The following is a 537,037-nucleotide window of genomic DNA, read 5'->3' as shown; positions in this document are numbered from 1 at the left end:
CATGCCTCGGGACATCCTTTCCTGCAGCATATCAGGTAGACAACGTTGGCCAAGTTGCAAGAGTATGTGCCGTGTACATAGTGGGTGGTGTTCTCACGTGAAATGATGGCATCCGTGTCGATGATCCAGCACGTCTTGCAGAAGTTGCTGTGGCAGGGGTGTGTGGTGTTGTGGTCACTGTTCTCCTGAAGGCTGGGTAATTTGCTGAGGACAATGGCCTGTTTGAGGTTGTGCAGTTGTTTGAAGGCAAGAAGTGGGAATGGCCTTGGTGAGATGTTTGTCTTCATCAATGACATGTTGAAGACTCTGGAGAAGACATTGTAGCTTCTCTGCTCCAGGAAAATACTGGACGATGAAGGGTATTCTGTTCACCGTGTCCCGTGTTTGTCTTCTGAGGAGGTCAGTGCAGTTTTTCGCTGTGGCGCATCGGAACTGTCCATCGATGAGTCGAGCGCCATATCCTGTTCTTATGAGGGCATCTTTCAGCGTCTGGAGGTGTCTGTTGTGATCCTCCTCATCTGAGCAGATCCTGTGTATACGGAAGGCTTGTCTATTGGGGATGACTTCTTTAACGTGTTTAGGGTGAAAGCTGGAGAAGTGGAGCATTGTAAGGTTATCTGTGGGCTTGTGGTACAGTGAGGTGCTGAGGTGACCATCCTTAATGGAGATGCATGTGTCCAAGAATGCAACTGATTCCGGAGAATAGTCCATAGTGAGTCTGATGGTGGGGTGGAACATGTTAATGTCATCATATAGTTGTTTTGGTGATTGTTCACCATGAGTCCAAAGGAAGAAAATGTCATCAATGTATCTAGTATATAGCATTGGTTGAAGGTCCTATGCAGTGAAGAAGTGTTGTTTGACCCTGTGCATGAAGATGTTGGCATATTGAGGTGCAAATTTGGTCCCCATGGCTGTTCCGTGTGTCTGAATGAGGAACTGGTTGTTGAAGATGAAGACATTGTGGTCCAGGATGAAGCAGATGAGTTGTAAAATTGCATCTGGAAATAAGCAGTTGTCAGCATTGAATACTGAGGCAGTTGCAGCAATGCCATCATTGTGGGGGATGCTGGTGTAGCGTGCCGAGACATCTATTGTGACAAGGAGTGCTCCTGGTTCAACTGCTCCATGTGTGCTGAGTTTCTGTAGGAAGTCGTAGTATCGCGACAAAAGCTGGGGGTTCTTTGTACAATGGGTTTCAGGATGCCCTCAACGCAGCCGGAGAGGTTCTCGCACAGGGCCCCATTGCCTGATATGATGGGACAACCAGGTGTGTTTGCGTTGTGTACCTTTGGGAGGCAATAGAGGTCTCCAATGTGGAGAATACGTGGGATGAGAGTACGGAGGGCGCTCTGAAGGTCCGGATCAAAGCTCTTGATCAGAGTGTTGAGTTGATGGGTGTGTTCTTTGGTTGGATCAGCGGGTAACTATCTGTAGTGTTCCTCATTGTTCAGTTGTCGGTACACTTCTTTGCAGTAATCCGTTCTGTTCAGTATGACGATGGCCCCTCCTTTGTCTGCTGATTCGATGACTTGAGAGTGTGGATGGCGTTGAGTTGTGCTTGGGTGATATTCGGGGCTGTCTTGTGAATGCGGTTGATGAATCTGGTGTTGACGCACCTCGAGGTGGCTTGGGCATACATGTCAAGTCGAGGGCAGCAGCCTTCCAGAGAAGTCCAATTGGACTCTTTCCTCTTTGGTTGCTGCACTGCGGATCTCTCTGTCGGCTGTTCCGGTTCATTGGCTGTCTCATTGTGTTCGCTGTTAGCCTCTTGGGGTTTGTGGAAGAACTCCTGCAGCCTCATTCACCTGATGAATTCCTCTGTGTCCGCTGCGAGACTGATCGGATCCATTTTGGTGGTGGGGCAGAAATTGAGCCCTCAACTTAATTATCTACCAGGGATGCTCAATCATTTGGAGTTGGATGCATGTGCCAAAATCAATGACTGCGTGTGACTGCAGCAGGTATATGAATCACATAAACAAGGTTTCCCCAAAAAACAAAATATTAGCAAAAATGGATCTTGGCTGAGTCAAGTCCTTAACCACACCCACCTAAATTAGCCTGAATGGACTCACGATTTACCGCAGCATGGTTTGATTGTTGGTTATGTGAAAGATGTGAAAATAGAAAATTGAGAGTGTGGGGAAGTTTCAGCTTCAAAGAGCATGTGGATTTTCGAGTGAATGGACTGCTAAATTGACAGCACAGGAACCCAGCAAAGGTCAGCTGCCAGTTAAAACATGTTCATACCTCATTCAACATCTAATATTATGGGTTTTCAACTTTAACTGTTGTTTACCTAAGGACTAGGAGCAGGGTAGGCCATCTGGCCCCTCAAGGTTGCACCGCCATTCAACAAAATCATAGCTGATCTTTTCATGGCCTTAGTTCCATTTACCTGCCCATTCACCATAGTCCTTAATTCCTTTACTGTTCGAAATTATATCTATCCTTGCCTTAAAAACGTTCAATGAGATAGTCTCAACTGCTTCACGGGGCAGGGAATTGCAGATTCACAACCCTGTGGGTGAAGAAGTTCCTCCTCAACCCAGTCCTAAATCTGCTCCCCAGTTCCAGTGGTAAGATCCTTCCTGCTTCTATCTTTTATTTTATCCCATGCTTCCTGGAACTCACTAGTGGAAGCAAGGATGTCACAACTTAGGAACTGTATTCCACAGGGGATTGGCCAGGGGCTAGGAAAATTAGCAGCACCCTCACTGAAGACTGGCCGTCACTGCATATAAATGAAATAGCACAGACAAAGGGGATGTTTCATTATATTTATCAACAATACACAGCTGAATGTCTTTGCTAACAGCAGCAAAACTAAGAAAAGACACAATTAAGTGACCATTGTCTGAACAAACATTCCATCCATCTACCACTAAAGATTATGGCATTACTGATGGGCTACGATTAAACAGCTATTGTCACAGCCTACTTTTTCGTATCGTATGTAAATAATTTACCGGTTTGTGCCTCTTTTAGGCCTCTTTTATGGCAAACCAAATAAACTAACTCAAATTAACTCAGGGATAAAGTAAAAGGGGCAGCTCTCCAAAAGGAGGGGGAACAGTCCGAACAGAAGTGCAAAGGAAACTTAAACATCAAATCACAATGTGATTACAGAGGTCAATAATGCATCCCAGCCCCTGCAGTGCCCAACGGGCGCAGAAGTCATTTACCGGTGTGTGTGATTGGAAACAATTATCTTTACTAGAAGTTGCGCCCTATAAAAAAAGCTGACTGTACACAATTGAGCAGGGCCTTTGGAACTGAAGAAGCCTCAGGAATTCTTCAGTTCTCTCATTGATAAGAAGGCAATAACAGATCCATCACTCGCGAATGCTGTGTCCAAATATCTTTTAACTCTGATACAGCAACAATTGAAGAAGCTAAAGAGATGAAAAGCAGAAGTCCCTCAAAGAATTGAGGCCTCACAACTACTTCCTTTATTGAAAGAAAGGCTGTTTGAGTGTGTTGTGCTGAGCAGATACTTTCACTACTTTGGAGATGATTCCCACTACTACAGCGATCATACCTAACTACTTGAGAGTAATTTTCAGCACCATGGAGTTTATATTCACTATTTTGGAGGTTGGTATGTCTGATCCCCACTCTCCCTCTGTAAGATAACAGATCGGTATGGATGCCATTTATTTTGTTTTACCTTGAGGAGGGTGAGGAGTGCATTGACTATCCACTTAGGAGGAGAAATGTGAAGTGAAAGAAGTGGAACTCAATTTGACCATGGCTCGAGCAATGGTGTATCTTGTGGCCTGGGATGTCCAAGCTATCCTTGTAAGAGGCTGCAAAAGTGCACCTAAATGGCAGCCACAACTTGAACCCACTTGGCTTCACTTCTTATAACACAACAGTCCTGCAATCAACAAATCATCATGTAGGAGAGTACAGTTCCTCACAGACTGATGGGTTAATACCAAAGTTTGAAGAAAGTTAACGTACCAAAATGTTTTGAGAAGTTGAGAACAGTGTTAATACATAAACTTTTCTTTAACATTTGCAAATCTAACATATTTATGGGGTAACCCTTTTTGAAACAATGACAAAAACCAAGCACTGATATCAAAATGAAAGGGACCACTGTTATGATTGAGCTGGTAAAGAGTCTCACAACACTAGGTTAAAGTCCAACAGGTTTATTTGGTTGCACAAGTCACAAGATAATGGTTGGAATGCGAGTCTTCCAACCCTTATCTCACATTCCAACCATTATCTTGTAAATTAAGCTTGTGTCTACATATGCCCTGTTTATGAACACAACTCCCAGTCACCTGATGAAGGGACGGTGCTCCAAAAGCTTGTGGCTTGTGCTACCACATAAACCTGTTGGACTTTAACCTGGTGTTGTGAGACTTCTTACTGTGCTTACCCCAATCCAACGCCAGCATCTCCACATCATGACCGAGATGAGCATAAAGACTTCTGGAGAAAAAAAATCTCCCACCTTCACAAATGAACAAGCTTCTGCAAATTCCACAAACTTCTCGGACATCATGGAAGTAACCTCAGAGTCCACTGACCATTTAGAGCGAGAGCTCCTAACTGGGGACAAAGGCTAGCCTGCCTTAGAATCACTACAGTGCAGAAGGAGGCTATTTGGTCCATCGAGTCTGCAACGACTACAATCCCACCCAGGCCCTATTCCCGTAATCCTACATATTTACTCTGCTAATCACCCTGACACTAGGGTCAATTTAGCATAGCCAATCAACCTAACCCACACCTCTTTGGACTTGGGGAGCATACACATTTGAAAGGATGCTAGAAAACTGATTTTTCAAGAAGTCTGGCACTCTTCTGCTGTAGTGAGCTAGGCAACTTGAGCAGTCTCAAATAAAGTGGAACTGATCACTCTGCGATTACATTTGTACATAAACCCAAAATGGCTATGCTGGGTCAGCCTTTATCATCGGATGTATGATGGCCATATATCCAAAGACCATATATACAGTGAATTGACCACTGGGTCACAATCTCAGGATTTCCATACCTCTGCTACAATATTACATGCAAACAAGTTACAAGGTGGTGACATTGATGCTGACAAATAGGAGATAATCACTGATGACCATGACTTCTGAATGCTAATTGATTGGAAGAGCATTGGAAGAAGTGAGCAGAATCCAAAAGCTCAGCTGGCCAAGGGGAAGGCTCAACAAACACGGACAATAGCTTCTCAGTCCACTGTCTTCCTCTGCAATAAATGTGGCAGTGCCATGCTAAAGTAAGACTCCTGAGCCACAGCAGGCAATGTTTAACACAATGTTGACCACCATGGCATCAACCATTATCTTACAAGACAGAAGAAGGCTGGAATCAATATATGTAGGATTGTTAACCCTGCTGGATTAGCTGAGTCTTCGGGAATTGAAAATCAATCTCCAAGACACTATTGTGGGCAACCCTGGATCAAAATCTCAGGGACATTAAAAATAATTTTCTTTGAGCATTACTCTTTACCAGATATAGAAATATTGAAAATTAGAGGTGGGGGAAGGGGGAAGTTATTTGACTGACAAGCAAGTATCATCCAATTGGGCAATTAGTGATTTCTAAGTGGTGTAGGAAGGCAGTACATCACAAGAATGAATGCGTTGGCTGACTAATGGCTGGGGCAAGTCATGTGATGAAACCTCCAGGAATACATTTCACTTACTCATAGTTGGCAACTCTAAAAGTATGCTTATGTTTGCTTCTAACAATTTTTGATGTTGGAGAAAATGTTACCCTGAAATCTTCATCCCAAGATGTTTCTTCCAGTAAGAAGTTTGAAGTCTGAGTACTGGTAGCTTGAAGTAAAAGTAATTATAAACCTTACAATCCCTATCACACAAACATTACTCAATCTTTAAGCTTTGTCTTGTCATTTATTGCAAGAAAGACACTTGTCAAATAACAGGCAAATTAGCTCAGGTGTGAAATAGTTTTTAAGTGATTCAAAATACAAACAGAAACCTAACAATCTAGCATTATTTTACACATCCATGTGAATACCTTTATGCAACTATATATCTTTACATTTTCTTTACCAACTGATCTTTGTGATGCAACTCTTGTGGCTTCGGTAGAGGGAGAGCTGCATGCTGTACAGATCTGTGCTGTGACTGCTCAGATGTTCTTGGCACTGTGATTAGCACTGCTGCCACACCAATGCCAGGGACGCGCATTCAGTTCCTGGCTTGTGGCGCTGGATTATGGCGACTAGGGGATTTTCACAATAACTTCATTGTGGTGCTAATGTAAGCCTACTTGTGACACTAACAAATAAAGTTCATCAACGCCCTCTGCATTTTGGAGAGAATGAGGACCCCACTAAAGGCTGCTCCATTTCTACTTGTGCAGTGGCAGAATCATCCACTTGGACACAAGGCAGTGTATGGAACACTGCGAGGGATTGTTGGTAGGGGTAAGGGTGGGAAACAGGTGAGATGTGATAATGTTTTGAGTAGAGTCCCCATTTCATTGTCTATCTCTTTTCTCCATCTTCCCTCTCATGGCGCAAGCACTTTTCTTTACCAGCAATAAGCTTGAAGGGCACTTAGTTGCTCATCAATAGCATAATGAAGAGCCAAGACAAGGAGTCAATCAATCCTCTTTAAAACAAGATTCAGAACGTGTAAGCCATTGATGAAGACCTGCATGTATTCATAAGACTGTTGAATTTGAAGCTCCATGCAGGTGGCCATTTTTTCATTGGATAAATACATCATCACAAGGGCCTGTGGCATGATGGAAATTTATGCTCTAATATAACTCCTCATGCACAATGTTGCTGGAAAGCCAGCCAGCCAATAGCTCCCATTTTTTGCTACTGTTCCAGAATTATCCTACTTATCAACAGCCCAATGGTCCACCACCTCCATCCTGTAGTTGAGCAGTGCTTCAACCTTCCAATGGAGCTCTCCACTGTTGACATCCTATCTCTGGTGAGTGAGCACCACTGAAGAGATTTTGTCCTCCTGCACCACTACCTGTGGGAGATAAAGACCTAAATAAGAACTTTCAAGGTTAAAAGATGTGAGCATTTTGTGTGAGTTAATTTTTCACTGGTTAAAGTCATCAGATCAAAATGAATGAGCATTGAGTGTCGTTAACATCTTTGAGTCACAAATGTGTGGGTTTAAGTCCCACGACTTGAGCTCAAAAATCAAGGCTGAAGTTCCAGTGCAGTATTGTGAATGCTGCACTGTTGTAGGTACCATCTTTCAGATGAGACATTAAAGTGAGGACTTGTCCGCCACGTGAAGTAAAATATTCCATGGCACTCTTTTTGAGAAGAGCAGTGGCATTATCCAGTGTCCTAAGTAATACCCTGCAATCAATAACACAAAAACAGATTATCTGGCCATTGTGACATCACTGTTAGTGGGAGTTTGCTGTGTTCACCTTGGCTGCTGCATTTCCTATAATAGTGACTCAATTTCAAAAGTGTTTCATTGGCTCTAAGGTGCTTTGGGACATTTGGCAGCTGTAAAAGGCACTATATAAATCCATATCTTCTTTATGTAGCTGTATAATGTAATCCTGGACAAGGTATTTGGAAGAATTCTTCTCTTCATCTCTGATGGACTGACATGCTAAGACTCAGCTTGTCTCTAACCTCTCCTGTTCTGCAGTTGTCAGCACTGACATGGTTGGAGAGCCCCCTCCACTTCTCTGCCTTTCCCTGATGTTCTGTGGTTTCTTGTCTTGGAGGGAGGGAAAGAGACCCATGGATGCGAGAATGGAATGTTCTGAACAGAGGACTGATATTTGCTGAGGAAAACAGGAGGGATAAGTATGACATTGGATATTGGTCATGCACTTGAGTTGTTCTTTGGGTTGCATTAGAGTGCCTACAATGGTGTTTAGTGGCTGAGGTAGTTTTAAGATTTTAATTTAAGAGTGCATTTCTATTTTAAAACCAGTATTTTTCTTAATTTTGCAATTAACTAAAAGCTGCAGATGAGATTTAGTCTAGCTTTAACTCAGGAGTTTACGGGCTCTGCTTGGCACTGCAGCCAGTTAATTCGATAACTGACAAAAACTTATTTTCAGAAGCTTGAAGCAGACAACATAAAAACAGGCCTTCTTTGGTGCTACCTTGTCTGCAGTAGAGTGCTGCTTTTGACTGCATTAAAGTTTTAGTTGGAGTTTGTGAATAAGGGAGTTCAGAGAAGAAGGAAAGGAACAATCCTTTCTTTATTTACCTTACTTCAGAATTTTCTGGCTGTTAGTTTGCTATATGGGAAGAGGTGAACTGGAGACCAGGAGTTAAAATGCTGCATGAGAGAGCTGATTTTTGAAAACATCCAAGAGTGACATCACAGGGAAAACACAAGTTCATCAAGTGGGACTGGGAGTCAGCGTGAAAGGAGCAGTGGCCTTGGTAAGTAGGAGCTGGCGCATATTTCTACTGTCTAGTCTTAAAATATAAGAAGCGAACCATGACCCCAAATGATTTATTTTAAACCAGAGAAAGAAAAGGGAGTAATCCAAAGCGGAGACATTTTCGGAAAGCTTGACCGCATGAAATATTCCTTTGTGTGATGTGGGAAGTCAGAGAAACTTCTAATGTCCAGGGCAACCATGTGTGCAGAAAGTGTTTCCAACTGAAAAGACTTGAAATCCCAGGTTTGGTTCTGGAGCAGTGGTTGGAGTCACTGTTGACCATTGACAAGGCTGAGATCTTTGTGACTATTGTACACAGTGAGGTGATTACACAGCAGGTAAAGTCTGCATAGCATAGGCAGCAAGGGAATGGGACACCACCAGACAGAGCACACATGTGGAAGACAGTGGGAAATCACCTGGTACTGTTTACCTGTTAGGTTATTCTCATTGAAGTTGAAAACAGGAGGCTCCTAAGAGCAGCAGAAGGAAACATGCAGGACCATGAGGTGTGAAGAAATGAGCAGGGAATCTGCCCTTATTTGGTCATTGTATCAAGGAGGGTGATTCCACACTCCGTTGCTAACCTTCACAGCATCTCCATATATTGATGTTCTCTGGTGCAGGCTTTTTTTCTATGGCAGAGAAGAGTATCTCCATACTGGCTCCTATAGCTCATAGCATCAGATTTAGGGAGGCATTTGTGAATTGAGGGAAAGCTTTGTCATGACTTGGATTCCATTATTGCAATTTCCTCCTCTATTTACCCATCTGCATAATTCTTCAAATATCAGATTTGAACTTCCCTTTAAATAGTCCAGCTCAAAGTGACTCACGTGGGTCACCATCGCAAACACTTGTGCTAATTCATTGGGAAATCCAGAAGTCAGATACTGGCTGAGTGAAAATGCTTCTTGTGAACTTGAAGAAAGTTCAAGTTGCATATGTAGCAGGAGGTTGAAAGTTTCATCCCATGTTTTGGACAGCAGCAGTACAATTGTTACAGTTTACATTTATATTAATTTGCAAGAGTGTTGTATGGATGTTGCACTGGGTAGAAGTTAAATGAAAAGATAAATTGCCTACGATATCCTCAGAAGAACTATGTGAAATGGCCTGTGATCTGCATTCATTTTGGGTGGTTGAAAAGGCAGCAAAATACAGCACAGTGCAAATTCTTGTCATTAAGTCAGAGACAAGATGGGAAATGTAGAAATGCAAGAATTGTAATTTGTAAATTCTCGCAGCAATTGAGTGGCAAGCTTTATAAGAAATATATTTCATAAATAGGAATTTGGAAGGCCGTTTGTCCCATTGATTCTGTTCTGCCATTCAACCAGATCCTGACTGATCTTGATTTTTACTACATCCATTCATCTTGGTTCCCTATTCCTTTAAGATCCTTGCGTAACAAAAGTTATAAGCCTCAGGTTTTAACTAAGCTGGCATCTACACTTTTTATGGAAGAGTTTCACACACTACTGTTCTTTGCACTGTTTCCTAACATCTTGACTAAATGGCCCGCCTCTGATTTTAACGTTATGTCACCTTGCTTAAGATTCCATTAACACTGGACACCGATTCAATCTATTCTATCAATTCCTTTTGAACCCCTGAAAATAAGTCTTTATTCTAAGGAATACAGTCCTGTTTATGTAATCTTAAATCAGCACAGAAATAGGCCATTCAGCCCATCAAGTCTGCACCAACTACAATCCCACACAGGCCCTACCCTGATATGCCAACATATTTATCCACTGATCCCTCTAACCTACGCATCTCCAGACACAAAGGGCAATTTTTTTTAACATGGCCAGTCAACCTAACATGCATTTGGTTGGGCTTTGGACTGTGGGAGGAAACTCACGCAGACAGACACGAGGAGAATGTGCAAACTCCACACAGACAGTGACCCAAGCTGGGAATCGAACCCAGGTCCCTGGAGCTGTGAAGCAGTAGTGCTAACCACTGTACTCATAATCTAAGATTTGGAGCCCTGGAAACATTTTGGTGAATCTGAGTTGCATTCTTTTTAAGGTCAATGCATCCTTTCTAAGGTGCAGTGCCTAGAATTGTCAACATTAGCCACCATTTCCTCTCCTGCCATGATTTAACCAAAGGTTTGTATTTGCTGTAGCAAAATTTCCCCATTACATTCTGGCCTTCCAATTATAATGGCTAACACTCCATTGACCTGTTTGACTATATTTTGTGTTTCACTTCACTTTAGGAATCTACGTACACAGACACTTGGGCCAAAATTTTCTGGCCATTTCTGACTGCACTTCTGCCAAGCCCCCTTGGCACATTCGACAGTGATGGAAGGGGCAAGTCATGGAAAAAGCCGTTCACATCAGTTGGATCTTCTGATCCCGCCACCAGCCAATGACCTTTGCAAAACACCCCGCCAGGCCAGGGACAGAAAATCCAGTCCGAGACCTCTGTGGACACCTATTGTTCTTAGGTTATTATCATTTGTAAAATATTCAGATTAACCACGCCTCATCCAAAATAGATGACCTCACACGACTGAGTCAATGCTCTATGAAAGCAAAACAAGTTACAGATAGCCCTGTGGGAGAGGACTTCGGGAAAAAAACAAAATGGAGAGTCATGGTCTGAAACTGTTAAACCCTACTGATAAACCAGGGTGATTTTATCAAAACCAACTTTATTTAACACAGTTAACTGTAACAAATAAATTGGCTTAACCTTTAACAATTGAATAGTTAAATATTACAAGATACAAGCCTTAACTGCTAATCTATAAGTTCCAATTCAAGCAATATCCCTCTTAAAGACTTAACCCATCTTTAAAATTAGTTAACAAAACACAGGCATTCTTGTTGTGACTCAGGTTATTAGACTTTGGTACTTTCAGAAAGCCTTTGGAGAGAGAGACAGAGAGACACTGTTTTCTTCAGGCAACCCAGGCAACAACTGCTTGTATTTTAAAATGGAATTGAAAACTACTTTTCTTCAAGCTTAGCATCTCCCATTAACCACATGACTCTGTACACTTAGTCTGAAATTCCAAGAGAACCTAAATAAACAAAAGATCCATTAACTCTTCTCCACTACTGGCACACCCCACTTTAATGTTTTGGACAATAGCCTTAAATTAATGTGAGACGAGAATCCACAGGTTTAATGGCCAATTGAAGTCCAGCAATTTATGCCATTCTAAGATAGGTGGCCATTGCCAGTTTTTCAAGCATTCCAAGAAGAATCATCATGGATGACCCCAAACCCAGGGAAGTTTGAGATCTCAGAGGCAGAATGGGGGTTGTTGGACATGGCAGGAGGCAGCATAGATCCAAAAAGTCAAAACGATAGAATGACATCTTTGATTGGCACAGGAGGCCTGGGAAGGAGCTCCCGCCTTCTAAACCTTTCTCTGACCAGCAATCCACAGGGTTTAATCTGCTGGGCTTGATACCAGGTGATATACTGGGTGCAGGCCTCTCCTGAGATCTGTTAACTGAAAATAATGGAGTGGTTACTTGACTCTTTTGGGCCATGAGTGAGTGGCCTACCTGGTTTCTCCCCCACCACTCATAAAATCATGATGGGGGTAGGATCAGGAAATCCAGTGATGGAATGGTCCCCTAGTTTATGGTTCCACTCATCTATTGCAGGTGGCCAAGACATTTTAGCCCAATGTTTCTGTGCTCCATCCTTGTATTCAAGCTGCGATGTTTTCAATTTATGATATTGATAGCAATAAGTTGGACTTTTTGAGGTGAACCAATCTCATCAATTGCAAAAGTTGGACTTTTGTTATGGCCATGGTGGAACTCTGTGTTTTGCAAATTGCGTGAAAGTCTCCATTTTTAGATATTGAGCCGAATCTTAACTCTGCAAGTGGGTGGTTTTGATTCAACTCAGACGATCACATAAAAAAAATTGGCATTTTTGAATTTCATATCCATGTTATGGCCTCAGTGGTCTGAGGTAATTTTGATTCTTTTATCATTTTGACGATACTGAAATCTGATAGCTGTTAGCAAACTGGTAGCACACTTTGATCTTGTGTGTGCGGTCAAACCAAAGTGGTGACTGAGATTGAAAAAAATGATTTTAAAAAAGGTGCTGTATCTGTAACAATCTAGAGACATCTTATAATTAACTGGATTGTACTACAGAATTATTTCATAGGGTGTTCAGAATCAGTATTTAGAACATAATGAAAATTGGGGACCTCCGCCTCCCTTTTCTGTGAAGCGAGACCCTTCAGCACCTTGAGAGCCACTTCCTGTTTCAATGCACCCAGTAATGACTCAACAAAGTGGGATCAATGAGTCAGACAATTACATATTCAACTCTGTTCATGGTAGCACAATTAGCTGAGATAATTAAGTTACTGTTTTTGAGTCAACAACAGACCCATTTGCTTTCCTTGAAAGTGTTAGATACAGGCTGTGCTTCATGGGTTGGATGAGGCAGAACAAGTAAAATTGTGTATAATGTGTCTGAGTCCGGCAATGCAAATGGCATGCTTGCCTTCATTGGCCAAGGTATTGAGTATAAAAGTTGGCAAAAAATGTTACAGTTATATAAAATGTTGGTTAGGCCACATTTGGAATACTGTGTTCAATTCTGGTCACCATACTGCCAGGACGTGGAGGCTTTGGAGTGAGTACAGAAAAGGGTTACCAGAATGTTGCCTGGTATGGAATGTATTGGCTATGAGGAGAGATTGAAGCAACTGGGATTGTTCCCCCTGGAAAAATGGAGGCTAAGGAGTTTGTAAAATTATGAGGGGCATAGATAAGGTGAACAGTTGGAAGCTTTTTCCCAGGGCAGAAATGACGATGACAAAAGGGCACAAATTCAAGGTACAGGTGGGGTGGGGGCTTGGAATATACTGCCAAGTGAGGTGGTTGAGGCAGCGACATTTAAAACTTATCTGGATAGACGCATGAATAGGCGGGGAATAGAGGGATACAGGTCTAGATAGGACAACGTGATCAGCACAGGCTTGGCAGGCCGAAGGGTCTGTTCCTGTGCTTTTATGTTCTTTATTCTTCGCAATCTGCATTGTCTGATCCTCAAAATGTTAGGGAAGAAACTTTAGAGGAGATGAAGGAAGCAATTGTAACTGCAATTGGATACAAAATATTGTGATCCAGTTGAAGGACTGATAAGGTGTAGACATCATAAAAGGGAACATCCAACAGCCTTTGCCAGTCGCTTATGGATCCATTTTCAGAATGTTTTCGGGAAATTACAGAAACTGCATTTAGATAAGAGAATACTGTAAAATGGGTGCTGACTTTGTTACTACATGCTACTGAGGGGAGTCAGAAAACTTGCGTGTTTTTTGAACCAACTGATGTAAAACATAATGAGGCATGGGCTATAAGGTGTATGACCTTAGCTTGGGAGCAGGAAATACGGGATTTGGAGGAGGAGAAAAATAAAGCAGCAAAAGGAAAAATGTTGCCAGTGAAACTGTCCTTGTCTGTAATTCTGTCTTTGGATGAGAAATTAAGGTAAAGGGTGAGGTAATGGTGTTTACTCACAGGGAGCTCCACCATATGAGTTCAATGGTAAAGGTCCGTTCTGTGGGTGATACTAGTCAGATATGCTGTTTTGATCGTGGGCGATTAGGACATTTTGCCTGTTACAATGAAACAAGACAATGATGGGAGTCTGGCCTCTCTAACTTAGATGCGTAATACAAAATGGGTTGGTGTAGGACAACCCTTAGTGGATGGTGAGACATGAGACTGCCCCGTTGAGTTCCTATGGGACACACCTTAACACATCCAAAATTATTGAACTGTTCTGGCATACTAAAGGTACGATTTTATAAGAGGGACTATTACAGAGCTGTTAGAATTTCAACTGGGACTCATGTTATTTGATACTACCCTGCAATTTTAGTATTGCAATTTCAAGGGTGGCACGATAACACAGGGGTTAGCACTGCTGTCTCACAGCACCAGAAACCCAAGTTCAATTCTTGGCTTGGGTCACTGTCTGTCTGAAGTTTGCACATTCTCCTCGTGTCTCTCAGTGTCCATGGGTTTCCTTGGGGTGCTCCAGTTTCCTCACACATTCTGAAAAGTGTGCTGGGTAGGTGCATTGACCCGGACAGGCATCAGTGTGTGAAGTTACTTCACAGTAACTTCCTTGCAGTGTTAATGTAAGCCTTACTTGTGGCTAATAAATACTTTAGTAGCTCTTTCCTCGACAACGGAGCACATTTTGGGCTCTGATTTAATGACAAAGTCAACCTTTTTTTGATCCAGGTGGCTGCTGTATTTGACAAATGGCTGATATAAAGCTTCAGCAGAAGGAGCTGTAGGGTCTTACACAGGTAGAATTTGAACTGTGGGTGAAATTTGGTTTAATCCCGAGACTATGTTTAATGATCCTGAAAAACAAAGTATTATGGTCAAACACAAGATTTGATTTGCGCAACACAAACATGATTATGGAAGGATAGATGGTGAAACCGTGGTTGAAGTCCTGATCCGAAACCACAGAAACAATATACTTTCCCTAAACAGGCTGAGGGTAAGGCTGCCAAGATGGTTGATAGTCTGCTACAGCAGAGAGTGCTGCACCCAGTGGCTTCTAGTAACAATCCTCCAATTTGGCCAGTACGAAAGCCTGATGTTTCTTGGCGATTAACAATCGATTATAGAATGTTGAACAAGATGACTCTGTTAACAGCACCAACTATAGCCAGTAGTCGTTACACTCTTAAAACAAATTCGTGGGCCAAGTATTTTACTATGCTGGATATAAATAATTGGTTTTGGTCTATTCCAATAAATCAGCACTGTCAGTTTAAGTTTGCTTTTACGTTTCCTGGCCAACAATATTCTTGGACTTGCTTACCTCAGGGGTTTCATAATTCTCCATCTATATTTCATCGTCAGTTGGCTCCAGGATTAGAGGAGTTTTCACGACCTGAATGTTTACTTCAGCATCTTGATGATCTTTGTTACAAACTGAAACTAAATCAGAGCACCTCCAGTTGTCTAGATGAACTGTTGACTCTCCTCACTAATTTAAGCTGAAAAGAAAGCTCAAATCATGCGATCTTGGGTGGATATTTGCGTACCATTGTTACTTTCAAGGTAAATGGGAAATTGAAAAAACATGAATTGACTCTATCTTACAGTTGCCTCCTTAGAGGGATGTTGGTGCACTTTGATCTTTCCTTGGTTTAGTGGGATACTGCAGAAATCACGTTGATAGGTTTGCAGCTTAAGCTGCTCCACTGTCAGAGCTACTATGCAAAAATGTTCCTTGACTGTGGACTGAGCAGCACACAAAAGTATCTGATTTAAAATGTGCTTTGGTTTCAGCACCAACATTATTGTACCTGATCCTAATCTATTGTTTCACTGTAAATGGCTGCAACCTATTTAACACTCAGTTGTTCTTTTACAAGACACAACAGACTGGGACCTGTGGCTAATGCCTCTTGATTCCTTATTCCAATGGAACAAGACACTCATTGTGTGTGATAGCATCTTTTAGCAGTGTTTTGGGTAGTACAATTCTTTGCATATATAATTAGCTTTAACCTCTTAACAATTTTAACAGAACACACAGCTCTACAGCTTTTGTTAGATGGTCTAGTCTTTCGCTCCAAGGCAGGGATATCAAGGTCAAACGTACCAAAACACCCACTTTTCTAAGTAATAATCTTCATTGTGGAGTGATCCTCATGAATGCCAGAGTGATAGCTAATGATCCCAAGGGACCATTTGTGCCAAAACAACAGTGGGGGGGGGGGGGGTGGCTTTCAGGAAGACCTTTAGTTCTGCAGGATGAGAACGTACAGCAATTACGACATGTTTGTATTGATGGATCTTTAAGAGTGGTGGATGGTGTCTGACTGGCTGTGGAATATATGTAGAGGATCAGCAGGGAAATATACTCCTGCAATTGACTTTAAAATTACCCAGTAACATGAGTGCCCAGATGGCGGAATTAGCAGCTATAGCCTATAGTAAGCCATCCTGATATATTCCCATCTCTAGTTGACATTTACTTTTATAACATGTATAACTAATAATTTAACAGATTTTCTGCCACTATGGGAGAATCATGGTTTTGTGTCTGCAGATGGAAAACCATTACCACCTTCAGCCTTGTTAAAATTTATTTTCTGGAAGGTGAATGATAGGAATTTTGGCAAAATTAACGTTAAGGGCTACCATAAAACCTCATCAAGAGGTAATGTTAGAGTTGGTGAGTTATCGAAACAAGGGGTTTATTCAGGAGATTTTTGGCAGCCTCCAGTTGTGGATCAGATTGATCAGTCAGACTAATATCGAAGATTTAAAATTGGCTCAGAGTGGGGATGCTGATTTAAAATAAATACAGCAAGGGACGTATCCAGCTCTTTATGACAGATGGAAAGATAAATTACAACTGAAAAGGGTAATTCTTAAAGAGGGGCAGTATGTAGTACCAAGGCAGCATAGGAATCAAATTATTTATCAATGTCATGATGGACATGGTCATCAAGGCATTGATACCAAGTAGAACGGATTAAGAGATTGCGTTGGTGGCCTAATCTCAGTGATGATGTGAGGCATTATGTTGAAAACGGTTTGATTTGTGCACAAACAATCCTGCTAGGTATGAACAAAGGGGGATTATGACATACTCAGCCTATAGAGGGACCTTGGATTAATCTTCATATTGATTACATTCGTCCACTACCACCATGCAAGGGGCCTGGGATGAAGGGGACGGGGGTGGTTTACACGTATGGCCTGGTTATCACTGACGCCAAACCAGATTGAATCATTTCCTGTGTGATCTAATACTGCTAAAGCCAAAGCTTCTACTATTTTGGTGCAACAGGTTTTTACAAGATGCGGGTTACCGGAGAGCATAGAATCAGATCAGGGCACACATTTTATTGGGAGGGTAATGCAAATGGTTATGAAAATGTTTGGAATTACTCAGAAATTCCACATGGCATATCATCCTCAGTCTAATGGGATAGTGGAACAAATGAACTGTACTTTAAAGAGCATGATTAAGAAGATGGTACATCAAAACAATTCTACCTGGGACAACGTTGCCTATTGTTCTAATGATAATATGAAAACTGTTTCTAGTTCCACTGGGTACACACCCAGTATACTAATGACTGGCTGTCCTATGAAAGGCATTGATCATCTGTTGGTGTTAAGTGTTTTAGAACCAGTACTCACGGCTCTTAATCATTAAGAGGTAGTGCAGCAATTGTTTAAGACTGTAGAGACTGCACATATGGCAGCAGCTGTCAAGATGAGACAAAAGAAACAACAGAGCAAGGCCTATTTTGATAGTAAGATCAAGCCAGTTGAGTATGCTGTAGGGCAGAGTGATGCTTCATCTTTACAATCTTGGTGTATTTTTATCTCCTAGATTTTGAGGTCCTCCTGTCGTAGTTGAGAAAGCTAGGCTGTGCTATGAGGAGAGGCTGAATAAACTAGGCTTGTACTCGTTAGAGTTTAGAAGAATGAGGGGAGATCTCATTGAGACGTATAAGATGATGAATGGGATGGATAGGATAGAGGTGGAGAGACTCTTCCCGCTCAAAAAAGACAGTAGGACTAGGGGGCACAGCCTCAAGATAAAGGGGAGGCGGTTTAGAACGGAGTTGAGGAGGAACTTCTTCACTCAAAGGGTGGTGAATCTCTGGAATTCTCTGCCCGTTGAAGTGGTGGAGGCTGCCTCGCTAAATATTTTTAAGAAGCGGGTTGATGGGTTTTTGATAAGAGAAGGGATTAAGGGTTATGGGGAGAGGGCGGGAAAGTGGAACTGAGCCACGACAGATCAGCCATGATCTTATTGAATGGCGGGGCAGGCTCGAGGGGCTAGATGGCCTACTCCTGCTCCTATTTCTTATGTTCTTATGTGTACAAAGTGTTATTAGACACCGGAAAAACTGGTTGGTACCATGTTAACCAATGGAAAATACATAGGGCACAAAATAATCATCAGTATCAAATGACATTGATTTTTTTTCCTTAAGTGATCTAGACTCGAAAAGAAATGGACTCAGAATGTCTTCAATCTCATTCAGAGGAACCTCCTTTAGATACTTCTGTAATAAATAAGGCTAGACTAAAATTATCTGTAGATACTTTGGAGGAATTATGAGCATTGGATACATTGGGGCGGACAGAATTAATAAACACTTTTGATCATGAGGAGATAGAATTTTTTTGGCAAAGGGAAGTCTTGTATCACAAAGTTAGAAGATCTTGAATCAGATGTGGCAGCTACCAATGCTAATGATCAGGAGTCAGTGGTGAGTCAGTGTAAGGGATGACACAGGAATGAACAGCAGTGATTAGTTGGACAGAATGCTTCTGATCAAAATGTTGTTCGAACTAGTGATAGGTATAAAGTGAGCTTCTAGGTAGACAGGTTAAGTTCAAATTAAAAAATGTGTCTCCAGACAAACCTAGCAAGCTTCCTGGCCTTAATAAGTTCCCAAATGATGAAATGAATCTTGATTGCCATGGCCAACATTTCTGAGAGGCCTTGTTACATTTTAACTATTTTGTAGTTTATCTTGACACTCTGCTTCTTATATCATCCAGATTTTCTCTAACTCTTCTTGCATGTGTCTTCTCCAGCTTTGTCTTGTCAATAATTTCCTATTGCTTCTTCTCACCAGAATTGGTCCGACCTTTTCATTATGGACAATTTTGTTATCATCCGATAGAGATCACTCTTTGTAAATGCTCCAAGTGGTAAAACACATCATCTGAAGTAGTTATCAATTTTTCAAATATAAAGGGTAAGGTTCTTCTCTATTTAAAGCAAATTTGTTCCAACAGGGAGATGAATGCATAACTATTTATATTTTAGTTTCTAAATAAGAACAGGAGCTAATATAAACTGTGCATAACAGCAGGTACTACCTCGATCTGTTGCAGGGGAAATAGCTTTTTCCATGGGAATTGTTCTTCTGATTTTGCTGAATGATGTGGAGTTGTCACAATCAGTATCTCACCACACTTCACTAATGAAGGACAACTGGAAGATTTATGGTTTACTCCTCGGAATGCAGCAGTGTGAAGATGAATATTTATGGGTGAATCCAGATGCAATGATTATGTTTGGATGTTAATACATGTTTAAATATGAGTTTGCTATACAGTGATATAATCAAACCCATTGTGCCATGTTTCAGTTTAAAAGAGGTTTAATTATGTTACACACTAACATCTTTTGGTGATAACGGTGTACAATTTACAATGTTATGTAGAACCTATATACTGAGATGGAGATTGGTAGAATTCAAATTCCAATACAAATTCCTGATAAGTATAAACAGGGTGTTTGCAAAGGGGTTCATTATGCAGATAGGGATCATTTTAAGCGTCAAGTACGTTGGCGAGTTAAACCTACCTCTTCAGTACCTTCTTTGGTACATAGTGTACCTGAATTTGAATCTGAATTTTACTTGGCTATCTCATTTCCACCAATGATATATTCTCGTTCTGTGTGTACTCTTGGACCTCAAAATGGTTTAGTAATAATAGATGGACCATAAGACACTAAGTGAATACTTTCAGCAATATATTACTATCAACCTATTACCTGAACATTTGGAGTATGTTAGAACATGTTTAGCTACTGCTTATCAAATTTTCATTCAACTGAAACAAACTGCTAAAACTATTGATCAGGATATCAAGAATATAAAAGGAAATGAGTTGGTGGGATGATTTCTGGAACTAGGATTTCAACATACAAATTCATCCTTCGGTCCAATTAATATCTTATGCTGCAGCATTATTAATCTTGTGTACTTGTTGTATTTAATTGTGCTAACAATAAGGTTTATCAAGTTGGAAGAAAGAGATAATCAAATGATTGAATGAGGAAATATGGTGACATAAGAAAGAATGTCATGTGTGATATCTTAAGTGATGTTTGTAATATAACATCAATAGCGTAACTTGAATTAATTTAGTTGATTGGCTTGAGATTTGAGTTCCACTTGCATACGGACTTGGTCATAATCACATCCCGGACTGAACCATGTTTATTCTGACACTTGGTGAAGTGGGAGGGTCAGAGGGTTTCTTTCTGCTGGACTGGCTGGTCTCACGACTTTGCTTCCAGTCGGCTGATGCTCTTTTGAGCCTGGTGATGCACATTTCCACTGAAATGATCCACAGAGGCTGACGGAAGACATTTATGTTAGCCTAGGTAGTAAATAGTGTTTTTCCTACCACTACAGGCAGATCTGAAATAAATACAGACTTGGTCATGGGTAAGTGATCCATTTTGCCTGTGGCTTCAAAGATCAAGAGAAGGGACTGTGGCTGAATGGTCTGCAGAGAATAAACTTTTAATATGCTGAAAGATCTTCAATCAAGCAGATCATTTTTTTTGGTTAAAGTTGTTTTTTTCACTGTGCTGGGATTTCTTGTGGCCACATGGGCCTGTAACTTACCTTGTGTCCTTTGATATCAGATATAACAGTTTGGCCTTGGCAGCAAGGAATTCTTTACAGTCTTTGAGCCAGTATTCCTTATCTGGACTTTGGAATGTAAACAATATGCACTTAAGGGAGCTGGAGTGACCAATACTACTATTCTGGCTCTATTTGATTGGCCTAATTGAACAATGTAATTGGGGTTTCTGATCAATTTTTTGGCTGGTTACCAAGGAACTTTTGGAGTTTAACACAAAGAGCATGTTTAAAAGGCAGTGTGAAGAACTCGGGGACCAAGCTCACAAGGAGAGACAACACCTGGAAGAGGAGAACAAAGGACTGATTCCATGTGACAAAACACTAGCCAGATTTTAACTCCAAATGGAATCAACCTTAAGCTAAGTAACAGATAGACAGCACTTGGTTTACGCATTGCGAGTATTTAATGGTGCTTACGTAGCTATAAAGAAAATTGTACTTGAAGTCAATTTTGTGCCTTTAATCCTGAGAGGTTAAAACACACAAGTTTGTGCAACAAGTCCCATGAGGAGTGGCACCTTCATCATCATCTGTGACTACCTCAGCTCTTTCATGGATCATTAAGGGATCCAAATCCATGATTCATCCTTGCACCATTTGTGCCATCGACCAATGTTACAGAATGTGTCATACTTTCTGCATGTCAAGTACTGTTCCTGCATCCACTCAGTGATACCAAATATGACTCTCCACAAGGTTGGTCATTCTCCCATGGAGGAGCTTGTGCACTTAAAACCCCAAGACATAGCAGACCATGAGAGAGTGGAGTCCTCCAATCCTATGTTCATGATTCTGCATCGTCTCATTGTAACTCACGTGGATTCCTGAGACTGTGCACTTCCACACAGCTTACCATGCTTATGCCTGCTCTTCAGCTGTCTCTACCTCCAGCACCTCCTCCTGCTCTCTTGTGCAGTGCGATTCATGCTGTTCAATACACCCTGAACTGGACTGAATACTCAGCAAGGTGATTCTATTTCTACTAGTGAGGGATGCACTTGAAAGATGTGATGGTATGGGCTCTGATGCTTCATCTTCTACAGATGTTGCCAATGATATCTCTCTTGCACAATCTCCCCCTCCACAATTGGCCCCGAAGGAGACATAAGAGGGTACATAAGAACTTGTCTCTGTCAGCATATGCTTCCACTGAGTTGAATCATTGTATTGCATTTAATAAATTGGCATGGTGTCTTGGGAGCAGGGATACACTCCACTTCAGCTGGCTATTTGAGATTATTTCACTCTGTTTTTGAAGGATTCCCATTTCTCCTTCAGCAGTTCTTGATGTGTTGCTAACCTTGCTAAATGAAGGGCCATCTCCTCCATGGATATTAACCTTGAAAGCAGGGACACTTCACCATGAAGCAAGTCTGCTCTCGTGTGCTTCTTTCTGCTATAGGTCATGAAAAAGACAGAATGCTAAGACAAAGTTGTCCACCACTACCACTTCCAGTGGAACAATCACACAAGATTTGACAGTTTTAGTGTTGATTTCTTCACAATAGTGCTGGGTTTCTAAGATTTTCTCAGGACTCAGTAATGTACACATTTCTCCTATGTTCAGGAGAATGTGCCCTTATGTCACTCATTTTGAGTTTAAAGTTTATTTATTATGTCACAAGTAGACTTACATTAACAGTGCAATGAAATTGCTGTAAAATTTCCCTAGTCGCCATGCTCTGGGGCCTGCTCGGGTACACTGAGTGAGAATTTAGCAAGGCCAATGCACCTAACCAGCTTATCTTTCAGGCTGTGGGAGAAAGCTGGAGTACCTGGGGAAAATTCATGTAGACATGGGGAGAACATACAAACTCCAGACAGATAGTGACCCGAGCCGGGAATCGCACTTGGGTCTCTGGCACTGTGAGGTAACAGTGCTAACAATTGCACCACCATGCCACCTGATGCTGGGACTACAGACATGGAGGCATCTCATGCGAATGTCACATATGATTCGACAAATTTATCACATTCAAAGTGCTAGAAGTGCTTGTGGCACTAGATTCATATCCTCATCTTAAGACTTTGGCTTGGCTATTCACAATTTGGCCTCACCTCCTTCATTTGGCTGCATGTCTTGCTCCAGCTAATCCAAGAATGTTTCTTCCAGTTGCTATCATTTCCAAAAACACCTGTAGAGGCATTACATAAATCTGGGGCTGCCTCTGGCCAAATGCCAAGAAGAGATACTGTTGTGCTAAGCGAAGTAACATCCTGACCTGGTGCTGGCACGCTGTTTTGCTCTCTTTTCCAGCTCTGGATGAAATAGCTAGCACCATATTGGCATCCAGGTACCCTTTAAATTCAGTCTGCTTTGGTCTAACTGTTACCTACTCCCTACATACACTGCCAATAATTGGGCAACAATCTCAATTTCAGCCCATTGACTGGTCTATTCCTTTAAAATCGTATTGTGCATCTATTACTGACGCAATGCAGGGTTGGGACCTGAAAGATCTTTTTTACCCCCAACCCTGAATTAAAATTCAGCCTTATGTATGTGATGTCGAAGGATGACCAAGAATAGTTCTTGGAAATAAAAGTAGCTTCACCAGAGTAATACAGCAACTTATGCTGATTAATTGTTGATGCAATTGGAGTATTGTTCAAAGTTTAAATGCTTACTTGCAAACACTGATGAATTTCAAGTGTCATAACGTGGTGAAAATTTTTAAAAAGATTTTGTCTCCCATCTGCTTGAATTTAACCTATTCAGAGCTGTTTGTTTTCTTTTGAAATGGGTTCATGAGGGTGAGAAGGTGGACATCTAAAAGTTACAAACACAAGTATTTGCAAACATTTCTGTCTCCTCCATAAAACTATCAAGGCTGAGTATAATTTGTTTGTAACAGTAAATTTGTTTAGGTAAACCGGTAAGTTGCTGTTGAAGCATTTGAGAAGGAAAAGCATCGAAGATTCAAGGTGTTTCATATTTTTGAAAATTGATTCCAGTTTAAATGGTTCCTATAGAAAGTTTTCTGGAGGACAGGAGATGAAATTGAAAATTGGTAAGTCCTATTATGGTGTCAAGAAAAGATACTGTTGTGCTAAGCGAAGTAACATCCCTCATCTTGTAAACCAGATTGCTTTCTGGAATTAGAATAATTTCAGAATGATAGAATTGGTTCAGGGACAATATAGTGGGAGATTTTAAGAGAAGCCCACGAAGCATTTAAGCAGAATTAACAAATGTGTGTTGACTAGGTTACATAAGGGGAAAGAAGAGTAACAGAAACATTTTAGGAATATCATCAAAACATCACTGAAGAGATCAAATATCCTTGCAAAATAATCCTGGCTTATGACTAATCAAAAAGGTTTATTTGGATTGACAGCAAAAACAGACTTAAATTGGGAACATGCTGAGAGAAAACAGAAGCATTGCAGTGAACACACAAAGATCCAAACAACACAGCTTCCTGACCCTTCAAGCTCCACTTACTCTGCATGTGGCATGGTCTCCATATTGCACTGTCATCTCAGAACCTACCAAAACTGAGTGGAAGTGAGTCATCCTCAATCCCAAAGGACACATCATGATTCTACGAATAATCTATCAATATTCAATGGTTAAGTTACCCTTACACTAGGAAAGATTTGCAGGGAAAGCAACAGTTCTTGTATGAGTCACTGTTTGAGAATAAAATTGATGGTCTATTATTTGTACAAATTTGCATAATTCTGTAGCAGATTTATATATAAATGTTTCTACGGACATAATTTTTTGTTCATGGTTATCACGGGTTGGATTACTATTTGAAAAGGAAGATTGTACAGAGGTACAGGGAGAAAGTGGAAGTGCGAAACGAGGTAAAATACTCCTTTGGAGAGTCAGCAGAGATATGATGGCCTGAATGGCTGCCTTCTGTGCTGTCACCCCCTGCAATCCTATGATAACTTGGATTAATTTGATAAATTTATTTACTGGCAATGATCATATTATTGGACAGTATAGCTTCTCCATTTTCAGGCATGAAATGGAACAGTAATACAATTGTGTAAAACATGATTGGAGAAAATGATTGAGGTTTTAAGACAGAAACCAGGGAATTACACTAAAAGGGAATTTTTCCCAAGGTCATTACTGTTGGTGATGACAGGCGAAGTCACTAATGCAGTATGAAGGTTAGGAAAAAATGAGCATAAAATAATCATCAAAAGATATTCATTTGGTAACAATGTATATTCTAATTAAAGTCTGGAAAGTGCTGAGAACAATTAATTGATAGTTTTGTGTCTTTTTCAATGTTGAACAATGAAAAGAAAATGCATTTGATAACTTGCCCACTGTCTGATAGAGACTATGCAGAGGGAGGTGAGCAAAGTTTTCAAGACCCTCTCATCTTTCGAGCCCAGAAATGGCTTGTAACTTATGACAAATATAGTATTGATTCTAGTGTGTGTATATAAATGTGATATGTTGCATGCAAAGCAACTAGCATGAGAAAATTCCTGGCAAAGATGCATTGACAAGCTCAGTTACTTGACAGCAGTGCAACATGAAATGGTTAATGTGACTCAGTGAGGATGTGTTAAAGGATCATCTGTGATTATGGGCAACTTTAATTTGCATATAAATTTGGAGAATCAAATTAGTCAGTACAATAGAGGAATTTCTGGAGTGCGTACAGGATGGTTTTCTGGAGCAACACACTGAGGAACCAACAAGGCAGCAGGCCATATTGGACTGGGTGTTATTCAATGAGAAACGATTAGTTAGCAGTCTAGTTGTGAGAGAATCCTTGGGGATGAATGACCATAATATGGTAGAATTTCTTGTCAAGGTGGATAATGATGCTAGTTGATTCCAAGACCAGGGTCCTGAATCTCAATAAAGGGTAATTATGATAGTATGAGGCATTAATTAAACATGCCTGGGAAACATTACTGAAAAGGAAGGCAGTGGACAAGCAATAGCAAACATTTAAACAATGAATAGGTGAACTCCTAAAGTTGTTTATTCCTGTTTGGCGCAAGGGTGGTAAAGGATTTGTGGCCAAACCATGGCTTACAAGGCAAATTAGAGATAATATCAAATTCAAGGATGAAGCACATAAATTGGTAAGAGAAAGCAATCAGCCTGAGGATTGGGAGCAGTTTAAAATTTAGCAAAGGAGGACCAAGGGATTGATTAAGAAGGGAAAAATACAGTATGAAAGTAAACTTACAAGGAACATAAAAACTTGTTGCAAAAGTTTCTATAGATATGTAAAGAGAAAACGAGTGACAAAAACAAATGAAGGCCCCTCACAGTCAGAAATGGGAGAATTTATAACAGGGAATAAAGAAATGGCTGAGGAATTAAATTTGTACTTTGTTTCAGTCTTCACAAAGGAAGACATTAAGAATGTGCCAGAAAATGCTAAGAGAAACATGCTTCAGTGAGGAGCTGAAGGAAGTCAGCATTAGTGGAGAAATAGCTTGGGGGAAATTGATGGGATTAAAGGTAGATAAATCTCCAGGTCCAGACAGATGATACAAAGATATGTAGAGGGACAAGTAGTACTGAGGAAGTGGGGTAGGGGGATGCAGAAGGACTTGGACAGGTTAGGAGAGTGGGCAAAGAAATGACAGATGGAATACAATATGGAAAAGTTTGAAGTTATATACTTTGGAAAAAGGAATGGTGCCATAGCCCATTTTCTAAATGTGAAAATGCTTAGGAAAGCAGAAACACAAAGGGACTTGGGGTCATCGTTCAAGATTCACTTAAGGTTAAATGCAGGTTCAGTCAGCAGTTAGGAAGGCAAATGCAATGTTAGAGGGCTAGAATACAAGAGCAGGGATGTTCTTCTGGGGCTGTATAAGACTCTGGTCAGACCCCATTTGGAGGATTGTGAGCAGTTCTGGGCTCCAAGGAAAAATGTGCTAGCCTTGGAAGGGGCCCAGGAGGTACACAAGAATGATCCCTGGAATGAAAAACTTGTCATGAGGAATGGTTCAGAACGCTGGGTCTGTACTCGTTGGAATTTAGGAGGAGGAGGGGGGAATCTTATGGAAACTTATAAATACTGTGAGACATGGATAGAGTGGACGCGGGGAGGATGTTTCCACTAATAGGAAAAACTAGAACCAGAGGGCCCAAGCTCAGGCTAAAGGGATGGTCTTTAAAACAGAGATGAGGAGGAACTTATTCAGCCAGAGAATGGTAAATCTGTGGAACTCTTTGCCACAGAAGGCTGTGGAGGCCAGGTCATTGAGTATCTTTAAGACAGAGATAATTAGATTCTTGATTAATAAGGGGATCAGGGGTTATTGGGAAAAGGCAGGAGAATGGGGATGAGAAAAATATCAGCCATAATTGAATGGCAGAGCAGACTTGATGGGCTGAATAGCCTAATTCCGCTCCTACGTCTTATGGTCTTGATAATCCTCACCCCAGAATACTTAAGGAAGTAGCCCTGGAAATAGCAGACCCATTGGTGGTTATTTTCCAAAATTCTCTGGACTCTGGAATAATTCCTACAGATTGGGTGGTAGCTAATGTAAGCCCACTATTCAAAAGGGAGGAAGAGAGAAAACAGGGAACTATATACCAGTGAGCCTAACATTGTTACAGAGAAGTTGCTAGAATATATTATCAAGGATTTCATAACTCAGCATTTGGAGGACAGTGGTATAATCAAGTCAAATTCCACTCCAACTCTTATTTTCAAGTTTGTGGATGAAACCACCGTAGTGGGTCAGATCTTAAACAGTGAGATGGAGTACAGAGAAGAGATGGAGACTATGATAAAATGGTGTGAAGACAATAATCTCTCCCTCAATGTCAGTCAAATAAAGGATAGTCATCAACTTGAGGAAGCACAGTATCTATATCAATTGGGATGAAGTGGAAATGGTTAAGAGCTTCAAGTTTCTAGGTGTCTAAATCACCAAACTGTCCTAGTCCCTCCACACTGACACTATAGTTAAAAAAGCCCACCAAAGCCTCTACTTTCTCAGGAGACAAAGGATATTCAACATGTCTGCTACAACTCTCACCAATTTTTACAGATGCACCATAGAAAGCATGTTTTTCAGGATGTATCACAGCTTCGTATGGCTCCTGCTCCAATCAAGACCGCAAGAAACTACGAAGGGTTGTGAACGTAGCCCAGTCCATCATGCAAACCAGCCTCCCATCCACTGACTCGTCTAGATCTCCCACTGCCTCAGAAAAACAGCCAGCATAATCATGGACCCCATGCATCCTGACATTCTCTCTTCCACCTTCTTCCGTCATGAGAAAGATACAAAAGTCTAAGGTCACGTACCCACCAACTGAAGAACAGCTTCTTCCCTGCTGCCATCAGACTTTTGAACGGACCTACCTTGCATTAAGTTGATCTTTCTCTACAGCCTAGCTATGATTGTATCACTACATTATGCACCCTCTCCCTTCCTCCTCTCCTACGTACTCCATGAATGACCTGCTTTGTTTGTGTACCGTGCAAGAAACAATACTTTTCACTGTATACCAATACATGACAATAATAAATCAAATCAAAAAAAATGCCCACTATTCAGGGATCATCCTTTTTTGCCTACAAGTAATCTTAAGCCTCTGCCTCCTCTACCCTTACCTTCAATGTGTGGTTGGGAATTATCGACGTCTTTGTCTCTAATTTTGAGACCAATCAGCTTCCTCTGCCACTTCCCTCCTTTCCACATGTCCAATGAATGAGTCAATTTTCCTCTTATATTCTCCCCTGCCCTGGTCCCAAACTCACATTTTTCTGTAGTGTCCCCCCTTTCTCCCACTAAGCTCAGCTTATCCTTTGTACACAATAAACTAACTTTCCCCCCAAGCTCGGCTGACTGCCTGAAAAACACGTTACCCACTCCGGTGAACTTGATTGGACTGTTGCATTCAGTTCACTGAGCTTTCATCAGCATATAAACTCTGGATTTTAATAGTGCAAAGGTAGATCTCACCTATCCTCTTCCATCATCATAGGTCACAGCAGGCTGGTTACAGTCTCCGCTGTGTTTGTACCCCTTCTCTGAGTCCTTCTGGAATGTTCTCTGGCATTCAGCCAATGGGGTCGCAGCACACAATGAAGTTAAGACAAGGTCATCCTGGGTTTCCACTTGTTTAGGTGTAATCGAGGTGAACATATCACTTTTCAAGATATAGATCCAGGGAATCTAGTTGAAACTGGGGAATATACAAGCACTGGTCTTTTTCTATTGTTCTGGCTGAGTACTTCTTAATGGTTTTGGGTCATAATATTGTTAAGATCAAACACCTTTGTTCAATATGTAATACAGGTCTGGGCTCCTATTGACTTTTGACCTGTGATAACCTTCTCCACATTCCACCAGAACTTGCTTATGGAAGCTGCATAACTGTGTATTAATTTGCAGTGTCCAATTTTATGTTCAGCCTAGTTGCTTAGGCTGTTAGTCACAATTCTATATAGATACATACTGCACTTAGATGGCGAAAGGAGAGAATGTTTAAAATGCTGATCAAGCAGTTTGCCTTGTCTTCATTGTTATCAAGCTTTGTGAGCACTGTCAGAGCAACACTCATCCAGGTAACTGGAGAGCATTCTATCACAGTTCTGATCTATGCTTTTTCAATGGTAAACAGGCTCTGGGGAGTCAGGAGTATGTTACTCAGCGCGGAATACTCAAGTCTCTGGCCTTCTCTTGTCGTGAAAAGTCCAGTTAGATTTCTGGTCAGTGCTAATCTCCAGGATGCTGCTAGCGGGGGATTCAGCACAGGTAATAGCGTTGATTGTAAAGGGGAGATGCTACAACACGTATCACCTGCAAAAACTCACTAAGCCTCCTCCAGTTTCCACCATAGACTCCCAACAAGGACAGCAGTTATATATGGAAAACATCATCACTTGTGTGGTTCCCTCAAAATCACATACCATTGTGACTTGGAAGAATACTGTTGTTTCTTCATTATCATTGGATAATATCCAAAAACCCCTCTAATAGTCTAATAAGTGTACTTACAACAAAATGCAGCAAGTCAAGATGGCAGTTCTTCATCATCATCATTAGAGGAGTAATTAAGGGTGGGTAATAAATGCTTGCCTTGTAAGTGATGCCGACACCCTGTGAAGGAATCTGGTTGTGGGACTGATTGCCACACCACTTATATGGGCTTCCTTGTTAAATAATAAATTACAACAAACTTCTAACCTTTTCCCAGTTTCTTAAAGATATGTCACAGAATTGGTGCGAGAAAATCATATTTTAGAATCATACTTTATAAAGAAATAAAACCATGGATTCAAAATTTCAGCTTTAACCTCAAATGCAATACTGTAGATTCTAGAGTGAACTTTTGTTAGGCTTGCATGTGCGCTTGTAATTGCGCAAAACTGTACTGAATTAGTCAAAATCAGTGCAAAAGGGTTGATAACTACACAAATTTAAAAAACACAAGCTGCTAAACTCAGTCACAAAGGAAAACCTATGAGAAAACACCACAGATTTTGATTAAAGCAACCCAGATAAGAGTCATTCCTTGTTACAAGAAAGGCCTCAGTCGCACGGCATACATACAAGGTTCCCATTGAATTATGCACAGCTGCAGCTTGTAAATATGTTCTAACAAGCAACAATGGACATAGGAGGACAAGGGGCTGATAAGCTACTGGTTAGAAATATTGCCATCATAATAGCGTCTGGAAGGTATTAAATAGAAAGACATGCTGGATAATATTATAATTAGATGTGCATAAGTTGTAATTGAACAACTTTACCTTCATGTTATACATTCTGTAATCCCAATTGTTAGTAAAGTTTATTGATAACATCTGTGTGTGTACAATTTTGATTGGTAGACGTTAACTGCTTACAGCTGAACCACATGGTATAATTGCCACTGTGCCCTCTTGCTTGCGGAGTCTATGAGCCCTCAATGGCTTGCAGACTTCCTTGCTAAAGATAAAGATCTCAAAATTTAATGTTGTCTGGTCAGTTATATGTGAGGTACACAATAGTTGAATAGCTGTGAAACTCACAAGTGCATAACTGATAATATGTTAAGTGTGTGTGAATTTTTTTCAGAATGTTGTAGAAACAAAGTTGACACCAGATGTTAGGGACTAATTACATGTTCTGATAATTGGTCAATGGGGAGGCATTAACATAATGGTACTGTTGCTGGACTTGTCATTTAGATACTTGGTAATATTCTGGGGACCCAGATTTGAATCCCACCCTGGCAGATGGTGCAATTTGAATTAAATAAAAATCAGAAATTAAAAGTCCAGTGATTGTTGTATAAACACATTTGCTTTACTAACATTCTTCAGGGAAGGAAATCTGATGTTATTAGCTGGTGTGGCACACATATGACTTCATGGTTGTTTCTAATTGCCTTCAGGAAAAATAGCTGGCCCGACCAGTGATGCCCACACCACATGAAGCAACAAAATTGGCTCAAATGGTTTGCACTGCTTGTACAGGAGGGAACAAGCTAACTTGTTTTTGCAGAGTAGGGTCCAATGGAAAGAGTCAGCGCTTCACCAAGATCTGAGAACTAGAGATCTTGACACCATGATAGAATTTTCTTTGGTGCAGACTAAGGACAAGAAAGAGAAGTCAACAAAGATGACTCCGCTCCAGGTTTTCACATGCTCTGTTATCCATAGCTGAAATGGGAAATATAACCTGTTAAGTAATGTTAAATTACTGCCTAAATTTTCTAGGTCATATATTGTGCTTTAACACTTCACTGTGATGCGATTGTCTTGTTGATCTATTTATCTCAAGTTAATTACATTCCAGTTACTGGCTGCCCACATTACCTTGCTATCATATTTACTTTTTTTTTTGTCTGGAAGCCAACATGATTTCAGTGGGCCATTCAGGCCTAGTATGATATTTCCAACAAATACACCAGCTTTGTCGTAGTGGTGGGTTGTTAATCAATGATTTGTATTTATGCATCACTTGTAACTTATAAAAGCATTCCAGGGCGTTTGAAAGGTTCAGCCAGAAACACAAACATGGAAATAAAGTTAAATAAGGTATTAGGAGAGAGAACTAAACCTTTATCAAATAAGTAACTTTTAGGAAAGTGAATTTTAGGGACAGAAGTTGTCTGCAATCCCTACCTGGCTGAGGATACTAGAACCTGGTAGGCTGAAGTATGGGCAGAGGCACATACTAAATAGGTCCAGATAGATTCAATTGAGAGAAAATGCATTTGAATGCTCAATTCGAGGTTGAGATTGCAAGTGGTTTGATTCAGCCACAGATAAGTCAAGGAGGTGGGTGGAACTGGTGACGAGCATGGAAACTGTGTCTGCAAATGGAAGACAATGTTGTCTGTCTTCCACCTATTTAACGCCACGCAGCTCATCGAAGACTGGTGAACAGGTAGTCCGACAAGACAGTGGGCAGCTTGAGTGGAGGTATACTGTAAACTTGTCATTTGCATATATGCATATCCTAGCACCATGCCAGTGGATTTCACCAAAAGGCAACACGTAGCAGTGATTGGGCATTAAGGAGACAATTGACAACATAATTTATCTTTATTCTCAAGGATAATCCTAGGAACTAGGGAGTTTCAGCAAAGATCACAGACCTGCCATGTGAAATAGCAGGGTAGCAAATGAATAAAGGTATTGACTAGGGACCAAACACATCAAAAGTGGAGGTGAGTGAGCAATTCATCAGTGCAGAATCATTGAAGCAAGTAGCAGCAGTGAGCAAAATGAGGAGGTTTCTTCCAGGATAAATATGAAAGTCATATTTTCATGTGGGTTATTAGAAATACGAAAACTGTTCAGACGTCTTGAGAGATTATGGAAGTAGACAGTTGTCAAAAGTAAGCACTCTTGGCTATTAATTCTTGATACCGCTTCAGCAAAATCTGTCTTCCTGCTCTGGCTAAATCAGTATTCTGACATTTTGTAAAATTTTATTGAATAATTGTTACTTGTCCACTTTAAGCAGCACAGCACGACACTGCTTATTGTTTCAGTTCATTTGAGTATGTCAGCGTGTAACCTGGAAAGCACCGACATTTTGTTTTCAAAGAACATTTTCTTAAAAGGTATAAACAAAAGGAATGTTTACAATGGCAAGAAACACCTTTGATTGGGATCAACATTAACAGAAATTTAAATACCTATATTTTCTATAACAGTTTACAGATTAAAACCTTTGGTTAAATTTGTGATCTGGAAAGTGCAAACATTTTGTTTTCAATCGAGGAAATGAAGTTGAGAAAACAAAAGGGTATAAACATAAGAACTGATCGTAAGGTACTCTGATTGGAACAAACATTAGTAGAAATTGAAATATTAATTTTCTATAATTTAGTTATTCGCTTTAAGGTTAATCTATTACATTACAATCACATTTTGAGTAATAGCCTCTTTGCTTGCATGATATTTTTGGAGTCTAACTGACATAAGCCAATACGTTGAAAGATTACGGATACCTAACAGTACTGCTATGTCTGAAATCACAAGATTCAGAATGAAGCTGAGCAACCAGTTTGTAAAAGAAAATCTTGCAAGTGATAACCCTTTGGAATGTTGTTTAATAGCCCTTACTTTTTTTAATTGTCACATTTGTCATTTAACAGAATTACCAGACAATAGTCAATTTTTTTTGTATCACTTGGCATTACAATTGGACTACTCTGCTTCAAATTATTTGTGTTGAGCTATTGAGAACACCTGGGAAGAAGGAATATTCTGTTTTCAAGCCTGAGGCACTGGGTGTAAAAGGTCATTCATAATCAAAAGAATGTTCGCAATAAAAACATAAGATAGGAGCAGGAGACCATTTGGCACTTCAAGCCTGCTCCGCCATTCATCGTGATCATAGCTGATCATCAACTCAATGGCCTAACTGTGCTTTCTCCCAATAAACTTTGATCCCATTCGCCCCAAGTGTTATATCTAGCCACCTCTTGAATACATTCAATGTTTTGGCATCAACTACTTCCTGTGGTAATGAATTCCACAGGTCACCACCCTTGGGGTGAAGAAATGTCTCATCTCCGTCTTAAATGTCCATCCCTAATCCTCAGACTGAGCCTTGGTTCTGGACTCCCCCACCACTGGAACACTCTTCCTGCATCTACCCTGTCTTAGCTGTTAGAATTTTATAAATCTCGGATTCCCCCCCTCATTCATCTGAACTCCACCGAAAACAGTTCTAAGCTAGTCAATCCCTCATACATCAGTCTTGCCATTCCAGGAATCGTGCTGGTAAACCTTTGCTGTGCTCCCCTAAGCAAAAACACCCTTCCTCAGAAAAGGAGACCAAAACTGCACACAATACTCTAGGTGTGGCCTCATTAAGGCCCTGTATAATTGCAACAACTCATCCCTGCTCCTGTATTCAAAACCATTCACAAGGAAGGCCAACATATTGTTTGCCCTCTTCACCACCTGCTGCACCTGCATGCTTACCTTCAGCAACTGGAGCCCAAGGACACCCAGGACCTGCTGCACACTTCCCGCTCCCAATTTACAGCCATTCAGGTAGGAATCTGCCTTCTGGTTTTTGTTTCCAAAGTGAATAACCTCACATTTATCCAAATGATACTGCATCTGCCATTGATTTGCCACTTACCCAACCTATCCAGATCATTCTGAAGGATCTCTGCATCCTCGTCACAGTTCACCCTCCCACCCAACTTGGTATCATCTGCAAACATGAGATGTTACATTTTGTTCCCTTATCCAAATCATTAATATATATTGTGAATAGCTGGGATCCCCAGCACCGATTCCCTGTGGCACCCATTAGTTACCCATTAGCCTGCCAATTTGAAAAGCACCCATTAATTCCTACTCTTTGTTTCCTCTCTGCCATCCAGTTTTCTATCCATCTCAACACACTTTCCCCATCCCATATGCTTTAATGTTGCACGATAATCTTGAGTGGGACTTTGCCAAGCACTTTCTGAAAGTCCAAATATACCACGTCAACTGCCCCCCACCCCCTCGTTAACTTTATTAGTTACATCTTCAAAGAATTCCAATGGATTTTTCGAGTATGATTTTCCCTTCATAAATTCATGCTGTCTCTGTCTGATCCTGCCACTGTTTTCTAAATGCTCGGTTGTTGGTAGATGCACCTGCAGGTGGAGCTATATGTTCAAGTAATTCTTCCAATGCCTGTTTTCTTAATAGCTTATGGATAAATATTTTTTCTGGTGTAAACAATTGATGTCACATGTCCATCACACCATGTAGCTATATTTTTGATTAAGGACCTTTTTCACCTGTTGCATAACATTTGAAATATAATTGATGTAAACCAATAAAGAACGGTTCACATAATAAAATATATTTTAAATATGAATCATTAATGCAGAAACTGGGGTATTAAATTCTCCATAAGGTAATGACTGACTGGATAGACAAATTACGTATTTTCCATTCAGCCAACAAAAACGACTGATTTCCCAGTGTTTTCTTCCTTCAATGCAACAGTAAATAAAAGCCTTCTCCAGTGGTTTTCCACTTGACATGTAGCAGTCAGTGACTAAGGGACAATGTTGCTGATGCTGAAGAAAGCTGTCCACAAAGATTTATTGGGCTTTGTGGCATCAACTTCCCCATTCCGTGACTTTGCATTTAGCACCACTTTTTAGGGATACGTGACAGTCAGCAATAAGCAGCTGGGAAAGCAGATTGAGAAATCCGAACAAGCAGAACAGCAGGGATTAGGTAGTACACACCATAGTTCACTTCTAAATTATTTAGAGAGCAAAAATACATGCATGAGATGGACATTGAAACTAAAATAAATAAACTTTAAAAACGTGAAAGAAAGCTACCTTGTGTTTCAAATCACAAAGGATGAAATGAAACACTGAACATTATTTTTCCTCACACAGTGATACATTCTGGAAACTGAATTTTTGGGTAGTACAGTGGTTAACACATTCCCTGTGTCTGTGTGAAGTGCTATAGTTTCCTCCCACAATCCAAAGATGTGCAGGGCAAAAAGTCCAAAGGGTCGGGCAAGGTGCTCTGGACAGCCAGTACAGACTCAACGGCTCAACAAGCTGCTGGGAAGGGTCAGGATCACCCAGGCCAGCATCCTGCCCAATGTCTAGACTGTGCTGTTGCCCAAGAAAACCAGCCACACCAGCAAGGTGGCACAGCACTGCTGCCTCAGTGCTAGAGACCTGAATTTAATCAGTCTTGGTCATTGTCTCTGCAGAGTGTCCTTGTGTCGGTTTGGGTTTCCTCCCACGTGTGCAGGTTAGTTACTGTGGTCATGCTAAATTCTCCCTTTGTGCACCCAAAGACGCATCAGAGTATGGAATCATAGGATCCCTATAGTGCAGGAGGAGGATATTTGGCCCATCAATTCTACACTGACCACAATCCCATCCAGGCCTTATTCCTGTAATCCCATATAGTTACCTTGCTAATCCCCTGACATTAGGGTCCATTTAGCATGGCCAATCAACCTAACCCATACATCTTTGGACTGTGGTGGGAAACCAGAGCGCATAAACATGGGGAGAATGTGCAAACTCCACACAGACAGTGACTCAAGGCTGGAATCCCCAGCGCTGTGAGGTAGCAGTGCTAGCCAGCCGTGCTGCCCGCAGTAACTTCAGTGCAGTGTTAATGCAAGCCTGCTTGCGACGATAATTAATAAATTTAGTGGTTTACGCCTTAAAGAGGGTGGAAGAACAAGATGAGAGAAAAATAAATTCTGCACCGTGAGATTATTTAGCAGCAACGGCGTGCCGTTTAAAGCAAGGATGGGTCACACATTACCCAGCATATGTTTTTAGCATTTCCAGCTGTCTTTGAGACGAGAGAGAACCAGTGTGTAAAAGGGAGGTCCGATATTCAGGTGCGTCGACTGCATTCGCTGGGGGGAGGGCAGGTCCCCTGGCAGCAAGGTCCGGGTGTTGCCCCGCGCATGTGCGGATGCAACAAGTTGCCGCCGACCGAGGAGACGGTGAACGCCGGCCGTTGTCGCAAATTCGGGGCCACTTTGAAGAAGCTCCAATTTGCACCGCCATCCCCTCCAGGCTTGCACGTGATGGGAGGCGCCTATAGTTCACTGCCTGTGTGTTTCTTTTTTCCATTCCTCCGCCCCAAAATCAGCAGCCCAGCCCGTTGAAGGAGTTTAGCAGTTAAGAGAGAGGAGTAGCAGCTGCTGCAGCAGCGCGCGCTCCTGTGCTGGACAATCCCAGTGAAAGGGGGAGACCGCGAGCGTCTTCAGCCCCAGGGCGATCCAGAACCTTCCAACCGCCACCCTTCCCGGGCTCGGACTCAACTGGCGATCTAGAACCTTCCAACCGCCACCCTCCCCGGACTCGGAGCCAACTCCTCCAGGCTCCTTATGTCCCGCAAAGATAGCGACGCTGAGTACATACTCAGGGACCTGAGCGGAGAGCGGTGGAGCCGACCAGAGGGGCAGCGGGAGGCGTCGGACAAGCTGAGGCGGAACAGAGTGGTCGGTAGTAGTGGCAACGACAACCATCGGCTCTCAGCGGCCATGGCAACAGGCGCTGGTGGCGAGCTGGAGCGGGCCGCCCGGCGACAGTTCCAAGGCGACGACAACCCCCACTTCGTTTATGTCCTGGCCACGTTCGCGGCTCTGGGCGGCTTCCTGTTCGGATACGACACCGGCGTGGTGTCGGGCGCCCTGCTGCTGCTCAAGAAGGAGTTCGCCCTCGACCAGCTGTGGCAGGAGCTGGTGGTGTCCGCCACGGTGGGGGCGGCCGCCCTCTCGGCGCTGGCCGGGGGATTCCTCAACGACTGGTGCGGCCGGAGACCCTGCACCCTGCTGGCTAGCTTCCTCTTCACGGCTGGGGCGGTGGTTATGACGGCGAGCGGCGACCGTTATGGCTTGCTGTCCGGGCGCATCGTAGTGGGATTAGGCATCGGTAAGTGCCGGAATGGGGGGAGGGGGGTGGAAGATCACTTACCGGTGAGGGGGCCGCACAGATGGCGCGCTCTCTTCTCATCCCGATCCGGTAATGAAGTCTCCGGACTGGGGTTTCAGGATGGCGAGGTCCCCGGTTCGCACTCGTTGCCCCCACTGAGCTGCTGGGCGGGGCCTCTGGCCGTTCCGCGGGGAGGGGGGTATCCTAGCGACCCCGCGTGGCGAAGGGGGAGGGGGTGGAGTCACCGCGTTCCTACCCTCCTTCCTTTAAATCAAAACCACCCTCATTGACCAGGGCACTGATGGGCAACTTCAGTCGACATTTTTCTTCAGCGGGCTGCCTCTTTTAGAGCAAAACAAATAAATTGTCCCTGAGTTGAGTTAATTTGACTTGTAAAGTAAAAGGGGCAGCTCCCCAAAAGGAGGGGGAACAACCCAAACAGAACCAAAGTACAAAGGAAACTTAAAACATTAAATCATAATGTGATTATCGGGGTCTATAATGCACCCCTGCAGTGCCCAACTGGCGCGGAAGGTTCAGTGGGCCGCAAGACTGACAGCGGGCAGGCTCACGAACTGTAATCCTTGAATAGGGTTGAACATGTTTCATTAGTGTTTCTTAACTCCTCAAACATTCCTTAATTATCCGTATTATAGCACTATCAATTACAAGTGGTAAAAACAAAATAAACATTTTAGCTCTGATCAGATGTAGATGGCTGGCATGGCTCACTCAGTCACTTAATGCTCGCCAAGTGTTTCTTAACACAAAGAAAATGCCAAGTTACCCATGCTAGTGGAACCACCAACTTCAAGTCGTACAAACAAAATGAACATTTTGGGCTTGGTTGGATGCAGATTGAGTGCACACTCAATGTTGGGTGCGATCAGTATGCTTCTCACTTCACGGTGGGCTTGTTTTACATCCGTGTCACTTCAGTTGTATCGGGGGGAAAAAAAACTATGCAGGTGGAAACCACTGGAATGTCTTAACACCAATGAACATTCGCTTCTCTTCAATGATAGCTCTCAGCATCATATTAATAATATTTAGCTACATGATCTGTAAACATTAAGACAGCCGACAAACTATCTTGTGAACTACGCTCAGAACCCTGATTGCCTGCCTGTAGCGTCCAGAGTAGGTTACCCATCACTGGCCTGGGGGTATCCTCAACCCACATGAATGCTGGCACTCTCAACATTGCCTTTATCTCTAGATTTAACTATTTTAATGCATATGCCAGGCTTTTAGTTTTCTAGCGTCCCTACAGTTGTGATCATTGACATCTATGCCAGTACTTAACTTGCACTACATCCTGTTATTTGTGATTTCATCCTAGTTTTCAAAGTCCCCCAAGGCCTCTCCCCTCCCTAGCTTTGTAATTTCCAGCCCTATACAATCCTCTGCAACATGTCTAATTCTGGTCTCTAACAAATTTTGCCAAACTCATCAAAATCTCTTCCATAGTAACCCCCAAGTCTGCAACCTTCGTAATCAGGACAATGGCAACTTGTGTACAAGAATGCATTCTTTTCCAATTCACTCATCATCCTATCTGAGAAGGATGTCACTGTTCCTTCATAGCTGTTTAGTTAAATCTTGATACTGCTTTGCAAAACAACATTGGGGGTGCACCTTCACTTGGAATGCAATAGCTTTAAGAAGGTAGATCATAATACCAATCTTGAGCCAATCTTGCCAGTGATACCCAACCACATCCTGAGAATCAATCCAAATAATAATTGTCAATTGATATTTACCCAAATAGTCCAATTCGTAGAATTGGCTGCAGAGGCTTTTACCAGATGTTTTAAAGCTACTATCATGACCATATCACTAGGCCAAACTGGTTAGCTGAGACACCAAGTTGGCAACCTGTCTCTGAAATGTAATTAATTTCTGAAATCATGATTGTGAAATAGCATTTTGGTGATAACGCCTGATCTAACTTTCCTTCCTGTGTGGAGATGTTTTATCCACGCTCATAACCTTGCAGCTGAAATCAGGAACTTGGCACATTGATTTTTTTTTAATTAAATGTTCCTATTGTGAATAACAGGATTTTTATTTCCAATATAATTTGATCTTCTATGTCTGTTAGTAAGGAGTGACTGTATACGTTTGCTTACTGCAACATTATTAATGTTATGTTGGTTTATAAATTTGACAATGCTGATTCATGTTTCCCTGTTGTTTTAAGTTTACGCTACTGAAAGTGATGGCAATTATAATGCTATTTGTAAAGCGCTGCCAGCTTGCCTCAGCTGGTAGAATTCTCACATCTGAATACATAAAAAGGTTTAAAGCGAGTGCAGATTACCTGGACAATGGTATGTTGGCCTTCATTGCAAGAGGATTTGAGTATTGGAGCAAGGATGTATTGCAGCTTTACCGGGCTTTGGTGAGACCATACCTGGAGTATTGTGTGCAGTATTGGTCTCCTTCCCTAAGGAAGGATACACTTCCTATAGAGGGAGTGCAGCAAAGCTTCATCAGACTGATTCCTGGGATGGAAGGATGCATTTTGATAGGTGCAGTCCCAGAGGGGGCTATTAAATAAATGGCAGAACCATCAGGAACGTAGAAACAGATCTGGACATGCAGGTCCATAGATTGTTAAAAGTGACAGCACAGGTGGAAAAGGTGGTTAGGAAAGCATATGGCATGTTTGCTTTTGTCGGACGGGGCATCCGAATATAAAAGTTGGCAAATTATGTTACAGTTATATAAAATGTTGGTTAGGCCATATTTGGAATACTGTGCCAAATTCTGGTCACCACACTACCAGAAAGAGTTGGAGGTTTTGGAGACAGTTAATATCCTCCATGTCAGGCAACATCCTGGTAAACCTTTTTTGTACTATGAGAAGAGATTGAATAAACTGGAATTGTTCTCCCTGGAAAGATGGAGGCTGAGGGGCGACTTGCTAGTTTATAAAATTGAGGGGTACAAATAGGACTGTAGGAGAAGGGATAACCAGCCATGGTTATCGAAGGAAATGAAGGAGAGTATTAAATTAAAAGCTGATGCATTCAGAGTGGCTAAAAATAGCGGGCGATTAGAAGATTGGGAAAGATTTAAAAATCAACTAAGAAGGTGATAAAGAAAGGAAAGATAGACTATGAAGCTAAACTAGCACTAAATATAAAAAAGGACAGTAAAAGTTTTTACAAATATATAAAGAGGAGGAGGAGGCTGGCTAGAGTGAATGTTGGACCCTTGGAGGATGAGAGGGGGGATTTAGCAGTGGGTGATGAGAAAATGGCTGAGGCTTTAAATTTTTTTTGCCTCGGTTTTCACAGAGGAGGACACGAATAGTTTGCCGGATATTAAAGAAGGATGGTAGGAGTTGAGGGCCTGAATGCGATTAGTGTCACTAGAGAGGTAGTGCTTGATAGACTAACGGGACTGAAGGTGGCCAAGTCCCCAGGACCGGATGGAATGCATCCCAGGGTTCTGAAAGAAATGGCAGAGGTGATAGCGGGTGCCTTAGTAATTATTTATCAAAATTTGCTGGACTCTGGGGAAGTGCCAAAAGATTGGAAAACGGCTAATGTCACGCTGCTGTTTAAAAAAGGTAGCAGACAGAAGGCTGAGAATGATGGGCCGGTTAGTTTAACGTCTGTAGTTGGTAAAGTGCTAGAATCAGTCATCAAAGAAGAAATGGCGAGGCACCTAGAAAAGAATGGTTTGATCGAGCAGATGCAGCATGGATTCGTGAAGGGGAAGTCGTGTTTGACGAATTTATTGGATTTTTGTGAGGATGTGACTAGTGTGGTAGACAGAGGGGAACTGGTGGATGTGGTGTTTTTAGATTTCCAAAGGGCATTTGATAAGGTGCCTCACAAAAGGTTGCTACAGAAGGTTAGGGTGCATGGAGTTAGGGGTAAGGTGTTAACGTGGATAGAGGATTGGCTGTCTAATAGGAAGCAGAGAGTTGGTATCAATGGATGCTATTCTGGTTGGCAGTTGGTGACTAGTGGAGTGCTGCAGGGATTGGTGCTGGGGCCTCAACTATTTACCATTGGTATAGATGATCTGGAGGAGGGGGCTGAGTGTAGGGTGATGATTTGCTGATGACACGAAGATGAGTGGAAAAGCAAATTGCGTAGAGGGTGTGGAAAGTCTGCAGAGAGATCTGGATAGGCTGAGTGAGGGACCTGGCAGATGGAGTATAATGTTAGTGTGAGGTTATCCACTTTGGTAGAAATAATAGTAGGAGGGATTATTATTTAAAAGGTGAAAAGCTGCAGCATGCTATGGTGCAGAGGGACCTGGGGGGTCCTTGTGCATGAGTCGCAAAAACCCAGTCTGCAGGTGCAGCAGGTGATCAAGAAGGCGAATGGAATGTTGACGTTTATAGCGAGGGGGATAGAATATAAAAGTAGAGAGGTTTTGCTGCAACTGTACAGGGCACTGGTGAGGCCGCAGCTGGAGTACTATGTGCAGTTTTGGTTGCCATACTTGCGCAAGGATATATTGGCCTTGGAGGGAGTGCAGAGGAGGTTCACTAGGCTGATACCGGAGATGAGGGGGTTGGCCTATGAAGAGAGACTAAATAGACTGGGTCTCTACTTGTTGGAGTTTAGAAGGATTCGGGGGGACCTTATAGAGATGTATAAGATAATGAAAGGGATGGCTAGGATAGGAGGAGAGAGATTCTCCCCACTCAAAGGATAGCAGGTCTCGAGGACACAGCCTCAAGATAAGGGGTAGGGGGGGGCAGCTTAGATCAGATTTGAGGAGGAACTTCTTCACTCAAAGGGTGGTGAATCTCTGGAATTCTCTGCCTGTTGAAGTGGTGGAGGCTACCTCGCTAAATATATTTAAGTCACGGGTAGATAGGTTTCTGATGGACAGGGGAATTAAGGGTTATGGGGAGAGAACGGGAAAGTGGAACTGATCCACTTCAGATCAGCCATGATCTTATTGAATGGCGGGGCAGGCTCGAAGGGCTAGATGGCCTACTCCTGCTCCCATTTCTTAAGTCCTTATGTTCTTAAATAGGGTGAACAGTTGGTGGCTTTTCCCCAGGGTAGAAATAATTACAAGGGGTCACAAGTTCAAGATAAGGGGGGACAAGTTCAGGAGTTGTGCGAGGGAAATCTTTTTACACAAAGGGTGGTGGTGGCCTGGAATGCACGGCCAAATGAGGTGGTTGAAGCAGATACGTTAATGACATTTTAAATTTTGAATTGAATTTAGTGAGAGGGAAGAACTGAGGGAGATCAGTAGTCGAGAAATGATGGTGGGAAAATTGATGGAATTGAAGGCAGGTAAATCCCCAGAGCCTGATAATCAACATCTGAGTACTTAAGGAAGTGGCTCTAGAAATAGTGAATGCATTGGTGGTCATCTTCCAGAATTCAATAGACTTGAACAATTGTGCAGATTGGAAGGTAGCTAATGTCACTTCAGTATTCAAAAAGGGAGGTAGTGAGAAAGCGGCATTATAGACCAGTTTGCTTGACATCGGTAGTAGGGAAATTTCTTGAATTCGTTATCAAGCACATTTAGCAGAGCATTTAAAAAGCAGGGGCAGATCAAACTAAAGTCAGCACGGATTTATGCAGGGGAAATCATGCTCAACAAATCTGTTGGAATTCTTTGAAGACGTAACTAGTAGAGTTGACAAGGGGGGACTTTCAGAAAGCATTTGAAATAATACTGCATAGGAGATTATTATGCAAAGTTAGGGCACATGGGATTGGGTGAAGTGTATTGCGATGGATAGAAAACTGGCTGGTGGAGAGAAAAAGAATTGAAATTAATGGTGCTTTTCAAATAGGCAGGCAGTAACTAGTGGAGTTCCACAGGACCCCAGCTTTACACAGTGTATATTAATGATTTGGATGAGGTAACAAAATGTAACCTCTCAAGTTTGCAGATGATACCAAGTTGGGAGGAAGGGTGAACTGTGACAAGGATGCAAAGATCCTTCAATGATCTGGACAGGTTGGGTGAGTAGGCAAATCAATGGCAGATGCAGTATAATTTAGATAAATGTGAGGTTATTCACTTTGGAAGCAAAAACAAGAAGGCAGATTACTACCTGGATGGCTGTAAATTGGGAGAGGGAAGTGTGCAGCAGGACCTGGGTGCCCTGGTGCACCAGTCACTGAAAGTAAGCATGCAAGTGCAGCAGGTGGGAAAGAAGGCAGATGGTTTGTTAGCATTCATAGCGAAAGGTTTGATATACAGGAGTAGAGATGTGTTGTTGCACTTATACAGGGCCTTGGTGAGGCCACACCTAGAGTATTGTGTGCAGTTTTGGTCTCCTCTTCTGAGGAAGGATGTTTTGCTGTACTCTGTCAAGAGTACAGCTGAGGTTTACCAGGCTGAATCCTGGGGACGGCAGGACTGATGATTGAGGAGAGACTGACTAAGTTAGGATTATTTTTGCTGGAATTCAGACGAATGAGGAGGCTCTCATTGAGACACAAATTCTATCAGGACCGGATAGGGTAGATGCAAGGAGGTTGTTCCCAATGGTGGGGGAGTCCAGAACCAGGGGTCATGGTTTTTAGATTCAGGATAGACCATTTAAGACAGATGAGACATTTCTTCACCCAAAGAGTGGTGAGTCTGTAGAATTCATTACTAAAGGAAGTAGTGTTGATGCCAAAACATTGAATGCATTCAAGATATAGCACTTGGGGTGAATGGGATCAAAGGTTATGGGGGAAAAAGCAGGATTCAGCTGTTGAGTTGGACAGCCAACCATGATCATAATGAATGAAGGAACTGGCTTGAAGGGCCACGTGGCCTCTTGCTATCTTTTATGTTTCTATACAAGGGTATGGTGTGATTTTTGTGCGTACACGTGTATTTTGCAAATGTATATTCTCTCCAGTGGCAATCAAGTTTGTCCCTTTGTATACAGTAAGGTTTCAAGACCAGTTAAACTGTATTTTTGGAGAAATCTATTGCAAGCATTAAATGTTAGGCAGAACGCTGAGAGAAGCTCATGACCCTTTTAAATAGTGCTCATACTACGGGAACGTTGATATCCAATTAAACCAGCAGACGGGGCCATGGTTAATGTTTCATCGGATGATTGCCAGCTCCAATAAACCACTCCCTTAGCTCTGCTAAATTGGCAGTCTGAATTATCAGTTCAAGTTCTTGGTGGGACCTGAACCCCAAACCTTTCAACTACAGCTTAAAATTAAATTTTCTGTGCATCATCCTGTGGTATCTTCACTATCAAAGCACACTGTTGCAGCACAGATGCAACAGTGTGCCCTTGGGAATAGTGAAGATGATTGATTTATTGTTGCTTGGCAACATCTGCACCTGTTTTGAAAAATGTATTGCTTAGCTGTTATCAGTTATCCTGTTAGTATTGCAATCCTCCACATCCCCTGTTCAGGCATTACACTTTAAGTTGTAGCTTTTGTTTTAATAGTGTTAGTGATCTTCTGAGGAAATATCAGTGCATTTTGAGACTGTTATAAAATCAACAATCTTTACTAAAATTGAGTTGTCTATTTTCTGTGCAACAGCTCTCGTGATTGCAGTGTGTGCGCGTGATGGAGCTGTACTTGTGTTTGTTATGGCAATTTCTGCTAGCCAACATGGATACAACTAGCACATTTTGCTTAATAAACATTAGCAGATGTTTCATTAATAGGGGGTGAAGAAAACTAACCCCAAACTAGGAAGATGGAAATCAGGCAGATTGACCATTAGCTAGGGCAAAATTTAGATACAAGGAGAGAGTGAATGAGACAGGTTTGAGGAACGAATTGAGCCGAATGAATTAACTAATGAGGTAAATGAAAAGGCAGAATCAAAAAGATAATATGTAGCTGATGGGATGGGGCAAAGCCCTCGAGTTATACAGATAAAAACAAAGGTTCTGAATTTAATGTGCCAACTGAGGTAATGTGGTTTATGGGCATTGACTGAGCTTTCTACTAGTTAACTTTATGATGGATGCAGTTGGCTGCTAGAAGTCATAGAATCAGATTGCTAAAGCATGATATGGTGTTACATGAGGAATAAGGTGAAAAAAAAATCAAGTTGTTATTTTTGATGAATGAATCCTTGAGAATTGCCTTCCAAGAATGATTAGTAAATAGTGGATCGTGAATTGTCTTTAAATGTTAAATGCATTTTGTTCTAAAGATGGGTTTTAAAATTTACACATCAGTTAAATGTTTTACTTCTATCCTTATTCAGATGGATTATTATTTAAATAATAATCCAAGGCTTTTCTCTCCTTTGATGTAGCCAGACCTGCTGAGATTTTCCAGCATTTCCTCAAATATATAGATAATTTACCTTTGAGGGGTTTCCTTTAGATACTGTCAATTATTAAAGGGAATATTCCTTACTTTAGGTTCAACTTTTAAATTTCAGGAGTACATAAGGTCAAGTTTGCACTATTGCTGGGCATACAGTAATATCAATTGATTCATTGATCAATCGCAATCCAAAGCATAGTGCTTGTGAAGCTAAAGTTAAATCAAGTTCTGAAGTGTTGTCCAAGGGTGCCAGTGAAGTTGGTGGGAAAGAATCCCTCAGATCTTTCGAAGCTCGTTGGAATTCAGCAACATATGAATAGAACGGAAAGGATCAAGCGTGACTCCATAAAATGGTCTCGGATTGTATAATTTTATTTTCTTAAAAGGGCTGAGGTATGAGCTGACGTTGCTCTTGGGACTTTATCATGTAAATCTTACTCCCTCAGGACTGAAGTAGTTGAGCTCTTGACGATCAGATTTGAAGGCTGGAAACAGGAGCTCACAGTTGAAGATGTCATTAAAAAATAGAAAATATTGGAGACAACATTTTTTAGTAAGACTGTTTTCATTTTGGTATAATTAGTCATGATACATCAGTAAAAAGGACTGAATGAATTTCCATATGGACAGACATAAGGTGCTTTTTCCATATTACACTCTGTCTGATGTGTTCTTCCCTATTCAAGTCTCTCAATTCTTTTGAAGCCATTTTGCTTTAAAGCCCACATGCTTTAATTTTTCTAATCACTTCTTGTGGGGGACATCAAAAACTTCTGAAAATTCAAGTCTACTTTATCCACTGACTCTGCTTCATCAATTCTGTTTGTGACATTGTAAAATAACCTCCAACAGATTTTCTGAACATGATTTTCTAGTCATAAATTTATATTGACCACACAAAATCAAATAATTATCCAAGTGTCCATCTGTCACATCCTTTTTCATACTCTCTAGTGTTTTCCGTTCTTCTGATGTAGGGCTAACAGTTCTCAAGGCCCCTGTTTTCTCTCTCCTTCCTTTCTGAAATGGTGGAGTGATACTTGCCATCTTCCAACCTGCAGAACCATTCCAGGATCTATAGAATTTCAGGTGATGATCACCAAAATACCATTACCTCCATAGCTATTGCTTTCAACACTAGGTTATCATGTTCCAAGAATTAATCAACTTTTATTAATTTCTTCAACATAACCTTCTTACTAATAGAAATTTCCTTCAATTTCTCATTCTCCTAGTTCCTTGTATCTCTAATTCTGGGAGATTTCATTAAGTAATTGGCTTCTCTGCCATTTAGAGCTTAGAACGATACAGAAGTGTCAGGCCCTTTGGCCCACGATGTGCTGAACATGATGCTAAATTAAACTAATCCCTTCTGCCTGCTCTTGGTCCATGTCCTTCTATTCCTTGTGTATTCATGTGTTTATCAAGAGCCTCTTAAATGCCCCTATCGTATCTGCCTGCACCATCAGCATGTGGTTAAAAAGAAACTTGCACCTTTGAACTTTTCCCCACCTCACCTTTAAGTGTATGGGCCTAGTATTAGACATTTCAACTCTGGTGAAAAGATTCTGACTGTCAACCTAATGTAGGCCTCTCATAATTCTACAGACTTGTATTAAGTCTCCCCTCAGACTCTGCCATTCCAGAGTAAACAACTGTAGTTTGTCCAGCCTCTCCTTTATAGCTCATATCCTGTAATCCAGGCAGCATCCTGGTAAATCTCTTTGCACCTTCTCCAAAGCCTCCACATCCTTCCTGTATTGTGGTGACCAGAATTGAATGTAATACTCTGTGTGACCTAACCAAAGGTTTTATGAAGCTGCGGCATGACATCCTGACTCTTGTACTCAATGCCCTAACAATAAAGACAGGCATGCCATATGCCTTCTATACCACCCTAGCTATTTGTGTGACTTCTTTCAAGAAGCTGTGGACTTGAACCCCGAGATCCCTCTGTTTTCAGTGCTATTCAAGATCCTGCCATTAACTATAGTTATGCCATTAACATTTGGTCTCGCAAATTGCAGCACCTCACACTTGTCCTGATTCAACTCCATTTACCATTTGTGTCCAGATCTGCAGCTGGGCTATTTCCCACTGTATCGTTTAATAACCTTGTATTCTATCCACAATTCCACCTATCTTTGTGTCATCAGCAAACTTACTAACCCACCCATCTACATTTTCATCCCAGTCACTTATGTCACAAACAGCAGAGGTCCCAGAACAGATCCCTGTGGAACACCACAAGTCATGAACTTCCAGCCAGAAAAATACCCTTCCACCACTACTCTGACTTTGAGTAAGACAATTCTGAATCCAAGGTTTGATAAGGTTCACCATGGTAGGCTTCTGCAGAAAATGCAGATGTATGGGATTGAGGGTAATCTAGGAAATTGGATCAGGAATTGGCTGGCAGATAGGAGACAGAGGGTGGTGGTTGATGGTAAATATTCGTCATGGAGTTCAGTTACAAGTGGTGTGCCTCAGGGATCTGTTTTGGGGCCACTGCTGTTTGTAATTTTTATTAATGATCTGGATGAGGGTATAGTTGGGTGGATTAGTAAATTTGCTGATGACACCAAAGTCGGAGGTGTGGTAGATTGTGAGGAAGGGTGTCATAGTTTGCAGGAAGACTTGGACAGGTTGCAGAGCTGGGCTGAGAGGTGGCGGATGGAGTTTAATGCGGAGAAGTGTGAGGTAATTCATTTTGGTAGGAATAACAGATGTGTTGAGTATAGGGCTAACGGGAGGACTTTGAATAGTGTGGATGAACAGAGGGATCTAGGTGTATGTGTACATAGATCTCTGAAAGTTGGGAATCAAGTAGATAGGGTTGTTAAGAAGGCATACGGTGTCTTGGCGTTTATTGGTAGGGGGATTGAATTTAGGAGTCGCAGCGTCATGTTGCAACTGTACACAACTCTGGTGCGGCCGCACTTGGAGTACTGTGTGCAGTTCTGGTCCCCACGTTACAGGAAGGATGTGGAGGCTTTGGAGAGGGTGCAGAGGAGGTTTACCAGGATGTTGCCTGGTATGGAGGGGAGGTCCTATGAGGAGAGACTGAGGGATTTGGGGTTGTTTTCGCTGGAGAGAAGGCGGCTAAGAGGGGATCTTATTGAAACATATAAGATGATTAGAGGTTTAGATAGGGTGGACAGTGATAGCCTTTTTCCTCGGATGGAGAAAGCTAGCATGAGGGGGCATGGCTTTAAATTAAGGGGGGGTAGTTATAGGACGGATGTCAGGGGTAGGTTCTTTACCCAGAGGGTGGTGAGGGATTGGAATGCCCTGCCTGCTGCGGTTGTAAATGCGCCTAGTTTGGGGGTGTTTAAGAGATCCATGGATAGGTTTATGGACGAAAAGGGATTGGTTTAGGTTAGAGGGTCATTGTTTTTTTTAACTGGTCGGCGCAACATCGTGGGCCGAAGGGCCTGTTCTGCGCTGTAATGTTCTATGTTCTGTGTTCTAAGCAGCCAAGTCATTGTAGATCCCATGCACCTGATTCTTCTATATGACGGCATGTGGGACCTTGTCAAAAGCTTTACTAATATCCACGTAGACAACATCCACTGCTCTACCCTCATCGATCACTTTTGTCACCACCTCAAAAGTCAGTGAGTAAGACATGACCTGCCCTGCACAAATCTATGCTGACTTTTCCTCATCAGGCCATGCTTTTCCAAATGTGCATGAATCCTCTCCAATAGCTTCCTGACCATCAATGTGAGACTCACCAGTCTGTGATTTCCTGGATTGTCTCTTTTTTACTTTTCTTGAACAGAGGAGCAACGTGAGCTACTTGCCAGTCCTCCGGGACTTCTGCAGCTAACGAGGATACAAAAATCTTTGTCAGGCTCCCAACAATCTCCTCTTTTGCCTCTCTCAACAATCTGGGGAAGATCTCATTGGGCCTTGGAGACTTACCTGCCTTTAATGCTCTTCAAGAGACCCAACACCACTTCTTTCTTGATCTCAGAATGCCCTAGTACATTAGCATGCTCCACACTAATCTCACTATCCTCCATATTCTTCTTCTTGATGAACATTGAACATTGTACTCATTTAGGATATCCCCCACATCCCCTGCTCCAAGCACAAATTCATTCCTTTGTCCTTAAGTGGTCATACCCTCTCCCTAGTGATCCTCTTGTTTTTAATGTATGTGTAGAATGTCTTGGAATTCTCTTTAACCCAATTTGCCTAGGTCATTTCATAGTGCCTCCTTGATCTTTTAATTCCCTGCTTGAGTTCTTTTCCTGCTTTCTTTATATTCCACATGGGCGCTGTCCAATTTTAGCTTCCAAGCCTTGCATTTACTTTTTCCTTTTAACTAAGTTCACAACGTCCCTGGTAATCCAAGGGTTCCTTACCTTTTTACTCTTATTCTTCCTCCTTACTTGAATATGCTGGTCTTGATCTCTGATCAATCGGTCTTTAAACAACTCCCATATGTCAAATGTGGACTTGCCAGCTGTCAGCTGCTCCCTATTAACTCTTGACCTCCTGCCTAATTATGTTGTACTCTGCCCTCCCTCGATTTAGTACCTTCCTGCAATGTCCTGTTTTTATGCATTTATTGAAATGTCTCTATCTAAGAAAGTAACCAATATTGCATATAGGCCTGATATCATTGTGGTAGAATCAGAGTTATGAATTTATCTTGATGCTTGTAAATACAATCCACTACATCTATAGAAGGTTGTTTACAACAGAATAGTTCAGTTCAACCCATTATATTTCAAAATGCACTCATTGATACTCATTCCCGCAGTACAATTTAATCTCATTAAGTTACAGATGAATGTTCGGTTTATTGGTTCACATTGTTGGTGGTTACTGCAAGCAATTACTTTAGTTTGTGTCTAGTGACAAGATTTTGTTTGTGCTCACTAAACAGTTAAATAATTTGGAGGTAAGATTTATAGATTATTCTTATCTCTAAGTAAATATTGATCTATGATATGACAGAGCACATTGTGTTCGGACTGCGATATATAGAAGTTTATCAATGGTGAGATTAACTTCTGTAAACATGTCTGCAGTGGACAGCTCTGTCTCGAATTTCACTCCAGCTCAGTGTTATTGAGCTGGAGTGAGAGTTAGAGACACTATGACACAAAAGGGGAGGGGTAGCAATATCTGGATTTTTTTTTAAGATCTTATCAGGCATATCGTGACCAATAGTTTTCTGAATGAGGAGAAGCCAGGCTAGTGAGAGAATGAAAATCTACAGAAATTGATCTAGTGATATAAAAACAGTCCCTACCAAAGCATGCCAGAGTCTGGGAACTCTCTGAAACTTACCTCACTTCCTAGCTCTACTAAGCCGGTCCACCATCGATAAGGCGTAAGGCAGGAGTGTAACAAAATATTGTACGCATCTTGATGAGTACATCATTGCCTCTCCTTTAACTCAAACCATCAAGTCCCAGTAGCATCCTAGTAAATCTTTTCTGCACTCTTTCTAGTTTAATAATATCCTTTCTATAATAGGGTGACCAGAATTGTACACAGTATTCCAAGTGTGGCATTCCTAATGTCTTGTACAACTTCAAGATGTCCCAACTCCTGTATTCAATGTTCTGACAATGAAACCAAGCATGCCAAATGCCTTCTTCACCACTCTGCCCCTATGACCCCATTTTCAAGGAGCTATGAATCTGTACCCCTAGGTCTCTTTGTTATAACTTTCCCCAACACTCTGCCATTAACTGACTAGGCCCTGCTTTGATTCAGTCTACCAAAATGCATCACCACATGTTTATCTGGGTTACTGGGTGGCATGGTGGCACAGTGATTAGCATTGCTGCCTCATAGCATCAAGGGCCCAGGTTCAATTTCTGGCTTGGGTCATTGTCTGTGTGAGTTTGCACCTTCTCCCTGTGTCTGTGTGGGTTTCCTCCAGATGCTCGGGTTTCCTCCCACGTCCCAATGATGTGCAGTTCAGGTGGATTGACCATTCTAAATTGCCCCTTATTACCAGGGGGACTAGCTAGGGTAAATGTTGTGGGGATAGGGCTTGGGTGGAATTGGGGTCAGTGCAGAATCAATCAGCCAAATGGCGGCCTCCTGCACTGTAGGATTCTATAATTTTTAACTCCATCTGCCATTCATCAGCCCTTTTGGTCCAGTTGATCAAGATCCAGTTGCAATCCTAGATGACCTTATTTACTGTCCACCATGCCCCCTAAATTCTCATCCAAGTCATTGATATAAATATAACAGTGGACTCAATACCGATCCCTGAGGCACACCACTGGTTTCAGGCCTCCAGTTTGAAAAACTACCCTCTCTTGTGTCAAAGAATAAAGACATAAAGAACAAAAAAATGTACAGCATAGGAATAGGCCCTTCGATCCTCTGTGCCTGCACCGATCATGTTGACTGCCTAAACTAAACTGGTATGCACTTAGTCTGTACCCTTCCATTCCCTTCCTATTCATGTGTTAGTCTAGTTGCCCCTTAAATGCCGCTATCATACTTGCTCCCACCATTCCTCCCCCCAAGCAGCATGTGTGAGGGGGAAAAAAAAATCTTGTATCGCACATCTCTAAACTTCTCCCCACGCACTTTAATTAAACCTATGTCCCCTAGTTCTTGACTTTTCTATCATAAGAAAGCACATCTGACGATCCACACTGTCCATGCCACTCATAATCTCGTAGGCCTCTGTTAGGTCACCCCTCCTCAACCTCCATTGTTCCATTGACAACAAACCGAGTTTATCCAACCTCTCCTCATAGCTAATACTCTCCAGACCTGGCAACATCCTGGTTAACCTTTTCTGTACCTTCTCCAAAGCATCCACATTCTTCTGGTAGTATAGTGACCAGAATTGTACACAGTATTCTAAATGAGACCTAATTAAGGTTCTGTACAGTTGCAGCATGACCTGCCAGTTTTTATACTTCATGTCCTGACCGATGAAGGTAAACATGGTGTTTGCTTTCTTGACTGCCTTATCCCCCTGCATTGCTACTTTCAGTGATCAGTGGACCTGTATGCCCAGATCTCTCTGCCTGTCAATACTCTTAAGGGTTCTACCATTTACTGTATCGTTCCTATATGCATTGGATCTTCCAAAATGCATTATCTCAAGCTAGTCATCGAGCAAATTTTGTATCCAATTGGCTACCTCACCCTGAGATTTAACCTTTTGCAATAACCTACCATGTGATACCTTATCAAAGGCCTTGCTAAAGTCCATGTAGATGGACAATGTTGATTGCACTGCCATCATCTACCTTCTTGGTTACCCCTTCAAAAAAACTCAATCAAATGTATGAAACATAATTTTCACTCACAAAGCCATGCTGACTGCCCCTAATCAGTCCTTGCCCCTCTAAGTGTCTGTAGATCCTGTTTCTCGGAATACCTTCTAACAACTTATCTACTACAGATGTTAGGTTCACTGGACTTCAGTTCCCAGGCTTTTCCCTGCAGCCCCCCTCAAACAATGGCACGATATTTGCTACCTCCAGTCACCTGTGGCTGTCGATGATTCAAATCTCTCTGCTGGGGACCTGCAATTTCCTCCCCTGCCTCTCTCAATATGCCAGGATATATTTTATCAGGTCCCAAGGATTCAAGGTTTATTAGTCACAAGTAAGGCTTACAGTAACACTGCAATGAAGCTACTGTGGAACTCCCTAGTCAACACACTTCAGCGCCTGTTTCGGTTAGTGCACCTAACCAGTGCACCTTTCAGACGGGGACAAAACCAGAACATCCGGAGGAAACCCTGGCAGACAAGGGGAACATGCACACTACCTTTCTTGATGTGCTTTAAGACTTCCAGCACCACCACCTCTGTAATGTGTATTTCTCAAGACATCACTATTTATTTCCCCAAGTTTCTTAACATTTCTCAACAGTAATTACCGAAGAGATATTTATTTAGGATCTCACTCATCTCTTGTGGATCTGCACATAATGACCTTGTTGATCTTTAGGAGGACCTACTCTCTCCCTAGTTACTCTTTTGCCCTTTATGAATTCGTAGAATCTCTTTGGATTCTCCTTTGCCTCATCTGCCAAAGCAATCTTGTCTCCATTTTTTTTTTGCCCTCCTGATTTCTCGTAACTCTGCTCTAACCTTTATACTCTTCAAGGGATCTACATGACCCCAGCTGCCTATGCGTATCATATGTCTCCTTTTTTTGACCAGAGCCTCAATATTCCAAGTCAGCCAGGGTTTCCTACTTCATCAGCCTTGCCTTCACTCAAGAGAGCGTGCTTACCCTGAGCCCTAATTAACACATTTTTAAAAGCCTCTCACTTTCCAGGTGTCCCTTTGCCTGCTGACAGACTCCCCCAATCAACTTTTGAAAGCTCCCGTCTAATACCACCAAAATTGGCCTTGCCCTAATTTAGAATTTTAACTTTTGGGCCAGATCTACCATTCTCCATTGCCATCTTAAGATTTATGGCATTATGTTCACTGGTCCCAAAGTAATCCCTCACTAACACTTCTGGCACCTGCCTTCCTTATTTCCCAGGAGGAGGTCAAGTTTTGCCCCCTATGTAGTCAGGCCATCCACATTAAGAATAAGAAATTCCTCCTGAATAAGCTTAACACATTTCTCTCCATCCAATCCCCAATGCTATGGCTGTCCCAATCAATGTTGGGAAAGTTAAAATCCCCTACTATTACTACCTAGTCTGTATTCTCTTTGCATGTTTGCTTTGCAATTTCCCGCTAACTATTTGGAGGTTTGTAGTATAATCCTATCAGTGATCTCTCCCTTCTTATTTTTCAGTTCTACCCATATAGACTCAGTAGCAATTGAAATGCTTTGACTAGAGGACTAGAATTTAAATGGTTAAAAGCCAGGCTGTGGCTGTACAAAGCCTCGGTTAGCCCACACCTGGATCGTGTTTGGTCAAGGCAGTACACCTTTGGAAGAATATTGACCCTGAAGAAAGAGCAGCACAAATTGACGACATCATAGCTGAGATCAAAGGGTTAAATTTCACAGATGTGGATTTTTCTAAGGAATTAAGGTTGGGGGATGATTTGATGAAAGATTTCAAGACATAGAGAACTATTTCAGGTCTTTGGAGAATCTAATGAAGTAACCTAAAAACAAGTGCCAAATCTTTCGGAAGTAAGTTAGGAAACACTCCCATAAACACAATTATGACAGAAGTTTGGAAATCTCTTTTACAAACTAGAATTGCTATTTACAAAAAGTATTTGGGAATGGTTTATGATGTAACCTCACATAAAATCACTAAATAGTCGAACATGCTTGTGTGGCTGAAAGATCTTTCCCTGCTGCTGCTGTATGATGATTGTTATTGCTCAATTGGTGCTTTTCATATGTTATGTAGCCAAATCAGATTTTTAAGAGTCCTTTTTGATTCAAAAGATTTTGTATTTTAAAAATAAATCTGCAAGCTGGTTAGTGATTTATCCAGCCCACAAAAGATGAGAACTGTAGTTACAAACAATTGTAACATGCAAATTGTGGGAGATTTCCCTATAGTTTGACTATGTTTCAATTCTTGGAGGCTAGAATAAAATTAAAGCAAATGTTCTGCCAACTGTAGTAACTAAATTCACTGGAAGATCACGTATTTAATTCTGAAGGCCAGGAAGATCTACCCTTGCTTTTAGTTCCTTTTGAGGATATCCTAAAACATAGGATTCTATAGTACAGAAGGAGGTAATTTGGTTCATCAAGCCACAATTCCACCCAGGCCCTTTCCCCATAACCCCATGCACTTGCCCTAGCTAGTTCCCCTGACACTAAGGGTTAATTTAACATGGCCGATCCACGTAACCTGCGCATCTTTGGATTGAGAGGGGAAACCGGAGCACCCAGGGGAAACCCATGCGAACACAGGGAAAATGTGCAAACTCCACACAGACAATGACCCAAGCTGGGAATCAAACGCAGGTCCCTGGCATTGAGGCAGCAGTGCTAACCACTTCGTGATCTCTGTGTACCCACTTCCATTTTTCAAAATCAGCACCACCTGAAAAGCAAGTCTTGCAACACTGTTCTCCAGCTGGCCAAACTCTAAAGTGCCTATGGCAGCAGAGCGCTGAGCAGGCCACTGCATATGCGCCAATCTGTCAACACGGGGATCGGCACATGTGCAGTGGCATGGTCCTGCACTGCCTGTCTCCCAGTCGCTGGCCAGCCCTACAACCTTATATCACTGGCCCTCCCCAAGCATTGGCCTCCTGGACATCTCTGGGCCAACACTGATTTTTTTTTGGACTTTGGGACTCTGGAACTTGTGTGAACCAGTATTTAATTTTCCTTTTACTGTAAATCTCTTTTCCTCTATTCTTCCCTTTACTATGTGAATGTAGAGCTGGAAATTGTTGGCCACTTCTTGTGTGTTTTGCATGTGTAACCAAACAAAATAACCTGAGTGTGCTGGGGGGTTGAGTAAAAATTTGATGCAAAACAATCTGTTTACTGACTCTGCTATTTGAACTGATCCACTGCCGTCCATAATAGGAGCCAGAAATAGCTTTGTATAAGCAAGAGTGAATCCAGGCATTTTAAGTCAAAATGAAAAATGGAAATCGTGCACAAATAAAAAGATATGGATGAATCTCTGATATCTACAGGACATAAATATATTCTTGAAATTAAACAGAAATTTAGTGGCCCGAGTGTTTTGGGTTTCATAAGAGCATAGCTGTAATGTTTTAACTATGTTAGGGTTTGTTTTTTTAACAGGAAAAAAAGCCTGGTTTGTACACCATTGATTCAAACTAACTTATAAATAGGTTTTAATGAAAGATGTTCTCTGCTTTGCACAGAATACAAAACTGAAAGTCAAAGATTATTACAGGCAGTGTCTGCAAATACCTAATGTCATCATCAATTTATGTAATTAGCTATTAAAGCCACCTGCAACCCTTTTAAATACATAACATGAGCATGCAACAATAAACTGAAAATAAGTTGTGCATAAAACATCACGAGTTTAACGTGCAGTTTTAGTGTCCCCATTACAGAAAGAAGATGGAAGCCACAGAACATTGTATAAATCATGCTGAAGGATTAGAATACTTGAGCATATTTGCATGATACATTACAGCTATCAACCAAGAATTATTGGCAGCAGCTCCCAAACCTGGAGCCGCCTCCTTTGTTAAGGGCAGCAAGTGTGTGAGCGCATCATTGCATCTATTTTTCTTCTCTAAATCATGCAATATTTTAACTTGAACCCGCATTGCTGTTCCTTCATGGTTACTGCGTCAATCCTACAACTCACTTCCAAGCAACTTTGTGGAAGCACCTTCTCCAGAGTTCAAGCAAATTTTCATCACCACCACCTCTTTTGGTGAGGAAACTCCAATTTACCTGATGAGTGAAAAGAGGGTTTGAGATGCTTTATCTTCCTGAGTTTGGTGCTTTGTGCCAAAAACTTCTTTTGGCCAGCTATCTAAAAAGTGCCTCAACAATGCTCTTGGGCCAGGTGTGAACAAAGCATGGAACTGCCAATCTCTTCAATCAGTCAGGTTGAGGAATTGTTGATTTCCAGTGTAAAAGTTTAATAGTGAAGTGTCAGTTTGACAGTAATTAAGACTGATCCAACCAGTAAAAGCTTGTACCTAAAAGGAAAAGACCTAACCTTTTCTGGCATGTAGTCCATGTTGAGGCGTAAGTTCAGCAACTTCATCATTCAATATGTTTTAATGACGAGTCTAATAATACAATACTGCTTTTGCACAGCTTTTGATGGAGCAGGCCATCTCCACCAGTTTCCTGATTTTCACTTTTAATCAAACATGTATATTCACAGAAGTTGCTGCTGTGTTTGCATTAAGAACAGTGCCCTTTATCCTCATTGGGTCCTAAATTACAAGCTCTAGGTAATGTACTTGGTGGGGGGGGGTGGGGTTTACTCCAAATGGCCACCGAGCCCAAAGTTCCCAAGTATGGATTGTATGACAATTCTAGGATATTCAAATTTCTTTTGAAGAAATTACCTTGCACTGGGAACCATCCAAAAATGTGATTTTATGCTTCAAAAGTTTCCAACTGTTATATTAATGATTACCCAGGAAAAAGTTGGAATTAAGACCGCTTCTAACTTTTGTACTAAACCACCCCCAAATTCCCCCTCAATTTAGGCCCCAGGAGTGAGCTACAATGTAAAGATTAGGCCCGGTCCGAGTTGGAAGGTCAAGTGAGATGGAATCACCTGGATTTCCAGATATTTAATTTCAAATGGAGAGGCCACTCCGTTGGAAGTTACAGTCCAGTATTATTTCTTTGAAATGACTGTGGCTTAACCCTTGTATGTAAAAGATTTATTCTTTGCATGTAATGTCTTCAGTTCTGCATGTTCTTTTTCCCTAGGACTGGCTTCCATGACCGTGACAGTATACATCGCAGAGGCTGCACCTTCCCACCTCCGAGGACGATTAGTTACCATTAACACCCTTTTCATTACTGGAGGACAATTTTTTGCAAGCGTCATTGATGGAGCATTTAGCTACCTTGAAAGAAATGGTTGGAGGTATGTAATGCCAAATCAATTAATGTTATTTATTTTAGGGAGTATTTAAAGGCTTATAATTGAGTGACGTGTACCAGAAAAATCCAATGTGTTTTAATAGTTAAGGTGTTTCAGAAGATGAGTTTTCTTTCTTTCCTAACAGTTAAATACATGTTAATTGGTATACCTGGAATCCAGTATAAAATGAAAGCCATTTAAAATGCATCTTAATAGGACAAATAACCTGTTTTGTTCTCCAGTTTTCCAGTTGAAACATTGGCCTGAATTTTCAGGATAGTGCCTGCCTCCTTGACAGTATATAATCCATCTCAAGTTGAGGATCTAGATGTGTTGTGATGGTGTAGGACTAGTTAGTAGTTGTGGATTAAAGAAAGTAACCAAGTGCTAAACATTTAATTTGCTTTATAGACCTAATTTCTTGCGACAAGTGTGTTAATTAGCTTTTGGGTGTTCTTGGACAAAAGAACAATTGCAAATGGGAATTGATAGGAAAACGTGAACATAGAATATGATGGCGTTTTATTTTTCATTTAAATTTAAAAATGTAATTGTCTACTCGAGGGTCACTGAGTTTTGTTACTAAGATTAATGTGCTTTATTCCCTGCTGGTCAATCTGTTTTGTCTGTCTGTTCTCAGGAGTTGCTTCCACCTTAAATGTCAGGATTTATAATTCTTTCGATCTGAGCCTTTATATCAAATTGATTTTAGGTGCTAGCTTTGGATCAGTGGTAATGTTCTTGCCTCTGAGTCATAACATCATTTATTCAAGCCTCAGTCCAGAAGCATGAGTCCATAATCCAGGCTGGCACTTCAATATAGTGTTGAGAGAATGTTGAAGGCTCTCTTTTGGATGAAACTTTAAACTGAAGATCTGTCTGTCCTTGTGGGTGGATGTAAAAGACCTCAATACTATTCAAAGAGGAGCAGGTGTGTTCTCAATCTGATTTATTATTGTCATGTGTATTAGTATACAGTGAATAATTTCTTGTGCATTATACAGACAAAGCACAATGTATATAGAGAAGGAAAGGAGAGGGTGCAGAATGTAGTGTTACAGTCATAGCTAGGGTGTGGAGAAGATCAACTTAATGAGGTAGGTTCATTCAAGAGTCTGATGGCAGCAGGGAAGAAGCTGTTCATGAGTCAGGTGGTACGTAACCTCAGACTTTTGTGATTTTTTTTTTCCTGATGGAAGAAGGTGGAAGAGAATATATCCAAGTTGCATGGAGTCATTGATTATGCTGGCTATTTTTCTGAAGCAGTGGGAAGTGTAGACAGAATCAGTGGATAGGAGGCTGACTTGCATGATGGACTAGGCTTCAGCTCTTGCCACCCCCACCCCCCAAAAGCACTTTCCATGCCAATCTATGCCAACTTATGCCTGTTATAGCCCCATGCAAACTTAATGTCAACTGATGCTGACTTATGACCCAGGAAGATTTAAAGTGGCTACAAGAGGATTTGTGCAGACAGGGTGGGCAAGAATGTGGCAGATGGAGTGTAGTGTGAAGAAATCTGAGGTAATCCACATTGATGGAAGCAACAGATGTGCAGAATATGTTCTAAATTGTAAGAAATTAGGCTTTATAGATGCACAAAGAAACGTGGGAATCCTTGTCCTCGAGTCACTTAAGACTGGCATGCAGGTGCAGCAAGCCATTAGAAGGGCTAATGGAATGTTGGCCTTTATTACAAATAGATTTGAGCACAGGAGTAGTGTGGTCTTGATTCAATTGTATAGAGCTTTTTTTAATGCCACTGGAGTACTATGTAGTTTCGGTTTATTTGCCACAAAGGAAATGCAATGAAAGTTCACCAGGCTTGTTCCAGGAATGGTGGGACTGTCTTACAAAAAGATTGGGAATTTAGGCCTGTATTCTGTAAAGTTTTGAATAATGATAAGTGATCTCATTAAACCCTCAAAATATTTAAAAGAATAAACAGGGTGGAGTTTGGGGGGAAAAAAGTACTATTCAGCTATTCCAGTGTTTGCTCCCCTTGAGGGACCAGATTATGTTTTTTGCAGTTTGAAACCAGCTTTTATTCAAGCGGACCAGCTTTGCACCATGTGATCTGCCAATTTCCAGAACTAAAGAATATACTGGCAATTATACCTTTAGGCTCTTCTACAAGTAATTAACGTACAACAATCAAAATTGTACACTCATTCAAAAGTAATCCATATCCAATCCCAATTTATAATTCTGATTACTTCATTTGTTTCCCACAGTAGTGTTTAACCAATTACAATTTGCCTGATTAGAATATCCAATCATTAGCATGGGACGTACACGTAGCTACATTATCAATAAATATGTCTATAGACCTTGACTGTCTACCAACCTGGCAGTGAATTATGACTTCTATCAAACCACACTGCTGTTCTGGACTGTTGTACGAAAGCAGTGATGTATATTGTTACAGCTGCCTTGAGGTCAATCAGAGCTCTTTGTTTATTGGTTTTGCAGCTGTAACTTGCAGTACTAAAAGCTTCCCAGGAACTTTGCTGCTCAGTGATTTTTAACCCTTTGAGTAGATGCAGTTAAGATGTTTCTCTTGGTTGAGGAGGCTAGATCAAGGGGGTACAATTTCAAAATAAGGAGGATGCACTGAGATGAGGAGAAATCTTTGTGCATGGAGAATTGTGAATCTTTGAATTCTCTTTCCAGAGAGCTATGGAAGCTGACTTTATGGCATATGTTTAAAGTAGATATTGATTTCTGATTAACAAGAACATAAAAGATAATGTTTGTGTCAAAGGCACTGAGTCTGATCAGCCATGATTGTATTTAATGACATAGCAGGTTTGATGGGCTGACTGGCCAATTCCTGTTTCTACGTTCCACTCGTCATCCCTTTATAAATCTAACCCTAATGCCAACTAGTATTTGCCATAGGTAAATCCCAGCAGCTATGCTGGCATAAAATAAAGTTGTCTTGATGGGATCATTGGTATTAAGATAGCTATGGAAAATGGTAGGTCTAGCCCAAAAGTTAAAATTCTAAATTGGGGCAAGGACGATTTTGATGGTATCAGGCGGAACTTTCAAAAGTTAATTGGGGGAGTCTGGAAGGCAAAAGGATGTCTGATAAGTGGCATGCTTTCAAAAGGGTGTTAAATAGGGTTCAAGGTTAACACGTTCCTCTTGGCGAAGGGCAAGGCCAGCAGAAGTAGGGAACATAAGAACATAAGAAATAGGAGCAGGAGTAGGCCATCTGGCCCTTCGAGCCTGCCCCGCCATTCAATAAGATCATGGCTGATCTGTCGTGGCTCAGTTGCACTTTCCCGCCCTCTCCCCATAACCCTTAATCCCCTCTCTTATCAAAAACCCATCAACCCGCTTCTTAAAAATATTTAGCGAGGCAGCCTCCACCACTTCAACGGGCAGAGAATTCCAGATATTCACCACCCATTGAGTGAAGAAGTTCCTCCTCAACTCCGTTCTAAACCGCCTCCCCTTTATCTTGAGGCTGTGCCCCCTAGTCCTACTGTCTTTTTTGAGCGGGAAGAGTCTCTCCACCTCTACCCTATCCATCCCATTCATCATCTTATACGTCTCAATGAGATCTCCCCTCATTCTTCTAAACTCTAACGAGTACAAGCCTAGTTTATTCAGCCTCTCCTCATAGCTCAATCCCCTCAACTCTGGTATCAGCCTAGTAAACCTCCTCTGCACTCCCTCCAAGGCCAAAATATCCTTGCGCAGGTGCGGTGCCCAAAACTGCACACAGTACTCCAGATGACTAAGATAACACCGGATGACTAAGGATATTGAGGCCTTGGTCAAGAAGATGAAAGAAGCAAGTGACATACATAGGCAGCTGGGATCAAGTGAATCCCTTGAAGAGTATAGGGGGTGTAAGAGTAGCTAAGAGAGAAATCAGGAGGGCAAAAAGGGGATACGAGATTGCCTTAGCTGCCAAAACAAAGGAGAATCCAAAGAGTTTCTACAAATACATAAAGGGCAAAAGAGTAACAAGAGAGAGTAGGGCCTCTTAAGGATCAACAAGGTCATCTATGTGCGTGCGGATCCACAAGAGATGGGTGAGATCCTAAATGAATATTTCTCATCAGTATTTACTGTTGAGAAAAACATGGATGTTAGGGAACTTGGGGAAATAAATCGTGATGTCTTGAGGAGTGTACAAATTACAGAGAAGAAAGTGCTGGAAGTCTTAAAATGCGTCAAGGTTGATAAATTCCCAGGACCTGATGAAGTGTATCCAGGACATTGCGGGAGGCTAGGGAGGAAATTGCAGGTCCCCTAGCCGAGATGTTTGAATCATCAATAGTCAACGGATAAAGTGCCTGAAGATTGGAGAGTGGCAAATGTGCCTTTTGTTTAAAAAGGGCTGCAGGGTAAAGCCTGGGAACTGCAGGCCAATAAGCTGCCTCTGTGGTGGTTAAATTGTTGGAAGATATTTTGAGAGACAGGATCTACAGGCACTTAAAGATTCAAGTACTGATTATGGAGAATCAGCATGGGCTTTGAGAATGAAAAATAATGTCTCAAATTTGATTGAGTTCTTTGAAGGGGTAACCAAGAGGGTAGATGAGGGCAATACAGTTGATGTTGTCTACGTGGACTTTAGCAAGGCCTATAAGAACATAAGAAATAGGAGCAGGAGTAGGCCATCTAGTCCTTCGAGCCTGCCCCGCCATTCAATAAGATCATGGCTGATCTGTCGTGGCTCAGTTCCACATTCCTGCCCTCTCCCCATAACCCTTAATCCCCTCGCTTATCAAAAACCCATCAACCCGCGTCTTAAAAATATTTAGCGAGGTAGCCTCCACCACTTCAACGGGCAGAGAATTCCAGAGATTCACCGCCCTTTGAGTGAAGAAGTTCCTCCTCAACTCCGTTCTAAACCGCCACCCCCCCCCCCCCCCCCCCCCCTTGAGGCTGTACCCCCTAGTCCTACTATCCTTTCTGAGCGGGAAGAGTCTCTCCACCTCTATCCTATCCATCCCATTCATCATCTTATACGTCTCAATGAGATCACCCCTCATTCTTCTCAACTCTAACGAGTACAAGCCTAGTTTATTCAGCCTCTCCTCATAGCTCAACCCCCTCAACTCTGGCATCAGCCTAGTAAACCTCCTCTGCACTCCCTCCAAGGCCAAAATATCCTTGCGTAAGTGCAGCGCCCAAAACTGCACACAGTACTCCAGCTGTGGCCTCACCAATGCCCTATACAGCTACAGCAAGACCTCCCTACTTTTATATTCAATCCCCCTCGCGATGAAGGCCAGCATCCCATTTGCCTTCCTGACCACTTGCTGCACCTGTAGGCTGGGTTTTTGCAACTCATGCACAAGGACCCCGAGGTCCCTCTGCACTGTCGCCTGCTGCAGTTTTTCGCCACGTAAGTAATAATCCTTCCTACCATATTCCTACCAAAGTGGACCACCTCGCACTTGCCAACATTAAATGCCATTTGCCATTTCCTGGCCCATTCGCCCAGCCTATCTAGATCCTTCTGCAGACTCTCCCCACCCTCCGCACAATTTGCCATTCCACCAATCTTGGTGTCATCAGCAAATTTCGACACCCTACACTCGGTTCCCTCCTCCAGATCATCTATATAAATGGTTTGACAAGGTACTGCATGGTAGGTTGTTGCATAAGGTTAAATCTCAGGGCGCAGGGTGAGGTATCTAAATGGATACAAAATTGACAGAAGCCAGAGGTGGTTGTAGAGAGTTGTTTTTCAAACTGGAGGCCTATGACCAGTGGTGTGCCTCGGGCCAGTGCTGGATCCACTTATTTGTCATTTATATTAATGATTTGGATGAGAATATAGGAGGCATGGTTCGTAAGTTTGCACACAACACTAAGATTGGTGGCATAGTAGACAGTGAAGGAAGTTTGAGGCTATTAGGAGAGAATTAGGAAGCATAGGTTGGACTAGGAGACTACAGGGACTGGGAACGTCCGAAATGTGGAGTTTTTTCAAGGAGCAGCTACTGCGAGTCCTTGATATGTATGTCCCTGTCAGGCAAGGAGGAATTGGTAGAGCTAGGGAACCGTGGTGCACTAAAAAAGTTGATTCGTTGGTTAAAAAGAAAAAGGAGGCTTATGTCCGGATGAGACTTGAGGGCTCAGGTAGTGCACTAGAAAGCTTTAGATTGGCTAGGAGGGAGTTGAAGAGTGAATTAAGAAGGGCTAAAAGAGGACATGAGAAGACTTTGGCTGATAGGATTAAGGAGAATCCTAAGGCGTTCTATAGGTATGTTAAGAACAGAAGGTTGGTTAGGGCAAGATTAGGGCCAGTTACAGACGACAGAGGGAAGTTGTGTGTGGAACCGGAAGAGATTGGAGAGGCATTGAACCAATATTTCTCTTCGGTGTTCACGCAGGGGGACATGAATGTAGCTGAGGAGAACACTGGGTTGCAGGGGTGTAAACTAGACAGGATTGCAGTTGATAAGGGGGATGTGCTGGATATTCTTGAGGGTTTGAAAATAGACAAGTCCCCGGTCCGGACGGGATTTACCCTAGGATTCTCTGGGAGGCAAGAGAGGCGATTGCAGAGCCTCTGGCTCTGATCTTCAGGTCGTCGTTGGTCTCGGGTATAGTACCGGAAGATTGGAGGATAGCGAATGTTGTCCCATTGTTTAAGAAGGGGAACAGAGACTTCCCCGGGAATTATAGACCGGTGAGTCTTACTTCTGTTGTGGGCAAGGTTTTAGAAAAAATCATTAGGGATAGGATTTATAGTTATTTAGAGTAATGAATTGATTGGAGACAGTCAGCATGGTTTTGTAGCGGGTAGGTCGTGCCTTACTAACCTTATTGAGTTTTTTGAGAAAGTGACCAAAGAGGTGGATGAGGGAAAGGCAGTTGACGTGGTATATATGGATTTTAGTAAGACGTTTGATAACGTTCACCATGGTAGGCTTCTGCAGAAAATGCAGATGTATGGGATTGAGGGTAATCTAGGAAATTGGATCAGGAATTGGCGAGCAGATAGGAGACAGAGGGTGGTGGTTGATGGTAAATATTCGTCATGGAGTTCAGTTACAAGTGGTGTGCCTCAGGGATCTGTTTTGGGGCCACTGCTGTTTGTAATTTTTATTAATGATCTGGATGAGGGTATAGTTGGGTGGATCAGTAAATTTGCTGATGACACCAAAGTCGGAGGTGTGGTAGATTGTGAGGAAGGGTGTCGTAGTTTGCAAGGTGACTTAGGTTGCAGAGCTGGGCTGAGAGGTGGCGGATGGAGTTTAATGCGGAGAAGTGTGAGGTAATTCATTTTGGTAGGAATAACAGATGTGTCGAGTATAGGGCTAACGGGAGGACTCTGAATAGTGTGGATGAACAGAGGGATCTAGGTGTATGTGTACATAGATCCCTGAAAGTAGGGAATCAAGTAGATAGGGTTGTTAAGAAGGCATACGGTGTCTTGGCGTTTATTGGTAGGGGGATTGAATTTAGGAGTCGCAGCGTCATGTTGCAACTGTACACAACTCTGGTGCGGCCGCACTTGGAGTACTGTGTGCAGTTCTGGTCCCCACGTTACAGGAAGGATGTGGAGGCTTTGGAGAGGGTGCAGAGGAGGTTTACTAGGATGTTGCCTGGTATGGAGGGGAGGTCCTATGAGGAGAGACTGAGGGATTTGGGGTTGTTTTCGCTAGAAAGAAGGCGGCTAAGAGGGGATCTTATTGAAACATATAAGATGTTTAGAGGTTTAGATAGGGTGGACAGTGATAGCCTTTTTCCTCGGATGGAGAAAGCTAGCACGAGGGGGCATGGCTTTAAATTAAGGGGGGGTAGTTATAGGACGGATGTCAGGGGTAAGTTCTTTACCCAGAGGGTGGTGAGGGATTGGAATACCCTGCCTGCTGCAGTTGTAAATGCGCCTAGTTTGGGAGTGTTTAAGAGATCCGTGGATAGGTTTATGGATGAAAAGGGATTGGTTTAGTTTAGAGGGTCATTGTTTTTTAACTGGTCGGCGCAACATTGTGGGCCAAAGGGCCTGTTCTGCGCTGTAATGTTCTATGTTATCTCCAATTGCAATAGGATCTTGATCAATTGGGCCAATGGGCTAATGAATGGCATGTGGTGCTTAATTTAGACAAACATGAGGTGATGCATTTCGGTAGATTGAACCAGTGCAGGACTTACTCAATTAATGGTAAGGTGTTAGGGAGAGTTACAGAACAGAGATTTAGGGGTACAAGTTGATAGTTCCTTGAACGTGGAGGGACAGGTGGACAGAGTGGCGAAGAAGGCATTCAGCATGTTTTGTTTCATCAGTCCAAACATTGAATACAGGAGTTGGAATGTCTTGTTGAAGTTTTGAGACATTGGTAAAGCCACACTTCGAATACTGTGTGCAATTCTGGTCACCCTGTTATAGAAAGGATATTATTAAGCGAGAAAAGACTTACTGGGATGCTACCGGGGCTTGATGAATTCAGTTATAAGGAGAGGCTGGATAGACAGGGACTTTTTTCTCTGGAGCGTAGGCAGTTGACGCATGATCTTCTTGAGCTCTATAAAATAATGAGGGGCACAGATCAGTTAGATAGTCATCTTTTCCCAAAGATAGGAGAGCCTAAAACTAGGGGCCATAGGTTTCAGGTGAGAGGGGGAGAGATAGAAAAGTGTCCAGAGGGGCAATTTTTTCACACACAGGGTGGTGAATGTCTGGAACAAGCTGTCAGAAGTGGTGGTAGAGGCAGGTACAATTTTATCTTTTAAAAAGCATTTAGATAGTTACGTGGGTATGATAGATGTCGAGGGATATGAGCCGAATGCAAGCAATTGGGTTTTTTAAAACAAAGGGAAGCATGGACAAGTTGGGCCGAAGGGCCTGTTTTCATGCTGTAAACCTCTGACTATGTCACTAGTTAAAAAAATTAATTGATTTAAAAAAAAATGCTTTGAAATTGCTTCAACCAACTTGCGAAAACAAACTTCTATAACCACTTGGAGTTGCCTGTCAAACTGCTTACAGTACAGTACTGCTGGTACCCTACTGTGATGATGTAAAGTCAATCATGCAACAAAGTCAATCTTTTTAAAACAGTATGCAAATAAGGTTTGAAGGAAGCTAGAGAGAAAGCAGCCTCAAGGAATGCTATTCCTGTTTTAAGATTGGGGAAGAACCAAGGGTACATAGCTATTTCCAAACCTGCAACCTTTACCATCTAAAACAGTGGTGGGCAACCTGTGGCCTGGGGTCCACATGCAGCCCATTTTGATTGCGGCCCATGAGACATGTTTTTGTTGGCCTTGCCCATGTGCAGGTTGCCGCATTCCATTGAAATGTCTGTGTTTTTTGTCCCTCCTGGTATGACTGAAGTGATGTGCGTATAAAGCAAAGCAAGTGAAGTGAGGTTTGTGCTGATTATACACGACATTGAGAGCAATGCTTTCCCTTTATGTCCAGTGTATAAATTTTTTTAACCATTTGAAGCTAATGACAATTCTATTAATATTTAAAACTTGTGGGATTCTCTGGAGACTAGGTATCACCAAAACTTCAGCTAATACAAAGACTCTCAAAAGCCAGTGTCCCAGTTTAAAGATGTATCTTTAGCCAAAGATCAAAGGGAGTGATAACATTGGTGCGTCCAATGACCCTCTGCAGAGAAGGCTCTAAGCTTTCCAATATAACTAGGGTTATAATGCACGCATTGATCAACTATAAATTTTTCATATGAAATTCTCCGGCCTTTCCTTAGAGATGATTTGATCATAACCAATGTAAATCAATCATTAATAACGCTTGTCACATACTTTAGCAATTGCTAAATTTAGCTATTCTTTGACATCATGGGATTTCATTGGTTTACAGAATCCAGATGCTTGCTAATGCTATTTCCTCTGTTGCCTAGTTATCCCTGATGCTTAGCTACCAAGGTCAAAGTTAAGGTTCCCACCAATTCTTACTAGGTCACTGGCCAAACCAGACAGATATATGTTCTCATCTGAAAAGGGACCTGTCTTATCTAGATAGTATGAACATCTCTATTCATAAGTAACTCTGAGAACCTTACTGCTTGCAACTTTGCTGATAAGAACTTGCACATTCTGAGGTTTCATTGTTCCCAAAGTATGTGGTTCTGTCTGTTCAGGCTTCATCCCATCATCCCTCGCAGCAGCCTGTTCTTGGCAAACATGCACATTACTTTTAAAAAAAATATAGTCAATACATTTAAAATATCAAAATACATGTTTAAATCAGAAATGCTTATCTCATTCTTATGTGCCTTTATGCAGACAGTTTCCCTGTTAAACTGTTAGTCTGATCTGAGGTCTTTTTACTTATTGCTAGTATTTTATTAGTGACTTAAATCCCTGACTATTTGAAATTTCTCTAACCTGCTAGGATTTTCTCCCCCAACACCCTGTATTTATTCTTACTCATGTGGTTATGGTTTGTGAATATACCTGATTTCAATCTTGCAGCCCACTGTGATGATGGAGGGCAACCTGAGCTTCATAACATTACACTTGCTTGGTTCTGCTGCTATCAGTCTGATATATTCATCACTTATGTCTCCTTTGCCTTATCACATTCCTTGTTTATATACTCCAACTTGGTGAAATTATTTGCATACATGGCTGACTATCTTCCACAGATAGCAACTGTACTCAGCTGTTTATGATGGCTTATCTGACACGTTGTGGCTGAACTTGAACTTTCTTTCAAATGAACATTGACAATGCTGAAGAAATTATGCCAAACTCTACCTGCATTCAGTTCTAGCTGAAACAATGTTGCAGAACTGTAACATACTGACTCTTGGTTTTAAATCTCATCCTGACAACATTGACTATCTACACCACAGATGGCAGCAGTTTAAGACGTGTTTTGAAGAAACTTTTGTAATTGAGAGCAGCGAAGTATTGGAACTTATGGATACCATTCTAAATGCAGGACCAAAGTAGCTGATAGCATTAATGATGTCTCAAGGGCAATTATGATTTGTAATAAAATACTGGCATTGCCAGTGATGCTCATATCCCATGAACGAATAAGAAAAATCCATCATTAAGACACTTTGCACTGCCTCCCTTATCACAATTAATATGGGCTGATTGGAATTTTCAGAAACTTGTCTATATTTTGCTTTAAAATTAAATACTTAAGAGTACAACATTGGGATTAAAGTATTAAAATACATCACTAGTGTGATAACAGCTGTTTGGAGAGTTTCTGATTGGATTTTCTAAAATCATAAACTATAAATGCATAAGTAGGAACACTAAAGATGAAAATTCTGCTTGTACTGTTGTATTGTTTGCAAAAACAGTTCTTTATGACTCTGCTGGATCATTAAGCTTTACATACATATGACCTTGTTGAAGATTCATTTACTTCCATTTGTCTTATTTGTTCAATATAAAAGTGACAACCTGGGCATAGTAAAAGTCTGTCAAAATGCCATCGTAACTTGTTCAGTTCTTTCACTTCCTTTTGGTTTATGAGTCCGTAGCTACTATTTTGTTCACTTCCATTGACTCCTTGGATATGATTTTGAGGTTGACATAGGTACAAGAACAGAGACAGACAGGCATAAAATTTCTTGACCCTGAAGCTTAAACCTAAAGGGAAGAGCCTCCTTAGTAATTCCAATAGCATTGTAAGTAATGCTTGCAACTTTCTTTGACTGGTACCTTCTGCTGCGTCAGCTGTTTCAGTTCTGCATTTAAAACTGTCTCCGAACCTTGCTTCTTGCCCGATTTTTTTTTTTAAAACGTTCCTTTACAACCATCAGTTCAACCATCTCCGTGGTTACCCTTTCTAATTTCTCCACAGTATCCATTTTTTTCTATGTGGAAAATTAAATTGCTTAGTATGCATGTTATCAGTGTGACTGTATACCAGAGTGGTTGATGTGGAGAGTTCACCAAAATAGAAATGAAACTGTTCTCACAATTCTAATTCCCAGTCGTGATGGTGTGTTTCATGGCTTTGAGTAGACCAGATAAAGACAAGATTCCAAGCAGTGATTATTATGCCTTCACTTGCCCTCGATTAATTCCTGTCCCCATTGGGAGATATCCCAGCCAGTCCTCTTCCTAATAGGAGGAAAATCATGATAACACACAAAGGTGACAATCATGTATAACTATCATGTGATTCTCTCTCATCTTGATTGCTCTCCTCATGACATCTAGTAGTAACTATCTGTCAAGATTCCAAAAGATTACGATTAACCCTGCTGGCATAGTGCTCATCACAAAATTTTCACTAATCTGGAAATAAAAAGTAATGCATTACAATATAGAAGGAAAAGTTTTCACTTGTTTTAACAGTTGCTGCATCTATATATAACTACCTGAATACATTTAATTGTCACATGTATTGCTTTTGTGGATGAGAATTTTTCATTATCTGGTGAGTGCAGATTCATGATTTGGGAGGGCAGGGTGGCAGTGTTTTGCACTGCTGCCTTAGCACACTATCTGTTAACCCCCACGACTTGCCTGAACTTGCAACGTCTCACTCACTTGCCTGCCTGGAGACAATACACATCACTTTAACCTATGCTTATTGCTATCTCCACTCGCATTGTTTGTACCTTTAAGATTTGAATAGCAGATCAGCTGTGTAAAGACTCGTGTTCTCATCAGTATTCTGTAAACTGTATGTGCCTTTATATGCCATGTTTCTGATCAGAACTCTGCACTCACCTGACGAAGAACAGTGTTCCGAAAGCTTGTGGCGTTCGCTATCAAACTTGTTAAACTTTAACCTGGTGTTGTGAGACTTCTTACTGTGTTTAGCAACAGGGACCAGGGTTTAATACTGGCCTTGAGTGACTGTCTGTGTGGAGTTTGCAAATTCTCCCCATGTCTGTGTGGGTTTCCTCCAGGAGCTCCAGTTTCCTTCCCCTGTCCAATGAAGTGCAGATTGTGTGGATTGGCCAAGCTGAATTGTCCTTCAGTGTCCCAAGATGTGTAGGTTGGGTGGATTAGCCATGGTAAAATGTGCAGGGTAATGGGTATAGGGTGAAGGGAAGGGCTTGGATGGGATGTTCTTTCAGATAGTTGGTGCAGACTTGATGGACTGAATGGTCACTTTCTTCATTCCAAAAATTCCATGGTTCTATTAGTATACTGAAACAAATTTGCTATATGGTGTGTAATGAGTAGTGCACGAGTCTTCAACATTAGAATAGTTTTTTTTCATGATCTTAAAAGTAGTTGGCCACGACTCCTCTTAGCTGCACCTTAGTGACATGAAGTGAACCCACTTGCCTTGGCATTGACATCCTTATCGGTGGAGTTCTCAAGTTTAATGACTTTCGGAAATATTTTTGCGAATATTACTACGGCACACAGCAGAATTTTCAACTTCAGTCGTGTTCCTGCTTATGCATTTATTGTTTGTGATCTGATTCTCTAAAATCATAAATTCTTCAAAGAGCTGTTATCACAGTAGTGATGTATTTAATACTGAATCCCAATATTGTATTCTTAAATATTTAATTTTAAAGCCAAATATAGACCAGTTACTGAAAATTTCAGTCAGCCCATATTAATGGCTTCCCACTGAAAGTTGTTATTAGGGGCAAATCCTAGATGTAAGAAATGGTCATTTTTATCTTTGCTTCAACTGTGAACTATATAAAAATATTGATGTGAAAGGCAGTATACACCGAGTATCATGAAATCATAATGCATAATGGCTCCAGAAATATAGACCTAGGATATGTGATATTTGAAAAGGTTTTGTCACATGCATCTGACCTTTTCAGAATAATTCCTGCCCTTTAATAAGTGTATAGGGATTTGAAATGCTGCTGTGATTGACATGACATTTATGCAGCTTTTTCAAATAAATACAGCATGCTCTAATTTACGATCCAGAAGTTTCTATCTGGTAAATATGCTGTTAGCATTAATAATTAGTTCATTTTTTAAATTAATATCTCAAATTATGCACTGGCCTGATATGGTCTGGTGGGAATCAACCTGGAAATACAGGAAAAGTGGGGATTCAGCTGAATTTAATGGAGGAATTAATTTAAATTGACTAAGTTCAATTGCTGCCAACTGAGAGCCTGTTGGTTCAGACTGATTATGTGGAGAGTTCCTGGAGAGCACGAGGATGGAGTCTGCTTGGGAAAAGGATTTCTGCTTCTCTTGGCCCACAAGCAGTGCCGTAAAAGCATTGATCTGGTGGACCTGCAGAGATACAATAATGGTGGAGTATAATCATTTTGATTTGAAATTCATGCATTGACTTTTGTCATTATGTACAAAATTTGAAGTTTGAAATAGTAGTGAATTTTGAAATTACCAGTGGGAGACTTGAATGCTGAGGGCATGAGATTTATTCCAAGAGAATGTCAGAATTCTTCCACCCCAATCTTCCATGACTTTCAAACTTGCTGAAATTGAATGTCAATCTAATAACATTTCAATTTAACTAAAACTCATGATTGTTCTGAACCTGTTACCCAAACAAATTTCAATCCCTTTCAACTTTACAAATATTGAAACAGTAAAACAACTGTCTTCATTTCTGGTATCTTTCTTCTCGTCTTAAAAGGTGCGTCCAGCTTTTGGCAAAAAACCTTCATACAAATCAAGGCAGTATAGACTGCGTTTCGTGAAATTATGATGCATAATGGCTCCAGAAACATAGACCTAGGATGTGTGATATTTGAAAAGGTTTTGTCACGTGCATCTGACCTTCTGAGCAATATTGTTCCTTTTAAAAGTTTGTTTGGAATTTGACAAGTCTCTTGATTTCAATGCGAGTCAAATTTTGGAGTAAAAAGTGTTGTATTATTTGGTACTTTGAATCGAACCATGTAAATAATCTTGGAAATTAAGAATTTAGTGCTCTAAATTCATCTGGAATAAGATGATAACTTGAGTTAGAAACTAAATAAATAAACCTATTGTCAAGGACTTGTCTGTCTTTTGTTAGCTTCAATGTGTCACACTCAACCTGCTTTCTTCCTGCTCACTCAAAGCGGTGGTCTAAAGAGTATTCAACTTCCACAATGATAAATAGAAACTTGAATTTTTTTTAAGAAAATAGCCACTCTGGAAGTTTGGAGTCACTGAGTAAAACTGCATGGAAAGAGTTTGTTTTCAGAGATACAAAAGTCTTTTTTATGTCGAGCCTTTATCTATAATAGAAAATGCTGGAAATACTCTAAATTGGTCAGAAGGGTCATTTGATCTGAAATATTTTATTTCTGTCTGTTCAAAAATGTTAACTGTTAAAGTAGAACATTTTAGCCAGCATCAACTTGCCTGAAGAGAAAAATAAATTTAGGCTTTAAACTAATTGGGTGGGGGAAATTACAAAATCTAAAGTAAAGGAGAGGATACGTGTGCAGTTAAATGTTAAGGATGTTCCACTAATGAGTAGGGGGCATGAGAGAGGTTATAGCATTTCTACAAATAAGGTCCAGATAAAGGCAAGTATAAAGACACTTTACCTGAATGTTCCGAATGCTTCGTGCAAAGTGAATGAGCTGATGGCGCATATCAGCAGAAATGGGTATGATCTCGTGGCCATTACAGAAACGTGGTTGCAGGGTGTCAGGGACTGGGAGCTGAATGTCCAGGGGTATCAGGTGTTTAGGAAGGATAGACAGGAGGAAAAAGGGGGTGGGGTAGCTCTGTTAATTAAGGATAATATCAGGGCGGTAGTAAGGGAAGGTATAGGCTCCAAAGAGCAAAGCGTGGAATCATTGTGGGTGGAGATAAGGAATAGTAAGGGGAGGAAGATGATGGTGGATGTGGTCTGTAGGTCCCCAAATAATAACTTAGCCCGCCCCACCTCTATAAACAAGCAAATAATTGATGCGTGCAGAAATGGAACGGTGATAATTATGGGGGATTTTAATCTGCATATTGATTGGATGACCCAAGTCGGACGCAGTGGGCTTGAGGAAGAGTTCTTGGAATACTGTCGGGATAGTTTCCTTGAACAGTATGTAACGGAACCTACGAGGGAGAGAGCTATCTTAAATCTGGTGCTGTGTAACGAGGCAGGTAGAATTAGAGATCTTCTTGAGGGATCTTCTTGGGACGAGTGATTATAGTATGATTTGAATTTCTGATGCAGATGGAGGATGAGAAAGTAGGGTCCCGAACATGTGTCCTCTGAACAGAGGGGAGTACGATAGGATGAGAACAGAATTGGCGAATGTAGATTGGGTGGTAGGACGGCTGAGGAACAGAGGAGGATTTTTAAGGAGATATTTTGGCTGAGTACCAGAAAGATGGTAAGGAAGGACTGTAGGAGAAGGGATACCAGCCGTGATTATCGATGGAAATGAAGGAGAGTATTAAATTAAAAACTAATGCATTCAGAGTGACTAAAAATAGTGGGCGATTAGAAGATTGGGAAAGATTTAAAAATCAACAAAGAACGACTAAGAAGGTGATAATGAAAGGAAAGATAGACTATGAAGCTAAACTGGCTCTAAATATAAAAAATGACAGTAAAAGCTTTTACAAATATATAAAGAGGAGGAGACTGGCTGGAGTGAATGTTGGAGCCTTAAAGGATGAGAGGGGGGATTTAGCGGTGGGTGATGAGGAAATGGCTGAGGCTTTAAATAAGTTTTTTTGCCTCGGTTTTCACAGAGGAGGACACGAATAGTTTGCCGGATATTAAAGATAGAAGGATGGTAGGAGTTGAGGGTATGAATGCGATTACTGTCACTAGAGAGGTAGTGCTTGATAGACTAACGGGACTGAAGGTGGATAAGTCCCCAGGATGGAATACGTCCCAGGGTTCTGAAAGAAATGGCAGAGGTGATAGTGGATGCCTTAGTAATTATTTATCAAAATTCGCTGGACTCCAGGGAAGTGCCAAAAGATTGGAAAACAGCTAATGTTACGCCGCTGTTTAAAAAAGGTAGCAGACAAAAGGCAGGGAATGATAGGCTGGTTAGTTTAATGTCTGTAGTTGGAAAAATGCTTGAATCAGTCATCAAAGAAAAAAATAGCGAGGTACCTGTGGATGTGGTGTTTTTAGATTTCCAAAAGGCATTTGATAAGGTGCCTCACAAAAGGTTGCTACAGAAGGTTAGGGTGCATGGAGTTGGGGGTAAGGTGTTAACGTGGATAGAGGATTGGCTGCCTAATAGGAAGCAGAGAGTTGGTATCAATGGGTGCTATTCTGGTTGGCAGTTGGTGACTAGTGGAGTGCTGCAGGGATTGGTGCTGGGGCCTCAACGTTTTACCATTTATATAGATGGTCTGGAGGAGGGGGCTGAGTGTAGGGTGACGAAATTTGCTGATGACACAAATGAGTGGAAAAGCAAATTGCATAGAGGGTGTGGAAAGTCTGCAGAGAGATCTGGATAGGCTGAGCGAGGGACCTGGCAGATGGAGTATAATGTTAGTAAGTGTGAGGTTATCCACTTTGGTAGAAATAATAGGAGGGATTATTATTTAAAAGGCGAAAAGCTGCAGCATGCTACAGTGCGGAGGGACCTGGGGGTCCTTGTGTACGTCTAGCAAAAATCCAGTCTGCAGGTGATCAAGAAGGCAAATGGAATGCTGGCCTTTATAGCAAGGGGGATAAAATACAAAAGTAGGGAGATCTTGCTGCAACTGTAGAGGACACTGGTGAGGCCGCAGCTGGAGTACTGTGTGCTGTTTTGGTCGCCGCACTTGCAGAAGGATATATTGGCCTTGGAGGGAGTACAGAGAAGGTTCACTAGGCTGATACCAGAGATGAGGGGGTTAGCCTGTGAAGAGAGACTAAATGGACTGGGTCTGTACTCGTTGGAGTTTAGAAGGCTGAGGGGGGATCTTATAGAGACGTATAAGATAATGAAGCAGATAGAGTAGAGGTAGAGAGATTCTTCCTGCTTAAAAAGGATAGCAGGACTAGGGGGCACAGCCTCAAGATAAGGGTGGGGGGGATGCAGTTTAGATCGGAGTTGAGGAGGAACTTCTTCTTTTAAAGGCTGGTGAATCTCTGGAATTCTCTGCACGTTGAAGTGGTGGAGGCTGAATATATTTAAGTCACGGGTAGATAGGTTTCTGATAGACAGGGGAATTAAGGGTTATGGGGAGAAAGCGGGAAAGTGGAACTTATCCACTTCAGATCAGCCATGATGTTATTGAATGGCAGGGCAGGCTCGAAGGGCTAGGTGGCCTACTCCTCCTATCTCTTATGTTCACTGTGTTAGAGTAAAATCCCACATTGAAGTGGAAACCATAATTCTGTTACATTGTGTTGTCCAATGACCCTAGCCTACAAATGCACACCATCTCGAACAATTGAGTATTGTAACCTTACAGACTCATTTTAGCAAGTATGTCAAAGCTTTTGAAAAGGTGCTTCGCTGTTTAGATCACACCCAATCGTTGAGATTTTTTTCATAAAGCTTGCATAGAGACCAAATGTAGTGAGGCTGGGGTGAGAATGAGATGGAGTTGTTGCAGCAAGCGATGTATATCAGGCGCTTGCAAACAAGAGATTTGGCAAAATGGTCACCTGATCTTTGACTTCATTCTGCACACTCTCGCTTCCTCCTTTATGAACAGTATGTTTTGTCTTATAGCGCGCAAGAAACAATAGTTTTCACTTTGTTAATACATGTGACAATAATAAATCAAATCAAATTCTAAATAAGAAGACAACCTCATCGTGTAGCAAATGCAAAGCATTAAATTGGAGATAGAACATACAAACTGTTTGAGAACTTAACTTATTCTAAAATGATAGGGTCTGTTGGTTGATGTCAAGATGGGGTTTAGCTGTATTGTACAACTTGCTATTGCTCATTTAGCAACATCTGCAAAAACTTTATGCTTGGATGAAGTATTGAGGATATTGAATTCTACAATACCACTACTTCTTTTTGCCTTAAAGAAGTGGGAGAAAATTGTCCATTGAAGATGAATTTGGGAATAGAACGATCGTGCTTTTTCAGCAGCGCCATTGATATGGCTTTTGCTTTTCTTTCCTCCTTTGCCCCATGTCCTTGTATACCATAGCTGTACTTAATTAGATTCTCCGTTTTCTTTCCTCAGCACATTAAACCTGATCTCTCTAGAAGTGAGGAAAAATATTCTTGCTATTTCCTCCTTTTAATTCATTGAGCTGTCCTTTAGTAATTAAGTCACTTTTGTACATTAAATGCTCCCCACTCAAGTGAGGAGATGATGGATTTTTATTCTATCCTGAAGATCTTAACCCTCCCTAATGCTTTCTTCCTGTCCTTCAAAATTGCACTCATCACTTGTCCACCTACATAACTGTCTTTCACTAAACTCCCATTGCACTTGCTTGAAACCTAATATATCTTTTATTTTTCGCAGTTCTGATCAGCCATTAACTGTTTCTCTCTTCACACATGCTGCCAGATCTGTTGAGTAGTTCCACCATTTTCTGTTTATATTTTCCTTATTGCATAAAACACAAATCGGAGCAGGTAAAAGTCATATGGCCTGTTGATCCTGCTGTACCATTTGATATGATCTTGACTTTTGATTTCAATTTTACTTTCTTACACCCTTCCTATATCTTTTGATTTCCTGATACCAAAAAAATTCTGTCTCTCTCAACCTTAAAGTTGGTTTATGATGGAGCTACCATACCCCACTGGGATAGAAAATTTCAGAGACTCTCATTACTTTGAGTCAAGAAATACATACTCATTGCACTCCTATATAATCAATTTTTTAACCTAAGAATGTGCCTCCTTTCTCTAGATTCCCCAGCTAGGAAAATAACATCTTAATGTCTACCTTATAAAGCCCCTTCACCTTGAATATTTTAACTCGATCACCTCATTCTTTTAAAATCCAGAGAATATGTAGACCCAATTTAAGTCACTCAGAGCATAACCCTCATTCAGGGGACCATTTTGGTGAATTAGTACTGTCTCTAATGCAAGTATACCCTTTCTTAAATATGGAGACTGAAACTGTGCCGTTTTCCACGTGTAGTCTCATCAAAGTCCTATGCAATTGCAGCAAAACTTCTTTATTCTTGTACTTCAATGCCCTTGCAATAATGACTAACATTCCATTTGCTTTCTTAATTGCATGCGGCATTTGCATTCTATCTTTGTGGTCCTTCTCTATATTTCAAGATTAATGGTTTTTAAAACTGTTCTGCTTTTTCAGTCTTGTGACCAAAATAAGTGACTTCGCACTTTCCCATATTATGCTTCATCTACCTTGTTGCTCACTGACTTAGCTTATATATACAAATATATCTATTTTTCTTTGAAGCATCTTTGTGTCAGCCACGCTGCTTAGTTTTCCACATAACTTTGTATCGTCTACAAATTTAGATACGTTATTCTCTATCACTTCATCTAAGTCATAAATATAGAGTGGAACTTTTTTGCCAGCATGCTTTTCTGCTCCCACGAAAGTCAATGAACTTTTGAATGATGCTGCATTTTCCAGCCTCACCCTGTCCATGAAGGGTCAGAAAATCAGCCCGTGGATTGTAAAAGCTGAGGCCCTAGCATTGAGCCTTGCAGCACTCCTTTGGGCACAGCATGGCAATTTGAAAATGATCCATTTATCCATATTCTTCGCTTTCTGTCCATTAACCATCCTCTATCCATGCTAATATATTAATACCTTCCCCCATTCCATTTTTACATCCTTTCAATCTATTACTGGCCTGCTTGTAGTGCTGTCAGTGTAGCAACATCCCCAACCTTCCGGGGGACCTCAATGACCTCTGCCCCAACCAGTGGAGTGATCACACCTGGTCCCTGTTGATGGGGACCAGCTTTAATATCCACTGGTGGGAACCTCCCCTGGTGACAGAAGTTAGTGATCCCCAAGTTTACCATCCTGGATTTGCTAATAATATGGAAATTGATATTTCCATATAGTAATCAGCCTCACACTGATTTCTAGTGCGAGGTTGTTTGTGACTCTCTCAGGCCACTTTGTTTAAAAAAAAATCAGCTGGATGCCAGTCGCAAATCTTGCTCCTGGCCCCCTGTTGATATCTTCTGCACCGTTGTGCTGCTTGAGTAGTGCAGCAGGCCAGGATATTTGTAATTGTGGCATCTTTGCATCAATTTCCACAATCAAGTTCACTGCCTTCATTTATGTCAAATATTAATACTTCCAGTACAGAACCAGGATCGTTTTCAATGGCATCCTATTCTCCATCGGCAAAGTAATCATTTCCCCAATGCTTTCTCCTTGATCCCACGTGAATCTTTGATATGTTGCATTTTAGTGCTTTTAGCCTTGGGCATTGAGGAAGCTTCCAGGGTGTGATAAGTAGTCACAATTTAACTATGACTAGATAACACCAGTGGTACTGTCCAATCAAATCAATGATGAGCCAAAAATTGCCCCAACGTAACTTTGCAAAACCAAAGTCATTTATTCTGACTCCTGTCAAAATAACATGCTTAAGTCAGTTTAATTTATTTCCTTGCCATCTTGCCCATCATAGAATCCCTACAATGCAGGAGGAGGCCATTCAGCCCATTGAGTCTGCACCGACCACAATCCCACCCAGGCCCTATTCCTGTAACCCCACATATTTCCCCTGTTAATTCCCTGATACTCGGGTCAATTTAGCATGTCCAATCAATCTAACCTGCACATCTTTAGAGCGTGGAAGAAACCAGAGTACCTGGAGGGAAACCCATGCAGACACAGGAAGAACGTGCAAGCTCCATGCAGACAGTGACCTGAGGCTGGAATTGAATCCGGGCCCTAGTGCTGTAATGCAGCAGTGCTAACCACTGTGCTACCATGCTGCCCCTAAATAGAATACAAAGTTGGTGTTATGTTTTTGACTGAGTTGAGCTGTATTCAAACACCAGACTACTACTCCTGCCTGGCTTTGCTATATCTTTATTAAAAGGTTTCTTACTATCTTTTAAACTGGAAAAAAAATGGAGCAGGCTCGAAGGACTGAACAGTCTACTCCTATTTCTTGTGTTCAAATGTTCTTAAAGGTGTTATGTCGTTGTCCTTGTTCTGCACAACCACTCAATCTAATCGTGTAGTTGCTGTCCTTGCCTCTCCCTGTTCGTTAATATAATTATGATCCTTAGCCTGCTGACTCATTCTGTAAAAAAAAAAGTTGACCTCCTGCATCAAAAGACCCTGAGCTAATCTACAAGCAATTTCCTTTTGTTCAATTTTCCCATCTTCAGACTTCACCCATTCCTTCTCTGCCTTCCTCCCCACTCTCCACTGTACTACTTTTTCCTTTCCTGCTTACCTTCTCACTCTGCTCTATCTTCAGTGAGAGTTTTTCCTCTTGTTGCTATGTTAAATGTTTAGTTAAACCCATCAAATGTTAGTTCATGATCAGTTCAAACCTCTGAATTGTCATGTTCACTGTGTTGAAGATATTACCTTAATGTTTTGCTACAAAGGTAGCATAAAAGCTGCAGGATCAATGTTTTGTATGGTCTGCTTGATTTAAATTTTTGACTTTGTGCAAATGTTATAGCTTAATAACAATCTTTTTGGATCTGTAATAACTTCTAAAACACAAATATGTTAGCAAATTCGTTTACCCTTAATATTGTAATTGCTGTTCCAGATACATGCTTGGTCTTTCAGCTGTTCCAGCCGTTATCCAGTTCGTGGGATTCCTTTTCCTTCCAGAGAGTCCACGATGGTTAATGCAGAAAGGCAAGACTCAGAAAGCACGCAGAGTCCTGAGTCAGATTCGTGGAACGCAAAATATTGATGATGAGTATGAGTGCATCAAAAATAATATTGAGGAAGAAGAGAGAGAAGCAGGAGGCGGTAAGCTTGTGAATGTCCTGTAATAAATATTTGGTTGCTTAATTATTTCCTGTTTGGCTTTTGGAGGGACCCTAACATTTGTTTTGGTTTAGTCTCAGCCTACTTTAGTACTGTGAGTCATCCTGCATCGTTCTTTGGAGTAAGAAAATGGATATCTGGGCTTTCTTCAGATGTATTTGAAAAGTAGCAGATCTTTTGAAGAAATGGAAATAATTGCAGGATGTATTTGTGGCAAAATCTTTTGGTTTTAGCTTCTTAAAAAAAAACTTCACATTCTATTTACAAGAAATTTTGCTCTATACATTTTGTCAGCGGTCATAATGGACCTGCATTTTCTGCAAATGCCATTTCAATAATTAACTGCACCAGTACTTATTTGAGTTGGTAACATTATGGCTATATTCATTTTCATTTCATTAATGTAAAACATAGCTGTACAGAATTCTCGAAAGACTGAGATTCATGACCGATGTCAAATCAAGGCGTGTTTACTATAAATAAAATGGCCTGTGGTAAGTGATGTACATTTGTGGAATATTTCCTTACAAAAAATATTGAAATATGGCATAGGCAAAATTTATTTTTTCATAAAATATAAAACAAAATATTGCTGATACAATATTCATGTGCCATTTCTGTCATGGTATACAGCTTTAATTTAAACACCTTCCAAGCATTCCAGTTTAATCAGGCAAAAAAGGACAGTAATTCAATTATTTCTTCAAACAATTACAAGCCACTAACCATTTACCGAGCATCAGTCTTTACCAAGTATCCTTCAGGGCACAGGTCTGATGATGGTTGGTCTCTTCGAATTATCGCTGGCAAACAAAGGCCCACATTATGTCTTTATCCACAATTTTCCACTCGCTTCCTGAAGTTTCTGTGTTGTCCAGCCAATTATGCAACTAGAAACCCATCACAAGGCTCAAACATCCAATGAAATTACTTTTTGAACAATGCCATTGTGATTAGTTAATTTGACATGTCCAATATATAGCAGCCATATAAATCAAAACCGTGCTGTCTTGGTTAATGTAAACAACTTCCTTTATCTGGGAAGCTTTAGTTCCCTGCTTCCAGACCAGGACCTCTTTATGACCTGCATCGTGTTTGAATCTACAAGTTGACCAAAATTTCCAGCATGCGTAACTATCAGCAATGCTGTTTTAAAGGCACTATTGTCATTATTGTTGTTAGATCATTACTGAAAGTTTTAAAGTTTATTTATTAGTCACAAGTAGGTTTACATTAATACTGCCATTAGATTACTGTGAAAATCTCCCAGTTGCCACGTTCTAGTGCCTGTTCGGGTACACTGGCCATGCTGAATTCTCCCTCAGTGTACCAAACTAGCACACCTTTCAGACAGCAGGAGGAAACAGGAGCACCCGGAGAAAACCCAAACAGACGTGGGAGAACATGCAAACTCCACACCAACAGTGACCCAAGCCGGGAACCAAACCCAGTCTCTGGCACTGAGACAGCAGTGCTAACCACTGTGCCATTCTTTCTCCATTTGCAGTCACTTCCAGCAAGCTGCCACCCCAAACACCTTTTTTTTTTTACCTTCCCCTTTCAGAAATACTCTGTCACACCCTCATCCATACACAGTCTGTTTCATGCATCACCTTTCCAATAAAGCACAGGAGATGTAACACATGGTCTTTTACCTCCTCACTTGTGACTAAAGGCCTTTTTAAATGACATAATGATTTGCATAGCCTTTCAATTTAATATACTGTATTTGTTGCTTGCAATGTTGCCATTGTTAAACTGGGGAGTTAGGTTGATTAGCAATTCAAAATTGCCTCTTAGTGTTAGAAGGATTTGCAAGGTAATGATGGGGTCATGGGGATAGGGCCTGGGTGGGATTGTTGTTAGTGCAGGCTCAAAGGGCTGAATGGCCTCTTTCTGCACAGTAGGAATTCTATGAAATGAAGATGCACGTCTATTATAGACATCTCCCGTCGGCAAACGTGATTAATCTGGTTGTGACTTGTCATTTTAGTTCTCCACCTTGCTTACACTGACCTTTGGCCCCTGATAACATTCTGGCAGTAGTACTGAAGACTTGTGCTCCAGAACTTGCCACTCCCAAGCTCTTCCAGTACAGTTACAACACTGGCAACTTCCTGACTGTGGAAAGCTGCTCAGGCATGTCCTCTACACAAAAAGCAGGACAAGCCCAACGTGGCCAATTAGACTCCAATCAGTCTACCCTTGATCACTAGTAAAATGATGGAAGGGATTATCATCAGTGCTATCAAGCAGCACTTGCTCAGTGACACCCAGTTTGGGTTTCACCAAGGTCAGTCAGCTCCTGACCTCATTATAGCCTTGGTTCAAACATGGACAACAGAGCTGAATTCTGGAGATGAGGTGAGAGTAACAATCCTTTACATCAAGGCTGCATTTGACCTGAGTGGAGAGTAATGTCCTACACCCAACCATCTTTAGCTACTTCATCAATGACCTTCTGTCATATGATCAAAAGTGGAGATATTGTTCAGCACCATTCACGAGTGGCCCTGAGCGAAAGCTAAACAGGGCATCACTGAGCAAAATGAAGTAGATAAACAGACACTGGAGGTCAATTAATGGCTAAAAACGTAATGTTAGAAATGTCCAAAAAGGCCAAAGGTTTGGGTCATGTGACATGTCACACTAATAGTTAATTGCAGCTTGGTTGGTTTCGGTGTTCTGCTTTTGGAGCAAGATCAGGTGAAAATAAGTATCACTTCCTAGTATAATGCATTTTGCTCTTTTTTGATAGTTCAAGTTGGGGAGCCAATTGTTTGCACATCCTTTGCTTTCGTTGATTGCAAGTAGTCTGTACAATAAGGCATGAGGCTTAACAAACTATGTGAGGAATTATTTTGTTGTTTTAGCTCCTGATGGTAGCTCTTAGAACAAAAGGGCTAAATCTGTGGTCATGTAACAGCTATCCTTTTCAGCAAAAATCTTTGTTTTAAAAGGAATAAAGTTCTGGATTTCTTTTCATGTCCTATGGAACACAACAGTGACCAATTTATCCTCAGCTCTTTCCTTTTGCAGTGGTGGTAATGTCAACAACTGATCACTCTGTAGCATTTTATCAGTTGTTCTAATTAAATAGTACTAGCTATTGATATCAGAAGAGAGTCCCCTTAACAGTTAAACATTGAACTTCTGTTTCCAGATAAATGCATTTAATTCTGCTGTTGCCGTTGTCATGGTGATAAACCAAGAAGATTTCCCAGGAGTCCATGACTTTTCGCATTTCAAATTGTATAGTTGGAGGCTGTCAGCTCAAATCAATGTCTTAGCACAAGATGGGGTGAGATAACAAATACTCTTAGATTTTCAGGGCTTGACAAAATATTTATTGTGCATCAAAGACCAACCCAGTAAATTAGTCTATTAACTATTCACATTATTTTTAATGTAGCTGTCTGGTTTTGGGGTTTTTATGCTAGATATTTTCTGAGGTTCATTGTCACCTTAGCATTGCTCTGTAGACTTTATTCTCTTCAATTTCACATTTTAGGATGATAACACCTTGCAATTGTAAGTTTCTCCAGATGATGATCCTGGAATGTATGGTGCCACAATGGCCAGGATCAGGTTCATGATGCACACTGACAATGAAAGAGAATATGCTGTGTTGTTGGCCCATCTTTCAAGTCCTCATGAGCACCTGTGTAACCTTGAAGCAAAATTGGACAGCGTCTATCAGCCTTCAAGAACCTATCAACTAGCAGATAATACTGGGGGCATCACGTTTCATTTGCATTACAAAGTTATTCTGCTTATTATTCTACATGCATAGTTTAGTTTGTTTGGATTTATGGTGCCCCCTTTGTGGAAGAGATTGATTGTTAGAAATTGGTCAGCTGTTCAGCCCCAAGGTGGGGATAGGGAGCCTGGTTGCATCTGGCAAGAGTGGGGAGAGCTGGGGACTGTCAAATGCAGGGCTTAGCCTGGATCTTTTGAGGTATTATTCTGAAGTTAGGAGTGTTTTTTTTTCTTCTGACTCTTAGAGTAATTATGAATGTAAAATTGGCTGAACCACACAAGGTTAGTGACATAAATCACTTAACTGGATGGTTCCCAGTGCAATGTAATTATGCAGGGAAAATGAGCCCTTCTGATCAATTACAAAGTAAACCCTTGTCTGGGGACTTCCATGAGGGATTCCCAATCCATGTTTGGGATATTCCCTCAAATCATACGCTGGGGAGCCAGACATTTTGGCCCATATCTTTTTACAATTAGCTTTTGAGGAGCTGTTAAGTCTGAGACTACTGTGGGGGGGGGTAGCTCCAAAGAAGTTACACTGAAAGGCCAGAGTTACACTGAAAAGCAAGCCACGGGAACATTAGGATTTATTAAAGAATTGTACTCCTCGCACTCTACCCCTCGAGGGCTGATGGGGTGATTTCCCAAGTGGGTCACCTGACCCATTCTCTTATGCATACATAATACAAGCAGATCATTTTTTTGTGACATATGGATATGCATTGTACAGTCAGGAATATAAATGTACATGATATTGAAGTGGAAGGATGAAGTCTTGATTGAAATCCCAAACTTCCTTCCACCCCAACCTCCATTCCCAAGGGGAAATTAGGACAATTTAAAACCACCCATTTCCAATAACAATTTTCACAGATACTTGGGGAAACAGAACCAGTTGAAACCATATTTCTTTTGATAGCTACTGAGTCTGACTCACAAAGAAAAGTTTTTAGCACAGGAACAGGTCCTTTGGCCCTCTGAGTATTTTCTCGTATTCATGTATCCAGCTAGATGCCTATTAAAAGTTGCTAATATGCCTGCTTCCATCATCACCTCTGGCAGCATGTTCCAGGCACCCACCACACTCTGGATGAAAAACTTCCCCCGCACACGTCCCTTAAACTTTTCCCCCCTCTCCTTGAATCTGTGGCCCCTTGAATTGACCCTTCTACCCTAGAGAAAATGCCTCTGACTATCCACTCTATCTTTGCCTCTCAGAATTTTGTAGATGTCTATCAGGTCTCCCTTCAGCTTCTGTCTTTTCAATTAAAACAATCTTAATTTATTCAGCCTCTCCTCCTATTCAACGTCCTCGAGACCAGGCAACATCCTGGTGAGCCTTCTTTGCACTCTCCCCAAAGCTCCCACATCTTTCTGCTAGTGTGGTGACCAGAACAGCACGCAATACTCTAAATGCAGCCTAATCAAATGGTGTTTCATGATAGAGCAGGTTGTTGAGGGGTTTCGCATTTTTAATTTTTTTATTGTGATGAAACAGGTACTTGAAGCACACCTGCCGTTGTGCCAAACATTATATTTAAATCCTTTGGTTTTCTTATCACACAGTAGCTGACAACACAAAATACTGCAGATGCTGGAAATCTGAAATAAAAAATACTGAAAAAACTCTGCAGACCAGACAGCATCTTTCAAAGGAAACGGTTATTGTACCTCGATGACCTTTCCTCACAACCATTCTGTTATGATCAAATGTCATCAACCTGAAACATTCTGTTTCTCTTCATAGGTGCTACGTGATCTGCTGCATTTTTCCAGTTTTTTAAATAACTGAATACGATTTCTGTTTTTGAGACAGCAGGCGTAACAATTTGGTATATAATTCCCCACAGCTGGGCCCTCCTGCAGCTGGCTAGCTGCTTGCGCAGAGAACTTCTGCTAATTATGTAAATAAGCCAAAATCAGAGAATTCCAGATCAATTCATTTATTTATCAAGGTAAAAGCAAATTTCTGCAGATGCTGGAATTTGCAAAATAGAAAATACTGCAATAGCTCGGCAAGGCTAACAGCAGCTGTGGAGAGAGAACAGAGTTTATGGCCAGGATTTTACAACCTCACTTGGGTGAAGCTCGTAAAATCCCGCCCAAGGCCAATGGAGATTTCCATTCTGTGAGCCTCGCATGAGTCAAGGACACAGGCGAGGTTCTTCATCCAAACTTGAAATGTCGCTCTGTTCTCTCTTGATCAGACCTGCAAAGGTTTTCCATCATTTTCTGTTTGGCATTGATTTTTACCAGTTTTAAAGAAAACCATTTATTTTGAGTTGCATTTCATGGGTGATGAAATACTCTCAGCTCCAAGGACTGGAGTTCAGCTCTGGCCTTGGGTGACTCTGAAGTTTGCACATTCTCCTTATGTGTGTGTGTGTGTGTATTTCCTCCCAGGTGCTCCAGTTCCACCCCCGATGCAAAGATGTGCAGGTTAGGTGGATTACCATGCTATATTGTCCCCTTCTGTCCCAAGACATGCAAGTTAGATGGATTACATATAGTAAATATGTAGGGTTACAGCGATAGGGTAAGGGAGAGGGCCTGGGTAAGATGCTCAGAGTTGGTGCAGACCAATGGGCTGAATGGGTTCTTCTGCACCATAGAGATTCTATTCTATTCTCTTTTTTGTTCAGTAAGGGAATGTTTCAAAGCAAAAGAATATCTGGGAAGTGTACTTTTGTACCATTGTTTACTGACTATAGATGAAGAAAGTCAGAGGACTGGGACAGAAGTCTGTCCTGAAAGTCAAATAAGCTGGTGGGTATATTGGATTGGAAAGAAATTTCAAGCACAATGAGCAGGGCTGAGGAACAAGGCCGCAGTAGATTTCTTTTCCTCTTCTGTGAGAGGATAGTTAAACCCCAAACACTACTTCAGTGTTTCCCTCCCTACCTTGTCCTCTAACGTTTGCAGGAAGCCCACAAGCAAAGGATGGGTGAGTTGAGATTCTTTTGTCCTTGTATGAGGGCAATATGCCAGCTTGAGCAGTGACATGCTGCTCCTGTCAAATCTGGGCAATTAGAGTGCAATCTAGTCTCCCTGATAACTTTGTCTGCAGGAAGTGTGTCCAGTTGCAGTTCCTCACAGACTGCATTATTCAGTTGGAGCAGCAGATGGATGCACTGTGGAGCATACAGGAGGCAGAAAGTGTGATAGACACTAGTTTCAGGGAGGTTGTCGCACTACAGGTTTAGACAGGTAGATGGGTGACTGCCAGGAGAGGCAGGCAGGTAGTGCAGGAGTCTCCTGTACCTATTCCCCTTTCAAACAGGTATATTGTTTTGGATACTGTTGAGGGCGATAGCCTGTCAGTGGGAGATACCAGCAGTAGCCAGGCCTGTGACAGCACAGCTGGCTTTTTTGCGGGACAAGGTCGGGCAAAGACCAAGCAAGTAGTAGTAATAGGGGATTTGCTAGTTAGAGGCACAAACAGGCGTTTCTGTGGCCGCGTTCGAGACTCCAGAATGGTGTGTTGCCTCTCTGGTGCCAGAGTCAAGGACGTCTGAGCGATTGTAGGACATTCTCAAGGAGGAGGGTGAGCAGCCAGAGGTCGTTGTACCAATGACATAAGTAGGAAAAGGGATAAGGTCCTGAAATATGAATATAGAGAGTTAGGCAGAAGGCTAAAATGCAGAACCTCAAAGGTTACAGGACCACTACCGTTGCCACATGCTAGTGAGAATATGAATAGGAGGATTAGGCAGATGAATGCATGGCTTGAGAGCTGGTGCAGGAAACATGGATTTAGATTTTTGTATTGTTGGGATCTTTTCTGGGGAAGGGCTTGCCTATTCGAGAAGGACGGGTTACACCTGAACTGAAGGGGAACTAACATCCTGGCGGGGAGACTGGCTAGAACTTCTCAGGAGGGCTTAAACTAGTTTGGGGGGTGGGATCCAAAGCAGTAGGGAATAAAAGAAGAGACGTTTAAGGACAACACAGAAGTTAAAGCGGGCACATTAAGTAGTAACGGCAGTGTCAGTAATCTTAGTATGAGATGGATCAGGCAAAAGCAGGACAGAGAGCCAGGGAAGTCTGGATTAAACTGCATTTATTTCAGTGCAAGAGGCCTGACGGGCAAAGCAGATGAACTCAGGGCATGGTTGGGTATATGGGACTAGGATATTGTAGCAATTACTGAAACATGGCTAGGGGAGGAACAGGGCTGGCATCTCAATGTTCCAGGATACCGAGGCTATAAGGAAAGATAGAACAGGAGGTAAGAGAGGAGGGGGCATTGCACTTTTGATTAGGGAAAACATTATGGCCATGTTGAGGGGATATATCCGAGGGTTCGGCCACTGAGTCTATATGGGTAGAACTGATAAAAAGGGGGAAATCAGTTTGATAGGGTTGTACTAATAGGCCCCGAAATAGTTTGTGGGAAATTGAGGAGCAAATGAGTAAGGAGATAGCTCAAAGAAAAATAGGATGGTAATAGTTGGAGATTTTAACTTCCCAACGTTGACTGAAACAGTCATGGTATTAGAGGGTTGGATAGAGAGAAATTTGTTGAATGTATTCAGGAGGAATTTCTCATTCATTCGGTGATCCAACTAGAGAGAGGGCAAAACTTGACCTTCTCTTGGGAAATAAGGAAGGGCAGTTGACAGAGGGATAACTTTGGGACCAGTGACCATAATTCTATTGGTTTTAAGATAGCAATGGAGAATGATAGGTCTGGCCCAAAAGTTAAAATTCTAAATTGGGGCAAGGCTAACTTTGGTATCAGACAGGAACTTTCTAAAGTTAATTGGGGGAGTCTGTGGGAAGGCAAAGGGATTTCTGATAAGTGGCATGTTTTCAAAAGTATGTTAACCAGGATTCAGGGTAAACGCATTCCTCTTAGTGAAGGGCAAGGCTGGCAGAAGTAGGGGACCCTGGATGACTCGGGATATTGAGGCCTTCATCAAGAAGATGAAAGTGGCACATGATGTATATGGGCAGCTGGGATCAAGTGGATCCCTTGAGAATAGAGGGTGTAGGAGTAGTTAAGAGAGAAATCAGGAGGGCAAGAAGGGGATACGAGATTGTTTTGGCAGCTAAGGCAAAGGAGAATCCAAAGAGCTTCCACAGATACATAAAGGGCAAAAGAGTAACAAGAGAGAGAGTAGGGCCTCTTAAGGATCAACAAGGCCTTCTATGTGTAGATCCACAAGAGATGGATGGGATCCTAAATGAATATTTCTCACCAGTATTTACTGTTGAGAAAAACGTGGATGTTAAGCAAATCAGGGAAATAAATAGTGATGTTTTGAGTAGTGTATACATTAGAGAAGGAGGTGCTGGAAGTCTTAAAATGCATCAAGGTTGATAAATCCGCAGGACCTGATGAAGTGTATCCAGGACATTGCAGGAGGCTAGGGAGGAAATTGCGGGTCCCCTAGCTGAGATATTTGAATCATCGATAGTCAACGGCTGAGGTGCCTGAAGATTGGAGAGTGGCAAATGTTGTGCCTTTGTTTAAAAAGAGCTGCAGGGAAAAGCCTGGGAACTATAGGCCAGTGAGCCTCACATTTGTGATGGGTAGATTGTTAGAAGGTATTTTGAGAGACAGGATCTGCAGGCATTTAGAGACGCAAGTATTGATTAGGGAAAGTCAGCATGGGTTTGCAAGTGGAAAATCATGTCTCTCAAATTTAATTGAGTTTTTTGAAGGAGTAACCAAGAGGGTAGATGAGGTCAGTGCAGTTGATGTTATCTACATGGACTTTAGCAAGGCCTTTGACAAGGTACCGTGTGGTACGTTGTTGCATAAGGTTGAATCTCTGAGGGTCCATGGTGAAGCATCTAAATGGATACAAAATTGGCTTCTTGAAGAAGCCAGAGGTGGTTGTAGAGTTGTTTTTCAAACTGGAGGCCTGTAACCAGTGGTGTGTTTCAGGGATCAGTGCTGGGTCTACTGTTATTTGTCATTGATATTAATGATTTGGATGAGAACATAGGAGGCATGGTTAGTAAGTTTGCAGATGACACTAAGATTGGTGGCATAGGAGACAGTGAAGGAAGTTATCTCCAATTGCTAGGGGATCTTGATCAATTGAGTCAGTGGGCTGATGAATGCCAGATGGAGTTTAATTTAGACAAATGAGAGAGGATGCATTTTGGTAGATTGAACCAGGGCAGGACTTATTCAGTTAATGGTAGGGCATTGGGGAAAGTTACAGAACAAAGAGATCTAGGGGTATACATTCATAGTTCCTTGAAAGTGGAATCACAGATGGACAGAGTGGTGAAGGTGGCATTTGGCATGCTTGGTTTCATCAGTCAGAACATTGAATACAGGAGTTGGAATGTCTTGAAGTTGTACAAGACATTGGTAAGGTCATACTTGGAATACTGTGTGCAATTCTGGTCACATTATAGAAAGGATATTATTAAACTAGAAAGAGTGCAGAAAAGATTTACTAGGATGCTACCGGGTCTTGATGGATTGAGTTAAACAGAGAGGCTGGATAGACTGGGACTTTTTCTCTGGAGCATAGGAGGCCGAGGGTTGAACTTAGTGTTCTATAAAATAACAAGGGGCACAGATCAGCTAGATAGTCAATACCTTTTCCTAAAACTAGAGGCCGTAGATTCAAGATGAGAGGGGAGAGGTACAAAAGTGTCCGGAAGGGCAATTTTTTTCAGAGGGTGGTGACTGTTGGGAACAAGCTGCCAGAGGTGGTAGTAGAGGCGGGCACAATTTTGTCTTTTTAAAAAGCATTTAGATAGATACATGGGTACGATGGGTTTAGAGGGATATGGGTCAAATGTGGGCAATTGGGATTCGCTTAGGGGTTAGGATGGCAAGGACAAGTTGGGCCAAAGGGCCTGTTTCCATGCTGTAAATCTCTATGACCCCTATGACTCTCTCCCCCTCATTCTCTGCATGAGCTGAAAATGCAGGAATCCATTTCTCATTGGAGCAAATATTCTCTCAATTTTCTGTGTACTGTGTAGTCTGCAGACTCTTGGGAGCACTATTTTTATTTTGCCCATCAGTAGCTTAAAATTTAAACTTGACCAGTCTTCCACAAAATTGTGAGCCTTTTTGTTTCAATGTGCAATATATTCTCGGGTGCTACATTGCTGTGTATTGGATGAAACATTGCTGCTGTCCTAGTGATCCCATTAAAGAGAATCTCTGCTCAAGCCCTGGATACCTGGTAAGCAGTCTTATAATTCAGCAGCAGTGGAGCACTGTACACGTGAGAAATAATACTGAGTTTTTGGATGACATTGCCAAAAGGCAGCATATAGATGAGATACAGGCGAGGCTCAAGCATACATACTTAGTAAACACCAGAGGTGACGCTGTAGGAATGGGAAGAGAAGCAATTGTGAACAATACTATGATGATTAGATCGATTAAAAATGGAACCAGGTGAATGCAGTCCCATTCAGCCAGGCGAAGAGGAGATCAGGACAAAGATGTTGTGACCAACAATGTCAAAGACTGCAGACAGGTCAAGAAGGATGAGGAGGGATAGTTTACCTATAAGCACAATCACAGGATGTCATTTGCTCTTTGTAAGAGCCACTTTGATACTGTGCTGCAGTGAAAACCTAATGATTTGAGGTCATGGATTAAAATTCTACCACAGTGCTGGTAGATTCAATCGATTAAATTTATAATTGAAAGTTAGTCAATAATAATGGAAACCATGAAACTGTAATATTTTGTTGTAAGATCTCATTGAGTTCATTAATATCCTTTAGAGAAGGAAATCTGCCATCCTTAGTCTGGGCTACATGACTCCAGACTTTTAACAATGTGATTGACTCCAATTGCCCTTTAAGATGGTAATGGCAAGCCACTCAGTTCAAGGTGAATTAGGGATGAGCAATAAATGTTGGCCTTGTCATAATGTTCACATCTCATGATAGAATTTTAAAAATAAATGGGGCACTAGTTTGCAAGGATGCTGGGGACCAGGGATTGCTTTTGAGGAAAGGTGATGATAGCAGATCTAAAGATCAGGATGATAGCACTTGAGGAGGGCAAACCATTAACACTACCAGTTAACATGAAGACCAAGAAGGGAAGTTTTTTTTACTGAGGTGAGTTTAGAGAATGCATGGAGGGGAGAGAGAGAGAAATAAGGACAAGACCAGAGAGAAATGCACATTCAAGGCTTCAGAGTAAGTTTGTGATAAAACAACAGAAACAGAAAACTGATCCATTTTATCAAATACAGAATAATAATATACTTTAATCCCTGGAATTTGATGTCTTTCATGAACTCAAAGCAAAAACAAAACGAAGTTTAACAGCCACTGAAGCCCTGAATTAAATGAAAAATCCTCTGTGAATCAATTTTATTGTACAATGTCAACAGCTGTAATTCCTTACAAATTGAACATTTTTGTATTCAATACATTACTAAAAGTGACAAATATTGCCTAAAAGTGCTTCAAAACATTGTCACATTTTTGACTAACGTAGTGAATTTGAACATTTGGATTTGTCGATTTTAATAAATCTGCCACGAGAAAAGGCTGACTATAACTTATGCAATAAAATAATCTTAACAATTTGTGTGCCAGATCAAAATGGACTGATTGGGTCTATAAATTCAGCACTCAGAATAAAATATAATTTCATAGCTGTTTTTAAGATGGTCTTGTCACATTACAGACTGAAATTCTAACCCTCCACCACCACCTCTTTCAAATTTAAGTGCAGCTTATCTAATCAACCTCTTGGCTTTATTTAATGTTGAATTGATCCAGGTCTCTTTTCTTCCCCGTGAAAATTCTAAAGAGATAAAACAGATTGATTAGATTTAGACTGAGAAATTAAATTTGCATCGTAAACCCTTAAATATGATGCATGCAGAGTTTAAAATAAAACTCAAACCTACAGATTTGTAGACACCTTTGTTTAAAATGAAGCTCGCAGAAGTTTCAACTCCTGGCACACACAAGTGCAAATTAACCTTAAACTCGTACCTTGTTTCTAATACCCACAATACAAGTGTAAATTAATCTGAATTTCCTAACCAATAGTATTTTCATTGCTGAATTGTATACCTTGTATGCATAATTTAATTTCAATAAACTACAGCATGATGTTTCTTAGTCTATTCAACATGTTGTAGGAATTGTCTGTCTTAGTTTCTGAGAGATTTTTTTGGAGACTGTAGAATCATAGGATGTAAACATAGAATCACAACTGTGCCAAAGGAGACCATCAGCCCACGGAGCCTATGCTGGCAACAATCCAACCCAACCCCACACATCCCTGTAACTCCACATATTTATCCAGCTAATCCCCCTGACACTAAAGGACACTTAACCATGGATCAACCTAATCCATACATCTTTGGCATCTGGGAGGAAACCAGACCACCAAAAGGAAACCCACACAGACACGGGGAGAATGTGCAAACTCCACACAATCACTGGCGGTTGAAATTGTACCCGTGCCCCTGGTGCTGTGAGGCAGCAGTGCTAGCCATTGTGCCACTGCCAGTTGCTACTTTTAATTAGTTTTTCCTTATTTCAGAGGCCTTTCTAAAGAATACAAATGCATAGCTAATAGGTGCTTTGCATACCTTGCTTGCATACATTGGTCTGATTGAGGTTTTTTACTGTAAAGGCAAATTACATTTCTCGCCATCTGCTTCTTGAAATCAAAATGCTTGTTGCATAAATTATAATTTGAGGTAAGTGTTTGCTGTACTGAAGTCGTAGTGGGGACAATAATGAGACACTTCTGCGATGGAATATGATTTTCTGGTCAGTGGGGACTGGGCAGTAATGCCAGCAGTCTACATGGAGTTTGCTGTAAATTATATCTTCCAAGAAATACTTTTGTTTGGGAACAACAAATTGCACTGTGATTATTACAATTCCTGAACTGGAAATGTGGTGGAAACCCTGTTGATTCTGTTCTGTATGTTTACATCAGTAATGTGAATTCTCTTTGTAATAGGTGATTCTGTGTTATGGAAGATGATAACCTACCCTCCAACTCGGAGAGCGCTGATAGTTGGATGTGGATTGCAGCTCATCCAACAACTTTCTGGTATCAACACAGTCATGTATGTATCCAGTTTCTTCTTGAAATTATGCTATCAGGATTCTTTAAGCATTGATTTGATTTTTAGATGTTTTTCCTCTCTAATATTTCAAATAATACTTTAAATTTGGAGTGAAGTTTTCTGTGCCTTGTAAATAACCAATTAGTGTGCTATGGGCAGCCAGAATAGACTCTAAAATAGTGGACAAAAAATTGAGGGCTACATTCAACACCATTTTAAATTGGACATCAGGATTGCAATATGCAATGAATCCATACCCATGACTCATAATGTAGGCAGCAGGCCAACTTTTGCTGCTTACTTGTTTCAAAGATTTTAGCATCCAGCAGCAGCAGCAACTGTGTTGTTGATTTGGCTGAGCAGATCAGTCAGGGACTAATGTCATAAATGGTTATACCGCTTGTAGTTAACCTGCACTTCTTGAAGGGGAAAGTGAATTGTGGAATGGGGCACATACGAAAAACATCGAAGAGGGTTACAGCATGGGAGAAAGTGGGCTCTCAGATTTTTGGATGCTGCACTGGAAACCTTGGTGCAGGAAGTGGAAGGTAGGTGAGGTGTCCTGTATTTACAGTAGATTAGCAGACCCTCCTGACACATGCACTGGAAGAAATGGGAAAAGATTATTGGAAGTCAATGCCAGAAGTCAAGTCCAAAGGACCTGGACGTAATGAGTTCCATAACCTCATGACTGATCATAGTCAGTGACTTCATTTTTAAATGCACTACTAAGCCTCAAACACAATTCAATTCAGCAAACCTCCCATTCACTCATCCCACCCCCATCTCCCGAATCACTCATCTACCAATCAAGTCCATTCTGCCTTCACACATTTAGCATGGCCGCAAGCCTCTCACCTACATCTTGCTGCTTGCACACGCTGTCAGCTAATTAACTACAATAGTCACATCACTTAAGTTCCTCACACAGCACAATTCCATATGCTTTCATTTGTGGGACAAGATGACACAAAGTCTGGTATAGCAGGAAATAAGCAGAGGTGAGGCAGATGCAGCTGCATCTCATAACCTCTATGGAAAAGACAGTACTTGCCATTACTAAAATGATCGTTCCCAAGTTGTGGCTACTAGTGGGACTGAAACCAATCTTTTGTACTATTCCTCTTCGCATCCCATCCTCTTATGATTTATGAATTGTCACTTCCAACCACTGTTCCATCTACCTCCTTCCTTATATTCAAGATCTGTAATATAAGGCATTGGAGAAGCTACAAGAAAACATTGAAAACAAATTGCAACTCTATTTCTCACCCAAGCCACCAGCTCAGATGCACATACTATGCAGTTTAGAGGGTAGCATAGTGGTGGATTCAGCATATGGTGAGAATGCAGCACAGTGGGCTGCAGGCAGGGCAGGGAGCAAGATCATGTAGACTTGTCCTGCTGCTGAACATGTGTTCAGTGTGTGAAGTTAAGAGAAGGCATTGAGCTTCAAAGTTGCACTGTTCATGCCTACTGTTAATACCATGATCTCCCTGTTCAGGATAACAGAAAATAGGAGCAGGGTTGACCCCATAGCGAAAAACCGTCAAGGTGAATTTGGATTCATGTACGGAAGAAATATCTCCAATGCAATTTTTGTTTTGAGACAAGTAATGGAGAAATATCAGGCAGTCCAATGTAACATGAGAGTATCCAGCGATCTAGGGAAGGCTGATCAGTGCCTAATGAAGTTGGCTGGAGATGTACTAGAATTCATGGAGTCCCTGAGAAGAATGTAATATTATTCCAGGATATGTGCAAAAAGTAATAAACTGTGCAGTAAGAATTTTAAAATCGAAAGGATGAGCATTGTGCCTAATCCTGTTACTGATTGCCATGGATGTTCAAATTAAGCAAGCGAGACAGTATGTTGTTCGCCCATCGTTGTCGATGTGGACCTCAACACCATTAGTCATTTTGAGGTTGGTTGCAGTGTGTCCACAGGTGACTGATCAGGCCAGTTCGGGCATGGAATGTCCTCGCCTATATTGGACAGACTTGTGTAGGCACTAGTTGTTGCGTTGGTGGCTCTGAACTTGCGCAGCTCACGCTTAACTTGTGCTTCAGCAATACACCTTGCTTCGTAAGCTTGACAACCTTTGTGGATGAGGCAGCGCCAGCTAGGGCGGTTTTGTGCCAGCATTTTCCAAGTGGTCGTGTCTATGTCAAGTGACTTCAGGGAGGCCTTAAGTGTGTCTTTGAAACGTTTCTTCTACATTCCATACGCGTGTCTTCCAGCTGAGATTTCCCCAAAAAGGAGCTGCTTGGATATGCGCTCGTCTGACATACGGATGACATGACATGCCCCGCTGGATCTGTGCTCTCATCAGCAGTGTGTGGACTGATGATAGACTTGCTCTAGAGAGAACTTCAGTGTCTGGTACTTTGTCTCGCCATCTGATGCGTAATATTCTGCAAAGACAAGTCATGTGGAAATGATTTGAGCTGTCTTGCATGCCTTCGATACACAGTCCACGTTTCACTGGCGTACAGGAAGGTAGTGAGTACCGTGGTGCTGTAGACCTTCAGTTTAGTTGCTGGGCTGAGTCCTCGATGCTCCCGTACAGTGGAGCACAGTCTACCGAAAGCAGAACTTGCCTTTGCTATTCTGAAGTTAACTTGTGTATCAATAGTCACTGCTTGGGAGAGGGTGCTGCCAAGGCATGTGAATTGGTCCACTGCCTGTAGTTTCTGCCCTTTGTGATTATAGGTTCTGCGTACGGTACATGAGGAGCAGGCTGGTGCGTGACTTCAGTCTTTTTAATGTTGATGGTCAGTCCAAAGTTGTCACAAGCCGTGGAAAAGTTGTCCGTGCTGACTTGCATCCCTGGCCAGTATACAGGGCGCAGTCATCGGCAAAGAGGAAGTCTCAGAACAGTCTCCTTCACTTCGGTGATAGCTTGAAATCTCGTCAGGTTGAGGAGCTTCCCATCCACTCTGTACTTGAAGCTGATTCAGCAACACTGTCCTGGAAGGCATCATGCATCATTCAGCATGGCAGTAAACATCACGCTGAACAGTGTGGGTGTGAGCACACAGCTCTGTTTGATGCCATTGGTGACTGGGAATGCCTCAGAGGATTCTCCACCATCCAGTACTCTGGCCATCATGGAACTGGCGTACCATCTGTATGAATTTGGGGAGGCAGCTGAACTTAGAAATGATCATCCACAGGCCTTGTCATCTTAGTGTCGAAGGCTTTTGTGAGGTCATCAGAGGTTGTGTGGAGCTCGCAATTCTGCTCCTGACAATTCTGAAGATGGCACACAGCAAAAATCATGTCAATAGTCCCGCGACCTTTGCAGAAGCCACACTGACTCTGGAAGCAGGCCTAGCTTCAGATGAGTGACCAGACGGTTTAGCAGGACTGTTGAGGGTTTTTCCTGTGATGGAGAGCAGTGAGATTCTTCAGTTGTTGTCGCATACATGCCGATTGCCCTTCCTCTTTTAAAAGACTTCTGGATGAGTATATGGGGTTTAATGGGATTGGGGGTTATAGATAGGTCTATAGATTGGTGGGGTTGATGTGATCGGCGCAACTCGTGGGCCTGTTTGCGCTGTAGTGTTCTATGTTCTATGTTCTTGTAGAGGTGTACGATGGAAGCATCTTTAAGTTCCTGAGGAATGGATTCTTGCTTCCAAAAGGACTGGAACAACTCGGTGAGCTTCTCAATAAGTACGGGACCAGCAGCTTTGTAGATCTCTGCGGGTATGGCATCTGCCCCTGGGGCTTTGCCACTGGATAGCTGGCTGACAGCTTTTGTGACTTCGGCCACTACCAATGCGTCATCCATGGTGCTGTTGATATCAACCTGGGGAATCCTGCCAATTGCTCATCGTTAGTAGATGACTGTTGGTTGAGAAGGCTTCAAAGTATTCAGCCCATCTCTGCGGGATCTGAGCTCTCTCGATAATGAGTTGTACCATCTGTACTCGAGGGGGGAACTCCCAAGAGATTGAGGTCCGTAGAGAGTGTTGAGGGCTTCATAGAACTGTTTCAAGTTGTTTCTGTCAGTGTATCCCTGTATTTCATCTGCCTTGGTGCTCAGCCAGGCATCCTGCATTTTACGCAGTTTATTCTGGACTGTCCTGCAAGGACTGGTAAAAGCATTTTTCCTGGCAGCTGATGATGGGTCGTTCTGACAGGTCCGATGAAGACGGTGCTTTTCAACAAGTAGAGCCTATATCTCCTCCTCATTCTCATCGAAGCAGTCATGCTGCCTGCAGGTAGAGGGCCTGAGCATCTTCAGTGCAGATGTATGGACGTGAAGAAATGAAGTGTTTCCAGTCGTCCTCAGCGCTGCCTGCATGGTGTAGGTCAGCAAGCTTGATTTCTAAGCCTTCAGCCAGTGCTGAAGCTATGCTGAGGTTCTTTAGCTTGGCCGCATTGATTCTTTTCATAACCTTGCTTCCTTGTGACCGCCTCATGGGTCTGATGCGGAGCCTCATTTTGGAGACAGTGAGCTTGTGATCTGTCCAGCAGTCAGCTGGAGACAGTAAGTGCTATGGTCAATGATGACCTGTAGCTGATATTGAGCTATATGATAATGATGAGATCTGGAGAAGTGGAGAAAAGCAGTGGAAAATGAGTAGGGAATGTGAGTAGACCAAAAACGCAGTATATTAACTGTCAGCCTAGGGAAGGGAATCTATATGAAGGTGTAAAGATTATGGATGGGGACATTGAGGAGGTGAGTAGTTTCAAGTCCCTAGCATCAGGTGGCATAAGGTGGAAGTATGGAAATGGGAATTCAACCATGGCTTTTTGGTTGGAAAAAGTGCAGTGGAGCGCTATGTGAAGGAAAGCATTGATGAAAATGAAAGGAAAAATCTACAAGACAGTTGAGTTCGGCCTTGTTATTTGGTGCAGAAATTTGGGCAATATCAAGAAGAGAAACAATGATTGGATACTAATGAAATGATGCTGAGATGGAGGTGTAGAGTGACAGTAAAGGACAAGATAAGGAACAAATGCACTGAGGGCTGGGGTCAGTGAAGATTATAGAAAATCAACAAATAGAGGTTGAAATGGTATGATCTTTTGCGGAGAGATCAAGGAAATTTGGTGATGGAACTGTCGGGAAGAAAAAGAGGAAGAACGGTGGCAAACAGTGCCATTTTCTCCCTCTTTAATTGTGTTTTGTATGGTAGTGTTGACAAGTTACTTGTGTCTGTGCTTCAATGATTCAATTCCATAGCAGTAAAATGTCAAATTGAGGAATAATTAAACATTATGACAAATTTCAAAATATTACAATCCTAAATGTCATAGCACAAACATGCTATTTGGTTCATCATACTTGCATCATTTTTACCCACAGTAACTAGTTAATCTAATCCAATTCCACTGCTTCCTCGCCATATCATCTGGTATTTATTTTACAGTAAATAATTCACTACTAAAGTAAGTTGTGAAATTTGCTTCAATGATTCATGACCAAGTTTCAAATTATAATTAAGATTTGTGAAATTGTTTCAAAATTGTAAAATTAAAACTAGGGCCAAGTAGTATATAACTTGAGGAAGCAGCGTCTTAAAAAGTAGGAATGGACAAAGTTACTTTCCCTCACTGCAGTGAAGGAGATTACCCTTGTCCTCATTGGAGCAGCCATTGCCAGTGGCAGGGCTGAAACCATGTCATCGTTTTCGTGCCTCAACTTCCTCCCAACTCTCAATTTTTTTTCTGTTTTACCAGCTGCAGATGGTGCCAGTCTGCACCTCTTGTTTTAACTTCCCTTTCCACAACCCTGCCTTTGTGCCCTTTTTTCCAATATCCAAGAATGACAACCTTGCCAGGCAGTTGTGGAATAGCAGGAGGAAGTGATGAAGAAGAAGCGACATTAACACTGATAGCCACCAGCTCAGATAATGACATTCAACATATTTTAGCTGGATAACTTAGAATGGAAACATCCGGCTTGAGTGACTTGCAGCTGAGGCAAGGGACAAGCTTAGTCCTGTTGATTAAGCACACAAATGAATTCACAAAAAAGGAGTCAGGTGAGAACTTATACGTATTTAGAGAAGACAGCTAATAGAAGCACACTCTAAAATGTTTGGTTCATTCAGACAGAACAGAAGGCTTGGGGAAAATGTGAAGGAGCAGGAAAGAGCTGGATATCGATTTGGTACAGGGCTTTCTGCGGAGTATGGAATCCTTTCTCTTAAGCATGAAAATGATAGTCAATACATAACACACTTACGGATACCATGATGCAGCATCTTCAGTTTAATTTGATTTTATTATTGTCACATGTATTAACATATAGTGAAAAGCATTGTTGCTTGTGCACTGTACAGACAACATACTGTTCATAGAGAAGGAAACGAGAGAGTGCAGAATGTAGTGTTACAGTCATTGTCAGGGTAATAGAGAAAGATTAACTTAATGCAAGGTAGGTCCATTCAAAAGTCTGACGGCAACTGGGAAGAAGCTGTTCTTGAATTGGTTGGTATGTGACCTCAGACAAAATCTAATATCACCTAATCAACTGTAGCTACCTGAGCTTCTGCTGCAAAAACGAAAAATTAGCTACCTCATGACTAGATGCTGGAGTGGAACCTCAAATATTTTTCGTGCAAACTGAGATTACTGCCAACAGAGCTATGGATCCTAGTGTTCAGAGAGGCTTGCAGAATGTCAGCAGTTGAGTAACATGTTTTTCAACAGATAGCACTTTAGCAATTGTAGCAGCTTTGTGGGGTGATGTTTGTACAGTGAGGTATCAACTGCCTGTTGCTCTCTGCATTGTTCACACCCACCCACCACTGCCACTCCATTAGTACCCATGTGGCTGGCCATTAATCAACCAGACTCGATTTCTGCTAGTGCCAAATAGCACAGTCCGAGGTCTGGAGCAGTTTGAGGTCATCCTACACAGCAAGCTGCATCCTTCCTCCAGTGAAAATTTGATGCCTTCCTTCAATCATGCTACGACCACTAGGGTAGCATTGCATCGGGGTAATGTATCAAACAAAATCCACGGAAGACAAGAGCAGGAATTATTTGTAGCCAGCTGCATGCAAAATGGCATGACTTATTGTATAAATTTTGTTTGGAATGTTTATTTTATCACTATGGCCAAGTGAGAATGCTCTAATAGTCAGTCAGTGACACGAGGGAAAACAAACAATGGGATTATTCGGCTTCTATTCATTGGTTTGTTGTTCAATAAATTGACTGTGGCCACCGTAGCAAGAATGGATCAGTGTTGAATGCCTTCTCTCTCATTCTTCATGCTCTTCTTTTTATTTATCTATTCATGGAATGTGGGCACCATTGGCAAGCCCAGTATTTATCGTTAAAAGTGCAATATAGATGGTTTCTCTAAGTATATTCCAGTTTGCTTCTGCACTTTCTGAGAGAATGCCGGGGAACAAAACTGTTAGTTTTAATCTAGGGAGGCAGTACCCAGTTAACATTAATACATGGACAACATTTCAGTTTTGAATGAAAATAAATCAAGGGTTGCGTCTGCGTAATGTGTCTAATCTATCATGATCAGCACTGTAATAGTTGTATTTTTTTTGAGGATTCAATTCAGAAGGTTATGTTTCATAATCATCAGATCCAGTGGTGCTAACTTCTGGTGGCCATTACAGAGACGTGGCTGCAAGGTGACAGGGACTGGGAGCTGAATGTCCAGGGGTATCAAGTGTTTAGGAAGGATAGGCGAGAGGAAGAAAGGCGGGGGGTGGTGGCGTAGCTCTGCTGATTAAGGATAGCATCAGGGTGGTAGCAAGGGATGATATGGGAACCAAAGAGCAGAACGTGGAATCGTTGTGGGTGGAGATTAGGAACAGCAAAGGAAGGAAGACGCTGGTGGGTGTCATTTATAGGCCCCTGAATAATGATCTGGAGGTGGGGCGGGCTGTTAACGCGCAAATAAGTGCGGCGTGCAGGAATGGAACGACCATAATTATGGGAGATTTCAATCTGCATATTGATTGGTCGACCCATGTTGGACGCGGTGATCTCGAGGAGGAGTTCTTGGAATGCTGCCGGGATAGTTTCCTTGAACAGTGTGTGTTGGAGCCGACGAGGGAGCGAGCTATCTTGGATCTGGTGTTATGTAATGAGGCGGGTAGAATTAGGGACCTTGTGGTGAAGGATCCTCTTGGGGAGAGTGACCATTGTATGGTGGAGTTTCTGGTGCAGACGGAGGAGGGGAAAGTGGGTTCCTGGACACGCGTCCTTTGTTTGAACAGAGGGGAGTACGGTAGGATGAGAGAAGAATTGGCGAATGTTGACTGGGGGAGCGCGTTGGAAGGTAGGTCTGCAGACGAGCAGTGGAGGATCTTGAAGGAGATCTTTCTTGGTGCTCAGCAGAAATTTATTCCGATGGTTAAAAAGGACCGTAGGAGAAGAGGTGATAAGCCGTGGATAACGAAGGAGGTGAAGGAAAGTGTTAAATTAAAAGTGTTAAATTAACTTGAGGGGAATTGCTTGATAGAGCAGACGCGGCACGGTTTCGTTAAGGGGAAGTCGTGTCAGACAAATTTACTGGAGTTCTGAGGATGTGTCTAGGGCGATGGATAGAGGATTTAGAGTAGCTAAGGGTAGTGGGCGAGAAGAGGATTGGGAGAGGTTTAAATGTCAACAAAGATTGACAAAGAAGTTGATAAAGAAGGGTAGGAGAAACTATGAAGCTGGGCTAGTGCTTAATATAAAAAAGGATAGCAAGAGTTTTTATAAATATATAAAAAGGAAGAGGCTGGCTAGGGTGAACGTTGGTCCCTTAGAGGATGAGAAGGGGGACTTAGTGGTAGGGGATGGGGATACGGCTGAGGTCTTGAATAACTTTTTTGTTTCAGTCTTCACGGAGGAGGACATGAATAATTTGCCGGATGTTAGAGATGGAAAGGTGGTAGGACTGGAGGGTCTCGATGACATTACTGTTACTAGAGAGGCGGTGCTCGACAGACTGGAGGGGGCTGATTGTGGACAAGTCCCCAGGACCGGATGGAATGCATCCGAGGGTCCTGAAAGAAATGGCGGAGGTGATAGTGGATGCCTTGGTGGTTATTTTCCAGACGTCGCTGGATTCCGGGGAAGTGCCGGAAGATTGGAAAACGGCTAATGTTACGCCGTTGTTTAAGAAGGGTGCCAGGCAAAAGGCGGGGAATTATAGGCCTGTTAGTTTAACGTCTGTTGTAGGTAAAATGTTAGAATCCGTCATCTAGGAGGAAATAGCGAGGCATCTTGAGGGGAATTGCTTGATAGAGCAGACGCGGCACGGTTTCGTTAAGGGGAAGTCGTGTCTGACAAATTTACTGGAGTTCTATGAGGATGTGTCTAGGGCGATGGATAGAGGAGAGCCAGTGGATGTGGTCTGTCTTGATTTTCAGAAGGCGTTTGACAAGGTACCTCACAAGAGGTCCTTGCAGAAGGTAAGGGGGCATGGAGTTGGGGGTAGGGTGTTAGTGTGGATAGAGGATTAGCTGTCAAATAGGAGGCAGAGAGTTGGGGTTAATGGGTGCTATTCGGATTGGCGGTTGGTGACTAGTGGAGTGCTCCAGGGGTCGGTGCTGGGGCCTCAGCTATTTACCATTTATATAGATGATCTGGAGGAGGGAACCGAGTGTATGGTGTCGAAATTTGCTGATGGTACCAAGATTGGTGGAACGGCAAATTGTGCGGAGGGTGTGGAGAGTCTGCAGAAGGATCTAGATAGGCTGGGCGAATGGGCCAGGAAATGGCAAATGGCATTTAATGTTGGCAAGTGCGAGGTGGTCCACTTTGGTAGGAATAATGGTAGGAAGGACTATTACTTATGGGGCGAAAAACTGCAGCAGGCAACGGTGCAGAGGGACCTCGGGGTCCTTGTGCATGAGTTGCAAAAACCCAGCCTGCAGGTGGTCAGGAAGGCTAATGGGATGCTGGCCTTCATAGCGAGGGGGATTGAATATAAAAGTAGGGAGGTCTTGCTGCAGCTGTGTAGGGCATTGGTGAGGCCGCAGCTGGAGTACTGTGCAGTTTTGGGCGCCGCACTTACGCAAGGATATTTTGGCCTTGGAGGGAGTGCAGAGGAGGTTTACTAGGCTGATACCGGAGTTGAGGGGGTTGAGCTATGAGGAGAGGCTGAATAAACTAGGCTTGTACTCGTTAGAGTTTAGAAGAATGAGGGGAGATCTCATTGAGACGTATAAGATGATGAATGGGATGGATAGGATAGAGGTGGAGAGACTCTTCCCGCTCAAAGGACAGTAGGACTAGGGGGGCACAGCCTCAAGATAAAGGGGGGGCGGTTTAGAACGGAGTTGAGGAGGAACTTCTTCACTCAAAGGGCGGTGAATCTCTGGAATTCTCTGCCCGTTGAAGTGGTGGAGGCTGCCTCGCTAAATATTTTTAAGACGCGGGTTGATGGGTTTTTGATAAGCGAGGGGATTAAGGGTTATGGGGAGAGGGCGGGAATGTGGAACTGAGCCACGACAGATCAGCCATGATCTTATTGAATGGCGGGGCAGGCTCGAAGGGCTGGATGGCCTACTCCTGCTCCTATTTCTTATGTTCTATGTAATGCCTCGATCTTGGATGTCTCCAGAACACTTTTTGTGACATGGGTTGTTACAAAAGAAAGTGTCAGTTACACAAAACTTGTGGAAGCAGTAAAGCTTATGTAGTTTCTCTGCTTTGTCATTCATGTTTCCAATGCCATGATGCCTGAGGCAGGAGAATCACGCCTCAGTCAGCCCCACTATTGCATTGAAATCCCTAGTAAGTAAATTCTGCTGATCATTGTCTGACCCCTCAGAGCCGATCTGTCGCATCTGGTGGACAACAGTGTTGCAGCATAAACACTCGAGTTTAACTGCTTTACATCCTGGAAAGGACATCATGAGCCTGAAATCTGTCATCTGCACAAATCTCCTATTTCATCATACTCTTTCTCTTTTGTCATCCAGAGATTCTTGATTTTTTTTTTTGTCCTGCCTTCCCCAATTGTGCCCAAACTTCTCTTCAAAGTTTTTTCCTGCCAATATTTGCTTTCAACATACCAGATCCATTCTTGCCCAATTAGAATTACTTTGCCCCAGTTATTTTTTTTAACTCCTTGTTTTTTTTCCATCTAACTGACCTAAACATTGTGAAATTAAGGAAGTAAGTGCTGGAAAACTCAGCAGGTCTGGCAGCATATGTAGAGAGAGAAACAGGTTAACTTTTCGAGTTCATATGACTCTTTGGCGACCTCTTCACAGTATAAACATTGTGATACCCAGAACAATGTTCCATTTTCTGTGAAGAGAAAAGAAAAAGCAATGTTTCAGATGTGGCCCATTTACTGGAACTAGATGTTAACCAAATTAAAAATGGAATCTATTCATGTATTTAAATGAAACTGAGGAGCTGGCTAAATCACTTGTTGCTGTTTCCATTTCCACATGCCTTACCTCTGCTATTTACATGTTCTCTGTCTCATAAACAAATTACTTTTTTGCCATTATTGGCTATTGTCCCTGCTATTAATACTTAAATCATTTCTTATTTTTTGTTCTATCTCTCTTGTATGTGCAGTATTTCCACCCTCTATTCCTTTGTTCTGTTTATTCCTCAATGCTCTTCATTTTCTAATTCTAACAGAAGGCCTGTGTCTGAAATATTAGCTTATTTGTTCTTTCCTGCCCAACCTGTTGACGGGAGCATTTTCTGGTTTTATATTTGCAAGAAAAACTTTATTGTTTAAAGCAAACTGTTCCTACAATTAAATAGGTTAAGATGATACAGCTTTGATTATTGTCTTAGACTGCTAATATTCAATTTGTTAGCTTGTTTCTGTACTTGATGATTGACTTCCGTCCATTGCATTTGTAGGTCTTTGAACTATTTCTGCCTATGAACGTCGAGGTATAGAGGAAAATCAAAGATGCTGGTAGGCAGTCGAGCTTTTAAAACCAAGAAATTGAGGCAGTGATCTTGGCAAAATCATGTGAAGGTCAGGAAACAGGAGAGTTGCTGGTGATACACACAAGAAGCACAGAGTGCTGATTGATTCTGTTTTTTAAATTACATGAAATTTTGGGCAGGATTTTATGGCCTCACTCAACCTGAAACCATAAAATCCTGCCCGAGGCCAATAGATATTTCCATTGTCCATCCCTTGTCTGCTCTGATTCCATGGCGGGCAAGGTAGTAAAATTCTGGCCATTAAACTGATTTGAAATAAGTGAATGATAGTGTTTAAATGAAATACCTCATGTTTTGTATGAAGTACTATCTCCTTAGTATTAGCTTGATCCACAAAGCATTCTTCATGTAAAAGATGCAGATTATCCAAGAATTTTATTGTATCTTGATATTCGAAGTTCCTTTCTTTGCCATGGATTTATGCAATTGGTTACTGAATTTGAATGTCCTTTTTTTCCAAATACTTTCACAGGGTTAGTGAAGGATTGTCATCAACCAGTAAGTTTGTGAAACTGTAATCGTTTAGGAAAATTAGGTTTGTTAAGGATTTACACTACCCAAAGGGAAGCAATGAAGTCTGCAAGAGAAATGGATGCAGCAAAAAATTGGAGAGTATAACTTTGTATGATATAGAATTTGTGATCTTGGGTAAACAAAAAACATCTAAGTTCACAAAAATATAGTTTACATGCTTGTTTTTTTTTGCTTGATGCCTATGTGTCTTAATATAGATTGGTAGTGCAGCCTTTTACACCAACTGAATTGCACCTTTATGTTGACAAGATTAAACTTATCTACTATTAGTTCGAAAACTGTTGGAAACTTCAGTTTGAAGTGTCTTTATCTTCTGTGTGTACCAGTCAGAATGAAAAATGGTGAAAACAGGCAATATTCCTTGTTACTTGTTCTTGGAATGTGAACATCAGTGGCAAGGCAAATATTTGTTGACCATCCCTAATTGCCCTTCAAAAGGCTGCGCTGAGCCACCTTTTTGGGCAGTTGTAATCCATCTGATTTAGGCATACCCATAATACTGTTGGAGAGGGAGGATTTTGACCCAAGTCAGGAAAGAAATAGCAATGTGATTCTCGATCAATATAGGGGAACTTGAAGGCAATGGTGTTTTCATGTATTTGCTGCTGTTGCTTGCTTACATGGTAGAGCACACAGATTTGGAAGGTGCTATTTTTAAGAGATTTGGTGAGTTTCTGCAGTACTTGTAAATTGTACACATTGAAACTATGTGCATTGGTAGTCATGATGTGGAGATGTCAGCATTGGACTGGGATAGGCACAATAAGAAGTTTCACAACACCAAGTTAAAGTCCAACAGGTTTATTTGGTGGCACAAGCTTTTGGAGTGCTGCCCCTTCATCAGGTGAGGGGCAGTCACCACTCACCTGATGAAGGGGCAGTTCTCCAAAAGCTCGTGTCGCCAGATAAACCTGTTGGGCTTTAACCTGATGCTGAGAGACTTACTGTGCGTTGGTAGTGTTTTGGTAGTACCTTCAATGCTGCTTCAAAGTGTTACCAAGTGAGATGGTGAGGATCTGCGGTAGTGGTAATCAGTTGGAAGTTTCCTTGCTTTGATGCCATAAGAACTCTCAAACTTGGTGATAAAGTTCCACACTTGCATGACATGAGTGGAAGACCTGACAAGATGCCAGTGGGCATTTTTTAAAATGAGTATTCATGAAATGCAAGTGAATGCAAATGGCGCTTACACCACCTGCCACTGGGAGAACTGCAATGTAATTTTATGCCGGCAGGTTTTGGACTTTCACGCGCCAGCTAGATTCTCTATTCCCACCACCAAACATGTCGCAGGAGAATTCTCCCCAGGGTACTGTCTTGCCAAAGGCTGTGATGGAGGAATGTGGAGAATTGGCTGTAGAAACTATAGACAACATCACAAAGTTCAGTGATCTTGCATGACTGGTCAAAGGTAGTGAATGTGTTATCTAATGGCACATCTCACAAATTATACCACTATCTTCACACACTGCTCAATGCACTACATCCCCATCAGCAATGCCCTCTATCAATCACATCTCATACCGAACATTACTAGCTTTGTCCTGCTCTTTCTCACTTAGCACGGCTGTGATCCTCACACCCATATCTCTCAACTTGTGCACATTGGCAAATGTTCAGCCATAATCTCACGATCATTCAGATGTCACCGCACTCTGTGACACACTTCTCTCACCAAGGACGGCAGGGACTAACCAGCCGTGGACAGATGATGCAATAATAGAATCCCTACAGCGCAGAAAGGCCAGGCCCTATCCCCATGACCCCACGTATTTACTCTGCCGACACTTCCTGACACTTTAAGGGACAATTTAACGTGGTCAATTCACCTAAGCCACACACACTTGGAATGTGGGAGGAAATCTGAGCACCTGGAGGAAACCCACGTAGGTGCTGGGAAAATGTGCGAACTCTACATAGCCAGTGACCAAGGCCAGAATTGAACCTATATCCCTGGTGCTGTAAGGCAGCAGTGCTATCCACTGTGCCACCGTGCTGCCCTTCACTCGATGGAACAAATCATGACTGCCATCATTGGAGCAGCTATTAATGAGATCTGAGAAGCGGCCAGGCTGAGACATGGAAGATGATCTACATACCCAATGTTTCACCTCCCATTCCACTTCATAATCATCCATGGTCTCTGCTGATAACAACATGTAAATGGAATAGGCATGCAATTCTTACTTTTTCCCCCACTTCCCTGACCATGGTTCTTCCATCTTTACATTTTTCCTTTTCAGATGGCTAAGAATTTCAACTCAGCTAGGCAGTAGTGAAAGACCTAAATATGATTTAAAGAAAACACCACATTCACTCGCTTTTACAGCAACCAACTCAAGTACTGACAGTGAGGACAGAATTCTCCTGTGACATGTTTGACCGCGGGAATAGAGAATCTTGCTGGTGTGTAAAAAATCCAAAACCTGTCAGCGTAATATTACGTCACAGTTCTCCCAGCGGCAGGTCTTCCTGTTGACTGGTGGTGTAAGCGCCGTTTGCATTAACTTGCATTTCATGAATACTCATTTTAAAAAAAAAAATGCCCGCTGGCATCTTGTCAGGTCTTCAACTCATGCAAGTATGGAACTATATTGGTCTAAGTGGATTGATAGAGTGGCGTGAACAAAGCAGTCCTCGGTTAGCAGGAGTCTGCGAGGTGAGGGCAACAAAACCTACTTCAAGGTGTTGTGTGAAGCTCCCCTTGTGACGTTTTATGTTGAATTTGGTTTGGATGAGCATGAGCGGTTTCATTTCGGGTTGTTTCAACTGATCCATGAGGAGCTTTTATCAAAGACAAAGTTTAATGAAAAATATTATTAACATGTATAATAAGACAATTAGCAAGAACTTTTTAATAGTCACAAACAAGAAATATAACAACCATGATAATGTATAATTCTTAAGGAAATATCTCTAATGTGTTCCAACCAAAGCCAACATCCATTACACAAAACCCTCTGAACAAAAACAGTTCAGCATAGGTTAATGCCTGCTTGTTACAGGAATCCCACCTCCTGAGTTGAATGCTGAAAATCCCTTGTGAAGAAACTGAGGAGTGGGGGAGTGTGAGTAGCATGCTACAAAAGGAATCTGATCAGTCTATCCTATTAAACATTTTGTGCATTGGCAGGCTTGCCAGGAATCCTGTAACCACGTGTGGAGTCTTGTCAACTTGACACAGGCTTTTGTACAAAATTTGAAGCTGTCTTTTCTAACATGGGATAGTGGCCAACTTTATTAACATGCTTCCAGGTCCAATCAAGATGCATTGTCTGATGGCTGATGTCTCAGCTTCCATTATAATACAAACAGAAGGCACTAACATCTGGGTGCTGCAGTGGTGATTCAAACTTTTATGTAACGCAGTACGAGTTTGCTGTCATGGAAGCACAGGTTGTTCTCGCGTGAACTGAAAAGAAACCAAAAACTGCTGATGCTGGAAATCTGAAATAAAAATGTCAGCATCTTTGATTTAATTTGATGTATTATTGTCATTAGTATACTGTGAAAAGTATTGTTTCTTGTGCGTACCATACATAGAGAAGAAAAGGAGAGTGTGCTGAATGCAGTGTTACAATCACAGCTACAGTGTAGAGAAAGATCAACTTAATACAAAGAAGGTCTGATGACAGCAGGGAAGAAGGGACTGAATTAATTCATTGATAGAGAGTTTAAGAGTTAAAATAGAATTTTAGAAGCACAGAATGAGAGTAAAAGATAGAATTAGAAGGCTTGCTGGGCACAGCTTGCAAGATGTCACCATGCTCTGGCACCATCTATAGAGAGAAATGACAGTTACTGTTTCATAGAACACTACAGCACAAACAGGCCCTTCAGCCCACAAGTTGCGCCGATCACATCTATACCTACTAAACCATAGACCTATCTATAACCCCCGATCCCATATACTCATCCAGAAGTCTTTTAAAAGACCCCAGCGAGTTTGCCTCTACCACCACCGATGGCAGCCGATTCCATTCACTCACCACCCTCCGAGTGAAAACTTACCCCTAACATCTCCTCTGTACTTGCTTCCCTGCACCTTTTAAATCTGTGTCCTCTCGTAGCGACCATTTCAGCCCGGGGAAATAGCCTCTGAGAAGCCACGCTATCTATTCCTCTCAACATCTTATATTCCTTTATCAGGTCGCCTCTCAACTTTCGTCTCTCCAGGGAGAAGAGTCCCAGCTCCCTCAACCTATCTTCATAAGGCATGCTTCCCAATCCAGGCAACATCCTTGTAAATCTCCTCTGCACCCTTTCAATAGCTTCCACGTCCTTCCTATAGTGAGGCGACCAGAACTGCGCACAGTACTCCAAGTACTTTCAAGTTTGCCTGATTCTTCAGAAGGGAAGCCACCTTTCTCTCCCTCCTCCTCCTCTTTTTCAGCTGGTTGTCATATTATTGGTCATCAGGACAATGATTTAGTGATGACAAGGCTTGAAACCTGCTGTGGAGATTCCTCCAGTGTTGTAGGCAGTAGAAATGTTTCAGCACTCCAGTGGTGACTCGATCACATTTTGTATGGTAGCATGGCTATTGTCGTATGCATGCTGCTAATATGGGTTCCAAATCAGAATCATGAACAGTGTAGTTAATGGATAAGTCTCGTCACCCAATAGCCCAGCAACTAACCTGAAAGTAGTGTAGGTGTTAAATTGTACAAAGATTGGAGCTGCTGTCTCCTTACGCTACATGCTTCTGGTGGATGCATCTTCTCCGAAGCCTTCAACATGTCATCGGTGAAGACAAACATCATGCCAAGGCCATTCCCACATTCCCACTTCTTGCTTTCACACAACTGTACAACCTCAAACAGACTACTGTCCGCAGCAAACTACACAGCCTTCAGGAGAACAGTGACCATAACACCATAACACCGCACCACCCTGCCACAGCAACCTCTACAAGATGTGCCAGATCATTGACATGAATGCCGTCATCTCATGTGAGAACACCATTCATCAGGTACGTAGTACATACTCTTGCAACTCGGCCAATGTTGTCTACCTGATACACTGCAAGAAAGGATGCCCTGACGCATGGTATAGGGCATTGGTGAGGCCGCAGCTGGAGTACTGTGTGCAGTTTTGGGCGCCGCACCTGCGCAAGGATATTTTGGCCCTGGAGGGAGTGCAGAGGAGGTTTACTAGGCTGATACCGGAGTTGAGGGGATTGAGCTATGAGGAGAGGCTGAATAAACTAGGCTTGTACTCGTTAGAGTTTAGAAGAATGAGGGGAGATCTCATTGAGACGTATAAGATGATGAATGGGATGGATAGGATAGAGGTGGAGAGACTCTTCCCGCTCAAAAAAGACAGTAGGACTAGGGGGCACAGCCTCAAGATAAAGGGGAGGCAGTTTAGAACGGAGTTGAGGAGGAACTTCTTCACTCAAAGGGTGGTGAATCTCTGGAATTCTCTGCCCGTTGAAGTGGTGGAGACTGCCTCGCTAGATATTTTTAAGAAGCGGGTTGATGGGTTCTTGATAAGAGAGGGGATTAAGGGTTATGGGGAGAGGGCGGGAAAGTGGAACTGAGCCACGACAGATCAGCCATGATCTTATTGAATGGCGGGGCAGGCTCGAAGGGCTGGATGGCCTACTCCTGCTCCTATTTCTTATGTTCTTATGGTATGTTGGGGAGACCATGCGGACACTATGACAAAGGAGGAATGAACACCGCTTGACAATTACCAGACAAGAGTGTTCTCTTCCTGTTGGGAAACACTTGAGCACTCAGCCTCTGATCTTTGGTAAGCATTCTCCAAGGTAGCCTTCATGACATACAACAGCACAGAATCGCTGAGCAAAAACTGATAACCAAACTCTGCACACATGAGAACAATTGGGATCTTGGGTTCATGTCACACTATCTGTAACCCCTGTGACTTGCCTGGGCTTGTAAAATCTCACTAACTGTCCTGCCTGGAGACAATACACATTTCTTTAACCTGTGTGTAACCCCCTCTCCACTCATGTTGTCTGTACCTTTAAGACTTTACCTATAAAGACTTGGATTCCAACTGTTATTTTGTAAATTGAATTTGTGCCTTTTATATGCCCTGTTTGTGAGCAGAACTCCAACTCACCTGACAATGGAGCAGCACTTTGAAAGCTTGTGGCTTGTGCTACCAAATAAGCCTGTTGGACTTTAACCTGGTGTTGTGAGATTTCTTATGAATGCATTCTTCCATACAAGTGCACTAACCAAAATGATTTTTGTGACTCAACAGCACTGTACATGCATACCACAGTTGCTTTTTTTTTGGAACAAAAATGGCATGGCACTGAGCACCAAAAACATGCAGAAGAAAGAGCGGTATTTTGAGTCTAGAAAATTACTGCCAAAAAACAGAATTTTCAGATAATGATAGGACTTCCTTGTGTTGTCTTTTTTGTCTGTATTGAGTAATTTTATGTTGAGGATTGGTCTCAGAAATTCATAGATAAACCCTTTTGTTCTGGATGTCTTCCTTTTGTTCATGCCATAACCATGGTTACTGGACTTAAAGATATTGATTTGAGTCAAACGCAGGTTTGCTTCATTAATTCCAATAACAAGGGTATCAAGTAAGTATTCTCTTGGCAAAGCCTACTGTATTTTTATTTAAGTATTGTTGATTTAAATATTTGATGTGAATGTGATCTCAACATAATAGCGAAAAGGAAATGTGCTTTTTGTATTTTAGTCATGGGGATCAGGTGCTTAGGAGCAAAATTGTGAGAGTGTTTTTTCTAAGTCACAATATATTTGTTGAGCGGCATGCAAATCTTTTCTCGCACTGAAGTAATGAACAAATGAAGAAAAGTTTTCCTGATTTTATTTTTAACTAGAATTGGTACATTGATTATTAATGGTCTCCTTAAGAATGTAAATTAAGATTTTAAATGGATTGTTCGGACCCTTTTTATATCATTTTTGTGAATTTATTTTAATATTTTAAGTGCTGGCATTGAAATGTAATTTTTTTGTGAAAATACAGATGTTGGGGTAGTTAATTTTAAAGATTTGTCGTTGCTTGCCCACAGCATTCCTGAATCCCCGCTAATTTGGAGTTCTTTATTTCACCTTTATTTCTTGGGAAGAGTATTTACATTGTAGTTTTGGTATTTCTTGTGGTGATTATTCTCAATGTATAGCTGTTCCCCTATTGAAACCAAAAATTCAAAAGAAATACTTTCTTTCTAGAGTTAAATATTTACTGTGCAGTAATTGCAGAGACCCACATCCTTTCACTTTTAGTATGAAATTAAAGTTGATGCTTTGAAATGTGGTTTGAGCTAAATACCTAAATGTTCTGGAAACTTTTTTTGTTCTGGTGAGATGTTTCACTTTAAGGTCAGACCTCAAGTATTGATAAATTGACAATTGCTAGCATGTTGTAGTCAGTTTGATTGGAGACCTGCTACTTTGTCGAAATATGGAACTAACATCGAATCATATCATATAATAAGAACATAAGAACATAAGAAGTAGGAGCAGGAGTAGGCCACCTGGCCCTTCGAGCCTGCCCCGCCATTCAATAAGATCATGGCTGATCTGTTGTGGCTCAGTTCCACATTCCCGCCCTCTCCCCATAACCCTTAATCCCCTCTCTTATCAAAAACCCATCAACCCGCGTCTTAAAAATATTTAGCGAGGCAGCCTCCACCACCTCAACGGGCAGAGAATTCCAGAGATTCACCACCCTTTGAGTGAAGAAGTTCCTCCTCAACTCCGTTCTAAACCACCCCCCCTTTATCTTGAGGCTGTGGTTGCCGCACAGAAGAACGCTGTTTAGCACTCGGACACATTTTTGCAAGAACAATTTGGCCAGTCCTTCTCCATGTAGCTCTGCAATTTTTTCTCTCCAGAAAATTGTCCAGTGCTTTTTTTTGAGAAAACCATGGTGGGATTTACTTCCACGATGTTTTGAGGCAGTGTTGTCCAGATCTGAACTACTTGCTGCTGAAAGGTTTTTCCTCATGTTGCGTTTTGTTTCTTTTGCCGTCCATCTTAAATAGATGCCCTCTGATTATCAACCCTTTCTGCCACTGGGTGTTGTATGTCTCTATATCAGTTCACGAGAGACTCCATGATTTTCAGCAATATTTTCAGACTTATTCCTGTTGCCCTCAGACCAAATATAAAATGCAATCATGTTTTGGTCACTGCTACCTTGGAACACCTTCATTATGAGACCATTAATTACTCCCATCTTGTTGCTTCCAGATATGCTGTTCTAAGAAACTATCCTGAAAACATTAACTGAACTCCCCATTTAGGTTTACCTATGCCCATCTTCCCAAATTTGATCCCCCGCACCATACTGTTTATACTACCACTACATTCCTATTTGCTACCCCACTTGAATGGTATCTGGTACCACAATGCCCAGGTCAGTTAGCTCATCCATCCTGCAATCCTCCTGTCATCCAGATGAGGTGAAAAAACGTCAAACCTGTTGGACACTTGTAAAAGCTAAGGCTCCTGTGCTCCTGCCCTCGATGTCCTTGCCTGCTTCCCATGTCATGCTCTCTGATCCCTGAGCACTGGGCAAATCAGAAGACCTCTCAAGAGGTGTGACTATCTCCTGCTACAAACAATCCAAAAAGAATTCCCCACTCCCTGATGCATCGCAGTATCTGTAGTTCAGCCTCTTAACTCCTAGGGTGCGATCTTACTCGCCATTCACATCATACTCCTGCTGAGCAAGGTTGGAGAATTTGGCATCCAGCCAAATCTCCATTTACTGTAGCAGGATGGGAAAATACCACCAGTTGAATGGCTGTGAAGTTCTGGCCATAAACTCTGAGCTGAAGCTGCTTGAACTTCAAACACTTAGTGCAAATGCATTTGCCCTGGATCGGACTGACACCCAGGTACTTCCACATGTGGCAGCTCTGACACACCAACAGTCCTACTATCCTTTAATATGTTGTAATAAACAAATTAATTATTCAGTTATATAATGTTATACTACATTGAACTTTAGGAATAGAATTTACCTTAGTCACTTACCACATACTTGCCAAGTAAGGAGCTGCTTCTCCTGTAGCAGTGTGAGACTATTTTCTGAAGGCTGGGAAAGTTTTATAGAGCGAAAGAGTACCTCTTTCCTTAACTGCATAATTATCCAACTCCCTACACTATTATAAATCACACACAAATGCTGAACTGCACTAAGTTGGTTTTATATATATATTACTAAGATAAAGGTTAGCTGAGTCAGGAACTGGTTTGAGCTGCTCTTAATTAGTTAAATCCAACTGCTCTTCCAGCCTTGTTAAAATCCTGGTTAAGGCTGTAAACTTTAGAATTTAAACTCTAAATTTCAGTTAAAAGCTAATACAAACAACTTTTTTACGGAAGATTTAAGAAATACTCAACATCCACCAGCATCCCTTCTTGGTATTAGACCGAGGTGTCTGATACAGGGTTGGAATACCTTCACCATTCTTTTGTATTCCCTAGGTCAGAATCAGTTGTAGACTGACTTCCAATACTTAGTCCAGCCGCAATGCCCTTTTAGCAGTGCATCTGGTTTCAAGTTATGTAGTGGTTTAGTACATTAACCCATGCAAGTCTCTCATTGCTTTTGAGCTCCTTTAGTAAGACATGTAGCCACTCAGTAATGCAGTTTGTGTTGTCTTCTGTAATCATGTTAACTGGCAGGCAGCCCAAAGTTGCCTTGCTGGCTGCACTGTATGAGGTGGGCACAGATTAATCCCACGTTGTTCATGGCCCGAGGAAGGGATGTGCTTGTCTTGCTTCTTCAAATTTTCGTGATTTTTTTTTTCAGCACTTGCTTAAACTGAGGAACCGAAACTATGTAATAAGCAAAATAGAACATTCTAGAGCTGTCAACATTTGAAAGGTTAAATGTGGACAAGGCAGTTCAGATTGCGTATTCTGAAGACACTGTCATGTAACTTTGTTAGCCCAACAAACCTAATAAGAACATAAGAACGTAAGAAATAGGAGCAGGAGTAGGCCATCTAGCCCTCTGAGCCTGCCCTGCCATTCAATAAGATCATGGCTGATCTGAAGTGGTTCAGTTCCACTTTCCCGCTTTCTCCCCATAACCCTTAATCCCCTTGCCTACCAAAAACCTATCTACCTGCGTATTAAATATATTTAGTGAGGTAGCCTCCACCACTTCAACGGGCAGAGAATTCCAGAGATTCACCACCCTTTGAGTGAAGAAGTTCCTCCTCAACTCTGTTCTAAACTGCACCCCCCCCCCCCGCCACTCCAATCTTGAGGCTGTGCCCTCTAGTCCTACTGCCCTTTCTGAGCAGGAAGAACCTCTCCACCTCTACCCTATCCATCCCTTTCATCATCTTATACGTCTCAATGAGATCCCCCCTCATCCTTCTAAACTCTACCAAGTACAAGCCCAGTCTATTCAGCCTGTCCTCATAGCTCAACCCCCTCAACTCTGGTATCAGACTAGTGAACCACCTCTGCACTCCCTCCAAGGCCAAAATATCCTTGCGCAACTGCGGCGACCAAAACTGCACACAGTACTCCAGCTGCGGCCTCACCAGTGCCCTGTACAGTTGCAGCAAGACCTCCTACTTTTTATATTCAATCCCCCTCGCTATGAAGGCCGGCATCCCATTAGCCTTCCTGACCGCCTGCTGCACCTGTAGGCTGGGTTTTTGCGACTCATGCACAAGGACCCCAGGTCCCACTGCACCGTAGCATGCTGCAGCTTTTCACCCTGTAAGTAGTAGTCCTTCCTACTATTATTCCTACCTAAGTGGATAACCTCTCACTTGCCAACATTGTATTCCATCTGCCAGGTCCTCGCCCACTCGCTCAGCCTATCTAGATCCCTCTGCAGACTTTCCACACCCTCCGCACAATTTGCTGTTCCACTTATCTTTGTGTCATCGGCAAATTTTGACACCTTACACTCGGCTCCCTCCTCCAGATCATCTATATAAATGGTAAATAGCTGAGGCCCCAGCACCGATCCCTGGGGCACTCCACTAGTCACTAACCGCCAATCCGAATAGCACCCATTGACACCCACTCTCTGCCTCCTATTTGACAGCCAATCCCCTATCATGCTAACACCCTACCCCCAACTCCAGGCCCCCTAACCTTCTGTAACAACCTTTTGTGCGGCACCTTATCAAACGCCTTCTGAAAATCGAGAAACACCACATCCACCGGTTTCCCTCTATCCACCGCACTAGACACATCCTCATAGAATTCCAATAAATTCGTCAGACACAACTTCCCCTTAACGAATCCGTGCTGCGTCTGATCTATTAAACAATTCTTCTCAAGATGCCCTGCTATTTCCTCTTTGACGGATTCAAGCATTTTTCCTACAACAGACGTTAAACTTATCAGCCTATAATTCCCTGCCTTTTGCCTGCTACCCTTTTTAAACAGCAGCGTAACATTAGCCGTTTTCCAATCTTCTGGCGCTTCCCCAGAATCCAGCGAGGTTTGGAAAATAATCACCAAGGCATCCACTATCACCTGTGCCATTTCCTTCAGAACCCTTGGATGCATTCCATCCGGTCCTGGGGACTTGTCCACCATCAGTCCCTCTAGTCTGTCGAGCACTGCCTCTCTAGTAACAATGATCTCATTCAGGCCCTCCACTCCTACCATCTTTCCATCGTTAACACCTGGCAAACTATTTGCGTCCTCCTCTGAAGACCGAAGCAAAAAATGTTATTCAAGGCCTCAGCCATTTCCTCATCCCCCACCACTAAATCCCCCCTCTCATCCTCTGAGGGTCCAACATTCACCCTAGCCAGCCGCCTCCTTATATATTTATAAAAATTCTTACTATCCTTTTTTTATATTTAGCGCTAGCCTGGATTCATAGTCTAATAGAAGAATCTTTTAGTTTGATGGAATGATCTGTACAATCAGTTGTCCAAAATGGTTCCTATCACTAGTAACATTATGCAATACATTAGATTAAATGCTGTCTGGCAAGACAAACTCAATAAACCTGTTCTCAGTGAACACTGAGAAAATATATGTCATGGTATAAGCTGGTGATTTTGGAATTTCAAAATGAACAAATTAATGTGGATTATAAGGTAATGTTGCATACCTTGTATCCACACAACCTAATAATTTGTACAGATAAACAAATCCATTATTCTATTATAATAAATATTAAAGGTGAGAAGTTGGGCTCTGTCATGCTGATTCTTAAGCTTAATGCTTGAAAATGGGGTTTAAGATGTGCCCATGTATTTGAGAGGCTGTGGGATTTGCACACTCATTACCACCTTCTTGGATGATTAGGGATACACAACAAATGCTGACCTAGCCAGTGACTCCTGCATCCCGTGAATTAATGAAAAACATTCATGAGTGCTGTCAACATGACAAGCAGGTAGTTTATGATATCGATCAGCAGTTTGACACAGCACTACCAATTTCAAAAAGGGAGGCCACTAGATCAAGGTCAATTGTTGGAAGAGGAAGAAGGAAAATCGTAGAAGGGCTAAAGGGCCCTTAATTAAAGGAAGCTTTAATTATGGAGAGCCTTTAAGGGAAATTCTCTTGCTCAACTTCAGTGAGGTTCCATGTTTGAGACATATTTGCTTCACTAAAGAATTCGTGACAGAAATCTACTAATTGCTGCAGTTGTAACTTTGAGCCAAAAGCAAGATAAGTACCACTTTGCTGATAGCAGTCAAGGTTCCTTTGTCTCTTAACCTTTACTATTGGTGTAGTAATCTACATGTCTGAATTATGCTCTGAAAACGTATTTAATTCCATCCATGGCAACTAGAACAAGTTAAATACAATTAACTAATAAGTAGGTAATGATCATGAAATTCTGGATTGCTGTTTTAAAAAAAAATCATCTAGTTCACTGCTGTCCTTGCCCAATTTGGCCTGGAGATGACTCTGAACCCACAGCAATGTGGTTGAAACCATAGAATCCCCATAGTGTGTAAGGAGGTCATTCGGCTCATCAAGTCTGCACTCCCTCTTAGAGAGCATCTTATCCAGGTCCTGGTTCTGCCCTATCCCCTTAAGCTTGTACTATCCCCATAACCTCACACCAGTACCATGGCTAATCCACCTAACTTGCACATAGACTGTGGGAGGAAATCAAACCATCCTGAGGAAACCTATGCAGACACAGAGAACACGCAAACTCCATATAACCAGTCAAAGCTGGAATCGCATCTGGATCCCTGGCACTGTGAAGCAACAGTACTATCTATTCTTTACGCTACCCATGACTCTTTCTTGCCCTCAATGTCCTATAAAGTCATTCAGTTATTTTAAACAAAGTGGATTACCAAACTGTTCAATTAAGGACAGGCAATAGATGATGGCCTTGCTAGCGACGCTCATTCCATGAGCAAATATTTTTAAAAGCACCCTTTACAAACATGCGTGCTCTCTTTTAAGTAGCACTGGCCACTTAAAATACTGAATTCCTTGCTGATGTATGCAGCGGTTCACCCGAACTCCTCAAGTGCAACCGATAAACAATGTTCAGTTATCTTGCTACCTGCAGTGCATTAAATGGGCATGCAACAATTGTTTTGCCGTTCTATTTCTCCCCTCAGTGTTTTATTCTGTTTGTATTATACAGTCAACATTAATGCTTTATTAATTTCTTGAAAGTTCATCAACTGATTCCTGTTCAGTTACCATCCTCCAAGTTTCTGAACAAGAAACAAAATTTAGGATTGATCAAAGCCAGTTCCATCCTAGGATTTGATTTGCCTAATTGTAACATAACTTCCTTGTGTTACAATCGCCAGTTGTATTTGTGTAACACCTTTCACATCTGCAGATATTCCAAAACACTTTCCAGCCAATTAACTAAACTTATTTCAAAGTGTAGTAACTGAAAATCTCTTAGCCGCCACACTTCACTGTCTGTTTGGGTACACTGAGGGAGAATTTAGCATGGCCAGTGCACCTAACCAGCACATCTTTCAGCCCATGGGAGGAAACTGGAGCACCTGGAAGAAAGCCATGCAGAAACAAACTCCACCCAGAGACAATGACCCAAGCCGCGAATTGAACCCAGGTCCTTAGCACAGGGAGATGGCAGTGCTAACCATGCTCTCGTTCTTGACTTGTCCCTTGTAGACAGTGAATTGATTTTGGGGATTAAGGAGGTGCATTATTCACCACACACTGACTCTTAGAGCCACAGTATTAAATTGTTAAAACTAAACTAGGCCAGCCATGTCAATTTGAAGGATAAATATTACCCTGAAACTGGATAGCCCTTTGTTTTTCTTCAAAAAGTACCTTGGGGATCTTTTACAGATGGCAGACAAGATCTCAATTTAACATATTCAAAATCTGGCACCGCTAACAATGCAGTGTCCTCCTTCAGTACTGCACTGAAGTGGCCTAGATTATGTGCTTAAGTTTCTGGAGTTGATTTGAACTAACTTGCAGCTTGTTTCAAGGGTTATGTGGGATCAGATGCCAATATTTGATTTCATATTTCCTAAAATGTGACCAGCGCTGTACCTCAGGGATCAGTGCTGGGTCCACTGTTATTTGTCATTTATATTAATGATTTGGATGAGAATTTAGGTGGTATTGTTAGTAAATTTGCAGATGACACCAAGATTGGTGGCATAATGGACTGAAGAAGGTTATCTTGAATTGCGATGGGATCTTGATAAATCAGTGGACTGACGAATGGCAGATGGACTTTAATTGAGATAAATGCGAGATGATACATTTTGGTCGATTGAACCAAGGCAGGACTTACTCAGTTAATGGTAGGGGATAAGGGAGAGTTGCAGAACAGAGATCTAGGGATACAGGTTCATAGCTCTTTAAAAGTGGAGGCACAGGTGGACAGTGATGAAGGCGGCATTCGGCATGCTTGGTTTCATTGGTCAAAACATTGAATACAGGAGTTGGGATGTCTTGAAGTTGTACAAGATATTGGTATGGCCACACATGGAATACTTTGTGCAATTCTGGTCACCCTATTATAGAAAGGATATTATTAAACTAGAAAGTGTGCAGAAACATTTACTAGGCTGCTACCAGAACTTGATGGTTTGAGTTATGAGGAGAAGCTGGATAGACCAGGACGTTTTTCTCTGGAGTGTCGGAGGCTTAGTGGTGATCTCAGAGGTTTATAAAATAATGAGGGACATAAATCAGCTAGATAGTCAATATCTTTTCACAAAAGTAGGGGAGCCTAAAACTAGAGGGCATAGGTTGAAGGTGAGAAGGGCGAGATACAACAAGTGTCTAGAGGGGCAATTTTTTCACAGGGTGTGGGGCCTGGAACAAGCTGCCAGAGGTGGTAGTAGAAGGGGGTGCAATTTTGTTTTCTAAAAAACATTTGGACAGCTATATGGGTGAGATGGGTATAGAGGGATATGGGCCAAATGTGGGCAATTGGGATTAGTTTGTGTTAAAAAAGGGGGTGACATGAACAAGTTGGGCAAAGGGCTTATTTCCATGCTGCAAACTGCTATGATTCTATGACTCTAAAGTGAGAAGTCATGGTCACCTTTATTACTTGGTAATACATATATCATCTTAGTGTTTCAAATACTATAAGTTCCTTCAGCATTGCAATTAATGGAGAAAAGGTTTTCCTGGGTGGCTTTGAACTTTTTAACTGGGAGAATTTAGGTATTGTTGACAAGATTAACATTTATTGGCAATCCGTCATTGCTCTCGAAGCTGATTGTAAGCACTTTCTTGAAAGCAAACAATACTTAACAGAATAATTGAGAGCCAAGCAGATTGCTAGAGTCACATATAAGCCATACCAAGTAAGAAGAGATTAATTTCCTTTCCTAATGGATATTAGTAAGTCAGATGGGTTTTTGCAACAATCTAACTATTTCATGGTTACCATTACGGATACTAGCTTTTTGTTTCATATTTATTCAATTAACTGAATTTAAATTCTCCAGCTGCTATGGGTGGGACTTGAATGAAAGCCTCTGAATCATTTGGCAATGACCATGATTCTCCCATCCTGACCCGCTAATTTTTTTTGGTGGTCGGGCTTGGAGAGTTGTACATGCGTTAATTCGTAAATGCATTCCCAACCAGGATATCCAGCATGGTCGGAACCACACAGGGAATCCCATGCTGGCCAGCGATTAAGCTGGTCACCAAATTGCAGGCTGACAATTGTGGGCCGCTGTGCAAGAACGGTCAGCCTCCGACGTGAACAGGCCCCCCCCCCCCCCCCCCCCCCCCCCAAGCTTTTAATAATATTCACGATTGTGACCTCTGTATTGCAGAGCATGTGGGAGATTAGAGTCTGAACTCCCACTGAAAAAATAATGATGATTTACACCAGTTTTCCCACAAATTCAGCACTTACAACTTTTGGGAGAATCTCCCCATGGTAGCACAGTGGTTAGTACTGCTGCTTTCCAGCTCCAGGGACCTGGGTTTGATTCCCAGCTTGGGCCACTGGAGTGTGCACATTCCCCTTGTGCCTGCGTGGGTTTCCTCCCATAGTCCAAAAATGTGTGGGTTAGGTTGATTGGCCATGCTAAAAAAAAAAAAATTGCCCCTCAGCATCCTGAGATGCGTAGATTAGAGGGATATGGGGGTGGGGCCTGGGTGGGATTGTGATAGGTGCAGACTCGATGGGGCAAATGGCCTCTTCACTGTAGGTTTTCTATGATTTTTTGATGTCTGGGGATTTCTAGTCCAGAGAAATAACCACAATGCTACTGGACTCACTAAACATAAATCAAACAAAGATGCGATAAAATAAAAGATCTTAGGCATAAGGCCCGATTTTTATCATCAAGTTGTGCCCATTTTTGGGTGCGAAACTTGGTAAAGTTGCACATGAGGCAAGTAGTGTGATCCGCACCGGCTTCCCTTTTTACCAAAGCCCAAAAATGGCCATTGATTGGGACCGAGCCTGAAATGGTCACGACAGCCATTTAAATGCATTTGCATGTGTTTCAATAGACTTCACCAGCATTTCCCTCTTTACCACCTGTTCGCCAATCCAGAATCAGTGCAAAACAGACAAGCTCCATAAAAGTCCATTTGAGCAGCTGATCAGTTAGGCACTTACCTCCTCACTAACCCTAGCATCAATGGTTCTGCTGCTTAGGGGGTCCTTTTCGTTGTGGTCATCTTGTTTCCAGGCACCCACCACCCTCCCTGTGCAAATAAACATTCCTTGTACATCTCCTTTAAACCTTGCCCTCACACCAAAACCCCATGCCCCTCAAATTAAGTGGAGGATTGATAGGTGCTCACTTTTTGACTTCAGCCCAACCATGCTGTCACTGACAGCCTGCATCTCCCCTTCCCTGGATAGCTTCAGCACCCACTCTTCAAAGGGGGTGAGGACCAGGAGGTCTGGCTCACCACCCCGTCTTCGCCCTCTCTCCAGTGTTGTGGTCAATCTTCTGCTGTGGAGACAGGATCCATGAAAGAGTTGATGGCGTGACTCTTGCAGAATATCAGGTGGTTGTCGTTAGAGGGCAAGCGCAGTGCTACTCTTGGAGGGAGAGCTGGCAGGAAACAGATGCTTGGGGTTGAGGAAGCATGCAGGGTGCTGGGGATTGGAGGAACTGGGAACAATTTGGGGGAAATGCTAGATGGGGTTAAGCACTCACCTTTGCTGAACAGATGAGGTAATTGACCTTCTTGCAGCACTGCTTCCTGTTCTGGGGCCAGTGCCATGGCACTAACTGAGGTGGCAACTACCTTCCAAGTTACTTTGCCATCAGCCCCCTGGATCTGCTGCGTCCTGGCAGTGGGGGGTTGTCCCTCCTTGCTTCTGCCGCTCCAGCAGCTTTTTGAGGTTACCTTCAGTAAATTGGGGGGGATGGTCATGTGTTCATTTTTCATGGAACTGTGTGGAGATGTGTATTTGGGTGGCTGATCCTCATCACCCTCAGAGGTGTAAGAATGTGTTTACTACTGCCTGCCTTTCAATGGGGTTTTTATGGAGGTGCTCCTTGAGGCAGATCAGCTGCAGGCAGTTTGGTGGAGCATTCCAGCAAATTGCGTGCTATTTCCTTGTTAGCATTGAAGGGAAGGTAAATGGGCATTTGCGGGTGCCGGTGACGAGGTGAGGGGGATGCAGGGGTGGATCCGTTCCCACATGACAGAGTGGGAGGGAGGCAGGGATCAATTCCTACATGACTGGGACAGGGGAAACAGAGGGAGAGGTCATGTAGCCATCTGTCAGGAGAAGATTGGGCCTTGAGCAGGAGGCTGGGGTGGGCGTGAGTGTGGGGATCACTCTGAGATAGGTGGGGGAGATCCCTGGCGGGGGGGGTGGGGGGAAGGAGGGTAGGGAGGATCACTGTCTGAGATGAGTGAGGGGGGAGGGAAGCGGGTTTTGCTGCACTCTGCCTGAGATTGGTCGTGCTGAGGGGTTTGCTGCCACTGTGCCTGAGATTGGTGGGAGGGGGAAGCGGGTTCACTCTGCTGGAGATTGGGGGGTGGGCACCTTCTTGCAGCACTGCTGGGTGGTTGGAGGGTGGGGGGATAAGGAGGTCAGTCCTGTGGGGGTGGAGCAATGTCTGTGGGGGCCAGGGGGAGGCATTATCTGGCCCAGGAGGGATGTGACGAAGGAGTAGTGTTCTCTGTTGTTTTGGGCACGCACAGTTGGTGGCTCTGATCGGAGCTGCAGGGTTTCAGGCCCATTACATGCTGTCCACAGGCTTCTGCAGCTCAAAACAGAATTGCTGATACTTTTGCAGGTATATATGAGTGGGCATCTCAGAACGGGCCTGAAAGTCAGACCTGAACACTCCTGTTTCAAGTCCATCCAGCACTTAAAATCAAAATGGTAAAATAGGGCCCATAGTGTTTATTTGTTTAAAATTGCACAGCATAGCCATTTGGAAAAAATGGAAATATGTTTCAGAAATAGGAAGAGAGGCCATTAGAGAGAGTGAGAGGGGCCAGGTTGAGTGTGGCAATGATTTTGCCTTATTTATTTGAAACATAGAAACTAGGAGCCTGCTCTGCCATTCATTATGATCATGGCTGATCATATAGAATACCCTGATTGTTCTGCAGTGTGGAAGGAGGCCATTTGGCCCATTGTGCACTGATTCTCCATAAGAACATTTGACGTGAAACATGGCTTGGAAATTCTGTTCTCAGTGGAGATGGCACTGTGATCCACATACTGAAGTTCCGTGCATAACGTCAGTGTCATTTCCTTGAATTTCAACCAACTGATGTTAAAAACTTTTCCGTCCGTCCATCCTGTAGAAGATGTCCACTCCACTAGGAAGCTTTTTCTTGACAAGGTGAAGGATGATGCCAATGGAGAAAGGGATGGGGATAATGCTTACTTGCTGACAACAGAGAAGACCTTGAAGGTTTATGTTTTATTTCTATTGATGAGTACTGTTGCTGACGTCTTATCATGGAGGAGTCAGAGGATGTTGGTGAAGTTCACTGGACAGTTAAACTTTGAAGCATTTTCCGATCGACTGACTTTGTCGAAATCCTTGGTCAGATTGATGAAGGCCATGTAGAGTGGTTGATGCTCCTGACGTTTCTGTTGAAGTTGTCAAGCAGTGGAATCTGGTCAATTCTTCCACAGTTTGGTTGGAAGCCACACTGGCTTTCCAGAAGAAATTTTTCAAAGACTGGGAAAAGGCAGCTAATGAGGATTCAGGCAATGAGGTTCCCAGTGATGGAGAGTCGAGAGTAGATCCCATTTCCCTGCTTTATCCCCTTTCTTGAAGATAGTAATTATGGCATACCTAAAGGCAGTAAGAAGTCTGACAACACCAGGTTTAAGTCCAACCAATTTATTTGATAGTAAACACACAAGCTTTTGGGCTTTGCCCCTTTGTCAGGTGAATGGAGAGTTCTGGCCTCAGACAAAGCATGTAACAGCACACACGGTTTACAGATTACTGATTAGAAAGTGAGTCTTTACAACTAACCTATTCAAGTCTTAAAGAAGCAGACAATGAGTGGAAAGAGCATTAGGCACTCGCATTCTAATCAGTAATCTGTAAACTGTGTGCTGTTATATGCTCTGTCTGAGGCCAGAACACTCCATTCACCTGATGAAGGGGCAAACCCCGAAAGCTTGTGAGTTTACTATCAAATAAATTGGTTGGATTGAACCTCGTGTTGTCAGACTTCTTGCTGTGTTTACTCCAGTCCAACACCAACATCTCCACATCATACCTAAAGGCAACAGGGATTTCTTCTCTATCCCAGTTTTTTAGGAACAGCTGATTGAAAATGATAGGTGAACTCATTTCCTCGAGTTTGAAAATCTCTGCATGGAATCCCATCCACTCCTATGGCTTTTTCATTCTTGTGTTTAATAGCGACTTCTACTGTGTTCTTAGCCCCCCTCTACAGTACCCTTTTTATGCATTCATATGACTGTGGCCAACTTTTCATCCAACTTGATTTTCAAGTTTGCTGATGACACCACCGTAGTGGGTTGGATCTCAAACAATGACAGGACAGAGTATAGGAATGAGAGAGTCTGGTGTACTGGTGCAACAACAATAATATCTCAATGATAACAAAATGAAAAAGATTGTCACCGACTTCAGGAAGTGTAGTGGAGAACATGCCCCAGTCTACATCAATGGGGATGAAGTAGAAATGGTTAAAGCTTCAATTTTTTGTGTCCAGATCGCCAACAACCTGTCCTGGTTCCCCACGCTAACACTATAGTAAAGAAAGCCCACCAATTCCTCTACTTTCTCAGAAGACCAAGGAAATTTGGCATGTCAGCTATGATTCTATCCAACTTTTACAGATGCACCATAGAAAACATTCTTTCTGGTTGTATCACAGCTTGGTGTGACTCCTGTTCAAGATCACAAGAAACTACAAAAGGTCGTGAATATAGCCCAATCCATCACGCAAACCAGCCTCCCATCCGTTGGCTCTGTCTATACTTCCTGCTGCCTCAGCAAAGCAGCCAGCATAACTAAGGACTCCACGCACCCTGGATATTCTCTCTTCCACCTTCGTCCATCAGGAAAAAGATACAAAAATCTGAGATCACATACCAACCAACTCAAGTTCAGCTTCTTCCCTGCTGGCATCAGACTTTTGAATGGACTTGCATCAACTTACAGTTGATCTTCCTCTGCAGCTTAGCTATGACTGCAACACTACATTCTTCATTCTCTCATTTGTTTCTCTATGAACGGTAAGCTTTGTCTGTATAGCACGTATGAAATAATACTTTTCACGTATACTAATGTATGTGACAATAATAAATCTAAATCACATCATTCTCTCTTTGTGGGAGTCCAAGATTATCATTGGGAGTTGGGGGATTTCCTGTAACATGGCCTCATCTACCATTGTATCGTGGTTGAAGTTCTTTGAAGTGTTCTTTCCTTTTGAAAGATGTTTTCTACATCTCTCACGAGGATTCTATTCATACTCCGCACCAGGTTAGGGCTGAGGGTGTTGGGCTCATATATCATCTTGGTGGCACAAAAAGAAGCTGTGGCTATCATACTTGTCAGCGAGGAGTTGCAGTTCCTTAGCTATCTTAGTTCATTGTTGGTTTTTGATTTTCCCGGACTCTTTCTTTTTTGTACCTCTTTTTATTGTTTGATGAGTCCCCCTCTTTGCCTTGCTGGTGAGGTTATTTTGTTAGGCACAGAGATTTCCTCTTCTTGTTGGGGTCTTGGATGATGTAGCCATTCTCATCGAGTCAGTGGGGAAGTGAGTTACTTTCTGCAGAGTTCCTATTCTCGTATCTTCTAGGCACAGTATTTATCTAGTTAGTTCAGTTAGGTTCGGGTCAGTGGTAACCTTGAGTTGTGTTTGAAAATTATGTTGATGTGACAGTGATTCATTATAGCAGTAGATTGATGTGTTTATGGTTGCCACTTCAAAATTCCATAGACCTCAATAAATGTGGAGATGATGCACCTGTATCTCAAACTGATCAGTACCAGATAGAGCTGCATGTCAATCGTAATGCTTTTTTAGAAAAAATCCAGTGATTGAAATTTTCAGACTTGAATATTGATTGTAATTAAAATTTTAAGTTGTCATGAGAATTGTAGCAATGTTACTTATGATGTAAATGATGAAGGATTCAAATCTGTGAAAATCAAGGTCCAGAAGCCCAAAGCTGATGGGATGTTTATGGAAGTGTGTTGTAGAATAAAGTACATTCCATTATTTTCTGGAAATATAATCAATCCATTGACATTTTGTTTGACAATTTTATTTGTTGGAATAATGGAAAATTAGATGCATATCAGAGGTTTTGAATTTAAGTAACAGTGAGAAATAGGCTAGCAGGAAGTAATCTAACTTCCTAAAAGCAATGTTAGCCAATTTTCACTGAACAATTCAGTAGTGGTATACATTTGCAAAGCTTTTCTTTGCTTTCTTGTTAGATTTGATTCTGATTTTAACTAATGAATATCTTGTTCTGCTCCAGCTGACCACTTGCTATTGCAACACAATAATTGGCCCTTTCTGCTGTCTGTCTGCTTCCGGAAGTCTCCATTCCTTTCTCAACACACAAGATATTCTTTATTCTCGGTTCTAATTTCTGCTGACACCACGTATTACATACCTAGAATAGGAGACTATGTGTAACACCCAAATTTGCTGACAGTACAAAGTTTGGTGAGAAAGTAAGCTGAGGTGGACATAGGCGGCAACAGCATTTAGACAAGTGAGTGAGCAAAAACATGGCAGGTGTATTCGATAGACAAATAAGAAATTGCCTATGTTGGTGGGAAAAAATAGAAAAGCTAAATTGCAGTTAGTAGTCCAAAGGTACATTGATAATTACAATTGAATTGGAGTATAACAAGAGGTCTGAGTACAATTAAGAATAGGACCTTGGTGAGATGACACCAGTGTACGGTTTTTTTCCTTACCAAAGGAAAGAGAAGTTTGTCCTAGAGTGAGTGTAACAAAGATTCACAAGACTAATTCCTGGGTTAGGAGTATTTTACCCAGTGGGAACAGATTGAACATACTAGGTGGTTGTTCCCTTGAATTTCTCAAAATGAGAGGTGATTTGATTGAAACACAAAATTCTTAAAGGTTTTGATAGGGCCTGTGCTGACAGGATGTTGCTCCTGATTGGTCTGTCAAGAGTTATGAATCAAGAGTTTCAGAATAAGTAGTTGGCCATTAAGCTTCCGAGAAGTTCACAAGATGTAAATCTTTGAAATATCTTACCATGGAGAGCTGAGAATGCTCCATCATTTGGTATATTTGGGGTAAGAGATCAATACAATTAATAGATTTTTAAGTACAAAGGAATTGAGGGATATGAGGACAGCACAGTGGTATAGCTGAGCTAGGTCAGCCTTGAACTAACTGAATGTCAAAGAAAATGGCTGAATCATCTCCAAACTAATGTTTATCAGTCATGATGAAGATGACTAATCTTACTGTTCAACAATAAAATAAACAGCTATTAAATGTTCTGAGCCAGGTTTTCACAGCATAAGTTTAAAGGGAATGATTTAATAATTCTGATTCTCAAAATGTTATTTATTTGGCAGTATTTTCTGAGTATTCTGTGCTTTTTTGATTTCTTGCTATTGTTTAAAGCCTTTGTGATAATTGTTTGGTAGTATTACAAGATGATGTGATTGTAAATATATCCTGGAAGGAAAATGGTTTATCAGAGTAATGTTAAAAGCTTTGTGATGTAAACGACAATATCTTTGTAGCGCTTGTTTAGGCTGTAATGTGACACATCCCGCCCTCTCACTCCTGTTAATGTCCTAGGGTTCCAGAACAGAAGAAGAGAGTTTGATTTATTCAGTCACTGAATCAACTTGTTTTGATTGCTCAATTATTGATAGATTAGAAATGGATTGATGCTTTGGCTTCGGTTACATGTTTTTCCTCTCCCGTTTGTACAGCTGTGCTTGAAAGATTGTAGATGACAAGATGCACCCATGTTCAGCAGTATACTTCTTGGAAAATAAGAGCTAGTGAAGTTTGGCACAGGTAGTGTTCAGCATGCTGTCTAAGTTCTCCTCACAAATGCAACACCACCCTTTGGTTGTTCAAAAATAACCTCCTCCCAGCTCCAAAAAAGGCTCATTCACCTATATCCATGACATCAACAGTGTTCCCGAGGATGTCTCCTCCACAATATTTGTACCTTGTGGGGAAATTTACCATCAGCATGTTCGTTCAATGGTAATCTAACGATTCCCATGGCCCTCTTTCTCATGAACATTGTGCATCTGCATCTCCTGTATAGTCACGAGGGAGAGGGTGATGAGGTAGGTCCTTGCTGCATGGAGAAGGGAATTTCCTCCACATGGTTTGGAAACTGCACATTCTGAGGGCGATTGCCACACTCATATTTTCTAGCACAGCGGGGTGGGAGAATCTCGTGACGGGGCAAGTGCCTCTCTTTGGCAGTCCTGCCTATTAGCAGTAGTTGCAGTGCCTGTGACCTGGGCACACAGTACTCCAAGTTTGAGGGGCAGTATGTGCCCTAAGAAGCCTAGATGCATTGCATGTTATGATCCAAGGATGAACACTGAGAAGTCATGCTCACCTTGTCAGAAAGCAGTCATTTAGTGAAGTGCTTCTGGCATGATACCTAGGTGCACCAGTGTTCCCCTGATGCACCAAGCTTCCTTGCAATTTTCAGCTTAACACCCTTTGGCAATCTCCAACCATGCCTTTATGGATGTGATGTGGGGGGGTGTCTGGTCAGATGGAAAGAGGACATTTTTCCTTTCACCCGCTGCTTGCAGCACAATATCCAGGTCATGGTCTCTAAATCTTCATGCTGGCATGGGCTGGCCCTCCTGGATGATGTCACTTTGGGCCATCCCACCATTGGAATAGAAGAGATACATGAATCAACATGTAGGTTGTCTCAAGTTTGCCATGTTAGTTCCTGGTACATTCAAGGGATGGAATTTTTCTGCCCCACTGTGCTGGTCAAGTAGCAGGGTGAAAAATGTGAACAGGAGGCAAAAAAGTGAATTGTGCCCAGCGTCAAGCCAATCTGTGATCCTCCCAAGCCATTTTTACTAGCATATCCAGGCACAAGGCCGATTTTAAATTTTTATAATTTCATTTACACCTTATGAGTGAGCCCAGGATGTAATAGTCCAGGCTCAGTTAACTTTTGGACCTCGGATGTCCTCGCAGGCCCAACGAAGGGGACCAGATGTGATTGCCTCAGTGGGACCGAAAGCCATTGAGGCCTCCTGGGTATTCAAGGACAGAGGAACACACTGTCCCTTGGGTTTTCAAACTTATGTGACACTTAGAATTGGGAAGATCACCCCCAGTATTGCAGTAAAGATGGCATGGTGGCATATGTTGAAGCTGCAGGGCTAAATTGTAGTGGGCCATAGCTCCTTAAGAGACACTCGTCCCTTGATATAGAATAAGATAGGGAATGGCCTTGGACGGCTCAGTTGCTATCTTCTGTTATATTGTAGGCAAACAGCGATGGAGTGAAGGTCCAAGTGTGGATGTGGCACCTGAACTGGGCTGCTGTTCCCACTTGCAGAGCTATCTGTGAAGAATTGCATGTTCACTTGTAGGCGTAAGCAGAGGGAAAGCAACAATAGATTGGTGTGGCAGAGTTCTCAGATCTGCATCTTCACAAACAGCAGATGAATTCAAAAGATCGCGCAGTAGGTTGGGAGATCACAGAGATGCTTCATAAGACCATAAAACAAAAGAGCAGAAGTAGGCCATTTGGCCCACTGTTCAATTAAATCATGACTGATGTGATATAATCCTTAACTCCATTTTGCCTCCTCGTCCCCAAAACCTTTGTATTTCTTTGATTCCCTTACTGATTTAAAAATCTGTCTCTCTCAGCCTGAACATAATTAATGACCCAGCCTCCATGGGTCCACTTCTCTCTTGAGAATAAATCCTTCCTCGACTCTGTCTACCCTGTTAAGTCCCTTGAAAATCCCTCTAAACCCAGAATCAACCTAATGAACTTGCATTGGACTGCCTCCAGTGCTGGTATATCTTTCCTTAGATAAGGAGGCCAAAACTGTTCACAATATTCCAGGTGAGATCTAACTAATGACTTTTATAGTTCCTTATTTTTATATTCCATTCCCTCTGAAATAGAGGCTAACATTCCATTTGCCTTCCGTATTACCAGTTGGGCCAGCTTTCAGTGTATCAATGACATCAGCACAGTATATACTCATAGGTCCAGCCATCTGTTGCAATATTTCTGGTTTCTCCTTGAACACATTTCCATGCAGTGTAATGACCAAGTAGTATGCTGGAGCCTGGCCTCTTACCATTCCCAGGATGGGAAAGGCTGGTCTCTGCTCCTAATGCCATTTGCGCTGCTGTTTATGTATTGCCATCTTTTGGGGAGCTGAGATGCCAATTCCAGCCCACCCCAATTCTGTAGGGCAAAAATAAAGCAGATCAGCACTGCCAATTGGCATTGGGGCTATACATAATGTTGGGAAATGGCCTGACTCCTGATTCCAACCCAGGGAATCTGTTACCTACTGGTAGAGCTTCGGCCATAGAATCACTACACTGCTGAAATAGGCCATTTGGTCTATCAAGTCTGGACTAACTCTCCAAAAGAGCATCCTATTCAAGCCTTCCCTACAACCTATCCCTGTAACCCCATGTATTTCCCTGCCAATCCCCCTAACCTACAAATGTTGGGACACTAAGGGGCAAGTCAGCATGGCCAGTCCACCTAATCCACACATCTTTGGACTGTGGGAGGAAACTGGAGCACCTGCACAGACACAGGGAGAACATGTAAACTTCACACAGTTATCTAAGGCTGGAATTTAACCTAGGTTCCTGGCACTGTGAGGCAGCAGCACTAACCACTGTTGGTCCTCTTCACAAGTCTTTGAAGCATAGTATTATTGAGTCATTGCACGACAAGTTTATGATGGTTGAGAATTTGTGTTGCATTATTGCAGTTAAAACTAAGTACTGGCATTTCTATGAAATGGTTTTCATCCATTTTCTAGCAATCTCATTTCATAAGCTTTCAATGAAAAACTCAGTGAAATTGGTCTGTGCCAACAGCATAAATAAACTTGTAGTGAATTGGCAGCTTACTTTTCACCATGCCAGCTTTTATTTTTCATTGACCTACAAAATATTGGCAAGAGTTTTAATTTCAAACCATGCAAAAGCGATATTAAGACTAGCAACCTTGTCTCCAAAGAATATTTAAGCTGTTACATTGTGTTAACTACAGTGGAAACATTGGGTACAGTGAAAACTCAGCTGCTGGTTCAGTGTAGTTTGCTTCACATTGCTGGTATAGATTAATTTCACCCCCAGTTCTAAAACAGCACTAGGTGGAAAGATTCAGTGTAGTCTGTTTTTTAAAAGCTATTCTTTGAAGCCCTTGCACATAATGCAAATATGTTTGACTGAAAAGCGATAGTATTTTAATGAAATAATTTTGTATGTATAAAATGATTAACGTCGTCAAACAAATTTCTCAGTATATATTGTTCCAACTATTAATTTCTTCCTGTCTTTTAATAACTCACTTTATCCTGCCAAATGGACTACAATTGTTAATAAAGTTGGATTAAATTACAGTACTAATTATGCATTTCCTCCCATTGTCCCTATCCAGGTATTACAGTGCTACCATATTGCAGATGTCAGGAGTCCAAGATGACACATTAGCAATCTGGTTGGCAGCAGTCACAGCATTCACAAACTTCATTTTCACACTAGTTGGAGTCTGGCTGGTTGAGAAGGTAGGACGTAGAAAACTCACCTTGGGCAGTCTCACAGGTCAGTAAACCAATTTTCGCAATGTACAGATTCGTACCATGACAAAAAAAAACTCCACTGTTTTCATTCATGCAAAAAATGCAGTTGAGTACAAGATATGGCTACACTTCAAAGCGATTAATGTTTGTGACATCACCTCAGCAATTATTGCTCGGGATCAATGCTAAGCAAACAGCCTTATTTCTCACCGTTTTTCTTAATTACGATATTGTTTCTGGTGATTATTTTAGTTAGATATCAAGTCAGTGGCAATTTGGCTTTGAAGCAATAAATTGTGGGTGTTCAATTCTGATTATGCCTGCAGGTGGAATAAAGCAGACCGAGTTTTACTTTATTTTGCAGATGCTAGTCAGGTTAAGATCTATAATGAATGAAATGTTGTTCTGCCCCAGTTATGTTTCTCAACCTGTAGTACAATAGTTCAATGATATTGTGCTTCAAAGACTTGGGAAGAGGACCGACACGGTGGTTAGTGCTGCTGCCTCACAGTGCCAGGAACCCGAGTTAAGTTCCAGGCTTGGGTGACTGTGTGGAGTTTGCACATTCTCCCCATGTCTGCATGGGTTTCCTCCCACAATCCAAACATGTGTAGGCTAGGTGGATTGGCCATGCTGACTTGCTCCTTAATATCCCGAAATTTGTAGGTTAGGGGGATTAGCCGGGAAATATGTGGGGCTACCAAGGATAGGTTGGAGGGTGGGCAAGGTTAGGATGCTCTTTTGGAGAGTCAGTGCCAACATAATGGACCAAAATGGCCTACTCTACTGCTGCACTGTATGGATTCTACGGCTGGAACTCTACAAGCTCGCTTGTCACAGCATTGGCCTGGGTGAGGGTCTGACAGTGGAAATCTCCATTGACCTCAGGCAAGACCATAAAATTCTGCCCTATGACTTTGCACATTAGTGCTGCATATTGGTGGTAACATAACTGATTACTTGAGCCACTTAAGTACCTATTGATTGAACTAGAAGCAGAGAGAAGCATGCAAATTGCTTATCTGTCTTTAATTACAACAGTTGCCTATTGCATATCTGTTGAACATGCAACAATTGCAACATGCAAGCAGACTGTAATTAGTGATGCAGGTTAATTTTCAATTCTTTTGGACATTATGTATTAGTAATGTTATTAAAACTGCGTGTGATGGAAATCCAAAGCAAAGATAATGAAAGCTATTTGGCAGATGAGGCAAAATTTGTACTAAGAGAGTTAAACATGTTCTTTCCACCAGCTATTCTGGTTAATTTTATTCCTATTGCTTACAGGTTGCTTGTAAAGAAGTAGCACATTTGTAGTTTCTTAATTGTTTGGCCTTCCATTTTATTTGCATACCTAAATCGAGGCAATGAGTTTGTGATGTAGTGTCTAGCAGGAATATTCTGTTGATGGCTTCTATGAATTGTTTGCAGGAACCGCATTGAGCCTTGTAATTCTAGCAGTTGGATTTTTGTTATCAGCCCGAGCCTCACCATCTGTAACTCTCCATCCCAAAGACCCTTCAGGTCATAACGGCAGCTGTATTCGATACAAGTGAGTGTTCTCTTTAGTGCATTCAAGAATGCAAATTTTCTGTATATTGTACGCATGAATCCAATTTTGTCAGGATGCAACCACAGGTGGAGACAGGCAAGATCATTCATTGGAAATGGTAAAAAGTCAAGTTCACCTGTGACCTTTTTCAAGACTATAGCAAGTTTGTTAATTGAATCCAATATCAATTTAATTGTGTGCACCATCACAAATATGCTTCTTGGACAGAATGATAGAATTTGAAAATAAACTGAGGCCAAGGACATATTAAGACTGGACTAGCTGTAGTATTAAAAGGCACTGCTGATGTTCATAGGCTTCTGGACTGTGAGAAGCTACCATAACTTATGGTATTCATTAACTTCATTAATCTCATTATCTAACATCTGCTGAAATGTGAAACTAGGATGATAAAGCAACCAAGAGTTACAGACAATTCTGGAAATACTCAGTAGGTCTGGCAGCATCTGGAGACAAACAGAGTTAAAGGGCTGGATTTAATCATTGTGGTGTGGGTTCTATAGAAAGTGGTAGCCAATTAATCAGCTGGCTGTAGGAGCTGCTGACCAATAGTGGTGAGTTGTGGTCACTGCTGGGACTGCAGCTGGAAGAAGTGGTATCAATAAATGGAAGGTGTCCTCACAGTTAAGTGGAATCTGAGGGCACCGGGATTAGTCAGGCAGGCCCTAGTGATGTGTGGTGTGGGGAATGGGTTGGCAAGGGCAGGTGGGGCTATTGCCACGGGGGAAATACAAACTCTGATAACACTTGAGAAGCCCAATACCATCTCAGACAAAGCAGCCCAGTTGATCAACACTCCATCTACCAATTTAATCAGTCACTTCTTCCTTCACAGATGCACAGTGGCTGCAATGTGCATCATCTACAAGATGCACTAGAACAACTTGCCAAGCTTTCTTCAACAGTATCTTTAAAACTCTCAACCTCGACCATCTACAAGCACAAGGGCACCAAATACACAGGAAAACCACCACTTGAAAGTTTTCATCCAAGTCATCAACTTGGACTATGTTGCCATTCCTTTCACTGTTGCTGTGACACTATCCTGAAACTCCTACCCTAAGATCACTAAGAATGCACAAAGTGTAGACCGTAGTAGTTCGAGGGTAGTTCATCACCACGACCTTATGAATAATTAGTGATGGACAACAAACATTGGCTACACTAATCATACTTGCCTTGCAAGAACAAACAAAAACACAAATATAGGGTAATTTATGTAGGGGGACAAGGACATATACAGCAGAAAGGAGAGGTGCAAAGCAGAACTATGCACTGTAGCTCAGAAGCCTGCTCAGGGTGGGCAAGAGCAGAATAGAAATATGGAAGCAATAGGGCAATATATTAAAAGGGGAATTGATGGCGTGCTCTGCAGCCAAGAATGTGAATTCCAAAGGGTGTGCATCTTTCCTAGTGCCAAAATAAGGGATATTTTGTGGGGCTGGAAAGAAGCCTGGAGAGGAAGTCCAGTAGTCATCACTGATGTGAGCACAAACAACTTGGATAAGGACAGGGAACATATGCTGCTGAAAAGAATTATTCTCTAAATTTAAAACAAGCATTTGAGCATAATCTCTGGATTACTCCTGAATCACCTGCAAATTGGCATAGATTGGAGAATTAATGCAAGGCTCAAGGTCTGATTCAGGGAAAAGGGGTTTTTGTTCGTTTAGACATTGGCACCAATTCTGAGACAGGAAGGAGCAGTATTGACGGGACGGGCTCGAGTCCCACTTAAACCTGGATCAAACGAACCTACCTCCTCGCGGAAAGGGTAAAGAGTGAGACAGCAAAGGTATTAAACTAGAAAGTGAAAGGAAGAGGTCTACAGAAAACATAAGCATCTGAAACGGGGCAGGAAAACATAGGAGTGAATAAAATAAGGGAGAAGGGCTAGGGAACAATTAAGTGTTATAGAATGAGAGTTTAAAAAGATTTGCTAACAAACTGAAAAGAAATCCTGTTGAAAATGAGTTAAAATGTTTGTATAACAATGCACACGGTGTTCATAATAAACAAAGGGACCCAGAAACAATCATATATTGGGAGGAACCAGATATAGTAGAGATTCCTAAAATATGGCTACAGAAAAATCAAAATGCAAATTAAACACTACAGAGTATAACATTCAGAAAAGATGACTGGGTGAAAACAGGAAAAAGGAGTAGTTGTATCAGGATTTCGAACAGCTTTAGAAAGAAATGACATAGCTATCAGCAAGGCCAAAATAGAATCCATATGGATAGAGACAATTCATAAGAAAGATCCATTATATCAACATATGTGGTCTACATACCAGATAAGAGTGGAAGGGAGATGAAGAAAGAAATACACAGACAAATTAAAGAATTGAATTTTGAATAATAATCATGGGAAATGGTCAGAAGAGGTAGGTAAGGGATGTAGGAAAATGGTGTTCCTACAATGTGTACAGGACTCCTTTCTAGCCCAACATGAGAAGATACACTATTGGACCAAGTCATGGGGAATGAACCAGTACAGGTAAAAGTAGAAGAACATACAATTAAGATGTAGTACGTCACTCAGCCTGCCATTCGTAAAATCATCGCTGAATTGATCGTAACCTCAACTGCACTTTTCTGCCTACTCTGATAATATATAATTCCTATCTCTCTCTGCCTTAAAAATATTCAGACTTCTACTTTTTGAGGAAGAGCGATCCAAAGATTAACCGCCGTCTGAGAAAGCAATTCTCATCATCTCTGCCTTAATGGGTGTCCCTTTCTTTAAACAAGAACCTCGTGCCTAGATTTCTCCACACAAGGAAACGTTCTTCCCACATTAAGACCCTTCAGGATCTTGCATATTTTTAGTCATCTCTTATTCTTTTAAACTTCAACAGATACAAGCCAAGCCTGTTTGACCTTTCCTCATAAGACTATTTGTCAGTTCTAGATATTAGCCTAGTAAACATTTTCTGAATACTCCCAACACATTAATATTCTTCCTTGCTCTTGCACAAATTTGCCATTTGCGAATTCACACATCACAAGATTTTGCAGCAGCAGAAACCCATGAATTAACTGTAATAACTTAATTCTGCTATTTCTCCCTTTTTATAAATTCTCCTGACTCTGCCAGTAATGGATCTACATTTGTCTTGGGCAACATTTCCTTTTTACGTACCTATAGAAACATTTACAGTCTGTTTTTGGTTTTTGCTAGCTTACATTTATATTCTATTCTCCCTTTCTTCACTTGCCTCTTGCTCATCACTTACACTATTCTAAATCCTTCCCAATCCCCTGGTTTATGACTATTCCTGGTAACTTTAAAGGTCTTTTAATTTTCTGGACTGACTTTGCTAGCCATGGTTGACTTTTTCCTTTTGAGTTTTTGTGCTTTGAAAGAATCTATAATTGCTATAACCACGTAATAATTCTCCAAAGACAGTCTATTGCCTATGTATCATCATATCTTTTCACATGTTTTTCAATCCATCTCAGCCAGTTTTGCTCTTCATAATTTTCATTGTTGAAATTTAACACCCTGGCTTCAGATTGAACTACCTCAGTTTCAAACAAAATGTAAAATACTATCTTATTCTTAAAGGTTCTTTTGCAACAAGATCATTAATTGGCCCTGTTTTGTTATACAATATGAGATCTGAAGTAACCTGTTCTCTAGTCTGGTCTTTGACGTATATTGCTCGAGAAACTATCTTGAAACACTCTATCAGCTTGGTCTTCCACAGCATTAGGTTTACATATCTATATGCAGATTGAAGTCACCCAAGATTTGTTACCTGTTTATATTCTTCACTAATCTCCTCATATGCTCTGCTACCATTACTGTTTGGCCCATGGAAATGAGCTGCTTCAGTATCCAAGGAGTTGCAAATGCTGCTTAACGTTTGTGCAATCGTCAGCAAACACGCCAGTTTGGACCTTAATGTCAGGGACTGTCATCTTTGAAGTAGCTGAAGATAGTTGGGCCAAAGATACTGACCTGAGGATTTCTTGCACTGATTTCCTGGCATTCTGTGCCCCTGCAACCCTCAGTGCTTTTTAGATATGGTGCTCAACAAGGAAGAGCACTGATGCAGTAGTTGGAGGATGAAAGGTAGTAATTAGTGCATGGTTTCCTTGCTGTGTTTGACCTGATACAATAACATTTTATGGGATCCAGAGTCAAGGAGACATAGGGCCATAATTTCCTGACTAAATACCGTGTGTAGCCACCTTTGGTAAGTCTGTCCTATTAATGTGACAGAATATACCCAGGAATGGTCAAGGGGAAGTCTGGTACATTTGCTGTGAATATGATCGTGACAGGCTGCTGTTACTTGACATCTTTTAGAGAGTGCTTCCAATTTTGGCTGTAGTCTGCAGAAATTAGGGAGGCGTACTTTGCAGGGTTGACTGTGCTGGGTGGTCCATTTTGGTTCTGATGTCTCAGTCGATGCTGAGTGGTCTGCCTGGTTTTATTTCTTTTTGACACTACTTTGGAACCATTTGATACAACTGAAATGCTTACTGGGCCATTCCAAAGGGCAGCCAACCACAATGCTTTGGGTCTAGAGTCGCACTGTCTTTACATGGTGTAGCCTACAAAAGATTTAACTTTTTCTAAAGGGCATTAGTAAACTGGATGGGTTTTAATGATAATCCAGTATTCATGAATACTGGAACTTGCATTTTATTCTAGATTTATAAATTCATTTCAATTCCTCCAGCTGTCATTATGGGATTTGAATACACCTTCGGCATTTGGGCCTCTGAATTGCTGATACAGTTGCATTATCGTTGTTACAGTTCCCATAAGTGTAAGTAGTTACTATGCACGTTTACAATGCAAATCCCAGTTTTAATGGTTTTCATTTTTTAATTTCAGCTCTTGTAATAACTGCATGTTGGACCCAAACTGTGGCTTCTGTTTTAAACTGGAAAGTTCCAATGTTACCGAGTCATCCTGTGTTCCTGTCAGCAAGAGGTCTGAGTCTATAGCTGCCTGGGGCAGGTATGAAATTTCTTGACTGTAAAAGAATCAAGATTAACAGAGAATCAGAGAAAAGATGGATTTGCACAAATTTTTAAGGAATAATTTTGATGAATGGCCTCATCTTGAAATATTAATCTGTATTTTCACTTCAGATGCTGATAAACCTGTCACCTAGATTTTTGTGTTTCTGAGATGCTGTATTTTCGGAGGGGGGGGGGGGGTGTTGATGGGGGGGGAAATTTTGTTAATGTATTTAACGGGCTTCACGCTTAAAAGTTTAGTTTAGTTGGATGATTTATCCAGGTCGTATGTACTTAACCAGAATACAATCTTAATTTTATAGCATCCTGAAACTCTATATGGTGATTTTCATCTGGGCAGAGCAATAAGTAGTGGGAAGGAATACAGTGGACACCTACCTGATTTTTACATCATTAAAACTAAATAGGGGAGCAATTATGTAGACGTGAACATTCTCCATCAGTTTTTTTTCTACAGCAGAGGTGATAGATAAGAATACAAGCCTAGCTTATGTTTATGCAGCTTTTATTTATACACTCATGGTATAATCTTCTACCAGTGGAGTTTAGGATTTGTAGCCTCGTCAGTTAATTCACACCCAAAGCTGAATGTGCTGAATATTTTTATCCCTTGGCGGGGGAGGGGGGGGGGGTGCTGCTGCTGCTGCTGCTGCTGCTGCTTGACTGTTAAAAGATGTGTGGAAAAATATATCTTTTTTTAAAAGGCCTTTATTTGTATCCTATCCAAGATGACCCTAGTAGCCCAAGTGATTTGACAACTGGTAACTGAATAGGTGGTGGGAATGCTCTTCACTATTCCATTGGTAAGAATTTAGGTTACTTGATCCAATCATGGTTTACTTTATTAACAATCTGTTGGTTTTGACAACCATTTTGGAGCTCCAACCTTTCTCTTTACTTGGCTTTTGTACTTTATAATTGATGCATAAAAATGTAGCTAAATATCTTTGAAAAGCTGAGATGGCAAATATTATATTACTAAACTTTGATTGTTAAAACTTCAGTTTTGCATTTGTTTATGTTTTGGTCACTGCACAAAACTAAATTGTGCTCAAAACTAGTAATTTTTGAAAAGTACTACTTCCACTCAAATTTTCTATTACACTGCTGAAAGGAAAATTCCCCCAGAAAGGAGCACAGTTGGGCAATGCTTTAAAACAAAGTTTTTAAAGCTTGCAATAAAATAGTTCCTTGATTTATATATAAATGTGGGAACCTGGTGTTGGTTAAAAGTAGTTAATCGCTTTTTAATAAATTGAAAATATTTAAAGGTGCCAATTAGTGCCATAGTGCCAAATGATCATAAGCTGCCCTCCCCTTTTGAGCTGACTGGTGGTGATTTTAATCTGAAAATCACCACACCTCGGGTGTGGGGCAAGGTTGGGTAAGCAAGCATTCATGAATAACCTCAATTGATATAGAAATTGAACGTACATTGTTGGCTTGACTCGTGATTCGAATCGGTTGGAGGGAGAACTGAGGCCTTTCTGGAGAGGTGAACTAAAACGGGCCAAATGTCATCATTTGTTTTTATGTTCTGAACTTGTGGGAAATTTAATGCCTGGTTTTGTGTAAAACTGATAAAAAGTATTGAAGAGGGAAGGAATGGCTCTCGCAAATAGGATATGAGGAATCTGAGATTTATTTTGTGGCAAATCATGTAAAACAATTGTAGAGAAGCAATATTGTAAAGGGAGAAAAAATTCCATTTTCATTTTGTTTCTGATCATTGCCCCTGAAAATGCCATCTGCCAGTGGTGCTCCATTTATTAAAGCTAAAATCCGGAAGCTGTCATTCTGTACCAAATTACATCAATACCAATATCAGTGCTGATGCCCTGTATTGCTGGGAAATAAGTGACAATATGCATATTTTGTTACCATATAATACGTAGTTTTGTTGTGCTGTACAACTTACTCAGTTACTAAAACTAATGTGTTAACTGAATAGTATGATTTCCCAGGTATAGGATAGTCCCAATTAAAGTAATAAACAATATATTTTAACGATAGTAATGAAATGTTTGTGTGATCTATTATTTGCTGTTAATCAGCCCAAGCCAGAGTGTTGTCAAGATCTTGCTACATGCAAAAGTTGTTTCATTATCTGGAGTTGCAAATTGGACTGAACACTTTGTAATCTTCAGTGAACATCCTACTTCTAACTCATGGGTTTTAGATGGGATTTTAGATGGGTTTTTGATAAGAGAGGGGATTAAGGGTTATGGGGAGAGGGCGGGAATGTGGAACTGAGCCACGACAGATCAGCCATGATCTTATTGAATGGCGGGGCAGGCTCGAAGGGCTAGATGGCCTACACCTGCTCCTATTTCTTATGTTCTTATGTTCTAACCTTATGGTGGAGGGATGGTCATTGATGAAGCTGCTTAACTTTGATCTATTTGTTTTGGTCAGCTAACTGTTATGTGTGAAAACCCATCATCACAGTATAATTTCCAAACTTCTCATGGTGATCAGGCAAATGATAGCTTCAGGTTTAAATGGATGCTTGATGAGTTAGATAGGAAGGATTAGGAATTTTTCTGATGGTGCATAGCCACAAAGAATTTGCCTTTAAATGAGTTTGTGCCTTCCATTCATCCTAATTTCTTCAGCAAGGTTATGCTCTACATCCCATTAAATCTTGATTTTTGTTTCCATTGAAGATGGAGATTCCAGCCTCCCTGTAGCCCAATAAATACAGGCATTGAACCCATATTTACATATGTTGTAGGACTGAATAAATAAATGCATTTACTCTCTGTAGAGTCAGTGGTGAAATTCATCAATTTAATACGATCACAAGACACTTCAGGAGAGGAATAATGAGAGATTTTATCAGAGTTTTTGGAGTAAAAGGTTACAAAATGCCCCTTTACACAATTGTTGCTGCATGTAGTGTCATTCTAGAGTGAATGAGGTTGATCCCATATTTATAATTTATAATGGGAGGATTATATTAATAACTGTTGCCATAAAAGATACTTTTCCACATGGACAGACTCCCAAAAGACTACTAATTTCGCTGTCATGTTGCTCTACTGTAAAGTCCAATGGTCATTCTTAGCTGACACAATGCATTTCAGGTTCATTCTGGTTTGGATCAGTTTTCTCCATTTCAGCAGCGAAGGGTTTTGATCACTTTTGATATCTGTGATTATGCTTTATGTTAAAATTATTTTTGAACTTTGAGATTTCATATCAGTTATTCTGTATCTGCTGCTGTCCATTACAATCTTCTATTATTTCTTGTAGATGCAGCAATTCTTCAGAGTTTAAGAAGGAAGGATTATCTTGGGCATATAACTTCTGCCCCACAGTATATTCCTGGACTGTGTTATTGGGTCTTACCCTGTACCTTGTCTTTTTTGCACCTGGTATGAAATACTTCAATATAATCTTTCAATTATTTGTATTGTGGACAATTAAATAATAAGTGAATTGTAATTAAACATTTTATATATTTTAGTTTTAAATGGAAGGAAAATCTATTCTACGTAGAATATGATTTAAAGTTGCAATTGTAGGGATTCAGAATTTGCAGTCAGTAGTGAAGGAATTGTGTCATCATTTGTGTTGCTGAGATGCCTAGTTTCTGCAAGGGCCTCCTTTGGTGTAGATTTTCACTAATTTTTGGTTTATTTTTCATTCATTGGATTTGGAAGTAGTTGGGTGAGGAACTACTGCAACAATGTTGCACTGTTCCAAAGTCGTCAGAAGCTGGACGATATCCAGGCTTGGGCTAACAAGTGGCAAGTAACGTTCACACCACAGAAGTGCCAGGCAACGACCATTGCCAACCAGAGAGAATCTATCCATAGTTCCTTGACATTCTGTTATATTGATTGCTGAATCTGTCAGTATCAACTTCCTAGGGGTTGCCGTTGGCCAAAAGCAGAACTGAACTAGCCATGTAAATACTGTGGCTGTAAGAACAGGCCAGAGGCCAGGACTCCTGGCTTTCCAAAACACCATCCAGGACAAGCAGCCCATTTAATTGGCACCCCTTCCACAAACATTCACTCCATCCACCACAGACACATATTGGCAGCGGTGTGTACTGTATACAAGAAACACAGCAAGAAATCACAAAGGCATCTTAAGTAGCACCTTTCAAGCTTACCTAGAAGTACGAGGGAAGCGGACACATTGGAACACTACCAGGAAATTCCCCTCCAAGTCATTCACCATCCTGCTTTGGAACTATATTGCTGTTCTTTCATTGTTGCTGTGTCAACTCCTTCCCTAACAGCACTAAACATGTACCTACACCACATGGATTGCAGCGATTCAAGAAGGCAGCTCACCACCATCTTAATGTGGTCAATTAAGGGTAGGCAATAAATACAGGCTGAGCCAGTGACATCCACATTTCATAAAATTAATTTTTTAAAAATGTCTTGGATCCTCCCAACAACCATACCCATCATCTTTTGTGTTGGAATTAATTTCAGTCAGTGAAGAGTTCTCAACTCCATTGACTTCACATTTGCTTGGACTCCTTGGTGCCATGCTAGATCAAATGTTCTCTTGATGTCTTGTCTATGTTTGGACCAAGGCTACAATGAGGTTTGAAACTGAGTGACTCTGGTGATACCTAAACTGAGCATCGTTAAGCAGGTTATTGCTGAATAAATTCTGATTGATAATACAGTCAAGATGCCTTCCAACGCGTCCAACGGTTGAAATGAAGGTGATAAACAGGCAAATGATCTAATGTGGTGGCCTATATAGTAGTTCTGTGGCATCAATGAGCAGGACATGAAACTGAGGCTATTCAACCACTTGGATTGATCAGATTGGGAAAAACAGATGTTTTTTAAAAAAAAAATCAAAAGCAAACAGAACAATTAAAATAAATTGCCTTAATTTCTTTAAGAATCTCCATCACCAAGTTTTGGAGCAATGAGACTGCTTTCCGGGTTCAAGAGGGTGTTTGAATTCTTACGCTGTTTTAAAAAAAAAATTCACCTACTGCTGAATGCCCCAAATTAAAAATCTGTGGCACACCAAGTGACCACAAGTTGCAGCCTTCATTGATTTCTGTGCTAGGCTCTTAATGAGAATTGCAGCAGCATACCCTGTGCAAGAGCAGGGTATCTGACTGGATTTCAACATCTAACTGCACGTGGGTGTATTCTATAATTACTGTCCCTTTCCTCCTTTTTAAATGTTAGCTTCAAAGCCTGAGATGGAAACAGCGCAGTGCCCTCTGAAAAGCATCTGGAGTACTGTGTAAGAAAGGGTCTAATTGCATTAGAACCAGTTCCAAAAAGATTCACTCAACTGATTTTTAGAATGAAGAGATCATCTCATGAGGAAAGGTTGAGCAAGTTGAGCCTGTATCCACTGGAGTTTAGAAGAATGAGAGGTAATCTTATTGAAACATAAGATGCAGAGGGGACTTGACAGGATGGATGCTGAGAGGTTGTTTCCCCTTTATGGGAAAACTAGAATTAGGGGGTCTCCCATTTAAATTGAAGATGAGAATTTATTTTATCTCCAGGGTTGTTAATATGTGGAATTCTCTTCCCCAGAGAGCAGTGGAGGTAGAGTCACTGAATATTTTTAATACATGAACGGTGGAAAGAACTGCATAATCAGATTGAAGGATTGTGAAATGATTGTTAGAATAACGAATTAAGTCTAATAAATTAAGCAACCTTAAGAAAAAAGGAACAGAAAGAAAATGTGCAAAACATCTTAGATTTTTAAAGAAAAACTTTGTAGTTAAAAACTGATGGAATAAGACTGAACACTTGTTTCTGGCATTGAAAATTAACATCAGATGGCAACAATTTATCGCACCATTTAAAAGGATACTTGGACTGAAATGGCAAGCCAAACTTTGTGCGGTATATTTAGTTTGTATCTATCATTGTTAGGGACCAAATCAGAAATGCCAAGGTGTGTTATGAAATTAACCTTGATATCAACTTTTCTTGACTTTAGCTTTAATGCGCGTATAAGGTATCCTGCTCCAGGTGTGATTCTATTGGCCCACTAGGAAGCTTTTATTTAACAATCTTTTTAACAACAGTTGAAATATTTCAAAAAATTAGCATAAATTTTACCAGTTGGAACATTTTAAACATGACGAGGTAACTTTTTTAACTGCTAGCTATTGATATTAGTTCTAATTTAAGCAGTATCCATATAGATGTAAATACCTCTTCAGAATCAATTAACAAGACACACAGGCTTATGTGAATTACCAGTTCATCAGCCTTTTAACCTTCTGGACAGAGATACAGAGAGACATCTGTCTTCTGACTCCCAGAAAACAACCTCCTGAGAAACTTGTCTTCTCACCCCTCTCTCCAGTAAGAGAGGTTGCAAACATGGCTTGCCTTTTGCAGACCTCTGGAGAGATATCTATTTTCCAGTAGGTTCCCAGACAGACCGACAGGGAGAGAAAGAGTTCCTGCTCTGGTCAAGTTTAAACTGCAACTATTTGCTTATTCTTGCTCTGTAAGAGTAACTCCACCCATACACAATTCTCTTGTCAGTCAAATTAATCAAAATCCTGGGGGACAGCCCTTTCATAATAATACATTAACCAAGATTAAAACAAACACTCCAATAATTAGGATCAATTAATCTGCTGAAGTATCAACAGGTGGCTGTAATCAATTTGGCATCATCAGAGTTGAAATGTAAAATAGTCCGTTTAGAAGAAACATGACACAAATGCAATTCTTAAATATGCGGTATTGTCACACTGCAAAAAAAATAAGCATTACACCCTTTTTGTGAAGTTAATGGTGCATCTAGAACAGAAATTTTTGGATTCACTTCTAAATGTGCATGTGCCTTTCCTTGAAAATGCTTTGTGACTAGCATGTAAATAACAGTGAACACCATGAGCCTCACGATTACCTTGACAGGAAATTGAGCCATTATCAGGAAAACCTGCACTTGGAAATAAGTGTATTAATAGTACTCAACTATTATTCTATTTTTTAGGAATGGGTTCTATGCCTTGGACAGTAAATTCTGAAATATATCCAATGTGGGCCCGAAGTACAGGGAATGCTTGTTCTTCTGGAGTCAATTGGATTTTCAATGTCCTTGTGTCGGTGTCATTTTTGCATTTGGCGCAGCATCTTACATATTATGGTAAGGATGAATTTTATTTCACAACATTTTTCATTTTAATACATAATTGTTAAAGTTTAATTTTCACTCCATTTAACAAACTACCTCAGTTTAAAAAGTTACAATACCAAGAAGATAAACAACAGAATGCATAACTTGCGCAAATTTGTTCAGATCTGTGCAGGCTTGTATCTAATAAGCATGGAAACACTTCATGAAGAATTGACCTTGAACTGATTAGAAATTCAGAATGTAGTACCTAAATTTGAACATGTATGCAAAATACAAAGTCAAGAGCAGGAGATTATCTGATTGTGTCCTTCACTCTACTTAACTGCCTGTTCCCCAAATACCCTTGACTCACCTGTAGGTCAAAAATTTGTCTAGTTTAGCATGAATTTATTCAATGACCCAACCCTGCATTTCTCTCTAGGCAGAAAATTCTAGCAATTAAAGATATTCTGAGAGAAGAAGTTCTTCCTTATCCCATCTTAAATGGGAATCCCTTTATTTTGAAACTGTGTCCCTTATTTTGAAGCTGTGCCCCTATTTCTAGATTAATCCACAAGAGGAAACATCATCTAGTACCTACCCTCTCTCTGAATTGTATATGTTTCAGAATTACCTCTTCCTTCTAAACTTCAGTGAGCATCGGCTCAATTGCTTAACCTTTCTTCATAAAACATCCACTTCATCCCAGGAATTAAGCTTAATGCACTTTCTTTGAAAAGTCTCCCATGCAAATATTTCTCTCTTTAAATAAGGAGACCTAAACTGTACACTACTCTAGGTGAGGTATCGATATAGTTGTAACAAAATTTCCCTCATTTTATTCTTCTGTTTGCTCTTATTACTATATCTGCATACTGAATTTTTGTGATTCATGTATGAGCAACATTTACTGAAATATAAGACTGAACTTCCATTCAACAAGGTGAAAAGTTCAGAAGCTGCCAATTTCATGCTACTGACCGACTTGCTGGTCTGCCAGGATGTCCCTGTTTCTAACTTAATTTGAGTGAGGGAGGTTGCTGAAGGTAAGGGTTGGTGGTGGCCAATTGCCATGCTTTACAGGCTGCTGAGGCTGAAGTCTGTCAGATGGCAGTCTCCCAATGAGCAGTTCCTGTCTCATTTAACTTTCTGCCTCCTCTTGTTACTGCAGTCACTATTGCCAGAGGTTCACAGCTGCATCCGTAAGCACCCTTTAAAGGGCTTTCACCTTCCACAAAAGCTGATTTAGCAACTATGGGCACATTTTAATCTTAAACTTTTTTAGCCTTCAAGAGGGCACCTCAATCTTGATGCAAGCTCCAACAATTAACAATATTCTGAAGGAAGAAATTCTTTCTTATCCCACCTTAAATAGGAAACCCCTTATTTTGAAACTGTACCCCTATTTCTAAATTAATCCACAATAGGAAACATTCTGTCAGTATCTGCCCTCTCTGAATTCTTCTATCTACCTACCATGTTCAGTGTTGATCTCTGCCACCGGCTGCCCAGAACCTTGGTCACCCCAATTGTCTCCCCAGTGGAGACCACTTGCTGTCCCTAATTTGGCAGGGCCCCTGGAGGTGCCCTCTTAGTTATCTCAAAAAAAATTTCCTCCAATACCACCACTGCAATTTGAGTTTTTGGCACATATTTCATCCTCTCTGCAAGATTGAGAACCCCCAGAACAAAACTCTTGCAGTTTAAATTGTGCTAGTGCATCGTAGGGTTAATACTTTTAACATTATTTGTCAGCCTTTAAGGTTTGACCAGAGCATCTTGGGAACTGAAATATTTTCCCCCACTTCTAAATTTTAAAACATGTTATTTATTGTCTCTTGGATATTGATTGCATTTGATTCACTCAGTCCTCCTACATAGTTTCATTGTACAAGTGATATCCTAGGCAAATCAATGCATAGTCTCCAGTATCAATCTGTGTTCAGCCAAATTAATTTCTTTCCTCACTCTGTTTAGGTACTTTCTTCTTGTATTCCGGACTGACTACCTTGGGGTTGCTCTTTGTGTATGGATGCCTTCCAGAAACTAAAGGAATAAAGTTGGAGGAAATTGAAAGCTTATTTGAGAACAAGCTATGCACATGTGGCATTTTGGAGTCTGATGAAGGTCGGCACATCGAATATATTCGAGTGAAAGGAAGCAATTATCATCTTTCTGATAATGATACTTCTGATGTAGAGTGATATTCTACTCTGGTGTTCTTAATTATTCATTCCACTCAAGAATCAAGGAATATTGGTGTCCATCTACTCTGTTTCTGGCTTGGTGTGTGATTCTGCACTTAGATGATTCTTCTATTTTAAACAAAATCATTCTATTCTTCTAATTCTCTAACTTTTAGTGGGTCTTTGTAAACAGCTATACTTTTGTTTTATAGCTTCTAGTCCACTTTGTCAAAGAACTGAAAATGAAGATGACATTATATGGTACACAGGTGGGCAAACAAACGTATTCTGAATTTACTGATAATGTTTAATGATGACAGTCATTATTAGATTCTGTATCTAATATTGAGGTGACGATCAAAGACGCAGCATAAAAGCCTTTTAGAGCATCTTGATGTAATGTTTTGTATTCAAATAATTCTTAATTGTAACCTTTTGGAAACAAAGCAGCCATATTAGTTTTGACTGTGTTCTGGTATGTGGTATGCTAAAGCAAGGTTATTTGCAGTAGCCTGGTGATATGTATTAGTCTACTGATATTCTGTGACATATGGGATGTTTATGTTTTTCTCCCTTTTGGCAAAAACTTATGTCTAGGTCTTCAAAGAAGTTGAGGAATTTTCTCAAGCAAGAGAATGATCAAGTTTGTCACCCACTCACATACATCTAGCAGACAGATACAGAACAAAGTTGGCTAAACACATGCCTGTCCTGGTAATTAATGCTTTATGAACCTAAATTTATTAGAATATAATTAGCTTTGAAAGGGAGGAGAAATGTTGTTAAAATAATTACTTAAATATTCTACTTTGTAATTGTGGACAAAAACTGCATTTCCAGTGCCTAACATCATTGGCATACTGTCCCTATGTGGAAAACCCATTCTAACACAATTTATGCATGTTTTTGTTAAGTAATTTTTCAGTTTTCTCTCAATTTCGTATAACATGTTTTACTACTCGTATGTTGCAAATAGTCTGAAAAATATCTAACCATAGAATTGAACCCATCTATTAAATTATAAAACTGATATTTATAATGTTTTTGAGATTTTGTTTGACTAGCTTAAGTAAAATTTAATATTAATGATGCCCAAATGCATGATTACAAAATCTATATTTTTCTAAAGTCACAGAAATATAGCTAAGGGGTTTTATTTACAATTGATTCTATTGATTTGTTTATGAGAAATCCTTTCTTTTCAGCATACAATTTGCACTGGTGGTGGTGTTTGCAGCTGGCATATCTAACAAGTTAGCACACGTGGCCTTTTAACGTTCTAACATTGCCAACAATCATGTTAGAGTGCATGTGAGGGTTGATGGTTCAAATTGAAACTACCTTTGATTGTAGCAGCTCTGTAAATGCTTCGTAGTGACAAATGGGGACTAGAGAGTAAAACAAGTATTCATTGGATCAGGGTATGCATTTTCATATGTCATTTTATTCAACATATTTTAAGATCTGATTAGAGATTTATATTTTGGAATTGGGGGCCAACCAGCTTGTTAACTTTTTACCAAAGAATGTTCTTCTTAACCTGTGGGCATTCCATCATCAGTTCTCCATTTTTTTTCTAGTGAAAAATGCACACAGGCAATTGTAAAAAAATAAAGTCTGCCTTAATTGAATATAAACAGAAATACTATATTGCTAGATCCCTCAGTGGTAGATCATTTTTAGTATCAGTGTTGAGTTAGTACAGTAAAATATCATGTAGCAATTGGTTAGCAGGCTTCAGTGAGAAGTAAATACTATTTGATTTCTGGCTTTGTTTTCCAGTTGATGTTCTTGCAGTATTTGGCACTATTTTGTTAAGCACAAGTTGTAAAATATACACCTTAAATTGATTGAACATCTAATTGATCTATATTGAGTCTACATCAAATCAAGTGCAGCATTACAACAATATGTACCTACTTCATTTGTCAAGTTATGAAAACGGTTGCTAATTATAAATATAATTTACATAACTGTATGAAAAAAAAACAATTGACCAAAAACACATTCCAATAAGAATGTTTTGTATTACAATGTTAAGTAATTTTAGATGCACCTTTTCATAGCATGCATTCAATTAAACAACGGGTAGAACCAGAGAATAATGTATTCCAGAGTTCAGTGCTCTGAAATGTACAACAGAAATTGTTGAACAGAAAAATTAAAAACATTAAAATAGTAACAATTCAAACTGAAACTGCTACATATTGGATGTAATATTTGAATTGTTTCATACCAAAAATAGTGGAATAATAGGGGCATACTACAATTGATCAACTGCAATTGGTTGAGTTTTTTTATCCTCTGAAATTTGGAATCCCAGACTAATTTGATATTTGCCCAGGTATTGATTGGTATCTCATGATTTGGCACATCGTGAAATTTGCTGTCTCATCCAAAGCAGTTTACAGGATTCAATGAAAGTATACTGGTGCAGAAGGAGGATGCACTTGAGATTAAAATGAATTATTACAGTTGCAGGAAAATATTCTTTGTGACTTCATTGAGTGCCTGATGTCACTATTGCTCAAAAAGAAAATAATTTAAATCCTTGCCAGTGACATCTTTCTGGTTCAGGACATCAACTTGTACATTCACAACCTGTTAGTTCATTTAAAAAACATTAGCCAGGTATTTCTAAGTAAATTAAATAAGTTTGCCTGCAGAATTGCTAGGCGATAGCCTAATCAAGTTACATTAGCTAGTTAATTATTGCAATTTTTCATATGAATATTCTAAAAGTTGGTCTATGGAAACATTAGTACATCAATAGTAAAGTGTTTCAACTGTCCATCAGCTACATAACGCAATCAAAATGACTAAATGCTTCTGTGTTGTAACAGTATATTTATATATGTGATGTAATGTTGATATCAGAAGGATTATTAATATACAGATTAGAGTTGCATATATTTTCCAAGCAGAAATACATGTTGATGTACATGTGGATCTACAGCAAATCTGGACTTGATTTACTTCAAAAAATATTATTGTTGGTTTAAAGCACTAAGAAATTGCAAACATCCCTGAATTATGAATTTGACTTCAGAATTGCAATGCAATGAAGGTATTGTAATACTCAGATTGTGTGTATAAATCACCATCTGATAGGACATTTACTGGATAAGAGGTGCGACAATAACACTTTTTTGATAAAGTACTTTGTCAAGCTGGTTGAATATAGTGGGATTGCCAAGATAATTTGTGATGTTCGAGGAATTGAATTTCAAAGATGAAAAAAGTAATTAAAAGAATAATATATAATAATGCTTTTACAGTGTACTAAATCTGCAACATTAGCACTTGTATGGCACTGTTTAACACATTACAGTTGGTGCTCCAGTGAAACTGACCAATAATCTGAATAGGGGCCATTTTGCCATTTATTACATTCTCTTTTAACATTCTCTTTAAAATGAGCAAAAAATTATATAGCTTAAAATCTTAAATCATTTTGTCATATTCCAATGTTCAATAAACTAATCCTCTTGTAACATTTTAAACAAATAGTGACAGAAAAACAATCACATTTGATTCTAATTACAAACACACAAAATCCTATAATTCTGTGAAGTATGTATATCACCAAGAGACGTAGTACTCAGCTATCTTGGCAATTCTGATATATTCAATTTTTATCAATGGGTATTGGGGATATCTATATCTTCTGAGAGGACCTAAGTATAACTTTATTAAAATCTGAAATATTTGTACATTTAGTGTTGTAAAGTTAGAGCTATATTTGTTACTTCATGTTACGGTACATGTTTTAATAGGTATACTTTCTATGAAATTATATGGATCTAGTAAATGGATTCTGTTGATTCATAAATGAACCTGTAAAAGAAAAATAAATGTTAATTGATTATCTATGTCACTGTGTTGTCTTCAAATTTAAATCTGTTAACTTATGAAATGTTAAACATAAAAGTCTTAATTGGTGCCAGTGTTGTACATCAAAAGGACCTTCTTTATTTAGAAATAACTGATAGAAATGTGACTAAATATCTTTTCTTTAAGCCTGAAATATTCAAATTTGTTATAGCTGTGTTCGGTACTAGGAAATGCCTGTTTCTTTTCAAAAAATCAAATTGCAATGTTAGTGAGGATTCATATTTTAAATTTCTCTACTTACCATATAAAATTTCCATTGAAAAGCAAAGAGATGTTTACAGTATCATACAGTGCAAGATTGCTTTGCTTTGTTATTGTTAGCGTGAGTGGGCGAACACGACCACTACGGACTCAGTCAGGTTCAATAGCGGTACAGCTTTATTTGATGTCGACGGAGGTGCCATCAGGACATACAGCACTGTCCCGAAAGCACTCTGAAAGCCCGCTGCAATGGGCTACGGTTATACTCGAACTTTGACGTTGTATGATTCAAATGTTCATGTTTTGTTTAGTGTTTGACTCTGACCATTCTGTTTCGATGTTTTCAAGTACAGTATCGATGTTTTAAGTATGGTAATCATTTCTATCTGATGGGTTTATCAATGGTCTAGAATCTCTGGGGTTTCTTGAACAATGGGTGTTTGGCTGATCTTGGGACGTCTTTTGAGACTAAGAAGGCTTCCTTAGTTATGTTAATCCTCTGCTTAGGTGTTTCTATAGAGGCTTCCTGATATCACTTGATTAGGTCAATGGTGCTGATTTGATTAGATGAGGGTATACTTTTAATTTAGTTTCCGTTGCTGCCATCTTGTCCGGTTCCCTTTGTGTGTTAGACCTTGTTTGCATTTTAAAAGCATGCCTTTTGCCTGCTTGTCTGGATCTGTTCCCTTGTGATCTTTAATGGAGGGGTTCTGAGTGCAGTTTAGCCTGTTTCATATTATATGCCTAACTTCAGAAATTTGTTGTCTGCTAACATTATAAATGCCAAATTTGTTTGCAAAAAGTTGATGCATGTAAACAAAGAACTGCAAAATGGGAAACATATTTCATAACTTGCTCTTATTTGGACTGGGTATAAAATGCCTTCAGAGATATAATTTCTTTAATCTCTACAGCCAATATCAGAGTAGCAAGAATGAAAAATAAAATATCAACAATCTCCTATTAGGGCTTTGTTTAATTAAGAAATTTTAGATTCGTTGTGTTAGGTTGAGTTTTAATGATTTACACATTTTTGTCTCCTTGATGTCCAATTTAACTTTATCTTCTGGCCCCAAAGAGATGATCAGATGTTCGAGAAGCAGTATGTGTGGCTACTATGAAGAATTTTTTTTTGTAGCAATCTGTAAACATGACATTTTAGAATCTGTAATTTGAAAACCTACAGCTAAATCTTCAGTAGCATTTAGTACAAAATGATTTTTAGGTAAAGATGTGACAACACTGAAAATGTGGGTAAATTGGATTAATGTATTATAAAACAATCTAGAAAGAGGAGCTGATAATCCACAATTGTTGAGCATTTTTTTAAATTCGTTTGCCACTTTGCTCCATCTACATGAAGAACTGCTCCTCTACAGATGGGACAAATTGACATTTGTAGCTGTGGCATTGTGCACATTTTGAAAAGGTTAAACAAAAATAGATATTATTGGTGAGTTTGAGCCAACATTTTAACTGCTGTGCTGTTTATATAAATATCTTTTGAGAACTGCATGTTGGTTGTACTTAAAAATATTGAGCACAGTCTGGAGTTTTCTGCCCCCTCTCCCCCATTACATGACCTCCATCCTGGTTGGGACCTCTTGGATATGGTGAGTCTAGGGAAATGGTACAGGATGTGAAGATGGTCTTCCCTTGTTTTGCCATAGCTTCTCTACGAATAGCCAAAAAAAATTGTCCAGCAATCTGCAATGCGTTGATGTAACATAGGGACTGACCCTGTTTTCAAAAAAGCCTGGTAAATAATTGGCCCCTGGAATATGCAGAGGACACCTGCACTGAAATGGAGACGAACAGCATGAAGTGAATTGGGTAGATGAATAACCCACTAAGTTCCAACAGGTATGGGCATGCTGCAAATCACAGCCCCAATGCCCAAATATCATGCCAGATGAATTTCACCCCAAAGAGACTTTCTCTCCATACTAACAGTTGAGGTAAGTCATGTGCTGTTCCAGGTACAATGCATAAATTTCAGCCATGCAAGTGACATCATTAATGCAATTTAGGATGAGAAGTGCAGCTGCTGAATGCCAATGAAGTGAAAGCATGTGATTTCAATGCCAAATATGTTCACTTGACTTTTGGTCTAATCTAAATTGAAGTGATGCTTCAGCTATGTATAAATATCACATCATGTAATCCACAAATACCTGTTTCTTCAAAGTTCTGCAGGTAATTGGACAATGTAATGAATGTATTCTGTTTTAAATTTTTGCCCTTTGTGAAATTATTTTTGTTTTCTCACACTCAGTTTCTTGTTTTCTCCACTCGTGATTTTTAAAAAAACTCGTAGCCGGAATAAAAGCAGTTGTGATGTTTACTGGCTTTCAGGATTGGGCATCCCGTATGGGAAAAAGTACAATATTCTAGTAATTCAAGGTTGTTAGTCCTGTGGCATTCACACTATTCATTCATAGGTGTTCCTGGAGACACTTTAGGAAATTAAAGGCAAAATGTTGGGAGAAGATTTGCAGCACATGATCTCTAAAAGGAAACTATTCAAACATACAAGTGATTTTATGTTAGTAATAAAGGAAACTACTAAATGTTACACAGGTCAGTGGCTGAAAAATCTTCAGTGAGTAATTCACCTGTTTCTCCAAAGTCTGTCCACTATCTGCTAAGTACAAGTCAGGACTGTGATAGAATACTGTCCATTTATCTGGATGAGTGTGGCTCCAAAATGTGTGACACTATCCAGAACATTGCAGCCCACTTGACTTGTACCACATTCACTCTGCCACTGATGGACAGCAGTAGCAATGTGTATGATATACAAGATGCAGTTTCGTTGTGTGGTGGAGGTTTATACAGTATTCGGGGAATTGTCTGGTCTCCTAAAGTGTGCCGTTTGGTTCTGTAGTCTCATTAACAATAACTGTTCATTTACAGGAAGTATTGACATATCTCCAAATGAGGTGTGAGCTTCACTTCCAGATCTCTCTTCAATCATGTGATCTGACATTATCAAAAAAGCATCATGTATGTTTCTGGTAATTATTTTGTTCCACATATCCTCAAGTCATGATCCTCACTGGATTTGCATCCTTTTAAATTTAACCAGGCTACATCCTCCCCAACACCAACAAGGTCTCAGACTTCACAAGATGCCTGTGAGGCATCTTAAACAATATCACTGATCTGGTTCTGATTTTTGAGGTCAGGAAATTCAGTAACTCTCTTCTATCACTGAGTGGCGTTCTTCTGGATGGCAGTGGAGCCAATGGGGAGGGTGGGGGTGGATTCTCCCAAACAAAGTGTTTCATTCACATGGAGTAAATTGGGCTTTTTTTTTAAATGGCAGTCTCAAAAAGAATCTCCCTCACTCTGTGCACTGCAGAGTGCCTCAGTGTGAATCATGCTGAAATTCAGTGGGCGGGGCCTATTCCCACTGGAGAGGCCAGCAGATGAGTGCTGATTGGGCCACTGCGCATGTGATGATTTATCAGTGCCAAGATCGATGAATAAATGCGCAGTGGCCCCACACTGTCCGCCTTTCAATTGGTGGCCAACCCCGCAACACTGGCCCTCCAAACCCACCCCTGCACTATGCATGTCCGGGACAGCCTCACGCTGCCCCTGCTCCCATCAGTGCGGCTGCCTGCCCTCCCCCACTATTTCCAAATGCAAAGTGTGCAAAATGGCAGTAGACCCCTCCTCCCCCCACAGATTGTCCCTGGGTATTGCCACTTTGCCCCTTGGGCAGTGCCAAGGGGCCTTTACACACCTTTACTCCAGTGGGATTGGGCTGCCAGCTCCCTGAAAGTGGGAAACTTCTGTAAACCCTGCTGGATTGAAATACACTTGGCAGGGAGGGGGAGAGGCTAATGGGCCCAGAGATTTCAGTCCCAGGCCCACTAATTTTTTTTTGGTTTTTATCCTAATTCAATCATATCAAGTCCAATTCAGAGTCTCAAAGTTGAGACATTTCCGATCCAAGCTAACAACACAGGGCTCTCACCTCCTGTCTTGGGCTTGATCTACATAATCCAAGCAGATTGAAGTAGGCATAGCTCTTCCTCCAAGGCTTGATCTTATTTGCATCTTAGCCAAAAGGCCGAGATGTTGCTTTTAAAAATTGCTTTGAGTGAAGCTGAAACGTAACCTAATGACTTCAACCAAACACAGCATGTCGATGCTACATCTGATCGCAGGGAAATTATATCCTTCATAGGTATTGAAGCTCTATGCCTATTTCCAGTTTGGAGCTGATGCTGCTAGAAATCTGGCATTGGGTGGTGCTAGTGGGGTGGGAAAACTACCTTGATGGTTTCCAAATACTCAATTGTGAGCAGCAGGTCAATCCCAGAGTCTTAAAGTAGATTGTCACCGCCTGCAGGACTGCAACAAAGATGTGCAAAACTTCGGATTTTGGAATTGTTCATTTGCAAATTTCAATTCATTGTAAGACATTACCAATGTCCTGAATGCTGTTGGGCAGCACGGTAACACAGTGGTTAGCACTGCTGCTTCACAGCTCCAGCAACCTGGGTCCAATTCCTGGTTTGGGTCACCATCTGTGTGGAGTTTGCACATTCTCCTTGTGTCTGCGTGGGTTTCCTCCGAGTGCTCTGATTTCCTCCCACAGTTCAAAAGATGTGTGGGTTAGGTTGATTGGCCATGCTAAAATATTGCTCCTTAGTGTTCTGAAATGTGTAGGTTAGAGGGATTAGCAGGTAAATGTGTAGGGATATTAGGGGTAGGGCCTGTGTGTGATTGTGGTTGGTGCAGACTCAATGGGCCAGATGGCCTCTTTCTGCACTGTATGATTCTTGAGAGATTGAATGATGATATCACAGCTAGAACTTAGAATAAGCTGGGTAGACAAAATGATGAGTGAGGAAACCAAGGACCTCCAAGAGAGCATAAACCTACTATTTCCACCAGGAATGGGAAAGTGAATTTTGTTTTACACGTGTCAAAGACATTTGTCAAAGTAACTCGAATGGCAACATAAGACAATGAGCAAAATTTCAAGGAAACTTTCCTTTAAAGAGTACAATTCAGATGAAGAAAGTTGGGGAATTAAAAGGAATTTTGAAAGCTCAACAGTTACTCTTTTCAAAAACTGTGGCTGCAGACAAGGCTAGCAAAGAGGTGTCTGTTCACATTAGCCATCTGCTGGTGAAACATAAGCCAATTATCAAATGCAAAGTTATCAAGGAGGCTTTGATAGTTGCTACTGAACCTTGTTGAATGACTTTAAAAGCAAAGATGAAATTATGACGTGCCACTTGGGGCTTTAACAGTAGCCAGAAGGATGGAATTGTCTGAGGATGTCTCAGCAAATGCATCGAGTAATCAAGCTGTGAATGTTTTATGCTGCAGTTTGATGAATCAGTAGACATGTCGGATATGGTTCAGTTAGTTGTTTTTGTTCACATGGCATTCAAAAACTCAATAATAGAGGAGGACTTTCTCACCCTTGTGCCTTGCGGTGAGTACAAGAGGTGGGGATGTCTAAAATAAATTCAAAAAGCATGTGACTGAGAAAAACATTCCAATCAAGAAACTGGGTTAAAAAATGATGCTACACTGTCGATATTGGGTGTCAATGCAGGCTTCATTGCACTTTGCAGAAATGATCCTGAATTTCCCATTTTTATCAATTACCACTGTTATCAAAATTGTCAACCCAATTCCTGCCAGAACACTGAGTAAAGATTTCAACGAGAGGTTGCAATGAGTTTGATGCCATTAATGGTGAGTTAATCCTTCATGCAGATACTAGGTGGTTAAGTCAAGGAAAAGTCCTCGACACTTAGAGCTGCTTCTGAAAATTGTTACCTAATTTCTTGCTTTGAGAAAGGTGTAGAGCAAGCTGTCAGAATATGTAGTTGCTAGGCTTGGTGTTTCTTACAGATGAGTGCAAAATTGAATTGCAAACTGTAGGGGAGAGACAGAGACTTGACACATCTGATAGTGAATGTGTTCAAGTTGAAATGGGACCTGTGATCCTCTCAGTTAAAGAACAAAGTTACTGAACACTTCCAAAAATATGAAAAAAAACAACAGGTCAAACAAAGGGTTCCATCCAAACAAATTCTGTACTCGCCTCAACAAATCAGAAAAGGAATTCAACTGATTGTTTCAGGAGGTAGACAAGATGGAACAAATCATTATGTTTATCTCAAATCCTTTTCTTCAAGTGGAACTTGGAGAACTGACAGAAAATTTTCAGCAGTCGTTTGAACAAAGCAAACGACGTGGAAATCATCATCGTGCAAAATGACATCAAGCTGAAAGCTAGGTCAAGGATAAAAACTTGTGGGGACTTGTCAACAGAAAAAAGTACCATGTTCTGACATCCTGTGCATTCAAGATGAAGACCTTCTTTGATTCCACATATTTCTCCCAAATGAAAATTAAGTCCAACTATCACACTTGCCTCCAAATGTCCATCTGATGGATTGTATAAGACTGGCCAAATGAAACTATGACCCAGACTCAGTGTGCAAGCCAGTGTCACATTAAGAATAGGTAATGTAGAAAGCATAGAATCATATACTGCAGAAGAGGCTCTTCATCCCATCGAGTCTGCACTGACACGCAGGAAATACCTGAACTCCCATCTACCAGCACTTGGCCCATAGCCCTGAATGTTATGACATGCCAAGTGCTCATCCAGGTACTTTTTAAAGAATGAGTCAATCCACCTCTACCACCCTCCCAAGGAAAAGCATTCCAGACCATCACCACCCTCTGGGTAAAAATGTTTTTCCTCATTCTCCTGCACCCCCCCCCCCCCCCCCCCCCACCAAACCTCCTGCTCCTCACCTTGAACCTATGTCCCCTTGTGACTTATCCATTCTGTCCATGCTCTTCCCCCCCGCCCCCCCAGTATTCTCTGCTTCAATGAAAACAATCCAAGCCTTCCCAACCTCTCTTCATAACCTAAATGTTCTATCCCAGACAGCATCCTAGTGAATCTCCTCTGCACCAGTGCAGTCCCAAAGTGTATTACCTCACGCTTTTCAAAGTGAAATTCTATCTGCCCTTTTGACCATTCTGTCTATATCTTCTTGTAGCCCAAAACAGCCTCACTGTCAGTGTAGGATAGGGTGGCACAGTGGTTTGCGCTGCTGCTTCATAGCACCAGGGACTCGGGTTTGATTCCCAGCTTTGGTCACTGTGCGGAGTCTGCACATTCTCCCCTTGTCTGCATGGGTTTCCTCCAGGTGCTCTAGTTTCCGCCCACAGTCCAAAAGACGTGCTGATTGGGTGCATTGGCCATGCAAAGTTCTCCCTCAGTGTACCCAATCAGGTGCTGGAGTGTGGTGACTAGAAGATTTTCACAGTAACATCAATACAAAGTTAAAGTAAGACTAATTGCAACATTATAAGTAAGCTTTAAACCGTTACGCATAACGTACATTTTTGGGAGTTTTAGTAAAGTCAAGAGTATCTCTTGTGTTACGTTTAGATTCTAAAAGTGATCATGTGCTTAATGGGTTGGAGATTGCTGAGAAGCTTTTAGCAAGTCTGTCTTTCTTCAGGATCTGGGTAGTAAGTTTGTGGAAGGGGATTTCTAACCAGTTAAAAATTTTTAAGCAGAATACAGTCTTTCAGAGAACAAGGAATCAGTAAAGAGTTAATTGACTTCTGGGCAAGCTAACAGAGTCAAAACAAATAGTTATGATTTTAAAAACATATGCTGATATTTTTAATGCACTTCAAAGTGAGTGTGCACTTTGGACAAGCAGGGATAACAGCAGTCTGAGTCAATAGTTTGAAGTCAAAAGATCTGTGAACAAGCCAGTCAGCAAGTCTTATCGGGTGGCATTCCTGTTGCATTATGCAACATTGAGAATGGTTCTATTCATTGCCCAGACACACAATATTATGCAAGAATACATGTCTGTGGGCAATGAGCCAGTGGGCATATCCATTGTGGTAGCGTTGCAGTTACTATGTGACAAAGTTAGCTAGTGCCAAAGGGAGTATATATCCGGAATCGATTGGACAAATAAGATATCACCATGTTCTTAAGTATCTTATGATTGATCAGGGTATTTGACAGAAATCTGTATTGATGTATAACTGTTGAATGAAATTTAATTTTAAGCTAATGAAAGGCAGAATTACTGATTATGAAAAAGCATAATTGATCTGTATTTTAGCTCTAATGCAGTTCTTCCGGAGAGGTTCTGTAGCTTTGGACGTAGAGCTGTTTAACCCTTTTGTGAAGCTCCAGTAGGCTAAGTTTGTATTGTCGTACGTTTTGTGTTTAATAAATTTGTTATGTCACTTTATACAGAGATTTTGTCTTGCAAGTTTGGAATTGCCTTAGTTTAGGACACAAGTGGCCATCTCTTGAAATCTCCCCACAACAAAGCCCAAATTTCATTTGGCTTTTTTCTCCAAGTATGTTAAGGTACTGTGGTTTCTCCTCATGATACTATGGCTTGTAATGGTAACAACTGATAGCCCAAGAGCCAAATTAAGGACTTTGTTCTTCTTTAATAAATCCTGAGTGATTCAACACCTGTGATTCGTATCTTTCAGCTTTTCCATTCACTTGAGGATAGCAAGATGAACTAGTTACATGAACAAAGCCGTATGTATTTGCAAAATTTTGAAATGGTCAATTTGCAAATTGTCAGACATGACAATGTCCGGAATGCCATGCGTTGAATTAATTCCGTTGAGGAATTGGATGATAGTATCACAGCAATAATAATACAATCAGTATACTTCAATCCATTGTCAGCAGCAATTAATGACGATAAGGAAGATTTTTCGCAAATCCAAATAAGTTCATTCCCACGCTGTCCACAGCCTTGATAGAAAGGTAGAAGTTCTCTTTCCATGGATGTTTGCAGCAGAGGTAAAACAGTTGGAAATCATTTCTTCCATAGACCAAGTAATACTGGCCACCAGACTGATTGTTGCTCTTTCTTGACATTTTGCTATTTCTAGATGGCCTTGGTGAAATCTTTAGGAACTTCAAGTCGAATGTGCTGTTGCATGATTTTCTCTTTGTTGAAGACTAGTAAGTCATCAATGACACTAAGAGACTTGCACTTGTTTCCAAAGTACGATCATAGCATTGAATTACTGAGGCTGTAGGTAGTTTTCCATCCTTCCACACATTTTTAGATTTGAAGACATTCTTCATTTCATTTCTGGCCTTGCTTTATTTCCTGCAGCTTCTTTGCAGCAGCTTGTAAGTGCTAGGTAATTAAGAATGCAAGTGCTTCAACTTGAAGTGTAAATGCTTTTGTTCAGTTCCTTCTGATATGAATGACTGGCTGCTGTTGTTTTACAGTTTCCTTGCACATATATATCTTATCAATCTCAATTGAACTGTTGGATTCTTGGTGGCACTTTTGTAACTTCCATGTTCAGAAGTGTGACTAATGCTTCATGGTCTGCTTCAATTTTGAAATGTAATCCTATAACATTGTCTGAAAATTTTTCACATGCCTCATTGCTGCCAAACCAAAGCTTTTTATATTGTAGTGCATCATTGCTATATTTCTGTTAAGAGACATAGTACGCTACAGCACAAACAGGCCCTTTGGCTCACAAGTTGCGCCGATCACATCTATACCTACCAAGCCATAGAACTATCTATAACTTCCAATGCCATTAGATCCCATATACTCATCCAGAAGTCTTTTAAAAGACCCCAGCAAGTTCACCTCTACCACTAACGACAGCAGCCGATTCCACTCGCTCACCACCCTCTGAGTGAAAAACTTCCCCTAACATCTCCTCTGTACTTGCTTCCCAGCATCTTAAACCTGTGTCCTCTCGTAGCAACCATTTCAGCCCTGGGAAATAGCCTCTGAGAATCCACCTAGAGGCATATTTCAACAGCACCATTGACCTTGTCTGGAAAGTTATCTAAAGGACTCGTTGACCTTCACTAAATTCAGTAGGGAAATTGCCCACTTGGTTCACCATCCTGAGAGATCTTTGAAATTCTACTATGGGTTGCAGAAATTCTTTAAGTTATGTTTATTACACATTACCTGAGATGTATGTGGTTTGTCCTACATAATCTGGATTCTTTGAGCAGAAGCAACTGCCAAAATCCACTGGGGATTCAATTTTGTAATTCAAGTGATCTAAGCTTTTTTAAATGTAATTTTTTGATGTGGGCATTGCTGGATCTGGCAGCATTTATTATCCATCTCGGATTACCCTTCAGAAGTTGGTAGTGAGCTGCCTCCTTGAACTGCTACGGTCCCTGAGGTGTAGGTGCGCTCACCTATCATCAGAGGGAATTCCAGGATTTTGGCCCAATGTCAGTGATGATATATTGCCATTCCAAGTCAAGATGGGGAGTGACTTGGGGAACCTCCAAGTGGTGGTGTTCCCAAGTACCTGCTGCTCTTGTTCTTCTAAATTGTAGTGGTCTTGGGTTTGGAAGGTTCTATCTAAGGAACCTTACGGAGTTCCCACAGTGCATCTTTTAGATGGTACACACTGCTGGCACTGTTCTTTGGTGAAGGGAGTGAATGTTTGTGGAAGAGATAGCAATCGAGTGGGCTGCTTTGCCCTGGCTGATTGAGCTTCTTAAGTGTTGGAGCCCCACTTAGAGATAAGTGGCATATTCCATCATACTTGTGCCTTGTAGATGGTGGACAGGCTTTGGGGAGTCAGTAGGTGAGTTGATCACCATTGGATTCCTTGCTTTTGGCCTGTTCTGAAAGGTAATCAAGGTATTTATATAGCTAGTCCAGTTGAGTTTCTGGTCAGTTGTAACCCCCAGGAAATAGCTGGGCAGTTTTTCACATTGCTGGATAGACGTCATTGTTCTAGCTATACGGGAACAGCTTGGCTAAGGATGCAGCAAGTTCTGGAGCACAAGTCTTTAAGACCGTTGCCAAAACATTGTCAGAGTCCATAGCCTTTGCAGTATCCAGTGCCTTCAGCCATTTCCTGAGATCATGTGGATTATATCAAATTGACTGAAAATAGATATCTACAACACTAGGGACCTCCAGAGGAGGCTGAGGCAGATCATCCACTTGGTACTTCTGGCTGAAGATTGTTGTAAATGCTTCAGCCATATCTTTTGCACATGTGTGCTGGGCTCCTCCATAATTGAGAATGGGGATAATTGCAGAGCCTCCTCCTCAAGTGTGCTTAATTGACCACCACCATTAATGGCAGGACTATAGAGCTTAGATCTGATTCATTGGCTGTGAGATCTATTACTTGCTGTTTATACTGTTTGACGCACAAGTAATTCTGTGTTGTTGCTTCACCATGTTGACACCTAATTTTTAGGGATGCCCAGTGTTGCTTCTGACACCGTTCATTGAACCAGTGTTGATTCCCTGTTTGGTGGTATTGACATGCCAGGCCATTGTTATAATTTCACTTGCTATAATTGGACGAGAAGAGTCCAGAATGAAACCCTTGCTCAAAAGACTTTTTAATCAAAAATGGAGGAACAGATTCACAAGACTGCTAATTATAATGGCGGGCATCAATTATCCTAATGCAGAATGAGAAATTGTGTAAAAGGTCAGAGAGGAGGAAGACTTTCTAAAGTTTGTTCAGGATAACCTTTTTAGATTTGTATGTTTCTGGCCCAAGAAGGATCAGGTTCTAGTGAATGAGTTTGAACAAATGGATCAGTTGTCAATAGGGTAACATTTAGGAACACTGTATCATAAGGTTATAGATTAGCTATGAAGAAATACAAGAAGCAGTCTGAGTGAAAATAATAAATTGAGGAAGAGTCAATTTCAATTAGGAACAGATCTGCCCCTGAGGAAAAAACAGTTTATTTATTAGTCACAAGTAAGGCTTACACTAACACTGCAATGAAGTTACTGTGAAATTCCCCTAGTCACCACAGTTGGTAAATTGAAATCAGTTTGGTAGGTGAAACTATAACAGAAAAATGGGCCCTCTTTAAAGAGGAGATTGTTCTGAAATGGCTTAAATATTTCTCTGAAGATGGTTGTGGGACAAAAAGCCAAGCTCACTGGATGATGAAAGCAAGGTAAAACAGAAAAGTAATATGTCTGACAGATGGTAGGTTGATGATACAAGTAAAAACCAGACAAAACATACGTTAAAAGGGGGAGTGGAAAAAGAAATAAGTGCAGCACAGGGTGTTGCAGAATTATGAATGTTACATACTTAGCCTTTGGAAGCTACAACTTCAAACAATCCTTTGGCCTGAGTCCCAATGGCTGGAAATTGAACATCAATGGTATCCTGTTTCTGACAAAATGCCTAGAACACAGCATTATCATAACTAACACCTTGTTTCATCAGAGAGACAAGTACAAAATTCATGGCAACATCCTCGCTTCAAACACTGGCAACCGGTGGACTACTTCATTTTCCGAGGGAGAGACTGCAAAGACGTAATCACTCTTTGAGACAACAGCTGTTGACTGCTAGATGGACTGTCATCTATCTGCTCTGTGATCAAAATTAATGTAGCCCTCAAAGCAGCAATAGCAACAGAAATAATGCCACAGGAAATCAAAGACTCTGATAAAACAGCCCTATTTAGCCAGATCATCACTATGAACCTGACAACTGTCAGTAACCCAGAGGTGCAGAATGTCCACAGAACATGGTCTGCCCTCAAGGCATCCATGATCAACACCAGCAAAGAAGTGCTTGGCCTTTTGAATCAATCTTGGTGTTTCCTGGTCAATGAGAATGACCAGGAGATCCATGGGCTGATAAGCCTCAAATGCAAGGCTTTTCTGAACCTGAAACAGCAACTTGATTCAAGAGCCAGAAAGCAGGTCTACAAATGGTTGAAGACTAAGGTCCAGAAAAAAAACCTGCGACCAAAAGAACAGTTGGTGGGCAGAGAAAGCACACAAGATCCAGCAATTTACATGGGGGAAGTCCATGATCAGGCAGGTTGATCTGTCATGCTTAGGTAGAGTTAATAATCAGGGTAGCTGATTAAGTTTAACATAGGCATCACCTGATGCAATTTTTCGAAGCCACCTCGGCCTTTTGGTGAAGGTGAAGCACAAATCAATCCCAAGATGCCTCATCTTGGTGCAATGTCTCATCTTGTCAGCTTAGATATTGTTTGTCTCTCTTGTGATGACCATGAATTGGATTAAATTTGAATCTGGTGTTTCGAATGGAATAAAAATTTGGAAAAAAAAAGCTGTACTGATTTTTAAAATTGTTTTTGGAAGGGAGAAAAAAAACACCATTTTAGCACAGTCCCACCTGCCATGAGGTAGAAAAAGCTATATCCATCAGTTAAAGAACAATAAGCCATCAGGAGGGACTGGAATTACTGCTGAAGCATTAAAACATGGCAGAAAACTGGTACAAATTTCCCTATCTGGAAGGAGGAGAACATGCAATTCAAGGAATTTCCCTCTTTTGATGAACTTCACTTTCTCCCTATGGCTAAAGACTCTTCCCAGAGTTGCAATGTGGATTCTTCCCACTAAGGAGCAATGTGTGGTAACTACAAGTGAAATGCAAGGAACAGCACCAACCCTTGTATATGGCCTTTTTTGACTTCACAAGGCCTTCTACACACTCTCACTGGTGAAGGATTATGGAGCATTCTCCTCTGTTTAAGAACATAAGAAATAGGAGCAGGAGTAGGCCATCTAGCCCTTCGAGCCTGCCCCGCCATTCAATAAGATCATGGCTGATCTGTCGTGGCTCAGTTCCACATTCCTGCCCTCTCCCCATAACCCTTAATCCCCTCGCTTATCAAAAACCCATCAACCCGCGTCCTAAAAATATTTAGCGAGGCAGCCTCCACCACTTCAACGGGCAGAGAATTCCAGAGATTCACCACCCTTTGAGTGAAGAAGTTCCTCCTCAACTCCGTTCTAAACCGCATCCCCCCCCCCCCCCCCCCTTATCTTGAGGCTGTGCCCCCTAGTCCTACTGTCCTTTCTGAGCGGGAAGAGTCTCTCCACCTCTATCCTATCCATCCCATTCATCATCTTATATGTCTCAATGAGATCTCCCCTCATTCTTCTAAACTCTAACGAGTACAAGCCTAGTTTATTCAGCCTCTCCTCATAGCTCAACATCACCTCCACCCCCCCCCCCCCCAAAAAAAAGTTTGACAATATTCTCTGATGACATGCAAGCCACGATCCTAACGATGGGATGCAACATGACCCAATTTACGTTTGGACTGCAATCAAGCAACACTGTCATTGCACCAACATTCTTCTCGATCCTTCTATGCTCCATCTAAGTAAGTAAACTACAGAACAAATGGGAATCAGTTCAACCTGCAGGCCAGATCCAAGGTTGTCCCATTCTCTGTCACTGAACTACAGAATGTAGAGGCCATGTTCCGAGCCATTGTCAGCACCAAGGAATACAAGTGCATGGGCCTTAAACTAAACTTCTGTAAAACAAAGGTGCTCCTGCCCCCTCAGCACACAGTACTGTAACCTCCTCCCCAGGTTATTAAAATCCATGAAGAGGCCTGTAGACCACTTTTCAAACCTTGGGAGCCTGCTGTCAACAAGGGCAGATGTCGATGTCAAGGTCCAACAGTGCCTTCAAAAGTGCATTCTCTCTGGCCCAAGATCACCCACAGGTGGAGGAAAAGTATCTGGGAAGGAGCTGAACACCTAGAGTTTCATCACCAAGAGCAAGCTGAAGCTAAGCATTGACTGCAAAAGGAGCCTTTGGCAGCCTGGGCACACCCGCCCCCCTCCACCCACCGACTGCTCCAACCACTACTTGCTCCATTGTGACAGACTATAGGTTGTGCATTGGATTCCTCAGTCACCTGAGAACTCATTTTAGTGTGGAAACAAGTCATCCTTGATTCTAAGGGATTGCCTAAGAAGCATTTGTTCAAAAAAGGATAAGCCAAGAAATGACAGGCTAGTCAGTTTAATTTCTGTGTGGGGCAAAATTTAAGTCACTTAAGCAAATGTATAGTAAGGAAAGTCAGCACAAATTTATGAAAAGTAAATCATGTTTAACTAATTTGAGATTTTTTTGATGAAGTAACAGTTAATGAGGGCAATGTGATTGTTGAATGTCCAAAGAGTGTGAGTTAAGAAAAACAGGTTTGTCAGCAAAATTGAACCCGATGGAATAAAAGGAACAGTAACAGCGTGGATGTGAAATTGAGTAATGATGAAAACTTGTTTTTCAAACTACAGGAGGCTATATATTCATATTCCCCAGGGTTCAGTGTTTGAATCTGTGGGAGTTGGGGCCAGCCATTAGCAGGTGAAAGGTGTAGATCTGCTTGATCAGCATAACTAAGTATTGAGACCCGCTTCTTCTGGGTACAGTTTGTAGTTAGAGAAAATGAGGATGTTTGCTGAACGTTGAGTGCTAAAATGTTGAGCAATAAATATGCAAACTAAGGATGGAAAAGATGCTGAATTGTATTGGTTAAAAGTGCACACTAAACTGTAATTGCTATTGGTGTTTTAACTGGCATGTATTGGCTGCAAAATGCTACAGTTGTAACAGTTTTACAGAACCTGGTCAGAATATCATAGACCCACGTAGTTCTTGAGTACTTACCATGCATCGTGTGGTTAATTCTTGACAGATCACTGATTTCTTGATTTATATTAGGAACCTAGACTGGATGCACAGGGCACAATTTGCATATTTGTAGATGGCACAAAACTTGAAACTTACATTGAGGAAGCTCGTAATATACTTCAAAAGGGTACAGACAGGCTGGTTGAATGGACAGATGCAGGGCAGGAGAAATTTCATGTAAATAGGTATGAAGTGATTCTTTTTGGTTGAGGAATGAGAAAAGGCAACTTTTTTTAAAAAAAGGAAACATTCTGAAGGAGTTGTAGGAAAAAAAGGAACTTCTGGGTATATGTCTGCAAATCATAGGTGGCAGCACAAATTGAGAAATTGAGTTAACAATGCATACAGGATCCTGGACAGAGGCACAGGACTACAAAAGGAAAGAACAAATAAAAAGCAAATTTATGCATCAAACATTTAAAAAAAAAATGCTCTGGTATCATGGAAAACAGAAAATATTTATGAGGAGATATGATTACTATGGGCAAAGCTGTGAAATTGTTTTCTCTATTCTGATTTCTTTCCTTCAGAGTGCAAAGGCCTATGCTGGTTCCCTCAGCACCAACATACTTAAGCTGCCATTTTTCATGTGAACCAAGATTGCTAGCAATTGCTGTTAAGTTCTTACTTGATATTCATGTAAATGCATTATTCCACAAAAGGGACATTGTATAATCATTCCATCTTGGTAGAAAAATCCTGGGATCAATTTAACATCTGACTGTATTACCGAATGAAATAACTCATTGCAGATTATGTATCAAATCTATGATCTTATTTGCCCGTTGGCCTTAGTTCCATTAGAGACAAGACATGCATCAGCTGACTTATCGGGGAGAGTGACAAAGTTGTGCCACAGTGAAAGCTCAAAAGGTGAAGCACCATCCTAATGTAAACCAGTTTCCCAATGTAGAAATGAACATAACAATTACCTTTCAAGGCTTTTATTTGTATATCCTAGAAAACTCATTGCTAATTCCTTTTGATCACAGTTATGTTGTTAATGTCAGATAAGCTGCAGATATCATCTTCATTTTGAAGGAATTCTTTCATCTGTTGATTCTCTCTGGTTTTTGAATTTCGCTCTCAGTGCAGCCACTGGGGATCGGAGAATTATTGCAGTTGGTGATCGTTTTAATATTCTTTTCTCTCCTTACTTTAAGGCATTTTGTGTCATCCAGTTCCTCAAAACTGTTGTCCAGACTTGGATCTTCTTCAGTGAGCACTGTAGGTTTCTGAGTAGATATATCTGAACAATGAGAGTATTTATTTGATGGGTTGCAGTGTCCCTTAATTGTATGCACAAGGTTGCTGCTGTCACCATTCAGACTGGTTGGTTCTTTAACAGGAAAGGAGAGACATTCTGTAGCATTTGACAAGTTGCACTGTATGGCGACATCTGACCTTTTCATAGAAATGAATGAACATTCAGTTTGTGTCCATGCATTTTGAACCTGAAATGACTTGCTGTTAGTAGTGTCTGATGAGCAATTCATTGAGGATGGAACAAACTGATCTGGATTTTCGTTCTGTTCGCTCTTAACCACATTTGATGCAATTGAACCATGAGTTACTTTTTTACTGATGGGATAAGAGCAAGATTTGCTTGTATAATTGGTTTCTCCGAGATATTCCTGTAGGACACTGTGGACTTTTAGGTTTTCTCTGCCAGCCTGGATGTCACAAGGTATTTCCTGAACACTGCCTTTGTTTGTAGCTGAAATATCTGGCTGCATGCTTTGGCCATCTAATTCTGACTGAAAAATTAAAAATAAATTGTAAATGATTTTACAATAGCAATAAAACTATTCATATAATTGCAGTTAATTTAGAAATCATTCTTATTTGAGATCAGGATGACTACAAAGGTATATGTGTAACTAATAGTCGCAGGGAGATTAATCTGATGCATACCACCGTGAGCACCTTAAGGAGAGGGGAAGAGAGTTTCGTAGCAACATGGGTCATTGCCTAAGCTCCTGCTTTTCTGGATTTCAATTAAATAGCTCAAAAATTAGGGTTTCAGCTTTAGAATCTGGGAATCTAGCTCATCAGTATAGCTTCCAATTATCTGGTTAATGAGCAAACTGAGGCTTGGAAGGACAGCCATTGGAAAGTGTTGTCTAGAGATTGGATATGAGTAGGGGCTCAATTGGGGAATGTCTACTGACAATTTAAACTGCTTTGGACGTCCACATTTCCAATTGGGGGACCCACTGTCACATGCCCATGGATGTTGGTAATGCATTTTCACATTTTATGGTTAGCTCTGCTGTTCAACAAGCATGCTTGGGAATCTGTTAATACCTGTTTTCTGCCTACCTGAAATTCTATAATTCAAATGACAAACAAGTGATTATCCATAAGTTGTGAAGAGGAAATAAACAACAAGTCAAAATGACATTGCTAATGAAACACTATCATGATGGACTCAGTAATTCAACTTGTGCTTCAGCCAGACAGAAGCATTCCAAGGTACCTTTTTAATTGATGAGACTTCACAAGATATATCTGACATCAACTAAGATCTGTTCCATTTAATTCCAGTAAGTCTTCAAGCTTGTTGTTTAACAGATGGGCTTCCCATTTAATACTCTGAGATAAACATGAATCATCCCCACTTTGAAAGTTTCCATTGGTCACTGTCTTATATGACTTCTGTCAGTTTTGTCTATTTTCATTTTTTTTTGCCTTATTAGTTATTTGGCTAGAAATGACCAGTTTCATGAATGACTTTCTTTCCATTTTTACTTCAAACCTAATTATGAAACAGTAATTTCCTGTTCCCTCAGCCTTACAAACTACCCCATTTCATTTCGTAGAACTAGGTTCATCTCTCTACATTTTTGGTGAATGAAAAGTGCCAGATTACAGAAACCAGTTTCAAGGTATTAAAGGAACCAGATAGATTTCTCCACTGGTTGGGAGTCTAAGGGCTAGGGAGCATAGTCTGACCTTTTAAAGCAAGACTTTTCAGGAGGAAATAAGGAAAGATGATACAAGTTTGGAACTCTTCCACAAATGCTAAATAGTGATGGGTTTTTTTGGCCAAAGGTGCAAAAGGATGTAGAAAAGATAGTTGGAATTTGGTTGCAGATCAGCCATGATTTCACTAAATGACAGCACAATCTCGAGGCATACTTGTTTGCATAAATTCACTAGTGAAAAGAAAGTAAAGAAACAATGTAAATACCCTATCCATATCATGAGATATATTCACAACACTGAGGTTCCAAAGTAAATTCCTGGTGAACATTGTGTGTTTTACTACTGGGGCATTTTAATTTATCACAACCATCCTTAATTCATTTTGGATAAATTTGTCATCTATTTCAAATGGTTTAAACTTCTCTACTTGCCTTGCATGTGAAGCGTTGTTGAACTCCTTTTTAAAATTGATGTAAATTGTTGGTTACCTTCTAGAGCATTCCAGTATGCTTGCAAGATTATTACTTCTAAAAGCATCCAGACCACTCATGTTATAACTGCATTGTTTAACAGTTCATTTTCAGCATGTTTTCAAAACCTTTTTACCCGTGACAAATATAATTGATCTATATTACCAACATTGTGTCCTCCTTTTATTTTGAGTACTACAATGCCAATATTTTAGGACTCTAAGCTGCATCACCCTGATACAAGTGTTCAATGATCCAAGACTAGTTACAATGGTCCAGAACTTCCATATAGCGGCAGTCATCATTACTTGCCACTCCAGTGAACTTTTGCCTGCTCTGAAGCTGCTTTGCATTTCCTGACCTCAGCTTCTGAAGAAATGCAGAGTGAATTTTTAATTTAAGAGTATTGTCACAGTGCAAGAGCATTAAATCGGTGGAGGGGTGGTAGTAATGGGTGGGGAGGGAACATAAAGAAATAGAACATAAGAAATAGGAGCAGGAGTAGGCCATGTAGTCTTTTGAGCTTGCCCTGCCATTCAATACGATCATGGCTGATCTGAAGTGGCTCAGTTCCACCTTCCTGCTTTCTCCCCATAACCCTTAATCCCCTTGCCTACCAAAAACCTATCTACCCGCGTCTTAAATATATTTAGCGAGGTAGCCTCCACCACTTCAACGGGCAGAGAATTCCAGAGATTCACCACCCTTTGAGTGAAGAAGTTCCTCCTCAACTCTGTTCTAAACTGCACCCACCCCTCCCCCCCCCCCCCCCCCCCAAATCTTGAGGCTGTGCCCTCTAGTCCTGCTGTCCTTTCTGAGTGGGAAGAACCTCTCCACCTCTACCCTATCCATCCCCTTCATCATCTTGTGTGTCTCAATAAGATCCCCCCTCATCCTTCTAAACTCTAACGAGTACAAGCCCAGTCTATTCAGCTTCTCTTCATAGCTCAACACCCTCAACTCCAGTATCAGCCTAGTGAACCTCCTCTGCACTCCCTCCAAGGCCAAAATATCCTTGCGCAAGTACAGCGACCAAAACTGCACACAGTACTCCAGCTGCGGCCTCACCAGTGCCCTGTACAGTTGCAGCAAGCCTCCCTACTTTTATATTCAATCCCCCTCGCTATGAAGGCCAGCATCCCATTTGCCTTCCTGACCACCTGCTGCACCTGCAGACTGGGTTTTTGCAACTCGTGCACAAGGACCCCCAGGTCCCTCTGCACCGTAGCATGCTGCAGCTTTTCACCCTGTAAGAAGTAGTACTTCCTACTATTATTCCTACCAAAGTGGATAACCTCTCACTTGCCAACATTGTATTCCATCTGCCAGGTCCTCGCCCACTCGCTCAGCCTATCTAGATCCCTCTGCAGACTTTCCACACCCTCCGCACAATTTGCTGTTCCACTTAGCTTTGTGTCATCGGCAAATTTCGACACCTTACACTCGGCTCCCTCCTCCAGATCATCTGTATAAATGGTAAATAGCTGAGGCCCCACCACCAATCCCTGGGGTACTCCACTAGTCACCAACTGCCAATCCGAATAGCACCCATTGACACCCACTCTCTGCCTCCTATCCACGCTAACACCTTACCCCCAACTCCATGCCCCCTAACCTTCTGTAACAACCTTTTGTGTGGCACCTTATCAAATGCCTTTTGAAAATCAAGAAACACCACATCCACCGGTTCCCCTCTATCCACCACACTAGATACATCCTCATAGAATTCCAATAAATTCGTCAGACACGACTTCCCCTTAATGAATCCGTGCTGCGTCTGCTCTATCAAACAATTCTTCTCAAGATGCCTCGCTATTTCCTCTTTGATGACGGATTCAAGCATTTTTCCTACAACAAACGTTAAACTAACCGGCCTATAATTACTTGCCTTTTGCCTGTTACCCTTTTTAAACAGCGGCGTAACATTAGCTGTTTTCCAATCACTGAACTGAGCCTCTAGAGGACACTTTTAGGTAGGTTTTTTGTTAGAGTGCATGAATGAGTGAATTGGTGAGGTGTTAGGGTAGGCAATCGGCACAAAAATGGATGGGGTGGGTGAGATAAATCAACGTGGGTAGGGTGGTAGGTACATTAAATTTGTAACTGGGTTGAGCTGTTGTGATTAGGTAGGAAGAAGTCTCACAACACCAGCTTAATGTCCAGCAGGTTTATTTGTAGCAAATGTCACAAGCTTTTGGAACACACTGTCCCTTCATCAGGTGGGTGGGAGTTCTGATCACAAACAGGGCACAAAATACAAACTCAATTTACATGAATAATGATTGGAATGCGAGTCTTTACAGCTAATCAAGTCTTAAAGATACAGATAATGCTCCAATTCTACAGCTTCCACCCCAAACACGTTAAAGAAGCCATCCCCTACAGACAAGACCTCCATCTATACAGGATCTGATCAGATGAGGAGGATTGCAACAGCCACCTCCAATAGCTGAAAGATGCCGTCATAAAAACAGGCTATGACGCTCGACTCATGAACGGTTCCGATGCGCCACAGCCAAAAATCGCACCTACCTCAGAAGACAAACGTGGGACATGGTGGACAGAGTACCCTTCATCATTCAGTACTTCCCCAAAGAGAAGAGGCTACAACATCTTCTCCAGACCATTCAACATGTCATTGATGAAGACGTCTTGCCTTCAAACAACCGCACTTCAAACAGACCATTATCTGCAGCAAACTACCCAGTTTTCAGGAGACTAGTGACCATGACACCACACAACCCTGCCACAGTAACCCCTCTAAGACGTGTCAAATTATGTCATGTGAGAACACCATCCACAGGTACATGGTACATACGCTTGCAACTCGGCCAATGTTGTCTATCTGATATGCTGCAGAAAAGGATGTCCCGAGGCTTAGTACATTGGGGAGACCATGCAGACGCTACGACAACAGATGAATGAACACTGCTCAACAAACACCAGGCAAGACTGTTCTCTTCCTGTTGGGGAACACTTCAGTGGTCACAGATACTCTGCCTCTGAGCTTTGGGTAAGCGTTCACCAAGGCAGCCTTCACGATACACGACAACAGAGTTGCTGAGCAGAGACTGATAGCCAAGCTCCGCACATATTAGGATGGCCTCAACTGGGATCTTCGGTTCATGTCACACTATCTGTAACCCCCACAACTTGCCTGGATTGGCAATATCTAATTTTCCTTTATGGAAACAATACACATCCTTTTGACCTGTGCTTAATGTTCTCGCCACTCACATTATCTGTACCTTTAAGATTTGATTAGCTGTAAAGACTCATATTCCAATCATTATCCACGTAAATTGAGTTTGTGTCTTTGTGCCCTGTTTGTGATCAGAACTCCCTCCCACCTGACGAAGGGACAGCGTATTCCAAAAGCTTGTGACATTTGCTACAAATAAACCTGTTGGACTTTAAGCTGATATTGTGAGACTTCTTTCTGTTTTTACCCCAGTCCAACACCAGCATCTCATGGTTAGGTAGGGTCAGGTGGCGTGGGATAGGTTTGATGGTATAGAGTTTTTTAGGTGGTTGAGGGGAAGGGCTAATGAGGTGATTGGGATAGGGAGGTTCTGGGGTCACTGTGATTGTCTGGGAGTGAGAGGTGTCTCAGTTCTGTAATTAGACGAGGATTTTTCCTGCCTCTCATTTCTTTCCTGGGTAACCAGCACTATGTTCCCAGTCCAAAGTGAAAGGAGGCACTGCTAAATCTGATACTTGGGGAAAATGGTGGCCGACTGGATCAAGTTTCAGTAGAAAATGGTGATCATTGTACTATAAGATTGAGGCTAACAATAAAAAATTTTGATTCAATTTGTTATTGTTACATGTATTAGTATACATTGAAAAGTATTGTTTCTTGCCCATTATACAGACAAAGCATACTGTACATAAGGAAGGAAAGGAGAGACTGCAGAATGTAGTGTTATAGACAATGCTAGGATATAGAGAAAGATCAACTTAATGCAAGGTAAGTCTATTCAAAAGTCTGATGGCAGCAGGGAAGAAGCTGTTTTTGAGTCAGTTGGTACATGTCCTCAGAGTTTTGTATATTTTCCCCAACAGAAGAAGGTGGAAGAGAGCATGTCCGAGGTGCGTAGGATCCTTGATTATGCTGACTGCTTTTGAGGCAATAGGAAATATAGATAGTTTCAATGGATGGGAGGCTGGTTTGCGTAATGGACTAGGCTTTGTCCCCGATCCTTTGTAGCTTATTGCGGACTTGGACAGAGCAGGAGCCATACCAAGATGTGACACAACTGGAAGTAATTTTTTTTTGTCTAATTAACCCAGGGAAAACCTATTTCAATAGGTAAGAAAGAATTTGGATTAAATGAATTAGAGTCAAAGTTTGGCCAGAAAAATGGTAGCTGGACAATGGTCTATTTTACAAAAGATAGTTTAGGCACAGTCAAAGTATATCCTTTCCAAAAGGCAAACAAAGTTGGAGCTCCCTCCATGAGAAAGGAGATAGAAATTAAGATAGTTAAGAAAAGGTACGTTTATGACAAAGTCAGGTAGAGAATACAATTGAAAACCAGGCTGAAGTGAGAAGGTACAGAGAGGAGATATAGCACCGGGAAGCCAGGTTCAACTCCAGCTTTTGGTAATTGTCTGTGTGGAGTTTGCATGTTCTCCCCATGTCTGTATGGCTTTCTTCTGGGTGCTCCGGCTTCTCCCCAATCCAAAAATTTGCAGTTAGGTGGATTGGCTATGCTAAATTGCTCCTTCATGTCCCATGATAGGTTAGGGGGATTAGTGGAGGAAATATGTAGGGTTAAGGGAAAGGGAATGGAGTTGCCCTGGGTATGATGCTTGCAGACAGTGGGTGCAGGCTCGATTTGGCCTCCTTCTGCACTTCAGGGATTTTGAGGTGAAAAAGCAAATCAGAGAAGTAAGGAGTGAATATGGAAAAAAGATTGGCAGTCAATAAAAAAAATTCTCAAAGTCTTCAAAGGCATACAAATCAAATTAGGGATCAAAAAGGGGAATTACGCATTCAGGCCCAGGGTGTAGCTGAAGCATTGAATGAATACTTCATACAAAGGCAGAAGATGCTAAGCAGGCCATGATTTTTTTAAAAAGTAGTAATTCGAGCACCAGAAGGGTTTAAAAGTAATTGGGAGGAGACATTGTTGTAGTAATTCAACCAAACACCACCCATCACCAACAGCCTTTATGGTTCTATATCGAACCAGAGCAGAACTTACTCAGTTAATGATAGGACATTGGGGAGAGCTGTGGAACAAAGAGAATAGGAATACAGATTCATATCTTCTTGAAAGTTAAGTCACAGGTGGACAGGGTAGTGAAGAAGACATTTGGCATGCTTGGTTTCATTGGCCAGAACATTGAATACAGGAGTTGGGATGTCTTGTTGAAGTTGTACAAGATGTTGGTAAGGCCATACTTAGAATATTATGTATGATTCTGGTCACCCTACTATGGAAAGGATATTATTAAACTAGGAAAAGTGCAGAAAAGATTCACTAAGACGCTACCGCGACTTGATGGTTTGAGTTATAAGGAAAGGCTGGGTAAACTGGGACCTTTTTCTCTGAAGTGTAGGATACTTAGGGGTAATCTTATAGAGGTCCATAAAATAATGAGGGGCATAGATCAACTAGATAGTTAAAATTTTTCCCCAAGGATAGGTGAGTCTTAAATTAGAGGGCATAAGTTTAAGGGAGAGATACAAAAGGATCCAGAGGGGCAATTTTTTCAGAGGGTGTTGAGTGGCTGGAACAAGCTGCCAGAGGGGTACAATCTTGTCTTTTAAAAAAACATTTAGACAGTTACATGGGCACAGAGGGAGATGGGCCAAATACTTGGAATTAACTTTATGGTTTTAAGAAAAAGGATGGCATGGACAAGTTGGTCTGTTTGAGGTTGCACAGTTGTTTGAAGACGAGTAGTGGGGATGAGAGGATGACCTTCATCGATGACATGTTGAAGGCTCTGGGGATGTCGTAGCTTCTCTGTACTGGAGAAGTACTAGACAACGAAGGGCCACTCTGTCCGCCATGTCCTGTGTTTGACTTCTGAGGAGGTCTGTGTGGTTTTTCACTGTGGCACGAGTTGAGTTGAGCACCATATCCTGTTCTTACAAGGGTATCTTTTAGCATCTGTAGCGATCTTCCTCATCTGAACAGATGCTATGTATATGGAGGGCTTAATCGTAGGGGACGGCTTCTCTAACGTGTTTAGGGTGGAAACTGGAGAAGTGGTGCATCGTGAGGTTGTCCGTGGGCTTGCGGTATAGTAGAGTGCTGAAGTGACAGTCCTTGATGGAGATGTGTGTCCAAGAATGCAACCAATTCTGGAGAGTAGTCCACGGTGAGTCTGATGGTGGGATGGAACTTGTTGATGTCATCATATTTCAGTGATTGTTCACCATGAGTCCAAAAGAAGAAAATGTCATCAATGTATCTAGTGTATACCATCAGTTGAAGGTCCTGTGTAGTGAAGAAGTCTTGTTCAAACCTGTGCATGAAGATGCTGGCATATTGAGTTGCGAATTTGGTTCCCATGGCTATTCCATGCGTCTGGATGAAAAACTGGTTGGTCTGGATGAAGACGAACATCTCACCAAGCCATCCCCATACCCCCACTACTTCCCCTCAAACAACCACGCACCCTCAAACAGACCATTGTTGGTAGCAAACTACCCAGCCTTCAGGAGAACAGTGACCATGACACCACACAACCCTGCCATAGCAACCTCTGCAAGACGTGCTGGATCATTGACGTGGATGCCATCATCTCATGTGAGAACACCATCCACCAGGTACATGGTACATACTCTTGCAACTCGGCCAACATTGTCTACCTGATACGCCGCAGGAAAGGATATCCCAAGAACATAAGAACATAAGAAATAGGAGCAGGAGTAGGCCATCTAGCCCTTCGAGCCTGCCCCGCCATTCAATAAGATCATGGCTGATCTGTCGTGGCTCAGTTCCACTTTCCCGCCCTCTCCCCATAACCCTTAATCCCCTCTCTTATCAAGAACCCATCAACCCGCTTCTTAAAAATATTTAGCGAGGCAGCCTCCACCACTTCAACGGGCAGAGAATTCCAGAGATTCACCACCCTTTGAGTGAAGAAGTTCCTCCTCAACTCCGTTCTAAACCGCCTCCCCCTTATCTTGAGGCTGTGCCCCCTAGTCCTACTGTCTTTTTTGAGCGGGAAGAGTCTCTCCACCTCTATCCCATCCATCCCATTCATCATCTTATACGTCTCAATGAGATCTCCCCTCATTCTTCTAAACTCTAACGAGTACAAGCCTAGTTTATTCAGCCTCTCCTCATAGCTCAATCCCCTCAACTCCGGTATCAGCCTAGTAAACCTCCTCTGCACTCCCTCCAGGGCCAAAATATCCTTGCGCAGGTGCGGCGCCCAAAACTGCACACAGTACTCCAGCTGCGGCCTCACCAATGCCCTATACAGCTGCAGCAAGACCTCCCTACTTTTATATTCAATCCCCCTCGCTATGAAGGCCAGCATCCCATTCGCCTTCCTGACCACCTGCTGCACCTGCAAGCTGGGTTTTTGCGACTCATGCACAAGGACCCTGAGGTCCCTCTGCACCGTCGCCTGCTGCAGTTTTTCGCCCCGTAAGTAATAGTCCTTCCTACCATTATTCCTACCAAAGTGGACCACCTCACACTTGCCAACGTTAAATTCCATTTGCCAGTTCCTGGCCCATTCGCCCAGCCTATCTAGATCCTTCTGCAGACTCTCCACACCCTCCGCACAATTTGCCTTTCCCCCAATCTTGGTGTCATCAGCAAATTTCGACACCCTGCACTCGGTTCCCTCCTCCAGATCATCTATATAAATGGTAAATAGCTGAGGCCCCAGCACCGACCCCTGGGGCACCCCACTAGTCACCAACCGCCAATCCGAATAGCACCCATTGACCCCCACTCTCTGCCTCCTATTTGACAACCAAGGCATGGTACATCAGCAAGATCATGCAGATGGATGAGTGGACACCGCTCAACAATCATCAAGCAGGAGTGTTTCCTACCTGTTAGGAAACACTTCAGCAGTCAAAAGCATTCAGCTTCTGATCTTCAGGTAGGTGTTCTTCAAGGTAGCCTTCCAGACACATGACAACGCAGCATCGCCGAGCAGAAACTGATAGCCAAGTTCCACACACATGAGGATGGCCTCAAATGGGATCTTGGGTTCATGTCACATTATTTGTAACCCCCAAGACTTGCCTGGGCTTGCAAAATCTCACTAACTGTCCTGACTGGAGACAATTCACACCTCCTTTAACCTGTGCTTAATCCTCTCTCCATTCACATTGTCTGCACCTGTAAAGACTCACATTCCAACCATTATCTTGTAATTGAGTTTGTGTCTATATGCCCTGTTTGTGAAACAAATCCTGCACTCACTTGATGAAGGAGCAGTGCTCCGAAAGCTCATGCTACCAAATAAACCTGTTGGACTCTAACCTAGTGTTGTGAGACTACTTACTGTGCCTACTCCACTCCAATGCCTGCAACTCTACAGCTTAGACAGGGTAGATGCAAAAAGAATCGGGGCGATTCTCCCAAAAGCGCTGAATTGGTGGGCAAACTGTTTCTAGATCATGACTTTTTTCAGTGCAATTTCAGACCTGAATCTCCCTACTCTGTGCAATGCAGAGGTCCCAATCAGGAGTATCATTAAAAATTCAGGAAGGTGGGGCCTATTCGCGCCAGAGCCTGACAGTTCTGGAACTCTGCACATATGTAGTGGTCCCGATCTGTCAGTCTCACCATTTGCTGGCCAACTCCATTGCTGGCCAGCCTGGGACCCATGCAATACTGCCCCTCTAGCACCACTCTCTTCCCCCCACCCCACCTTCCCCCCCCCCTCCCCCCACATCCCATGGCCCAATCACGGCCCCACAACAATTCCTAGCCCATCTGTGACCCCACCCTCCCACCCCCAAGTGCCCAGATGTCCAGCTCACCCGCCTTGCGCCCCTACTGCCAAATCCCAGCCTGCCCCAATCACTGGCCCCTCTCCAGCCCAGACCGATCACCGTGCAGAGTGGCAGTGGTTCCCCCAACCCCACCAATCGCCCCCTAAGTCCTGCCCACAATAGGCCCTATCCCCTTGGCACTGCCCCATGCCCAGTGGGTAGTGCCAAGGTTCCCCTGGGCACTGCCATGGTGCCCATGCCCAGGGGGCACCACCACCCACCCCCCGGGGGTCCAGGTTGCCACCCTTCATTCTGGAAATGTCTCTTGCTAGCCCCCTGAATGTGGGGGGGCTACTCTAAACCCTGCCAGAATGAAGTACTCCTGGCAGTGTGGGCCCAACAAGTTCCACACTGGGCCCAATAATCACATGCAAATTGTATTTAAAATACGTTGAAAAAAGGTTTAAATGACTTACCTCTCTTCCCAATGGTCTCCAGCATGGTCCCAACTGCGACTGTTCTCTGGCTCTGGGAGACGCACATGCTTTCCCGAAGCATGCGCGAATCCTGCAAAATAGCCAATGTGCGATTCTCCTGACCAGACCCACCAGAAAATTTGTAAGTCATAATGGGAGAATTGCCCCCAGTATTCCAATGGTGAGGGAGTGCAGAACTAGAGGTCATAGTTTGAGGATAAGGAGTAAAACTTTTAGAACTAAGATGAGGAGAAATTTCTTCACCCCGAGAGGTGAATGTGTGTAAGTAGTTGAGGCCTAAACACTGTCTGATTTCAAGAAGAAATAATTAGATATAGCTCTTGAGGTTAAAGAGATGTGTGGGGTGGGGTGGTGGAGGTGTGAATCAGGATATTGAATCTGATGATCAGCCATAATCATAATGAATGGTGAGGCAGGTTCAAAGAGCCAAATGGCCGTCTCCTGTTTCCAGTTTCTATCTTCTCTGACTGGCCTTGAGGTCGTCTTAACACTTTAGGGTTTTACCCTGAACTTTGAATTTGTAAGTTGCTCTCTAATGATCCCAGGGACCCATCTGGGACCATCCTCTGACATTCCTTACATGAACCAGATCACCTGTTGTGAAAGTTCTTTTCATTTTCAAGGAATCAAAGCCTTTTTGGTTTTCCTATTAGAACTCCAACTTCGCTACCAAATTTTGGAATAATAGGCTCTTCATATCATTTTTGAAGGATTGAATTGCCCATTCTACTGGTCCATTTGATGATGGGTGATAATGTTAAGTCTGGACATGCAGAATACCATTGGAGAGCACGAAGTTCTGGAAATCACCACTCAAAGGCCAAGCCACTATCAGAAACAGACTTCCATTATTCTCTGTATGCTGAAGTTCTACCGCAATTTCTCGATCGTAGCTTGAGTAGCTGTGGAGCCCATGCAGTGTACCTCCAGCCACTTGGGAGTGTATGTTTACCATGATGAAAAACATAGAACCTGCAAAGTCCACATGCATCCATGGCCAGCCAGGCCACTCCCACAGGTGTTGGGGGGGATGGGGGTGAGTTTTTGATTTGACATTGGTCATGTTGCTTTACAAAGTCTGTGATGTTGGAATCAAAATTGGGCCACCAGACATAACTCCTAGCCGGTATCTTCATTTTTAATACTCGCAGATGACCGTTATGTTGTTTCATTAATATTGGACACTGTCTTTGGGCGGGGGGGGGCAGGTGCAGAATTTCTCACTGAGGTAGAGTTTCATTTCTTCGGAAAGTTGTCCTTGGCGTCCATTGTGTGCCTAATTTTGGATTAGGTTGGGTTTTTTTGGGGTCCAAGCTTTAATTTGCCTTGCTGACACTGGGAAGGTTCCCAAAAAGTTTGGGTCATCACAACTTCTTCCACTGCTGGTAAAGGAGCCAGGCTGTGGGCAATGGGAGGTGACTCAGTGCATTACATTAGCTATCCTTCTGAAAGTTTGAACCATGGGGTCCTAGGAAGTGTTCCAGACTATATTGATAGACCACCAGTAACAAAGCGCAGTGCTGTATCAGAATGGTGGCAATGGGGGAAGTGCGTTGTCCTCTTTCAAAAGACCCAGTAAGAGTTTATGATCGACAACTATAAAAAACTTCAACCATAAAAGTATTGATGGAACTTCTTTACATCAAATAAGACCGCCAACCCGTTCCAATTTGAAAATATCTTTGCTGTGTGTCTGAAAGGGTCCTGGAGGTATACACGATGGCTTCTCCATCCCATCTTTTCAGTAATGTGATAGCAGTGCATCATAAAGGGAAGCATCACAGGTTAAAATAAGTTTTTTTAGGGTCAAAATGGGCCACTAACTTGGATAACAATTTGACCTTCGAAAAAGTCTCTGCCTGCATGGCTTCCCAATACCGTCTGTGGTATTTTCACAGTAGGGCATGCAGAGGGCCAGCATGGAAGCCAAATTTGGGAGAGCAATTGACTAACTCCAGGAAGGATTTTAACTTTATGATGTTCCTTGGAGTTGGTGCTTTCTTGATGGTTTTTATTGGATGTAAACCCTTGCCAACTTCTTGATAGGTTACTTCAACTGCCTGGAAACCCATCTTCAAGTGAACTCCTACCCTGGAGAATCACTGCAAGACTTCTTGTTGGTTGACCAGGTGTCCCTACTGCTACCTTAGGTAGCCCTAGAAGTATGTTTTCCATAATTCTAGAAGAAGGCACATGATGACGATACTCCAAAAGGCAAATGGGTTGTGTGTGGATTTTCACATATTTCTGGAAGGACACATCCAATTCAAACTGGAGATAAGTGTGGCACATGCCCAGTTTTCCACCTGTTTGTCACATAGATCTTCAATCCAGAGATTAGGGTATCTATTGAGTTTGGAGACCCAAATAACCATCAGTTTATAGTTCCCGCAAAGACTAACTGATTTGATGGGCTTAAGTACTCCACACTTGCCTGGATGTGTGCAGCTCCAACAACATTCAAGAAGCTTGACACCATCCAGGACAAAGCTGTCCGCTTGTTTGACACCATATTTACAAACATCCACTCCCTCCACTACTGACACACAGTAGCAGCAGTGTACACGAGCTACAAGATGCACTACAGCAATTCGTCAAAGATCCTTAGACAGCACCTTCCAAATGCATGGTCACTTCCACCTAGAAGCACAAGGGCAACAGATACATGGAACACCACCACCTAGCAATTCTCCACCAAGCCATTCTCGATCCTGACTTGGAAATATATCGCCATTTCTTTGCAGTCACTGAGTCAAAATCCTGGAATTCCCTCCCTAACAGCATTGTGGGTCAACTCGCAGCATATGGACTGCAGCGATTCAAGGAGGAAGCTCACCATCATCTTCTCAATGGCAACTAGGGATAGGTAATAAATGCCAGCCAGCCAGTGACATCTATGTCCCAGGAATGAATTAAAAAAAGGGATGACTGGCATGGCCCACACTGCAAATTGCACCAGCCTTATTATACCCAACTTTCAAGGCATCCTAGTTCAGTTTCTATCTTCTCCAACATGGAGGAAGGAACTGGCCTGACCCTGAATTACTAAGATGTTATGTCAAGATCAACACAGACCTTGGCCTTGGCTCTTTCTATTTTCCCCAGGTCATTTTGAAAAGCTCCAAGGTACTAAAATTTGTATGGCCCCCTATGCCTAATCTGAATATCTCCAACCAGTTGAACTGAATCTACTGAAGCTAGTCTCTTCCTTTAAGGCTTCGTCCATGATCCCATACAAGTGAGTGTGAGACTAACTGATTACTGTCTATAAGTCACTGGGACCACTGTGTTGCCTTTTATTTGTAAAGGTTTCCTTATGTAGGTGGCTAGCCTGGCCTTCATATAGTCCAACCTCAGAAGTTGGATGCCCAAGTAGAGGTGTTTGTAAGTCTGTTCTCCTATAATGGAGCCTGCGCCACTTGCGTGCACCTCCATTTTCAAGGAATCGCTATTTATTAGTAATTCCACCATTATGGGGGCAACTTTCATTGTTACAATATGAGTTAGCTGCAGTGTCCCTGCCTCTGGAAGAGGGGATACCTGCATGGTACACTCAAGTATCAGCATCGGCTTTCTTCCTATGCAGCACACATCTTGCATGTTTCTGAAATATTGCCTTGGCTGTCTCCTTTGACAGAGCTTGTAGCAATCCATCAACTGGAAACTACACCTCTCTGGAGTATGTTCTTCGATATTCTTGGAATTGGCACTGCTGTTCCTTGACTGGCTGGTGGTGACATTAAATCCCAATATCGAATGTGACCCTTTAATACATGATTGATATAAGCACTCTCCATTGAGGACTGGTTGCATGAGGTCCATCTCCCTAGTTGGAAGACATTGCTGCCTGATGTCCCTTATAGATCCTGAGCCCCTTTTCCTGAATTCTCAAGTAACAAGCCTGTCTCAAGTGCTTTTTTAAAGCCCAAATTGGTGACTGCAACAGCTTCTTTTGCATCATACAACATATCAATCTGTCCTGTAACATTTCATAAAGAGGCAGTTCAAATTCACATTATTCAGCTAGTTTCTGCAACCTAGCCAAGAACTCAGTTAAAGGTTCCCCAGGAGTTCTCCTAGCCATGTTGAAGTAATATAGCTGGAATCAGTGTTTTTTTTTAACCAGGTCTACCATTTCCTTTAAAAGTTTGAGTCAAGGCATCGGATAGATCAGACATACCATCTTGAAAGCATGGGCCCTGAATGCTGTTAGCAATATCACTTTTTGCTTTTCGTCTCCTTCAATGTTGTTAGCATGAAACAAATAACACATGCGCTCAATGGATTGGGCCCAATCTTCCTCACTGGTGTCATAGGACTTGAATTTCCTTAAAAGAGGCACTATGACTTTTTCTTATCAGAGAATTCTTGATCTTCAGAGGTTGTCCAGAGGGAAAGATGAAGAAAAATATATCTTTTTCTCCCTGTCACCAATGTAATAATTCAGCCAAATATCAGTTTCCTATCAACAACACCCTTTTTGTTGTGCACCAAAGGAAAATGACTCTCTTGCATCTTACAGTCAGGTAGTCTTTACCTCAGAACCTACAACACTGTTCTGAGTAAATTTACAGGCTTAAAACCCCTCACTGGCTGTTTCCCATTGGGCAAGCCTCCACTTGTTCAATAAGCACCTCCACGGGCAAGATGGGAAAGATATGTGAGCCCAGATTGTACCACAGGCTCATTAATGACATGCTGATCATGTCATTTATATTTAAATTGCATTCTTGGAAGCTGATTTTGTTGGCAGAATGGGGCCAGCAATATCGCGAGAGGCAAGAAATCAGGCATAGACCCAATTTTTCACCTTTCACTTGTTTTCCACCCATTACACTACTCAGCCAGTGAAGAGGGCCAGAAAATTCCATCCACTGATGGAAGTGAGATGGGACATTGACAGATGTATTGGCAATCACTTTTAAGTCTTCCTTAGACCCATGCGGGAGGGAGCATTCAAAAAATGTATGAAAACCTGATTGACTTTGCATCAGCACTGCCAGGTCAGGAGCACATTTATTGTTTGTTCTTAACTATTTGCTACTTTTTATCATATAATTGAACACATCATAAAATTTTAAAAAGATACTGTTAGATACTCACTAGGTCAGAAAATGCACTGCAACAACTTTCTGTTTCCTTTGGAGAGTAGCTGGGAGATTGACTACTTTCAAGTGAATCATTCAGTGCTGCAAAAAAAAATTAATTTAATTAAGTTCTGAGAACTAGAAAAATTGCCTATTTCAAAATCAATAATTTGCGTGATTATAGCAGGAATAATGCAAAGTTTATCAATGAAAGTATTAGTCATGTGTGCCAGCATTTTAGACTTGTTTTATCATGTAAAATGGTTTTCAATTGCTCAAAAGACTGTAAAATAGAGTACACAGAACAATATTATCTGCAAAGCAGGGGCATTGTAATTCCTTACCAAGATTGTGTTAGCTTCCATGTGATTTTTGAATAATCTTTTCCCATTAGTAGCTAACACAACTACAACATACTTGGGTATCATCCAGCAATATCACTATGAGCAGCTGACAAATGCAAATCAAGACATTTAGGGTGATGCAGCTGGAATACAAGAGTCAAGAGATACACAGCTTTAAGTAGCCTAATATTAGACTACTTAACAAATGGCAATGTTACTTTATTAATGACACAATGGAATTTTGTGTTCAGCTACACAAAATTATATTAATGGTACAGTTTCCATGAATCTTCCAAAACATGATCCAAGTTTAACTATCAAAATGACTAACACACTCGTTATTGGCAGAGTTTGTAATACTAGTGGCTGGATTTTCCATCCCAAGCCCCCACAGCGGGTTTGTTGGCCGATGGATCTCCGGCAACACATCCAACGGCCAATGCAAATGGCCATTGAGTTCAGCAGAAAAGGGGAAACCTGCCTGAAGGGGAGGGGGTGGAAATTCCCAACATAGGAGTGGAATTTTCTGATTTTTTTTTGGCTGGGTCAACTTAGTTGGAGAAAACAGCCTGCCGACTGCAGTGCCAACTTTTCCTCTTGTATTTTGTGACACTTAAAAATAAACAGAAGGCGAATCCCACCTTGTCAGGCTAGCAGGACAGGTTCACCACCTGCAACTTTAGCTTTCAAACGATAAGGGTGCCTGGATGAAACCTGAACACCAAAAAAAAATTGGTAGCCACTTATATCCCCATGTAATTTGTATTTTTATCATAAAAGCAACACTCAGATGTGTAAATTATAAATTACTTGGCAACCGTCAATGTACCAAGTTTTCTTTACAGAGTTTAAAACAGGGCAGAGCCTTTACTAAACTTAGAAATAATACATACTTTGAGCATTTTAGTTTGAAAATCATTTTGATCAATGGAGTGTTACTGGATTTTTTTTGTCCATGCTGGTACCTGAGGTTTGCATTACTCCTGAAGCAGCTTTCAAAAGCAGCTCTGTTGACACATCAGAGGATATGCTCAAACCCCCATACCCTTTCAATGCAGTAATGGTGGTCCATCTTTCTGAGTATTGTTACAAACAGGTTTCATTGTACAGGTTTAAGTTGCAACATCAGTTTTGTAATTTCTACATCAAAACAAGTTTTTAGCATTGTTGTCACTGATTAAATCTAAGATGATCCTTCATAGTTGGGTCAATTTTTTACAGTATATACAATAACCGTTTTGAAAATTTGGATATTTGGAAAAAAATCTGATGCCTATGTCCTTAATTACATGTTTCACAGTGTCTCAATTATGCACAATAACGTCACGATTTATTCTAGCAATTAATAAGCCAGCACATAGTAAGTAGGCCTGAAGTGTATATAGAATGGTAACATAAACATATATTTTGTAGTTCAGCAGCGAAGAAATATATATTTTTAAAAACATTATCCTCTTTGTAGACTTAAATATTGTTTTGCAATAGTGCCAGTGTTTTACCTTCAAAGTTGAAAATTTAGGATATTGGTTTATTTCCTGTCATTCTTGTTTCTCTCTATCACATTTATGTGGGTGCATGAGTTTTACAAACCATAAGCTGAGTCCTAAGAAAATTTGCAATTGGAAAGCAATCAAATAAATGGATTTGGGGTTTTTCTTATCTTCAGTAGCCTAACTCCATATTTTCTCTGCACTTCCTCCCAAGCAAAGTGTTTATATTCAAAGCAATAGAGATCTTCATGTAATTAGCAAGCATATGGTAATTCGTAATACTAACCTGTTCTTCTGTAGTTCAAAGATCTCCTAGATTCCTTAAAAACTCGGAAAAAGCCATTGTTTTCCTGAACATTGAACTCCAAGTTGCTTTCAAGAAACTGCTCATCATGTGAATTATTTTCACCAAAATGGCTTTTCTGAACTGGTTCTTTAAATAAATTGGGTGTTGGTTGTACGAAAATATTTTCATTTTCTCTGTTTTGAATAACACTTTTTGGACCCATAACTGAAGTTCTACATAAGTCACTTCTTTGATAAGGAGCATTTATTTTAAAACTGGATTCAGCTAAAGTCAAAGGATTATGTATAAACTCTTCTTGACAGATGTGGCTGGATAGAGATTGACTACTTTCTGACTTGGAGCACTGAGTCAAAGGGAAATCTCTGTCATGGAAAGTCATGCTCTGACTGGTGCTTGCAACTTTCTGAGATGAAGGAAATGTATCTTGCACAGCAAAGGAGGCATATTCTTTCTCATTATTTGAATGAAGACCTGAACTCTCCAAGTAATTTTGCAACAATCTGAAAAAAAAGTATTATATTAAATGAGTGTTTATATGAAAAGAATAATTGGCATTTTCTCTAATTAAGGAATTATAAAATTAAACTTCATTCCACAATCAGCCTCTAAAGTTAACAGTTGCTCAACAAATTACATCTACATTTGTAGTTTCTATGACAAAAATTTAAAGTACCAAAATATTGATTCAAGCCTATGTGTTTTAATTTGGCAAAAGAACCAGAGGCAGGGATGAGGGGAGATTTTCTTTCGTTCAATTATTTGGAATGCGCCGTCTAGAACATGCTTGTCTAACCTTTTTGCTCAGCAGGCCACGTTTTAATTTTTTTCTCACTCAAGTGGGGAATGAGCAATTTTCAGAAAGATAACAATGAACTGTTTTTTTAAATGAGGTATTAAAAGAAACAATTGCTGAGCAAATGTAAAACAATGCCATAGTCAAACTGTTAAAAAGAGTAATTAATAAAAATTACACAAGTGCGAGAGGGTCAGTGTGTGTGCATGTCTGACTCACTCTCAGTCTTGGTGTTCACTCATTTGCCCTCACAAATGGAGTGGGTGTGTGTATATGTGGGGTGTGTAGTGCTGAGAGACTAGAAGTAAGGCACTCAACCTTCTCCCTCACTCCCTCCCACTCACACACTCACTTGGTCTCACTCACATACTTCCTGACTTTCACTCCGACACATTCATTCATTCACTCATTTCCACATATTCATTACTGCCCCATCTCCCTGGGCTTGCTGCAACCTCATCCTCCCAGCACTTCTTGCTTTCCCAGGGCCAGCTATATCTTGGCTCTTCAGGCCTTGCCACAGCTCAGCTCACTTGGTTCCAGTGTTGCTGCAGCTAGGTTCTGGGATTACAACAGTGCCATACCTTGGCTCCTGCACTCCAACCCAACTGTTATTTTAGCTCTTGTACTCCAGTGCTACAATAACCTTGGCTCCCAGCTTTGCTGTACCTCAGCTCCCAGGATCCAGCCCTGCATACCTTTGTATCCCTTGGGTCTGGCAGCCCTCAGCACACTCACCGCCGCAGGTATTTGCTATTACACTCAGACATACCTATTCAACTGGCAGTTTGAAAACTGGTGCTAAGGGCCACATGGAGGGGTTTTGTGGGCCACATCTGGCCCAGAATCCAATATTTTAATACATTTGGATTGATTTTTTGAAAGGGGGGAAATGCAGGACAGCATGGAACAAGCAGAGGAATGGACAAATTTTACAGCTCTTTCATACACTTGGGACAGGTTCAGTGGCCTAATTATCCCCTCCAATATCATTCTATGATTCTAATTCACATTAAATGCAGGCTTCAAAAACAATTTGATCTTATATTGCAGTTATTGTCTTTTCATGAGATGTCATTATTTCAGTGTCTGATGTCCAATTTGTACTGTCCTTTCAGGCCAGAGCACTTTAGTTTAAAGTCATTCCAATTTGGAAACTATGCTATAAATAATTATTGTGCCTGTGAAACCTCCTATTTTAATGTCTGCTGCTGGTAAACCAGTGAACAAATGTTTCTACTATATCAGTGTGCAACAGTGAGGTTTGGTGCTATCTTCCCGACTCATGCTTAGCCATTCTGGTTGTTAGCCAAATTCTCATTGACAGGAAGTGATGGTGGGGATAAGTGCAAGATAGGGGAATTTTGCAATGCTTGTGGGTACCTTCTAGGGAGGAAAGGGTTTCCTTGACAGGTTAACAGGAGACGAGCCAACTGGCTGACTGAAGTTTGAGCAGAAAGTGAAGGAACCTTTGAGGGCCATGGATTAGGATATCAGGATAGTAGTGCCATGACAATCAAATGGTGGACTGACTGGGCTGGAGACTGCAACTGTTTATTAAAAGGCATGGAAAGCAACATTACCTGCGGCAATGTAGACCAATATTAAATCCAGCAGCAGGTTCTCGCTCTATGGGGCCTGTGTTGTGAGGAATGACAACAGAGGACAAGTTCAACCACAAGATTTCCTGCAGATCTTCTAAAGTGCACTAGCCCCACCTACACACCCCCAGCCCCCAAAAGTTGGGGGGGGGTTAAGATTCACAAGACTGCATCCTTGATGGAAGTAAGACATCCTTGCTTCCCATTGCAAGTTTGCAATACTGCTGAAACAGAACAAGGAATTGAATTCTCAATGTTTCTTTTGTATTTGGTGTATCAAGCAATGGTTGTCCACTTTGAGGAGTTTATTTATTTAGCGTAAGTTTATATCATGTGTCCTTGTGTCACGAGCTGCGCCAAGGGTAGGCATGGGGGACAGATGCAGGACTTGGGAGGGATGGGTTGCAGAACATGTGATGGGATGAGTAGACTGAGGCAAGACAAGGGGAAGTATATAACATGGGAGATGGAAAACAGAGCAAGACCATGTGGTGGTCAAGTGTGGAGTAAAAGACTGTCCTGGTGCAAGACTTAAGATATCCAAAGAAGAGTCCAAGACTGTCCTGGAGCTGAAGCCACACTGTTGGAGCATGTTAAAGAGATGTCTTGGGGCTGGCAGGAGACAGATTTAAGAAACTGTCCTAGGGCTGAGGCCACACTGTCGGGACATGTTGAATAGACTTTCCTGGGTTGAGGTAATGCTGTCAGGAATATATTGAACAGACTGTCCTGGAGCAGAGGCTATGCTATCAGGGATATATTGAACAGACTGTCCTGGAGCTGAGGCCACGTTGTCAGGGGCATATTGAAGAGACCATCCTGGGCTTGAAGCCACTTTGTGGGGGATGTACTGAACAAACTACCCTGGAGTCGAGGCTACGCTGTCAGGGATATACTGAATAGACAGTCCTGGAGCCAAAGCAATTCTGCGGAGGATACATCCTCGGATGCCATCATTTATGCCTGATAGAAGTTTATAAAATGTTGAGAGGAATAGATAGGGTGGATTCTCAGAGGCTATTTCCCCGGGTTGAAATGGTCGCTACGAGAGGACACAGATTTAAGGTGCGGGGAGGAAAGTACAGAAGTGATGTTAGGGGTAAGTTTTTCACTCAGAGGGTGGTGAGTGAATGGAATCGGCTGCCGTCAGTGGTGGTGGAGGCGAACTCGCTGGGGTCTTTTAAAAGACTTCTGGATGAGTATATGGGGTTTTATGGGATTGGGGGTTATAGATAGGTCTATAGATTGGTAGGTGTTGATGTGATCGGCGCAACTCGTGGGCCGAAGGGCCTGTTTGTGCTGTAGTGTTCTATGTTCTATCTCACGTGAGAACACCAGCCACCAGGTACACAGTATGTACATGTGCAATTTGGAAAACGTTGTCTACCCGATATGTGTCCTGAGGCATGGTACATTGGGGAGACCATGCAGAAGCTACGACAATGGAATGAATGGACACCACTCGACAATCACCAGGCAAGAGTGTTCTCTTTGTGTGGGGGAACACTTCAGCGGCCACGGGCATTCAGCTCTGATCTTCAGGTAAGCATTCTCCAAGGCAGCCTTCATGACACACAACAATGCAGAGTCACTGAGCAGAGACTGATAGCCAAGTTCCGCGCACATAAGGATGGCCTCAACCGGGATCTTGGGTTCATGTCACACTACCTGTAACACCCACGACTTGCCTGGGCTTGTAAAATTTCACTAACTGTTCTGGCTGGAGACAATACACATCTCTTTAAGCTGTAATTAATGCTCTCTCCGCTCACATTGTCTGCACCTTTAAGAGTTGATTACCTGTAAAGACTCGCATTCCAACTGTTATTTTGTAAATTGAGTTTGTGCCTTTATATGCCCTGTTTGTGAACAGAACTCCCACTTACCTGATGAAGGGGCAGTGCTCTGAAAGTTGTGGCTTGTGCCACCAAATAAACCTGTTGGACTTTAATCTGGTGTTGTGAGACTTCTTACCTAGTTCTATCAACCAGTGATTAGAGTCATTTCCAGTGACTCTAATTTGGCTTGGGCTCCTTGATGCTACACGCAATCAAATGCAGTATTGATGTCAAGGGCAGTCACTGTCAACTTACCTTTGGAGTTTAGCTCTTTTCTCCATGTTTAGATTAAGGAAGTAATGAGGTCAGGAGCACAGAGACCTGGCGGAACCCAACTGAGAACAAGTGAGCAAGTTATGTCTGAGTAAATGCCACTTGATAGCCCTGTCAATGACATCTTCCATTACTTTACTGGTGATTGAGAATAGACTGAGTTGATTGGGTTGGTTTTGCCCTGCTTTTTCTGGACAGGCTGTACCTGAGCAGATGCCATCAGGTAGATGCCAATATTGTTGTATTGGGAACAGTGTGGCTAAGGGTGTAACTAGTTCTGGAGCACAAATCTACCATACTATTGCTGGAATATCGTCAGGGCCCATAGCCTTTGTAATATCCAATGCCTTCAACCATTTCTTGACTTCACATGGATTGAAGTGAATTGGGTGAAGAATGTTACTCATAATTCTGGAGATCTCTAGAGGAGGCCAAGATGGATCATCCACTTGACACTTCTGGCTGAAGATGGTTACAAATGCTTCAGCCTTGTCTTTTGCACTGACGTGCTGGATTTTGCTATCATTGACAATTTGTGGAGTCTCTATCTGGTGGGAATCATACCAACTTTCCATGTGCCATCACATTTAGGGCAGAAGTTTCTATTCTAGAAACTTTACTACTCACATCAGCAACTCTGTGTGACTGCAAGTTCCAGGTGCCAACTATTCTCTGGGTAAAGGTATTTCTCTTGAATTATTTATTGTACTTATTAACAACTATCTTATATTGATGCCCCCTAGTGTTCATCTTCACAAATGAAAAGGGGACATGATGGCATTTTCACCAAACTAGTAATCCAGAGACCCAGGGCAAGATGTGGGACCTGGGTTCCAATCGCTCCAAGGCTGATGGTGAAATTCTATAACAATCTGCAATTAAAAGTCTAATGATGACAATGAAACCATTCTCATTAAAATCCATTTGGTTCACTAATGCTGGGAAGGAAATCTGTCATCCTCAGCTGGTTTGGCCTACATGTGACTCCAGATCCACAGCAATGTGACTGACTCTCAAATGCCCTCTGAAATGGAATGGGCAATACATGCTGGCCTAACCAGCAATGCACACATCCCAAAAATGAATTATAAAATGAATATTTTCTACAAATTAATAATATGCCCCATCAGATCCCCTCTATCAGACTACTCTTCAGCCTTCTCTTTGTTACAGACAACCAACCAGCCTATTCCATCTAACTGACAGATATTAAGCATCATAGAAACATAGTGTGACGTTGGTATCCCTTCAAGAAAGTTTTTTTTGTATAATTTTAGCAGCTCTCAGTCTCAGTGGTTTCTTAGCTCATGGCTTTAATGATATCATTGTTGCTGGCTTGAATACAATGAGTGTTGCTTCTTAAATAGTTTAAATGGGGTTATTTGTGTTTACTCTGGGACTAGTTTTATGGTCCTACATTGTTAGGAGAAAAGATCATGTGTTTTTGGAAAGTTTGTTTCCCCAGTGAGTTTAATGGTTCAGTTTTGGGAGTTCTGAGGCTGCAGTTTAGTTTTTTGTTTTTTAGCAGGGGCACCAAGCAAGAAAGAAGCTGAAGTCTCTGTTTCCCTGTTCTATTTGGAAAGTCTGCTGGTTATCTCAAAGCAACATTTTGCTTTCCGGAAGGAAAGTGCAGCCTTTGAAAAGACTTATTTCCAGTGAAGTGACATTTTAATCTAAACACTGCTAACATCTAAACATCTGTGAAACGGATTTTGTCTATGAAAGATTTTTGGTTTGTTGGAACTGCTTTAATATTCAATTAAGGGTTAATACATTATTCTAGTTGTTTTCTTTCTTTTTTTGTTTGTAATTGGTATTGATATTGCTAATTTTCTTTCTGTACTTGTTAACTATATTCTTAAATAAACTTTGTTTGATTAAAGGCTCACTAGAAGGCTGTTGAATCACATCCAAACTGAAACATATCATGCTATTCTAGTCAAATTCAAGATGCAAAACTTATGCTTTGGGTAGGCTTCATAAAAAATTTTGGAGCTTCTGCCCCAACCTACAACAATAGAAACATAGAAGCAGTAGGCCATTTGGCCCTTCAAACCTGCTCCGCCACTCATTTTGATCATGATTGATCGTCCAATTCAATATCCCGATCCCACCTTTCCCCCATGTCTCTTTAGCCTCTTCTTGAAATCATGTTTTGGTCTCAATTACTTTCTGTGGAAGTGAATCTCTCAGATTCACCACTCTCCGGGTGAATAAGTTCCTCTTCACCTCAGTCTTTGAAGGTTTACCCCTTCCTTATCCTCAAGCGATGGTCCCTAGTTCTCGACTACACCATCATCGGGAACATTCTTTTTGAATCTACCCTGTGTAATCCTGTTAGAATTTTTAAACATCCTATGAATCACCATCATCATCCAGTACATGTTTCTTGCACCTTCTCCAGGATATCAGAAAAGAAGTATAATAGGTATTCCAAGTCTGGACCAATGAAATCACAATTTGTCCCAGCTGTGAACCGTGCTGATAAGCTTTCAAAAGTCACAGCAGTGGGCCTCTGAGTTTTTGCTGGAGAAGGGTATGTTTACTCACTGATATATCATTATCATGTAGAGGCCCCAGGAACAACGTTAAAAATTTCAAAACAACTGCAGACATTTTAACACAGGAACTGCCTCTTCCTCCCATAGCAGGCCATTCAGCTTAGTGCGTTTAGTTTCTGACCTGTTTTTGTAACTCACTGATGAAAACGGAGCCTGAGGCTGCAAAGACCAGTCATCGTCAGGGAAACATTTACACAGCAGACAGAAATTCACCCACTAGTGGTGCATACCCTGATCTGAAAGACCAGGCCAATCAGCTTTCATTGGATATATCGCTGGTTGAAGACAACCTTTAGAATACATTTCACCTGTTATCGTAGAATCATGTTTACCAAAGCAATCTCAAAAATGCAATTTTAAAGTCTCCTAGATTATTACAGTTCATACCGACCTCCCATTTGAATGCTTGAGTAAGCTTGTACAATTTGGTACAATATGATCAGTCAGTACAGCAGTGTGTCCTATGGTTTCAGTCAATGCGGTCTTGTCATCTTGGAAAAGAAAATGTTGCTACAAATTTTAGAAAAAGAAGAAAGATATAATGAACATTTTTTTCTTATCCCCAAAGTAATTCTAACTTCTAACACAATTTATAACGTTAATATTGAAAATTTGATTCAGGAAGACAATGATTTGATACATTTAATATAGGTAAGTTAGGAAAGAAAATAAATGGCCAAAGAAGCTGCCAAATGGTGTACAAGCCCAAATGATTCATGTCCTTCATAAATGACATCTTGTTACTCTTGTCTAGTCTTGCCTACATGGAACTATTCAGTAACTTCTCACTTAACGTTGACTCATGTAATGTCGTTTCAATTTAACATCTTAAATAAAGTAGGGACAACATACACATTTAATAATGCTAGTTTCACTTTAATGTCAAATATTAAACTTCCTCTTCTGTGGATTGCTTTTCCCAAAGCACATCCACTATCACTGTCAGTCCCTCTTCCTTCCCCTGCAAGCCTTGTCTTATTGTGTTGCTCCCCAGCCTGCCTCCTGGCCTTGCTTCCACCCCAGCTTTGCTTCCTGCCCTTGCCTGCCAGCTTTGCCATGTCTTACCTGTTCTTACCTGAGTCTCAGGTCTGCTCTTACTGCACTTAAGTCTTGGGCTCTATCTAGTGGCAAAGGTTGGTCGGTGCACTATGCCTCGGACTTCATTTACCAACTGCACCGACCAATCTCTACTATTAGATGGAGCCTGGTCAATAAAAGAAGTAGTGATTCTTTTAAATACTTTGCATTCTAATGTATATTGTATTTCTTTTAAATTTTATTTATATTTCTTTTATATTTAGTGATGTGTTTTATTTTGTAAATTATTTTAGCTAGAAATGCAAAGTGCTGAACGTGTATGTACAGTATCCCAATTTATATATTGATTTTAATGGGTGAGAAATAGCCAAAGGGACTTAATTCTGCAATTTAACATTGATTTTTATGGGATAAAAGCAAAATACTACAGATGTCAGAATCTAAAACAAAAACAGAAAATGCTGGAAAATTTTAACAGGTCTGACAATTTCTGTGCAGAGAAAATACAGCCAACATTTCAAATCTGGATGACCCTTCGTAGAGCTAAGGACAAAGAAAATAGGACTAAATTTATTCTGTAAGGGTGAGAGGGGAGGGGGAATTGTGCAATAGACCAAGATGTCATAAACACCTAGTGAGATTCTAGTCTATTACATTGCTAGAAGTGCATTGCATTCACTGCTGCCAATGAAACCTCTACATCAGAGAGATCAAACGCAGACTGGCTGACAGTTTTGCAGAACACCTTTGGTCCATCCTCCAGCTGCAGTCAGACCTTCCTGTTATTTGCCATTTCAAAACACTGCCCTGCTCTCCAGCTCCGTCCTTGGCCAGTTGCAGTGTTCCAATGACGCCCAATGCAAACTGGAACAGACACTTTTACGGCCTCCCAGACTGTTCATTGAATTTAACAACTTTATAGCATGAACTCTCTTCCACTTTCACTCCATTTATTTTATATTACTTCATTTCTTTTATTAATCCATTTTTACTAGCTAAAGTATTCTTTTTGATTTTAAATTCTCCCATAGTTTCTAAACCTTGCTTTCCATCTTGATCCCCCCCCCCACCAACAACCACCATCACCACACAAGTGCCACCTGCCTCATTCCTCAGGTTATCCTTTTACACACTGCATCTTTGTTCTGCCATTTACGCATTCTGATCTCTTAATGGATGATATTAGCACCCTTCTCAGCCTTTATCACCATGATTTTCATTCCCTTTGTCCTTTTGCCAATAACATCTTTGTCAATTACACAATTCTCCAGTCTCTCTCACCTTTTACAATATAAACCTTATCCTATTTTCTTTGTCTTTAGCTCTGTCAAATGGTCATCCAGATTCAAAACATTGGTTCTATTTTCTCTCTACTGTTGATGTCTATGGCTACCTGATTCACTTTAATCCACAATTTACAGGAACACAACCACTGTCGGATCGTCACACCATTCATTTTTACATACCGGAAGTGCACATTTCCTTCCCAGATGTCTGAATTGAGCCTCCTGAGAAATGTGCAACGTAGCTACTTTTGGAGTCCCTTTTGTGCAGTGCAACAGTGCCACAGGAAATGAAGTAATGACCCATTTGTACAGCACTAGTTTTGTGGGGGATGATTGGATGTTCAGGAACTGAGGGAATAGTCAGGAAATGCAGTGGGAAGTTGGATGGTTCAGGACCATAGATAACCAGGAGTTTTCAGTGGCTTTAATCCTTATAATTTTTACTTGGTAACTATTTTGCTAAGAGAGTTGGAACCATCTGAAGTTTCAGATAGTTCCAGGTGCAGGGTAATTGCCCATTAGAAGTTGAAACATCCCAGGTAATTCCCATGCAGTCCTTGAGTAGGACTTCTGTGGCAGGGGTCCCTGAACACATCTTCCAGGGAACTCTGGGGTACAACCTCCAGGGACCAGAAGATTTGGGCCCACAATGTGAAGTGAGGAACTCCTGTAATGCTATGTGGTCAATTCCCAATGTGCTCTGAAATGGCATAATAAGCCATTATACAAAATCAGGGTGGTCAAGACCACCAGTTGGAGTTCAGAAAAATACTGCAGCCTTGCTAGCTTGACAATGCCTGTATCCAAAGAACAAACAAAAAAGGCAGCAACTTAGTTCATGAAGACATTCTCCAATGTAGAACAGAGTCATCCAAACAAGTAATGACTTAGTTTCAATCAGCGATGTTTGCTCAGTTCGCAGATCTCATTTGAGCCACTAGTAGGTCACTACAACTGACCTCACAGTTCTTCGGTTAGGTAGAGAAAAATCCAAAAGATTTTCATTTTTGTTCTTTGAGTACTCACAACTTCTGGAAAGTATTTGCGTGTGTGTTGGGTAAGTGTAGGATTTGCCCTTATCCCCTCCACAGTCAAATAGCCAATTAATATTTACTGGCTGAGATTTTTTAATCATAATGTCAACAGTAAACTATTTAGAATTCACTGTTGGTGTTACGATTAAAATCGAAGCCATAGTCTTGAATGGCTTGAGAACTATCCCTGATACTGTCCCCAGCATGTATCACTGCTTGCAGAGAAGACAAATGTACACAAGAAAGTAGCTTATTCTCTGTTTAAACCACAGAATTCCTACAATGCAGGAGGCCATTCAGCCCATTGAGTCTGCACTGACCCATCTTTTTAGCATACTCCAGCCCTATTCCTGGAACCTGGCTAACCCCCCTAAACTACACGTCTTGGGACACTAAGGGGCAATTTAGTATGGTCAATCCACCTAACCTGCACATCTTTGGAACGTGGGTGGAAACCGGAGCATCCGGAGGAAACCCATGCAGACAGTGGGAGAAAATGCAAATTCCACACAGTCACCCAAGGTCAGACTTGAATCCAGGTGCCTGGCGCTGTTTCTTAGTAATATGCTATTGAAACTCTTATTGATATTTTACTTCACTACAATGAACGAAATACCAAGAACTACATATAGTTACTATGACTGTATAAGTAAGGAAGTCTGGTAAGTGGGAAGCTTTCAAAAGTGTGTTAAACAAGGTTCAGGGTAAGCACATTCCTCTTAGAGTGAAGGCCACGGCTGGCAGAAGTAGGGTACCCTGATGGATCATTGAATCATAGGATCCTTACAGTGCAGGAGGCCACTTGGCCCATCCCAGTTAATTCCCATGTAGTCCTTGCGTAGGGACCTCTGTGGCAGGGGGTCCCTGAACACATCATCCAGGGAACCTATGGGGTACAACCTCCAGGGACCAGAAGATCTCAGCCTACAATCTGAAGTGAGGAACTTCTGTAATGCTATGTGGTCAATTCCCAATATGCTCTGAAATGGCATAATAAGCCATTATACAAAATCAGGGCAGTCAAGACCACCAGCTGGAGTTCAGAAAAATATTGCAGCCTGCACTGACCTCAATTCCACCCAGGCCCTATTCTCCTTACTCCATACATTTATTCTGCCAATCCCCCTGACACTATGGTCAATTTATCATGGCCAATTAACCTAACCCACACATCTTTGGACTGTGGGAAGAAACCAGAGCATCTGGAGGAAACCCACACAGATACAGGGAGAATGTGCAAACTCCATAGGACAGTGACCCAAGCTGGGAATCGAACCTGGGACTCTAGCGCTTGAGGCAGCAGTGCTAACCACTGTGGTACCATGTCACCCTTGGGATATTGAGGTTCTGGTCAAGAAAAAGGAGGAGGCACATGAGATGCAAAGGCAGCTAGGATCGTGAATCCTTTGAAGAGAATAAGGGATGCAGGAGTAGAGTTAAGAAATAAATCAGGAGGGCAAAAAAGCGGACAAGAGTTTGTTTTGGCAGATAAGGCAAAGGAGAATCCAAAGACCTTCTACAAGGGCCAAAAGAGTAACTAGGGAGAGAATAGGGCCTCTTAAGGATCAACAAGGTCATCTATTTGCAGATCCACAAGAGGTGGGTGAGATCCTAAATTAATATTTCTCATCGTGTTCAGAAAAACATGGATGTTAGGGAACTTGGGGAAATAAACTGTGATGTCTTGAGGAGTGTACATATTACAGAGAAGGAGGTGCTGGAAGTCTTAAAGCGCATCAAGGTAAATAAATCCCCAGGATCTGATGAAGTGTATCCAGGACATGGTGGGAGACTAGGGAGGAAATTGCAGGTCCCCTTGCAGAGAAATCTGAATCATCGATAGACACAGGTGAGGTGCCTATAGATTAGAGGTTTGCAAATGGTGTGTCTTTGTTTAAAAAGGGCTGCAGGGAAAAGCCTGGGAACCATGTGAGCATCACATGCTGGGTGTTTTGAGAAGATATTTTGAGAGACAGGATCTGCAGGCATTTAAAGACACAAGGACAGATTTAGGGACAGTCAGCATGGCTTTGTGAGTAGAAAATCGTGTCTTACAAATTTGATTCAGTTTTTTGAAATGGTAACCAAGAAGGTAGATGAGAGCATGAAGTTGATGTTGTCTATATGGACTTTAGCAAGGCCTTTGACAAGGTACCGCATAGTAGGTTGTTGCATAAGGTTAAATCTCACGGCATCCAGGGTGAGGTCGCTAAATGGATACAAAATTGGCTTGATGACATAAGCCACAGGATGGTCGTAGAGGGTTGTTTTTCAAACTGGAGGCCTGTGACCAGTGGTGTGCCTCATGGATCAGTGCTGCGGGGGGTGGGGGGGGTCCACTGTTATTTGTCAACTTTGTTAATGATTTGGATGAGAATATAGGAGGCATGGTTCATAAGTTTGCAGGTGACACCAAGATTGGTGGCATAGTGGACAATGAAGAAGGTTATCTTGGATTGCAATGGGATCTTGATCAATTGGGCCAGTGGATTGACGAATGGCAGATGGAGTTTAGTTTAGATAAATGTGAGGTGATGCGTTTTGGTAGAACCAGGGCAGGACTTACTCACTTAATGGTAGGGTGTTGGGGAGAGTTACAGAGCAAAGAGATCTAAGCATACGGGTTCATAGCTCCTTGAAAGTAGAGTCACAGGTGGAGAGAGTGGTGAAGAAGGCATTCAGCACGCTTGGTTTCATTGGTCAGAACACTGAATACAGGAGTTGGAGTGTCTTGTTGAAGTTGTACAAGACATTGGTAAGGCCAGACTTGGAATACTGTATACCGTTCTGGTCACCCCATTAAAGAAAGAGTATTATTAAACTAGAAAGAGTGCAGAAAAGATTTACTAGGGTGCTACTGGACTTGATGGTTTGAGTTATAAGGAGAGGCTGGATAGAGTGGGACTTTTTTCTCTGGAGCATAGGAGGCTGAGGGGTGATATTATAGAGGTCTGTAGAATAATGAGGGGCATAGATAGCTAGATAGTCAATATCTTTTCCCACAGGTAGGAGAGTCTAAAACTAGAGGGCATAGTTTAAGGTGAGAGAAGAGATTCGAAAGTGTCCACAGTGGCATTTTTTTCACACAGGGTGATGAATGGCTGAATCAAGATGCCAGAGGTAGTAATAGAGGTGAGTACAATTTTGTCTTTTTAAAAGCATTTAGACAGTTACATGGGTAAGATGGATATAGAGGGATATGGGCCAAAAGCTGACAATTGGGACTCGCATAGGGGTTTAAAAAAATGGGCGACATGGACAAGTTGCACCGAAAGGCCTGTTTCCTTGCTGTAAACCTCTATGACTCTATGAGTTGCACTGCACATGAGGAAGTGGATATAAATTATTTAGTCAAGTTCCAGGCAAGAAGCATGAGCAGCTAAGTTCCCTCGGCTTAGTTACTCCTGACCCCAATTTGAGAATTTTGGGTATGAATAGTGCTTTCCTTCACTCTCTGACTATCTATTTGGTTCCTTTATAGAATAGTACCAAGCCATACCAGTAACCGCTTAAGGAGTATCAAGAAATGGGGCCCAGATAATTTGCTATTTTTCCAGGCATTCAGTTTGGCAGAATTCCTGCACATCTTGTGAGAGCAGTTCCATTTCAACATAGCATGAGGACACAATTTCTTGCTGCCACAATGAAAATATATGCATTAGCAAAACTAAAGAGATAGTTAACATAAAAAAAGAAAATGTCACTTTTTAAACCTGCAAATGTTGCTGATTGTCATAGGATGAATCCCAACCAGTAGGTAGTTCTGTGCTTCGATTTTCTTGTAAAGGATAGCTTTGAGCACATGTCCATGAATCTGACAATGGATACCCATTGAATCTATCCATTGAAGAACATGAGCTATCCATAACATTATGTTCCAGAGATGTTGATTCCATTACAGGAGAAGGCTAGGGGTATAATGAAACAAATGGCATTCTTAATCGATTTTAACTATAAATACAAATATATTCAGGAAAGTAAATAACAATTAAGTTATACTAAATTGCCTATTAAAATGACAAGATTACATATGCATGTAGTTAATGAATTGAATATTCAAGAGACAGACCCTTGATTTTCCACTTTATTCCTAATGGGTAGAAACAAGTGCAAAACTCAATAGAAATGTCACACCCTGATTTCATAAACAGCTAACAGGTGGCCTAGTGATCAAAATAGAAAATTATAATTCAAGTGAAATGTGAAGCGATGTGGACATTTTAAGGGAAAAAGAGAAGAAATACTTTGCAAAGGAGAGCAGCAACAAGTTACTGGCAAAAAGAAAGCCTAGTATGAAGGCATACATAAAATTAAATCTGCATAAAATGATGGAACAGCTCAGCATCATATTTTTGGTTGCTATCGTGGAGTTGGTTATCTGCAAAGTGGCTGAGAAATATTAGTACATGTAACATTGTTATACAAACCTATATCAATATCCCAGAAACATGCAGTGCTGAGAATTGCTGTCTGCACAATTCACTCCACTGAGGCCATGAACGTATGCCACAATTTGCAACTGTAGTATTGTCTGCCCCCAGGGAATTTAGCCTTGAAGAGATAGTACCTGAACAAATTTATTCAGTCATACCTTTTGGCAAACATTGTTGAAAAGGCAATGTATATTTTAGCCGTTGTTAATGTCACTAACAGTGCATCCTAATGTTGCACGTGAGTAGCAGATATTCTGACCCTGTACCTGTGATAACTTCTCAAATATTGTTACTTGGTAGGTGTTAATACCTGCAGGGTGTAGCCAATCAGGTTGTGCTGACTCTTGATTTGGAAATGGTACCTATGTTTGAACTGTTGTTACTGACATTGCTTTGAGGCATTTTAGATTGGTGTGAGGCAGTCACATTAGGACAAACATGTGGAGCGAGAAAGCAAGTGACTAGACCCAAACTGAAACTCAATACTAATATATAGTTCAAAAACAGAAAATGCTGGAAAATCTGAGTAGGTCTGACAGCACCTATAGAGCTAACGCTTTGAGTCTGGATAAGCCTTCGTCAGAGCTGAAGACAAAGAGAGCAGGACAAGATTTATACTGTAAGATAGAGTGGCGGGGGGGAAGGGTGGCGTTGCCAAAGCTATCAAAGATGAGAAGACTAAGGGAATGTAAATGGTGGTAGGAAAGGCCAGGAATGGTGACAATCGTGCCCGTTAAAAGAGCGGAACATATAAATTGCAGAACAGAAGTGCAGAGTGTCAAAGGACAACCTCAGGCATGTAGCAGATGGCCCCAGTGGAATGGGGGAGGGAGAGGGAACAAGATGGAAAGTGAAATTTAGAAACAATGGAACAAATTAAAAATTTCAAATATATAACAATTTAATTAATAAAAATTGATTAATAAGAAATAAAATAAAATGGAGCCGAGGAGGAGAGTTCATGCTCTGCAGCTGTTGAACTCACTATTCAGCCCAGAAGATGATAAAGTTCTTATTCGGAAGATCAGGTGCTGTTCCTCCAGTTTGCACTAGACTTCACTGGAACATTGCAACAGGTCAAGGACGGACATGTGGACAAGAGAGCAGGACGGTGTGTTGAAATGGCAAGGGACATGAAGGTCTGGGTCATGTTTGCAAATGAACCAAAAGTGTTCTGCAAAGCAGTCATCCAATCCACATAGGACTGGGATGAGAAAGTTTAGAAGAACCAGCACATTAAAATATGTTTTAAGGGGCTTATTGGATTGATAAAGGGAAGGTGTTTGCTGTGTCTGGAGAATCCACAACTAGCAAGTATAGGGCAGAATTTTATAAGAATGATTCTTAGTGTCCAGCTAGCATGAAAATGGGAAAGTTGCAGATCTGTTTTTTGGGCAAGTCTTCACACCTAGACTTGTGCAAACAGTGCATGGAAAAATGATCTAGACCAATTCTAGTTGCTGCAGCAGTGGGCTGGGCTTAATTCACCAGCCAGCCTGCAGAAAGAGCTACTGTGCATACACAGACCTCTGATTCAGCACATGCGCAACAGCAGCAGCAGAGTTCTGACAGAACTAGATTTTATTACCTCATTATGCCAGTTTTTGGGCATGAAAATGAATTGGACGTGAAGAATCTAGCAGGAATGGTGCCTGTTTTGGCACTGGTTCCCACTTTACCACAGTAAGAAAATCGATGGACTAAGCAGCGCACCCAAAACCAGATATGTCAATTTACATATTTTTGCATTCATCATAATGTCATTAACAGACCTTTACGTCCAATCATATCAGCTTGCCTGCCTTTACCACCTTACTCACTGCAACTGAATCAGTCTGGAAAATATCTCCTGTTTATGTGTTGGAGTCTGGAGCTGCATTACTGTGGGCGAGTCAGGAGGTAAGTCTCTGCTTTCAAACGACTCTGTGCTCTCAGATAGGGCTATCCCGTGACGGCAATTGCGTTTGGGTTGAGGGGCTGCGAGTGTGCGAGGGGTGGGGTTAGTGTATGCAGCTGTGGATCTTTCGGTGGGGGGGGGATGGTTCTGGTCTGTGTGTGTTGCTGGACTGGGGGGTGAGCAATATTCTTTAATCTGTCCATCTGTCTCTTCCCTTCCCCCCCAACACCATCCAGAGTGACGAGATAGCTTTTGCATGCAGCCAATTGACCTTGCTGTTCTTTTGGTTGCTGTTGGAGCTAAGGAAGAGGAGCAGGAGGACAAATTGCAGGCAGAAGAGGCACAGGCCTTACCACTCGCAGGAGGAGAGGGAGTTGGCACCGGAGGCAGGATACCGCTGCCGTTAGCCCCAAGGGAGGCAGGAGAAGGAGGGAACAGAGATCCCAGCAGTTCCACGCACGGGTGTCTGTCAGACATCATGTGCCGCCTCAGATTCCAGCTATGAAAGGAGACAGTGCAACACCTATGCCATTCGTTGCAGGACCTGGTATCTCGGGGCATGGGGAAGGGACTCACTCCCACTGGCTGTGAAACTGACGGCCACCTTAAAGTTTTACGCCACAAAGATCTTCCAGCTGCCAGTAGAGATCTTTGTGGCATCTCACAAGCATCCATCCACAAGTGTGTGAGGGAGGTCACAGATGCACTGTATGCCCAGACTGGCTGGTATATCAAATTTGATCTGGACCAGGCCAAGCAGGAAGCCTGGGTTGCTAGATTTGCAGCCATCACAGGCATGCCAAATGTGCAGGGGGCTATAGACTTCACCTATGTCACCCTCAAGGCCCGGGCAAGAATCTAGCAAGATTCATGAGTAGAAAGAGCTTCTTTCATTTATTTCTTCACCCAAAGAGTGGTAAGCCTGTGAAATTCATGACCACAGAAAGTAGTTGATACCAAAATATCAAGAGGTGGCTGGATATAGCACGTGGGGCAAATGGGATCAAACGTTAAGGGGGAAAAAGCAGGATTAGGCTCCTGGAGGATCAGCCAAGATCATAATGAATGGCAGAGCAGGCTCGAAAAGCCAAATGGTCTTCTCCTGTTTCTATATTTCTATTCAATAAACGTGCAGTGTGTGTGTGACTAGCAGCTCAACATTACGTATGTCTGCGCCGGACACCCTGGCAGCATGCATGACATCTTCATCTTGAAGAGCTCGGATATCCCAGAGATCTTTGAGGGGAGCGTAGGGAGCAGGAATGGCTCATGGGGGACATGTGGTACCACTTTGGGGTAAGGATGTTCCTGTTGGAGACAAATTAGTCACATGTGAGTGGTAAAGCAATATTTATTTGTGTCTAAAAGTGTCTTAATGATAAGTAATAAAACGCAAATATGTGAACATGAGACTTTAAGGTGCACAACTGTTCTACCTGGTGCTACCCTTCATCCATGCAATCTTAATGCCGCTACAACTTCCTAGCTTTACACATCTTGGTGTCTCCTCAGGATGTATATCGGAGGAGGAGGTGGCCAGGTGTTTACCATGCCCTATGGCTTGTGATGCCCTTGGCGATTGTTACAAGTCAGGTTGGATACTTCAAGGTATTCTATGAACTTCGCCTGACCTGCAACAATTTATGTTGAGCTTGGCTAGGATGAACATGAGAGGTTTCGCTCCAGGTGTGTTTCAACTGATCCTTGAGAAACTTTTATCAAAAACAAGGTTTAATTAAGAATATTATTGTCATGTATTGTAAGACACTTAGCAAGAACTTCTAACAATTGCAAACAAGAAACACAACAACCACGATGATGTATAACTTAAGGAAATGTCTCTAATGTGTTCCAACAAAAGTCAACATCCAATAGACAAAACCCTCCAAATAAACAATCAACTGCATAGGTTAATGCTCACTTGTTACAACCCCTCCTGGGTTGAGTGCTGAAAATCCTTGTGAAGAAACTCGGAAGAGATTGTACTTTTTTATTTATTAATCACAAGTAGCCTTACATTCACACTGCAATGAAATTACTGTGAAAATCCCCTAGTCATCACACTCCATTTAAATAATAGTCCATTTTACTATTATTCTTTCCAAAGTGAATAACCTCACACTTGCCAACGTTATACTCCATCTGCCAGATCCTCGCCCACTCACTCAGTCTATCCAAATCTCTCTGCAGACTTTCCACATCCTCCACGCAATTCACTTTTTCACTCATCTTTGTGTCATCAGCAAACTTTGTTACCCTACACTCGGTCCCCTCCTCCAGATTGTCTATGTATATGGTAAACAGTTGAGGCCCCAGCACCGATCCCTGCGGTACGCCACTAGTCACCAACTGCGAACCAGAAAAGCACCCAATTATTCCAACTCTCTCTCTGCTTCCTGTTAGACAGCCAATCCTCAATCCACGCTAACACTTTACCCCCAACTCCGTGTACCTTAATCTTCTGCAGCAACCTTTTGTGAGGCACCTTATCGAATGCCGTCTGGAAGTCTAAAAACACCACAGCCACCGGTTCCCCTCTGTCAACCGCTCTAAAAACACCACATCCACCGGTTCCCCTCTGTCAACTGCTATGCGGCAGCAGTGCTAACCATTGTGCCACCATACTGCCCTGTTGAATCTATTTCCCAAAACACAGCTTCTTTAAGGCAGAACCAAACAAAGAAAAAAAGGGAGAAAAGGAGACTGCTTCTTAGTTTGCTGCTAAACTGCTTCCAAACACACAATGTCCAAAATGAAACTGAAAGCTCAAAGGAAAAACCCCTATCACCTGATTGCCACAAACTAACCTGAAACCCTTCACCTGACTGCCACAGCTTTGCTCCGCTTCCCAATGACAATCGCTGAAACTGTAAGCTGCATGATTTTTAAAAGAAACCTTTCTTAAAGGTACACTCACATGATATGATCATTCTCTAGAGGGCCTGGACCTTGGCTGGCTTCCAGGTGTCTGGGACATTTCCATGACACCCCCTTCATTCTGCTGCCTCTGAGATGCCCTGCTGTCCAGGGGGCAGAGTCAGAAGTTGTAGCCACAGCCACAGTCTCCCGACTGGAAGGCCCCAGCAAGGGCTGCAGCCCTTTCTTCTCCCTCAGGGTTTTTGTGGACCCCTGGATCACTCTATGGGACGCCAATCCTTTGGCAGTGAGCTCCAAAAGCTCCAGCATCACCTGGCCCTGCCAGTCCTGGAGGACGACCTGTGTCCTACCCATGGTGGCTGAGCCCTTTGCGATGGTGCTCTGAGTCAGGGGCCACCTGTCAATGGTAGCAGTAAGTGCCCTTTGCAACCCCTCAGCCATGACCCACCGTGACTTGGCCATGTTTTCATGGGCTGCTTTCACAACCTGCTGTGTCTCAGCAGTGTCCCATTGGGTGTCCTGCAAGCTTTCAATCTCTCAACCATGGGTCGCAGAATCTCGAGAAGCCTGTGGCCTGCCAAGACTCGGCGATCGCTTGGAGCCTGTCACTCATGGTGAGGATTCCCTGTCCCCAGGCTTTCCATCACAAATGCCACCTTTGCACTGTTGGCCTAGGAATCAGACAACACAAATAGCTGGTCTGCCTGAAAGCTTTGGGATTCATCCCAGCAGCCTCACAGTCAGTCCAAAGTTGCCATCAGTGCCTCCTGCTTTCCCTGGCTCTGTTGCTGCATCTCCAGCAGCTCAGAGAAGTGATCACAGAGGTCCAGCATACAGCCTGGGGCAAGCTGAGTTCTCACCTCCGGCAGGCCCCCGCATGCCAGAGGCCTCGGACATTACCTCCTCCACTGATGTACATCAGCAGATGGGTTGTGCGTACTAACTTGACCAACTGATGTGAGTGTCTCTGGGATGGCGATTTGTGAGTTGGAAGCTGACACAAAACTGGTGCCGCCTTCAGAGATCCCTTCATCTGCTTCATCCGAGGAGTCTTCCAAGCTGTCAGGGATAGGATGGGTGGGAGCAGCAGTGGGGGACGAGATGCCAGACGGCCCGGGCACATTGGGGTTTCTTCCTGCAACACCGGAAGAATTAACACAAGGTTAATTAAGTGCAAGGGAGGAAGAAGAATCTGGGATGCAGGGAACTTATTTGACATTTCTCCATTGAACAAAGAAAATCACACCATAGGGACAGGCCCTTCCACCCTCCAAGCCTGCACTGACTATGGTGCCCATCTGAATTAAAACCTTCTACCCTTCTGGGGAACATATCCCTCTATTCCCATCCTATTCATGTAGTGTCAAAACAGCCCTTAAAAGTCACCATCATATCTGCTTCCGTAACCTACGCCAGCAGCGAGTTCCAAGCACTACCACCCTATGTAAAAACAAAGTTGCCTTGTATATCTCCTTTAAACCTTGATCCTCGCACCTTTAACCTATGCCTTCTGGTAATTGGCTCAAATTGAATGGAGGATTGACAGGTGCTGACTCCTAGAATTCAGTCCGACCATTGATGGTCTGAATGCCGTCCTCTTCTGCAAGCTCCAGGGCGTGCTCCCTGATGAGATCATTTACCTTCTGGTGGCACTATTTTCAATTCTCCTGGCCAGTGCAATGGCACTCACTGCGTTCAAGGCTGTTTTTCCATCACTTCCTCTGGGATGAAGCTCTGCTGACATTAAGCAACCTGGCCAGGTCAAATGCAAAAAATCTGGGAGCTGCCTTCTCAATGCCATTTCTTCATGGCTGTCTGTCCATCCTTGGGGTTTTTATGGAGTTGTCACTTGTTAGGGCAGATCAGCTACAGGCGGTTTAGGCGAGCTATCCAGCAAGTTAAATGCAGTTTGCTTGTTACCATTGAAGTGAAGCCAAGTGAGCACTTGCAGATGTACTAATGAGAGGGGAGGCAGTGAATTTGTGCCTCTTTCATGACTGGGGGCAGGAGAGGGAGAGTTGTGTCAGACAGCCATTGAGACTGGGGATGGGCTGTATCTGGCAGGCGAGCTGCTTTATTTTAGTCTTTTTTCTGCACATGCGCAATTTGAGACTCTGATGGGAGTTGCAGGCTTTTGAATGCATTAAGCCCCACCCATTACCTTCTGTGGCAAGAAACGGACTTGCCTAAACTTTTGTAAAGGGAGTAAGACTAGGCCTGAAAATGCACCGAAAAAATGGATCTGGAACTCTCCCAGTTTCATGCTTGCCTGACACTCAGAAAAAATCTCGTAAATTTCCACCCACAGAGCGAGAGAGAGAGCTGTCAGGTCCCTGCTACTGCAGGTTGTCTGAACAATTTACCCCCACTGCTGCAATTGCAGGGGCCCGCAGCCGATTGCGAACACCACACCGCCTGAAAGCAGGCACCCTACCACCCAGACTGATCACACCCACCCCTCAATGATTATGATGCAGAATGGGACCCCCCACCTTCCCCATACCAAGCAGAGTGGCAGTGGGACCCTGCCCCTTGATCACAGGCAGAATGTGCAGCACCCCTCCTTATGATCCGATCGCAGGCAGCACACAGTGGCCCTCTCCCAACCCCAATCCAATCACAGAATGTGCAGTGGCTTCCCTCCCTCATTGGGCAGCCTCTTTAGGCACTGCCCCCCCATAAGCCCCACCCCATAGTGTCTGCCCCATCAGCCCCATCCCCTAGCACAGCCCAATGGGCATGGAAGTGCCAGGCTTGCAGTGCCAAGCTGCCACTGTCCAAGGGGCACCCGCCTTTGCTCTCTGCCTCCCTGGGTGGAGTTCCTTAATGGCCTCTGGTTACCTGCACAGTCAACACGACTGTTCCCAGTTCATGGGGAGCAGGTGTTTTCCTCACCAGAGCGAACCTCTCCTGGCGAGGCCATGAAAACAAGCGAGCCCAGACCATTCATCACCTGGCTCGCTAATGAACATTACAATATATTTAAATACTTTATTCAGCCTCTCATTTCTGGTGACAGCTGACCTCACCAGAAATCTGGCTCTCCTAAGACAGCAAGAGCCAAGAAAAATTGGACATGATCTTGGTTTCTTAGCTCTCACGCAATTTTACCAGCTCGGTCCGCCGCCCACTGACGGGCAGGGTGAGCCGATAAAATCTCGGCCACAGTTCCAAAATGATGGGTCAGCTATTTAGGACTGAGATGAGGAAAAGATTCTACACTCAAAGTTGTGACTCTTTGGAATTGTCTCCCACAGAGGAAATTGGATGCTCAACATATGTTTATTTAAGGCAGAGACATCAAGGGAATCAAGGGATATGGGGATAGTGCAGGAAGGTGCAACTGAGGCAGAGGATCAATCATCATCTTACTGAATGGTGAAGAAGATTTGAAGGATCAAATGGTTTACTCATGCTCCAATTATTATGCTCTTCTGATCATGGACCTAAAGTGTTCCGTTTCAACAAAATGGATTTTGAAACTGACACTCACCCCTCCATATTTTAAGTTCGTCATATTGGCAAAATGTTTTGTCCTGCTGCTCCATTCTTTGTCCTGTGAACTGTTAAGCAGACAAAGTGTCCCTTAATTTTAGATTACTGTTAACCATCTTGAAAAATGACTGATATTGGTAGATAAATAGATGCACTTATAATTTGTCCAGAAATTAAAGTTATTCTTTCACTGGGTAGAATGTTATGCAGTTTGGAAATTGCTGTGTTTTATGAACAATTAACATACATGTATGAAATTCCAGCATTATTTTAACTGAAATATTAACTGGTTTATTTTAGATTCAGCTGTTGGTGTCTCTTTTAAAATAATGGAGAGAGGAAATTACATTGTGAACAATAATAGAGATGCACAGCATAAGCCACAAAATCTCCAAAAAAAGTGGATGTGCCAGAAACCATTCAGCCAGTTGTGGAGTAAGTCAGAACTTCAAAGATTTTGGATAATTTTGGAATGTGACAACCACTGGGAGCAGGATAGTAGGCAAATTTTGTAATTTCTTTAAAATATCTGTCAAATCTGTAATTATTCTAAGAATGTTGGAAAAGGATGTTTAACAGATTGAATTAATTTAATAGAATCAATTGCAATTTTTTTAAATGACCAATACTGATTTATGTGACCTGATGACCTTTGATTTGAAAGCAATACCAACAGGAAAGAAGTTAAAACTAGAAACCATGTGGCTGGCAGACACAAGGGACAGTTACAAGCAGCAAAGCTGGAGAGTGAAGGCAATCAACACACATGTATACACAAACAGACATCAGTCAGAGACAAAACTAACTGATTTCTTGTGAGAAGAAGCAAACATCTCAGAAAAAGGCGAGTTTTTCTATTTGTCAAAAAAGCACACAGTAGCTCTTGGAGACAATGTGTGAATTGGCTAAAACAATCTAAAATCTGGAGGACTGTGTAAATGGCTAAACACTAATGACCCTAAAGAGCTGGAAATTTACCCATAAGTGGCCAAAACATGAACCAGGGTGTTGTTGGTTGGTTGAAACAGAACTCTGGAAAGTGACACTTTCAGAATTGAGCAAAGGGAGAGAGGATTCGTAGTGTGAATTCCTGATGATAACTGTATCGATGAAACTGTTGTCAGAAAGAACTGTTGACCTATCTGTTATGAATAAAGAGCAACATATTATGAAAATGTGCAATTATACAGACAAGATTTGTACAGGGAGTGATCAGGCACTGTGTACATAAGATGTAGTTGGATCAACTATTTAAAATATGAAGTATCATTTGCCTGTTAATTCATGTATAATTTGATTAGTGTCCTACTTAGTTCACCAACTCCTCACTTACACTTGTCCGAGGTTTTGGAAAAAGGTATTAGACAATTCTTTGGAAGATTTAAAGACAATTTTGAAGAACAGTTTATACAGAGGAAATTTCCCTGTGTCTGAATAGGACAGCTGTGTAAATGAGGGACTTTGATTGGCCTAAGATCTGAATTGTTAAAATCAAAGAAATTTGCATTTAGCAAAATAATAGCATACTTCTCTATCTTTTTCATGTATGTCAGTAAAGAAAAGGAAATTCAGGACCATTATGTTTCATTCACTCTATTTTTAGATAAATAACTATTTGTGCTGTTACACATTTAAATATTAACATAGCACATGCTCAAATCTGATTGTGTCATCTTTCAAAACAGAAGTACCTGCACTGACTTTCTTCTAGGAATATTCGAGAGGGAGTGGAGCAGGGAGACATTGGTAGCTCAATGTTATGTTGCCGGATTGGCATTTTTGTGTCTTTCTTCATATCTACTTGAGTAATCTTGTTTGACACATCTGTGATATAAAAACACAATACACTTGTTATCTCAACATGTTATCAACACAAAAGATTGAAGGATTAGTAAGGAATTAGCTTTAAAAATAATTTAAGACACAGCAAATCAGAATTTGTTGTTATTAATAATGAGTAGCAAGGCAATGGCTTCACTGTGCTGGTATGCATTGCAGAAAGCTGAGAAACGTTGTTCCCCTAGAAGTCCAATTAGGTTCCTCTTCTCTAATTAGGGCCAATAGTACTTCCATGTTAGTATTAGAGAAGTTAGATACTCATCAACAGCCATTCCACTCCTCGGCTGGGCGGCACAGTGACACAGTGGTTAGCACTACTGCCTCACAGCACCAGGGAGCCAGGTTCAATTTCCAGCTTGGGTCACTGTCTAGGTGGAGGTTGCACATTCTCCACATCTGCGTGGGTTTCTTCTGGCTGCTCCAGTTCCTTCCCACAGTCTGAAAGATGTGCTAATTAGGTGCATTGACCCAAATAGGTGCTGAAGTGTGGCAACTAGGGGAATTTCACAGTAACTTCATTGCAGTATTAATGTAAGCCTTACTTTTGACACTAAGAAATAAACTTTAAAATTTTCTTCTAGAGCTTGGTCATCCATTCAATTATATTCCTCCCCCCTCCAAATTCTGCTTACATAAATCCTTCTCTGTTGTTGTTCATCCATCGTCATCGATGAGGACCTCGACACCATTAGTCATTTTGAGGCTGATTGCAGTGAGTCCTAAGGTGACTGATCAGGCCAATTCAGGCATGGAAGGTCCTGGCACATATTGGACAGGCTTGTGTAGGCACTATAGTTGTTGCGCTGGTGGCTCTGGACTTGCGCAGCTCGCGCTTAAGCTGTGCTTCAGCAATACACCTTGCTTCATAAGCTTGACAGCCTTTGTGGTTGAGGCAGGGCCAGGTAGGGTGGTTTTGTGCCAGCGTTTCCCAGGTGGTCATGTCTATATCAACCGACTTCAGGAAGGCCTTGAGTGTGTCTTTGAAACGTTTCTTCTGCCTTCCATGTGAATGTCTTCCAGTAGAGAGTTCCCCAAAAAGGAGCTGCTTGGGTATGCGCTCGTCTGACATACAGATGACATGACCTGCCCACCAGGTCTGCGCTCTCATCAACAGTGTGTGGACTTCAGTGTCTGGTACTTTGTCTTGCCATCTGATGCATAATATTCTGCGAAGACAAGTCATGTGGAAATGAGTGAGCTGTCTTGCACGCCTTCGATACACAGTCCACGTTTCACGGGCATACAGGAGAGTAGTGAGTACTGCGGCGTTGTAGACCTTAAGTTTTGTTGCTAGGCTGATTCCTCGATGTTCCCATACAGTGGAGCGCAGTCCACCAAAAGCAGAACTTGCCTTTTCTATTCTGCAGTTAACTTCTGTATCAATAGTCGCTGCTTGGGAGAGGGTGCTGCCAAGATAAGTGAACTGGTCCATTGCCTGTAGTGTTCACCCTTTGATTGTGCATAAGGAGCAGGCTGGTGCATGACGTCGGTCTTTTTAATGTTGATGGTGAGTCCAAAGTTGTTACAAGCTATGGAAAATTTGTCCATACTGACTTGCACCTCTGGTTCTGAGCCAGTATACAGGGGGCAGTCATCAGCAAAGAGGAAGTCTCTCAGAACAGTCTACTTCACTTTGGTAATAGCTTGAACTCTCTTCAGGTTGAAGAGCTTCCCATCCACTCTATACTGGAGGCTGATTCCAGCAACACTGTCCTGGAAAGCATCATTCAGCATGGCAGTAAACATCATGCTGAACAGCGTGGGTGCGAGCACCCAGCCCTGTTTGACGCCATTGGTGACTGGGAATGTCTCAGCGAGTCCTCTGCCATCCATTACTGTGGCCATCATGCCATCATGGAACTGGCATACTATCTGAATGAATTTGGGGAGGCAGCCAAACTTTGACATCATCCTTCACAGGCCTTGTCATCTTACAATGTCGAAGGCTTTCGCAAGATCCACAAAGGTTGTGTAGAGCTCACAATTCTGCTCCTGACACTTCTCCTGAAGTTGGCGCGCAGCAAAAAATCATGTCAATAGTTCTGCGACCTTTGTGTAAGCCACACTGTGACTCTAGAAGCAGGACCAGCTCCAGATGAGTGACCAGACGATTTAGCAGGACTTTTTCCTGTGATGGAGAGCAGCGAGATTCCTTGGTGGTTGTCGCATACTTGCCGATTGCCCTTCCTCTTGTAGAGGTGTACGATAGAAGCATCTTTAAGTTCCTGAGGAATGGATCCTTGCTTCCAAGAGGACTGGAACAACTCAATGAGCTTCTCGATAAGTACAGGGCCAGCAGCTTTGTAGATCTCTGTGGGTATGGCATCTGCCCCTGGGGCTTTGCCGCTGGATAGCTGGCTGACAGCTTTTGTGATTTCGCTACTACTGGTGGGTCATCCATGGCGCTGTTTATATCAACCTGGGGAATCCTGTCTATTGCCTCATTCTTAATGGATGACGGTTGGTAGAGGATGGCTTCAAAATGTTCAGCCCATCTCTGCAGGATCTGAGCCCTCTCTATAATGAGAGTTGTACCATCTGTACTCAGAAGGGGGGAACTCCCGAGAGATTGAGGTCGTAGAGAGTATTGAGGGCTTCATAGAACCGTTTCAAGTTGTTTCTGTCAGCGTATCCCTGTATTTCATCTGCCTTGGAGCTCAGCCAGGCATCCTGCATTTTACGCAGTTTATTCTGGACTGTCCTGCGAGTACTGGTAAAAGCATTTTTCTTGGCAGCTGATGATGGGTCATTCTGACAGGCCCAATGAAGACGGTGCTTTTCAACAAGTAGAGCCTGTATCTCCTCATCATTCTCATCGAAGCAGTCATGCTGCTTGCGAATAAAGGGCCCCAAGCATCTTCAGTGCAGATGTATGGACAGCACCCTGAAGCGTTCCCAATCATCCTGAGCACTGCCTATGAGGTATAGGTCAGCAAGCTTGATTTCTAAGTCTTCATCCAGTGCTGAAGCTATGCTGGGGTTCCTTAGCTTGGCTGCATCGATTCTTTTCATAACCTTGCTTCCTTGTGGTCACCTCTTGGGTCTGATGCGAAGCCTTATTTTCGAGACAATGAGCCTGTGATCTATCCAGCAGTCAGCACCACACATGGCCATGATCATTCTGACATCCTGCCTGTCTTTTCTCCTGACAATGACATAGTCGATAAGATACCAATCTTATAAGATGCTTAGAGCAGGGATGCATCCAAGAGGTCTTGATACAGGTAGGCAGATGGAAGGTCGGGTTGGCGATGAGGAGGTCGTGTGCTGCATAGGTCTTCATTAAGACTAGGCCGTTACTGTTACACTTGCCCATTCCATGCCTCCCAATGACTGCCTGCCAGATTGCAGAGTCACATCCTACTCTTGCATTGAAGTTGCCAAGCAAGATCAGCTTGTTGGTACTGCTCACTGCTGATAGTAGGGCGTCTAGTTCTTTATAGAACTTGTCTTTCTTTTCGTCCGGGTTGTTCATTGTGGGGGCATAGGCGCTGATCAGGGTGGATTGACTGCTGTTCTGTCGCGGAAGCTGTAATGTCATAAGCCGGTCGTTCGCACCCTTGGGTAGACTAGCAAGTTTATGAACAAGGTGACTGCTGACGGCAAATCCAACTCCAGCATCACGACGCTCATAGCTACCACAACCGCTCCAGAAAAGTGTATCCACCTGCAGGTCGAGTCAACTGACCTATATTGGCAAGATGAGTTTCACTCAGGACTGCAATGTCAATGTTGTGTCTTGCAAGCTCTCTGGCAACTAAGGCTGTTCCCTCTGCTCTGTCTGCTGTAGGGTTGTTCAAAAGCGTGCACACATTCCAAGTGCCAATGGTGAGTGGTGTCACTTTGTGTTTTATTTTGTTTGTTCGACCACAAGATGGGATCCCCGCCAGCAGCGGTAAACTGGCCAGGGTGTAGTGAAACAGTCGATGTTTAGGGCACCTTTTCTAGCCCCTTTCTCATTCTACGGAGGTGAGCAGTGCATTCCTGAAGAGTTTCACTGCTGCTTCAGTCAGCAGAAAACGACCATTAGATCTGAGCTGCCTGCATGCAGGTCTGTGACTACAGCTCCCACTGTATCCACACCCGCTGCTTCGTCGCTCGCCCATCGCCATAGGACTTCAAGGTTGAACAGGACACATGATGATGATGATGGCGTCAAGGTTTGCGCTTGATTTGGATTAAAGTGGGGAAGAGTTCACAACGTTAGCCTCACTCTCCCCAGTTCCCATCTAGATCCAGTGGCAAGACAGGAGTCAAGATGGTTGGAGATGGGACTAGGCGCAGTGGATTATCAGGACGTCTTCTGTGTTTTGTCCTGTTCTTCGCGTTCCACGACGCTTGCTGAGACCGCCTTCTTGACCATTGGACCTTCTATTGGTCTTGTCCGCTCAATCCGCCGGAGTCTGTCTTCACATGCTGGGATAGAGATCTCCCTATTTCACTGAGGGTTGAGACCCATCGGCTACCCTCACCTGGTTTAGCTGGCTTGTCGAAGACATTGCCTGGGTGTGGCCGCTGTCACAAGCAAACAGCTACAGGGAGCCACAGGTGAGAGCTGAGTGCCAGGTGGAGACAAAGGGTGGACAAACCACCCTGAAGGGACATGACATGTTCCTCTGCCGGAGGTACTACCCCTCCCTGACATCCCATACACACCCAAGTCCTTCTCTAACACTTTTGCATTGCTGCATTGGGGAAACCAGAAATGTCCAAGCCAACATCAGATGGTAAGTTTGAATCTTGAAACAATATTAAAATATTTACTTTAGTGAGTTCCAATGTGGAAGCTTTAATTAGTGGTGATTATTAAAATCGTCAATGACTGTCAGCAAACAAAGTATCAAGTTCAAGCTCTTGCTGCGATCTTACGTGCTCCTATTCCATTTTGGTCTTGGCAAAAGTGGAAGCTCTATGTAGTCACCATAACAAAGTAAAAGCAATAAGACAAAGTGGCTGAATCCACAAGGAACCTGAGCTTACAGCCACCAGAGGGTGAAAACCTTTTGTGTGTGGCCCTTTTTCTCTTTGGTCTGAACATCACAAACTCATCTTGTGCTAATGTACCCAAAAAACCCAAGATGAATACAAGTAAACAATGTCCTCACATCAAAATGCACTGACTAGTGAACGTGTGGCCAAAAAGGCAACATCATAAACACATGAAGCAAAAATGTCTTTGAGAAAGGCCATCCTAACACACGTAAGAATCACGATAAATGGTGCACAGCTGGATACACAAACATATTTGAGAGGAGTGAATTACCCTGACACACAGTAACCAAATTCAGCACTCAAAAATGAACACCAATCCTGAAGTATGAATTCTGCTCGGGGATGCTTCTAATGAGTGGAACGTCTTAAGATTCTTAATCTTGTCTGTAACATTCAGATCTCTTGACTCAATAAGTTGAGCAATAGAGCTGAGAACCAATGAACTTCTGAATATTGCACCAGCTATTATCAATGGAAGTGATCCAGTAGCGTTAGCGGGCCTGTGACTTGCGGTGATCTGTGTGAAGGTCAGATCACTAGACCAGCATGTATAAGGGAGAGGTGAATGTGTGTGACAGAGGTGAGTGTTACGCAAGAAATTGAGAGTGTGATTGTGTCAGAGAGAAAGACAGAAAGGTGAGACTGTGCAAGAAAGAGAGGTGAATGAATGTGTGTGTGTCCAATATGAGAAAGCAACTTTCCAGCAGCACTCTTCCCATTATCCAACTAAATCAAAGGAGCAGCTTCCTTCCTCCCATTCCAAATGACAGAAAGTTAAGATTTAAGTACCTTTTCATTATAATAAATGTTTTCATAAGAACATAAGAACATAAGAAAAAGATGTATAATTTAGGTTTTTGTTTGTACCTATTGTGCGAAAACAATTCTTCATAGTTTAGCTCTTCAACATAATAAAAAAGTTCTTAGGAGCCGTCAGTATTCTTGGGAGATCAAAAGGTTTCTGTGGATGGAAAAGTTTGGGAAACTGTCCTAGCAGAAAAGCCCTGATATTGAAAATGTGAGTTGAGTTTTACAGTGGCAATGGACAGCACTAAAGATGTAATAAAGCTTCCACATGATTCATTGCATCAGCGTTCATCCTCCAATTCCCCTATTGCCTTCTCAGCTATCAGGTTTTTGTTTAAATTCTCCAATCACCTGAGCTCAAAAGCAGTGCAGTATTCCTGAAAAAGTTTGTCTACTAACTGGGTGGAAAGCCCATGAGCAGGATCCAGTCTGAATGTCAGCTACAGAACCATCCAGAGATGAGGCTCAAAACATAACTGGAAGAGAGCATCTCTCAAGATGTTGTGTCGTTCACTGGCAATATGTAAGTGGCAGTACAGTAAGTAACACACTCCCATAACAACCAAAATGAGCTGTCACACACATGGCACCAGCAGAAAATGAGATGTCAACCACCTCTAGATGGTCTCTTGAAGACTAGGGGACAACAGTGAGCAGGATGGTTAATAGAAACCATTTTTAATAAAAGGAAACGTCCTAAACCAACAGATGCATCCCTTCAAATGTTTAATCAAGACAGCCCAGGCATACCAAAGCTGTACTTATTTTAAAGATAAAATAAAAAGATACTACAAATGTTTACAATTTAAAACAAAATCAGAAAATATGCAACACAATTTTGTTGAAATCATTCATCCCTGTAAAGGAGTCTTAAGCATCAGTTTTGTGAGACAAGATTCACATCGCCCGATGTACTGTTCTATATATTCTTACACTGTAATCTAGGGCAGTAATCTGAACTAATATGAACAAATATTCAGGGTGGAAAGATTTTATATGAAGTTAAACGCTGAGCATCTCCTTTGCAAATGGAGCTTTTTAATAATCTGAATAGAATGGCGCATATGTGCAACATTCTGCCACATGCAGTGATTGATCGAAGTAGCAAAAATGCAGATCGGGGGAGCTAGTTTAGTGCACAGGCAATCAGTGTGCTCTAAACTCCCCCTATCACGTTGATAGGATGAAATGAAAAAAGTTTGAAGGGACATCCACTGGAGCATGATGCTGGCCTAAATCTGCGGAGCAACCAGTTAGGTCGAATGGCCAGTTTCTGTTTTGTTAAATTCAATGTGATCGATTCCAAAAAGCTGTCTTTGAATGACGCATGTTTTCTGGTATGAAAATGTGGTAAAGTCAGGCGTGAGGCGAATAGTGGGATCTATGCCTGCTTCCATGCCAGATCACACTTTACCAAGGCCCGAAAATGGCTGTGATTGGGAACCTGCCCAAAACAGGTGCAACATCAGTGTAAATAAATCTGCATGGATTTCAATCCACTTAACAAGCTGCATGCCCCACTTTACCAGCACATCTGCCATTACCACCGCATTCACCCAATCTGGAATTGGCTTGGAACACACATGCTCGATAAAAGTTCAATTCAGGCACTCCATCAGTTAGTGAGGAGGTAAGTGCCTACCGTCGGATGGCTCCATGCTGCTCACTGGGGTATCCATTCATGGTGGCCCTGCAGTGTTTCAGATTGGGAAGGCTCTGCAAGAGTATGGGGCGTTGGAGACTGTTGCTCAGTAGGGTATCTGATGTCGGATTTTCAGCACCATCCTGGATCTCAGCACTGACCTTTGGTCTTGGGGATGCTGCTGGGTCCAAGTGCATGTAGCACTCTTCCAGCTGCAGCATGTGCCCAGAGCCCTTCGAAATTGCACTGCTTCAGTTTCAGAACTTTTCAATCAACAGTGTCTGAGCTCACTATGGCATGAGTTCTGACTGTGTTATTGGGGGGAGAATGGGGGGGGCTGTGTTACTGGAGTGCATATGGATGGTGAATGGAGGGGCTGTGTTGCTAGGGGGCATGTGGGTGGCAGGGGGAATGGGCAGTGTGTGTTGCTGGGCTAGGGACAAGTGGCGTTCTTTAACCTCTCTATGTTTCTCCCTTTTCCAAATCCCCCTCCCTTCAGATTGACAAGATGGCTTTTGCGATGCAACCGATTGATCTTGCTATTCTTTTGGTTGCTGCTGGAGCTGAGGCAAGAGGATGAATTGCGGGCAGAGGCGGCCCAGGCTTTACCACTCACAAGAGCCATCAGAGGCAGGAACTGGCCACCATTCACCCAAAGTGAATGTTGCAGGAGAACGAGGGAGCAGAGACCCTGGCAATTCCGCACACGAGTATTGTTTGAACAAATGTTGGACGCTGCGTGCCTCCGATGGCTCCAACTCTGAAAGGAGACTGTGCAACACCTGTGCTACTTGTTGCAGGATTTGGCACCTCAGCGGGGGGCGGATGTATGTGGCATTTCACAGTCAGCTATCCACACCTGTGCCAAGGAGGTCACAGATGTCCTGTATGTCCAAGCTGGCCAGTATATCAACTTTCACCCTCAATGCCACACTTCAGAATCCACGAATATTCGTTAATAGAAAGGGGTTCCACTCCCTAAATGTCCAATTTTATGACCACATAATTCACATCATGCACGTTTGCACCAGACACCTCAGCAGCGTGCATGACAGTTTTATTCTGAGGAACTCAGATATCACAGAGACCTTTGAGAAGGAACCCAGGCTGCAGGGATGGCTCGTCGGTGAAATGGAATACCCGCTTCAGACTTGGCTGACAACACCTCTACAGAGGCTTATGACTGAGGCGGAGACCCGGTATAATGAAGTCCACATTGCCACACACTCTATAGTGGAGAGGTGCATAGGGCTCCTCAAAATGTGGTTCAAGTGCCTGGACTACTCTGAAGGGGCCCTACAATACAGCCCCCGATTTCTTCCCACATAATGGTGTGCTCTGCCCCTCACAACCTGGCGCAGCAGAGGGGAGACCTTTGAGGAGGAAGAGGAGGAGGATGCGGAGCCAACCAGCTGGGCATTGGTGGGGAGGAGGCTGCTGGGCATTGCTGGGGAGGAGGCTACTCAGAAGGAAGAGGATCGTGTCAAGCAATACCTCCCAGGAAATGGAAGGGTGGCAGCAAGAATGAGGCATGTGAGGGCGGCTAGGGAGGCCCTGGTCACCAGATAGATCACTTATTTGGGACCTGGGTTTATGCACATGGATTCTATCCCCCATCGCCCCACAACTACTATCTCCTGCAATGTTGTAACATCAGACGAACACCAGTGTTAGCAAGCTTCTTTGGCAGCAGGAGGGTGATGACAACTCGCTAACTACCATGATGATGGTGCCCTGGTGCAAACTAGTCTAACTCCTACCTCAGCTCCGCATGCACCTGAGCCCATGCCTATATTGTGGGGGAGGGATCAGTGAATTCCCAGACAGGATCTCAAGGCGGGTGGGAAATCACTCGCGGGCTCTGGAGAACAAATGCCTTTATTTTCTTAGTGACACAGCATTGAGGGACCTCCCCAACTGGCATCAACATGAAGGATCCTTCCGGCGACCGTCAAGGGAAGAGGATTCCTGTTTGAGGCAAATCTGAGACAAATTAGTCACAGGTGCGGGGTGAAAAATCATTTATTGATTTCAATAAAAGTGTCTAAATAATAAGTTCGAACATAAAAATGTGTGAATGGAAAACGTTAAGTTCCTTAAAAATCTAATCAGTGCAGCCCTTCATCCATGCCATCTTAGTGCAACAACAACTTCCTAACATTACATGGCCTACCACTACGTTTACATGTCTCCCCAAAATGTACATCAGAAGTGGAGGGGACCAGCTGCCTACCATGCCCCATGGCCTGTGATGCGCTTGCTGGACATCCTCTGGAGGGCCTGGACCTTGAGGGCTCTGGCCAGGTTCTTGGTATCTGGGATGTATCCATGATATTCTCTTCATCCCACTGCCCTGAGAGGTCCCAATGTCAAGAAAGGGGGAGTCAGAAGTTGTAGCCAAGGTCACAGTCTCCTGGCTGGAAGGCCCCGACATGGGATTGAGCCCTTCCTCCTCCTTTGGGGTTTGTGTTGGGCCCTGGCTCACTCCATGGGGCATCAGTCCAGAAGCTCCGGCATCACCTGGCCCTGTCAGTCCTGGAGGACCACCTGCATCTTACCCATGGCGGTTGAACCCTCAGCTATGGCCACCTGAGTTGGGGGGACCTCCTATCACTGGCCGCAGCAAGTGCTTTCTGAGACTGGGCCACGCTCTGCAGCCCTTCAGACATGGCCGTCTGTGACTGGGCCACATTCTCAAGGGCTTCTGCCGTAGACCACTGTGTCTCATTGCTATCCCACTGAGTCTCCTGCAAGCTCTCGAGCCTCTCAGTTATGGGCTGCAGAACCTTGAGAATCCTGCTGAGTCGCTCAGTTGTGACCTGCAGCGACTCAGCCATCGCTTCAATCCTGCACTCATGGTGAGGATTTCCTGCCTCGGGGTTTCCACCACAGATGTCACCCTTGCAATGTTGGCCTGGGGACCACGCAAGACAGGCAATAGCTGGTCTGCCTGAAAGCTTTGGAACTCCTCCCAACAGCCTCGCAGTCAGTACAGCATGGCTGTCAGCCCCTCCTGCATTCCCTCGCTCCATTTCCAGCAGCTGAGGGAGAAATGATCTCAGAACCCTAGCATGGAGACTGGGGCCAGCTGAGTCCTTGCCACCAGCAGAGCCCCCCCGCTACAGGTCTCAGACGTTTCCTCCTCGACCTGATGTACATTATCAGATATGTCATGCTCACCAGAAGCCTCACCACTAACAGGACCCACCAATGTGAATGGTGAGTGGTGAGGTGGAAGCTGATGCCAAAATGGTGCCTCAGGAGATCCCTTCACCCATATCCTGCAAGGATTCGTCCAAGAGCTCTGGGGCAGGATGGGCAGGCGCCACAGTCGGGGCCACGATACCCAATGGTCCCAGGGCATCCATATCTGTCCTTGCAACACAGGACAAAATTAAATGCAAGTGATGGAGAGGAATCTGGGATGCCAATGATTCACATTTCTCCATTGAACATGGAACAAAGCACAGAGAAGGTTACATCACAGGAACAGGCTTTTTGGCCATCCAAGCCTGCAGCAATCATGATGCCCATCAGAAGTGTAACCCCCTACCCTTCCGGGGGCCATATTCCTCTATTCCCATCCCATTCATGTATCTATCAAGACATCCCTTAAAAGTCAGTATAGTATCTGCTTCCACAACCAACCCCAGCAGCGAATTCCAGGCATCCACCATCCTCATTGTAAATAAACATGCCTCATACATCTCCTTTAGGCCTTGCCCATCGCACCTTAAACCCATGCCCCCTAGAAATTGCCTCAAATTAACAAGTGCTCACTTCTTGACTCCAGCCCAAGCATGCTGTCATTGACAGCCCAGATGTCCCCTTTTCTGGACAGCTCAAGTATCTGCTCCTCAGAGGGGCTGAGAACTTGGAGGTCAGGCTCACCACCTGCTGTCTTCTTGGGGACAGGGGAGAGAGGAGGTGGTGCCATACCATCAAAGTCAGGGGGAGATGAGGGCCTCGTGCAGGTGGATGTGGCAGGGGTGGGGGGTGGGTGTCAGGATCACTCTGACTGCGATCAGTAGGTGGGGAGGAGGGGAGAGGGAAAACGCTGCCACTCTGCCTGCAAATTGGTGGGCGGGGGGAGGGGAGCCATGATCGGTTTGATTGGTGGGGCGATAAGGGGGGCTCCAATGTCTGTGGGGGCCAGGGGGAGGCATTATGAGGCCCAGGAGAGATGTGGCAGAGGAGCAGCATTTTTTTCTGTGCATGCATAGTTGGAGGCTCCAATCAGAGGTGCAGGGTTTTGGACATGTTAAGCCCCATTCACACGCTTCTGCAGTGAGAATCGGATTCGCTGATAATTTTGCAGGCACAGTGTGAATAGAAGGGCCAAAAAGACGAATCCGAAACCCTCCCAGTTTCAAGTCTGCACAGCACTTAGACAAAAAATGGTAAAATAGTGCCCTAAATCTATACATCTTATTTGAGAAAAGTTAACGGTTAACTTTTCTTACCAGTAGGTTCCTTCTTTGCAGCTATTCGGTTAACAATATGCAGAGTAAGGAGGTCCCAGCTAACTGAAGAATTCTGTTGCGGTGATAATGGTGACCCCAACAGTTTAAATTTGGATTTAAGCTTCCTCTTCTCAAAAAACTCCTTTAAAAGATAATCAATATAAACATAAAAACAGTTCTTCTAATGTAATATGCCATAACATGTTGATGTTTTTTAAAGTTGTTGGATGAAATTACACAAATTATGTTATATTCCTGGAAGAAAAGAAAATTAATTAATTTCAAGATACTACAGGGACTGATAGAGTAAATACATTGGTTGCAATTCACCTGAAATGGGACTAAGTGCCCACACTGGCAAAAATTGGGAATATTTCCCACTGGCATTAGCAATGTTTGTCAGGGGAGATTCACCCGCCTGAAAGATGCGAATAAGCCCATCTCACCAAACCAACCGACCAGCCCTGCTGTTCAGAGATTGGGACATATTAAACCACTTCTTGAAATCACAGCTGTCAATCAGGCTTAGAGTCTATGTAATTTAAGAAAAATGGAGATACTTGAGAAGCATCCAAGCGTGAAGGGAAATGTAAATGAGCACAGCTGACTGGAGTCCGAGTAGAAATCCATTCAACTATCAATGGAAGCCAAAGTACTACACTTTGATATTCAGAGATCAAAGGTTTCCAATGGAATGGAGAGTTTCAAAGGTTTCAGGTTGCAAGGAAGGCTCAGAGACTTCAAGTCCACTTGTGTGAATGTATTGGGGCTGAGTGCAAAGCACCTCCCCCTGCCCCAGCCCCCACCATGAAATTGACATATCCTCTCTGTCAGAGGACTTCAAAAGGGGTCAATTCACCCTGTAGCTTCTGACAGAAAGAACCGGAAATCTTTGCTACAGAATGGAGTACTGCAGTGACTTAAAAGCCTGCCAGATGTCCAGGAAACATGGAGATTAAGCTGACCAGACCACTTCTAAATTTTAACAGCTGACAGGTAGAAATGAAGATGTTGATCACAGGATTACCAGAAATCTCATGCCAGGGTAATATTCAGGACTGTGAGGGCTAGAAGGGCAGTCCAACCACCACGCCTCAATCCCTTACCCTCAGCCCTAGTTCATCCAGCCTCCTGGACCCTTGAGGGACCCTTCCCCTCATGCCTGTGAGGTGTGGGTGGGCATGATCTGTTATTTGAATAATTGGGGGGGGGATGCGGATGATCCTCTTTGCCGAGGGATTGGTGGTACTCCCCTGGACACTCTTGTAATGCTTGTAACTACCAGCACCAAAGCCCGCCCAATACAGTTCCTGCATGTGGGGGTTTGGGGGGTGGAGGACGGGGAAGTGTCAGGTGAATGGGCCTTCACATGTGCTAATTATATTAATTGCATCGTTGCCCAGCAGGAATCCCGATATTTCGCAATGCCCCATGCAGTGGGACATCAGGATTCTCACCAGCCATCTGGCAAGATCAGTGAATCCCTCCCATTATTTCCATTGGCTCGGGAGTCTAGGACAAGGGGCTATAATTTAAAATTAAAGCCTTTAATTTCAAGGATGCAGTTGGGTAATGCTTGCACACACAAGAATAAGAGTACTGATAGTAACTGATGCTAGATCAATTGCTAATTCTAACTTTTGAGAATTTTGGCTTACAAAATTCTCAGGGATATTGTTGATATGGAGATGCTGGTGTTGGACTGGGATAGGCACAGTGAGGAGTCTCATAATACCAGGTTAAAGTCCAACAGGTTTATTTGGAATCATGAGCTTTCAGAACACTGCTGTCCTCAGGTGAGTCTCACTTGATGAAGGAGCTCGTGATTCCAAATAGACCTATTGGACTTGTTCTGCCAATTAATGAGATTGATGTTCTGCCAATTAATGAGATTGTGGCTGAATGATCAAGGGAGTAATTGCTTAATCACATTCTCATGCTTTATATTATTTGTATCAGGGATATGAAAATCACTAGCAAGCCCAGTATTTGTTGCCTACCCTAATTCTTCCTGAGAAGCTGGCGGTGAGCCATCTTCTTGAACCACTGCAATCTATGTAGTATAGATACATCCACACTACTGAAAGGAAATATCAACTCTTTGACCCAGCAACTGTGAAGAATGATGATATAGCCCCGATGTGCCTCCAGCAACAAAGGGTTTATTAACTGATAACATACATACATACAAGTTAAGGGTCTGAGAGAGTTAGCGAGTTGAGGAACAGGGAGAGAGTGCAGATTAACATATGGCTGCAGGGATGGTGTAGGAGAGAGGGTTTCATTTACATGGATAATTGAGCACATTTTGGGGAAGTTGGGACCTGTACAAACAGGACAGGTTCACCTGAACCTGAGGGGCATCAATATCCTGGGAGGGAAATTTGCTACCACTCTTCGGGGGCGGGGGCAGAATTTAAACTAATTTGTCAGGGGAATAAGAAAACGAGCTGTAGTCCAGAAGCTAGTGTTGAAGGTAGTGAGGTACTGAGGAAGGTATCAAGGTCGCAGGAGTGTACAGGCAGACAGGATGGTGTGTTGAAGTGTATCTACTCCAATGCAAGGAGCATCTGAAATAAGGTAGGTGAACTTGGAGCGTGGATTGGTACTTGGGACTACAATGTTGTGGCCATTACGGAGACGTGGTTAGAACAGGGATAGGAATGGTTGTTGGCAGTTCCGGGGTATAGATGTTTCAGTAAGAGTAGGGAAGGTGGTAAAAGAGGTGGATAGTTTAACAGCTGCTGAAAGGCATTTCGAGAGGGATCTGACTACTTATGTAATACGGGCTGAAGTTAGAAATAGGAAAGGAGCAGTCACGTTGTTAGGCGTTTTCTATAGGCCCCGAAATAGTAATAGAGCTGTGGAGCAGGAAATGGCAAAGCAGGTTATGGATAGGTGTGGAGGTTACAGGGAGTTATCATGGGTGACTTTAACTTTCCAAATATTGATTGGAATCTTTATAGGTTGAATAGTTCAGATTTGTACAGTGTGTGCAGGAGGGTTTCCTGACACAATATGTGGATAAGTCTACAAGAGGTGGGGCCACATTGAACTTGGTACTGGGTAATGAACCGGGCCAAGTGTTAGATTTGTTTATGGGAGAGCGCTTTGAAGATAGTGACCACGATTTGGTGTCTTCCATTATTGTAATGGAGAGGTATAAGGTCACACAGCAGGACAAGGTTTATAATTAGGGCAGAGGTAATTATGTTGCAATTAGGCAAGAATTAGGGAGCATAAGATGGGAACAGACACAAATGAAAAGTGGAGCTTGTTCAAGGAACAAATACTGCGTGCCCTCGATAGGTATGTCCCTATCAGGCAGGGAGGAAATGGCTGAGTGAAGGAACCATGGTTCACAAAGGAGGTTGAATGTCTTGCCAAAAGGAAAAAGGAAGCATATGTAAGGATGAAAAAACAAGGTTCAGTTGGGTTGCTTGAGGGTTACAAGGTAGCTAGGAATGAGTTAAAAAAAGGGGTTAGGAGGGGGCATGAGAAGTCCTTGGCAGGTCAGATAAAAGAAAACTCCAAGGCTTTTTACTCTTATGTGAGAAATAAAAGAATGATCAGGGTGAGGTTAGGGCCAGTCAAGGATAGTAGTGGGAATTTATGCATGGAATCAGAAGGGGTAGGTGAGGCATTGAATGAATACTTTTCTTCAGTGCTCACTAAGGAGAGGGGCCATGTTTTTGAGGATGACTGAGTGATACAGGCTGATAGAATGGAGCTGGTAGAAGTTCTGAGGGAAGATGTATTAGCAATTTTGAAAAACCTGAGGATCGATAAGCCCCTGGGCTAGATGGGATACATCCTAGAATACTTTGGGAGGCAAGGGATGAGATTGCGGAGCCATTAGCTTTGATCTTTGGGTCGTCACTGTCCACGGGGATTGTACCAGAGGACTGGAGAGTGGCAAATGTTGTTCCTCTGTTCAAGAAAGGAAATAGGAATACCCTGGTAATTATAGGCCAGTTAGTCTTACTTAAGTGGTCAGTAAGTTAATGGAAAAGGTCCTGAGAGATAGGATTTATGAGCATTTGGAAAGATACAGCTTAATCCGGGATAGTCAGCACGGATTTGTGAGGCTTAAGTCTTGCCTCACAAATTTGATTGAATTCTTTGAGGAGGTAACTAGGTGCGTAGATGAAGGTAGAGCAGTTGATGTCATATACATGGATTTTAGTAAGGCGTTTGATAAGGTTCCCCGTGGTAGGCTCATGAAGAAGGTGAGGAGGTGTGGGATAGAAGGAAATTTAGCCGATTGGATAAGTAACTGGCTATCTCATAGAAGTGGAGATGCTGGCGTTGGACTGAGGTAAACACAGTAAGAAGTCTCACAACACCAGGTTAAAGTCCAACAGGTTTATCTGGTAGCAAAAGCAATTAACTTTTGCCGCTTTGCCCCTTCGTAAGGTGAGTGGGGAGTTCTGATGACAAACAGGGCATATAAAGGCACATACTCAGTTTACAGAATACTGATTAGAATGCGATTCTTTACAGCTAATCAAGTCTTAAAGGTGCAGACAATGTGAATAGAGATAGCATTAAGCATAAGTTAAAGATATGTGTATTGTCTCCAGACAGGACAGTAAGTGAGATGTTGCAAGCCCAGGCAAGTCATGGGGGTTACAAATAGTGTGACATGATCCCAGTTGAGGCTGTCCTCGTGTGTGCAGAACTTGGCTATCAGTCTCTGCTCAGTGACTCTGCTCTGTCATGTGTCGTGAAGGCCACCTTGAAGAACGCTTACCCGAAGATCAGAGGCCGAATGCCCATGACCACTGAAGTGTTTGCCAACAGGAAGAGAAAGCTAGTGGCGTTTGCTACCAAATAAACCTGTTGGACTTTAACTTGGTGTTGTGAGACTTCTTACTGTATCTCATTGAAGACAGAGGATGGTGGTGAAGGGAAAATTTTCAGACTGGAGACCAATTAGCGTCGGTGTACCACAGGGATCAGTGCTGGGTCCTCTGTAATTTTTGATTTTTATCAATAACTTGGAAGAGGGGGCTGAAGGGTGGGTTAGTAAATTTGCTGGTGATACCAAGATTGGTGAAGTAGTGGATGAGATGAAGGTATCTTGTAGACTGCAAAGAGACATTGATAGGATGCAGAGCTGGGCCGAAAAGTGGCAAATGGAATTTAACCCTGATAAGTGTGAGGTGATTCATTTTGGTAGGACAAACTTGAATGCGGATTAGTCAACAGCAGGGTTCTGAGGAATGTGGAGGAACAGAGAGATCTTGGGGTTCATATCCACAGATCCCTGAAGGTTGCACTCAAGTGGATAGAGCCGTGAAGAAAGCTTATAATGTGTTAGCGTTTATTAACAGGGGCTTTGAGTTTAAGAGTCGTGGGGTTATGCTGCAACTGTACAGGACCTTGGTGAGACCACATTTGGAATATTGTGTGCAGTTCTGGTCACCTCACTATAAGGAGGATATGGAAGCATTGGAGAGAGTGCAGAGGAGATTTACCAGGATGCTGCCTGGATTGGAGGGTAGGTCTTATGAGGAGAGGTTGAGGAAGCTCGGGCTTTTCTCTTTAGAGCGGAGGGGGATGAGAGGTGACTTAATAGAGATTTGTAAGATGATGAGAGGGATAGATAGAGTGGACTATTTCCTCGTGTAGATGTAGCTGTTACTTGGGAGCATAACTATAAGGTTCATGGTGGGACATACAGGAGGGATGTCCAAGGTGGACTCTTTACTCAGAGAGTGGTTGGGGTGTGGAATGCACTGTCTGCTGTGATAGTGGAGTCGGACACTTTAGGAACTTTCAGGCAGTTATTGGATAGGCACATGGAGCACACCAGAATGATAGGGAGTGGGATAGCATGATCTTAGGTTTGGACATAGCTCGGCACAACATCGAGGGCCGAAGGGCCTATACTGTGCTGTACTGTTCTATGTTCTATAAAATTCTGGACAGATCTGCTCTCGTCTCCTCCTTGTTTCCAACTGAAGATCCTCCTCTGTCCAGGATCTGACCGAATCACGTGGTCCTCAAAGGATTGTCCCTTGAAGAAGCCACATTATTTCCAGTTCCAATCAGGATGATGTATGACTTGGAGAGATACATGCAAAAAATGGTGTTTCCATTTGGTTGCTGTCCTAATCCTTCCAGATGGCAAAGATTGCAGGTTTGGAAGATGCTGTCGAAGGATGCTTGGCAAGTTGCTGCACTGTATCCTGTAAATGGTAGATACTGCTATCACTGTGCACCAGTGATGGAGAGAATGGAAGTTTAAGGTGATAGATGGAGTACTGATCAAATGGGCTACTTTAATTAGCTGGTGTCAAGAGTCTTGTTAAAGCTGCTCTTATTCAGGCAAGTGAGCAATATTGTATCACACTCCTGACTTATGCCTTGTAGACAGTAGACAAGCTGTAGGATGAGCTACTCACCGCAGAATTCCCAGTCTCTGAACTGCTCTTGTGGCCATAGCTCCTATATGATTGTTTTCATAGGTTTCTGGTCATTGGTAATTCCCCAGGATATTGATAGGGAAGGGAGGAAGGGGATTCAAAGATGGAAATGCCATTGAACATCAAGGGAAAATGGTTAAAAGCTCTCTTGCTGGAACTAATACTTCCATTCTTGTAGTTGTTAAATTTACTGATTGGATGTTTATATTGCTTTTGCTACTATTTTGATTACGTTCCTATCTATGCAATAGTGAAGTTATTGATTTATGGGTATGACATTTAAGCCACTCAGCTGCAATATATTGACACATACAAATATGAAATGTAGGAACTGTGACAAGATGACCATACTGTGTTCACAATTTGACTGTCTTTACAGAGACTTAACACATTAAGATTGATTCAATGAAATAGTAATCTTATGGAAGTAACTGCAAAATTTTAACATTCTTAGGTATATAGAAGGCAATAAAACAATTGTGGGTGCATCAATAATTATAACCATTTTGCGGCAAGAACGCAAGTGCAGTTTAGTTCCACACTGTAATTCAGGGCATCTACTCATATAATAGAAAATTATGTCAATAAAGGTATCAAAATAGATCCTTTTTGGAAGAAAAGATTTATTTGAGGCTTCCATATTCCTGGATGGAAGACTTTTTCAATGATAAAGATCAGCAAAAATGTTTTTCTGACACCCATTGTTCATTCAGAAAGGCAGTTTTAATTTTTTTGGGTGGGGATTGATTGATGTAATGTGTTAGCACATAATTCATTCTCCACTACAAATCACAACTCTATTCCACATTAATTAACTAAATGTAAGTTTTTCTTTTGCAGTAATTATGCATTCAAACTCCATTTCTATTGAACATGACATAAAGCTATAAGTCATTTTGAACAGAAAAACAAATCCAATTGGGGCTAAAATCAAAAGCAGGTTAGTTAATATCTGAAAGAGATTCATGTTTTTCACTAAGAATTTAATATCCTTTTGCTTTTACGTTATAATTGCATTTTAAGGGCTGATTTTAGTTTTTAGTCCAAAATGAATTCTAAATGGTTGAAAACCAGGGCAAGTTCCATTCATCCATTCTCAAAAGCCCAAGTGCAAAGGCTCTAAATTTTGCAGTGTAGATTTATTTGTGTAATTATTCACACTATCAGCTGCAGATATGGACACAGGGAGGATGGTGGAAGAGAATTCTAAGTTAAATTTAGTTAAGGGATAATCAAAAGGCTGTTTCAAAGAGGAAAAGAAAGTCCAGAAAATTCCGGGGGTCATGAGGGCAAGTGTAGACCCCATGGCCTCGGTGTGGTGAGGCCTGTATGAATGGTCAGTGGCATCTTGACAATCACAACAAATGATCCAGTGACAGTTTTTTACCATGTTGGTATGTCTTTAATTTAGTACCATGAAAATCATTACATAGCATATCATCCTAAAATATTAAATTCATACCTTTTGAATGAATGATATAGCACAGGAGGCATTCTGTGGCCTACTACATAGGCACATTACAGCTTTCAATCTCAACATAGAGTTCAATAACTGTAGACTGTGACCTTTCTTTTCCATATTAACCTTTTTTTAATATTACCCAGTGCAAAAGCCCTTCTCCCTCCCCAGCAAAAGCCATCTGTCACTTCTTCTTACGTTTTGCTAATCTTTGTTATAATCTCTCCTAGGTCCTACTCCAGGATGGTGTGTTGCCTCCCTGGCACCAGAGTCAAGGACATCTCTGAGTAAGACATTCTTAAGGGGGAGGGCGAGCAGCCAGAGGTCATTGTATATATTGGTAGGAAAAGGGATGAGGTCCTGAAGTGTGAGTTATAGAGAGTAGGCAGAAGGCTGAAGTGCAGGACCCCGAAGGTAGTAATTTCTGGCCTACTGCCAGTGCCATGTGCTAACGAGAGTAGGACTAGGAAGATTAGGCAGATAAATCTGTGGCATGAGAGCTGGTGTAGGGGGCAGGGATTGAGATTTGTGGATCATTGGGATCTCTTCTGGGGAAAGGTGACCTGTTCAAGAGGGATGGGTTACACCTGAACTGGAGGGGAACTAATATCCTGGCGGGGAGATTTGCTAGAGCCAGTCAGGGAGGTTTAAACTTGTTTGGCAGGGCAGTTGGGACCCAAAGCAGTGGAGGAGACAGAAGACAAGGTTGAGTACAGCACAGAAGTTAAAAAAGGCACATTAAATAGTAAAGGCAGTGTCAATAATTCTGGTGCTAGACAGGTCAGGCAAAAGTAGGACAGAGACCAAGGGAAGTCCAGATTAAACTGCATTTATTTCAATGCAAGAGGTCTGACAGGCAAGGCAGATGAACTCAGGGCATGGACGGGTGTATTGGACTGGGATATTATAGCTATCACTGAAACATGGCTAAGGGAGGGACAGGATTGGCAGCTCAATTTCCAGATGCTATAGAAAAGATAGAACAGGAGGCAAGAGAGGAGGGAAGAGTTGCACTTTTGATTAGGGAAAACATTACGGCAGTTCTGAAAGGGGATACATCCGAGGGTTCGCTCACTGAGCCTATATGGATCGAACTATATGAGAAGTAAAGGGAGAAATCACTTTGATAGGGTAATACTGTAGGTCCCCAAATAGTTGGCCGGAAATTCAGGAGCAAGTATGTAAGGAAATTGTAGATAGCACTAAGAAAAATAGGGTGGTAATATTAGGGGATTTTAACTTTCCTAACATTGGCTGGGACAGTGGTAGTATTAGAGGCTTGGATGGAGAGACATTTGTTGAGTGTATTCAGGAGGAATTTTTCATTCAGCATGTGGATAGCCCGATTAGAGAATGGGCAAAACTTGACCTCCTTTTGGGAAATAAGGAAGGGCAGGAGACAGAAGTGTTAGTGAGGGATCACTTTGGGACCAGTGACCATAATTCCATTAGTTTTAAGTTAGCTGTGGAGAACACTCAAAAGTTAAAATTCTAAATTGGGGCAAGGCCAATTTTGGTGGTATCTGGCAGGAACTTTCAACAATTAATTGGGAGAGTGTGTGGGAAGGCAAAGGGGTGTTTGGTAAATGGGAGGCTTTCAAAACTGTGTTAACCAGGGTTCAGGGTAAGCACATTCCTCTTAGAGTGGAGGGCAAAGCTGGTAGAAGTAGAGAACCCTGGATGACTCAGGATATTGAGGCCCTGGTCAAGAAGAAGAAGGAGGCACATGACATGCATAGACAGCTGGGGTCAAGTGGATCCCTTGAAGAGTATAGAGGATGTAGAAATAGATTAAGAGATAAATCAGGAGGGCAAAAAGGGGAGATAAGGCACAGGAGACTCCAAAGAGATTATACAAATACATAAAGGACAAAAGAGTAACTAGGGCCTTTTAAGGATCAACAAGATCATTTATGTGCAGATCCACAAGGAACGGATGAGATCCTAAATGAATATTTTTCATCAATACTGTTGAGAAAGGGAACTTGTTAGGGAACTTGGGGAGAGGTGGTGCTGGAAGTCTTAACGTGATTAAGGTAGATAAATACCCGGGATCTGATGAAGTGTATCCCAGGACATTGTGGGAGGCTGCGGAGGAAATTGCAGGACCCTAAGCAGAGATATTTGAATCATCAACGGCCACAGGTGGCCTGAAGATTGGAGGGGGAAAAATGTTGTGCCTTTGTTTAAAAAGGGCTACAAGGAAAAGCCTGGAAACTACTAGCTGGTGAGTCTCACATCTGTAGTGGGTAAGTTGTTAGAAGGTATTCTGAGAGACAGGATCTACAGGCATTTAGAAAGGCAAAGACTGATTTGGGGCAGTCAGCATGGCTTTGAGACTAGAAAATCTTGTCTCACAAACTTGATTGAGCTTTTTGAAGGGGTAACCAAGAAAGTCAATGAGGGCAATGCAGTTAATGTTGTCTACATTGACATGAACAAGGCCTTTGACAAGGTATCGCATGTTAGATTGTTGCACAAGGTTAAATCTCACGGGATCCAGGGTGAGGGAGCCAAATGGACACAAAATTGGCTGGATGATAGAAACCAGAGGGTGGTTGTACAGGGTTGTTTTTCAAACTGTGACCAGTGATCTGCCTCAGGGATTGGTGCTAGATCCACAGTTATTTGTCATTTATATTTATGATTTGAATGAGAATTTAGGAGGCATGGTTAGTAAGCTTTCAGATGACACCAAGGTTGGTGGCACAGTGGGCAGTGAAGACGGTTATCCAGGATTGCAGCAGGAACTTGATCAATTGGGCCAGTGGGCTGACAAATGGCAGATGGGGTTTAATTTAGATAAATGCGAGGTGATGCATTTTGGTAGATTGAACCAGGGCAGGACCTATTCAGTTAATAGTAGGGCACTGGGGAGAATTATAGAACAAACGTCTACGGGTACAGGTTTATAGTTCCTTGAAGGTGGAGTCGCAGGTGGACAGAGCAGTGAAAGCAGCATTTGGCATACTTGGTTTCATTGGTCAGAACATTGAATACAGGAGTTGGGACATCTTGTTGAAGTTGTACAAGACATTGGTAAGGCCACACTTGGAATACTGTGTGCAATTCTGGTCATCGTATTATAGAAATGATATTATTAAACCAGAAAGAAAGAGTGCAGAAAAGATTTACTCGGAAGCTACCGGGATTTGACGGTTTGAGTTATAAAGAGAGGCTGGATAGACTCAGACTTTTTTCTCAGCATAGGAGGCTGAGGGGTGATTTGAGAGGTCCACAAAATAATGAGGGGCTAGATCAACTAGATAGACAATATCTTTTCCCAAGGTAGGGGAATGTAAAACGAGACGGCAGAGATTTAAGGTAAGAGGGAAGAGAGACAAAAGAGTCCAGAGGGACAATTTTTTCACAAAGGGTGGTGAGAACTAGCTGCCAGAGGTAGTAGGGGCAATTTTGTCTTTTAAAAAGCATTTAGACAGTTATATAGCTAAGATGGATATAGAGGGATATAGGCCAAATGCAAGCAATTGGTACTAGCTTAGTGGTTTGAAAAAAAGGAGCAGCATAGACAAGTTGGGCTGAAGGACCTGTTTCCAAGCTGTAAACCTCAAAAGACCTCTACTAATCACTGGCCTATTCTGTTCCAGTTGTTCCATCCACTCTTACACAGTATATAATCTAACAAATTTCTCCCTCTCTCAAGAGTCGATGGGCAGTACGGTAGCACAGCTGTTTCACAGCCCTTGGGACCTGGGTTCAATTCCCGACTTGGGTCACTGTCGGTGTGGAGTTTGCACATTCTCCTCATATCTGTGTGGCTTTCCTCCGGGTGCGCCGGTTTCCTCTCACAGTCCAAAGATGTGCGGGTTAAGTTGGTTGGCCATGCTAAAAATTGCCCCTTAGAGTCCTGAGATGTGTAGGTTAGAGAGATTAGTGTGTAAAATATGTAGGGATATGGGGCTGGGGCTTGGGTGGGATTATGGTCAGTGTAGATCAATGGGCTGAATGGCCTCTTTCTACACTGTAGGGTTTCTATGATTTCTATGATAGTCATACCAATTCAAAACGTTAATTGTTCTCTCTCCCTACAGATGCTGCCGGACCTGCTGAGGTTTTTCAGCATTCTCTGTTTTTGCTTCAGATTCCAGCATCTGCAGTACTTTGCTGTGACTAGAGTTGTTTTTAAAGAAACAGTCAATATAATACGGAATCAAATATGTACATAACATAGTGATGCCCATTAGAAAGCTTCATATGATGTAAGTAATAACTAAGAGCAGAATTTTCCCAAAAAAATGACGGTGTCATTTCGAGCGCAAAAATTAGTGCAATTTATGCAATCCCAATCCTCTCCCACTTAGTGCAAATGTTTCTCCCCAGGTGAAACATGCTGAGTCGGATTCACCCAGCCTGGGACTCGGCTGAGCATTGGAATCACAGGAGAGCTGTATTTAAATGGTCCCTCGGCACTCACTCCCAGTCAAGCCAGGAGGATAGCTGTGAGAAGACCAGCTCCATGATTTTCAGAGGTGGGTTTTACTAGGTTTTTGGATGTGGTGGAGGAGAGGCAGGCATTTACCCTCTTGTAGGAAGGAGACTCCCAAGTGATGTCACCAATCCCACCTGTAAGGGACAGCATGACCAGAAGGATGGCTGTCCAATGCCACAAGAAAATGTATGATCTCCTATGAGCTGCAAAGGTGAGGGACCACCTGTCTCCCCCTAACATTAGTTGCCAACTTGGGCAGGATGTCCAAGTCATGAGTGATGAAGTTCAAGGCATGAATTAATCTCAGAGGAGCAAGACTAAAGATTGAGATCATAGTCCAGTCACAGAGGACCATGGCTGAGGGCCTTGAGAGCATGGCTCAGACACAGAGGGCCATTGCTGACGTGCTCCAGCGCTTGGGCCACACACAGAGCACCATCACTAAGGGCTTCAACACCAGGGAGTAGAGAGTGGTGGGCCTCCAGAACTGGCAGCACCAGGTGATGCTGACGCTTCTGGAGCTCTATCCCAATTGCCCCTCTGTCTGATGAAGTCACCCAGGGACCTCTGAGCACCGAGGTTAGAGGGAGTGCTGGAGCACATCTCGGGGCCTTCCATTAAGGCAACTCTTGCAGTCTTGGTCCTTCTGAATTCCCCCCTTCCTGATATCAGTGCATTGCAAGGGAGCAGACAGAATAGGATTACATGGCAACACCTATGACAACTGAAAATCGGCTGGGTCCCTCCAGGTCCTCCAGATGATGCCCGCCAAGGGCACCACAGGCCACGCAGCAGGCTGCCTTCACTTCTGACGTGCATGCTGGGCAAACAACTAAACGTATTGGTAGGCCACGCAAGATTAAGAAGTTGTAGTTGCACAGTGTGGGCACAGGTGAAGTTAAACACCATTAGTAAGGGCATTGATAATATAGCACTATCACAATTTACCATTTTAAATAATATTGCACCTTAATGGTGCAATGCCTCCATTTATGACCCCTAACCAAAGGGAGGGTTCATTTCCCATTTAAACTGAGAAACTCCTGCAGGCCCTCCAAGCAATCTCAACAGTTAGACCCACAAGAAATCTTCAGTGTCAGACATCCCAGAACAACTACCTCATCACTGACCGAATCCTTAATCTTGCCACTTTGTCCCACTACTACAAGGCAGAAAAAGAAATGTGTCCCCCGACGCTCACTCAGACATCAGCCTGGGAGTCAATGTATAGTCAGCAGACAAATAGGAGTCAAACACAAGCAGAATGCAAGGAGTATCACAGCTTTCCTCACAGTGAGTCATCATCACCTTCTACCTCTACAAACAAATCACTCGCTGCAAATCCAAGTCCACCATCCTTGTAAGACATCAATAAGACCTGAGGGGTGTGGGAAGAATTTTTGTCAGGGGGTTTTTGAAAGTTTGTGGGGTGGGGGGTATTGTGAAACTGACGATAGACACTAAGCCTCCTAATCTGTGAAACTACAGGCTATGATAACCTCCCTGGTCCAGCGCATCCTTTTTTGTGTCTGTCTTCACAGTGGAAGACACAAATAACATGCCAAAAATTGATGACAGGAAGGCTATGGCAGGTGAGTACCTAGAAACTATTATCACGAAAGAGATAGTGTTGAGCAAGTTAATGGGGATAAAGGTAGACAAGTCTCCTGGTCCTGATGGAATGCATCTCAGGATACTAAAAGAGATGACGGGGGAAATAGCAAATGCGCTAGTGGTAATTTACCAAAATTCGCTAGACTCAGGGGTGGTTCCAGCAGATTGGAAAACAGCAAATGTTTAAAAAAGGAGGTAGACAAAAGGCAGGTAACTATAGACTGATTAGCTTAACTTTTGTAGTAGGAAAAATGCTTGAATCTATCATCAAGGAAGACATCTGGATATAAACTGTCCCATTGGAAAGATGCAGCATGGGTTCATAAAGGGCAGGTCACGTTTGACTAATTTGGTGGAATCCTTTGAGAACATTACTTGTGTAGTGGAGAATGGGGACCCTGTGGATGTGGTGTACCTGGATTTCCAGAAGGCATTTGACAAGGTGCCGCACCAAAGACTGCTACATAAAATAAAGGTGCACAGTGTTATGGGTAATGTATTAGCATGGATAGAGGATTGGTTAACTAACAGAAAGCAAATAGTGGGGGTAAATGAGTGTTTTACTAGTTGGTGATCAGTGACTAGCAGTGTGCCTCAGGGATCAGTGTTGGGACCGCAATTGTTTACGATTTACATAGATGATTTGGAGTTGGGGACCAAGTGTAGTGTGTCAAAATTCGCAGATGACACTAAGATGGGTGGAACAGCAAAGTGTGCAGAGGATGCTGAAAGTCTGCAGAAGGATATAGATAGTCTGAGTGAGCAAGGGTCTAGCAGATGGAGTACAATGTTGGTAAATGTGAGGTCATCCATTTTGGAAGGAATAACAGCAAAATGGATTATTATTTAAAATGGTAAAAAATTGCAACATGCTGCTGTGCAAAGTGACCTGGGTATCCTTGCACAGGAATCTCAAGGAGTTGGTTTGCAGGTACAGCAGGTAATAAATAAGGCAAATGGAATCTTGTCCTTCATTGCTAGAGGGATGGAATTTAAAAACAGCGAAATTATGTTGCAGGTGTATAAGGTGCTGGTGAGGCCACACCTGGAGTACCATGTACAGTTTTGGTCTCCTTACTTGAGAAAGGATATACTGGCACTGGAAGGGGTGCAGAGTGATTCTGGAGTTGAGAGGGTTGGCTTATGAAGAGAAACTGAGTAGACTGGTGCTAAACTCATTGGAATTCAGAAGAATAAGGGGAGATCATATAGAAACATATGTTATGAAGGAAATAGGTAAAATAGCAGTGGAGTTGTTTCCACAGGCGGGTGAAACTAGAACTAGGGGGTATAGCCTCAAAATAAGGGGAAGCAGATTTAGAACTGAGTTGAGGAGGAACTTCTTCACACAAAGGGTTGTGAATCTGTGGAATTCCCTGCCCAGTGAAGCAGTTGAGGCTATCTCATTGAATGTTTTTAAGGCAAGGATATATTTTTGAACAGTAAAGGAATTAAGGGTTATGGTGAGCAGGCAGGTAAGTGGAGCTAAGTCCACAAAAAGATCAGCCATGCTCTTATTGAATGGCGGAGCAGGCTCGAAGGGCCAGATGGCTTACTCCTGCTCCTAGTTTTTATGTTATTTTATTGTCCTGGCCACTGCCTGTCCTCCTCATTCAGGGTCTTCCTCAGTCTCTTCCTCCAATACCTTTTTGTCCTCCTCTACCTCAGAGAAAGCAGCATGTTCTTCCTCCTGTATCTCATCCCACTGCTGCAGCAGGTGCTGGAGGGCACAGCAGAAAACTGCAGGACATGCCCTGGGGTTTTTACTAAGAGCAGTCAAGACAATTGAAACAACTCTTCAGCAGCCCTCTGTACCATTGTTCCTGTCTGGGTGGCATGGACAGCCTCATTATAATACAATTCTGCATCAATCAGGCCTCCGCACCAGTCTACTCAGCAGGTAGCCCTTGTCTCCCATGAGCAATCCCGGCAGCCTGGGTGGTCCTCGAAGATCACGGCAATCTGCCAGTGCCCCAGTTTGGAGCTGTCATGCACACTTCCTGGACACGTTCATGATGTTAAGCTGGTGGTCACAAACAAGATGGACATTCAAGGAGTGGAACCTCTTACAGCTGAAGGGTACTCCCTGATGCCATGATGCTCTCAGCATGACATGTATTCTGTCAATGGCCGCCTGGACATGAGGTATCCAGGTGATGGTGCCAAATCCTGCAGCCCAGGCATTTTGATGGGCCTGGTCAAGGTCAAAAGCAAATTACTGCGGATGTTGGAATCTGAAACCAAAAGAGAAAATGCTGGAAAATCTCAGCAGATGAATTGAATAATACAAGGAACAGTACAGCATAGGAAACAGGCCCTTCGGCCTCTGTAAGGAGAGAAAAGAGCTCACATTTTGAGTCCAGGCAACCCTTTGCTGTAGGCTTCACGGCCATCAGGAGCAGGTGCCCTTCTCTTCCACAAGGACATGGCAGAGGTGCCACATTGTCTTTAGGGTGTCCAACAGCTCATTGAAGCACATGTGCATTCTGTAAATCTGAGGTCTCCTTCTCCAGTATCTTCAACACCCACCCCCACCTCTCCCCACTTCCTCAGACTGATGGGCAGCTGGCTTGCTGTTATTGTGGTATAGGCTCAACCCTGGGGTGGGCTTGTCGGAGTCTGCGTTGTCTACCTCCACAGCAGTGATCAAAATAATTACCAATTCCACTGGCTCCACACCAATACAATTTGGTAATTTGGGAGGAATGGAAGAAGGACAACACGAGATAGTCAGTTAGGGCATCCATCCCACAACCCTCAATCCCTCTCAACACTCCTTGTCCTCGTGATCCTGGAGGCTGACAAGTGTACCCCATCTCCAGCAGCCAGCATTACCTCAATTATCTGCTGCCCACACACATCATTTCTTCATCAGCCACAGTCACTGTCTATGCCCTTCATAGTCACCTACAGCCTCCTATCAGGTTGTTCCCATCACATTAGCAGTGGGGACCATGTGTTGTGTCACATGAACCCCTATGTGAATCTGGAGGGCTCTTGGAACCCCAGGACAGTTGGGTGGTCGCTGTTGCAAGGCACTAGCCTATTCCTCTCGATGCCTACACCCAACCATGACACTTAAAGATTTAACCCATCAAGTTAACTTGGAAAATGTGGGCAATTGATATTGATGCAAGTTAAATGATGATGGCCAATTGGTTGGATGAGCATATCTCGTTGCAATGTTGGAGAACACAAATACTGAGGCAGAGAAAGATAACCGTCGATACTCATGATCTAATTGCTGTCATGCCATTACATTCAAGATACCTGGACAGTCACTGCATGCCCTATGACTTAACCTCCACCCTATCCCTTCTCCATGGGCTTGAACATTACTGTCCTGCCTTTTTTTCTCTCTCTGGGTTACATGCAGCCAGCCCTCAGACTGGCAAACTCCCATCTTATTACTCCCTTCCCCCAGAATCATGACCCCTGTTCCACCAGTGGGCCAGGCCATTGGCAGCTAATACCTATGAGGTTCATCTTGATTCTGTGGTGCACAGCCTGATAATGCAACATTGGCTTTGGAAAGATCTTTGAACAAGAACCCTTTCGCTCTAATCTCTGAATGAAGCTAGCTGCCAGATTGAGAAAAACCCCATTTAAACAAACCTGAAAGCTGAGATCATTGCACATGAAAGAAACCTCATTCAGAAAACCTGAATGAAGCCAGATCCCAAGTGTGGAACACCAGAGCCTGCTGAAAGTTAATTGGGTGTGTCTAAACAGTGTCGAGATCCAAGAGACCAATGCATTTCAATACAATTGTGCAACTTTTTGAAAGTTAATAGGGCATGCAGTGCTGCATACAAACAGCTTCAAGATCTATGATGCCAGAACACTTCAATGCAACACAGAAACTCTTGAAAGCTAATGGGGTATAAAATGTTGCACCAACAAACAATTTCAAGAGGATCTATAAGAGCAAAGATCCTCTTTTACCACAGAGCTTCCTCAAACATCATGAGGTATGAAATGCTTTTCCAAGAAACAAATTGCAGAATAGCAATGTCCTATGATTTTAAGATACAGCCTGCAGATTTGCTGTAAGCTATTAATGGGTTTTAAACATAAAAGACAGCAGACTGAGGCAACATCAACCAGGGGAAGCAATCAAAATGGTCTGTTCCAGTCCAGCTGGAGCCCTCCAACCCCCTGCTCCCTTAAAAGACTCCCTTTGACAACTGGCCAGTGGTTAGTTTGCCCTTGTGACCCTGGCACTGGCACTGGCAAGCAGTATTCATCTCCTTGCTTCCTCTCAGAGACCATGGCACTTGACCCACATTTTAAAGACCAGTAGTAATTGGCACCCGCTTAACATCCCACTAGTGGACAGAAAGACTCAATGAGGCTGGAACATCTGACTTCAATCTCGTTAATGAGATTGAAACTGATTCAAACGTATTCAAATCAGGTCCTTCCCTTTCTGGGCATCAACCTGATCACATGAATAGAAAGGGCCCAAGAAGATTGGGTTCAGAGATCCTGCCTGCACGAATCCCATTTTTTGACAATAGGAAAATAGCAGCCTAAGTATAGTAATTATATTTGAACTTTTACAACCCTGGAACATCTAGATAACAAGGACATCTTCTAGTTATTGACTACAGCTCAGCCTTCAACACCATTATTCCCATCAGACTCATCGCCAGACTCCATGGCCTGGAGCATGGCACCCCCCTTTGCAATTGGATCCTGAACTTCCTAACTCGCCAACCACAATCAATATGGATAGGCAACAACACCTCCTCTACGATCATCCTCAACACCAGTGTCTCACAAGGCTGTGTTTTTAGCCCCCTACTATACTTCTTATACACCTATGACTATGTGTCCAAATTCCCCTCCAATTCGATTTTCAAGTTTGATGACGACACCACCATAGTGGGTCGGATCTCAAACAATGATGAGACAGAATACAGGAATGAGATAGAGAATCTGGTGAACTGGTGTAGCAACAATAGTCTCTCCCTCAATATCAAGAAAATAAAGGAAGATTGTCATCGACTTCAGGAAGTATAAAGGAGAACATGCTCCTATCTACACCTACAGGGACGAAGTAGAAAGGGTTGACAGCTTCAAGCTTTTAGGTGTCCAGATCACCAACAACCTGTCCTTGTCCCCCCATGCCAACACTATAGTTAAGAAAGCTCATCAACGCCTCTATTTTCTCAGAACACTAAGGAAATTTGGCATGTCAGCTATGACTCTCACCAACTTTTACAGATGCACCATAGAAAGCATTCTTTCTGATTATATCACAGCTTACCCTGCTCTGCCCAAGACCGCAAGAAGCTAAAAAGGTCATGAATGTAGCTCAATCCATCACGCAAACCATCCATTGACTCTGTCTACACTTCCCACTGCCTTGGCAAAGCAGCCAGCACAATTAAGGACCCTAGGGACCCCAGACAGTCTCTCTTCCATCTTCTTCCATCAGGGAAAAAAATACAAAGTCTGAGGTCATGTACCAACTGACTCAAGAACAGCTTCTTCCCTGCTGCTGTCAAACTTTTGAACGGCCTTACTTTGCATTAAGTTGATCTTTTTCCACACTCTAGCTATGACTGTAACATGACATTGTGCACTCTCTCATTTACTTCTCTATGAACAGTATACTTTGTCTGTATAGCGAGTAGGAAACAATACTTTTCACTGTATGTTAATACATATGGCAATAATCAAACATTTTTATTAAAAGCTTTGCATTGCAAGTTACAATGCTACATGTGTAATACACTTGATATTTTTAATATGATATATCTCGACACTATTATTAGTGGATAAAAACATCATAAGGGGTGGCACAGTGGTTAGCACTGCTGCCTTACAGGGTGAGGAACCCAAGTTCAATTCCCAGCTTGGATCACTACCTGGATGGGGTTTGTACGTTTTCGTCACATCTGCGTGAGTTTCTTCCAGGTGCTCCAGTTTCCTCCCACAGTCTAAAGATGTGCAAGTTAGGTGCATTGGCCATGATAAATTGTCCATTAATGTCAGGGGGATTAGCAGGGTAAATATTTGGGGTTATGGGATAGGGCCTGGGTGGAATCATTATCAATGCAGGCTCAATGGGCCAAATGGCTTCCTCCTGCACTGCAGGGATTCTATGAAAAACAGTCTAAGAGTATTGAAAACGTAAACACAATTTGTTCAAACAGTTCCCTGCATTAGGAATATGGCTGCTAACACAAATCAAGCTAACACTTTAGCCATGTAGCTATACTGCCCCAAACTACTGGCATTTTCCCCGCAAGTTTATTGGACTTAGTACAATTCTAAATATGCTCATTTTCACTGATTTACTGAAATATGTTTACTTTTATGCTGGCAAGTATCATTGCAAGCGCAGAGACAAAAAAGGAGACAGTCCATATATTTTCTGCTAGGTTGGTGTCTTTAGTAATTTAAACTGCACTTGAATATAGCCTCCTATTCTATAATCATTTTTGAAATGTATCTGTTGATTTTAGAAAAAAATTCTGCTTCAATATCTTGCTTGCAGCATGGGATCATAGAAAATCCATACAGTATTTTCTTGCTCTAATTTACAATAAATTGATACAAGGACATTTGAGAATTGATCCACAAGCTGTTTCAAGTGAATTTCAATCTAGGATGCCAGTGTGGCATCATCAGCAAACAGCAACTCAACTGACTAGAATACAACACATTTTGGTCTTGGTGCTCAGTCTTGCAAAGTTGAACAGCTTGCCAGCAGCTCTGGCATGTGGGCAGATACCCTCATTTGAGTTACCGAAAGCATGCAACAGCAACAAGAAATATAAACCAAAGACAGTCAGTATACTAGGGGAATTTCACAGTAACTTCATTGCAGTGTTAATGTAAGCCTCATTTGTGACTAATAAATAAATAACTTTAAATAACAGGATTCACCACTTTTGGTTTCCCCAGCATGCTTGTCTCCTCTTTGCTCCATAAGCTTAGTTTAGTTCATTAAACTATTATCTCTGAATTAGAAGATTGTGAGCTAAAACCCCATTGTGAACTTTCTATTTTGTTTATATTAATGAATTAGATCCAGTCATTGGCAATACCTTAATTGCTTATTCCTAATTACGCTTGACAAGGTGATAGTGAGCTGCCCCTGAAGCACTGCAATTCAGTGCTGCTGGGAATGGACTTCCAGGACTTTGTACAAATGGCAATATTTTTCCAAGTCAGGATGGTGTGTGGCTTCAAGTGGAAATATAAGTGGTAACATTTACAAGTGCCTGCTGACATTGTGGGAGGCTAGGGAGGAAATTGCCCTAGCTGAGATATTTGAACCATCAGTAGTCACAGATAAGGTGCCTGAAGATTGGAGAGTGGCAAATGTTGTACCTTTGTTTAAAAGGAGCTGCAGGGAAAAGCCTGGAAACTACAGACCAGTGAGACTCACATCTGTGGTAGGTAAATTATTGGAAGGTATTTTGAGAGACGATCTACAGACATTTAGAGACGCAAGGACAGATTAGGGACAGTCAGCATGGCTTTGTGAGTGGAAAATCATGTCTCACAAATTTGATTGAGTTTTTTGAAGGGTAACCAAGAAGGTAGATGAGGGCAGTGCAGTTGATGTTGTCTACGTGGACTTTAGCAAGGCCTTTGACAAGGTACCGCATGATAGACTGTTCCATAAGGTTAAATCTCACAAGATCCAGAGTGAGGTATAAAAATGGATACAAAATTAGCTTCTTGACAGAAGCCATAGGGTGGTTGTAGAGAGTTGTTTTTCAGACTGGAGGCCTGTGACCAGCGGTGTGCCCCAGGGATCAGTGCTGGGTTCACTGTTATTTGACATTTATATTAATGATTTGAATGAGAATATAGGGGGCATGGTTCGTAAATTTTCAGATGACATTAAGATTGGTGGCATAGCGGACAGTGAAGAAAGTTATCTCCAATTGCAATGGGATCTTGATCAATTGGACCAGTGGGCTGACAAGTGGTAGATGGAGTTTAATTTAGACAATTGCGAGGTGATGCATTTGGCAAATTGAACCAGGGCAGGACTTATTCAGTTAATGGTAGGGTGTTGGGGAGAGTTACAGAACAGAGATCTAAGCATACAGGTTCATAGCTCCTTGAAAGTAGAGTCACAGGTGGACAGAGTGGTGAAGAAGACATTCGGCATGCTTGGTTTCATTGGTCAGACCATTGAGTACAAGAATTAGAATATTTTGTTGAAGTTGTACAAGACATTGGTAAGGCCACACTTGGAATACTGTGTACAATTCTGGTCACCCTATTATAAAAAGGATATTATTAAACTAGAAAGAATGCAGAAAAGATTTACTAGGATGCTACTAGGACTTGATGGATTGAGTTATAAGGAGAGACTGGATAGACTGGGACTTTTTTCTCTGGAGCGTAGGAGGCTGAAGGGTGATTTTCTGCAGGTCTATAAAATAATGAGGGGCACAGATCAGCTAGATAGTCAATATCTTTTCCCAAACGAAGGGGTGTCTAAAACTGGAGGGGATAGGTTTAAGGTGAGGGGGGAGAGACACAAAAGTGTCCAGAGGGGCAACTTTTTCACACAAAGGGTGGTGAGTGTCTGGAACAAGCTGCCAGAGGTAGTAGTAGAGGCGGATACAATTTTGTCTTTTAAAAAGCATTTAGATAGTTACTTGGGTACAATGGGTATAGAGGGATATGGGCCAAATGCGGGCAATTGGGGTTAACTTAGGGGTTTAAAAAAATTGGGCAGCATAGACAAGTTAGGCCGAAGGACCTGTTTCCATGCTGTAAACCTCTACTTGTTCTTTTTGTGGTAGAGGCATGTGTTTGAGCATATAATCATATACTTCAGTTGGGAATTGAAAGAATACTGCATGGTCAGAAGTACCAGCTTTCAGATAAGATATTAAACCAAGAGCCAAACTGTTAGATCAGACATATATAAAAGATCACATAATACGATTCTAAAAAGTGCAAGGAATACCAGCAGTCTCCTTTGTCCAAAATTCTTACCTCAACCAATCCACGTGGTCACTCTTAAGCTTGCAATATGCAATCCTAGCTACCGACATAACAATTATGACGGCACTTCCAAGTAATCCTAGGCTTGTAAAATTGTCAAAATTTAAATTTAGATGCTATATAAATGCAAATTTTCTTGATCCTTATTTTTCTTTTTCCTCTTTTCTGGCACTGATTGTCAGTTCAAACTCCTTGAAAGACCGGAGAATTGACCAAAAAGCTGTTTAAGTGAATTTCAATATAGGATGCCAGTGTGGTGTCATCAGCAGCTCACTGACTAGAACACAACGCATTTTGATCTTGGTGCACAGTCTGGCCAAGTTGAACAGCTTGCCAGCGGCTCTGGCATGCAGGCAGATACCCTCATTTGAGTTACCAAAAGCATACAACAGCAGCAAGAAAAAAAACCAAAGAGAGTCGGTATACTCACTGCATGCACACTCATCTAGTAATAAAGAACAAAGCAGAAAATTACAGCACAGGACCAGGCCCTTCAGCCTTCCAAATCTGTGCCAATCATGAAGCCCTAACTAAAAAAAAGTCTGCCCTTCTTCAGTCTGTATCCCTCTATTCTCTTCCTAGTCATGTACCAATCCAGATGCCTCTTAAGTGTTGCAGAAGTGCCTGTTTCCACCATCTCCTCTGGCAGCAGTATGGAACTTGTGATAAGGAGGTTTAAATCCAATCCCAACCTTACTGTAAATATTTAGAGCCAGAAAACCTCCTTCTGTGATAACTGTAAACTATCTCTTCTTAACACTGATTTATATTAATGTTAAACTCATTTACTGCTACAATTTGACATTGTTGTAATCAAATCAGGTGATCGTGGAAGGTGTGAAACTTTCAGGAGGAATCTGAAATTTATGCTTTTTACCAATATAAAACATGCTAAAAAAAGAGTTCCTACTTCACAACTGGAAAGCATTTCATTAACTAAAAAGTAGTTTGAGGCATCCTGAACTCATAAAAGATACAATATAAGCTCTTTCTTTTTACCCAATGTCCAAAACTAAAACAGCCAGACTAGGCAATAACAACAGGATCAGGCAAACAATCTTATCCAGTAATTTATTCATTTTGGTTATGTGGGGATGGGGTTACTCAGTAAATTGGTTATTCAGAGCCAATGGGAATCATAACTGTAATCTAATCTTAAACAAACATAAATACAAAAATAATCAGATGAATAAATCAGTTTTGAAATTATAAAATCAATTAAATGGAATACACCAAAACTAAAATTCATGTTTTGCATGAAATAAATTCAATGAAATAACACAAGGAGATCCATAAAAATGTGATAACGTAAGGACAAATATTTTGGACAGTCTTTTTTTTATTTTAATGTTCAATATTGCAAGATTGGGAGCAATTTTGACTTTTGCCTTTTGCCTAAAATGAGTGATTCTGGATCCGCTGCTCCTTTTACATCTATCTCAAAATCAGGAGAAAGGCATAACTGGAGGTGAGCCATGATCACCCATTTTACACTATTGCCAAAAATTAATTTCATTGAATCTTGGGATTTATTTGCGTATTTTGCCACAGTCCTGTTGCTATTGAAATTACAGTTAACACCAAAGTGTGTCAGAGCAAGTAAATTGAGTTATATTTTTTGTTTTAAATATCAAAATAAGCTACTGCAATTAGCATACTAAGGCTTAATCCTAATTGCCAACTTTCTTGAGATCATCCAGGATCCATAACGAAACCTGTATGGTGTTAATTGGAACCAACTGCTGCTATAGTGCTTATTAGGTTGGGTCAAAAGTTCAGAGTGGCTTCCTACTACTGTACAGATTCTATCAAATATAGATACTGGTATAGGCATGGATTCCCAATTATGCTGGAATCAGCCGTCCCCTCCAGGACCTCACCCTCCCCTCAGTTCTTGATTGTCCTCTGGGACTCTGATTCAGTGGCTGCTATAACCTCGGTGCCTTCATTAGTGCTATGAGAATACGATAAACCCTTTAACCTTTATGCCCACGAGTAAATGGGTTCTCCCAGACTCACCCAATCCCTTGGGGAGGTCCAGCGACCTGTAGTGTACTATAGCTCTCCTATCCTGGCTTGCCGGCATGTTACGAGACTACCCATCCAGGCAAAGTGGGGGGTGGATGTTAAGGATAGTGCAGCAGTCATGCTTCACACCAGGATTTTCCACCATCGCAGGAAAGGTTGCTGCTCAATGCCTTAACCCTGGAAAGACAACACCAGTGGCTGCACCAACAGGCCCACAACCATGGACACTTTTTTGCAATTACAAATGGACTTTATATGAATGCCCAAATGTATGGGATTCAGCTACATGCTTGTTATTGTATGTTTTCGCAATGGGTAGAAGCATACCCAACTAGAAGGAATGACGCTGTCACTGTAGCTAAGTTATTGTTACATGAAAATTACCAGGTTCGGGATTCCTGAGAAACTATCTAGTGACAATGGCCCCCAATTATGGGGAAAGTGATACAAAAATTTTTGAAAGCACTACGATGCAGATACCACCTTGCCTGGCCCTATCATCCCCAGTCCATGGGTGTGGTTCAAAGGCAAAACAGGATACTAAAGAATAAGCTGGCCAAATTGTGTGAGGAAACAGATTTGAAATGGCCTGAAACCCTACCCCTGGCCCTCATGGTCATGTGCTCCCATTCTAATTGTACCACCACTTTGACACCTTATGAGATTGAAATGGGACATCTTACCCATTTCCTCATCCCTCACTATTAATCAGATGAATGTCCACTCCATGGACAAAGGAATGATGGACTATCGCATAGTCCTAACTAACTCAAAAGTTTGCATTCCCAGGTCGAAGTTCAGAAGCAAGTTACCACTGATGGTTGCCATACCTGTCAACCAGAGACTTTGTCTTTGTGAAGACTTTTCGAAGAAAGCATTGCCTAGAATCTGGGAGGGAGGGGCCTTACCACATCCTACTGACAATTCACATAGCTGTGAAGGTGGAAGGGAACCTTTGTGGATACATGCTACCCACGTCAACAGGCACCCTTACAAGAAGGAACTTAAACAAGAACTTGATACTGTTTGAAATGCAGATTCTTTTATTATCATTGTTGTACTGCATGGATTAACAATTCTGTGATTCAAAGAATGCAGGTTGTTGCTTCACAGGGCAATCAGACCCAGTGTTGCGTCTGAATTTGTTTCCCTGCTAGCCCCGCCTCCGCAGAAATGCATTTCTTTTGCTCTCCTTTCAGACCGTGAGTGGTCTGCAGAAGCCAAGGTGATCCTTATCCAATGGGCACCTACCTGGAGGCAACAACCTATCTCTGTAGCCATTAAAGCAGTGGCATGGCTGTGTGGTAAGATAAATTATACCCATGAGGACATTCAAGCGGGTGATCTTCCATTGAGCTCCTTTGCTAATCTTACTGATTATGACTACTGGGAAGCCCTGTTTCGCTCCCACAATCTGTTAGGTCCCATGACATTCTTTTCGGATTGGACAAATAATGACCTCTTATACATCTCTCAGGACCACCCCACCCCCCGCCACTTCCAAGACTGAAGTCTGCTACACCAAGAGTGTAATTGCCAGTGGTCATACAAACTCACCCTCAATGGTCTCATCATCATCTGGCCTTCTGATGGCATCTATCCTAAGGGATCAGGGCTTTGTAACCATGGGGATCGGTTCAGGTATGCAGACCGGATAGCCCCGAGGGCTTTATGTCTTAGCCAGACTTATCGTATCCCTTGGTATGCCCAGAAGAACTCTCCCTATACCCAGTATTGGCTTACCTTTTGCCAAAACTCCACATTCTGGTTTCCGACCCTCATTCATAATGGCTTGTTCTGGCTTTGTGGGTATGGAGCATAGTAAGACCCTCCCCATCAATTGGGCCGGCACCTGCACTATAGGTCACATGATCCCTGAGGCCTTTGGGGTCAAGCACGTATTTATCCACTCCTTTCACAACCATCTAGGGTTTGTGAGGCATCAGGAAAGGTCAGTTCCAAACCCGCTGGTCACCCATCATACCGGCTTTCATCAGTTTGTCTGGGCTGTCCTCCCAGGTCTTGGGGTCTCAGAATTAGAAAAGGTTATTAGTATTACTGCTACCATGGAAGTAATTGAGAACAGTACCATGGATGCCATTCAGGGTTGGCAGTGGGAAATTCAGTCCCTTTCTAAGGTGGTGCTACAGAACCGCATGGCCCTCGAACTTTTATTAGTAGCGGAGGGGGGAGTGTGCATGGCTGTCAATGAGATATACTGTTTCTAAGTCAATGAGGATCATAGGATTGAGACAGATGTACATACCATTCAAGAGTAGGTGCATCTTTTCACTCAATTGCTCAGGAAAAGCCCTTTGACTGATGGGGCTGACTCCCTAACCTTGGCGTGTGGTTTGGAGATTTTTAAAACTCTTCTCAAGTACCTTATTAGGCCTATCCTTGCTCATAATTATTCAGCTTGTCTCTTTCTGTATCTGTTCTATCTGCCACCCTTGTGATTTTGTCCGCAGCCCAGCTCTCCATCTCCTTCAGGTCCTCCCAGTCTACGAACCGACCAAGGAAGAATTTAGAAAGCTGATGTGCATAGTCTAGAGATTTATGGAGGACCTATAAGGTTGTCCTTAAAGGACAAAAAGGGAAGTGTGGAAGGTATATTTGTTCAGATTGACATTTCATAGTATGGAAGTGTTCAAATTGAAGTCTCACGCCTTGTCGCATAGTCTTGGAAAATGCTTATCAGCTTACAGACCTTCAAAAGGGGCTAGTGTCTACGACTCAGCATGAACATGCTAACCTTCACCTGCAGAGGCCCCATAACATTCTGTCTTTTGGCCTTAACCGCAGAATGAGCAAGATCAGATTTTTCCATAACAAATACCAATGACAAGATATGGAGATATGCTATGCAAATGAAGGATTAGCAGAAGTCATTTTTGCATTGAATGAGAAAGGGCGAAAAGCCAGGATTTAATTGGCGAGTATGAATGCAAATGAAGGATAAGAAAAATTGTTCATTTCTGAATTCCTATAATTGCCAAGTTTTTTTTTTGTAACTTCAGAAACACTTGCAGGATAACTGTAAGATGGTTTCTCTTTGTGCACAAGTCATTAAAGGCCTAGCATTGAATTATGCATGATGTGTCTGGCGCTGTTTGGAGTCAAATCGTCTAAGAGTGCCTAAGGTTGCTGGTACCCAGGATCTGATTTCCGCTGTCATTTACCAATGGCCAAATTGGAGATATTTAATCTAAGGAGCGTTACTGCTTCCTGAAACAAAGAGTCCAGGTAACCCTCTCCCTCCCAGATCTGCTGCAATGTGTGAAACTTGGACTCCAGTTCAGCAAGTCTGAGCTGGAGTTCCTTGAGCTGTCTGCAGGCATGGTCACAGCTCCTCGCAATGGGATCTACCAGTTCCCATACATTGCCTGTCCAACCATCTCTACTTAGTTACGTTTTAAATTTAGTGCTGATTTGCTACAAACCACTCAGATCACAGCTTTCCCGATGTTTACTTTCAGATTATATCCAATTCTCTATGGCTCTTCTTTCCTGCTCCCTGTTACTACCGAACATAACCTTTACAAACTATAAACCACAGAAACTATTGCTGAGACTAAAAGTGATAAAATTATTAGCCGACCTTTCTATTTATCAATCAGCTCTTTCACTTGTGTTCTCTACCACTACTACCTCTTCATAGTGCCCTTTTTTTGGTTAGAGCAGGAGAGAAACACTAATGTAATGTTTCAGGCTTAAGTACTCCTTGACATCAGATCTTCCGCTTCCCAATTCTCTGTAGATGTTGCTGCACCTACTTCTCCCAGAATGCTCCAGTGAAATCCCTTTGCCACCTCTATCGGATGCTCTTCCTCCCGTTTATCACCGGAGGGGTTCTTCCACTTTTCAGTAAATGTTGGCTGCCAGCCTTATCTCATAATTCCTCTTCATTTCTCTAATATGCTTTTTCACCTCCCGTACGAACCTTCTGTATTCCTCTTGGCTCTCAATTGTATTTTCTACCTGACTTCTGCATAAGCACATTTTTTCTTCTTTATCTTAATTTCTACCTAATTTTTGACCCAGAGAGCAGTGGATTTGGTTGTTCTACTTCTCCCTTTTGAGAGAATATTTGCTATTGAATTTTTAAGTTTTTATTTATTAGTCACCAGTAAGGCTTACTTTAACACTGTAAATGAAGTTACTGTGAAATTCCCCTAGCTGCTACACTCCGTCACCTGTTCGGCTTAATGAACTTAACCAGCGCATCTTTCAAACTGTGGGAGAAAACTGGATCACCGGGAGGAAACCCATGCAGACACTGGGAGAACGTGCAAACTCCACACGTGATCCAAGCTGGGAATCAAACCCCGGTCCCTAGCACAGCAGTGCTAATCATTGTGCCACCCTGCAGCCCTTTCCCTTTGAAACTCAGTCAAGCATAATGATATCCCATTTTACAACAATATAAACAAACCCACCAGAGCTTACTACAATAGAGCCCTTAGAGTTGATTGAATAGATGGCTAGCCATCTGTTCACCTTTTTCAAAGACTCAATAAATTTCAAGAACCCAATCAAACTCTTCAGTTTCTTTCAAGGGAGGCACCACAGTGGTTAGCACTGTGATTCAGTGCAGAGTCTGCAAATTCTTCCCGTGTCTCTGAGAGTTTCCTCCGGGTGCTCCGGTTTTCTCCCACAGTCTGAAAAATGTGCTAGTTAGGTTCTTTGACTCGAACAGGCAACAGAGTGTGGCGGCTAGGGGAATTTCATTGCAGTGTTAATATAAGCCTACTTGTGCTACCAATAAATAAACTTAAAAAGTTAGATGTTTGAAGTTCAAATTAATTTTTAAAAAAATCATAGCACATGGTCCAAATGACACATTAATATCTGATTTTCAATACTATTCAATGCATGAAAACCCTTTATCCATTGAATAAAGTGATCTAATGCATCTGAATGTTTGCACATTGTTGGTCAATCTAATGTTTATTTATCTTTAAAGGATAGAGACCTATAATCAATCACTGCCTCAAAAACATACAACATATATGGTATCCAATTATGATCTTTTCAAACGTACCTGTAAAAAGATTCCTGACTCCACGACAGACTTCCCTCAAGTTTCACGAACTGATTGACTTGGCATGTTTCAAACAAGCTTCAGGAACCCAGTTGCCCTGCCAAATATCTCAAACTCAGCGAAATTCAAAGTTGAGGCAAGCATTTAAAAAGCATCACTTTAAGCACATGTCAGTTGCAACCTGCCATGTTTTCCATGCCAAATCAAATTGGCACTGTTGTGGATTGCCTGGGAAATTTAAATGCATGTTTTCTCCTCCACGCCCCTTCATTTTTGGCTTCCTAATGCCAGCTTGCCCAGAGTTAGGATGACAAAATCTGGCTCTGCATGTCTGTTATTGTGCACATTCTTATTTCCTGAGACTCCTGCTTTGAAAACCAAATTACAGTTTGAGAGTTCAATCCCAACTTAGAGAATGGTGCCCTTTATCAAATCTGTCACATGAATTAGGCCAATCAGGACCATGTTACCTGACAATTCGTGGATCTCTGCCATCTGTCTCAGGTACAGGAAAATATTTGCTATTCTTCTGATGAAAGCTCTGGAAATCCTCCTTGTCCTCTTGTGCCCAGAAGGCAAGGGGGAATGACAGTGCCTCAAAATTAATCTACCAAATGAAAGCCACAAAGTGGAAATTTTAACTAAATGTATACATTCTGATCCAAATATGATGCAGCTTTAAACTGTGCAGAAAGCTAAATCATGTGGCTATACATTGGCAGGCTTAACATCTGCTCCAGCAATATTTTGGTATACCTGGATATGGTAAATTAGTGCAACTGCCCAAGACAGTACACAACACCTAGATAAAGGTGCATAAACACATTTTGCCCCTCAATTTAGATCAAATACGAAGCCTGGTAAAGCTGCAAGAACGAGTACAGGAATCAAACTCCTAATTTTCTGCCCCCACTGTACATTGATTTGATTTATTATCACACATATTGAGATACAGTAAAAAGTATTGTTCTTACATACCATACAGCCAAAAACATGTCATTCATAGAATACATAGGGGAGAAGGAACGGAGAAGATGCAGAATATAGTGTTGCAGTTACAGATAAGGCAAAGAGAAAGATCAATATATGGTAGGTCTATTCAAAAATCTGATGACAGCAGGGAAGTAGCTGTTCTTGAGTTGGTTGGTATACGTTCTTCAACTTTTATATCTTTTTCCTAATGGAAGAAGATGGAAGAGAGTATATCCAGGGTGTGTGGAGTACACGATTATGCTGGCTTCTTACCCGGGACAGCGGGAAGTATAGACGGAATCAATGAATGGGAAGTTGGCTTGCATGGTGGACTGGGCTACATTCACAACCCTTTGTAGTTTCGTGCTGTCTTGGTCAGAGCAGAAACAAGCTATGATACATCCAGAAAAGATGTTTTCTTTGGTGCATCTGTAAAAATTGGAGAAAGTTGCAGCAGGAATGTTGAATTTTCTTAGCCTTCAGAGAAAGTAGACGCATTCATGCGATTTCTTAACTATAGTGATGGTGTGGAGGGACCAGAACAGGTTGTTGGTGATCTGGACACCGAGAAACTTGAAGCTGTTACCATTTCCACGTCATTACCATTGATGTAGACATGGGCATGTCCTCTACTACTTTTCCTGAAGTCGATGACATCAAAGGAGGTTACTGCCATTGCACCATTTCACCAGATTCTTTATCTCTTTTCTGTTCTCCATCTCGTCAATGTTTGAGATCTGACTGAATATGGTGGTGTCATCAGCAAACCTTAAAATGGAGTTGGAGCCGAATTTTGCCATGCAGTCATTGTATATGAGGACTCGGGGGGATAAGGGGGATGAGGACTCGGCCTCGCAGAGCACCAGTGTTGAAGATGGAGTAAGTGTCGTTACCTATTCTTACTGATTGTGGTCTGTGGGTTTGGAAGTCTAGGATCCAGTTGCAGAGAAAAGAGCCAAGTCCTCAGCCACAGAGTTTGGAGATAAGTTTGGTTGGGACAATGGTGTTGATACACAGAATGTGCCTGCACAATCTACATTGTTAACTACAAGCTGATAATTGTACTATTTATCAATTCAAGATCAACCTTTTTGAGTTTAGGGGAAATCTGTCAGGACTACATAAAGAAATCATGCATTTCTAACCTACAGTTTTCTAGTCAATAATTTTAATGCATTGAGGGTAATCACCCCTGAAATTCTACTTGTTCTTACCTTTTGCTGTTTCTTCTGTTGCTTCAACTTGATTCTATTTCTATGACAAAATAATGCATACAAAATCACAGCGAGTGCTGATACATAAATCTTTTTAGCCATGAGAAAAAACTCTCCCCCCACCCCCTGAAATGTAAGTGCTTCCATTCCTATAATTAATAACATTTTGACAGAAATACTACATTACCAACATATTCCTTGAGGCTGATTGTTTGATGCTCTTGTAGTGTATTACTGAGCAGAGCAGCTAAGAGATATCCCAAATTTAAACTATAGTCTGGGACAACTAACTTTTAAAAATATTTCTTTGCAGAATGTGGGCATTGCTGACTAGCCAGTAATTATTGCCCTTCACTAAAACCCTTAAGAAGGTGGTCGTGAGCTGTTTTGAACTATTGTCATCCCTGTAATGTAGGTGTAACCACAGTGCTATGATGGAAGAAATTCCAGGATTTTGATCCAGCAACAGTGAAGGAATGGTGATATATTTCAGTCAGGATGGTGAGTGACTTGGAGGGGAAATTCCAGATGATGTTCTCATGTATCTGCTGCCCTTGTTCTTATTTAGATGGTAGTGATTGTGGTTTGAAGGTGCTGCCTAAGAATTCGTGGCAAGTTTCAATGCATTTTGGAGATCGGACATACTGCTGTCACTATTTGTCGATGGAGGGAGTCAGTGTTTGTGGGAGAGGTGCCAATCAAGTGAGTTGTTTTGTCTTGGATGGTGTCAAGCTTCTTGAATGTTGTTGGAAGTGCATTCATCCAGGCAAGTGATCAGTCGTCATCATAAGCCTGACTTGTGACGAGTAGATGTTCAACAGGCTGTGGAGAATCAGGAATTGAGTTACAGAGGGTTCCTAGCCTCTGACCTGCTCTTGCAGCCACAGTATTTATATGGCAAATCCAGCTCAGTTTCTGGTCAATGGTAACCCTTACAGATCATGGGGGAATTCAGTGAGGAGAATATCAAGGGGTGATGGTTAGACTCTCTCATTGGAGATGGTCATTGCCTGATACTTATGTGGTGTGAATGTTATTTGACACTTGTCTGCATATTGCTGCATTTGCACATGGGGGATGGGTGGGGGGGGGGGGGGGGGGGGGCGAGGAGGAGGGAGTGTTGCGAATGTTGCTGAATATTGTGCAATCACCCGCAAATATCCCCACTTCTGACCTTATAATAGAAGGAAAATCATTAATGAAGCAGCTGAAGTGTGTAGAATGTACTTCATGATCTGAGGAAGTCACAAAACAATTTACAGCTGATGAAGTGTTGTCACTGATGGTAAATAGGAAACATTGCGACCAAATTGCATCCAGCAAAATCCAAAACAGCAATGAAATAATGACTAAATGTTTCTAATGTTGGTTGAGGGAACTTGGTTCGATTCCTGGCTTGGGTCACTGTCTGTTGGAGTTTGCACAGTATTCGCCTCGTGTCTGCGTGGGTTTCCTCCGGGTACTCCAGTTTCCTCCCACAGTCCAAAAATGTGCTGGTTAGGTTGATTGGCCATGCAGAGAAATTGTCCCTTAGTGTCCTGGGATGCGTAGCTTAGAGGGATTAGTGGGTATAATATGTAGGGATATGGGGGTAGGGCCTGAGTGGGATTGTGTTCGGTGCAGACTCGATGGGCCGAAGGGCCTCTTTCTGCACTGTAGGGTTCTATGATTCTAAAGGAATGCATATTGGCCACAACACTGGAGGGAACTTCCCAGGTCTTTTTTTGAAATAAGAGTATAGGATCTTTTATGTGTACCTGAAAGGGAAGAAGGGAAGGCAGGATTTGGATTTAACAAATTATCTGAATTACAGCACACCTGACTGCATAGTTCTCTCTCAATATTGCATATAAAGTAACAAAAACAGAAAATGCTGGAAAATCTCAGCAAGTCAGAGCATTCATGAGAAGGATCATCCAGACTCAAAAACATTAACTCTACTCTCTCTCCTCAGATGCTGTCTGACCTGCTGAGATTTGCTAGCATTGTCTGTTTTTATCTTCAGATGCCAGCATCTGTAGTTATTGGCTTTTAACTGCATTTAAAGTGTCAGCTTAGATTGTGTCCAAGTCTCTGGAATAGGGATCTAACAACAATAAAATAGGTATCATTAATAATTTGTTGTTATGTTCTTGCAAGTTCACTTTACTTAAAATTCCCATTACTTTTTTGTAACAAAGATGAGATCCATTATCCCAAACCTTCAACCAATTGAAATATGGAAGAATGAGTGAACTGTACAAAATGTATAACGGCTACTCATCCAATATATATTTGGTTTTGTGCATAATTGCAATACTCTGAATTGTTTTAGTATAATTTGTGGTTTTGCACAAAATTTATGTCCATTAAAACACCCAAAAATTATTTACATATATTCTTTCAATATTGACATTATATTAACCTGGGTATTTATTTTGTCATCAAATATCTAGATCTTCTGGAAGGTTGCATTTAAACTTACACTATTAAATGAAGAAATGATACAGTGGGGGCAATTTTTCCCAAAGAATTTGTGGGAAAACTGGAGTAATTCATGCTGGTTTCTAGTGGAAGTTCAGACTAAAATCTCCCACACTGCGCAATGCAGAGGTCATCATCGTGAATATCATTAGATGTCAGGGGGCAGGGCCTATTCAAATTGGACAGGCTGAAATCAGCGAGCCTCTGCGCATGCACAGTGGCCTGAAGTGTCAGCCTCTGGTGTCAGCCAAAGGTCAGTCTTTGCTGGCCACTTTGCGACCTCGGCAGTGCTCCGCCTTCCATGGCTTGAGCTTGTGGTCCCCCGTCCAGATCTCCAGCAACATCCCCCAACCGCGACAATCCCCTAATTCCCCTCCTCCCCACCCCCAAGACTGACCACCCACCTTGACTGCCAGCCTCCCGCCAGCCCTCATTGATCCCACGTACAGTGGCAGCAGGACCCCAACGATCAACCAATAGGCCCCACCCCATGCCAGCTTGGCAGTGCTAAGGTGCCCCGGTCATGGATACTTTGCGCCCCTTCATTCTAGTGTGGACAGGCTGGAGTGGGCAATGCTATAGGGGCTTGAAGAATTCAGTCCTTGACCCGTTAATAGCATTTAAATAGTAGGTAAAATACTATTTAAATACTAATGCCGCTTCCCAGCCAATTTCCGGCACTGTGCAAACGCCGCTGGAAATCGAGGCCAGGAGACGTAAGCGCAGTGCGAATTCTCACGGGAATTCTGCGAATTAGCCGACAGACGATTCTCCTAGCCCGCTGTACTAAAAAAATTAGTGTAGCGGGATGGGATAATCACCCCAACATTTTTCAAACTCAATCATTAAATTAAATTATTCATCAGTATAACAGTTACAATTATACTGCCAGCTTTACCCCCATTCCCCTCTCACCAGCCCCTCCTTTCTTTCCTCGTCAACCTTTACCTCCTTCGACCAATCCCTCATCTCCTTTTCCCTCTATCCCCTCTTCTCATCCGATCCTCCCTCCACGTTTCACCCTCTGCACGCTCCCCATTCTTTTCACCTTATTTCCCCTTTCCTTCTTCCCCATTTCTTCCTTCCCAGGCCATTTCCTTCCCTTTTTCCTACCCACTTATGCCACATTCCATTTCATCTCCCCCCCGCCCCCACTTACCACCATCCCCTGAACCCCTCCTTCTTTAGTACTCCTCCCTACTTTCATCCCTCCCATTTTCTGCTTCGTCTCCCCCCCCCCCCCGCCATTGCCCTTCCCAAGCTCCCTCATTTCCCCCCCCCCCACCCATTTTCACTCCCAACATCCTTTTCTCCTTCCCCACCTTTCACTCTTTTCTCCTACACTCCCCACTCTTTCCCCTTCACCACCTCCTCACATCTCATCTCCCACCACCTCCAAATTTCGTTCTTCCTCCAACCCCTCATTTCTTTCCCCTTTCTCATCCTCCCATTACCCCTGATAAGTCCGTGCTTCCCCAAAACCCCTCGACTTCCCACCCTCAGTTTTTAATCTCCCTCTCTTCCCCCATTCACCACAGGGAATGACAGGTGGAGGGGAAATGAACACAAAATGAAAAACATTTAAAATAATATTTGTCAGATAGGATTTTATCATTAATTCAGAAAGTGAGAAAAAAAGCCAAATGCTGGAGAACTGAATGAAAAAGAAAATGTTGGAAAACACTCAAGTTCCTGCAGCAGCTGAGGAAAGTCATCTATCTAAAACATTGACTATTTCTTATCCAGTACTTAAGGGAGAGTTGCTGGACCAGAGGTCCATCTTTTACATACGATTTTAAACCGTTTGTCCTCAAATGGATTTAGGTCGCTGTTTAAAACTAGAAAGAGATTTTTCCTGGTTTCCTGCCGAATCCCTCAATCAAAAAGACGACAAAAGATGTCCCCCCCCCCCCCCCCCATATCCTTAATTCACTTTCTCGTTCCCACCCCCTTCCCTCAATTTCCTTCCGCTACCACATTCTCCCTTACTGCACTCCCACCAATTCTCATTCCCAGTCCCCACTTCCTCCAAACTTTACTCATAGTTCACTGCCGCCCCATCCCCCCAATTTCCCTCTGCCCGTTCCACTTCTCCCGCAATCCCTCTACTCCGGGAACTCACCTAACTCCCCCGACCCAGTTCATAGCTGCAGCTTCCCCTTCCTGCTCTTCCTGCCCCGGCGGGATCTTTCCCGGTCTCAGGATGGCGCGCGCGGGACCGGCGACCGTTAGAGGCGCGAGGAGGGAGCTCGAGACCCAACGGCCTTCCCCCCGCACCTAATAACCCACCCATAAATAATCAAACTCCAATAATCCCCCCCACACAGTTAATCAAACCCCAATAAACCCCCCTACAGGTAATCAAACCCCAATAACCCTCACCCCCCACCCACAGGTAATCAAACTCCAATAATCCCCCCCACACAGTTAATCAAACCCCAATAAACCCCCCTACAGGTAATCAAACCCCAATAACCCTCACCCCCCACCCACAGTTAATCAAACCCCAATAACCCTCATTCCCCCACCACTCACAGGTAATCAAACCCCAATAACCCTCACCCCCCACCCACAGGTAATCAAACTCCAATAATCCCCCCCACACAGTGAATCAAACCCCAATAAACCTCCCCCCACTCACAGGTAATCAAACCACAATAAAGCTCCCCCACTCACGAGTAATCAAACCCCAATAGCCCTTGCCCCCCCCCCAATTTGCTAATCAAACCCCAATAACCCTTGCCCCCCCCCATTGGTAATCAAACCCAATAACCCTTGCCTCCCCCACCTACAGGTAATCAAATCCCAATAATCTCCCCTCACCCCCACAGTTAATCAAACCCCAATAACCCTCTTCCCCCCCCCCCCACTACTCACAGGTAATCAAACCCCAATAATCTTACTCTCACCCCCACAGTTAATCAAACCTCAATAACCCTCACCCCCCCACCCCCATTTAATCAAATCCCAATAATCCTCCCCCCTACCGACAGGTAATCAAACCCCAATAATTCCCTCCCTCCATGATCAAAACACCAATACCCCTCCCTCACAGATGATCAAATCCCAACTCCACCCCCCCCAGATGTTCAAACCCAATAACACCCCTTCCCCCCACCCCTCCTGCCAGTAATTAAATGCCAATATCCCACCACACATATTCAAACTCTGATAATCCCCACAGATAACAAAACCCACCACCCCACAGTTAATCAAATCCCAATAAAACCCTCTATCCCACAGATAATCAAACTTCAATAAATGCTGACCTAGCCAATGACACCTACAACCCATAAAAAAAATTAAAAAATGACTTGCTTAAATTATATTTTAAAATTTTCCCAGTTTTATAAAAGGTCACAAACCAGAAATGCTAACTGCTTCTTTCTCCACAGATCTGTTTGACCGGCTCAATATTTCAGTTAAGGAAATGTAACAACACCTAGCAGTATGTGAAAATAAGGAACGAAACACACAACTGTCATCGTGGAACAGGAAAAGAAATAAAACTGAACACTAAAACAGGCAAGAAAGTAAAATCCAACTATCCTCACCGATAAACGTTAATAATTTGATACATTTCTCACCAGAATATGTAAAGAAATACAACTGAATACCCCCCATTGTAGGGCAGATGAAAGAATCAGTGTAAGTACCTTCCACTTTCAGGGAGGCAAGAAAGTGAATACCACACCACTGTTGGGGAGAGAAGGAGTATGCTCTGAACACCCGTCACTATGACACATGTAAGGAAATGTGTCATGCCCAGTGTAAGCATGAAGATATTGCAAATTGTAAAGCTGTATTTTTAAAAGTGGACACAAAAGTTTTTAAGATGGCGGCAGCATATCACGTGACTTTGGCAACATCAGTTCCATAAACACCTGAAACTCAAGCAAATATCTTAGTAAATTCTGAACCATCACAGCCACACAAATCATTTGGTAAGGTTGGACCATGAGCAAACAGAATTAGAATATATCAATTGATTCTTCTTTATGCTTCACCATAGACAGAAGACATGGAAACCAAACGGGTGTTAACTGAAATGAAGCAGATCTCATCAAATTCTCATTGTATCGGTTCCTCATCCCAAACACAAAGACCTGAGTTATCTGATCCTCTTAGGGTTTGAAAAGCCACAATACATGATATTTATTGGCCTAACACACTGTTTTATTTGGAAATGGACTGCAACAGCTCATATGGCCAAGGCAACCATGTGTGTTACCTGCTTTTAAAATAACAGCAGAAGAAGATGTTTTGAGAAAGAAACACTATGTCAGATCCATCTGAAAGACCATCAAACCAGGTACAAGACAATACATGGCTGAGGTAGTAAATATTTGTATCTTGTGTTATAACCACGTAAGAAGGGATTATGAACAGCTCCCCTATTACTCCAGGTTTGACCATAACCCTCTATTTTTGTGAATTTAGAGAGGGTGTGCTTTGTCAATGCTACAGGAGCTCCACAATCTACTCTTCATAATACAGAATTAGACAGACACCTCGTCTCAGTTTAAACAAACAGCAAGATAAATTTATTGAAACAAATAATTCAGGAAGGTCAACTTGAAAGGAATGGTGTTTATTGTTAAACACAAAATAAAAGCACTATATATATACACACATCCCAACTTTCTTTTATTTTTAAACAAAATACATTATAAATTACAATCTATCTTATCGACCTCTTCAAAATAGGTGCTACAGAAATATGGTTTAGAATTAAGTACAGACTGGCAGAATTGGCTCAATTCTTTATCAGTAAAGTTGAGAAGGTGGTCAATTCCCCATTTACAACAGTTCTCACAACTGTATTGAACAAACTGCCAGTCAATCTTGACACAAAACCATGGCAACCCCATTAACTTGGTGGGTAGCCAGCACCAACCTCTTTTCCACAAAGATTGATAACCAAAATGTTTTTACATAATGATAAATTATTAAAACAACAAGCTGATATAATCACAATGTCAACAGTAAATATACCTCATACAATAAAAGCAGTTCATATTATTGTATGTTAATTGTATGAACTGGTGAACTGTAATGTATGGATTTACTGACAATCAATAGGATTTACTATTACGCTTTACTATTTCTACTCCTTAATACAGCAGCAAACAACCTCCCTTCCAATGAAAATGGAGTCCATTGAAAGTCAAGTTATTTGTCTCCTTCCAGAGTTTTGTCTTCCAAATGGGATGGATAGGATAGAGGTGGAAAGAAGACAGTAGGACTAGGGGGCACAGCCTCAAGATAAAGGGGGGGCAGTTCAGAACGGAGTTGAGGAGGAACTTCTTCACTCAAAGGGTGGTGAATCTCTGGAATTCTCTGCCCGTTGAAGTGGTGGAGGCTGCCTCGCTAAATATTTTTAAGAAGCGGGTTGATGGGTTTTTGATAAGAGAGGGGATTAAGGGTTATGGGGAGAGGGCGGGAAAGTGGAACTGAGCCACGACAGATCAGCCATGATCTTATTGAATGGCGGGGCAGGCTCGAAGGGCCAGATGGCCTACTCCTGCTCCTATTTCTTATGTTCTTATGTTCTTATGTTCAAGGTTATGCTGTCCAGAGTGTCATCTTCTAGGACACACAAGTCCGAACCAGAACAACAGTTTTAAGACAAGTCACAAATTTCTTGTGTTAAGGCAATTCATCCAATACATTATAAATTGCAATCCAAATATACTATAATTTCAATCCACTTTATCAGTCTCTTCAAAGTAGATACTACTAAACATGAAAAAGTATTGACAGGTTGGCAGAACTGGCCAGTTTCTTTATCAATGAAATTGAGACGGTGGCCAATTCCCCATTAATTGTCACTTGTATTAAACAAAGAGCCATAATCAATCTTGATTTAAAACCATAGCAACCCCATTAACGTGGTAGACTGCCAGCACCAGCCTCTTTTCTGCAAATGTAATAGCTTCAATGTTTTTACACATTGATAAATAATTAAAACAGCAAGCTGATGTAATCACAATGTCAACAGCAAATACAATGAAAACAGTTCATGTTCTTGTATGTTAATTAAATCAGAGTTTCACATTCCGGGCATTCATTGGCCAAGGTATCACCTTCTCAGACACACAAGTCTGAACTGGAACAACAGGTCTCACATAATCCCAAGCAGGACAACAGTTCTGCAGACCCTTCCCAGTGTCTGCTTTATAAAGGCTCAATGATGGGTTCCACCTGGACAGGCATTTTTGCCTGCTACCAAGGGAACTCATATTCAACAAGTCACAGGGAGATCAGTTAGAGATTCCCCATTGAACACATGGTGGTTGTCACAGAAACTACTTACCAATCTTTTTGGCAAAACTATTTACCAAATTTAAGAATACTAGGTAAATTGTAACCATCATTTATGCAACACTTACATTTGCTGGGCCCGCACGCACAGTAGTACAGATAGTGAAATAAATGGATTGGCACAATGATGTTTTACACTTCCTGAAGATGATAAAGAAGTATACTGTTTGTTCTCCTTTGGCTTGTCTCAATGTGATGATTCCACATTGTGGCAGTTTAGTTCAGTTATCTTCCTGGATGTAGTTATATGGAACAGGTTCCCAATAGATTTCAGTTTGCGTTAGATTTCTCTTGTCTGGATAGTTACTTTGCAAATCTGGGTGCAATACATGAGAAAAAGAGAGACAGCTTCTTTGCGGACTTTTGGTGCTGGCTTGGTAAAGTCCTGCTGGTTATACGTTCCAGAGAAATTTCATGAATCCATGTCTGCTGCCATCATTGCTTTTAATACAGGTGTCTTGAGGAGTGTACACATCACAGAGTAGGAGGTGCTAGAAGTCTTAAAGCGCATCAAGGTAAATAAATCTGCGGGACCTGATGAGGTATATCCCAGGATGTTGTGGGAGGCGAGGGAGGAAAATGCAGCCAAGATATTTGAATTATCGATAGTCACGGGTGAAGTGCCAGAAGATTAAAGAGTGCAAATGTTGTGCCTTTGTTTAAAAAGGGACTGCAGGGAAAAGCCTGGGAACTACAGGCAGTTAGCCTCACATCTGTGGTGAATAAATTGTTGAAAGGTATTTTGAGAGACAGGATCTACAGGCATTTAGAGATGCAAGGACTGATTAGGGACAGTCAGCATGGCTTTGAGAGTGGAAAATCATGTCTCACAAATTTAATTGAGTTTTTTGAAGGGGTCACCAAGAAGGTAAATGAAGGCAGTGCAGTTGATGTTGTCTACACGGACTTTAGCAAGGCCTTTGACAAGGTACCGCATGGTAGGTTGTTGCATAAAGTTGAATCCCACGGAATCCAGGGTGAGGTGTCTAAATGGATACAAAATTGGCTTCTTGACAGAAACCAGAGGGTGGTCGTAGAGAGTTCTTTTTCAAACTGCAGGCCTGTGACCAGTGCTGTGCTTCAGGGATTACTGCAGGGCCCACTGTAATTTGTCATTTATATTAGTGATTTGGATGAGAATATTGGGGGCATGGTTATTAAGTTTGCAGATGACACCAAGATTGGTGGCATGGTGACAGTGAGGAAGGTTATGTCCAATTGCAGCGAGATCTTGATCAATTGGGCCAGTGGGCTGACGAATGGCAGATGGAGTTTAATTTAGTCAAATGTGAGGTAATGCATTTTGGTAGATTGAACCAGGGCAGGACTTATTCAGTTAATGGTAGGGTGTTGGGGAGAGTTACAGAACAAAGAGATCTAGGGGTGCATATTCATAACGCCTTGAACGTAGAGTCACAGGTGGACAGAGTGGTGAAGAAGGCATTTGGCATGCTTGCTTTCATCAGTCAGAACATTGAATACATTGAATACAGAAGGTGGGACATCTTGTTGAAGTTGTACAAGACATTGGTAAGGCCACACTTGGAATATCGTGTGCAATTCTGGTCACGCTATTATAGAAAGGATATTATTAAACTAGAAAGAGTGCAGAAAAGATTTACTCGGATGCTACCAGGACTTGATGGATTGAATTATGAGGAGAGGTTGAATAGACTGGGACTTTTTCCTCTGGAGCGTAGGAGGCTGAGGGGTGATCTTATAGAGGTCTATAAAATGATGAGGGGCATAGATAAGGTAGATAGTCAATATATTTTCCCAAAGGTAGGGGAGTCTAAAACTAGAAAGCATAGGTTTAAGGTGAGAGGGAGAGATAGAAAAGTGTCCAGAGGGGCAATCTTTTTCACACAGAGGGTGGTGAGTGTCTGGAACAAGCTGCCAGAGGTAGTAGTGGAGTGGGTCCAATTTTATCTTTTAAAAAGCATTTAGACAGTTACATGGATAAAATGGGTATAGAGGGATATGGGCCAAATATAGGCAATTGGGATTAGTTTAGGATTTTTTTTAAAAAAGATTTTTTAAAAAAAGGCAGCTTGGACAAGTTGGGCCGAAGAGCCCGTTTCCATGCTGTAAACCTCTATGAGGTAATTGCATTTTGATGTCTCATCTCAGAAACTTCTGAAAAGTTTCAGGATAGAATAAGCCAACAGATGGCAGGGATTTTCCTACTCTCCAGCAGTTTGGGTGAATGTTCCTTTTCATCCCATTTGAGGGAATGTTGTAGTTGACTGGCATTCCTCCATTGCCTTAATCAGATTACAGTTTTTTTTTAAATGCAGCCAGAAAAAGAATTAGATAGAGTATCCTTTTATTTTTTTGAAAAAGAGCACATACTCATTACATTTGAAAATAAGTGAAGAACTCTTCCCTTAATTCAAACTCACCTGAAAGCTGGCCCTCTGGCAGGTAATACAATCATAAGAACATAAGAAATAGGAGCAGGGGTAGGCCATCTAGCCTTTCGAGCCTGCCCCGCCATTCAATAAGATCTTGGCTGATCTGCAGTGGATCAGTTCCACTTTCCCGCTTTCTCCCCATAACCCTTAATTCCTTTGTCTATCAGAAATCTATCTACCCGTGTCTTAAATATATTCAACAAGGTAGTCTCCACCACTTCAATGGGCAGAGAATTCCAGAGATTCACCACCCTTTGAGTGAAGAAGTTCCTTCTCAACCCCATTCTAAACTGCCCCCCCCCCCCCGTTATTTTGAGGCTGTGCCCTCTAGTTCTGTTTTCCTTTCTAAGCAGAAAGAATGTCTCTACCTCTACCCTATCTAGCCCCTTCATTATCTTGTAACTCTCTAAAAGATCCTCCCTCAGCCTTCTAAACTCTAATGAGTACAGGCCCAGTCTATTTAATCTCTCCTCATAAGCTAACTCCCTCATCTCTGATATCAGTCTGGTGAACCTTCTTTGTACCCCCTCCAAGGCTAGTATATCCTTATGCAAATAAGGGGACCAAAACTGCATACAGTACTCCAGTTGCGGCCTCATCAGTACCTTGTACAGTTGCAGCAAGACCTCCCTGCTTTTATATTCTATCCCCCTCACGATAAACGCCAACATTCCATTCACCTTCTTGATCACCTGCTGCACCTGCAGACTGAGTTTTTGCGATTCGTGCACAAGGACCCCTGGTCCGTCTGCACAGTAGCATGCTGCAGCTTTTCACCCTTTAAATAATATTCCTTCCTACTATTATTTCTACCAAAGTGGATAATCTCACATTTGCTAACGTTATACTCCATCTGCCAGGTCCTTGCCCACTCACTATCCAGATCTCTCTGCAGACTTTCCACGTCCTCCATGCAATTCACTTTTCCACTCATCTTCATGTCATCAGCAAATTTAGTTACCCTACCCTCAGCCTCCTCCTCCAGATCGCCTATGTATATCGTAAACAGTTGAGGTCCCAGCACCGATCCCTGCGGCAGTCCACTAGTCACCAACTGCCAACCAAAAAAGCATCCATTGATTCCAACTTTCTGCTTCCTGTTAGATAACCAATCCTCAATCCGCGCTAACACTTTGCCCCCAACTCCGTGTACCCTAACCTTCTGCAGCAACGCCTTCTGGAAATCTAAAAACACCACATCCATCACAATCACAAGAAGCCTCACAGATTAAAGAGAATCCTCTGCTGAAGCATCAATTCATCTATAAAACTGCAGGCCTGTTATGAAAGAGATTGAAATAATCCTACATTTTAATCATTTTTTTCTTACTATGTAATCTTTGAGTGTGTGACATCTGCTGTGAGAAATTACACTTTAAACCTCCCAGACAAATGTATAATATGGTTTTCTTTATTTATAAATTCACAAAAGCTTGTGCTGGGATTATTTAAATTGAGATAAACCACTCTGAGCATAAGAAGACATCTTATAAGAAAATGCACTTGAAGAAAACACACTATCCTCACACATAAAGATCACAGATACCAATAAAACAGATTGAGTGAAATGTTCCCATCCCAATTGCACAGCTTTGGTGGTGGGTGGGGGTGGAGAATCCAGAGGGAACCAAAAAGACTGAAACATGCCAGCATTAAGGCAATTTTAAATACTTCCAATGGTGCATTAATGGTGGTTTGGTTTTGCCACTGCCATTTGCATTCATTTACAACTAATGATTGCTCATTAAAACTCCCAGCAGGAAATTATGTCAGCCTCAAACCCATTTAAAAAGGAGTGGTGTGCACAAGGCAACATTTCAAGGTAAGTCCAACATACATCGGCCACTTGCCATTGCACATCATGGCTCCTGCTACATGGAACAACACTCTGCTAGGGCAAATTAGTTTGTGTCCTCCAGCTCAATACCAGGCTAGTCTGTATGGACAGCACTGTGCATCTAAATTTATGGACCACCCCCCCGCCCCATTTCATCGACACAGATCAGTACTATGCCCTGAGTTGGGGAGTGCAGAGTTTTCTCCTCGCGATGCCTGACACTATTGTCTGTCTAGATAGCATTGTGCTGTGGGACTCTTGCAAACTCCACTTCGGCGGACTGAAGTTTGACTGGGAGTGGCGTGCGAGGTATGGGTCATGTGCTGATGAAGATAAAGGGGGTAATTGAAAAGATGGCTATGCAAGGGGCAGGAAGGTAAGGGCTAAAGTAAGGGGAGGAGCAATGTGATAGGAGAACTGTGCAAGAGAGGGGGGCAAGGGCAAGGAAGTGCAATGGCAAGTAGAAGAGCAAGGAACTGGATAAGGTTGATGAACAGTGGAAGAATATCACATTGTTTACTGCAAGGGGATGCAAGTAGACACCAGAATATTAGGTGGGGACTTGTTACGTGGCACATGAGGAATGATTTGCACCAGCACTCAGAAGTTGGGGGTGTTGTGGGTTGACAGAGCCAGATTATCTGTTGGAATGATTGCTGAGAGATAAGGCCTACCCACTGAAACCCTGGCTGACTCCCTCACACTCATGCTAAGGAGGGGTACAACTCTTTATTGGAAAAGAGAACTATGTAAAGATTTCCATTTTAGTTTAGGGGCTTCCTGCTGTGAAATGGAAAGGAATCACAGATAATAGGCAGTCCAGGGTTTTTGTGGACCTCACAGTTAAAAGTCAGAGATAGCAGAAAATGCAGAAGTGGAATGGGTATGCAGCAGGAGCAATTACTAGGAACATGATGGACCCCAGTTGCAAGAAGGGGCAAGAGCTCATGCAGCAGCTGAGGTTGGGGGAGTCACCTCTGTACATAATAGTGCATACAGCCTCCAGATACTGTGGGTAGAGGTCTACATGAGGCACAAGTGCAAGATGCAATAGGTTGCACCCATGTGGCAATGCAGGCTATGTGGCAGCAGCCCTTAATGTTTATAAGCCACGAGGGCTATCCTTTTATTAACGTGTAACTCATGTCTGACCAAGCACATCCAGCACATATCTGCACATTACCCTGGGGGTTGCCATGACTCCTACATCCTCAGTCACTCCCAAGTGCCTGGAGTTTTTGAGGGGCCAGATTATCTGTTGGAATGATTGCTGAGAGATAAGGTCTACCCAATGAAACACTGGCTGACTCCCTCAGACTCACGCTAAGGAGAGGTACAACTCTGTTCACACTACAAGGTCCCTCACAGAGCAGATATTAGAACTTCTAAAGGTGCAATTCCAAATCCTGGACCACACATGTGGCTCTTTGTAATACACACCAGAAATGATTTCCCACATGATTGCAGTATGCTGTACACTTTACAATCTGACTATGCAACAAGGTGATCCTTTGACAGAGGACAAACTGGAGGAGAATAAGAACTCACTGGAAGATTAAGATGACGAGGTGCAGGAAGCCCAGTGGGTTCTGAGGGACAGTATGAGCATGCCAATGCCATGGAGGAGAGACACTTAGGGATTTACCACGATACTTTATTTGTTAAAGTGAAGTGAAGTAATCTGGGAACATCTCCTCAACCCCTCCAAGCCATTGCCTGTCATCTCAGGGGATAGCTGAATCATTGCTGAGGATGGATACTGCATTCACACTTGAGTGCTCTGATCTCATGACATGTAGGATTTGATCTTAGCTGTGGTTAGTGGTGACCAGCTAATGAACTCACTTTGTTAACGTAAAGTTCATAGAGGAAAGGCAGCAATGTGAGACAAGCTTTGGCGCTATTGATCTCGTCTAATGATGCAAACATTTCCACAAATGAGATGCAGATCAACGTAGGTTTCTCATCCTAAAATGCATGTCTTGGGTTCGACACTAACATCAAGCAGACTCAGATGCCACTCATTGATGATGAACTACTCTCAACCATTTGCAGTACGTTGAGGAATAAGGGTTCAAAACTTCCCCATCATACACTTCTAATAAGGACTTAAACACATCTCCCTGACAATGCAGAAGGCTCTAAAAGACATGCTGGCTTGATGCATTGACCCGAACAGGCACCGGACTGTGGTGACGAGGGGAATTTCATAGTGACTTCATTGCAATGTTGATGTAAGCCTACTTGTGACTAATAAATAAACTCTTTAGGGCCCAGAGACTAGTTGCACTGAGGTTCAAGCTCATAAATGTTAATCTTAAAATGGAATACTGAGTCAGAGAATGGTTGAACATCGACAGGAAAGGATTCCAAGTACAAAATCAAAATGCCTTTAGTTAACCAGAACATTCATATACCATTCCAATGAATTTCAGTAGATGCAATTTATTTCCAGTGATTGCATACCTATGTATCAATGTGACATCAAAATTTCTTAACTTTTCTGATCTTACCATTATGCCTTGCTGCAGCTCCAACATCTGCAGCAGATGTGAAGGCAGCCTTGGTACCTGTGACTACCTTGGCAAAGACCCTGGTCTGATAAGGGTTTCCTGCTCAGGGGTAGAGATACCCTCAGTGGCTGTGCTGCTGGAGTGGGTGTGGGCTCAGGTAGAGAGGACTCTTGAAGAGTTGCACACCCTTGGGTGTCTGCTTGATGCTCGTCCTTCCTGTCAGTACCAGAGAATCCCGGCCTGACTGCTACAGGAGATGTGGCACCTGGACAGAGGTCCCATATTGTCTACATCCTGATGGTGCCCACCAGGGTATATGGCAATGGAATGCAGAGCCGAATGTAAATCCAGAAATCTGCTGATCCAAAGTCTCCATGGTGGTCACCAGCCTTACCATGATGGCCTCAAGATGCTCGCATATCAGAGTCACAATATCAGATAGAATACTGATGGATTCCTCCATTGTTCACTTTAGTCTGATAAATGACTCTTTAAATTCTACCTGATGTTCCACTGCCTGCCTTTGCTCCTCCAATGAGATGGCAACCACTTCCAGTTATTCTGATGGACTGAGCAGGTAGATACAGTCCTCTGATGCTGAAGACCTGTGCTGCCCCTGCTTCCAGCTGCTGTTAGGACACACAGCACGATGTTCTCCAGAAAGTGACCCCAAGTCTAATAGAGAACCATGCCTCACCAAAGTGTATGTCTTTGTGCTGATGGAGGAAGTGAGTGAATGTACTGACGAATCTTCGTGAGCTGCTCCACACTTGTTTGGGGTGCTACTACCCAGCTGCCAACTAGCTACGATCTGCTCATGCCTACAAGAAATAAATGACCATTTCAGTGGAATAAGCTGAAGCCATTTCAGGGTACATTTGACTCACATTAGTTGTCACAATTTAATGAAGTGGGAGAGGCTGGGAGAGGCCAATATCCATATCATCATTGGCACAATCCCTGTCTTCAGCATACTAAGCAGCTGCTTGACTGACATTCCATCTACTCCCTCTGCTAGCGCGAGTGGGCGAAATGACCACTACGGACTCAGGGTGAAGTTCAATAACGGCACAGCTTTATTTTCTTTGCGTCAACGGAGAAGCGCAGTCAGGACATACAATCGGACTGTCCCGAAAGCGCTCTGCCCATCCCTCGCAGCAGGCTATAGTTATACCTGAACTTCGGTGCAGTATGCGATTCAAATGCTAATACTTCATTTACAGTATTTGATCTTAGCCATCCTGTCTCGATGTTTCCAAGTGTAGAGGAAATTGTTTTAGGTGTGTGTTAATTGTTTTGTCTGATTGGTTATTTAATAGTCTAGAATCTCCGGGATTTGAACCATAGGTGTGTCATTGATCTTAAAAGAGGTTTTGAGGGGCCAGGAATGTTTCCTTAACTATGCTAATTTTAGATGTCTCCATGGGTTGTTTGACTGTTTTAAAGGTGCTGATTTTGATGGGGTGGAGATTTAGTTCCTGTAGGTGCCATCCTGTCCAGCTTCCCTTATGTGCTAGCCCTCATTTGCATTCTAAAAGCATGCTCTTGCCTACAGATCGGTGTCTGTTACTTTGTGATTCTTAGTGGAGAGTCTGAGGGTAACTTTAGTCTGCTTCCATTTTATGTGCCCAATTTCATAAAATTTGTTGTCCGATAATACCCTCCACCATTGATGCACAGTGTCAGCAGTGCTTACCATCTACAGGATGAGTTGCAACAGCTCAATCTTCCAAACCTGCGATCTCTATTGCCTAAACGAACAAGTGTAACAAACACATGGGAGCACTACCACATGCAAATTCCCCTCCAAGCCACACACAGTTCCAAGTGGTTGTCTTGGAGGTTGCAGCACACTCAAATTTGTTGAGGGCAATGATCTCAGCTATCCCTCCCCAGGTCTGGATTCTCTCATTTTTTGTGTGCCAGCTTGGCCTGTATGAAACTGAAATAAAGGCATTGGTCAGAGGGGATGAACAACAATTGGCTGAAATGCATATCTTGTGTGTGGAGAACCCTTGCCAGTAGGAATAGAGGATGAAGTGTGAGCAACACAACAGGGATGGTGGTGATGTAAAAGTGTCCATGGACAATAACTGTTGACATGTGTCCCCTGTGAATAAATGTGTGAGATCCATGGAGAGTGTAGCTGTTGAGTGTATGATGACAGTTTGACAGTGGAGGGAGCTGAGAGAGGACGTAACTGGCACAGCAAAGAGATCATTCATCTGCTTCCTGCACTTTGGACATGGTTGCTAGCTGGTCTGAACTCCTGGGTAATGTCATCCCAGGTCAGAAAGTTGAGTTTGCTGTGCTTCCTGGAATGGTCAAGGACATGCTGCTATGCCTGACTCCTCGAATCAAAGCCTGAAGGGTATGATAGTTGAATCAGGGTGCAGGTTTCTTCATGAGCCTGCTAGCTTTTTGTTTCTGAGTTCGGGACATCCTGCATGGTCTCCTACTGACAGGTGAGCTGGAGTGAGTAATATGATTCCGTTGGACTGGCATTTAAATACGGTGTCCAGATCTTCAAACCCACTAGCTGATAGTGAGTGAACAATTCAGCTCCTGACCCGCCAGGTAATTTGGACCCAATTCTTGCCTGTGCATAATTAATGAGCTTCCAAGCACCAAATCGGATCTGAGTGTCCACCATTCTGGCCAATGGGAAAGGCACTGCCACTACACTTAGTCATGCAAATGGAAAATTCTGTCCACAAATTCTGTACATGACATTTGTGATACAGGTAAGGAAATGCAAACCACAGGAACAGGTATGGAAATGAAATCAAACAATCCTTAGTTGGACAGGTAAGGAATTTTAACTGAACACTATTTACTGTGCTACAGGTAAGAAAATGGGAACCAAAAGACGTTTCTCTTTGCTGTCAAAAAGGTAAGCCAACAATTATGAGGAAATGAAATTCACACAAATCATGCCAAGAGGTGGGAAATGTAAACCTTTCAAAGCCACTATTTCTGATTACATTTTGCAAATAATTGGAAATTTTGCAGCTCAAACTTTGGAGCATTGGTGAATTCATGCTGATGTTCATGGAATAAAATCACGATCTGCAAGCATGCTGTAGTGCTCAAGGGATTTCGGTCAATCATACCTACAGCAGCCTAAAAGCTGCATACTTTACTACTTGCTGTCTTCTTCGTATTTTTGATGCTTCCCTAAGTAGACTACATAAATTTAGCGTCTATGACTTGTTAAATGTGGGTGTTATAAATATAATATTGGCAAACATGTGACCTGAGCAGCTCTGTGATGACAGCATGCTGTCTCTCATGTTTGATTTTGCTTTGTCTTCAGCATCAGAGGCTAGTATCCAAACTGAGTATTGTCATAAAGCTGGAAATCGATAGCATTGGGATGTAGGGGGTGATTCTCCCAAAAAAGTTCTCAATACTGAATTTGCAGGAAAACTGATGTAAATCACGATTGTTCTTTCAGTGCAACTTCAGACAAGAATCTCCCATACTCTCTGCAATGCAAAGGTCATGATCTGACAGATCTCAGTTTGCTGGCCAGCTCGATCTCTGGTCATCGCAGGACACTCTCAGTGCTGCCTCCCCACCATGCCCATGGCGTGATCATGACCCCCATGAGCAATCCCTGGCCAGCCCCGACACCCTTCCAGCCCAGAGTACCCTGCTGTCCCCCCTCCAGGACTGCCGATCCCTCTTCCCTCCCAGGGAGGCAGATCCCCTCAGCAAACCCCCCCCCACCCCAGTAGCCACCCACTCATGGGAGGCCACCCCCCCCAGCCTGCCCAACTCCTTGGGGATGCCCTGATTGCTCCTCCCTTTCACTCCAGCAGGATCTCGCTCTGGTTCCCTGAAAGTGGGGAGCTATTCTGAACGCCACAGAGTGAAATTGCACTGACAGGGTGGGAAATGCTAGTGGGCCTGCAGACTTCAGTCCTGGGCCCGATAATGACACTTAAATTACATTAAAATTAGATGAAAATCACCTGCCTGCTGTCCCCGCCGGTTTCCAGTGTGGTCCCCACTGCACCAACTATCTGGTGCTCGGAGACACATGCGCGAATCCCGTGAAATGGCTAATATGCCATTCTCCAAGTCTGACACGCCAAAAAATTAGTGGATCAGGATGGAAGAATGGCCCCCGTGTTTTTTTCTCAGGAAGAACTGCCATGGATTTGAAGAGTCACAGAGTATCAATCATTTGGCAATGAACTTTTCTAGGAAAATGTTAATGCAGAGGAAATAATAATGATTTTTTGCCAACAACATCCTGCATCACCCACAACCACAGACAGATATTTCACTGAATATATACATACATTTAAAACCTTTGGCATTAACACTGAACTGCAAAGTAGAAGGGAAAATGTTCCATAGTTGGCAGTACCCTCACCTATTATTCCCACAAAGCACTTGCATACTATTCACCTGTAACTCATGTTCGTTTGGATATTTAATCTAGAGTTCAGAGTTATTGCGTCAGTACACACAAAAACTCAAAGGAAAGGAGTAGACCATACAGCCTATTAAGCTTGTACTACTATTCAACATGATCATGACCAACCTTGGCCTTCAATTTCACTTTCTTGCTTGCTCCCAACACCTCTTGATTCTCTGAGGGATAGAATATTTATTTATCACAGCCTTAAATACAGTCAATAGTAGAGCATCCACAATCCTCTGAGCTAGAGAATTAGTTATTCACAATCTTCTGAGTGAAGAATTTTCTCCTTGGGCTGAATATTATGGACTGGATTGTAGAAAAGTTGGTGTGAGTCGACCAATTTTAAAAAAGAGGCTATCCCACAGCAACAATGCACTAGTGTCAGCCAAACTGTGGGGCTTCTGTCCCTCAGCTACTGGACATTCTATCGTCCAGAGTTGCCAACGACTCAGATTGGCTAGCAGCTGAATACTCCCAACAGCACCAGAATGAAGAAGACAACATGCATACTGGACTAAGATAAGTTTGGACTTTTTGAGCGGGGAGGGACTGAGAACCCGAGGAAGGGGACCAGGTCTTGAGGCAGGTATTGGGGGTGGGGAGTGAAGAAGTATCAGCTTGGGGAGAAAGGCACCCCCTATGTGCACAGGGTACCCACAAAAGAAGTATCCCATGCCCCTGATAAAGGGAAGCTAAATTATGCCAATTGAAAACACAATCATAGTTTGAGAACATTAACACAATACTGACTTAAGAATAAATGATCTTAGACTATAGAGAGTGCTGATGACAGTTGTCCTTATAAAAGACAGCTCTAACGGAATAACAAGCATTACTCATTTAAAACATGTATTTTGAATTTATAAAATGGATGCAGTTTGCTTTTAGAATACATTCTGTGAAATGGAGAATCTGGCTTACGATTCTTGCAGCTTGGTTTTTCTTTCTGTGGCTATGCTTTTTTAATTCTTACATGGATTATGTATGTCACTGGCAAGGTCAGCATTTGTTGCCCATCCCTAATTCCCTCTGAACTGAGTGGTCTGTTTGGCCAATTCAGAGGACATTTAAAAGTTAATCTCATTGTGTGAATATGGATCACAAATAGGCCAGCCCAGGTAAGGATGGCAGATTTTCTACCCTAAAGAATAGTACTGAACCAGGTGGGTTCTTACGACAATCAGTGGTGGTTTCATGGGCACCAACTCCAACATGAGCTTTATTTTCCAGATTTATTAATTGAATTCAAATTCTGCCAGCTGCTGTGGTTTTGATCTCACATGTCCAGATCATTAGCCTGGGCTTCTGAATTACTAATCCAGCAATATTACATCAGATTGGATCACCAAAGCTAATCAGGAATGGGAAAATATGTCCCATGATGTTTGTCATAAATTTATGCAAATTCAGTGCAAAGAAGTTAATCTTGCGAAGGCAGAGAGCATGACTGAGGTACAAAATTATTACTTTGCATTTACTAAAGAGGTTGCTGCCAATGTAGCATTAAAGATGGTGGTCATAATGATATTGGATAGGATAAGAAAAATTTGTCAGTCCTCAGGATGGAAAAGGCGTCTGTTGTGTATGTGGTGTTTGTCTCTAATTCAGTACACAGAAGGTGGTTACCTGACTTAAAGCTCAAATAGGAACTGAGAGCGAGTCATCACCCCACAGGGTGAAGTCCTCTCTTAGACAGAATACTTCTGCAAGTCGTGTAGTAGATATGTAAGGGTTGGCGCACTGCTCCAGGAAGCCCAGGGCTGCAGTCTCCTTTATATAGTTTCTTATTATCAGTAAGTATCTTTTGTTCCTAATGAAGTATGAAGCCGCTTGACAACATCTGATGTGTGCCACACTATTACATATTGGCACCAAGGCAGATAAATTCTAGAAAAAAAAGAGATACTCCTCTGGGTGCCTGTTTTGCATAAATGGACTCAAAGGAAGTTAGCCAGGTAATGCCAGACTCCAAGGGACAGAAGAAGTTAAGAACCCAGTGGGGCAGGCAAGTCAAAAGGTTTGGAAAAAGATAGAAAACTGAAAAGAAGAGAAATGATCCTTGAGGAGCAAGGGAAATAAAAGTTGTGCTAAAGTTTTTTTCTGGAAAAGAGGAAGACACAGGAAACAAGAGTTTCAAAGTAAAAAAAACAGATGTTTGCTACTTTTTTTTGTTTTTATTCCAATTCAATCAAATCAAGTCCAATTCAGAGTCTCAACAAGTTGAGACATTCCTGATTCAAGCTGACAAGACAGGGCTCTCACCTCCTGTCTTGGGCTTGATCTACATGATCCAAGCTGATTGGAGTAGGCATTGCTCCTGCTCCAAGGCTTGATTTTATTTGCATCTTAGCCAAAAGGCCACGATGCCACTTTTAAAAATTGCTTCAAATGAAGCTAAAATGTAATCTAATGACTTCAGCCAAGCACATCATGTTGATACTACACTTGATCTTAGCCTTCAGACACTTAAAGAGAGCAAGTGGGAAAAACACGCCGGGGCGTTGCAAAACCCATGCTAGGAATGGAGGAAAATGAAGAGACTGAGACTTGCAGGGCTCCCGATGTGAACAGTCTGTCGGAATTCCGGATAGTGAAGGACTACAGGCAGTGAAGATTAAGTCTTTCAACGAGAACTCCTGTACTTGCTAAAAAGAAAACAAAACAAAGATTTTTTTTAAAAAAGGCTGATCAGACAGTGCAAGAGCCACTGCCGAAACTAACAAAAGAACGGCATCAAGAGTAGGAAAGAGAAATGACTCCCCAGCCAGCCAGAAGAATTGAGAAAATTACAGAAATTGTTGTGAAAGTTTACTTAAAGAATAAAAGAGAAGTTGATTGTGATAATTTTACAAAGGCCAGTCTTCTGTCACTGCCATCCTTCATTTAGGGTCATGTGCCCAAATTGCCACTCAGCGACTGCAGTATACAGATCAACCCTGAAGTCTTTTGACTGCCAGCCTCACTGGAACCAGCTGCTTTTAAATCCTCTGCTCCCGGCCCTGCCGCTCCTTCCCTAATGTGTGAGCCTCCACTTGCCGAAATCAGGAAGTTCATATTCTAGGAGACTCAACCCCTGTGGCCGCTGATAATCTAAAAAAAAGGCTCTGAATAAGTACAGCAGTAGTTTTCTGCCAAATCTCCAAAGAACAGGAAAAACACAGATAAGAGAGAAAACCGCCGCTTTGGCAGTAAAAAAAAATGAAGTTGACATCCGTAAAGCCGTAATGCATTTAAAGTTGTACAATATTTAATGCAAGAACCACAAAAAGGAACAAAGGACAAAATACAGGAAAATTAGAGAAAACCCCCTATTAGAGAATAACTTGAAAAAGAGGGTTTGTAAATAATGCAAAACCTCAGCGGAGGAAATTAAGACCTCAATTGTGAGGCAATGTTGGAGCTCCGTGTCAGTAATAAGCCCTCAAGGAAAAGGCACCAGATTTGGATTAGGCAGTAAAAGACCCATGAGAGAGGGCACAGAGAAATCCCTCAGAAGAGAGGAGCACTGGAAAACCCTTGACAGGGGGACACTGAGGAACCCCAAAGAGGGGGTAAGCACTGAAAATGCTGAAGATGGAGGGGGAGCATTGGAAGCCCTTGGTGGAGCAGACATGGAGAGACCCCAAGAAGAGGGCAATGGAATGCCCTTGTAAAGTGAGCAATTCAGGAGAATTGTCTAATAAAAATAACAAGAACAGCTTAATCAGCTCTCAATTGAATGAGATCAATAGTTGAGGAGGAACTTCTTCACTCAAAGGGTGGTGAATCTCTGGAATTCAAGTTGAAGTGGTGGAGGCTGCCTCGCTAAATATTTTTAAGACGCGGGTTGATGGGTTTTTGATAAGAGAGGGGATTAAGGGTTATGGGGAGAGGGTGGGAAAGTGGAACTGAGCCACAACAGATCAGCCATGATCTTATTGAATGGCGGGGCAGGCTCGAAGGGCTAGATGGCCTACTCCTGCTCCTATTTCTTATGTTCTTATGTTCTTATGTAACAATTGGGAAATAAAACTGAGTTGGAACAAATTCAGAAACAGGTTGAAGACTACAATCACTGCAGGGAACTCTTTTAACAAAGAGGAGCCACATAAAGTTGTCAGTTCGCCTAAGAGTACTTTCAAGGGATATTAAGAATGAAAGGAAAATAATTATCAAAAAAGAACTGTGGGAGATTGAGCTAGAATAGGCTTAGATGAAACGACAGCTGGTGGAGTCAAGAGGAAGTGGATGCCTGAATTAAAGAACAATTTGGATCTAAGCAGAAGATAGATTGATGCAATAGACAGTAGGAAGAGATTTGTAAATTAAGCCACTCATCTGAAGATGTGCTAGAGAGAACCAGACAAAGCAGCAGTTCAATCAGAAAAGGAAACTAAGATTACATGTCACAACACGATTGCAGAATTGCACAAATTTGATATCATGGTTCATGGAAAACATGCTGAACAGAAATGCTGGGAAGAGAAGAAACTTTGTCATATGACCTAAGTACCAGAAATAGAGTACCGTGACCTTTTCCTTCACAAGTGACAAATTGAGATTATGCAAGAACTGTCAAGAGATAAGACTGTGTTGTGTTGTGATGATGGTATCTGCATGCATTACAGAATAATGTAGAGACAAAGAAATGGATTTAACATAACATAATAACATAACATAAGAAATAGGAGCAGGAGTAGGCCAACTAGCCCTTCGAGCCTGCCCCGCCATTCAATAAGATCATGGCTGATCTGTCGTGGCTCAGTTCCACAATTTATGAATGATTGGACAGTGACACGATCTGCAGAGTAAGGTATGTAGTCCATAGTCAGTGCATTATCTAGGACAGAACTTACAACAAGCCTGTATGGAAGAATCCCATGCAAGACGATATTTACAATTGTGCACAGTTGAAGCTTTCGAAAAGTGTCTTGCTGATTGCAAGCCTCAAGATAAGGCCATTGACCAATCACTACATGAATTTCCAAAATTCGAACTCGTATGAATAATGTTTATTTAGAACATGGGTTGAATAAATCACTTCTGAAAATTGTACAAGGTAAAGGGGGAGGGAAGTTGCATATGTGTGCCCGTCTCTTTAAGACAGTACAGAAGTGGGTCATCTGACTTGAAGGACCAAGGGGAACTGAGAGTGAGTGATCACCCCAAGGGATGAAGTCCTCTCTTGGGCAGAATACTTCTTCCAGCCATGTAACAGGCATATAAAGGCTGGAGCGCTGCTGTAGGCATCCTAAGGCTACAGCCTCCTGTACATAGTTTCTCATTATCAATAAATACCTTCTTGTTCTAACAATGTCTGAAGCCTCTTGACAATATCTGAAATGTGCCATGCTATTACATAATTTCATCCAAATGAAATGCAACCTTGGTTGCTGAGGGGAATAAAGGTGGAAACTACAAATGCTCTGCCACAATCCTCTTTAGATTTGGAAATAGTGGCAGAGGACTGAATGATTGTAAATATTACACCCATTTAAAAATAAACATGGAGAGGGTTAGTAATGGGGAAAGTTTTAGAAACAATAAACCAGGAGAAAATAAACTAGCATTTAGAAAAGTATGGGCCAATAAATAAATCAGCATGGATTTGTTAAAGTCTTTAACAAAATCTTCTTGTAATTCTTGAAGTTGGTTCCTGCATACAGTCTGCTTTTATTCATTAGTTGATTCTTTTATTCATTTGGTTTCTTCAATTGGATAATTTGCATTTTAATATGAATTTGCCTAATTTTACTCTTCAAGAAATTGTCGATCATGAAAACTTGAATTACTTGAGTCGACCTTTCTGCTTATTTCTAGGTTTTGATTAAATCAGCATCGTGGCACAGTAGTTAGCACTTCTGCCTCACAGTGCGAGGGACCTGAACCTAGCTTGGGTCAATGTCTATGCAGTATCTGTACGTTCACCCCGTATCTGTGTGGGTTTCCTGCGGGTGCTCTGGTTGCTACCCAAAGTCTGAAAGATGTGCTGGTTAGGTGCATTGGCCTTGCTAAACTCTCCCCAGGCACTGGAGTGTGGTGACTAACAGATTGTCACAGTAACTTCATTACAGTGTAATGTAAGCTTACTTGTGACACTAATAAATAAATCCCCCAGAAGCTATATGTTGACTTATGTTTTTCTACACTTACACTCTGGTTACATGCAAATTAAATCGTCAAGAAGTCCACAGGCAGACTCTTGTTTTCTGCAGTTGTATACACTCAACTTCCAAAAGTAAGAAAAGAAACCCCACGCATATCAACATGAACGGATGATGCCTGTTGAAGGCAATTGATGCCAAAAGAATAGGAGATGGCAAGGTGGTACTGTGGTGAGCACTCTGCCTCACAGTGCCAAGGACCTAATTTGATACGAGCCTTGGGTGACTGTGTGGAGTTTGCACTTTCGTCCCATGTCTGTCTGGGTTTCTTCTGGGTGCTCCAGTTTCCTTCCATTTAGGTGATTTAGGGGGATTAACTTGTCTCTTAGTGTCCCAAGATGTATGGGTAAAGGGGTGTTGATAACCCCATGCTCTGCAAGGGAAATCATTATTTGACCTCCCAGGTAGGCTTATTGAATATGAGCTCCCTGGGGATTGGTAAGTCTCCAACCAGGTGGAACCCATCTATCGAACCATGCATAAAGCAAGACCCCAGGTGGGTTCATTATAGGGGATTAGCAGGGTAAATCCTCAATGGATCCAGTATAGGGGATTAGCAGGGTAGACCCTGAATGGATCCAGTGTAGAAGATAAGCAGCATAGACCCTGAGTGGATCCATTATAGGGGATTAGCAGAGTAGACCCTGAGTAGGTCCAATATAGGGGATTAGCAGGGTAGACTCTGAATAGGTCCCATTGTAGGGGATTAGCAGGTAGACCCTGTGGGTCCAATATAGGGGATTAGCAGGGTAGACCCTAAAGGCGTCCAGTATAGTGGATTAGCAGGATAGACCCTGAGTGGGCCCATTATAGAGGATTAGCAGGGTAGACCCTGAGTAGGTTCAGTATTAGGTATTAGCAGGGTAGACCCTGTGTCCATTATAGGGGATTAGCAGGGTAGACTCTGTGGGTCCATTATAGGGGATTAGACCCTGAGTGTCCAGTATAGGGGATTAGCAGGGTAGACTCTGGGTGAATTAGTATACGGGATTAGCAGGGTAGACCCTAAGTGGGTCCAGTGCAGTGGATTAGCAGGGTAGACCCTGAATGGGTCCAGTATAGGGGATTAGCAGGGTAGACCCTGAGTAGGTTCAGTATAGGGGATTAGCAGGGTAGATTCTAAATAGGTCCAGTGTAGGAAATTAGCAGGATAGACCCTGAGTGGGCCTGTAAAAGGGGATTAGCAGGGTAGACCCTGAGTGGATCCAATATAGGGGATCAGCAGGGTAGACCCTGAATGGGTACATTATCGGGGATTAACAGGGTAGACCCTGAGTTTCCATTATAGGGGATTAGCACTGTAGAGCCTGAGTGGGCTCATTATAGGGGATTAGACCCTGCGTGAGTCCAGTATAGCGGGTTAGCAGGGTAGACACTGGGTTAGTCTAGTATAGGAAATTAACAGGGTAGACAGGGACTCAATCAGGGTCTACCCTGCCAATCCCCTACACTGATTCAATTATAGGGGATTAGTAGGTAGACTCTGAATGGGTCCAGTATAGGGGACTAGCAAGGTAGACTCTGATTGGGTCCAGTATAGGGGATTAGCAGGGTAGACCCTGAGTGGGTCCAGTACAGAGGATTAGCAGATAGACCCTGAGTGGACCTATTATAGGGGATTAGCAGGATAGACCCTGAGTGAGTCCTGTATAGGGGATTAGCAGGTAGACCCTGAGTGAGTCCCGTATAGGGAATTAGCAGTTAGACCCTGTATGTCCAGAATGGGGATTACCAGGGTAGACCCTGTGTGGGGCTTTTATAGGGGATTAGCAGGGTAGATCCTGAGTCCAGTATAGGGCATTAGCAGGGTAGATCCTGAGTGAGTCCAATATAGAGGATAAGTAGGTAGGCCCTGAGTGAGTCCAGTATAGGGGATTAGCAGGGTAGACCCTGAGTGGGGCCTTTATATGCGATTAGCAGGGTAAATATGGGGTTACGGGGATAGAGCCTGGGTTGGATTGTTGTGAAAGCGGCTCGAAGGGCTGAATGGCCGCCTGCGCTGTGGGGATTCTATGACGAGTGCGCGCGCGCGCTTTGTAGGACGGGGCCGCGCGCGCACGGGTTCGCGCTGAATGACGGAGGAGAAGGCGGTGCCGTAGCGCCGTGGCCAGTGCGGATCCGGATCGGGACCGGCAGCTCTGCACCATGACACCGGTTAACCTTTCGCCTTCCGCCAACACCATTTCCCGCCCGCAGCGCCGGCTGGACTGATCCTCCACCTCCCCCGCCCCCGGGGAACAAGGTGCTGCCAATGTCCCACTTGCTGCGCGTCGCGGCCGGGGTGAAATGGAGCAAGTCGCGGGCCGCCCGGAGAGCCGCTCTCCTGCTGGCTGCCGCCTACGGATTCCGCCGCCTGTACCCGCTCCTGTGCCAGCAGCTGGCGGGCAAGCGGCAGCCCCGGGCCCCTCCGGCGCCCCGCCACCCGGGCGCCCGCGGGGCCGCCAAGAAATCGCCGGCCGTCGACGCCGACTTCTGGCAGCAGCTGGTGGGCCTGGGCCGGATCCTCTTCCCCCGGCTGCTGAGCCGGGAGCTGGGCTTGCTGTGCCTGCACTCGCTGGCGCTGGTTTCCAGAACCTTCCTGTCCATCTACGTGGCCGGCCTGGACGGCAAGATCGTCAAGACCATCGTGGAGAAGAAGCCCCGGAGCTTCGTGCTGAAGCTGGTCAAGTGGCTGCTGGTGGCCATCCCGGCCACCTTCGTCAACAGCATGATCCGCTACCTGGAGTGCAAGCTGGCGCTGGCCTTCCGCACCCGCCTGGTGGATCACGCCTACCGCACCTACTTCACCGACCAGACCTACTACAAGGTCAGCAACATGGACGGGAGGCTGGAGAACCCCGACCAGTCGCTGACCGAGGACATCATGATGTTCGCCCAGTCTATCGCGCACCTCTACTCCAACCTAACCAAGCCCATTCTGGACGTGATGCTGACCTCCTACACCCTCATCCAGACCGCCACTTCCCGGGGCGCCAACCCCATCGGACCCACGCTGCTGGCGGGGCTTGTGGTGTACGCCACGGCCAGGGTGCTGCGAGCCTTCTCGCCCAGGTTTGGTAAGCTGGTGGCCGAAGAAGCCCAGAGGAAGGGATACCTGAGATACATCCATTCGCGTATTATAGCCAATGCAGAAGAGATTGCTTTTTACAGGGGACACAGGGTAAGGACTCTTCACAGTGAAACTGGAGCTCATTACACTGATGGTTCAAAGGCTGTCAGGACAATGAAACATGGTACCACCGAAGTCATTAGCTTATTGTTTTAGATTCCGCTTGACACCTTACAATTACTAATACCTTAAATCCGAAGAGAGGTACTAAATAGATAATTTATGTGATAGAAAACATTTCAGGGAAGTGCGTCCTTTCTGTCCCTCTGTAGCTGTAATATGTTTTGCTGCGATCCTTGATTGAAAACCTGGTCAAATTATACAACTTCTAAAAAAAAGATGCTGAATTGGTTTCAATGCCTATTAAAGATTCATGAACTTTACACAGAAGCAGACTTTGCTTAAAGTGGTAAGGATTCCTACCATCTGTTGCGTCAGAATGCTGACAGCAGTCTCTGGTGACTTCTATTTTCAAGTTAGGACCTTTTCTGTAGTGATAGTAAATTCAGATTGTAATATAGCCCAAAAGAAAACCAGGGCAGTAAAGTTTTATGAAAACATATCCCCCTCTAAAGATTTGGATTTTAAATTAAAGCTTTTGAATTTGAGATTAGAATAGAATTGTTATAAGAACATAAGAAATAGGAGCAGGAGTAGGCCATCTAGCCCTTCGAGCCTGCCTCGCCATTCAATAAGATCATGGCTGATCTGTCGTGGCTCATTTCCACATTCCCGCCCTCTCCCCATAACCCTTAATCCCCTCTCTTATCAAAAACCCATCAACCCGCGTCTTAAAAATATTTAGCGAGGCAGCCTCCACCACTTCAACGGGCAGAGAATTCCAGAGATTCACCACCCTTTGAGTGAAGAAGTTCCTCCTCAACTTCGTTCTAAACCGCTCCCCCCTTTATCTTGAGGCTGTGCCTCCTAGTCCTACTGTCCTTTCTGAGCGGGAAGAGTCTCTCCACCTCTATCCTATCCATCCCATTCATCATCTTATATGTCTCAATGAGATCTCCCCTCATTCTTCTGAACTCTAACAAGTACAAGCCTAGTTTATTCAGCCTCTCCTCATAGCTCAACCCCCTCAACTCCGGTATCAGCCTAGTAAACCTCCTCTGCACTCCCTCCAAGGCCAAAATATCCTTGCGTAAGTGCGGCGACCAAAACTGCACACAGTACTCCAGCTGCGGCCTCACCAATGCCCTATACAGCCGCAGCAAGACCTCCCTACTTTTATATTCAATCCCCCTCGCTATGAAGGCCAGCATCCCATTAGCCTTCCTGACCACCTGCTGCACCTGCAAGCTGGGTTTTTGCGACTCATGCACAAGGACCCCGAGGTGCCCCTGCACTGTCGCCTGCTGCAGTTTTTTGCCACGTAAGTAACAGTCCTTCCTACCATTATTCCTACCAAAGTGGACCACCTCGCACTTGCCAACATTAAATTCCATTTGCCGGTTCCTGGCCCATTCGCCCAGCCTATCTAGATCCTTCTGCAGACTCTCCACACCCTCCGCGCAATTTGCCGTTCCACCAATCTTGGTGTCATCGGCAAATTTCGACACCATACACTCGGTTCCCTCCTCCAGATCATCTATATAAATGGTAAATAGCTGAGGCCCCAGCGCTGATCCCTGGGGCACTCTACACTAGTCACCAACCGCCAATCCGAATAGCACCCATTAACCCCCACTCTCTGCCTCCTATTTGACAACCAATCCTCTATCCACGCTAACACCCTACCCCCAACTCCATGCCCCCTTACCTTCTGCAATAACCTCTTGTGAGGTACCTTGTCAAACGCCTTCTGAAAATCAAGAAAGACCACATCCACCGGCTCTCCTACTAATGACGGCCAATTATGTGCATATTGAAAGACAAAGGATTTAAAAACATTTTGATTTCATGTTTTAAATTTCCTTTCGACTTTGGTTTTTGTTTGGGCCGTCCCCCTTTTTGGGGGGCTGCCCCTTTTAATTCGTCCCTAAGTTAATTTGAGTTTGTTTACTTTTTTGGTGCCTTAAAAGAGCTGCCTCTTTACACCTGACTGTATCATGCTGTCAGGTGTAATGTGGGCTTGATCAGGGTCAAGTTATATCTGTACTGCGACAATGACATGACCCAAACTTGCCCTGTTCCACTCGTTCGAAGAACATCCTCAGCTGAATCAGTGTGACGCAAAAGCAAAAACTGCAGGTGCTGGAAATTTGAAATGAAAAGAGAAAAAGTTGGAAATATTTGAGGCTGGACATAGGGGAGAGAGAAACAGAGTTAACTTGATAATTACAAGGATGTGGTTTTCTATACCAGATATAGTTGCAGTATTTCTGAGTAATGCTTTCAATGTGGTTCAAAATTTACTGTCACATTGTTATGCTGTGACTTTGGGCCCATTATTAACTTGATTAATGGAGGAAGAAAGCATCATCTGTGCTTCACATAACTGTGTATGTGCCTAACAACTGGAGTCACGTTTTACAGGACAGGCTGAGTAGATAATGGCTACTATGTCTTTCTGTCTGACCTAGTTTTCCTGATGTGGGTATGCCGGCGTTGGACTGGCGTAAACACAGTAAAAAGTCTGACAACACCAGGTTTTAGTCCAACCTGGTGTTGTCAGACTTTTTACTGTGTTTACGCCAGTCCAACGCCGGCATTCCCACATCATGACTAGTTTTCCTAATCCAGAGGCAGATGATTGGACTCTGAGAGGCCAGCTGAATTGGTGGTAATTTCCTAATTTGTGAAAAGTATCAGTTATTTGATTGTAGGAGAAACCACATGACACAGTGAGTTAGAATATCAGGTTTGATTCCTGAACAAAGAACAAAAACAGCCTGGTAACAGGCCCTTTGGCCCAACGAGCCCGCGCTGCCATTTTAACATTACCAGTCTCCTCCACCCACCCACCCATGACCCTTATCTATTGTTTATGGCATTCCACATTGAGGGAAACTAATTTAGGACAATTTATCACCTCCAATCAGCCTAATAGTACATCTTTGGGGTGTGGGAGGAAACCGGAGCACCCGGAGAAAACCCACGTAAGCACGGGGAGAATGCGCAAACTCCCACAGACACCGGCCCAAATCCATGTGTCTGCACAGAAAACAGTGATAGTCACTGAGCTGTCGAGTTGCCCAGCATCTGGTCTAGTTTAAGCACACACTAACGACATGAAGCACTAGGCCACTCTCGAACATTCAAGAGCAGCCCAAGTACGACCCATCGCGTGTATGTCCCTTGTCGGACAACAAGGCGGACCGACTTAAAACCTGTGAATTAAAAGAGAAAAACATTATTATCATAACTCATCCTTTTACATTACCAGGGATGTCCCAATGCTAATGAACCTTATTTAAAACAATCTCCTATATCCTCCCATCTCCAACCCACTCATGTGCCTGTCTAAGTTACTCTTAAACAACTCCAGCGTGCCTGCCTCCACCACCTTACTTGGCAGAGCATTCCATACCCCCACTACCCTCTCTGAAAAACCTCCCCCTAATATCCATGTTATACCTCTCCCCCCTCACCTTAAGCCCGTGGCCCCTTGTACTGTGTCTCTCTGACATAGGAAATAGCTTACCTCTGTTTACTCTATCTATACCCTTCATAATCTTATACCTCTATTAGATCCCCCCTCAGTCGCTGTCTTTCAAGGGAAAACGGCCCCAATTTGCTCAATCTTTCCTCATAACCCAGTCCTTCCATACCAGGCAACATCCTGGTGAACCTCCTCTGCACTCTCTCCAGAGTCTCCACGTCCTTCCAGTAGTAAGGCAACCAGAACTGGACGCAGTACTCTAAATGCGGCCTAACCAACGTTCTATACAACTGCAACATTAGACTCCAGCTCTTATATTCTATGCCCGTTCCTATAAAGGCTGACGTACCATAGGCTTTCTACACAACCTTCTCCACTTGTACAGCCACCTTCAAAGACTTGTGCACTTGCACCCTCAGGTCCCACTGCATTTCTATACTCTTTATAGGCTTATCCTTTATCATATAACTCCCCCCTACGTTATTCCGGCCAAAATGCATCACCTCACATTTATCCGGATTAAATGACATTTGCCATATATCTGCCCAATATACCAGCCTATCAATATCCCGTTGTATTGCCAGACACTGCTCCTCACTGCCCGCCAATGCAGCTATCTTAGTGTCGTCTGCAAATTTGCTGATCACACCACTTACTCCCTCTTCCAAGTCATTTATATATACTAAAAAGAGAAGAGGTCCCGGAACTGAGCCCTGCGGCGCACCACTAGTGACAGACCTCCAGCTAGAAAAGGACCCCTCCACTACTACTCTCTGTCTCCTCTTAGCAAGCCAGTTCTCAACCCATTTAGATACCTGGCCTTGTATCCCATGAGCCTTAATCTTTTCTACCAACCGACCATGAGGGACTTTGTCAAATGCCTTACTGAAATCCATATAGACGACATCAATGGCTTGTCCTTCGTTGACTGTTTTTGTCACCTCCTCAAAAAATTCTACCAGATTCGTAAGGCAAGACTTCCCCTTAACAAAGCCATGCTGCGTATCCTTAATCAGATCGCAACGCTCTAAGTGCTCATACATCCTGACACTAAGAATCCTCTCTATCAACTTGCCTACCACTGACACCAAACTCACCGGCCAATAGTTACCCGGGTTATCCCTCTACCCTTTTTAAACAACGGTACCACGTTTGCTATCCTCCAGTCCTCTGGGACCTCACCTATGTCCAATGAAGAGACAAAGATTTGCGTCTGAGGCCCAGCAATTTCATCTCTCGCCTCCCTAAGTAGCCTAGGATAATTGCTATCAGGTCCCGGAGATTTATCAGTTTTAATGCTACCTAAAAGCCCTAACACTTCTTCCCTCGTAATCGATAGTTCCTTCAATTGGTCTAAAGCTCCCTTGATGACTGTACCAGACATCAAGCCCCTCTCCTTCGTGAATACCGATGCAAAGTATTCATTCAGGATCTCCCCATTCCCTCGGACTCCAAGCACAATTCCCCTCCTCTGTCCCTGAGGGGACCGATTTTTCCCCTAGCCACCCTTTTGTTCCTAACATAGGAGTAAAACGCCTTTGGATTTTCCTTAATCCTACCTGCCAAAGCCACTTTATGCCCCCTTTTTGCCTTCCTAACTCCCCTTTTGAGATCCCTCCTACTCTCTCTGTACTCCTCCAATGCTCTCTCCATTCCCAGTTGCTTAGACCTAACATACGCCTCTCGTTTCTTCCGGACCAGGTCCTCAATATCTCTAGTAATCCACAGCTCTCTAATCCTACCTTTCCCATCCTTCCTCCTAACCGGCACATGCCTTTCCTGCACCCATTTCAGTTTTCCCTTGAAAGACTCCCATGTGCCTAACGTGGACTTGCCCTCAAACAGCCTATCCCAGTCTGTATCCCTAAGCTCCTGCCTAATCCGGCTGTATCTAGCCTTCCCCCAATCTAGCACCCTCCCCTTAGGACAGCACTCATGTTTTTCCATTTGTATCCTAAAGTAGACAGAGTTGTGGTCACTATTAGCCACATGTTCACCTACTGCAACCTCAACCACCTGACCCGGCTCATTGCCCAGAACTAAATCTGGTATAGCCCCCTCTCTAGCCGGGCTATATACATACTGCTCCAAGGATCCTTCCAATACACATCTTACGAATTCCTCCCCGTCCGAACCCCCGGCTCTAGGCACCTTCCAATCCACCCCAGGGAGATTAAAATCTCCCACTACAACAACCCTGTTCCTCCTACACTTATCCAAAATGTCTCTACATATACCCTCTTCCACTGCCTGCGGGCTGTCGGGCGGCCTGTAGTACACCCCTAGCATAGTGATCGCTCCCTTCCTATTCCTGAACTCCACCCAGAGACTCAATTCCTAACCCCTCTATATTATCCTCCCTCTGCACCACTGTGATGTGCTCCCTAACTAACAGCGCCACTCCCCCTCTTTTCGACCCTCTCCTGTCATGCCTAAAACACTTATACCCAGGAATATTTAGCTGCCAGTCCTGCCCTTCCTTTATCCACGTCTCCGTGCTTAACAAACTGTAAGGCTGAATATCAGAATCCTAAGTGGGGAGAATTTGGACATTCTGAATCCAGTTCCTGTTGAGTACACAAAAGTGGTCATAATTACAGATTGTTACTGGAATTCTACCGCCCCACCCGCCATGGAATAGGAGCAGGCGAGGGCAGACAATTTAAATGTCCATTGACCTCGGGTGGCATTCTCTGGTCTTGGGTCCTGCCCAGCCTTAGAAGTCTTACTGTGAGAAATCGGAGGGATAGCTAGTGCGAGATGTTGCATTTATACAGTGGTGAGCTTATGCTGAGTGACACTGAGGCAAAAGTACATTTTGATGTAGTCTAGGCAACTTGCATCAAAAAAAATTGTACCTGATTGAAAATGTTTGACACAGACTCTAGGGTTTAAATTTTTGTATAGACTTTGGATCCACTGAACCATAGAATCCCTACAGTGCAGAAGGAGGCCATTTGACTAATTGAATGCGCACCGACTCTCCGAAAGAGCATTTACCCAAGCACAATTCTCCTAACTGCACACATTTACAATGGCTAATCCACCTACCCTAAAATCTTTGGACTGTGGGAGGAAACTGGAGTACCAGGAGGAAATCCACCCAGACACAGGGAAAACCTTCAAACTCCAATATGCAGCCACCCAAGGCTGGGTCCTTGGCAGTGTGAGGCAATGGTGCTAGCCACTGCCACCATGCTGCCAGGATTATATGAGGTCCCAAGACTACGCTCGCTAATAGTGAGACTGATGGCATAGTCTCCAGAGAATTGACCACCTGATTTCCTGTACACCCTCTCGCTGCCCTGTTAAGGACAATGTGCTGTCAATGTTGCATGCCCAACCTGACAGCTAGCAGCTGTTGGGTCTTAGCAGCCCAATCAGATGGAAGTGCCCTTGGAATTATGGTACAAATCATACCTTACCAACGCCAAAACTATTTGGATCCTCAGAGGGAAGACTCTGACAGGAGGAACTTCTTCACTCAAAGGGTGGTGAATCTCTGGAATTCTCTGCCCGTTGAAGTGGTGGAGGCTGCCTCGCTAAATATTTTTAAGAAGCGGGTTGATGGGTTTTTGATAAGAGAGGGGATTAAGGGTTATGGGGAGAGGGCGGGAAAGTGGAACTGAGCCACAACAGATCAGCCATGATCTTATTGAATGGCGGGGCAGGCTCGAAGGGCCAGATGGCCTACTCCTGCTCCTATTTCTTATGTTCTTATGTTCTTATGACAGTGTTATTTGTACTACAAATGGTGGCATTCCTGCTCATGGCCCTGTTGTTGGGGCAAGTATACTGACAGCCCCCACAATCGATAAATAATGGGGAAGCTGCAAAAAATGCCCCTGTTGGAGTCTTAGCAACATGACAAATGTTTTGCTTTCCAGGCACCCCTTGAGAAATATTCTTGGTGGCAGGAATGCATAAACACCCCAAAAATGGCTCCCTCCTATTTTCCCAGCTATCCACATACATACAGTCGCCACCACTGGTCGCCAAACCTCTGCTCCATCAGGCCAAGAACAATCAGCTTTATATGTCAGAGAGTTATCTTATTTTCTGTTACGAAATAGAGTGTTCATCCCAATTTCTTCTAATGTAATAATTCTATCTCCAGTTGCAATAATACCAAATAAAATTTCACACACACGATGAAATGTATGGTTTGGAGGCTCGACTGTGGCACATAGAAACTTCTGCTACAGGCCCTGATCAAAATAAAATGAATTCCTATGAAAAATTTCTTCAAAGCAGGAAGATGCTTCAAATAATTTAGATAGACCATAACAGTTTAGCACATTGGATTTTGCAATCATGATTACTGCAAATCTCAGAAGAATAAAAAAGTCACTAAATTAAACGTTGCTACAGATCTCATTCTACTTTGAGACTCTAACATTTTTCTTTTGAAATAAACAGAAAAATGCTATAGATCCTGGAAATCCAAAACAGAGAATGCTAGAAACATAAAGTTGCAGTTCAGTCAGTGCATTCAACAGCCAGCATCTATTTCCCATCCCTAGTGAGCCACCTTCTTGAACTGCAGCAGTCCTTGTGGTGAAGGTACCCACTTTGTAATGTTGGGAAGGGAGTTCCTGGATTCTGATCCAGCAACAATGAAGGTTCTGCGGTATATTTCCAAGATGTGGAGATGTTGGCTTTGGACTGAGGTAAACACAGTAAGAAGTCTCTCACACCAGGTTAAAGTCCAACATGCTTATTTGGTAGCACAAGCCACTAACTTTTGGAGCGCTGCTCTTTCGTCAGTTAAGTGGGGGTTCAGTTCACAAACAGGGCATATAAAGACACAAATTCAATTTACAAAATAATGGTTGGAATGTAAGTCTTTACAGATAATCAAGTCTTAAAGGTACAGGCAATGCGAGTGAAGAGAGGGTTAAGCATAATGTCCACAATATGTAGACAATACACATCTCTTTAACCTGTGCTTAAACCTCTTACCACTCTCATTGTCTGTACCTTTAAGACTTGATTATCTGTAAACTCTGGCATTCCAGTCATTATTTTGTAAATTGAGTGTGTTTTTATTTGCCCTGTTTGTGAACTGAAATCCCACACCTGACGAAGGAGCGGCGCTCTGAAAGCTAGTGGCTCGTGCTACCAAACAAATGTGTTGGATTTTAACCTGGTGTTGTGAGAAATATTATTGTATATTTCCAAGACAGGATAGTATGGGACATAAAGAGGAGTTTGAGGATGGTGATTTTCCCACGTACCTTCTGTCTTGTCCTAGACAATAGAGGTGGTATGTGAGGTGCTGTTAGAGCTATGGGAAATTGCTGCATTGCACCTTGAATATCATACAAACTATGGTATAGAGTGCTTTGGTGGAAGGGCTATTTAAGGTGATAGATGGGGTGCCAATCAAGTGGACTGTTTATCTTCATGGTATCAAGCTTTGTGAGTGTTATTGAAGCTGTGCTCACCTAGTAAGTGGAGAATAGTTTATCACACTCCTGATGTAAGCCTTATAAATGGTGAAAAGGCTTTGGGAAATTGGAATTTGTAGAACACCCAACCCAGCTTCTGATCAATTAATTGGCTGTCTTTGAAAAAGTGCAGATGTGTAAATGTTTCAGGTGCCCTTCTGAATGCACTCCTTAATTTTTTTTCTCAACATCTGGAACGCTAGTTGAAAAAGCAGCAAGCACTGAATGTGGTGGTTGTGGGTGTGGTAGTAAGGTGTTTAAAATGTACTGCAAAGGAGTTGGTGGTATTTTGTTTCGGTAGGCACACTCTGGAAACGCTGAAACGAGTTGATGGACTGGACAAGTCAGACATTATGAAATTAAGAGGTCACGTGCTGAGATGGAGTCAGGATAATTTTCTTGTTATCTTCTACCTGAGGAGTAATGGAGGCATTTCTGTAGTTCAGGCTTGACTATTCTTCTGGGATTGGGAAACAAACATCAGGATTGTTCCAGGATCCAAGGGATATCGTGACTTTGTCTCAACTTTCATGGAGTCAGTTAGTCGATTGATTGTAGGACAAGTTTGGCAGCTGCAGCGCTGTCAGTAGGATCAAGGAGCAATGAATAATGCTAAAGTGGCTGACCATGAACAGATTGTGGAAGGCAAACTGGACTGTTCAGTGGAGAGGATGAAGAGAAACAGGGAGTTGTAAATGAAGGGGATGCGGTGCACAGGAGCTTGTTGACCAGGATGCCAAAGACTCAACTCGGGCTTCTATTGCCCCAAGTTTGTTCTCATGATCTCCTGTTTACCATAGGTTCAAACATTACAGGGGAAGGACAGATTCCCGTTTCTGTGCTGGGGCAAATGTCCTGGACAGACGTCAGAACAACTTAAAAATTGAGCAATTTATTAGAATGTTTTGACGATTAACTAGCGATGGACATAAAGAGGAATCAATAGATGTAGTACAGTTGGATTTACAAAAGATATTCAATAAAGTTCCACACAAAAGGTTAGTAGGCAAGTTAGGTGCTCATGGAGTTGGAGCTTGTATATTGGCATGTATATGGCATTGGTGAACAGAGGAAACAATGACTAGAGGTAAGCAAGGCTTTTACAGACTGGCAGATGGACTAATAAGTGTCACAAGGATCAATGCTGCAGCCTTAGATAAATTCATCTATCTCCTTATCATAGTCATTAATATAACTTGGGAAAAATTAAGTTTGATGGTGCAAAACTAGATGGGAAGGTAAGCTGTAAGGAAGATACAAAGATACTACAAAGAGATATAGACTGGTTAAATGAGTGAGCAACAAAGTGACAGATGGAGTATAATTTGGAGAAGTATGAACCAGTTAGTGCGGCTAATGGTATGCATGCACTTGGAGTGGATTCTTGTTGCACCCCAACTGGGGTTCCTCAAGTCACCCAGGGCGCCAGCCAAGGATGAAGCAGTTGCTAAGTAGGATGAGGATGTCACCTCTCTCAGGGTGCTATTCATCAGTCTCCTTTGCCTCTCTGACTCATGTGGCCCTGTGATACTGCCCCAGCAATTATACCCGTGTAACAGTGTCTGGAGAGGCCTCTGCTGTATTTAATGTGGTGAAGGAAGGAAGGATCCTTGAATGGCTACAATGACACCTCGGCACAGATATGCATCATTCATTAGTGTTAAGAGTGGGCCTGTTCCAAGGTTTTTAGGGAATGTTTTAACAAAGGCATCTCAACTTGAGTTCCAGATCATGCTGACTTGGGTCAGATAGGCTCAGCTGAAACAACTGTGGTCTGAAAATCACTTACATTGATAGAATCCGGGCAAGACCTTTTAAGTGCTGCACTGTCAGCTAATTCCTTTTGCAACTGTGGCAACTCCGTATTCTACATCCTCTTCCTCTGATAAGCTATGTACACCCCTCATCGCTTTCAAGATCAACTCCTTCATGGAGGGTCATGATATGGAGGGTACCTCAGGCTACCACAATGCATAAAACCCTTTCAGGAGTGTACTGCATGGCCATCCAACCAGACCAGACCAGCCACTGAAATGGCATCTTTAGAAGTCCTGTGGCTTGTTTGGTGGCCCCTGTATGCAGGTTTGATTTTTGATTTGATTTATTAATGTCACATGTATTCGTATACAGTGAAAAGTATTGTTTCTTGCATGCTATACAGACAAAGCATATCATTCATATGGAAGGAAATGAAAGAGTACAGAATGTAGTGTTAACAGTTATAGCTAGGGTGTAGAGAAAGATCAACTTAATGCAAAGTAGGTCCATTCAAAAGTCTGATGGCAGCAGAGAAGAAGCTGTGCATGAGTTGGTTGGTACATGACGACAGACTTTTGTATCTTTTTCCCTAGGGAAGAAGGTGGAAGAGAGAATGTCCAGAGTGTGTGGGCTCCATAATTATGCTGGCTGCTTTTCTGAGGCAGTGGGAAGTGTAGATAGAGTCATGGATGAAAGGCTGGTTTGTGTGATGGATTGGGCTATGTTCACGACATTTTGTAGTTCCTTGCAGTTATGGGCAGAGCAGGAGCCATACCAAGCTATGAGACAACCAGAAAGAAAGCTTTTGATGGTGCATCTGTAAAAGTTGGTGAGAGTCATGCCAAATTTCCTTAGTCTTTTGAGAAAGTAGAGGCATTGGTGGGTTTCTTTTACTATAGTGTTGGCATGGGGGGACCCAGGACAGGTTGTTAGTGATCTGATCAGGTGGTTTCAGTTGCAGCACCTCTGTGCCTCTGCCTTAGGATCCTGTTCAGAATAAGTAGCCATCTCCAAGAATCCATAAAGTTTGAGGGTGGGAGAGAGACGAAGCACTGTGGCTCACTGGACTGCCAGAGGACGAAATGTTTGTGTTTAGCACCGTGCAATTTCAGTGTAATGGGAAACTGGTTCATTAGAAATTGTTATTCATAACGTTATGCAGTGTAAACTCAATAGGTGTTTACTTAAATATACTCGAGAATAAGAACTGGGAGCATTGCTTCATTCAAATAATCAATTATGTATGTAAAAAAAAACAAGTATTTTGTTTGAATTACAACCAGCTAGTGTAACAATGCACTGCAAGTTGTGAATGAATTCTGTTGCTATCATAAGATTGATAGCTAAGTACGACTGCACCCTAACCCAGTATAATTCCTGCAGGAGCAATTAAATTTTTTCCATTTGTTGTGCTGTACTCCTGGAGCTGAAATTTAGTGTTGATACTGAGAGATGTAAGATTTAATTTTCACTCATTAGTCCACACATTTTCACTTGACTCTGTTCAAACAAATGCAATTACTTCTATTTTGGGTGCTAAATTGAGAAAGGTTAAGAATTGTCCAATGTACATTCTTTAATCTTAAAGTTTGATGTCAGATAGGGACAGAAATGATTTACATTGAAGCATTATTCTTTACAACCCTGAAAGGAAGTGAATGTGACTGTTCTTTTCCTTGTTTACATACTTCTTATAAGAAGTTTGTTAACTACTCAAGAAGAGAATAACTCGGCCATTTCAGAGGGAAGTTAAGAGTTAGCCTCATTGCTATGGCTGTGGAGTCACATGTAAGCCAGACCTGGTAAGGATGGCAAATTTCCTTCCCTAAAAAGCATTAGCGAACCAGATGCATTTTTGCAACAATTGACAATTGTTCCATGGTCATCAGTAGATTTTTACTTCCAAATTTTTTTATTGAATTCAAATTTCACCATCTGCCATCGTGGGATTTGAACCCAGGACCTGAGATCTATAGTTTGAGTCTCTGGATTACAAGTCCAGTGGCAAGACCACTATGCCAGTACCTCCCCAAAGAGAATCAGATAAACATTGGTGGTGGGAAAACGATTGGTGGATGATCATTGCCAAGGCCAAAACTAACTAATTTAGAAAAGGAAGGGCTAATAAGGCAATTGTGTATTTATGACCTGATTGAGTTGTTCGAGTAACGGAAAAGCTCGGTGATGATAGAACAGTACATGCGGTATCGATGGGCATGGCAGTGCAACAAAATTTGAATCCTAAACAAGATCTTTGACATTGAACAAGTTTGCTAGTTAAGAAACTGTTTTCTTTAATGATAGATTAATAATTAATAGTGAATCTCTGGAATTCTCTGCCCGTTGAAGTGGTGGAGGCTGCCTCGCTAAATATTTTTAAGACGCGGGTTGATGGGTTTTTGATAGGAGAGGGGATTAAGGGTTATGGGGAGAGGGCGGGAAAGTGGAACTGAGCAGCGACAGATCAGCCATGATCTTATTGAATGGCGGGGCAGGCTCGAAGGGCTGGATGGCCTACTCCTGCTCCTATTTCTTATGTTCTTAGATGCTGAAATTATAATAGGCAGATTTCAAGGAAGTAGTTCTTATTCCTCCCATAATATCGTGGTCATCAGGCATTAGCCTGCCTTCTCAATTTAGGAGATGTCGCAATCCCAGGTAATGTAATCTGTGAGGATGCCCTAACTGCGACACCAGTTTGCAGTGGTGTATAACTTTATTTACAGGAACAATGTATCAGACCCAGTGGTAACAGTAACCAACCCAGTTGTAGTATAACACTTATTAAAGACTATCTATTATCATAAAGAGACACATGTACATGAACAGGCCTATAATAATCTAAGACAGTTACATATAACAATTACTAATAGGCCTACACAGGGTATGTAGAAATTACTTTTTTTGACCCAAAGTAGACTTAGAAGATCTGAACTCTTTGAGTACTTCCCTCTTAACAAGCAACATCCAATTCAATAAATCTATCAGTAAAGGTCAGCTTATAGTTAACACACTATGTCCAATTGAGTAGTTATTCTGGGGAATGTTTCTTCTTGGTTTAACAATGTTTTTGGAAGGTTTCTGCACCCTTGCTTCTGGCATGCTAGTTGGGACCAGCTTACAGGATGGAATCTGCCCTGCAGGATGCTCGATGGAAATTACATATCACACAAAGGTTACCAATATTATTTCCCTTTGCTGCTTTTCCAACTAATTAAGAACATAAGAACATAAGAAATAGGAGCAGGAGTAGGCCATCTAGCCCTTCGAGCCTGCCCCGCCATTCAATAAGATCATGGCTGATCTGTCGTGGCTCAGTTCCACTTTCCCGCCCTCTCCCCATAACCCTTAATCCCCTCTCTTATCAAGAACCCATCAACCCGCTTCTTAAAAATATTTAGCGAGGCAGCCTCCACCACTTCAACGGGCAGAGAATTCCAGAGATTCACCACCCTTTGAGTGAAGAAGTTCCTCCTCAACTCCGTTCTAAACCGCCTCCCCTTTATCTTGAGGCTGTGCCCCCTAGTCCTACTGTCTTTTTTGAGCGGGAAGAGTCTCTCCACCTCTATCCTATCCATCCCATTCATCATCTTATACGTCTCAATGAGATCTCCCCTCATTCTTCTAAACTCTAACGAGTACAAGCCTAGTTTATTCAGCCTCTCCTCATAGCTCAATCCCCTCAACTCCGGTATCAGCCTAGTAAACCTCCTCTGCACTCCCTCCAGGGCCAAAATATCCCTGCGCAGGTGCGGCGCCCAAAACTGCACACAGTACTCCAGTTGCGGCCTCACCAATGCCCTATACAGCTGCAACAAGACCTCCCTACTTTTATATTCAATCCCCCTCGCTATGAAGGCCAGCATCCCATTTGCCTTCCTGACCACCTGCTGCACCTGCAAGCTGGGTTTTTGCGACTCATGCACAAGGACCCCGAGGTCCCTCTGCACCGTCGCCTGCTGCAGTTTTTCGCCACGTAAGTAATAGTCCTTCCTACCATTCTTCCTACCAAAGTGGACCACCTCACACTTGCCAACATTAAATTCCATTTGCCATTTCCTGGCCCATTCGCCCAGCCTATCTAGATCCTTCTGCAGACTCTCCACACCCTCCGCACAATTTGCCTTTCCCCCAATCTTGGTGTCATCAGCAAATTTCGACACCCTGCACTCGGTTCCCTCCTCCAGATCATCTATATAAATGGTAAATAGCTGAGGCCCCAGCACCGACCCCTGGGGCACCCCACTAGTCACCAACCGCCAATCCGAATAGCACCCATTGACCCCCACTCTCTGCCTCCTATTTGACAACCAATCCTCTATCCACGCTAACACCCTACCCCCAACTCCATGTCCCCTGACCTTCTGCAATAACCTCTTGTGAGGTACCTTGTCAAACGCCTTCTGAAAATCCAGAAAGACCACATCCACCGGCTCTCCTCTATCCACTGCCCTAGACACGTCCTCATAGAACTCCAGTAAATTTGTCAGACACGACTTCCCTTTAATGAAACCGTGTTGCGTCCGCCCTATCAAGCAATTCCCTTCAAGATGCCTCGCAATTTCCTCCTTAATGACGGATTCTAACATTTTACCTACCACAGACGTTAAACTAACCGGCCTATAATTCCCCGCCTTTTGCCTGGCACCCTTCTTAAACAACGGCGTAACATTAGCCGTTTTCCAATCTTCCGGCACTTCCCCGGAATCCAGCGACGTCTGGAAAATAACCACCAAGGCATCCACTATAACGTCCGCCATTTCTTTCAGAACCCTCGGATGCATTCCATCCGGTCCTGGGGACTTGTCCACAATCAGCCCCTCCAGTCTGTCGAGCACCACCTCTCTAGTAACAGTAATGTCATTAAGACCCTCCATTCCTACCACCTTTCCATCTCTAACACCCGGCAAATTATTCACGTCCTCCTCCGTGAAGACAGAAACAAAAAAGTTATTCAAGACCTTAGCCATATCCCCATCCCCTACCACTAGGTCCCCTTTCTCATCCTCTAAAGGACCAACGTTCACCCTAGCCAGCCTCTTCCTTTTTATATATTTATAAAAACTCTTGCTATCCTTTTTTATATTAAGTGCTAGCCCAGCCTCATAGCTTCTCCTACCCTCCTTTATCAACTTCTTTGTCAATCTTTGTTGACATTTAAACCTTTCCCAATCCTCTTCTCGCCCACTGCTCTTAGCTACTCTAAATTCCTCCGCTTTTAATTTAACACTTTCCTTCACCTCCTTCGTTATCCACGGCTTATTACCTCTCTTCCTACTGTCCTTTTTAATCATCGGAATAAATTTCTGCTGAGCACCAAGAAAGATCTCCTTAAAGATCCTCCACTGCTCCTCAGCAGACCTACCTTCCAACGCACTCCCCCAGTCCACATTCGCCAATTCTTCTCTCATCCTACCATACTCCCCTCTATTCAAACAAAGGACGCGTGTCCGGGAACCCACTTTCTCCTCCTCCATCTGCACCAGAAACTCCACCATACAATGATCACTCTCTCCAAGAGGATCCTTCACCGCAAGGTCCCTAATTCTACCCGCCTCATTACATAGCACCAGATCCAAGATAGCTCGCTCCCTCGTCGGCTCCAACACACACTGTTCAAGGAAATTATCCCGGCAGCATTCCAAGAACTCCTCCTCGAGCCCACCTCGTCCAACATGGGTCGACCAATCAATATGCAGATTGAAATCTCCCATAACTACTGCCGTCCCATTCCTGCACGCCGCACTTATTTGCGTGTTAACAGCCCGCCCCACCTCCAGATCATTATTCGGGGGCCTATAGACGACACCCACCAGCGTCTTCCTCCCTTTGCTGTTCCTAATCTCCACCCACAACGATTCCACGTTCTGCTCTTTGGCTCCGATATCATCCCTTGCTACCACCTTGATACTATCCTTAATCAGCAGAGCTACGCCACCCCCTCTTTCCTCCTGCCTATCCTTCCTAAACACTTGATAGCCCTGTACATTCATCTCCCAGTCCCTGTCACCTTGCAGCCACGTCTCTGTAATGGCCACCAGATGGTATCCATTTGTGTCGATCTGCGCCACCAGCTCATCCACTTTATTCCGAATGCTTCGTGCATTCAGATAAAGCGCTTTCATCCCAGCCTTCACCTGGACCCTATTTGCCGTAACGCCACCAATTGGGACATCCTCGGCCTCTTCCCTTACCTGTACCCTATCCTTAACTTTAGACCTCGTAGCGTCACCTACCCTCGCACCCTCCCCCCCCCTAATTAGTTTAAAGCCCTGTCTACAGTCCTCTTTACTCAATTCGCCAACACTCTGGTCCCAGCACGATTCAGACCAACCCCATCCCGCCCGAACAAGTCCCACCTACCCCAATACTGGTGCCAATGCCCCATAAATTCGAACCCATTCCTCCCACACCAATCCCTGAGCCACCCATTCACTTCCTTTATCCTGTCAACCCTACGCCCGTCTGCACTTTATTAAGTTTTGAATGATTTGAAGTACTAGTGATCCAAAGATCAGGAAAGTTGAAGTTACAGTTCTTCTCGTAAGTCTTAAATATGAGGCCAAAATTTTTACTCCTAGGTCAGGTGATTTGATTTGTGTGTATTATTTATCTATTAGCAAAGAAACGCTGGGAGCGAAGCTGGGAGAATTCCTAGCTCTGTGAACCTTACCTTTATAAATTGCTGCCAGACATGGTGTTTTTGGTCTGAAGGTGCGGGCTCGATTAGAAGTTCAGGTGGGTGACCCAGGAAGAAGTAAGGAGGCTGCTGTGTGTGCAGGTATGCTGGATAGAATATCTGCTTCTGAGCCCCAGCACTGTGCCCAAAGATTTAAAAAAAAGTACATTGTTCGAGCCTTCACCCTACATACCCCCCTTATCCAATCCAACCCATACCACTTTGTACTACTGTATCCACTGCATGGCTATTTATAGATCCTATGACAACCCATGCCTCCCGCCCTTTATTCTGAAACCCACTATGCCAACTCGCCCTGTGTGCACCATGGATCAACATCAAAACCTATACAGAAATATTGGGATTGATCCTCCAGCCCTGCGTACCCAGGCGCAAATTGAATTATGGCTGGAGAATCTTCTGAGAGGGGCTATTATGCAGTTTTACTGGGGATTCTCCCTGCCCCACTGTGGTAATGTATGAAACTGACAATGTTTATCTTTGATTGACAGATTGCATATTTTATAAGGTTTAACCTCCTCTTCCTTAATGCAATATTTACAAAGTTCTCAAGATGCAATCAAGTGTGAAGGGAAAGAATAGCAAACGCGTTTCTTTGCTAATAGATAAATAATACACACAAATCAAATCACATCAAAAAGGTGCAGCCACCACATGCTAACCTCCCATTGAAACTGATCATAAAAGCACTTGGAAGGGGTTCCACAGCTGCTGTGGGTTATGACAGAAAGCAAAGGGTTCTCCCAGGAAGTCCTGAAGAGCGTTTTTAATACCTGGGCTAATCCCTATTATGGAATGGAGTGCAGTGGTGATTTTGAAGGTATCCAGGTGCCAAAGTAACCAGGGCATTTTAAAGGACAGAGGCTACATTGAATATCTTACCCCAGAATGCTGTCAGAATTTACCATCCTGAAACTGAACAATGCCATTCCCAGGGCAACAGAGACACCTGCAACCACTAGACTCCCATCCCCAATCCCAGAGGAGGGTCCAGAGGTCAAGACCCCACTCGCGCCCCCAAATCCTGAGCCCACGCAAGTCCTTTGGGGGGATGCTATCTCTGCAGCCTGGCAGCAACAGAGGTGAACATGGGCATCACTTAGTTCCTTTGGGCCAGTGTGTCACTGCTGGGAAGGGGGGAATTGAGAGCTCTGGCTTAGTGGCGGGGGGTAACCCCCATGGCCGAGCTGTGTGGACAGGGGATTGGTCAACCTGTTCTTTTAGTGATGGGGAGAGTTGGGGTGGGGGGCAGTGTTTGTTAAGGGATTGGCGGTGCTCCTCTTGCCTTAGGATCACCATGTTTGTTGTTCCGGGTGGGGTGAGGAGCCCTTTGGTCAGCATTGAGATCAGGACACCTTTTAAAAAGAACACCCAGATTTGTATAAAGCAGACTGGCTGGTGTGATTCCCGGGATGCATAAATTTAAGTGCTAAATGTGAGAAAATCCCACTTTACAGGCAATGCTAACACCAGTGGGGAAACAGCCCATTTACCATTGTGATAGCAGTTAGGCTGCAAATAGTTGAATTGCACCTGAGAAATTTTTTGGAGAGTTGTGCCCAATATTTTATAAAATAGAATTCGAAGTGTCAACTGCAGACTTCACTATAGTGAAAACATACCTTCATAAAGACCCACTTGCTGCATTCACATTTCTTTACATAAATCCTTGTAACAACAAACATTTCATTCAAATGCATAATCCCTTAAAGCAACAAGCACTGGTATTCATAGCCCCACTTCAAAGTGTTTATCACGGCTTGACATTTCCCTTTGACAGTTCCTTTTGACTTTTCAACAGCTTTCCTTGACACAATCAATAGGTCCTCTTGTTAGATGTTTTTAACAATTGATCTTGACGGGACTGTTGACTACAAGTGTTGGTTGCTCGAAGAACCTCAGCTCAGAATCGATGAGCTGGAATCTGAGCTTCAGATGCTTTGTTGCATGTGCGAGGGGAAGAATTACCTGGATGCTTTGTTTCAGGAGGGGGTCACACCTCTAACTTGGTCAGTGTTCAGGGAGAGCAGAATGTGACTGCAAGTGAGGGATCCTAAATTCAGGAACGGAGAAGAGTCAACTCTTGACTTTGCCCAATAGGTTTGAGGTACTTGGTCCCAGTGTGGACGAGGAAAGGGGCTGTAGAGTGCTAACCAACCACTGCACCGTGGTACAGGAGGCTGTTCAAATGGAGTGGCGGGGGGGGAGCAAAAAGACAACAGGTAATTGTAGGGGATTCTATAACTAAGGGAATTGATAGCATTCTTTGTCAGCAGGATTGAGAATCCCACATGATATATTACCTGTGTGGTGCCAGGGTGAGGGACATTTCTGACCAGCTTGAAAGGATATTAGGGCAGGAAGGGGAGTATCCAGTTGTTGAGGTGCATGTTAGGACAAATAACATATGCAAGACTAGAAAAGAGGACCTTTCTGAGAATTATCAGGCACTCGGAACTGAATTAAAAAATAAGTCCTCAAGGGTTATAATCTCTGGATTACTATCCGAGCCACGAGCGAATTGGGAAGTAAACACATGGCTAAAGGAATGGTGTGGGAAAGAGGGATTCCATTTCATCGGGCATTGGCATCAGTATTGGAACAGGAGGAATCAGGACCGGTGGGACGGTCTTCACCTGAGCCGATCTGGGTCCAGTTTCTAGGATAAATAAGATAGTTGCAAGGAATTTAAACTAGCAGTTGGGAGAAGGGGATGGGTTAAACTATGGGAAGTATGATGGTTAATGAAAAGCAAAGCAGTAGGTTAGCATGTGGGGAGAAGGGTTCGATTACATGGAAAATTATGAAAAAAGTTAAAAGGAAGGAAAACTCAGGAAATGTTATTAATGGAGGTGCTCAGATTCGAAAAGGTGGTGGAAAAACTACATAGGGCACTTTTTGAATGCTACGAGCATTGAGATAAGTAATAAGGTCAATGAGTTGATGGCACAATTCATCACAAACGTGTATGGTTTAGTGGCCATTACAGAGACATGGTTGCAGGGTGGTCATGTTTGGGAGTTAAGTATCCAGGGGTTTTGACTATTTGGAAGGACTGACAGGAAGGTAAGGGAGGTGGTGTAGCTCTGATATTTAAGGATAACTTCAAGGCGGTAATGAGAAATGACAGGTTCCAAGAAGATAAAGGTTGAATCCATTTGGGAGGAAATCAGAAATAGTAAGGAGAAAATGTCACTGATAGGCCTAGTCTATAGGCCACCAAATAATAACATCAAGGTGGAACAGACAATAAACAAAGAAATAACTGATGCATGTAAAAATGGTATGGTGATTGTCATGGGGGATTTTAATCTAATTGGTCAAACCAGTTTGGTCAAAGCAGTCTTGCGGAGGAGTTCATCGAATGTATCCGGGATGGTTTCCTGTAACGGTACGTAATGGAACCTACAAGGGAGCAAGCTATCTTAGATCTGGTTTTGTGTAATGAGACAGGAATAATTAATAATCTCAGTCAGGGATCCAGTTGGAAAGAGCGATAGTATGGTTGAACCATCGCATGGTTGAATTTAAAGTACAGATGGACGATGAGAAGGTAAAATCCAATATCAGTGACTTCTGCTTAAAGAAAGGAGACTACAATAGGATAAGGGACGAGTTGGCTAAGGTAGTCATAAAGTCTGCAGAGGGCTATAGATAGTCTGAGTGGGCAAGGGTCTGGCAGATGGAGTACAATGTTGGTAAATGTGAGGTCATCCATTTTGGCAGGAATAGCAGCAAAATCGATTATTATTTAAATGGTAAAGAATTGCAGTATGCTGCTATGCAGAGGGACCTAGGTGCCCTTGTGCATGAATCACAAAAAGTTTGTTTGCAATTGCAACAGGTAACTAAGGAGGCAAATAGAATTTTGTCCTTTATTGCTAGAGGGGTGGAGTTTAAAAGCAGGGAGGTTATGTTGCAGCTGTAAAAGGTAGTTGTGGTCTCCTTACTTGAGAAAAGATGTACCGGCACTGAAGAGGGTGCAGAGGAGATGGACTAGGTTGATTCTGGAATTGAGAGGGTTGGCTCATGAGGAGAGACTGAGTAGATTGGGATTAGACTTATTGGAATTTAGAAGAATGAGAGGGGAATCTTATAGAAATGTATAAAATTATGAAGGGAATTGATAGAAGCATGGAAGTGGTTTCCATTGGGGGTGAAACTAGAACTAGGGGGGCATAGTCTCAAAATAAGGGGGAACAGATTTAGGACTGAGTTGAGGAGAAACTTCTTCACCTGCAGGGTTGTGAATCTGTCGAATTCCCTGCCCAGTGAAGCAGTTGAGGTGACTGAATGTTTTTAAGGCAAGGACAGATATGTTTTTGAACAGTAAAGGAATTAAGGGTTATGGTGAGCAGGTGGGTAAGTTGAGCTGAGCCCATGAAAAGATCAGCCATGATCTTATTGAATGGCGGAACAGGCTTGAGGGGCCAGGTGACTTACTCCTGCTCCTAATTCTTATGTTCTTCTTGTATTCCAATGAGCGTGACAGTTAGACTTTATACACTTTTTATGCATGTCAATGTCTATTTGTTAACTTGTAGAGGGCGCCTAACTTTCCTCAAGTACCCCAAGACCAGACCCAAAGGGGAACTTTATCTCTCCTAAGTGGTACCCTGGCTATGCAAATGAATCCACAAAGTTTAGACCTGCTCTTACCAAGTCAGTTCTGCACACTTTGGGCTTCATACTTCTGGGCTGTGAAAATCTGACTTCATTATAGGTTTAAATGGCCAGCTGCGTCTCTAAACCAAACATGCATAAAATGTGAACTTTCCCATTAAAATGGGAAGTGCCATGTTTAGGAGTGGACGTAGGATTTTCAACCACTTCCACTATTTTCACCACAGCAAAGAAGCCCTTACTTGTGGGGAAAATCTGAGCTTTGGTTGACTTGTATGCTAAGACATTTTGGGAAAAACAATTCCTTGTGTTGCTGTTGAGAGTTATGTTTTCCAAGATGGACATTACATATTTGGCATATTTAAAACACAGTGGGCTAGCATCTCCTGTAGAGAAACAGAGCACTTTTGAGTTGAAACTTTTGTTCTTCAGAACTAAAAGAAGGTCAAAATGTGATGAATTTTATTCTGGGGAGAGGGGAGGAAGAACAGAATGGAAGGTCTGGGATAGGTTAGAAGGGCAGAGATGAAAATGGCAATGATGTCATGGAACTAAAGGTTAAAAGGGGTTGGCAATAATTTTAGTAAAGAAACAAAGCATTTGTCTAGAGTGAATGAATTGCAAAATAACGAACAGCACTTCTCCAAAGCAAAGACATGAAAAACAAGGGTAAGGCCTTCACATGGCAAAAGAAAACAGAGGCCGTAATTCTCTGGTTGGTTGCTAGTGGCAGATTTTCTGGTCCTGCTGGTAATGCACCTCCTTGCATGGGTTTCCTGGTGGTGTATTGTGGCGTGGATATAATGGGAAATCTCACTGACAGTGGCAGGAGCAGAAGACATCACCATGAGCAAACAGTATCCCACACCTTGCTGTTGAGAAATCTGATGGGAGGCTGGAGGATTCTGGCCAAAATTAAAGTGGAGGACAAGTTCATGGTCTGAAACTATTGGAAGCCTTTGCTGAGTCTAAAAGGCTGTAAATGCCTAATCAGAAGATGAGATGCCATTCCTTGAGCTTGTGTTGAGCATTGGCCAGGGACAAGAATATGACCCTGACAGCAAGGTAATGAATTAAAATGGCAAGCAAATGGAAGCTTAGGTCATGGTTATGGGTTGAGCAGTGCTGTTCTGCCAAGAATCACTAATTTGTTTTCTGGTCTCCCCAGTGTAGAAGACTGCATTGTAAGCAGCAAAAACCTATGGAGGCTCAGAGAGGAAGGGGTTAGAGTAGAAGTGCAGGAAATAAGTTGGGTATGGTTGAGGGGAATCCTTGGTAAAGGATGATTTTGCTTTTATTACAGAGCTGGCAGAAATGTTCCATCGGTATGCTGCAGTCATTTATTTTGTTTCATGTTATTGTTTACAAAGTTTAAGTTACTGTTTAAATTTTCAGCAACTCAACATATTTAATGCATGTGTTTGAAAATTTATGCTGGTGTATTTTGCTATTTTAAAATAATGTTGGTTATATGTAACATTTATACTTCTGCTGTCTTCTATTTTGTTTTCATAGGTGGAAATGAACCAGCTTCAGAAAAGCTACAAGTCACTTGCTGCTCAGATGAATCTTATTTTGTCTAAAAGACTTTGGTACATCATGTTGGAGCAGTTTCTAATGAAATATGTGTGGAGTGGGAGTGGATTAGTGATGGTAGCAGTACCCATCATCACAGCAACAGGTTTTGCAGACAATGGTAATGAAGCAAAATTTTGACAATTGATTTAAAAACTTGGTTTTGTATTGAGCCCCAGAATGTTAGGACCCATAAATTACTTGCTTGGTTAACGATTGCTAATGCTGTCATGGGAAAGCATTCCACAATAGCAAGGAAAAGAGTATTTCTACTGCTCCCACTTACTTGCTGGTGACTGATAGTGCTGGTACTGTTCAGTGTTATTTGGTGCTGAAGATTTGTGAAAATAAACTCCAGTAAGAAAAAGTCGTAATTCTTTCAACTTTGAATGTGCAGTGCTAGAAACAGAACGGAGCTGTTACATCGAGGATCAATGGAGCAAATAATTAATTAGACAGATGTTGTAGTATTTATGTCTCAGTGGAAATTTTATTAATTCTGGTGGATCTCTACAGCTTCCATCAATGATTGACCATGCCAGTTTCCTCAGTAAAATGTGTTTTAAACATCCCACTACGTTTTATATTCATTGAACTCAAACTTTGTCAGTTCAAACAGGCTGGCAAAATCAACTGACAGCATCTCCAAATACCTCTGCTTCTTTAATTTTTCTTTTACATGCTGTATGCCGCCTTCATTGCTTCTTCCAAGTGATGGTCAACATGGAGGAGCACTGGTTTATCAACTGAGTAAGGACAGCTTATGGTAATCAATAGGAGGCTGGTTTACAAAATTTTGACTTGATGTAATGAGACTTCATGGGGTCAAGAGTCAATGTCCAGGATATTCCATCAAATGGTATCCCTCTCTGCCACCATCTCCAGAGATCTATCCTGCTAGTGGGAAAAGAAAGACCAGGGATAGTGATAGAGCAATCTGGGATATTGGCTGAAAGATATGCTTCTGTGAATATGACTATTATTCCATGGGACAGCTGTTGCAATTTTGGTACTAGTTCCCAGACTTCGGTGCAGAGGATTTTGCATGATCTGAATCTAATACCAAGTCATCTGTCCAGTTTTTAGATATCTAGCCAAAGAAAAAAGTGATGTTATACTGAACCAAATTCAGGATTAATATTCAAATTCTCAACTATTTGTTCTTGAATTTTTTAGTTTCCTAAAAATGTGATGTTTTAATAGATTTAGTATAATGAGAGTTACTGATTTTGTGTTTCTAGTGTTTAGTGCGGGCAAATCAGAATCCTTGGCTGGAATTCTCCAGTCTCACACACCCAATGAGAATGGAAAATTTGGCACTCTGCCAAATCTCCATTCTCAGGAGTGGGACTAGATAAGAACAAAGAACAATTCAGCACAGGAAACAGTCCTTCGGCCCTCCAAGCCTGCGCCGCTCATTGGTCTAACTAGAGCATTCTTCTGTATCCCTCCATTCCCAGTCTGCTCATGTGGAGGGATACAGAAGAATGCTTTCTGAGTAGGCGCTGCTCCTTTGTCAGGTGGGTGAAGAGTTCAGAGGAGACAGATTTGTATTCAAGAGGGAAGATTGGAAATATTCTTTTTTTTAGTGAATTCTTATTGTTTGAAATACACTGCCTGAAATGATGGAAAGCAGATTCTGACGTAACTTTCAAAAGAAAATTTGATAAATATGGACATAAATTTGCAGGGCTATGGGAACTAATCGGATGACTCTTTCAACTTTCAAGTTGGGCTGAATGGCCTCCTTCCCTGCTATCTCTATGAATGTAATCAATATTTTGTTCCTTTGGATCCACATTGCACTATTGATCAGTGACTTAAATAACATAGTATACATAAGCCAATTACTTAGCATTTACTGTCAATACTCTAGATTTATTTAAACATTTATGTACTCATCCTTCTATTAAATAATCAAACTAATTGTTCATAACTGTCATTACTATGGCTGTTTATTTTGGTAATAGTACAAATAATTTTACTGGTGGCAGAAGGATGTAATATAGTTTGATAATCGCAGCCATGGGCAAGGTTAGAGAATTTCGGCTGTCGTCTTTCAACACAACTGCTTTATCTTTGTGTTTGAAAATTGTGGATCTCAATACAGAACCAGAAATCAGTATTAATACTGGAGATTCACTGCCCAAAAAATGTTAGTGGTCTTGAGTTTAGAGTTACAAATAAATTAAAATGTGATGAAATTGGAGGTGTGGTATTTAGCAATTCATTATACAGTTTCAACTCAATGTTTGCTGTGAAGATTTAAAGCGATTTGCGAAAGAAGCAAATGTGATGTGAGAAAAAACATTTTTACACAAGTGGTTCAGGTCTGGAACACGGTACTTGGAATTGTGCTGGATGCTGGTTTAATCCAGGCATTCAGTAGGGCAGTGCATGATTACTTAAGTAGAAACAATGTGCAGAGACATGGGGAAAACGCAAGGGAATGGCACTAAGTCATGATGCTCATTTGAAGAGCCTGTGCAGACATGATGGGCCAAATGGCTGCATCATAACAAAAAAGAGAAATTGAATTCTGTTCCTTTGGTCTCATTTGAAATACAACAGGTAATCAAGAATTAACCATGTGGGTAGCACTCTCTCCCTCTGGAGCCGTAAGATTCTGGGTTCAAATCCCACTCCAGGACATGAACGCAAAAATTAAAGTTGAGATTCCAGTGCAGTACTGTGGGAGTGCTGCAATGTGTTTCATAAGCAACATTAAACCAAAGCTGTGTCTGATCTCTCACCTGAATGTAAAAGATTCCATAGAACTAGAAGAGCAAGAGAGTTTTCCCCTTCTGTACTGGTCGATATTTTTCCCTCAGTCAGCATCACCAAAGACATTATCTGATCATCAGGTTGAGAGGTTGTGTGCTAGTTTGCTGCTGTTTCTCTCCATTACAAGTGACTACACTTGCTCTGCTTTTTAGACGTTTGGTTATGAAAAGAGTTACATAAATTCAAGTCTTTTGTTTTATTTACTCATCCAGTGTTTCACCTGATCATAAATAATAAGTATACTTTTCACGTAAACAGTTGATTGTTTCGCAGTACAAGTTTATCACTACAGCTGTTCATTTTAAGAGATTCTATAACATGATTTGTCTGCTGCTATGTAGCAACTCTAATCAGGTGCTCAAGTCAAGCAACATTAATGTTTTACAAGCATCAACATTTTGAAAATGACAGTATTTTGTTTGTTTGTAATTTGCACATGATTTCTCCAGTTAAAACGCAATGGATCGTCGAAGCATTGTCCAGTGTTTAGATTCTGCACACTATTATGGTGCTGCTATATTCTGTAACAGGAAAATTACATATATAAAGTTAGTATAATTAGTAAAACATTTATTATGTTCCATAAAATACAATTTAATATGTATAATTTTTTTTCAAGAGTCAGAAGATGGACACAAGCAAGTAAGTTTGGTTAGTGAACGAACTGAAGCTTTCACCACTGCACGCAATCTGCTGGCTGCTGGAGCTGATGCGATTGAAAGAATTATGTCTTCATACAAAGAGGTATTGTGCACCAAAAGAGTATGAATGAAGTTCAAGTCTATTTCCACGATAAATGATAATTTATGTAGGTGGTTTTATTCATGTATTTATTAAGTACAGTCAATGTAATTTTTAAGTTGAGCTTTCATGGGAAAAGCAGTGTTTTGAGGAGATCTAGTCTGTCCAGAAAATAGTGAGAAAGCTCACTTTTCTGTTTTGCAATTACATTAACATTACAATCCCCCAAGCAATTACAAAAGCACTTTGTCCACTAAATGCGGTAGCCAGTCAAAATATTTTTAACAGCACAGAAAAAATGCATGATTGTCCTGTTTTTACACAAGTTTGCAACTTGTAGACTTTTTTTAAAAAGCATAGAAGAAACCTTTTTCCTTTGTCTCTCTAAATTGTGCTCTATGTAAAGGCCCCACTAATGATCCATGCAGAGACAGAAAGAAAACAGTCATTTTCACTGGTACTGATATTGTTTTAGAAATGAACAGACTGAATTATGCAGCCGTCTTGTTGTTTTCTAGTGGATGAATAGAAAATTTTCTCCAATTAATATTAGAAAGACTGAAGCCTTTGTCTTCAGGTCTTTGTTCCCTAACTGCCAACTCCACATAATTCCCCAGCTGCTGTGTGAGGCTGAGGTTCCCTAGGTTGGTCCCTGAATGAAGTAAATTGGGCCTGTATTCTCTTGGGTTTAAAAGAATGAGAGGTGATCTCATTGAAAGATTCAAGGTTATAAAGGTACTTTACAGGATAGTTACTGAGTGGTTGTTTTTCCCTGGTTGAGGAAATCCAGAATAAAGTGGTACAGTTTCAAGATAAGGAGATGAGCATTTACAGCTGAAGTGAGAAATTTCACTGCAACGGATATGACTCTTTGGAATGCTCTACCTCAGATGGTTGTAGCTGCACCATCATTGAATATAATTAAGGTTAAAATTGAAATATTTTTGTTCTGTCAGGGAATTGAGGGATATGTGGAGCAGGAAGGAAAGTGGAGATTAAGTTAATGATCTGCCACGATCTTACTGAATGGAGGAGTGGCTCAGTGGATGATATGGTTTCCTCCTGCTCCTGATTTTATGTTAATCGGATGTGTTTGTGGACTTGGTGTCATATTTGGTTCTGAGCTAAGTTTTGACTTTGTCCTCTCCATTCCCAAGCCTTCCTACTTCCTCCTCTGTCACATCCCCTGTTTTTGTCACTCGTTCAGCTTACTGATAAATGTTAGTAGCTCAGCGCACATTTGCCCCAACTGCCACACCTTACCCTCCAGAAACTTGAGGCCATCAAAAATTCTGTTACCCATATCTTGATTTGCACCATATCCTACTCACCCCTCACCCCTGGACTTGCTGGCCAAAATTTCATCCTAGAACAGCAAAGCCTTGACTTTACGATTCTCACCCTTATTTTCAAACTCTTTTGTGACCCCGTCCTTCCCAATCTCTGTGACCACCTCCAGCCGTATAACTGAGATCTCTGCAGTCCAACCATTCTGGTCTCTTTAAGTAATATCAATTTTCTTAAATAAGTTAGGGCACCAATGATGAAGTTAATTCCTTTCCTGAACCTCCTCTCCTTTAAGGTGTTCCTTGAAACCTACCTCCTATGCCATCTGTCCTAATATAGCTTGATGTGGTGACTGTTAAGAACACAGCTGATGGTAAATGCAAGGTATTCCAAATCCCAGAAGGGAAACTTGAAACTCTTGCCCTCAACTCCAACAATTCTGCAAAACAATTTTGCAATTTGATATTAAGTGAAGAAAGATGTGGAAACCATAGAAAGCTTTTACAATTATTTTAAAGACAGCTAGAAGCGCACAGTATCCCTAACTTTACCCAGTTTCAATCACTTTATTCTCTAAGTTCAGAGCTAATTTTCTCCTCACAACACCTGGTAGATTTTTAAAAGCTATAGGCAACACTTAAAAATAGTTATCACACCAGGCACTTTTATTTGGTGAGGTTCCTTGGGATGTAGAGCAAAACATCTGTTTCTTCACAGACATACCTCGCTGGTAGTTCAGTTATTCTTGCTGTTTTCTTTTAGTATGCTGTAATCACCAAGCCAGGCAATGGTTTCCACAAAGGCTAAATGGAGCTCTCTGACCCCTCTGCTGAACTTTGTCAGGGACAGTCTTCAGTGATGTGAGTAATCGCAGGCCAAGTTCCTTGTAAGATCTCGTGTGCTAATTTGCTGCACAAATGTCTTGCCCTGTACGGAAAAGGTTGAGGAGTACCTGACTTTGGCATGGCAAGTTAAAGCTGCATAGGCAGGTTGTGGGATCTGTTATGAGGAAGTGATTTTTAATGGTGGCATGTTGATTCCATACAGGGCCTCTACTGTTAATACTCGGCAGAATGATCTTAGACACAAAGGCTGGTATGACAGGAGTTGAACAGCAGGTGGGTTAGTGAAGTACTTGTGCTGTGGCAGGGTGTGTTAATGTATATATTTTCCAGGAGCTTTCTTGTTACAACCCTCTTCCTTAAGTGAGGGGGCAGGATGTTGCCAAAGACTGGAAGCCAGGGAGTTGCGTTGATCAGAGACTATCCAAGATGACACATTGTTGTGTTGAGATGGGTATCTACAAGGCTGGTACAGGATGCGTTGTACCGTATCGTGCACAGTATGCTGCTGTTGAGTATATGATCGCAAGAGCTGAGATCCTTAAGATTTGAGCATCTGCACCTCGTAAAGAGCCAGCAAGTTTGCTGAGGAGGTTGTTTAATGTTTTGATCTTTGCTGCTGTCTTGCTCAGATTTTTTTTATATCAATGTTTGGTGAAGGGTAACACCAAGATAAAACGGGACGCTGTTCATGATTCAGTCTCTTGTCATTCAAGGAAATGTTGAGTTCCCTCTTGGCACTAGCATTGTGGTGGTGGAATATACCAGAGATGGTTTTGTTGCTGCTGAAGGTGCCATGTATTACAATAGTTGGTTAACTTTGCAACAGTGTTGTTTAGAGTTCCCCATTTGTTTAGAAAATTCTGAGGTCTCAAGGGGAAAATAGTATATGCATAGGCCAAATCGCTTCTGATGCATAATATATCATTTTTCCCTTTTTGATCTTTCCTTATCTGAACTAATCTCTTTGGAAATCAAACTTAATTACCTTCATTTTGAGTACACCTGGTAGAATGTAAGTGCAAAGTTCACACTTTGTTCTTCCCAGTGAACCTCAGACATCTTAATCAAATCTTTGATGCTCTATCACTGTTGTTAGCAAATTGCTAGGCTCACTAACATATCAAAAACACTAGTTCCATTAACTTAGCCAAACTTATCCCAGCTGTTAAACAGCTAGCAGAATCCCTTCCAAATTACTGGATTTCGTTCATTTTTCGTGTTATCATGTTTTTCCAGACACAAGTTGTCAAATTTTGTTTGGTCAGATTTAAGAACATAAGAACATAAGAAATAGGAGCAGGAGTAGGCCATCTAGCCCTTCGAGCCTGCCCCGCCATTCAATAAGATCATGGCTGATCTGTCGTGGCTCAGTTCCACTTTCCCGCCCTCTCCCCATAACCCTTAATCCCCTCTCTTATCAAGAACCCATCAACCCGCTTCTTAAAAATATTTAGCGAGGCAGCCTCCACCACTTCAACGGGCAGAGAATTCCAGAGATTCACCACCCTTTGAGTGAAGAAGTTCCTCCTCAACTCCGTTCTAAACCGCCTCCCCTTTATCTTGAGGCTGTGCCCCCTAGTCCTACTGTCTTTTTTGAGCGGGAAGAGTCTCTCCACCTCTATCCTATCCATCCCATTCATCATCTTATACGTCTCAATGAGATCTCCCCTCATTCTTCTAAACTCTAACGAGTACAAGCCTAGTTTATTCAGCCTCTCCTCATAGCTCAACCCCCTCAACTCCGGTATCAGCCTAGTAAACCTCCTCTGCACTCCCTCCAGGGCCAAAATATCCTTGCGCAGGTGCGGCGCCCAAAACTGCACACAGTACTCCAGCTGCGGCCTCACCAATGCCCTATACAGCTGCAGCAAGACCTCCCTACTTTTATATTCAATCCCCCTCGCTATGAAGGCCAGCATCCCATTCGCCTTCCTGACCACCTGCTGCACCTGCAAGCTGGGTTTTTGCGACTCATGCACAAGGACCCCGAGGTCCCTCTGCACCGTCGCCTGCTGCAGTTTTTTGCCACGTAAGTAATAGTCCTTCCTACCATTCTTCCTACCAAAGTGGACCACCTCACACTTGCCAACATTAAATTCCATTTGCCATTTCCTGGCCCATTCGCCCAGCCTATCTAGATCCTATCTGCAACCTGTAGTTTCAGAGCTACATGAGGCTATATAACATTTTATTTGCACCTCCCAAGCTTTTCTGGTTGGATGGTAGTAACAAAACAAAGCCCTTAAAAATTAGACTAGAAAAGTAAGGGCTGAATTTTTATTGTAAGGTTAAAAAACTAACCATTATGAGGCAGTTTCTCATTTCAAATAATTATTTTCTTCGTGCACTGAAACTGTTGATTGACGTGGTTTGGCTACACCATCTTTACAGATAACACTTCTGGTTTGAGCAACAGGTTTATGATCCCTACCATTATTGCTTTGGATATAGCTGTGATAAATTATTCTAAATGTGCTGTTGGAAGCTTTTTATAATCACAAGAATCAACTACTGAAAAACTGTCTTAATTCTTTGTATGTTGTTAAAGTTTAGTTTAAAGATGACATTGTTGACAAAATTATGATTTTAAAAAAGTAAAGTAAGGGTTAATTCAGAGTGAGATTTATTCTAATTTTCTTTTTTGCTATTGATGCCTAAATTCATTATATGCATTTTATTTATTACATTTGCAAATTATGTCTTTTACCAGAAATACATGGTAATTTGCCAATTATTTCACCAGATTAAAGTCCAACAGGTTTATTTGGTATCACAAGCTTTCATTTGAATGATGAGGATCAGTGCTCTGAAAGCTCATGATACCAAATAAACCTGTTGCACTTTACCTGGTGTTGAGACTTCTTACTGCGCCCACCCGAGTCCAACGCCGGCATCTCCACATCTTGCCAATTATTTGGTTTAGAAATCTGAGTTTACTTCTTGCAGCTACCAATTATTTTTATCTTGTGCTTTTTTTAAAAGGTTCTACATGGGTAAAAGGGTTGCTGACCTCTAACTGATTGTGACTGCTTTATTATAGCATCAGGAACATTGTCATTCCCAATAAACTGACCTGTACAAACTGACAAAAGCATTCTGAGAGATCACCAGATTCTGGGAAGACTTGTGTATCTTCGCCCACTCCCTTGATTTTGCAATGAAAAGGCAAAAAAAAACAAAGTTTTTAAAACGCATGAGAAAGTTCTCTCAAACAAAGCTACGATTTAATCACAATCCATAAATGCTGCTTTTGCCGTTAATCCACAACATAGCTTTCATAATTGGAAAGAGTTGCCTATCGCAGTAACTTGTGTGGCTCATCATCACATGTTTCAATCGTTTATTCCAGGGACAAGTACCTACTGTTAGGAAACACCTAACCAAAATCTTTTCCTCTGGATTTTCTGAACATGATTCCCCCCAGACCCCACCATTGCTATGCATTTTAAATAACCTGTCAGACTACATAGTGTCTAATCCCTTCATAATTTAAAACAGATTTTATCATATTTCCTCTGAGCTTATGTTTCTTTCAAAATTAGCCTTCAATCCTCGAGTTATTTTCTGACCTCTGAGAGCTAAGATTGGGTAAATTTTGATCATGCATCTTTGTTATTCATGAGTTAAATGAGTTAGTAGGCAGTTGCGAAGCTTATAGGTGTTTCATTTATCATCTGTTTATGCCAAAATATAGTTTTTATTGCAAAACCCATCATGTATTAGATGGGTTTTGCAACCAGTATGCTGTGTTTGAGTCTAATTATCTTTAGCATAGCCCACCTTTTCGAGTCATGATCGATGTTTTATTGTGATGCTTCCAGAGAATATCAGATGTACCTAATTTATTTATGGCTTTAGGTCCAGGCGAGAATGTGATTATACCTCTGGGCAACACGCTCATCTTTTTTAAAGGCACACTATGGTATAACAGTCTGTAATTAGAATGAATTATTGCAAATCAGATTTTAGTATTTATTTTGTGATATTTACCTGGATGCTCACCATAAGTTTTGAATAGCAGTTCTCTGTCTAAAGTACTGTGGATCATTGTGTTCCTCTGTGTTGTGTTTACTCAGCACTAAGACATTTGACATCATTACATGTACTACTTTAAATGCTTGTTGCTCTGTGACTACTGCCTTGGGGTGGTGAAAAGTACTCAAAATTATTTCAAGGAGTAAAATTTACTCTTCCTCTAACAAAATAACATTCATATTTTGGAAAATGTTTACAATTCCTGTCAGGTTCAAACTCAGCCTCTGCCAGATGTTAAAATGGGTAATTGCTTGATAGCACAGGACATGAGTTTTGCTGAAAGAGACATGCTTGTTGAAGCTTTCGTCTTGCACTCATCAGGACAGATGCAAGAAAGCCAAATTCAAAGGGAGCAACAATTTACACAGAATGTGAATGATTGGCGAGTTGACTTATGATCGAATCAGTAGCCTTTTCTTGTGCAGTTGCAATATATTTGCATATGCTTGGGCATTTGTTTGACAAAAATGCAGTGGCACAAGCATCAGTGAGATGTAACTCAAGATGTTTGTATATTTTGTAACTTCACGAAGTTTGTATATTTTGTTATGTTTTGTAGCATTTCAAAACTTTCATTTTATAACACTATTTTTGCTTGATATGTTATTTTATATTTAATCTTTTGTAAAAGTTACGTCATAATGATGGAATTACTCATTCTACAGCCATTTGTGTTTAAAACATAGCTATGCTTGTTGTCTTATAACACCACAAGTTGTTTCAATAGAAAAATACTTGCAAGCGTGAAGACTGATATTTAGTTAAATTAATGCCAATGCCCTTGACATGTAACTTATTTTCACCAGTCCAATGAAAGAACTGCTGTATGCCAAAAACTATATAAGCGGTGAAGCTGGGAATATTACCTTTTAGATATCTATCAATATCCTGAATTTCTTCTGCACATATTTTTGGTATTACTAACACATTGGCTAATTGTTTTTGCAATGATACTATGACATCATGGCAATAACATGTTTGCAAAAATTTTTTTTGAGTGGCTGATAATTGTTTTTTATGCTTGTGTTTAAAAAACAATAAATCATTAATGGATAAATAAATTAATGCTCACAGGAATAATGCAATTTACTTGGTATTGATAACCTATTTATTTTATAAGGATCATCTAAATCTTACGAGTCAGAAGTCTCAAAAAACTTAGTCACATTTCCAAAGCTAAAACTGTAAAGGTTTTGTATACATTGCCCAAACCTTCCTGTCTTTGTATCATTGGCGATGGGATGTACATTGGAAGAAGTGCGTCAGATGCCAGTGGAAGTCCTGACATGCGGACATCTGTAGGAATTTCCTAGAAAGCTTACATTTCCGAAGAGCTGCCCATGAATGTCTCCGATCCTGAGCTGAGGATGGAGGCTTAGGCTGGATGCATGGGGCTGAACTGTATACTGGTTCTGGAAATGTTAGTTTAAAACCTGGTCTTTAAAGCTGTGTAACTCTACAACTCCCTGAACACAACTACCTGTTCGCCCACCTCAGCCACTCATTCACTTATCCATCCACTTACTCGTTCACACAATTACTTAGTCATTAATAGACCGGACCTTTAAGAACTTACCCGAACATGCCCCCATGCACAGGGGTAGCTGTCATGTCCTCTGCTTCCCCTTAGTTCAATGCGCTTATTGGGCTTGCCTTTGATATGCTGTGTTGCCTATTCCTAATCAGAAGATCCCAGAAGAAATAAGCACTGTTATTGGGTTAGCAATCCTGATTGGGAGATCTAGGCCCATGACTCACTACATTTTCCTGCAGGCAACTCAGCTCACAGGAAAATGCATGTATAAATTTAGTTAAAATATTATTAGTACGTGGGAGAAAAGCCAATTGTGTGGCTTTATCTTGAAGTATTATTTTATGTGTACTTTTCAGTATCATGGAGCGACCAGCCTGTAGGAATCAATGCAAGTCCGTGCAACACTGCCAGATGTGACAGTATACAGACAAATTTCTTCCCCTGAGGATCCAAAAACAAAGAAAATTCTTCATTAAATCATGCACTGTATTTAAAAATGTCCAAATGAGAAAGTGACTCTGATTCTTTTCTCTTATTTTAATTTGGTAGATCACTGAATTGGCAGGCTATACAGCTCGAGTGCACAACTTATTTTCTGTTTTTGACGAAGTTCAGAGAGGAATATATAAGAGATCTATGATCAATCAGGAAATTGAAACTGACTGCAACAAAGTGATTAAACATGGATTACATATTGAAGGTCATTTGCAACAAAAAGGTAATAAATGGCCATAGTCTTCAAACAAAATATTAGGTTTCAGATCTGTGTTAGGAATTTAAATAATTCACATATGTAAGAATTACATTGCTAATCTGAATCTATTTTCCCATTAGTGTTATCAGTAATTTGCCTTTGAACGATGACCTTGAATTTTAGCTTTAACATCTCTAATACATGTCTGAGATATCCCACATAATTCCTGTGCTTGTCTCAGTAAACTGATGACTGCAGTTGCTGGCATGATGTCTGGAGAATGTGTCAAAATCTCAGCAGCACACATCACTAACACCCCATTCCTCCCATGCTTTCTCCCCCTTCCCCCTTCCAATTAGAGATGTGCAGGAATACGTGATATTGAGACTGCACATGTGTCTGGCCAGAGACTGTGGAATGTGTCCTTTGGCATGTTTCCTCCCTGTTGCCAGTTGTTTCCTATCTGCTTGACAAAGGTTAGGAAATTGGGGGTCGGGGGTAAGGTGCAGGTGGTGGAGGATATTGGATTGACAGAGGAGATCTCTCAGTGGCATTGCTTTCCATCAACACCACTCGTTCACCACTACCCTCCCAACCCTCCTACCTTTGGTGTCAACCCTGAGAATAAGTTCCTTCTCAATTCATTCATTACTGCACCTTCAAAACCCAACTAGCCAGCCATTCTTCAGGAGATTTCTGCAGCTGCTGAACTGCTGCACCATGCCCTCACCACCTTTGATGCCCTTGCCCCCATTAAAATCATTGTTCTCTCTAACCTTTGCCATTTCTCCTGAGATCACCCCCACCCCCGCCCCCCCACTCTTATCTTTGCTCCTTTATGTTCAAGGGATGTAAACTTGAATGAAATGAAAAACAACTGGGTTAGCCATTTATTTGCCAGATCTGACTGAATTTGGAAGTGGATATCTTGAAAGTTAAAGTTTTAGTTTTGTCTTTGGAATGTGAGCTCACCAATGCCCTGACTTCCTTCCATATAATATCACATGCACAGTAATTGAAAATTGCTTTTCCCTTAGCATTCATTTGCAATGCAGATTCCTTTTTGCGATGGCCATGCGCATAAGTTCTTGGTGAGATGCCCATCTTTGAACCAGTGAATAATCATTTAACAGACAAATGTGAAGAAGAACAATATGGTGGAAAAAAAAGAAGAACCTGTAATTGTTCGCTTAAAATTCAATTTTCAGTGGAAGAGGAACAGTGCAATTTCTAATTACTGATCTTTAAAAATTGAAAGCTGGCATATCAAGGCAAATTAGATATTGAATTTTATATGTTGAAGAATTTCATACAAAAGCTTAGAAATTATGAGGAACCTCTCGATGGCGTTGGTTAAATGGCACTTGTAATCCTATGCAGTTCGGGACACCACATCATATACATGTTTATCGGTTAATGAAAAAAGAATGGGATTCATTAGAGTGACGTGAGGGATTAAAGCAAAGCTGTGGCGGGAAGTATTCTAAAACATACTCATCAAAGAGACGGAGGTAAAAGAAAACTGGTAGTCACGTGCAAAATTATTAAATTGTTTAAGAAACTGAAAGATTATTTAATTGGTTGATAAATTGGTTTAAAAAAAGGAGGCATGGTTAGCACTGAAAGAACAAAGGGGTGATTAGTTGGAAGTTTTCAAACAAGGAGTGATATGGATATGAAATACTTCACTGCAGGGGGTATTGAGGCCAAGTCCAGCACGGTTAATGAGATACAAGCATAATGGCCTGAATGGTTTTCTGTATTGTTTTTGAATAATTCTTTCATTATTTATTTTACCTGTCAGGGCAAGTTATTGACGTCGATGTGGGAATTGTGTGTGAAAATGTCCCAATTATTACCCCAAATGGAGAGGTTGTTATTTCCAGTTTAAATTTCAAGGTAAGATTAAGGATTAAAATTGAGCATTTTTAATGTGCTGTTGATCAGACAATACTACTGCATTATTGTGCATTTGAGCAATGTGTGTTGTATAATTTTTAAGTATGCACCACCAGCTACGTTCTTGATATATGTACAAACAGTGAGAAGGAGAAGTTAATTAACTGTTGCAATTTTATTTCACACTCTTGGAAATCCTGCTATCAATGTGAAAGCTATATGAATTAAATGATTCCTGGAAAGGCATTGATAACTTACCTATAGACAGACTTGCTCTCTTGGTTTTAATCTGACAGACTAGTTGAAAATTTGGAAGATATACCTGGTCTTTCAGATGGAACAGTTGTTTTCTGAAAGGTTTATGACAGCACAACAGTGAGAAAAGAAGTAGCTGTTGAGATAGTGGAGGCATTGGTTGTGATCTTTCAAATTTCCTAGATGTTAGAATGATCCCAGTTGTTTAGGAGGAGGCAAATGTTATATTCAAGAAAGCAGGGAGAGAGAAAGGAAAAACGGGGAACAACAGGCTTTTTGGTCTAAAAGCAGCCTTTAGGAAAATACTGGAATTGGGCTCTTTGAATATCATTAGAAGGTTAGATTGAAGCAGTGTGATTTTATGAAAAGGAAATCGTGTTAAATATTCAGTACAGTTTTTGAGGATATAACAGGGTAGATAAAGGGAAATGTGGCTGTAATGTATGTGGTTTCCAAAAGGTGTAAAAGTTATTACACTAGATAAAGGCTCAAGGGACTTTCAGTCACATGTATAGAGGATTAATTAATAGGTAGGACGTGGAGAGGCGTGGTAAACTGGTTATTTTCAATGTGACAAACTGTAACCAGTCGATTACCACCAGGATCTTTACTGTGGCTGCTGCTGTTTATAGTCTACATTAATGATATAAGACAAATTGACAGAGAATGATGTGTCCAGTTTGTTGACAAAGTAAAGCTAGTGGGACAGTAAGCTGTGAAAAAGACACGAGGCTTCAAAGTGATATACTAGGATTAGGCGTGTGATAAACAAAGAAGCAGATGGAATACAGTGTTGGGAAAATGAGGTTCTTCACTTGGTTAGGAAGAATAGAACAGCAGAATATTTCTTAAATGGTAGGAAACTTTTTAATGTTCATTCAGATTGATCTTTCTGTGCATCCTAGTTAAGACTGTAATGCTACATTCTGCACTCGTGTTTCCTTCTTTCTGAACGGTATGCTTTGTCTAGCACACAAGAAACAATATTTTTCACTGTATGCTAATACACGTGACAATAATGAATCATATTAAAATCGAAGAGAAAATTAGGATTTAGCATTAAGGAAAGCAAGTGGCTTTCCTTGCTTTCAAGGGCTAGGAGTAGAAGTTTAAGCAAGTTCTGCTATCAGTTGTGCAGTGTTTGGTGAGACTACACATGGCATAATCTGCACAGTTTGGCCTTCTTTTCAAAGGAAGGATTACTTATTTTGAAGATGCTGCCGTGAAGGTTCCTTATGTTGACTTCTGGGATGAGAGGATTGCAGTGTGATGAGTGGATGAGTAGATTGGGCCAATAAGTTTTGGGGTTTGGAAGACAGGTGATCTTGTTGAACCTTAAAAGATTCAGAGGAGGCTTGACAGGGTGGATGCCGATAGGTTGTTTGACTTGTCTAGAGTATCTCGAACCCGGAGGCATACTTTCAAGATAAGCGATTGATAATTTTAGACTGAAACAGGGAGAGACTTCTTAAAGTTTACTTCTTAGACACAAGTAGATTTATATTAATATTGCAATGAGGTTACTGTGAAAGTCCTCTAGTCGCCACACTGCAGCACCTGTTCAGGTACACTGAGGGAGAATTTTGCATGGCCAATCCACCTAACCAGCACTTTTTTCAGATTGTGGGAAGAAACTGGAGCACCTAGAGGAAAGTCAAACAGACATAGGGAGAATGTGCAAACTCCTCACTGACCCAAGCCAGAAATCAAACTTGGGTCCCTGGCTCTGTGAAGCAGCAGTGCTAACGCCTGTGCCAACCCTGTTCTGAGTGTTGTGAGCTTTGGAATTCTCTATCCCTGAAGATTCTGGATGCGAAGGCTGCAATGAATAGATTTTTAGTCTCTAAGGAAATCAAGGTCATGGGGGTCAGGCAAGAATTAGGAATTGAGCTGCAGGATCAACCATAATGTTATTAAATGGCAAAGCTGCCCAATAGCCTACATTTGTTCCTACTTCTTATGTTCTTGTGGCATCTTATCTCTCCAGTTGGATAATCTTAAAGCTATTTCAATTTTCCACCAGACTGTATGACGCAGGGTTCGACCAGTATATTGCTTATATATCATGGGGGTTGGAGGGGGTGTCATGGTGTGTGTGTATGGGGAGTTGTTTAGCGCAGTTGGCTGGACAGCTGGTTTGTGATGCACAGTGACGCCAATAGTGCGTGTTCAACTTGCGTACCAGCTGAGTTTATTCATGAAGGCCTGCTTTCTCAGCCTTGCCTCTCACTTGAGATGTAGTGATCCTCAGGTTAAATCACCACCAGTCAGCTCTCCACTCAATGCAAGGAGCAAACTATGGGCTTCTGGGACTATAATGACTATATATCTATCCTCTGTCTGCTGTCAGGTTCCTCATAATTGCACATTCTACATTAGAATTACACAGTTGTATTGGATTGGTCAGTGATCTCTGCAAAACATTGTCCACTGTTCAAATTCATGGAGGTTCTTTAAGAATCTATACAAGGGCTTCCAATTTCTGGTCTTCAGAATCACTTGTCTGCAAGATTCATAATAAATTTGATACTGTAATCTTTGACTCTTGCAGAAGAGAATACTGATCCTGGACCCATGGTTTGTGTAACTACTCACAATGCTAATAACCTGATTAGAGGACTCATTGATGTGGTTAGTGTTCCAATTAGTTCAGAAACAAACCCAAAATTAGACAATGTGTGTTTGGACGAACAATGTATCATTATCAGATTAAACTACAAATGAGGAACACACGCTGACATGTGTATTGTTAATATCAGATTATGTTTTGACACAGGAGAATGGATGAAATGTGATATTCCAATGAAGCGTGATGTTATACGCACACCGAATTTATAATTTATACTGTAGATCTCGTCTTCAACAAATTAGGTTATCCAAAAGTAAATTCAATGGTTATTTTTCAGAATAAGTGGCTTGAGAAATCGTGTTGAAACACTTGGCTGCGAAGATTATCATTCACATTTTAAAAAATTATTCATGTGAAGTGAGCACTGCTGCCAAGACCAGAATTTATTGCCTATCTCTTAATTGCCTTTGAAAAGTTTGTGGTAAACTGTTTTCTTAAACCACCCCACCCTGTGTAGTGAAGGTAGTCCCATGGGATGTCAGAAACTTTCCAGCCTTTTGACCTTGCATTGATGTAGGAATGCCGATATGTTTCCAGGTAGGGATGGTGGGTGACTTTGGAGAGAAACTTGGAGGTGGTGGTACTTCCATGCACTTATGGCCTTTGTCTTTCTAAGCCAGGGCTTCCCAAACTGAGTCTTGATCTCCAATAGGATTGTGAAATTAAATCTTGAGGTCATACAGTACTAGGGCTGCTGTGGAACTCTGTTGGTGGGCTTGTCCTGATGGGCTGCTGTCAGAGGCTGCTGCAAAAAGGCTGTGAACAGGTAGGTATGTGGGCTTTTTAGTAGCTACCCTGCCTTTTCATCAATTCCTCCATCTCAATAGCCAATGCCAAACCAATACAAATCCATATTCTGGGTATCAGAATAGGTCATAGAGGTTTACAGCATGGAAGCAGGCCCTTCGACCCAACTTGTCCATGCTACCGTTTTTTTTTAAACCCCTAAGCTAATCCCAATTGCCTGCATTTGGCCCATATCTCTCCATACCCATATTACCCATGTAACTGTCTAAATGCTTTTTAAAAGACAAAATTGTACCCACTTCTACTACCTCAGGCAGCTCGTTCCAGACACTCACCATCACCTCTGAAAAAAATTGCCCCTCTAGACACTTTTGTATCTCTCCCCTCTTACCTTAAACCTACGCCCTCTAGATTTAGATTCATCTACTTTTGGGAAAAGATATTGACTATCTAGCTGATCTACCCTCCTCATTTATTTTATAGACCTCTGTAAGATCACCCCTTAGCCTTCTATGCTCCAGAGAAAAACATCCCAGTCTATCCAGCCTCTCCTTATAACTCAACCCATCTTGTCCCAGTATCATCCTAATAAATATTTTCTGCACTCGTTATTAATATCCTTTCTATAATAGGATGACCAGAACTGTACACAGTATTCCAAGTGTGGCCTTACCAATGTCTTGCACAACTTCAACAAGACGTCCCACCTCCTCTATTCAATGTTCTGACCAATGAAACCAAGCATGCCGAATGCCTCCTTCATCACCCTGTCCACCTGTGACTCTGGTGCAGCAAACTTGATACATTTTCTGTCATTACAACAGCCAACAATTGTACAAATGTAAATTTGGGAGTTACATATAGACCTCTTTAAAAGGCCCATATTTTGAGCTGTACTACGCCTTATGAAGGACGGAAAATATCACATGAATTTTCCAGGGTATATAACTAAAACACTGTTGTGATGGCTATTAAGGTAAGGGAAATAAATTGTAGGCTCTGGTGTTTCTCTTGTTTCCAGACTCCTTATTCCTTCACTAGGGCCCATCTCTCCCATCTACCCACTTTAACTCTTCACCTCGATCATTGAGAATCAAAGAATCCCTGCAATTCCAGCCCATCGAACTTGCACTGACAACAATCCCACCCAGGCCCTAACCCCATAATTCCACATATTTACCCTGCTAATCCCCCTGATGCCAGTGCAATATAGCATGGCCAATCCACCTAACCGGCACATCTTTGGACTATGGGAGGACACTGGATCATCCGGAAGAAACCTGCGCAGACATGGAGAATGTGTATTCCACATGGACAGTGACCCAAGGCCAGAATTGAACCCAAGTCCCTGGCTCTGAGACAGCAGTGTTAACCACTGTGCCACCATGTTGCCCAAAAATGTGTGATATATTTTGCCCTTTTCAAGATTCATCAATCAATTCACCAAACAATCACAAAGATGAGTAAAATGTTGACACCTATAGTTGGCATCTTGTTGCAAGTATCATCCAATATATATGAAGTATGGGCATGAATATTGAAAGCAGCAATGACATACTTAGTGTTAGTTTGTGTACATCTATTGGTGACCCCATCATGACCAGTAAACAAACCAGGAAGTACACATTTTACTTTAACAGCATTGTGCTATATTGTTAATTTAACTGTAAACTATCCCATTTTTACAACGTGCAGGGAGTAACATTGATTTTAGTGACGGCCTTAGTCCTCAAAAAGTAAAGTTTATTTATTAGTCACAAATAGGTTTACATTAACACTGTTATAAAGTTACTGTGAAATTCCCTTAATCGCCATACTCTGGTGCCTGTTCGGGTCAATGCAACTAACCAGCACATTTTTCGGAATGTGGGAGGAAACCGATGCAGACACGGGGAGAATGTGCAAACTCTACACAGACAATGACTCAAGTTGGGAATCAAACCCTGATCCCAGTGCTAATCACTGTGCTACCGTACCATCCCATTAACATGTTCTGCATATTGCACCAAATGGGCACTGTGACAATAAATTTATATCTGGGGGGAAAATTCAATACATGCAGTTCAAATGAACTGCATAAGATCTTTTCTATTCTGTAAAAGTAGAAAGCTTTCTCCTGTTTGGGTGCATGATATTCAATATAATTGTTTCATACGAAGAGTGTAATTGGTTTCTATTTTGTCAGTAGTCTCACTGGGTAAAAAGATCAAAGGACTCCTGAGCAACATAGTGCAATGATGAAGCATCATCAGCCTTCACTGAGAAGCAATGGAGCCGTAAGATGTCTCTGTGCAATGCAAATGTTAAGAAGGCAGTGCACAAAGACTGGTTCAAAAATGTGTTTTCTTGCTCAGCAAGTCTGAAAGCACTGCTGATTGATGCTTCTTGCTACAATATATTTTTACCATCGAGTTTGCAACACAACTTTCTCACACTATCTTAATACCTCAAAAAAAATACTCATAAATCACCAAGAATAAGTGGAATAATAAATAAGTAAACAAAGGAACAAGATAGAAGTCAATAGAAAATAATCTTGTGAATCGTGTGCAGTGCAAAACAAGTTCATCGTGAGCCCATTACATATTTCTGCCCTGGTAATCTCATCCGACAAACCCTGCTCACATTTAACTCTCATTAACAACAAAATGTAAAGAACTCCAGTCATGATTCCACCTCTCTTTACAAGATAATTATGGGCAACAAAGGCCATCCAGCTCAGTTCATCTTATCCATCCCACGATGATACACAAACATATGTATTGTGAGCTGACATAGGCCATTTGGTACCATTTTAGTAACATCATTATACCAGTGGCCATAACTCAGAGGTTCTTATTTGGCTGTTAAGAGATTTGGGATATCGTGAAAGATGCCGTATAAATGTAGTTCTTTCTTTCATTACACCTGAATGCAAAAGACAGAATGACTCTAACAATGGTGAAATTGGAGGCACAGAGCAATCAACTGATGTTGGGAAAACGCTGCAAAGAAATCATTGCATTTACAGAACAATTCAATTCTGTCACCCCCACCCCTTTCTAAACTCCCCCAACTGACCTCCTTCCCCAACAATGCTAACCCCACTCCAACTTCCCCAATCCGTACTTAGATCTCCCCTTCAATCTTTCTTGAACCTCCCCTCTAACCTTCCTCTCCTTCCATCCTTGCCCACAATCACCGCATCTGTTCAACTCTAAAATTGCAGAGGTTTCGTTTACTATTTAATCAAGCAACAGGAGTTGCTACCCTTCAGGCAACTTCAGTATTCTGGCGAACGTTTAAAAAAAAAGTCAGACCCACAAAGCTGCCCAAAGACCGGAAGCAGTGGCGCAGCAACTTGGTGAAACTTTCACTGACGGACTAACATTAGAAAGATTGAAACTTTGTTTTTTTTAAGGCAGTTGCAGCATTGGTTGCTCTGTGTGGACAATGAGAAATTCAATTTAAAACTGCTATAGGGAGTTTGTGTGTGGGGGATGGTCACATTGTCACCCCGCGACACCGGGCCCTCCCCAGACAGTCAGCAGTTAGGGATTTGAAGCCTGTAACGTGCACACCTGAAAAAAAGGTTTGCTGGTTTTATTAAAACCTTCATGGGCCACCTAAGTAGAATCGATCTCCGCACCCCTCAGGCTCAGGCAGCATAACAAGTAAGCTGGAGATGTGGTGGGATCACAAAAGAAAGAATAACAGTATTTTTTTTTTCCTTTTAAAAAGCTTGAAACCTGGATGTTGGGTAGAATCCACGACAACGTTGAGGGTGCCAGTCAGGGACAAAGGCGCGTCAAGAAAAAACAAATCATGACTTCTTACCTGAGTGCAAAGCATGTAAGCCCCAGGCGGCACAATCTGTGCACATGGTTGGGGAAGCTACGGAGCTTGCACGCAACAACTGAGAAGAACGATTGTCCGGCCACTAATCATTAGATGATGCCTAAATTTCCTCTGCTCTGGAAATCCGGTTAAATACTCCAATTATCAATTTAACTGAACAAAAGAGAAGCCACCGAGAGGGGTACTTTGTAGTTCCCCTCAACCCACGAGGAAAACGGCAAGTCATTTTGGGGCCATAAGGTCCTTTGCAGAAAGGTTCCATTATTATGTACAGGCAAATAAAATTCCATCAGAACTTGTGGCCCCAACCTTTCTCAGAACTATTGGAAGTGAACCCCTTAAGTTACTCTGCAGTTTTGTCCAGCCAAAGCAGGCTGGTACCAAAACCCTCGAGCAATTGATGAACACCCTCGAGGAACGTTATTGGTTATTGCGGAACGGTTCAGGTTTTATCGAAGAAATCTTGTGTGACTGCGTGTGGAGTTTGCATGTTCTTTTTGTGTCTGTGAGGATTTCTTCCAGGTGCTCTGGTTTCCCCCCCCATTGTCCAAAGATGTACTGGTTAAGTGGATTAATCATGGTAATTGTGCAGGGTTACGGGCCAAGGCGGGGACCAGGGAAGGATGCTCTTTTGAAGAGTTGTTGCATACTTGATGGGCCTAATGGCGGCCTCCTGCACTGTAGGGAGTCAGTGATTCTACATCAATTTGACGATGGGAATATGCCACAGCTTATAGCTTCCTTTAAGCATCTGGCCAAATATTGAGAGTTTGGTGAATCATTGGATGACTTTCTGCTGGATTGTTTGGTCTGTAGGTTAAGAAATTAGGCAATCCAGTGATGCTTGATCTCTGAGCACACTAAGTTGAAGAACAGCTCTGGAAATTGCAGTCTCGATTGTGCTCGCAGCTGGAGAGGCTTCACAATCGGAAACCAGCATGAGCCCATAGGATGGGTGCCACCCAGAGGAAATGTACCCAACTGCAGGCATGTGACCACATTGGTCTGTTCTGGTTCATGATCCATTCACCGGATGAGCAAGAGCAGTCGGTGCAAAATTGTGGTAATGTTGCAAGATCTTTTTGGAAGGGATTGGGGTTCCTTGAAAAGAGCAGTCAGAAAAAGATCCCAGATGTGTATAAAAAGAGGAATATGACAAATTCAGCAAAAATAATTTTTAAATCTGGCTGACAGGAAGTCAGGAAGATGTGCTTTAGGAGTACGTTAAGGAACTAAGATTGAACATGTATTCAATTCAAGGAGAAATCTCACTGGTCAAAATGGAAATTAGCACAGATGCTGTCATATCTTTCATCCCCAAGACCACATATCAGCAGAAACATGTACCGAAAACTTCAAGACCTAGGATTGTTAACCCAACGTCTTAATAGCTTTGTGCCATCCTTCAGGAAGACTACACACGTAACCACCGAGTTCATCCGCATTGCTTTTCGTGAAGAGGAAGCTAAGAACGATATTTGATCTTTTATCACCCCAAGAGAAAACGGCGATAGTAGAACAAAACCAACAGGTGCAAGTAACCAGGAGAGAAATAAGTACTAAATGATGCTTGTTTCACCAAGGGCAGTGAACATTGGCACATAGCTACACTACACGGGGAGAGTGGGTACCTGCAATTGTCTTGTTTCAAACTGGCCCCGTATTATACGTGGTCCAAACTGAGGTGAACTGGTTTGCAGATGCCATGCCGACTGGTTGCTGGCTGCCCACAGTGGCTTGCAAGAACCACCTCAAGATGAGCTATCCCTCTAATTCTTGATATTGTCTACTACTACCGGGGCATCTGGTGAGCCCAAAAGGATTAGCAACCTTATCGATACTGCCAAGTTCCCCATTGTGAATAATACCAAGCTCCCTTTGAGAGAAGAAAGATCTACGACGTGCTCGAACAACGGATGCGAATGAGGGCTTGATGGCTCCTGATAGCCTCTCCTATTGGCTGAATTGTATTTAGTCATGTTGCATTGCCTAATTTGTACTCAAATTTGTGATGTTAAGTATAAACGCTTCAATGCAGTCTTGTATATCTGTCTTTACAAATGCATGTGACATGTTCCTCTTTTTATACACATCTGGGATCTTTTCCTGACTGCTCTTTTCAAGGAACCCCGATCCCTTCCAAAAAGATTTTGCAACATTACCACAATTTTGCTATGTTCCATTGTGGCTCATATAACTTCCATTGTGCAGTCGGTTAATGCATTAAATTTACACCTTGCCTCTTCATCAGATATTGCGTGTGGACACACAACTGCAGATGCTCCGACACAACAACTGTCTAAAATAGTCAACTTATCTGTCTTTCAATTTTTCTGACATGGAGTCTGTGTTTGCTTTTATAAGAAATGCCCTTGAATTGAGTGGCTTTCTAGGTCATTTACATGTTTTAGTGAGGAGCTGAAGGGCAATCAGCATTAGTAGAGAAATGGTTTTGGGGAAATTGATGGAATTGAAGGTGGATAAATCCTCCAGGTCCTGATGATCTTGATCCTGGAAATAGTAGATCCATTGGTGGTTATTTTCCAACAGATTGAAAGGTTTGCTCTTCAAAAGAGGAGGTAGAGAGAAAACAGGGGACTATTGATTAGTGAGCTGAACATCGCCACTGGGAAAGTTGCCTGAGTCTCTTACCAAGGATTTCATAACTCTGCATTTGGAAGGCAAGAGTATAATCAGCTTGGATTTACAGAAGAAAATAATGCTTGACAAATCTATTGGAATTGTTTGAGGATGTAACTCATAGAGTTGACTGAGGAGAACAAGTGGGTGTGGTTTTTTAGACTTAAGGTTTTCGACAAGGTCTCACCTAACAGAATACTATGTAAAGTTAAAACACGGGATTGCAGGTAATGTCTTCAGATAGATTGAAAGCTGGTTAGCAGATAGGAAGCAAAGAGTTGGCATAATCTGTTTGGCAGTCGGTGGCTAGTGGGGTTCTGCAGGGATCTGGGTTAGGACCCATCTGCTGACATTATATATTAATGATTTGGAAGAGGGAACTGAATTTGTTATCTCTAAATTTGCAGATGATACAAAGTTGGGTGGGAGGGTGAGCTGTGAGGAGGATGCAGAGATGCTCCATGGTGATTGGGACAGGCTGTATGTGTGGGCATCTCCATGGCTGATGCAGTATAATGTGGATAGATGTGATGTTATCCATTTTGGTAGCAATAAAGGAAGACAGATTATTACTCGAATAGGTGTAAATTGAGCGAGGTGGATACTCGTTGAGACCTTGGAGTTCTCGCGCATTAGTCACTGAAAGAAAGCACACAGGTATAGCAGGCAGTAAAGAAGGCAATGTTGATCTTCATAGCAAGATGATTTGAGTTATTGAACATGGGGATAGGGATCTTTTGCTGTAATTGTATAGGGCATTGGTGAGGCCACACCTAGAGTATTGTGTGCAGTTTTGGTGCCCTGACATGAGGAAAGCTAACCTTGCTATAGAGAGCATATAGCGAAGGTTTACCAGGCTGATTCCTGGGATCGCGAGTCTGTCATAGGAGAGACCAAGTTGGTTACAATTATATTCACTGGAGTTTAGAGGCGTGAGAGGGGATCTCATAGAAACTTATAAAGTTCTAATGGAGTTAGACAGGGTGGATTCAGAAAGAATGTCCTCAATGGTGGGGAAGCCCAGAACCAGGGGTCATAGTTTGAGGATAAGTGATAAACCTTTTAGAACTGAGGTGAGGAGAAATTTCTTCACACAGGGTGGTGAATGTATGGAATTTACTACCACAGAATATAGCTGAGGCCAAAGTGTTATCTGATTTCAAGAAAAAATTAGATATAGCTCTTGGTAAAGAGACCAAAGGATATGGGGGGAGGGGTGATCAGAATAATGAATTCGATGATCAGCCATGATCAAAATGAATGGTGGAGCAGGCTTGAAAGGCCAAACAGCCTACTCTTGTTTCTAGTTTCTATACTTCTATTTCAGAGGGCAGTTAAGAACCAACCATACATCAGTGTGTGGCCTGGAGTCACATGTAGACCAGACCAGGTAAGGCTGACAGATTTCTTTCCCTAAAGTACGTTGGTGAACTAGATGGATTTTTATGGCCACTGTTACTGATTTTAATTAATTGAATTAATTTAAATTCCGCCAGCTGCCTTAGTGAAATTTGAACCCATGTCCCCAGATCTTTGTTCTGGGCTAATGGATTCTTAGTTCCATAGCAATAATGTCACTGGACTATCTACCATCTCCTCATAGAGCAATTCCTTTAACTGAATCTCAAGGAACAATGAATTAATTAGTTTTAAATGATTTTAAATGAACCCTTTAGTGACAGTTGTGAACTGTCACTAGGGGGTTCGTTGACCCCACTATACACTGTATAGATCCAGTGAGAATTAGCTTGGCAGAGGGGACATGAGGGGCCATGGGGAAGTTGGGTGGAAGGGCGTAGATTAGCATAAGGGGCATGAGAGACCATGGAATTTGGATGATGCATGGGAAGTGTCTGAGTATCCCTCTGTTTTTGTTTCCATTTTTGTTTTAACTGGAATGAAATCCCACATAACCAAGGTGCTCCTGGACACCCAGTAAGCCCCTGTGGCTGCCTCTGACCTTGTTAGCTGGCCTGACTCCAGCTCGCCCCCTGACACTGAAGATTATGCCTTTGACGGCACCTTCTTCCGTGTTGGACAAACCAAGCCAGGAATTTTCCCAACTCCTGCTAGTCTCCTCAGTGATGAAAATCTAGCCCGTTGTATCTGAATGCACAGTCTCGCAATGAAGACGTCATCCTTGGTAAGGTAGTACAAGGATTGATAATTGGACCTCAACTATTTATAAATTGTATCAACTACTTATATGGGAGAACAAAGTGCAATAAATCTGTGTGCTGAAGATGCTTTCCCAAAACATTTTGTAAGCTGTGAGAGGAATGTAAAGAGGTTGCAAAGGGATGTAAACAGGTTAAGTGGAGGGAGAGGGAAAGAACATTGGAGATGGAATATAATGTGGGAAGGTGCAGTTATCCACCTTGGGAAGATGAATCAGAAAAGTGGAAAATTTTATAACTGATGAGAGACTGGGAAGTTTTGGTGTTCAGATGGACCTGGAAATCCGTGTACGTGAATGACAGAAAATTAACATGCAGTTACAGCAAGCAATTAATAGGGAAATTGACATGTTAGCCCTTAACACAAAGGGATTGGAATATGAGAATGAATGGTCTAACATGCAGATTGTGATTCACAACTAGCCTGCACTCATTCAGGTTGGGGTAAGTAAGATGAAAATTTGGTGTAGCTAACTACCCTGCAGGATTGCGATTCCTGGCCAGGAGGTCCTATACCACTGTATTCTTTTTATCACTGCCAGCTGCTCTGGGCTCAGCATGGGGAACAGTAGCATTGTTCAGAAATCACTTGGTGCAGTCGGCGTGCCCTTCTTGAAGACAGAAAAGGAAGTGGAAATGTAGGATAATGCTGCAGTTTAAATAATGACAAAGTGAGCACTGTGGTAGAGAGAGTGCTGCACAGTGAGAAAGGTGATGCTGGCATTTGTACTGGAGATGAGTAGGAGAAATGTCTCAGTTCTGTGGGGGTGCTCAAGGACCACCCTTGGAAGGGAAAGGCACACGCTGCAATCTTTAAGTTAAATTTTTTTGAATAATTTAATTGTGGGTGAGTGTGATTGAAGCCATTGTACTTAGCTAGGCCACGAACATTCAGTATGACCATATGTTGCTATCTTTTGCCACTTCTCAAATCTAACTTCATCTTACAACCAACGCAGCTGCAGATAGTGTGACCATGGATTTCTTGCTTTCCACTCCTTTTTCATCCCAACCTTCTCCTTCTATAGTTTTGCTTTCACATTCCCATGATTTGTCTCCTGGCCTGCTAGCGCAGTCTCAGTATGAAGAACTGCAACACCAGATCTTTAATGAAGAAGTACTGTCACTTGATCCAATATTGACAAGCTCTGATATTGTTACTGCTTGAACCTTAGAGGGTAATATAAAGTTGGGAGCAGCACATGGTGAGCCACTGAGCACCAGTGGGCTGCAGCCAACTCAAAGAATTGAGCCTGTGCCAACTCTTTGGAAGGCAAGGTCATAAATGAGTACCACTCCAGAGGACTCGAATGAGGACTTTGATGGGGAACAGTACAGGAGAACATTGATCAGCATGCAGTCAGGAATTCTTGATTCATTGACTGACCTGTTGAATATATTGCTTGCTTTGCCCTAAATGGATCTGCTAGCATAGAAGTTGAGGAGTTATAGTTATCTTCACTAACACTGGCAGTACTGTTCTTGCCCTGCTTTACGATTGCATGTCCAGATGCTGACTGTGACACTTCAGTCACCAGAGTGGCTTTTGCTACCAAATAAACCTGTTGGACTTTAACCTGGTGTTGTGAGACTTCTTACTGTGTTTACCCCAGTCCAACGCTGGCATCTCCACATCGTCACACCATCTCGAAATCATGTTGCAGCCCAGAAAGAATTGCAACTATTAATCCTTATTACTGAAAACAACCTTTTTCCTAACAAAAGTAAAAGTAGAAAATGCTGGAAATATTTTGAGTCAGCTAGCATCCATGGAATGATATTCAGTTAACTTTACTGCTCAATAGCCATCAATTCTGATTTGAATTTCTTAATATGATGATTTTAGTCTGTAGTGACTCTCACACATTGGCCACCAGGTGGCTCTGCAACAATGTGTCAGATGGACTCAGGTTTTCTAATTCTTCTGTTTCTGTACTTCGATTGAATTTTCAGCATGCAGATAGGGTAGCGTTTATGCTCCACATGAGCCTCCTCTTCTACCTTGTCTAACCTTGTCTGTACATCCTTTTATTTCTTTCTCCCTCATCTGTTTAATGTCTCCTTAAATACATCCATTCTACTTACCTCAACTACATCTTGTGATGGCGAGCTGAAAGGGACTGAATCCTCAAAACTAGTGTGCATATCTGAGGCATGCAAAAGAGCTAAGAATTTGTGTTAGAGGACCAGTTCATTATAGGTTGGTCAGCAGAAAAGGAATTATGGAAAGCTACACCAACAGGACTGTTGTGACCTGAGGGAGAGGCGTTTATTGAGCTGTCTTAATGATATCTGTCAACCTTGAAGGGGGAAGAAATTGTCAAATGGGACTCTTGACCTAACCTCCGTGAATAAAGAGCACACTGGAGCTATTTAGTTCTATTTTGCCATATTTGTGTGGGAACTGATGTGACTCCTTATGGCTATATAATATGTATCTTAGTTTTATCATCTATTTAAAGTGAAATTTACTCTTTTGTTTTGAAGTATCATTTGCCTCTTCGTTCATGTTAAAGTGAAAGCTGCCCAAAGTGGAATCTTTCTGTTGGTAATTTCTTATTTTGGAGGTCATTCAATGCATTTGGTTATTTTGGTTTACACTTTCCGTACAGGGATTGTAACACACATGATAGCAAGAGAAAGCCATGTCAGCTGGCAGCTTTATCTCTAACATCTCAGCCTTCTTCCTTCCTTAGCATTACAAAATCAGAAGGTGAGATTTTCTCTGATAGTGGCAAAGTCAGGTGGCAAAAGCGGGTCTTTAAATCACTGACAGGCAGCCTCTGATTTGCCCATCATTGACTGAATGACTGAATGAAAAATAATTCGGCTGTCCCAATACACAATGAGCCCACCAGAAAACAACCTTCATCCAGGTGCAACTCCTGACACCCAGGCATAAGACTGATACTCTGGCACCAACTGGAATTAGCAATGAAAGCAGTCTTCCCCCCTCCAAGCACTGCCCTGAACTCTGAGCTCCCAGGGATACTGTAGGCCAGGTGAATGCCTTCTGAGGTCAGTTGTGCATTGTGCCATTTTGACATCACACTACAATGGGTGCATAATATAGTGTTGTTTCCTGGTAATGATATGCTAATTTATTATAATAAGGTTCCCAATGTTGATGGGGGACGGGAGATCACTTCCTGCTTCTAAGGTGAGATGAAACACGACTTTGGCCTTTTTGCAATATTTTCTGCTCTCGTCACCAAAGCCACTTGACATGAACGGGAGCAGAAAATCCTGGTTGAGCTTCAGTTAAAACTGGCCTCCACCACACAGATGTACCTATGCATTCATGTTTTATTTTCAGCGTCCCTTTTCCTGTCAATTATTTTTTTCTTTAATTTCCTCTCTCCTGTTTCCCTGAATCTATTTTTATACATAATTACATCTTCAAATAATGTTCTTATGTGCTGAAAATTCCCTTCTTTGCTTTTAACTTGTCCAGGTATTTCTTAAGATTCTCAATTTGACTGAACAATTTTATTAAATCCTTTATATTAAAGTTAGAGAATACTTCTTCCCTTTATTGTTGTCATCAACCTTCAAGTTATCAGGTGTTTCAAAAGGCTCATGGATTTCTGGGCTCAATCAAATCTCGCGGTGTATTCTTGGCTGAGAGCCCAGACATCCATTAGAGTACTTAAAACACTTGATCCATTAAAAACACGTTGTTTGACAACCCTGACTCTGTGCTGTATGCTACCAATTTCACTGTTTATTATGCAACTATTATATGTAAGCTGAATGAGTATGCAGAACAACAATAACTTGATTGAGGACAGTAAACCGAATCTATAAAATCTGCAACCTCAGTGCACCCTGTACAATAGTGAGGCCTGAACAACATATGGTAGTCCAGAGAAGAAGGCTTGACCAGTTTCCATCTTCGCTATCACAGATGCATCCTCAGGATCTCTTGGTAGGATGAGATCATCAAGTCAGAGGCCCTAGAACTTGCTAATTACATCAACAAGTATTGTTAAACCAACAGCATCTGTGCTGGCTTGGCCATAATCATTGGCTACCTCCCCCTCGCCCATGACCCGACCAATGGACATCCAAGCCACAGTTTCCAGGACCGTCAATGACCTCTTCCCCTCTGGAGATCTTTCCTCCACAGTTTCTGACCTCGTAGTCTCACAACCCCAGACAGCCCGCTTCTACCTCCTTCCTAAAATCCACAAACAAGGCTGCCTTGGTAAATCCATCATGTTAGCCTGTTCTGCGAAAAACTGCAGCAGGCAACGGTGCAGAGGGACCTCGGGCTCCTTGTGCGTGAGTCGCAAAAACCCAGCTTGCAGGTGCAGCATGTGGTCAGGAAGGCGAATGGGATGCTGGCCTTCATAGCGAGGGGGATTGAATATAAAAGTAGGGAGGTCTTGCTGCAGCTGTATAGGGCATTGGTGAGTCCGCAGCTGGAGTACTGTGTGCAGTTTTGGGCGCCGCACCTGCGCAAAGATATTTTGGCCTTGGAGGGAGTGCAGAGGAGGTTTACTAGGCTGATACCGGAGTTGAGGGGGCTGAACTATAAGGAGAGGCTGAATAAACTAGGCTTGTACTCGTTAGAGTTTAGAAGAATGAGGGGAGATCTCATTGAGACATATAAGATGATGAATGGGATGGATAGGATAGAGGTGGAGAGACTCTTCCCGCTCAAAAAAGACAGTAGGACTAGGGGGCACAGCCTCAAGATAAAGGGGGGGCGGTTTAGAACGGAGTTGAGGAGGAACTTCTTCACTCAAAGGGTGATGAATCTCTGGAATTCTCTGCCCATTGAAGTGGTGGAGGCTGCCTCGCTAAATATTTTTAAGACGCGGGTTGATGGGTTTTTGATAAGAGAGGGGATTAAGGGTTATGGGGAGAGGGCGGGAAAGTGGAACTGAGCCACGACAGATCAGCCATGATCTTATTGAATGGCGGGGCAGGCTCGAAGGGCTGGATGGCCTACTCCTGCTCCTATTTCTTATGTTCTTATGTTCTTATAAACCCTCTTCCTCCCATCCTAACTCCATTCTCTCTCCTCTTATCCAGTCCTTATCCATCTACATCCATGATTCCTCTGATGCCCTACACCATATCAACGTCTTCCAGTTCCTCAACCCAGACTGCCTCTTTCTCCTCTTGGATGTCCAATCCCTCTACAACTCCATTCCTCACCAGAATAGCCTTAAAGCCCTTCAGACCTGTTGAGATTTTCCAGCATTTTCCTGTTTTTGTCTCATTGGCTGGATGATGGCTGTACACCAAGGACCTTCTGCGTGGTGAACTGACCACTGGGTCACGTCCTCCTGGGCGTCCATACCACCACTACAAGGACACTTGCAAATGAGATATGAAAATGATAGACATTGACACTGACAACCAGGAGATAATCACCATCAGCTGTGACCTCTGGAGGCTAACTGTTTGAAGAGGGGCATTGGAAGAGGTGAGCAGAAATTAAAAGCTCCACTGGCCAGGAAGAGGACTCAAAGAAAAATGAGGGCATGAGCCCTACTCCTTCTCAGACAGTTGTCTTCCTCTACAGTAAATGAGGCAAAGATTGCCATAGCAGAACGGGGCTCATGCTGAGCTACAGCATGTGACATCTAACATGGATGACCACCACGGTGCAAACCAGCATCTTATGACATGCAAAACTGCCATTGGAATGGATGTAATTTCTGATTTGCAATATTAATAAGTTCTGTCAGGAAGTGAACACAACCACCAATCTCAAACTGCTACTGGAACAAATGTAATTTCTGAATTGCAATATTAATAAGTTCTGTCAGGAAGCAAACACAATCACCAATCACAAATTAGATTTATATCCAATGTGAGGGATCTGTTATATTTTCAACTGTTATTCAGCTTCACAAAGACTTAATGTGTTGGATTATTTAGCTATTATCAACATGTTATTTGGAAGATTCATAAAATATGATGTATTAAAACCATATTTCTTACAGATTTTTAAAACATTTCTGTGGACTAAACTTAATCTTGCACCAAAAGCATTATTTGTATGCAGTAACATGAACAATAATTTGCAATTCTTCATCTGATATTTTGCAGGTTGATGAAGGCATGCATCTCCTTATTACCGGTCCAAATGGTTGTGGGAAAAGTTCTTTATTCAGGATATTGAGCGGTCTGTGGCCTGTATATGGAGGGGTGTTGTATAAGCCTCCTCCTCAACACATGTTCTATATTCCTCAGAGGTGAGGACTTCAGTTTCATTGAAACAATTTTTATTTTTGTCTTGAAAAGACATACATTTCCTATATCTATTTAGAATTCTGTTTTCCTGTGAGCATTGTCAGTTTGTCAACACCCTATTTTATTGACAATTAAATCAGTGGAAATTGTATACTATTGAGTAAATTTTAAAATGTGACTGTCGCAGACATTTTTTTTTTGAATATACAGCCTCCCCACAAGTTGGCTTATGCAAGTGGTTTGCTGGATAAAGAGCAATTATTATTTAATAAAAAGTGATTTGGTTTCAGTACGGTTAGAATATATTTGGGGCAACAAGCAGCCTCTCCAAACTAGAAACAGTCCTGTCATGCTTTAACTAAACTCATTCATTAATCCATAAGTAGATATTGCATCTTTATTAAAAAAAATATTTTTTGCATATTGTCCAACGTGTTGTATACTGGCCAGTACATGAATTTATTCATATTTCTTTCAGCTGATTAGTTAACATTTTGGATTTGTAAAACAACACACAACTGGAGGAAGAGGGTGTATGAAATGAGAGGCAAGGAAGTAGAAAAATAATTATAAGGAGGATCTAAGAGCATAAGACATAATCGGATCAACCATAAGCAGTCAGCAAATTTTTCCCATAAAAGAAAGTGCCTGAATTTGGTTTCTGAAATGTTCTTGTGCTCTTTTTCTACCTCCTTTCTTTGATGCAGATGTCAGTTTTCTAATACGATAGTTGCTTTGTAAACACCTGAACAGTGTTTGATTCCTCTGGGATCACCAGAATCAAAATTTAACCTAAAATTGTAAGAACTGCACATGATGTTTGGCACCATTCAATAAGCTGTAGCGTTAACATGTTGAAGTAAAGTCTGCATTTTTGGCATGAACATCTCAATTTTAACCTTCTGTTCATGCAATGGTATTACTGGAAGATTATTTAGCTTCACCCCAGTCAGTCTCTTTCAGATGAGTTGATCTTTGTTCCACCCAGTGTGAATACTATGTTGGAGCAAAGATATGTTTAGAGATGTGTTTCAGTGATATGTTAGGTAATGATTGTGTTGTCTGACTTCAAGAATATTTCCAATGATACTGCATAATTTTTCAATTCTGTTGGCTGGTTGTGAGCTCGTAAAGTTTTAAATAATTAAGTTTATCAAATTACTCCATAATTAGAATTCTTGATGTAAGGTGTTCCTTCCAAAAGGGCCTAAATCTGTTCTTCTACTACGGAGATCATATGACTTGTTAATAAAGAATCTACAGGGAATCGAAGAACCATGCTTAATCTCTGTGTAATCAGAGTCTTTTGGAAGAATGAGAAGTAATGTTTTCTTACTGTGGGCATGTTTAAAGCAGAAGACAAGGGAATCATCTATGGGGAATTCAGCATAATACTGGAGCCATTTAAACTCTTTGGCCTTGTTCAAGTCATCCAGGAACACCCTGTCCAAAAAGATAGCTGTGAATTTTGCACGTTGTAGTAACACACTTGCTTCTCGGCAGAGGCTCATAGATTTAAATCCTACTGCAGAAATGTGAAAGATAAAATCCTGGTTCACACGCTAGTCAAGACAAATAGGGGCGCAGCAGGTTTTGGGACTGAAGTCAAAAACAACAAAATTTCAGAACTGAGGGCTTAAAACAGCGAGACTGTGGCACTGAAAGGTAAAAACAGTGAGACTGGGATACGGGTGAAAGCAGAGGGACAGGGACACTCAGATTGTGCTCCACCATTCAACTAGAATATGGTCGATCACCTCCTACAATGCCCTTCCCACTTTCGTCATACACTGTGATGATTTCTGTCTTGACCATGCTCAGTGATCGAGTTTCCACAGTCCCCTCGGACTGAGGATTTCAAAGATTCACCCCTCTCATCTCAGTCTTAAACAACCTACCTCTTACCCTGAGAAATAGCATTGTACCAATCCTTCAGATCCCACTGCAAAACCTTGAGGGAAGAGTCTTCTTTCCATTCCTGTGTCAGCTGAATCTGTAAAGAATGGCCATTCTGACCTCTGCTGGGCACCCTTTTAACTAGATATCCTTTCAGTAATAGCATGTGAGATTTCCATTGTACCTGTTCTCTGAGATTGGACAGGAAACTTGGAAGCAGGGTGTTAATGTCACGGTTGAGGTAAGGAACTACAGCAAAGCCAGCTTCAATCACAACCTGATTTCCAGACAGCTTCTGACCCCTGATCAACTCTTCCCCCACCCCACTGTAATTTAGTGCAATTAAAATTCTGCCCAGCGTATCTAGAAATTGAACTGGAGAGCCTCTATGAACTGTAACTGATGAGCAACTATTTCTCCATGTCACAGCCTTATAATAAGTGCTTTTTGAGTTGGGGCTGTAATAGCTTTTTATTCAGCTGTAGGTCAGCTTTTGCAAAGTTTCTAGGTTGGCAGGTATACAAGAAGTTATAACTGAAGCATTTCAAAGTGTGGATAGCTATAACGTATAAGATACAATGAGGAACAATAGAAAACAAACACTTGTTACTTGTTTATGATACAGAAGTTGTCTTTTCACTTTTTTTTAGTTCTACATTTGTAACATTTCATTATACCTTTTTAATATAAACTAACAACCAAAAACTAACAAGGTGATGGAAGGTGTTTCAATTTAAAGATTCCTATCGTTCTTTTGTCTACACCAGATTATTTAAAATAATTCAATTTACAAATATTCTTAGAGTTTTTTTTGTGTTTTTTCTCACCTTTATAAACATAGGGGTGGTGAAGATGGTAGTGCAGTGATTATGTCACTAAATCAGTAGTCCCGAAACCCAGGTTATAGTTCTGGGGATGTAGCATGGGGAGAGTGGCACAGTGGTCAGCATTCTTCCTCTCAAAACCAGGGAACTGGGTTCAGTTTGGGTGACTGTATGGAGTTTGCTCGTTGTCCCTGTGTCTACGTGGGTTTCATCTGGGTGCTTTGGTTTCCTCCCAAAGTCCAAAGATGTGCAGGTTAGATTGTCTGTCTGTGGCCATGCTAAATTGCCCATTAGTATCCCAAGATGTTGGTTCAGGAGATTAGCAAGGTAAAAATGTGGTGGGAGGGGTGGGTGGAGTGCACTGCAAGTTAGCGTAGACTTGATGGGACTGCTTCTACAGTGTAGGGATTCTATTGGTTCTAATCCCACTTTGGCAGCTGTTGGAATTTAAATTCAATTGATAAATCTGGAATTAAAAACTAGTCTTGATGAAAGTTACCATGAAATCATTGTCAATTGTTGTAATGTCCATTAGGGAAGGAAATCTGTCATCCTTACTTGATCTGACTTCAGACCCACAGCAGTGTGGTTGACTCTTAACTACCCTCAGCAATAGCCTAGCAATCCCCAGAGATGAAGGGCAATTTGGGGTGGGCAGCACTTGCTGAACATGCTAGCGATGCCCACATCCCATGAAATATTTAAAATTGTACAGGCTCATAATATTTGTGTCAATTTTGGGGGTCTCAAAATTCATTTCTTCATAATATGTTCTCAAGCTTAATGTGCAAGGCAACAGTTCATTTTGTTGAGTTTGTGCTGCATCCCGTTTGTTTTCTCAGTGAAAATCTGCCTTTAGATCACAATAATGTAAACTCTATATTCATCACAGTTGATACAGATGAAATAGGGCACCTCATGGAATTTGCATGCCTCAGTATAACGTCCATAAATTCTTAATCTATTTAATGGCTTCAAAAACAAAATTTTGTTGGTTTCCCTACAAATGCACTACAAATTTTGTGTTTTCAGATATTTCTTCCTCTAGTGAAAGTGAATGAATGTTAGATATGGTTGCAGCATCAGTTAAAAATCTGTTATACTGTCTAGTCTTGGAGCATTCTTGGAAAACGTAGTATCGAATATTGTGATTCAGAAGCAAGTTAATACAGCTACTTTAAAGATTCACAGTTTAGGCTGGAATTTTATGTTCTCTTCTGCCAGTGGGATTTCCCAGTCCCACCGACATCAATGAACTTTTGAATAGCTCACCCCGTTTTATGGCCACAGCCCATCCATGGTGGGGATGTAAAATTCTGCCCTTAATCATGATGTAGGTCTAATGACATATCAAGATTGAAACAAAATGAGTGGGATTCTGAAAGCTTTCTGCTGTGCCAGGAGGAGCTAATGGTTTGAATCTTAAAAACTGAGAAAAGATTTATGTTTCAAGAAAAACCCTCATTTTATACATTTAATGTCTTGGCCCATGTATTGATATTATGAAGAAATCTCTGGAGACTCCCATTCTGATGGGAGAATGGGATGTAAGATTTCTGTTCATTGGAACACTGGAAATTGGATGCGGAGACCTCTGTCTGACTTATGATTTGTGCATTAATTGAGACAATCCACAGTCATTTACACTTTTATAATTGCAAAGATAATGTTATTTATCAGTTGGTTAACTACTCATTTTCATCTTGATGCACAGGCCTTACATGTCTGTTGGAACTCTAAGAGATCAGGTTATCTACCCGGATTCTGTGGAAGACATGAGTGAGAAAGAGTACACAGATCTGGATCTGGAGCATATCCTAGACATTGTTCACCTGAACCACATAGTACAGAGAGAGGGAGGTACGACAAACGACTATTTTACGAGAAACATTTCTGTATGATGTTTTAATTCTCGAAGCTTATCATGTAATCCTGCTTCCAATTTTGGACCTTGTAGATGGATTTGATCTAATGGTCAGAACTTTAGCCAGTACCCCTTCACGCTAATAGAGAACAGTGTCCTGTTCAACTTATCATTAGTAATACTATACGAATCTGAATGTACCTGATGAATTCAAAGCAAACATAAAAATTGATTGCTTAGGATTATATGTGAATTATTTTTTACGAGACATACATTCAAAGTATTTTTAGAACACTTGTAAAATTTTGTAAATGCAGTAAATTTTGTTATCTGCCATTCCATCATCTGGTATTTTTTGATAACTAATTTCTGACAGATGTTTTGGTTTTAAAAGTCGATCACTTTGTGTTCAGATAATGCATTAAAAAAAAACTCAATAACAATAGATTGTAAATCTGCATGATTTGCTCTTGCACTTTGCATGGAAATTAGTAAATCTCTTTTGGTTATTGTGCCTGAACAAAAATATACTGCATCTTTGTCTTGTGTCCAGAGTAAGTCCCCATTAACCAGTTGGCACCTCCCATTTTCTGAACATGTTGGATGACAAAAGATTTTATTGTGCTTTGAAATTTGCCTTAGTTTTTTAATACTACTGAACAGAAAAAATATGTAAAACTTTTTGAAATTCTTGCATATTTATCTGCTTCCTTTGCCATTTGTTTGTTTGCAGTAATTATAAATTTTGAAAACTTTCTTAATTATCTGCATTAAACTTATGAGCTGAACTTTAGGTAGCTGTTATTGCCTCTGAGAGCGCTTAGCCCCAGTTCTCTGACATTTATGTTACCCAGTTTCAAAGAATAGACCTACAAAGCTGGTCACTTAATTTTTGAAGGAACAGCCTCTTATATAGTTTCTGTTGGCTTCACTTGTTACATTTTATAATGTTCTCTATTCTGTAATTTATTTCCAGTTTTCCAGGGAGCATTGACCTGAGTTTTTATACTGAATCATGTGCCAGTTATATGTTGAACCACATTTTCCATTATGAGAAAAGATTGACAGGCAATTAGTGAGTGTCTGGACATAATGCAGACACAATGCAATACTACTTTACATCAAATTATATTCTACTGCAGAAATGGACAGATACTTGAGCAGTTGCTTTTGATGGACTACCAATTTACTGGCACAAAGCTTAAGGAGTGGAATAAAATTATTCTCTTTGTAATCCACATGGAGAAGTTTGCCTATTGGGAATGCAAATAGTTAAATTAATCAAGGAGGCATGGTGGCACAGTGATTAGCACTCCCCTTGAGGTAATTTTCAAGTTCTTGCAATGTAAACTGCAGCCCATTGACACTGACAATTTGTTTCGGCCTGTCAAAGTTTGCAAAAATCTCCTGTATCTCTATGGTTTTCTGTCTGGCGGATTTCATCATGACCACTTCCAGCCAGTTAGAGTACGTGTCAACTGCAACCAAGAGCATATACCTGTCAACTGTACCACACACTGGCACAATGGTTAGCACTGCTGCGTCCCTGTGCTAGGGACCCAGATTTGATTCCGGCCTTGGGTGGCTGTCTGTGTGGAGTTCCGGCTTGTGTGGTTGCCTGCGTAGATTTCCTCTGGTTTCCTCCCACAGTCCAAAGGTGTGCCGGTTAGGTGGACTGGACATACTAATTTTCCTCTGTGTTCAAAGATGTGGAGGTTAGGTGAATTAGCTATGGTAAATGCGCAGGGTTACAGGGATAGAATGGGGAGAGTGGGTCTAGGTTGAACGTTCTTTTGGGGAGTCAAAGCAGGGTCGAATGGCTTCTTTCTGCACTGTATAGTTTCTATGAACTCTCGCCACCCCCAATTTTCTAGCCATTAAATTTAATAGATGGAACATTGTGAGCTGTATGAACATGATTCCCCAGTTCTGTGCTCCACTGATAATGAATTCAAAAATTGACCAGATTTTGGCATGCATATGGTATGTTTCCCTTTATTATAAAACCACTTCCAAAATGTTGAACAGATTACTTTTAATTTCTTTCGAGAGTAAATGTAATTTTAGTCAGTAATCTCTGTGGTGTTGTAGTTGTGGTGGCGGCGGACCTCCTGCATATCGTAATGCATAGTACTTGTACCAATAGTTTTCATCCTCGGGACTTAAAGGAAGAAAGTGAGGGGACTGCAGATACCTGAAGTATGATTTTCCAACGTTCCGTCAAGTCAGGAACCATTCAATTTGATTGAAAAATTCCACATGTCCTTTCGCTATTTGACAAAGGTGAGAAAGGAAACCAGGGAATTACAGACCGGTTAGCCTAACATCTATTGTTGAGAAATTACGGTTGTCTGTAATTAAGGATGGGGAACTGAAGACCTTGAAAAATTTTAGTTGTCATGATAGAGCCAGTATGTTTTTTGTTGGTGACTGAAGTAGTGTACAGGGCAAAATCTGAGAGTCATTTATATGGACTTCAACAGACATTCAATAAAATTTTTCTAACAGCCTGTAGATGAAGGCTGAAACTCTTGGAATTGAAGACATATTAATGACCTGATTAGGGTATAATGTGGACATCACTGACTAGGCCAGCATTTATAGCCAAGCCCTAATTGCCTTGAGAAGGTGGTGGTCAGCTGCTTTCTTGAACTGCTGCGGGTATAGATACACCCAAAATGCTGTGACGAAGGGAGTTGCAAGTTTCTGACCCAGCAACATTGATGGGTTACTTCCACGACAAGATGCTGATTGGTGTGGGTGCAACTTCCAGCTGGTGACGCTCCCATGTTTATGCTGCCATTATCCTTCCAGATGATAGCAGTCATAGGTTTGGGAAGTGCTACCAAAGGAACCATGGCAAGTTTCCTGCAGTGCATTTTGTAGATAGTGCAGATTGCTGCTACTGTTTGTTGGTGATGGAGGGAGTGAATGTTTGTGCAAGGGGTAGCAAACAAGCAGACTGCTTTGTCCTGGATGGTGTTGAGCTTCCTGAGTATTGTTGGAGCTGCACTCATCCAGGTAAGTGAAGAGTTTTCCATCACACTCCTGACTTGTGCTTTGTGGATGGTGTACAGGCTTTTGGGAGTCAGGAGGTGAATTATTTGCCACAGGATTCCTAGCCTCTGACCTGCTCTTGTAACCACATTATTCATATACTGAGTCCAATCCAGTTTCAGGTCAATGGTAACCCCCAGGGTATTGATAGTGGGAGGTTCAGCAATGGCAATACCATTGAATGACAAGGGGCAATGGTTGGATTCTTTCCTGCTGCATATGGTGATTGCCTGGCACTTGTGTGGTGTGAATGTTGCTTGTTACATGTAATTCTAGCCAGGATATTGTAAATGATTTTATTTAAAACATGCTCACTTCTGAGACCAATATGGGCAGCTCTGTTGTACTTCATCTGGAAAGGTTAGCTACATAGTTCAAGCTTCTTTTACTGATCAAAGTGTATTTTACACTCCAAGTTAGCCTAGAAGTTAAACAGAGCTACTCATTGCTGTTGCACTATTATCTTACATGTAAAGGAAGAATAAACAAGGATGTCTGTTGCATTACCTAGCTGTGGCTTTGTGGTCCTCGTTGAATGTGGTCACTCTCCTTATACAAAGTACTGACTATATTCCTTTATATCTGCTATCACGTGACTAGAATTTTATTTATGCTGTGTTCATCATTTTTTGTTGGTCTCAGTAAACAATGGGCAGAAATTTCTCATTCTGCTGTTTCCTGGTGCATGGAAGTGGAGAATGTAGCAAGTACGAAAAAATTGGAATCCCACTAGTGTGAAAACAATTCTCAACTCTCCTTGATGGTGGGTCAAATATCCCACTGACAAGTGGTGTGAATGCCATTTTTATTCATTACTGTCTCATGAATGCTCGTTAAACCTCTTGCTTTCCAGAGTCACATGCTACCTTCCATTCTTGCATCATGCCAGCGGGGAATCACACTGGTCTGAATCATTTTCAAAAAAGGGTGGCGTACAGTGATCTGACCTCACTTTGCTTGTGATTTTGAGATGAGTGCTACATTCGTAGCCTACCTCCCACAACATTGCACTGATCTTGTTGTGAGGCCACACTGTCTGTCTCTCATTTGCAAATCAGATAGTCTTCTTTGGTAGAGCCAAACTGTGCATGATCCCATATAAGCATTATTCCCTGGAGTGGGAATGTATGTGCCATGCAAAGCCATGTAGCATGGCCCACTGCACCAAAGAACTGCCTGTTCTCTATCATTCCTGACTGAGGTCCACAGAGCCCAAGGACAATCTGTACCCTCTCACTCCTGATAGTGAGCCCAAGGAGTATTTCTATTCTGACTCTGACCTACTGGCCCCAGACCAAAGACTTTGACTGTCAATGAGTCAGCCATTGCCCGCATGACTGAATATTGCACTGTCTTGCTTTCCACACCCAATCCCCCCTTCATGAGTCTCAATGTCTCACCGCTGGTTCACCTCTGCTTCCACTGGGATGTCACACCTCTGCTCCCAGTGGGTGCCTCTGTAGTGCAGAAGGACAGAACTGATTAGCAGCATTCAGGCAGGACTGGCATTTAGATAGAAACCAATATTTTGGCGAGGGAAGGATAACGGACATACGCAGTGCAATGTGGCAGGAAGGCATTGAAGAGTTGGTGGAGGTGGAACAACATATGGCAAAGGGGTAGGCAGGCTTTCAAGGTGATGGAAAAGGAGGGAGATTGGTGGCTGGAGCTTGACAAGGGAAACTGAGATGCTGCCAAACAAATGGTTGGATAGGGTGCCAGAAGTACGAATGGAAGGGGATCATGCAGCCTCCAGAATAGGAAGAGGGGGGTGGTGTGGTGATATTTGTTGGTGTGGAACACTTGTATTTTGTCCCAAGCTCTGATAGATCATATCTGCCGCATCCTTCAGGAACACAGTGCATCCCGTAGAGTTGGAGGCAATCTCCTACCAATAGTCTTGAAGGCGGTCATCATGCTCAATTTCTTTGCTGGAGGATCTTTGCAGGGAGTCATAGCAAACCACACATAGATGCATCAAGGAGGTAACATGCCCTCAACAGCAAGACACATCTCTGTGTGAAGGTTGCGCTCAGTAGGGCTGTGAATTTCAACAGATTTGCTGCTATATCCAGCTTCCTGAGAGTACAGGGCACAATAGACCGCACCCATGTGGCTTTAAGGACTCCAAGATTGCAGCCCCTAACATTTATAAACTATAAAGACTTTTATTTAATCAATATGCAATTGGACTGCAATCATCAGAAGCACATAATGCATGTTTGTGCCATCAAATGTATTAACTAAAGTGTAATAGTTTTACAATGGTTAAATACTCATAACCCAAAAGTGGTTTCAGTATTTCTTTGTTTTCCTATCCTTCTAACATCTGCAGCCTGGAGGCAACCTGCTGACGGTGACTCCTGATGCAGTGGTTACCTGAGTGGACAGTACTTGGCCTGAGACCTGTAGGGCCCCAGCCTGATCAGGATCTCCTGCTCAGAGGAAAATACAGCCTCATAATCTATGCAGCGGTGTGGATGGAGACGCAGGCAGGGTTGATTCAGAGTAGCTAGACATATTGGGGGATTCTGAGTAGAAGCTCTTAAGGTGTCTCGCTGATGCTTCACCTCCATGTGGGTGACCATGGGCCCCTCCCTAGCTCTTTGAGGAGAAGGGGCACCCAGAGGAAGGTCAAGGTACCTTTTCCCATCTTGCTTTGACATTGATGATGCCCACCAGTACGTGTGGCCATGGTGTCTGGAGCCACATGCAAATTTAGCAATAGTTGCCTGACCAATATCTCCTTGGTAGTCTCATGGTGACCCTGAGGTGTGCCATGCTGGAGCCACGATACTAGTTATCAGGGTGAACTCCTTCATTGTTTGCTCCAGTCTGTTGATAGTTAGCACTGCTGCCCCTCAGCGCCAGGGATCTGGATTTGATTCAGAGTGATTGTGTGGAGTTTATACATTGTCCCTGTGTCAGTGTGGGTTTCCTCTAGGTGCTCCAGTTTACTCCCACAGTTCAATGATGTGCAGGTTAGGTGGATTGGTCATCCCAAATTGCCCCTTAGTCTCCCAAGTTAGGTTAGATGTAGGTTAGATGGAATAGCCATGGTAAATGTGTGGGGTATGGTGGCGCAGGAGTGGGCCTGTGTGGGATGCTTTGTTGGGGAATTGGTGCAGACATGGGTCAAATGGCCTCCTTTTGCACAGTAGCAATTCTTTGACTACCATATAGATCATAGACCCATAGAATTCCAACAGTGCAGAAGGAAGCTGTTTGGCTCATCCAGTCTGCACTGGCCACAATCTCACCCAGGCCCTATTCCTGTAAATATTTATGCTGTTAATCCCCCTTAAACTAGGGTCAATTTAGCATGGCCAATCAACCTAACGTGCGCATCTTTGGTCTGTGGGAGGAAACCAGAGGAAACTCACACAGACATGGGGAGAATGAGCAAACTCCACACAGACATTGACCCAAGGTTGGAATTGAACCTATGTCCCTGGTGCTGTGAGGCAACTGTGCTAACCACTGTGCCACCATGCCACCCTGATGTCTGATGTCCTGCTGCCTGTCATTGCATCTCCAGCATTATGCTGACAGTCACTCTCAAAGGCTCATTATCTGCCTCTGACTTAGCGGTGGGCTGGTCTCCGATGTCCTCTGAGATTGGGAGACCTGAGTTGTACCTGCTTCTGAAGGCTCAGCTGCGTCAGTGAGGTGTTCCCCAGTAGGTGACCCTAGTCCAGAGCTATGCCCCTCCAAAGTATGTGTGCCTGCACTGGAGAGTGTAGGTGAGCACACAGTAATCATTCTTCCTCAATAGCTTCCTCGACCAACGTGGGCTGATTATGTTGGGTCTCCTCGTGTGCCTGCTAGTGTCTATAATGGAAAGAATTTTAATTCATGAGCAAGCAGGATACAAAATTGCATGTTACTCACTGTGAATGTCAGATGTGATGGACTCACAGAGGTCTCAACTGTATGAGGCTTCTGAGGCAAGCCCACAGGAACGATTTTCCCCAGCCAGCTCTGCAGTATCCTCCTCAAACTGGGTGAGAGGAATAATGTTGGCTGTCCCTCTTCCAGTCTGGGATCATTTCCATCTGTTGTGGGCCACCTTGCCCTGGATGAAGGCAAAAGAAAGGAATATGATGAGAAGGCATGGAGCTTGGGTTTGGAAACATGCATGCCCACTGTGTGTGATGAGCTCTCCCCAATCAGGGCTGAGGATGGAATGTGAGCACCATGATAGATGAGATGCTAGCGATGTCACTGGCACAGTGGTTAGCACAGTGGTTGGCGCCTCATAGCGCCAGGGACCAGGTTCAATTCCAGCCTCGGGTGACTCTGTGAAGTTTGCATGTTCTCCCTGTGTCTGCATGGGTTTCTTCACAGTGCTCCAGTTTCGTACAGTTCAAAGATGTGTAGGTAAGTTGGATTGCCATGGTAAATTAGTCATCGTTAGAGGGATTAACAAGGTAAATACATGGAGTAACGGGGATATATAGGGCCTAGGTGGGATTGTTATCGATGCAGGTTTGATGGGCCAAATGACCTACTTTTATACTATAGTGATTCTTCTATATCAGTGATCATATGTGTCCTCAGTTAATGGTTGTGTGAGGTCCCTGAAGAATGTAGCCCTTTGAGTGAATGATGCCATGATAGTTTGATAGTCAAGAGAGCTGAATGATGATTACTTTGGCAGAACGGATGAGGTCATTCATCCTCTTCCTACACTGAATAGTATTCTGGGCATGGACACGCTCTGCTAAACACAAACAGGCCCTTCGGTCCACAAGATCGTATTCATACCTACCAGGCCGTAGAACTATCTATAACTTTCAATCCCATTAAATCCCATATAGTCATCCAGAAGTCTTTTGAAAGATCCCACGAGTTCGCCTCTACCACCACTGGCAGCCGATTCCACTCGCTCACAACCCTTTGAGTGAAAAACTTACCCCTAACATCTCCTCTGTACCTGCTCCCCAGCACCTTAAACCTGTGTCCTCTCATAGCGACCATTTCAGCCCTGGGAAATAGCCTCCGAGAATCCACCCTATCCATACCTCTCAACATTTTATAAACCTCTATGGGTTGCCTCTCAACCTTCGTCTCTCCAGGGAGAAGAGACCTAGCTTCCTCAACCTATCTTCATAAGGCATGCGTCCCAATCCAGGCAACGTCCTTGTAAATCTCCTCTGCACCCTCTCAGTAGCTTTCACATCCTTCCTGTAGTGAGGCGACCTGAACTGCACACAGTACTCCAAGTGGGGTCTGACAAGGGTCTCAAAGTTGCAGCATTACCTCCCAACTCCTAAACGCAATCCCTTGATTAATGAAGGCCAGTACACCATATGCCTTCTTGACCACATCCTCCACTGCGAGGCAGATTTTAAGAGTCCTATGGACCCGGACCTGGCCCCCAAGGTCTTTCTGCTCCTCAACACTGCTAAGAGTCCTATTCTTGATATTGTACTCCTTCATCCCATTGGACCTGCCAAAATGGACCACTGCACATTTATCTGTGTTGAAGTCCATCTGCCACTTCTCCACCCAGTCTTGCATCCTATCTACGTCATGCTGCAACATGAATGGTATGCTTTGTTTGTATAATGCGCAAGAAACAATATTTTTCACTATATACCAATACATGTGACAATAATAAATCAAATCATTTCAAACTCTTTCACTCCCTCCAGATAATGGTGGGGTGGGGGTGAATCATGTGTCAGGTGATTTGGAGAGTTACTCATCTGTGCATAGTTAATGAACTTCTGAGCACAGAATTGGGTGCCATTTTCTGCCATGGCGATTAGTAGAACATGCACCATGGAATCTGGCACTTAGTTTCAATGGAAAATTCCACCTGTTCTGAGGAGGTGATCCAGAACAAGGCCTGATGGGAATAGATTTTTCCAGCCATCGGTCTTTCCAGAAATGATACAAAGGGAAGATTGCTAGTAAAATAGCCCAAGGACGCTGATGAAAAGGTGAAAAACTTCAGTGACAGAGGGTGGTATTTTACAGACCTGTTGTGGCTTGGGCAAGGTTGTAAAGTCTGGAAAACCATTCAGAAACCCATTGGCTTGAGCGGGACTGGAAAAACTCCCTGGCAGGAGAGGCTATAAAACTCTGCCCAAACACTTGTATGCTACTTTATTTGCACATTGTTGCAGATTTGGAAGCGATATATCAAATGTATTCATCTCTGTCCTGTGTGTTCTGGAGGTTTATGGAAATACTTCGATTTATTCTAATAGTAAAATCCACCAGGAATAAGTCCCTTCTCACCCCAGAAATATCCACAAATTATGAGGTGTTTCAAGTGCAGCGGATTCTGCACTGAATAGCTGTAAGTGGATGAAAGAATCTTTCTTAATTTTTACTTTCCCTTGTATGACCTCCCTGCTTTTGTAACTAATGCCTTGATTGATAAAGGCATGTGTCCCATATGCCTTTTTCATCACCCCCACTTACATGCCCTACTGCCTTCAGAGGTCTGTGGACAAATATGGCAAGGTCCCTTGGTTCCTTAGAACTTCCTAGTGTCATGCGTTCATTGAATACTTCCTTGTCAAATTATTTCTTCCAAAATGTATCACCTTGCACTTTTCAGGGTTAAATTCCATTTGCCACTCATCTGCCTATTTGACCACCCTGTCTATATCTTCTTGTAGCTCAAGACATTCAACCCCACTGGCCAATCTTTGTGTCGTTTGCAAACATATTATTACCATCCACATTGTTGTCTATGTCAGTTATTGGAGACCTAGCACAGATCCCTGTGGTATGCCACTGGACACTGGTTTCCAGTCACTTCCAGTCTTCACCCCCGTGTCCTACATCTTAGCCAATTTTGAATTTGCCTTATCAAATTACTCTGTATCCCATGTGCATTTGCGTTTTTATTAGAAGTCTCCCATTTCTCCCAATAGTTTCCCTACCATTGATATAAGACTCATGGGTCTTTAGTTCCCTGGTTTATCTCTACAATGTGGAGATACCGGCATTGGACTGGGGTAAGTGCGGGAAGATGTCTCTCAGCACTAGGTTAACGTCCAACAGGTTTACTTGTTAGCATAAGCCACAAGCTTTTGGAGCACTGCCTCTTCATCAGGTGAGTGGAGGTCTGTTCACAGGGTATGTAGAGATACAAACTCAATTTACAAAATAATGGTTGGAATGCAAGTCTCTACAGGTAATCAAGTCTTAAAGATACAGACAATGTGAGTGGAGAGAGGGTTAAGCACAGGTTAAAGAGATGTGTATTGTCTCCAGCCAGGACAGTTACTGAGATTTTGCAAGCCCAGGCATGTCATGGGGGTTACAGATAGTGTGACATGAACCCAAGAACCAAGATGAGGCCATCCTCGTGCACAGAACTTGGCTATCAGTTTTTGCTCAGCAATTAATCACTGTAAATTGCATTATCTTGTAAATTGAGTTTGTATCTATATGTGCCCTGTTCGTCAACAGAACTCCCACTCACCTGATGAAGGGGCAGTGCTCCAAAATCTTGTAGCTTGTGCTACCAAATAAGCCTGCTGGACTTTAACCTGGTGTTGTGAGACCTCTTACTTATATCTACAACCCTTCTTAAATGGTGGAAACACACTAGCTGTTCTCCAGTTCTCTGGCACCTCCTCTGTGGCCAGAGAGGAATTATAAATTTGTGTTAAAACTCCTGCGATTTTGTCCCTTCCCTCCCACAACAGTCTGGGACATATCATCTGGACCTGGAGATCTATCCACTTTTAAGCCTGCCAACACCTCCACTTCATTGTTACTCCCTATTGTCAATTTGCTCAAGAACCCCGCAGTGAGTTCCATACTAGCCTCATTATCTGAAGATGGATCTGAAGTATTTGTTCAGCACTTTCCTGATGTCCTCTGGCTCCACCCATAGATTGCTGTCTTGGTCCCTAATGGGCCCTTTTCCTGGTTATTCTCTTCCCATTGATATACTTGTAGAATATCTTTGGAATTTTCCTACTTAAACCAGTCAGAGCTTTCTCATATCCCCTCTTTGCTCTCCTAATTGTTCCAAAATTTGACCATTTTAGAGAACTAAAATCGCTTTAATTCTAAGGGATGATAAATTATGTTAATCCTCATGCATTTCCATTCTAATGAAAAGGTTTGCTTCAATAGAAATGGCCGTGCTATGATACATTTCCACATGAAACAGTGAACCTAATATTTGTGCCTATGAAAAAGAAGATGCCTGTTCTTCTTGGATTAGATAGCCCAATTATGCCACACAAAGGGTGATGTGATCAGAAGCACTAAAACATGAACATTAAGGTAAATAGAAAGGTAAAAACATGGAGAATACCAGGTTAGGCATGAAGATCCCACCAGGTAAATTACCCTACCTAAAGCCCAAAGGAACTAATCTGGAAGTATTTTTAGTTTGAGCAGCAAGGTCATGGACTCAGTGCTGGTGGGCACTTCTTAGCACATGCTTTTCAAACTCAGTGATGTTCTCTGCAATTGGCATCAGCTTTTAATCGTGTGCCCAAGTGATCAAATCCTGACATTTGTTTCTATTGCAACAGGAGAGCTTTGGACTCACCAGAAAAAGACTGCCTCTTAGTAAAATCAAGGTTATGGGGTTTTTCCCTTATTTTTCATCAATAAACTTTACCATTCAACACTGAAATGTTACTTTTAACCTGATGAATTTTCCTTTAATGGTTTGAAATGGTAACTTGCTTGATGAGCAAGAGGAAAATGCGTTCCGTTCCAGAATGATACTTTCGAACAAGTTAAATGCAACAATAAAAGATGAAAGTGTTACTCTACTTAAAAAGGAAAAATAGAAACAATGCTTATGTATTGTTAAATTTGTCAGAAATTTTATTCTTATAGTATGTGTTCTTTATTTTACATCGTGTTTATTCCCTGTTCCTATAGGATGGGATGCAGTTACTGATTGGAAGGATGTCTTGTCGGGAGGTGAGAAACAAAGGATGGGCATGGCACGAATGTTTTATCACAAGTGAGTGTTGTGTCAGGGAAATATTGGAAATTGGTCAGAAATAACAGATGTTCATTTATATGGTATGTGAATTAAACTACTCGCTACATTCATATGTTTGTCATATGCCACACCCACTTAGTTAAGTATGCCATGTATTTTACATTTTCATTATTAATTTTTTCAATTTGTATTTTCCTAGCAAAGAGTATTGCTCATTCTGCTGAGCCGTACACAATTACAACATTTTTTATAGTAATTACGCATACGCAGTTTCTGATCACACTTAGAGTATAAATGAGACAGGCTGTCGCTGCAGGCAATTCTCACTCTGCTTAAAGCTTGGCGCAAGAGCGGTATTGGCAGAAGCTTGAGAGCAGGTTCACCACCAAGCTCAACAAGTGATGTTTCCAGAGATGAGACAATAACATCTTAACACAAAATGCTGGAAAATCTCTGAGAGGTGGAGAGAGAACAGAGCTAATGTTTTAAGCTTGGATGACTTGTCATCAGAGGGGTATGTGGTTCCTTGTTTCAGTTTTACTCCAGCCCCTCCCACATCTCTTCTATCAGTACATCGACAGTTTCACCGTTGCTTCATGATCTCATCGGGACCTGAAAAATTTATCAATTTTGTTTCCAATTTCCACCCTTCAATCACCTTCACGTGGTCCATCTGTGAAATGTCCCTTCCCTTCCTTAACCTGTCTGTCTACATTTCTGGTGAAAAACTGTCCATCAATATCTATTACAAGCCCACCGACTCCCACAGCTATTTTGACTGCAACTCATCACACGCCACATCGTGTGAAAACAAAGAACAAATAAAAGTACACCACAGGAACAGGCCCTTAAGCTTTCCAAGTCCGTGTTGATCATGATGCCCTAAAAGCTTCTGCACTTAGTTGGTCTGTGCCCCTCTGTTCCTTCCTGATTCATGTATCCATCCAGATGCTTTTTAAAGTTATTTATTAGTGTCACAAGTAGGCTTCCTTTAACACTACGATGAAGTTACTCTAAAAATCCCTGCAGACATGGGGAGAATGTGCAGACTCCGCACAGACAGTGACCCAAACTGGGAATCGAACCCAGGTGCCTGGTGCTGTAAGGCAGCAGTGCTAACCACTGTGCTACCATGCCACTCTGTTGCTAATGTGCCTGCTTCCAGCAGCACCTCTGGCAGTACATTCCAAGCACCCACCACTCTCTGCATAAAAAACCTTCCTGGCACATCTCCCTTAAGCTTACCCCCTCTCACCTTGAATCTGTAGCCCCTTGACACTTCCACCCTGGGGAAGAAGCATCTGACTATCCACTATGACTGTCTGTCTACCAGATCTCCCCTCAGCCTTTCCAGTGAAAACAATCCTACTTTATTCGAGCTCTCCTCATAGCCGATGCCTTCGAGACCAACAACATCCTGGTGAACGTTCTTTGCGTTCTGTCCAATAGCTTACACAATTTTCTGGTAGTGTGGCAAGAGGAGTAGATGCTGTCTGCCCTGCTGACGTTTTCCAGCATCAGTAATTTGTTTTTAACATTTTATCATATATACCCTGTGAAAATATTTAATCATTGAAATGTATCTCCATTGTGCCAATGTTCTCTCAAAATTAGAATATGTTAATAGAATATTTCTTAATTTAGTCATACGAAATCTTCCAAGTACAAAACACTTTCAAAATTTCAATCAGTATATAGAGTGGAAAATACTTGGTTTTACTTGACATTATGAAAGGTGCTCTATGAAAGGATTGTAACACATTCAGTATAAAGTTCTTAATTATAGGGATTGCAGTACTTTAGAAAGAAATTATCTTAAACACATTTGCTGCTTGTGGTACACAGACGAATGAAGTTGATTGAAAGACAGTTAATTGATGTCTTTTTGCAATTCTGTACTGGATAATGGAGTCTAATTTCATTTTGCCACAGAAAGAAAAGAATGGGAGACATTTTTTTAAAATGTGTTGAAGGCCAAGTGCAAAAATGTTTCCAAAGGACTTAAGAAAGCTTAAAACAATTCATGTAATCTGTAAAAAGATTATGCATAGTTCTTTCCTCCTCTTCCCAAAGTTAAACAACAATATGTCTTATATCTGTCCAGCCTTATGTTCTATGTTTTTAATCTCTTGCTTTCTTTGGGATGAAATGTTTATGGCTTTGCAACTTATGGGTGGAATCTTAATAGAACACACCCACATGCAGTTGGAAGGCCAGTAACAGGTCAGCAGCCCATTTGGTCTGTCAGCAGGCTTTGCCATGGCTCTTTAACTCCTAATGGTATCATCACCCCACTTTCCGGTTTCCCAACCAATCATTGAATGCAGGCATAATAGTGATCCACACTCTGAGAATATAGGTTTTTTAGCTAGAGGGGTGGTGACAGGAGCCAGAATGGCTAGAGGAAACCTTGCTAGTAAAGAGTATTAGATTACATAGGATATGTGGCACAGGAACATGCCCCACTAATTCATATTAGTGTTTTATGCTCCCATTCAGCTTCCTTCCATCTTTTCTCATTGAAATGAATCATTGGAGAATCTATTTCCTTCTCCCTCTACCCCTACCCTCCCCCAGATGCATCTATAATTTTTGTTTCAAGCACCTCTTATGGTGGCACAAGCACGTGGAAGAAAGATGTGGGGAAAGCTGCTGCGTGGTTCTCTGACTCTTCGCTGGAATTCAAGCTGGAGGCAGAGAGAGCCAGAATGAGTTATTCTTTTCTCTGGATAGGAGAAAGATGCCAATCACCCTAACTAAACGGACACAGCTAGAAGTTGGGAAGCATCAGTGTGGTGCTTAAGAACTGACTTCAGCGTTGGAAAAGGTATAATGATTTCAGTAGGTCAGGAAAAGTGAGTACCACACCACTTTGAGGTGGCATCCATCATTCACCAATGCATCACTACTTCTCTCACTAACAGACCATATAGTTCCACATTTTCCATTCTGGGCAACCCCTCAAATTTCAGTATGAAAAGCCAACACTCGTATTCATCCTATTGTCATCGTTCTCACAGTTGCCTTCATGGAATGTTTTCATTTCATCCTCAGTTACATTACTTACAGGAAAAGAGAATACACGACTTCAGGGAGAAGCTGAGAACAGGGGTGGGCCTGCAGCTGTTATTACCCTGACCATTCGGCAAGGAAGGTTGGAGATTACCATGATGGCAAATGCACGGGGTTTCTGTGGTGGAGAAATGGGGTGGCCCACAGACCTGTTGATAGCATTAGATATCACACTGCCACTTGACACTTAACAGTCGCTCACACTGAATTGCTTCACCACTCTGAACAAAGCGTTCTTGCTTTTTAATCCCTTGTTCTCTCACTCTTGAAGACAGGACCTCACGTTTTTCTTGTTCATGGGATGCGGGCATCAAGGTCAGTATTTAGTGCTCATCCCTAATTGCCCATAAGATGCTTCAATGATTGAGTCCACTTTTGCACAGCTGGAGATGAGGGAGTCTTTGTAGCCTCATGGGCTACAACTGCCAAGAGCACCTTATCTGTCAGAGCAGGGGAATGAGCAACATGGCTCCAGCTTTACTAAAATCACATCAAAGGAAGAGGAAATGGACAAGAAAGACTTAATAGTTATACAAGAGGATTCACTTGAATGTGTTATGTGTAATCAGGTGAGGAGAGGTGGAATGGCTTCCCACTTTTCCTATTCTTCATTTGACTGCAAAAGAATTTTTAAAACATGCTTGCCAGTTCAGTGAGTGTTTAACTGTGTAAATAATGTGACTGTAAAAGACACAAGTTTCCTTTTCCTTTAACTTTTAAAAAGCAAAGATTATATTTATTGTACTTGAGCTGTGTTAGGGTGTTGGACCAGAACCTCAAGTTACATTGGGACGTTAGGCTAGACCCCGATAATGGGTTCAAATCCTAAAGCTGGTGAAATTTAAATTCAATGAATAAATTTGGATTATAATATTATTCTGATTAATAGTAATTATGAAACCATCATCGATTATCACAAAAACCCAAATGATTCACTGATGGCTTTTAGGGAAGGAAATCTGCCATCCTTCCCTGATCTGGCCTGCAAGTGATTCCAGACTAACAGCAGTGTGGTTGACTCTTAACTGCTGTCTAAAGTGGACTAGTAAGCCACTCAGGTCAAGGACAAAGAGAATGAGCAACAAATGCTGACCTTGCCAGAGACATGAAAGTTCCATGAAAAGATCATTTTAAAAAAAGTAATCAAGGTGATGGATGCGCTGTTGTTAGTGTAGACTTCATTCTGTACATGTACTAAATCACTTTGGTGATTTTTATACAAATCCATTGGTTCACATCACGGTTGTGATTGGAGGTAAACGAAGTTCCTGTTTACCTACAGTTCTTCTCTTGGACGTCCTGAGAAATGACATGATGTGGATCTTGGAAACACACATGGCAACCTGCACAAGTGCACATCTTCACTCACTCCTTAGCTGAGAATATTTGTCAGAGCTGCAACATTTGGGTACAGTCTGCACCACATTTAAGCATTCTGACAGATGGCAGCACTGGCAGGAGTAGCAAGGAGAAAGAGTTGCTGTACATCTAAGTACTTAGATGATGGTGTTCCACATAAGAGACCTTTGGGAATCCAAGACATTGAGTGCACAAAGCCAGATAGTCCCCTGGCCCACATCAACTCATTGCTCATGGAGAAAGCATCCAGAATGGAAGAAGAATGTTATAGGCTTTGGAATGAATGAGACCAATATCAACCTTGGCCAAAAAGATGGGATCTTTGCAAAACTGGCTGCTGAAATGCCCTGGCTAATTGGAATCTACTGTGTGGTATGTGCCGAGGACTTGCTGTCAAAGATGTAGATAGAAATGGCTAATTCACCAGGAAGATCCATGGCTTCTTAACTTCATGCACATCATTCTGCAGAAACTTATCATTGGGAGATCAGTGAAATGGCTGGCTTGTTATAGGAAACCATTCCCAGACCAAAACGCGTAAAGGGCACTCGTTGGCTTAATCACAGATCACTTTCAAAGGAATTATCCCACTCTGTTGCCCATCTAAAAGACATGAGAAGCAAGCAAATGGTTGAGCTTTTATAGCAAGAGGAATCATAATGAAGCTAACCCCCTTACAAGTTCCTGCTCCACATGTCGGGTATTTGGAGGAATTAGCTCTTGGATCATGATAATCTACTTAGAGGGCCCTCTTAAGGATGAATCAGGTAATACAAATCAGATAAACAAGTGAGAAGGCTACACCTCTTGTTCAGCCATATGGTGGACACCAACAACCAGCTAACTTGTCTGAAGGAACATCAACCTGATGGATTGCACATCCTATAGCAAGAAGAAAAGGAAACAGAACTTCATTTTGAAAAAGACATGTAAGTTCGGGAACAAGAAGAATTATAATGACACCAAGCAAATAAGGGGAGATGGTGGCATAATGGTTATGTAGCTGGCCAAGTAATGGCCTGGGCTAATATTCTGAAAGGTTCAAATTGCACAAAGGCAGCTGGTGGAATTTAAATCCAAAGAAGAAGTCTGGAATATAAAGCTTATCCCATTAAGGGTGACTATAAAACTATCATTTGATTGTTGTAAAAGAACGATCTGATTCAGTAAAGCCCTTTAAGTATATAAAAAGTTTCATGGTATAAGTCAAACTAATTTATATTTGTTCAAATAATAGTTTGTTTGCTACTTCCAACACACTGTATGAAAGTTGCCTCCAATCCCTTTATCAAGCACTCTGACAACACCAGGTTAAAGTCCAACAGGTTTATTTGGTAGCACAAGCTTTTGGAGCACTGCCTCTTCATCAGGACTTACCTGAAGGGGCAGCGCTCTGAAAGCTCGTGCAACCAAATAAACCTGTTGGACTTTAACCTAGTGTTGTGAGACTTGTTACTGTGCCTACATCAGATGCCGGCATCTCCGATCATGCCCTTTATCAAGGTGCAGACCTCTTTATGTATTGATGTCTTGATTGTGAAGTTACTTTTGCATTCTGAAATACATGGGGTAAATGGCAGATGCTAATCTCTCCATTCATCCTCACAAATGAAAGATGATGCTGCCCAAGAAATTTGGGAATAGACCTTCACTGTGGTGCCCTTTAGACAGCCATCCGCAGTTTACGTCTGTTTAAATGCAGTGATGAAGTCACATTGGACACTGAATGATGCTGTTCTGCTGCTAACAAAGGTCTTTGCACTTTACTTTGGGTCATTCTGTGCAGTTTAAATACTGCAATCAGGCAAAGTAATAGATCATAATTAGTCATACATTGTTGTTAGTGAGCAAAGGCAAGATCCTCTCTTATAGAAGAAATCTTCTTGCACCAATATTGGGGAGGATGATGGTCAAGTGTTACATCTAAACCTGCATTCCAGTGATAACCTGCCATTGAAGGATGATCATTGTTAAATCAGGATCTACCACTCCCAGTGATAACTTCAATAGTTCATGAAAAATTTTTGTTAATAGAGATTAAAATGTAAAAATGCAGTTGTAATGCCGTTTATCCAGTTTAGTTAGTTTTCTGAAATGATCCAGAGCATATTCTACATAAAGTCTAGCAATTTTTCAAAGTTGATTTAAAATATTCTTTTATTTGGGCATTCCGAGAGACTGTTTTTAGTTTTTAATGGTCCAGCCGCACTTGGGTTTTTGCAGCCCTGCAGCTTTCCTTTTTAAGTGGAATACCATATGTTATTGGAATGGCCATATGGGTCAGAACTGGAACGATGGTGGAATCCTTAACATGGCCCTGCTGGTGGGTTCAGTGGCAGACAAGTGGGGAGAACTTGGCAGGAGTGCACGTCGGTGAGTTTCACGCCGGTATTATTGTCCTGTGGTATCTTTGGCTGGTGCCCACTAAGGCGGATTAGGAAACCTACTGGAGGCCAGCGTGAAATTGATTTTGCATCCTGCTAATGGGGTTACCGATAAAGGCCTGACTAGAATCGTCAACCCATGCCTGATTCTCCTCGAAACCAACAGGAAAACATGCAGGTGCATATTACATCTGGAACAATGTGACGTGCAGATGTTAGGACTTGCCTGAACAATGCCCGGGGCTGTGTCCAGAGTTCGGAATGTAGGCTGCAAGCATCCTTGGACCCAGAGACTCTCAAAAGTGGATAGGTGGAGCATCTATGTGGGTATTCTAAAATCAATGTAATCAAAGAGGCCCATCTTCCAGCTTCAAGAGTGTTCCTGGAGATCCATCTTTCGCAGGAGGTCCATATTCTATCTTCAGTTGTGGGTTAGTGCTGTTGGGTGTGTTTTCAATGTGGCTCCCGGATACAACTGTGGACCATGTGTCATCAGGCCTACCTCACCGTGGAATACAGTACAAAACACCCCATTCCAAATTCATGAGGTTGGGCTGAAAGATATCACGTGGTGTCCCGCAGGCTTCCGCAGTAGGAAATATTCCATGTTTCTGCTCACCACAGTCCCAGATGGGAGAATTCCACCCCTTGTTTCCAACATTTGCTGAACTTTGTTATTACGGCTTTCCCACAGAGCAGTTTAACAATTCTAAATAATTAGCCATTTCTCATAGTGCAAAGACTGTCAGTTAGGTAGGACAGTGAGTCTTCCATGTTACTGTCTGAATCATGATCTCAATTGATGTGGGTTGTGGAACTTTGTGGGGTGTGAGTGCAGGCATTAAGTGTTCCATCACCTGGAGTGAGATTATAGTTTTTGTGGGACAAAGAGGTGATGGCTCAGTAGTATCATTGCTAGACTACTAATCCAGAAACTCAGCTAATGTTCTGGTGACCTGGGTTCAAATCCCACCACAGCAGATGGTGGAATTTGAATTCATGGGGGCATGGTGTGCCACCATGCTGCCCCAAAGATTCATCTGGTTCACTAATGTCCTTGTAGGGAAGGAAGTCTAGTCAGCATGTGACGCCAGATCCACAGCAGTGTGGTTGACTCGCAACTGTCCTCTGAAATGGCCTAACAAGCCACTTAGTTGTATCAATCGCTCAAGCTCACCACCTCCTGCTCAAGGATGAGCAATAAACGTTGATCAGCCAGTGATGCCCATGTCCCACAATTGAATTAAAAAGAAGAGACGCTATTTAGTCTTTTTGATGCAAACAAATGCACCACAGCGATTCCATTCAGGTTGAGTAAGTGGTTACTTGTCAAAGGCCCTTATATTCTACCAGATCGTATTTCAGTTCTTGTTTCGGTCAATTTTACGAAGGAGGCGTAATGCACCCTGATCACCTGCACATGGGAGGATGATGTGTTGTGGTAATTTGTTGATTAAAAGATTTTTACTCTATTTAAGCGGTCAACCTATATTTGTCATTAATTCATCCTTTGCATTGTTACATAGCCACCTGCTGGCCAGACTTTGAAGCATAAGCTTTAATGGACAAAGCCATGTAATGGCGTGGTTTGGAGCAGATTCTTCATGTAATGTTAATTTTTTAAGATGGAGTTGCTAGATATTTTTTGTATTTGACCATAGGCTCAGCTCATTTGACGGGTTGATCCAGGCTGTGTGTAATTGCACCCAAGCAACAGGGTCCAATATCCATTTTGCAGGGATATATTTGAGGGGATCTTCCTGAAACAAATTGCATCCTGTACATGTTTACATTAATTAGTTTGCTTACTTTAGTTCATCCTCAGCTCATGATTATTTGGTGGAATTGTGTAGTCTTTTAAAAATAATGTAGAAATAGGAAACCACATTCACCATCAAACATCTGCACACTTTGATATTCCATGTGATTGGTCTGCGTTCACTTACTCCAGAACTTCGAAATGGATTTGTAGTTCTGTTATGATCTTCTAGACACACATTTTTTAAAAAAAAGACCCTGTGAGCTACAAAGTATATTATGCTACATTCTGCTTTTAATTACAATACAGAGTCCCATTTCTGGCCAGTTATTCATCCGGCTCTTGCTTTTAAGTTGGTAATTGACATAGCATAAATTGTCTTTCTGAATGATCAACTTGCTATTCTGTTGGAGGGGCAATTTCATTGCTATCTCTTGAGCTTCTTAATTAAACACTGGCATTGTCTAATTTTGTACTTGTCTTTAAGTTAAAAAAGCTGGCAAATCATGGTTTTCAGCATTTACAAGATGCATGACAGGAATTCACCAAAGTCCCAGAGACTGCCCATTACTGTCTACAAAGACAATGGCAGAGAGACGTAAGAGCACCTAGTATTCCCCTTCCATTCACTCACCATCCTGATTTGGAAATATATTGTTGGCCTTTACTGTTGCTGGTTCAAAATCCTGGAAAACCCTCCTTAACAGCGTGCAGGTGCACCTAAAATACCTGGAGTGCAGTAGTTCAGCACTTTAGGTGCATCTAAGCTATATGGAGTGCTCGTCACCACCACTTCTCAAGGGCAATTAGGAGTGGGCTATAAATGCTAGCCTATCCAGCATTTCCCATGTTATATATTTAAGCGGTTGCATGATTACTTTAAGAGCTATTAACATGATTTTTTGGTGATATCATTGGGATGTTTCACAAGCTCCTGTTAAATTTTATATTCTGTACAGGGAGCAGCTCCTACAATATATCTGTTGTTATTTTGAAGCTATGTGTGCAAACCACATTTTTAATACCCACAGCCCTAACATAGTTAGGACATTACAAAAAGAAAATTGATGTGACTGGCTTTTCAAGCAATAATGCAACCACTTTGATATAGCCCACATCCCTTGAGTGAATTTGTAAAACTTTTATGTTGTGCATGCCTCCCCCCCACCCCACCTTGGTGTCCCAAAATGTGTAGGTTAGATAGATTAGCCAAGGGAAATGTATGGGGTTACAGGGATGCGGCAGAGGAGAGAGCCCAGATAAGATACTCTGTCAGAGAGAGAGTGCAGACTCTGGCCACAGGGCAGCACAGTGGCACACCAGTGGTTAGCACTGTTATCTCATAGCACCAGCGACCTGGGTTCAATGCCAGCCTTGGGTGACTGTGTGGAATTTCACATTCTCCTCCTTTCTACATGGGTTTCCTCCAGGTACTCTGGTTTCTGGGTCTACTGCATTGTACAGATTCTATGAACTCTAACAGCTGTGTGTTAATGTGCAAGACTATTCAGTCATGTTTGGAAATAAGATTGAAAATCCCATTCTGTTTTGGACGGACTCCTGAACAAGTTCAAGGGGAAGCTTCCAGGCCATTAGTTGGCAGCAAGCTGATTTCCCTTTCCACTTCCTTTGCAGGCTCTTTGAGAGCTGCAAACTTTCTTGGAGATCTAGCGTTGGCAGGATCCAATGCTGCCCTTTGCCGCAGAGTTCAGATTATGCTCACACCTTTCCAGTTCCCATCGGCAATTGAAAATCAGACTGTTGACTCTTGAATGAGATGTTAAACCAGTATTCTGTCTACCCTGTCAGGTGGGTGTGATAGATCTCATGGCTATATTTTCAAGAAGAGCGGGGGAGTTATCCCTGACATCAAGGTCAATGTTTATCCCTCAGTCATCATGAAAAAAAGGATCTGGTCATTATTTGTTGTTTGTGGGAGTTGGTTATGTGCACATTGACCACATGGTTCCTACATTACAACAATGTCTACAGTTTAAAATTATTTAAATTGCTTTGGGACATTCTGTGGCTGTGATAGGCACTATCTAAAAGTAAGTATTCCTTATTTCTTAGTCACAATTTCACAATGACTGGAATTCACAATGATCACATCCAAACTTGTTTTTAGCTGGATCAAGTTGACAAGATAAAACAGTGTATAGGCCCGTAGGGAAAACGGAAAGAGGAAGAGAGTAGTGAGGTAAAGATCTGAGTAGGTAGAGCTAAACAGACAATGAATAAAACGTTAAAAGTTTATGCTGATAGAATTTGATGAAGTGTGGGAGAAGTCTTTGTTTGAGCATAAACAATGACATGGACTAGTTGGTCTGAATAACCGCATTTAACCAAAAAAACCCATGTATGTATTATTGAAAATGTATCAGTATATTTTGTACACACTAAGTTTAGTTAATCTGTTTGTTTAGACCAAAATATGCGTTGCTGGATGAATGCACAAGTGCTGTAAGCATTGATGTTGAAGGCAAAATATTTCAAACCGCAAAGGATTCTGGGATCTCATTGCTTTCCATTACTCACAGGCCATCTCTGTGGTGAGTACCTACCCCCTTACAAAAGCTGGAAAGAAAACTGCACACATACTATGTTCTGTTTGCACCAAATATTTTCCATTACTAACAAATTTCTTGCAGAAGCTGGTTGCAGAAATCAGCACCACAATCGTACAGTAATGGAGGAAAGAATTATATTTATTTTTTGTCTTTCAAATCTAAGTAAGTATACCAAATTCTGAGAAAGGATTAATGATTGTAATAGAAATTAGAATATGCTTCCACTGTTTGGTATAATGTATTCATGTATTGAAAATGCAATGCTGAAATGTAGTCCTTTATGCATTGTCTGAATTAGCAATCAATTTAGATCAGCCAAAATTACAAATTTACTCATTTGAGATTTACTGAGACAGTAAACTGTTATATTGTAAATTAAATTTAAATGCCCAGTATGAACTTCATTTAGGAAATGATCTTAAAATATGTTTGAGATAATGAAAATTCTGAAGTAGATCAGTTCAGTTCCAAATATTAAATGTGCATGTATTTACTGATTGGGAGATATTTGGATGAATGAAATTCGAATCACAGTTTGTGATAGCTTTAACTGCAAGTTACATTCCTGGTTTGTTATACCAAATGCTGATTTTTTTTTTCTATTTGTTGACTTACTTGGGCATTATTTCTGTTCATATACTTTTTTCAGTGCAATGAATGTACTATTTCTCTTTGAGTAACTTGAACTTGAAATCTGATTCTCCAGAAGACTGTCAATATTTGTAAGGGGCATCAACAGAAAAAGTTGAAAATCAACTTGCCTAACATTTTATAATTCCACAAAATATAGAGAAGCATTGGTAAAATGTTCCAGTAAATCAACTTCAAATGCTATTTTTAATTGTTGTGAATATTCCCCACAAATCCTTCTGGAACAGCATTTTTGTCACCAAGTGTTGTCAAGTTTCATAACCCAACCATCTCCTCACATTTCCCATTATTCCAGTCATCCATTGTACATGGTTGCTCCAGTGCTGCACATCATCCTAATACTTGTACCAGGCCTAGGGCCTGTTTATGAATAGAACTCCCACTCACCTGACGAAGGGGCAGCAAGCACTTCGAAAGCTAGTGGCTTTTGCTACCAAATAAACCTATTAGACTTTAACCTGGTGTTGTGAGACTTCTTACTGCGTTTACCCCAGTCCAATGCTGGCATTTCTACATCTTGAGCAGGCCAAAGGCCATAGCTTAATGTTGCTGACACTGAGCCAAATCTTCCCGTCTCCAGATCATCAGAGACCAGGCATATGAGTGAAGGTTCGTAACAGGATCCAGTGGAAGCCCTGGGCCTTGGACTTCTGTGGGAATTACTGGGGAAGTTTCAATATGCAAAGGGAAATTGTCCTGCTCTCTGCAACCCTGCATGAATGTTTTTGACTTTGAACTAAAGCCATAGATAAACTATGGACAGTGCTATATTATTTAACTGATTAGTTACCCACAAGTATACAGACCAATTAAAACGCAGTATAACTTCTAGATAGTGGGCGAGAAGAGGATTGGGAAAGGTTTAAATGTCAACAAAGATTGACAAAAAAGTTGATAAAGGAGGGTAGAAGAAGCTATGAAGCTGGGCTAGCGCTTAATATAAAAAAGGATAGCAAGAGTTTTTATAAATATATAAAAAGGAAGAGGCTGGCTAGGGTGAACGTTGGTCCCTTAGAGGATGAGAAAGGGGACCTAGTGGTAGGGGATGGGGATATGGCTAAGGTCTTGAATAACTTTTTTGTTTCTGTCTTCACGGAGGAGGACGTGAATAATTTGCCGGGTGTTAGCGATGGAAAGGTGGTAGGACTGGAGGGTCTTAATGACATTACTGTTACTAGAGAGGTGGTGCGCGACAGACTGGAGGGGCTGATTGTGGACAAGTCCCCAGGACCGGATGGAATGCATCCGAGGGTTCTGAAAGAAATGGCGGAGGTTATAGTGGATGCCTTGGTGGTTATTTTCCAGACGTCGCTGGATTCCGGGGAAGTGCCGGAAGATCGGAAAACGGCTAATGTTACGCCGTTGTTTAAGAAGGGTGCCAGGCAAAAGGCGGGGAATTATAGGCCGGTTAGTTTAACGTCTGTGGTAGGTAAAATGTTAGAATCCGTCATTAAGGAGGAAATTGCGAGGCATCTTGAAGGGAATTGCTTGATAGGGCAGACGCAACACGGTTTCATTAAAGGGAAGTCGTGTCTGACAAATTTACTGGAGTTCTATGAGGATGTGTCTAGGGCGGTGGATAGAGGAGAGCCGGTGGATGTGGTCTTTCTGGATTTTCAGAAGGCGTTTGATAAGGTACCTCACGAGAGGTTACTGCAGAAGGTCAGAGGACATGGAGTTGGGGGTAGGGTGTTAGCGTGGATAGAGGATTGGTTGTCAAATAGGAGGCAGAGAGTGGGGGTCAATGGGTGCTATTCGGATTGGCGGTTGGTGACTAGTGGGGTGCCCCAGGGGTCGGTGCTGGGGCCTCAGCTATTTACCATTTATATAGATGATCTGGAGGAGGGAACCGAGTGTAGGGTGTCGAAATTTGCTGATGACACCAAGATTGGGGGAAAGGCAAATTGTGCGGAGGGTGTGGAGAGTCTGCAGAAGGATCTAGATAGGCTGGGCGAATGGGCCAGGAAATGGCAAATGGAATTTAATGTTGGCAAGTGTGAGGTGGTCCACTTTGGTAGGAAGAATGGTAGGAAGGACTATTACTTACGTGGCGAAAAACTGCAGCAGGCGACGGTGCAGAGGGACCTCGGGGTCCTTGTGCATGAGTCGCAAAAACCCAGCCTGCAGGTGCAGCAGGTGGTCAGGAAGGCGAATGGGATGCTGGCCTTCATAGCGAGGGGGATTGAATATAAAAGTAGGGAGGTCTTGCTGCAGCTGTATAGGGCATTGGTGAGGCCGCAGCTGGAGTACTGTGTGCAGTTTTGGGTGCCGCACCTGCGCAAGGATATTTTGGCCTTGGAGGGAGTGCAGAGGAGGTTTACTAGGCTGATACCGGAGTTGAGGGGGTTGAGCTATGAGGAGAGGCTGAATAAACTAGGCTTGTACTCGTTAGAGTTTAGAAGAATGAGGGGAGATCTCATTGAGACGTATAAGATGATGAATGGGATGGATAGGATAGAGGTGGAGAGACTCTTCCCGCTCAAAAAAGACAGTAGGACTAGGGGGCACAGCCTCAAGATAAAGGGGGGGCGGTTTAGAACGGAGTTGAGGAGGAACTTCTTCACTCAAAGGGTGGTGAATCTCTGGAATTCTCTGCCCGTTGAAGTGGTGGAGGCTGCCTCGCTAAATATTTTTAAGACGCGGGTTGATGGGTTTTTGATAAGAGAGGAGATTAAGGGTTATGGGGAGAGGGCGGGAAAGTGGAACTGAGCCACGACAGATCAGCCATGATCTTATTGAATGGCGGGGCAGGCGCGAAGGGCCAGATGGCCTACTCCTGCTCCTATTTCTTATGTTCTTAAATCCACAACCAGTCAGCCATTCTGACCTGACCTGACCCACTATCCTCCCCCACCCTGATCAGACTACTCATCTGACTATCCCCCATAACCCAACCTGACTACCCTCAAACTAACTTGACAACCTCTTGACCTGTTGAACCCCAACCCAACCTGACTACAACCGTTCCTTCCCCAAACCTGACTCATCTACCCCACTGACTGAACCTGACTATCCATCTTAACTCATATCCACTTAACCCATTACCCACCCACCTATCCTATTCACTCACCCATTCTTTATTTCACCATTCATAAACATTCAGATTGGATCTTTAAAATTACCAAGCAGCCATAAAAAGGGCACATGTCCTGTCTTTCCCCAACTCAACTCTGCCCAAAGGAGTTCCCAGTGGATGCTGCTCTGCACATTTCTGTGAAATCTGGGTTCAGAAGAAAGTTGGAAGAAATGCACAGCAGTGTAGAATGGAAGGGATTTTGAAACTCAGAGCTGCCGAAGGGTCATCGAAATATTGGCTCCACAGATGCTGTCAGACCTGCTGAGATTTTCCAGCATTTTCAGTTTTTGTTTCAGATTCCAACGTCCACTGTATTTTGCTTTTAACAACAAAGTTAAACTGTGTCCTTTATTTTCACCTACATGCTTTGTTTTTTGTAGAATGAAAGGAATATTTGTATGGTTAATTTGAATTATTTTTGTAGGAAATACCACACACACTTGTTACAATTTGATGGGGAGGGTGGTTGGCGATTTGAACAATTGGACACTGCTACTCGACTTTCACTGGCTGAAGAAAAGCAACGACTTGAGTCTCAACTGGCTGGAGTCCCTCAAATGCAACAGCGGCTAAATGAACTGTGCAGGGTTTTGGGAGAAGACTCTGTACTAAGAACCACTGGATTTGAAGAATAATGACACATGATGAATGTGAATAACATAAGAAAAACCACACAAGAATTGCATGAGGCAAACAGAATGAATAAAAACAGAATTTCCTACTTATTAAGAATAATTAGCTTCTTCCAGAACGATAAAATTGAATTTTTACATAAGTAATCTTATCATTCCTTTAGAATACTGTGATATGTTAACTTTCTTTTCCAGGTTTATATGATTGAAATTTTAGCATTTAGCTATTATTTTGAAAGCATTTTCTTAAAAATATTATGGATGTTAAGGGGAAACTAGAATTTGCACTTTGCAAGGAATTAGTTCCAATTCTTTAAATGTAATTCAAAGCTCTGCCCAAATTGAAAGAGCCTTATTTTGTTTTAACAAAAGTGTCACAACAGCAAGTGACCAGCCTAAATTTGGACAAGGATGATGCCACACCATCATCTTCTTCAGCACTCTGCCCAGGAAGTTCCTTTGCAACAACCACAAACAGTATTTTATTTTAATTCTAAGAATCCATTGTTTGGGGAGAAGAGGAGGGATAGGGGCACTTAAATATACTTTTTTTAAAATATGGGATTGTAATAGATCTTAACAACATAAGGTCTGGAATTCTAAACATGGTTTCACATGAAATGTCAATTCCCTATTTACTACTACTACATAACTCTACTAAACATTGCTTCTGGATTTCTTACAGCTCCCAATTACCAATTTATGCTCATTGTTTGTGTGGTTTCTTTCCAAATAATGATTGTTTACCTTAAATATTAATAAGCAGTACCATATCAGTTTATATAAAATGTAGATCTTTTGCTACAACAAAGGAAGTATTATTATTTGTATTTATTATACCTGCATTTTACCACTAATAGTCCAATCATGTGTTTTAAAACACAAACAATGTCAAAAGCTTTCATACATAGGCTAGAATTTATTCAGATCAGAGTCCAAACTCTTCTGGACAGAATTTGTTTTCTCCTGGACAGAATTTGTTTTCTGTCTTTGGTATCCTTCAGACTAGGATACCAGGTTTTTGTATTGTTTACCATTTTAAATTCTTTGCCGCATTGAGCCACTGAATTGTTATTTATTTAACCCCGTTTCCTTCCCAATCAGGATGGTGTGGACCATGAATTGGTTGATCAACATGCTTCTGTGGTGCAGGACTGGTCCTGTTTCCATCATACCTCTCCTGATGCAGAACATTCTGCTGGCGCAAAATGTTTCATCTAGAATATATGGAACATGTGCACTGAGGAAAGTTTGTAGCTCAAGTGACAATCAGAGCCAGTATTTAAACTTGTAAGCTAAAAATGGCAGCCAGAAATGGACCGTCAGAGCTCATGAGTGTCCTTTTTATTTGTTTTTAGATTTGAAAAAAATGTTGAGTTTGAAGTTGTATTTTTATCAATTGTATTAAATTGTCATTGGTCCATTATAATTTCTTAGTGTTTTGTGTAACTAAGATTGAATTCTAAATAAACTGGTAATTTATATATCCATGATAAAGTTTGCTTTAATGTAAAAACAGAAATGGACCATTTGTATACTTGGGACAGAATTTGCCAGTAATATTCTATCTTTAACTGCATGTTTGTATGCTGTAAAATATTGGTTTTCAAAATGTATTGTGCAAGTCTAACTAATACTATGGTACCTCAAAACCAATTTCATATTCTAAAATCTCTTTTGCATGATGCATGAAATCTGATAGTAATTATCTCTGATCATGCATTTTTGCGAAAACATTATGGCGTAGTAGTTCCAACAACAAAATATTCATATGGCTGGACCAGGATGTGAAAGAGGAAAAAAATTGCATGTTCATAGGAAACAGCAAGGCCGCTTCTTCCTGTAGTGTTTGAAAGAGCTTTATAATTACAAATTCATTGCATTTTATATTTTAACAAGAAAAAAAGTACAAGAAACTATGGATAGAAAATCAACCCCGGCGATGATGCAAAATGGCCAGTTGAATGCAGCACTTGCAATAACAGCAACCGAATATCAGCTTCTGCTTTTAATGGGTGGCTGAACCAATTCTGCCTGTTTTGTGCCAGCACCTGAGTCAAATTTCTACCCTTACATGTTTTGCATGTCTATAATTTTTGAGGTGGTAATTCTGGTATAAGTGATCAAATACCAGATTGCAAGTTTGGAAATTGTAGGCCAAAACTTAATGTTCTTCTCAATGGATAGATATTGCACAGAGAAGCTCTACGTTTGATCAAGACTCACTTATTGTTGACAGGTACAATCAACCTACGATGGAAATAGATGAGGTGATGCACATTTATACTTTAAAAAATAGTCCAAGTTACCTGAGACATCTCAAATGCAACACTCTTTTCCTGCCAGCCAATATTAGCCAGTTTCCTTTGTAATGTTAGGACTGGTAAGAGAATTGGATGAACATTCAAAAATGTGATACTTAACTGCAGCAGAGAGTATTTTAATATGTCACAAAGTTTACCAACGAAGGCAATATATATAAATGATGCCAAATTGCAGTATACTTGAAATATCACTATATTCAACTTCCATTTTGTACTGTTTGGCATTAATATTTTAATCTGACTTGTAGATTCTTCGAGAGGAATATCTTGACCAGTTCAAACAGTGCAGAGAGTAAATCACAATCTAAAACGAGTCAAAAATTTACCTCAAATGAATATCAACTATGTTTTGACATTTAAATTGCTGTTTTATTTAATCTGTACGTAAATGCACCATGTGTATTGTATTTTGGAGAACAATAGATTTATTGTTACAAAATTAAAATTTCTGATTTACCAAGAACATTTTCCATAATTTTTACTATAAAGCAAGCATTGTAACCTTTGAAGTAAATAAAAGCAAAAAGGACACATAAGGCGTCTTTCATGGCTTCAGCATATCCCAAATGCTTGATAGCCTGAGATGTACTTCTGAAGTCATCACTATTGTAATGTATAGAAACTTGGGCAATATGAACATCATGTGGTTCCACAGACAGCAATTAGATATGTGTTGTAGTTATGGGTAAATATTAATCAGATCACAAGGGGAACTCCCAACCCACTTTTTTGAGTAGTGCCAAAGGGAACTTTCTGTCCATCTCAGAAGGCAGATTGAGCTGTAATTTAACTATCTCCAGTGTGTATTGAAGTGTCAGCTTGTATCATGTGCTTAAGTCTGTGAAGTGAAGGTTGAACCCACAATATACTAAGATGAAACATTTTAAAACTAATGTATTTCAACTGGTTGAATATTTATCAGTTTATAGGAAATGGAGAATCATAACTGCAGTCCACATTTGATTGAGAGAATTAAGAGGCAGTTGCACATCCCCCTTTAACATCTCACCAATGTGTATCTTGCACACCCTTGATTTTCTTTGCTCTGCCAATGATAGCCATGGTTTCTACTGCTTATGCCTCAAACTCTGAAATTCTCAATCTAAATATCTACAACTCTTCCTTTGAATTTCTCCACAAAACTGGGTTTCTCACTTGTGGTATTCTATATGCTTACTCTTGTTTCAAATAGTTCCCACTATTTGTGCCTTCCAAGTCTATTTTTGTCAGAAAGGAAATAGTCGAACAGGGAAGGGAGTTCAAAAACAATTTAGTTACAGTTAATGGAACTTCCACCTGGTTCCTTTTGCCCTTCTCACAAATAATATGTAGCGTGTCCCAACATTGTAGATGCATCCACACCAGAACAGATTCCAATAAGCTGTGCCACCTTCCACAACCAGGAATAAAGCTGTTGGATTAGAAAGTGTACAGGAAAATGCGTAATTGACTGGAAAGTTGAATTTGGCTGGGTATCTCTCATTTGGCTAGCACAGACACAGTGGGCTGAATGGCCTTTATGAAGTGAATTGAGTTCAGAACACTGTTGGCATTGCTGCCTTGCCCTGGTGCCAGTGTTGAACCTAGATAGATGACAGACTTGCCCAGATGCCAGTGTTGAACAGAGATGGAAGGTGAAGACAGTCCTGCTTTGTCCAGATATGTGTTGAACAATGGGCTGAATGGCCACTGTGAAGTGAATTTTGGTGATTGAGCTCAGAACACTGACTGCTGCCTTGTTGTGGTGCCAGTGTTGAACAGGGATGGAAGATGCCTTTTCTAGGTACCCGTGTTAAACAAGGATGGAAAGTGATGGCGTTGAATAGGGATGGAAGATGCGAGCCCTGCCTCGTCTGGGTCTTTGTGTTGGACAGGGGTGGCAGCTGAGAACCCTGCCTTGTTTAGGTGTTTGTGGTGGACAGGAATGGAAGACGTCCAGATGCCTGTGTTGAACAGGGATGGAAGATAAGAGCTGTGTTGAACAGAGATAGATAGTGAATTCACCTCTGCCTTGTCTGGGTATCTGTGTTGAACAATGGGCTGAATGGCCTCTGTTTAATGAATTTCTGTGATTGTTCAGAATACTGACTGATTGCTAGCATTGCAGTCTTGCTGTGGTGCTAGTGTTGAACAGGGACGGAAGATGCCAGCCCTGCCTTTTCCAGGCCCCTCTCTTGCTGCTGTATCCCTGCCCGGGAGGATGAGTCAGTTAATTGTGTTTACTCTTTACGCCACCCACCTGCTCTGTTGACATAGGGATGATGTGGAGATGGTGGCGTTGGAATGGGGTAAACACAGTAAGAAGTCTCACAACACCAGGTTAAAATCCAACACGTTAATTTGTAGCAAATGCCACTAGCTTTCAGAACTGGCTGTTCCTTCGGCAGGTGGACGGGAGTTCTGATCACAAACAGGGCATATAAAGATACAAACTCAATTTATGTGAATAATGATTGGGCCTTAGGTGGACATTCCAATTATTATTCATGTAAATTGAGTTTGTGTCTTCATGTGCCGTGTTTGTGATCAGAACTCCCGTCCACCTGACGAAGGAACAGCCAGTTCCGAAAGCTAGTGGCGTTTGCTACAAATTAACGTGTTGGACTTTAATGTGGGGTTGGGACCTCCTTTTTGAATAGGGATGGCAGGTGCCAGCCCTGCCTTGTTCCGGTGTTTGTGGTAAACAAGGATGGAAGGTGCCAGCCTCGCCTTATCCAGGTGTTTGTGGTGACTGGGGTGCAAGGTGACAGTCCCACCCACAGCAGCCAGGTGAGCGACTCCTCCCAACACGTCACAAAACAGCCAGCGTTCCCGATTGGCCACGTGGGCTGCCAATCTGCAGGTTCGGCCAATCCACTGTGTCCCCGCCCCTCTGCCCAGGAGATCGGGGGGGGGGGGGGGCGGTTAATTGTGTTTTCTCTCCGCCACCCATCCGCTCTGTTGACATTTCCAACCGGCTGCGCTTTTACCTGGGTGCCCCACAACAAGCCTGGGTTGTCGCTCGAAGGCCCCCAGCCCTCGCAGCGAGAGAGGGGCAGGAGAGGCTGTGGCTGATGTCGCGCTGACGCTGCTTCTCCCTCCCTCCCGAGGACAGCGGAGCCGGTGAAGGGCGGACAATAGTCAGTGAGAGAGCCCCCCCTCCCCTCCCCTCCCCTGCGGGACATCGCAGGCCCGCTCCGCCCCTTGCCCGAGGCCCCGCTCCGCCCAGCCTCCCACCTGCCGCTCTGTCTCAGCGGCGCATTGCGACACCGGCGCAGGCCGAGGTGGCTGTGGCGGCCTGGAGCGGGGCCAAGTGACCAAGGGAAAGTGAGGGCTGAGGGGGCGGAGTGAGTGAAGCCTCCTCCCCCCTTGAAGCCGTTGCCGCATTTAGCTTCAGCTTCCCCATGGCTCTTGCTCGGCTGGGCGGCATCTACAGGTAGCCGAGGAGGTGGGGAGGACTCAGTGCATCTACAGGAGCTGCTCCGAAGCTCTACTTCGGCTACAAGAAGCTTTAATCCCCTGGACTCGTTTGGGCTCGGATACGGTGCAATGGCGGCGCCAGGTCAGGATGACTGCTCTGTCCGGGTTGCTGTAAGGTGAGGGGCGGCGGCCACTTTATTCTTCTTGCACTGCCTACAATTTACAGACATCACATTTTCCTTCACAAAGATCCGATCTTTTCTGCGGACCTTTCAGGCAGGCGGTATTACTGCGTACATTTCTAATATTAAGTCTTGGCATTAAAGATGACTGCAGGATCAAAATTTCCCATTTCATTTGTGCAGTGTGCATTCAAAAGTTCCCAAGGGCTTGCATATGTTGGTCAGATTTAAATTTGAAATTGCTGTGTCAGGGTCGCTTGGTGCATGAACAATCATTTTCCATGTTTTTTTTCTCTCTATCTTGCATACAGGGCTATCACACCGTTCCCCAAGTGGCATATGATTATAGATATGCCATGCACTGCTTTTGTGTAAAGGAAATAGATGTCTGTCCACACGTTGTCCTTCCGTATCATCCACGAAGCATGCCAGTATCTGCCTGTGCCCTGATGACATGTAGCTCCACCTCGCCAAACCATCTCTCCCAAACACTGGACTGCTTTTGATTTGTCACTTTTGTTCATTCTAAATCCAGTACTGGATGAGTAGAAATGTCTTCCACTAAATATTGGGAGACGGAAGCCATTTTCTTCAGTCCATACCCCAGCCACGACTCTTATTACTCTCCCTTGACACTGTCGGAACAAGACCATTTACAGCCTTAGTGTCCTTTTTGACCCAGAAATGAACTTTAGACCTGATGCACTTGATCATCAAAACTGCTTATTCCACCTCCATAGCGTTGCCTGTCATTGGCCATCTCTAAGCTAATTTGCTGAAACCATCATCTGTTCCTTTGTTGCCTCCAGACTTATTTTTCAAATGCACTGTTCCCATCAGCTTTCCACTTTTTACACACCAGAGCTTGATCTCGTCTAAAGCTGTGCTGCCGTTATCACAACTTGCACAAAGTCATATTCACCTGTCACCCTAATTTCACTGATCTGTGTTGGCTTCTGTACTAACAATGACTGTTTAAAAAAAAATTGTTTTTCAATTCCTCCGTGGCCTTGACACTCCCTGTCTCTGTGACCTCCTCCAGCCACGCAGCACTCAGATCACTGAACTCCTACTCTGGCATTTTGCAAGCCCCTCTTCTATCATCAGAAGCCAAGCCTTAAGGTTTATCTCAGCCTTAAACTGTGGAATGCCCCTTACCCTTTTAAAATGCTCATTAAAGCAATACCTTTTTAGTGAAGCTTCTGCAAATATCTCTTTATGTGGCTTTAAATAAAAGTTTAGATGATCGAGTGGGTCAGGTCTAAAGTTCATTTCTGGGTCAAAAAGGACACCAAGACTGTAAACGATCTTGTTCTGACAGTATCAAGGGAGAGTGATGAGAGTTGTGGCTGCAGTATGGGCTGAAGAAAATGGCTTCCGTCTTCTAGTATTTAGTGGAAGACATTTCTACTGATCCAGTACTGGATTTAGAACGAACAAAAGTAACAAATCAAAAGCAGTCGAGTGTTTGGGAGAGATGGTTTGGCGAGGTAGAACTGCATGCCATCAGGGCACAGATTCTATGTAATGCTCCTTTATAGTATCTTGGATGCTATGCTGTGTTAAAACAACTGTATAAATGTTTCTTCTGTGCCTGCCATATAAGACCACAATACAGACAATGACTATTACGTTTGCTTTTCTTGATTCTGGATGTTCTTATGAGATTGCCATCACTAATCACTGCCTTGAGCAGTACTTATGTCTCATTTGGATCAGTGTTCCTTTTACTTGTTTAGTATCTAATTGGAGCAAGATCTGATCATTGAACATAAAATGTCGATTTGCTTATTGACTATGTCATGGACTGACTTATGAATTCCAATTAATTTGTTTAGTATGTAAGTGCAGACACCTGCTTCAAACATCTTTAGAAGCAAAAAGATGCATCAACATCATTTGCATTAACTCTTAATATAACATAACCCTCGAAATGTGGTCCCTTACTGTGTTGGTGATTTCTGCCAAAGTGCTTTTGTATGTAATAGTTTTAATTCACTGGTGAGCTGACTGCAAAGTACCCAGTGCAGCCCTAAAACTCATGGCAGCTGATAATTTAGCTGTCAAATGAACTTTCTCAATCTGAGTATTTATAGCTGTTACTTTAGAACTATTACCCATGGCTTTCATTGCATGTTTGAACTGAATGGAATTACTTGACCAACTCACTCAATTCCAAATGCGAATTTTGCATGAGTATTCCCCATTTGAGCACTACCAAGATGTATACATCACATGTTATGAGGTGTATGTTTGCTAGAATGCTGAGTTCTTTGTAGACTGCAGAAATAGTGAATGCAATATGTACAAAAACCAGTCTGCTTAGTGTACACACCTTATTTTTGTTTTGACATTGTTTATGGTTTACTTCTAAATGTAACGTTTGACCATTTAATGGCTTTTTTGGCATGATTTTCTTTTTCTGACACAACAGGACTAGCATTTGTGCATTTGTACATAAAACAAAAATGAGACTTGATCTTTGGTTTTTAGTATTAAGAATGTGGCTGCCCTAACAATGTGATTAAAGCATCAGACATTGATGAACCTGTCTGAGACCATGGCAACAAAAACATTTAGGGTGTTGTCAAGTCCAAATGATCAGAATGTAAACATGCTTGGAATAAGAAAGGCTATTTAGCCTTTAAAGCTCATTTCTTCCATCAACCAAGTGCAAACTACCCAAATATAAAATATTCCATTTGTTATTTACAATCTAAGTTGACAACGTGTGCATGATACCAAATGGCTTCTGCAGTACAAATTTGCTGTTGCTTCTAAGATGATAGCGAGGAAGTATTGTTTTTAAGGACTGTCTGGATTTTTTCCTAATAATGCAAGATTTAAGCTTTAAAATATTGCAGGAGAAAGTTTAAGAAATGATCATTTTAAATTGGAGTTGGAAGGTTTAGCTGTTGTGGCTTTCTTTGTGGTAGACTATGCTACTTTTTGTGGTTTGCATTTATCAGTGGCTGGTGAATTTGAGTTAGTCAGTGTTAACAAGGTTTGCGGTCTGTTCAAGGAAGCAATTTTGCAATGTTATTTGTGCTTTGTTCCATTGCATAATGTAATCACCCATGCTTCTGCAGTGAAATGGATGTGTCCTGCAGGACAGTCAGTAATGTGGCAAATAGAATGTATTGTACTGGTAACATTTTATCACAGCAAACTAATTTGTATAATTTCTTTGGTAAATATTAAGTATATGCTTCATTTGTTCTGTATATTTATTCCTGATATCAAAACAATTTGCACACTGTTATCAAGTCTGGTATTTGTATCTTTAAGCAGCATAGCTCCATTCACCCTGTGCACTGAAAACTTTTATTGACTCATTGGACACAAGGTCTTTCGATGGCATCACAGTATTCATAATGTTGATACTATTTGGGCTAAGACATTCATGTTTATTTTCTGAATTTAGGAAACAAAAAGTGCTGAGAGTAAAGCACGGAACATGCTGGAAGTGCTCACTAGGTCTAACAGTATCTGTGGTGAGAGAAATGGATGATTTGCCAGGCCTACGATGTTTTTGTCAACTGGGAAATGTTTGCGATGTAATATTGTAGGTTTTGAGCAAATTAAAGTGTGGGTGGGGGTAGGGGCAGAAATAACTAAAGGGAAGGTCTGTGATAGCATGGTCGACAGGAGAGATTGAATAACGAAATGAATCGTGGTGCAATTTCAAAGGAATCGCTTATTGGACAAGTAAAGAAACAAAAGATAGCAATGGAAATATGAGTAAAACTAGAGTGGGAACAATAAATAAAAAAAAAACCCAGAACACAACAGGGACAGACGTTATCATCTGTAGTTGCTGAACATCACTGTTGAGCTCAGAAGGTTGTAAAGTGCCCAGTTGAGGTGCTGTTTGGAGTCTTGGGTTGAGCTTCGTTGGAATACATTGGGCAAAAAGGTCAGTGAGGAAGCAAGGTGGAAAATTGAAATAATAGGCAACTGAAAGCTTGGGGTTACACAAATGGACTGAATGGAGGAGTCTTGCAAAGTGATCACTCAGCCTGCATCTGGTTTCCTCAACATAAAAGAGACCACGTCAGGAGCAAAGTTGGAAGTAGCATGAAGAAAATCACTTTCATTTGGAAGAAGTGTTTGGGGCCTTGAACAAAGTTAGTAGCAGTTTTGTTTAATTCTGTAACCATAACTAGCCTTTGTGTTTTAGGATTATTTAAACCCATCAGGAACTTATTTCAGCGGAGTCTGGTTTGTAATATGAGAACAGATGGAAGACGCTTGCTTTACTGGTGAGCTGTTCCCAAATATCCTCTCGTAGCAGTGGGCCAATTAGCACCTCACATCTGATCTGCAGTTGTGGGATTATGGTTGATCTGGGACTGAACTCCATATTCCTGCCATGACCATATATCCCTCAATATCTTTGGTTCGTAGGAATCTTTTAATCTCATTCAAAATTGACCTACCATGAACTGCTGTTTGTGGAAGACCATACCAAACTTCTGTCACTCTTTACATGTCCATTTGTTAAGGCCCAACTCTCATTTTTGGGCAATGATTCCATAGTTTGAGACTCCCCTGTCAGTGAAAATAGGGTCGATAGAGAGAAACTATTTGTTCGCTATTTAATCTTGAAATTGTTCAAATCACCCCTTTTTGAATTGAGCCCTTAAAGCTCATTCCTTCCACAAACCAAGTGCAAATTATCATAATGTAAAATATTCCATTTGTTATTTACAACCTACGTTGACAACGTGTACATGACACCAAATGGCTTCTGCAGTACAAATTTGCTACTGCTTCTTAGATGATAACTAGGAAGCATAATTTTAAAGGATTGTCTGGATTTCCCTTCCCTAATAATGCAAGATTTAACCATAGCCTTATAAATTACTGAGAATGTAAGCCCTATTTTCTGTCATCTCTCCTTTTTGTAATTTTATGTTTACACCAGTGCTGCTTATTATCCAGCCTATATATTTGTCACTGGCAGAATTTTATCTAAAGAGTTCTCATACTGTTGATGAGGTTGTACGTCCGTCAAATCCTGAGTGTTGATGGTCTACAGTGTTTAATTCCCCGTTACTACACTTCAGATTGTGTTGCATCATGGTTTTAGTTATGCAGACCTTTCCATACCACCTACCTTTGATCCAACCAGAGCATTGTTCTAGCAGTTTCTTATATCGGTCAGTTTGTCAGTATTGTACCACTTGTGTCTCTGGAGTGGAAGCCATTAAGAGTACGCAAGTTACAAACATAGTATTGTAACTATTTTGGCAGAAGATAAAAAGTATTTTCTGTTTAAAGTTAGTAGTAGAAATTGGCAGAAACTATGAACACTAGTCTTTAATCCTAAAATGGAAAGAGGGGAGTTTTGAATGCGGGGTTGGGGGGGAACCTGTTTGAGGCATTTTTCTGATTATTTTAATGAGGTTTTGGAGTCAGCTGTGGCTAAATGCTGGGAAAAATGGAGCCGCCCAGTAAGCTCAATTGCTCAAACAATAGAGCAAGTAATGTCTTTTGGAGACCAAGGCAGTTCTTTTTGTGGTTGTTGCATGAACTGGGAGACTGCTGTTGGGAACATCGGTTTGACTGAAGATTCCTGATTTTTAAAAAAAATTTGTACCATTTCTAATTTGTTTCTGATTTTAAAGCTACAAAAGTAATTTGCCCACAAATCAAAAATTTGAATTTTTAGATCGAAAACTAAAATCCAAAAATGGTCATGCCAGTGAATTGAGTTGCACTGATTTTTATACTGTTTTTTCTTTAGTTTTTTTCTCACTTCTAGAAGCTGGATTAATATTCCTGATGGTCACTGAAGTGTTATTACTTTGGAGGTTTAAAAGAAGAGCTGTTTCAGATGGATTCTGCTAATTCATTTTCTGATAATGCGTCTGAAAGTCAAATTGAACAAAAATACTCACTAGAAAACCCTAAATTCACTGATTTTTTTTTTTGCCAAACACTTGGTTGTTAAATATATAGTTCTTGTGATGTTTCTTTGGCTGACTTTTAAATAAATTTCTCATGCATAGAGTAGCAATGCGCTTGTAAGTAAATGGATTGAGAAGGTGTGGTGTAAGGGGTATAATGGTGTGCGACAGTTACTTTGGATTGATATATCATTGTCACGTGTCATTTTAATCTGTGCAGATCAATTGCATTCAGACTACCTAGATATAGTAGATGGAAATAATTGAAGAAAAGAGCAAAATTCATTGAAGAGCTGTTTTTTAAAAGTAGATGACGGCAGAAAGCAGCTAAAGGTAAATTCTCTGAAGAAGATAAATTTCTAATTGATAATTATCTAATCAAGGGATTGTGGAAAAGGAAATAAATATCAAGCAATTTACTAAAGCAGCCTGATTCTTTATTAGATCGCTAGCTTATAATCATTCTACTTTGAAAATTCTGCAAGAATTATCATGCTACTTAAAAATTGTCTCTTTTTGAATACTGTTTACATTTTTTTAGTTTAAAAGAACACAAATTGCAAAAACATGAAAAGCAGAACCTGATTTTATTCTGCCTGCTCCACCCTCCATACATTTTTAAGTACACAAGATTGGTAAAAATCAAATTTTGAAAACAGTGAATCAAGAAGTTAAAAAACACATGAAGACCTCAGCTTTATGTGGGAACTTAAACTGCCTTCAATTGCTTGCTGGCTGTTAATGTGGGTTGCAGTGATTTGAATGTCATATTACGTTATTTTAGGAGCGAGATTTAAAAAAAAAGACTTGTATATTGAATTCTAAATTGGAAATACGTTTTCAGTCATCTCTTGAATTAAGATTGTGACAATAAAACAGATTAATTTTATGATTTTAAATTTGCATTCTCCAGTTAACACTCCTCGAGAGTGGCATGGTGGCACAGAGGTTAGCGCAGCTGCCTCACAAAGCCAGGGATCCAGGTTCGATTCCTGGCTTGGGTCACTGTGTGTGTGGAATTTGTATGTTCTCCCCATGTCTATGTGGGTTTCCTCCCTTTCAGTCCTAAAGACATGTTTGTTGGGTTCATTGGCTGTGCTAAATTCTCCCTCAATGTACCCGAACAGATACCTGAGTGTGGTGACTAGAGGATTTTCACAGTAATTTAATTGCAATGTTAATGTAAGCTGCCTTGTGACAATAATAAATAAACTTAAAAACTGTTTGTCACCTCCACTTGCTGGTACCTGACAAAATAACAAGGAAGAAAGTTGCTTGACCTGTATTACTAGATCAAGGCTGTTTCTTGTGACTTGCTACTCTATGACAGTTCCCAGAAATTTTTATGCCATTTTATAATCAGTATTGCATTAAATTATTTTCGTGTTGCAGTGTTTTGTGGCGATAGTGTAAGATCGTGGAGCAACAACTTCCAATAAGTTTCAGTAAAATGTCACAGGTAGCACAATATTTTTGTTCAACCCTTCACCTGTTTGTTTCCCCTTTTTAATTTTGTGCTGCCCTCTTCGAAGCACATGCAGGCTGCAGATGCATTTTAATTCAATTCCATTCCAAGAAATTGATCATCAGTTGTAAATTTGAAGAATACATGTGCAGTCTAGTGAGCATTCAAAAATTATGTTTGATCAGCAACTTATTTTGAACATTTGAAAATGTAAGTGGAAGATCAGAGAATTTGCCCCAGAGCTGAGTGCTGATTCTAATTAAACTAAACGATTTGCTGTCAGCAACTTGGTGAAAAGTCATCGGATTTGTAGATGGTACCAAATTTGGGCCGATAGTTGAATTGAATGAGCCAGCTCAAATTGTAAAGTAAGTTGAAAAATATGTGATTAGACCAACAATAGATAACTGAAAGCAAATTATAAAACACAGGAAGGAAAAGTAGTAACTCAGTACTACATGCATTGTGCTGGAATAGCTAAAGATGAAGTTGAAAGAGATCTGAATCCTTGTAAAGTAAACACTGATCATGTCCAGCCGATATAGAGCAGTGATTAACACGACCAACAGCACACTGAACTACGTAGTCTGAACAACAGGCTACAAGTTCAATGAAGCAGTGATCAAACTACACAATGCTTCTGTCAACTTTGAATACGGCATCCAGATCTGGTCACTTACGCACAAGTAAGACATTGCAGCACTGGAAACTGGCTGATCCCTTGTGTCAGAGGTCTGAGTATGAACAAATTATCTCCAGTCTGCCCAACAAAAACAGTGGTACCATCTTCTAAGGGCATATGTTTAAAGAAATGTAAGAAAAGTTTCAACAGTGTAACTAGAGGAACCTAGTTCAAACACATTTTAACAAATTTAGATTTGCTGGCAGAAAATTGTTCATAAGTGCATCAGAGTATGGAGTAGACTTTCAGGTAGAGGCATGAAGATGGAAATCTGGCAGTATTTAAGAAACAATTGGAATTTGTGATGGGAAAATTTATTTTCATGGGAAAATTACAGTTTGACCTTCCTCACTTGTAACTATCAGATTTTGTTTGCAGATAATCAACTGATGACTTTTCTGTTAAAGTGCTGATAAATGCATGTATTATCATTGAGGAGCTGCAAAGTTTTGTCTCCAGGGACATAGTGAACATGGCCTTGTTTGAATATGTAAAGCAGTCCTACTACGGATCCTTCACTCAACAGCCAATTTTCAACACGTGTCTTAATTTATTGTGTTACTCTGTTTGGCTAACGTTGAAACCAAGATTTCAGCAGCTTTCCATCTCATGAGATGATGATTTATGCTGTGGTGGTCAACTCTTGTCAAACATCTGGTGTGACTCAGGAGCCCCTCGCTGGCATGGCAATCATTGCCACATTTGTTGTAGAGGAAATCAGTGGGTTGAGGTGTTGCAGGATTTCCTGGCCTTTGTTTTCTCTAGGCCCTTTTCTCAGTCAGCTGAGCTTTCCGTTTCCGTTCTTTAAAACGCAGTTGAGGAGGAACTTCTCCACTGAAAGGGTGGTGAATCTCTGGACTTCTCTACCCATTGAAGTGGTGGAGGCTACTTCGTTGAATATGTTTAAGTCACAGGTAGAAAGATTTCTGATAGACAAGGGAATTGAGGGTTATGGGGAGAAAGCGGGAAAGTGGAACTGATCCATTTCAGATCAGCCATGGTCTTATTGAACGGCGGGGCAGGTTCAAAGGGCTAGATGGCCTCCTCCTGCTCCTATTTCTTATGTTCTTATGTTCTCCCAATGGGCCCAGTAAATATTCAACCTCCAGAAGTCACAACTGTTAGTGACTTTCTTTCCGTTGTCAGCGGCCACCATCTCCATATCTTTCTTACAGGTCGCAGGTTCTGACTCAGGATGAGTTCAATGTACAAGAGGTCATTAGGTGTAGGGCCGTCATCCATCCAGTGAGCGTGGCCAAGTCAACACAACCCAGCAATGAAAGTGAGCTGATGTGGAATTGGTATGTTCCAGGACCTTAACCAGCCAAAAGATGCCAAGGTTGAAACAGTTCAGCCTTGTCTTGTGCTCATGTTGTCCAGGTCCCACTAATATGTAGGAGTGCACTGAGCATGCTGGCTTGTTGGACTTGCAGCTTCGTGATTCTAGTCGGGTGGCTGATATTCCACACTCTTACTCAGCTTGAATGTAACAGCTGCAGCTTTTGCAATGCTAAAGTTGATTTCACCATCCAGTGAGAGATTGCAGGTGATGGTCAGTCCTAGATATTTGAAGCTGTCCATAGTCACTATTGCCTCATTGTCACTGCTGACGGATGGTAGTATAGCAACGTCCTGGACCATGACGTTCGTCTTCCTGATTCTGATTGTCCAACAAATGAAAGTTTGTCCACCTGCTGCTTACAGGTGTTCCTCGGTATGGAATGTTAGTGCTCATTGTCAGCATAGCGCAGTTATTGATGGGCATATGAAGCACCTTTTGTCTTGGATCTCAAGTAAGTAAGCCTGAACAGCTTTCCAAGTATTCAGGCATACAAGTTGACCAGTTCTGTTGTTAAAGTGGCAGTTAATGACAGTAATAAGAGAATATGCCAAAGGCTGATGGTGCTAGAATCTAGACTGCTTGTCTCCACCACAGATTTCAAAGGGTTCCAGTGTTGCCCTGTGAAAGCTGACCTTGTCCATTGTGACAAGGAAAGGTATCAAGTTGAGCAGCTTCAGCAGGCAGCTTATTTTCTCTATTAGCTTAAATAGACACCTCTGCTATATGGTCAAAGACCTTGGTGCGATTGATGAAAGCAAGATATGGTTTTACCCTTTGTTTCTCTTGCAGCTGCCTGGTACTCGCTGTAACTAACTGCATTTGGTGCAAGATCACCTCAAAATAATCCCATTCTATTTTGCCTATGAACCAACTGAAATATAACTATGATAAAAACAGAAATTTCTGAAAATAATCAGGTGAGGCAACATGAGGTAGAAGCAGTTATGTTTAAAATAGATCTTCCATCAGAACTGGAAGATGTTCAAACAATTCTTTTCAGAACTACAGAACCAGGAGAAACAGGACAGGAAAAGCTCAGGTGGAGATTGGGGGTGAAGTGGAGGACCAGAATGATTCACAACAGAAAGAGGTTATGAGAAGTCAACACCCTAAGAAGGGATGTAAGTGTTTATACTGAAGGAAGGAAGCGTTAAAACTCCAAGGAGCAGAAGGCTGCTATGGCTGAGGAACATGGAAGAAAAGCTGGTAGACCCAGGGATCCAAACCACCCTGCTGGCCATGTATTGATAAGGGATTCACACCCTAACCCCAGCAAACATTGGGTGGAATTTTACAACCCTTTCATGCCCATTTTATGGCAGGAGAATGTTGTAAAACCAGCGTAAAGCGGCTAGTGTAAATGGCGCCGGTTTCCGCGCCTGTCACAATTTTACAACACCCAGATTTCCAGTGTGGTCAGCCTCTTGCTGGAAATAGGCGAGAGGCTGATTAATTTGCCTAAATGTTGATTTCAATGTGTTTAGTGAGCCTGGCGCTGAATCGTCCGGGTTTGCTTGCTTTTTTTCACTTGCTCCTCATGAAAAGGGAACAGTCATGTTGGCCTCGCCAGTGCATGTGGAAGTCAAAGGCCCTTTGGGGAGGCTGAGTGCAAGATAGGGGTACCCCTTGGGCAGTGTCAGACTGGCAGTGCCAGGGGGCACAGTCTTTGGAAGCAGTGCTGGGAGTGGGTCAGTGTGGGGTGAGGGGGGGTGTGCTGCCACTCTACATACAAGTGATTGGGAGGACTGCAATCACTCAGGGAGGTGGAAAATGGCTGCATCTCGGGCCAATGGGGGAAGGGGATCCTGTTGCCACTCTGCATGCAATTGGTATTGTGGAGGGAGGAGCCAGCTGAGGCTGCCTGCAGTAGTAGCAGGGCCCTGACAAATCTCTGCCTGGTTATCAGACCTCCTACTACTGTTAGTGCGCATGTACAGTATCAGAGGTCCGCACATGCGCAATACCTCCCTTGACAGGCTATCTGCCCACAGCCTCTCTGGCTAGAAATGGAAGGCACAAAATTGGATGTGAAAACCCGCCAAAAAACGGATCTGGAACACTCCCATTTTTCAGACCAGCTGGACACTTAGAAAAAATTTTGTAAAATTCCACCGATTGGCTGTTGTGCAACCATTCTCTGTTGCCAGTGAGGAGAGGAAATGGGGCTGATGATTAAAATAGAAACCTCGCAAACCTGAGGTTAAATCTGTAAAAGTGTTGAATAAAAGGTGAGATGCTGTTTCTCAAGTTTGTTTTGGTTTTCATTAGAATAGGAAATTCAGTTTACAAAAAATACAACATGCTTATGATTTAGTTGCTTGTAAATAAGTTGAATTATCCAAATATTTTAATTAAATGATGTAACTAAAATGCAAGTGGGAAATTGGTGCTAAAATTAAATTTTGAACAACTTGGAATTGGGATGAAAGTAAGAAGTGTAAACATTTGCATAATTGTAGTTTTCAAGTGTTTAAATTATTTTGGGAAGTTGCTTGCAGTAATTCAGGGGGTTAGTGGCAGAGAAATAAATATTTGATTAACTGCAGATGCTAAAAAAGTCATGTTCCAAATGTAAGTAATGGAACCTAGAAAATGACATGTAGCTTGTGTTTTGTCAAATTTTGTTAGCTTCTTGGTTTGGCTTCATATGGATTATTTTGTGACTGGCTGTGTCAGTAACAGGGTGGCAGCAGTTACTTGAAATGAAGATGTCGGCACACGTGTTGTTCAGCAAGGAATAATGTATTCACTGTTCTAAGCAGAAGCTGAGGTATGAGGCATCATGGGACTTGCTAAATAAATTTCAACTGGAAAGACTAAAGTTTCTTTTGGCTAATCCATCCTGCATGATCTAAAGCACTGTTTTGTTACTATTTTGAATTTTGCCAGTTGTGCAGAAAGACAAATTCAATAGGCAGTAGTTTTTTCTGTGTTTATTTCAAATGATTTGGTTAGTTGAATAAGGGACAACCTGATGAATATACGTATGAACGAGAGGCAGGAATAGACCATTTGGCTCCTTGAGCCTGCTCCACTGTTCCATAAGACCTGGCTAACCTGGTTGTGGCCTCAGCTTGCATTCCACCTCCCCCCGATACCCTTTGACTCCCTTGTTGGTCAAGAGTATCTACGTCTGCCTCAAAATATTAATTGACCCTGCTGGGAAAGAGACGTCTGAGATAGGGGTAAGTTTTTCACTCAGAGGGTGGTGAGTGAATGGAATCGGCTGCCGTCAGTGGTGGTGGAGGCGAACTCGCAAAAAGACTTCTGGATGAGTATATGGGGTTTTATGGGATTGGGGGTTATAGATAGGTGTTGATGTGATCGGCGCAACTCGTGGGCCGAAGGGCCTGTTTGTGCTGTAGTGTTCTATGTTCTATTCGTGACCCCCCTGAGGAAAAAATAAATTCTAATTTCTGTCTTAAATGGGCAATCTCTTATTTTTAACTGTGTTCTGTAGTTTTAGTCCCTCCCATAAAGAGAAATATGCTTTCAACATCCACCCTGTCACCTCCCATCAGAATCTTGTGTTTTGATAATACCACTCCTCAATCTTCTAAACTCTAGTGGACATAGTCCCGTCCCAGCCCATCCGAAATGTAGAGACATGCTATTGTTGTAAACGGCAATTAAAATTGCTAGATATTTCTTGGGGATAATCCAGAGTTCTGAAGTGTGAATCCTGAAGCTTGCGATAACATCCTCCTATCATAAGACAGCAGTTATCTTGTCAATGGAACTTGGATAGTTCACTGATAGTGATCACCTGACTGACAAGATAATGCTACATTCCTAAGGCTGCAAGATACAGGTCTTACAATGCAACAATATTTAATTCTCACCAGGCAGAGCTGCGACTGGGGGAGAACTTGTATGCATGTAACTTTGTTTCCCCAGCACCCTGTGCTGTTAATTATTTACATCACGCTGCAGATATGTTTTTTCAAACCCCCACATGAGGAATTGCTGTTATGCCTCCTTCATAGATTTTTTTTCTTTTCATTGCTCTTTCCTTGCCGATGCCAATTTTTAATTTGTTTCCTTCCCTCCTGTTTCCTGTGGAGAGGTTGCACTTCTTGCTTAATTGTTGTCTTTGCAGCAAACGCATGATTATTTTTCCCACTAAGTCTCCAACAACCAGACCTTGAACAGGTGGCCAATTGCCATCATGTAGGGCTGACTAACTTCAATAGCCATCAGCAAACTCACCATCAAAGTACATTGTTCTCTGTTGGAAATATCAGTTTTCTGTTTGACACAGGAGACCTTCTTCCAAACAATGCCTTTAATTCAGGCTGTAGGCTTCAATTTAGATGGGTAGTTTATGTGGGAGAAAATTCTTAGAAACATTTGTACAAACAAAACATGCCTTATGAATAGTGCTTTTAAGAATTATTTTAATTCATTGGAGTACAGTGTTCTATGATTGACCAGTTTGGTCACCCTTGAATGTGCTGATTTGCAAATATAGCTGTTTTGTTGTCACTGGTCACATTTGCGCAGTGAATAAACCTTTTTTGCTTCAGTTCTAATTACTCAGGTAACCAATCTGGTTGGCTTAACAAATGAGTATTGCATTATTTAGTCATAGACTTTTTGCCCTAAATATTTCATTGTTTGGAATTATTGGTGCTAAAGATGCAAGGCTATGAATTATATGGGTAGATACTCTTTCTTATAAAGAAGAAAACAAGTCTGTTGTAAATGCAATGAGAATACTTTTTCTCTATTATCTGGTGGTACTTTGATCTGAACAAAGGATTTTTTCAGCATTTTTTAAATGTATTATTTGTGTTTACTAGCTTATCTCCGTTGGGACTGCTAACAGTGTGTAGGGTATTAGACTGGACCTCAGTTTTAACATACGAAAGGTGACAACAAAGAAAAGTACAGTACAGTGCAGGAACAGACCATTTGGCCCTCTAAACCTGTGTCAATCATGATGTCTGCCTAAACTAAAACCGTATGCACTCATGGAGTCCATATCTTTCCTTTCCTATCCTATTCATGTATTCGTCTAGTTGCCCCTTAAATGTCACTATCACGCCTGTTCCCATCTCCTCCCTGGGCAGTGCATTCCAGACATTCACCACCCTCTGTTTTTAAAAAAAATTGCCTTGTGCATCTCTCTAAACTTTTCCCTATGTATCTTAAACCTATGTCTCCTAGTACATGACTTTCCTACCCTAGGAAAGAGCATCTGACTATCCACTCTGTCAATCTTGTAAACTTCTGATAGTGCAGCAGCTGCCCCCCCCGCCACCGCCCCCACCAATTGCTGCACTAAATGTCAGTGTAGATTATGTGCTTAAGTCACTGATAGGCAACTTCAACGTGCTGAACTCGGAATTTTCTGACTCGGGATAAGGCTGATGCACGATGTTTGTCGCTTTCCAGCTGATCTTTCTGGACCTTCTCCCTTGGTGTCGGACCCCAGATTTTTCCTCTCATTTCCCTTTCGTGGAAGCAATTATATTCTCAATGTAAATTAGTTAAACTTTCAAAGTCATTTACATTACCAAGTGACTAAACTTGTGTACTCGAAACAATGTTTGACATTTGCATGCTAGACAATGAGAAAACCTGCAGCAATATAAAGCATTCTTATGATTGCATTTACTTGTATTTTTAGGAAACTGTGAATGGTTGCCTGTACTTTTTCAAAGAGTACAGATCCTGTAAAAGCTATCTGTTACATGGAGTAGATTAGTGATCTGAGTGAAAGGCAGGAGCATGTGTGTAAAGTATCCTCCTTTCCCTGCCCCCTAAAATAACTGATTGCATTAAACCTGGACGTGTGTGGCTTCTTGAATCATTAATCTGCTAGGTTTGCAAGATGCTCAACTTTATATAATTTACAGTAAAACTGTAGAGTTGATGGAGGAAGCAAATATATGGTTATCAATTCTGAGGAGCCATTATTATTTAACATTTGCTAAGGACGAGCAAGGGCAGACAGATAAGGCATGCTTGCTTAGCATTCAGAAGTACAACAGCCAGTCTTTGTATGACGTCAAATTAAATGGCATCTGGCCACAGCATGTTGGTTTAAAACCATGCTCTTTTGAGGTACATAATGAAAACATAATGTTTAAGATAAATGTTTGCTCACTGTAAATCAATGATCAAATTCAACATCTGTATCTTTACCTGGAAAGTACTACTTAATCTATATATAAAATCCAGTCTTGATCACTTTCAAGCTCACTGGTTAGATGGATGAGTTTTGCTACTGCATGTACAACCTATTCAATAGAAGCCCTTATACTGACCATATAATGATTTCAATAATGAAAAAGGGCAAGACTCTATTCTGCTCTGGAAAACACATCTTTATTCAGGGCTGTTCACTGTTAGTGGTTGCTTTCAGCTGACGTAGTAAATTGCACTTTTGGGAAACAAAATACGTATTTTATTTGATAAGGAGTTGTGTTAAAAGAAGGCTAGAGTTCAAATCAATAAAGATTGTGTTTTTCCTCCAAAACATTAGATTCCATTTGGACCACCATGCGCATTTATGGTTTTCCAATCAGTAAATGCAGACGAGCAGCTAAAATTAATTGTGATATACAAACTTGCATGCAGGGCTGAAAACATAACTAAATATACCCAGAATCAAAATTTGTAGGTTATGGAAAGAGAGTTGCATTATTCATTCAAGAATTTGGGCTTCATATATCTGCCCATTTCTAATTGCCCTTGAGAAGGTGAGGGTGAGCTGCTCTTTTGCATTGCTGCAGTCCATGTGATGTCGTTACAACCACACTTGCTGTTTAGAGAGGGTGTTCCAGGATTTTGACCCATCAGCAATGAAGGAATGGCGATTATAGTTCCAAGTCAGAATAGTGAGTGGCTTTGAGGGAACTTCCAGGTGGTGGAGTTCCCATGTATCTGTTGCTCTTTCTAGACGGTAGCAATCATGAGTTTGGAAGATGCTGCTTCAGAAACCTTGGTGAGCTCCTATAGCGCACCTTGTAAATAGTACACACAGCTGCTATTGTTTGCTGATGGCGGAGGGAGCAATTGTTGTGGGTGGGGTACCAATCAAGCAGGCTGCTTTGTCCTTGATGGTGTCGAGCTTCTTGAGCTGCACTCATTCAGATAAGTGGTAAGAATTCCACCATATGCCTGACTAGGTTTTGGGGACTCAGAAGGTGTATTGGTAATTGCAGATTCTAGCTTCTGACTTGTTCTTGTAGCCATGGTATGTGCATGGCTCATCTAGTTCAGCTCCTGGTAAGTGGTAGCTCCCAGGATTTAGACAGTGGGGAATTCAGTGGTAGTAATGTCATTGACTGTAAAAGTACCCTGGTTAGATTCTCTCTTGTTGGAGATGGTCATCGCTCGCCACTTGTATGGCGTTGTTACCTGCCACTTATCAATCCAAGCCTGGATATTGCTCAAGTCTTGTTGCGTTTGGACATGACTGCATCAGTATCTGATGAGTCGCAAATGATGCTGAACATCGTGCAATCGTCTGTGAACATCCCCACTTCTGATATGATGGAAGGAAGGTCACTGATGAAGCAGCTGAAGAAGGTTGAGCCTAGGACACTTACTTGAGGAACTCCTGCCGTGATATCTGGGGCTGAGATGATTGACCTCCAACAACCATGAACTGCACTCCTTTTGTGCCAAGTATGACTTCAGCCAATGGAAAGTTTTCCCTTAATTCCTATTGACTTCAGATTTGAAAATGCTCTTTGAAGCCCCACTTGATCAAATACAGCCTTGATGTTGACTCAAGCATGCTGCTTTGTTCTGGATGGTGTCATGCATCTTGAATTTTGTTGGAGCTGCATTCATCCAGGCAAGTGGGGGAGTATTCCATCACTCTGCTGACCTGATGCGAACAAGCTTTGGGGAGTCAGGAGGTGAGTTACTAAGTTCAGGATTCCTAGCCTCTTACCTGGTTTTATAGGCACAGTATTTATATGGTAGTGCAGATAAGATTTTGTCCATGAAATTCAAACAGTGCAAACCAGTGAAAAAAGAAAATGGAGTTGAACCATTTGGGTTTAAAATGTGCTAAATTATGAGACCTGTTGTATGCCACTAATAATTGATCAAGGTCCTGGATTTGGTCAGTGCTCTGTTAAATTGAGCAAATCTCATGGAAGTTTAATTGACCTTGGATGTCCAGGGTTCTTGGTCTTAATAGCTACCCAAAAGCTCATTCTAACATATTGGCAGAGGTAAGAGTTAGGTTTGACAATGATTTCCCTCTGAAGTTGAATGTTCACTATCAAGGTACATATGTTGGTCAATTTAAGATTTCATACAACAACAGATTTCCTTCAAACCAGAACTCAGAAATTTGTTCTAGTTTCAAATTGGGTGATGTATGCGTTTATTGATTTCACTGATAAAAGCTTGGAGTGTTATCTTTCTGTGGTTATTTAAGATTAAACATTCTTTCAGTTCATTTAGTTTGAGGTTGTTTTGACTATTGCTATTGCTTTGAAGTGGTGAGCATTAAAAAAAATCTTCAGATCGGAAATCCTGATCATAGTTTACAGCTTTAGAATGAAGCCTAGCCAGTCGTATCAGATTTATTTCTGTTTTCTACTAACCAGGGTGAAGAATTATCAAAAGTGTGACCATCAATCTTATGTTGAGATCGGCCATTTCTAAACAATTGGATAAGCTTTAGTTGAATCTTTCATTTCTGAAGATTAATTGTAGATATTGTAAAATAAACTGGCTTCTGAACTTATTTCAGAGTTGGCTTATACGTAATACAGTACTGAGTTTACACTGCTAGTGTTGAATTCCTTAGAACTTCAATTTCAACATTTCCTAACAAAATTTAAGAATTATCCATTTTATGCAGTGACTGCATGTTCAAGGCTTGTTCGTTATTTTGTATGACTCTAAATCTTGCAATAGCAGCTGGAGCAACATTCTTCATTAGCTCATTCTCAAATATTCATCTTAGAGACTTGCAACTTACTATATTGATCACCTCACCAATCAACCCCTTTCTTAATAGTGCTGTCTGCTCCAGGACCAGTTGATTAATCACACTTTTTTACAAGTGGAAGTAGTTCAGTGCCATTAAAATGTTGCCATTTTCCAGTTATGAGCACTTTTTTAAAGTCTGGTCCGTCTCACTGCCTTAGAGCACTGAAAATGGCCATTGCCAAATTTTTTAATGCATCCTTTGCAATTGGTGCCTACTGTTTTTGATTTGATTTATTATTGTCATGTATTAGCATACAGTGAGAAGATTTGTTTCTTGTGTGTGATACAGACGAAGCATTCCATTCACAGAGAAGGAAACAAGAGGGTGCAGAATATAGTGTTACAATCGTAGCTAGGGTGTAGAGAAAGATCAACTTAATGTAAGGCAAATCCATTCAGAAGCCTGACAGCAGCAGGGAGGAAGCTGTTCTTGAGTCGGTTGGTACATGACATCAGATTTTTGTACTTCTTTTCCCAATGGAAGAAGGTGGAAGAGAGAATGTCTAGCATGCGTGGGATCCTTAATTATGCTGGCTGCTTTGCTGAGGCAGTAGGAAGTGCAGACAGAGTTGATGGATGGGAAGCTGGTTTGCATGATGGTTTGGGCTACATTCACGACCCTTTGTAGTTTCTTGCGGTCTTGGGCAGAGCAGGAGCCATACCAATCTGCAATACAGCCAGGAAGAATGCTTTCTATGGTGCATCTGTAAAAGTTGGTAAGAGTCGTAGCTAACATGCCAATTTCCTTTTTCTTCTGGGAAAGTAGAGTGGGCTTTCTTAACTACAGAGTCGCCATGTGGGGACCAGTACAGGTTGTTGGTATTCTGGACAACTAAAAACTTAAAGCTGTTGACCCTTCCTACTTCGTCCCCATTGATGTAGACAGGCATGTTTTCCTTTACGCTTCCTGAAATTGATGCTGATCTCCTTCATTTTGTTGACTTTGAAGTAGAGATTATTGTTGTCACACCAGTTTACCAGATTCGCTGTCTCATTCCCGTACTTCATCTCGTCATTGTTCGAGATCCGACCCACTGTGGTGGTATCGTCAGCAAACTTGAAAATTGAATTGGAAGGGATTTTGGCCTTACGGTCATAGGTATATAAGGTTTGTAGTTGGGGGCTGAGACCACAACTTTGTGGGCACTGGTGTTGAGGATGATCATGGAGGTGTTGTTGCCTATCCTTACTGATTGTGCTCTGAGAGTTAGGTTCAGGATCTGGTCGCAGAGGAGGAGCTGAGGCCCAAACCACAGGATTTGGAGATGAATAATGGTGTTGAAGGCTGAACTGTAGTAATTAAGTAGGAGTCAGACATAGTGTCTTTGTTATCTAAGCATTCAAGGGTTGAGTGCAGGGTCAGGGAGATGAACCAGTTGTGGTGGTAGGCAAACTGTGGTGTATCTAGGAAGTCCGGGAGGTCGGAACTGATTTGTGCCATGCCTAGCTTTTCCATGTACTTCATGATGATGGATGTCAGAGCGTAGTCGTGCTTTTCTTAGATATCAGGATGGTGGTCATCATCTTGAGGCAGATAGCAACCTCAGTTTGTTGTAAAGAGAGGTTGAAGATGTCTGCAAATACCCCACCAGCTGATTTGCGCAGGATCTGAGTGCTCATCCAGGCCAGTCGTGTTCTGTGGGTTGACCTTGAGAAAGCTGCTCTGACATCTGCAATGGTGACCCCAGATACAGTTCATCCAGGGCTTTCAGGGTGGCGGGCATGCTCTCGCTGACCTGTTACTCAAATAGGTGTAGAATGCATTGAGCTCATCAGGGAGAGTACGTTGGAGCTGGCGATTTTATATGCCTTCATCCTGTAGCCTGTTATGTCTTGCAGATGTTGCCATTGTTGAGGGGGATCAGTGTGGCTAGCCTGGCTCTCCTGGCTTGGTCTGGTGCTGTCTTTATCTCAGGATCAATCTGTGGCATTTGATACAGTTGATCATGCCATGCTCCTCCAGCACTTCTCTGTTCTCAAGCTCATTAGAATTGCCCTTGCCGGGTCCCATTCCCATTTATCTCAATTGCTTCAGCTTAGTTCCCACAGTGACTTCATTTATACACACTTGTCACCCTTAGAATCAATTGAGAATTTACCATAAATCCTTTCTCATCTTGATTCCATGCTTTACCTCGACAGACATCATTTTCCCACATGGAATTAATATCCACGTGCCCTTGAATCCAAAATTTAATCTCAGTCCTTGAAATGTTTTGTTGCAATCATATTGCTTGTCTGATTAAAGCTTGAACTTTCTCATGTTTGGCATCTGGAATAGTTAAATTGTAACCTTTGACCCCTGCCACAGACACTACCCTGCAAAATTTTGGGGGAGTATTTTGTTTTTCCATCTCTTTCAGTTATTTGTGTTGACACTTGTACTGAATGCGAGTGGAATTTCATCTCTAGATTGCTTTCTCAAACTGTTCCAAAAATTTTGAATAACAATTGTCTGTTTGACTCAACTTTTACCATTCGTTACTTAAGCTAACCTCTTTTCCCACCACCCTCTGCACACCAGTCCCTGTTTGAGTTGCTAATTCAAGTGCCTGAGAAATTTACCCCATAAAGATCATGTGCATTCTCACAACATTGACATATCTAACCTGTTCAAATTGAACAATCTAAAACTGCAACAAAAAGGTGACATCTGTGGAAAGAAGGTGATTTAGTTGTGTTTTCAGTATTTGCAGTTTTTAATTATCTCTTTACAGAACTCAGCATTAAAGATAGAAAATTAAGAGACAAAACTTCTGAGCTATCGTGTATATTTGACATTTGGAGCTGCAAAAATCCTGAGTATATTACATAAAATTTTTGTATTTTTTACTGGAGATTAGGAGATTGTCCTTCATTTCATGTGTGTTTATGATGAATAAATTAAACTGATTTTTTTTACAAATGATTTGGATCATGTCCCTGATTTCTTTTTATTAAAATCATGAATCAGGGCGTCAAGATGGCACAGTGGTTAGCACTGCTGTCTCAGCACCAGGGACCCAGGTTCAGTTCCGGCCTTGGGTCACTGTCTGTGTGAAATTTGCACGTGGTCCCCGTGTCTGCGTAGATTTCCTCCCCGTGATCTGGTTTCCTCCCACAGTCTAAAAATGTGTGGGTTAGTTGGATTTGCTATACTAAGTTGCCCCATAGTGTCCCAAGATGTGTAGGTGAGGGGGGTAAATAACCTTACTGGGGCCAGTAATTAAACAACTGGATAAATATGTGGGATTATGGTGGTGCAGGCTCGATAGGCCATATGGCCTCCTTCTGCAGTGAAGGGATTCGATGATTCTATTGGTGCATTGGTTCTCCAGGGCATATTTGGAAACATACCAGTTGTTTAATTACTGACCCCAGTAAGGTTATAGCAGAATATTTCCAGGGCCTGATGAAGTTCTGCAACTGTGGGCAAGATGTAATCACACTAAAACCAGCTATTCATGAATTTAGCTACTCCATAAAATAAATGTTTACACTTGAGGTCTGTTAGATTGAAAACCTAAGCACCTATGCATTCTTCTGTTTCTGTTCAGTTGTAGGGTGAAAGATTTGGGAAATTGCTATGTAATGTACTGTGGATTTTCCAAGGAAAGGACCATTGACCAAGAAATCTGGAATAGTTGAAATTGTGCTATAAATTTCCTAATAATGAGCTAAGTATTTGAATAAGTATCCTGTTTCTTTGAACAGCAGAATTCAATAGAATGCTACATTCTCAATCTTGAACTAGCATTAACAAAAGGTGAGTCTTCATGAAAATCAATTTATTCCTTCAATGTAAGTTAATAACCTGATAAACTGAGAGAGGAGAGGACATCTAGGTCCTGTGGTTTGCATGTTCTATTCCACGTGGAAACTCCAGGATGCTGCTTTTGTCCTGGACAGCCTTGTTTAATAATTATCTTTGGTCGGAGCAGCTTGAGTGAGCAGCACCTGGTGTTACTGTGATGCATCTGTGAGGCTTGGAGTTACATGGATAGCATGTTTCTGAAAGTTGGCACCTCACAATTTGAGTGCAGATAGAGAAGCAGTGGATGATTGCCATACAGTTGAGGGCTTTGAAACGGGTAATGCCGGAGTGCATCTCAGCTCAAGTAAAAAGATGCTAGGTTAGCAAAAATGACAACCAAAGAATGAAACCAGCAATTAAAATGGCATTTCAAGGGCATCTTTGGAGGAGAAACTGAGCATCCTTGGAATCGGGCAGCATTAGCATTGACAACTAAGGAGGAAGTAGTATGTTTTATGTTTCTAAATGTCAAAAGTATTGGGTGGCAAATCGAACTCCAGCCGGAAGCTTAACCTTGCTAAAAGAAAAACAAAGAAACTGAAAGCACTCCAAAATCGATCAACGTTTATTTCAGATTTCTAGCATCTTCAGCTTTGTGCTTTTTTATTTAACCTTGATAAACTGTACTGCGATCTTAAACATTGAGTACCGTTCTAATGCTGAGTAAACAAAAAGCCACTGAGATTCCGATGGTGGTATGTCTGCTATGTTGCAATGCACAGTATCGTCGTAGATGTTAAAGTAATGTTAATTAACCTGTTTTTGCTTTCATCTTTGCCAAAGTAGGGTATTGTACGTTTTGTATTGAATATTGGGATTCTGGTTTATGCATCTGATATAATTTGCACTGGGATGATTCTAAAATTTGACTTTTGAGCCTTTAACTTGAAAGGCGGTAAAACTCAAATTGAATGTGGAGATAAAGAAAAGGGGCAAAAATTTTAACCTTTATTGTTCCTTGCATGCATTATAGATAAGCCATTTATTTATCTTGCGTGACTCTTTTACTGGCTCCCTGTACGCCCTATTCGAATTATTCTCCTGAAATAATGTTGATGGCAGCAGTTTAAGTTGGCACCATAAGGAGTGAACCTAAAAGTCTGAGACTTTATTCTGAAATAAAATTAAATTTGAGCGGATGTATTTTGTGATTAAGGAAAATGACATTTTAGATAATAAACTGATAGAACCAGAACAGATTTTGACCATGATTCTCAATGGTGATAAAAGAGCAAGTGTAAGTAGTTAAGTAGAACCTATATTTGGAGCCATTCTGGTGCTTTTGGTACTGCTAAGCACTTGACATGATTTTGTTTTTTGGGTCATACATCTTTTTATTCTATGGGGAATTTGTTTTCTTTATCCTGTGATAGTCAGCCTTTCTAGGATGGTGCCTAAAGAACAACTCTCCATTTGTGCGCTGGGGCATTCTATGGAAGCTTTCCATTTGGAGGAAGGAGAGGTCAGTCAGATACTATGGCTGGGACTTTGTGTTGTAAACTCTGAGACTAAGAATTATTTGCATTTCTTTTTTTAAAAATGTTTCTTTAAAAGCAATAACTTGTGCATATAATCAGTGAGGAGAAAATCAGAATGAGGGAAATAAATGAATAGCAAAATTTTAAAGAAGCGTTCAGCTGAAAGAATACTAATAGTATTAAGTGCCAACGTGGTGAGTTAATTTGGATTTAATGCTCGACTTGTTGAATCCAGCCATTACCAAAATCTTAGAAACAACCCTGGAGTGGTCCTTGAACAAATCAGTGCATATTCCTGGTCTCTCATTAACAAGTTTTTATCATATCCATGTCAGTGTTTAAAAGTTGTACTTTTTTTAATATTCTGAGTGGAGTGGTGGGAAGGTTTCAGGGGAGCAGATTATAACCTATTCAGACTTCATATTAAGGCAAGCTAATTGAGATATTTTTAGTTCCATTTTAATAACTTTCGTGGCAGATGCTGCTTGAAGATTGCAAGTCCTCATAGTATTTTATGTTCCTGAAAATTGCCATTTTAGGTGAAACCCCTTGAAGTGAAGAATAGTTTGCCATAGGAGTCAATATTGAAAGTGGAGTTAGATGTAATTTTAACCTGGAAAAATCAATATTAATATTGAAACCCCGTATGATAAGCGCAGTGCCATGCATTCCTAGCTTAAAAAACTTGCAAAGTAAAAGTGCAGCGTGTGTACTTGTGTTCTTTGAATGTACAGTAAGGACAAAATGGTGCCAACACAGTCTCAAGCCAGACTCTTGTCACGGGATGACGTCATCCAGCCAGGTGCACGATGACATCATGAACTCCTCGCATCCTTTAAAGCTGGGAACACTACCCTTTAAGTAGAGCCCAGAGATAAAAAATGAAACCCTTTAAAATGAAACCACTTAAAGGGGGCCACTGAAAGCAGGGACTCCCATGTAAATCAATAATGTTGAGTGTACAAAAGGAGTAGTTACTTAATAGTTAATTCACTATGAATCTTGAGTTAATGGCTAATAATTTTACTTGGTACAAATAACCCTCTGGTACCTAACTAGTGTTTATTGTGTAAACCCTCCCCATCTTTCTCACCCTGCTAGCCTTCACTGAACAATTTATTTTCTGTTGGAAATCATGAATAGCTTCTGTTTATAAAGTTTGCTGTTTTATTGAATGAAATGTCTTTGAAATTTTGACTGTTGTCTTGTGCTTTTCCTCAGTAAAGTTTAAAAGTAAATGCAAAAGGGTAATTGTGGAGAGGTGGTTTGACCAAATAACTCTGTCACCAGCAAATAAATGATCCTCACTTCACCCTTAAAAACGAGATGTAAATGAGAATGTTGGTTTAAGAATGAATGAATTTGAATTATTATAATGGACTGTACATGATGCGTGACAAGTGACCTGGATTCCATTGTCCTGTAACTGTCCATTCCTCAATACCCTAATTGGCTAAACCTAATTATTCAAAAGAATTGTTAACATGTTGTAGCCTCTTATCATTCTAGCACTCTAGTCGATGTTTATAAAATAACATTGCAGAGGCTGCTTCACACACTTCTAAAGACTTCATTTGGTTCTCCCTCTCCCTAACGCCCCCCTCTCCCAGCCTTTCCATTCGTCCCTTCTCAAACTGTTTTAAAATGTAGTAAATTCTTGAAGCTCACGTTTTTAACATCTGAGTTCTGAATGAAAAGGCACTGCATGTTGCAAAAGCTTCACCTTACTGCTTTATGCTGTGATGTATTAATCAGCAGTGTGATGATGGAACTGCAACATTGTCTGCCTGTACTTAGTAAATGAAACACCATGTGATCATTTGGACTGTCTTTGAAAGAACTATCAGTGTTAATTCCAGTCCCTGCCCTTCCCCATATGTTGTTTTCCACATTTAGCGTTTTAATCTTTTTAGTGAATATGGATGGCATGTCCTTGTTTCACATAGCTTGATACCAGAGTCAGTTTTCAGATACTTTGTCCTCTTTCCAACACCACCAGGTCACTTACCAGCAAAATTAAATAGATAATTGAAAGTAAGACTTTTTGTACTTGGTGCGTGTACTAGTATGAGACCGTTTCTTGGGCAGCACCTCCCATTTCAGACACCAAGGGTGGAATTTTACAACCTTATCGCATCCATTTTGCACCGGGAAAATGTGGTAAATTCCAGCATGATGCGACTAGCAGGAATGGTGCGTGGTTTCGCGCCATTCCCATTTTCATTGAAAAGTCATAGAATCCCTGCAGTTCAGAAAAGGTTGTTTGGCCCATCGAGTTGGCAATGATAATAATCCTACCCTGGCCCTATGTAACCTCACATATTTACACCTCAAATCCCTCTGCATTAGGGATGCATCCGAGGGCACCAAGAGGCAATTTGGCATGGCCAGTGCACCTAACTGGCACAATTTTGGACTGTGGGAGGAAACTCATGCAGATGCAGGAGAAGGTGCAGACTCCACACAGGTAGTGACCCAAGCTGGGAATTGAACCCGGGTCCCTGGCACTGTGTGGCAACAGCGTTAATACTCTGTCACCATGCTGCCCAAGAAAAATTGGCGTAATCAGGACCCCACCCAAAATGGATAAAACATCATTTTGTATTTTTTTGCATTCATCACAATGTAATTAGCGAGTTTCAGTCCCAATCACCCCAACTCACCTGCCTTAACGACCTCGTTCACTGTAGCTTGAATCGGTCAGGAAAACAAGTATAAAAGTTGGCATTCAGGTGCTTATTTCAAACTGCTCTGTGCTATTCTGGGGTTATTTCATGGTAGCCACGTTGGGTTTTGGGTCGGAGAGGGGTGAGTATGTGGGGGAGGGTGGGAGGCTGTTGTAGCTCATAGGGTCCATCTTCAGACTCTCAGCATGGACCTGGGTCAGAGTGCTGACCTCGTGTCTTAGCGCTAACTTAGCGCTACTGTCTTGTGCTGGCAGCAGCAAACACTCTTTATCTGGGAGATGAGCTGGAAACACTCTAAAATAGCAGTGCTGCAACCTCAGGACTTGTCAAGCAGCATTCTCTGGGGCCACCTTTGCGGTGGCTGTGTGTGTGAGAGATTGGGGGGGGGGGGGTTCCCTGTTGTCAAACTGTCCCCCAAAGCTTTCCTAATGTGGGGGTGTGTGGGGGGAATGTAGGGAAAGTATGTTACTGGCCTTTTGGGATGGAGGGGGGCGGGAGCAAGTGGAGTTCTTTAACCTTTCCATCTGTTGCTTCCCTTCCCCAACCCACATCAGATTGAGAGGGCTTTTGTAGTGCAACTAATTGATTTTGCTGGTCTTTTGGTTGCTGCTGGAGGTGAGGAGGAGGAGCAGGAGGATGAATTGCGGGCAGAAGAGGCTCAGGCCTTGCCACTCGGAGGAGTAGAGGAAATGGCCACCAGAGGCAGGACGTGGTCGCCATTTGCCTCGGGGGTGGGGGGACAGGGGAACAGTAGAAGGAGGGAGCTGAGAACCCAGTTGTTCTTCACACATGTGGCCCTTGACCAACTGTCAGACATTGTGTGCTGCCAACAGTTCCAGCTCCGAAAGGAGACAATGCAATACCTGGGGTGGGGTTGAGGTGGAGGGGGACACCTTCTGTGAAAGTGACGGCCTTAAACTTTGACACCACTGCGTCCTTCCAGACCACCTTTGTTGACCTTTGGAGATCTTTGTTGCCTTTCTCAATCATCTGTCCACAAGTGTGTGAAGGAGGTCACAGATGGCCAGGCTGGCCAGTACATTAAATTTGACCTGGATCAAGCCCAGCAGGAATATTGGGCTGCAGGATTTGCAGCCATCAAGGGGATGCCAAATGTGCGGGGGGCTATAGACTGCACCCACATCGTCCTCAAGGCCTTGGTGAAGAATCCAGAAAGATTCATGATCAGCAAGGGCTTCAGTGCAATAAATGTGCAATTGTTGTGTGAGCATGAGCTGAGCATAATGCATGTCTGCGCCAGACACTCCTGCAGCATGCCTGACAGTTTCATTTTGAGGAGATCCAATATCCCGGAGGTGTTGAGGGGGAGCTCAGTGTGCTGGAATGGCTCATGGGGAACATGGAGTACTGGCTTTACACTTAGCTAATGACGCCTCTGTGGAAGCCTGACACTGAGGCGTAGACCTGATGTAATGAGGCCCATGTTGCCACCATTCAATAGTGAAGTGGTGTATAGGGCTCCTCAAAATGCAGTTCAGGCATTTGTTCAGCGTTATGGACATGGGCTGTGTCCTATACAACCTAGAACAGCTGTAAGTAGACCTTTTTTGAAGGAGGAGGACATGGAGACCAACCAGCCAGGCATTGCTAGGGAGGACTCTGCTTCGCAGGAGAAGGAAGAGAAAGAAGAGGATGATGATGATGATGATGAGCAACACCGCCCAGGCACTGGAGGGCTGGTGGCAGCAAGGGTCAGGCATGTGAGGATGGCAAAGAAGGCCCTGATCACCACATGCTTTGATCACTTGGAGACTCTGTTGCTGCATGTGCGTCCCATTTCCCATTCTGCTGTGCTGCCCCTCCCTCCCTCCCCTGCCCAAATAGTGCTATAATCTCCTGCAACATTGTAACAATAGAGTGGTGGGCCTGAGTATGCTGTGTTAGTAAATTTCTAAGGCGGTCAGGAGGGTGATGCTATGCACCTTTATGATGGTGCAAACTAGTCTCACTCCTACCCAAGCTCCACATGCATGCTGGCACTTGGGCCCATATCTGGGTGGTGGGTAAGGAGCACTCAACACCCATGCAGGGCTATTATGGGTTTTTGGAGGGGCGGCAGGAGAAAATCTCTCCTGGGTTCTGTTGCACTGTAAGTCACTGCCAATGCATGCCACCTGCTGTATGTGCCAGTAAACTATTTGAACACTTTGATTTTCACAGTAGCAGTGCGCTGAGTGCCTCCCCAACTGGCAACAACATGCAAGGTTCTTCCAGTGACCATGGGATAAGTACCTTCCATTTGAGGCTAATCAGAGACAAGTTAGTCACGGGAGTGGATGAAATAACATTTATTTGTGCCAATAAAAGTGCCTTCAAAATAAGTGATGTAAAAACATTTGAATGTGAGACTTTCAGGTACTTAAATATTCTATCTAACTAGTGTTGTCCTTTCACCCATGCCATCTTAGTGCCACTGCAACTTATCTTTTTATATGGCCTGCTGCCACATCTTGGTGTCTCCCCAGGATGTACACCAGAGGTGGCCTGTGGTACCCTTGATGATCATCCTCTGGAGGGGCATGGACCTTGGCCAGCTTCCAGGACTTATCCATGATACACTTACCACCCCACTGCCCCTGAGATGCCCTGCTGTCAGGAAGGGGAAAGTCAAAGTGTTGCCACAGCCACAGTCTCCTGGGTGATAAGCCCAGACACAGGCTCAAGTCTTTCCTGTTTCCCAGGGTTCCCAATGGAATGGTGCTGCTTCCATAGTGCGCTCCAGAAGCTGATGCAAAACTGGTGCTGGCCTCGGAGTCCCTTCATCGGTTTCCTCTGAGGAGACCTCCAAGCTGTTGGGCAGAATGAGTGGGAGCAGCAGTGGCGGGCTGTGATGCCAGATGGCCCAGGCACATCAGGGGTTCTTTCCTGCAACATAGGGTACAAGGTTAAGTGTAAGGGAAGGAGAGGAATCCAGGCTACATGCAACTTAGTTGCGATATCTCCAGCGAGTGGAGGACTGGTAAGTGCTCACTTCCATGCTCCAACCTGACCATGCTCCCATCTGGTTCAGTAATGTCCTTTTTAGAAAAGGAAATCTGCCGTCCTTAACTGTCCTGGCCTATCTGTGACTCCAGAGCCACAGCAATGTGGTTGACTCTCAACTGCCCTCTCAGTTGTTCTTGGTAATAAATGCTGGCCAGCCAGTGATGCCCATATCCCACAAATGAATGGACAAAAAAAGCTCCAGTGCCCGCACCTCAGAGGATGAAGACCCGACTCTCAAGCACACCACCACGTCTTTGTCCTCTCCGAGCAAATATGCGCATTTTTCTTCTGCAGGGACAGGGGAACCATGTAAAATCTGATGGCATGAGCCCTGGAGGGTATCAGGTGGTGGACCTCAGAGGGCAAGGGTTATGATTTTTTTAGGAGGGGGTGTGCTTCGGGGGGTCAGAGGCTGGAAGCATGCAGGGTGCTGGTGGTGGTGGTGGTGGTGGGGGGGGGGGGCATCTGGGGTCATTTAAGGGGAAGATGCTTGATGAGGTTAAGCATTCACCGTTGCTTCCTGGATTAGGGCATTCAGTTATTTTGTGGCACTGCTTCCTGGTTCTCGTGGCCAGTGCACTGGCACTAATGCATGCTGCCACTGCCTCCCAGGCTGTGTTTCCATCCCTTCCCCGGGGCGCCATCCTGCGAGGGGCTAGAGATAACCCCACCTTGCTTCCATTGCCTCCAGCAACCTGGCCAGATCAGCATTAGAAAATCGAGGAGCTGCATTCCTGGAGGCCATTCTTTCCTGTGCTAACTGCCTGTTTGGGTTTTTTATGGAGCTCTCCCTTGTTAGGGCAGATCAGCTGCAGACAGTTTTGGTAAGTCACGTGTCTCTTAGAGCATTCCAGTCAGTTTAATGCAGTTTGCCTTGTTACCATGGAGGGGAAACAAGTCAGCAGTTGCAGATGTGCTGGTGAAGTTTGGGCGGTGGGGAGAACAGGGATTTGTGTCTCTGATTTTGGGAAGGGACAGAGAGAGCGTCACATCAGTCACCCTTCAGGGACGGCAGAGGTGGTGAGGGGGCTGTGTGCAATTGGTTTTGGAAGAGGGGGTGAGGCTTGGACGGGTGTCAGTAATATTGGGTGGGGGGTCTCCAATGTCAATGGGGGAGAGGGAGTTTGTATCTGGCCCAGAGGTGTTTTGTCAGGAGAGCTGCTTTTTTTAAAACTTTTTCTGTACGTGCGTACTTGGTGGCTCCAATCTGAACTGCAGGCTGTCTGGCGAATTAAGCACTGCCCATTGCCTTGAGTGGCTAGAAAGGGTCTAGCTCACATTTTCAGGGACTGAGTACATAACATTGGGCCTGAAAACAGATCAGGAACTCTCATGTTTTCACTGGACATTTTGAAAAATCTTGTAAAATTTTGCCCCGAGTATCAACATCTGACAATCCCAGATCCATTATACAGTTAATTGCAAGCTGTGTTCCAGCAACATTCCTTAGCTGCAGCTTCCAAAATGCATCTCTGCTGCAGTGCTTTGTGTTTTCTTCTATTTCCTGCATTGGTGCCAAATTAACAGCTGTTCTGTGTTGTCTGTCCACAGACAAAACAGAACAATGTAAGACTGTCCACGTTTAATTTGCAGCCAGCAAATGAGAAACTTTCATTCCATCTCAATTTGAATGATATCTAAAGTACTGCTTTCAGTTTATGATATCATTGGAAGATTTTGATTAGATTAGAGACTTATTTATTGTTGCCTGCTGTCTCTTGTTTGTTGTTTTCAGAACAGATAATGCAACAAGCAGATACTGATCTGTTTTTGAACTACTTAATGCTGGAAAATTAACAATCTTACCAAATGGCACTATTGCCCTGTTAGATCCAATACCATGAACGGGGAGAAAGAAAAAATCCAGGCACCCTGCTATTTTGGTATAAAGTGTGACTTGGTGGAACAGAGTATTAGAAAGAATCTTGTTTTTTTTCCGGGGGGCGGGGGCGGCGAGAGGTGGTGGAAAAAGATGAATAATTGGGAGGCTTTTCCTGTACTAGAAGGATGAAAATTTCTATAGATTAAATCAAGGTTCACGTACTTTCTTGTTTGTAAGTTTCAAAGGCATATTTTAACAAATACAAAAGTACTCAGAAGTTGACATTCTCTGTGCACCAAATCCTCTGATTAAAACAGCACCATTTTTTTATTTAGAATCAGAGGTTTACAGCATGGAAACAAACCCTTTGACTCAACTTGTCCATGCTGCCCTTTTTTTAAGCTATTAAGCTGGTCCCAATTGCCTGTGTTTGGTCCAACTCCCTCTATAGCCACTTACCCATGTAATTGTCTAAATGCTTTTTAAAGACAAAACTGTACCTGCCTATAGTAATACCTCTGGCAGCTTGTTCCAGACACTCACCACCCTCTGTGAAACATTTGCCCTCTGGACCTGTTATATCTCTTCCCTTTCACATTAATTCTATAGTTTTAGATTCCTGTACCTTTTGGAAAAAGGTGTTGGCTATCAAGCTGATTTATGCCCCTTATCTTATAGATGTCTATAAGATCACCCCAAGCCACCTATGCTCGAGGGGGAAAAAAACATCCCACGCTATCCAGCCTCTCTTTATAACTCAATCCATCAAGTCCCGGTAGCGTCCTAGTAAATCTTTTCTGCACTTTTCCTAGTTTAATATCCATCCTATAATAGGGTGATCAGAACAGTACACAGTATTCCAAGTATGGACCTTACCAATGCCTTGTACAAGATGCCTCAACTCCTGTATTCAATATTCTGACCAATGAATCCAAGCATTCCGAATGCTGCCTTCACCACTCTGTGCACCTGCGACTCCACTTTCAAGGAGCTATGAACCTGTACCCTTAGATCTCTTTGTTTTATAACTCTTCCCAATGCCCTACCATTAACTGAGTAAGCCCTGCCTTGGTTCGATCTGCTAAAATGCGTCACCACGTATTTAACTAAATTAAACTCTATCTGCTATTCATCAGCCCATGACCCAGTTGGTCAAGATCCTGTTGCAACCTTAGATAACTTTCTTCACTGTCCACCATGCCACCAATCTTTGGTGTCATCTGCAAACTTATGAGCCATGCCTCCTATATTCTCATTCAAATCATTAATAGAAATGACAAATAACAGTCGACTCAGCACCTATCCCTAGGAACGCTGCTTGTCACAGGCCCCCAGTTTGAAAAACAATTTTGTATCCATTTAGCTACCTCACCCTGGATCCTGAGAGATTTAACCTTGTGACAATCTACCATGCGGTACCTTGTCAAAGGCCTTGCTAAAGTCTGTGTAGACAGCGTCAACTGCGGCTGCCTTATCTACCTTCTCGATTACCCCTTCAAAAAACTCAGTTAAATTTGTGAGACGTGATTTTTCCACTCTCAAAACCATGCTGACTGCCCCTAATCAGTCCTTGGTCTCTAAATGCCTGTAGAAGCTGTCTGTCAAAATGCCTTCCAACAACTTACCCACCACAAATGTGAGGCTCACTGGCCTGTAGTTCCCAGGCTTTTCCCTGCAGCCCTTTTTAAACAAAGGCACAACATTTGCCACCCTCCAGCCATCAGGCATCTCACCTGTGGCTGTTGATGATTCAAATATCTCTGCTAGGGATCCTGCAACTTCCTTCCTAGGATACACTTCTTTAGGTCCTGGGGATTCATCTACCTTCCTGTGCTTTAAGACTTCCAGCACCACCACCTCTGTAATATGTACACTCCTCAAGACATTACTCTTTATTTCCCCACATCCCTAACATCCATGCTTTTCTCAACAGTAAATACTGATGAATATTCATTTAGAATCTCTCCCATCTCTTGTGGATCCGCACATAGATGACCTTATTGATCCTTAAGAGGCCCGACTGTCTCTCTAGTTACTCTTTTGCCCTTTATGTATTTGTAGGAGCCCTTTGGTTCTCCTTTGCCTTATCTGCCAAAACAATCTCATGACCTTTTTTTTTTGCTGTCCTGATTTCTCTCAACTCTACTCCTACACCCTCTATACTCTTGAAGGGATTGACTTGATCCCAGCTGCCAACGAATGTAATGTGCTTCCTTCTTCTTGACCAGGGCCTCAATATCCTGAGTCGTCCAAGGGTTCCCTACTTCTACCAGGTTTGCCCTTCACTCTCTAAGAGGAATTTGCTTTATATGAATCCTGTTTAACACATTTTTGAAAGCCTCCCACTGGCCAGACATCCCTTTGCCTGCCAACAGACTCCCCCAATCAACTTTTGAAAGTTCCTGTCTGACACCATCAAAATTGGCCTTGCCCCAATTTAGAATTTTAACTCCAAAAGAGAAAACGCTGGAAAATCTCAGCAGGTCTGGTAGCATTTGTAAGGAGAGAAAAGAGCTGACATTTCGAGTTCAGATGGTTCTTTGCTAAAGGGTCATCTGGATTTGAAACATTAGCTCTTTTCTCTCCTTACTGATGCTGCCAGACCTGTTGAGATTTTCCAGTGTTTTCTCTTTTGGTTTCAGATTCTAGCTTCCAGCATCCACAGTAATTTGATTTTATTTTGTTAGGTTTGGTTTAAAAGTAAAAACTGTATCATTAGCTATCTTAAAAGAAATGGAATTATGGTCGCTGGTCCCAAAAATGATCCCTCATTAACATTTCTGTCATCTGCCCTTCCTTATTTCCCAAGAGGAGGTCAAGTTTTGGCTGTTCCCTAGTTGGGCCATCCGCATACTGAATGAGAAATTCCTCCTGAATACACTCAACAAATTTCTCTCCAACCAAGTCTCCAATACGATGGCTGTTCCAGTCAATGTGGCAAAGTTAAAATTCCCTATTATTACCACCCTGTTTTTCTTGGAGCTATCTGTATTCTCATTATGTATTTGCACTTCGCTTTCCTACTGACTATTTGGGGGCCTATCGTACAACTCTATCAAAGTGATTTTCCCCCTTCTTATTTCTCAGTTCTGCCCTTATAGCTTCAGTGGGCAAACCCTCGGATATATCCCCCCTCAGTACTCCCATGATGTTTCCTTAATCAAAAGTGCACCCCCCCACCCCCTTTACCTCTTGTTCTATTTTTCCTATAGCATCTGTACCATGGAACATTGAACTGCCAGTCCTGTTCCCCCCCCTCAACCATGTTTCAGTAATAGCTATAATATTCCAGTCCCATGTACCCATCCATGCCCTGAGTTAATCTGCTTTGCCCATCAGGCCTCTTACATTAAAATAAATGCAGTTTAAGCTGGATTTCCCTTGGTCTCTGCCCTACTTTTTCCTGATCTGTGTATTACTAGGATAACTGACATACGTGGATCAAAACATCATACTGTAACATTTTCCTGTCAAGTTTTAATATCCCTGGGTTAATTGTACATTGTGCTCATTATCCCTTCCTTCCTTTCTGTACAGAATTCGTCCACAACTGGCTAAAGAGAAGATTGAAGGATGTCACATTTGCACCTCGGTTATACCCGGAGAGCCTCAGGTTGTCCTCGGAAAGGATAAAGCTTTTACTTTTGATTTTGTTTATGACATGGACACTCTTCAGGAGGAAATCTATATGAAATGTGTTGAAAAGCTTATTGATGGTTGCTTTGAGGGTTACAATGCCACTGTTTTGGCATATGGTCAGGTGAGTGTCATATTGTGTAAAAGTTTTGTTATGAATATTGTGCGCACAACATCCCATAGAGCATAAAGGAAAACATCAACCTATAAGCTTAATTTCGATAATTAATTGCCTGGCTAAGCATTCAGCTAGTGAAGGTGCCCTTAGGGAGCAGAGATCATAATTCTTCATTCCGTGTGAGGAAGAGAAGAGTGGTCCCAAGCCGAGTATTTTAAATTTAAATAAGTGAGGGCATTAAAGTAGAACTCAATAAAGTGAACTGTCAAATGAGGATAAGGAATAGGTCAATAAAGATGCAGTGATAGACATTTAAAAGGATATTTCTGAATGCTGTGAATAGATACATTCAAATGAGAAAGAAAAATTCCAAGCACTGGATCTGTCATCCATGGTTAATTAAAAAAGTTAAAATGTGACATTACTTAAATCATTTTAATTGTGAAGGAATGGGTAGCTGGACAGAATATGAAGAACAGCAAAGAGACTAAAAGATTAACGACAGGAAAAATTAAACGCAAAAGAAAGCAAGCTAGAATTATAAAAACTGATGGTAAAATTTTCTATAGGTATTTAAATAAGAGCTAACAAGAGGTTAGTCCTATAGAAAGTAAGTCTGCAGAATTAATAATGGAAAATAAAAAGATGCCAGATAGAAAATACCAGTTCATTCTATCAATCTTCACTGCAGAGAATACAGAAAGATCCCAGGAATAACTGAAAGTCAGGAATTGGAAGGGAAGGAGGAACTCAAAAGTTACAATCACCAAGGAAGTGTTACTTGGCAAATTGTTAGATCTGCAGGCTGACAAATCGCCACATCTTGATGGACTTCATACTAGAATCTTCAAATAAGTATGATAGTTGATGCATTGGTTTTAATTTTCCAAAATTTGAGATTCGGAGAATGTTCTTATTAGATTGAAAAATAGCAAATGTTGTTCCTTTATTCAAAAAGCGAGGGAGACAAAGTGGGAGACAAAGTGGAAAACAACAGGCCAGGTTGCTTAACATTTGTCAAAGGGAAAATCTTAGAAGTTATTAAAGATGTTATTGGCAGGGCATTTCGAAACATTCAGGGCAATTAGAAGAGTCAACATGGCTTTCGTGAAAAGAAAATCATGTTTAGCCAATTTATTGGAGTCCTTTGAACTAATCAAATGTGCTGTGGATAAAGGGGAATGTACTGAGCTTTCCAGAAGACATTTGATAAAGTGTCACATCAAATGTGATTACAGAAAACAAAAGCTCATTGTGTAGGGGATAATATATTGGAAATGGTTAACATTGGCATGGATTGAAAATTGGCTAGCTAACTGGAAATAAATGGGTCCTTTCCTGCTTGGCAGAATGTAATGAGTGGTGTGTCACAGGGATCGTTGCTGGGGCCTCAATGTTTTACAATTGATATAAATTATTTGGATGTGGGGATTGGAGAAATGGTTGCTAAATTTGCTGATGAATCATATAGATGGGAAAGTAAGTTGTGAAGAGGACAGAAGGGTTAAGTGAGTGGGCAACAATCTGGCAAATGGAATATGTGATGTGGGCAATTCTGAAACTGAAAGAACAGAAATCATGATATTGTTCAGAAGAATTCAAGAAGAGTCATCAACATGTTTGAAGATAAGGAGACAATTGCAGTAACCATATTTCAAGTGGGAAATCAGTTGTCAGAGTTGAATCTAAAGTTTTATGTCATTCTAATAGAGTCTGGGAATTGAGAATTGAAGTACAGCTGTCAAGACCAAAATCTTAAAGGGGTTGATGTAAAACTAGATTTGCTGTTCAAAGTCAAATGGAGGTTTTGTTTAACGGTGTCATTTGGAAAACGAGAACTGGTTTTCTGAATGCAAACCAACAGTGGAAAGCATTACTGTGGGGGGAAAAAAAAATTAAGACTTTCCAAATTTCTCTCCCAAAATGTGAGAAGTTTTGAGGAGAAATCCAAAGGTATTAACTTAGGTTCAGAGCGGAGTGTGTAATTGGTCACAGCCAATCTGTGTGCTTAAAGGAACTTTGTTACTGAGGCCATTGTAGCTCAAGATATGCTTTGTAATCCAATTTAACCTTAAAATTTGTGTTTGGCTGCGAAGCTAAAGAGGGAGTAAAGGAGTATTGGATCATCATCCAATATTTTGGGTGTTTTTTTTTCTTATTACCGAAATTAATTGGTGGTTCTGTGACTCTGTTCCTCCATGTTACCTAAAAAGAAACGGAAAAGTTATGGCCTTTTGAGGCAGGGTTCCATTTTGTGATCTTCCCATCCAGTTATAACATCAGCTGGAATCCTAACAGTGTGTTTGTTCTTCTGTACCAGCTTGACTTAGATCCAGCGTCATATCAACAGTTTCTTCTTTGCCCTTCAAATATCAGAGGGGCAATGGTGAGCAATTCCGATGCTTCACAAGGAGAGCTAAGCAACTGGAGGAATCCCAATCCCATTCTGGAATACCTCTTCATAACTAGTTAGATAACCTGAGTCTCTCACTTGGAAGTACAAAAGAATCATGGGTTTGTAAGGAATGATGAGAGGAGGAAGAAAAATTCAATTTTTCAGAAGTAAGAATTGAAATGAAGTGAAAATGTCAGTGAAAACAATTTCAGAAACACAAACATGAAGCAATGCCTTTAATTTTGGTATAATCTATATTAAACACGGGTCTTTTGGAGAAGTAAAAGGCACGCTTTATCTCCTTACAGACTGGCTCTGGGAAGACGTATACCATGGGGACTGGCTTCGATGTCAACATCACTGAAATGGAACATGGTATAATTCCACGAGCTGTGAAGCACCTTTATTGTGGTATTGAAGAACGAAAGCGTGCTGCTGTTGAACGTGGATTGCCACCACCGGAGTTTAAAGTTAATGCCCAATTTCTTGAGGTGTGTTGTTTTTAAAGTCATTATTTATGAGGGTCAAAGTTGCTGTACTCAATTTCACCTATATTTAGCAAGGTTTCAACATGCCCCATTGATAGATATGACATAAAGACTGTTCGTGGTATCACTGTTTTTTTTCCATTCACAGCTGTTCGTTTAATTAGCTAGGCAAAGCTGGGAAGTGTTCCGTATCGTATAGAATTACTTCTAGCTATAGTTAACATGTTGACTTGGTCTGCATTATTGGATACAAGTTTAATTTGATGGTAAATGTTTCCTAAAAGCAGTGATGAAGATTAGAAAATTAAAATATTCTGTCATCTTGTGTGTTTTTGAAATGTGTAGAAATGAAAAGGTAACAAAGGTGCTGGAAATTTACATTTCCTTAAAGGGTGGCACAGGTATAGTGCTGCCCCACAGCGTGAGAGACCTAGGGTCAATTCCAGCCTTGGGTGACTATCTTGCACGTTCTCCCTGTGTGGTTGTGGGTTTGCTCCGGGTGCTCCAGTTTCCTCCCAGACTCCCTATGTGTGCCAGTTAGGCGAATCGGATGTAGTAAATGGCTTCTTAGTGTCCCAAGATGTGTAAGTTAGGAGGGGTAGATACGTGGGGTTATGAAGATAGGGCCTGGGTGACATGCTCTTGTCAGAGCTGGTGCTGACTCAATGGGCTGAATGTCCTCTTTCACTTAGGGATGATTCTGTGAATCTAAATTTAATGAGCATCGCAACCAAACAAAAAAATAATTTTTTCATTTTAAATTTGGAAAAACCTAGGTGAAGGCAGAATGCTCAGGATTATCATCAAGGTTGTGAAAATCAGGTAAATTGAGAGGGAGAAGAAAATAGAGAATGTTAGGTGTTCAGAATTAGAACTTTTTTACACATACAATGCAGAAGAGGCCATTCAGCATATTGAGCCTGCACCAATCCTCTAGCAGAGTATCTTACCCAGGCCCTCTTTCCTGCCCTATCCCTGTAACCCCCATATATTTACTATGGTTAATTCATTACCCCTTGAGAAACTGAGAGACAATTTAGCACAACCAATCCACCTAACCTGCAAGTCTTTGGAATGTGGAAGGAAACTGGAGCACCCAGTGGAAAGCCATGGAGACACGGGGAGAATGTGCAAATTCCAAACAGATAGTTGCCAAGGCTTGAATTGAACCTGGGTCTCTGAGGCAGCAGCACCATCCATCCACCTGTGCCACCATGCCACCCAATAATAGTACTTCTCTGGGAAAGAATGGGTGTGCAATGTTGTGATGAATCTTAATTTCAAGGCAAGACTGTGAATGGAGGAGAATGTATTTGAGCGGATCTAAGCAACAAGAGAAAGTTCAAAGAAACAGTAGCCAAAATAGTATGAACAAAATAAAGACCAGGTTGCAACTGGTTTGGATACTAAAGCTGAAAAACTGTTCGTTTATGTAATTTGTGACAAGTTTTTTATTTTCGATCCCTAGTTTCCCTCAATTTTCCATTTACTTTATCACTGCTGACTGAACTTCTGTTATATGCTTACCAACTTGAAGCTTCTACTTTTCTTAATGTACCCTCCACACCCCATTCTGCAATAAGTACAAGTTTCCAATAGGGGCATTATTTGGTAAAAGTTTTGCATAATGAAATAAGCAGATTTTGAAGTTGCATGTTACTTAATTTTTCTTTATTTCTTTAAGCTTTATAATGAAGAAATTCTTGACCTGTTTGATTCAATCCGTGACCTTGAGGCAAGACACAAAAAGTCAAACATTAGGATCCACGAAGATGCAAATGGAGGAATTTACACTGTAGGAGTAACAACACGTACCATTGGCTCTGAAGCTGAGGTAAGATTGAGACCCAAAAGTTAATTAAGAAATAGCAAATGCTTGGTGGGAAGGTAATTTTTGTCTGACTGGAAAAGATGTACCCTTTTTGGCTGTGTAATGTGAAATAAATTTTTAATGCAAATTAGTTACAATACTGGAAATATTTCCATTACTCATACTTGAGTGCTAAAGTAACACGTTCAGGTGAGCATCTAACAGTTATTTGAAAACATGGCATGTGGGAGCATTTAATTTAAATATGCATTGCTGTTGTTATCTGCAAACCCAGAAAATCTATTTCTTACCCCATTTATGGCCCTTTTTTACTTTGGTGTTTTCAGTGATTGGAAAATATTCTGGTCTTCCATAATCTGAAATGAATTCACTCGGGCAGCCTACAAAAATAGCAACCAAATCATACAGCAAATATATCAACTACCAAAGAATTTAACACTAATAACCTTTTGTTAAAAACCTTATCCAAAAGGACCATTGGTTCATTCTGTACCTGACCAAAAAAACGCTTTAAAGACATAGACGTATTGAACAGTCTACTGCTTTTTGAAGTGCTACTTGTAGCACATTCCTCAAATAACTCGAGTTTAATTGAGCTTGAAATCTACTTCAAAATATTTCTCATTCTATGCTGGAGGTCACTAGGAAGCAATGGAAGAACAGAAATCATGACTGTTTTGCTTTCAGGCCAGAAACAGTGAAGTCAATTGTTGGGCTGAAAATAGCAAACTCAGCAGAGACAAAGCATTGAACGTGCCCTTTCCAGGCCTGAATGACTCCATACTTTTCCCCCATGGCATTTTTACTCATTTTTTTGTTGAGAATGGGAAAAGTTAGTTGAATGAAGAGGCATTGATCCTACCCAGGATAGTTTGGCAGTTCAGTCAGTTGAGCACATTGGAACCATATTTGTAAAATGGACAAGCACTTGACAACATTTTACAAGCTTTTTGCATTGTCAAGGCAAGGGAAATGAATTTGAAAGTTACAGTTTATTTATTAGTCACAAGTAAGGCTTACATTAACAAAGTTAGTAAAATTCTCCTGGTTGCTATGCTCTGGTACCTGTTTGGGTCAGTGCACTTAACCAGCGCGTCTTTCAGACTGAGGGAGAAACCAGAGCACCCAAAGGAAACCCAAGCAGATACAGGGAGAACATGCAAACTCCACACAGTGACCCAAGCCAGGAATCGAACCTGGATCCCTGGGTGCTGTGAGGCAGCAGTATGCCACCATGCTGCCCAATTATTAGCTTATTAAGGCAGACAATATTAACATTAAAAACTGAGTACAAAAATTGCTGCAAAAACTTAGCAAACCAGACAGCATGTGTGAAGAGAAACAGAGTTAACACTTCAGGTTGATGTCCTTTCATCAAAAACTGTGAAACTGTTTGAGTTAGTGATATCTAACAAGATTGAGGGAAAAGCTGAAAATTTTGTCCTGCATTTCTGAAAGCCTTGCTCACTCACTTTCTAATATTTTTAATATGATACTTTTAGGATCCCCATGTGTTTTATATACAACCACTGTCTTCAGTAGATACATACCTTATCAAAATTAAAGAAATGGTAGGCTGTTCAGTGATACACAAAATTTTGGGAGAAAGAACCCTAAACTTCAGTAGAATTTTTAAACTAGTTTTTGAAAAAAAGATTTTTGCCTCAGATCTCATAATGGTGCTTTTAAACAGAATTGGGGAAAGGTGGTTAAACAATTAAACTTAAATCATGCTTGGGAAAAATAAATAGCAAATGTGCTTCATAATATTTTAAATATAATTGTTTAATCATATTTGCCAAAAGCAGTCCAATGCTCTATGGTGTTTTTCTGAACAAGCTCAATGAAGCACGATTGTTGTAGGTTTTCTGTTTAGTTTTCTTGAGTTCACTGTGAGAAAAGATTCACCTTATGTTAACAGCTGGGGATGGACCAGATGATTGTTAAAAGGAGCATTTGCTGTGAAACTGATTTGAAAATATTGGACTTTTCGTAGTTTGAGTGGAGAATCTTGTTCACAATAGTTTATCAAATTTAGCAAAATATTCCAGAGTCAAATTTATGCAGTAAAATACATTTTGAAGTAATAAAACTTAGTTTGTAGTCAGACACCTGAGGTAAATTTATACTAAATCAAAGGAAGCATCAGCAGATGCGAGGTGAGAGTTCTGCTGAGAATTGAGCTGAGTGGTGTGCAAGTTGTGTATTCAGCTACAATATTGGCATCTATGATCTCAAGCAGGACAAAAAGCTTGGTTGAGTCTCACTTTTTAAACTTTTCAATTTGACTGGCCACAACAGCATTTTGGAGGGTTAAGGTCCACCCTTTGTGTAAAGAAGTACTTCCTGGCAACCCTTGAATAGTCCATTTGAAATTTTAAGGTCATGACCTCTTGTTTTGGACTCTTCCACTAGAGAAAATTTTAAATTATTTTAAGCATCAAAATTAAATTGCCCTAAAATCATCTATATTTTGCTCAGCCTATGCTACTCTTCCTGATGATTGAACATTTTAGCCCTGGTATTCTGAAATTGTTTCACCTCCTCCAAATCCAAAATGCCGTGCTCAGAATTGAAGGCAGTATTCTAGATACCTAAGCAGAGCTCTGGACAACTTTAAAGTAACTTGCATCTCTTGAAATAAAAGCCAACAATTTATTCGTTTTTGTTTTTTTTGCACCTGTTGTCCACTATCTTTTAACAACAGTTTCTGTATGGGATGTATTAATCTCTCCACTCTTCCACAGTTTCCTAGCTTCTCACATTTGGAAAAAACTATAGTTATCTTGGGAACAAAACTGGGTTCATGCTTTCCAACATTGAACTCCATCTGTCATAGGTTTTGCCCATTTAATTAATCTTTTGGTATTCCTTTCCAGCATTCCGCTTTTGTTTAGACCATTCATTGTGCCACCTGATATGTTAGTGAACTTAGATATATGGTTCTCACTTTTTCATCCAAGCCATTTGTAAACATAATGGCAAATTGGGGCCTGGCGGGGAGGGCTCCATTTTGTGTCAGCCAACTTGAGTACTTACCCATTCTCCTTACCCTCTCTTTGCTACTTTTTAACCAATGCCTCAAAAAAAGAAATGTCATGCAATTGAAATCTGTTATGATTATTGGTAGTCCTTGCAAAGAACTTCTATTTCCTTCACTTAAGCCTCCTTCGCAATATTGCTTGTAACCAATCATAGCACAGATTGTTTTCCCACTCGAGATTGTAATGGCCTTGGTTTTGCAGTCAACAATGAAGCAACTGCATTCGTTGCTGGTCTTGTAGAAAGCTGCCCACAAAGCTCTAGCAATATCTGCGGTGTAGATTTTCTCTTTCCGAATGGCAGTTTAAATCTGGAGCCAAGTCAACAGATTTGCAGGCACCCAGCAGCAACAATATTGTCAACTAGGTTAAGCAGTTTACTCTCACATCAGAATCATACAGAAGGGCCAAAGGCAAGAAGGAAATTAAAAGCACTCAATGCATTCATCTGTAATTTCAATTTTCAGCACAAAACGTGAATATGGATTAAGATGGAAGTTAAAATATAAATAAACTTCCAAAAAAATTTCAGAGTTGAGGGTTTTATCATATTGGTAAAATTTTGCCAACTTTTCAGAACCTGCGAAGATATTTTGTATGATTTTGAACATATTAGTGTTTAAAATCCTGTTACAGTTCATTCAGCAAAGTGAAAGTCTTTGTAATGAGACTAACAATATGCATGTGTATGTTTTTGTAAATTCGTTATTCATGGTTCACATTCTAGGGTGAACCACAGTGTGCTTATTCTGAAATAATATTGAATTACTGACAGCAACTCCTTGGTTTCTGCATTATTCCATGCACATGGTGAAGTTACTGTCTGTTTCAGTGGAGAAGTGATAGTGAATGCTAACTGTTTGGTTATCATTGTATTGGAAAATCAGGATCCATGCTGATCAAATCTCCAGACTCAGTTATTCCAATGTCATGCAGACCAACCTAATGAACTTTGGCCGATCCAAAACTCTGCTATGCTGCACACACTGGAAACATTCTCATGCACACTCTCGACCCTCGTCCTTACTGCTGCTCTTTTACTTAAATTGTCTCTCTTATCCTGATCCCAAAACATGTCAACTCCCTTCTCTCTTGCATGCACCCTGCCTCCTCTTGAACCTTTATAGAGAGCACAACACAGCATGGAAAACTTTCGATGCAACTGATCCAAGGTGCCCTCCCAGCTAGTTCCAATCGCCTGCATTTGGCCCATATCCCACTACTCCTTTCCCATCCATGTACTCATCCAAATTCTATTTAAATGTTGCTATTGAACCTGCTTCAATCACTTTCTCTGGCAGCTCATTCCATATACACGATACTTTATGCATGAAGAAGGTGCTCCTCCGGTCCCTATGAAATCTTTTCCATCTCGTCTTAAACCTATGCCCTTTAGTTTTCAATTCCCCTACCCTGGGAAAAAGATTGTGTGTTCATCCTATCTCTGCCCCTCGTGATTTTATACACCTCAATAAGGTCTCCCTTCATTCCTCTACATTCCAAGGAATAAAATCCTCGCCTGGCCAGCCGCTCCCTATAACCCAGGCCCACTAATCCTGGCTGCATCCTTGTAAAACTTCTTTGTCCTCTTTCCAGTTTGTCAATAGCAGGTGATCAAAACTGTACACAGTACCCCAAATGCGATTTCACCAATGACCTGTACAACTGTAACATCATGTCCCAACTCCTATACTCGGTCTCCTGACTGATATTAGCTAATGTGCTAAACGCCTTCTTCACCACTCTGTCCACCTGTGATGCTGCTTTCAATGAACTATATATTTGTACTCCCATGTCCCTCTGTTCCTCAACACTCCCCAGGGCTCAACCATCACTGTATAAGTCCTGCCCTATTTTGATTTTCCAAAATGCAACGCCTCACATTTTGCCAACCCATGGCCCATTTCTCTAACTGATCAAGATCCCCCTGTAGTTTTTGATAACCACCTTTGCTATCAACGATACCCCCTAATGTAGTATTGTCCGCAAACTTACTAACCATGCCTTGTATATTCACTTCTCAATCATATATATAAATAACGAATAACAAGGGTCCCAACACCAACTCCTGAGGCACACCACAGGCCTCCAGTCTGAGAACCAGCCTTCGGCCATCACCTTCTGCTTCGTATCATCGAGCCAGAATCCAATTTGCTAGATCTCGCTGGATCCAATGTGACCCTGGTTCCTCTGCGACCTAACCTTCCAGACTTGCCTGATATGTGGGACCTTGTCGAAGGCCTTGCTAAATTCCATGTAAAGAACATGAACATCCCACCCTCTCTCATTCTCTTGGTTATCTCTTTTGAAAATTCTAAAAGATTTGTCAGACATGACTTCCCATGCACAAAGCCATGCTGACTATCCCTATCAGACCTTGACCGTCCAGCTGTTGATGGATCCTGTTTCAGAATCTACTAAAGTAACTTACCCACCACTAATGTCAGGTTTGCTGGCCTATAATTCCCTGGCTTGTCTTTGCCACCCTTCTTAAACCTATCAATGATGTCTGCATTAACCACTCCAAGTGGTATTAAGTTCCACATTTGTGCAGTTCTTGTGGCAAGAAATTCCTTTGAAATACTTTATTTGATTTCTTAATGACGATCTTAAGCACCCATGATCTGGATTTCTCCATAAATGAAAACAAATTCTTCATGTCCATCCTTTGGCGTGCCATTATTTGGTTTTAAAGATCTGCATCAGATAGTCTTCCCAAGAAAAGAGCTACACTCTGCTCTGCTTTTCCTGATGGTAGCATCCTTTCAGATCTAATTGCATTCCTTGTACATTCAATAATCCTTTTAATAGTATGGAATCAAGAGTACATAGTTTGCAAGCAGGTGTGGTCCATATAAAGTTAAATATACGTTTAGCTTTTGTAGTTAGAAACAACCCCCAATATGTACTTTATATTCTTAACTTGTATCACTACCTTTTGTAATTTCATGTTTGTACTCCTGGATTGCTTTGTTCTTAGCCATTTAGTATCTTTCCTTCCAGGAACAACATCTGCCTTTTCCATCTCCCAAAATGAACAGGCTCTCACTTTTTTGCTGCTTTCAATTTAATTCGCTCTTTAGTTCTTCTGGTCTGGAAACCTGCATATCTTGTTGCATTTTGCGCAAACTTTTACGTTATTAGTTAAATCGCCCAAATTGGTGTCATGCAATTTCGATGCCATCGCTCCCAATTTGAGTTCAAACCATCTATGAATAATAAACATCAATATTCTAGTAAACTTCTGGGATATCCCTTCCCACTTTCTGCCAATTGGAGAAACTTCCATTTAACTCTCCTGTTTTCTGCTGGATTTCTTGCAATCCATTTTGTTTACTGGTTCCTTACTGAATGCATGTGGACATTTGTTAAGGGTCTTTATGATGCCTGTTGGGCAGATCTTCAACTTGTTTGATCAGTAATGAACATTGACCTAGAACCGTGGTATTGCAAGGTCCAAACATATAGGAAGAAGAGATCAATGTCGCAACCCTAGAGCTGCCCAACCAAAGCAAATAATTTCAAACACAGCTCAAGATCTGTTTAGAAAATCTTCACGCATCCAACTCAATTCCGGAGCAGTGAGATCAAATAAAATAAGTTATACTAGGCACCTGTGCCCAGAACTGGCTCAACAAAAATGATGTGATAGTAGGTGACCTACCAAAGCAGAAGAAATCAGCCTTCATTGCTTGGTAAAACGACCAGAGGTGTAGCAAGTCAAGATAAAACTTTCCAGCAACATACCGCTTGACAGCCAAAGTCAAATCTTGAAGATAAAGGACATGTAGTGGGAACCAGAAGCTTGAATTCTATAATTCCTGTTGTGCAAAAGGAACCATTCGGCCTGTCGGATCTGCAACTCTCTGAAAGACCACCTTACCCAAATCCATTCTCCTGCCCTATCACTTACCATGGCTAATTCATCTAACCTACACACCTTTGGACTGTGTAAGGAAACCGAAGCACCTGGAGGGAATTTGAACAGATACTAGGAGAAAGCATAAACTTACTCGAGGCCGGAATTGAACCCAGGTCACTGGCGCTTTGAGGCAGCAGTGCTATCTGCTATGCTACCATGCGGAAGATCAAATAATATGCTGAACGTCATGACATGCAAATCTTTTTTGAAGCCAAAAAGGTAAAATCTCCTTTGCTCGTACAATGCTGTTTCTCTTGAGGGTAGCAGTGTTATCTGTCAATGCCGGAAAAACAGTTTGACCAACTCCTCGACCATGCAATTCTGACATGCATTCTCCTGAATTGCCTATTTCCTCTAACTAAGGAAATCCTTCCAGAGAACCATTGACCAGGTCTTTATTCTTATGTCTGGCAACAATGTTGGGAATGCAGCAGAGACTCTTCATTACCTTCATCAACCTGACCAAAGCATTTGACAAAGTAAATCATAAAGCTGTGCTTGTGTTCTTGGGCCATTTGAGGAAAAAAATGACCACATTGCCTTTGACTACTCCTGCTTCTAAGAATTAACTTTAATATGTCATTGATCAGAGATGATTTGAAGATTTCAGGTTGCCTTGATTGCAGTTACAATACAAGAGCTAATGAGGTTTTTTCGCTGCAGAGAAGTTACCATAAATCTAACTTGCGAAGTATAAAAAAAATTATGGCATGATCCCAATGTCCTTAGCAACAAAATGCATTAAATTTATGTTTGATGCTTTGACTTGAAAGCACTTGATTGAATTTTTTTTGGATGGTGCTCATGTTCCACTGAGGCACCACAAGTAAGAACAAAGGGTGAAACACACATTTTTCATGGGTGTGGCAGCTGACTGGCTGACTATAATATGTATATTTGTTTCAGTGTTCATTTTGCATGCTAATGTGGATGTCTAGCTCAAATCAATTAATGTTTGATTTGATACATGGTAGCATGGAAGTATGTTGAATTGGAGCATATTAGTTAATATTGAAAATTTTTATTAAATTGTTTTGAACTTAAACATTTTAATATACTAAGTTGGTGATTAGATTGTCGTAGCTGAAGTGTTGGGCAAAAGTCTGCCATTATGCAATAATATTGGTATGCTCAATCAGATGAATGAAGAGCAGTTACTTTCCACGATCAAGTGGTTTACTTGATTTGATTTATTATTGCCACATGCATTGGGATGCAGTGAAAAAACATTGCTTCTTTGCACTACACAGACAAAACAAACCGTTCATAGAGTATGGGGGAGGGCGGAGGAAAGGAGCGGGTGCAGAATATAGTGTTGCAGTTACAACTAGGATATAGAAAACAGTCAGCTTAATATATGGTTGGTCCATTCAAAAGTCTGACAACAAAGAAGTGTCCTTGAGTCGGCTGGTAACTCTTATGAACGTAGCAGGTGCCTTACCAAGAGATCCAGAGAGGATGTTTTCTATGGTGGTAATGCTGAACCCTTTGATAGAAACATAAAAGATAGAAACAGGAATAGGCTATTTGGCTGTTCAAGCCTGCTCCGCCATTCATCATGATTAACGCTGATCATCTAACTCAGTCGCCTATTCCTGTTTTCTTCCCATACTCTTTGATCCTGTTCACCCTGAGTGCTAGATCTAGCCACCTCTCGAATTAATGTTTTGCTTGTGAAAAAGGCAAAACTAAAATTGTTGTCTATCATCACTTGCTAAAGATCATCTCCAAAATGACATGGCCTAGCTCCCAGTTTAAAATGCTGCATGGTGTTGTGTTTTGGCATTTTCCAGAAAACAAAATCACACTGAACTTCCCAGATTTATGTACTTACCATTCTGTTCTTAAAGCTGGTGAGCTTAGTTTGCTTTACTAGCTTTTTGCTATTTTTAAAAAGAACCTAGCCTCGAAGGAAAGAAATACTAAAGTGTGGAAAGTCAACATACGGTACCTTGCATTTCTGACATGTGGCAGCATGAACAATGTAAAAAGAAGCAGCTGAACATGCAACAACAATTTGCAAACTATAATTTTCCAATGGTGTCTGCAGGTTTTACATCAGGGAATTTGAATAAGATTTTCAGATCAAAGAGGCCAATTGCTTTCATACTGTCTACTGTCTCAGGCAATAAACCACACTCCAGTCCATTTAATGAAGGCAAAATTCAAGCATGTCTACAGTGTGTTTTACCTAAACATCAATTTGCTCTCATGGAATCAAGAAATGTATTGGATAACGCTAAACTCCAGGTAGATTAGCCTCCATGCTTACAGTAAAGTGTATTGAGTAGACTTTCAGGAAATTATCCTGCAAATGAAGCAAGTCTTCAGTCTCTTGTGAATAAAGATGCAAATGTAAATGGCATTGACATTACAAGTGTTACATGTGTAATTGCTCCTGACTGTCTATCTTCATACTGAGCCTGCAGATAGAATTTTTTGATATTGCTGTAAAGGTTGAAAGTGAAGACCAGGATGAAAAGCATGATCCTATTGTAACAAACACACTAAAAATGTGAAAACAGTGATAAAATGCAAATCACACGAGAGACTCTGCAATGATATTTGCTTCACTTTATTCACTATCACCATATATATTGCAAATGTTTCTGTTTAATGTGTTATGGAGCTGATTTAAAAACATGGAGCTTTGTATTGTAATGTTCAAACAAATATTCAGTATTTCATTTATGCTGTTAGTACATTTAGTTAAATACGAAGTGTTAGTGCTGCATGTGCAGCATTATTTAAACTGCTTTAATGAACCAATTTTTTCAATGTAATGTTGCAAAACATAACCTTGTACTAAACAAAAACAGAAAATGCTGGAAAATCTCAGTAGGTCTGATAGCATCTACAGGGAGAAAATGGAACCAGCATTTCGAGCCTAGGTGTAAATTTGTCACAGCTCTGGGAAGGGTCATACAGACTGGCAACATTGGCTTGATTTTGTCCCCACGGATGCTGTCAGACCTGCAGAGATCTTCCAGCATTTTCTGTTCTTGTTTCAGATTCCAGCATCCACTGCATTTTGCTTCTTACCTTGTAGTAAGAACATAAGAAATAGGAGGAGGAGTAGCCCATCTAGCCCTTTGAGCCTGCCCTGCCATTCAACAAGATCATGGCTGATCTGAAGTGGATCAGTTCCACTTTCCCGCTTTCTCCCTATAACCCTTAATTCCCTTGTCTGTCAGAAATCTATCTACCCGTGACTTAAATAAATTCAATGAGGTAGCCTCCACCACTTCAATGGGCAGAGAATTCCAGAGATTCACCACCCATTGAGTGAAGAAGTTCCTCCTCAACTCTGTTCTAAACTGCCCCACCCTTATTTTGAGGCTGTGCCCTCTAGTTCTGCTATTCTTTCTAAGCGGGAAGTATCTCTCTACCTCTACCCTATTTACCGCTTCATTATCTTGTAAGTCTCTATAAGATCCCCCCCCTCAGCCTTCTTAACTCTAATGAGTACAGACCCAGTCTATTCAATCTCTCTTCATAAACTAACCCCCTCATCTCCGGTATCAGCGTAGCGAACCTTCTTTGCACTCCCTCCAAGGCCAATATATCCTTTCTCAGATGTGGGGACCAAAACTGCACACAGTACTCCAGTTGCGGCCTCACCAGTGTCATGTACAGTTGCAGCAAGACCTCCCTGCTTTTATATTCTATCCCCCTCGCTACAAAGGCCAACATTCCATTTGCCTTGATCACTTAGTAAGTATGCTATTGAAGAAATACAAGAAGGAAAGAGTTCCTAATGGTCTCTACTTTGAAGTCTTTGAGGGAAGATTCAGTTGAAAGTTTTGATATGTCAGGAAAACAACATATTGGTATCTGTTTCCTCCTTCTCAACTTCATTGCACCAAAATTTCGAGTTCAGCATATTAGTTAATGAAAACATGAAATTTGACCTTTAGTGATACAGACATTATAACCTTCATTCGTAATCTGTTCACGTAGTTTTAAAGAAGGTTAAAAATCTGACGTCTTCATCTTGTCTTGTAGATGCTGCAGTGTCTGAAGCTGGGAGCTCTTTCTCGTACAACTGCAAGTACTCAAATGAATGTTCAGAGTTCTCGCTCTCATGCCATTTTTACAATACATTTATGTCAAGTGCGTGTCTGCATAAAAAATGATAATGTAAGTTTCTAATCTTTATGACATTGAGAATAACGGCAATAGTAATCCAAATTATTGTGATTGAAGAGCATTTTAAACCCTTTAGTTTAGGTCAATTGGAAATTGCATTTTTTTTTAAAATTTGATTTGAATTTGTGTGATTTTAATGTATTCCTCTATCAGTTTAACTAATTTTCTTTCTCATCTCACCAAGATTTCTATTGTTGGAGTAGTTTGTTTTTTTTCTTGTTCAGATGGTATTTGTGTTTTTCTTGCAAGGTGCATTTCACTTGAATTTTTGGGACTGACAAATAAGCACCTGGTTATTACCTTGTCCAGTATTCAGTGCATTAAAACCTGAAATTGATTCACTGCCCATTAACTGTATCACTTTAATTTTTGAAGAATTACAACGATTATATTGTCAAGTAATCGTCACTTGTCTAAGGGCCTTAATTACACATGATTAATGATTTATTGTCTAATTCAAGAAAAACAAGTATTTACATTTAATATTGTTTGGATAAATGTGTATACTTCATTGCTAAATATGCATGAATTAAAATGAAATGTGCATGGAGCCATTCAAAAGTTTACTTAATTGTTTTGAAAGTGATCTGATTGATCTTTGGAGCATGTTTTATAGGTAAATTTTGATATGGTCATTGTTATTTCAGGAAAATGTCTCAATTCCTACAACTTGCTGTTTTTAAGATGACATTGGGGGAAATGTAAATGCTGCAAATATAAAGAAAACTGCTGTAAATACACAGTTCAGTTCACTGTAAAGTGAAAAGACAACCCATATATTGCTGAAACATTGCAGTAATGGTTTCGCTTGTATTTGTGTGGAATTTTATCACCAGTTGACGCTTGTTCGTTATCTGGAACTAAAATTGTTAAATTTTGTTTTTAATGCAGGGTGAAGTCTTGGACAATAAAATAATTAGTGAATCAACAGAAATGGATGAGTTTGAAACCCTCACGGCCAAGTTCCATTTTGTTGACCTTGCAGGATCAGAAAGGCTAAAGCGCACAGGAGCAACTGGCGAGAGAGCGAAAGAAGGAATTTCGATTAACTGTGGTCTAGTGAGTACATGTTGAATAGTACTTTGTAGCAGTAAGGATTTTTGTGCAAGTTCAGCAAGATGATGTGTCCTTCCTACATAGCTTAAATTTTCTGCAGTAAATGCACTGGACTGTTGTAGGATAATGGATGTCCTGTGTGAAAGTATGTTGATCACTTGACATTTGTTGTATACTTTCAAAAAATGTCCACATTGTTTCAAAAAACAAATTTTAAACTCTTCCAAAGGATTGTGGAAAAATCCCAAAATATGTTGATAGCTGTAAATCTGCATTTTGTGAAGGGGGATGTGTGCATAATTTTTTCTGTGCCCCTTCTGTAATGATATATTGCTTTTAATTTCTTCAAAGTGCTACATATAGTAATTTTTGCAGAACCTTTTAACACAATGAACAAAATTGCTTCACAGGAGCTTTATAAAACAAAGTGCGACACCAAACCACATGAGATATTTGGTCAGCTGATCAGAGGTAGGTTTTGAGGAGGCAAGTAACAGGGGTTGTGAGCTGTAGGGAGGGTATTTCAGAGATTGAGGCCTATCAACTGAAAGTAAACTATCAGTGTGGGGCAAATATTGATTTGGTGATTCTCAAGACCAGAGTGAGAAGAGTGCAAATATATCTCGGGCTGTGGAGTTGGAGGACATTGCAGAGATTCGGGACAAGGCCATGGAAGGATTTGAAAATGAGAATTTTAAAAACATTGCTTGGTTGTAGGCCAGAAAGATAGGAGCAGTAGGGGAATAGAATTTGCTGTGATTTAAGATGGGATGACTCCAAGTTTATGAAGGTTAGAGTGAGGAAGACAAGCCAGGAGTGTGCTCCAATTGTAGAGTTTAGAGGTAATGAAGGCATGAATGAGGATTTCAGCAGCAGATAAGCTGAGATTGGCAAAATCAACCAATTTGTTACCAGGAATAGGTGGTCTTGGTGATGGCACTAATTTAAGTCCTGCCTGGGAGATGCACGGAGTCAGTAGTTTGGGAATATAATTTGGAGTGGGGATTGAATTCAATAGCTTCAGTCTTCAATATTTAATTAGAGGAAATTTCTGCTGGCCTTGCAGTGAATTTCACATGAACAGGCCAATTTGGCAACAGCGGATGGATTGAGAGAAGTGGTGGTGAGGTAGAGGTGGGTTTTTTCATCAGACATGTGAAAACTAACACTGCTTTTTGGTAACGTTGCCTAGAGGCAGCACATAGATGGGAAACTTGCAGTAGCCAAGGCTTGCTCCAGTGCATCAATGTGTTACGTTTTGAAATAATTAAGCCTTTGAAGGCAAGCGTCATGTTCAATTTTTGCACAGTAAGGTCCCATTAGACATCATTGAAAAGAATAAATCAATATGGTGTTGGTTGAGGGTGGAATGCTGGCCAGGACACTTGAAGAATACAACTATTCTTCCAAAGAAGAGCCACAGGATCTGTTGCATCCATCTGAACAGGTGGATACCAGCTTTAGAAAAGTATTCCCTTCTCTGTCGTCCGAGATTGTGCTCAAATCCTGTATTCGGGATTGAAGTTAAAAGTGCAGCAACTAAAATTGACATTGTTTAAAGTGCTCAGTTTAATTACATTTTAGAATTGTCATCAGATTCCTAAAAGTTGTGATTGTTTTCAAGGGAATAGCATCCTCTAGTGGCATCTCATGAAGTCTACATGTTGAACGGGTCAGGAAAGTGGGTGTGTGTGGTAATGGCAGATATTCTGTAGCATTGCCTGGTGTTTTTGAAATTACACAGCATTATTACTGTGAAATACTACAGGAGGTGAACTGTAATGCAGGAGTATGACACCATTTATCATTTTAAAATAGCTTATTCTCTGACTTGCTTTGACTTGTGGTAAATCTAATCACCAAAGATGCAATAAGCTTTTTCATATAGAAGATAGCACTGAGGATTGGGTTGGGAGGGATCAGTGTCCTCTAAGGAGGAAACAATAGGTTTGGAATATAGTGCAGAACAATAGGAATGGCAAGGAAGTGGGATTAATTATATGGAAATGAGAAATTGTCCAAGAACTGATCAGTGGAATTGCAACAAGATGTGTTGCATGATAATAAATCCAGGTGATTAAACAAATAAGCGGCAAGTCAAAGCAAGTAAAATGCCAGTAAATACACAAAGGAGCAGATGGCCTGAAATTTACGGAGATGGAGTGTTCAAGTTTTGCAGAAGACCAGTGCACTCTGTGACCACACGCTCATGCACCTTAGAAGGAACATTACCTCAATCCTGCCTACCCAGTTCTCTTGCGTCCTCTGACCTAGTTCTCTATGTCCCCTTTCTCAATGCAGACCCAGTTTAATGCTGATTGCCTTTTTTTTTTAAGCCATTCTGGATCCTCTGGCCATGCTTCAGATTTGTATCATTCACGTATCAGAGTATCATAGAACCCTACAGTGCAGAAGGAGGCCCTTTGGCCCGTCAAACCTGCACCGACCACAATCCCACCCAGGCCCTACCCCCATATCCTTACACATTTTACCTGCTAATCCCTCTAACCAATGCATCTCAGGACACTAAGGAGCAATTTTAGCAAGGCCAATCAACCTAACCCGCACATCTTTGGACTGTGGGAGGAAACTGGAGCACCCGGAGGAAACCCATGCAGACACGAGGAGAATGTGCAAACTCCACACAGACAGTGACCCGAGCCAGGAATCAAACCCAGGTCCCTGGAGCTGTGAAGCAACAGTGCTAACCACTGTGCTACCGTGCGTGTTTGCACTTGGCTGATTTATTTTACTTTCTTAAGCAGAGGTGGTACATTACTTTTTTTTTGCATAACTTCTGGTGCTAGTAGGTTAAGGAGCTCAGAAGATTACAGAGCATTTAAGTAAAAAAATTGATTTCCAGCTCCGTGTTTAGGCACAAACTTTGGGGTTACACTTGGGAGGCAGCGGGGTGGGAATAGTGTGCGCAAAACAAATAAAGCTGATGAGTATGAGAGGTGTACTAGGAGCAGGGATGGCAGGGACTGAGAGATTGAGGAGAGGGGTGAAGGCAATGAATCTGATAATGGATTGAGAGCGAAATGGATGATAAACTGGCAGTTTATCGTGCAGCAGTGAAGGAGTTGCAAATGTAAGTCGACAAGTTACTGCTGTTATTTTAACTAGTCTTGATAAGGATGGGTTGCAGTGGTGGGAATGGAACTTAGCAAAAGAATCAAGATCGATGGTGAAGAAGTGATTTGAAGATGGGAAATAAGCCAGAGGCCTGCAAGCCAAGTTTTCGCTTCATTTAGCGCAGGAGAAAACAACCTGTGTCCTTGGCAGCTTCACCCCAGCTTTACCAGTGAAAAGTATATCAGACAAAACACTGCAGGGACAGAAGTGGAAATTTGAAACAATGAGCAGGGGAGGTGAGACACAAACATGAAACAAAAAGACTGTGCAATCTGATTTGCTCACCACAGGACATCCAATAGTGTCTCGGATAATATACTGCTCAACAACATCTGATTCTTAGTTCAGTTCAAAAGCTTTGACAGACTGTTCATACCACTTGAGACCTTAACACCTGGCAACCTTTTAATTATCTGACAACTTCATTATTGTTTATACTCTGTCACCATATAGGAGATGGATTCCTGTAATTTGGACCACTGAAATGTTTATGGCCAATGAGCAACAATAGGTTGTGAAGAACATCCACTCTGCATTTGTCTTCTATGGCACAGTCACATTTATCACTTTATTCATTCACAGGATGTAGGCATTCTAGCCAGGCCATAATTTGTTGCTCATCCAGTGGCACCGTAGTTAGCACTGTTGTCTCACTGCTAATCACTGGGTTCAATTCCTGGCTTAGGTCACTGTCTATGTGGAGCCTGCATGTTTTCCCCATGTCTGTATGGGTTTCCTCTGGGTCCTCTGGTTTCCTCCCATAGTCTGAAAGATGTGCTGGTTAGGTGCATTGGCCATGCTAAATTCTCCCTCGGTGTAACTGAACAGGTGCTGGAATGTGGCGACTAGGGGATTTTCATAGTAACTTGATTGCAGTGTTAATGTAAGCTTACTTGTGACACTAATAAATCAGCTTAAACTTAATTGCCTTTGAGGTGGTGGTGAGCCACTTCCTTGAACTGCTACTGGTTATGCCCACAGTATTTTTTGAAAGGATTATGTTTAAATACATTTACATACCAAAAAATGGAGTCCACTCCACTCCATTTCAAAAGATTGGCGCTGTTAACCATTGTAATCTGCCTCCAGTCCGTAAGAAAACGGGCTTCTTGGCTCAACTTGATTCAAGAAGGGATCCAAAGTGTACCTGTCTTCTGCAACACCCCCATCCCATCTCCACAGTTCTTTTCAGGCCACGTGGAAACTGTAATGAGAAAGTTAGAAAATAATCTGGGGTTTTTCTTTGCAGTATTTGCTCTGATACTGGGTTAACTCCCTGACTCTCATTTAAGTAGTGCAATGGGATTCGCCTCATTCCACCCATTTAAACAGATAAGACTAAGTTGGCACCTCTGACTGTGGAACAGTTCCTCAGTACTGTATCAACCTACATTTTGCACCCATGTATATAGTAGGGTTTGAAATCAGCACCTTTCTGATTGAAGTGTCATTGCTAAGACTAGATTAAGCTCACCAATTGTATTTATAACTGCTTGTATGCTTTCAGCTTGCAATTCCCTTCTCTGACCCTATTTGTTGTTTTTGTTCTTAGTAAACAAGTATATAGCGCAAATCTGGCTTATATCTACTCCAAAAGTAGATCACATTGTCATAAGTAAGAATATTCAAAGTAAACATAATGGTAAATTATTGGATTTGGCAGTTTAAATTAAAATCTTAATTTTATTTAAAATTTTGCTTTCTAGCTGGCACTTGGAAATGTCATCAGTGCACTTGGGGATAAAAGTAAGCGAGTCACTCATGTACCTTATCGAGACTCAAAATTAACACGATTGCTGCAGGATTCCTTGGGAGGCAATAGGTAAGTACCCTGAATTATTATCAAATTGATAGAATTTTCTGCTGAGAGTCTTTTTTCACAATGGAAGTTTTTGAATGCAGATTTATACTGTTGGGTACTTAATTTATAAGATGAGGGTAGAATATTTGTTGAAATTGAAGTGCTAGAAAACACAATACTTGTTTATTTTGAGTACCAAGTTTCAGTTGCTTCCACAATACTTCAGAGTGTTGCAATCAAGAGTGATGATGATTGGGCCACTGTCTGAATGTTTTGCTTTTAATAAAAGCATTCTTTAAGTTCTGTAATCAAATTCTCCAGCAAGTAGATACACAACCATAGCTGGGGTTTCATCTTTTTAAAAAATAATCTTCAGTGCAGATTTCATATTAAGCAGATATCATCCAGGGAACAGGGATTTTGAACTTATGATGAGGAATCTTTAGTATTGCAACAAAAGCATCAGAGACTCAGCTTACCAGACATTTATTTGTTCAGTCCTGGATTATGCAAGTTGTGTGCTGGATCTTAAAACGGTGAGAGAGAAGATGACATGCTGCATGATTCTATGTCAGACAGTGTGGGACATGCACCAGTGTCACATATTTGATCAAAGATTTGGAATAGGAATCACTACAGCATTTGAGGGAGAAAAGTTATCATATTCTTTAAGATATTAATAAGAATTGGAAGGGGGGTGTGGGTGGTGTGAGTTCTTTGTGGAATCTCACCTGGGTTCATAGCTGTACTCCGGACAAACAGGAATGAGTGACTTGATACCAAGCAATGTAGGAAAACAATGTCTTTGTTCCATGTGTATGAAAGACAACTTGACTTGCATACTATACGTCAGTGACTCCTTTGACTGCACTTCCTCTTGAGGTCTCGAGTGGCTGACTAATTCACTGCAAATGCAGCAACAAATCCTGGAAGTGTGACCTTTTAAGCCAAAAATCTAACTCCGTTCCAGTTTTTTTGAGGCTTTGTGTGATTTCCTCAAAATAAGGGTCTGGCAAACATGAGTCCTTATCAATCTCACAGACACTGCAAGGCTTCGTAGACTTTGCAATATTAAAGTTTTTAATGCATCTTTTGATGGTACCTCCCATCCATCATCAGGTTCTATGTCGATCAATCAAATTCTATCTCCCTATTCCACACCATAATTGATCAGCTCGCATGTAAGGCTATTCATTGTCCTGGCTTGTTGTTAAAGGGTCATCAAATGCAGTTGAAAAAAAACTTCTGAAACAAAATTCAACTTTCATTTTAATCAGGAAAACATAGGTGTAGACCAAATACCAGCTATGAATAGCAAGTATGAAAAATGAGATCTTGATTAAGAACCTCTACATTTAACCATATCACTACTGATTTGATTGAAGTTTATTTATTAGTGTCACCAGTAGGCTTACATTAACACTGCAATTAAGTTACTGTGAAAATCCCCTAGTTGCCACACTCCAGTGCCTGTTCATAGAACATTTCAGTACAGTACAGGCCCTTCAGCCCTCAATGTTGTGTCGACCTGTGAAACCAAGCTAAAGCCCATCTAACCTATGCTATTCCAATATCATCCACATGTTTATCCAGTGATGATTTAAATGTGCTTAATGTTGGCAAGTCCACTGCTGTTGCAGGCAAGGCATTCCATGCCCTTACTACTCTGAGTAAAGAACCTACCTCTGACATCTGTCCTATATATATCACCCCTCAATTTAAAGCTATGTCCCCTCGTGCTAGCCATCACCATCCGAGGAAAAAGGCTCTCACTGTCCACCCTATTTAATCCTCTGATCGTCTTGTATGCCTCTATTAAGTCACCTCTTAACCTTCTTTCTAATGAAAACGGTTTCAAGTCCTTCAGCCTTTCCTCATATGACCTTCCCACCATACCAGGCAGCATCCTGATAAATCTCCTCTGCACCCTTTCCGATGCTTCCACATCCTCCCTATAATGTGGCGACCAGAATTGTACACAATACTCCAAGTGTGGCCACACCAGAGTTTTGTATAGCTGCAACATGACCTCATGGCTACAAAACTCAATCTCTCTACCAGTGAAAGCTAATACACCATATGCCTTCTTAACAATCCTATCAACCTGAGTGCCAACTTTCAGGGATCTATGCATATGGACACCGAGATCTCTTTACTCATCCACACTACCAAGTATCTTACCATTAGCCCAGTACTCTCTATTTCCTGTTACTCCTTCCAAAGTGAATCACTTTTCCACATTAAACTCTATTTGCCACCTCTCAGCCCAGCTCTGCAGCTTATTTATGCCCCACTGAAGCCTGCAACATCCTTCCGCACTGTCCACAACTCCTCCGACTTTAGTGTCATCCGCAAATTTACTAATTCAAGCTTCTACGCCCTCACCCAGGTCATTTATAAAAATGACAAACAGCAGTGGCCCCAAAACACATCCTTGCAGTACACCACTAATAACTGAACTCAAGGATGAACGTTTCCCATCAACCATCTCTTGCTGTCTTTTTGCAGCTATTCTTGCACAATTTTTGATCCAAACCGCTAAATAACCCTCAATCCTATGCCTCCATATTATATGCAAACGTCAACCTTATCAGATGCTTTACTGAAACCCATATACACCATATCAACTGTTTTACCCTCATCCACCTCTTTGGTCACCTTCTCAAAGAACTCAGTAAGGTTTGTGAGGCATGACCTGCCCTTCACAAAACCGTGTTGACTATCCCTAATCAAATTATTCCTTTCTAGATGATTATAAATCCTATCTCTTATCCTTTCCAAAACTTTGCCCACAACTGAAGTAAGGCTCACTGGTTTATATTACCTGGATTGTCTCTACTCCCCTTCTTGAACAAGGGACCAACATTTGCTATCCTCCAGCCTTCTGACACTATTCCTGGAGACAATGACAGCATAAAGATCAAAGCCAAAGGCTCTGTAATCTCTTCCCTAGCTTCCCAGAGAATCCTAGGATAAATTCCATTTGGTCCAGGGGACTTATCTATTTTCTCAATTTCCAGAATTGCTAACATCTCCTTTTAGTCTAATAACCTGTATCTCAGTATTCTCCTCGACAACAATGTCTTTTTCCTGTGTGAATACTGACGAAAAATATTCATTTAGCGCTTCTCCTATCTCAGTGGACTCCACACAACTTCCCACTGCTGTCCTTGACTGGCCCTAATCTTACCCTAGTCATTCTTTTATTCCTGACATACCAAAAGAAAGCTTGAGAATTTTCCTTGATCTTACCTGCTAAAGACGACTTATGTCCCTTCCTAGCTCTTCTTACCTCTCTCTCTCTTTACACCCTTCCTGGCTAACTTGTAACTCTCAAGCGCCTTAACTGAGCCTTCACGTCTCATCTTTACATCAGCCTCCTTCTTCCTCTTCACAAGAGATTTGACTTCTTTAGTAAACCACGGTTCCCTTGCTCAACCACTTCCTCCCTGCGTGACAGGTACATACTTATCAAGGACACGCAGTAGCTGTTCCTTGAACAAGCTCCACATTTCAACTATGCCCATCCCCTGCAGCTTCCTTCCATAAGAACATAAGAAATAGGGGCAGGAGTAGGCCATCTAGCCCTTTGAGCCTGCCCCGCCATTCAATAAGATCATGGCTGATCTGAAGTGGATCAGTGCCACTTTCCCACTTTCTCCCCATAACCCTTAATTCCCTTGCCTACCAAAAACCTATCTATCCGCGTCTTAAATATATTCAACGGGCAGAGAATTCCAGAGATTCACCACCCTTTTTGAGTGAAGAAGTTCCTCCTCAACTCTGTTCTAAACTGCCCCTCCCTTTATCTTGAGGCTGTGCCCTCTAGTCCCGCTGTCCTTTCTGAGCGGGAAGAACCTCTCTACCTCTACCCTATCTATCCCTTTCATCATCTTATACGTCTCAATAAGATCCCCCCTCATCCTTCTAAATTCTAACAAGTACAAGCCCAGTCTATTCAGCCTCTCTTCATAGCTCAACCCCCTCAACTCCGGTATCAGCCTAGTGAACCTCCTCTGCACTCCCTCCAAGGCTAAAATATCCTTGCGCAAGTGCGGCGACCAAAACCACACACAGTACTCCAGCTGCGGCCTCACCAGTGCCCTGTACAGTTGCAGCAAGACCTCCCTACTCTTATATTCAATCCCCCTTACTATGAAGGCCAGCATCCCATTTGCCTTCCTGCCACCTGCTGCACCTGTAGGCTGGGTTTTTCCACATCGTATGCATCCTAAATCTCGCCAAATCGCATCATAATTTCCTTTCTCCCAGCTATAACTCTTGTCCTGCTGTATATATCTATCCCTTTCCATCGCTAAAGTAAACATAACCAAATTGTGGTCACTATCAGCAAAGTGTTCACCTACCTCTAAATTTAACATCTGGTTTGGTTCATTACCCAGTACCAAATCCAATGTGGCCTTGCTTCTTGTTGGCCTATCTACATGCTGTGTCAGGAAACCCTCCTGCACACACTGGACAAAAACTGACCCATCTAAAGTACTCAAATTATAGCATTTCCAGTCAATATTTGTAAAGTTAAAGTCCCCTGTAACAAGTACCCTGTTACTTTGTCTCCTATCCAGAATCATCTTTGCAATCCTTTCCTCTACATCTCTGGACCTTTTCAGAGGCTTATAGAAAACTCCCTGTTTCTAACCTCATCAAATGTCCTTTCTGCCACTGTAATACTGTCCTTGACTAACAATGCCACACCTCCCCCTCTTTTACCACCTTCCCTGTTCTTACTGAAACATCTAAACCCTGGAACATGCAACAACCATTCCTGCCCCTGCTGTATCCATGTCTCTGAAATGGCCACAACATTGAAATCCCAGGTAACAACCCATACTGCAAGTTCACCCACCTTATTCCGGATGTTCCTGGTGTTGAAGTAGACATATTTCAAACCACTTTGCTGCCTGCTGGTACACTCCTGCAACCTTGAAGCTTTATTCATGACCTCACTACTTTCAATCTCCTGCCCACTGAAGCTACAGTTCAGATTCCTATCCCCTTGCTGAATTAGTTTAAACCCTCTCAAAGAGCATTCGCAAATCCATGCCACCCCAGGATATTGGTACCCCTCTGGTTCAGATATAGACCATTCCGTTTGTAGAGGTCCCACCTATCCCAGAGTGAGCCCCAATCATCTAGGTATCTGGATTCCTCCCTCCTGCACCATCCCTGTAGCCACGTGTTCAACTGCTCTCTCTCCCTATTCCTTGCCTCACTAGCACGTGGTACGGGTAACAAACCAGAGATGATAACTCTGTTTGTTCTAGCTCTACGCTTCCCCCAACAGTATCCAAAACAGTATACTTGTTATCCAGAGGAACGTCTACAGGGGATTGCTGCACTGACTGCTTTTACCCCTTCTAACATCACCCAAGTATCTTCATTTCTAGGAGTAACTATCTCCCTGTAGCTTTTATTTATAACTGTCTCTGCCTCCCAAATGATCCTGAGTTCATCCAGTTCCAGCTCCAGATCCCTAACGTGGCCTTCAAGGAGCTGGAATTGGGTGCACTTCCTGCAGTTGGGACACTAATGGTGTCCCTTGCTTCAAACATCCCACAGGAGGAACATTACACTGCCATCCCTACTAACTTCCCTTACTAAGAAACGAAAGAGAAAAGAAGGAAAGAAAGAGAAAAGCTTATCTGCTCTCTCACTGAGTCTTTTTTTAAGGTTAGGGGGGAGGGAGGGTGGGAGACATGGGTTTCCTCGCAGTTCAAATTTATTGGGCAAAACAAAAACCTTCCCAAGTCTCTCCACAGCCTACTTCTGGTTCCCTGCTGCTCCGAAAAAAGTAAGTTAAAAATTAAACACTGAGGGAGAATTTGGCATGGCCAGTGCACCTAACGAGCACGTCTTTCGGACTGTGGGAGGCAGCCAGAGCACCAGGAGAAAACCCATGCAGGTGCTGAGAGAATGTGCAGACTCTGCAGACAGTAACCTTAGCCAGAAATCAAACCTGGATCCCTGGTGTTGAGGCAGCAGTGCTAACCATTGTGCTGCCCCTTATTTAATAATTTAATCAAAGTACAGTTACCCTTACTTCCTAAAACTTTTTAAAAACTAGCTTTAAATATTAATTGCAGACTTATAATGGAAGTAAAATGCCAAAATACAAAATTGCAAAAAATAAAGACTGTAGGCCTCAAGCCTACTGCATTGTCAAAAAGCAAGTATCGACTACCCTCTGACAGTGATGAAACATGAGCGAGCCATTTGCACGTTGTGAAAAAGGATTTGATTACAAGACACCAAAGATGATCCCACGAGTAAACAGCCAGAGGAAATAGGCACAGTCCCAGACTTCAAATAACTAAGTTATTTTCATTTATCTGCTTTTCATTATCAGAGCTGCTATATTAGCAGGTCATGTTTTCAAAGTACAAATATTGGTCTGTGATGCTGACCCAACCTAACCAGAAGCTCAAACTCTCACTATAATTAGCTAAATGCTGATTATTTGTACAAATATTTATGTATTCACACATTGTGAATTTTAACATCTTGGAAGGAGGTTGTAAAACTCAGTTTTTAAGTCCTATCCAGGAATGGGAGGCCACTTTTCCCCAATTATGCTGGTATTGGGGACGATAGGATCATTCTGCAGCTCTCTCCGCTGTTGCTCCATTACATAGATTTTGAATGTTAAACCTGCCTATTCATTGGTATGCTTCAGCAAAACAAATGGTTGCAGATTTATCATGAGACATTAAGGTTAAATTTTGAAAATATTTGTAATTTAGGAAGGGACATGCTTTTCCTAGTTTTGAACTGGTTTTTAGGAAGCACACAAGCTCGATTGTTGACATGGTGTCCTTCGAAGTAAGGAATTGTTGACCAGTTAGTCATATGGCACAGTTGTGTGACATACTACTGATAATCTGAACAGAATGAAGGTCATAGGGTGGGTTTTAGATGTTATTGGTGAAGTTGTATGTCCTTTTTCTTGCGGTGTCAAACGCAATAAATAAGATTTAAGCATTATACGTGTTTCAGTGGGATTGTCAGAAGGCATGTGATAAAAATCAGGATGAGAGTTTTTAAAAATTTGTTAATTTATAAAGTACTGAACTATGAAAGTGATTGCACAATTTGAACATTTGTGGAAGAGTTAAGGGACACTGCCAAATAAGTACAAAGGCATGGCGTAGGCCAACATAAAAGGAAGCCTATGAGTGGAGAAGCCAGTTGCCATTTTCAGCCCAGAAAAATTAACAATGTTTAGAGAAGCCTTATCTAATTGATTCGCAAAGAAATATAAGTTCTACAGCCTTAACCAAGGCAAGCAGTTTGATAATGGTACTCTGCTAGTGAACCAAGATGTACATCAAAGCGCAGTGTACCACAATATGAAAATGGAGATGTGACATGTCGGATGGAATTTTATGGGAGTGATTCTAAGTGTACATCTAGCTTGAAAATGGAAGTGTCCCTAATCCATTTTCTGGGCTCATTTTCACGCCCAACCATATGTGCTTAGTTAGTGGAAAAATGGTTTAGAAGGTTTCTAGCTTCTGCAGGCAGTGGGCTGGGCTTAATTTGCTAGCCAGCCTGCAGAAGAAGCTACAGCTTGTGTAGACCTCTGATTCTGCATATGCTCAATAGCAACTGCAGAGGCCTGTCAGACAGAGCAAGCTGTCAGGCCCCTGTGACGACAGGCAGCCTCAATCAGTCAAGAAATATGGTGTGATCCTGATTTGCTCAGTCTCGTATGATTTTACTGGCTCACTTTGCCCAGTGGGGAGAGGTAGTAAAATTTCTGTCCATAATGTGGAAGATCTCAATTGGCTCCAGTTTTCAGGATACACATAGATATTTTAGATATGTCTCCTCCATCAACAAATTTATTGAATATAGTAATCAGACATGCAGGCAGAAGGACATTATCAAGTTAAAAGGAATTTGGGCCAATCTTGGAGTGGTAAGTGCATCCATTCCCTGTGCTTTAACAGTATTGTTCGGAAACGCAGTGACAGTGAAGATGAACAAAATTATAAACTCATTATAAAAGCAAAATAAACAAGGATGCGTTAAAAATATATCTATGTTGTCGGGGGGGGGGGAGAAGCAAATTTTTGAGAACTACACTGTCACATCTCCTATTAGGGAATCAGCATATGGCACAATATTGCAGTCAGTGGAACTCTAGTAAAAACAGAAAATGATGGGGATACTCAGGCCTGGCACTAGCTGAGGAATGAAATGGTTACTGTTTTAGATTGACATTTCATCATAACTAGATAAGCCTCTTTTTGCTCCTAGGTGGTGGTAATGTTGACGTCACTACTGACTACTAGAGCTAGAAGTCAAACTAGCCTAGAACTTTCTCCGGTCAGTAATTCTCCAGTATAGTCATGATGTTCAGGCCGTTACTTGAACTGTGCTGTCAACAAATTATCACCTTAAATTTGAGGGCGCAGTGTAAAAAATTCCCTACCTTCCAGTAATGGCATATTTTGCTAAAGTTGAAAATGCCAAGCAGACTCTATGCATAATGCTTAAGATAAGGCACATCACAATCATTAACCTCATCTTGCCTTGCTAAATTAAATGCTAACATTTCTCTCTCTAAGAGATGAATGAGTAGGAACAAGAAGGGAAGAGCCTAATTGAAACACCAGGCAAGCTGACTGTCTGAGATATGAAACACACGGGCAACATACCCCTACATCTGCTAAATCAACAAATAAGAGTACCGGATGTCGTGGATACTCTTCAGCTGAGAAATGGATGTTCAAAATTGGCGCTAATGGGGCAATCCATTCATAATGAATTCATTTGAATTGCCCAAAAATAATAAAAGGCAATAGGGAAAATTATTAATGGGAAAAGCATATTGTCTGTTGTAAGCCAGAAACTCAATTGGCTTTCTCATTTTAAAACTACTTTTGTTTGTGATGGAAAAGTGCCTCTTGACAGTCTAGCTGTAGTCAAGATTTGGTTTGTTATGGAAGTTCTGTCAAACAATCATTTATAATTTTACAGTTGTGTAGTCTTCCAAACCAATGTCTTAATATTCTGTGATACAATACACTAGTAGGTAAGTGCATAACTGTTGTAAAGTTAAGAATGTATTTGAGAGTTAATCACTACTTTTTTGATCAACTGACCTGTGTATGACGGAATAAAAAAAGTGTTGAAATATCATGCTTAAATTATAACATAGCTTACAAGTTATAACAGGTTCTTGTCAAGTGGGTAACTGAACTGATGATTTAGGTGTTTTTAAAAGGGACCGCTGACTTGTTTGAATAATGAATCTCTGGTTTTCTTTACAGTCAAACAGTTATGATAGCTTGCGTCAGTCCGTCAGATCGTGATTTCATGGAAACTTTGAACACCCTGAAATATGCAAACCGTGCACGGAACATCAAAAATAAGGTGATGGTCAACCAGGACAGAGCAAGTCAACAAATCAATGTGCTCCGAGGTGAAATAGCACGTTTGCAGATGGAACTTACAGAATACAAAACGGTGAGCTATTTTGAAAATTGGAAGGAAATTTGCCAGTTTTTTGTTTTTCTCCAATCTGCACAAGAATGGCGATGACCTTTGCCCCAGTGTTTTGCAGAAGCAACGTAAGGAGATAAACCAAGCCATCCCACTACAAAATGTACTGATCCTGTAAATGCCACAAACTTCAGGCATGCATTGTTGTGCCTCTTTTTCCCTCGAAGTATTCCTGCGTTTCAAAGCCATTTCAGATAGCTCAATTTATGAAGCACTTAAATACCTTTTTTAAAAAATTATTCTTTGGGATGTGCTGCTGCTGTCTAAAAAGCATTTTTGCTCTTGAAGATCCTTGTGTGCCTCATACAAAGACAAAAAATTAGGAGCAGAAGTAGGCCATGTAGCTTCCTTGTGCCTGCTGCTCCATTCAATAAGGTCATGGCTGATCTGATTTGTGGTCTCCACTCCACTTTCTAGTCTGGCCCCATAACTCTTGGCTCCCTTGATAATCAAGAATCTACCTAGCTCAGCTGTGGCCCACCCACCACAGCTCCTTGAGAAAGAAAATTCCACAGACTGACAATCCTCTGAAGAAAAAATTCTCCTTTTTCACAGTCATAAATGGGAGACTCATTTTTAAGCTATGTTCCCTAGTTCTAGGCCCCCACAAAAGGAAATATCTTAGCATTTACTCTGTAGTTCTCTCAGGATCTTGTATGTTTCAATATAATTACATCTAATTCTTCGAAATTCCAATGGGAAATTGAATTAACAGTAGGTAGGCCCAACCTGCACAACCTTTCCATATGAGATGACCTCTTTGAACATCTGCAATTAAGGTGTTCCCATAATGCTTATTAGATCAATTCATTCTAGGTCATGGACAACATGAGTTTAGGGGTGCTGCTGAAGAAGTCTCTCAAGATCATTCTTCAAGATCATTTTGCACTAGATCATTCACAGGTCAACCACGGCCAATGTATTTTATCACATGACTGCGGTAGGGCCTTGGAGACGTTTTGAGGGTTTTTTCCTGCAGTTTGATGCAACTGATTCGTTTGTTAGACCATTCCAGAAGCCAGGTAAGAGTCAACCATGTTGGTGAGGGACAGAAATTTTCCAGTATGTGAGGATAGCAGATTACCTTCCTTCAGGACATGAATAATCCACTTGGATTCTTGCACCAGTTTGTCAGCTTCAAGATCACTTCTGATTAGCAGCAGCTATTTCTAGATTTTTAAGGACTGAATTCAGATTCTCAAAGTACCAAAATAGGGTTTAAACTTGTATTCCCCGCATTACTAGTCCAACAATAGAATCAAGATGTGACTATACCCTTGCAACTTGGCACAAAGAATTTGCCACAGATTCTGCCAGTTGTTGCAGTGCAGTGTGTATAATATCTAAAAGCCTCTATTTAAAAATCAAGCTTTGGTAACTTATATTTACAAAGACTGCCTGATCCGAATTCCTGTGCTTCTGTGACCAAGGGAGATCAACTAAACTAGTCCTTGAACCAGTAGTTCCCTGGTCCTACACTTCCACTACATAGCTTTCATTCTACTCGTTATTCCCTCCTGAAACAACCAAAACCTCGAAGTAAAATGTAGTTCTGCTGATTTTGTACCAACAGAAGTGAATAACAGTGTTGAGATGTTGGCTTGCTCCAATTATCTGATGATCTCAGAGACAAGTATGTTGAACTACTCACTGCAAATGGCACTTTAAGAGCGATATTCTGACCTGTTGAGGTGAAGAAATCTTATTGACAGGGTTACTGCGTGGGAATGTTGATTTTCAGACCAAGTGGAACAGGGGCGTAAAGATGGAAAAGAGAATCTGATGTGAGTTTTGTTAAGTTTGACAAATGAGCTGAGAAAATCATTGTATTTTTTAGGGTAAGAGAATAATGGGAGATGATGGTGTGGAGAGTATCAACGATATGTTCCATGAAAACACTATGCTACAAACTGAAAATAATAATCTGCGAATGAGGATAAAAGCAATGCAAGAGACTATAGAATCACTGAGAGCAAGAATCACACAGCTGCTCAGTGATCAGGTCAACCAAGTTCTTGCCAAATCAGGTAACTTTTTAATTTTTTATGTTCCAAAATTATGGAATATTGTTCTGTTTATTCCTCTTGAGGGTCTTCTAATATGATTTTGATGTGGAAAATGGTGTTAAATCAGAATTAATAGTTATTTCTGCACATTCATGGGTGCAACAGCAAAGCACATCTTGCCCTTGCGCAGGCTGTGAAAGTGCTCAGTACACTGCAGAGATAACCAAACTGGTAACGCAATGAATACAAGCTTGGATAATTGACTTCAAACTGTAGTATATTGCAAAACCTCTTCTCATTGTGCACTTTTTTTGTGTGAAATGAGGCTGTCTACAAGGAGGAATGTAATGGAAAATGTGCTCTTCAGAATTCTATCATTTCAAGAGAAAGCCAGGAAATTGGAATGGTTGTGGGCTGATCTACATTTGAACCCACTTCCATGTGAATGAAGTTTGGCAATGGAGTTCTTTGACATTTCATCCAGTGCTAATTTTGATACGCCCAACAAAATCTACGCCTGCTGAGAGATAAAGCATAGTTTTCACTGTAGTCTTAGTATAGGTTTTGGAATAGGTAATCCTCACCTGCACCAAGATTGATTTGCTGTTTTGGGAACTCCAGAGTTGGAACACTTTTTGTTAGATGCCCGGCTGCATTTTGGCATCATGGAGTCATTCTGACACAACTCAATTAAAGCAGGTATCACTAATGTGTCCTAATAGATGTGCTTTTGAGAGAGGTTCTCGGGCCTTCATTTTGGATTACCATTGTTCTATTATGCTGCACTTGCAACAAGGAAAAATTTCAGAATTTCAACTCTCCGCCATTGAGCAAATCTGGGGTCAGCCTTGACCTTGAGTGGAATAGTATTGGGATTTGGCAGAGCTGGGGAGGAGTTTCTGGAATTTGACCTGTCTATACTGTGGAGATTTTGTAATTTGATAGTCTGGATCCTTTGATCTTGCCTCACTAGAGCGAAACCTGAGTTAAGGTAGAATTGTAGTAAAGAAGAAACGTTGCACAATTGAAGGTTCAATGCAATATTTGGCTGACTGATTGATAGATTCATGCTGATAGTCAACACTGGGGAGGAAGGTCAGACGATGGATCCATTTACAGAAAGGCTATTTCATGTCTAGTAGCAGTCATTTGTCACATTCTAAGCAATCGCTGAATATCATAGAATCTCTACAGTGTAGAAGGAAGCTATTTGGCCCATCAACTCTGCACCAATTTTCTAAGCATACCCAGGCCCACCCCCTGCCCTATCCTTATAATTCCACACATTTTACATGACTAACCCATCTAACCTACACATCTTGGGATTGTGGGACGACTGATGTAGAGATTCCGGCGTTGGACTGGGATAAACACAGTCAGAAGTGTCTCAACACCAGGTTAAAGTCCAACCAGTTTATTTGATAGTAATCCCACAAGCTTTCGGAAACAGTGTTCCTTCGTCAGGTGTGTGGAAAGTTCCGATCAGAGAAAAGCATATAAAGACGCAGAGTTTACAGAATACTGATTAGAGTGCGAATCTTTACAGTTAACCTGCTATTCAAGTCTTAAAGATGCAGACAATGTGAGTGGAGATAGTATTAGCATAGGTTAAAGAGATGTGTTTTGTCTCCAGACAGGACTTGGCTGATAGCCAAATTCCACACACTCGAGGATGGCCTCAACTGGGATCTGAGGTTCATGTCGAACTATCTGTAACCCCCATGACTTGCCTGGGCTTGTAAAATCTCACTTACTGTCCTGTCTGGAGACAATACACATCTCTTTAACCTATGCTAATGCTATCTCCACTCACGTTGTCTGCACCTTTAAGACTTGAATAGCAGGTTAGCTGCAAAGAGTTGCATTCTAATCAGTATTCTGTAAACTGTGTGTGCCTTTATATGCCTTTCTCTGATCAGAACCTTCAGCACACCTGACGAAGGAACGCCGCTTCCGAAAGCTTGTGGTATTACTATCAAATAAACTGGTTGGACTTAAACCTGGTGTTGAGAGACTTCTACTTGTGGGAGGAAACCAGAGTGCATGGAGGAAACCACGCAGACATAGGGAGAATGTGCCAACTCCACACAGTCATGCAACACTGGAATTGAACCTGGGTCCCTGACACAATTTTCTGCTTTGTAATTTTGTTTTGGATTCATGTAACTTCTCACTTGTCTTCACTGAAATCATAAAAATACATTTGTGCTTTTTAAAATTAGGCTAAAGTAATTCTGTTCTAATTACATTTCAGGAGATGGCAATGAAGAAATTAGTGCAATGATTCAGAAATATATCCAAGAAGTTGAAGATCTCCGGTAACTTTGGTTTTGTTTTAAGTCACGATCCATATGATTAAATGTTGAATCTCAATTTTTATTTCAAATGAAGGATAAAAATATTCAGCAATAACATTACTACAGATGTCAAAAGGCGGTATGACAATTCAGTAAGATCCACTCAGAATGAGAAACATTAAGCTTCAACCATCCATCAGACTATATACAATGGATCCTGTATAATTTATTCTTGGCAAAATAATCAAGAAGCATCTACATAAGCACATGGTATTTCTTTCTCTCTCTAAATACAATGCTGTCGTCTTCCTTATTGCAGCCCTAATTACATCCCAAAAATCATGTTGCTACCACAGTTTTTGTGGAGTATTTTCCATCTTTGTCTGTTTATCTCAAACCCTCAATTGGCTTCGTAGCCTGACATTCTTTTGCCTTTTAGATCAAAACTGTTTGAGAGTGAAGCCATGAATGAAAACCTTCGGCGTAACCTGTCAAGGGCTTCAGCAAGACCCCTATACCTGAATGGCACTTTTACTGGTTCAGTTATTAATTCAGAGAAAGGAGCAATGGAAGTCTTGGAAATGGCCAAAAAGGACTTGGAAAAACTTAAGAAAAAAGAAAAGAAAAAGAAGAAAAGGCGAGTGTGAATTTTGAGTAGCTCTTATGTTTAAATTTCTTGATTTTAAACTGCTATGCTTCAGTGTTCCATATGGGATGTACAATTTGATAGAAAGCAATTATTTTTGTAACGTACATAGTTTGTCCAGAGAAATTTAGTTGAAGTAGATCGTGTGCTGATCTCAATATTAAGTTTATTATGTTATGTAAATTTGAGTACTTGATTAAAATCGTGAATATACAGATTAGATTTTGTAGGTTTATCAATGGTGGAACAGCAGCCATTGTTTCTATTATTTTTATTTTCTGGCCTTTGTGCTCGTTCTCTTGGACGTGCTCATGATCTTTCCCCTTTGATGAGTGTGTAGCTCAATTTTCTGTGTACAATCTTCAGTCTTGATTGGGTCCATATACTGTGCTGCTGAATGGGAATGTGGGTCAGCCGTATTTCACACTCCAACACCAATGTCTAATCAAATCGGCAACAACACTTCAGTCATCATGCATTATATACTCCACAAACTTTGACTTAATATGCACCTTCACAAGTATAGTTTCTGATAAATACCTGAATGTATTATATATTTTCTTTTACAAGCTCATAATAGGTTTTGCAATGGCATATGACCTCTCCATGCAAGGTATCAAATAGCTGAGATATGATGTTTGATGCAACAAAAAAATTAATTGTATGAACTTCCTAATCCACAGACAGCAATCAGTAAGGGGAGACAATGACACCTCCTCCACGGTCATCCTCAACACCAATGCCTCACAAAACTCTTGTCCTCAGCCCCTCACTATACTGCTTATACACCTATGACAGTGGGGCCAAATTCCCCTCCATCTTGATTTTCAAGTTTGATGACACCATAGTGGGTCGGATCTCAAACAGTAACGAGACACTACAGGAAAGAGATGGAAAACCTGGTGAACTTACCAGACAATCTCTCCCATAATGTCAACAAAACAAAAGAGATTGTCATCGACTTCAGGAAGCATAGTGGAGGACGTGACCCTGTCTACACCAATGGGGACAAAGTAGAAATGCTCAAGAGTTTCAGGTATTTAGGTGTCCAGATCATCATCAACCTGTCCTGTTCCTCCCATGTTGACACTATAGTTAAGAAAGCCCACCAACGCCTCTACTTTCTCAGAAGACTAAAGAAATTTGGCATGTCAGCTACAACACTCTCCAACTTTTACAGATGCGCCATAGAAAGCATTCTTTCTGGTTGTATCACAGGTTGGTATGGCTCCTACCCTGCCCAAGACCGCAAGAAACTAAGGGTTGTCAATGAAGCCCAGTCCATCACTCAAACCAGCCTTCCACTCATTGACGCTGTCTACACTTCCCAGTGCTGACAAAGTAACCGGCATAATCAAGGACCCCACGCACCCAGGACATAGTCTCTCCTTCCTCCTTCCATTGGGAAAATGATACAAAAGTCTGGGGACATGTACCAACTGACTCTTCCCTACTGCCATCAGATTTTTGAATGGACCTACCCTATATTAAGTTGATCTTTGTGTACACCCTAGCTAAGACAGTAACACTGCATTCTCCACTCTCTCCTTCCCTCCTCTGAGTGGTATGCTTTGTATAGTGCACAAGAACGATACTTTTCATGTATCAAATGTTCCATGTGACAAATCAATCATATAGTATAACCTTTAACATAGTCTATAGAATTGTTTAAAATCCATTTATTTTCCTGATCATGAGGAAGAGTGTGTCCGTGCAACTGTTTGCAAAAAAGTATAACATGATATTTTGTTTTTGAGACTGACCTGATATAATATAAATAGTAGTATATTAATTAATACAATATAAAAAATTAATATAAAAATAATATAGTTATAAATATAAAAAAGAATATAAAATATAAAAAAAATTAAAAAAAGCTTAATATGAAAAAGGATAGTAAGAGTTTTTATAAATATATAAAAAGGAAGAGGCTGGCTAGGGTGAACACTGGACCCTTAGAGGATGAGAGGGGGGACTTAGTGGTAGGGGATGGGGAAATGGCTGAGGCCTTGAATAACTTTTTTGTTTCGGTCTTCACGGAGGAGGACGTGAATAATTTGCCGGGTGTTAGCAATGGAAAGATGGTAGGAGGGCCTGAATGACATTATTGTTACTAGAGAGGCAGTGCTAGACAGACTGGAGGGACTGATTGTGGACAAGTCCCCAGGACCTGATGGAATGCATCCAAGGGTTCTGAAAGAAACGGCGGAGGTTATAGTGGATGCCTTGGTCATTATTTTCCAAACGTCGCTGGATTCCGGGGAAGTGCCGGAAGATTGGAAAACGGCTAATGTTACGCCGTTGTTTAAGAAGGGTGGCAGGGAATTATAGGCCGGTCAGTTTAACGTCTGTTGTAGGTAAAATGTTAGAATCCGTGATCAAGGAGAAAATAGCGAGGCATCTTGAGAATTGTCTGATAGAGCAGACGCAGCACAGTTTCGTTAAGGGGAAGTCGTGTCTGACAAATGTATTGGAGTTCTATGAGGATGTGTCTAGGGCGGTGGATAGAGGAGGGGCGGTGGATAAAGGAGAGCCAGTGGATGTGGTGTTTCTTGATTTTCAGAAGGTGTTTGATAAGGTGCCTCACGAGGTTATTACAGAAGGTCAGGGGGCATGGAGTTGGGGGTAGGGTGTTAGCATGGATAGGGGATTGGCTGTTAAATAGGAGGCAGAGAGTGGGGGTCAATGGGTGCTATTCGGATTGGCGGTTGGTGACTAGTGGAGTGCCCCAGGGGTCGGTGCTGGGGCCTCAGCTATTTACCATTTATATAGGTGATCTGGAGGAGGGAACCGAGTGTATAGTGTCGAAATTTGCTGATGACACCAAGAATGGTGGAACGGCAAATTGTGCGGAGGGTGTGGAGAGTCTGCAGAAGGATCTACATAGGCTGGGCGAATGGGCCAGGAACTGGCAAATGGAATTTAATGTTTGCAAGTGTGAAGTTGTCCACTTTGGTAGGAATAATGGTAGGAAGGACTATTACTTACATGGCGAAAAACTGCAGCATGCGACGGTGCAGAGGGACCTCGGGGTCCTTGTGCATGAGTCGCAAAAACCCAGCCTGCAGGTGCAGCAGGTGGTCAGGAAGGCGAATGGGATGCTGGCCTTCATAGCGAGGGGGATTGAATATAAAAGTAGGGAGGTCTTGCTGCAGCTGTGTAGGGCACTGGTGAGGCTGCAGCTGGAGTACTGTGTGCAGTTTTGGGCGCCGCACTTACGCAAGGATATTTTGGCCTTGGAGGGAGTGCAGAGGAGGTTTACTAGGCTGATACCGGAGTTGTGGGGGTTGAACCATGAGGAGAGGCTGAATAAAGTAGGCTTGTACTCGTTAGAGTTTAGAAGAATGAGGGGAGATCTCATTGAGACATATAAGATGATGAATGGGATGGATAGGATAGAGGTGGAGAGGCTCTTCCCGCTCAGAAAGGACAGTAGGACTAGAGGGCACAGCCTCAAGATAAAGGGGGGGTGGTTTAGAACAGAGTTGAGGAGGAACTTCTTCACTCAAAGGGTGGTGAATTTCTGGAATTCTCTGCCCGCTGAAGTGGTGGAGGCTGCCTCGCTAAATATATTTAAGACGCGGGTTGATAGGTTTTTGATAGGCAAGGGGATTAAGGGTTATGGGGAGAGGGCGGGAATGTGGAACTGAGACACGACAGATCAGCCATGATCTTATTGAATGGCGGGGCAGGCTCGAGGGGCTAGATGGCCTACTCCTGCTCCTGTTTCTTATGTTCTTATGTTCTGATACAATTTTTAACTAAGGAAACATAATTATTTTATAATGTTGTTTTGCACAGTATAATCAAAGAAGAGAATCTTGATGAAGGCCAAAAGGTTGAAGAGAAAAGCACAGAGGAAAAAGAGAAGAATGACTTAGAAGAGGTAAGTAAAGGTTTAAATAATTAAAATTATTTGAACTTGACAATTCAAGTGTAAATGACTGAAAAAAATCACTTTTAAAGGAAGAGGGCCAGGAATGCAGTGATCATGAAGAAGGTGAAGAAGAGGATGCTGAAGAGGATGACTTAGAAATAAGTGAAAGTTCAGATGATTCTGACTCTGAGCTAGATGAGGAAGGTAATGCTTTTAACATGCATTTTTTATTACTTATTAAAAGTAGGTTAGTCGGATCTTGGTATGGGTATCAATCTACTAATCAAAGTTTTTGATTCTTAGAATTTCCTTTTAAAACCATCAAGTTCAATATTTTCAAATGACTCAAACATTTCAGAAAATAATAGGAAAAAAATCTTGAATTTCCTGATTTTAAGTTTGTTTATTCATCATTTTCATTTAATTCATACTTTGTCCTTGTCTGCTGTTGTTCTTTCTTGAGCCTCCATGCAGTCATAGAAATCGCTCAATTCAATTTAAAAGATAAGCATTAGGATAACCTACCTCTCCTGCAAGCTATACTAATTACTGCCTCACTCCGAGACGGAGCTGCTGTCATCTTAGTTGGTGCTTGTAGACTCAAGCTTTTCTCCCCAACAATAGTGGGGGTGATGGGGGATTAATTATGTGTTGCTTTGAATCTTAGTATATGATTTTTCCTTGAGGGGGATTAATTTTAAACCTCGTGTGGTTTCAGCTCTGGCATCACTCCTCATTTGCTTCAAAACTGATTCCATTTTCGTATTTGTGTGCTGATCAATGTCATTGTCTGGATTGCTCCCATTCCACCTCCATTTCTCTGATGTCCAAATGTCATGTGTGCTTTCAATTGAAGTATTAGATCCAACTTTCCACAAGAAATGTTGCAATACTGAATCCTCCCAGCAAACTACAACCGCTTGCACCAAAAATCTAATTGCTAAAGCTAGGTGCAGACAACTGGTATTTCCCTTCCAGTGGAATAGCGGAGATCTATAAGTGCATATGCGCAAACCTTTTGTTTAAAAATGGAACTGTAATAGGTAAAATCATAAAAGGCCCTAGGGAGAACATTACTCTCTACCTTTTATTTCTTTATCATTTTACTTCCCCCCGCCCCCCGCACCCTGCAACTCTTTCCCCTTACTTTATCCCCCTTCCCATGCAGTTTTTCCCCCTTTTCTAAATTTTACCTCTGTCCCATTCATCGCTCCCCCCCTGCCCCCAACATCTTCATCTGTCACAGCTTACCCTCTCATTTTAGTTTCTCTGCCATTTGGCCATTCACACCCATTATTCTCTTTGTGGACTGCCATTGGCAGTCTTTTGCCTGGTTTCAGTGGCTATGACTCATCTTTCATTCCCTCACTTTGCAGTATAAATATCTCCCGCTTTCTATGCCTTTTACCTTTGACAAAGGGTCATCTGGACTCAATGCCAGCCCTCTTTTCTCTCCTCACAGATGCTGCCAGACCTGCTGAGATTTTCCAGCATTTTTGCACTTGGTTTAAGATTCCAGTAATTTGCTTTTCTGAAAGTTATGGGGTTTCTTTTGGTCCTGCAGTTTATTTTACGTGGAAACTTTGCATTCAAAGTCCGTGCATTGATGAATCACTCAATACATTGTTATGGTAGAATTGAAGTTTTATATGCAGTTTTGAGGAATCGCATTGTTCAAAAAAAAAGGAGTCGTGGGAAAGATATAGATTAGATTTATTAAGAATATGCCTGAATTGAGAGGATGCAGTTACAGTAGACCTGAATAGCTGATGTATTTACTGTAGTAGAGAACATTAAGACTGGGTCTAATGGAAGTGTTTGCAATTTGGAAAAATGAATTACTCCCACTGTTGAATTTGTCATGAGGAAGCACAATGAGTCCTAATGGGAAAATTGGGAGAATTTTTTATCATGCAAGGGTTTTTGCAACTCATGCACAAGGACCCTGAGGTCCCTCTGCACCGTCGCCTGCTGCAGTTTTTCGCCTCGTAAGTAATAGTCCTTCCTACCATTTTTCCTACCAAAGTGGACCACCTCACACTTGCCAACATTAAATTCCATTTGCCATTTCCTGGCCCATTCGCCCAGCCTATCTAGATCCTTCTGCAGACTCTCCCTCCGCACAATTTGCCGTTCCCCCAATCTTGGTGTCATCAGCAAATTTCGACACTCTACACTCGGTTCACTCCTCCAGATCATCTATATAAATGGTAAAAAGCTGAGGCCCCAGCACCGACCCCTGGGGCACTCCACTAGTCACCATCCGCCAATCCGAATAGCACCCGTTGACCCCCACTCTCTGCCTCCTATTTGACAACCAATCCTCTATCCACGCTAACACCCAGCCTATCTAGATCCTTCTGCAGACTCTCCACACCCTCCGCACAATTTGCCGTTCCCCCAATCTTGGTGTCATCAGCAAATTTCGACACTCTACACTCGGTTCACTCCTCCAGATCATCTATATAAATGGTAAAAAGCTGAGGCCCCAGCACCGACCCCTGGGGCACTCCACTAGTCACCATCCGCCAATCCGAATAACACCCGTTGACCCCCACTCTCTGCCTCCTATTTGACAACCAATCCTCTATCCACGCTAACACCCTACCCCCAACTCCATGTCCCTCGACCTTCTGCAATAACCTCTTGTGAGGCATTTTGTCAAACGCCTTCTGAAAATCAAGAAAGACCACATCCACCGGCTCTCCTCTATCCACCGCCCTAGACACATCCTCATAGAACTCCAGTAAATTTGTCAGACACGACTTCCCTTTAATGAAACCGTGCTGCGTCTGCTCTATCAAGCAATTCCCTTCAAGATGCTTTGCAATTTCCTCCTTAATGACAGATTCTAACATTTTACCTACCACAGACGTTAAACTAACCGGCCTATAATTCCCCGCCTTTTGCCTGGCACCCTTCTTAAACAACGGCGTAACATTAGCCGTTTTCCAATCATCCGGCACTTCCCCGGAATCCAGCGACGTTTGGAAAATAACCACCAAGGCATCCACTATCACCGCCGCCATTTCTTTCAGAACGCTCGGATGCATTCCATCCGGTCCTGGGGACTTGTCCACAATCAGCCCCTTGGAGGGAGTGCAGAGGAGGTTTACTAGGCTGATACCGGAGTTGAGGGGGTTGAGCTATGAGGAGAGGCTGAATAAACTGGGCTTGTACTCGTTAGAGTTTAGAAGAATGAGGGGAGATCTCATTGAGACGTATAAGATGATGAATGGGATGGATAGGATAGAGGTGGAAAGACTCTTCCCGCTCAAAAAAGACAATAGGACTAGGGGGCACAGCCTCAAGATAAAAGGGGGGCGGTTTAGAACGGAGTTGAGGAGGAACTTCTTCACTCAAAGGGTGGTGAATCTCTGGAATTCTCTTCCCGTTGAAGTGGTGGAGGCTGCCTCGCTAAATATTTTTAAGACGCGGGTTGATGGGTTTTTGATAAGAGAGGGGATTAAGGGTTATGGGGAGAGGGCGGGAAAGTGGAACTGAGCAGCGACAGATCAGCCATGATCTTATTGAATGGCGGGGCAGGCTCGAAGGGCTGGATGGCCTACTCCTGCTCCTATTTCTTATGTTCTTATGTTCTTATGTTCAAACATAGTTCCATAACCAGTCATTAAAGCTGAAATAAATAATCCCTCCATTTAGACCACTGCGTAATTAGAAATTTGAACTATTAAAGGGTATGATGAAGAGGCATTGGGTTGATGGCTCTGTTTGCAATTGGCAAATAAATTTTTTTCGGGAAAAGGGCTGAAGTGCTTTGAATAGTGTTTGATTCTGTGATGGCTTGTGAAAGCAGCTAGTTACAAGTTTGGGAATGTTCCTTTCCATCAGGGAATGTATATTAGAACACTTTCCTTTAATAATAAACTCATGAAAATGAAATGGAGAATTTCTGTACTCTTTTAAGCATCTAATTATATATTTTTCTTAAAAGCTAATTTCCAGGCAGATCTGGCTAACATAACCTGTGAAATAGCAATTAAACAGAAGCTAATTGATGAACTGGAAAATAGCCAGCGGCGGCTTCAGACACTAAAACAGCAGTATGAAGAAAAATTAATGATGCTGCAAAATAAAATTCGTGACACCCAGTTGGAGAGAGATCGTGTTCTACAAAATCTTGGTATAATAATTATGCTGTTGGTAATTCTGAATGTGTTTAGAACTTAAAAATAGTTTTTTCTTTTCAGTAATGACATTTTCCTAATTATGGAAACCTTTATTGTTCTGTTTGGCATTTTATTGCCTTTACTTTAAGCAATAGCAACATTGGTTGTATCAACACCCAAATTAACATTAATAAATTTCACAGAATTGTATAACCATAAATACAGCAAAAATTATCCTTTGTGTTTAGCTTTTGCCTGTTGAATTCTGTTAAATTGAAAATTGTGGGTGTTTTAGGTTCAATGGAATCTTGTTCTGAAGAAAAAGCAAATAAAATTAAATCAGAATATGAAAAGAAACTTCAAGTCATGAATAAACAATTGCAGAAGTTACATGCTGCCCAAAAGGAACATGCCCGTTTGCTTAAAAATCAAGCACAATATGAGAAACAGTTGAGGAAACTACAGCAGGAAGTGGGAGAAATGAAGAAAACCAAGGTACAAATTATGTCTTGCTAATGATGAGCATAAAATAAGTTGCAATGCAAATTTAAATTGTCAGCTTGGTATCTTGAAAAGAGAACTTGCAGGGAGAGAGGGACCTTAGCTTATGAAGCGTTAACCTTCACCAGCTCAAACATTAAGTAGCATTGATGAATGCCCAAGATCATTTTCTCACTTAACTGAAACAGTGCCTTTTAAAGGAACAGAACGGAATCAAAGATTAAAATTTTAAGAAATAGTGTCTATGTCCCACAATTTGAATATTGGTGCCAGTTAGTGAATACTAAAATATCACAAAAATATAAACTAAAAGCAGGAGTAGGCCATTTGGCCCTTCGAGCCTGCTTCGTCATTCATTATGATCATGGCTGATTGTCAAATTCAATATCCTGATCCCACCTTCCCTCCCCCATATTCCTTGATCCCTTTAGCCACAAGAGCTATGTCTAATTTCCTCTTGAAATCGTACGTTTTGGCCTCAACTACTTAGTGGTAGTGAAACCCAGAGAATCACTGCTCTGTGTGAAGAAATTTCTCTTGCCTCAGTCCTAAAAGGTTTACCCCATATCCTCAAACTATGATCCCTAGTTCACAAACTATCACTATCTACATCTTGATAGATTATACCTATCAATTAAGAAATGCTTGTGTTGCAGGTATTTTTGGATATTGTCAGAAAATTGGACAAGACTTTGTTCGGTTGAGTCTGTATCTCACTAGCTGAGGAGTAAGCTAAAACCTGTGCAGTTTTGGAGCTGTCTGGCACAATTTCAAAAAGCAATTGATGGGAGAACTTTTCTTCTATTGCTGTCTTTTCCTGTGGAAAGTACCTGGATTTTGAGTGGATTGATTTGATGGGCATGTGTAATTTGAGAGATCCTTGCCATGTGGGACACCGGAGGCAATGAACTTGTATTTTCTTGTCTCATCAACAAAATAATACTGTTTACTGTCCTTTACAGGTGCATACACTTTAAGCTACAGCTTTGGTGTTGATTACTGTATCGTACTTTATGAATTAAGCAATATTATCTTGCAAAATAACACATTTGCCTCAACTACTGGGAGAATTTGCTTTTCAAACTGTCTTATTTAATTGCAAGTAAAACTGTAAATCTTTGCCATCTTGGTTAATCATCTTTATTAAGAATACCATAGAAAAAGTTTTATAAATATGATTTTAAAAAACAATACATAATGTCTACCTGTTGTTTCTGAAGGTCCGTTTAATGAAACAAATGAAGGAAGAACAAGAACGAGCTCGCATGACAGAATCTAGGAGAAACCGAGAAATTGCTCAACTGAAGAAGGAGCAGCGCAAGCAAGAAGTGAGCATTGACGTTTTCCAGAATATTAATGTACTGATTGTTCAATGCCAATAGTACTAAGATGAAGCTGTGGCATTATTTCTAATCCCATTACAGAAATGGGAGTAAGCCTTTGCATTTTTCCTTTGATATTGAATCTCTCATATTTGAGTCCTATTGATGTAAAGAGACAGCTGTTGAACTTCTTTGTTAGACGCTCAACAGGATAGATGCAAGAATACCAAATGGAGCAAGACGTTGTACGACATGAGAAAAGGATGCTGATAGGTTAACAGGTTGCAGTGTTGCCATGGAGAATACACCAGCGCACCAATGTCCCCCAGGTTTTGTTTAATTGAAATAAGTTGCAATGCCTGGACATGTCCCTTTTGCCTGCATGGGACAGATCCCTGTATATAAGTATGTATAGCTTGGAACAAGCTTGAGTAAGGTATACTTCAAGCCTGACTGATAATCTTAAAATGGGATGTAGTGTAATTCTTAGCTCTCACAGGATTATTCAGCAGGCGCTATCCAATTGTACAGTTACAACTAATGTTAGACATTGTTCTAAGTTTTCATGCACAGGTTGGTTCGTACTCAAAATATAGTGACACTTTTCATAATTTGATTGGTTAACTAATACAAGTTGTGACATTAACATTGCTAGCTGATAACATGAGCAATGCCACAGGTTAAGTCAAGAGTTTAGTTATTTACAAGAGTTGGTGACCATCTCGTCTGAATTTGGAGAGCCACATGTTAGTAAGTTTTGAGGTAGGGTATTGCCATTATTTAAGTTGACCTATGAAATGCAGCTTACAATTGAAATTGAAGCTAAGATGAATGTTAGTATGTAGTGGAGAAATCTGTGATGTTCTTTGTAAGTTTGTGTGTTCTGCTCGGCTTTCTGCACATAGTTTTTTGCCTTCTCTGTCTTCTGTTTATCTATTACTGTATGACTTTAAGTCCCTTCCTCCTCTAGCTCTTTAGCCTCTTCCTTTTTGACGTGCAGTCTCCTTTTGAAGCGATAAAGCGATGTAGTGATGAATACAGTATTTTGTGAAACTGCCATTGTCTGACAAGTGAGCAATATGATAAGAATCAGCAGGGGAGAGAGATAAAACAGCGGAGAAAGAATGATCTTGAAGGTGATAATTGGTAAGAGAGCACTGGGCATGAATGATTTGGGATATATCTTATCTGTAGCTGGCTGCTGTTATTTGGATGAATGAAGGGATTCAAGGTATTAGGTCACATTTTTCAGAGGCACATCTGAGATGCCTGCTAGAAGGAGATGTGGGGATGTGTGACATATGGTAGAGAGAGAAGATAATGGCAAGGATCGGAAAACTATTGGTGCTCTGATTAGAAGATGGTAAGAAAAAAATATGCGGTGAAGTAATGGATGCGTGCATGGGACATGAAGAGGAACTAGGAGCAATTTCGTACAAGAGTGCAGTCATGGAAGCCCCTGAGTTTCAAAATCTGATGAAGACCAGGGGCTGACTTTTGAGCTGCAACTTGAACCAGACAGCATGAGAACTATAGACCAGAGTTAAAGTGAGAGCTAATTAAATATTTGGGTAGACGAAGGATTAGTGTTCAAGGTTTATTTGAAACCCAGGCGCAGAGGAACCAATCATCACCAAGTAACGGAGCTAAGAAGTAGGATTCTTGAAGGGCCTAATGGTGAGAAACCTACAACAATGTCAACAAATACATTGGCATTCCCATCCTAAATGTTTACATCTAAAATTTTAACAATGCATCACAAATTAAACATTGACAATGTGTTGTCAAAAAAACTTTCAACCTGAAAGTAAAGTGTGTGAACAGCAAGTACAAATCTGTGTAAGGATTTTTAGTATTCTAATAGATGTCCAATGGTATTGCTCACTGAGATGCCGTTCTCTTACAAAAGGGTGTTTGTAGCATGTTCTCTGAATACTCTACTCTTTGTCTGAAACTAATGTGGAGTTGAGATTGAATAAGTGTCAGCTGCTACTTTGTTAACGACTGTGATTAAGATTGTAAATACTATGTCCATTATAAGAAGTTAACGACCCCCATAGAATTGTAACATTATAACCGCTTGGCAAAACAATTTCATCTAAAATTCTTCCTGGCAAAGATCTCAAAACTTTACCTGTTCCTCTAACAGCTATTGAATAGTGTAAGCATTCTAATCAAGATTAGCAGAACACATTCTAAATTAAGTGACTTGCAGTTTTCCCCCTCAGCCATGCGATTATGCAGCAACCCAAAAACTCCTACATTCATATAACATAGAACACTACACAAACAGGCCCTTCGGCCCACGAGTTGTGCCGATCACATCAACATCTATCTATAACCCCCTATCCCATAAAACCCCATATACTCATCCAGAAGTCCTTTAAAAGACCCCAGCGAGTTCGCCTCCACCACCACTGACGGCAGCCAATTCCACTCACTCACCACCCTCTGAGTGAAAAACTTACCCCTAACATCACTTCTGTACTTTCCTCCCCGCACCTTAAATCTGTGTCCTCTCGTAGCGACCATTTCAACCCGGGGAAATAGCCTCTGAGAATCCACCCTATCCATTCCTCTCAACATTTTATAAACCTCTATCAGGTCGCCTCTCAACCTTCGTCTCTCCAGGGAAAAGAGACCCAGCTCCCTCAACCTAACTTCATAAGGCATGCCTCCCAGTCCAGGCAACATCCTTGTAAATCTCCTCTGTACCCTTTCAATAGCTTCTACGTCTTTCCTATAGTGAGGCGACCAGAACTGCGCACAGTACTCCAAATGAGGCCTGACAAGGGTCTTATAAAGTTGCAGCATTACCTCCCGACTCCTGAACTCAATCCCTCGATTAATGAAGGCCAGTACACCATACGCCTTCTTGACCACCTCTTCCACCTGCGAGGCCGATTTAAGAGTCCTGTGGACCCGGACCCCAAGATCCTTCTGCTCTTCAACACTACTAAGACTCCTGCCCTTGATAGTGTACTCGTTCATCCCGTTGGTTCTGCCAAAATGGACGACTACGCATTTATCCGCGTTGAAGTCCATCTGCCACTTCTCCGCCCAGTCCTGCATCCTATTTATGTCCTGCTGCAACTTTTGACATCCTTCCAGACCATCCACAACACCACCGACCTTCGTGTCATCAGCGAACTTACTTACCCATCCCTCCACTTCCTCATCCAGGTCATTTATGAAAATGACAAACAGCAAGGGTCCTAGAACAGATCCCTGGGGCACTCCACTCAAATAGGTTCTTTTAAATTACTTTTTAAAGGGACCCTACACTCAAGTCACTTGTGCATTCTTATAAAATAAGACCACCCATAGAACCATAGAATCCCATAGAGTAGTAAGAAGGCATCCGGCCTATCACTTCTGCACTGATTCTCCAAAAGAGCATCCCATCAAGGCCTTCTCCTCTACCATATCCTGTGCAAGCTCCATCCAGTCAGGAATCAAACCCAAGTCCTTGCTGCTGTGAGGTAATATTGCTAAGCATGTGGGTGACTTCTTGTGGAATTTGCACATTCTCCCCCTGTCTCTGTGGGTTTCCTCTGGCTGCTCCGATTTTCTCCCACAGTCCGAAGATGTGCAGGTTAGATGGTTTGACTATGCTAAATTGCCCTTTACTGTCCCAAGGTGTATAAATTAGGTGGATTAGCCATGGTAAATGCACAGGGTTATGAGGATAGAGCTGAGGGGTGGGCCAAATGGCCACCTCCCACACTGGAGGAATTGCGTGGTTTTTTGCATTCCGTTGTTAATATCATTGCCCCAGAGTAAGAGCATCTTAAATTAAACCTTTAATCTAGGGACTAAAATGAGGTATTTTAGTGTGAAAAAGTAATTATCAGAAATATATAATTGGTAACCTGCCCATTTTAATGAATATTTATGTACAAAGGAAAAAATGTAACTTGTTAGCATTTTGACTTGAAAAATATAAGACAGCAACACCTAGTGGCATTACAGGCAATGGTCAACTAACTTGCAGAAACTGAGAGATTTCAATTAGGAATGCTTATTTTACAATGTAAAATTATGATGTGTTTTTGCGCAGGATCTGCATGCAATGTACAGTTGCATAATATATAGATAAAATTATCAAAGGTCTATTTTGGAATATTCGGAGTAAAATGCAGTTTCTGTAGATAGACCTCTGTTTGTCATCAATATTTTGCATGCTGTGAATGTGAATAGCATGTCAGTCCTTTCAGTTGTGATATGAGACAGGAAGTTTCACGGGGTGCCCATATCTGTTCCAGTCCAAAAAACAGGAAAGATCAATCTAACTCACTGTTTTGTTCAATCTAAAATTGGTAATCGAACTTGTGTACACTACTCAGTCAATAATGTATGTCCTATTTTCACCTATTTGAAAGACAAGCAGCTGTTTGCAACCTTGAGTTCTCAATCCCTTAACTGAGACTTTGGATATGTAAAGCAAGCACTTTCTGTTGCATGGAACTCCATACCACCACTATAAAAAAAAGAAAATAGTTGACATGGGAATCATAAATTAATGAAAGAAGGTCTCCTTCTGTTAAAATAATCTCTTTGGATGACCAAGGCAAAACACAATTCTGAAAACCATAACAGTATTTTGCATTGATGACTTTTGACATTCAGATTAGAAGGTGAACATCAGACTTGACAATTGTGACATTTGGGGTTTTTTTTTTGCAACTAATTGCACATCAAGCAGCTTGGTACCAGGACTTTGACATCACATTTCTAAGCCACAAGGTACCATCTGTTGCAAATAGCACTGTAGGGAACTAACTGACTAGGTACTCCAGCTAAAACTGATATACTTAAAGGAATTGTGTTGTTTGTTGCCCGGCACACTTCCATTTTCTTTGTATTTATTTATTCATTTGTGAGATGTAGACATCACTGGCTTAGCCAACATTTATCCTCCTCGAGGGGGTGATGGTGAGCTGCCCCCTTGAACAAGAATTCCTTTGTTACAAGAGCAGGTCAGAAGCTGGGATGTCTGGCGAATAACTCACTGCTTGACTCCCTAAGTCTGTCCACCATTTATAAGGCACAGATCAGAAGCATGACAGAACACTCTCCACTTGCCTGGATGAGAGCAGCTCCAACAACACTCAAGCTCACACATCTGGGACAAAGCAGCCCTTTTAATTAGCAAAGCATTTATTCTTCCACTACCATTGCACAGTGGCAGAAGTGTCCACTATCTATAAGATGCACTGCAACAGCTCATCAAGGCTCCTTGGGCGGCAGTTTCCAAATCCATAACCTCTTAACACCAAGAAGAACAAGGCCAGCACATGCAGGGGAACACCATTGCAAGCTTCCCTCTAAGCCATACAATATCCTGACTTGGAAATATGTCACTGTTTCTTATTGTCGCTGGGTCGAAATCCTGAAGCTTGCGAACAATGCTGAGTGAGTGTATCCACATGAACTGCAGTAGTTCAAGAAGGTGGCTCAGCACCATCTTCTCAATAACAATTAGGAGTACACACTAAATGCTGACCTAGCCAACTGTTCCCATATAACATGAACATTTATTTAAAACGTCAGCTGCGTTGGTACTCCCAACAGTATTGTGTGATAGAGATTTCAACCCAACGACTATGAAGGAATAGTGATACATTTTCAAATCAGATTGTGGTGTCACTTGGAGGGGAACTTGCAGATGGTGGTGTTCCTATGTACTTGCAATGTCCTTCTGGGATGTAGTGATTGTGGGTTTGGGAAGTGCTGTTGAAGAAACTTGGCAAATTGCAGTGGAGTGTTTTGTACATGATGTAAATTTGCAGTATTACACCTGTGCTGGAGGGATTGAACGTTTAAGACATGTTGCCGATCAAGCAATCTGCTTTATCTCAGATGACTTTGCGCTTCTCAAATGTCATTGGAGCTGCACATATCCAGGCTAGTGTAAAATATTCCAACTCACTCCTGACTTGACCCTTATGTTAACAATCCTAGCTGGTGTTGTAAATGGATGGGAAAATCCCAGAAAGGAACCCTGGCTCAATAGATGGTAACTTTTACTTTTTACGTAAAAACATGGAGGAACAGAGTCAGAGCCACTAATAGTTTAAATAAGAAAAAAAGAAACATAAATTGGATTATGATACAGTACTCATTTACTCTCCCTATAACTTAACAATTACACACAGATTTTAAGATTAACATGAATTACAAAGTACATCTTAAACTACAATTGTCTCATTAAAGCAATCTCTTTCAGCATATAGATTGGTTAGAGTTAAATACGCACTCCAGTCTGAACCTCAATTGGTATCTGTGGATTTCTGTTTAGAATTTCCCCAAATGATTGTCATGTGAGAATTTCCAACCTCTAGTTCCAAAAAATGCTTTTGTATCTTCTTTCACAATCATCTTCAGTTCTTTGGCATCTTCAGTCCATTGTGTGTGCACAGGCCTCCAACACCTAATCTAATCCTGTTTTCCAACACTTGGACTTTAGCTTTGTGTGCTATGGGATTTCAAATGCTTATCTAAATGCTTCTTAAATGTTTTAAGGGTTCCTGTCTCTACCACCCTTTCAGGCACTAAATTCCAGATCCCCCATACCACCTGGGTGAAAAAGTTTTTCCTCAAACCCCCCCTAAATCTCCTACCCCTTAATTTAAACCTATTCCTCCCCCCCCCTTCATTTATTCATTTGTGAGATGTAGACATCACTGGCTCAGCCAGCATTTATCCTCGAGGGGGTGATGGTGAGCTGCCCCCTGGAAAATCTCAGCAGGTCTGGCAGCATCTATAGGATTACACCCTATAGTGTGGTGACCAGAATTACTTGCTCACCTCCCCGCCTCATGTTCTATGTCTTGGCTAATAAAAACGAGTACCTGGTTATGGCAGGACCATAGAGCTTTGATTTGCTCCACTGATTATGGGATCAAAATCATTCATAATGTTTCCCATGCCTCAATTCTCTGTTGAAGCTTAACCAGGTGGCACCTTGTTTTCAAGTATGCCTTGTGCTGTCATGTTCTTCTATTCTCATTGAACTGGAGTTGGTCACCCGACTTGATAGCAAGGGATACACCAGCCTATGAGATTAGATTGCAATGGAATATAATTCTGTTGCTGATAATGGCCAATGGCGCCTTATGAATGATCAGCTTTGAACTGCCAGATCTGTTCTAAATCTATCCCATTTAGCACAGTTGTAGTGCCACACAAGCTGCTGAGTGTCTGAGCTGTGACGACGCATGCAGTGGTCACTTTACTGTTATGGATTGATTCTACAACAGGCTGATTGGGGAAGGACAAGGTCAAAAGAGACTTTCATTCAGGTTAGCGCTCTTTCCTTATGGAAATCCTTTTCCAAAACAACTATAAATGGAGTTTCTTTTCAGCATAAAAATATGATGCTTAATCAAAATTTCAGCGTTTTGTTATTTGTAATGGAATGCTGCTGCTTATTTTGTTCAGCTTGTAATTTAGCCATTAAATCATTTCAAGTTAACTTGTACAGAGGAAGTATACCCATGGTATTATCTTGCAAAATTAGAGGTGTCAATTTTGTCGTGTAAAAACAATTCCCTCAACTTAGAGCCATTGCAAAAAGAATTCTATTTTCTAATTATAAGTGGAGAAATATAAATGTTGGTGTAAGATCACTTGTCTCATTATGCAGATCCATCTTTGTTAAAATATGTAGCATTCCTATTCATGTGGGATTTGGGGTACCTGTCTTCCAGCATATGAACACATTTTGTGCATGTTGCCCACGGAGTTTTCTGGATAACTTGCTGAGTTGAATACAAAATAGCAGGCAACTTTCATCAATCAGGAGCCTCATTACCCAACATTAATGCTCAGATTTTATGAATCTTTGCAGCTAGGTTTATTTGGCTATTATCTACTTTGTACATCCTCCCTCATCCTGGATTTTGAACACAGTCTTGACCTTTCATTCCTTCACCCACTCTCGTTCCTGCAAAAGTAGAAGCAAAGTAGTTCATTCAGAACCAATCTAGAACTACAATAATGAACACACATACAAAAGGTTTAATCAGGTAATTGCATGTAAAGTGCCACACCATGGTACTTCATTAGGAAAAGGTGTGGGGCATTGTCTTTGCATATCATATTTCATCTCACTAGATTTGTGCAAAACTGTACTTTAAAAAGATTATTACAATAAGGAAACATTGCCTAAATATGAAAAAACATATGTATGTATTTGGGTGCCAGCTATGCTCAATTGATAGCAAAGTTGCCTCTTGAATCCGAAGGCTCCATGTTCAACTGCTATTTAGGGCTTGAACAAAGAAACAATCGAGACAGACATTCCAGTAGGATACCAAGAGAGAGCTGCATTGTCGAAGATGACATCTTTTGGATACCAATGCTGGAAAATCTCAGCAGGTCTGGCAGCATCTATAGGGAGGGAAAGGAGTTGACATTTGAATCCAGGTGACCCTTTGTCAAAGCTTTGTGATGAGTTGTTAATGAGGGGTCCTATCTATCTTTTCAAGTGCTTATAAGATTTTCCATATGCTATTTCAAAGAAAGCAGGGGCGATATTACCCAGTGTACTATCCAATATTTTCAATCTACAATATTATCTGGATGTCATTGTATCTCTGTTTGTGGAAGCATGTAGTGGATAAATTGGCTGCCACATTTTCTACATTACAACTATGATTGACTTCAAAATTTAAGCACTTTTGAGACATTCAGTAATTGTGAAAGATTTCCTAGAAAGGTAATACTTTTTAAACTATTTGGGAATTAAATATAACCCCATATTCCTGATTTTATAGTTTTATGCCCTTGTTTACTTCAGTAGGAAAGATTCAAATGTAATGGACCTTTTAGTTTCGCTCTTACACTTCAATTTACTTTTTCTTTTCATTCCTTCAGCATCAAATGAAACTTTTGGAAGCTAAAAAGCGACAACAAGAAATAATCCTACGACGAAAAACTGAGGAGGTGAGATATTGTTCATTGTTTGCAATTGTATAAATCAAAACAATAATGGCTCAGATTTTATAGTCATGGTGACAGCTTTTCCTGCCGTTATTCCTCTGACGCTGATGGTCATTATTGGAGTCACATGCACGTTGCCAGTAGAGTGAACTATTGAAAACCTTGTGGACGCAAGTCATTTAACTGATGGGCATTTGCCCCCTTGTTAGCTATTAGCCTCACAACGTGAAACATTTGAATGAGGTGCAACTGGGATTTTAATTTTTTACTAAATTCATATTTACTGATATTTTCTGGCTGTGAAAAATAAATTTTATGTAAATTTTACATTAACCTTGGCTCTTCAAATTTCTAAAATGTGATAGCTACAGTGAGATGTCTCAACACCAGGTTAAAGTCCAACAGGTTTATTTGGTAGCACGAGCTTTTGGAGTGCTGCTCCTTCATCAGGTGAATGATAGTCAGTGCACTAACTTGACAGTCTGCAAAATACGCAGGTTGGAAGGAACAGGCTCAATTTGAATTATGGACATAAGACTGGAGACTGTCAACAATGTCCATCCTGTTAGTGCGAATGGCCATGTTGATATATCAAGGCTTATGTTGTCTGTTTTATGTTGAAATGCTGGGCATTAAAGAGGTGATGTGATTTAAACCAGCAACTACACCTACTGTTTGCTTGGTAACCGTTTGGATAATTATGATCACGTTTGTGCCATAATTGTTTAAAATCTGTTTTGAAGTCTTTTATAAGTCATTTTTTTTGCTCAAAGTGTACAATATTGTTATCTTTAGGTTACAGCCCTTCGAAAACTGTCAAAGCCGATGTCAGATAAAGTAGCTGGACGTGTGAGTCGGAAATTGAGCTTACCAGACCCTGTTTCTGAGCCACCATCCCACATGAGTATTTATGAACATGACCGATCAACCACTGGCCCACAGAAAGGAAAAGCTCTTGCTTCTCGGACACTGGCTAGTTCAACAGACAAAGCAAATGGCATGAGGTACTTTTAGTGCAATTTTCAGCCTTTAAACTTTACAAATGATGAACAAAGCAGCCACACACGGTGTATTTGTTAGCTTCTAGATTATCAGATCTCCCAAAATGGTTTAATGCACCATGTGATAAATCCAGACAGTTTATGGATTTAGTTCATATTGTGCTAATGAATTTATTTTACGCAGGGGGGTTGTGCTCATGAAAGCTTAGGCCCTGTTGTGGGTTTAAGAGAGTAAAATAATTTAGGATTCTCACTGTGGTTGATCCACATGAGAATGTAGGATAAAACAGGATCCCACTAACAGCACAAGGTGACTAACCAGCTGATCCATTTTAGGCAATGTGGCTGAGGAGAAAACATTGATCAAATCACGGAACTCCCTGATCCTCATCAGGATCTGACAGACAACTCACTTAGAGAGATGGAACCTAATTTCAGTGTATCATTTCTAAATTGTAGTCTCTGATATGGTTATCTCAGTATCGCACTGATCTGACCTAGCAGTCATCAGCTCAGACACTGACCCTGCATATACCTTGGAGATTGGCATAGATTTTGAATTAGGAGAATCACAGATGGGCTACACCAAGCCAGGGTAAAAGGATAGTTTATTCACCAGCTCATCTGAGGATAGTTTAGGGACAATTCCTTCAGCAGGCAATTCTTAAGGACCTCATTAAAATGGCATACAGGAGAGTACTGAATAGGTTTGCATGCAGGCAGGTGCATTGATTGGCCTAGTAGACAACCGCCTGTCACTGATGAGGAGCATGGAGGAATCCATCTCCAACTTGGCAGAAGATGTAACTTGAAGCTTGCCCACTGTGCAGCCTCTGCTCCATCATCTTGAGCTGCAAACCTTCTGAAGTTGCTACCACTCCATACCTACTGCAGCCACTTTGTGGACTGGTCACCTACTTTGGGCAGCACAGTGATTAGCCCCGTTGCTTCTCAGAGTCAGGGACTTGCGTTCGATTCCTGGCTGCGGTCACTGCATAAGTTTCCTGAGTGTTCCAGTTTCCTCCCACAGTCCAACGATGGTGCAGGTTAGATGGATTGGCCATGCTAAATTACCCGTTAGTGTCAGGGGGACTAGTTAGGATAAATGCATGGGGTTATGGGGATAGGGCTTTGCTGGTCAGTCCAGACCCGATGGGCCAAATGGCCTCCATTTGCTCTGTAGGATTCTATGATTCTATACTTGGATACTGTTCTCCAGCAAATGCATCAAACTCCCTCTGAAATAATTCGAATACTTGCAGGCACTTCTCAGTAAGAAAAGTTCTATTAAAAATTACTCAACTGAAATTGCAGAGTCGATCTTGCTGTATCACATTTTTTATCAGGAATGGATGATATATGTGTTGCCAGAATTTGGGCTGAAATCTTGGCATCAGCATGTTGACTGGTAGAACATCAAGATAGTGTAAATCCAACATGTTCGGGTGCATAAAGAAGACATATCTGTATGCGCTCAAATCAATAGCATGGCCCACCACAGTAGCAGCCCAAGGCAGTAGCTGCCCCTGGGGAAGCAAGGGAGGCATTCCCAGGACTGAATTTCTCACCTAATGCTTTTTTGATTTCCCAATATTCAAATTGACCACACGTATACTTGCCCAGCACTCAGATATGGAGTCTGACAATTTAGAGGTTGTGTTTGAGAGAGCTGGTGGTGAGGTAGAAGCAGTTGTCCTCACTGTACGTGTATTTTTAGGTGATGCCACCGAGGGCACCACGTAGATGAAAAATAGGAAGGGGACCCATGGGGAGCACCAGAGGTAACTATGCAGGAGCAGTAAGAGAAACCATTGCAGGGAATTCTCTGGCCATGACTGAATAGATAAAAATGGAATCAGATGAATGTAGTCTCATCAGGATGACAGTGGGAAGGAATTGGAGGAGAATGGTGTAGTCAACTGTGCAAAAAGCTGCAGACAGATTGAGGGGCAATTGCTCACCTTTGTCACAGGTGTTGTGGGGGTTCCACAGCTATTCAACCACAGTGTATCTCACTCATAAGCGACCAAAGAGTTCAAGTTCAACATCTTGATTCGAGCTAATGCAAGAAAGCCTGCAGGCCACTGGGGGCAAACAGATTCCCTGAACGAGGACATACAATGGCAATCTTACCCTGTAGCTCAACTACAAGCAATTAACATCTACCAATCAAAAGTGTCACAGAAGTTATCCATAACCACTTGCAGCTAACAATTGGGATTACATAATGTATAACAAGGGTGTAGTTCTCTCATTACGACTTGTGTCTGTCAACTTAATTATACTATCACCAAGCATGTTCCTCTTTATATTTATCTATTAGCTTCCAGTCATGATTATGATAGCTATATTTCTAACCAGTGTCATGTCCTCCCATGTTCATTGTCCCTTGTTAGGACAGATACTAATAAGTGCAGCTGTGCATAATTCAATGAAGGCCTTGTGTGTTTGTGCCTTTCCTAGCTTTGGTGACTCATGGCCTTTTGCCCTCTTGTCCTAGATTCCTTCAGTAGAAGGAAGAGACTAGTATAATTATCTAACTCATCATTTTTTTTCATTATTTTTAAACATTTCAATTGGTGCACTTCTCCATAGAATGGGAATTCATTTAGCTTCTCATAAATACCTAGTCTTTGCATCCCGAACTAAGTGGTGAACTGTTACTGGAGTCTTTCCAAAATTCCAACCCAAAATTAGTTTTCTTGAATCAGGTGGCCAATTGTGATGTGGACTAGTATTCTGCATAACTGCAGTACTTTCTTGCTTTTAGATTCTACAGCTCAAGACAAGACCACTTCTCCTTTCCAGAACATTGAGGCCTTGCTTGTAATTTGGAGTTTTATGATCCTTAATTATTACTGGGTCCGCATTAATCAAGATCTGCGGTTTTCCCTGTGTGACTGAGTTTAGCAGCTTGCAGTTTGTGTTTTTTAAACTTATGATCATAAACCTGTTCACAGCCCACTAGGATATCAATTGTAACTGTGTGACAGGGATGGAAACCTGTTTGGAGGGCTTTCAACATGGAGTTCTGGGAAAGATGGGCATTAATTTGGGAGGCAACTGCACACATTGACTTTTGGGATGTAAGGGAGGTTCAGATATGGAGCAGTTGTTACTAAAGATTCGGGCAAGGTTTTTTTAAAATTGAGATTATGGTAGATCACTGCAAAGCCCCACAAATGCCTCTACTTTCTCAGAAAACTAAGGAAATTTGGCATGTCCTCTACAGCTCTCACCAACTTCTACAGATGCACCATAGAAAGTATTCTTTCTGGTTGTATCACTGCTTGGTATGGCTTGGTATTCTGTCCAAGACAGCAAGAAGCTACAATGTGTTGCGAATGAAGCCCAATTCATTACTCAAACCAGCCTCCCGTACACTGACTCTGTTTACACTTCCCACTGTCTCGGAAAAGTAATAGCATAATCAAGGATCCCATGCACCCCAGACATGCTCTCTTCCACCACCTTTCATTGGGAAAATGATACAAAAATCTGAGATCATATACAACTAACTGAAGAACAGCTTCTTCCCTGCTGTCACTGGACTTTTGAACGAACCTACCTTGCACTAAGTCGATCTTTCTCTATACCCTAGCCATGACTGTAACACCACATTCTTGTGTTCTCTCCTTTCCTTCCCTATGTAATATATGCTTTGTATAACATGCAAGAAACAGTATTTTTCACTGCATACTAATACATGTGACAGTAATAAATAAAATCAATCAGATTTGAAGGAATGGTGTCAGTATCTGAGGAGGGTGAACATTTTAACAGTATCAGTTAAAATGGCAACCAGGAAGGGAAGATGGGTTGCCAGCAGTTCAGTGGGAATAGGATTGAGGAAGCAGAAGATAAGCCTCATGGGCAGAATGAGCTTGATGATTGAGAAACTAACAAGACAAATGAGAAATAAAATCTGTCATCCTGGAACCATGCCAGATGTGATAGTCCTAAAGAATTGAAGTTGAGGAATGATGTGTAGGATAGAAGAAATTAACACCAAGTATCATTGCATAGGCAAATCTTTGGTTCAGATCTTTTGGAAAGCCGAAGGGGTTTCATCTTGAGCCATAGAATATAAAAGCAAGAAAGTACTGCTGTTATGCAAAATGCCAGATCTCAATTGGCCCCCTGATTCGAGGAAACTAAGTTTTGTTACGAGTTCTGCTAAGAGTCCAAGAGCAATTTGCCGCTTGGTTTCTGAGATGCAAGGACTAGACATTTACAAAAAGCTAAATTAATTCTTTATTCCATGGCAAAGTGCACCAATGGAAATGTTAAGAATAATCTGGTGGCTAATTTTACCAGACTCCTCTTTCTACCAAAGAAATTTAGAACAAGAGGACACCCCAGGGCAACGTGGTGGCTAGCACTGCAGCCTCACAGCACGAGGGACCCAGATCCAGTTCCTGGTTTCGGTCATCTGTGGAATTTGCACGTTCTCCCTGTGTCTGAATGGGTTTCCTCTGGATGCTCCCATTTCCTCCAGTCTGAAAGACTTGCTGGTTAGGTGCATTGGCCATGCTGAATTCTGTGTACCCAAACAGGCGCTGTAGTGTGGCGACTCGGGGATTTTCACAGTAACTTCATTGCAATGTTATTGTAAGCCTACTCGTGGCCCTAATAAATAAACTAAACAAAGCTAATTTGAACTCTTTCTTCATTCTCCCTGAACACCCAAAAATGCAGCAGCATTTGAAATGTTTAAAAATGAAACAATAGGATTGAGATGGGATGAGTGAAGTAGGCACTTAAAAACCATGGGCATCAACAGAAATAAGAAGATACAAAGATTAAGACTAAAATGATGGAACTATCAAACTGGACCAAATGGTCTTGTGTTTTTTAAAGAATTCAAACCCTTAATCACTCTGAAAAATAATTGAGTGGAATTAGCAATAATACCAGTGACTTCCAATTTTAAATGTGTAGGCTAATAAGTCAAGTCTGACCAATTGCAGGATGAAGTATCAGAGGAAAATTACAAGCAGATATACATCTAGATCAGCAAGAATGAAATGGCAGTCACTTGAACGTAGAGTTACTGAAATCATCATGCAGAGGATGACTATTGCTAACATGGAAGCCGATATGAATCGACTTCTTACGGTAAGAACAATCTCCCCTTCCCTGCTGCCTGCCTTCCTATCTCCTCACAACTTGAATTAAAGCTTCATTTTTTTTAGCAAATGCTATCTGGCTAGGTTAACCGATGCTTTGTTTCCTTTTAGACTTAGGAAATTTAGCACATCCGGCTGTTCTCCATTTCTATTTAGCTAAACTTTTGCATGACTTCTTGTTTGAAGCAACGCAATAATCCAATAAATCTTGTTAAAATTTAACCCTGGTTAATTACTGATAAGGTATTAGTATATGTTGTTTTCGGAAGTTAAGTAGTGATTAATTGTAGAATGGAGAAGTAACAGTGTCAACAAAATAAATTGGAGTTATGAAGTTTAAAATCTATTTTACCAGTGCAACCACTGTTTATTATTTGTTCACTGGATGAATGTTGTTGGCAAGGTCAGCATTTGTTGCCCATCCCTAGTTGCCCTTGAGAAGGTGGTGGTGAACTTCCTCCTTGAACCATTGCAGACCCTATGATGCAGGTATACCCACAGCCCTGTTAGGAAGGAAGTTCCAGAATTTTGACCCAACGATCCTGAAGGAACAATGATATAATTTCAAGTCAAGAATGGCTTATTGTGTGACTTAGAGGGGAGCTTAAGGTGATGGTATTTCCATGTGTCTCCTAACTTTGTCCTTTTAGATGGTAGAGGTTATGGGTTTGGAAAGTACTGTTGAATTTTAAAGAACTGACTATTGTACCAGCCATTTTTAATATTTGAAATTGTACTGGCAACTTGAGGTTGGGGAGTGATGTTTACGTTAGTGTCGAATATTTATCTGGCTTGAAGATGCAAAAGGCACTGAAACTGTGACATCTGTTTGCATTTCTTTGAAAGAAATGCAATTATTTGCTGTACTATAGCTGTGCTTATGTATTTCTCAATTTTTCTTATTCCCTTCTGTGTACTAATTGTTTTGGCTTCCCTGCTTTACTTCTTACCCTTGACCACCTCTGTTATGAAGTTAGCATTTTTGTTGTGATTTCAGTGGCGTTTTGAATTTTTCCATACAAAGAATTAGCCAGCCTATCTCTACATTTGTAGATTTTTATTAAATTGCTAAGCCAAGGTTTGCAGCTTGCTAATGTTTCTCATGTGGGAGGTTGCAAGAGTAATGTCTGCCACAGGTGAGGCCAGAACCTGCTGTGGTTCACAAGTGGTTGAATAGTATTGTGTGGAAATTTGTAAGTGGCCAATTATGTCTTGTCTTAGACAATTCAAAACTCGCAAGCAAAGACGTAACAAATTTATTTTACATAGAACAAACAAAACAAACATACAGCTGATTGGAGACTTCCAGAGGGTTAAACAGCTCTGGGAATAGAGCTGTGGGACCACTCCAAAAGATCTGACGTACAGTCAAATACAGATCAATTATAGTTTTTTCTAACCAACCATTCCACCATTCATTAGCTTAAAATCAATTTCATTTAACAGTCATACATCAATACAAATCTGTCAAGTACCTCAGCCAACCTTATGATACTTAATAGCATTGTGATATCTTATTAATCCAACTAGTCCAGACGTTGTTTCCCTTCTTGGTTCTAACTACATCCCTGTTGCCTGGTAACGAGAAACGTTACCACAAGGTCAAAATAGATTTTCCCACCGGCTCACAGCCAAGTTGAATACGCATGTGTTCCTGCGACCAAGGGCATATCTATCCTTGTGTCTGGGCAGTGAATGCATCTATTCATGTTGTAGAATACATTCCCTCATAGGAAGTCATACTACTGCTGACTAACCGGCTTCCAGACCTCTGGTTTTAAACTGATGACACTTACCACGATGCCTTTTGATAACTTTGCTTGATTAAAATGAACAATGTATTTCAGATATCAGCATATATGTTTTAAAATCATCACTACTTGTTTTGATTCGCTTACTGTATTTACATATGTGTGAACTGTTTGTGTTAGCTTGCCTACTAATCATTTGTCTTTACTGATCCCTTGATCTCTTAGAGTGCATTCTGCCAATAAATCTTACTCACTGTTAGAAATCCCCTTCTTCAAATAGTGAGTGACATTGATGTCTATACATTTGTTCTTAATTTGTTTATATACAGTTGAAAAATGTGCAAATCTGATAGCTTTATGTACCACTGATCAGACACTAAACAAAGCCAGCTAGTGCTTGCATTGAAATTGGCAGGTTAAATAAATTTACGTGCTGTATTTGAGAATGTAGCTGATTTATCTTCTTAAATTGTGACCATTTTTCCTCTATTCATGTTACAGCAACGTGAAGAATTGACCAAAAGACGTGACAAGTTGAATAGACGGAGAGAAAAATTTGTACAAGACTGTATAGATGACAAAGCAATCCATAATATTCATGAGGAAACTGAGTCTTTGAGTGCAAATATTGATTACATTAATGACAGCATTTCAGAATGCCAAGCTAATATCATGCAGATGGAGGAAGCAAAGGCAAGTCAATTTTGTATTTTTTTATATATATGTTAGGAAGAGTCCCAAAACATCTATGCGCAAATCTAACTAACGCAAATGCATTGCATCATTCTGCCATGCCAACATATAGAATGAATGTCTGGTAGCACCTGTGGGGAGAGAATAGAACCGGCATTTCGAATTTAGATAACCCTTTGTCAGAACAGTTTCTGATGGAGAGTCATCTAGACTTGGAATGTTGGCTTATTCTCTTTCCACAAATGCTGTCAGACCTGCTGAAATTTTCCAGCATTTTCTGCTTTTGTTTCAGATTCCAGCATCCACAGTATTTTGCTTTTATCTAGGAAAATATAACATTCATTTCAATCAGTCACGTGTATCTTATGAGAACTCAATCATTTTTTGCGTCTGAACTGAAGTCAGACATTTTCATGTTCGGAGTACACTGAGCTGACAGTTGAAAGTGTGACAATGTTTGCAACATATCCGAAGGCTCTGCCTTAAATTGAGACTTGGAGCATTGACGTTTAGAGAGGGGCAGAGTGATTGCTGGCGGGTATATTTGTCAGTCTTGTAAAGTGAGATAAAATGGTCCATGTAGCTGGTTTTCTATAACAAAGATAATTTTGTAGCTTCTCATTACTGATGGGATATGTTTAAGACAACTGGTAGAGATTAAGGAAGGACTCTTAGTCCACATGAGGTACCAGCATTCTGTGGTTGTTCGTTCTCTCCAATGCTCCTTCATCTTTATTCCCTTATGTTTAAGGGGTTTAGGTTTTTGCGCACAACTATTTCCGGCATCCAATGTCTCACAACCTCCTAGCTTTTCTCCCTTACCAGAAATCCCTTAGTTTTTCCATTCTTGCATTTTCTGAGTTCATCTTATCCATACCTTGTGCTTCCCAGTTTTATTCCTACTAAAGTGGTGACCTCACAGCTTCCCTTCCTGAGCTGCAGAGTAGCTGAATTCTAAATGGTTAATCATAATTTAGAAATGGAATAATTATAGCCCACCTTTTGATCTTTCTGACCTTTCAAAAACATTGGCCAAAATGACCACTGACTTTGGCAGGACTGGAAGATCCTGCTGGCAGCCATGGCATGCTGCCTCCGCTGCCAGGGAACCCACTGCAGGGGGGCCAAAATTCCCAGCTATTTATCTTTCTCCAATTAACATTTGCTCTCATGCTTTTGACAATGTTATTGCCTCCTAAATTTAAGTCCATCTTTCCTAATCATACTAATCTTTTGTGGGTCTTTGCTAGCTTAAACTCAAAAGTAATCTTTGTCACTGTGGTGGGGGAGCCCTTCCAAATGGCAGCCTGTGGCTGCTGCGGCATTCAGACAGGCAGAGAAGGATTCTATGCCTGCCTGTAGTCCTGGCCATCCCTCTTCCCCACCAAGTTGAAGGAAGGCTACCTCTGTTGTCTGACTACTTGTACAGCAGTCAGTCTTTGGATGAGCCACAATTTCCTCCAGTTACACAAGTGGGAAGACTTAACCCATGGTTATTGTCATATGCTGCAAACTCTCTGCTCACTCTGCCAAGTAATCTCCCTCTTTGGCCACATCCTTAGGGAAAACCCAAGAATTCAAAACTGCCACATCTCCTGGAGCTGATTTTTCTACCCACAACCACCACTTGTAACAATAAATGCTCTGGCCTTACTTGAGCCCATTTGCTGTTCAAACACTTTTCCATCTTTTATTTCCAAATTTGACTTTGTAATGTTCAAACCTGACGACACTCCTACCCTCCCTTAACATTCTTCAACAACTGATGTACATCCTGTGTCTCTTTACTCTTTGCAGCCAACTAGTACCTAAGCTTTGGAATTCCCCTGAGCCTTCCATCACCATCCCCACCCTTTGATAGTCTTTAAAATTTGCCTCTTTGACAAACTCCTCCATTAACTCAGAATTCTATTTGGCTTGTGAGCTTTGGGACATTTATGGTATGTTAAATGGCCATACAAAATGCAGATTATTGTTATGCAAATAAAATAAGCACAACGCTTAGTAGTATTGGCACCCCAGTTTATGTATATTTTTAGTCCCCACAATGGTGTCTTAATTTATTACATTTCACTCCAATATAAATTATTTATTTTATTCACTAGTCGCAAGTAAGGCTTACATGAACACTGCAATGAATTTACTGCAAAAATTTCCCTAGTTGCCGTACTCCAGCTCCTGTTCAGGTCAGTGCACCTAACCAGCATGCCTTTCAGACTGAGAAGGAAAGCTGGAGCTCCTGGAGGAAACCCACCTAGACACGGGGAGAACATGCAAACTGCATACACAGTGACCAAGCCAGAAATCGATCCCAGTGGTGCTGAGGCAGCAGTGCTAACCGTTGTGCCACCGTGCTGCCACATTACTGTGTTTTTTATGCTAAATCTGATACAGGATGGTGCATTGATATGATATTTGGTGCTCCTGCAATAAAGGTAACCCTGAGCTTTGGTTCTAGAAGCAACTTTACTGGGTGATATTTGTTAATCTTCAGAGTTCCTGTTGTCAGCACATTCAGTTCATAGGAAACAAAATGCCTATTGGCTAGCCAGCTATGCTTTCTTAACACTGACGGGAGTATCAGCAGTTCAAAGGTTGCACGACACTTGTGCAATAACTGAACCCTGTGTAGCCTATTATCGAAGCATTAGAGATAATTAACCTTGTCACTTATCAGTAACTTGAACATACAGTAAGAGCACAGAGGAGGGATTCCATTTCCACATTAGAATTAACTTTTGAGAATTTAAATTCTAAATTATAGCATGACCAGAGATCCTCAACCTTGATCTTTTTCTGAGCTCTGTCTGCCTTGCTGGTAAAGTATTTTCAGTGATTTTATTTTTAAGCAATTACTCTTTATTATCAATATTTGTCCATTACAAAAGGCCCCTTGCATTTTTGCCAAGCTTACAAATTTATATGTACAAGCTTTTAAATATTTTTGATTTATGAAACTATTTGAGGTATATAAGGAGCTAATGGGAATTGACAGCATAGATGTAGAATGAACATTTCCCCTTGTTGAACATTCTAGAACAAAACGCCATAGTTTTAGGCTAAAGGGTGTTAGATTCAAAAATGGAAATGTGGGGGAATTACTTCACTCAAAAGATGGAGAATCTGTGAAATGATCTACTCCAAACTGCAGTGGATGCCAGAACTCCAAACAAATTTGAAGAGAGAGTTTTAATTAGCAACAAGATGAAGGGTTATGGGGAGTGGACAAGAAGGTGGAGATGAGGCAGAGATGAGATCAGCCAAAATCGTTTTGAATGGCAGAGCAGGCTTGAGAGACTGAATCGCCTACACCTGTTCCGAGTACTTATCTTCACTAGTGCTGATACAGTTGTCATTAGTGTAACTTTAAGAAAGTTTTTTTAAAAATCATGCAGCTTAAAGTTTTAGTGATGTCATTGGGGGAGGAGCTAAGTTGTGGCAGTCAGGTGATAGTGGTTTCAGTTTCATTTGTGGCAGTCAGGTGATAGTTTTTTTTTCCCTTTGGGCTTTTGGTTTTATTTTTGGGAAGCAGTTCAGCATCAAGCTGAGGAGGAGTGTGTCTCCCTATGTTTTTCTCTTTGGTTCTGCCTTAAAGAAGTTGTAAAGAAATTGTAACAATTTATATTATTACAATGATGAACATGAGAGGTTTCACTTCAAGTGTGTTTCAACTGACCCATGAGGAGCTTTTATCAAAAACAAAGTTTAATTAAGAATATTGTTGTCATGTATAGTAAGATAATTAGCAAGAATTTCTAACAGTTACAAACAAGGAACAGAATAACCATGATGTATAACTGTTAAGGAAATATCTCTAATGCATTCCAACAAAAGCTGATATCCAATACACATAACCCTCCAAATAAACACAAAACAACATAGGTTAATGCCTGCTTGTTGCAGGAATCCTGCTTCCTGAATTGAATGCTAACAAGCCTTGTGAAGAAACTCAGGAGAGATTGTAGTCCAATCTGTTTCCCAAAACAGTTTCTTTGGAACAGAACAAAGAGGAAAAAAACAGGGAGAAAGAGACTGCTTCTTAGCTTGCTGCTAAACTGCTTCCCAAAACAAAACTAAAAGCCGAAAGGAAAAAGCCCCTATCTCCTGACTGCCACAAACTAAACTGAAAGTTCTATCACCTGACTGCCAGTTTAGCTCCACCCTGCAATGATATCGCTGAAGCTGCGAACTCTGTGATTCTTTTATAAAACCTCCTTTTAAAGGTACACTCACATGATACAATTGACTAAGTCTTATTTTGTAGATTGAATATGGTATTGATAGTCCAAGTGGTGGAATTTTTACTGTGGTCACATCTTAATGCATGAAAGCAAAACTCTGCAGATGCTTTAAATCTGTAATGAAAGTAGAAAATGTGGGCATTACTCAGCAGAACAGGTGGCAGCTGCAGAGAGAGAAGCAGTTAACAAAAGGCCATCAGACTGAAAATGGTAACTCCTTGCTTCTCCTTGAAGATACCAGATTTGGTGAGTATTCTTTATTATATCTGAAGTGTGTGAAAATAGACCTCATGACTATTATTCCCATGCACTCTCATCCACTCAGAGATGATCTTTTTGTTTCCCTTGCTATCTCTCGTCCCTAACTTTCCCACATGGATGTGTAATTTTCTCTGCTCCTCCTTGCTCCCACCTCTCCTAACTTTGACCATGGTTTTGTTGAATTGAAAGAAAAAAGGTTTGCACTAAAATTGAAGTGGAACGGTCTACCATGTAAAGAATATAAATATACATTTTAGCACTAAGTAGCTATCATTATTTGGTTATAGTTGTCCAGAAATGTCAATGTAAGTATCCTTCCCTTCTCCTCCTGAATACTGCAAAAACTTGGCATTGTTTTTAAATTTCCTTTTTGTCATCTACAGGAGGAGGGGGGCACAGTGGACGTTTCAGCCGTAATTACTTCCTGCTCTTTAACAGAAGCTCGTTACATGTTGGACCACTTCCTCACCATGGTTATTAATAAGGTAAATTTATGAGCCAAACTCTGAAGACTTATTTATTCTAGTCAATTAACCTGAGCATAAATGCTACTACTTCATAAGATAATGGATAGTCACTGGAGGATTGCGTGTTCAAGCCTAATTTGGACTTATCCAGAACATTAATTCCAGATGAAGTCTTTGTTGCAGCATTCAAATTCTTAAAGTTGACCTGATCCATTGTTTGGTACAGCTACTGTATTCCCTCTGTGCTGAATGAAACAGGAAAAAAAAAATACTACAAATACATTGGAGCAGTTTTGGTTGGCCAGAGGTCCCATGTTCTAGCAGCATTAGATTCTAAGAAATTTGTAAATGTTGAATTGGGTGTCTGAGACATGTACTTTTCTCATCTCCTCACTGTTGTCTCACCACCGCCCCTCTTGCTCTCAACTTTTGGTGTCAAGATTTGGTAACAACCACTGAGCTATATGGAATCAGCTTGCTGTGCAAATAACTTTGTTGCTCAAAATATTAGAAAACATTGAGCAGTCTTCCCTTGTGTATGACTTGCTGATTCGTGATTTAGCTTTGAGGAGAATGTTTGGAGGAGCAATTTAGGATGGTTGAAGAATGTTTACAAAAGATGGTCAGAAAATAGTGGCAGCGCAAAGGACACTTTTAATACATACCTTTAATACGAAACTTTAATTTTTATTTAGACTATTTAATTTGGGTGTATGTTACGTTCTTCTAATTTCTGGATCTCATGATTCCTTGATGAGATTTTGATACTTGAACTAAATGGATTAAAAAATTTAGATTGATTCTGTGCAAGGTTTGACTTGCAGATAGGTACTGTTATCAGTCATGAATTTTCAGCTTGAGCTCAACATTTTGGCACGCAGGATAAAAATAGGACATTGATTTGATTATTTTTGTTACATGTATTAGCATACAGTGAAAAGAATTGTTTCTTACACACTATACAAACAAAGCATACCATTCATAGAAAAGAAAACGAGAGTGTAGAATATAGTGTTACAGTTATAGCTGGGGTGTAAAGAAAGATTAACTTAATGCAAGGTAGGTCTATTCAAAAGTTGATGGCAGCAGGGAAGAAGCTGTTCTTGTGTCGGTTGGTACGTGTCCTCAGACTTTTGCATCTTTTTCCAGACAAAAGAAAGTGGAAGAAAGAATGTCCAGTGTGCGTGGGGTCCTTGATTTTACTGGCTGCTTTGCCGGGGCAACGGGAAGTTTAGACAGAGTTAATGGATGGAAGGCTAGTTTGGGTGATAGATTGGGCTACGTTCACAACCTTTTGTAGTTTCTTGCGGCTTTGGCCAGAGCAGGAGCCATACCAAGCTGTGATATAGCCAGAAAGAATGCTTTCTATGATGCATCTGTAAAAGTTGCCGAGAGTCGTATTTGTCATGCCAAATTTCCTTAATCTTCTGAGAAAGTCGAGGCGTTGGTGGGCTTTCTTAACTATTGTGTCGGTGTGGGGGGACCAGGACGTTGAACAACTTTGGACTTTATGAAATTTCTCACTGACAGATTTGTAATTAATGTTGCTGTTCTTAGTACTTTGAAACCTACGTGGCTTGAATTTTTTGGAGTTGTGAATTTTATAAACAGTATTTATATTGAGTATATTTTCCCTACTAGTGGAGTACTTATTGAAATTAATTTGGCTTATATTTGCTTTATCTGTCAGTAACGATTTCTTGAGATAGAAAGGGAATATAATATAATGAGTTTTCAATTTGGTTTTGAATTGTGCAGAGTCTTGGTTCTGAGGTGAAGGGATCTGTGAAGGAAAATAATAAGTTGAATTTAGTCATCAGGAGGACATTACCATTGCTGTAATTGTAATGCTCTGCATTGTTGAAGAAAATGCCTTGAAAACATGATTTGTCTGGTCTCAGGGTCTTCAAGCTGCTCAGAAGGAATCTCAAATTAAGGTTCTGGAAGGTCGAGTGAAGCAAATAGAAATAAACAGCTCCACTCAAAACCAACTGCTGTTCCACATGTTGAAAGAGAAGGCTGAATTTAACCCAGAACTAGAAGCCTTACTTGGAAATGCTTTGCAAGGTAACTGTATGACTCTTCACAAGTGGCATGCATATTTTATTTGCAGTGCATGATGTAATTTAGATTTGTTACACATGCTGGCTTTTTTGAATTAATGCTGTTTGGAATGAATTTCTTGAATATTTTCTCATTTTGCTGTATGTGGAAAAAATGTTATGGGTAAATTGCTCTTTGCAGAAAAATATCTGGTGTAAATGTTTATAAACTAAATTTAATGATTTAACCTGTATTATTAATGCACTAATATAACAAATTGGCTTTTGTTCAACAGAGTACAGTTAAAAGTAATTTCAATCTTTGCAACAAATTGGAAAGCGACTTTTAGTTTTCCAGTTTGGAATGGTACATCAATAAGCTGGTGTCTTAAAACTAATGAGTTATGATAAGGCAAAACTTGAACATAGTCTGGATATCTGGAGAACACTAGAAAAGAGGGATTTTTTTTCATAGTAGATGTTTGGAAATGACTACTTTTTGGATATTGACAAGCTGATGGATACATGGCAGAAATGATACATAAGGGCTGCCCTCTTAATTTCCTTGCAAACCAAACAACATTTTGAAGTCTGTGTGCACATCTACAAAAAAGGCAAGATTAAAATTTCCAGGGGATCAAATCTTGCATTAAATCTGAATTTCTATCTTTCATTCATTAAGTCTTTAATTCAAAAGTTTTGCAAATTACAGATGACCCTGATGTTGGCTATCCAGAGTTTAGTCCTTCAGGCTTTTGGATGTGCTTCCTTTAATAGGATAATGCTGGTAGTCATTTGGTCCCGGTTACTTCTATTACAAATGAACATTTTCCAAGACTTGCACCATCAAATTTAATGAGTAATTTCTTTGCAATGCACTCTTCTTTGCAAAAATTGGGATGGTCCAGTTTCCCAACTTGTGGAGTTTGTCACCCCAGAAGCTCATAACCACGTAATTAGATTTAGCTATGTTACAAATGACAATCTTGCTACAGGCGTCAGAATTCCAAATCCTTTAGAAATTTGGAAATGGAAGACGTCATTAATGAACAAAGGCTTTGTTACTAAACTCTCAATACTTTGTTGTTTAAACTTCAATTTTTAATGTCTGAAGCTAATTTTATGCAGCTATATAGGAGAAATATAATTTAAAATCCATTACATCATTGAATAGAGTGAAAACTTGCATAAGAAAGGTGTTTTGAAGACTTTTCAGTGCAATGTTATGGGATGATATTGAGGTGTGAGACTTGGAAAACATTCAGACTTATGCTGGCAAGTGGTAAGTAACATTTGTGCCACAAAAGTGACCATCTCCAGCAAGAGAAACTCAACCCATCTTTCCTTGACATTCAATAGTAGTACCATTACTGACTCCCCCACTATCAACATCCTAGGAGTTACCATTGACCAGAAACAGAATGGGACCAAGCATATAAATACTATGGCTGCAAGAACAGTCAGAGACTGGGAGTTCTACAGCACTAAATGATCTCCTGACTCCCCAAGGCCTATCCATTATCTACAAGACACAAAGTGTAATAAGTCCAGCTTCAATGGTACTAAAGAAGCTCAACACCACCCAGAGTAGTCCACTTGATCAACACCATGCATCAATTTAAATATTCACTGCGCCACTAATGTAGAGATTACAGCACTTGCTACCACGCACAAAATACACTGCAACAAGTCAACAAAATTCCTTCAACAGCAGGCTCCAAATCTGAAACATTTAACACCATGAAGAACATGGTGACATGCAGCAGATACATGGGAACTCCACCAACTGCAAGTTGTTCTTCAAATCTCTCACTAACCCACTTTGGAACCCTATCCCAGTTGAATTCCCATTTGTATCCAAACCTTCATTTCCATTTGTATCCTGCTCTGTTGTCAATTTTGAATTTATTTGTAGATTGAACTAGCCTGGCTATTTAATGCTTCGTTATTAAACACTTCGTTATTTAGTACTGATGTTGGAGCATCAAGTTTTGCTTTTCCTGCACTCCATTTTATAACTATGCAGCTTTGCAATATCCCACAGAGTAAGAGGAGTATCTTGTATCTGTTTTTAATACTATCCATATTTATGGAATCATAAAATCCTTATGGTACTGAAGGAGGCCATTTGTTCCATCAAGCCTGTACCAACAACAATTCCACCTAGGCCCTATCCCTATAACCCAATGTATTAACCCTGCTAGTCCCTGACACTTGAAGGACAATTTAGCATGGCCACTCAGTCTAACCCACGTGTGTCTAAGGAAACCTGTGCAGAATCGGGAGAATGTGCAAACTCCACACACAATCACCCAACTGTGAAAAGATTACTGAAGAGAGAGAATTATTGTTTACTGGCTGCTATAACTGTCTTATCTTTATTCCTTAGAACTTAACAATACATTCTGTGTTAAAATGTCTGGCATTGAATCTTGAATGCTCCCCATTAGTTATAATTACCAGAATTGTAGTTCATTATTCTGCAGAAAAGAAGAACTGTGTTTATGCTCCACATCATAATATCTTCAAGATTTTGTATCCAATTTAGTTGAGGTTCATATGACAGAAGAAGCTCAGAATAAGGTTACACAAACAGTAGAATAAAGTTATCTGGCCTGTTATGATTTGCTGATGTTACTGGACAGGAAGGTCCTAGAATGGAACCCTGACTCAAAACACTTAACTTTTACCTTTTTTTTTAGAGTCGCAGGACTGCCAATTAACTCTTAACAAAAAAATTAGACATGAAAACTTTGATACAATATTTCTCTCCTATTTATCTTCACAAATTTTCACAGATTTTAAGAATAACACTGGTCACAAAGCTCTGACAAAGCGTCACCTAGATTTGAAACATTGGCTCTATTCTCTCCTGCCAGATGCCATCTGACCTGCTGAGATTTTCAAGCATTTTGTGGTTTTGTTTGATTCCAGCATCTGCAATATTTTGCTTTTATCACACGTAAATTCTGTGCTATAATGGTTACAGTAATCTCACTGTCCTGTAACCCAGTAGGCTAACTGTGGTCAGGCAGCACCACACTCTGAAGTCAAGTGGTGAATATCACCCAAATCAACCTTCTGTGGATTTCTCCTCATGCCCCTCCCAGAAGATTGTCACACATGCAGACTGCATGCAAAGGCACGTCTTTTAATCTTCTTTCAACAATGCTTTCTCTCTGCTTTTTTTTAAGCAAAGATCCATCTCGATCACTTTTTAGTATTCTGTCATCTTGAATTACTATTTGCAAATAAAGTTCCAGATAAACCCTCAGGTACTCAATCCCCAACAGAATACTATTGTTCCAAAGACTGGAAGTGAAGACAGTAAACCTTTTGATCGTGTCTGGTATCTGGCTTTTCTCCAGCTAATCTCACCAGCTCTGCTCTTCCCAGTTCTATCTTCAACTTTAATGATCATTATCCTGCTCAAATTCCAGTTCATGTTTTCGTTTCCACTTCAATCTTCTGGAAATCTATCATTACCCTAGCTTTCACAGCTAGCTTTCTTGCCCAATACTCCATTGTATGATCCTGCTTTGAGTTGCACTGAGAGCTGCCTTCTCTCTCATTGTTGAGCTCCAACTGCTCTGCAGTTTAGTTAATCACAATCGCATGGTCTTTCTTTCCTAAAGTTGCCCCATTTGCCAATCAACATACTCTTTTTCCAAGCTCGTGTTTACTTTTCACATTGTAAACTCTCTGCAGAATGTAGATATGGTTTGAATTGAAACCAAAACCCCCCATATGTTTAACTATAATTTCATAGAATCCCCGCAGTGCAGAAGGGGGCCATTTGGCTCATCAAGTCTGCACCAACCATGATCCTACCCAGGCCCTATTCCTGTAACTCCACGTATTTACCCTACTAATCCTCTGACACTAAGGGACAGTTTAGCATGGCCGAGCAACCTAACCAGCACATCTTTGGACAGAGAAGAAATTAGAGCACCTGGAGGAAACCCACGCAAACACAGGGGGAATGTGCAAACTTCACATGGACAGTGACCCAAGGCTGGAATTGAACTCAAGCCCCTGGTGCTGTGAGACAGCAGTGCTAACCACTGTGCTACTGTACTGCCTAACACAGAAACACTAAATTAAACTCTTAAAGTCTATACCTTATTTCTAACATCCAACCATACAACCATTGGTCACTGCAACCACCTCTGCTTCCTGAATTGGATGCTACCAGGTGCAGTTTGTGGTTTCTAAAGTTTGTTGATCTCTCCCAGTGCAGCAGGACAGGATTTGTGGCAGTACGTTTTGGTTAAGCTTGGGAGAATTGGTCCACGTTCCTGTTTTGGGTTACTGTAATGTTTCTACAAGTGCAAGATCAAGCCTGGAATTTGTGTAACTCTGCAGAAACCGATTTAAGTATCATTTGAACTGGTTTAGCATGTTTTAATATTTCTTGAGCTGCTTTCTGGAGGATGACTGGTAAATTATAAGCTCTGATGCATCACACCATACATCTAGGCAAATCATTGCAGCTATATCATCTAGCATAGAACTAGCTTTCAAATTCCAATTTAATCTGATCATTCTGTAATTTCAGAGATAGTGATTTTAAAAAAAATTAGACTGTACATAAAGCAGCAGTTTTTTCTGCAGTGTCATATCTGTACTTTTTTTGTCATTCCTGTGATTAGATGAACAATTGAGTGCAGCATTAGCCACCAGTAAACTGAGTTTATTGTTTAACAAGGACCAAATAATGAGAAGTCATGTTCTTATCTCCAAATAGTGAACTATTATACAGCGGCTGAATTAACCTGATCTATGAACAGAAAACGCTGGAAACATCTTACAATTCTGATGAAAAATCAGTGGCCTAAAGTATAAATTTTGTTTTTTCAGTTACCTTAGTGGGTATTTCTTTTGACATTACAGCTTCGACCTATCGGATCAGTCTTTCTAATATTATGCAGTACAAATTGTAGCTAATCGTTTGCGAAGTTTTTTTAAAAATGTGTTGGTAGGTGATATGATTGTACTTCAATATAGCTTTATTCCAAATTCTAAATTTCCTCAAATGCTACACTGGGAGAACATATTTCAGAATGAAGGCTTTCCTTTTGTAGAAGTACAATTCTTAATGATCTGCTTCTCAGGTTGTGCATATGATAAGTGTCTACCATGTGAAATGGTTAACTTTGGGGACTAATGTTAATTTCAACAGTGGCGTATCTCTAATAACCAATGCAATGAATGAAGTTTTAAATATATTTGTTTGATTTCAGCACTGGTTCATTCTTGCTGATGATTCTGTAGGACATTTTTAATACAGTGAATTCCATTTGATTGGTTTGTTGCTTTTCTTTTGTTTCCCCCGTTGCTATTGTTTACACAGAACTAGATAGCATACCTATGGGTAAGTTAATTGCGCCTACTGTTATGTGTAACTGCATGGTTTACTAAACAAGCCTGTATGCTAACCTTGCTGCACCTTTCAGTAACATCTGTAAACATTTTAAGTCTGCATGCAGCATTTTATGGGAACTGAATGCAGATCATCATTTTTTCCTGACTCACCACCACCTTTTATGTCACGTGAACCATTGAAACATTGTATACATTTGCTCCAGAAGTTAACTACTGACCAATGTGGCAAAGTGTTGGCTCCATTTTACACCTTAAATGTTAAAAATGTCTATCTATTGAATATTGAACCACAGACCTGGATTCTTTCTGTCTGTCTGTTGCTACTTTAACTCATTCCAATAATTGATCTAAATGTGGATATTGTGAATGTATAGTTCATCAAAATGGTTAATGTTGGAGATATTTCATACTGGTCAAAATTAAGTACAAGCTAACAATTGTGTTCAACAATTTACTTAAAATAATGCATTGAGACAATCAAGTAAGACTGAGAGCTACACTAGATTACAGACATAATATTGAGCATTGACAGTGTTCAAATCTAGTAATTCTCTGGACCGTTTAATTTTAATACTGACACAAAGTAAATTGTGATCCATGATCTATAGTTTATATAGATATAATCTGAGAGTAACATGTTTAATGCCAGATCTTAAGACTGCAAACCTTTGGTAAGTTGTGATACGTAATAATGTGTTGTAGGCTTAAATCGATCAAAATCCTTATTCAAAAAGCCCCTAAAAACAGTTGTCTCTAATTGATGATGCTGGAGTTGTCAAAATCATCGTGGTTTGTGGTTCATTAAGGAAATTGTATTAAAAAATTACTTATTCTATGATTAATTGGATCATGTTGTGTGTGGAAGTTGAAAGAAAATGCAGGAAATTACCTGTGCACCTTTAGAAATTATCTAAATAATCTTGCGTTTGAAGGTATAACATAACTTGAAATTTGAGATGATCCAAAGCTTGGAGAGATATCGAATATTTTCAGTCTTTTTAAGGTCAAATATAAATTGCAAAGAAGGAATTCCAAAATTCAGGATAAACTAAATCCTTATCTCTGCAGTGTGATATTTACTTTATATTTGACAGTTTTATTGTTCAGTCTCCACATACATTCAGAAGTTTCATCTCCGGCAGCCATCCTTAAAATAACAAAAATTTGGAATGTTATTACATCAATGAGGTTATGTTAGAATCACTTGATTATGTCCTCCAATCAGATCTGTTACACCACAAGCATGCGGTGAAATAGACCATTTAGTTATTTTTCTTCTTCTGGAACAGGCATATCCTCTCTCATCGCTCAGTAAATACATTATTTGTTCAAAATGAACCTAAATGTGTTAACCAAGATCTAATTTTCCCAAACATTGTGAATAAAGAAGATTAGTTTTGTGTAGATTTTGTAGTTTTATGCTAAATCCTGCAAGGTTTTTGTTCCACACAGTCTTGACTGCACTGATTCCATTGACCCAAGGGCTGCCAACAATCTGTGTCTGGTTTCAAGATTTATGTCAAATGTTCTTCCTGTTGACAGATACCCATGAATCCTGTTTCCATACCCTATAAGCCTTTGATCTATCAGATCATTTGTACACCACCTGGTAGAAGTATTTATAAATAAATTCTATTTTCAGCATTCTTCCATTCACTTTTCAGTGATGCTCTATTGGAGTTTATTCCCAGTTCACATTTCATGTTGGAACTTTATTTGCTCCATGTGGTGTGCCTCAGTGCCTGAATATAAATTCTCCATCCTGCTACTGTTCCACAAACATATGGACTTGTCACTGCGCTTTGTTTTCCTTTCAGATAGCATCACCTCTGATCTGTTGCCCATTCAGAATTTTTTAAAGAGATTAAGAGACTTGAAATATTAGAAGACCATTCTGAAATAAAACTTTTGTTATTGAACCACCTACAAATGAGACCTTAATTCAAAACCTGAAGAAAACAAATGTACATGGCTTTCATACACTTTTGCACATGGCATTCATGCATTTGAGTTCAGGATATGTTAAGGTTTAGAACTCCGCTGCCCCTTGTATATCACCTCCATATCATCTTAAATTGGAACTTGGCACTCAAGTGGAGGTGGGTGAAGTTTTTTTTTAAACTTCTTCCAAGAATTCTGCTGGATGTGCCTTCCTGTGGGACTAGTGTTGTTGAGGGGCTTGAATTTCATTTGAAAGTCGCTGAGAGAGAATTAAATACTTACTTCTAAAGGAACAGATTCTTGGCAGCATCTTGAATTATTGTTTAGGAATAAATTGCAAAATTTTTCCTCTATCATGCTGAAGATGCTAGTTCTTGAGTGAACTTAATCATTTAGGATGTGTTGTTTCAGCTGATCATTTTGTTACTGTCTTTCTCTTTTAAGATCTATCACCAATTCACAAATGGTGCATGCAGCAACCACTGCAATTTATTCTGTCCTTAGCAGGAACCATGTGTTGCCACTGGTATCCCAGAAATATGAAAAATGCCCAGAAACTTGTACCTTTTTCATCCAATAATGTCTTTGTGAAACATGAAGCATCTTCTTGATGCCTTATATGTGAGCTTGCAAGATTTTGCCTTGAGCACCTCATTTGGAGGGAAGAAAATTGACTGTTGGCTCTGAGCTTTCCATACAGCACAAGTAAAATGAGCGCATAGCATTTTTGTTTGGCTAATTTTTACCTGAACAGATGAAAAGAAGCAGCAGTTTTGTGTTTATTCTTTTATGGGATGTGGGTGTTGCTGGCTGGGCCAGCATTTATTGCTCATCCCTGAGGGATGCTAAATGTCAGCCAGATTGCTGTGGATCTAGAGTCACATGTCAGACGACCAATTTCTTTCCCTAAAGGGCATTAGTCTCTAACCCAGATGGGTTTTTACAACAATCAACAATGGTTTCATCATTAGACTTTTAATTCCAGAGTTTTATTGAATTAAAATTTCACCATGCTTTCGCCATTTGCCATGGTGGAATCCGAACCTTGGTCTGCAGAGCGTTATCCTGGATCTCTGGATTATTAGTCCAGTGACAATACCACTATGCCACTGCCTCCCCTAAATCGTGTTAAGAAACAGAGTTGGAAGTGAATCGCTCACAGCTAAATGTATTTTTGTTTGTACTTCCACTGTTTTTGTGCTATGACTACATTGGGCAGACAGTATGAGCATTTCTTCTGGCAGTTGTGATTTTTCACTACTGTAGGTAGTACATTATTTGGATATTATTTTCACATTCCCCTCAAAACTGGCTTTAAAGTTTTCCTTCAGACATCACTCTTTGACTCTAGAAAAGCTCTGATAAAATTCATTTGTATGTGGAGAATGAACAAAAACACTAAATCACTTGCCTTCACTGTCATCTTCATACTTGTTTATTTTTCTTGCGCAACGCATGCTGTAACTTAATGTAATTTGTATTTGTGTTTTTGCCTCAAAATATTTTTTTAAATTTAAGAAATGCATCCAGAAAAAAGCAGCCTTAAATGCAGTGTAGGCTGGGGAGCGAACACATTTTCCCTTGACAGCGTTTTTAAATGTCTTTTGTTACTTATCACTCGCTTGTTAAAATGACATTGAATGGGACTGTTAGCAGATGGATTGTCTATTTTACTTGCCAACACCAAATGGTCCCTTAAGTTTTATATTCCAAAACTGTTGGGCATCCCAAACTGAATTATTTTTAAAATTTGAGTTAGATTTTAGTTAAAGCTTCTACTCATTAAGTACTCTTCTAAGCAAATCCAGCTATTTGGAATCAAATTAAACAATAATCCAGCATTGGATCAGTCCTAGTGTTTTAACATCTTGAGAAAGCAAGAAATCATGACAAAATTGGCTCTAACCAATCTACCAGTTTGAATACAAGGTGAAACCTGAAACTTACAAACCTATCTGAAACAAGGAAATTACAGCATCTGTGCAGAGCAAGACAGCTGAACATTTCTGGAATAACACTTGATCAGTACTGAGCTATGAGCAATTTTATCTGAGTCAGTTGCTGTCGCTTCTTCATTTCTGTTCATCGTTTTACTTGATGGCAAATTTGTCATTTAAGGATGCATGACCCTAATTATATAAAAGTACATAATTGGTTCTGTTTTGTAAGATTTTAGTGGTATGAAGGTTAGAGTACCCCTCTTAATGTAAGCTGCATTGTACTTTAATCCTTTTAAAGATTATTAGTTCATGTCAGCTAAATTTCACATTAAACCTACATTTTCACTGTCTGGGTAGAATTAATTGTGACTGAAGGAATATATAAATCTTCTTGGCCACTATCTCAAGAAACCATTATTTTCTTTGTAAGTTAATAGTATGATTTGTGATATTAATCAATGTCGTCATCTTATTGAGTTGTGATATTACAGTTTGAAGAATAGTCAGGAATTGTTTGTTGAAATTCATGTAGGAAAATTGGCCGTGACTGCAAAGCAAAATTGTGTAGTTAATGAATACATGTGTGCGTTACAGGAAGTTACTAAAATTCCCAAATAACTTAAAGCATAAATAAAGAAGCAATTACAGTGCAGTATCTAGTTGTTGTTTTTGGGTTCAGATGGTCACTGTAAGACTGTTAACTATTGCTCTTGGGTCTTGATAGTTTCCTACCCTTTAGATTATTGCTGTGTATGTGAGGTGAAAGCAAGTAGCACAAACGTATAAATATAATCTTAGACCTTGAAGTTTGTAAATACCTGATATTTCTCAGAATGCTTTAATGTAAAGTAAAAGTATAACATTTATGTTTTGTAATAACTTGTAGAAAATGGAGATGAAAGCAGTGAAGAAGAAAATGTAGCTAGTCCTGGAGCAGAAGGCAGGTAAGATAATCTACTCGGTAGTGCCAAAGTGCATTCTATTTTTTTTTTGGAAGCTTCTCCTATTCAAAAAATAATAAATGCATTGCAATTATTTCCACGGTTTTAACTTGTGGTGTATTGTACAGAACAAAATACAGAAATCGCTGTCGAGTTAATGAATCTGTCACAATTTCTAACCTGCTACATTTTTTAAATTTGCTTTTCACTGGATGAATAATTGAAAAATATCTTAGGAGCTTTGTTACATCTGAAGTCGGTGTGCTAACCAGATGATGATTTGATGCTTAAGATAACCCAATTCCATTCTCGTTGAATGTTGGCAAATGTATGATTTTTTTAAATTAAATTTTTTACAGGATGTGGGCGCCACTGGATAGGGCAACTTTTATTTCCCTTTTAGCAGACATATTGTTAGCGTGGAATTGTTAAGACTTCCAGCTTCCCTTGTGCTTTTTCAAACCATTTTTAACTGCGATCAATACCTGTAAGTTTAGTTCCCATAACTCAACCTGCAGTGCATTCAATTCTGTTTTATCTTTGGTTGTGATTGATTAGCTGTCCAGACGGTATCCCATTGCTATTGCTACGTCTGTTGTCTCATGATCTTTTATTATAACGGGAAAGATTCTATATCTGATATCTGTGTCTTGCAAACGTCTTTCTTCAACCTGGTGGTTTACGTTCATTTCATTTGCTTCCTTATAAAATTGTGTTCCGTGCTGGATTTACATGATTCTTTCTCAGGCAGAAAGAACATATACGCCACTTTTCATAATGTCAGTACAGTGGATAGCCCTTTTGGATAATTAAACACTTTTACAGTATGGCCGCTTGTGATGTGGAAAAGCACAGGTGCCAGTGTAGGTACAGAAAGGTCCCACAAACAGCAATGAGATAATTGACCAGATAATCCATTTTCATGTTGTTGATTGGAGTATCAGTCTTGGCTGCAAAATGAGGAAAGCTTTTGGAATGGTGCCATGGGATTATGCGTCTGTGAAGGAAGATATTGCTGGGCCTCAACAGTGCAACAACATCTTCAGTCCTGCTCTGTATTTGCAACCTTAAATATTTGTTCAAGACTCAGGAATAGGGACTATACTCTGACTTGAATTACGCAATCATAGAATGGCTACAATGCTGAAGTACGTCATTAATCCCATCATATCCATGGTATTTCTTTGCAAGAACAGCTCAGTTGGTCCCATTCCCCTGCTTTTCCCCCGTAGCCCTGCATCATATTTCTTCTCTTCAATTAACAAATCCCTTTTAAAAGCTACAGTTGAATCTGCCTCCACCACGCACTCAGTGCATTCCAGATCCTAACCATTTGCTGCATTAAAAAGTCTTGGAGCAGAGTTCTTTGGTCTCATACACCCTGCTGTCAGCAGGAATTGAAAATTTGGCACTCAGCAGCAGGACCGAATAATCCCAGCCGCAGATGAGGTTGGAGAATTCCAGCCCTCATCTCCTTTGGCCATTCACCTTAACTCATTGACCTCTGGTTCTTGATCTTTCCGCAAATGGGAGCAGTTTCTCCTTAATCACTCTGACCACACCTCATGATTTTGAACACCCTTATCAAATCTATATCAGCTGCCTTATCTCTATGGGGATAGCCTCAGCCTCAGCTTTGCCAATTTATTCTTGTAATTAAAATCTCTCACCCTCAGAACTATTTCTTTAATTCCTTTCTGCATCCTGTTCGATTCCTTCATGTCCTTACTAAAGAGTGTACCCAGAATTGGATACACTACTTCAGTTGAGGCCAAACTAGTGTTTTAGGCTCACCATGGCTTACTTGCATTTTTAGATGTGCTTCTACCTAAAAAGGTGAGGTCGCAGCTTATTAACCACAATCTGTGCTGCCACCTCAATATTTGTTTATGCATTTCCTAGCCCCATTTCTCTGCATTCCCTTACGTGATGTCTTGTTGCCTTGTTGACACAGGATGTCAGTGCTGGTAGCACTATTATGCACTAGACTAGGAAATAAGCAACATTCCATTCCTGGCACCTGCGTGGTGCCACTGATGTCATTGTTGTGGACTTGTTGAATGCTGCCCTGCCAATTGCTCAGCCCACTCACCTCTGCTTGCAACCCTACTCCAAATCTTTTAAAAAGTGAGGGAGCATTGTGGTGAGTAAGAATGTACTGGAGAAGGATTGGGAGCAGTGAGGCAGTGGCAAACAAATCAGTCACAATTCCAGGATTTTTAACTTGTGTTTTGGGATTCAGTTTCCTCTATCATGGTCAGCTTGTTGACAAGATGAAATGCAGATATTCTGCAATTATGAAACTAACATAAATATATGCTTCCTTTTGCTGATTATTTACCTCACAACCACAAGCTTTTTTACAAGATCTGAATAGAGAAGGCAGCAGTTATCCTGCAAAACCAATGCTACCTTTTAGATATGCTGAATTTAACAGCAAACACACTGACAAGACTTGTAGTGGCTGATTGAGCCATGCCTGGCATCCTAAAGATTTAATTTTTCTAATGTTTGCCCCAGCTTATGAAGACTTGTTCCTTCTGTTTTCTTCTTTGATGTGCAAAGTTTGTACTAAAGAATTGAAATATTTCCACTCAGCATTCATTCAGTGATCCTTGGGTAACACAAGCAACCAATTGCACTCACTTATTTGCAATATGCAGTGTTCACACCTTCACAATATATAGTTTGTGAAGTGTTGAGATGGGAGCTATCTCAGCCTGCTACCTATTTTAGTAAGAAATTGGCTGGGATTTTATGACCTCGCTCAGGCGCAGCTCATAAGGCCCCACCTGAGACCAACGGAGAATCTGAGGCAGTAAATTTCTGGCCATCCAGTCTGCTAAGTGTGCTAGGAAGATTGAACATTAATCTTTACCTAGAATTTGAATCTTGTTTGCACATATGTGCGAGCTGTTTGAGCCTATGATTTCCTGAAATAAATTGTTCTAATTAAGAAACATTCTTAACTGTAGAGCTTCTATTTTACTTGGCCCTTAGTTCTTTGTGGTGTGGTCCAGTGTGTATTAAGTTATTCAATCATCTTTGCATCAGTTGTTTATCTACATCAACTTTTCAAAACAACTCTGTTGCCTTGAAATACTTGTACAAGTACATAAGAACATAAGAAATAGGAGCAGGAGCAGGCCATCTAGCCCTTCGAGCCTGCCCCGCCATTCAGTAAGATCATGGCTGATCTGTCGTGGCTCAGTTCCACATTCCCGCCCTCTCCCCATAACCCTTAAAAGTAGAAGTGCACACCTACAAGTGATCTATGTATCGTACCTGAATCAAGGGGAATTCTTAAATTTTTGGGTGAGCTATTCACTTTTATTTGGAAGCCAAGATACATTCAAAGAATAAAAAGACGATAGGTTATTCATAGTGCATTATTACTTTAAAAAACAGCTACAGTGGGGTGCTGGAAACACTTTTTTTGTAAAAGCTAAAAATGTTAAAATATGGATCTCCTTCCATATATCTGCAGCTCCGCTACTAATATAGTGCATTTCTCCAGATAAATTCAGAGTTATTGAATGTTGCATTTGACATATTTTTACTGCAGACTTCATCTAAAATTATGATCTGAGGGATGTTAAATTATTCAGGATTAGTGATGTTGCACATTCAATTTTAGGTGTTTCATCCAAACTTTTGGTAGAGTCTTGAAAAGATTAATGTAATTCTAAATAAAGGCAAGAATTTTTAAAGTTGTATCTTTGACTTCTAGTTAGAGGAAATATATTAAAATGAGTTTTAATTGGCACATTGTGACGACGTTATATCCTATTAAGATATCTGCAGAAATATTGAAGTACTTCATCTGGCCTTAAAAATGTGTGGCGAAGGACCAATGAAAGAGGAAGTGGAGGTATTTGATAATATAACACAACATTGGACACAAGATTGGCTGGAATTCTCTGGCCATTCATGCCCCACCATAGCTGCCAGAGAGGACAGAGAATTTGGTACTCCGTTCACTGCAGCAGATGAGAGAAACTTGTTGGTGTGAGCAGCTGGAGAATCCCACCCATTGTCCTATTCTACCAAACCTGCATTTTTCCAACATTTTGTTTTGATTTCAGATTGCCAGCATCAGCAATATTTTGCTTTTTACTATATAAATCAGGAAAAATTGCAACAATTGATGAAATTGTATCTCCCAGAACAGGAAGTTTATTTGGGTTCTTAGTGTTTTTACCTTTATTTCTACAGTTCAATGACATCTGACCTTATGAGATTAACAGGTGACACCAAACCAAAGGATAAGGTATTTGAGTTTTATTTTCTAACTTGGTTGGACAGTTGCATTGGTATCTGATATGAAATTTTAGAAAGAAGGAATTGGATCAGAGGAACCTTTTGAATGTTTGTTCCAAATTAATTTGTCAGATAAATATCTGCAGTGTGGTTTAATGCTTTGTTCATGTACAGTTATAAAATGATTAATTATTGCTTTCAAGTTGATAGTTGCTTCACAAATTGCTCCTTGATATTGAAATAAGAATGTAATTGCCAGGCCAAAAAAACGGAGATGGCTGAATTAAATCAATGCTGCCAAGTTGGATGAAAACTGCCACATGCTTCTGTCATCCTAATTGTTTACTGTAGCCATTTAAAATATCAGTTTAAATCATTAACTTTAAATGTGTTCTGCTGAAAATTAACCACTGATGATGTATTACAATCTTAAATGTTTCTGCACATTATTGTACAGGCACGAAGGAGGACAGCTACACAAATGGAATTGCTTTATGCAGACAGTAGTGATTCTGCCTCAGATATTGTTGCAGGAGATCTTGCTATGCCTGTGCCATTAATGCCTGTTGCAGAGGTGCAAGAAATTGAAATGGACACTGGAACTTCTTTTCAGGCTGATGCTGCTTCAACTAGAGAAAAGGAGATAATCCCATCACCATCTGGCTTGCCTCTTAGGCTTGGCAGTAGCATGTAAGTTCTGTCTGCCACGCACTAATTACCTCTGCTTGTTGCATGACACTGCCTTGGTTTATGATGGCATTTTCTGTCTTTAATATTTAATTCTGGCATCAAATTAACATGCTAAGCATAAAATAAGTGTTACGAATGCAACTTCAAGAATTGTTTTACAAACAGAAAATTGATTTACACAAGTTTAAATTATAAAGAAATTGCAATTTAAAAAGTTTGCCTTATTCAAAAAGCCCCAGGCATACAGGACTTAATACTTCTAATTTAGTAGCTGAACTTTAAGTATAGCACAGTATAGATAGGCAGATTAAGAATATGACTAATGCTGGAATTGCAAAATAAATGGAACAGAATGAATAAGGGAGATACTATCCTTTTTCATTGTGCTTATCCCATTATATAAAGCTAACCAAAGTGATGAATGTTGTTGCTAGAAACTGAAAATATTTGCTATTTGGGTACCTGAAAAATGGCAAGCTAGATAAATTGCATTTAAGTTCATTAAATTACTCAGTGCGGTATTTTCTTATCTATAATTGTTATTTAACAACTCCAATTGTCTCACCATTTCTTGTCTTTCACATATTTCAATGAGAAGCCAGAAGAAGTACTTTTTGAATATTTTAATGTACCCCTTGATCCTGCAGAAGATTTCTTTCATGTGTTCTTCCTCATTTTCTTTTTTTATGTTGGATCCTTTACTATTGATTTGCCAGTCTGTCCTTGTATACTTTCTAATCTTTGCTTTTCCCTCTGCATTTTCTGTAATCTGTTAATCATACCTCATATTATTAGTTGTCAATTTGTCACATGCTCCTGTTAGTCTTATTTTAATTTGAATTCCCCAGTCATTCAAGGATCTTCAGCTTTACCTGTGCCACCTTTACAAGTAGGGTAGCTCAATACTGTCTCATCTTCTCACGTCTGAACAGTTCCTGTTGTTGGTCTACTCTTACCTGTATGAAGTTGTTCTTTTTAAGGCTGCTCCTGTTCATTCACCACCTACAATTGGATAAGAATTGAGACTGCCCTTTAAAGTGAGGCTGCATCCAATGTCATCAGTTGTCATTAGAAAGACTTCAAAGTTGATCCATTGTTAAGCAGTGATATTAAGTGGGGCCTGGAGTTTATTTTTCTATAATGCATGCTCTTGACCTATTTTTGTTTTGTGTTGCCATTAATTCCTTTTCCTTTAAAATCAGTTGCTGAAGTTCAGTTCTTTGGTATTTGTTAACATTTGTTTGCTAGATTAGAATTGCTCTATCCAAATGGAAATGGTTTCATTGGACATTTTTCCTAAAACCTTGTGCTTGTCTCAGGTTTTCCTGGTTGAAGACAGATGGTGTTGCTCATTTAGTTCAGAACTAGTTGAATAAGGATATTTGCTAATCTGCTGTGGAGTAAAATTAAACCAAGTCCAGCTGCTTCATCAAATTTAGGTACCAGACTCTTAGCTGCAAGCATTTCATCAGTAATTTCCACTGAAGCATATTTAGCTGCATGTCTATCTTTAAACTGCCAATGCTATAGCGCTGGTTTTGGATGTATAAAACTCGGTTGTATATTTTTCTCATCAGCCATGACTTAATGTTAATCAAGTCTGATCTCATATAGCATTGTGGTCTCCAATTATTGCTGACTTAATATTACATTCAGGCCAATCAATGTTAAGGTGCTCTTTAAATACAAATCATTATCCACATACGGAAGTCCCTTGTGTTTATTTTGTGCTTCATGAGTGCGAGTAGCTCCATTATTCAAATCATCAGATATTTGGATCTCGTTTAGCTTTAACCTTCACCATTGTTACTAGTGTCAAAGCAAAGTTGGAAAAATAATGCAATCTCTGGTGTAATTTAGAGCTAGTTCTAAGATTGCTATTTTTGGAAAAGTCTTTGACAGGACAGTGCCCTGCGACTTACCTGATATGATGTGGAGATGCCAGCGTTGGACTGGGGTAAACATAGTAAGAAGTCTCTCAACACCAGGTTAAAGTCCAACAGGTTTATTTGGTAGTAAATGCCACTAATTTTCAGGGTTTGCCCCTTTGTCAGGTGAATGGGAGTTCTGATCACAAACAAAGCATGTAAAGGCACACACACTTCACAGAATACTGATTAGAATGCGAGTCTTTACAACTAATCAAGTTTTAAATGTGCAGACAATGTGAGTGGAGATAGCACTAAGCATAGGTTAAAGAGATGTGTATTGGATCCAGACAGGACAGTAAGTGAGATGTTGCAAGCCCCCACAACATATGACAGCACAGAGTCACTGAGCAGAAACTGATAGCCAAGTTCCGCACACATGAGGACGGCCTCAACTGGGATCTTGGGTTTATGTCACACTATTTGTAACCCCCATGATTTGCCTGGGCTTGCAACATCTCACTTTCTTGTCTGGAGACAATTCACATCTCTTTAACCTATGCTTAATGTTATCTCCACTCACATTGTTTGCATCTTTAAGACTTGACTAGCTGTAAAGACTCACATTCTAATCAGTATTCTGTAAATTGTGTGTGCAACTCCGAAAGCTAGTGGTGTTTACTACCGAATAAACCTGTTGGACTTTAACCTGGTGTTGTGAGACTGCTTACCTGATATACATGAAAGATTCTTGTTTTTTTTGGAAGACAAACAATATTTAATTAGTCATGTCGACCTTTATAAATGCATTAAAATTACTTTATCTATATTGTAACTTCTAAAAATAGAAAATGAAACTGTATAATTGTGTTTCCTTTCCATAAAAGTTTCACTTATTTTTAATTTTTATTGACATTGAGAAGTTTCAAAGAGAAGTAATTGTGAGAACAATTGAAAATCACCATCTTTATAGAATTCAAATTTGTTTAGATTAAAAACAAAATTAGAATTTAGTACAATGTTTCAAAATTGGTCATATTTTAATTTGGCAAGATGACTCAATTATTTTTTTCCTGGTACAACAGAATAGAAACTTCAAAGCTATTCGCTTGAGCAGTACAAATTGCTTCATTAATGATACTTAGTTAATTTTGGAAAGGAATGTTCGAATAGTGCATTATTTTGGTGTGGAAGCGTAAATCTTAATTTTTCTGATTAGTTGGTTCAATCTTGCCCATTTCCAAAAACACTTTTGCACATGTTATCAGATTAAAGACTCTGTAATGTAATTTCATTCAAAGTAAAATGACCAAACTTAAAACTGCTCACTTTAAAATAAATGTGATACTAACCTGCTTTAATGTATTCCAAGCAATATATCCAGTGTGCAATAATGTAAAGCTTTTGCTGCTGTGTGTGAAGTTTTGATCTTTTCTTACTGGACTCTAATTGCATTTGGCTTGGGTTGTATTGTGCATGTATTGCTTGTAAAAAAAAAATTATCCAAACATGGGAGCTTTTTATTACTGGCTTTGTGATGAGGAGCTCAATGGCTTTGGGTAGTCTGCTTGTAGATATCAGCCCAAGATGCTATTTAAAGAAGCAGAGAATGGTGGTGAAGGGCATTGAGCAGCTGTGCAATATTTTAGTGTCTGAGAAACTGAACTGTAGAATAAATATGCAGCAATTGTCACTAATCCTGGAACACCGAATGCACTTATTGACTTGGACCAAAACTACAGGTAAAAAGAAGTTTTTGCTCTTGCTACAATAAAGTTCGATGAAGTGCAATAATAATCTATTGCAGGTAAAGAGATAAGTAAAAGCAGAGGATATTGGTTAACTTTATGTGCCATTAATTTGGCAAGTAATTGGCTGGAACATTTTGGAAACAGGACAACATGCTACGGTATATTAATAGCTTTAAATGATTTAGGTTTTATCCATAATTTTATTTTTTCTCTTGGATTTTGCATTCACTTGTTTTATTATACTTTTTTTAAAAAAAAAAATGCTCTTGATTTTAGATCCAGACCAGCATCAGAAAAGAAAGTACCGGAACCTTCACCGTTATCCAGAAGGAAGTTATATGATAAAGGCAACTTGGCAGGAGAGAAAATGAAAGTTAAAGAACAAAAACAGTAAGAAATATTTCATACAGGACCAATGGCTTCTGTGGCCAATATGTATTTTAATCAGCATATAAATGTATGCCCATTATTTGATAATTTACTTTTCTTCCATTTCATTATATTACAACCACAAAAATGTAATTTCTTTTCCATTTTGAAAACATGGTTGATTAAAAAGTTTTTCTTAACTTGCTGCAGTGTTTAATTTAGTTCATGCTTTACTGAAAGGAGTGTAATGAAATATTTAGCTAAGTAAATGAATTGGGAGATTTAGATGTCAAAGAATTCGCATGAAGCTTAGTGTTACATCTCTGCAAAGTCACATTCAACTAAAGGAGCCTTAAGGGGCAGCAATCATAATATGAGAATTACATGTCTACTTAAAGGGTAAAATGTGAATCTAAGACTTGTGTTTTAACCTGAATAAAGGTTAAAACCATGAGGATAAAAACTGCAGCAGGCGACGGTGCAGAGGGACCTCGGGGTCCTTGTGCATGAGTCGCAAAAACCCAGCCTGCAAGTGCAGCAGGTGGTCAGGAAGGCGAATGGGATGCTGGCCTTCATAGCGAGGGGGATTGAATATAAAAGTAGGGAGGTCTTGCTGCAGCTGTATAGGGCATTGGTGAGGCCGCAGCTGGAGTACTGTGTGCAGTTTTGGGCGCCGCACCTGCGCAAGGATATTTTGGCCCTGGAGGGAGTGCAGAGGAGGTTTACTAGGCTGATACCGGAGTTGAGGGGGTTGAGCTATGAGGAGAGGCTGAATAAACTAGGCTTGTACTCGTTAGAGTTTAGAAGAATGAGGGGAGATCTCATTGAGACGTATAAGATGATGAATGGGATGGATAGGATAGAGGTGGAAAGACTCTTCCCGCTCAAAAAAGACAGTAGGACTAGGGGGCACAGCCTCAAGATAAAGGGGGGGCGGTTCAGAACGGAGTTGAGGAGGAACTTCTTCACTCAAAGGGTGGTGAATCTCTGGAATTCTCTGCCCGTTGAAGTGGTGGAGGCTGCCTCGCTAAATATTTTTAAGAAGCGGGTTGATGGGTTTTTGATAAGAGAGGGGATTAAGGGTTATGGGGAGAGGGCGGGAAAGTGGAACTGAGCCACGACAGATCAGCCATGATCTTATTGAATGGCGGGGCAGGCTCGAAGGGCCAGATGGCCTACTCCTGCTCCTATTTCTTATGTTCTTATGTTCTTATATGAAAGCAGTGCTAGCTAAAGTCAACTGGGAAACTAGGTAGAATAGTATAGATGCATGGCAGACTTTTCAGGAGACATTTATTAACTCTCAAGCAAAGATTTATCCCAGTAAGAAAAAGACTTAGGGAAGGCTGAATAAAGAAGTTGAGGATTATATCAAATTGAAAGAAACAATGCAAAAATCTGCAAAGTGGGCCAGAAAATTGGTCAACTTGTAAGAATCAGCAAAGACAAAACAAAAAGGAGAAAGTTGAGTCTGAAAGCTAGCAAGTAATATAAAACCATATATTTGGAATTTCTACAAATATTTAAGTAGGAAAAAAAACTAAAGCTGCTGTTTGTCCTCTAGGAAAAGAGTCTGAGAGAGTAATGGACAGCAAGGGAATGGCAGAATCATTGAACAGCTATTTTGCCTGTGTTCACTGCAGAAGACTTAAAAAAAAAACTTCCCAAAAATACATGAAAATCAAACGGTGAACAGGAGGAAGTCATTCAGCCCATCAAATCTGCATCAACTCTCCAAAAGAGCTTGTATTTAGCATGAATAGAGGATTGGTTAACAGAAAGCAGAGAGTAGGGATAAATGGGTCATTTTTGGATTGACCAGCTGTAACTAGTGGAGTGCCACAGGGATCAAGGCTTACAATCTACATTTAGTGATTTGGATGATGGGGCTTTATATGGTAGCTAAGTTTGCTGATGACATGAAGATAGTTAAGAAAGTAACTCGTCAAGAGGAGGTACATAGTTGGTTGGGGAAGAAAATGGAGGAGAATGTAGGGAAAATGGGAGCTTGTCCACTTTGGCAGGAAGAATACAAAAGCAGTACATTATTTATGTGGAGATTGAAGAAGTCTGAGGATCAGGTTGTCCTAGTCTTAGAAAAGATGATGTGCAAGTGACTACAAGTGATTAGGAAGACAAATAGAATGTTGGCATTTATTGCAAGAGGAATGGAATGTAAAAGTAGGAAAGTTCTACCACAGCTGTACAGGACATTGGTGAGGTCATATCTGGAATGCTGTGTGCATTTTGGTCGCCTTATTTGAAAAAAATATATAATGGGAATAGAAACAGCAAAGAGAAGGTGTCAGCTGCTGGGTGAAGGGCTGATCGTGATCCTGTGAAGAAAGGTTGAATAGGTTGGGCCTATACACTTAAAGTTTAAAAGAATGAGAGGCGATTTTACTGAAACATTACCATCCAAACTTCAGAAACTGGGAGCATGTTCCCATTTGTGGGAGAGACAACAGTAAGGAATATTAAAAGGGAGAGATCTCCCATTAAGACTGAGATGAGGAGAACATTTTTCTCTTGAAGGTTGCTAGTCTGTGGAATTTTCTTCCTCAGAGAGCAGTGTAGGGTGGGTCATTATATTTATTCAAGAAATGGTTCGACAGATTTTTGATGGACAAGCGACTAGAGCATTATGAGGATCATAGTGGGAAATGCAATTGAGATGTCAACCAGATCTGCCATTTCTTAATGAATGACAGATTGGGCTTGAACAATGGAATAGCCTGCTCCTGCTCCCAAGTCATATGTTCCTAAGACTGCTAAGGCATTATGAAAGCACAGATTTCATTCACTGTGGATAGAATTAATTGATTTTTAATTTCCTAGGCATAAGATGGGAACAGAAACTGTCAGGTATGGGCACAAACAAAAAGTAGAGCTTTTTCAAGGAACAAATACTATGTGTCTCTGATAGGTATGTCCCTGTCAGGCAGGGAGGAAATGACCGAGTGAGGTAACCATGGTTCAGAAAGGAGGTTGAATGCCTTGTAAGAAGGAAAAAGAAGCGTATGTAAGGATGAAAAACAAGGTTCAGTTGGGTCCTTGAGGGTTACAAGGTAGTTAGGAATGAGTTAAAGAAAGGGCTGAGGAGAGCTAGGACAGGGCATGAGAAGTCCTTGGCAGGTCGGATCAAGGAAAACCCCAAGGCTTTTTACTCTTATGTGAGGAATAAAAGAATGACCAGGACGAGGTTAGGGCCAGTCAAGGCTAGTAGTGGGAACTTGTGCATGGAATCAGAAGGGATAGGTGCGTTGAATGAATACTTAAGTGTTGACTAAGAAGAGGGGCCATGTTTTTGAGGAGGAGTGTGTGATACAGGCTGTTAGGATGGAGAAGGTAGATGTTCTGAGGGAAGATGTATTAACAATTTTGAAAAACCTGAGGGTGGATAAGTCCCCTGGGCCAGATGGGATACATCCTAGGATACTTCGGGAGGCAAGGGATGAGATTGCAGAGCCTTTAGCTTTGATCTTTGGATCCTCACTGTCCACAGGGATAGTGCCAGAGGACTGGACAGTGGCAAATGGTGTTCCTTTGTTCAAGAAAGGAAATAGGAATGACCCTGGTAATTATAGGCCAGTTAGCCTTACTCCTGTGGTCGGTAAGTTAATGGAAAGGGTCCTGAGAGAGAGGATTTATGACCATTTGGAAAGTTTGTTTAATCCAGGATAGTCAGCATAGTTCGTGAGAGGTAAGTCCTGCCTCTCAAAGTTACCTCCTCAAAGAATTCAAAGTAGGTGTGTACATGAAGGTAGAGCAGTTGATGTCGTATACATGGATTTTAATAAAGCGTTTGATAAGATTCCCCATGGTAGGCTCATGAAGAAGGTAAGGAGGTGTGGGATAGAAGGTAAGTTGGCCCTCTCATAGAAGACAGAGGGTGGTGATGGAAGGAAAATTTTCAGACTGGAAGCTGGTTACCAACGGTATACCACAGAGATCAGTGCTGGGTCCTCTGCTATTTGTGATTTTTACCAATGACTTGGAAGAGGGGGCTGAAGGCTGGGTTAGTAAATTTGCTGACAACACCAAGATTGGCGGAGTAGTGGATGAGGCGGCGGGCTCTTGCAGGCTGCAAAGAGACATAAATAGGATGCAGAGCTGGGCCAAAAAGTGGCAGATGGAGTTTAACCCTGATGAGTGTGAGGTGATTCATTTTGGTAGGACAAACTTGAGTGCAGATTACAGGGTCAACAGCAGGGTTCTAAGGAATGTGGAGGAACAGAGATCTTGGGGTTCATATCCACAGATCTCTGAAGGTTGCCACTCAAATGGATAAAGCTGTGAAGAAGGCTTGTAGTGTGTTGGCGCTTATTAACAGGGGGTTTGAGATTAAGAGCCGTGGGGTTATGCTGCAACTATACCAGACATTTGGAATATTGCGTTCAGTTCTGGTCACCTCATAAGAAGGATGTGGAAGCATTGGAGAGAGTGCAGAGGAGATTTACCAGGATGATGTCTGGTTTGGACGGTCGGTCTTAAGAGGAGAGATTGAGGAAGCTGGGGCTTTTATCTTTAGAGCGGAGGAGGATGAGAGGCGCCTTAATAGAGGTTTATAAGATGATGAGAGGGATTGATAGAGTGGACCTGCAGAGACTGTTTCCTTGAGTGGATGTAGCTGTTACTAGGGAGCATAACTATAAAGTTCATGGAGGTATAGGAGGGATGTCTGAGGTAGATTCTTGACTCAGAGTGGTTGTGGTGTGGAATAGACTGCCTGTTGTGATAGTGGAGTTGGATACTTTAGGAACTTTCAAGTGACTATTGGATAGGCACATGGAGCACTCCAGAATTATAGGGAGGAGATAGCTTGATCTTGGGATTGGATGTAGCTCGGCACAACATTGAGGGCCGAAAGGCCTGTATTGTGCTGTATGTTCTATACTCTTAAAAATATGGCACGCATGGAATGTTTTGCCATTTAATTTTTTTGCAGAATCAGTGCTGTCATCATTTCATTGTTGCAAAGTTTATTCTGATTGCCACTACCATCCAGCCAAAGTTTGCAATTCAAGATTGTACCTCACTCAGATTTGCTGCAGACATTTAATCTGTCTTATTTGTCCTGTTATTCTTACCTAGTTTAGTTCAGTTTATTCTTTATTAGTCAAGGCTTGCATTAATGCTGTAATGAGGTTAGTGAAATTCCCCTAGTCACCACATTCCAGCACCTGTTTGGGTCAATGCAGCTAACGAACATGTCTTCCAGACTGTGGAAGGAAACTGGAGCACCATATAGACATGGGGAGAATGTGCAAACTCCACATAGACAGTGACCCAAGCTGGGAATTGAACCCAGATCCCTGTTGCCGTGAGACAGCAGTGCTAACCACCATGCTACCATGCTGCTCTTGCCCCTGTGCTGCCTTATACCTACTGCAACAATGAAAATGTTACTGTGAATGTTAGTTGGCATTCATGTCAACCGAGTATTCCAACCATGTTAGGAAATTCATAAATTCTTGTGAGGTAGTGCAAATTTCACAAGATTGTGTTAGTCATAATCAATAGATGCACAGTGAGTGGTCATGCTGCTATCATTTATATAGAATAGGGTGGCTCAGTGATTCGCACTGCTGCCTCACAGCGCCCAGGTTTGATTCTTGACTTGAGTAGCTGTCTGTGTGGAGTTTGTACCTTGTCCTTGTGTGGGTTTTCGTTGACTGCTCTGGTTTCCTCCCGCAGTCCGAAGATGTGTGGGTTAGGTTGATTGGCTAGGCTAAATTGCCCCTTTGTATCAGGGGTACTAGCTAGGGTAAACGCATGGGTTATGGGGATAGGGTGGTCTTGTGGTCAGTGCAGACTTGATGGGCCAAATGACCAGCTTCTGCACTGTAGGATTCTATGATTCTGTGACATTTTAGTATTCATTAAGAGTCTAATTTGTAAAATATGGACTTGACATTATATCAGATGAACTTGCAGCAGGTGGTCAGGAAGGCGAATGGGATGCTGGCCTTCATAGCGAGGGGGATTGAATATAAAAGTAGGGAGGTCTTGCTGCAGCTGTATAGGGCATTGGTGAGGCCGCAGCTGGAGTACTGTGTGCAGTTTTGGGCGCCGCACCTGCGCAAGGATATTTTGGCCTTGGAGGGAGTGCAGAGGAGGTTTACTAGGCTGATACCGGAGTTGAGGGGGTTGAGCTATGAGGAGAGGCTGAATAAACTAGGCTTGTACTCGTTAGAGTTTAGAAGAATGAGGGGAGATCTCATTGAGACGTATAAGATGATGAATGGGATGGATAGGATAGAGGTGGAGAGACTCTTCCCGCTCAAAAAAGACAGTAGGACTAGGGGGCACAGCCTCAAGATAAAGGGGGGGCGGTTCAGAACGGAGTTGAGGAGGAACTTCTTCACTCAAAGGGTGGTGAATCTCTGGAATTCTCTGCCCGTTGAAGTGGTGGAGGCTGCCTCGCTAAATATTTTTAAGAAGCGGGTTGATGGGTTTTTGATAAGAGAGGGGATTAAGGGTTATGGGGAGAGGGCGGGAAAGTGGAACTGAGCCACGACAGATCAGCCATGATCTTATTGAATGGCGGGGCAGGCTCGAAGGGCCAGATGGCCTACTCCTGCTCCTATTTCTTATGTTCTTATGTTCTTATGTTCTTAAAACAGTAGTGCTTTCAATGAATTGATGGGTGGCTTTGAAAAATAATCTGAGAGCATAACTTGGTCAAGCTATTGATGTATTTGTAGTCTCTGATTTAGAAACAGGATATCTACCACATACCCATATCAATTTACGTTATGATTATAGCCAGACTCTCTCAATATTCTGCCCAAAAAAAGGGAAAAGTCCAACCCAGGCAATTGCTGCCCATCGATACACTCAATCATCAGTGAAGTGATGGGAAAATGGTGGTGTTGACAGTGCTTTCAAGTGGCACTTAATCAGCAATAGACCTGCTCACTGATGCTCTTGGTTTCTGCCAGGACCAGCCACTGTCCTCATTATAACTTTTATCCAAACATGGGCAAAACAGGTGAAGTGAAAGGGACTGCCCTTGTTTCCAAGGCAGCATTTTACTGAGTGTGGCATCAATGAACCCTCACAAATCTGGAGTCAGTGGGGTGTGGGTTGACTCTTCACTGGTTGGAGTTATTCCTCACACAGAGGAAGATGCTTATGATGCAGGAGTTCCTCAGGGGAATGGCCCAGGGTGACCTTGGCCCAATCACCTTCAAATGCTTCATCAATGACCTTCCCTCATCATAAAGTCACAACTGGGAATTGTGTAATCATAGTCATAGAGCCAGAGGTTTATGGCATGGAAACAGGCCCTTCGGCCCAACTTGTCCATACTGCCCCTTTTTAACCCCTAAGTTAGTCCCAATTGCCTGCATTTGGCCCATATCCCTCTATACGCATTTTACCCATGTAACTGTCTAAACGCTTTTAAGAAGATAAGCTTGTACCTGCCTCTACTACTACCATTGGCAGCTTGTTCCAGACACTCACCACCCTCTGTGAAACAATTGACCCACTGGACCGTTTTGTATCTTTCCCCCCTCGCTTTAAACCTATGCCCTCTAGTTTTAGATTGCCCTACCTTTGGGAAAAGATATTGACTATCTAGCTGATCTACACCCCTCATTATCTTATAGACCCCTATAAGATCAACCTAAGCCTTCTGTGCTCCAGAGAAAAAAGTCCCAGTCTATCCAGCCTCTCCTTATAACTCAATCCATCAAGTCCTGGTCGCATCCTAGTAAATCTTTTCTGGACTCTTTCTAGTTTAATATCCTTTCTATAATAGGATGATCAGAACTGTACACAGTGTTCCAGGTTTGGCCTTACCAATGTCTTGTATAACTTCAAGAAGACGTCCCAACTCCTGTAGTCAATATCCTGACCAATGAAACCAAGCATGCTGAATGCCGCCTTCACCACCCTGTCCACATGTGACTCCACTTTCAATGAGCTAAGAATCTGTATCCCTAGATCTTTGTTCTATAACTCTCCCCAATGCCTTACCATTCACTGAGTAAATCCTACTCTGATTCAATCAACCAAAATGCATCATTTCACATTTATTTAAATTAAACTCCATCTGCCATTCATCAGCCCACTGGCCTAATTGATCAAGGTCCCGTTGCAATCTTAAATAACCACCTTCTCTGTCCACTATGCCAGTTTTGGTGTCATCTGAAAACCTATTAACTATGCCTCCTAAATTCTCATCTAAATCATTAATATTAATGACAAATAACAGTGGACTTAGCACCAATCCCTGAGGCACACCACTGGTCACAGACCTCCAGTTTGAAAAACAGCCCTCTACAACCACCTTCTGGTTTCTGTTATCAAGCCAATTTTGTATCCATTTGGCTACCTCACCCTGAACCCCATGAAATTTAACCTTAGGCAATAACCTACCACATGGTACCTTACATGTTGTCTATGTAGACAACATCAACTGCATTGCTCTCATATATCTTGGTTACCCCTTCAAAAAACTGTCAAATTTGTGAGACATGACTTTCCACCCAAAGCCATGTTGATTGTCTCTAATCACTCCTTGTGCCTGTAGATCCTATCTGTCAAAATACCTTGCAACAACTTAACCACCACAGGTGTGAGGCTCACTGGTCTGTAGTTCCCAGGCTTTTCCCTGCAGCCCTCCTTAAACAAAGGCACAACATTTGCCGCCCTCCAATCTTCAGGCATCTCACCTGTAGCTATCGATGATCCAAATATCTCTGCAAGAGGACCCGCAATTTCCTTCCTCGCTTTCCACGGTGTCCTGGGATACGCTTCATCAGGTCCCAGGGATTTATCTACCTTGATGTGCTTTAAGACTTCCAGCACCACCACCTCTGTTATATGTACACTCCTCAAGACATCACTATTTATTTCCCCAAGCTTCCAAACATCCATGCTTTTGTCAACAGTGAATGTTGATGAGAAATATTCATTTAGGATCTCACCTATCTCTTGTGGATCCACACATTAATGACCTTGTTGATCGTTAAGAGGCCCAACTCTCTTGTTACTCTTTTGCCCTTTATGTATTTGCAGAAGTTCTTCGCATTCTCCTTTGCCTTATCTGCCAAAACAACCTTGTGTTCCCTTTTTGCCCTCCTGATTTCTCTCTCAACTCTACACCTACACCCTCTATACTCTTCAAGGGATCCTTGATTCCAGCTGCCTAAGCATGTCATGTGTCACCTCCTCCTCCTTGACCAGGGCCTCAATATCCTGAGTCATCCAGGGTTCCCTACTTTTACCAACCTTGCCATTCATTTTCGGAGGAATGTCCTTACCCTGAGCCATGGTTGTTCCTGCCTGATATCTGATCCTGCCTTGCCCCAGTTTAGAATTTTAATGTTTAGGCCATCTGCAAGCGCCCTTATGCAGCAAGACTGGGACAACATTCAGGCCTCGGCTGATAGTGGTAAATAACATTCACTCCACACCAAGCGCCAGGCAATAACCATCTCTAACAGAAGAGAACCAAACATCTCTCCTTGACATTCAGTGGCATTACTATCATTGAATCCCCCACAGCGTTCTGGAGGTTACCAGTGAACAGGTATGTAGATGTAGTGGCTGCAAGCGTTGGTGAGAGATTGGAAATTCTGCAGCAAGTAATTCGAGTTCCAATTCCCCAATACTTGTCCACTACCTACAGTGCACAAGTCAGGAGTGTGATGGAATACTTTCCATTTGCCTGGGTGTGTATTGCTCCAACAGCACTCAAGAAGCTTGCTACCATCCAAGATAAAGCAGCTTGCTTAATTGGCGCCCATACAACAGTGACAAGTAGCAGAGGGAGTGTATACCATCTAAAACATGCATTGTAGCAACTCACCAAGGCAACTTTGACATATCTCTACCACCTAGAAAGACAAGGGGATGGGGTGGGGGAATGCACAGGAACATTGCAATTCCTTCGCTGTCAGTGAGTCAAAATCTTGGAACTCCCTTCCTAAGGCACTCAGTGTACCCGTGCCACATGGACTGCAACAAGAAGACATCTCACTACCACCTACTCGAAAGCAATTGGGGATGGACAGTAAACACTGAACTAGTCAGTGATACCAACATCAGGTGAATGATTTTTTTAAAAAAATACAAAGTTATCAAACAGGTTTAAATGTGGAAGCAAATGACCTGGTTTTTAAAGTTTGCTCAAATAGAGTGCACCTTGTTATTAAAAGATTCTAAATAAACTTGGCCGCAGTTTAATTTTTGTTGTCGGGTTAGATTGATTGGCCATGCTAAATTGACCCTAGTTCAGGGGGGTTAGCAGGAAAAATATGTGGAGTTATGGGAAAAGGGCCTGGGTCGGATTGCGGTTGGTGCAGGCTCAATGGGCTGAATGTTGGGATTCTGTGATCTCCCTTTTAAAAGGAAATTGGGCCAAGGAAATGGCTGGTCTTTTTCTTGGACATGGGTAGGAATACCTATCTTCTTTTCTCTGTTACAGTTAGGTGTAGCATTGCTTTACCCAGGAAGCTCTTTGAAATACACACTCATCTCAGAAGTCATTACGTCAGAAATATTTTACTTGCAAGTTGCATAAGATGCACACAAGATACTGTGAGACAAGTCCTGTTTGGGCAGAGGCCATCATAATTAGATTATGTTGTCAATTAATTGTCTAGTAACACATCAATTATTTCCAAATTAGATGTGTCCTGCGATTTATTTTTCTAGATGCATCAACTGTACTTTTGGGTATTTTATGCAGATCTCAAAAGAATAGAATTGAGACTCTCCAACATGCAAAAACCATTTCAAGGTTGGCATCTTGATTAAACCAACTAATTTTTAATCGAAGGATAGCAATACAGAGGGTCTCTAAATAGCTCAGTTTTTGATGGGCAAATTGAAGCCTAGCAATCCGAGGGTTGCTGTTCTGTATTTTATTTTCAAAATATCCCAAAAATGACTTCTAAAAAGAAAATCTGATACTGACCTAAATTTCCAGTGATCGTGTTATAATTCATCAATGTCAATTTAGTTACTATCCCAAGAGAATGCATAGGCATTCCAAGTCTGCTCGAAAACAAGGACTCAATGAATTGTGTACAAAATATTGTTTCTGTATGAATGTAAGGCTTCTTATAGGATCATATCTTTGTGGAATTCCACAATGTTTCCCAATAGTCATTGGGTATGTAAATAAATGTGGCAGCTGGTTTGCATGTAGCAAAGTCCTAGAAAGCACCGATAAATGATCGGATAATCATGTGTTGGCAGTTAAGGGAGGAATACAATCACAATATTATAAACTTTTCTGTTCCTCTTCAAATCGTGGCCCTGAGATGTTTAACATCCAGGCAGATGGACCCTTCTGTTTCAAAGATAGAGAAGACAAAACCACAACGCAATACTACCTCAGTACTCCAGTAATAATTTTCTAAATGTGTCAAACATAGAAGCTTCCTTCCACCCTGTTTGAATTTTAGGGACGTGAGGCGGTCGTGTGGGGCTGGTGAGCTGAAGTGATCTGAGCATGTTATGGTTACTATGCATCTTTTGGTAAGATGAAATTAAAGCAAGCATAGAGGATTCTGTTTTGTATAGAGATTTAGAACTGATCTATATGTGCGACCATCAGTAACCACAGCATTTAATTTCACTACTTTCTGCAAAATCATGGCCTGCCATATCCTTCACTCCACCAGTAGCATTAAACAAAGGTATGAACTCTAATTCAATGCAGAGTACAGAAGAGCATGCCAAGAGCTGTGCCAAACATTCCTGAATAATGGGATACCAACCTGGTGAAGCTACAGCATAGAAATATATGCAGTCAAAAAGGTGGAAGAAGCATGCTATGAATAAAGCTATGTGATCCCACAGTCAACAAGTCAGATTAAAGCTCTGCTGTACTGGCACGTCTAGTCGTCAATTAAACAACCTGAGAGAAGATAAGACACAGTTATGTCAACTTCCTGACACGTGTGCGCACATACCCGTGAAGTCCATGCTATCTCTTCTACAGAGTTTGCTGGCGCACACCCAACTTTGGGAGAGCACCACAAATCAACACAAAAATGAGACAAGAGCTGCTTAGAAAAAGCCTACTATGTTGTTTGCCTCCTAAAACTGGCCCTGCTGTAAGTCATGAAGTGGAGATGCTAGCATTGGACTGGGGTAAGCACAGTAAGAAGTCTCACAACACCAGGCTAAAGTCCAACAGGTTTATTTGGCAGCACAAGCTTTCGAAGTCTCAGACTACTTTAGGCGAGTGAGGTGTGTTCACAAACAAGGGATATACAGACACAAACTCAATTTACAGGATAAGGTTGGAATATGAGTCTTTACAGGTGCAGACAATGTGAGTGGAGAGAAGGTTAAGCATAGGTTAGAGGTGTGTATTGTCTCCAGTCAGGTCAGTTAGTGAGATGTTGCAAGCACAAGCAAGTCGTGGGAGTTACAGATAGTGTGACATGCACTCAAGATCCCGGTTGAGGTCATCCTTGCGTGTGGGGAACTTGGCTATCAGTTTCTGCTCAGCAATTCTGCGTTGTCGTGCATCATGAAGGCTGCCTTGGAGAAAGCGTTTCTCAAAACAAACCTAAGATCCTGGCCTCACTCGGAATCTTGGGTTCATGTCACACTCTCTAACCCCCATGACTTAACTGGGCTTGCAACATCCCACTAAGTGTCCTGGCTGGAGGCAGTACACAGCTGTTTAACCTGTGCTTGGCTGCCTCTCCGCTTACATTGTCTGTACCTGGGAAGACTTGATTACCTGTAAAGACACATTCCAAATATTATCTTATAAATTGAGTTTGTGACTATATATGCCCTGTTTGTGAACACAACTCCTCACTCACCTGAAGAAGGAGCCTAAAACTCCGAAAGCTTGTATTACCGAATAAACCTGGTGTTGTGAGACTTCTTATCCTGCTGTAAGTAACAGAAGTAAAAGCCAATAACGAGTTCCAAAAGGTGACCAGGAAGTTTGATAAATTGGCTGCTACTAGATCATTTAGCAAATTAGGCACTGAGCCAGCTGAACCCAACAGTGTAAGTCTTGCAGACTGCTCCTTTACAACCTTGCATCTTCAATCCTGAAAGAAATGTTTTGATATGATTAAGATGACATCCTTTCTGTACAGAGCAGAGATTGATTGGGAAAATAAGATACTGCATACCATTATTTTTCTGAAAGGGCTGTCACATCCCAATCAATATTTATTAATTGGCCAAAAATTCTATTTCTCTAAGTACTGGCATATTTTGCTCCAATTCAGCTCTAAATTACCTACCCTTAGTTACAGTGAATTGGCATCTCATAACCTTTTTTCTATTAAAGTTTTTTTCGTTTTCAGAACAGTTTAAAGAGCCATTTGGGCTTCTTGATGCAGTACATTTGTAAAATATAGAGTCATTTTACAATTGCCTGGAGTCACTTTCTTTCTCATTTTGTAGTAACCATTGGAATGCATTTGGACACAATAAAATATATTTAAATATGCCCACTAACATTTGTGGTCCTTCATCTTGCATTTCAGATATACCGGGCCAGTGTCAATTTTGGCCATCTGGAATAGTTTTTTTTTTCTCTCCAGTGTACACACTTTTTCTGATCTGTACACATGTAAAATCTCAGTGCTACCAAATTATTTTGCCAGCCTCTGTCAATGGAGATAGACTTATGCTAGGTCTGAAAATACCGCAGTTTTTCAGATTGATGTACAATCATTCATGCACGATTACAGGATGACAGATGTGAACCTTCAACTACACACTCTTTGCATTATGTCCATCTTCCTCAAGTTGACAGAAGCAGACACCTGTCTCTAGGGATTTTTTTAACGGAGTAGTCACTCAAAGCCACTGTTTTGCTATTTGGAAGCTATGATTTTTCTCATAACATTGATGGAGCAACTCCATTACGTTCCGAACAACCACCACTGTCAAATTGGTAAGACACCCACCCCATTATAGTTGCCTGTTGCAATTTTCTGTTCTGACATTTAATAGTGACGCAAAATAATTTTGAGCTGCTGCTTGCAGAGAACAATAGATAGAGGACTGGAAGACAAATAAAAAAATGTGCACTTTTGGGTAAGAACATCAGAGGTGGATAAGTAACGTCAAAATCATTTAACTAAATTTGCTGAAGAAGATGAATTCTCAAATCGGCAGCTCGATGTAGTAAGTGGATAAAGGTTTAGCACGATTTGCGTAAGCATTCAACTTCTGTGTATACTTCCTTCAAGAGCATTTTGGGAGTTAAACGTTCTGCACTGTTCCACACAACTGGTCTCTTTTTCCCCCTTCACGTGCCTTGGTTTGTTCTTCAGGGCAAAAGAAAATTTTGGGAATTAAAAAGAGGAAAATGCATGAGTCCAAACCATTGTGTGGCTTGTATGTCTGTTTTGCGGCCAGGGCAGTGGTTGTGTGAGAGATCAAGTTGAATTCAAGCGGCATTTGTAACTGTCAGTGCGTTAATCTTTACGTGCAAATCTGATTACGATTTGCCATAGTAGAGCAGATTAGACGTGTCGGGGTCAAAAAAATCTGTTAAATTGCTATCTGCACTGTTAAACATTCTTTTGAATGTTCATGAAGCACCTATAGACCTTTTCATTTCTGTTGCAAGGCTACAAAGCCTGTAATGCCATCCCAAAATAATCTCCAGTATCTAAGCGCAATTGTCAGCATCAATTTAAAACAGAAAAGCATAACTGTTGCACTGTTTAAACAAACACATTCATGGTTTAATTGCTTTTTATTTATTTGCACATGTGCAATATGGGTACCAGTTGTCAGTGACTCAACTCTGAGAAAATCATTCTGTCACTCCATTTTTTTTGTATGTGTCTTTCCCTCACTTCCTGCCTCTTCCTCTTACTGTCTCTAATTTCATTTTCTTCTCATTCCTTGACATCTGTAGGTATTTGACTCTGGCATTTAATAAAGTGAAATAAATGTATTAGTAAGAGGTACATCATTTTTTCCTAAATAGTTTTACAATAAGGTAACATTAATTAGTAAAACTACCAACCCAACTACTATTTAGTTATTGTGCATACTTTAATCAGATAATTTATACTTACGCATGTCTTTACAATTCCATCACTGTTTTATTGTAGGTCAGATGAAAGTGACTCCCCCTCAGAGGTACAAAGGTACATTATATAACTTGTTGCTCACAATTCAGCACCTTCTACTCTAGCGCTCATTGCTTCTAATATTTCTGCATGCTAATGGTGCCTTCAATTGCCACTTTTTTAGACTGATTGCAATGTACTGAACTGTTTATGGGAGCTTTTTGGAGGTTGGTGTCTTTGTTTCAGGCGATAAATAATTGGTAATATTGCTACTTTTGTTTGGATGATTACCCTGCTTTTGATGTTGCTTGTTAAACTTACATTTGCTTTGTTTGTGTATTAAATGGTTTTTGGTAAGCTCTAGTGGCTGAAGAATAACCCTAACTTTTCCCATTTTGTAGATGTGAAACTTTCCCTTTGTTAATAAAAGAAGTCTAAGTCTAATAGTCTTAAGTCATAAATTGCAGTGCATGTTTTTAATGATGAATTTAGACAGCTGAAAAAAAATGTTGGCTGCTTTCCAAAAAGCATGAACAAGTGAAATTAATGACATGTTTTTATGCGTTCAATTTTTGTGTCGAAATGATGTGCTTCTAAGAGTCATCCTGTCTGCACCAAGGACTTTTGGCTCATTTCCTTATCAACGTTGCTGTAAAATGATGTCCCATGCATAAATTTCAAAATATTATTATGGTGTATTTTCGGAAATGACTAGTCAATTCTCTGGTATGTCACTTTTACTCTGTTGTCACTAATCCTATTTTAGATTAGTGACACCTAAATAAGAGAATTGACAACTTTTTGCCAGTAGGCTTCTTCCACTTATGGAATGAGCCAGAGCCTTCAGGAGAAAAGGAAGAAGGGAAGAAAGCCTGAAAATATATTGACCCAAATCTTGATCAAGGTGAATAAAGCACATTACAGCGTGCCAATCAAATTGGTGAAAGGATAGCAAAGAGCTAATGAGTAGTTAATCACGCTTAACAAATTTTGCCCTCAATTCGGACCAATCCATATGTGTTATCCCATATTTTGGCAGAAAATTGCAAAAACAAAATACTCTTGCTTTGGTCTATAATAAAATATAAAATTGCTTGCTAATTATCACATTTTACACTGTTGTAGAAAAATAGAACTAATTTGTAAATGCGACCTGAAAGAATAATGCAGTGCAGCCCAAGACCATTTTTATTTCATCAATTAAAAATAAATGTAAGCAGTGCAATTTTTCCCCTTTTGTCTGTCCTGTTGACCTGTCGTTATCTAGAAAGATTTTATTTGTCAACCAGTTTTATTCCGATTTATTTCACAGGGGAATAATCAACCTGTTTCCCAGCTCCAAAGGCAATAGGAGTGCACCCCTTTACTGCAATCATACAGCTGAAGGACACAACAAGGCAGTGCTATGCCTAGATGCAACAGATGATCTTCTATTCACTGGAGCAAAAGGTCAGAAAATTTGTTTCAAAATGTAGGTGAAAATAGATTGCATAAAATTCACAGTATTATCTTCCCCACAACAAAATTTAAGGTTAAGTGGGTTAAAAATCAAAAACCGGGGGGTGCATACCCAACCTGCCACCTATGTACCCATTACCATTTTATGACACAGGGTAGCGTGACAGGGAATTGTCCTCCTCTTGGGAGGTGGGATCCTTCTTTATCTTTTAAATCAGGCTCCAAATTACACTGTGGAAACTTGATTTAAATTGTCAGTTGATTTCTCTAGAGCTTTGGGAATCCCGATAAAAAAAATTGAGACAGAACCTACTAGCTCTAGAAAGAACTCCAGGTATACTCGAGTAGGCATGCTTCCCCGACTCATCAAGAAAGTCTTCAGACTCTCCTTTGCTGATCATAGCCTCTATTTAAGAGTCTCTCTGAATGCCGGCAACCGTATCCACTGTTGCCTGGCCTCCTGTCAAGTCTCCTTGTCAGCATTTCCATGCACTCTTTAACACTCTTGCACCTCCCTCACCATAGAATCCCTAGACTGCAGAAAGAGGGCATTCAGCCCATTGAGTCTGCACTGACTCTCTGAAAGAGCATCCCACCCTAGCCCTCACTCTACCCTATCCCTGTGACCTCAATGTGGCTAATACATTTAACCTGCATATTGTTGGACACAGTGATTTTACCATTGCGTTGTGCCCATTTTCAGGTGTGAAAATTTGGTAAAGTCAAGGCAAGTTGCACAAGCTGCGCCCACTCCCATGCTGGTTCATATTTACCAAAGCCTGAAAAAAACCGCGATCAGGAACCTCCGCACCACACACACATGCACACGCACGGATCGCAGGCAAAGTGGCAGTGGCCTTCCCTCTCCCCTGCTATCCCAGATCCATCTGCACATGGCCCCCATCTCCCCCTGACTCTGGCTATATGACTCCTCCCTCTCTCTCCCCTGCTCCCAATCATGGAGGTACTGATCCATCCCTTCCCCGCTCCCTCTGCATCTCACTTGCCTTTCCCTCAATGCTAACAAGCAAACTGCATTTAACTTGCTGGACGCACTGTCAAATTCCTGCAGTTGACCTGCCCTAAGTGGTGGAGGCTGCCTCGCTAAATATTTTTAAGACGCGGGTTGATGGGTTTTTGATAGGAGAGGGGATTAAGGGTTATGGGGAGAGGGCGGGAAAGTGGAACTGAGCCACGACAGATCAGCCATGATCTTATTGAATGGCGGGGCAGGCTCGAAGGGCTGGATGGCCTACTCCTGCTCCTATTTCTTATGTTCTTATGTTCTAACAAGACTTGTTCCATAAAACCCCAAGGATGGATGGGCAGGCAGCGCAGGATAAAATGTCCAAGCGGCCAGCATCTAGATTTATGAGAGTGACCTCAGCAGATGGATCTGGGGTAGCGGGGGAGGGGGAAGGCCACTGCCACTTCGTGTGTGATCTGTCTGTGTGTGTGGGACAGAGGGGAGGGTGTGCACTGCCACTATGCCTGAGATCAGTGAATGGGGCGGGGGGGGGGGGGGGGGGGTCACTGCCACTATGCCTGAAATCGGTGGACAGGAGACAGGAAAGGGGGCTGTGATCAGTCTGGGTGGCAAGTTAAATAAGGAAGTCAATAATGTTGGGAGGGTAGTAGTGGGGGGTCTAATGTCTGTGGGGGCCAGGGTGAGGCATCATCTGGCCTGGGAGGGATGTGGCAGGGAGCAGCATTTTTTTTTGTGCATGCATAGTTAGAGGCTGTGATCGGAACTGCAGGGTTTTGAGCATGTTAACCCAGCCAACAGGCTTCTGCAGCAAGAATTGGCATCGCTGATATTTTTGAAGGCATAGTGCATGTGGGAGTGGGGGGAAGGTAGGGACCTAAAAATAGGTCTAGAAGACCGATCTCCCCATTTCAAGTCCACCCAACTCGCGCCTTAAGGGTGAATTTCACATGGCGAATCCACCACACCTGCAGATCTTTGGACTGTGGTTTCCTCCAGAGCACCTGAAGGAAACACTTGTAAACACAGTAACAACATGCAAACTCCACACACAGTGACCCAAGGCTGGAATTGAGCCCAGGTCCCTGAAGGGCAGCGGTGCTAACCACAGCCACCTCATAAACAGAGCATTGTCTCAAATACCATCTGGTATTTGCAGCCTCACGATTGCTAGTTAAAATTTGATCAGCCATTAGGTGAATTTTCTCAAGTTTTTGTTTTCTCAAGCACAGAATTAATTCAGCTTCATGCAAAAGTATTTATTTACAAATTGCCGTATCACAGAGAAACACCTCAAAGCATTTCACACAATGAATTACTTTTAATACCTTCTGAGAAACTTTGATCAATCAAGAGCATCTACAATTTGAAGAATCACTTTTCATTGGAAGCATCACTTTCTCTGAACCATTTGAGATAATAAAGGCTTCAAGATCTTTTCTGTTGTGCGTAGTTTCCTGGCCTGGCCAACATGGTACCAATTGTGAGGTTTTGGTTAGTTAACCCCAATGTGTTAAAATCAGTCCTATTCTGCTGCTATATATTTAGCAGGGTCTCAGTCATAGGTCCTGAATCTTACTATTTTTCTTTGTTTGTACAAGGAAACAAGAAGACATGTTACTTGATCCTTTGTTATGAAAGCAGAAGGGTTAGGGTTAGGTTCAGGCAGCAGAGAGAAGCAGGATTAATCTTTTGTGTCTTGTGACTTTTCAGACTTGAAATGTTAACTTGATTTCTCTCTCCACTGATGCTACCTGAGCTGTTTGTTGAGCATTTCCAGGGTTATCTGTCTGTCTTTGTTTCAGATTTCCAGCATCTGCAGTATTTTGTTTTGGTGCTTGATCCCTTGTGGCCCTTTCTGTGAGTTGAAAGGAGAATTTGCTTCAGGAATCTATGGGCAGTTTAATAACATTGCAGATAAAGGAGGGTGCATGGAGGGAAATAACTGTGTACATGTGTTCCACCCTAGGGTATAAAACAAGTGGCAGGCTAACTGCATTATTCCTTTCTGTAAACTTTTTAACAGATCGCACTTGTAAAGTATGGAACCTCGTAACTGGGCAAGAGATCATGTCTCTTGGTGGACATCCCAATAACGTGGTGTCTGTCAAATACTGCAGTTATTCCAGTTTGGTATTTTCTGTTTCCACATCTTATATTAAGGTGTGGGATATCCGAGACTCTGCCAAATGCATTCGAACACTAACGTAAGTATCTGTCCTGATAATTTAAGATTTTACTTTAAAACTGTTCAAAAGGTGCTTTCAACTTTCTTGGTTAGAATTTAAATTATTTGTAAGCACATTATAAAGTTTTCAATATAAACATTTTAGAAATTAATCTTCAGTACTAGTTATGTGAACATTAATTTGCCTATATTTCACATAAGCTGTAGGCCACACAAGTTTCATTTTGTAGTTTGTACCTGCCTGACACCCTGAACAAATCAGTATAAGCCCCAGTAAGCAAGCACATTGCTTTGCTTTGACTCCACACACAAGTTATCAATCAAGTTATTCATACAGTACAGAAGAGGCCCTTTGGCCTATCAGTCCGCACCAACAAAACTACACTTAATCTATACTAATCCCACTTTCCAGCATTTAGCCCATAGCCTTGTATGGATGATATTTCAAGTGCTCATACATGTACCTTTTGAAGATTGTGGGGTTTCAGACCTCTAGTACCTCCCCAGGCAGCTTATTCCAGACTCCCACCAGCCTCGGTGGAAAAAGAAATCCTCAAATATCCTCTAAACTTCCTGTTCCCTACCCAAAAATTATGCTCCCTCAATACTGATCCTTCTTATCCACCTGTCCATTACCCTCATAATCTTGTACATCTCGATCAGGTCTCCCCCCCCCCCCCCCCCCCCCCCCCCCCCGAGTGTTCTCTGTTCTAAGGAAAACAATCCAAACCTATCCAGCCTCTCTTCATAGCTGAAATGCTCCATTGCAAGCAACATTCTGGTGAATTTTCTCTGCATTCTCACCAGAGCAATCACATCCATCAAAGGTGAGGCAACCAAAACTGCACACAGCTGTGGTTTAACCAAAGTTTTGTACAGCTCCAACATAACCACCCTACTCTTATAATCTGTGCCATGATTGATACAGGCAAGTGCCCCATATGACTTCTTAACTACCATATTAATCCGTTCTGCCATGTTCAGGGACCTGTGGACAAGCACCACAAGATCTCTCTTCCTCTGAGCCTCCTGGAGTCCTGCCACTCATTGAATACTCCCTCTTCTTGTTCCTCCTTCCAAAGTTCATCACCTTGCGCTTTTCAGGGTTAAGTTCCATCTGCCCAATCCATCTAGATCTTCAAACTTACTTATCATCTCTTTTCCATCACCTTATTCTCATCTATAGATTTTTATATGGAAGATACTGATTCATGTGTTACATCACCATACAGTGGCCTTTGTCACACAACCACCGTCTAAGACCTACCACTAAGCCAGTTTTGGATCCAGCTTGCCAAGTTATCCTGGATCCCATTTACTTTTGCCACCTTTATCAGTCTCCCATCTTGTCAAAGGCTTTGCTGAAATCCATAAACACTGCATCAATTGTGCTATCCTCATCTACACACCTCAAAATTCATTCAAATTGACCATGAAAAAGCTGGCACCTAATGCAAATGAACATTTAACTATTGAATGTGCACAGCTTCAATGGGCAGTTCTCAAATTTTGTTATGTAAATTTTCTGAAGAAATTTATGTTTCATGTTAAGAAATGGTAAGATCATGGCTAATGAAGATAACTGTGTAATTCAGCATGCAAAATAAATGTATTGTCTTTCAGGTCATCCGGTCAGGTAACAACGGGGGATGCTTGTGCAAATACAAAAAATAGAACGGTTACCATCCCTCCGGGAGAAAGTCAAATAAATCAAATTGCACTGAACCCCACTGGAATGTTTCTCTATGCTGCCTCGGGTAATTCTGTGCGGATGTGGGACCTCAAAAGGTATTTTGTCTTCAAGTGAAGGAGATTTGGTTGTGTAGGGATTTCGTTATGCTTAAGTTATGCTTTAATATTTGTTTGTAAGCAAAGCTTTGCAGTACAGTTGAATATAAGCATAAAAGTCAAAGTCAGCCTCTGCATATTTTCCACCAAAGATATTGTCATAGTTATATAGCACGTTTGAGTTTTTGGGAGCTTGCAAAAACACTTTGAGTGAGATTTGCTCTGATAATGGCAAAGGCTAATGTCGGGAAGAAGGGTGACATTGAGGCCACCAATGGCAATCCAGTCGTATAGTCTGGGACTGCGAGAAAACATTTACAGTCACAGGTTCTACAATGTGTCACTGGGCTCTGCTTCACCTGCAAATTAGCAACACTGGGTGTCATTTTTAAAGGCCACCTTTGTGCAAGTGTATTTATTAATGTCAGAAATAGACTTACATTAACACTGCAATGAAGTTACTGTGAAAATCCTCTCATCGTCACACTCCAGAGCCTGTTCAGGTACACAGGGCAAGAATTTAACATGGCCAATGCACCTAACTTGCACATCTTTCAGACTGTGTGAGGACACCGGAGCACCCAGAGGAAACCTACGCATGGGGAAAGCATGCAGACTCCACACAGACAGTGACCAAGCTGGGAATTGAACCCAAGTTCCTGATACCATGAGGCAGCAGTTCTAAGCACTGTGCCACCGTGCTGGCAAACCAGGGAACAATCCTCATCCAGATGCACCCCCTGACATTACCCTGGCACAGCCCTCTTCCCACTATAGCCCCTTTTGCCCCAACAACTCCCCTGCGCCCCCCCCCCCCACCCCCCAAAGTGCTGCACACACCTCTGGGTGTACTGCTCGCCAGGTGCACACCTGACACCAGTCATTCTTCATCCTGCCCTGTCATCACGCCGGTGTGGATGGATCTTTTCACGGGGGTGTATGATTCTGGTATGTGGGCCCAATAATGAAGTGCTAATCTGTCACAATGAGGTTCGCCGTGTTAAGCGTCAGGAAAGATGGCCTGTCACTGACATTGGGGGAGGGGATCATTTCTTGCTTTTATGCCTTGTGAAATGTGACTTTGGCTTTCTCGCAATACTTTCCACTCCTGTCACCAAACCTTCCCAACGTGAACAGGAGCAGAAAATCCCATCCATAAATTCTAATTACTAAATTAATCTTTTTATACTTGTTTTTCTACCAGGAAACAAGTCTTTTTGACATCATGTAAAAAAAAACAAAACTCTAGTTTGTGAGCTTTGAAATTGTGCTGTAGTTACCTTGTATTTGTCAAGAGAAAAGCATATGTGAATACTGTTAATTTTTTTGTGTGATGTCTATAATTAACAATAATTGGTGACCATTTTCCATTTTTAAGGTTTCAGTCCACTGGAAAGCTGACTGGCCACTTAGGACCAGTTATGTGCCTTACCGTTGATCAAACTGCAAACGGGCAAGATCTCATTATTACTGGGTCCAAAGATCACTACATAAAGGTAGCATTTTTATCATACAAAAAGTATTTTACCACAAAACTTGCATTCATTTATTGCAGTTCTCTTTTAAATGAATCCTGTGCTGCAAGGTTTAAATTTAATTTGAACAATATTGTGAAATATATTTGTAACACTTGTAACGTAAAACAATAACTTAAATGTGCTTTTTGAGGCCAAATAAAAATTGTGTACAATACCCTTGATGTTTGTCAGATATGCTGAATTACTGTTCTTAAGTTAATTAAGACATCCAACATCTTGAAATTAAAATGCAGCAAAATTTTTTAATAATATACTATTAGAGATATTGGTTACATCTGAGCCCTAACAGTTCCTTACGATGCTTGGGGGGGAAAGAGGTAGTAAGCCTTGTTGGATCACTTTTCCACGCCCTCCCCCATAGCGGATTGTTGTGCAGTTTTCAGGGATTTGTAATTTAATGATCATATAGTCAGGATGTCTTGGCGGGTGTCCTAGAAGGAGAATAGTGAAGTAGTGGAAAAATTTTACATATTGACTAAAAGCCTGTAGAGCTGCAACATAAATGCTCCTTCCGAACTGAACTCATCCTTGTATTAGCTGGCTGTTTTGTTACATTTATTCGTCACAACCTGTATGTTGAGATGGGGCAGGGACCATCACCCACAATTCACTGCACATCAACTTCCCACCAGATGTCAATTGAGAACATGGACAGAATTTTAATCTCCCCTCATCAGGACTGTCTCGGCAGGGAGCTGAACATTAAACGTTCTGACTTGGGTACAAATGCTGCCACTAAAGACTCGCTTCCTCGAAGAGGTGAAAGGCGTGGAGGCATAAGAAAAATATCATCATTAAGGGTTGCAATCTACATTTTGTAACTGCTGTAGAGTTTACTTGTTTCTCAAATTGCATTGCCCTCAAGTTCAACCATTTTAACAGCCCTTCTCCATCCCCTCAAAACCACTAAAATTTGATTATTGTGGAGTAAATTAATCCATAGTATTCCTTACCTTGTGTAGATATAACTTAAGAAGTAAATGTTACGGCTTAAATATAAATATCATCCTTTCACCCCTTTCTGTTTAGATGTTTGATGTAACAGAAGGTGCTATAGGGACTGTAGGCCCTACCTACAATTTTGAGCCACCACATTATGATGGCATTGAATCGCTCACAGTCCTGGGTGACAGCCTGTTTAGTGGATCCAGAGACAATGGGATTAAAAAATGGGACATGGTGCAGCAAGAACTACTCCAGGTATGAATATATAGCAGTTAGCTGATGGCTTCGTAAAACTCATCAAAAGGAGAAAAAATGAATTCTTCTATTCCACTTCTCGTGTCAGACTGTGATTTTCCTCCCTGCTCCTAACATAAACCTCTCATCAGACTTATCTTTTCTATGCTATCACTTCATGCTTCTTGGTTGTCTGCCAAGTTAGCTTCATTTGCCCCTCATTAGCACCATACATAAAATTCCACAGCACAGAAAGACGACATTCAAATAATCCAATTGGGTTTCACACTGTGCTGATTACGCATCATCCTGCAAAACTTTCCTTTTCAATACACTTGCCAACATAATTGGTCAGTTACTGTCCTTTCAGAGCAGCAATAATCACACTGCTATTTTTAAACCTCATCTTTAACTACTTTGCACTCTCCAACTACCATCAAATCCTGAGACCATTTTCCTCAAGCTTCTGAAACATGAAACATAGTCAGCTTTGTTGTGTTTTGGTCATACTGTTTTTCTGTCTACCACTGCTACATTATCATTAAGCCTATATGAGGTAAGTTGTCTTATAAGATGAGGCAGATCTTTCTGCAGCTTAATGCTGAGATTGCCATCTTTGGTCGCTGCCAGAAACGTCAGTCCTTATTCCATTTCCCTTTCTGGGATTCCATTCAATACACTGGTTCAAAGCTTTGCTGGACCTTATTACTAAACAACACAGAAACACATACTCCCATCTACATAAAAGCTTTTATTTTCATCCTTCTCTTCTGCTAAATCTTTATTCGTGTCTTTGTCATTTGCTAACTGCTTTTTCAATGTCGTCGTTGCTGGAATTGAGCACTATCGAGAATAACTGACTTTTTCAGAATTTGTATCCAATATCCTTTCCCACCCAAAACTGACTCACCTATCACTCCCATACTTGCTGCCGTTCATTAGCTCGCTAAGTCTTTGTCTATTAACTTCAAAAAACTTGTTCTTGTTTGCAAATTCAAAAGACTTAATTCTTCAATGCCTCTGTGATTTTCTCTAGTCCTTTCCCTGCTTGCATCCCCACAATTCTTACTCATATGCAGTATGTTTTCCTTACTTTTTTGCTCTGCAGTCTTCAACCATCTTAGTCAAACATTATGAAACTTAGTACACCTTGACGCATCTTTCACTATTTGCAAAAACTGCTTTATCTATACTTAAGATCACCTCTTCTAAACACCTTCCTACTCCTGCTTGTGTTTGACTTGAAACGGTAAAGTCCTTTATCTAAATGCAAGTTGTTGAATCTTGTTTGAGATTTTCTGTGATTCTGAGAGATTTGCTTTCTGACAGTTGAGTTGAGGACGTCCATTAATTTAATAAGGATCAATTTTACGTTAATAAGTGCAGAGCTCATGTCCAAAAATGTTGGGGACATTGTCATTAATGATGTTCAAAATGGATTTGATTTTGTTTTTATTTTGATTTCACTTTCTGAAAGTATTGCAACCTTGAAATATTCAGTAATTTCTACACTGCTTTGTAAAACAGTATTCAATTATATGGTTCACCTGCATTGTTCAGATACTATTGTTTTTAATATTTAAATAATATTTTACACTAGAATAATAGAACAGTATATTTTTCAAAACTCAGTATCTTTCACAACCTTTTTGGCATTTCTGTTTTGGAGTTCTGCCATTATATATTTATATTGACAACTCTTTGTCTGAACAAGCACAGCACCCTAATTCATATATCTGCTTATCTGTTACTTTAATTTACAAAAGAAGCTCTTGGTATTTCTCTAACTGTTTATTGAAAAACAGTACAACATTTCATATCAAGCACATACATTTTGCCACACAGTGCATTTGTGACTAATAAATATAAACTTTTAAACATCACAGCTTACGTTAACATGCATGGCACAGTGGTTAGCACGGCTGCCTCACAACTCCAGTGACCAGGTTTCAATTCCTGGCTTGGGTCACTGTCTGTGTGGAGTCTGCACGTTCGCCCCCTTACTGCGTGGGTTTCCTCCGGGTGCTTTGGCTTCCTCCCACAGTCTGCTTAGCCATATTAAGTTCTCCCTTAGTGTACAGATACCGGAGTGTGGTGACTAGGGAATTTTCACAGTAATTTCATTGCAATGTTAATATAGGACAATCCAAACTCCTCCAAGGCTTCTACTTGTGATAATAACAAATTAACTTTTAGTGCATTTAAGAGATGCCAAAGATGGGGCAAGTCAAAGAAGGCAGAGCTGTGTAGAATATGCTGTTCCAGAAAGCAGGGTTACATTATTTAAAGGCTTTCACTGGTAGTGGACGAGTGGAGGGAGGAAGTGTTGGTTAGAAATTGGATGGGATTTGAAGAAGGAAAAATGGGGCGGGGGGGCAGTTCTCTGAAAATAAGTGTCGAATTTATGTAAAAACTGGATTAAATCCTGCTGGTTTTTTCAGCAGAAGTTTAAAAATGGATATCCCGCACTCTTGTACACTGCAGAGTGCCTCGGAGTGAATCATGCTAAAAATCAGTGGGTGGGGCCTATTCCTGGTGGAGAGGCCAGCAGCATAGCGCTGAGCAGGCCACTGCGCATGCACTGATCTGCCAGTGTCGAGAATGGCGAATGTGCAGTAACCCACACTGCTGACCTCCTGATCACTGGCCCCTCAAACATGGCCTGCCAACCTCGGTGTCCTGATGGCCAGCTCCAGTCACTGCTGAAATTTGGATTAGTGGAGGCCTGAATTAGCTCAGTACATGCAAGATGTTGAAATTATTGAACAGGTGGTCAAAACAGTTGGAGCTCCTTAGATGAGGCTGGAAAGGACACAGCAAGAGTTTGTGATTGAGGGGAGTAGTTTGGATTGTCCTTAACCATGAGTAGGGAGGGATCTTTCCTATCTGAAACAGCAGAAGACGATAATGTGAATACTCGCATCCCAACCTAGACAATGATTTGTTGCTTAATTGAAATCCTTTAAATCTTTTGTGTGACTAGTTTCAATTTCAAGGTTTTGACATGATTTTGTTTTCTAGCAAGTCCCAAATGCTCACAAGGACTGGGTGTGTGCCTTGGGGATTTTACCAGGCAGGTCAGTCCTACTTAGTGGCTGCAGAGGTGGCATCCTTAAACTTTGGAATGTGGACAACTTCTTACCACTTGGGGAGATGAGAGGACATGACAGCCCCATAAATGCCATTTGTACCAACTCTACCCATATCTTTACTGCATCAGAGTAAGTACAGAAGATCATTCTTGAAACCTTTACAATCAGTCTTTATCATTATGTATAATTGTTAAACTTTAAGCAAGACAAAATCCCTGTATATAAAACCCAATCTTTAAAAGAGTGTATATTTTTAAATTTAAATTTCTTTCAGTGATCAAACCGTCAGGATTTGGAGTGCACGAAGACCATCAGACGGACAGATGTTGGAAACTGCAGATACAAGTGATGATGTCAGCAGCTAAACATAAATACAGCAGCAAAGAAACATTGCCCTTATCAGATAGCACTTTTATGGTGGTTGAACGAGCAGTTTTAACTGGGCTGAAGGCAAACTGGAAGACATAGCATGACTGTAGCGATTTTCATCAGTTCTGAACATACAGATTCGGAGTCCTTCATTCTATTATCACTCAACAGAGAAAAAAAATCTCATTGAGATACCCAAAACATAATGCATGACTGTGTTTTAGTGTTGTGAGAATAGTAATTGTGACAAGCTTTACACTATGCAAAGCTGTTATAATGAGTCTATTCAGTCTGCTGCAGCTTTCAGAACAGCAAGGCTTAAACATCAAAAAAAAATAGACACGCATAGCAAATCATAATCCAATACAGCTAATGGGAATTGCAATGTACTTGGTCTGTGGCATTGCCGGAAGAAGTTTGTGCAGGTTTTAATAGATGCAGCAAATGTGGCCTCAGTGTTTGTGCTTCTGTACAATGTACGTCGCTGTTGCATTACTTTAAAGACTGGATTTTGCAATGTCTATTTACGCAGCAGTATTCTCGTTCTCTCACTCAAATGTTTGTAGCAAAGATTTGGCTAGAATGTACCTGTGTTTGATGTTCCCATTTGTAACATTATCATATTGTCCCTCACTGCTCAGACTGCTGTCAGTCTCATCCGCCTGCTTTTCTTTCAAATAAGAGGAAATGGCTACTGCAGTTGAGTGGATAAAATGCTGCTATATTAACGGTGAGAAATAGTGCATATTTGCATTTAATTACTAACAGTTAACTGAACAGTTTCACCTGGAGTGGAAATACACTGTATAAAGTGACTTTGAAGAGATGAAACATGTTACATTGCATCTGGTTGATTTCCAGGTGCTGTAGAATGTAGATAACTAAATGGGGATATATTTTATTTAGCTTTAGACCTTGAATGATAGTGTGATTTTACTAAGCTTCTGAAAGTTTTATATAAATAAGCCAGATTGTTTTAGGTTTTATTTGATGTTTCTCAAGTTTGCTTGTAACAAATGGCCAAATAAAGGAATGTGTGCTCAAATTACATATATATATAGCATGCTGTCAATTGAAAGGAAAGGACATTACATCTAAGTGCACTGAACCATGCCATTTCAAACAACATTTATCTACGGCAGTGTGTCTCAAGTTACAACGTGAATTGTTTAAATTATGCCACCAGTTTTAAAGATTAAATGAATCATCCATAAATTGCAGATACTCTTTGGATACAAAAGTCATCCAAGAAACAGAACAAGTGAAATCAAATTTCACAAGATGTTCCTCTGTTTCATCAACAAATATTGTTTCCAAAAATAGCATGTTAGACTATGTAAATATAAAGTATAATCAATTAATGGATCACTAGGTAAATTCATTGTGTGTGGTAATGAGCATTTAGGCTTGGAATTGATTTTCTGGGTTAGTTGTGATGGGGCCCCTATAATTAGTCTTGCTATTCATAGGACACAGAGAAGGAAAATCAGCTAATGTTCCTGAGTCTAATTGTTGCCCAATGACCTTTACCAAGAATTGACCTTGAGAATATTAGATGAAGGTGGCATGGACTCAGCTATGATGCTAAAATCACCTTCCACCTTAGCAGAAAAAGGGATACTTGTCTGTAAACATGTACTGTCTGGTACATCAGCTTCCCCTTGTGGCATCAAATACGTTGTATTTTATCCCTAGTACCTTGCCTGTTAGATTCTTCCAAGCATTTCACCTCCTGAGCATCAAACTACTTTCTTTACACATTCTAACTTACTTTTCATTAGTTTCCTAGTTGCTCAGTCAGTATCCATTGTGTGTCAAAGTAA

The 537,037-nt window shown here is 41.5% G+C and overlaps 3 protein-coding genes and 2 long non-coding RNA genes across 11 annotated transcripts; 4 read left to right on the top strand and 1 right to left on the bottom strand.

Moving 5' to 3' along the window:
* Positions 1-5,874: 5,874 nt before the first annotated feature.
* LOC145355325 (uncharacterized) lies at positions 5,875-36,684 on the bottom strand. Its single transcript, XR_013888956.1, has 2 exons — positions 36,586-36,684; positions 5,875-6,998 (listed from the first exon to the last, which is right to left on the bottom strand). It is a non-coding gene; the product is annotated as an uncharacterized LOC145355325 (long non-coding RNA).
* Positions 32,005-154,826, top strand: LOC145355324 (proton myo-inositol cotransporter-like). 4 transcript variants are annotated; one of them, XR_013888955.1, is made up of 12 exons: positions 32,005-37,706; positions 58,294-58,453; positions 80,949-81,157; positions 94,869-94,977; positions 134,957-135,120; positions 136,533-136,653; positions 141,529-141,654; positions 144,933-145,054; positions 148,644-148,796; positions 150,744-151,052; positions 151,165-151,221; positions 151,550-154,826. XR_013888955.1 is itself a non-coding variant. In XM_080207287.1 (12 exons), the coding sequence occupies exons 1-12, from the start codon at positions 37,160-37,162 to the stop codon at positions 151,564-151,566; spliced, it is 1,935 nt and encodes a 644-aa protein (XP_080063413.1). In that variant the 5' UTR covers positions 32,330-37,159; the 3' UTR covers positions 151,567-154,826. The 4 variants fall into 4 exon arrangements, 2 of the variants coding, with proteins under 2 accessions (XP_080063411.1, XP_080063413.1); XM_080207287.1 differs by having other exon boundaries at positions 32,330-37,706; positions 150,744-150,893; XR_013888954.1 differs by having other exon boundaries at positions 150,744-151,221.
* An 84,658-nt stretch (positions 154,827-239,484) lies between these two features.
* On the top strand, positions 239,485-253,329 carry LOC145355538 (uncharacterized). The gene is made up of 3 exons (XR_013889003.1): positions 239,485-239,594; positions 239,716-239,864; positions 253,244-253,329. It is a non-coding gene; the product is annotated as an uncharacterized LOC145355538 (long non-coding RNA).
* A 34,590-nt stretch (positions 253,330-287,919) lies between these two features.
* LOC145355323 (ATP-binding cassette sub-family D member 2-like) lies at positions 287,920-379,805 on the top strand. Of its 3 annotated transcripts, XR_013888953.1 has the most exons (11): positions 287,920-288,973; positions 312,519-312,699; positions 315,982-316,106; positions 324,354-324,522; positions 326,303-326,397; positions 344,749-344,894; positions 349,327-349,472; positions 361,408-361,492; positions 372,475-372,600; positions 372,700-372,780; positions 376,770-376,871. XR_013888953.1 is itself a non-coding variant. In XM_080207283.1 (10 exons), the coding sequence occupies exons 1-10, from the start codon at positions 288,065-288,067 to the stop codon at positions 376,978-376,980; spliced, it is 2,193 nt and encodes a 730-aa protein (XP_080063409.1). In that variant the 5' UTR covers positions 287,920-288,064; the 3' UTR covers positions 376,981-379,805. The 3 variants fall into 3 exon arrangements, 2 of the variants coding, with proteins under 2 accessions (XP_080063409.1, XP_080063410.1); XM_080207283.1 differs by lacking the exon at positions 372,700-372,780 and having other exon boundaries at positions 376,770-379,805; XM_080207284.1 differs by lacking the exons at positions 287,920-288,973; positions 372,700-372,780 and having other exon boundaries at positions 312,617-312,699; positions 315,984-316,106; positions 376,770-379,804.
* Positions 379,806-382,449: 2,644 nt separating this feature from the next.
* On the top strand, positions 382,450-536,262 carry kif21a (kinesin family member 21A). 2 transcript variants are annotated; one of them, XM_080207281.1, is made up of 35 exons: positions 382,450-382,876; positions 417,571-417,793; positions 420,491-420,673; positions 422,355-422,504; positions 433,470-433,604; positions 434,505-434,672; positions 439,511-439,626; positions 448,902-449,097; positions 450,971-451,160; positions 453,394-453,457; positions 453,876-454,073; positions 457,884-457,968; positions 458,049-458,163; positions 461,915-462,103; positions 462,385-462,584; positions 463,811-463,918; positions 472,793-472,861; positions 473,654-473,862; positions 478,830-478,977; positions 481,241-481,432; positions 486,318-486,419; positions 488,303-488,468; positions 493,797-493,817; positions 498,596-498,653; positions 502,866-502,920; positions 503,368-503,600; positions 507,496-507,609; positions 522,660-522,695; positions 523,930-524,066; positions 527,087-527,267; positions 528,872-529,036; positions 530,415-530,532; positions 531,604-531,774; positions 534,775-534,974; positions 535,120-536,262. In XM_080207281.1, exons 1-35 carry the CDS (start codon positions 382,830-382,832, stop codon positions 535,208-535,210), a joined length of 4,833 nt encoding a protein of 1,610 aa, XP_080063407.1. In that variant the 5' UTR covers positions 382,450-382,829; the 3' UTR covers positions 535,211-536,262. The 2 variants fall into 2 exon arrangements, with proteins under 2 accessions (XP_080063407.1, XP_080063408.1); XM_080207282.1 differs by lacking the exon at positions 493,797-493,817 and having other exon boundaries at positions 382,451-382,876.
* The last annotated feature ends 775 nt before the right edge of the window (positions 536,263-537,037 follow it).

The sequence above is a fragment of the Carcharhinus amblyrhynchos genome, chromosome 19 (genome assembly GCF_965287045.1).
Source record: "Carcharhinus amblyrhynchos chromosome 19, sCarAmb.v2.hapA, whole genome shotgun sequence".
Lineage (NCBI taxonomy): Eukaryota > Metazoa > Chordata > Chondrichthyes > Carcharhiniformes > Carcharhinidae > Carcharhinus > Carcharhinus amblyrhynchos.
Note: the sequence above shows the minus strand (reverse complement) of the source record. Positions and strands in the feature narration are given on the sequence as shown.

Coding starts and splice junctions, on each gene's coding strand:
- kif21a (XM_080207281.1), top strand. CDS start 382,830: ATGGCGGCGCCAGGTCAGGATGACTGCTCTGTCCGGGTTGCTGTAAG. Junction 462,585..463,810: donor GAGAAATGAAGAAAACCAAG/GTACAAATTATG, acceptor TTGTTTCTGAAG/GTCCGTTTAATGAAACAAAT. Junction 498,654..502,865: donor AGTCCTGGAGCAGAAGGCAG/GTAAGATAATCT, acceptor TTATTTCTACAG/TTCAATGACATCTGACCTTA.
- LOC145355324 (XM_080207285.1), top strand. CDS start 37,160: ATGTCCCGCAAAGATAGCGACGCTGAGTACATACTCAGGGACCTGAGC. Junction 58,454..80,948: donor CTTGAAAGAAATGGTTGGAG/GTATGTAATGCC, acceptor TTGCTGTTCCAG/ATACATGCTTGGTCTTTCAG. Junction 145,055..148,643: donor CCTTGTCTTTTTTGCACCTG/GTATGAAATACT, acceptor TCTATTTTTTAG/GAATGGGTTCTATGCCTTGG.
- LOC145355323 (XM_080207283.1), top strand. CDS start 288,065: ATGTCCCACTTGCTGCGCGTCGCGGCCGGGGTGAAATGGAGCAAGTCG. Junction 344,895..349,326: donor ATGTTCTATATTCCTCAGAG/GTGAGGACTTCA, acceptor CTTGATGCACAG/GCCTTACATGTCTGTTGGAA. Junction 372,601..376,769: donor ACTCACAGGCCATCTCTGTG/GTGAGTACCTAC, acceptor TTATTTTTGTAG/GAAATACCACACACACTTGT.